The sequence below is a fragment of the Heterodontus francisci genome, chromosome 8 (assembly GCF_036365525.1).
Source record: "Heterodontus francisci isolate sHetFra1 chromosome 8, sHetFra1.hap1, whole genome shotgun sequence".
NCBI classification, from domain to species: Eukaryota; Metazoa; Chordata; class Chondrichthyes; order Heterodontiformes; family Heterodontidae; genus Heterodontus; species Heterodontus francisci.
Genome location: NC_090378.1, coordinates 76,054,300 through 76,631,015, shown reverse-complemented (window position 1 = coordinate 76,631,015; position 576,716 = coordinate 76,054,300). Strand labels below are relative to the sequence as shown.

Genomic DNA, 576,716 nt, shown 5'->3' with positions numbered 1-576,716 from the left:
TCACTTACTGTGGTCACAGACCAGCTGGACATTCAATGAGTGGTAACCCTTTCTGTCCAGAATCTGACTGGTTAATCTGTCGATGCCTTGATGGCTATATAGGCGCAATCGATGATGCACTGGACCTGAGGGAATCCATCAATGGTGGCAAAGCCCAAAACCCAATGCACTTGCGCAGGCCCATCTGTGTCAAAGTGAATGTCGATCCCTGACCTCTGGAATATGGCATCCATGACGTGCCTGATAGAGTGACGAGCTGTTGACTGCGCAATGCCACCTAGGACTGCAGCTGATCCCTGGGAGCGGCTGATTGTGTAAAAATTCAGGGCGACAGTGGCCTTGACAGTAGCCGGCGAGGGACTGCCATGGGAGCAGTGAGGCCTCAGGTCAGCGTGGATCAGAGCACACAGCTCCGAGACCATCTGCCTGGATAGGCGCATGCCTCCTACGGCACTGGTGCTGTCATTTGCAGGTAGCTGTTTCTTGGGCAGTAGACCCAATATCTTGGGTAGCTCCTTCCTCCCATTGCAGTCCCCTGCTGTGCTCCTCTGGCCTCTTACTGGCCAGGAGATTGCATCTGTATCAGCATTGACAAGCCATTTTACCAGAGAAAACATCACACAGCCATGCGCGTAGACAGGATATTGATTCACAGCAGGAACTTTAGACAGCTTTTCCTTTCTAGATCTATGGTTTGGAGGGTTATGCGAGGGGTAGGAGAGAGTGGGGTATGAGCTGAAGTCAATCATAACACCCCTTTACTGTCACCCCAGCTAAAGTTAGCTATTCCAACACGTTATCAGGATGGTAAATGGAACCTTTCTGGTCTGTACAGCTGAGCTACTCAATGTCTTAACCAATCGAGTCACTAGGAGACGTTGGTTGGACAGGATCTGATGCTAAGTCAAAAAGAAACCCTTGATTCCATACAGAGCCCTGTAAAATTTCACAAAGGTAGTGACTTGGATTGTGAGGGTGTCCAAAACAAGGAATCTATTGAGCAGCAATACAAGATAACGTTGTGGTACTTTCCCTATGTTTACTGAAGGAGAAAACCTTACAGCCTGAAATATTTCAGGATTGTGCAAAATTATGAAGCCATCATCAAATTCAAATCAATGCTAATAATCAATTTCATATACTTTTAATGCACCATTTAATTCATTTAATATTAACTCAGAACATTGTTATCCTCCCAACATCCATGTATGTAAAGAACGACAGAATACATTGCAGCACAGGTAACATCAACTTGGCTGCTTCTCTTTCCAGTTTTATGGCCAGACTATTTCATCCAATTCTTGGAATTCAAATTGCTTAGAATTTGTAAGCAATTTTATTGACAAAAAATGTGTTTAACTTTCTGAATTAGACAACTAGCACAAACTTAGTAAGCTGTAAATCACCAAAAACACTGCAATTCCTGACCATCCAGTGCTGTTGGAGCATTGCCTTCTTTCCCCTGCAATTTGCTACTTAAACAACACAATGACCTCAGCACTAATCTAAAACACAAGCTCTGCCACAAGTCTAAAACACAGACTTCACCACAAATACAGGACCATCCAGGTTTCGATCCCCAGTCTGTGCTTATCCCATTCCAGGTGCAATTTGGATTAAGTGTTCTGGGGTCGGGAGAGGAAAAAAATGTAAGCAGATTTCCTCTTCTTGATGTTCAAGCTATGGGCATGTTGGAGGAGGACAGGGTGGGGTTCAGTCATGCTGCCAAATTTCTCTAGGCATACACATGAAGAATAGGTCCTTGGACCAGATACTAAAGTGTTACAGGCACACCTACAACCCTACTCCAAATTAAGGCAGTCAATGGAGAAGGAGGAAAATGCTGGGGGGGAGTAGAAAAATTAAACTAAAAAATTCATTAGTCCAGATAAAGTAATTATGATTTCTGAATCTCTTCAAATTGTCCAAATCAGAAGTATCATTGCCTTAACTCCTTGACTGTTTGTATTTTAAGCTGTGGGTATAAACTTTTAAAATTCTTTCAGTAATAATGTGAAGTATAATTTATTACAATGCAGTTGTTCCATTGGTGTGTTAAATCCAGTAAAGTTGCAGTTTATCTGGTAAATGTTAGCTTGAAGTTCATGTAATACTGATTTCCCATCTGTTTTAAATCTGATATAACATCCTACACACTCACATTTTCTCAGGATTTTTGCACGCTCTTGGCAAAACCTTCACACCGCCTCCACAACTTAATCAAAGAAGATTTTGAAAGGTGATTAGATTAATTATACGGAAATGCATCAATAATCTTCCCTTGCTTGCTGTCCTATTTGACCCAAGACTGAGCTTCGACCCCATATCCTCTCCCTCACCAAGACCCATCTACTTCCACCTCTATTACATCACCTGTCTCCGCTCCTGCCTCAACTCATCTGTTGAATCTCTCATCCATGGCTTTATTACCTCCTAGATTCGACTATTCCAGTACTTTCCTGGCTGACTTCCCATTATGAACTCTTCAAAAACTGGAGCTCATCCAAATCAATGCTGCCTTTATCCTAACTCACACCAAGTCCTGTTCACCCATACCCACTGTGCTCGCTGACCTATATTGGCTCCCGTTCTGGCAATTTGCCTCAGTTTTGAATTTCGCTGCCTTGTTTTCAAATCCTTCTCTGGCCTCACCCTTCCCTATCTCTGTAACCTCCTCCAGCTCTACAATCCTCCAAAATCTCTGCCCTCATCTAATTCCGGCCTCTTGCGCATCCCTGATTTTCATTGCTCCACCATTCGTGGCCATGTTTTCAGTTGTCTAGGCCCTAAAATCTGGAGTTCCCTCTTTAAGCATCTCCTCCTCTCTACTTCTCTTTCCTCTTTAAGACACTTTTTAAAACCTACCTCTTTGACCAAGCTTTTGGCCATCTGCCCTAACATCTCCATGTGGCTTGGTGTGTTTGTTATTGTTCTCATGAAGCACCTTGGGATGGTTTACCACATTAAAGACGCTATCTAAATGCAAGGTAGTGTTGCTTGTTTCCAGGTGGCAGGGACTTTTGTCGGGGTACAGTACACACCCGTCCAATATCTTACCCAATTGCCCATTTTTCACCTGTGAGCTGGATACTGAACGTGAGCACACTTTTCAAACATGAAAGGGGGCATCACAACTCAGACCAATTCTGTCCTCAGTCTACATCGACATGCTCACACTTCCATTGCAAAGGTCACTGGACAGTGATCTGCAGCCTGGGGATACTGAGTTTAATTATAATACCTCCATTGCTACCTTGGCTGAGGCCAGCTGACTCAGCACAGATCAGGGAATGCCCTCGGCGACACACCATCCAGTGGACTTATCCACTGAGTCACGAGGGAACCCCCAACAATTTCCTTTCAAAGGGTAACAAAATCCATCTGTCAAATTCATTTATTTCAAATTATTCTCTCTTCTCTCTGTAAAGTGCAAACCCTGCCGAGCGTTTTTATTTGTGGCAATTTATTGAGCGCAGTATCATATTTTAAGAGGTGCTTGTTGCACCAATTTGCATAATATGTAATTTAACATAATATGTTCATTTTTAAAGCACTGGTATCCAGTGCAACAATTGTGAATTCAATTAGGGTACTTAACCCCTGATGCAAGAGAGTGTGTTCAGGTTTTGAAGGACTTGGGTCATGTACACTGCCTTGCATACAAATGGAGTGGAGGAATCACATGCTCAGAATTGGAGCGACATCAGAGGACTATAGGTCATGCCCATCATTACTAACTTCATGTTAATCCTGCTGACTTTCATGGGTGGGGTATAAAATGGGTTGATCCTGTGAAATTCCTGACAAGTGTGTTAGGATAAAATTACCTCCCCAGTTGTAGTACATGGTAATATAATAATAGCAGGAGTTTTATTTTGTAGTTGTAATGAGGTAAATTTTCTGTTCTGTGATCACTTGGTGTAAACATTTACATTTGTCCTCAGATTCCAGTCAGCATTTAAACAATGCTGACAGAAGTTCGGTGCGAATACATTAAATATTGACACCAATTGATTGCAGATCAGCAATCAACCCTGTTATCTTTTAGTTTCTGGACTTTTTGAAATGAAAAGGACATGTCAATACCTCCAAGGTCTTTACCCAAGCTGGCTTTTACCTATCTCCTTCCATTTTGATTCCCCCTTCATGGAGATGAAAAACTATTGGCAGGTACATTTTGTCTTGAAATTTTGGCCTCAAGATGATGCATAGTAGCATTGGGAATGGAAAATATTTTTACATTTGGCATCCAATCTCACAGTCAAGCACTCACACAATAGATGTAGCCTAAGTTGGATATGGAGTTTCTACGCTTTGTCAACAATGGGCTTTAAGGAACTCCAAATTCAGACTGCAATTTTTCTATTTCATACACACATCTTTGCTTGTTAGCTCTCTGAGTGAGGTGGCACAATTTAATTTCTCAAAGAAATTCTGGACTCTGGCGCACTAAGAAAATGTCCAACTGGCTCGCCTCCTCCAACAGCTGCAGGGTCTATGTAATTTATGTAGTTTATTGGATTATTAAGATCTGCATGGTACATGAGCATGTGGAAAGAGATGACCACAGAGTTAATAGTTTAATCTCTCCACATGCCTAATGTAATATTATCTGAAACCCTCGCTTTCTCACGCCTTTTTTTTTATCTCTGCTGTGCCAGCAATTGGAAAACTAATGATCAAGAAACAATCCTTAGCCCAGCAAGCATTTTACTGCCCAGAGTTTGCATTTATAACCAGCACAGATGTTAATCATTCACCTTCCCCACTGAGAAACTGGAATCCCTAAATCACAATTTCAAAACCTAGAAATCTGTAGCATTGGCTATTCCAGTACAAATATAAACAATTCAGCTTTTAAAACAATCTTTGGTCAGGATATTCTATATCATGGGAGATATCGGAATAAACAGAATGTTCTTCTGTGCAGGCAGAGGGGTCAGGACTGCAGTCTTGGCAATAATGTTGAGATCATGACAAAGCCAGCTGTGCCTTTTTAAAAAAAACTTTATCCAGCTGAGCCCTATTTTCATACCTAAACTGTCAGCTGAGTATACAATAATGTGCATTTATACAATAAAAGCAAAATACTCTGAATGCTGGAAAGCTGAAATATAAAACTGAAAGTGCTGGAAATACTCCGTGTCTGGCAGCATCTGTGGAGAGAAAAACAGAGTTAATGTTTCGAGTTGGATATGACTCCTTTTCAGAACTTTTACATTTATACAACATCCTTAACATAGAAAAGTGCAGAATGTCTTTCTGCCAGCTGGGTCTGTTGTGCAGGAGAACATCCAATAGAATTCACATTTAACAATTTTGTGGGCTCATTAAATCAATGTTTGGTCATTATTGGAAAATGGAAAATTCTTCCACTTTTTGTATCAAACATCAGTAGAATCATCAAATCATATGGCACGGACCATTGTGTCTGTTCTGGCTCTTGGAAAGAACTGTCCAACTAGTTCAAATCCCCAGACACCATCGAGTACTTATGCAATTCCTTTTTGAAAGTTACTATTGAATCTGTTTCCACCACCTTTCAGGCTGTGCATTTCAGATCACAACAACTCACTGCATAAAAGAATTCCCCTCAGCTCCACTCTTTTTTTTGCCAATTATCTTCAATCTGTGTCCAACTGACTCTTCCACCAATGGAAACAGTTTCTCCTTATTTACTCTATCAAAACTTTTTATAATTTTGAGCACCAACAATCTTTGCACCTTTGTGACATTTCCATTTCGCATACCAGCTATGCTTGTGAGCCTCTCTGAGTCAGATTATAAATTATTAACAAAGTCTGAGTCACTTTATACCAGAGTCCTGCAACCTTTAGGAACTTCATTTCACAACCAGGAGTCTGGGTCTTTGAGGTGAATGGGCTACATAGTATCTCCTTGACGTTCAATGGCATTACCATCGCTGAATCCCCCACTATCAACATCAATATCCTGGGGTTACCATTGACCAGAAACTGAACTGGACCAGCCACATAAATGCTGTGGCTACAAGAGCAGGTCAGAGGCTAGGAATTCTACAGCGAGTAACTCATCTCCTGTCTCCCCAAAGCCTGTCCATAAGGCACAAGTCAGGAGTGTGATGGAATACTCTCCACTTGCCTGAATGGGTGCAGCTCCAACAACACTCAAGAAACTCGATGCCATCCAGGATAAAGCAGCCCGCTTGATAGGCACCCCATTCTCCACCTTCAACATTCACTCCCTCCACCACCGACGCACAGTGGCAGCAGTGTGTCCCATATACAAAATGCACTGCAGCAACTTGTCAAGGCTCCTTTGACAGCACCTTCCAAACCCGTGACCTCTACCATTTAGAAGGACGAGGCAGCAGATGCACGGGAACACCACCACCTGCAAGTTCCCCTCCAAGCCACACACCATGCTGCCTTGGAACTATATCACCTTTACTGTCACGGGGCCAAAAACCTGGAACTCCCTTCCTAACAGCACTGTTGGTGTACCTACACCCCAAGGACTGCAGCTGTTCAAGAAGGCAGCTCACCACCATTTTCTGAAGGGCAATTATTGATGGGCAATAAATGTTGGTATAGCCAGTGACACCCATATCCCCCAAACAAATAAAAAATTTTTAAAAATTAAATAAAATACAACTTGCTTATATATTTTAAATGCATGCAGCATATGCTGTAAACAAATCAATGCCACGACATAGTATTAATAAGTTGGTCTATGTTCAGATTTGGAAACTCGACCTTTATGGTGGCTATGATTTTGCTAGCCCCTTTTTTCAAATAAAGATGAAAATAAAGTTCCAGGGAAAATGTCCCCTTTGTTCATCTATGCTACCATTTTAATTAATGGTTAGTTTAGCAGTATAATTGTAGTGTGGCAGAAGCCACTGAAACAAACTAAATTCTTAATGTTTAATTAGTCCAACATTCAATTCCTGGTCATCAGAAAGTGGTGTTCACAAATTGTTTCGGCCTTGAAATGGTTTGGAATTCATGGGTGAGTGGTTGTTTACTGGGGAGTATAGGTTCATTTCTCTAGTGGTATTGGTAGCTTGATGATCCTGAGAAGTAATATAGTTCCTACACAACACTTCAAAACTACTTAATTGGGTGCTAAGTGCTTTGGAATATCCTGAGATTGTGAAAGGCGCTGTCTAATAGCTATATATAGTACCGCTTCAGTCTGAACCTAGCCAGCATGAAAGTACTAACCTGAGAGATATAGTGGTATGGTTGGGGGAAGATATTCTCTGACAGTTTAAGGATGTTTGTGTGCTGGCCAGTGAGTTCAGAGTTTGGATTTGGCTTCATGAATATTTGCATTTTATAGATTTCAAAGTCCCAAATCTAAAGAATCCTGCATGCTCTCTCTAGGATATATTTTCTTATTTGCCATATTTGCAGCTCTGGCAGATCCAGTTAAAATACACATTTCAAATCACAAATGTTTTAGGTGACTGGAATATTAGTTGAAATCTATCAGCCTGCTGGATGTGCCAACAAAACATTGATCTATCAGTAGGTTCAAGGAACAAATGGAGTAAATGGGCGTCAGTGTGAAGGGTCAAAAGGAGCACTTTCATTGGATCAGAACTCCTGCTTTGAATCTTTTTGTACTTATATCAAAGAGCTGCTTCCTGAAGCAATTCTCCAATAGTGGTTCCATCGACACTATCCAGGACTAAGCAGTCCACCTGATTAGCAGCCCATCCACCACCTTAAACACACACTCCCTTCATCAGCGGCGCATCGTGTCTGCAGTGTGTACTATCTACAGGTTGCACTGCAACAACGACCCAAGGCTTCTTCAACAGCACATTCCAAACCTGTGATCTCTATTTTTTTTATTCATTCGGGGGATGTGGGCTTCACTGGCTAAGCCAGCATTTGTTGCCCATCCCTAACTGCCCTACAGAAGGTGGTGGTGGGCTGCCTTCTTGAATCGCTGCAGTCCTTGGGGTGTGGGTACACCAACAGTGCTGTTCGGAAGGCAGTTCCAGGATTTTGACCCAATGATAGTGAAGGAACAGCGATATAGTTCCAAGTCAGCATGGTATGTGGCTTGGAGGGGAACTTGCAGGTGGTGGTTTTCCCATGCATCTGCTGCCCTTGTCCTTCTAGGTGGTAGAGGTCACGGGTTTGGAAGGTGCTGTCGAAGGAGCCTTGGTGAGTTGCTGCAGTGCATCTTTTATATGGTAGACACTGCTGTCATTGTGTGTCGGTGGTAGAGGGAGTGAATGTTCAAGGAGGTGGGTGGGGTGCCAATCTAGCTGGCTGCTTTGTGCTGGATGGTGTCGAGCTTCTTGAGTGTTATTGGAGCTGTAGGCAGGCAAGTGGAGAGTATTTCATCACTCATGACTTGTGCCGTGTTGATGGTGGACAGGCTTTGGGGAGGCAGGTGAGCTACTCTCCGCAGAATTCCTAGCCTCTAACCTGCTGTTCTAGCCACAGTATTTATGTGGCTGGTCCAGTTCAGTTTCTGGTCAATGGTAACTCCCAGGATGTTGATGGCGGGGGATTCAGTGATGGTAATGCCATTGAATGTCAAGGTGAGATGGTTAGATTCTCTCTCGTTTGAGATGGTCATTGCCTGGCATTTGTGTGGCACGAATGTCACTTGTGCCTTATCAGCCCAAGCATGGATGTTGTCTAGGTCTTGTTGCATATCGACATGACTGCTTTAGTATCTGAGGAGTTGTAAATGGTGCTGAATATCGTTCAATCATCAGCGAACATCCCCACTTCTGACCTTATGATTGAAGGAATGTCATTGATGAAGTAGCTGAAGATGGTCGGGCCTAGGACACTACCCTGAGGAACTCCTGCAGTGATGTCCTGGGACTGAGATGATTGACCTCCAACAACCACAACGATCTTCCTTTGTGCTAGGTGTCAGGAAAACCCTATATACCAAATGGGAAATATTAATTTAATCTGTTTAAAAACTTACATTAAACTTTTGATGGAAAAATCCTACAAGTTAACTTTTAAAAAATTAGCAGACAAGATGGCCACTGCAATTTACATTTGCAACACCGGAAGTTTGAACTGGAGACGAAAAGTCTAACGAAGTCCAGCCAGAACAATGGCTTGCTCTAAGTGATTGAATTACCTACAATGGCTTTATTAGCATGGTTGTCAAGGCCATTCCTACCCATTGACTTTGAAAGAGGCTACCCTTTCCAAGTGTGGATGGATACCTGGGGCATGTAGCACCTTGAATTTCAGAGAAGATTCCAGAAAGAAATCTCATTAAAAACAAAGGGGTTTGATAGAACCATGTGACAGCTTGCTCAGCTCTGAAGAAACTAAGTTTTGTCACACAGACAGCAGACAGGCAGTAACTGAAAAGACAGCAATGAAGTAGGCAGCTGCTCTCTCTTTCTCTCTGGCTCAGTGAGGACTTCAAGATTACAACTTCAGCTGAGGACTTTTGGAATTACAGACTGTATATAAATTCCATTTATTCCGGACTTTAATCCAACCATCAAATCTGTTTTCCACTGTAATCTATTTGTGTGCGTGTGACTCTTGTGTGAAGGTTTGCGTGAATGTGCAGTGTATTTTTAGTATTTTAAATTGGGTTAGAGTGTTAAGTGTAATAAACTTACCTCTTTCTTGTTTAAACTCAAGAAAACCTGTCTGATTTTGCAATTACATTAGAGGAACAAGATCAAACAATCACGGAGGTGGTAATCACAACCACTGTTTTAAAAAAGGACTAAACCCCGTTGCAATCAAACAAGAGAAGGGGCAAAAGGCGAGCCTGAGACCCCTTCCTCACCTGGCCATAACATAGGTATGACTCCAACCAGCAGAAAGTTTTCCCCCTGATTCCCATTGACTCCAGTTTTGCTAGGGCTCCTTGATATCATACTCGGTCAAATGCTACCTTTATGTCAAGGGCAGTCACTCTCACACCACCTCTTGAGTTCAGCTCTTTTGTCCATGTTTGGACCAAGGCTGTAATGAGGTCAGGAGCTGAGTGGCTCTGGCAGAACCCAAACTGAGCATCACTGAGCAGGTTATTGCTGAGCAAGTGCCACTTGATAGCATTGTTGACAATCCCTTCCATCACTTTGCTGATGATTGGGAGTAGACTGATAGGGCAGTAATTGGCCAGATTGGATTTGTCCTGCTTTTTGTGCACAGGACATACATGGGCAATTTTCCACATTGCCGGGTAGATACCAGTGTTGCAGCTGTACTGGAACAGCTTGGATAGGGGTGTGGCGAGTTCTGGATCACAGGTCTTCCGTACTATTGCTGGAATGTTGTCAGGACCCATAGCCTTTGCAGTATCCAGTGCTTTCAGCCATTTCTTGATATCTTGATACTGCTTAGAAGGACAAAGGCAGCAGGTACATGGGAACACCACAACCTCTAAGTTCCCTTCGAGTCACACATCATCCCAACTTGGAGATATATCGCCGTTCCTTCTTTGATGCTTGGTCAAAATCCTAGAACTCCCTACCTAAGAGCACTGTTGGAATTCCTTCACCACATAGATTGCAGTGATTCAAGAAGATATCTCACCACCACCTTCTCAAAGGCAACTAGGGATGGACAATAAATACTGGCCTTGGGCAGGAAAGTGTGACAAGGCAGGGAGAATTGGGGAGCGATGTTGGGTGAAGATGAAATTTACAAGAGTGTGTCGCACCAGTTCAGATCGAATAAATATGGGCGAGTGGTGATTACAGGGATGGAATAAGCAGAAATAACATTGGTTGAGATGAATTAGCAAGGGAAAACAGTGTCCATGTTTGAATCTACGGCTGAGCTTTAAACCTCAGATCCTATTCATTACCAAAACTGTTTGCCTTCATCCCCTATCTCTACCCTCACCTCACCTGATCATCACCAAAAACCTTATCCATTCATTCGTCACTACTGGATTTGATATTTACAAAACCATCCGTGCTGTCTTTGGTCCTCAACTCTACAAAGTCCAATTTGTCTAAAATTCTGCTGCCTGCCCCCTGTCCCATACCCTCCCCCTCCCCCACCTTCAGTCGCCTTGGCACCATTCTCTGGAACTCCTTCCCTACTCCACCTTTAGAAGTCACCTTAAATCTATTTTATTAATTAAGTTTTGTTTTGCTGTTTTTCCCAACTCTCTCATTAAAGGTCAGCATTTTTTTTTTTCACTCTGTGGGACATGTTTCTATGTTAAAGGTGTTATAAAGTGTAAGGATTTGTTGTTCATTCAACAGCTTTTTAAACTGCTGTCTTTCTGTAAAAAAAATTATAATTGGCACAGACTTTCTTTCAGACTGCCAATCCAGGGTTTGTGTTCCTTTCTGACTGAAGATAAGTACAGGTTCCTGTTGCAGATCTGTCTCAACAGCAGAGTGAACAACGGTCGGAAAATATAAAACAGGTCATTAAACACATTTGGTTGTACTAAACTGAAAAGAATAAGGAAAAGCTTTGGTAAATGGTCATCTTTATTACATGGGGCAATCTCATATTTTATGTTCAAAGCAGATGAATTAAATTCAATCGGGACAATTATTCAAATCTTATTACTCTCTGCTATGTTATCTTTCCATTGTAAACCAATCCAATTTTCCAGTCACAGATCAGACATAGCATAAGCATTTGAACAGGCACAAGTCACAGGCTACACAAAATTACTCAACTGCTCACCACCCCCCCACCACCCCCAAAAAGTATTTTACTTATAGAAAAATTGCTTTATACCATGTATTGGAGAGCTGGTGGTTCATTTATTACTTTATAGTGCTGACGAACCATGATCCAGCTATAGCCTTAAGCTTCCCTTTTCCCTACCCCACCCACATTCCCTGAAGCTGGTTTGCCCTCCCTTTTGTAAAATAGTTGCCAGATAGGGTTTGCGATAAAGTTGAAAATCAAAAAGCAGATTCAGACAAAACATAAATGGTATGGAACAAAGGAGAGACAAAAAAAACTGAAGACGAGAAGGAAAGCAAAATGTAAGGTTATGGAGGAAGATGTACGAGAGCTGGAGTAATTGAGAGTTATAGGTTTGGAGAGGAGACAGTCGGAAGCGCCAGTCCGTGACATGGATGTGCTCTTTCCAAAATGCTTCCTATCAATATGCTCCACTGGCTCAGCCTGTTGCACCAATAAGTACCTTCTACACACCAAAGATGTATTTTACATCTGGTTGGGACAAATTTATTTTGGATAGAGCAACATTTGCAGATTTTGATGAGTGCAAAGATACATGTTTTAAGTTCTATATGCAATGTAGCAAGAATTTTTTGAAAGTCAGAGGGATGAGTTATGAGGAACATCCAGAAAATTAGAGCTCTTCAGCCTCAAGAAGCGATGCCTCGGAGGAAATCTTATACAGGTATATGATCATTAATGGAATAATGGAATAGTGACTCCAGAAGAATACTTTCAAATACATCAAGGTAACAGGACAAGGGGACTCAGGTTTGAGAAGGGCAAATTCAGGATGGATGTCAGGAGCTAGTTCTTCACACAGAGACTCATCAAAATGTGGAATAAGATTATCTATTGGACTCATTAAGCAATAGTAAAATAATGGGAAGACAGTAGGGCTGGTATTCCAGTACGATGAGAATATATTGGCTGAAAGTCGCTTTCATTCAAACCAATCTTATAAAATGTTTTATTTTCCTACCATTACTGTAACTTAGAATATAATGTGGACCACTTACATTGAGAAAGTGGTTTTAAATTTCAGATGTGTGTTATGAATGTTATATAAAAAAATGTTGTCAAAAAAAGGAAGTGATTCACAGTCACAATCTTAGACAGAAAAAGCAGCAGATGCTGGAAATCAGAAGTCAAAATGGATGAAAAATCCAATCTTAAATGTTAATCTGTTACTCTACTGTCTTTCAAATGTTGACTGACCTGTTGTGCATTTCTAACATTCTTTGTTTTATGGCAATTTTTTATATTTGAAAATAGACTTTAAACCCAGTGTAAAATTGTTAGAGATATGAAAAAGGCATGTATTATGTAAAGAGGCATATTATAATCTGTCCGTCCTTATACCAAAAGATGCCAGCCTTGGCTCAGTGGTAGCACTTTCGCCTTCGAGTTGGTTGTTTGTGGGGTCAAGCCTTACTTTAGAGATTTAAGCATATGATCTAGGCTGACACCAATTAAAGGGATCACAGGGTATGGGGCGAAAGCTGGAACAGGCTACTGAGTTGGATGATCAACCATGATCATAACAAATGGCAGAGCAGGCTCGAAGGGTTAAATGGCCTACTCCTGCTCCTATTTTCTATATTTCTCTGACACTTTAGTGCAGCATGGAGGGAGTGCTACATTGTCAGAGGTGCCATCTAAAACTTTGGAATTTCCTCCTTAAACCTCTCCAACTCCCTCTCCTCTTTTAAGATGCTTCTGAAAACCTACCTCTTTGATCAAGCTTTTGGTCACCTTTCCTGATTTCTCCTGCTATTGCTCAGTTGTCAAAAAATCTCTTTATTGATATCGCTCTTGTTGAGCCCAATGGAGCATTTACTACATTAGATGCGCTATATAAATGTAAGTTGTTTTTTAGATGAGAAGGTAAACTGAGGTCCTGTAAAACATCCTGTGGCATTATTTAAAGAGCAGGGGAGTTCTCCTGGTGTCAAGGCCAACACTTATCCCAGGACCATTATTTGTATCAGATTATCTGACCTTTTGTCATGTTTGTGAGAACCTTACTGTGCACAATTTGGCTTCATTACTACACTGCAAAAGTACTTCAGTGGCTGTGAAATGCTTTGGGGCATTCTGAGGGCGTGCAGGTGCTATATAAATGCAAATTCTTTCTTTAAAAGCTGCATGTTTTGGCAGCTCTCATCTTGAGTTAATATGCACTTCAATCATATATGAACTGAGTCTAAAAATCTGCAAATTACAATTAATCTGATCTGAGAGATCCAAAAGGACTGCTTTGATGTTGTGTTGGGTACAGTTAGCATGTTTTGCCAAGAGATGGCAGTCTTGTACACTCTACAGTCACAGTGAGTCAGACTAAAGGTAAATGCAGCTCCTCCTGGGCTAGACAGACTAAAACCCACACATGCAGAAAATATTTTTAGACATGGTTTTCATTAATGTTCCCACTTCAAGAACACCTCTAAACCCATTTTTGACCGCATTTTCAGTTAACACTCTGCCTCTTCTACTGCTCAATGCCTGTTTCTCCTCTGTGAACAGACTTGAAACATTTTCTACTCGAAATTTGTTGTTCTGGGATGCTTGATGTCAATCTCAGCACTCCTTTACCACTGAACTAACACCCTAACCTGGGTGTCAGGGCGTGAACTCACAACCTCAGACACAGAGGCATAAATGATACCATCTGAGGTCTTGCTGCTGAGACCGAGGCCTGATTTATCCTCTCGGGTGGATGTAAAAGATCCCATCGCACTATTTCGAAAAAGAGCAGGGGAGTTATCCCTGGTGTCCTGGCTAATACTTATCCCTCAATCAATATCACTAAAAATAAATTATCTGGTTATTATCACATTGTTGTTTTTGGGAGCTTTCTGCATGCAAGTCGGCTGTTGCATTTCCTCCACTACTTTGGTGACTATACTTCAAAAGTACTCCATTGGTTGTAAAGCACTTTGGGGCATCCTGGGGTCATGACAGGTTCTATAGAAAACACAAATAAAAACTGAAAATGCTGGAAATACTCAGCAGGTCTGGTGACCTTAAAGGTCACAGACCTGAAACATTAACTCTGCTTCTCTCACCAAAGACGCTGCCTGACCTGCTGAGTATTTCCAGCACTTTCTGTTTTTATTTCAGATTTCCAGCATCCGCAGTATTTTGCTTTTATCTATAGAAATACAAAGTCTTTCTTTTCATTCTTCTTGTGTGAGCATGGGTATCGAGTGTCACTTTCCAGTAAGGATGGGTCACTGGACAGCAGGCAAATGATGGCTGATTTTTTTCCCTTGGAGTTACTGAGCCTACTTATTTACTTACTTGCTTATTTGCAAGCCTGTCTGTGTTGTATTTGCAACATTATTTTGATTTTAAAACCAGATGCTCTAAAGTAAATGTCCAAGCAGCATATTAATGACCAACTGATAATGCTTTAATTGTCCCTGTACCTTGGCCGGTTTATTTCCAGGAATGAGTGAGTATAATTAGTTGCATCAGTTATGTTAAGCATTGCCCTTTGTGTTTTTCTCTGGTGACTTTCCAATTATTCTCATAGAATTGGCTCTGGTGTCTCAGAATTATCTGGAGTGAAGGAGTCCTGAACGTTCTAGGGTGTGTTCTAAACTGTGAAAACTCCTGCTGCTTCCCAGCTTCAATGGCAGATTGTCCAACAGGATTAGTAACAGATCCACTTGAATGTAGACCTCCGATCTGCAGCCCAATTGCTCAAATTTTGAAGAAGCTTTGATCAGCTTACAGTCCTTTCCCCACCACTGCTGTTCCCTGCTGAGCCTGTGACTGGCCTATTTCTTCTACTGGTTTTTCAGTTTCAGCTACAGTCTGGTTCCTGGCTGTAGCTTCATTCTCCTGGGCCAAAGTACATTTCTCTACCACTTCTGGATCTTTTGGTGACCTCCAACTTCGCCACTATCTTTCCTGCCCTGCATCCAATTCTGCACACATCCTGGACCTTCATTCTCATGGAAATACCTCCATCAGCGCATCCTTCCTACTTTCCTGCCACCGTCACAGGCTTGACTCCCTCTTAGATTCACCCACAGCTTGCCTCTGTGCATGAAGGAAAGGGCCAATGAAGAACAACCCCAACTACCCCATCCAACTCTCTCACTAACCTACCCACCCAGCGCGCCTGCTTTGGAACTAATCTTGCCAAGCTGCTTATCGTCCAACTCACCCCTCCCAGTGTTGACCTTGTGGACTCAGGCAGTGGATCAGCAGTCACCACCCCTCGCTGCATCTTCCTCCATAATGTCCGTTCACTTGTGAACAAGGCCCTTGCTATCCATGAACTTATTGTGGATGATTGTATTGACATCGTGGCCTTAATGGAAACCTGGCTGAGGACTGATGACATCTTTCCCCAACTGAAGCTCCCCACCTCGCTATATCTTCCACCACTTGCCCTGCCATGAATGTCATGGTGGTGGTATGACTCTTATCATTTGATCACACCTTGGCCTGACCCCCTACTCCTCTGGCACTTTCTTCACCTTTGAGGATCTCCACCCCCTCACCTCCCATTTAAAATCCTCGTTCTCTACCACCCACCCATGCACAATGAAAATTTTCTTGCCACAATATCTTCACTTCTTTCCTCCTTCAGCCTCTGCACCGAATGACTTCTCATCCTCAGCGATTTCTATCACCATTGCAATTCATCATGCTCTCTCTCTCCTCTGAGTTCAATGCCCTCCTATATGTCTTAACTTCTCTCTCCATATAAACTCCCCAACCCATATTCACGGCTACCTCATTGGCCTTGCCGCCTCACGGAGACTCACTACTCCCATTATATCAATTACAGATAAGGCCATCTCTGATCACTTCCTTGTATCACTCTCCATGCAATTCCCCCCACCCCCATCTTCATTCCCTGCCCCCTCCTAACCCTACTTCCTTCAGTGTCCATCCCTGGAAAAACTACCCCCAATTCACTTATAACAGTACTTTCAAAATCCCAACTGTCTAGCCTTTGACTGTCCATTCACCACTAAAGTTTTGCAGCCACCAATCTGCTCAACCATACCCTTACCTCCCCTTTGATCCCATTGAAACCATTACTCTCTCTCACCCTGGCCGTTCCTCTGGCACAGCCCTCATTTCCGCTCCCCTAGGTTCAAGGGGACACAGATTTGGACAGATATGGCAGACAACTGATTTAGCCATTCGCCGCCAAATCTGGCTGGACCACATTAAGCACTATAGGGTCTTGCTGTTGTTTGCTAAAACTGTTCATTATTCCAGGATTATCATGGAATGCAAAGATAACTCTGCGGCTTCTTTTCTCTAATGCAAGCCCTCTACTTATACCTCTTCTTAAACCTCTCTCCCCTGTCCCCTCCACTCTCACCTCCAACAATAAGAGCGAGGAGCTCATGGACTTCTTTGCCACTAAGATCGACATGCCCTCTTTGAGCTCATCTGGCCCATGAGACCCTGCTCCCTTGACCCTATTCCCACTAAACTGCCGACCACCCAGATTTCCTTCCTGGGAATTGTTATTGTCCTGATATTGTTAACGGTTCTATCGCCTCAGTTACTTACCCCATCTCCTTCAAAAAATCAATCCTTGACCACTCTGTCCTTGAAAACTGCTGCTCCTTCTCCAACCTTCCTTTTCTCTCAGAAGTCCTTGAATGTGTTGTTACCTCCCAAATCCATACCACTCTTTCCCAGAACTCCATGTTTGAATCCTTCCAATCAAGTTTCCACTCCTTTCACAGTACTGAAATGAATCTTTGATCAAAGCCACAAATGATATCCTATGTGACTGTGGCAAAGGTAATTTTGCCCTCCTCGTCCTTCTTGACCTGTCTCCAGCCTTTGACATGGTTGACCACACCATTCTCTTCCAAACCTCTCCACCATCATCCAGCTGGAAGGGACTGCACTTGCCTGGCCGCATTGTTATCTATCTAGTTGTAGCTTGGGAATCACCCTCAATGGCTTCTCTTCTACTGTTACATCTGGTGTCCCTCAAGGATCTGTTCTTGGCCCTGGCTTATTTCTCATCTACATGCTGTCCATTGGCAACATCATCCGAAAACACACGGTCAGTTTCCACATGTATGCTGATGACACCAAGCTCGACCTCACCACCACCTCTCTTGACCCTCCACTGTCTCTGAATTGTCAGACTGCTTGTCTGATATCAAGCACTGAATGAGCAAAAATTTCTTCCAACGAAACATTGGGAAGACTGAAGCCATTGTCTTTGGTCCCCACCACAAACTCCATTCCCTAGCCACAGATTCCATCCCTCTCCCGGGCAACTCTCTGAGACTGAACCAGACTGTGTGCAACCTTGGTGTCTTATTTGACTCAGAGATGAGCTTGCAACAAATATCTATGCTATCACTAAAACCGCCTATTTCCACCTCCATTACATCGCATGACTTCGCCCCAGTCTCAGCTCATCTGCTGCTGAAACGTTGATCCACGTCTTTGTTAACTCTAGACTTGACTATTCCAATGCTCTCCTGGATGGCCTCCCATGTTCTACCTCCGTAAACCTAAAGTCATCCAAAGCTCTGCTGTCCTTGTCCTAACTCACACCAAATCCCGTTCACCTATCATTCTTGTGCTTCCTGACCTACACTTGCTCCTGGTTAAGCAATGCCTCAATTTTAAAATTCTTATCTTTGTTTTCAAATCCCTCCACGGCTTCACCGTTCCCTATTTCTGTAATTCCCTCCAGCCCCACAGCCCTCCAAGATATCTGTGCTCCTCTAATTTTGGCCTCTTGAGCATCCCCCATTTTAAACGGTCCACCACTGGCAGCCATACCTTCAGCTGCAAAGGCCCTAAGCACTGGAATTACCTCCCTAAACTTTTCCACCTCTCTTCCTCTCTTTCCTCCTTTAAGACACTCCTTAAAAACCCACCTCTTTGATCAAACTTATGGTCATCTGCTCTAACACCTCCTTATGGGGCTCAGTTTCAAATTTTATTTGATAATGTTGCTCTGAAGTGCCTTGAGATGTTTTACTATGTTAAAGGTGCTATATAAATATGAGTTGTTGTTGAGTAGATCAGAGATGTACAAGCTCTGTATATTGTTATTATCCCAATTATTATCGTACATTTTCCGTGCTGTGTTGCTTTTACTAAATTTCATTCATTCGAGAGATCCTGGGACAATCTGATGCCAGTAAAATATTGATGTTACATGTATCGAGTGTTGCTATGGAAGGAAGTAAGACTTACATCACAATTGTTTCATTACCACGTCATTTGAATGTCTCGCCCATATTTAGGCAGACATATTCAGTGGCTGGCATTACTGCTAGCTGAAAATCCTGGAGGTGGTAGAGACAGGTTGAATGACCCCTTCCTACCCAAGTTACACTAAAAACCAAAAAAGCTGAAGGTGAAAATCCAACCCATTTTGTACGTTTATGTCTAAGATATAGACATAGAACATAGAACATTACAGCGCAGTACAGGCTCTTCGGCCCTCGATGTTGCGCCGACCTGCGAAACCATCTGACCTAAACTATTCCATTTTCATCCATATGTCTATCCAATGACCATTTAAATGCCCTTAAAGTTGGCGAGTCTACTACTGTTGCAGGCAGGGCGTTCCACGCCCCTACTACTCTCTGAGTAAAGAAACTACCTCTGACATCTGTCCTATATCTATCACCCCTCAACGTAAAGCTATGTCCCCTCGTGTTTGCCATCACCATCCGAGGAAAAAGACTCTCACTATCCACCCTATCTAACCCTCTGATTATCTGATATGTCTCTATTAAGTCACCTCTCCTCCTCCTTCTCTCCAACGAAAACAACCTCAAGTCCCTCAGCCTTTCCTCGTAAGACCTTCCCTCCATACCAGGCAACATCCTAGTAAATCTCCTCTGCACCCTTTCCATAGCTTCCACATGCTTCCTATAATGCGGTGACCAGAACTGCACGCAATACTCCAGGTGCGGCCGCACCAGAGTTTTGTACAGCTGCAGCATGACCTCGTGGCTCCGAAACTCGATCCCCCTACTAATAAAAGCTAACACACCATATGCCTTCTTAACAGCCCTATTAACCTGGGTGGCAACTTTCAGGGATTTATGTACCTGGACACCAAGATCTCTCTGCTCATCTACACTACCAAGAATCTTCCCATTAGCCCAGTACTCTGCATTCCTGTTACTCCTTCCAAAGTGAATCACCTCACACTTTTCCGCATTAAACTCCATTTGCCATCTCTCAGCCCAGCTCTGCAGCCTATCTATGTCCCTCTGTAACCTACAACATCCTTCGGCACTATCCACAACTCCACCGACCTTCGTGTCATCCGCAAATTTACTAACCCACCCTTCTACACCCTCATCCAGGTCATTTATAAAAATGACAAACAGCAGTGGCCCCAAAACAGATCCTTGCGGTACACCACTAGTAACTAAACTCCAGGATGAACATTTGCCATCAACCACCACTCTCTGTCTTCTTTCAGCTAGCCAATTTCTGATCCAAAGTACTAAATCACCTTCAATCCCATACTTCCGTATTTTCTGCAATAGCCTACCGTGGGGAACCTTATCAAACGCCTTACTGAAATCCATATACACCACATCCACGGCTTTACCCTCATCCACCTGTTTGGTCACCTTGTCAAAAAACTCAATAAGGTTTGTGAGGCACGACCTACCCTTCACAAAACCGTGCTGACTATCTCTAATGAACTTATTCTTTTCAAGATGATTATAAATCCTATCTCTTATAACCTTTTCCAACATTTTACCCACAACCGAAGTAAGGCTCACAGGTCTATAATTACCAGGGCTGTCTCTACTCCCCTTCTTGAACAAGGGGACAACATTTGCTATCCTCCAGTCTTCCGGCACTATTCCTGTCGACAATGATGACATAAAGATCAAGGTCAAAGGCTCAGCAATCTCCTCACTGGCTTCCCAGAGAATCCTAGGATAAATCCCATCTGGCCCAGGGGACTTATCTATTTTCACACTTTCCAAAATTGCTAACACCTCCTCCTTGTGAACCTCAATCCCATCTAGCCTAGTAGTCTATATCTCAGTATTCTCCTCGACAACATTTTCTTTCTCCACTGTAAATACTGACGAAAAATATTCATTTAACGCTTCATTTAATGTTTAATAAAGCTAACCACAATAAACTATGTTTAGTATAAAAGAAAAATACTGCAGATGCTGGAAATTTGAAATAAAAACAAAGTACTGGAAATATTCAGCAGGTCAGGCAGCATCTGTGGAGAGAGAAACAGAGTTAACATTTAAGGTCTGTGACTCTGCTTCTCTCTCCACAGACTATGTTTAGTACCAGTTAATAGCTTAAGCTCCAAAAGTGAAGTTATGCTCCAGAACTGAGTATTCTTTGTTTATCCTCACCACACTCCTGAATACCAACCTGCTCATGGTACCAATGGACTTTATCAAAAACAAATGAATGAGCTTTACACTGTTGACAAATCAGACCTACGTGGCTTTGATGTGGAGCTGAAAGGACCCACCTATATTATATATGTTGGACCATGAGTTGAGGATAGTTCAGTGTTTAAGAAGTTAAACGTTACATGTTGAAACAAAACCAGGACTATTTTAACAAATAGGCACTGCTTTCTGGACAGCTGTTCAAATAGAACCTTTTGATCTAATGAGAGTACATTTTAGGGGCTCCAAATGAAGCTATTGTGATCCAGCTAGAGGATGACAAATCAAGTCAACACTCACAGTTTCCTGTACTTGACAGCCTCCTATTCATTTTCCATTAAATGCCATAAAGGCTTACTGGAAAGGGGATGTTTTTAAGAAGGATAAGCAACAATTTATGCAGCAAGTCTTGAATGGTCTGTACCAAATCCTTTGGGAACAGGTGACAGGAAATTCCAGTCAACCTTTAAGCAAAAAAATAAATGGGGGATCATCTCTCAATGATCAGGGAATGGGATGCCACATCACGCCATGCTCCCTACCCTGCTACTCTGCCCTCCATCAACATGAAAAAGCAGATAGAAGAATGATTCCAGGCAGTGACAAAGAATATTTATTCACCTCATGTTCACATCAATTGTCAAGTATTTTTTAAATAGCATTTGGCTTACTAGCTCATTGGATTTAACAATGTTGATTACTGCCTCTTGTTCATATTACTTTTATTGCAATACACTAGTTTCTCCAGTGTCTGTCTGTGTGTGTGTGCCTCTCTCTCTTCCAATCTCTTTTTATGTTTATGCTTGAAAATCAAGCATCTGAAAATTTGCAGGTAAATTAGACATGCCAGAGTTACACTTTGTGAGATTTTCATGTTTTCTATTCTACTTACCTGTCCCTGTCTTGCTATTCACACACTCACTGGGGGTAAACATTTGTCTTGGCCCATATTTGGGCAGGTAACTGATGGCTGCACATCGCCTGCGTCTGAACCGGGGTGCCTGAGGCTCGCCTGCAATTGGGCCACGGGCCTCATTTTAATAACTGCGGTGAGCTGCCGGCACCTATTGCTCCTCCAGAGAAAGCTTGTTGTATTGCACAAACCAAATTGGACCATTGACCTCATTGGCAGCGGATCTCAGGTAAGTGCCAGAAGCAAGGGGCAGCGAAGAAGAATGAGAGGAAAGGTGAGCGCGATTGTCAGGGGCCTTTCAGAGTGCTATGGAGATGGGAGAAGCATACCTGCTACACATGAAAGTTTTTTTTTGTTTCTTTGTTAAAGTCACATCAATAGCAGGAAAAACTAAAAGGCACAGACTGGAGGATCTCTGCTCTGCTCGGGGCAGCCCAGGAAGAGGTCCTAAAACAGGCATTAGGTCCCTTAATATATGAAAGTTGTCCAATGACTGGTTTAGAGGGCTGCCAGCTATGCCTGAAAAACCATCCGACCCAATATGGGTTTGAACATATTCCAGGTACCTTTAGGCGTGGGTCATACCCTGGTAAATTTACTCCTTTTTGCCTTTGTTTTCTGCCTGGAAAACAGGCACAATCAAGGCAAAATTTCTGCTTCATTTGTTTCTAGTCTTTAATTTCTTTGGCTGTCTCATTCTTCCTCCTTTTATCATACACATGTCACCTCATACCTTTTAAATCATCTCCCGTCCTCCAAAGTACTTTAAAGGTCATTCTCTTTCTTTTCCTGTGTGTGGTCGTTGTATGTTTTACTTCTGTTCCTTCCCCCTTCCTCTTGGTCTGTTTCTTTTTAAATGCCCTATGTCTGTAATATCTTCCAGTTCTGAGGAAGGGTTTAATACCAGAAATGTTGACTTGTGTTCCCTCACCAGATGTTGGTTGACCTGTTGAGCCTCTGCAGCCTCTTCTGTTTTTGTTTCAGAAAGTGTTTTGAGTTCAGACTTCGTTTACAATATTTGATCAAAATAGTGGTTTTGACTGTTCCGATTAGAAAAATCTTTTCTCAGCTGTGCTGCTAAGAAAAGATTCTGCAAACTCCCCTTCCTCGGTTTCAGGCAGGGAAATCTTTTTCTTCTCACCATTCTGTCACGGAGTTGATCCCACGGGGTTCACTGTGGCCATTCCCATATCTGTGCTTGTAATGGAGCAGGCGGAGGAGGAAATGAGAGAGACATGTAGGAATAGGCTGCACCAAGGGAGAGGGCCAAAGTCTGCAGACCATGCTGCTCCTTAAAGAGACAATGGTTCATTTCAGGACCATAAAAGGCATTGTGTATCCTGTTGTAAACTGACCTCCATGCATCCTTTCAAAGACAAAAAAAAAGCTTTGGAACACTGAACTTCATATCACAAAGCTGTTTTACTGTGTACATATTAATGTACAGTTAAAGTTCTGAATCTTAACTGTACTGCTCTTCCAGATACTCAATGTTTAAGGTGCTTATTTTTTCACTGCCCCTATCCTTATTGAGAAAAAGATTGGTGAAGACAAATGTAGGTTCCTTACAGTCAGAAACAGGGGAATTTATTATGGGGAATAAAGAAATGGCTGACCAACTAAATGCATACTTTGGTTCTGTCTTCACAAAGGAGGACACAAATATCATACCAGAAATGTTGGGGAGCACAGGGCTTAGTGAGAGAGAGGAACTGAAAGAAATCTTTATTGGAAGAGAAAGGGTGTGGGGAAATTGATGGGATTGAAGGCCAATAAATCCCCAGCGCCTGATGGTATGCATCCCAGAGTACTTAAGGAAGTGGCCCTAGAAATAGTGGCTGCATTGGTGGTCATCTTCCAAGATTCTATAGACTCTGGAACAGTTCCTACAGATTGGAGGGTAGCTAATGTAACCCCACTATTTAAAAAGGGAGGTAGAGAGAAAGCAGGGAACTATAGACCAGTCAGCCTGACGTCGGTAGTGGTGAAAATTCTAGAGTCCATTATCAAAGATTTTATAGCAGAGCACTTAGAGAACAGTGGTAGAATCAGGCAGAGTCAGCATTGACTTACGAAAGGGAAATCATGCTTGACAAATCTACTAGAATTCTTTGAGGATGTAACGAGTAGAATTGATGAGGGGGAGCCAGTGGATGTGGTTTATTCGGACTTTCAGAAAGCTTTTGACAAAGTCACACGCAAGAGATTAGCATGTAAAATTAAAGCGCATGGGATTGGTAGTGTATTGCAATGGATAGAAAATTGGTTGGCGGACAGGAAACAATGAGTAGGGATACTTGCCCTGGGAGTCCTCAACATCGATTCCGGACCCCATGAAGTCTCATGACATCAGGTCAAACATGGGCAAGGTAACCTCCTACTGATTACCACCTACCGCCCTCCCTCAGCTGATGACTCAGCACTCCTCCATGTTGAACACCACTTGGAGGAAGCACTGAGGGTGGCAAGGGCACAAAATGTACTCTGGGTGGGGGACTTCAATGTCCATCACCAAGAGTGGCTTGGTAGCACCACTACTGACCGAGCTGGCCAAGTCCTAAAGGGCATAGCTGCTAGACTGGGTCTGCAGCAGGTGGTGGGGGAACCAACACGAGGGAAAAACATACTTGACCTTGTCCTCACCAATTTGCCTGCTGCAGATGCTTCTGTCCATGGCTGTATTGGTAGGAGTGACCACCACACAGTCCTTGTGGAGACGAAGTCCCACCTTCACATTGAGGATACTGTCCATCGTGTTGTGTGGCACTATAACTGTGCTAAACGGGATAGATTTCGAACAGATCTAACAACGCAAAACTGGGCATCCATGAGGCGCTGTGGGCCGTCAGCAGCAGCAGAATTATACTCAACCACAATCTGTAACCTCATGGCTCGGCATATCCCCCACTCTAACATTACCATCAAGCCAGGAGACCAACCCTGGTTCAATGAAGAGTGCAGGAGGGCATGCCAGGAGCAGCACCAGGCATACCTCAAAATGAGATGTCAACCTGGTGAAGCTACAACCCAGCACCACTTGCATGCCAAACTGCATACGCAGCGTGCGATAGACAGAGCTAAGCGATCCCATAACCAACGGATCAGATCTAAGCTCTGCAGTCCTGCCACATCCAGCCGATAATGGTGGTGGACAATTAAACAACTAACTGGAGGAGGTGGCTCCACAAATATCCCCATCCTCAATGATGGGGGAGCCCAGCACATCAGTGCGAAAGGTAAGGCTGAAGCATTTGCAACAACCTTCAGCCAGAAGTGCCGAGTTGATGATCCATCTCTGCCCCCTCCTGAAGTCCCCAGCATTACAGATGCCAGACTTCAGCCAATTCGATTCACTCCGCATGATATCAAGAAACGACTGAAGGCACTGGATACTGCAAAGGCGATGGGTCCTAACAATATTCCGGCAATAGTACTGAAGACCTGTTCTCCGGAACCTGCCTCGCCCCTAGCCAAGCTGTTCCAGTATAGCTACAACACTGATATCTACCCGGCAATGTGGAAAATTGCCCAGGTATGTCCTGTGCACAAAAAGCAGGACAAGTCTAACCCGGCCAATTACCGCCCCATCAGTCTACTCTCAATCATCAGTAAAGTGATGGAAGGTGTCATCAACAGTGCCATCAGGCGGCACTTGCTTAGCAATAACCTGTTCAGTGATGCTCAGTTTGGGTTCTGCCAGCGCCACTCAGCTCCTGACCTCATTACAGCCTTGGTTCAAACATGGACAAAAGAGCTGAACTCAAGAGGTGAGGTGAGAGTGATTGCCCTTGACATCAAGGCAGCATTTGACCGAGTATGGCATCAAGGAGCCCTCACAAAACTGAGGTCAATGGGAATCAGGGGAAAAACACTCTGCTGGTTGGAGTCATACCTAGTGCAAAGGAAGATGGCTGTGGTTGTTGGAGGTCAATCATCTGAGCTCCAGGACATCACTGCAGGAGTTCCTCAGGGTAGTGTCCTAGGTCCAACCATCTTCAGCTGCTTCATCAATGACCTTCCTTCAATCATAAGGTCAGAAGTGGGGATGTTCACTGATCATTGCACAATGTTCAGCACCATTTGTGACTCCTCAGATACTGAAGCAGTCTGTGTAGAAATGCAGGAAGACCTGAACAATATCCAGGCTTGGGCTGATAAGTGGCAAGTAACATTCGCACCACACAAGTGCCAGGCAATGACCATCTCCAACAAGAGAGAATCTAACCATCTCCCCTTGACATTCAACGGCATTACCAACGCTGAATCCCCCACTATCAACATCCTAGGGGCTACCATTGACCAGAAACTGAACTGGAGTAGTCATATAAATACCGTGGCTACAAGAGCAGGTCAGAGGCTAGAAATCCTGAGGCGAGTAACTCACCTCCTGACTCCCCAAAGCCTGTCCACCATCTACAAGGCACAAGTCAGGAGTGTGATGGAATACTCTCCACTTGCCTGGATGGGTGCAGCTCCAGCAACACAAGAAGTTCGACACCATCCAGGACAAAGCAGTCCGTTTGATTGGCACCGTATCTACAAACATTCACTCCCTCCACCACCGACGCACAGTGGTAACAGTGTGTACCATCTACAAGATGCACTGCAGCAATGCACCAAGGCTCCTTAGACAGCACCTTCCAAACCCACGATCTCTACCAACTAGAAGGACAAGGGCAGCAAATACATGGGAACACCACCTCCTGCAAGTTCCCCTCCAAGTCACACACCATCCTGACTTGGAACTATATCGCTGTTCCTTCACTGTTGCTGGGTCAAAATCCTGGAACTCCCTTCCTAACAGCACTGTGGGTGTACCTATCCCCACATGGACTGCAGCGGTTCAAGAAGGCAGCTCACCACCACCTTCTCTAGGGCAATTAGGGATGGGCAATAAATGCTGGCCTGGCCAGCAATGCCCACATCCCATGAATGAATTAAAAAAAAACAGTTTCTCTTTGTCTTCTCTGTCCAGACCCCTCATGATTTTGAATACCTCTATAAAATCACCTCTCAGCCTTCTCTTCTTTAAGTAAAACAGTCCTAACATCTCTTAACTAAGGTTTCTTATCCCTGGAACCATTCTTGTAAATCTTTTCTGCACTTTCTCCAATGCTTTCACATCTTTCTTCAAGTGTGACACCCAGAACTGGATGCAATACTCCAGCTGAGGCTCAGCTAATTCAACATAACTACCTTGCTCTTGTACTCTATGTCCCTATTTATAAAGCCTAGGATATTGTATGCTTTATTAACTGCTCTCTCAACCTGTCCTGACACCTTCAATGACTTATGCACATATACACCCAGGTCCCTCTGCTCCTGTACCCCCTTTAGAGTTGTACCATTTATCTTATATTATCTCTCCATGTTCTTCTGCATTGAACTTCATCTGCCACTTGTCCACCCATTACACCAATTTGTCTATGTCCTTTTGAAGTTCTACACTATCCTCCACACAGTTCACAATGCTTCCAAGTTTCGTATGATCCACAAATTTTTAAATTGTGCCTTGTACACCAAGGTTATTAATATATATCAGGAAGACCAAGGGTCCCAACACTGACCCATGGAGAACTCCACTACAAACCTTCCTCCAGCCCAAAAAACATCCATTAATCACTACTCTGTTTCCTGTCACACAGCCAATTTCGTATCCATGTTGCTACTTTCCTTTTTATTCCATGAACTATAACTTTGCTCACAAGTCAGTTGCGTGGCACTATATCAAACGCCTTCTGGAAGTCGATCTACATCACATCAACGGCATTGCCCTCATCAGTCCTCTCAGTTACCTCTTTGAAAAACACCAGCAAGTTAGCTAAGCCTTGGGAAGTGGAATTGAGGTGCTCCGCGAAAATGTTTCAAGGACCAGTTGAAGAAACAGCTCTCCTTGGTTGACATCAAACAACGGACATGAGAACAGGAAGCTGCTGACATAAACAACTGGTGCTCAAAAATCAGGAATGCTACATGCAAGTTTGAGTCTTTAATGTGAAGCTGCAGGACAGAAACGTTGAAAACGGAAGAAAGCTGCTTCTTCCCGGTCTCCCCCAGATCAAGAATGCCTGTGCCCCAAATGCTAAAGAGCCTGCATATCTCGAATTGGACTATTTAGCCACCATCAAGCATGCCAGCACCCAGTGAGCCGATTTTTCCCTTGATCATTGTCTGTGAAGAACTAGCCATCATCATCATTATCAATAAGATAAATGACCAGTTAATCTGTTGTTGGTGTTTGAAGCTTGAGAAGTTATAAGCTTATTTCTGTAAACTGAGAAAGTCAAAGCTCTTTCTATTAATCAACAGAAACACTTGGAAGTGTATAGGCCACTGTTACTGTGAGGTTTCCTTAGTTGACTTTTAATTTAAAAAATATATGTTGGATAAGAAATGGAAAATGATCATCGGTGGCTGCTGATCTTCATTGCGCTATTAAATGATCTTGTATGAACTCTCAATACTTCCTTAAAAATGTGAGATTAAAATCTCCAATTGTTTGCAAATATATACTGTTGAATATGATCTAAATGCTACAACAATGGTAAAATGGGAGTTGAAGGAGATGGGCTGGTGCAGGCCACAATGTCACTTAAACGAACAAATCTAATTGTTACAGTTGAAATGTTAGTTGGTGGGTGAGTTTATATCTTGCTTCATTCTCTCTATCTCCATATCAATTACTTGATTATTTACCTTTGTATTGATTGGTGTCTTATCATTATACACTGTGGTCATCCTTAGGATTCTTACCCTTCATTAAACAAACATGCATTTTGAGCTGGAATGCAGAACTCACTCTTTGTTTCCACCTCCCACCCCTCTCCCCTATATTGTTTGTTACATGGTGTAAAGTCCCTCTCATTATAAAACACATATACGTCGACTTGCTGTGAACAGCGCCACAAGAGATCTGTTGGATACATTTGTATGCACTGTATGTATGTACATGTGTACACAGGTTTGATATTTTGGGCACCTACATTGTACAAAAAAACATCCTGCAGGGATGCAACACAATATAATAATTATGCAGAGACGTCTTAAACCAAAACAGTTCTAACATGCTTAATCCATGCTTAAGACTCAGAATAATAGATTTTTGATCTCTCAGGAAATCAAGGGATATGGGGAGTGGGCAGGAAAGTGGAACTGAGGTAGAAGTTCAGCCATGATCATCGTGTATAGTGGAGCAGTCTCAAGGGGTTGAATAGTCTACTCCTGCTCCTATTTCTTATGCTCTTATGTTCTTAAGCTTTTAATTTCATCACTACTGTATTATGCAAAGGTGCCATCTCATTAAATAGATTTGGTATCACACAATGGCACTTTCTGTTTACTTTTGAAACAGAACATTGATTTACATGTTATTTCAAATGTTCTGTTATAGTCTGCTGAGTGTCAATCATAGAAGTTAGCAGCTGTCATTATTGAGAGTCAATCAAAGGTACAAGGAGCCCTATGGCAAAATACAAAGAAGCATTCAGATTTTACCTTTAAATTGGCAGCTACAAGTTCAGTATCAGAATAATCAGAATGAATGGCAGGGATGAGTGGCTAGTAATGGTGGTTGAAGTCAATGATATGAGACTCATTTAAGAAATAACTAGATGCTGTATCAGGAAGGTAGTATTTTGGGAGGTTGAGATGAAATGGGCTGAAGACTTTCTTCATCCAAACACATCTTGTGAATCAATTGAAACTATATTCAAACTAAGCCATAGTTGCACACTGCTACAGGGCTAGTGGAAAGCTGTGGGAAGTTCTCCTGCCCAGCTTCTTTTATGGTGAATGTGTATGTCACCAGGAGACCACAGGAAGGGAAAAGAAGAAAATCATAAGATACACAATGAAAATAAAACAGTTATAGCTCTAACATTGAACATTAAGAAGTCCTAATAATTTGCTGTATTATAATGCAAACTCCCCTTAAAATATATGCTGGGATCAGCTATCACTGTAAATACACAGTGCTGAGGCTGAAGTCGTCTGTTCACAGTTTTGCTTCTTAACATTTCTGTGATTTCCCACAAGTTTTCAGTCAGTGAATTAAGCTTATTTTAGCACCCTTTATTCATTTCAGTTCTTGCTGGAGTTGGCATAACTATTTTAATATGGTTAAAGGTCCAATGAGATCCAAGAGATGTGCAAATATCTAATATGCTGGCCCACAAAAGTGACTACAAGGCAAGGGTAATCCTGGAATATTGTAGCACTAAATTAGGTTTGCTCCGATTTAGAACTTTCTGGGTGTGCTAGATGAAGTAGTTCAAATGAAACCTGTTGGCTGCTTTTCCATGTGTTGTAGTTTCCAAGAAATTAACTTTTCAACAGACGAATGCAAACTTTAGATTGTGAAATCTGCTGACAGTTTGTATTTTAAGCAGTACAAATTTCTCCATCGTGAAGTTGTTTGTTTTAATAGGAATGAGGAGCTTGCAAAATAAAAGATCGAAAATGCTGCAAACCCAGAGTCGATTGATCGGTATCTGAAAGAGAAAGATCAATTTGATGTTTTTGATGGAATCTTTCATTAGGGTACTCCAGCAAGAGATTTACATACGTTTCTGAGAAGATTAATTTTATGGAATTTATCCCCGATGCCAGAAGGTATTTTATCACAAGCTCCAGGATATAAAGCTGACATTATAAGATAACATGTATAATTTAACCTTCCAGCAAAGATGAACCAAACTATGTCCAGCAATCTGAAGCTGGCCTCCAAGTTCAGCAGTCTAGCCACTATATATGGAAAACTGCTGTCTTCTCCTCTCCATCCCTTACCAGCTCTCCTGGCTCATCCACCCTCACTGAGACTCCCAGCTCCTCCCCCTAAGTGGTACTTCCAGTTTCCAAACCCTTGGCCAGAATTTATGTGCCCTCCCCACCCGCATGCCTGGCAGCGGGCTGGCAGGCAGGGGCAGGTGTAAAATCAGGTGGGGTAGCAGGGGGATGCTGTCCCCAATGCCTGCCCGCCTCCGCAGCCTGCCGCCCTTGGAGCAACTGAGGCCCTTAAGTGGCTAATTAAAGGCCATTTAAGGGCCTCTTCCCGCCGCTGCTGGTATTTTACTCTGATGGCCTGACTGCGGTCTTGGGGAGGAGGAGGTGCCTCCTGCTCATGCACTCTGTGCCCCATGGAGGGCCACACCACACCCCCCCCAGCAGAAAGAGCCAACCCGGCTTGAGTTCTTTGAGCATGTAACAAGCAGTGTGGATAAAGGGGAACCAGTAGATGTAGTGTATTTGGATTTGCAAAATGCATTCGATAAGATGTCACATAAAAGGCGCAAGAGCTCATGGCGTTGGGGATGATATATTAGCATGGATAGAGGATTGGCTAACTAACATGAAACAGAGATTTGGGATAAACAGGGCATTTTCAGGTGGGCAAACTGAAACTAGTTGAGTTCCACAGGGATCAGTGCTGGGGCCTCAACTATTTACAATCTATATTAATGACTTGGATGAAGGGACAGAGTGTATTGTAGCCAAATTTGCTGATGAAAGATAGGTAGGAAAGCAATTTGTGAGGAAGACACAAAGGGCTGGATTTTCATAGCCCGCTGAGTGCAGGTGTGGAGGCAAGTGTGATTTGAAGATTGCATTCTCAAAGGTTGGCACTGGGACCCAGAACACCATTTTTAAAGGGATGCCAGGGAACGGGTCGGATGCACACCTCCAACTAATCACCTGTTCAGCTCATTGAAGAGCTAACTAACAGGCTTGTCAACAACAGTTTTTAATTTTAAAGGCTGGAAAGTGGAGGACTCCATGTGGGGAACACAGCAGGGTGTTCATGTCGTGAACACTGGGTGGAGGGGGGGGGGGCAGTCGCTGAGAAAGGCTGATTAAAACAACACAGAGGCTCAAAAAAAAGCTCAGGTGCTTCAAATGGGTGACAGAGTGGCCATTGCTGCAGCTGTAAGGCTTCCTTTTCCCAGTGGTGAGTGGCAGGAACCTGGAGAGGGACGTGAGGCTGCTGGCATCACTGGAGCACCTGGGGTCAACAAGGGAAGGCTGGGTGAACAAATAAAGCCCAGCTGAGGGGGTTCAAATGGGAACAGGATACTCTGACATTAGACGGAGCAGCCAGGATGAGCTGCGGCAGATGCAACCTCCTGAGCAGGAGGAGGTCAGAGAAGCACAGCGGGGAACTGCAAGGGGAGGAAGGTGCTACCTAAAAAATCGGGTGCATAGTCAGCTACCTGCACATGACAGAGCGCCAGTGTCATAGCTGTCTATCCAGGCAGATGGTCTCAGACCTCTGTGCTCTGATCCACAATGACCTGAGGCCTCATCGCTCCCATGACAATGAAGGTCTCTTTTGCCCTGAGTTTCTAATCAACCAGGTCATTCCAGCTGTGGAGCTAGGTGGCATCTTGCAGTTTGCAGGCCATCAGGCAGGTCACAGATGCCATTTATAGGAGTGATTTGATAGAGGTATTCAAAATCATGAGGGGTCTGGACAGAGCAGATAGAGAGAAACTGTTCCCACTCGTGAAAGGATCAAGAATGAGAGGGCACAGATTTAAAGTATTTGGTAAGAGAAGCAAAAGTGACATGAGGAAAAACTTTTTCACCCAGCGAGTGGTTAAGGTCTGGAATGCGCTGCCTGAGAACGTGTGGAGGCAGGTTCAATTGAAGCATTCAGAAGGGAATTAGACAGTTATATGAAAAGGAAAAATGTGCAGGGTTATGGGGAGAAAGCAGGGGAATGGAACTGAGGGAATTGCTCTTTCGGAGAGCTGGTGCAGACATGATGGGCCGAATGGCCTCCTTCTGTGCTGTAACAATTCTGTGATTCTGTGATTCTCTCTGACGGGCCATGTTATGGAGAGTGCAACAGGCCACGACAATGACAGAGACCCTTGCAGGACAGTATTGGAGGGCAAGCCCACTGATCCAGGACTGGAATCATATCTTCAGAAACCCGACGGCTGTTTAATGGTTGGCCTGCTGAGCAGGTAACATTGGTTGTTTTGCCTCTGTGCCTCTGACTGGGACTCCCGTGGAACGATCAGTAGACATCTCTTCAAGGGATTTCCCTGTCCCCTTGGAGCCACCCATGCACTCTGAGGGATGGAGTGAAGGACCAAGGCAGCCTGGACTGGTGGAGAATGAAGGAGGCATGGCAGCTGCCAGGAAAGCGAGCACACACATAGAGGAAGCTCTTGTTGTTGTAGCGGGCCAGTTGGACATTGAGGGTGTGGAAACCCTTTCAGTTGCTGGATCTCATTAACTGGTCATTGGATGCCTTGATGGCCAAATGATTGCAATCGATGATGCCCTGCACCTGGGGAATCCAGCGATGGAGGCTGAACCCAATGCCCTCTGTGCCTGCGCAGGCACATCTGTGTCAAAGTAGGTGTAGTCCCCTGCCCAGCCTTCTCTTTTCCAAGGAAAACAGCCCTAACTTCTCCAGTTTATCTTCGTAACTGAAATTCCTCATCCCTGGAACCATTCTCGTGAATCGCTTCTGTACTCTCTCCAATGCCCTCACATCTTTCCTCAAGTGTGGTGCCCAGAATTGGACGCAATTAATCAGCTGAGGCCGAACTAATGTCTTATACAAGTTCAACATAACTTCCTTGTTCTTGTACTCTATGTCTCTATTAATAAAGCCCAGGATACTGTATGCTTTATTAACCGCGCTCTCTACCTGTCCTGACACCTTCAGTGACTTATGCACATATGCACTTAGGTCCCTCTGCTCCTGCACCCCCTTTAGAATTGTACCCTTTATTCTATATTGTTTTTCCATGTTCTTCTTACTAGAATGAATCACTTCACATTTCTCTGCATTGAACTTCATCTGCCACTTGTCTACCAATTCCACCAACTTGTCTATGTCCTTTTGAAGTTCTAAACTATCCTCCCCACAGTTCACAACAGAGGTGTGGACCTTGAGGACAGTGAGGCCACTAGAAGGAGACAGCTCATCAGGGGAGGGGCAGGAGATGAGAAGAGGCAGAGGGGGATAACACTGAACAGAGAGGTGCCCCTGCTGCACGACGAGGTGGCCTCTTCCTGCCACTCTCTGGGAAGAGGACTTCCCTCCTCTCCCTCACAGCCCCCTGCATTATATCCAGGTCTGCATTGATGAAGCGAGGGTCTGTCCTGCCCCTAGTGTCAGACCTCAAGCTCTCCTGTGATATCTCATTTCTCTCTCTTTTTTTAGTTTAGTTTATAGATATAGCACTGAAACAGGCCCTTCGGCCCACCAAATCTGTGCCGACCATCAACCACTCATTTATACTAATCCTACACTAATTCCATGTTCCTACCACATCCTCACCTGTCCCTATATTTCCCTACCACCTACCTATACCAGGGGCAATTTATAATGGCCAATTTACCTATCAACCTGCAAGTCTTTGGCATGTGGGAGGAAACCGGAGCACCCGGAGGAAACCCACGCAGACACAGGGAGAACTTGCAAATTCCACACAGGCAGTACCCGGAATTGAACCCGGGTCGCTGGAGCTGTGAGGCTGCGGTGCTAACCACTGCGCCACTGGTGCTGTGGAAGACAGATCTCTCCCCCAGGACAACAAGCAGCCTCTGTAATGAGTACTTTTATGTTGTCTGATGCAACATAAATGAGATGCGTGCAGTGCAGTTGGTTGAAGATCTCAAACAGGTTTATTAACAGCTAAACTATTATATACAGTACAGAGCAAACTATTTACAGAACCTTCCTCAAGGTGTTACAGTTGCAGAATGATCCTGGCTTTGAGTCACATGACTACATCTTGGTGCTTAGCTCATTAGCATACTGAGATCTTAAAGGGTCATTACTCTTAAAGGCAATCATACAACATTCCCTTTCTTTCCAAAGATAAGTCTCGTATGCTGAAAGTAAAAACACATAACATTAGATAACATCAAAATTAGTTGTACATGATAGAGATTATAAGATTTACAATTATGGGGAGAAGGATTGTGAAACTTACAAGTGCAGTGGCTTAAAAGTCCATATAACATTTCAGTGGTTTGACAACTCGTCCAGATCTTGTTATGGTATACCCTTCTGGGGATGTGGATTTCACCCTTGGCTGTTTTGGGTTTGCAGACATGTTGTCAATGTGTTGGTTGTTGTCCTGTTGTTCCATCGCACCCTCATCGTCGGAATGTGTTCTTTCGAGTCCGCTGTGCGCAATTGGAGTATTGCACACTTCTCTTAGTTGGCTTCAGTTCCTTCTCAACACTGCTCCACTAGATGTATAATCTCATAGACACAGTTTCTATAAGTCTGCCCATATACTGCTGAGACAGATCTTGACTGACAGATAAGCTGAAGGGTAGTCTCTGGAAGCAATATCTTCCTTCCAAATGGTGTTCTGAAAGTGGTGACTTCTTGAGATTCCTTAGCTAGGCGTACCGACCAATATCCATGTTCAGCATCCAACTTGGAGAAGAATTTGGCTCCTGTGAATTTGGGATTCAATTCCTCTAGAGTTGGAATCTTGTGGGGGCATTGCTTTAGGGAGAGGTTTAGGCGCCGCGGATCTGGACACACCCCAATTATTTCATCCTTCTTCAGTATGCACGTGATTGAGTTGCACCAGTCTGTGTGATGATGCACACGACAGATGATGCCATTGCGTTCCATATCATCTAACTCATGCTTAAGCTTTTCTTGTATGTGGATGCTGCACTTTCTGGGAGGGTCAATTGATGGAATTGCATCCTCTCCGAGATGCAGTACAGCATCGCCTTTGAAATCGCTTATGTCGTTGAACATGTCTGGGTACATTTGTTGTAGGTCGTGGACTGACTCAATATGGTACCCCTGGTCTCTTCTGCAGTAATGAGTACCTTGGTGACCACATGGACATGAACACTGCAATGTAGCTAAGGAAAATACAGTATGGCAAATGTTTTCAAAGGCTGGTGAAAGATTACTTTCAAAATTGTGATTCAGGAGATGAAAAGCTAAATTAAAAACAAATTAAATCCAATATTCTACCACTGAGTAGTTTATTTATTTTGATTAATTAAAGTATAACGGATTTCTTTTGCTTTAATGTGGAAGATTAGTTGCTTATTTATTGTAAAGGAGGGGTATGTGTAAGGGCTGGTTAAGAAAGGTTGTGACTAACCCAGTGAGCTGTTTTGTTGTATATTTGATCAAGCCTGTTAGCTCAATTCTCTGATTTATGACAGATTCTGTGACTTTGAAGTTAAGTGGAAAATAAATGGTACCAAGGAGGAATTCAGATTACATCAGAAACGGTTAGAGAAGCGGTTTACATAGCTTGTAGCTGTTACCTGAGCCTGAAGATTAAATTACTACCTTGTGTTCCCTCCAGGGTAGCAGTTATTTTTGTAAAATATATATACTGATAGCTTTATGATGTGGTTGCATTGAATGTTCCATCTGTGCCAATCTCCATATACATGCTGACTGCTGGTTTCCTCCAAGTCATTATATATGAAGACATGCATATCACATGACTAACTATTTGTGACAGTGTGTGGGTTTATGGAGAAATGCTTGGTGTGTAATGATATGACCGGAATGTGTTCTGGTTTGGTTGTTCAATAACTTTTGTTTGTTATTTTGTAGGTGTTGTACCACACTCCATTAACAGAATTATTAATACTTTATATGAAACCTAATATGGTTCACTCACAAATCAACACAGGTCATAGTCAAACCATTACAAAGGAGTGAGCTCTCACACAAATGAATATAGCTTGCACCAATGGTTCACTAATATGGAAATCAATGCATTTCACTGAAAACATATGGTGTTCAAAGCAGCAGAACATAAGTGTCATGAGGGACCCCACCTGCCACTAATGAGGCACATTAATTTCGCCACATGGACATTAAATTTCAAATTGTTGCTGGGAAGAAGAGAAGGCCTGAGACAAGGGGTTGCCAGGCCCCTGGCTGGAAAGACATTTTTGCATATTAACAGACAGTGCTTGGAACAAAGGAGCTATCCCCTGCTCCAATACAATCCACAAACAGACATGGTCGAACCAGTTAGTCACATGACTAACCTCCTTGGCAGTCTGGGTTTTTTTCTGAATTGTACAGTTTGAACTGAGAGTCTGCAGAAAGCTGTTTGCTCCTGGATTGTAAAGACCTCTCCTGGCTGGCTCTCCGCAGCCTCTCCTGTCTGCTCCTATCTCTTTCTCACAAGCCTCTGAATCCATTGAAGACACATGAACCCCAAGAGAGAAAAGTCTCCTACAGCAAAAAAGGTTTAAGAAGAATACTGGGCCCCAACAAAAAGAAAGATCTATCTACAATCAAGGACTCTACAGTGAGCTCGAAGAACCGCAACAACTCTTCAGAGATTGCCTCAAACCTTTCCATTTTATTTTTCTGTCTCTATATGCATGTGAGTATCGCATATGCATGCTAACATGGGCACATCATGTTTAGAGTTTAAGTTTCATAAATTTCAACTTTTTTCTTTAAACCTAAGAAAGCCTGTTTTCCTTATAATTGGAAAGCGGTGAACAAGGATTCACCAAGGGGGAGCTAAAAACACAGTGTGTTTAAAATTAACCCTGTTACGGTAAGACCAGGTGAAGGCTGAAAGTGACCTCTAGACACCTTTCTCACCTGGTCATAACATAAGAAAAGTTAAGGGTAAGAAAAGGCAATTCAGTCATTGAAGCTAATTTTTCAGCTTTTCCATTTTCGCATCAACCTTGTCTTGCACGTTCCTAAAGTTAAATGGATGCCCGCATATTTTACATTTTAATTATTTTTTAAACTTTTACAATTTGACTTTTTTCTCATTCTCTTATTCCAGTCTTTCTTTCCTTCTCTTTATTTCTCTTTCTGTACCTGATCTGACATTGAATTCATCCCCTCTAATTCACCCTCCTTCTTGGTCCTTCCCCTTTTTATTTTTCAATCCTTTAATCTTATGGGTAAATCTCTGTTTGTCCTTTGTCCCATTGCTCACTGAGGTCCCAGATGCCCTATTGGCTTTGCTATGACATTATCAGCAGCTGTGGACATAATTTTAACTCCTTTTTTTTTACAGTGTCCTCTCTTCCTCTCCTGAGGACTGTGGTACAGTTACATAGGCAAGGGCCACACTCCAGTGCCTTGCCCCATTGATACCCTTCTTGTGTGAGCCCAGGCAGTGAGTATTAACAGGTTATTCCATCATGAAGGGCACACACAGCAGAGCCTGATCCTGTCCACACCTTCAAATACGTTTCAGCAGGAATCACTGGACCATGATCAGGAGCAGGAAACTCGACTGATTATATTTATTTCTCCCCAGTCCAGGGCTACTTTTAGCAATGACACTGTCTGAGGAGATTGGATTGGGATCTTTAGGTCCCTGTTCCTCAAATGGATCATTGAGGAAGTATGACCTTAAAATACTTAAGTTGAGATTATACATAATACATAGATGGAACTGAGCTGGTGCCCACAAATCCTTATAAAATTAAAAATCAAAAGTAAAAAATACTGGCAAGCTTTTTAATTCACAGATTAAAGCTGCGACACAGAAGAATGTTAGCTCTCTATCACCTTGCCCAACCTATCCCTACCTTGGTAGGAAAATGCACCCAAGTACATTTACCCATGCTTAAATAGTATTTGTAATGTTAACACTAACGGCTGCTAGGTAAGGCGATAATGGCATCCGTGTGAAATACCTTGCACATGACTCCATATGTCTTGGTGCTGTGACATGCTCTCACTCGTTTCCGTTCTCCATACGTTTTCAGAAAAAAAGGCAGTTATTAAAGAATATTAGTCACTGTTTGCATTGCCAAAGAGCATCACCCAATCATGACAACAGATTAACTGGACCTTGAGCTGGATGTGGCCAGTCAGTGTCTGCTTATTTCCAGACAGATGACAAACACAGCTGATGCTACATCATTTCCATGAGACAGAAAACTATTAGCTGGACTGCGTGTACTATATTTTTCATATTAATTATATTCAGAGACTAGATGACCTTACCTCACAACAGCACTAAGTGGGTACAAGTGTGGATATAAACTTGTATCGAATCACTCTGAGACATCCAATATTTTCCTAAAACAATCCATCCCTAATGTTGAGCTGGATTCAATGACCTCCTTTATAATAAAGTAAATGGAAAGAGGTTTTAAATTAGTATATAGTTACACACACAGCAGTGAGTTTCAGTCATTTAGTTTCTAGTTTCTTTTCACTATTGTGGCTTAGCAATCTCAACTCGTTGCCATGCAGGCACAGACTGCTGCCATCATGGCTGCAGATGCCAGTGCTCAAAGGGGCTTTCAGGGTCTCGCAGTAGTCCAGCAATCTGTCCTCTTACAGATTACTAGGATTGCTGAGGGGCCGCTCTGCGGGAGTGGCAGTGGATCTGTGCAACAGGAACGTGCTGTCCTCTCTTAGGATGACAGCATTCATCCTCCTACCACTGTCAACCAGCCAGTGCACTTTGCTGTTGCCTGTCAGCCAGCTGCAGCAATTAGTGGCAGTACGGAGCCCAATCTTTGGGTCTAAGTGTTGAGTGGTTGATAACCCTACTGGACAGTTAATTGTGGCGTACAGCTGCCTGCTGTCTTGGTCTTAAGCGTGAGTCCAATTTGCTAACTCCACGCCTAGCTCATGCAGAACTAATCACAAAAGCTTCCCGCAGCAGTGCATGTGTACTCTGGTGCAGATGGGAGGACACTATGAGAGGAACACCAAGGATGCCACTGCCTTGCTAGTTATGGAAGGTATAGCATCACACAGTGGCTGCCTTGCATCAACCATTCTCCCCACGGTTGCCACCGTAATCGAGCAAAGCAAGCACCACACAGAATGCAGTGAATAGATCGGACGTTCTGGCCTACATTTGGGTCCCTCCTCCAGGTTTCAAGGCAGAGGACTCCCTGGCAGGGTCCAGGGCAGAGGACAGCAGCAGATCAGGGCATCACCACTCCCACTCTGGGGACCGAATTTTCAAATGCCAGCAGGGTCAGGACCAGGTCCGAACGTGATTTGAAAATTGTGGTCCCGGAGGTCATCTCCAGTACCTGATCCCTTCGGGAGACTCCGTAATTTTCAGTGAGGGTGGGGGGAGGGGTGTAGAGGATGGGGGAGCTGCTCACCTCCAATTAAGGGCCAATTAAGCTCATGGAGGAAGTCATAAGGGGTCCGATGGGGGAGGGGTTGGGGGTAGGAGTGGGGGTGGGGGTCCGCACTGTAATTATTAACTAGGATTCCGATGAGGCCGATCAGTCTGGTGCACAATTGCTGTCAGGCTCACAGCAGGCAGAGGGCAAGCTTTATCGTTGGAAGATGCAACATTTTGGGCCCACGGGGATCTTGCCTCTGGGCCAAGTGCAGGACTATTGTTTTTATTTTGCAGGCGCTGTCTTTATTCTGCTGACCCACCAAGGAGCTGCCTGCTCTCATGGCTGCTGCCTGCCTTTGCTGCTCATGCTCTACAGGCAGCTCCTGCCTCCTGCAAGTGCCCAGTGCCAATAATTGGGCATCGAGCTCGCCTTCTGCCCAATTTGGGCAATAACATTAAAAGATCGCATCACATTAGCCACACTGCTGAAGCGTGGGGTCAGGACCCAGAAATCATCCCAGCATCAGGTTCCCGACCCCATTTTGAAAATTCAGTCCTAGGAGACTGGGCACCATGAAAACCACCCCAAACTGGTAGCTCCATGTCTCATTGTAATTTATTTTCCAGATACCTTGCAATGGGCTACAAGGCCATCATCACGTTGAACTTCATTGTGACCAAGAACAGGCTGTGTGTCACCTCCCTGCACTTGTGTCCACCATGTCCTGAGTCCAAAATATTTACACTTCTACACCAGGAGACAACTCACCCAGGATGAGGTGCAGAAGGTGGAAGAGTTAGTCTACACTTTTTACTGGAGTCATGAAGAAAAACACATCTTTCAGAACCTCTGGACATCCCAATGAGTACCAATATATTCACTATCATATCACTGGATATATAGGAATATTGAGCAAGATTTTATTCTGCCCTTGGAGGTGGGCACAGAGGTGGGAGGGGCTTGCAAAATGGTAGGGGGTGGTGTTCCTGAAAGCGCCCGGCCCCCCTGCCATTTTGTCTAGGGTGGGGAACCCCAAGCCAATTGATGTCCTGAAGTGGTTAAGGGCCTCTTCTCGTCTCCACCTCAACTTTATTGAAGGCAGTGGGGCCTGCTTCCAGGGGCATCATCACCAAGTAAAGCCTGGGTTGATGGGGTCTCTTCCTTGGGGGAAATCCATAGCCCCCTTGGAAGACCACCCCACACCCTCACTCATCCCTCCCCCCACCCTGTCACCGGGGCCTGCCTGAATGGCCCTGGCAACCCTGACCCCATTCACCTCTCCTGGGGTATTCTCCTGTCTTTGTACTGCAGGGAATCCCAGTGGCACTGCTGGTACTGCAGAGCTACCAGCCCTTCGATTAGCCAGCAGCTCTGGAGGCGACAGCTCATTCCTTAAAAGACAGCGTTCCTGACAGCGGGCAGTTAATTGGCTGCTGTAGAATTGCAACGAGGGTCTGACGGAGGGCCAAGGAGGGGTCTCCCCCTTCCTTCTGACCCACTGGGACCCCCGTTGCAGAATGAAATCAGCCGGTTGTATTTTATCATTGCTGTAATATCGGAAATGAATCTATATTTCAGATAGCATTAATGAGATGTTCCAACATATTCTTAGAGTATTTAATGTATTTTGTTGTCTCCAAGTCTACATAACTGCAAGGAGAAGATTTACATTTACGTCTCCATGATCAGATGCAGCTCTGATATTAGCTGTTGTGTCAAAACCGAATGGACATTTTCTCACTGGGATTCTGTACCCTACCAGTTGCCCCCTTCCATTGGCTAGTAATACTGCGGTGTCTGGAGCTACATAACTGTGTTTTCAGCTAGTAAAACTCAATAGAAGAATTTAAGCTTACCACTGATTCGTTGTTTGATCAAATTTCACAAATAAAATGTTATGATCTCCATTTCCTTTCCCATGTGTCTAAGTATAGTTCTTAAATTTGTCATTCATGAGATGATAGTGTTCCACCAATGTGCTTTGTTGAATGATAATTTTCTTTAATACACTGACTGGAGAATCTGAATTTATATTTTTTTAAAAAGACATTTTAAAAAAGAGAGTTAAAAAAAAGGCGGCACAGTGGTTAGCACCGCAGCCTCATAGCTCCAGCAACCCGGGTTCAATTCTGGGTACTGCCTGTGTGGAGTTTGCAAGTTCTCCCTGTGTCTGCGTGGGTTTCCTCCGGGTGCTCTGGTTTCCTCCCACATGCCAAAGACTTGCAGGTTGATAGGTAAATTGGCCATTATAAATTGCCCCTGGTATAGGTAGGCGGTAGGGAAATATAGGGACAGGTGGGGATGTGGTAGAAATATGGAATTAGTGTAGGATTAGTATAAATGGGTGGTTGACGGTCGGCACAGACTCGGTGGGCCGAAGGGCCTGTTTCAGTGCTGTATCTCTACAAAATAACTTTGCTACCAGCTTAAGATGGCTACCTAATTTGCAACACTGTATCCTACATGGCAGTGCTTGTGAGGAGGGAGACAAAATATCTGCTCATGCCCCAGCAAGAAGCAAGACCCATGAAGTGCAAAATAACTACCTGTTCTTTTTGGCAAGAGAGAAATACTGCTAACTGCTATGTTTGAATAACTGAGTGACCGTCATGTGACAAGCCCCTGCCCATCTGTGGTTTTAAGCTTGAGTCTTTCTGCAGCAGAGAGAGGAGAAGCAACTGGACTCTGACACTTGCAGACCCAAGTGGGAGTCTTTCTCTCTCCCTCTATTCCAGCTTGAAAGCTTTCAAATCCTGCCTGTTGACTGACCATCTTTGCATACTCTGGCTAGAATCAGAAACCCCGTTGGAGGAAATCATCCACATCACTGTCACCAAGAGACCCATCGAACCAGTCATCTACCTCTTCAAACTAAAAGCCTCAACCACAGAATTCAGCTAGAAGCCAGCCGAATCACCAAAGCTCACAGACTGTATAACCCTTTTTTCCACAGACTCTAACGCAATCAATCTACCTTTCCCCACTCTGTAACCTATTTGTGTGTGTGTAAACCTCCGAAGTGTGTGTGTGAGTGAAAGTTGGTGTGTAGTTTAGGGGGAGGTGGTGGTGTAGTGGCAATGTCACTGGACTAGTAATCCAGAGGTCCAGGCTAGTGCTCAAGGGATATGGGTTCAAATCCTACCACAGCAGATGGTGAAATTTGAATTCAATTAATAACTCTGGAATTTAAAAAAAAAATCTAGTCTAATGGTGACCATAAAACCCATCTGGTTCACTAATGTCCATTAGGGAAGGAAATCTGCTGTCCTACCTGGTCTAGCCGACATGTGACTCCAGAGCCACAGCAATGTGGTTGACTCTTAAATGTCCTAGCAAACCACTCAGTTCAAAGGAAATTAGGGATGGGCAATAAATGCTGGCCTAGCCTGTGATGCCCACATCCCACAAACAAATAAAAAAGTTTATTACTTTCATTAGTTTGGTTTAGGTAGAATAAAATTAACCTTTTTCTTTGTTAAACTCATGAAAACCTGTCCAATTGGTTCTTGTTATGATCATAGCAGGTAGGTAATCAAACACCCACTGAATTGGCCAGTACATCCATTTTAAGAAAGAATTAAACCTGGTGTGGTCAAACAAGGCAAGGGAAAAGAGGGAAGCATTCAACCCCTCCTCACTTGACCGTAACAATAGCTAACTCGGCAGAGAATTTGCTTACCTCCAGACTCCATTCAATGTTTTCCTTGGCAGCCTCGAATCCTCCATAAACTTTAGTGCATCCAACATTCTGCTGTCAATTACTTAACCCACACCAAGTCTTATTGACCCATCACTCTTATCCTTGCACATTTACATTTATTCCCAATTCCCCAACATATCATTCTCATCCTCATGTTTAAATCGTGTCCTGGCCTGGTTCCTCCCATCGCTGTAACCTCTTCCTGCCCTACAATTCTCACACTTAACCTTTCAACATTTCTTTTACTTGGGCCTCTGGTGCATCAGCCCGGCCCCCTGCCTTTTGTCCTGCCATTGGTGGCTGTGCCTTCAGCTGCACAGTCCTCATGTTTTGGAGCCCTGCAAAAAAAAAACTCCATTTCTTGACCTTCCTCTTTTCCTCTACAGTCCTCTGTTATATATTGTTATACCATCTGTAAAGTGCTAGGAACTAATTGTTATGTGTAAGCGTTCCGGAGGGGGGGGGGGGCACATTCAAGGCTGTGCTGGAGTCATGTGATATGTAACAGGACACCAGCCTGGGGCAGTCCTGTTCTAGGGAGCATGGAAGATGAATGGAATAAACAAAGACTCTAGCCTTTCCAAGTCTAAAGTGTGATTTGTTCAAACACATCTTCTTTGGCCTCCTTATCTCGAGAGACAATGGATAAGCGCCTGGAGGTGGTCAGTGGTTTGTGAAGCAGCGCCTGGAGTGGCTATAAAGGCCAATTCTAGAGTGACAGGCTCTTCCACAGGTAGAACCTAGAACATAGAACATTACAGCGCAGTACAGGCCCTTCAGCCCTCGATGTTGCGCCGACCTGTGAAACCATCTGACCTACACTATTCCATTTTCATCCATATGTCTATCCAATGACCACTTAAATGCCTTTAAAGTTGGCGAGTCTACTACTGTTGCAGGCAGGGCGTTCCACGCCCCTACTACTCTCTGTGTAAAGAAACTACCTCTGACATCTGTCCTATATCTATCACCCCTCAACTTAAAGCTATGTCCCCTCGTGTTTGCCATCACCATCCCAGGAAAAAGGCTTTCACTATCCACCCTGTCCAACCCTCTGATTATCTTATATGTCTCTATTAAGTCACCTCTTCTCCTCCTTCTCTCTAATGAAAACAACCTCAAGTCCCTCAGCCTTTCCTCGTAAGACCTTCCCTCCATACCAGGCAACATCCTAGTAAATCTCCTCTGCACCTTTTCCAAAGCTTCCACATCCTTCCTATAATGCGGTGACCAGAACTGCATGCAATACTCCAGGTGCGGCCGCACCAGAGTTCTGTACAGCTGCAGCATGACCTCGTGGCTCCTAAACTCGATCCCCCTACTAATAAAAGCTAACACACCATATGCCTTCTTAACAGCTCTATTAACCTGGGTGGCAACTTTCAGGGATTTATGTACCTGGACACCAAGATCTCTCTGCTCATCTACACTACCAAGAATCTTCCCATTAGCCCAGTATTCTGCAATCCTGTTACTCCTTCCGAAGTGAATCACCTCACACTTTTCCGCATTAAACTCCATTTGCCATCTCTCAGCCCAGCTCTGCAGCCTATCTATGTCCCTCTGTACCCTACAACATCCTTCGGCACTATCCACAACTCCACCGACCTTCGTGTCATCCGCAAATTTACTAATCCACCCTTCTACACCCTCATCCAGGTCATTTATAAAAATGACAAACAGCAGTGGCCCCAAAACAGATCCTTGCGGTACACCACTAGAAACTATACTCCAGGATGAACATTTACCATCAACCACCACCCTCTGTCTTCTTTCAGCTAGCCAATTTCTGATCCAAAGCACTAATTCACCTTCAATCCCATACTTCTGTATTTTCTGCAATAGCCTACCGTGGGGAACTTTATCAAACGCCTTACTGAAATCCATATAGACCACATCCACGGCTTTACCCTCATCCACCTGTTTGGTCACCTTGTCAAAAAACTCAATAAGGTTTGTGAGGCACGACCTACCCTTCACAAAACCGTGCTGGCTATCTCTAATGAACTTATTCTTTTCAAGATGATCATAAATCCTATCTCTTATAACCTTTTCCAACATTTTTCCCACAACCGAAGTAAGGCTCACAGGTCTATAATTACCAGGGCTGTCTCTACTCCCCTTCTTGAACAAGGGGACAACATTTGCTATCCTCCAGTCTTCCGGCACTATTCCTGTCGACAACGACGACATAAAAATCGAGGACAAAGACTCTGCAATCTCCTCCCTGGCTTCCCAGAGAATCCTAGGATAAATCCCATCTGGCCCAGGGGACTTATCTATTTTCACACTTTCCAAAATTGCTAACACCTCCTCCTTGTGAACCTCAATCCCATCTAGCCTAGTAGTCTGTATCTCAGTATTCTCCTCGACAACATTTTCTTTCTCCACTGTAAATACTGATGAAAAATATTCATTTAACACTTCCCCTATCTCCTCCGATTCCACACACAACTTCCCACTACTATCCTTGATTGGCCCTAACCTATCTCTAGTCATTCTTTTATTCCTGATATACCTATAGAAAGCCTTAGGGTTTTCTTTGATCCTATCCGCCAATGACTTCTCGTGTCCTCTCCTTGCTCTTCTTATCTCTCCCTTTAGATCCTTCCTGGCTAGCTTGTAACTCTCAAGGTGCTGCAGAAAAATTTGTTTGTCGGGGCTGTTACACAGTTGGCTCTCCCCTTGCGCCTCTGTCTTTGTTCCTGCCAACTACTAAGTCTCTTCGACTCGCCACACTTTAGCCCCGCCTTTATGGCTGCCCACCAGCTCTGGCGGACGCTGGCAACTGACTCCCACGACTTGTGATCAATGTCACAGGATTTCATGTCGCGTTTGCAGACGTCTTTAAAGCGGAAACAAAAACAAGAAATGCTGGATTCACTCAGCAGGTCTGGCAGCATCTGTGGAAAGAGAAGCAGAGTTAACGTTTCGGGTCATACTCCGAAGAAGGGTCACTGACCCGAAACGTTAACTCTGCTTCTCTTTCCACAGATGCTGCCAGACCTGCTGAGTGAATCCAGCATTTCTTGTTTTTGTTTCAGATTTCCAGCATCCGCAGTATTTTGCTTTTATCTTTAAAGCGGAGACATGGACAGCTGGTGGGTCTGATACCAGTGGCGAGCTCGCTGTACAATGTGTCTTTGGGGATCCTGCCATCTTCCATGCGGCTCACATGGCCAAGCCATCTCAAGCGCCGCTGACTCAGTAGTGTGTATAAGCTAACACATAGGAACCAGAAAACAAGTAGGAGACATAATATCCTCATTAAACCCAACTCTTTGACTGCAAGTTTTTGATCACTCCTCTCAATATCCCATCCTTTGCTTTCTGATTATACCACTGTGAAGCGCTTTGGGAGGTTTTTCTTTGTTAAAGGCACTGTACAAATGCCAGTCGTTGTTGTCAAATTAGTCATGCGTAAAACTCTTGGACAGATAAGCCCAGTGTTTCTCCAACCTCAAAAACATTTTACACATGCTGGGGCCGAATAGCTAATCACTAACTAGATTACTGCACAATAGTAGAATAGAATTCTTTATTCAAAGTAATATTTATAAAGAAAAATTCTATTCAATTGCTATGTCCTGTTAAAATATATTAGAAGCTCCCTTAAATGAACAGGTACATGATATAGTTTTCTGATTTCCTCTACCAAACATAAACCTGAAACTCTTCAGGCCACAATCACGTCAGGACAGTGGCCGGAATTTTACACCACCCCGACGAGCGGGATGCAGGCAGGGGGTGTCGTTAAATGGAGCAGGAGGCACCGGGAGACCTTCCCACTTGCTCCCGCCTCCTCTACCACTTTACGCAGGTAGGCAGCGGTGAAAATGGCCAGCCCGCCCTAGGCCAATCAAGGCCCTTAAGTGGCCACTTAAGGGCCTTTGCCTGTCTCCACGTGGATTTTACGTGTGGTAAGTGGGCGTCCTGGAGCCGGGAGAAGCTGCCAAACGAAAGAAGGCAGCTTCCGAACATCCCGGGGTGGCCCTCATGGTCAGGCACCCTGTGCCCGATGGAGGGCCGCCCCCGCTAACCGAACTATCCCCAAGACCCAACACGCCCTCCTTCTCCCCAGTCTAGCACCCTTGCCTCGCTGGAGCCTGACCAATTACCCCCAGTGAGGCAACTAAAACATACCTTCCTTCCTGGCTCCCAGGCATCTTGTCTTCATGCTGGGCCACAGTCCCAGCAGTGGCCACCGCTCCTGGTGGCACTGCTAGGACTAAGAGCTGCTGGCCTGCTGATTGGCTGGCAGCTCTATTAGGCAGAACTTCCTACCTCAAGTGGGTGGAAGTCCTGTCTCACACCAATTGAAGCCCGGGGGCCTGCAAAATACGGGTCGGATCCCCAGGTGTGGCGGATGCGGGCTTGCCACTGACTTTTCAGTCGGTGGTCGGGCCCCGTCCACCTAAGGTGAAATTCTGGCCAATGTTTACAAAACACTCGCCACAATAGAAGGACCCATTTTCGTTCAAGTAATGGGAAAGAAAAACCTAGACTGTTAACAGTTACACAGAGCAAAATCTGATGTAAAACAGATCTCTGGAGTGGAAGGAATCTGATGACCTTCTATGCTCAGGGAAAAGAGCAACAATCAGCACAATAATTAAAGCTACAGTAATCTCACTGACCAGGGAAAGTGCTTCTCCACTCAAACAGGATATTAATGAACATAATTTTTTTATGCCGATGCCAAGGGGTTGCGGGATATAACGAAAGTGAAACTGCAAAGTTCAGTATTATTTAATGGAGGGGATTTTCCATCAAGCTGTGTCAGCTACTCTCTTCATTTCCAAGAAAAAGTGTCTCACCGCCAACTTCTTCAAGAGAATTGTGCATTTGTGAAGAATTAAATTAGTATTGCAGTGATTCTGCACAATAATCACAATTCAGCCGATTATTTCATTAAATGTAATGTGTATGGACCATTTTGACAACTTTTCATTAGGCCGATCTTTTCTCCCTTTACACAATATTCTACAGTAAGCTGAATCAGTTTCCTTTTTTGCTGCATTGAAAGTTAATTTTATCCCAGCTGATACATATCTCTTGCAGCAAGTATTAAAAAGTTACACAACTGCCTGGAGTGTCTGAACCAATGAAAGCACAGATGATAATTTAGCAATGGGTGAGAAAAAACAGATGTAAAATTCCACCTTAAACTGTTGTGCTCTAAACCCCTATGTCACTGAATTTTATCAATAAAGGCTAAGAGTATAAGAATAAAGGAATAGAGAGAAACTGCTCCCAGTGGCATAAGGGTCAGGAACCAAAGGACACAAATGTAAGCTAATTGGCAAAAGAACCAAAGGCGACATAAGGAAAACCTTTTTTACGTATTGAATGGTTAGAATCTGGAATGCATTCCCTGGAGAGTGGTGGAAGCAAACTCATGGTGGCTTTCAAAAGGGAATTGGATAAGCACTTGAACTGAAAAAATTGCAGGGCTACAGGGAAAGGGCGGGGGAGAAGGACTAAGTGAGTTGTCCTTGCAGAAAACTGGCAAAGACATGATAGGCCGCATGGCCTCCTTCCATGCTGTAACCATTATTATGATAATAGGAAAGTTGTACAAGGAAATGGCTAGGCCCCTGTTAAGAGTTCTGTGTGGAGCTTCGGATATTCCACGTTGAAAGTGCATGAAAACCATGGAGAGCATAAAATGTAGATCCACCAGGAGGATGCCAGGAATGGGAAAATAGTCATGACGGAAGATTTGAAAAACTGGAACTTTTTCTACTGGAGGAGAAAATATAAGAGAAGATTTAATAAAAGCTTCTGAAATTAAGAAGGGCTTTGCTAAGGAAAAGAAACAAAAAACTTGCTTTTATGTAATGCCTTTCAGAACCTCATGACGGATCAAAGCATTTTGCAGCTAATGAAGTACTTTTGAAGCCACTGTTGCAATGTAGGGAAATGCAGCAACCAGTTTTGGCCAGCTCAACTGTTAGGGTGAATATAGAAATAATGGGCTGAATTTTACCAGCCCCTCAACGCTATGGGTTGTGGCGGGGAGGCCCGTAAAATGCCAGTGGGATCGGCTCACCGTGCTGCCGAGAAGGCCCCGCTGGATATTAGTGGCGGCGATGAGACCTCGGTGCAGCACACCACCCCCGACATGCCAACGGCGGCTATCCCATGGCGATTTTATGGCCAATCGGCCGCGACTCATGTACCTTTGGCAAGACACTGGTGGGGAGAGGGGAGGAATAAAGTTATCAGGGCGGGAGGGGTGGGGAGCAGGGAAATTACTTTTTATTGGCTGTGGGGATGGTGGGAAGGGGTTGAAGGGAAAATGTGAGAAGGTTGAGGGGGAGCTTTTGGGTTGAGAATGAAGTAAGTTTTCTGAATATACGGCAATGAAAAGACCATGGGGTTGCGAAAGGGCCTCCATCTTCTCATTATTCATTAAAAGCAAATGAAATCTAATATCCCTTTAAAAATGTAAATTTTGGCTAAGGGCTTGAAGCCCTTTAAAAATTGCTGGCGCGTGTAGGGTGGCCCCGGATGCCGTTGCTGGGGCTGCAGTGACTGCCCCCCTCTATGTCATTGGGGCGGCCGCTCCGCCCCCTCCATTTAAATCAGCCCCTGCGGGTACTATCACAGGGGCCGTGCGGTGGCATTTCCATGTCAGGAGGCCGCCGCTTTCACAGCGTGCCGCCACAAAGCGCGCCGCACTTATAAAATTCAGCCCAATGTTTCATGGGATTGGAGAGTCTGTGACAAGTGGTCATCAATTTGCAATCGCAACCAAGACAGTGAGGAATTGGGTTAGATGGCATTTCTTTATGCAGAGAGCTGTTGAACATCGAATCCTTTCCCACAGTGGGTGGTCGAGGCAGAGATGGTTGCATCTCTTAAGGGGAAATTGGATAAATATTTAAAGCAAAGGTTCAGGAGAGCCCTGGGCAATAGAATTAGATTTGGAATGCTCTTGTACAAAGCTGGCACAGACATGATGGGCTGAATGACCTCTTCTATACTGCAAATGGTTCAACACTAATGATGGACATGATTAGATGTGATTTAAAGCTGAATAGAGGATGCTTTACTCTGCAGTTGGCATTTCAGCCTTTGAATCTTTTAAGCCAATAATGGTGGTTGTATTCCAGTCAAAGCCACAAATGCTGCTAAACCTCCTGAGCAACATAAAATGAAAAAAGGTCAGTATTGATATTTTAATTTCATATCTACAAAGGACATGATATGGCTAGGCAAAGCCATTACACTGTAAATGCTGATCATTGCACTGCCTTTATCAGCTGCATGTACCCAGCAAAATCTCCCATACCCAAACCCAATGGGTCTGGACTCTCCTTCTCCATTACCAATGCCAGAAAAATCATGTGTTCAGGTACAAGCTAGGGAACAGAGATTGTCACGGCAGGTGAAAACAATGGCTTCAGTCTTCCCAATATTTAATTGAGGAGCTTTCTACTCATTCAGTATTGGATGCCAGACACACAGTCTGACAATTTAGAGACAGAGGAGGGGTTGAATGAGGTGGGTGTTACACAAGAACATGAGAAATAGGAGCAGGAGTAGACAATACTGCCCATCGAGCCTGCTCCGCCAGTTAATATGATCATGGCTGATCTTGAGCTTCAACTCCACTTTCCCAACCATTCCCCATATTCCTTGATTCCCTCAGAGACCGAAAACCTGTCTGTCTCAGCCTTAAATATATTGGAGCATCCACAACCCTCTGGGACAGAGAATTCCAAAGATTCACAACCCTTTGAGTGAAGAAATTTCTCCTTATCTCAGTCCTAAATGATCGGCCCCTTATCCTGAAACTATGCCCCCTTTTTTTAGATTCTCAAGCCAGTGGAAACAACCTCACAGTGTCTACCTCTTCAAACCACTTCAGAATCTTGTAAGTTTCAATGAGATCACCTCTCATTCTTCTAAACTCCAGAGAATCTAGGCCCAATTTACTCAGTCTCTCAGCATAGAACAACCCCCTCATCCCAGGGACCAATTTAGTGAACCTTCGCTGTACCGCCTCCATTGGAAGTATATCCTTTCTTAAATGTGGCGATCAAAACTACACACAGTATTCCAGGTGTGATCTCACCAAAGCCCTATACAATTGTAGCAAGACTTCCTTATTCTTGTACTCCAATCCCCTTGCAATAAAGGCCAACATACCATTTGCTTTCCTAATTGCTTGCTGTACCAGCATGCTGACTTTTTGTTCCTTGCATGAGCATATCCAACATCAACATTTAGAAGTTTCATGCCTTTTAAAAAATATCCTGCTGTTCTATTCTTACGACCAAAGTGAATAACCTCACTTCCCCACATTATACTCCATCTGCCACCTTGTTGCCCACTCACTTAACCTGTCTATATCTCTTTGCAGCCTTTCCAGGTTCTCCTCACATCTTACATTTCCACCTACCTTTGTATCATCAGCAAACTTAGGTACATTACTCTCTGTCTCTTCATCTAAGTTGTTAATATAGATTGTAAATAGCTGAGGCCCCAGCACAGATCCTTGCAGCACTCCACTAGTCGCAGCCTGCCAACTTGAAAAATGCCCCATTTATGCCTACTCTTTGCTTCCTGTCTGTTACCCAATCCTCTATCCATGCTAATATATTACCCACCAGCTCCATGAGCCCTTATCTTGTCTATTATCCTTTTGTGTGGCACCTTATTGAATGCATTTTGGAAATCTAGGTATACTACATCTACTGGTTCCCCTTTATCTACTCTGCCAGCTACCTCCTCAAAAAATTCTAGTAAATTTGTCAAACACGATTTTCCTTTCATAAAACTATGTTGACTTTGCCTGATCATACTATGATTTGCTAAATGCATTGTTAAAACTTCCTTAATAATAGCTTCCAGCACTTTCCCGAATACTTATGTCAGACTAACTGGCCTGTAGTTCTCTGTTTTCTCTCTCCCTCCTTTCTTGAATAGTGGTGTTACATTTGCTAACTTCCAATCTGCTGGCACTGTTCCAGAATCCAGGGAATTTTGAAAATTCATATAGTCAGCGCATCCACTATCTCTGCAGCTATCTCTTTTAGAACTCAAGGATGTAGACCATCAGGTCCTGGGGATTTGTCAGATTTTAGTTCCTTAAGTTTCTCCAATACATTTTCTCTACTAATATTAATTACCTTAATTTGTTCACTCTTTTTAACCCCTATGTTATCCTCTATTTCTGGTATGCAACTTGTGTCTTCAATTCTGAATACAGACACAAAATATTTGTTCAATGTCTCTGCCATTTCCTCATTTCCATATTAATTTCTCCTGTCTCTGCTCTCAAGGGACCAATGTTTACTTTAGCTACTCGCTTCCTTTTTATATATTTGTAAAAGCTCTTACAACCTGTTTTAATATTCCTAGCTTGTTTACTCTTGCATTCTATTTTTTCCCTTTTTATCAACTTTTTGGTGGCCCTTTGCTGGTTTCTAAAACACTCCCAATCTTCAGACTTGCTACTATTCTTTGCAACATTCTACACCTCTTCTTTTAATCTAATATTATCCTTAACTTCCTGAGAAAGCCACGGATGGATCTTTCTTGCTGAGTTTTTTTTTAACCGAATATATTTTTGTTGGACATTTTGAATTGTTTCTTTAAATATTTTCTATTGTTTATAATGGCCATCCCTTTTAGTCAACTTACACAATCAACCTCAGCCAGCTCTCTCCTCTTACCTATGCAATTGGTTTTGTTTAAGATCCTTGTTTGTGGTTGGAGTATGTTGCTTTCAATCTTAACATGGAATTCAATTGTATTATGATCACTATTTCCCAGCAAATCTTTTAATATGAGGTTAATAATGAATCCCGCTTCATTATACAATACTAGATCTAAAATAGCTTTATTCGTAGTTGGTTCCACAAAGTATTGCTCAGGAAACTGTCATGAAAACATTATGCAAATGCATCTTCTCGACCACCCTTGCCAATTTGTTTGGTCCAGTCTATATGAAGATTAAAGTCACCCACAATTATTACATTGTCTTTGTTACAAGCTCCAATAATTTCTTGTTTAATGCTCTGTCCAATGGTATATTTACTGTCAGGCGGTCTATAAACTACTCCAGCCAGCATTTTCTGACTCTTGCTATTCCTAATCTCCACCCATACTGATTCTAATTCATGATCTTAGAATCATAGAAAGTTTAAGGCACAGAAAGAGGTCACTTGGCCCATCATGTCTGTGCTGGATGAAGAACGATCTACATATTCTAATCCTACCTTCTAGCATTTGGTCTGTAGCCCTGCAGATTACGTCACTTGAGGTGCATGTCCAGAGGTCGTGTCTCACTAATTTGATTGAGTTTTTTGAGGAAGTGACAAAGATGAATGATGAAGGAAGGGCAGTGGATGTTATCTATATGGACTTCAGTAAAGCCTTTGACAAGGTCCCTCATGGCAGACTGGTACAAAAGGTGGTACACACGATCAGAGGTGAGCTGGCAATATGGATACAGAATTGGCTCAGTTATAGAAGACAGAGGGTAGCAGTGGAAGGATGCTTTTCTGAATGGAGGTATGTGACTAGTGGTGTTCCGCAGGGATCAGTGCTGGGACCTTTGCTGTTTGCAGTATATATAAATGATTTGGAGGAAAATGTAGCTGGTCTGATTACTAGGTTTGTGGGCGACACAAAGGTTGGTGGAGTTACGGATAGTGATGAGGATTGTCAGAGGATACAGCAGGATATAGATCGGTTGGAGACTTGGGTGGAGAAATGGCAGATGGAGTTTAATCCGGACAAATGTGAGGTAATGCATTTTGGAAGGTCTAATGCAGGTGGGAAGTATACAGTAAATGGCAGAACCCTTAGGAGTATTAACAGGCAGAGAGATCTGGGTGTACAGGTCCACAGGTCACTGAAAGTGGCAACGCAGGTGGATAAGGTAGTCAAGAAGGCATACGGCATGCTTGCCTTCATCGGTCGGGGCATAGAGTATAAAAATTGGCTAGTCATGCTGCAGCTGTACAGAACTTTAGATAGGCCGCACTTAGAATATTGCGTGCAATTCTGGTCGCCACACTACCAGAAGGACGTGGAGGCTTTGGAGAGGGTACAGAGGAGGTTTACCAGGATGTTGCCTGGTCTGGAGGGCATTAGCTATGAGGAGAGGTTGGATAAACTCGGATTGTTTTCACTGGAACGACGGAGGTGGAGGGGCGACATGATAGAGGTTTACAAAGTTATGAGCGTCATGGACAGAGTGGATAGTCAGAAGCTTTTTCCCAGGGTGGGAGAATCAGTTACTAGAGGACATAGGTTTAAGGTAAGAGGGGAAAAGTTTAGAGGGGATGTGCGAGGCAAGTTCTTTACACAGAGGGTGGTGAGTGCCTGGAACTTGCTGACGGGGGAGGTGGTGGAAGCAGGTACGATAGCGACGTTTAAAAGGCATCTTGACAAATACATGAATAGAATGGGAATAGAGGGATACGGTCCCCGGAAGTGCAGAAGGTTTTAGTTTAGACAGGCATCAAGATCGGCGCAGGCTTGGAGGGCCGAATGGCCTGTTCCAGTGCTGTACTATTCTTTGTTCCTTTTGAATGAGTTGAGGGTCTCTGCCTCAACTACCCTTTGAGGCAGTGAGTTCCAGACCCCCACCATCCTCTGGGTGAAAATATCTTTCCTCTTCTGAGCTAAAGTCCTTCCTCACTAATGTCCTTAGGCCTTCCTTTACTACCAGGGCCATCCCTCCTCCTTTGCCATTCTGTTGTCTTTTCAAACTATTGTGTACCCTGAAATATTTATTTCTTAACTTTGATCACCTTGTAACTATGTCTCTGTAATGGCAATTAGATCTAATCTATTTATTTCTATTTGTGCCATTAGTTTATCTGCCTTATTGTGGATGTTTTGTGCATTCAGATAAAGAACCTTTACATGGATCTTTTTACTGCTATTCCCTGCATGGACCTTGCTGATGCACAATAACTGTTGAAGTCTCTGGCCCTTCCTGTCTCACTCTGCTTGTCTTTATCCACATTGCTAGACAGTCCTATTGCCTTGACTTTTCTCTTTGGATTTCTAAATCTCCCTTCTCCTGAACCCTCCCCCCACGCCCCCCACCCCACCCCTGTTAGCTTAAAGCCCTATTCACAGCCCTAGTTATGTGATTCACCAGGACACTGGTCCCAGCCAGGTTTATTTGGAGATCATCCCAATGGAACAGCTCTCTCTGTCCTGAGTACTGGTGCTAGTACCCCATGAATCAAAACCCCTTTTTCCCTCATCACTCTTTGAGCCATGCATTTAATTCTCTAACGTGATTGACCCTTTGCTAATGGGCACGTGGCTCAGGCAACAATCTAGAGATGATTACCTTTGAGATTCTGCATTTTAATTTGGATCCTAACTCCCAAACTCTCTCTGCTGACCATCAATCCGAGTTATACCTCTGCTGTTGATTCCTACATGGACCACGGCAACTGGATCCTCTCCCTCCCACTCCAACTTCATCTCTAGCCAGGAATAGATGTCTTCAATGCTGGCACCAGGCAGGCAACACAACCTTTGGCGCTCCCGGTCACGGCTGCACAGCACAGTATCTATCTCCCTGACTATACTGCCCCCTATCACTACCATATTCCTTTTTGCTCCCCCACTTGAATGGCATCCTGCATCATGGTGCCATGGTCCTTGTTCTCATCTGCACACGTAGCAAGCACTTCGTACCTGTTGGTCAAAATCAAAGGCAGAGCCTTGTCCTACATGCTGGATCCCCATACCTGCCTCATTCGCAGTCACATCCTCCTGTCCCAGACCAACTCTAAATTTCTATTTAACCTAAGGACATGTGACTGCCTCCTGGAATAAAGTGTACAGGTAACTTTCCCCCTCCCAGATGCTCCGCAATCTCTGCAACTCCAGCTCAGCAACTCTGTAGACACTTATCACAGATATGGTTGTCTGGGATTGCAAGAATTCTACAGATTCCCACATGTTGCAGTCATGACACACCACCTTCCCTGCCATGTCTGTATAACTTATTTATTTACTCTTAATTATTTCATTACTTATGAATTTACTCAGCTAAAGTAATAACAAGTTAGAGTCCCCAGCTTTCAGACAAAAGAACACTCACCAAGTACTGCAGGTTGGAGGGGGCATCAAATGAAGCTTTATGGGCAGAGTTTAGGAATAAAAAAGGGACAGCCACATTGCTAGGTGTTTATTATAGACCCCCAGATAGTCAGCGGGAAATTGAGGAGCAAATATGTGCGCAATTTGCAGAGGTGTGTAAAAATAATAATAATAGGGTAATTATATTAGGTGATTTCAACTTTCCCAACATTAATTGGGATAGTCATTGTGTTAAGGGATGGAGTGGAGTTCTTAAAATGTATACAGGAGAACTTTTTAGCTCAATATGTAGAGGATCCAACAAGGCAGTGCTGGACCTAATTCTGGGGAATGAAGCCTGACAGGTGGTTGATGTGTTGGTGGGGGAGCATTTTGGTGATAGCAACCACAACATGGTACAATTTAAGCTTATTATGGAGAAAGAAGTAGACAAGTTGCAAAAAAAGGTTTTGGATTGGGGGAGAGCGAATTTTAGTAAAATAAGGCAGGATCTGGCCATGGTAGACTGGAAAGTGTTACTTGTCGGGAAATCTACAGAAGAGCAGTGGGGGGCATTCAAAAAGGAAATGGGGAGGGTACAGGCCCAACATGTTCCCTCTCGGGTAATAGGTAGGAGCAACAAGCCCAAAGAACCATGGATGACCAGAAACATTCAGGGTACGATGAGAAGGAAAAGAGAGGCTTTTAGCAAATACAAGGAGAGCAAATCAACGGAAGCATTAGTAGAGTACAGAAAGTGTAGGATGGAGCTTAAGAAAGCAATTAGGAGAGCAAAGAGGGGATATGAGAAAGCTCTGGCTGGTAAAAGTAGGGAAAATCCCAAGATATTCTATAAGTATAACCTGGGAAAGAGTAGGACCCAATAGGGACCAAGGGGGAAATCTGTGGGTGGAGCAGAGGACATTGGTAGGGTGTTGAACGAATACTTCACATCTGTCTTCACCCAAGAGAATGAGGGTGTAGATATGGAACTTAGAGAGAGAGAGTCTCTGAGGTTCTTGAGCAAATTGTCATAGGGACTGACAAGGTATTGGAGGTTTTGGCAGGCTTAAAAGTGGACAAATCTCCATGTCCGGACAATTTGTGTCCCAGGATGCTATGGGAGGCGAGGGTGGAGATTGCAGGTGCTCTGACCCAAATTTTTAATTCCTCTATGGCCACGGGGGAGGTGCTAGAGGACTGGAGAACAGCTAAGGTGGTCCCCCTATTTAAGAAAGGTTGTAGAGATAAGCCAGGGAACTACAGACCAGTGAGTCTCACGTCAGTGGTAGGGAAGCTATTGGAGAAAATTCTGAAGGAGAGAATCTATCTCCACTTGGAGAGGCAAAATTTGATTAGGAATAGTCAGCATGGCTTTGTCAGAGGGAGGTCATGCCTAACAAGTTTGATTGAATTTTTTGAGCATGTGACCAGGTGTGTAGATGAGGTTACTGCAGTTGATGTAGTTTACATGGATTTCAGCAAAGCCTTTGACAAGGTCCCACATGGGAGACTTATCAAGAAAGCAAATGCACATGGGATACAGGGTAATTTGATAAGATGGATTCAAAAGTGGCTTAGCTGTAGGAGACAGAGAGTGATGACAGACGGCTGTTTTAGTGACTGGAAGCCAGTGTCCAGTGGCGTACTACAGGGATCTCTGCTGGGTCCCCTATTGTTTGTCATTTATATAAACGACACAGATGACTATGTGGGGGGTAGGATCAGTAAGTTCGTGGATGATACAAAGATTGGCTGAGTGGTTAACAGTGAGGTTGAGTGTCTTGGGTTACAGGAAGATATAGAATGGGCAGAGAAGTGGCAGATGGAATTTAACCCTGAAAAGTGTGAGGTGATACACTTTGGCAGGAGTAATGTGACACAGAAGTATTCAATGAATGGCTTGACACTGGGAAGTTCCGAGGAACAAAGGGACCTTGCCATGTTTGTCCATAGATCTCCGAAGGCAGAAGGGCAGGTTAATAGGGTGGTGAAAAAGGCATATGGGACACTTGCCTTTATCAATCGAGGCATAGATTACAAAAGCAGGGAGGTCATGTTGGATTTGTATAGAACTTTGGTAAGGCCACAGCTGGAGTACTGTGTGCAATTCTGGTTGCCACATTATATGAAGGATGTGATTGCATTGGAGGGGGTGCAGTGGCGATTCACCAGGATGTTGCCTGGGATGGAACATTTAAGCTATGAAGAGAGGTTGGATAGGCTTGGGTTGTTTTCGCTGGAGCAGAGAAGACTGAGGGGTGACCTGATCAAGGTATACAAGATTATGAGGGGCATGGACAGGATGGATAGGGAGCAGCTGTTCCCCTCCGTTGAAGGGTCAGTTACGAGGGAACACAGGTTTAAGGTGAGGGGCAGGAGGTTTAAGGGGGATTTGAGGAAGAACTTTTTTACCCAGAGGGTGGTGACAGTCTGGAATGCCCTGCCTGGGAGGGTGGTAGAGGCGGGTTGCCTCACATCCTTTAAAAAGTACCTGGATGAGCACTTGGCACGTCATAACATTCAAGGCGATGGGCCAAGTGCTGGTAAATGGGATTACATAGACAGGTCAGGTGTCTTTAATGCATCAGTGCAGATTCGATGGGCCGAAGGGCCTCTTCTGCACTGTATTGTTCTGTGATTCTGTGATTCTGTTGAACAAAAAGCAACACCTCTTTCCCCTTCAGCACTGATTTCCCACATGCACCAAATTCCCGATGTAGCACTCAGTCCTCGAAGCACTTTGGTTTCAGTTTGTATATGAAAGCTGACACAGTGTTTTTGGATGATGTTGCCAAGGGGCAGCCTGTAGATGAGAAATAGGAGGAGGTCAAGGGTAGATCCTTGGGGGACACCAGAGGTAAATGTGTGTGAGTGGGAAGAGAAGCCATTGCAAGTGGCTATGGTTAGATAGATAAGAATGGAACCAGGCAAGTGCAGTCCCAACCAGCTGGATGACAGTGGAAAGACGTTAAAGCAGAACGTTGTTTATGGGCTGTACAGTAGTCCAAATTAAAACATAGGCCTGAATTTTGTGCCTGATGGTGAAGTCCCACTACTGGGGCTGAAAGCAGGAGCTGACCCCACTTTGGCCGGCGATGGGATCCCGGGCGGTATATTGCTGGCAGCGGCCAATTAACAGGCAGTCACTGGGGCCGCTGTCTAATTAGGGACAGCAGCCTGACCCAAGAGCTATGGGATCGATCAGAGGACCAGCAGCTCAGCAGCCTCATCACTAGCAGTGGCTATTGCTATGACTGCAGCCCCAGGAAAGAAAGTTGAGGTAGGATGTGGGAGCCAGGCCCCGGAGATAGGGATGGGGGGATGGTTTCATGGAGCACCAGCAGTGTTGTTGCCTTGAGGGCAACCATTGTTGCTAGGGTGCCCCTCTGTGGGCCAAGGAGTGTGTTAAAGGAGGACCTCTCCTGAGCCTAGTGGGAGGCTGCCAGATTTCACTGGGCAGTCTCCCCACACGGCAAAATGCCCGCAGAAGCAGGAAGTGGCCATTAATTGGCCATTTAAGTGGCTAAATTGGTTAGCCAGTGGGCGGCTAAGCCGCCAGCTATCCTGGCACTGGCATTGTGGTATGAGTCCCCTCCCCACACCTTCCCTTGCCATTTTGCCAGTCTTCCCAGTTCCCAGCCTGTCACCAATGGGCCAGGAAAATCCAGCCTGTGTACACAGATTCAGAACCAGAATGTGGGCTCACACCTTCCTTCTGCTTTTAGCGGGTGTTTTATACATTTCTCCCTCTCTTGTCTTTTCATGCATTTGAAATCTTTGAAGTTAGGCAGGTATTGGTTAATCATTTCATTCTCTCAGGGCATTTGCTGTAAGCAGCTTCAATCCTGTGTACCTGTAACTGACACAATCTAATTCTCACCCTTTTCATAACCAAAAGCTGCATCTCCATTCAACAATCCCATCTCCTGTCTTTGCCAATATAACACACAGTTTCATAATGCATTGGGCTGCCGCATGTCACTATTCTGAAAGTGTCACTTGCTTCTGGTGCTGCTGCCATGATCGATGCTATCTGAATAAAATTCAGCCCTATATCTTATAAGGGTTGTAGATGGAGAGGAAAAATAACATTGCTTGTCTTGTCGCTCCTGGAGTTAGATTACCATGTTCACCTTCTGCAGAATGCCATGTCACGGTGGTCAAGAAGACTGTGACTCTGACTGATTCCTCCTAGTTTTCCTCACTCCCATTTAGCAGCTAATATCTGACAGTCAAGAATGCAAGCTATTGTGGAATAAACTGCAGTAATTCAATGTAGAATACAGACAACCCAAGAGGAGCAGCACTTTCTGTAACAAATAAAAAATATTTTGGTTAGAGAGCTCATGACCAGACCTTTTCTGTATGGGATTTGTGGATGAGGTAGGGCTATGTCAGATTTTATATTTTGCACAACAGTGTGATGTCGCCATCATTTCCTCGAAACTGTGATCTCATCAGATGGCAGGATCCAACAAGAGCCAGGGTTGCCATAGGAACCCACGTCACTAAACAATACGTAAATATGGACTTCTAATAATCCCATTAGCTTTCCTTTCAACATTGTCATAGGATGAAAGAAAGGGAAATAAAGGTAAAATACCACACAATGGTACCTATTTTTAACTCTTCCACTTTACATTAAAATGCATTTTGCTGCATTTCCCTGTTTATTCTTATTTTCTTTTCTCTAGGTCCTGTCAGTCCCACACTCAATCGGGGAGATTTTAATGTCCTTCATTTGGTGGAAATGAGGCAGTAGCGGAGTTAAAATCGAGGTTGTCAACCTGCCACATCATTCCCACTCTGGCACCATTATTCCTTAAACATATAAGGTCCTGAGGAGATTTGACAGGGTGGACGCTGAGAGGATGTTTCCCCTTGTGGGGGAGCCTAGAACTAGAGGACACAGTTTAAAAATAAGGGGGTCTCTCATTTAAGATGGAGATGAGGAGAAATATTTTCTCTCAGAGGGTTGTTAGTCTGTGGAATTCTCTTCCCCAGAGAGCAGTGGGGGCTGGGTCATTGAATATTTTTAAGGCTGAGTTAGATAGATTCTTGATTGACAAGGGAGTCAAAGGTTATAGTCGATAGACGAGAAAGTTGAGTTGAGGTTGCAATCAGATCAGCCATGATCTTATCTAATGGCAGAGCAGGCTCGAGGGGCCAAATGGCCTACTCCTGCTCCTAATTTGTATGTTTGTAGGCTCCTGGGACCTTCTGAAGAGCTGCCAAGGAGCCCAACAGAATCAGGAGGGACCTTCACGAATCTATGTAAATCTGGGTCCTATGATATACATAAGACCTGATGTAATTATTGTGCTCTTGCAGACAGATTATTACTCTGCACAGTAAAACCTCATGGTGAAGAGGACAAGTTAAATAAAAGGGTAAGTAAAAATTACTTTTCTGGACTTCTGCTGCCTTGGACTCCTTCCTTGAGGTTTGCTATCCTGTGGAAGAGGGCATCTGTCACCTTTTTTTATTCTTTCATGGGATGTGGGCATCACTGGCAAGGCCAGCATTTGTTGCCCATCCCTAATTACCCTTGACACCTGAATGGCATACTAGGCCATTTCAGAGGGTAGTTAAGAGTCAACCACATTGCTGGGAGTCTGGAGTCACATGTAGACCAGATCAGGTAAGGACAGCAGATTTCCTTCCCTAAAGGACATTCATGAACCATTGTAATTGAAGGCCATCATCACCTTCATAACCACTGAAAAGGCTCTGTGGGAGGAGGAGAGCAGTTTAGGTCCTCATGGAGCAGCTTGCACAGGTGGCCAATTACTTCCTGATGAAGCATAGTGACAGTGAATCAAAAGATATTTGTTCCTTATACTGTCTCTGGGGATGGGTGTGTAGTATTGCGATCGGCTAAGCCTCTGGCTATGGTACCTCATGCGACACATCAACTCCATCTGCTCCTCCTCCTTGTTGTCCATAATGATCAAAAACAGTAAAATACCCAATGGGTAGGCCATTGCAATGCTTTCCCCCTCTTATGAATGTAGAATGAATTTTGGGCCCTGTAATTTATTGCCTCCCAACATTGACAGGACTCTGGATGCCAAGATTGGTAAGAAAGGCCTGTCAAACAGAGAGAAAAATATAAAAACCACTAAAACCAATTTCCAGACTACTACTGCACAGCTGCAATGGTTCCTTTGTTGGTCTCCCAAGTTGCGCATCATGTGAAAACCAATAATCACGTCATTATTAAATCACCCATGCCATTAATTTCTAGCCTTACATGATTGCATGGCAATTAATAATTTAAGTCTAGCAAATTGGCAATCGTCATTGACTAGAAGAACGCTGGTCTGAACAGCACAAAAGAAATTTTAATAACTAAGAGAAGACTAACAGTAGATTGGTCCAGCAAATTTCAAACTCATGGTGTATCTCCATTGCTCATTATTTACTCGGTTTGGTATGATTAAATAATGGTGTATGCCATTAATGCTTCATTATTGTGCTACCACTCTCAGCAGTTGGTTGAAGGAGGAATGTTGGACAGGATGGCATACGTCATTGCTGTCCACTTGAGCACTGGAATAGGCAGATGGCACCTTGATTAATATCTTATTCAAAGGAGTTGAAAACTGCACATTTATACAGCAGCGATAAGCATTAAAGATTTATTGTTTTCAGACAAATGACATGTGCCGTGTATTGGTTTAAACAAATACTTTGGTACCTGAGCGGAACTCTCTAAGTGGAACACTCTCAGAAGATGAATTTTCCCTGACATGATCTTGGGTGGGTTCCAATCACTGCAGTTGATCATCTGTTAGTCATATTGAAGTGGTGAACACACCCAGATTCCTTGCTGAGGTGTAGTTTGTGCTGGGAGCCATAGTGATTGATAAAAAATGAACGCAGAGGTGATGGCAAGTCCAGGTATGGAAGACTGCCTCAGGGAGTCCTTTTTAACAGATGTAATAGTGGAAAATCCTATAGCTTTGTGGAATCAGGATTGAGAAACTGGAACGGAGTGTATTTTCTTTATAAGTGTGCCATCCGGTTAGATGTCACCCATCCTGTTGAATTATTTACTTACTACGGCATTCAAATCTCTTAAAGGGAGCAATCCCCAGCTGTTCCCAATACCCTACTAGATATTGTTTTGAGCCAGTAAGGTGCCAGGTTCAATCACTGGTTAGTGCTGAGTTTACTGGTCTCAGTCTGGGTAGTGGTAGTGCTACAATTTGCTTCAGTGTATGAAGGCTAAGGAAGGAAATAAAAGATTAGCCAGCAGCTGATTGCTGTGCAGTGATTCTTGTTGGAAAAAGCAAATATGCCAATGTCAGGTGAGGGATGGGAATAGGTCCCCCATGGTCAAAAGACCCACCAAAACTCATTCTCAAGGCTCACTTGGGTGAAGCTGTGGAACTATATCCTGCATAAGTCAATTGAATGGAGCACTCCCTATATCCAGATAGTTAGGCTTTAGAGAAAAACAAATGGGGTTTAATAAAAAAAAGTATTTGAAAAAATATCAAATTTAAAGCTCTGAGGCTATTAAAAAGTTATCAAAAGCAAACTGACCGTTAAACTGATGAGCTGTCCCTATTACTAAGCTGATGATGCTTTGAGTACACCCATTTCCTGTTGTAGCTGTACTGAGTAGACATGATATCAATGCAAGCAAACAAAAAGTAAGTTAAATAGGAATTTAAAAAAACTGTGGAAGGCAAATGAACCATTTGGAAAAACAATCCTCTTTCTTTCACCTAGCATGTTCCATTTTTCCTTATTAATGACTTCTTGCTGCTTTATGTTAGCTGATAATGTTAACAGTTCTCTCTCTTCAGATGTTGTCCCTCTCTCCTTTAAATCTGTCATTATCACCCCTCTCCTCAAAAAAACAATCTTTGGCCCCACCGTCCTTGCAAACTACCAACCCATCACCAAACACTCTTTCCTCTTCTGATTGTGTTGTTGCCTCCCAAATCCATGCCCAACTCTCCCAGAACTCCATGTTTGAATCCCTCCAATCAGGGTTCTGCTCCGGTCATGGTACTAAAGCGGTTCTTATCAAGGTCACAAATGATAACCTATGTGACTCTGACAAAGGTAAACCACCCTCCTCATTCTTCTTGACCTGTCTGCAGCCTTTGACATGGTTGACCACACCGTCCTCGTCCAATGCCTGGTTCCATTCTTGTCTATTTAATCATATCCAGAGTACCACATGCAATGGCTTCTCTTCCAACTCCCACACTGTTAGCTCTGATGTTCCCCAGTGATCTATTCTTGGCCTCCTATTTATTCCTCATCTAGAGATGAGAGTGACTGCCCTTGACATCAAAGCAGCATTTGGCCGGGTGTGGCATTAAGGAGCCCTAGCAAAACTGAAGTCAATGGGAATCAGGGGGAAAACTCTCCACTGCTTGGTGTCATATATAGCACAAAGGAAGATGGTTGTGGTTGTTGGCGGTCAATCATCTCAGTCCATCAATGCAGGAGTTCCTCAGGGTAGTGACAAGAATGGAACCAGGCATTGGACGAGGATGGTGTGGTCAACTGTGTCAAAGGCTGCAGACAGGTCAAGAAGAATGAGGAGGGTGATTTCCCTTTGTCAGAGTCACATAGGACCTTGATAGGCCCAACCATTTTCAGCTGCTTCTTCATCAATGATCTTCCCTCCATCATAAGGTCAGAAATGGAGATGTTAGCTGATGATTATACAATGTTCAGCACTATTCACAACTGCTCTGATACTGAAGCAGTCCGAGTCCATATTCAGCAAGACCTGGACAACATTAGGCTTGGGCTGATAAGTGGCAAGTTACATTTGCAGTACACAAGTGCCAGGCAATGACCATCTCCAACAAGAGAGAATCCAACCACCTACCCTTGACATTCAATGGCATTACCATTGCTGAATCCCCCACAATCAACATCCTGAGGGTTACAATTGACCAGAAACTGAACTGGACCAGCCATATAAATATTGTGGCTACAACAGGTCAGAGGCTGGGAATTCTGCAGTGGGTAACTCATTTACTGATTCCCCAAAGCCTGTCCGCCATCTCCAAGGCGCAAGTCAGGACTGTGATGGAATACTCTCCACTTGCCTGGATGGGTTCAGCTCCAACAACACTCAAGAAGCTCGACACCATCCAGAACAAAGCAGCCCCTTGTTTGTCACCCCATCCATCACCTTAAACATTCACTCCCTCCACCACAGAGGCACTGTGGCAGCAGTGTGTACCATCTGCAAGATGCACTGCAGCAACTCACCAAGGCTCCTTCGACAGCCCCTTCCAAACCCACAACCTCCATCTCCTAGAAGGACAAGGGCAGCAGATGCATGGGAACACCACCACCTGCAAGTTCCCTTCCAAGACACACACCATCCTGACTTGGAACTATATCGCAGTTTCTTCACTGTCGCTGGATCAAAATCCTGGAACTCCCTTCCTAACAGCACTGTTGGCGTACCTACATCACGTGGACTGCAGCGGTTCAAGAAGGCGGCTCACCACCACCTTCTGAAGGGAAATTAGTGATGGGCAATAAATGTTTGCCTGGTCAGCGTCACCCACAAGCCTTGAAAAAATAAAAAAATGCAGTAATATTCAATTCACCAGTGTTGGTCAAAGAAGCAGCAAATGTTGGCAGCCCTTTAAATATGGTGGCAGCACCTCCACTTGACGCCATGTCTGCCGCCTCACTGCCTGCCTCTGCTTCCTGACTTGTTTGTTCCCCCTGCCTGCCAGCAGTTTAATTGGCCAGCCACCTCAAGATTGTTTCCTCCCCGTTGCTCACCTCACAAGCGGCGGCAGCTCTCACTTCTGCTCCTGACCTACCTGCAAAATCCAGCCCAGATGATATTGAGATCAGGCTTGGTCTGATGCCAAGAGCACTCAAGTAACCTGCTGATGTGCAATGTCTACACTCACACATGAACAAAGCTCACATTGGACCAACTGCAGGAATGTATTTGTCTGGAACCACAAGCTAACAAAAGTCTTTTGGAAAGGAGGAGAGAATTTGGAAAGTGGGGTTTAAAAATTGATAGTATGCAACAGATTGTTTAAAAGAAACCTCGTGGTAATATTTCTGCCTAAGTCTCTGAAAAGTTAATGTGTTATGTGTAAAGGCATCTTCTTTGTCTTTGCTTTCTGTAGATCACTGTGACTTCCAGCTCTGAGGTGTAATAAAACAGTTGTGCATATTAAGTAAACTTGACTCAGATCTCAATTTGATTGCATTATATATGTTTATTGTGCACTTACAATAATTTGTCACACATTCCAAAAAGATGACTGCTATTTCCAGACAGGAATTTTTCCTAATGACTTCCATTATTACCATAAACCTAATTAGAAAAAAGCTGCTTTCCCTGCTCTTGAATAAAGTGCTGTTGTTGTCTGTAAGCAAGATCAGACATTAATGAGATAAGTATGACCTTTTTGGTTCCAATGAGTGAAATTGGACTGAAATTCCTCCTCTTGATAATTTTACCAAAACAAATTGGTGTGAGGAGAAATTTCCCACTTTATACTCATGCCGTCATTTCTATTAAAATTATTTACCAGATTTAACCATCTGCAATCTTCACTGTGTTCCTGCCTCAGATATTTTGTGGGATGGTTCAGGAAGGCACAATACATATGGACGAGAAAGGCCCAAGAGCTAACTCCTTGAGAAAAATTACAAGCTCCAAGGAACTTGTCTTCACTACTACAACTTGGAGGTTCATCCCAATGTTAGTGGAGCAGGTGATGCATGGCTCAAGAAAGCAAAGAGTGGAGACAAAAAGAGATGAGCAGCAACTTAAAAAGAAGCCACTCGTGCAATGTCACCAGTTTTAACATGTGATTAACTACTCGCACTGTTATTAGATCTCTGGTATTCACCACATTTATAAACCTGCGGCATACACAACAAAGAGGATATGAACTATTTGGTTTGCCTGGCGCAGTACTGTGGCATGCAGACCAGAAGGTCACGAGTTAATTCCCCAGGTCTGTGCAGATCTCAACCAGGGTAACAGTTAGTGGGCTACAATTGGCTTCAGTGCTCTCGGACCACAGAGGAAGAAAAGTAATCAGCTATAATCTCCACTCCAGATCATTATTCAGTACCCTCAACTGGCAAAAACACATGTGAGGACTTGGTTGTGATGGCTATGATGCAGTGAGACGAGACAGTTTCCTGAGTGAGACATTTGTCAGAATGAAGTTGGAAATTGGTGCACGTGGGAATTCGGTGCAGATGGGGAAAGAAGGGCTCCTTTTCCTGTCTTTTTCAGCCTCCAGCAGCTGGTGAATCTTCTTCCTTTGACTCCAAGGTAGGTGAGTGCAATTTTCCATCACTTCAGTTTGAATTATTAACTAATTGACCAATTAAAAAATAAGGTCGTACAGAGATGGCAGGGCCGGTGGTGTGCTGCAACTGCAGAATGTGGGAATCTGTGGAATACACTGCAATCCCAGACAACCATGTCTGCAGTAAGTGTCTGCAGCTTGCATGACTTCAGCTCAGAACTACTGAGCTGGAGACTGAGTTGCAGACATTGAGGAGCATCAGGGAGGGGGAGAGTTACCTAGACACTTTGTTCCAGGAGACAGTCACACCCCTTAGAATAGGGAGACCATTAGAGATGGCTGATGGTCAGAGACAGGAGGGTGTAACTGTGACTGAGGCAGGTAGGGGGAATCAGCATGAAGTGAAGGAGGAGCCTCAGCCTCTGACCTTGTCGAACAGGTCCGAGGTCCTTGCTACCTGTGTGGATGAAGAGAAGGACTGCACGGTGGATGAGTGGCCTGACGATGGCACCATGGTGAAAGATGCCATTCCAGTGGGGGGAGTGAAGAGGAATGTGGTACTGATAGGAGACAGTATAGTTGGGGGATAGATACTGTTTTCTGTAGCCGTGACCGGGAGCTCCGGCAGCTGTGTTGTCTGCCCGGTGCCAGGGTTAAGGACATCTCCTCATGGCTGGAGAGCAACCTGAAGTGTGAGGGGGAGGATCCAGTTGTCATGTGGGAACCAATGACATAGGTAGAACAAGAAATGATGTTCTGCTTAGAGAATTTGAGAAGTTAAGGTCCAAACTAAAATGCAGAACATCAAAGGTAATCATCTCCGGATTGTTACCTGAGCCACACGGAAATTGGCACAGAGTCAAGCAGATTAGAGAACTAAACACGTGGCTCAAAGAGTGGTGTGGGAAGAAAGGGTTTCGATTCTTGGGGCACTGACAAAAATGAAAAGTAAAAACTTCAGCATAAATACAATCTCGCCAGATTGCTAACGTAGAATGTTGATGGTGTACGGAATGCAAAAATTAGAACTTTAGCTATCACCTCATGCTTTTGACTAGTTTGGGCCCAGATTCTAGTTCAGACTAGTTACCCTCCCATCCTGTAACCTCTACAACAGCCACCATAGTTAAACAAGTCATGGGAAAATCTTTTAAAGAGATACCAAGTCTGCCATTAAGATGATACTGAGAATTCCAAAAAAATTACAACACGTCAAGGAAGAATAACAAAGTAGTTTTTTGGAACAGTTAATGAGTACCTCCCAATCTAATGGGGAAGCTAATGTAAGATCTAGCTGTTGTATCTTTTATTTTCAGAGCTCAGGGAAGAGGGAGCTATTCCGTTCAGATGGGCTTCACTTGAACCGGGCTGGAACCAATGTCCTGGCCAATTGCATAACTAGAGCTGTGGACAGGGCTTTAAACTAACAGCGGTGGTGAGGGGGTGGGCGGGGGGGGGGGGGGGGGGGTGGTGTGGGGGGGGGGGGGGGGGGTGGGTGAGGATTTGGGTAAAGGGAAATTTAGAAAACCAAAGAGAGAGGTCAGGGCATTGGAGCAGGATAGTGATGTGGGTAACTTCCAACAGAATGCGTCAGGAAGGGACAGAAAGTTTAACAAAAATTGTACATTGGCAAATAAGGTCATTGCAGGGAATAGAGGTAAAAAAATGAAATTAAAGTTCCTTTATCTAAATGCACGAAGCAGTCACTGGAATTTAGAAGAGTAAGAGGCGACTTGATTGAAACTTATAAGATCCTGAGGAGTCTTAAGAGGATGGATGTGGAAAGGATGCTTCACCTTGTGGGAGAATCTAGAACTAGGAGTCACTGTTTAAAAATAAGGGGTGGCCCATTTAAGACAGAGATGAGGGGAAGTTTTTTCTCTCAGAGGGTCATGAGTCTTTGGAATTCTCTTCCTCAAAAGGGGGTGGAAGCAGAGTCTTTGAATATTTTTAAGGCAGAGGTAAATAGATTCATGATAAACAAGGGGTGGAAGGTTATCAGGGGTAGGTGGAAATGTGGAGTAATCAGTTCAGCCATGAACTTATTGAATGGTGGAGCAGGCTCGAGGGGCCGAGTGGCCTACTCCTGCTCCTAATTCGTATGTTTGTATGAACTAGTGGCACAAATAAAGGTAAATGATGTAGATCTAATTGCCATTACTGAGACATAGTTACAAGGAGATTAAGGTTGGGAAATGAATATTCCAGGATACACAATATTTCAGAGAGACAGACAGAATGGCAAAGGTGGAGGGGTAGCCCTGATAGTAAAGGATGACATGACAACTGGATCCTCCCCCTCCAGGTTCTTCTCCAGCCACAAGGAGATGTCCTTAACCCTGGCACCGGTCAGGCAACACAGCCATTGGAGCTCCTGGTCACAGCTACAGAGAACAGTATATACCCCCTGACTATATTGTCCCCTATTACTACCACATTCCTCTTCACTCCCCCCACTGGAATGGCATCTTTCACCATGGTCATAGAGAGATACAGCACTGAAACAGGCCCTTCGGCCCACTGAGCCTGTGCCAACCGACAACCACCCATTTATACTAATCCTACATTAATTCCATACCACATCCCCACCATTCTCCTACCACCTACTTACACTAGGGGCAATTTACAATGGCCAATTTACCTATCAACCTGCAAGTCTTTGGCTGTGGGAAGAAACCGGAGCACCCAGCGGAAACCCATGTGGTCACAGGGAGAACTTGCAAACTCCACACAGGCAGCACCCAGAACCAAACCCGGGTCACTGGAGCTGTGAGGCTGCAGTGCTAACCACTGCGCCACTCACCAAGGTTAAGGTGTCCTTACTAAGTAGGGATCTGGCCTCAGAAGATGATGAAGTAGAATCAGTATGGATGGAAATTAGAAATAGTCAGAAAACATTGGTGGGAATAGTTTACAGGCCCCCTAGCAGTAGTTATATTATTGAACAGAACATTAAACGGGAAATTATTGCAGCATGTAAAAAAGGTAATGTATTAATTGTGGGGGACTTTAATCTGCATATAGACTGGGACAATCAAATTGGCAACAGTGGTCTGGAAGATGAATTTGTAGAATGCTTTTGTGACAGTTTCTTGGAGCAATACGTTGTAGAACTGACTAAGGATAAAGTTATCTTCGATCTAGTATTGTGTAATGAAGCAGGGTTAGTAATCAATGTTATTGTAAAAGATCTATTGGGAAATAGTGATATAAATACCATAGAATTTCATGTTAAGTTTGAAAGTGACACATTTCAATCACTAACAAGAATCTTAAACTTAAACAAAGCCAATTACGAAGGTATGAGGGGAGAACTGGCTAAGGTTAATTGGGTAAATAGACTGGAAGGTATGGCGGTAAATGAACAGTGGGAAACATTTAAAGAAACAATTCAAAGGCTTCAACAAAAGTACATTCCGTTCAAAAACAAAATCTCAAGAAGGACCCATCCGTGGCTCACTCAGGAAGTTAAGGAGAGCATTAGACTAAAAGAAGAGGCTTACAATGTTGCAAAAAATATTAGCAAGTCTGAGGATTGGGAGTGTTTTAGAAACTAGCAAAGGGCCACCAAAAAGTTGATAAAAAGGGGAAAAAATAGAATATGAAAGTAAACTAACCAGCAATATAAAAACAGATTGTAAAAGCTTTTATAAGTCTATAAAAAGAAAGGGAGTAGCAAAAGTTGACGTTAGTTCCTTAGAGGCAGAGACAGGAGAAATCATCATGGGGAATGAGGAAGTGGCAGAGGCATTGAACAAATATTTTGTGTCTGTCTTCACAGTAGAGGACACAAGTTCCATACCAGAAATAGGCAGTAACCTAGGGGCTAAAAAGAGTGAGGAAATTAAGGATATTGATATCAGCTGAGAAAAAGTATTGGAGTAACTTGAGGGACTAAAATCTGACAAGTCCCTGGGACCCGATGGCCTACATCCTAGTGTTACGACCAGGTGAGAAAGGTGTCTAGGGGTCCCTCTCAGCCTTCACCTGGTCTTACCATAACAGGGTTTAATTTTTAACACGCCATGTTTTTAGCTCCCCCATGGTGAATCTTAGTTCACCGCTTTCTAATTATAAGACAAAGAAACCAGCACAAATAGGCTTTCTTAGGTTGAAAGAAGAGAAGTTTAAATTTATTAAACTTAAACTCTAATTTGGTTGATGCCTACGGATACACAATGTGCCCATGCTGTTGTGCATAGGCAATACACACATGCAGATAGAGACAGAAAAGAGCAGAAGAAAAATAAAGTGGAAATGTTTGAGGCAATATCTGAAGAGTTTTTGTTATAAAGAACAAAGAACAAAGAAAATTACAGCACAGGAACAGGCCCTTCAGCCCTCCATGCCTGCGCCGATCCAGATCCTCTATCTAAACATGTCGCCTATTTTCTAAGGGTCTGTATCTCTTTGCTTCCTGCCCATTCATGTATCTGTCTAGATACATCTTAAAAGACGCTATCGTGCCAGCGTCTACCACCTCCGCTGGCAACGCGTTCCAGGCACCCACCACCCTCTGCGTAAAGAACTTTCCACGCATATCCCCCCGAAACTTTTCCCCTCTCACTTTGAACTCGTGACCCCTCGTAATTGAATCCCCCACTCTGGGAAAAAGCTTCTTGCTATCCACCCTGTCTATACCTCTCATGATTTTGTACACCTCAATCAGGTCCCCCCTCAACCTCCGTCTTTCTAATGAAAATAATCCTAATCTGCTCAACCTCTCTTCATAGCTAGTGCCCTCCATACCAGGCAACATCCTGGTGAACCTCCTCTGCACCCTCTCCAAAGCATCTACATCCTTTTGGTAATGTGGCGACCAGAACTGCACGCAGTATTCCAAATGTGGCCGAACCAAAGTCTTATACAACTGTAACATGACCTGCCAACCCTTGTACTCAATACCCCGTCCGATGAAGGAAAGCATGCCGTATGCCTTCTTGACCACTCTATTGACTTGCGTTGCCACCTTCAGGGAACAATGGACCTGAACACCCAAATCTCTCTGTACATCAATTTTCCCCAGGACTTTTCCATTTACTGTATAGTTCACTCTTGAATTGGATCTTCCAAAATGCATCACCTCGCATTTGCCCTGATTGAACTCCATCTGCCATTTCTCTGCCCAACTCTCCAATCTATTTATATTCTGCTGTATTCTCTGACAGTCCCCTTCACTATCTGCTACTCCACCAATCTTAGTGACGTCTGCAAACTTGCTAATCAGACCACCTATACTTTCCTCCAAATCATTTATGTATATCACAAACAACAGTGGTCCCAGCACGGATCCCTGTGGAACACCACTGGTCACACGTCTCCATTTTGAGAAACTCCCTTCCACTGCTACTCTCTGTCTCCTGTTGCCCAGCCAGTTCTTTATCCATCTAGCTAGTACACCCTGGACCCCATGCGACTTCACTTTCTCCATCAGCCTACCATGGGGAACCTTATCAAACACCTTACTGAAGTCCATGTATATGACATCTACAGCCCTTCCCTCATCAATCAACTTTGTCACTTCCTCAAAGAATTCTATTAAGTTGGTAAGACATGACCTTCCCTGCACAAAACCATGTTGCCTATCACTGATAAGCCCATTTTCTTCCAAATGGGAATAGATCCTATCCCTCAGTATCTTCTCCAGCAGCTTCCCTACCACTGACGTCAGGCTCACCGGTCTGTAATTACCTGGATTTTCCCTGCTACCCTTCTTAAACAAGGGGACAACATTAGCAATTCTCCAGTCCACCGGGACCTCACCAGTGTTTAAGGATGCTGCAAAGATATCTGTTAAGGCCCCAGCTATTTCCTCTCTCGCTTCCCTCAGTATCCTGGGATAGATCCCATCCGGACCTGGGGACTTGTCCACCTTAATGCCTTTTAGAATACCCAACACTTACTCCCTCCTTATGCCGACTTGACCTAGAGTAATGAAACATCTGTCCCTAACCTCAATATCCGTCATGTCCCGCTCCTCGGTGAATACCGATGCAAAGTACTCGTTTAGAATCTCACCCATTTTCTCTGACTCCACGCATAACTTTCCTCCTTTGTCCTTGAGTGGGCCAATCCTTTCTCCAGTTACCCTCTTGCTCCTTATATATGAATAAAAGGCTTTGGGATTTTCCTTAACCCTGTTTGCTAAAGATATTTCATGACCCCTTTTAACCCTCTTAATTCCTCGTTTCAGATTGGTCCTACATTCCCGATATTCTTTCAAAGCTTCGTCTTTCTTCAGCCTCCTAGACCTTATGTATGCTTCCTTTTTCCTCTTAGCTAGTCTCACAATTTCACCTGTCATCCATGGTTCCCTAATCTTGCCATTTCTATCCCTCATTTTCACAGGAACATGTCTCTCCTGCACGCTAATCAACCTCTCTTTAAAAGCCTCCCACATATCAAATGTGGATTTACCTTCAAACAGCTGCTCCCAATCTACATTCCCCAGCTCCTGCCGAATTTTGGTATAGTTGGCCTTCCCCCAATTTAGCACTCTTCCTTTGGGACCACTCTCGTCTTTGTCCATGAGTATTCTAAAACTTACGGAATTGTGATCACTATTCCCAAAGTAGTCCCCTACTGAAACTTCAACCACTTGGCCTGGCTCATTCCCCAACACCAGGTACAGTATGGCCCCTTCCCGAGTTGGACTATTTACATACTGCTCTAGAAAACCCTCCTGGATGCTCCTTACAAATTCTGCTCCATCTAGACCTCTAACACTAAGTGAATCCCAGTCAATGTTGGGAAAATTAAAATCTCCTATCACCACCACCCTGTTGCTCCTACATCTTTCCATAATCTGTTTACATATTTGTACCTCTATCTCACGCTCGCTGTTGGGAGGCCTGTAGTACAGCCCCAACATTGTTACCGCACCCTTCCTATTTCTGAGTTCTGCCCATATTGCCTCACTGCTCGAGTCCTCCATAGTGCCCTCCTTCAGCACAGCTGTGATATCCTCTTTGACCAGCACTGCAACTCCTCCACCCCTTTTACCTCCCTCTCTATCCCGCCGGAAGCATCGATATCCTGGGATATTTAGTTGCCAATCATGCCCTTCCCTCAACCAAGTCTCAGTAATAGCAATAACATCATACTCCCAGGTACTAACCCAGGCCCTAAGTTCATCTGCCTTACCTACTACATTTCTTGCATTAAAACAAATGCACCTCAGACCACCAGTCCCTTTGCGTTCATCAACTGCTCCCTGTCTACTCTTTCCCTTAGTCATGCTGACTTCATTATCTAGTTCCTTACAGGCTTTAGTTACTACCTCCTTACTGTCCACTGACCTCATTTGGTTCCCATCCCCCTGCCACATTAGTTTAAACCCTCCCCAACAGCGTTAGCAAAAGCACCCCCAAGGACATTGGTTCCAGTCCGGCCCAGGTGTAGACCGTCCAATTTGTAATAGTCCCACCTCCCCCAGAACCGGTCCCAATGTCCCAAAAATCTGAACCCCTTCCTTCTGCACCATCTCTCAAGCCACGCATTCATCCTGACTATTCTTTCATTTCTACTCTGACTATCACGTGGCACTGGTAGCAATCCTGAGATTACTACCTCTGAGGTCTTACTTTTTAACTTGGCTCCTAACTCCCTAAATTCTGCTTGTAGGACCTCATCCCGTTTTTTACCTATATCATTGGTGCCTATGTGCACAACGACAACTGGCTGTTCACCCTCCCCTTTCAGAATGTTCTGCAGCTGATCTGAGACATCCCTGACCCGTGCACCTGGGAGGCAACATACCATTCGGGACTCTCGTTTTCGACCACAGAACCGCCTATCAACTCCCCTTACAATCGAATCCCCGATGACTATAGCCCTTCCACTCTTCTTCCCGCCCTTCCGAACAGCAGAGCCAGCCACGGTGCCATGAACCTGGCTACTGCTGCCTTCCCCTGGTGAGCCATCTCCCTCAACAGTATCCAAAACAGTATACCTGTTTTGGAGGGAGATGACCGCAGGGGACACCTGCGCTGCCTTCCTGCTCTTTCTCTGCCTTTTGGTCACCCATTCCCTTTCACCCTCAGCAATCCTAATCTACGGTGTGACCAATTCGCTAAACGTGCTATCCACGACCTCCTCAGCATCGCGGATGCTCCAAAGTGAATCCATCCGCAGCTCCAGAGCCGTCATGCGGTCTAACAAGAGCTGCAGCTGGACACGCTTCCAGCACGTGAAGGAGTCGGGGACATCAGCCGTGTCCCTGAGCTCCCACATTGAGCAAGAGGAGCATAACACGGGTCTGAGATCTCCTGCCATTTTCAATCTTAAGCTTAAGTTAGTCTTAACTTAGATAAACGAAAAAGGAACGAAAAGTTTTTACCAATCACACGAAAAAAAAAAGAAATAGAAAAAGCCTTACCTTATCTTTGAGCTCAATTTAGAGTCCTTGATTGTAGGTAGATTTTTTTTTGTTGGGGCCCGGTATTCTTCTTAAACCTTGTTCACTGTAGGAGACTTTTTTCTATTGGATTCAGCTTTCTGCCCAAACTGTTTGTACAAATTCAAAAAACTCAGGTTGCCCAGCAGTTTAGTCATGTGACTAGCTGGTTTGACCATGTCTGTTTGTGTATCCGGCCATCTTAGCAGTCAACCTGGAATGTGAGCTCCCCCTCCTTCAATGTCTGGTGATCAAAAGTCCAATGTGGGTTGAATGTCAGGGAATGGCTGCTTTGTCCTTCCAAACACTGTCTGTTAATATGCAAATGTATTTTTCAGCCATGGCTGATCTGTTTAACAAGTCCTTTCTTCACTCCAGTAACAGTTCAAAATCAATGTTCATGATAAAATTAATGTGCCTCATTCTTGGCAGGTGGGGGCCTAGCATGACACCTCCACACCCAGTGGAATGAAATGCGATTTGAGAAAAGGCGCTTTTCATTAAATGGGTCGAGAGAAAAATGTAAGATACTGTAAAAAACATGCATTTCTCTCATTCATTCCCATTCATTCATAAATCCTAAAACTTATTACAGCCTATCATCTCTTGGTGCCAGTGCTGCTTTAATTGCCCCCTTTTTGGCAGCCCAATAAACATGTGGTTCTTTTTTTGGGGGGGAAAGTTTCCCTTCCGTCTGTCCATTTCCATGGCTGCCGAGGGTCTTTGTTCCTGTTGAGGTCTGAAAAGGGGGATGAGTGGTTTCTCTTTGGTTCTGACTGTGGGGGAGGATTCTTTGCTAATCTCCCCTTTGTCCCCAAGGACACGCTTGCCTGCTGGCATTTGTGCAGACTCCTCGGCACTCCCCTGTGGCACTTCGACTAGGTGAGGCATCACCCTCACGGTTTCTCTGCTCCCTAGAGGTCTTTTTTTGTCTCTGCAGGTTCCTGTAAATGCTGTCAGCAACTCTGGTGGGTGGTTCTAGTGTCTATATTTACATAGGAGAATGTGGGGTCTAACTTTTCACAATTTTCAGGGTTGGCTGACTGGACAGTAAAGGTTTTCATCTGAAATTCCTCCTGGACTCCTTTTAACCTGCCCTATTGGTCATTTTTTCCCCTTCCCTGTCTAACCTTTTGCCAGCCTTGTGCCTGGCTCCTTTTGTTCTCGGCAGGGTCCCTAACAGTCCGCCCGCCGTCTGTTGGAGGGTCCTCCTAACACTGGTATAGGACTTAGGGATGCAGGTTTCACTGTAGGTTGGGGTTTCCCCTCAACCTGGCACATGTGACAACTCCTGCAGTTTTCCACCACATCTTTGTGGAGATTTGGCCAGTCAAACTGCTGTCTTATGCAGGTTTGGTCTTTCGTATGTACAGTGTCATGGTCCTGTTGTTTTTTTTCTGGAATATGCAGTTTGCCTTTAAGGCTTGCAAGGGATCAGTATTGCTTTAAGAGCCGGCAAGCCGAAGGAGTTATAGGAAGGTGCATTTTCGTTGCCTTAGAAACAGCCATTTGGAGACTGCGATTCAAAGGGTGCATTCTTGATACCATGGAAGCAGCCACTGGGAGTGAGCCTGATGCAATACATTTGTTACAATTCAGTTTGAACTGGCAGTTAGTAAGACAGTTTGAACACACAGATAGAAGACATAGACAGCTGTGATGAGCACACCTGAAAAAGAGCTTGCTACCATTTAAACTGACGGAAATAGGATTTTTGTCTGTTTAATTATTATCTCTCGAAATTCTAAAAAGTCAAGCCAAGACAGAGATCGCTGGTAATTTAAATTGAAGAAAGGAAAATTAGATTGTAACTATCTTTTATCCCTCAAAAACTCTAAAGTCATATTGATTCTGTTGAAAGTGTTTGCAAGTCATTAATTGTTGAAATTCGCTGGACTTCGAACAACATTTTATGAGGACTTCGAACAACATTCTGTGAGGACTGCGAACAAGATTCTGTGAGGACTTCGAACAACATTTTACGAGGACTTCGAACAACATTCTGTGAGGACAGAGAACAGCATTGGATTGTAAATTTGCAAGGACTCTAATTTTTCTATTTTTAAATGTTCACAGTGTTTAAGATTTAGTTTTTTAAATTAAAGAGTTAATTTGCTGATTTAAAGACACCTGGTTTGGTTAGCCTCATTCGGGGAGTTAATAGATGGTACAATTTGATGGTCTTTCTTTAATTTGGAAAGTTTTTAAATGATATGTTAGCCGATCTGTGGAATGATAGGATTGAATTAACAGTGTGTTGGTCCCACCACAATCAGAATCATATATTTTGATTGGGGGCTTTGACAGGAGTGGTTGGTTGTAACATATTTATTGAAGGCTCGTCCGCGACATGAATAACATATTAATTGGGGGCTCACTCAAGATTTGAATCACATATTAATTGGGTTTCTGGATTTGAATCATAGCTTAATTGGGGGTTTGCTCACAGTAGAATCATATTTAATTTGGTGGCTCATATCTGGGATCAGAATCAGACTAATCTGGAGGGCTCACATTTGGAACTCTCGTAATTACTCTCTCTGGGATAACATATTTAAATTGGGGTCTTGCGTTTGGCATCAGATTAATTGCTCTCGAGTCTGGGATCTTATCAATTGGAAACTTGATTGTTGGGATCTAAATCTGATACCAATTACAAAGAAATTAAAAGAACCAGGGCTCGATATAATAAGGTACAGTCTATACCATTGTTATGGCATTAATGGTTGTAGCAGAGTTTTTGGGAAAGCAGAATGTTTCCCTGAGTGATTTGATAACTTTAACTAAGAACAAATTAAAAGAATTGGCAGTGAAATTGGGGTTGGAATTGAAATCTGGTGCCACAAAAGCAGAGATAATTGCCATTTTAACCAAACATCTGGAATTGGTAGAAGATGATGATGGTAATACAGTTGAAGGGCAATACGAGGAACAAGAAAGGGAATATGAGAGACATGAAGGTAATAGGTCCAAGACTGATGCAGTGGAATTGGCTAGGATTCAGTTCGAAATGAAAAAACTGGAGCTTCAGCAGGAAAAAGAAACAAAAAAACTTGAGGCAGAAAAAGAACTAAGAAAACTTGAATTGGAAAAAGAGGAAAGAGGGAAAGAGAGGGCATTTCGGAGAGAAAGTAAAAGAGAAGAGAGGGAATCTAGGTTAAAAGAGATGGAACTAAGACAAAGTCTTAAATCCAGGGAAAATTCGGGTCAGAAAAAATCTGAGTTTAGATCAGGGCCCAGCGAGAAGTTGTTTATATTTATACAGGCTCTTCCTAAGTTCGAGGAAAGGGATGTAGAGACATTTCTCATATCTTTTGAAAAAATAACCAAACAGATGAAATGGATGAAAGAAAGCTGGACACTGCTTATGCAAAGCAGGTTGGTAGGTAGAGCTCATGAAGCTTATGCCATGCTTCCTGAAGAGGCTTCTGCAGATTATGAGATGGCAAAAAAGGCTATTCTTGCTGCATATGAGTTAGTCCCTGAAGCTTACCATCAGAGGTTTAGGAACTTATGGAGATTGACTGGGCAGACATATTTAGAATTTGGGAGGGTGAACCAAATAAATTTTGACCGTTGGATACGGGCATTAAAGATAGAAACCACATATGAGATCCTTTGATAATTAATTCTCATAGAAGAGTTTAAAAACTCCATTCCTTTAGTAGTGAGAACTCATATAGATAACCTGAAAGTTTTGAAAGCTAGGCAAGCAGTAGAGATTGCTGATGATTTTGAGCTTGTGAATAAGCCAACCTATTTTGTCTGTCACCCCCATAAACCTGAGAAGGATAGAAAGTGGGAGAGTGAAAGGAAGGCAAGTAGCCGGGGACAAGAAGGAACAGCTGGGAATGCCCCAGGATCATCTCCTCAGGTCAGAAAGGAAGGTGCTCAGGGTAGAAGTGAGGTTCGCAAGCCAAAGTGTTATCATTGCAACAAAATGGGTCATCTTTGTTCAGAGTGCTGGAAATTGCAAGGTAAACCCACAGGACTTGTTGGGGTACGCAAAGTTAGTGCAGAGGAAAAGACTCTGACTGAGAGTACAGCAGACCAGGCTTTGGCTTTATGACACTTGTGAATGTGAAACCAGATACTAAAACTAAGAGGAGTGTAGAGGTTAAGAACAAAATACCTGAGAGTCATAATGATTTTTTGTCAAAGGAGAGAGTAACTCCGTATCCTGTAAGTGAGGCAGGAAAACCTATCATTATACTCAGGGATACAGGAGCGACGCAAACACTCTTGCTGGGGAAAGATATGAGGTTTCCAACAGAGAGCACCTTGAACGCTAAAGTTTTAGTAAATGGAATTGGCGTGGTGTGTGTACCTGTACCTTTGTATAAAGTATGCCTAGAGAGTGACTTAATAACTGGGGTAGTAACTGTAGGTGTTGTCCATAGTTTACCAGTAAAGGGAATTGATCTATTCCTAGGAAATGATTTGACAGGATCAAAAATATCAGTTTCTCCTGTGGTTACAGAGGAACCCTGTGAAATGAAGGAAACGGAGCAATTACAGGAGAAAGTTCCGAGAATATTTCCTCCGTGTGTAGTTACCTGAGCAATGGCTAACCAGGATCCATTGTCAGAGGTAAAAGGGGCACCACAAATAGATAATCAGGCATCTGAAACCTTATTTGGGGATTTAGATAATCCAAATGAGATGTTTAACAGATCGTCTATCATTGCAGCACAGCAAGCTGATCCAGGGATCTACCAAATAGCACAGATGGTTCTGTCAGAAGCTGATGTGAAAGGAGTTCTGGAAGGCTATTATATGGCAAACACGGTTTTGAGGAGGAAATGGAGACCACCTCATAGCCCTGCCAACGGAGACTGGACAGTTATTGAACAGATAGTGGTACCACCTAAATATCGCCAAGGATTATTAAGGTTAGCACATGACATTCCTTTTTCAGGACATAGGAGAATTCAGAAGACCAAATCACAGGTAAGCAAGCACTATGACTGGCCAGGTCTTACAAAGGATGTGAGACAAATTTGTAGGGCATGCCACATCTGTCAAACGGTGGGAAAACCACAACCTACCATAAAACCAGGGGATGAGGTACTAGTGTTGTTACCATCACAGGGAGAACCATTAAAAGCATGGTTCAGTGGCCCACATAGAGTGATCAAAAGAGTGGGTAAGGTAGATTACTTGATTGACACCCCGATCGCCAGATAAAGAACCGGTTGTGTCACATTAATTTGCTCAAACCATATTACCGCAGGGAGGAGGATAAGTCAGTACAGATATGTCAGGTAATTGGGACTGTGGAGAAGGAAAAGGATAGTGAGGATGAGGCAGAAGTAGGCCTAGGAAATTCTCAGATTGAACCTCCAACTATCTAATTAGCGAATGCAGAATGGCTAGGAAAATTAAACAATAAGTTTTTAAACTTAGAGGCATAACAGCGTGAAGTCCTAACCAGAGTTTTCACAATGTTTCAAAAAGTTTGTAGGGATAAGCCAGGATGTACAACCTTAGCCACACATGATGTGGGTATTGGGGGAACCATTCCTTTAAAACAGCATCCTTGATGCTTAGGTCCAGACCGACAGGCCCAAGTGGAAGTAGAGGTGCTGAAGGGCAGCTTAGATGAACCTAGTCAGGACAGCTGGAATTCGCAGATGGTCTTGATGACTAAACCTGGTGAGATGGCTCAAACTTGCATAGACTCTAGAAAAGTCACTGGGTTAAAGAAAGCAGACTCCTACCCAAATTCTTATTTAAAGGACTGTATGGACAGAGTGGGCAACACAATGTGTCTTAAAGAGACAAATGTATTGGAAGGATACTGTCAAATTCCTTTGATACCCCAGGGTAAGAAAAAATCAGTTTCTGTTACACCGGACAGGGTTTTCCAGTATCAAGTAGGTTAAGGGGTACTTGAGAAACTTCTCGGGGAATAGTGAACCCAGTAGTGGTCAGTGCTACTACCTGACTGAGATGATGGACAATAGGGACACTTGGAAGGAAAACACAAAACAATTGGAAGACTATGCTTGGAAATTTAAAATGGGTTAATTGGAACAACGTTTTTAAAATTTAAAGCAAAATGTTCTGGTGGAACTTATTGATGTAGTCTAAACATTTTTTTTTTAGAAATAAGTATATCTGTAAAAAAAAATATGTTAGCGTTTTTTCAATTTGTATTTTCTTTATCCATTGTAATGAAACACATTTCAGGAATGGCATTTCATTCCGCTAGGGGCGGAGGTGACATGGTCCTGTAGTTTTATTTCAGAATATGCGGTTTGCCTTTAAGGCTTGCAAGGGATCAGTATTACTTTAAGAGCCGGCAAGCCGAAGGAGTTATAGGAAGGTGCATTTTCGTTGCCTTAGAAACAGCCATATGGAGACTGCAATTCAAAGGGTGCATTCTCGATACCAGGGAAACAGCCACTGGGAGTGAGCCTGATGCAATACATTTGTTACAATTCAGTTTGAACTAGCAGTTAGTAAGACAGTTTGAACACACAGACAGAAGACACAGAAACAGCTGTGATGAGCACACCTGAAAAAGAGCTCGCTACCATTTAAACTGACGGAAATAGGATTTTTGTCTGTTTAATTATTATCTCTCGAAATTCTAAAAAGTCAAGCCAAGACAGAGATCTCTGGTAATTTAAATTGAAGAAAGGGAAGTTAGACTGTGACAATCTTTTATCCCTCAAAAACTCTAAAGTCACATTGATTCTGTTGAAAGTGTTTGCAAGTCGTTAATTGTCGAAATTCGCTGGACCTCGAACAACATTTTACGAGGACTTCGAACAACATTCTGTGAGGACTTTGAACAACATTCTGCAACGGCTTCAAACAACGTTGGACTGTAAATTTGCAAGGACTCTAATTTTACTATTTTTAAATGTTCATAGTGTTTAAGAATTTAGTTTTTTTTAAATTAAAGAGTTAATTGGTTGATTTAAAGACACCTGGTTTGGTTAGCCTCATTTGGGGGGTTAATAGATGGTATAATTTGGTAGGTCTTTCTTTAATTTGGAAAGTTTTAAATGATATGTTAGCCGATCTGTGGAACAATGGGATTGAATTAACAATGCGTTGGTGCCACCACAATCAGAATTGTATATTTTGATTGGGGCCTTTGACAGGACATGGGCTCTTCTTAATATCTCTCTCTGGTACATCTGTGGCATCACTAACTGGTGAACTACTGTCCACTCCTTGCTTTCAGATCTGTGAGGAGAACTCTATTTCCTCATCAGTACCCCATTCTTTAAACAGTTGCAATCAGAGACTCCCTCTGCTTCAATTTCAGCCTGGACAGCCTGTGCTAACTCTCGCAATACTGGGTCCGCTCACTGAGCCTCAGCTAGGGAAAATCCATTTCATTCATTCCCTGGGTCTCCTAACTTTCCAAAGAAAGTCTCAGACAGACAGACCTGGTCATCTGTCTGCTGTGCCAATCCAGTCTCCTCTGCGGGAGCTGGTTTTATCATGGCCTGATCCACTACACATTCAAGGAAACTGCAGGGGTCCGTCTCCTGCCACTGCTCTGTCTCTCTGACCTCCTGCAGTCTTTCTTTCACTACTGGGGGAGGGGGGGGGGCTACCACCTTCACCCCTGCCAGATCATTACCCAGGAGCAGGTCAATCCTGTTTACAGGCAAACTAGGGACAATCCCTATGGTCACTGATCCCAAAACTAAGTCGCACTCTAGGTGCACCTGGTGTACAGATACAGGCATGCACCGCCCTCCAATACCATTCACCACTATTTTGGTGTTCACTGCACTCTCTGGGGGCAAGGTCAGGCCTTTTCCCAGTAAAAGGGATCTAGTAGCCGCTGTGTCCCTGAGAATCACTATGGGCTTGCTTGCCCCACTCGAGGGATATGGGGTTACTTTCCCTTCAGACACAAAACCCTGATAACCCTCAGGAATCCTATTAAATTTTCCTGTACTAGCAGCCGTAAGCTTCCTGGGTCTCATTCTTATTGCAGTTAAAGCCACAGCTTGTTCTGCTGTGCTTTCCATTAGGGTCCCGTCTTCACTGAGTGGATGTGCCCTGATTAACCCTACTGGTTTTCCCTTTAGTTTCCAGCAGTCAGCTTTTAAATGGCCAGTTCTATTACAATGGAAGCACACAGGTCTCTGGGTCTCACTCTTGCTCACAGCACTTTCCTTTTTGGTTAGCGGAGGGCCCCCTGTGTCTCCTGCTTTCCTTTCTCTTCCAGGACTGTTTGGGCTCCTATCACCTTCGCACCTTTTGTCCCTTTCGAATTTGTGGGAGTGACTGGGAAAGGTTCTGCCCTGGGAAACCGACTTATAAATTAAAGCAAACTCATCGACCAGAGCAGCCGCTTGCTGGGCTCTCTGGACCTGTTGCTCCTCTACATGGGTCTTTATGGAGAGTGGGAGAGAGTGTTTAAAATCCTCTAACAGAATTACTTCTCTGAGAGTCTCATAGCTGAGCTGTACTTTAAGAGCCCTCAGTCACTGGTCAAAAGCCAGCTTACTTCTTTCAAACTCCAGATAAATCTGATCAGCTTGCTTCTTGAGGGTTCTAATCTTTTGGCGATAGGTTTCAGGTACTAATTCATATGCCCCGAGGATAGCAGTTTTGGTCAGTTCATAATGTAATGAACTCTCATCTCGCAACAGGGAATAAACCTCATGGGCTTTTCCAGTTAACTTGCTTTGTAGCAAAATAGGCCAGGTCTCAGCTGGCCATTTTAGCTGCCTTGCCATTTTCTCAAAGGACATAAAAAATGTTTCTACATCTTCTTCATTGAATTTTGGAATTAATTGAGCTAGTTTTAACAATTCTGTACCCAGCCCTGAATTAAGCTCCTCCATATTGGCAAGGCTTTCACTGGGGTTACTCTATTGCCCCCCACCCACCCCCCCAGTTAACTCAAGCTGCTTCAACTCTCTCTCTCTTTGCATTCTTTCTGGAAGATTCTTTCTCTTTGTCTCTCCTCTCTTGCTTTCACTCTCTCCACTCTCTCTTTTTCTTCACATTCCTTCTGGAAGGCTCTTTCTTTCTCCCTCTCTCTCTCTTTTTCTTGTCTCTCTCTTTCTCTTTCCCTGTCTTATAATTCAAGTTTCCTTTGTTCCAATTGTATCTTTGCTAGCAGTACCCTGTCTACCACAAGCCTTAGGAGTTCAGACTTCCTAGCCTTGCCACGTACAGTGATCCCACACTGCTAAGCCATTTTCCTCAACTCTACCACAGACAGTGCTCTTAACTTATCCCAAGTTACTTCGCCCTGGCTTGGAGAGCTACTAGCTTCAGTTGCAGACATGTTAGTATTCAATCACACACAACCACGAGAAAACCTGTATTGCAATCTTACTCTTTTTTTGCTTGGGAACAATTTGGCTTCCCCCTTCCAATTTCTCTCGTTTGTCTGTGGTTCAATTCCGGATGCTAGCACCCAACTTTCTGTTATGGCCAGGTGAGAAAGGTGTCTAGGGGTCACTCTCAGCCTTCACCTGGTCTTATCGTAACAGGGTTTAATTTTAAACACACTGTTGTTTTAGCTCCCCCTTGATGAATCTTTGTTTACTGCTTTCCAATTATAAGGCAAAGAAATCAGCACAAACAGGCTTTCTGAGGTTTAAAGAAGAAAAGTTGAAATTTATTAAATTAAACTTAAACTCTAATTCGGTTGACACCTGTGGACACATGATGCGCCCACACTAGCATTCATAAGCGATACACACATGCAAATATAGACAGAAAAGTGCAGAAGAATAATAAAGTGGAAAGGTTTGAGGCAATATCTGAAGAGTTTTTGTTATGGTTCTTTGAGCTCACTTTAGAGTCCTTGATTGTAGGTAGATCTTTTTTTCGTTGGGGCCCAGTATTCTTCTTAAGCCTTGTTCACTGTAGGAGACTTTTTTCTCTTGGAGTTCATGTGTCTTCAGTGGATTCAGAGGCTTGTGAGAAAGAGATGGGAGCAGACAGACAGGAGAAGCTGTGGTGAGCCGGCCAGGAGAGATCTTCTCAGTTCAGGAGCATTCTGCTTTCTGCCCAAACTGTTTGTACAAATTCAAAAAACTCAGGTTGCCCAGCAGGTTAGTCATGTGACTAGCTGGTTTGACCATGTTCGTTTGTGTATTCGGCCATCTTAGCAGTCAACCTGGAATGTGAGCTCCCCCAACTTCAACATCTGGCGATCAAATGTCCATTGTGGGTTGAATGTCAGGGAATGGCTACTTTGTCCTTTAAAACACTGTCTGTTAATATGCAAATGTCTTTTCCAGCCATGGCTGATCTGTTTAACAAGTCCTTTCTTTGCACAGTTTAAAATCAATGTTCATGACAAAATTAATCTGCCTCATTCTTGGCAGGTGGGGCCCTAGCATGACACAAGGGTTCTAAAATAAATAGCTGCCGAGATAGTGGATGTGCTGGCTATGATTATCCAGAATTCCTTAGATTCAGGAATGGTCCCATCCGATTGGAAGTTGGCCAATATTACACTGCTTTTCAAGAAAGGAGGTAGAGAGAAAACAGGGAACTACAGGCCAGTTAGCCTAACGTCAGTCATTGGGAAGATGCTGGAAACTATTATTAAAGAAGTCTTAACATTGTACTTGGAAAAGCATAGTATGATTTAAACAAGTCAGCATGGTTTTACTAAAGGGAGATCCTGTTTGACAAATTTATTAGAGCTTTTGGGGATGTAACTAGTAGGGTAGATCAAGGGGAACCAGTAGATGTAGTATACCTAGATTTACAAAAGGCATTCGATAAGGTGCCACATAAAAGATTAATAGGCAATATAAGAGCTCATGGTGTTGGGGGTAATATATTAGTGTGGATAGAGGATTGGTTAATAGACAGGAAGGAGAGAGTGGGCATAAATGGGGCATTTTCAAGATGACAGGCAGTGAACAGTGGGGTGTTGCAAGGATCAGTGCTGGGGCCTCATCTATTTACACTCTATATTAATGATTTGGATGAAGAGACAGAGAGTAATGTATCTACGTTTGCTCATGATACAAAGCTCGGTGGAAAGGTAAGCTGCGGGAAGGACGTGCAGAGGCTGCAAAGAGATATAGACAGGTTAAGTGAGTGGGCAACAAGATGGCAAATGGAGTATAATGTAGGGAAGTGTGAAGTTGTTCACTTCGGTCGTAAAAATAGAAAAGCAGAATATTTTTTAAAAGGTGTGTAACTGGTAAATTTTGATGTTCAGAGAGACTTGGGTGTGCTTGTACAAGTAATGCACAAAGTTAACATGCAGATGCAGCAGGAAGGCAAATGGCATGTTGGCCTTTATTGCAAAAGGATTGGAGTACAGGAATCAAGAAGTCTTACCAAAATTGCACAGGGCTTTGATGAGACCAGACCTGGAATACTGTGTGCAGTTTTGGTCTCCACATTTATGAAAGGATATACTTGCACTGGAGGAAGTGCAGCGAAGATTTTACTAAATTGGTCCCTGGGATGAGGGGGTTGTCCTATGGTGAGAGGCTGAGTAAATTGGGACTATATTCTCTGGAGTTTAGAAGAATGAGAGGTGATCTAATTGAGATATACAAGATTCTGAAAGGGCTTGATAGGGTAGAAGCTGAGAGATTGTTCCCACTGGTCAGGGAATCTAGAACATGGGGGCACAGTCTCAGGGTAAGGGGCCAATCATTCAGGACTGAGATGAGGAGAAATTAACTCAAAGGGTTGTGAATCTTTGGAATTCTCTACTCTAGAGAATTGTGGATGCTCCATCATTGAATACATTTAAGGCTGGGATAGACAGGTTTTTGGTCTTGCAGGGAATCAAGGGATATGGGGAGCAGGCAGGAAAGTGGAATTGAAGCCCAAGATCAGCCATGATCGTATTGAATGGTGCAGCAGGCTCGATGGGCCATATGGACTACATCTGCTCCTATTTCTTGTGTTCTTGTGTTCTTTCCATGGTTGAATAATCTGTTGACATTGATTGTCAAGCCTGAGTTGGTCTGCCAGTAAACATAGTGTGTTTGTGTGCGTTTTGAGCAGTAGGACAGAGGATAGGTGCAAAATAGGTTGAAAATCTGTGAAGTGGACTTTCAACTTGCCATTTTAGTATAAATCTAGCATTGCAGTGGCATATCAGGCAGTTCCTATAATGGCAGCCCATCCACAATGTGTGGGCAGCAAGTTGAAACTCTGCTGCTGTATCTCCAGTTAAATTGCATTTTCCCAGACTTTCTCCCATTTTCTTTCACCCTGTCCTGAAGACCTTGATCCCTTGCTGGGATAGAATTCCATGGATACTGGCAGTGCTCTGTTAACCAAAATTAGTAACACTGGGCTGAATTTTAACTTGTAGGAGTGCATGGGTTTGGGAGTGGGTGGGGGGTTAAAACAGGGAAATTGACAGTGTGTAGAGAAGTCGATTCCAACTCTCGACTTCAATATTTAACTCCAGTGCATTAGGCTACCTGCAAGCAAGCCCCTCGGGAGAGGCAGGTTGTCAATTTCAATATGTTAATTGCTCAATTAGAGTGATATTAACGTAGATTTTGCAATTTAACTGTGGGCACAAAGGTTTCTCAAGCTCCCTTGAACTCGCCAGTGAAAGCAAAGTAAAAATACAAAGGCAATTGTGGGCCTGAAGACATGACAGGGAAATATGCCAATCAGTACTGAAACCTCACAGCTGCCTTCTTACTTTCTTGTGTGAAAGGCTTTGTTCACAGTACTTGTGCTGAGAGCATACTTTCACAACTTTGGGAGGTTAGTTCCACAACTTTGAAGATTTGTATATTTCATCTTCACTTTGGTGCTGTGATGTAACAGATCAGCACAGGTGCCATTTACGCTGTTTTACTTTGGACCTCAGATGAGAGTCAAGTTAACCAGCAGCAGCAGAAGCTGCTGGAAGAGTACCAGCAGCAGGAGTAACACCAGCAACAGCAGAAGCTGCTGGAAGAGTACCAGCAGCAGGAGCAACACCAGCAGGACATTCAATCATAAGGTCAGAAGTGGGGATGTTTGCTGATGATTGCACAATGTTCAGCAACATTCGTGACTCCTCAGATACTGAAGCAGTCCGTGCAGAAATGCAGCAAGACCTGGACAATATCTAAGCTTGGGCTGATATGTGGCAAGTAACATTCATGCCACACAAGTGCCAGAGGCAATGACCATCCCCAACAAGAGAGAATCTAACCATCTCCCCTTGACATTCAACGGCATTACCATTGCTGGATCCCCCACTATCAACATCCTGGTGGTTACCATTGACCAGAAACTGAACTGGAGTAGCCATATAAATACCATGGCTACAAGAGCAGGTCACAGACTAGGAAACCTGTGGCGAGTAACTCACCTCCTGACTTCCCAAAGCCTGTCCACCATCTACAAGGCACAATTCAGGAGCGTGATAGAATATTCTCCACTTGCCTGGATATGTGCAGCTCCAATAGCACTCAAGAAGTTCGGCACCATCCAGGACAAACCAGCCCACTTGATTGGCACCCCATCCACAAACATTCACTCCCTCAACCACCGATACATAGTGGCAGCAGTGTGTACCATCTACAAGATGCACTGCAGCAACGCACCAAGGATACTCAGGCAGCACCTTCCAAACCCGCAAATTCTACCAACTAGAAGGACAAGGGCAACTGATGCATGGGAACACCTCCACCTGCAAGTTCCCCTCCAAGCCACACACCATCCTGACTTGGGACTATATCACAGTTCCTTCATTGTATCTGGGTCAAAATCCTGGAACTCTCTTCCTAACTGTGTGGATGTACCTACCCCACATGGATTGCAGCAGTTCAAGAAGGCAGCTCACCACTGTCTTGACAAGGGCAATTAGGGATGGGCAATAAATGCTGGCCTAGCCAGTGACGCCCACATCCCATGAAACGAATAAAAAAAAGGAGCAGAAGCTGCAGGACGAGCACCAGCAGCAGAAGCAGCAACGTTCTGTGCCTCGCGGACCTACTGCTCCACAGGAGAGAGGGGATCAGCAGAGAAATGCAGCTCACAAGAGGCAATACCTGGCCCATGAAAGGTCATGGTGTGCTCTGCTCTGTAAAATGTTGCACAGCAGCGAGGTTTGGACATGCACAGACAGAGGATAAGCTTCCTCAATATGACAGAACACAAGTGTCTCAGGAGGTTCAGGGTCTTGCATCAGATGCTAGCAGATATTTGAAGCCTGCTGGAACAAAACCCACTGCAAGTGGACCTGGTGACCAAGCTTTAGCAGTGGTTATCAAAGTCATCACTGCCCTCAGCTTTTTTGCCTCTGGCTCTTTCCATGGCTCTGCAGGAGCCATGGGCAGGATTTCGCAGTCAGTGGCCCACAAATGCATGTCTAGTGGCTTGTTTGCTAGGGCAGACAATTATTTCATCTTTGCCACTACTGATGCCAGAGTGAGCGGGACTCGGGTTTGCAACTCTGGTTGGCTTCCCACAGGTGCAGGGTGTAATTAACTGCACACATGTGGCATTTAAGACACTCCCAGATCACCTAGGAATTCATCAACCACATGGACCTCCACTGCATTAATGTGCAGCTGGGGTACAACCACAAAAAGATCTTTATGCAGTTGTGCGCAAGATTCCCGGGCAGCTGCCATGATGTTTTCATCCTGCGGCAGTCCAAGCTCCCTGATTTTGGCTGCGTGGGGATGAGTGATACCCACTTAAAACGTGGCTGATGACACCTGTGAGGCACCCAGCCAATGAGGCCCAGGAGTGATACAGTGAAACCTATATGACAAACAGATGTGTCATTCAACAAGCCTTTGAAGATGTGCTTCAGGTGTCTAGGCAGATCCGGAGGGGCTATTCAGTAAGCATGAGCTAGTGTCTCCAGAAAGGTCATGGTGTGCTCTGCTCTGTAAAATGCTGCACAGCAGCGAGGTTTGGACCTGCAAGAGCCTCTTCGGATGAATATGAGGAGGAGGAGGTGGAGGAGGAAGGTGATATAGGCAATGCACTAACAGTGACACACATTGCTGCCTGGGATACTCTCATTATTGCAAGGTTCTCTTAAGTTCCCCCAGTCCACCCAAATTCAAAAGCCACTCTGCCCCTCACCACCCTCCCCAACCGCCTTCCTCCAACATGAAGCACTCCTGCAGACAACCATGCATCCCTTTCACAGCCCCTCATTGCTCAGTGTCAATTCATGTCTTATCATTTATTGCAAGTGTAAAGGCTACTTGCTAGCCAGCAACCAAACATGGGCAAGACAGGAAAGTGGTGGAAAGAAATAATATTTATATGTGTTACATGTTGTTGTACCATCTGTCAAGTGCTAGGATCTAATTTTTATGTGTAAGTGTTCCAGGGGTGACATTCATGGCTATATTAGAGAGTCATGTGGTGTGTTACAGGACACTGGCCTAGGGCAGTCCTGTACCAGGCAGCACGGAAGCTGAATGAATAAACAAATAACTCCAGCCTTTTCAAATCTGAAGTGTGATTATTTCTAACATATAGGAACCAGAAGACAATGAAGAGACATAATATGGTGGCAGTGAGTGTCTGTGAGAAAACCTAAAACATTGTAAATGAATTTAATGCTGAATTAGATTGGGAAAATTGACCCAAATTAGTGCCAGAGAGAGGGAAAGAAAAACTGAGTGAATCGTGTGAAAACGAAAAGCACAATGTCGACAGGCACAGCAATGAATGCAAAGCTAGAGCCCATAATGAATTGGGAAGCTGATGATATCTTAGAGGCATTTGAGAAGTTCAAACAAAAGTGAAGATTGACATTCAGTAGTAGCAGGCACTAGCAAAAAGGAGAGGGTCAGCTATATCCTACTGTAGGCAGGATATAAAGGATGAAAGTGATTTAACAGCTGGGAGCTGAGTGAAGAGGACAGCAGAAACCCAAACAAAATTATTGGAAGATTCACCACCCATCTCCAGCCAAAATCAAATTATTGAATCTAACAATATGAATTTCAAGGCCTCAGACAGGAATTCGGTCAGCCTATTGACAATTTTGTAACAAGATTGGAAAATGCAGCCAGAAAATATAAATTTAAGGACACAGCTGAAAGGCTGATAGATCATGGGGATTTGCACATCCTGAAGTACAAAAAGGTCTAATTGGAAAGGACAAGTTGACAATATCGCAGGCTGTTGACACTGCCAGAGCACATGAAGCCACAAGCAGACAGATGAAAACACTAGCCTTCAGTTAAGCCAAGAGAAAGGCAGCAGGGTTGATTCAGTGAAACAACAACAAAAGAATGTACAGCAAACTGAAAGACGTGCGGGAGCTGTGGACGACCACATGAATTCAGAGAGAGAAGGAAATGTTCCACATATGGATCAATCTGCAGAGCTTGCAAAAAGGCCAATCACTGGGAAAAGATGTATAGAATAAGGGAAGAAGGTGGTAGCCAAGTCACCAGAGCCAGAGTAACAGGGTGAATCAGTAGGAAAAGAAACCAAAATATCCATACCCTGGAAGGTGACGATGAGTTTGAGAACACGATAGACATATGAACCATATAGCTACATGAAATGTCTGGATGTGACAGTTCCCAGAGAAAAGAAATTCACACGGCCATTCAGATCAGGAAGAGAGTAAGAAATAAGGCCACAACGATAAATCTGAAGGTGAAGATTGATACTGGAGCGCAGAGTAACATCATTCCACTCAGACTATACCAGAAGGTTTTTCCTGAAATGATAGAAGAAAATGGTTACCCAAGGAAAGGTGCTCTGAAACCGAACAATGCCATGCTAACAGCATACGGGGGAACTGAGATTCAACAGCTAGGAACAACCCAAATTAGAGGGACACACAAAGGAAAAGATGCAAAAGTCACTGAAAGAGATGATCCTGCTATGTTGGGGTTGAGCAGTTGCGAAGATCTACGGATTATCTCAGTACACCATGAGGTAAAGGAAGCAACACTGAGGGTTGAAGATAGTCAAGAAGATCTGGTACAAATGTACCCAAAATGTTTTGATGAGATGGTTGGCTGCTTGAAGATTTTGAGTATCACATCGCTATTGACCCAGCGATGAAACCAGTGATTCATCCCCCGCGTAAAGTACCAATAGAACTAACAGGAAAGTGAAAAAAAGAGCTCCAAATAATGGAAGAAAAGAAGGTGATCACCAGAGTCACAGAGCCTACAGATTTGGTAAATTCCATCATGGTGCGAGGGAAGCCAAATGGACAGTTAAGAATTTGCCTAGATCCCAAAGATCTTAATCAAGCAATAAAGAGGGATCACTACCATATTTCCAACACTGGAAGAAATCACACCAGCACTGGTAGGGGCAAAAGTTTTCAGCAAGCTTGATGCCAGAAATGGCTACTGGAATGTGAAGCTAGACGCGGAATCTTCACTGTTGACAACATTCAACACACCCTTTGGACGGTACAAATTCCTGCGTCTTTTGCCATTAAAGTGAGCCAGGATGTGTTCCAGCAGAAAGTAGGTGAAACATACTGAAGATGTAAAGGAGTAGTTGGCATAGCTGATGATATCCAGATATATGGTGTAGATGGAAAAGAAAATGGCAACCATCTACATGAAACCATGGAGAGAACCAGAAAAGCTGGAATCAAGATAAATGCAGACAAATGCATTGTGAAAGTGACAGAATGTCAGTTCTTCAGGATGGTGTACACACCTGACAGAGTCAAGCCAAGCCCTGAAATAATCACAGCTATCTCTGGGATGGAAGCCCCAAGAGATAAGATAGAGTTGAGAAGTTTCCTTGGCTTGATCTAATACATGAGCTCCTTCATACTACACTTGTCGGAACACACAGCAAACCTCTGGGAGCTGATGAATGAAGATGTAAGTCTTGAAAGAAGTCACTAGTGAGATAGCTGATGCGTTGGTTTTAATTTTCCAAAATTCCCTATATTCGGGAAAGGTTCCGTTAGATTGGAAAATAGCAAATGTAACTCCTTTATTCAAAAATGGAGAGAGACAGAAAGCAGGAAACTACAGGCCAGTTAGCTTAACATCTGTCATAGGGAAAATATTAAAAGCTATTGTTAAAGCCGTTATAGCAGGACATTTAGAAAAATTCAAGGTAATCAGGCAGAATCAACACGGTTTTGTGAAAGGGAAATCATGTTTAACCAATTTATTGGAGCTCTTTGAAGAAGTAACATGTGCTGTGGATATAGGGGAACTGGTGGATGTGCTGTACTTAGATTTCTAGAAGGCATTTGATACAGTGCCACATCAAAGGTTATTGCGGAAAATAAAAGCTCATGGTATGGGGATAACATATTGGCATGGAAAGAAGATTGGCTAGCTAACAGGAAAAAGAGAGTAGGCATAAATGGATCATTTTCTGGTTGACAAGATATAACAGGCCGAATTTTATGTCGCTGCCGCCAATGTAAAAAATTGCGGCTTGCACGTGTGGGCTTTACTTCGCAGAGCTGCCGTGATATTAAATGAGGTGGCTCATTTACATGACCAGGGTGGACCTCCCCCCCCCACCCCCTGATGACATGGAAGGGGCAGGCGGTCCATCCCTGACAATGGCGTCCGTCATCATTGCACAGCGGCGATGCCATTTTTAAAGAGCTTCAAGCCCTTACAGTTAATTTGAATTTTTAAAGAAATAGTCACTTAGAATTTATTCAAACAGATTAAATAAATGATTCAAGCCCCTCTCCCACCCCTCCAATGACCAAACAATTCATTCCTTGCCCTCTCCCCACACCCACAAAATACTTACATTGTGCACCTGACCTTCCCACCCCCCCCACAAAGTTCACAAACTTTATTCTTTAACCCTTCCCAAAACTACCTTGACCAATGAAATTAATTTTACCCAACTCCCACTCCACCTCCCGCACTGAGAAACTTACCTGCTCCCCCCTCAACTTTTTACAATTTATATAAATGACTCGGATGAAGGGACTGAAGGTATGGTTGCTAAATTGGCTGATGACACAAAGGTAGGAAGAATAGTAAATTGTGAAGAGGACATCAGGAGGCTACAAAGGGATACAGATAGGTTAAGTGAATGGGCAAAGATCTGGCAAGTGGAGTACAATGTGGGAAAATGTTAAATTGTCCACTTTGGCAGGAACAATAAAATAGAAGCATATTATCTAAATGATGAGAGATTGTAGAGCTCTGAGATGCAGAGGAATCTGGGTGTCCTAGTGCATGAATCACAAAAGGTACAGCGAGTAATTAGAAAATCTAATAGAATGTTATCGTTTATTGTGAGTGGAACTGAATACAAAAGTAGGGAAGTTATGCTTCAGTTATACAGGACATTGGTGACACCACATCTGGAGTACCGTGTACAGTATTGGTCTCCTTATTTAAGGAAGGATGTAAATGTGTTGGAAGCAGTTCAGAGAAGGTTTACTAGACTAATACCTGGAAAGGGTGGGTTGTCTTATGAAGAAAGATTGGACAAGTGAGGCTTGTATCCACTGGAGTTTAGAAGAGTAAGAGGCGACTTGATTGAAACATATAAGATCCTGAGGGGTCTTGACAGGGTGGATGTGGAAAGGATGTTTCCTCTTGTGGGAGAATCTAGAACTAGGGGTCACTATTTAAAAATAAAGGGTCGCCCATCGAAGACAGAGATGAGGAGAAATTTTTTCTCTCAGAGGATCATGAGTCTCTGGAATTCTCTTCCTCAAAAGGCAGCAGAAGCAGAGTCTTTGAATATTTTTAAGGCAGATGTGATAAATTCTTGATAAGCAAGGGGGTGAAAGGTTATCGGGGTAGGCGGGAATGTGGAGTCGAGGTTACAATCAGATCAACCATGATTGTGTTGAATGTCGGAGCAGGCTCGAGGGACCAAGTGGCCTTCTCCCACTCCTAATTCGTACGTTTGTAGGTAGAGTACCAGTGGTCAGAGTCACACGACAGGAGTTTCAACAAACTCAAAAAGGTAGTATGCAAGGAGACAAGTCTGTCATACTGCAGCAGAAAGAAACCTGTCACTCTGCAAATAGATTCTTCTACAAAAGGACTGGGAGCAGCCCTGGTACAAGAGGGAAATTCAATAGCATTCACATCCAACGCTCTAATCTCAGCTGAGACCAGATATGCCAACACAGAAAGAGAGCTTCCGGCAGTTGTGTATGGATGTGAGAAGTTCCACACATATCTCTATGGGAGAAAGCTCATAGTGGAGAATGATCATCATCCACTGGAGTAGATCAACAAGAAAAATCTGCAGAGGTTACTCTTGAGGCTTCAGAGTTACGATTTCACTCTGAAATACAAGCAAGGAAGAGAAATGGTGCTGGCAGATACCCCATCTCAGTTGTCACCACAGGAGAAACATGAGATAGAAAATCTAGGCATAAAGATCCATCACCCGAATGAGTGTAACACCACCGAAACTGAGTCAAATTAGAGATGAGACCAGCAAAGATGAGGAGTTACAGATGCTATCTCAGCAAGTGATCCAGGGATGGCCTGATAAAATACAGCAAACACAGCCAGCAATACAACAGTACTGGTCTATCAGAGATGACATCTCACTACAAGATGGTGTTCTGCTGGCCAGATCCAGAATAATCATAATCAAAACAATGCAGGAAGATCTTCTCCAAAAGACACATGAAGTCCACATGGGAATGGAGAAGTGTAAGCTCAGAACCAGATCAGCTGTGTACTGGATAGGCTTATATAGAGATGTCAGAAATATGGTGTCTACATGCAATGTATGCCAGAGGTATAGAAACACACAGCAGAAATAGGAGATGATAGCTACTGAAGTACCACCCAGACCAAGGCATACTGTCGGAGCTGATTTATTCACACACAATCAAGAATGGTATCTCATAGTCGCAGACTACTATTAAAGTTCCCTTTTATCTGGAAGGTGAAAGACTTGAGAGCCAAAACAATCATCTCAGCAGTACGAGTTCTTTTCGCTGAACAAGGGATTCCTGAAAGATTAATATGTGACAATGGCACGCAATTCACCTCTAGAGAATTTAAGGAATTCGATGAATAGTATGGATTCAACACCATCACTTCATCATCACACTATACACGGGGACATGGGTTTATAGAAAGACGTCCAGAAGGTCAAAAGAACCCTTGTGAAATGCTGAGATACGAAGGAAGACACAAACCTGGCCGATAGTCACTCCGATCCACACCTCTCAAGGCTGACATGAAATCACCTGCAGAGCTGTTAAATGGAAGAAAATATAATACAACTCTGCCATCCTTCAAGTGATCAGGAGGAAGCGAGACAACAACTCACTGAAGCACAGGTAAGAGGAGATCAACACTTCCACAGGCAGGCTAAATCCCTACCTGAGCTGTTGAAAGGACAATTTGTGTATGTACAGGATCCAATCAAAAAAACCTGAAGCCCAGCAAAAGTGAAACTGAGACTCCAAGATCATACATCACTGAGACCGAATCCGGTAAGCAAATGAGAAAGAATAGAGTCCACATTCGACCTACACCTGAACTGGAAAAACAGAAAAGATCATCAACAATACCGGAAACATCACGATCCACCAAAACAACATCAACAATGTCACCAGCAAGTGACACAACATTAGCAACAGTAAGCACGGCTCTTGCAACACCAGGAACACCAAGCACAACATCACATCAACATCAACAAGCACAAGCACAAATACAAAATGGAGGCACAACATCTTTCCACCTAAGCAATACTGTAAATAATATTTTAAAAAAGAATACATGCTATAAAAAACATTAAAAGGGGTTCAGTTTATTTCCAAAAGTCTATTGATAATCTTCTTTAGTTTAGAAAAAGTTAATGACAGGTGTCATGAGCTTCTTTGTGTTATTTTAAGCAACACAATGAGGTACATGGACTCCAGTTCCTTGAGGATCTCCAGAAGGTTTATTAACAGTTAAACTAGTGTATACAACACAGAGCAAACTATATACAGAACCTTTATTTAGGGTGTTCCAGTGCAGAGTGAGTATGACTTCTAGTCACATAACTACATCCTGGGACTTAGCTCATTAGCATATTGAGTTCTTAAAGGGACATCACTCTTAAAGCAATCATAGAACAACAAGGACAGTTATATTGATATAGGGGCACTATGTTTTTAAAGAAAGAGGGATGTTATATCTCTGTGAAGTTCTCGGGACTAATTAGCTAGGAACTAATTGTTATGTGTAAGTGTTTCAGGGGACCACATTCATGGCTGCATTCAGTCATGTGACACGTAACAGGACACCAGCCTAGGGCAATTCTATACTAGGCAGCAAGGAAGCTGAATGAATAAACAAACAACACCAGCCTTTCCAAGTCTAAATTGTGATTATTTCTCACATGAGAACCAGAAGACAACCAGGAGGTAGAATAATGTGTCTCAAAAATAAAACAGAAATTTAACAATTTAACATTATGTAGCATACACGTGTACAGACCCTTGTGCAACTACAGATGTTTACTCTTCCTGCTCATGGCACTTCTACATTGTACAACCCTTGTAGCTTCAGCAGAGGTAGAGGCAGGCTACTCAGAGCTCCACTCTGACTGCTGAGATGCTCTTGGCCGACGTCCTCTGGGTTTTGGAGCCCGTGAGGGCCCTGCTGAAGACTGCATGCAAGGGTAGATCTGGTCATTGGGACCTGAGGCAGGATGTTGGGTAGTGACTGGGGAGTGGGCAATGGGTGAGAAATGGCTAATGAAATAAATCAAGGATTATAATAGAACAAAGGAAGAGGCGTACAAAGTTACCCAAAAAATGGTAAACCTGAGGATTAGGAGCATTTCTGAATTCTGCAAAGGAGGAACAAGAAAATGATTAAGCAAGGGAAAATAGAATATGAGAGTAAACTAGTGAGAAGCATAAAAACAGACTGTAAAAGCTTCTATAGGTATGTAAAAAGGAAAAGATTAGCAAAGACAAATGTGGAAAAGCAGAGTCAGGAACATTTATAGTGGGGAATAAGGAAAGAACAAAGAACAAAGAAAATTACAGCACAGGAACAGGCCCTTCGGCCCTCCAAGCCTGCGCCGATCCAGATCCTCTATCTAAACCTGTCGCCTATTTTCTAAGGGTCTGTATCTCTTTGCTTCCTGCCCATTCATGTATCTGTCTAGATACATCTTAAAAGACGCTATCGTGCCCGCGTCTACCACCTCCGCTGGCAACGCGTTCCAGGCACCCACCACCCTCTGCGTAAAGAACTTTCCACGCATATCCCCCTAAACCTTTCACCTCTCACTTTGAACTCGTGACCTCTAGTAATTGAATCTTCCACTCTGGGAAAAAGCTTCTTGCTATCCACCCTGTCTATACCTCTCATGATTTTGTACACCTCAATCAGGTCCCCCCTCAACCTCCGTCTTTCTAATGAAAATAATCCTAATCTACTCACCCTCTCTTCATAGCTAGCGCCCTCCATACCAGGCAACATCCTAGTGAACCTCCTCTGCACCCTCTCCAAAGCATCTACATCCTTTTGGTAATGTGGCGACCAGAACGGCACGCAGTATTCCAAATGTGGCCGAACCAAAGTCTTATACAACTGTAACGGCAGAGAAACTAAAATACTTTGTGACTGTCTTCACAGAGGAAAATATTAAAACCTCCCAGAAATTATGGAGAATCAAGGGACTAGTGTAAACGAGGAACTGCCAGATATTAATATAGTTTTTAAAAAATCAGAGATACCAATGGGACTTAAAGTAAATAAATCCCCTGGACCTGATGATCTACATCCCAGAGTGCTGAAAGAGTTGGCTGTAGAGATAGTAGATGCATTGGTGGTCATCATTCAAAATTCTATAAACTCTGGAATGGTTCCTGCAGACTGGAAGCTTGCAAATGTAACCCTACTATTGAAGAAAGGAGGGAGAGAGAAAACAAGGAACTACAGACCTGTTCGCCTAACATCAGTCGTAGGAAAAATGCTCTTATCTATAATAACGGATGCGATAACAGGATAGTTAGAAAATATTAGTAGGATTGGCCAGAGTCAACATGGATTAATGAAAGGGAAATCATGTTTAACAAATCTATTGGAGTTTTTTTGAGGATGTAACTAGCAGAATAGATAAGGGGGAACTGGTGGATGTGGTTTATTTAGATTTTCAGAAAGCTTTTGATAAGGACCCACACAAGAGGTTAGTAAACAAAATTAGAGCACATGGGGAGGGGTGGTGGGGTGGTGGAATATACTGGCATGGATTGAGAACTGGTTAACAGATAGAAAACAGAGAGTAGGAATAAATGGGTCATTTTTGGATTGGCAGGCTGTGACTAGTGGGACACTGCAAGGATTAGTGCTTGGGCCCCAGCTATTCACAATCTATATAAATGATTTGAATGTGGGGATTAAATGTAATATTTCCAAGTTTGCAAATGACACAAAACTAGGTGAAAGTGTGAATTGTGAGGATGATGCAAAGAGGCTTCAAGGGGATTTGGAGAGGCTAAGTGAGTAGGCAAAAATTTGGCAGATGGAATACAATGTAGAGAAATGTGAGGTTATCCACCTTGGTAGGGAAAACAGAAATACGGAGTATTTCTTAAATGGTGAGAGGCTGGGAAGTGTTAAATTTCAAAGGGACTTGGGTGTCCTTGTTCATGAGTCACTGAAAGATAACATGCAGGTACAGCAAACAATTACGATGGCAAATGGTATGTTGGCCTTTATTACAAGAGGAATTGAGTATAGGGGTAAATATGTTTTACTACAATTGCATACAGCCTTCGTGAGAGCTCTGAAGTATTGTGTGCAGTTTGGGTCTCCTTACCTAGGGAGAGATATACTTGCCACAGAAGGAGTGCAACAAAGGTTCACCAAACTAATTCCTGTGATGGAGGGATTATCCTATGAGGAAGGATTAAATAGACTGGGCCTTTATTCTCTGGAGTTTTTAAGAATGAGAGGTGATCTCATTCAAGCATACAGAATTCTTACAGGGCTCGACAGGGTAGATGCAGGAAAGATGTTTCCCCTGGCTGGGGAGTCCAGAACCAGTGGACACAGTCTCAGAATAAGGGGCAGGCTATTTAGTACTGAGATGAGAATGAATTTCTTCATTCAGAGGGTGGTGAATCTTTGGAATTTTCTGCCCCAGAGGGCTGTGGAGGCTCAGTCATTGAGTGTGTTCAAGACTGAGATCGATAGATTTCTACATATTAAAAACTTCAAGGGTTACGAGCATAGTGCAGGAAAACGGTATTGAAGTAAAAGATTAGCCATGATCTCATTGAATGGCGGACTGAGCTCAAAGGGCTGAATGGCCTACTCCTGCTCTTATTTCTTATGTTCTTAAGTGGAAGCTCTTTCAGTTAAGTTTCCTATCACCATCATTCCTCTCATGACCCACCCACACTTCGCTGCAATAAGCTGGAGAACACCTTGCTGCAGATCAGTGCGGCAATGAACGACCAAGGTTAGGGTATCATGAATCTTATTTAAGGTGGCATCCAGAGTGTGTAAGCCAGTGTTGAGGGCCTGGATGCACTTGTTTGATTGCAATGTTTGGCTCTCCACGCAGGTGGCCACTCTTGCAATGGATGAAGACATTATCACAAAGACCTGTGACATCATAGTACTCATGCTTGATAGGGACTTCATCAACATCTCTGCAAGTATGCACAATGTACTGGAACACCTGCTAGTACATCGCACCTTCTTTGCTGCTGCTACAGACGTATTCTCTTCATCAATGGTCCCTGAGGTTCAGCATCTGTATCCAACTGAGCAGAGCTTGGAGCATCCTGCGTCCTCCAACATAGACTCTCCTCTGCTATCCCGGACTCCACCATCTGCTCTTGCTCACTTTTGATGAGTGAGTTAGGTGAAAACCCAACTATCCGCCTTATCTGTGAGTATGTGAGCTGATGCATGGTCTGCATCATCTTGAGATGGTGCATCCTCAGAGGGAGTGACCTTCTTGAAGTCCCTTTAGGAGATTAAAAACATGAATTAGAACTGTCAAGGTAAGATTGTTTTAACTGATCATTATGCACATGATCAGATTCACTCACTGCTGACATCAAGTCAGCATGAATGAATTTTGTATACAATCTTGCTGTCTGATATTTAATTGTGTCACCAGCTGGCAGATAGTATTAGACATATAACTAAGTCATGCAGACCAAAAAAAGTCAGAAATTTAATCTACAGCCAATTGTGTAGTGATTTTGTTACTGGACTAGCTATCTAGAGGCCTGGACTAGTAATCGAGAATCTTGGTTCAAATCCGACCAATGGAAGTTTAAAATTTGAATTAAGTTTAAAACTCTGCAAAGAAAAAGATTTTGTTTGTACAAGTTGAAAAAGGAAAGGAAAGATTTGCATTTATATAGTGTCTTTCATGGCCACCGGATGTCCCAAAGCACCTTACAGCCAATGAAGTATTTTAAATATATAATCACTGTTGTAGGAAACGAGGTCACCAATCTGCACACAGCAAGCTCCCACAAACAGCAATGTGACCAGATAATCTGTTTTTGTGATGTTGATTGAGGGACAACTATTGGCCAGGATAAACCTCCTGCTCTTCTTTGAAATAGTGCTGTGGGATCTTTTACATCCACCTGAGAGGGTAGATGGGGCCTTGGTTTAACTTCTCATCCAAAAAACAAAAGAAACATTTAGCATGAAGCTGTCAGAATGTGTAAAAAATTCAACTGGCTCAGTAAAGTCCTTTAGGGAAGGAAATCCGCCATTCATACCCAGTCTGGCCTGCATATGGCTGCAGTCCCACATCAAGGTGGTTGACTTTTAGTTGCCCTCTGAAGTGGCCAAGCGAGGCACTCAGGCTGTATCAAATAGAAGATGGCCCACCATTCTCACCTTCACAGGGCAACTGTGGATGGGCCATAAATGTCAGCCTTGCCAACAATACCCATATTCTGAGACTGAATCATAAAACTAATGACCTTAGTGCCCCTAGGATGGAGAAGGCACAGGTAAGACGGAATTCCTGCTCCTGATTGTGTCAGGTGAGCAGAGGATTATGTTTGGGTGTGATACCGTCTCCCCACATCCCCCATCGCCTCTGTCAGCATTCACTCTCCAGGTTCACATTCAAAGATTGGCCACTTGATGAGGTGCAGAAGGGTGTCTAATGCCTTGAATAATTATTGCAGCATAAATCAGAGCCTCAGAATAAGAGGATGAAAAAACCTCTCCTATTTAGGCTGGAATCCAAATCCTGCCACATTATGCACTGTTTGAATCTTTTGCTTATATAGCTAACTTAAATTGTTTTCCCCTTAAAAACTCACATGCTGATTGGTAGCAATTTACTGCAGGATTACTCTAATATATTGTCAATGTTTATCTTTATGAAGGGAGCAAGAGCTTGAATATTTTACCAAAGGTAATAATACAAATTGGAACGGCTCTGATAACATTGGGAGCACTTCACCTTTTTCTGAATTGGTATCTCCCAAATGCTTGGCATGGTTCCAGTAATGGTAGGCAGGGCAGGGCAGGGAAGGGCTTGATATTTTGCAAGAGTTGAGATCAGTTCTGAATGATGGAGCAGAGCATGTCTGATTACTGAGGGCTTGGCTCTTGTTCATGTCTGAATCACATTGAGAGACTTTGGATTGCTATTTGCTTACAGGGGATTCTTGGATGTGTCAGAATTAGTCAGGCAGAGAGGCAGTATAAGTTCACTGGGTGAACACCTTCAGAGTGTACTGTTCTTCTTCTGCAGTAAACGTCGGCAGTTGTTGCACAGACTGAAGTTCTTAGTTGACGATGAAAACCTTTTTCTCACTAGCCCTGACTGGTTACAGCTTTATTTTTATTTTTTCTTATGTGTCCGGCACCTACGTTTGGAATGGTAGAAGATATGTAGGTAGGTCTCGACACTTACTTTTCAGTGGTTGAAGCACTTCAACTGGAATTTCAAGATCTGAGTGAGTTGTGAATGATCAATTTACAAAAAAAGTTAGAATGTTATGATAAACTTTCTGTTTTGCACTGAACTGGTTTTATAATATATTGAGCCTGTGAGTGAAGTCCTTATATGTTAGGACTGATAGGTAGATTACAAATTGAATAGGCTTTTTTTATTGCTTGACAATCTAAAAGGCAGGGCCATGATTCAGGGCTGAGAGCTGCCTGGATTCTCATTTTATTCACTGGGGAGCGGGAGGAGCTAAAATACAAAAAAAAAGAGAAAAATCTGGACAAATGAGCTTGGGGTGAAATTCATCCTTTAATATAAAACAGAAGCAGCCATGTTGTTCTCCCAATTATTAATTAAATTGTGTGGAGTTATAACACATGAGCCCTGTTCGTAACCCTGCCTACTCGATAGGAACGGGGTGACTGGACCAGCCAGTAAACACTGGAGGGATTGGGTATCTCAGAGACACTGATACAATATTTAAAGGAACATTCACCTGCAGGTAATTGGATCACAGCATATTCCTCTATTTGAATTGTCAGGAGTATTTCCAGCTTTTGGATCGCTTTTTCCTCACTTTTAATGCTTTATAACTCTCAGTAAGCTCTCTTCACTTATCGTGGGTGTTATTATTACAAATTTCATCTGGATAGAGGAACACCTGGAGGAGCAGGAGCAGCACCTGGTCCTATCAAAAGATGGCAGATGAGGCTCTCTCTAAGATGAGGATTGCTCTAAGGATGCTCTCTCCATCATACAGGGTGTACAGGCTGCAAGTCACTTTCTGGGATATATCTGAAGTAACTCACGACACTTTTCTACAACCCTGAGGAATACAGATATAATCAAAGCCAGGAGACCTCCAGGATTATTACTGAGTTCACCATAGAGATGCTGAAGTGGTTCATGTGTCTGGACAGGCCTGGGGGCACCCTACAATGTCTCCTGCATTGTAGTGGCATGCTGTATCCAGCACAACCACACCATACAGAGAGTCCTGCATCTGGAGGAAGCACAGAAGCAGCAGCAATCATCATCGGATAAGGAAGATAAGAGGGAAGGAGAGGAAGCAGCAGAAATACATGCTGCAGCAAGAGATGTGAGATCAGCTCATTACTCAGCGATTCTGGTGACCTGCTCATTCCTCTGTCCTGATAACTTATAAAGAGTTCCTCTGATTAACAGTCCCGGTTACATCCTTCATCACCCTCTTCAGACAACTTCTATGTTGATACTGTACTGATAATGTTGTAAAGGTGTTTAAGTTAACAGCAAATAATAATTGGCTTCTATTCATTTCTCATCCAAACGATGAATCCACAGTGATTTTCTTTAAAGAAGCTTACGAGCTCTGTTACTTCTATGAGGTGCTCTCCTTGTGATCTCAGAAGACCTGGTGTGAGGCTGCTGTACCCCATGTTCAGACCTTGAGCAATTCATGGCCGATGGCTTCTGGTTTCTCGAGACTATGAGTGCCTGGTTGCACACTTCTGCAACGTGGCTGCCTCTGGGGCAGTCTGGCCCAGCTGACTTGCCAGCACCATAGCAGGTATTGGTTCAGGGGGTGGCAATGGAGCAGATCTGCTGACATCCTGAGACATCCTATCAGGCCATTGCCACTCCTGTGCGACTGCGAGAGAGCAGACAAGATGAGGACTGAAGTTTTACCAGTACGCCGTGGATGGACAGTGGGACCACAGGGGAGATTATACCATTTAAAGGTAGCCACCAGGAACCCCGTCCAATTAAGGACAGCGGCCTTCCTCTCCAAGCTGCTGGCCCAATCAGAGAGCCAGCAGCTCTGCAGCTTTAGCAATGCCACCAATAGAGATGGTCACTGCTAAGGCTGCAAAGGGCAGGAGACACCTCCTCCATATTGAGGCGCTTTCGCACGTACAGGGAAAATTTTATGCTGGGACCAGGCAGTCAGGACCTAGTGATAAGAAGGGTGAACCCTTCACTGGTGGGGTTGGGGCCACAGGGGCGGCCATTACCGCCGGTGAGTCGCTTTGTGGGCCATGGAGCCTTCAGAAAGGATGTACCCTCCATGTAGCTGGTAGACTCATCACACAGCAGGGACCATTCCGAGGCTAGTAAAATCTCAGCGGAGTCGTAAAATGGCCGTCAATAGGCCAATTTATTACCTTAATTGACCGCCTGACTTCAATTGGCGGGCAGCCCAGCTGCTGCCAGTTCCACCTTTGATAATATCCCGTGGTGGCGGGAACACCTTTGGCTTCCCTCCCAATGCCTTCCGCCACAATTTTATCATCCCTCCCACCTTCCAGTCCATCTCCAGAGGGCCGGTAAAATTCAGCTCGAGAAATCAAGGCAGAAAAGTACAGTCATTTCATTCTCCAGATTTTGGGCCACAAAGTAGGTTGCAAAAATAAAGTGGCTTACTTAGCATGAGCATACTTCTTAGAATGGGGAATCAACTGTAAAAAACACCTTTACAAATGAGATGATGCAGCTGTTGAACATAAAATGTATCATGTTGTGCTGGTTGGCCTCTGAAGCATCGATGTGTTATAAAGCTTTGGCTAGATGCCTTGAGATGTAGTAAACTACTGGCACAGAGTTGATGAACTTATTTGCTGCTATAAACTTCACAAGACTTAAGGCGCACACCAGACCAAATGCTTTCTCAAATAAATTTTAAAAATGAATAAAGTAGAGACCAAGAGGATAATTACAAATAAATCTACCGGGTACTTGTCAAAATGAGTTGGTTTATCTTCAAAAGCATTGTGACTGGTTAAAGATGCATGAGGTAGATAGAGACTATGATGGCAGCTTATTTCAAACACAGATCTCAAAGGGAAGCTTTGAAGGGGGCTCTAGTTTGTGATGCATGGTGTCAGCCATTCATAGGGAAGAAGTTTAGATCAAAATAGGCGTCTCTAAACCACCTGTGATTTCTTTTTAAATGCATGACTGGTGACTGTCGGATGTGCATTGTTAAAATTATAGAGTGCTGCAGAATGGTAGGTCTCTTATCTCGGTTATCAGTTGCACAATATGCCATGGTTACATTGTAGGCATTGTGGGAAGGGCTGCTGATAGGATCAATACTATAATCTTACTACGGCTGAATCTTGTCAATCTGGCACTAGTCCAAGTTTCAGAACAAACTCATACTTGATGTTTTGTGAAATAGTCAAGTTTCTGGTTTCAGTTGGGGGTCTTGGTGGGACTGAACTAGGAGGATCAGCCAATATTCCTGTCCCTGTTTCCTATCTAGTAGTCCCTGATGGTGTGTGGTATAGAGAGGATCAGGCATAGATTTGATGCCTCTTTCCGCTCCTCTCATAATCAAATAGTCCCCTGATACTCATTTCTGGGGCAATTGAGCAAGGTATCAAGGGAAAACCATACATCAATATAAAGAGAGGGAAGGGAATCGGAGAAAATGAATCTGAGAAGTAACCAATAAAATATAACCCAGCTTTTGAATCTCATTCCACTCTTCCTTACTGATTACTGATCATTTCCTGATCACTAATTATTGACCCTCTTGCTGGAAGCATTCACGTGTTAGGTGAGTCCATAATCAATAGCTTCGCAATACTCCCTGTGAAGGCTAACATATGAAATAGAACTCTTGGATGAGGAAGCAAATTATAAATGGTGCCCGTGCAACCGTATCCCAGCTGGAAGTCCATGAACTCAGAAGAGGGCAGCAGAGAAAGTGGCAAAAAATGTTACTGTTTCTCTTTTATTAATTAGCATCACAATGTATGTGTTTTTTAAATTTCAGTTAGTGCATATTTAAGAAAATTCAAATGAAAGGTAAGAAGAAGTTGCAGTGAAATGAAAATCTGATGCTTGGATTGAGCCCTGTTTAGCAGTTCTGTACTGTCATAATTATTTGAGTAGAAGTTTCCTGCTGAAAGCATAAACTAGTTTCATGAACATAAGAACATAAAAACTAGGAGCAGGAGTAGGCAATTCAGCCCCTGGAGCCTGCTCCGCCATTCAATACGATCATGGCTGATCTCATCTCGGCCTCAACTCCACTTTCCTGCCCGGTCTCCATAACCCTTCAACCCTTTACTGATTAAAAATCTGTCTATCTCCTCCTCAAATTTACTCAATGCCCCGGCATCCACCGCAATCTGGGGTAGTGAATTCCACAGACTCACGGCCCTTTGAGAGAAGTAATTTCTCCTCATCTCTGTTTTAAATCTGCTACCCCTTATCCTAAAACTATGACCTCTCATTCTAGATTGCTCCACCAGAGGAAACATCCTCTCTACGTCTACTTTGTCAATCCCCTTAATCATCTTATATACCTCAATTAGATCTCCTCTCATTCTTCTAAACTCCAGAGAGTAAAGGCCTAAACTGCTCAATCTCTCTTCATAAGACAAACCCCTCGTCTCTGGAATCAATCTAGTGAACCTCCTCTGATCTGCCTCCAATGCAACTACATCCCTCCTCAAGTAAGGGGACCAAAACTGTACGCAATACTCCAGGTGTGGTCTCACTAATGCCTTGTACGGTTACAGCAACACTTCCCTACTTTTATACTCTATTCCTTTAGCAATAAATGCCAAAATTCCATTTGCCTTCCTTATTACCTGCTGTACCTGCATACTCGTTTTCTGCAATTCATGCACAAGGACACCCAGATCCCTCTGCACTGAAGCACTCTGAAGTTTCTCTCCATTTAGATAATAATTTGCCTTTCTATTCTTCTCACCAAAATGGATAACCTCACACTTATCCACGTTAAACTCCATCTGCCAAATTTTGGCCCATTCACCTAACCTATCCATAACCATTTGTAAATTTCTTATTTCTTTATTGCAACTTACTATCCCACCTACTTTAGTGTCATCTTCAAATTTGGCTATAGTACCTTCTATCCCTGCATCCAAGTTATTAATATAGATTGTAAATAGTTGGGGTCCGAGGACCGAACCCTGTGGCACCCCACTAGCTACATCTTGCCAACCAGAAAAGGATCCATTTATCCCAACTCTCTGTTTTCTTTTGGTTAGCCAATCCTTTATCCAAGCTAATAAATTGCTCCTAACCCCATGTGATCTTACCTTGTGTATTAACCTTTTGTGCGGCACCTCATCAAATGCCTTCTAGAACTCCAGATATATTACATCTACAGAAACCTCCTCATCCACTTTACTTGTTACATCTTCGAAGAACTCTAGCAAATTAGTCAAACATGATTTACCCTTCATAAAACCCTGATAGATTGTATTTTGACTTTCTAAATGTCCTGTTATTACTTTCTTAATAATGGATTCTAACAATTTCCCAACGACAGATGTTAAACTAACTGGTCTATATTTTCATACTTTCTGCCTCCCTCCCTTTTTGAATAAGGGCATTATATTAGCATTTTTCCAATCCACTGGCACCTTACCCGCATCCAGGGAATTTTGGAATATTATAACCGATGGATCCACTATCTCTGCTGCCACTTCCTTTAAGACCCTAGGATGTAGGCCATCAGGCCCTGGGGACCTGTCTGCCTTCAATCCTAATAGTTTGCTCAGTACTTTTTCCCTAGTGATGATGATTGTTCTAAGTTCCTCCCTTTCTATAACCTCTGCATTACCTGTTTCTATTGGGTTGGAACTAGTGTCCTCCACTGTGAAAACTGTGGCAAAATACTGATTTAGTGTCTCCACCATTTCTGTGTTCCCCACTATTGACTCCCTAGTCACATCCTCCAAGGGACCAACATTCACTTTAGCTACTCTCTTCCCTTTTATATGCTGATAGAAGCTTTTGCTATCCGTTTTTATATTTTGCGCTAGTTTTCTTTCATAATTTACCTTTGCTCTTTTTATTACTTTTTTAGTAACCCTTTGTTGATCTTTAAATGTTTCCCAATCTTCCAGCCTGCCACTGGCCTTTGCAATAAGGTATGCCTTAGTTTTTGTCTTTATATTATCCTTAACTTCCTTGCTTAGCCATGGATGTTATTCCACCCCCCACCCCCCGCCCCCCTTTACAATCTTTCTTCCTTACTGGAATATATTTTAGTTGGGAGGAATTGACTATCTCCTTAAACATCTGCCACTGCTCATCAACTATCCTACCTTTTAGTCTTCCTGCCCAGTCCACTAGGGCCAAATCTGTCCACATGTTTAACTCCAGAACGCTAGTGGTTAGAAAATTGGTGAGAAAATTGCTGAGATTTAAATTGAAAACAATGTGATGAATGCGAACAACTGAATTTTCAATAACATAGGCACCAGAAGTGTTAGGCATCAGAGTTCCAAATAAAATGCAATGTGTAAGTTAAATTGTGGGAGTATCTTCACCACAAGCAGCATTTCAAGAAGGTGGCTCACAAAACTAGGGATGGACAATAAATGCTGGCCTTCCCAGCGATGCCCATATCCTGTAAATGAATAAAAAATATGAAAAATTTAAATTATTGTCTTTTAGGTAAACCAAGGATATTTTAAGGATATCAAAAAAGTGCTAGTGATATTAATTGTCACTGTAACAATATTTTGAATACTTTCATAGAGTTTCCAGATCCGACCTTTGAAGCTGTTGATAACAATTGTCTTTTTTTTGTGAAATTCATGGTGGACTTGAACTTTCTGCTGGCATTTTCAATTTACCTGAATTGGATGGTATTTAGGTAGTGCCATTTCTGGTCTGTAATGCAAAAATTCTTGCCAATAAATTCAATTGATGGTAAAGTTACAACAAATCGGCAGTTGTATACATTATAAAAGTTTGGTGGATCATAAAACTTGTTTTCAAATAAGAAATCAAGAGAGTATAACAGACCAAAAGGCAACATGTTCATATCTGACTGGCAAAGGTATGAGGAAATATAAGATAAGGAGGAAAAAAAAATCTCAATCTACAATGGAAACCCAATTATCTACCATAGTGGGAAGACCTGCAGGTATTGAACAGAAATTAGTGAATAATCAAGAGTGTCCAAATGAACTTCATGAATGTCTCTGTTTTACTTTAAACGAAAGGGGGAAATTTTATTCCCTTTGCCTGCATAGAAAGTGGACAGAAGGAGAGTTAAAATTGAGGGTCTCTTTTTCTCATCCTGTTGCCGATCCACGGTCTTTTTATGTCAGTGGTTGAGGCTCCTGCTTGATACAGATGAATGCCTTATGAACATATGGCGCAGTGGTTAGCACCGCAGCCTCACAGCTCCAGCAACCCAGGTTCGATTCTGGGTACTGTCTGTGTGGAGTTTGCAAGTTCTCCCTGTGACTGTGTGGGTTTCCTCCGGGTGCTCCGGTTTCCTCCCACATGCCAAAGACTTATGGGTTGATAGGTAAAATTGGCCATTGTTAAAAAAAAAATTGTGCCTAGTGTAGGTAGGTGGTAGGAGAATTGTGGGGATATGAGAGGCAAAATAGGATTAGTATAAATGGGTGCTTGATGGTCAGAGTGGACTCGGTGGGCCGAAGGGCTTGTTTCGGTGCTGTATCACTCTATGACTCTATATGCTAATCAGAGACTGAGGCAATTTTAATGGCCGACTGGCTGGAGTGACCACCGTGGCTCCAGCCCCCTCCTCATCTATGGTACTATGCCATGTTCCTCCCCAGCAACTTTACCCGAGTGTCAGTGTTTGGTCTCCGGGCTGCCCGATCTTCATTTAGTTGGCCACCTACCTTTTCACACCCGATTTAGGCAGGCAACTGGCTGTTGGGGCGCTAAAATTGGCTTGGCGCCCCATGGAGATTTCAGGGCTGTAAGTTCAGCAGCTACCCCTCCTCTGCTTTCCTTTCCATTCGGGAGTTAAAATCCATATTAAAGTTTTTTTCAAGCAAATTCTAGCATTGTCAACTGCTACTGGTCTCCCAATCTAAAGGCATGACTCCTGCAAAAAAGATGTCTTGCACAAAAATCCCACCAGATAATTAAGAATAATGGGAGTGTAACTAGTCGAGGCCCCATTGTATTACACTCTGAGCAATGGCAAATCAAGGCATAAGAATGCTGATGGCATCGTTTCTGAACCAAAGTCACACCCAATAAATGCTACATACAAGGTATTCCTTCAGCTGCTTTGTGGGAGAAAGAGGCCCTCAACGGTGTTAGATCTTTAAATTGATCATGCCCATTTGTAAAGCATTTACGGTTTCCCAAGATATAAAATAATTCCTCCCAAACCTACAGGCTATGTTATGTTCTTTTAGGAATTGCATGTAAGTGAATGTTTATTAAAAAAGGGGCTCCTGTAATGGTTCACTCAGTAATTGTGATGCCCACTGTGGACCAAGAAGGTCCCAGGTTCAATTCTTGATCAGTGCTGAATTATCTGAGCTCATTCGTCTCTGAAGCAGAGGCCCTGTATTTAGAAGGGGAGTGGTTGTATGGTAGGCATATGTTTTCTTTAGTGGCCAATATTTCCGTGCTGAATATGGATGTTGTTTTTAATAGGTATGGGTTATTATTTAGCAATTCACATAGTTGTAAGCTAATATATACCACCAGAAGCCAGAGGCTTCACAACAAATGTGAAATGTTTATGCTGCCTCTCTGTTTTTAGTCTCTCTTTTCTCTTTTGTGTGATGATAGTGCAAATGGCATAGATGCCAGATATCTGAGCTGCAATAGCAGCTTCAGACATGTTTTACAAAACCTACTTGCTGATTTGGAACTGAGTAAACAACATTTCTCTTCACTTACCACAACATTGGTCACAAACCACTGGGCAGATTCCACCCAGACACATACCAGTCTAGATGTTGAAAGCTGAATCAGTGTTGAAGCACCTGGAATGTGTTTTGTTGATAATATGTCCAGCACAGCAAATTGCTGAGAGGAAACAGACCTGAATTAAATGCTCTATGCTATATTTAAATATCTGTAGATAAAGACAAATGCATATACACTATGTTGTTTATTATCTCATAATTATCCTATAAACATCATGTTATTTGAATGTTTTCATTGTTTCTTCCTTCCAATTTCCTGTATTGAAATTACTAACTTGCGCCGCGGTAAGATTCCATGGGTGCTGTATAAAAAATATACTACAAGAAATATTGGCAGGTGTATTAAAGTCAGTAGTTCTAGTGCAAGGGTTAGGGTTCTTTATTTTGGTATCTGAAACCTAAATGGCATAGTCTAATCCACTGTATCTATGGCACAATTGGCAAATTGAGTATGGAACTGAAGCATTGGAGTAGAGGGAGTTAAGAAACATTTCAGCCATAATCTCATTGAATGACAGAACAGGCTTGAGGGGCTGAATGGTCTACTCCTGTTCTTATCAGGTACTTTGGAAGTGATCATTCTTTGTGGGCATTATTGTTCTCACCTGACATCTACAGACACATCAATTCCGGTAGAAAGTGACAGTGGACAGTGATCAGGGTCAAGAACCTTGGCTGATTTTTATCTCCCTCGACTAAGGATGCTGAGGCTGATGGTACTGTCATTCTAAGATCACAATTTGAATATGGATGAGGAAGCCCATTTGGTCTATTTGGAGAGATCCTACAGGCCATCACCGTAGTGTCCAATTGCTTCTTAAGTGACACTAGAGTTTTTACCTCCACTGCTCGAACCAAAAGTCCATCCAAGTGTTGATAACTGATAAATTCCTGAGATCAATCCTAAATTTGCCTTGTCCCCTTTGTCCTACTCATGCAATTTAATCTGAAGCAATTTTGCAGATCTATTTTATCCATATGATTTTCAATCTCAATATCTCTTTAAAGTAATTTCTTAGCTGCTTCTCGTCAAGGTTGAAAAGTCCAATTGGGACCTGATTTTAAATCTGTGTAAATGAAAGGGTTTTGACTGAGCTAAAATCCCTAAAATAACCCTACTCACTCTGCTGGAACAATTGCCTTTAACTCCCTCCCTATTTTTTTCATAGTTTATTTAATATAGACTGTCTTGTTATTGAGTAATTTGTTGAAGTTATTTCCTGCTAGAGTTGGGGGAGGAGTGAGGGCGCTGTTCAGTGAGGTGATCAATTTAGTGGTGTGTTACTTTGAGGGTTTCAAACAGAGGGTTTCCTTCCTTCACTAAAAAATTGAATATTATTCTTTGCAAATAGGATTTGATTTTGTTTTACATATAATACACAGAGGAAATCTACCTTTCATGTTTCTTGATGGTGAGAAACAGAAATTAAGTTTTGCCGCTTTGGAAGGCTGTCATTCCCATCTCAGTTTCATACGACACATTTTCCTGATGACGTTTACCAGATCAAAAGGACTGATTATTAACAACTCAGTACTTTATTTATTTCCCTTTCTGTAATCAGTTCTCTTGTGGTGGTAACTTTGCTAACACCATAAACAAGATAGACTCGTGTAAAAGAATAATAACAACATTGATCACTGAAGAATAACATGAATACCATTTGTCAATTTGTACAATTTGTCATATTTTCTGGATGACTTTACGATCTTTTTGTAATATTCATGCTGTTACTTATTAAGTAATGTATTGATCTAATATGATTGGACTCTTTCCCCCTTCTTTGTTGCCTCATTTCCTGCGTTTTCCTAAGATTTACCCTTGATATAATTTTGAAAGCACAGTTTTCACTCCTTGGCTGACTCATATATTAGACTTTTGCATGAACTTGCTTGTACCTGACATTGCTCCAAAAAATACCTAATTTGCTCTTAAAACCTTAAACTATAGGCTGCACTTAGGTCATTAAACCACAGAATGTAGTTAATCTATTCTATTGGAGTTTTCTATTGGGTGGGGTGGGGGTTGGTGGCAGAGTGCCTGTTGCCTTCCAATATAGTCTGGAGGGGGGAGGTTAAAGATATCCTCCCCACCCCAGGCCAATTGAGGGCACTTAAGGTCCTCTTCCCACCTCCACCTCAATTTACTGGATGGCGGAGGGCTCACTGCCACAGTGAGACACTGCCTGTTAGAATATGACAGCCTCCTAGCAGGATTGGAAGTCCCTCCTTTGGGGGCAATCTCGGGCCCCTGGAGGGCTTCCCTGTGACGAGGGCCAACCCCCCCGGGAAACCTTACCCCCCCCAATCCTTACTAACTGCCCCCAGACCCCATTGCCGGGGGCCTGCCTGAATGGCCCTGGTGACCCCAACCGCACTTACCTGTCCCGGGGTCCTTATCACTCTTGTCCTGTGCAGGCAAATGTAACACTGCTATTCAAGAAAGGAAGGAGAGAGAAAACAGGGAACTACAGGCCAGTTAGCCTGACATCAGTCACCAGCAAAATGCTGAAATCTATTATTAACAAAGTCTTAACAAGTGCACTTATTAAAATCATTGTATGATCAGGCAAAACCTACATGGTTTTACAAAAAGAAAATCATGCTTGACAAATTTATTTTAGTTTTTTGAGGATGTAACTAGTAGGGTAGATAAGGAGAGCCAATGATGTAGTATACTTGGATTTCCAAAAGCCATTCGATAAGGAAACACATAAACAATTAATACACAAGATAAGGGCTCATGGAGTTTGGGGTAATATATTAGCATGAATAGAGGCTTGGTTAATGGTCAGGAAGCAAACAGTAGGGATAAACGATGCATTTTCAAGCTGGTAGGCTGTAACTAGTAGAGTGCCACGAGGTTCTGAGCTGGGGCCTCAGCTATTTACAATCTATATGAATGACTTAGACAAAGAGACTGAGAGTAATGTATCCAAGTTTGCTGATGATACATCAGGTGGGAAAGTAAGCTGTGACGACACAGAGAGGCTGCAAAGAGATAGAGACAGGTAAGTGAGAGCACAATAAGGTGGCAGATGGAGTATAATGTGAGGAAGTGTGAGGATATACTTGCACTGGAGGTGGTGCAGTGAAGATTTACTAAATTGGTCCCTGGGATGAGGGGGTTGTCCTATGTGAGAGGCTGAGTAAATTGGGCCCATATTCTCTGGCGTGTAGAAGAATGAGAGGCGATCTAATTGAGACATACAAGATTCTGAAGAGCTTGATAGGGTAGAAGCTGAGAGATTGTTCCTGCTGGTCAGGGAATCTAGAACACGGGGACACAGTCTCAGGAGAAGGGGTTGATCATTTAGGACTGAGAGGGTTGTGAATCTTTGGAATTCTCTACCCCAGAGGGCTGTGGATATTTCATTGTTGAACATATTTAAGATTGAGATAGACAGACTTTTGATTTTGCAGGGAATCAAGGGATATGGGGAGCAGGTGGAAAGTGGAATTGAGGCAGATCAGCCATGATCATATCGAATGAGAGAGAAAGCTCGGGGGACTATATGATCTACTCCTGCTCCTTTTTCTTATGTTCTTATCCTTCATGAAAAAAATGATATGGCTTCACTCTGTGTGCCCCTGCTTGTTTGGTGGGCAAGTGCATATATTGTACTGAACCATTCAGGCCAGAGTAATCACTTCTCAATGCTTGGTATTGCTTTTTCACTGATTTTGCCACAATGTATGTTGAATGCTTTAACGCCTGGTTTTATCAGCAAATATTTTTAAAAATTTTCCTTGTTAGGTCATTTTTATAGGGGCATAGAACTTAGGACAGAATATTTAGAAAACTGTTTTATTCACAAACAGCACTGTACAACCTCCTCTTGAAAGACTCGTGGCAGGATGAAAATAACACACTTTTAGAAAACTTTTCCTAAATAGAAACACTTATTGATAAAGACTGTGACACTGTAATGTACATTGAAATATATACACAGTATTTTGCACCTTTTAAATACATTTTCAAGCATAAACATATTTATAATGACACCTATTATCTCTGGTCTAGCAGCACAATCAGAGTCAAGTATACACAGACAGACAATATGTTTACTCTGTGGTTTACAGTGACTGTGTCTGGGATGAACAGTTAATGAGCCGTGCTTGTGATGACTGGGCTGTTGCATTGTCCCCCTGAGTAACCTTTGAAGCAGGGTAGGGGCAGGATCCAACAGTCACTGCAGAAACCATCTTGCATGCAGAAACAAGCCTAGAGGCCTCCTGAATAAAGACAAAAGGGGGCCTTTGTGTGATGTAGTGAGGCTTGTCTGTAACTTGCCTTTCCCAGTTCTGAGTGTGACTGATGAATCTGATTCCAGCTTTGCATTGATAGGCCTTAAGAAAATCCTTTCTTGTACGACTAGCTGATTGCAATTGTAAAAACAGAATAGAGAATGTTACATTATTAACCTACTCACATTCACATCTCAGTGACCATTACTGAAGTCTTTGTTACCATATTTGTTTGGTTTGTTTGTATCTTTTAAGAATGGGATTTACACAACTGGCAGATTGGCAGAAAACTGGAATTACTCTTGAAAGCATATAATATGCAGCAATTACTCTGTTGACAGCAATTGCTCCTCTGGGCCAGATAGTTGGGAGTTCAAGTCTCATTGACATCAGTTTGAGGTTGTAAATTGTTATAGACGCCAGAAAACATTTAGATGGAGGTTAGAGGATAAATCCATGTGCCTGTCCTGGTGGGTGACAAAACCTTTACGATGTTACTTGTTAGGAGAAAGGATAATCCTGTTCTCTCTTTCCACCAAGTTCCCTGAATAAATTGGATTTTGCTGTGTTTATCTAACAGGCATCTGTCATCTCACGATAGAGAGATCATTTGAAACAGTTCTGGACACATAAATAACTTCCGCTGTTGTTGAGCACTATCATACTATAAGGTGACTTTTGGAGATACTACCAATTTATAATGTTTTCAATCAATATTTTTAATTTCCATTTTACAGCACATAAACCATTTAATTAAAGTAATTTTTGAAGGATGTAATGCAACATTTTTAACACCAGAATAATTCAAAAATCACTTCACTTGCCAAGAATTGGGAAGATACATGACAGAGTTCAGATAACATATCAGCAGGTTACTTTTCAATAAACCACCACTAGGCTGAAATTGCCCTGTACAAATGTAATAACAAACAGCTAATGAAGTTGAACAGCTAATTATCATACAAAAGCTGATGCTGGAAATCTGAAACATAAACAGAAAGTGCTGGAAATACTCAGCAGGTCAGGCAGCATCAGTGGAGAGAGAAACAGAGTTAACCTTTCGGGTCTGTACCCTTTCAGCTCTGCTGCCAGATCTGCTGAATATTGGTTTCCAACATTTTCTGTTTTTGTTTCAGCTAATTATCATAGCTCCGCCCTCCATTAAAATCAATGGGAAGATCAAGTTTGTTAAATTAACAGCAGCAGAATGTACAGCCTCTTAGATAATTACAGAATGGGGCTGGAGCCTGGCCTCAGAATCAATACAATAGTCAAGCACTCAGCAGCTTGCCTTAGGGTAAGATTTTTACGGAGCTGGTTCTAGAAATTTCAGTGGAAAAATCTTAAACTTCAATTAAGTAATTAAATAAGTTATTTTAACAGCCAAGTATGTGATTTCTCCTTTCCGGATTTGTATTATATATATATATATATATATATATTCTCCTTAAAATAAAGGAAATTGAGGGGAGATTTAATAGAAGTGTGCAAGATTATGATAGGCTTAGCTAAATTAGACAAGGACAAACTGTTCCCATTAATAAATGCTACAAGGACTAGGGGACACAAATTGAAAGTTTTGGGCAAAAGATGCAGGGGGAATATGAGGAAGCACTTTTTTACGCAGCAGGTGGTAATGACCTGGAACTCGCTGCCCACAAGGGTGGTGGAAGCAGAGACGATCATTGACTTCAAGAGGAGGTTGGATGGCCACCTGAGAGAAATAGACTTGCAAGGCTACGGGGATGGAGCCGGGGAATGGGACTGACTGGATAGCTCCGTGGAGAGCCGCATGAACTCAATGGGCCGAATGACCTTTTGTATCATAAATGACTCTATGACTCTGTATTATATATAATGAGCTTGTGTGCTCAGCTTAGTTTGTAACTGGTAATGAAATCTGGCTCGTGATCACATGCAGTTCAGGAGACAACCCTATGCACATGGGTCCGTTCTCTGTGCCGATTTACACGTGCTCATCCCCATGTTATCAGTTTGGAGCCATGGCTCCTGAATGCATTCCTGTTAAATAACCTGTTGTTGCATTCTGCATCGGGTCTTGGTCCCTAGGATGTGTATCGGATATTGACCACACTGCTTTTGATCTACTGTTGAGCTCGCTGCGGCGTATTATAATTAGCTTTCCAGTAAATTGCGGCATATTTCGTCATTGGAGGCTTAGGCATCACAACGATCTATCTTAGGGTATTTGTCACCAATATTGCTATGGTCTCCATAGATCTGCCCTGTTGTTTATTTCCACCTAGAGCCAGTGTTGGAACTGGGGTGAATGACAAGGCAGAGATCATTTCAGTTCAAAACTTACATATTATTGATTGTTTAAAACTATTATAACACATCTATTTATTATCTGGTGAAAACTTTTTGACAGTTTCAACATTTTTGGAGTCTTTGTGAGTAGCCAACTTTCATTGGGGAAGGTCTGTTGCCTTTTCCAGTAACGTTTAGATCTTTATGGGAGCAGAAGGGAAATGGAAATATAAATACAGTAGATTTTTAATGTTAAGACTTGTATGACCCAGACAGACAAATGCCTAAGTCTTTTCTTTCAGTTTTCACTTCACTGCTGGGAGAATTAACATCCAACAGTTGGTAAACCTTAAACAAAAACAGAAAGTGCTGGAAATACTCAGCAGGTCTGGCAGCATCTGTGGAGAGAGAAGCAGAGTTAACGTTTCGGGTCTATGACCTTTCATCAGCACAGTTCGGTTCTGATGAAACAGGGCTTGGTGCCAGGACTGCTGAGATTTTATGAAAGACTGATATCAAGTATTTTAAAAGATTTGTGTAGATTAATATATACAGTCTAGGCAGTATTTGTTGCTGATTTTTTAAAGAATCAATGAATGCAATGACAAAATCTTAGGCACATATATTGGACTGAAAAACGATATATGCACCACACTTACAATGCTGTTGGTCTCATTCTTTAGAATGTGACTTTTTTTTCAAAAGTGCTTACATGATCGTAAAGTAAAAGATGTTATCAGCCTTTCTCTCTGTCCCACCCTATGTACAGGTCCCAAGATAACTGTCAAGAACCAAGTCATTAGGAGTTTTAGACTCACTCAGCAGCTAGTGCTGTGCCACACCATTATCTTCAGTCAAGTACTGACAGAAGCTGTGCAGCCCTACCTTTGTGAATGCCAGCAGAACATTGCATAGAATTACACAGAAATCACCACTTGAAGACAAGCTGTTCAGCCCAACCAATCCATATTGATGTTTATCTTTCACATGAGCAGTAATCCTAATATCACATTGCTGCTCTGTTCCCATATCCCTCTAATTCCCTTTCCTTCTCAACCTAACTAATCTAGTCTTACATGGAGACAGGGATCATGCATTCCATAGCCTCACAACCCTCTGTGTAGATAAGTTTCTCCTGATTTCTGTCCTTTCAATCTTATATCTATGTCCTCATGTTATAGGCTTCTCAATCACTGGAAACAACAATTTTGTTATTCATTACCTTGATCTGTCTACAGACTTCACCTTCCATTTTCCTCATACAGTTAGTGGTCTGTATTACAACCCCAATAATGTAACAATCCCTTTTTCAAATCATTGATCTCTAACCATATTGACTCTCAACCTGTTTTTTTTGTCTGCACTAGTCTTTTCTATGGCACGTGTTACCTCCTTCACCAATTATCACGCTCCTCCTCCTTTCTTCTTCTCTGATCTGACTAAGAATATTATAATCTAATGCATTTATTTTCCACTCATGCGTGTTTGAAGACATGTTTCTGTTAATGCTATTAAATCTATCTTTCTAAGACATAATGCTTCTGATTCCCCTAGTTTGTTCCCCACATTCTGAGCATCGAAATACATACACTTTATGTTTCTTTAATCTAATCAGGTTAATTTAGGATTGACTTTTCTCAGGTTAATTTAAAACATTAGTCAGCCACCCAATTGGCACCATACAAATGCCACATGTGACTAATGGTCTTCTCACAGATGAACAAGTCCTCATAGTTGTTTTCCAGGGACAATGAAGCCCTAACAACAAATTGGACATAAATTGTACCAACTGCAAATGAACCTAATGTGTGGCTCTGCTAATAAGATGGTCATACAGAACGCAGTGCTGTACCACGACTGTTATACTTTCAATATTATAACTGCTCCAATTCCATGTTTGGACCAAAGAATTCAGGGACTTTTGTGCTCCTCCTGACAGATTGTCCTTCTTTGGAACCCCACACTCACTGGGAACAATATTCGATCTTGTTCCTTATGCAACGATTCGGGCGAAATCTCCAGTCTTTCCTGATGTATCTCTCTTTACCTTTCTTGCGTTGCAGAAGCAAAGCAAGTGATCCATGTGCCTTGAGAAAACAGGAATCTGCTCAGTTCTTGACATTAATCTCACTAAAACTATAAACTTGGCAATTTGCAGCAAAAGTGATTAATATTGCTGCAGCAGCACTTAAAAAATCATTGTAAAACCAGCAAATATTGGTGAGACAGGGGCCAAACTGCTTTGACCCAATTTCCAGACGGGTTCCAGCTAGTTACCGTCATGGTATCCTCACTTCTCAGAGCTGGGATATCCTAATTATTACCAGGTATTTGGTTCTCTGACTGAAAAGTCAGGAGAGACTTGCTTAGCTTGTATGTCTATGTGATAAAGTCATTCTGTCATTGTTCTTGGGCATTCATCAACCTAGTGAGTCTAACTCTAAGCCTGTCTAAACTGCTCCACTTAAATAAATACTAAATAGCACAGTTTGGTGTAACATTTAACCCTTTGCTCACTGCTGCAACCATCTACTTGGAGGCATCCATTTGTATTTCCAACAACATCTACCCTTCAGGGTTCTGATAAAAGGTCACAGACCTGAACCGTTAACTCTGTTTCCCTCTACACAGATGCTGCCTGACCTACTGAGTATTTCCGGCACTTTCTGTTCTCATTTCAGAGTTCCAGCACCCATAGTATTTAGCTCTTATAACATCTGCCCATGTTGTTTTTGGTATTAGTAAATTAGTGTCCAATAAATGCCATTTTTGCTTCCATTTGGACCTGAATTGAGTCTCCCTGAACTTAACAGCAATTATAAGAACCACCAAAGACAGGAAAAAAAATTTCATTCCATCTATCTGGGTTGGATTTGAATCATCTGCTTTGGGTGTACATGTACATTTTGCCTCACATGTTATTCCTAATAACAGGAGTGGAAGGCTGGAAACCAATAATACAAAGGCAATGACTTGTTTAAAATCTTTTAAAAAAGTATAGTAAAATCATTTGAAGAAAACACCTTCAAAGATGGCTGGGGTGTGGTGACATTATTTGAGTTTTTCTATGTATATTGACAGACTTGAAGTGCTTGCTTATGTGTGATTGACAGTTTGAATTTTAGTGAAAGATAGATTCAGCTACATTTTAAATTATTTTCCTATGGTTCTAAGCCAGCTGTTTGCTGACACATGTTTAACAAATATTTGGACCTTCTACAGGACTCCACAGTGTTTGTATGTGTTTTATTGTGCTATGGTGTGTGGTTAATCATACTTCTAGCAGTACTAGTGTGGAGGTTTGTGTGAATGCTGTACATTATTGCCACCTTCTAGTGGTTCACTGTAAGAGTTTTGTCAGTGTCTGATTTTCAGATGTAGATTTGTGCTGCCCCTGGTTCCACCTCCCAGCACTCCCCCTGGCTCCACCTCCCAGCACTCCTACTGGCTCCACCTCCCAGCACTGCCCCTGGCTCCATCTCCCAGCACTGCCCCTGACTCCACCTCCCAGCACTCCCCCTGACTCCACCTCCCAGCACTCCCCCTGGCTCCATCTCCCAGAACTCCCCTAACTTCACCACCCAGCACTCCCGCTGGCTCCACCTCCCAGCACTGTCCCTGGCTCCACCTGCCAGTGCTGCCCCGGGTCCACCTCCCAGCACTGCCCCTGGCTCAACATCCCAGCACTCCCCTGGGTCCACCCCCCAGCACTGCCCCTGGCTCCATCTCCCAGAACTCCCCCTAGCTTCACCTCCCAGCACTCCCCGTGGCTCCATCTCCCAGAACTCCCCCTGGCTCCATCTCCCAGAACTCCCCCTGGCTCCATCTCCCAGAACTCCCCATAGCTTCACCTCCCAGCACTCCCCATGGCTCCATCTCCCAGAACTCCCCCTGGCTCCATCTCCCAGAACTCCCCCTGGCTTCACCTCCCAGCTCTCCCTCTGGCTTCACCTCCCAGCACTCCCCCTGGCTCCACCTCCCAGCACTCCCCGTGGCTCCATCTCCCAGCACTCCCCGTGGCTCCATCTCCCAGAACTCCCCCTGGCTCCATCTCCCAGAACTCCCCCTAGCTTCACCTCCCAGAACTCCCCCTAGCTTCACCTCCCAGCACTCCCCGTGGCTCCATCTCCCAGAACTCCCCCTGGCTCCATCTCCCAGAACTCCCCCTAGCTTTACCTCCCAGCACTCCCCGTGTCTCCATCTCCCAGAACCCCCTGGTTCCACCTCCCAGCACTCCCCCTGGCTCCATCTGCCAGAACTCCCCCTGGCTCCACCTCCCAGCACTCCCCTTGGCTCCACCTCCCAGCACTCCCCCTGGCTCCACCACCCAGCACTCCCCCTAGCTTCACCACCCAGCACTCCCCCGGCTCCACCTCCCAGCACTCCCCCTGGCTCCACCTCCCAGCACTCCCCCTGGCTCCACCTCCCAGCACTCTCCCTGGCTCCACCTCCAGGTTCTGCCCCGAATCCATGATGCCCTCCCCATTAGAGCTCCATCTTCAGTTTTCATTGGTGTCCATGACTTCAACTGCCTAGGCCCTAAGCTCTGGAATTCCCTCTCTGAACCTCTCTGCCTTTCTAACTGACTCTCCTCCTTTAAAATGTTCCTTAAAACCTACCTCTTTGACCAAACTTTCAAAATATCTGGCTCAGTGTCAATTTTGTGTTTGCTAACATTCCTGTGACGCTTAGATGTTTTACCTCATTAAAGGTGCTATATAAATGCAAATTCTTGTTGTTTAAACAAAAACCTCATTGCATCTGGTGAGTGTCACTCTCACAAGAGCAGGTTAAAATCTGCAGGGAGGCAGCAGGATCGATGAGGGAGAACTCATTGTGATAATAAAAGCAAAATACTCATTGTAAGTACTCAAAGTACTCATTGCAAGATAACTCATTGTGGCTATTTTAATTACCTGCTGGTGGGCAGGGGCAAAATAAACCCTTATGAATCCTCTCCTCCACTGAATAAATGTGCAAGAGCCCCAAGGGCTTCTAATGTTGCATACTTGTTTCTGTGCACTGCATGTCGTCCTACAAGGAGACAGTGAGACATTCTTGGATGGGAATTTTGTCAACTTGCAAACACAGAAAATAAAGCACATTTATCCCTGACTCCACAGAAATACATCCAGCGAACCCAATAATTGCACTGTGTGTTTAGTTTAAATCAGTCTCGAAATTTAGATTAGCTGCAAGGCATATTTACAAAATATGACTTGTGAAAATTTTCGTCATCAGTGTCTAGGTGGTAATGTAGTAGAAAACAGGCTACATACCTTTTATTCCATTGGAGCTCCTCCCTTATCCTTCAGCTGTTATTCCATTGAAGCTCCTCCTTTATCCTTTAGCTGCCTAGCCTCCCTTCTCTGGAATTCCTTCTTGAAACTCCTCCACTTTCCTTTCCTCCTTTAAGGCCATTCTTAAAACTCACTTCTTTTACCAAACTCTTGATCACCTCTTCTAATATCCCCTTTATCTCAATATTCATTTTTGTGTTATGCCAATGTGTTTTGTTGAATGATAATTTTCTTTGGTCCACAGGCTGGCGATCTGAATTTATATTTTTTTTAAAGGCATTTTTAAAAGGCATTTAAAACAGGATGATTTCTAGCAGCTTAAAATGATCACCTAGTTTGCTGCATTGTATCCTACATTGCAAAGGACTGTGGGGAGGGAGACAAAATGTCTGTACATTTCCCAGCAAGAACCAAGACCCAGGAGGTTTAAAGGAACTACCTGTTCTTTTCAGCAAGCAGAGAAATACTGCTAACTGCTATGTTTGAATCACTGAGTGACTGTCATGTGACAAGCTCCTCCCCATCTGTGGTTTTAAGCTGGTGTTTTCTCTGCAACAGAGGAGAAGCAACTGGACTCTGACATGAGCAGACCCTAAGTGGGGGTTCCTTTCTCTCTCTCTCCATTCCAGCTTGAAAGCTTTCAAATCCTGCCTGTTGACTGACCATGTTCGCATACTCCGGCTACAATCGGAAACCCCATTGGAGGAAATCAACCGCATCGCTGTCTCCACGAGACCCATCGAACCAATCATCACCACCATTCAAACTAAATGATTCAGGACCACCAAATTTAGCTAGAAGCCAGCCAAATCACCAAACCCACAGACTGTATCCCCTTTTTTACTATTGACTCTAACTTAACCAATCTACCTTTCCCACTCTGTAACCTATTTGTGTATAAACCCCGAGTCTGTGTGTGAATGAAAGTTGGCACATTGTTTATTATTTTTATTAGTTCAGTTTAGGTACAATAAAATTAACCTCTTTCTTTGTTAACTCAAGAAAACCTGTCCGATTGGTTTTTGTCATGATCATAGCAAGTAAGTAATCAAACACCTACTTAATTGGCCAGTTTAAGAAAGACTTAAACTTGTTGTGATCAAACAAGGAAAAAGAGGGACGCCCTTCGACCCGACCTCACTTGACCATAACATTTGTCCAATTATACCTCTGTGAAGTCGGGTATGGAGCTCTGGCTCTTACACAGAGAAAGAAGGTTGATTATTATGATTGCCCAGACCAATCTTGTTAATTGAATCAGTGAGCACTCCCATTGTCTCTCTATTCAACTGTCTCTCAGAATGCAAATGTGCAACCATGTTTCAGCTCTCCAACTATGTGGGTTTTTTTAAAACAAGATTTGTGCAATGTCCAGTAACAGGGTCAAGTAGTGTTCCATCCGACAAAATTAATATGTTTCCATTTGGCAAGTGTGGTTTCATCACAAAAAGAAAAAGAAAGACTTACACTTATACAATGCCATTCATGATCTCAGGATGGATCAAAGTACTTTTCAGCCAAAAAGTACTTTGGAAGTGTGGTCACCTTTGCAATGTAGGAAACATTTACACAAAGAGTGATTATTAGCTGCATTGACAGGAAGAATGGTTGAGGCCTGATGGTGTAATAGGAAGATGGTAGGGCATTGGTGTTCAAGAGGGCTAAGGAGCCCTCACCTTGAGCTATCTTGTCACCTTGTGTTGATATTGAAGAAAGTAACTAAGAAAGGCCATGATTTTGAAGGGTGGGGTGGGTGCGTTGGAACTGTAATTATTGGTGCTTTGAGATTAAGTCAATGGAGACATTCTTGTGCCTGTACGAGGTGTTGAACGCATTGGTTCAGATTTTTCTGCAATGACAAGACTGGAAATGTGCACTACATATTTTGCTATCTCGCATGCCAGTCTCTGATAGCTTACTCCTTACTTTCCTATATTTCTAATTAGATGGTGGTGCATCAGAAGTGGAGAGCCTTTTTTTCACACAGAGATTTAATGAATACATTCAATGCAGAATAGTGCACTTTCTGGGGTGTGGGATTAAGGATTAGCTGCTGGAAATAGTAAGAGGAATATCCCAGGGCATTTTCATCTTCACCATTAATGATTGAAGCAGGTTGGTGCTCCAATTAATTCCAGGACTTTTCTAATGTTGAGCAAAGGTGAAGCAAATTTTATGAGATCAACCAGCCCATAAAAACGGCAATTCATCCAGATACAAAATATTTAAATCTAAACATTAGATAACAGCTGGGACCACTGTAATCAAACTTTTCTTCAATTTACTCACTTTAAGGACTGATATTCATTGTAAGAGCTTTTGTAGTAGGCTCCAGCCCAGTTTATTTGTGCCAGTGTTTATAATGTTGTTTCAAAACAATTATGCTCTTTGTAGCAATGATCAATGCTTAAAAACATAGTTAAAAAGTAAAAATCTAAATCATGAATAACATGTTCTTATTGCCATGACAATACAATGGTTTAAGAACCTGTCTTTCAACAAGCGCAGTTCACCAAACACATTCTTCTTTGGCCTCCTTGTCTCGAGAGGCAATGGGTAAGCGCCTAGAGGTGGTCAGTGGTTTGTGGAGCAGCACCTGGAGTGGCTATAAAGGCCAATTCCAGAGTGACAGACTCTTCCACAGGTGCTGCAGATAAAATTAGTTGTCGGGGCTGTTACACAGTTGGCTCTCTGTCTTCCTTTCCTGCCAACTGTTAAGTCTCTTCGACTCGCCACTCTTTAGCCCTGCCTTTATGGCTGTCCGTCAGCTCTGGCGATCACTGGCAACTGACTCCCAGGACTTGTGATCAATGTCACAGGACTTCATGTCGTGTTTGCAGACATCTTTAAAGCGGAGACATGGACAGCCAGAGGGTCTGATGCCAGTGACGAGCTCGCTGTACAATGCGTCCTTGGGGATCCTGCCATCTTCCATGCGGCTCACATGACCAAACACATAAGCATGTCAGTAAAATGCAATTATAATTTCAAGTCAATAAATCATGCCACAGTCAGACCAACAGTGCCACTATTTTTCAGTTTGTGATAGTGTGACAACTGGTTTAAATGGTAGAAATTCGTGATCGCTCTTGATTTTATAGGGGCAGAGCTATGATAATTACCATCTAACTGTTTTCAGCAAGGGTTACAGCAGAACAGCACAAATGTCCCGAGAAAATATCAAGCACCATAATTAATGGCATAAAGCACTGACTCCACAATTTCCTCTTTCTTTTGTGTACAATGGTGCAAGTTCCCAGGAAAATGTAGGCCAATGTTACATGGAGAAATGAGGAGATGAGCAGAACTCACCTGGAAAATCACAATTTTTTTTTTTACAAAACACAATAAACAAACATGGAGAAATTCAAAAAATCAGGACTAATTTGGTCAGGATCTTGTGTTAAACCTGAGACCAATCCAAAAGAATTGTGGCAGTTAGCAAATAAGGTGCTACTACCATGGTAATCTAGATCTGTTATCGTAGTGAATGCTAAGCTGCATTGGAATGCAGCTCCTTCACCTGAGTAGTTATTAAATTATTACAGAAAGATAAGTATCAATAACTTAGGTACGCATACCTGAATCAGTGATCACATAACATAAGAACATATAAGAACATAAGAACTAGGAGCAGGAGTAGGCAATTCAGCCCCTTGAGCCTGCTCTGCCATTCAATACGATCATGGCTGATCTCATCTTGGCCTCAACTCCACTTTCCTGCCCGTTCTCCATCACCTTTCAACCCATTTCTAATTAAAAATCTGTCTATCTCCTCCTTAAATTTTTTCAATGTCTCGGCATCCACCGCACTCTGGGGTAGTGAATTCCATAGATTCACGACCCTTTGAGAGAAGTAATTTCTCCTCAAGTCTGTTTTAAATCTGCTACCCCTTATCCTAAAACTATGACCTCTCATTCTAGATTGCCCCACAAGAGGAAACATCCTCTCTATGTATGATGTTATTATTGCCCTGATTTGAGACTCAATGGTACAATGATGTGTAAAAAATGCAGAATACTTGCGATTCATCTCTGTACTTATATTGCAAGGAGCTCAGGAAAAAATGTCAAACTGCTGGGAATAAACAACAGCTCAGGTTAGACCAAAGTGCTTTACAGCCAATGAAGTGAAGTGTAGACATTGATGTAATGTAGGAAACACTGCAGTTAATCTGCACATAACAAGCTCCCACAAACGCCAATGTGATCTTTCTTTGGGCCTCCTTATCTCGAGAGACAATGGATACGCGCCTGGAGGTGGTCAGTGGTTTGTGAAGCAGCGCCTGGAGTGGCTATAAAGGCCAATTCTGGAGTGACAGGCTCTTCCACAGGTGCTGCAGAGAAATTTGTTTGTCGGGGCTGTTGCACAGTTGGCTCTCCCCTTGCACCTCTGTCTTTTTTCCTGCCAACTACTAAGTCTCTTCGACTCGCCACAATTTAGCCCTGTCTCTATGGGTGCCCGCCAGCTCTGGCGAATGCTGGCAACTGACTCCCACGACTTGTGATCAATGTCACACGATTTCATGTCGTGTTTGCAGACGTCTTTATAGCGGAGACATGGACGGCCGGTGGGTCTGATACCAGTGGCGAGCTCGCTGTACAATGTGTCTTTGGGGATCCTGCCATCTTCCATGCGGCTCACATGGCCAAGCCATCTCAAGCGCCGCTGACTCAGTAGTGTGTATAAGCTGGGGGTGTTGGCCGCTTCAAGGACTTCTGTGTTGGAGATATAGTCCTGCCACCTGATGCCAAGTATTCTCCGGAGGCAGCGAAGATGGAATAAATTGAGACGTCGCTCTTGGCTGGCATATGTTGTCCAGGCCTCGCTGCCATAGAGCAAGGTACTGAGGACACAGGCCTGATACACTCGGACTTTTGTGTTCCGTGTCAGTGCGCCATTTTCCCACACTCTCTTGGCCAGTCTGGACATAGCAGTGGCAGCCTTAACCATGCGCTTGTTGATTTCTGCATCTAGAGACAGGTTACTGGTGATAGTTGAGCCTAGGTAGGTGAACTCTTGAACCACTTCCAGAGCGTGGTCGCCAATATTGATGGATGGAGCATTTCTGACGTCCTGCCCCATGATGTTCGTTTTCTTGAGGCTGATGGTTAGGCCAAATTCATTGCAGGCCTAACATAACAAGCACCCACAAACGCCAATGTGATAATGACCACATTATCTGTTGTTGTGGTGTTGATTGAGAAATAAATCTTGGCCAGGACACTGGGGATAGCTCCCATGCCTCTTACATCTACTTGACAGAGCAGACAGGGCCTCAATTTGAGGTCTCTCTCAAAAGATAGCACCATCAAAAGTGCAGCACTCCCTCCATACTACACTGGAGTGTCAGGTGAGATTTTGTACTTAAGACTGTAGAGTGGGACTTGACCTCACAGCCTTTTACTCTAAGGTGAGAATGCTACCAGCTGAACCACAACTGACATTTGTCCCAAGAGAAAAGAAAGGTTAATGTTTCCGCAGTGACTCTACCAGAACTGATGTGATTCTTTCCTAAATTCATGTTGCTTTTTTGCTAGTTTTTTGAGGTGGGCGAGCAATTTTGCACTCATGAAAGGGAGAGGTGTTAGTGTTGAGAAATGCAACATATTCCAATTTGGTGCATCTCGCTTTAGCATCAAGTTTAGCATGGCTAAATGCAGAGCCAAGCTTCTGTTATTCTGCCCCAATCATGTGGCATAATCCTTATTGTGAAATATTTCCATTTCCCCACCGGCCAACCTGTGACCTCTGTGAGTAAGATTGATCAGTTAGAGGAAGTTTTATGCTTTTGATTTCTCAGCACTAGCAACTAGATTGAGATTGCCCAAATTAATTCATGTAGGACTCTTACAGCCAAGACAGACACACCAGGAGACTTTCATCCCATGAATCTGGACTGCATTATGTTACATTGTTTATCTGCAGTTATATCCTGATTTCTGAATAAAGCAATTTATCCAAAACTTTGGCAATGAGAATCTATGGATGTGGAAAGTGAAGATCATTACTAATTAGAGCTGTCAGACTGATGAGTATTATTTGTGTCTGTATGTGCATGTACTTATGAACTGATCTATCCAGTCATGAATTTGTACTGTGTGATATAAGGTACTTGTCTCATACCTCATTGACATGATCAATAAAAATTGCTTGGTTGCACTTCAATAAAAGTCCAGATCACAAACTACAAAGCACATTACTTCCAAGTCAGTTGAGATGTCAAATCCTTTTATACAGCAAAATAATGACATGATGACATTTAGTAACTGGGTTTCGAAATATAATTAACAATACTTTGTATTGCAGTGATGAACATGTGGAATATTAAAGAATAAGACACTTGAATAATGTTGCAGTGTTAGTGTTTGAATAAAACTCAGAACAAAACCACTGCAACTTAAGTAGAACTGTGCTTAGCACTATAAATCCAATCATTGATATACATCACTGCAACACTTAACTTGCAAACAGTGTGACCAGTAAGGAGAAAAAAAGAGTTGATAAAGATTTTCTGATGACATTATTTATGAATAGGACAAGTGATTTATCATTCAGAAGCTGATGTTTTCACTACCTCCTGATCTGGACAACAAATCACGCTACCACGCAAGCAAATTTTGGGATGTTGCATCACTCCAAATCACTTGCACCAGTTATGAAAAATGGTTAACTGTTAACTAGTTGGAATTGTTAAAAATCTTAACAGCTATTGTTTACTTTATATAGTTTAAATGGTAAAAAAGTTGCACAAGTGTAACTCCATGTTGTCTCCGTGAACTAAATACCAGTGCACTGAGGATGGAGGGGAAAGGGCAGTGGGGTGTAACATTTTGTTGTATTTCACCTAGATTTCAATACAGTGAAGATACAGGCAGGGGAAGATTTTAGTCCCACGACACGATGCACTGCAATAAATGCGGCTGTTTTATAGCATGTCAAAGTGGAAGTTGCCAAATGAATGGTATAGGCCAATTCCAGACACAACAATGACAAGATGGTGTTTGAATTGCAGCCGTCTATTGAAGTACTTTAAAGATGTTATGGCTGAGTCATTTGCAACATTTATTGTTGTAGTGGTATCACACAGTGGACTGAAGCTTTCAAACTACAATGACAAGATTTTATTTTCATCAAGTACACTTAAAAGTTTTACTGGCTGCCCAATGGTTTAGTATGTTTGGACAGACCGGAAGGTACCAGGTTTCATTGCTGACAGTCTATGCTGAGCCGACAAATCACAGGTGAGGCTGGGCTAGGTGTACAACAATAGGCCCCGGTGTCCTTGAGCTGGGGAGGGGAAAATCAGCTTGCATTTCTCTTCCTGATCACTATGCAGTAACCCATACTGATAAGGAGCTAAATCCAAAGAGGACATGGAAGCAAAGTCAGTCAGACCCCAACACCAATATGAAGTATGTTACTGTTTAAAATGGTACATCATTAAAACTAAAGGGAAAGAGTTTAGGATTAAGCAAGGCTTAGAAATGAAATTAAGTACATTTTGTGCCTTGATATTGATAATAAAAGATACAGTGGTTCTAAAAGAACATTACTCAAAAACAATAGGTCAACAGGTGATGGCAAGGTAGGGATTTGGCTTTGATTCCATAGCTGATCAATATCTTGCTGGCATTCATGCCTGGGTTCACACATGAAGAATTGGCATTTGAGTGAGGTGCCAGAGAGTGAACGCTGACAGCGGATCTGTATCCCTGCATGAGGCAGTGCCTTCAGGAGAGGCAAGGAGAAAGTGGGAAGTGACAAATAAAAGGGACATGAAAAATACTCTTTTTTAGAAAGACAATCACTGTAAATCCAGTCTATGGGTTGAATAGTTACAGTCATGAGAAGTTACCAATTTCTCCTTAACTGTTCTTTAGAGGTGCTGCTTTGTGCAACTTACTATAAACTGTTGATGCATTTATGAAATACCAAGTGTGACAGCAGGGACTACTCTTTTCTGAATAACGTTGAAATGATGTGAAAGATGTTACTCAGCTTGGAAAAAGAAAGCAGCTCATCTGACATCATATTTATACTGATTATAAGTTGGAGGTGATTCCATTGTGCTGGGAAAGAATTTGTTAGAGTGGGAGAGAGCACGATGGGTATGGGTTGCAGTAAAAATACAGGGAGGAGGAAGGACTTAGTTCCTGATCTAAAAGAGAAACAGTGCCATCCTGTGGCACTTCCTTGTGCATTGGACTCAGTGCAAACTTGTGGGGTGTTGCTGATGTAAACTGTATTTTTAATAACTTGCGTTAAAGAGTTTTTTACCTAAAAGGTCAGGTACATTCATCTCATTACATTTTGTAATGGAAGCCAGTTATTTCATGAGAAAAATAGCCCAAAGCTGCACTGTCAACATTGCACGGATGGTCTGCTTATGACTGGTACTGAAGTGGGAAATGTGTGGGTAATATCTGTTGAAGGACGAAAAAGTGAATTACAGATCATAAGAAAGGTGTAATAAATTCAGATTAAGAACTTGATAGATCTGGACCCTAACCGAAACAGATACAAGAAAAAATTGCTTGCATTTATGTTGGACTTTATCATACCATCGGATTGTCTTAAAGCACTTGGTGCAATGAGTGACTTTACGATTGCGGTGATTGTTATGTAGGCAAACTATATACAACTTGTTTTTATAAATCTGATATGTGGTTATTTTACTAAAATATTCTTAATAAAGGAAATTGTAGGAGGTGGCCTATTAAAAAAGAAATGGCAGTTTCTAAAATTAAATGCTGTTGGATACAGTGTTTCTATTTTAAATTATAGTAAGTCATTTCTTATAAATAGTTCAGAGTTTGTAAGTGAGTTCTGTGGTATTAGGATGGGTTATGATATGTGAAAGTCTGGTTGAACTGTTGCCAAGCCATTCCATTTAGGTGAAGCACACCTCAGAGACCCTAGAAAATAGCCCTCTGTGGTCACCCTGTTTCCCAATTGATATAATGCCATAATATTGGGAGGCACAGTGGCGCAGTGGTTAGCATCACAGCTCCAGGGACCCGGGTTCAATTCTGGGTACTGCCTGTGTGGAGTTTGCAAGTTCTCCCTGTGACCGCGTGGGTTTTCGTCGGGTGCTCCAGTTTCCTCCCACAGCCAAAGACTTGTAGGTGATAGGTAAATTGGCCATTGTAAATTGCCCCTAGTGTAGGTAGGTGGTAGGGAATATGAGATTACTGTAGGGTTAGTATAAATGGGTGGTTGTTGGTCAGCACAGACTCGGTGGGCCGAAGGGCCTGTTTCAGTGCTGTATCTCTAAATTAAAAAATAAATATCATATTTAATTACCTGGGCAATGTAATATTTTGTATCAGATCATTTGACAACACAGTGGGATTACGGGTCAAAGGTTACACAGTCTACAACAGCCTTTCCTTTGCGCATAGATCAGTTATTTTTCATGATTGGCGTGAATGTTAAATAACATCAAATAAAATAACTGATATAAGCTTATGCAGAAAGAACTGTCTTTATCAGTCAGGTGAACTTTGACCTGTACTGCTAATGTATTGCTGCACCTGCTGATGGGCGCTGTCTTGATGAGTCAGCATATTATAAAAAGATGAATTAAAATGTACTGATTTCAATTAGTAGTGATAGTTTTGGCATTAGAATTGCTCATGTTATTTATTGTCTTGCCACAGAATGCAACTGCAATCGCAGGGCTTATCGTTGTGTGTGGGACCCTATACTACACCAACAGACTGGAAGTGGTACACGCTGTGTGAACTGTGTTGGTAACACTGAGGGAATACACTGCGAGAAATGTAAAGAAAACCACTACCCTCTAAGACCAGGAGGACACTGTCAGCCCTGCAGATGCAACTCACTGGGTAAGTTCATGGAATTAGAATTTATGCCCTTTTATAGTGTTTGGCTTGTATGAGCTGAAAGTTAATTAAACATTTTACATAAAATCCACTGGATTAAGGATCAAGATGAATCAGTTCAAGGATGACGTGCCTAGCATTTTTATTTTACCTTAAAGAATCATCACAATCTTGAGAAAGTGAGCTCTTTGGCCCATTTTCTACCTTTAATACATGTTATCAATCTCCATGGATGATTTGGTGAAAACCATCTGTTAGAGAGTGTAAATAAACATGACCAGTGCCCTGAATTTACCTTGCTGCAACAGGAGGCCTGAATGTGATGGCAGCTACTCAGACCCACTTTGTCATGGGTCTATTTTTCCATTGCCTCCCTGTAGCTGCAACTGTTTATATTGCCGAGTCTAACTGGTAGATGGTGACCCTTGCGTTTGTAGTTGGTTACATTCCCTTGATTTAAAAGCAATGTTTTTCTAAAGAAGAGAAAAGACAAACATAGTTGGGGGGGAAAATTTCATTCACGTAGCACCACTTCAAATCAGTGCTACGCAGACTGCATCGATTCCCTGGGAACAGATAGCATCCACTGCTCCCTGCTCGACCCACCCTGGTTTTCTCAATTAAATCAATGAAGAAAGATGCATGGGCCACCCAGATAATGACCCACAGTGATGTCTACCCTCAGGGAATTGACGTAGTCTGTGAAACACTGTTTTGAAGTGGCGCCACTCGAACAAATTTTTCCCCCAATTGTGTTTTATCACTCTGTGGATTTTTTTTCCCTGAGCACTTCAACATGTGTGTTGAGGCAATTAGATATTATGACTGAGGTGGGAGGAGTGCACTGTGTATACTAGTTCAACTTCTCCACAGGTCACAACATATATTTAAATGTTCCCACTTACTGATAGAGTCAATCATATACTCTATTTTTCCCAGAATAAAACACACCAACCAGGTTTCTTTAATGAACAACAAAATTATCAGTTTATTATAAAACAAGTCTTAACCAGTAATGAAGCAAAGCATTGAAATTTTAAAGTTCCCTTTTTATCTTTGCCCCTCACGCTCACACATTAGATTAGATTAGATTAGAGATACAGCACTGAAACAGGCCCTTCGGCCCACCGAGTCTGTGCCGAACATCAACCACCCATTTTATACTAATCCTACACTAATCCCATATTCCCAACAAACATCCCCACCTGTCCCTATATTTCCCTACCACCTACCTATACTAGTGACAATTTATAATGGCCAATTTACCTATCAACCTGCAAGTCTTTTGGCTTGTGGGAGGAAACCGGAGCATACACCAGTTAACTGGAAAGATAAAAGGGATTTTTGTTCAGATCTCTGTTAGAGACAAAAACACACTTGGGCTGAATACCTGCTCATTCTTGAAGAAAATAGTAGATGAGATATGTTGTGTTCCAAAACTGGCATACAGTCTGGCCTCCGAGTATACGCAGACGGGCCACTGGGATCTTTTAGAACTGTTCTTTTCAGACGGCGTTAAGAATTAATTTAGCAGGCTTTTCTTCAAAGACAGGAGATGAGATGAGTTGACACAATGGACTTCTCAGAGTCTTTTGGAGAAGTGCTGGAAAGCTGAGCTGGGTTGTGGTCTTCTCTTCTTTCTTGGGAATTCTCTTCTCTCCTTGGAAGTTCTCTTCCTTTTTCTGCAGGCTTTTTAAAGAGATGGAACAGACTAGGCTGAGCTGGGGTTCTGTCCTTCAGTTTTTAAAAAAAACTCCAGCCCCTTTTAAACAGTTCATTCCCAACTCTAAACAATTCAAAAGTGAAGCTGGAAACAGAAAGTCCACCTTCTGACCTGTCACTTCCCTGCACACATCTTCCCAAGTTACCAGGATTTCTGTTCTATTTTTAATTTGAGTCATGTGACAACCAGTAAACGTTGTTGTCCAACAAGTCCTCATAGTGTTCTCTCGATGACCCTCTTGAAAAAAAACTGGTCCAACATTTCTTCAGTTTGACTATGAGTTCTCAAAAAAATATTTTTAACAAAAACAGAAGCACTTTTGTAACAATATTTTCATCTGAACATGTACAAAGCAGAGATTATGGGATTTGGCTTTTAATTCTCCACTCTTTTAGGCAGAAAACAAATAGAATAGGCAGCATCATTGAAAGGCAGGAGTGGTGTTTGCCTTGCAGCAACCCTGTGCAAAGGCTCGGTTTGGGGTCTTGGCATTTTACTAGACAATGATGATAAATATTACCAACTTCATCTGGTGTCAAATCTGCACGTGTATGTGTAAAGGCATGTTTGCAATAGGTAATATAAAAATAGTTGACAAAATGGTCAGGGATCAGCTATTATCAGTTATTATTATATCAGTTATTGGATAGATGTGCTTTCACTTGCTCCATGGCTGACCCTTTATTAACTCCAAGCCTTGTGCAATTGTGCAGGTTCCACGGCCCTAACACAGCCCCTGTTGAAAGCAAGAATCTTTTTAAAAGAATGGAAATGGCAACAACCAGAACTAGACATAGTGGAGCTCCTGCATTGTATAATTTAAAAGTTTATTTTTGCCTTGTTATCAAGGAACCTCTGTAGGCAAAAGTAATAAGAAAAGTTGTTTAGTTAGTGTTATATTATTACTGTACTGTCTGCCTAGGTTCTTGCTTATTGCATAAAAGAAAGATAAAATTATTCTGTGCTATCTCATCCTTAGTGATATAAAATTGGTGACCTAAAAACTCCATACAATGTCTTTGTTTGTCACACTTTGGGGTTATATGATTTTGCCAAGATAGCATCAGGGGTACCCAGGAAACCGGTTGCTGTGCTTACCCTCTCGGGTAGTTTAAAGGAAAATTGAAGAAGAAGAAAACTGCTTTTGATTTTTGTACATTGTTGATATAGTAAACCAATTCTCATGTTAAGCAAAAATTAGAGGACAGTATTATTCAAAATGCTCTTTATCACCGTGTTGAACCATCTGAAAACACTTTACACAGTGAGCTGCTTTTTGAACTGCAAAGCATCCCTGAGTCAGCCAAGAGATTAATGATTGCTTAGTTCCTTGTGAAAGAATGTTAAGAAAAACATCTTCTTCCTTGAGTAATGCCCTAGGCTCTTTATTATCTACCTGAACCTTGGTTTTCTATATTGTCTTGAGGGCAGCAGCTCTGATAATGCAGCACTTAGTTCTTTAGAATTGTACTGGAAGATCAACCTAGTTTGTGATCTTAAAATCCTGAGGTGGAGTTTGAACCCACAAGCCTTTTATCAGAGGTAAAAGTGTGACCAATTGGGCAAAGCTGACATAAGCTACATTTTGTGCCCTCAGTAAAATGCTGTTGTTTTAATGTTTTCTATGTCTCTCAGGTTCCACAGGTAGCAGTTGTGATGACCATGGTCGCTGTAGGTGTAAACCAGAGGGTGTGATTGGAGACAAATGTGACAAATGTCAGCCTGGCTTTTACTCATTATCCAGCACCGGTTGCAAGTAAGTGATCTGATGACTCCTTCTGTCTGAAGTACTTTTTTCTCCAGTGAATATTGATAACATATTAAATAGGCTGCATTGTATAATAAAAATGGCAAATTCCGAGAGGTCAATGAAGAGGAAAGGTAGGCTCATGTTTTGGGTATAGATCTTCTGTCAGTTCTGCATTTGAAATGTAAACCAACATTTTTCCGGTACAGATGCTGATGGATCCACTGGTTGTTTGCAATATTGTCCATTTTATTTCTGATTTGCAACATTTGAAGTTTTCTTATAATTTTGCCTGTGATCTAACACACAGAACAGCTTTGGAACCATATCCAGGTGAGAGTTAGTGCCTTCAGGATGGGATGTGAGGAATTTACAGGAAAAAAATCTGCCACCTGCAACACAATGTCCTGCCCAAATGATATGCAGTTCATCTTTAATTATTAAATTGTATTTTGTATTGGCAGGCGCTGCACGTGTAATATGGCTGGTGTTACAGAGATCTGTGACATTGAAACAGGAAGATGCACCTGTAAATATAACGTGGAAGGGTCCAACTGTAACCGGTAAGTGTTTTTTAACTATTGAACTGAGTTCAAAAAATCTAGTTCAATTTTATGGCTTTTTACACTACAATTGCAATTAATAGTAACAATTATATTGCTCTGCAGCCCTGAAGTTGTATTAGCAGAGTTTGAAATAGTTTAGACTTAGTGGGCTGGATTTTGTGTGGCCCCCTGAGGCGGGGTCAGAGGTGGGTGTGGGGGGGCACAAAGTATTGTGAGGGGTGGCGGAGGGGCAGTGCGGGGTGCCTCCGCTGTGTGGCAAGGACACCTTGCAACACAAGGTGCCCTCCTTGTGGGCTTGGGGGGGTGGGGTCCCTCCTTTGTGGGCAATATGTGGCCCACAGAGGACCCCCCGGGATCAACTTTAACTCTGGGAACCCCTCCCCCTGGACTGCATAACCACCCCCCTCCACTCCTCGCCGTGGCCTTCCGGACTGGTCCGGCAACCCCGCCTCACCTACCTCTGATCCGGGGTTCCAGTGCTCAGTCCACATCTGTGGCCTCTGCAGAAACGGCAGTGGCCACCACTCCCGGTGGTGCTGCCAACACTGCTGAGCTGCGGCCCTCTGATTGGCCGGCAGCTGTTGGAGGTGGGATCCCCGTCTTTAAAGGGATGGGGATCCCGGCTCCCGAAACTTTGATTTAAAAAGACTGGAGGATCACTCCAGGAGGCACGAAAAGGCAGATGCGGGGTTTCCCCACCTTTTCGGCCCAGCGCCAGGAGCTCCACCTCCAGCACAAAATCCAGCCCGGTGTTACCGATTAGCTGTTTTTACAGCTGCACATCCTACTCTCTGCAGTTTCAGTCCCGCTATCTATTTGTGAGTTTGCACCTACAGGTGCATTTTTCTAAACTGCAACATCTTTAAGGACCTTTAAAGTTGGTTGTTACTGCTGGTTTTAAAAAGCTGGATATTTGGGTGTTTTTTGCAGGTTCAATTTTTAGTGGGGGCCATCGAAAGAAAATATTTGGATTATAAAAACCTGGAACAAATCTGCAAAATATAAATTATGCCCTGACCCTGGGTGATATTTCACAGCCAGAGTCATTTGTATTGTGTAGGCAGACTGACCAGCCTTTGGAGGGAGTCTGCCAGGGCTCAGAGGATTGCTGCAGTTTAATGTGGTCAGCAACCTCTGGAGAAGCTGAAGAAAGGCAGAATTTGTTTTCTTAAATCTTCAGAGCAGGGGAGTTGAATGGATCATCCTGTGTAATGGTTCAGGGTGTAAGTGCACTGGCCCATGTGGGTAGAACAAGCAAGCCTCAAGTTCAATTCCCTGTATGTGCTGAGTTGTCAGATTTCAGTTGGCCAGCATTAGTGAGTTCTGCCATTAGCTTTCAGTGCCCCTTTATCTGCAGAGGTGAAAATTCAGCCAGGGTTCTCACTCCTAATTGATAACCATTGACTTGTGCTGGCAAATGCCCGTGGTTATGGACAGGAGTAAGGTTTGTCTGAGACCTGCTGCACATTTTGTGGTCTGTTGACAATCACTGTAAGTTCACACTTGCAAAATGAGCATCAGGGCAGCCGTCACCCTCCATCATGAGTTAAAGGACTTGATTCTGATCATTGTATCTGCATCCTTAGGGGAGGAGAAAAGAAACAAGAATCATAATTGTCCAAATGTTTGATTCTCTCCAACAGTTGCAAGTCGGGTTATTACAACCTTCATCCAGACAACCCCATGGGCTGCTCAGCGTGTTTCTGCTTCGGGCATTCATCAGTCTGCAATGTGGAAGATGGTTACCGGAAGGATAGCATCACCTCCACCTTTGATTCAGGTACCGCAGTAACTAGACTGAAATGAACTGAGGTGTCATTCATCTGTGAAAGGATATCTAACAGAAATTTAATTAAAATGTCATTGAGAATGACGGTGGGATCATGGGCCAGAACGTACAGTGGAGCCAGACCATAAAATTCAACCTGAGTATGGAAGGAATGGCTGAATAACCTAAACATAATGGTCCTCGGAATGATTTGCTTGTAAGGATCATGGAACAACATGTTGCTGCCATATTAGTATGTAAAAACATAAACTACATTGTTAGGTGCTACAGTTGGACTTGGCACCCTTAGATTAGTGAAAGGAAAAACCAGCCAGGGTTCCTTTTGATTGTTACATCTCAGCTCTGATGTTCCTGCTACTTGATTAACCTGCAAACACTCATTGTCCAAATGAATAGTTTCTGGAGTGGAAACAGTGTCCATATACTATACCCTAGCAAGGAATCAATCTTTCAGGAAGTGAACAGGAAATATTAAGGTGGAATGTAACTATCCCCAAGCTGATGGGTTGTAGAATGTCTATTCCCAACTTTGCATAAGTCTGTGCTCTTACTCGTGGCAGAGGCAGGGAAAGGAAGACTGATAAAGGTATATTCCTATGATAAGAGTGCACAACAGGGGATGGAGTTTAAGAGCTGAAAGATAGTTCTGGGGCCTTTTAACCCCTGCCTGAGCCAAAAAAACTGATTTCCACCATGGAGGATATAGAATTAGAAGCTAATCTTTTGGCGATAGCCTCATATCTTATTTTGCTGTGTGTATGCTTTATGTAATATTTTTCCTGTTAATAACAGCCGTTATGAAACTGCAGTCACAGTATTTACATCATCACTTTAGTCACAACACTGCTAAGCAAGTTACCCCTAATTGAAATATTTCAGAACAGAAACACACAACACATCTGAAAGATATTTTGCTGCCAATAGTTTAACACATTTAAATTGTCAGTAAACTACACAAGTTAGAAATTGCTGTCAGTGACGTTCCACATGAATGTTTAACACACTCCAATCAAATTCCTCTTCAATATATTGAAATTAAGATAGTGACGAGAGAACTTAATGTGAGCTCATTGGATATATGAGCAATAATGTCCCAGTGATTTCCAGGGTAATACCTTTCCATGACTCAAAGTTAGCATTGTTTTAACTTACTAATTGCAGCTAAATTGGGATATTTCTGCAAAAAACGATTGCTAATTGTCATTAATTATAAAAATGAGTGTGTGGTTTACCTGTCTATTCTTGTGAGTAGATACTGAAGGATGGAAAGCACAGCACCGTAGGGGTCCCGATCTCCCTCTGATGAGATCATCATCATCCCGTGATATTATCGTTGAGGCCAAAGATGAATACCCAATATTCTTTGTTCCTTCAGGTGAGTTGAGAATAATTATGGGCACTTCACGTATGGCCTCACATTTTTTTATTCCTGGTTCATTTGTATGTATGTCGAATTGCTGACACATGCTTTGATAAACTGCCCATATGAAATAGGATGCAATAACTTAATATTTGAATGGTTTTAATGATGCCCATCTCAGACATGACACCTTTTGACTCGTTTTAGAACCTCTTCAAGAATTGTGAATTTGCTGTTTTACATAGTTACAGGTGGCTTATCTCCAACACTCATTACTTTATAATATAAACATGGACTGTGGGGTTTAGGTTGCCAATTTTGCTGGAACTGTAAGATTTCCATGTGAAATGACAATGACTATCAATACTGATCTGTTCTGATGCTGTGTCTTATATTCTCACCTTAAGAAAGACATTTCTTTCATGTGACATTTTATGTTGTTTCTGGAAATCATTTGATTTTCAGGTTTGTAATTTTGGAAACATACCAACAAATCTTAAAAAATTGTTAGTATCCGCAATCCTCATATTTTTAAAAACTTCATGCCCTGGTTCCCTCACTGACATTGGAATAGCACTGTAACCCCAGGGAGGTGCTACACCATGGCCCATCTCTGTTGTTGACATTATTTACTCTATTGCCACTATCTTCACAGTAATTCTCAGTAACTATCCCATCTCTGTGATCCTTGTCATTGTAACCTGTATGGGAGAAGTGCACAAGCACTACAAATATAATGTAAAAAATTATACTAGCTAAATTATGAAACCAGTGATCAAGTTAAAAGTGGCATTGCCCATTGGTTTTCTCCACTCATAACAAATGATCTGTAACTCAACTTCTTTACAAGAATTAAGGAAGACATTAATATAAGTGAATTTATCATTCATATTTGGTAATTGACTAAAGGCAGAGCCAATAATGTGGCCTGTTTCAGGTTCAGCAACTGTGTTGGGCAGAATGATAGGTTGAATATATAGGCCATTACCCAACTTCAACTGTTTCTTTCATCTTTAGCTAAGTTCCTGGGAAATCAAGTGTTGAGTTATGGGCAGAACCTTTCCTTCACATTCTATGTGGAAAGGAATGGTGCCTACCCATCAGTAGAAGATCTGATCCTGGAAGGAGCTAGTCAGACATTGAGTGCACAAGTGAACGTACAAAATAACCCAATCCCTTCTACGAGAAAGCAGACATACAACTACAGGTAATTATAGCAGATATTCTGAATCCAACCTTTGGCATTTCAGTTAACCTGCGAATGGATTTTTTTTGCCCTGAACATGGATTGGGTAAGATCAGATCATTCCATCTTCAGAGCACATTGTGCAGGATTGACATATCACAATGGATGCTCCTGTTGTGAAATCAGGCATAGGCCTGATCTGTACCAAACGGGAATATTTTAATGTTGAGTCCAAAGAGTATTGTCTATCAAAAGAATGTAAATTTTCCAGTGTTTTACTCTGCAACAGCCATATAGCCAACTTTGTTGTAAGGTTTAAGAAAATAATTGAATAAATTGAGTAGATTGTTGAATTGACTATGAACAGATTCAACCGCATGATGCATTACCAGATAAGCGCTTCACAATAACACAAACTGTGCCATAACTGGCCTAAAAGACTGTAATGTCTTGTTGATGGTATTTTGTTTTTGTTTTTTTAGCAATGGTATGGGCTGAAGTGAAAAAGTTAATAATCCCATTTTACTTTGTAGACTCCATGAGGGTTTGGAATACGGATGGAAGCCGTTTCTAACTTCCTTGGATTTCCAGCGGGTGCTCAGTGACCTCAAGGCTATCAAAATCCGTGGTACATACAACAGACAAAGTAAGTCGTCTGAAAACTGACTTTATCATGTTTATAAAAGATAAATGAAACGGAGGAAGAACAGAGTGTTGAAAATTAAGTTGAGAAACAAAAGTAAGATTAAGTGAGAAAAGGTTCATAGAAATCATGTGAAGCAGACATGAAAAGTTTGAAGAATCAATTATCCATGCACTTTTCTCATCAAGTTAATAGAGAACCATAAATGAAGCACTGGAAAAGGATCATAACAGCTTCAATGCAGATATTTGACCCAGTGAGGGCACATTTGGTGTATACTCTCTCAGTCTATTAGTTAACAACAAGTTGGACTTTGATAGTGTCACGGGTCATAAGAACAGCTGTTAAAGCAAGCTTCATGTAATAACGATTTTGTGTTATCATTTTATTTCTTCTCTCTTGTTTTTAGTGTATAAGGCTTTTAGAAGATTGTAATCTATATGCATATTATGGCACCAGAGATGGTTTTAACATTCAATAGCTTTTTCTTTCTGTAGTAAATGTAAGGAATCTCAAACTGTAGGATGAGAGATGATAAAATCCAAACTTAAATTAAAAATGGTGCCTTTTGGTCCCTGGTGTCTTTATTGTTAAATGCATTGCCCAGTGTGGAACTGTGCTATACTGACTATGAAGGCTCTAGGTTAGATTCCTGCCATTTCTGAATTGGCTAATTTCAGCAGGATGACAATAAAGGAGCTACAATTACTTCCAAGCTTGGTGGGGTTGGGGGGTGGAAATCAGCCAACCATTCCTGCTGCTGATCATTATCCTGTGACCTCTGGTTTTCCACTCCAGTGTACCCCGAACACACTTAGCTCTCAGGGACAAGGATGAGGAAAAGGGGGAAGAAACCCATGGTAGAGGGTCTCCATCCTCTTTATGTTAACACAGGTTTCTAGAGCTTCCCCAGCAGGTTCCAGATGGAATATTAATAAGACAAGACAGGGGTCTCTCACCTCCTCTTTATGTGCCAGTGGAGTATCTATTTGGAGGAACTTGCAGAAGATCTGCTCAGGCTGGTGGATCTGGGTAGCATCTCAAAATGAGACCAATAAATGATAAGTTCCATTTTTTGTTGGGAAGGTCTACAGATCTGCAGGCTTTCCAGCTGCTGCTTTTGGACAGCAGCTGAAAGGCTCTGCAGCTGGTGGCCATTACTGCTATTGCAAGACTTTTCAGGCCTGAAGCAGGAGCTTAATATCCACCTTCTATTCTGCACACAGGCCTCTACCATGGGGATGGGTATCTTCCAGGCCCACATTGGAGGCATGATAATGAATCTAGAAATACAGGCATGTTCTGATCATTGCGAGTGAAATGTACTTTGGGTCTAGGTATAAGAGGGACAGAAAAACCTGCTTGTTAGGGACAGAACATCAGTACTGTTCCAAATTTTCCTGTACCTTGACTCCCTGAATCCTATTCTGCACTCCTGAAAATAGGAGGGTCTTTTAAATGTGTTCTTGGTTATAGATTGCTAGGTGACAGTGTATTAGATACGACAGGGTAAATGACTGCATGAATACAGTCACAAGAGACATGTAGTTTAAATTAAGGAAGTGTGGCATGTTGTCACTTTATTTTGTGTGAAACTAATGAAGCAGACAGCAGTTTAGTAACATGTCACTGGAAGTAACTGAGATGCTTTGTATTACAGGTGCTGGACACATAGATAATGTGATTCTGCAGACAGCCCGACCTGGTGTGGGAAGCCCTGCTCAGTGGGTAGAGAAGTGTACATGCTCAACAGGTTATGAGGGACGATTCTGTGAGAAATGTGCAAGAGGCTACACGAGGCAAAGACGCAAGCTCGGAAGTTTTAGTGACTGTGTGCCATGCAACTGTCAAGGCTCCAGTGCCTCCTGTGACCCTGAAACTGGTGAGTTTGGCTTAAACTACAGTTCAAGGTAGCAGACTGTGAGGTGGTTAACAATCAAGCATTAAAGTGCATCCCTAGAGCACATCCCAAGCATTATCCATGTATCGGGCAGAATTGGTCAGACAGCATTTGTCGAAAGCTGTTTCTTGAGGATCTAATACTTGTTGAAGTGGATGAGGTGAATCTCACAAGAGCCATGTGGGAACAATGAGACGATAATTTATATACCGACATATCTCTTGTAATTTTGGGACTATGCCTTCCTGAAGATGGACAAGATATTTTCCAAAACTCAGCCAATGTGTTGGAACAGTGTAGGAAGATACAGTGGGACTTTGCCAAGTATTGTATCTAAATGCAATGATTTTGATGAAATTGCATTTACAAAACAGTAAAGATCACCTAAAAATATTTAGTAAACACAATTCCCATGCCTTACCACAAATACCCCTTTTAAAATTAACTTTGGTGAAATTTGACATTCTTTTTCTCCTGTTTATTTCTGTTCATCCAGTTGATCAGTGAATATCAACTGAGAAACAGCAGCTTTCAGGAGTAGTTGAATCCAACATTGGGAAGATCTCCTCAGTGCGCTAGATGTAGCAAAATTGTTATTGTGCTTTTGCATTCAGCTGAGCGCCATATTTTAGATTTTAAAAATGCATCACTGAAACAGGCTTGATTTAATACTTAATCTGCTGATCATAAGTTTAGCTCGCTTACATTCTTGGACTCATTAACTTCTTTATGCAGTTTTGATGATGTTAATAACTCAATATAAGTTTCAAAACCCTGAAAAATCAGCCAGAGAGGAAAAAATTATCTTAAATTTAATCATAATTCTTGCCAGCTCCTCCTTCTTGACTTTGCCCAAAGGTGGATTTTGGCTGAAGGATCAAATTTAAGATTTCTTAGCTATTGCATAGTATTTATGACTGGGGTAACTTAGGTGTTAATTGAAAATGAAGAACTGAATTATTTTTCTAGCAGCATTTCCCATATTTCATATGTGAGGTCGTTATCAATCAAGTATTAAAGAGCATCCCTAGAGCATTGGTCTACAAGCCACAACATTTTATACTACTCTGCTCACCAGTAAGGCCAAATCTGGAGTATGTTATGCAATTTTGGTCACCTTACCGGAAAAAGGATAACAAGGATCCAGACAACAACGACCAGAATGATTCCAGGACTTAAGGGACTAAGTTACCAAGAAAAGCTCAAATGACTAAACTTATACTGGAGAGAAAGGAGACTGAAGGGAGACATGATACAGGTGTTCACAATATAGATATAGGTGAGGTGGAAGTAAGCAGGTATTTAATGTGGACAATAAACATAGGACTAAAGGATACAAGCATAAAATTCGCAAGTTTTGTGCAAAGCTCAGTAAATAAAATTCCCCATAGGTTGGCGGATGTGGAACAAACTCTCAGAGGAGGCAGTTGACTTGGTGCCAATCGAAACCTTAAAAAAGAAACAGGATCAGTGTATGTTGAGTTAGGGTTCACGCGCCCAGTCATCACCTTTGACGATTAATGAAGTGCTCTTCCATGTTCCCTGCTAGGTTCCTGTTTCTCCAGTGATCATGCCAGAAACAACTGCCCACACGGTTATTATGCTGATTCTTCTGAACCAAGTGGCTGTAGGAGTTGCCCTTGCCCAAGAGGTACAGGTTGTACTGTGACACCAGGAACAACAGAGGTGATGTGTGTGGGCTGTCCTGCAAAAACAATGGGTAAGTCTTGGGTACAATCTATGCATTTTAACCATGTATAAGCTGTTAAAAATAACACTAGTGGAAAGAAACACCACTTATACAAAGCAGACCCTGTTCAGCACTTACAAGGTCAGAACTAATATGATTTATTGCATTCAGCATAAATGGCATAGCTTCCTAACATGTGAATGCCTTTGGAAAATGTATCCATAGGCTAAAACGGTATGGTAGAACTTCCATTATCTACACCCCAATTATCTGCCTTCTGGAAGTTCATCAGAATATTATTGAGACAAAGACTTACTTGAGAAGATGCCTCATTGCACAGCCAACTAAATGTCTTTATTCTTTGTATTTCATCTCCAGCAGTATTGAATTAACCTACACAATGCTTCATTTGTAACTTGTATTATACCTGTTTTTCCTATAGCTACAGGATGTTATAAATCATAAATCATGTCATAAATGCTGTAAAATACATATAAAGCCAAATTTTGGGAACTTGATTCTTCTCCAATTTCTTTGATTCATCAAGGTGTCCCTTTCATTATGGCAGATAATGAAGGTTTCACTATATGCTATTGACAGTGTACAACATGCCTGAAACTATTCATAACACAGTCCTATACAGTCTGTGGCAAATACGTGTATACTGCAAGTTTGGTTAAATTTACTTAAATGAACACTGCCATCTAATAAAAGAAAAAAGGAATTATATTTATGTAGCACCTTTCATGTCCTCGGGATGTCCCAAAGTGCTTTATAGGCAATAGTTAAATTTTGAAGTGCCATCACTGTAGTTATGTAGGCAATCAGCTTATGCACAGCAAGGTTTCACCAGCAGCAAATGAGATGAATGATCAAGCAATTATATAATTCCATTTTTAAAAAGATTCACGGACTTTGCTTCAATAATGGTTTGTAATTCAGATCTATATATCTGTGCCATTAAATCTCACTGCTATTCCACTCTGTTAAGAATTTTACCATTTATGTAGAATTCTAACAAACCACGTACCATTTAATTCACTATCATTAGAAAGAGTTATGATAAACCAAACCCCTATCCATTCATTGCCACTATACAGATATCAAACATGCCAAATCCTTTCCATTCACTGTCTTTATACAGAATTCAAACATACCAAGCCATTTCCAAATCATTGCCATGATATAGGGTTCTGGCAAGCCAAACTCTTCCCCGTTCACACATTATTACAGTATATAGATTGCTGAAGGATTAGGCTCTCTTGCTTTGACACTTAATTTAACATGACAGGGTGTATCTATGTGAGAAAAATATAGATGGGCTTTGTAGCTGATAGTTGCTTTGACTAGATTTGCTTTCTGTTTAGTTAATATATATACTTTGAGATTCAAACACATGTAGTTTCCATTTCTTGATGTTATTGTGTGAATTCTCTAGGTAAACGGTGTGAAATGTGTGAGGAAGGATACTTTGGTAACCCACAGGCAGGCAGATCATGCCAACCTTGTACATGCAACAACAACGTTGATCCCAATTTAATTAGGAACTGTGATCGGTGGACTGGAGCATGTCTGGAATGCCTGTACAACACTGCAGGACGTCACTGTGAGAGATGTAAAGATGGCTTTTATGGAAACGCACTTGCTTCCAATCCTACTGAAAAGTGCAAACGTAAGAATTGTCTTTGAACTTTACATATGCTAGCTTATATGTAGATATATTCCACGTCATTGTAACAAATCTGCAAAAAGCAAGAATCCAGTTCAGTATTAAAGCAAGTTGCAATTTGTCTGTGATGTTACCAGTTTTTTCTAAATACAGTGTTATTTTATTTTTTCTCATTATTAAAAGTATTTTAGAGTCACTAAATTCAGAAAGTTTTTTTGCCAGTTTGCTGGTTTGGGATTCATCACCTGTGAAGGGAAGCTACCCAGCAGGATTCCCATTGCCAAAAAAGAACCCTCTAGTTCCTTGTTGCACAATCCCAATGGTACTGCAAGGGGACCTCTTCTGCAGCACCAAAAGAGGCAGGTGGGCATTCAAAGGGGCAAAAGAAGATAAAAGCAAAATACTGCGGATGCTGAAAATCTGAAACAAAAACAAGAAATGCTGGAATCACTCAGCAGGTCTGGCAGCATCTGTGGAAAGAGAAGCAGAGTTAACGTTTCGGCTCAGTGACCCTTCTTCGGAACTGACAAATATTAGAAAAGTCACAGATTATAAACAAGTGAGGTGGGGGTGGGGCAAGAGATAACAAAGGAGAAGGTGCAGATTGGACCAGGCCACATAGCTGACCATAAGGTCACGGAGCAAAGGCAAACAATATGTTAATGGTGTGTTGAAAGACAAAGCATTAGTACAGAATAGGTGTGAATACACTGAATATTGAACAGCAGCAAGTGCAAACCTGAAGAAAAACAACCTGAAAAAAACAGTGGGTAAGCCAACTGAACAAACTAAGATGAAATGAAATAAATGCAAAAAAAGATTGTAAAAAATGTAAAAAGGAATGTAAAAAAAAAGGAAGAAAAAATAACTAAAAATGAAAGTAAAATGGGGGGCTGTCATGCTCTGAAATTATTGAACTCAATGTCCAGTCCAGCAGGCTGTAGTGTGCCTAATCGGTAGATGAGATGCTGTTCCTCGAGCTTGCGTTGATGTTCACTGGAAGACTGCAGCAATCCCAGGACAGAGATGTGAGCATGAGAGCAGGGGGGAGTGTTGAAATGGCAAGCAACCGGAAGCTCAGGGTCCTGCTTGCGGACTGAGCGGAGATGTTCCGCAAAGCGGTCACCCAGTCTGCGCTTGGTCTCCCCAATGTAGAGGAGACTACACTGTGAGCAGCGAATACAGTATACAACATTGAAAGAAGTACAAGTAAATCGCTGCTTCACCTGAAAGGAGTGTTTGGGGCCTGGGATAGTGAGGAGAGAGGAGGTAAATGGGCAGGTATTACACCTCCTGCGATTGCAGGGGAAGGTGTCCTGGGACGGGGACGAGGTGGTGGGGGTAATGGAGGAGTGGACCAGGGTGTCGCGGAGGGAACGATCCCTTCGGAATGCTGACAGGGGAAGGGAGGGGAAGATGCGACTGGTAGTGGCATCACGCTGGAGGTGGCGAAAATGGCGGAGGATGATCCTTTGGATATGGAGGCTGGTGGGATGAAAAGTGAGGACAAGGGGAACCCTGTCACGGTGTGGTTGACAGGGCCCTCAACCGTGTCCGACCCATTCCCCGCACCTCTACCCTCACCCCTTCCCCTCCCTCCCAGAACCGTGACAGGGTTCCCCTTGTCCTCACTTTTCATCCCACCAGCCTCCATATCCAAAGGATCATCCTCCGCCATTTTCGCCACCTCCAGCATGATGCCACTACCAGTCGCATATTCCCCTCCCTTCCCCTGTCAGCATTCCGAAGGGATCGTTCCCTCTGCGACACCCTGGTCCACTCCTCCATTACCCCCACCACATCGTCCCCGTCCCAGGGCACCTTCCCCTGCAATCGCAGGAGGTGTAATACCTGCCCATTTACCTCCTCTCTCCTCACTATCCCAGGCCCCAAACACTCCTTTCAGGTGAAGCAGCGATTTACTTGTACTTCTTTCAATGTAGTATACTGTATTCGCTGCTCACAGTGTGGTCTCCTCTACATTGGGGAGACCAAGCGCAGACTGGGTGACCGCTTTGCGGAACATCTCCGCTCAGTCCGCAAGCAGGACCCTGAGCTTCCGGTTGCTTGCCATTTCAACACTCCCCCCTGCTCTCATGCTCACATCTCTGTCCTGGGATTGCTGCAGTCTTCCAGTGAACATCAACGCAAGCTCGAGGAACAGCATCTCATCTACCGATTAGGCACACTACAGCCTGCTGGACTGAACATTGAGTTCAATAATTTCAGAGCATGACAGCCCCCCATTTTACTTTCATTTTTAGTTATTTTTTCTTCCTTTTTTTTTACATTCCTTTTTACATTTTTTACAATCTTTTTTTGCATTTATTTCATTTCATCTTAGTTTGTTCAGTTGGCTTACCCACTGTTTTTTTCAGGTTGTTTTTCTTCAGGTTTGCACTTGCTGCTGTTCAATATTCAGTGTATTCACACCTATTCTGTACTAATGCTTTGTCTTTCAACACACCATTAACATATTGTTTGCCTTTGCTCCGTGACCTTATGGTCAGCTATGTGGCCTGGTCCAATCTGCACCTTCTCCTTTGTTATCTCTTGCCCCACCCCCACCTCACTTGTTTATAATCTGTGACTTTTCTAATATTTGTCAGTTCCGAAGAAGGGTCACTGAGCCGAAACGTTAACTCTGCTTCTCTTTCCACAGATGCTGCCAGACCTGCTGAGTGATTCCAGCATTTCTTGTTTTTGTTGCAAAAGAAGATAAACAGTGTTGGCAGCATTGTAGACCTTGACAAAGCTGCATGCCAACACAGTTAGTTTACTAACTGCCAGAAGGCAGGAAGATATGGCTGCTATGGCTCCCTCCTCAGGGAGATCTCCAAACCTGTATCACCACTTCCCAAATCCGGGGGGGCACAGGGGTGGTGGTGAGGAATGAAGAGAGAAACCGAGGTCAGGGCAGTGAAACAGGGTAGGCCTCAGCACCAAATTTACCTTCCTTTTCTGCTGCTCTCACACCTGATTTCAGGCAGCATTGTGCGGGAAAATGCAGTCCTACGTCTTCTTGTTCCCTGCACTAAAATGGGTTTGATGCCTAGACTGGGATTGTTTGTATGGAAAACTATGTTTCAGTATTTAAACAATAATCATGAAATAAATCATGCTGTGCATTTTCAAATTATGATTGTTACTTTTACAGCATGTTACTGTGACCCAAGTGGTTCTTGGTCCTTACAGTGCAGGAGTGATGGCACATGTGAATGCAAGTCAGGAGTCTTTGGAGATAAGTGTAACCAGTGTGCAGGAGACACCTATTACAATAGCACCACAGGCTGCCAGCAGTGCCCAAACTGTTATCAGACAGTAAAAAATAAGGTAGGCACCTGATCCCAACTGCACAAGAATTTAAGGAAGAGCTAACACTGCTCTTGGCTAAGAGAAGGCTAAGTTAGCTTTTGTTTTAAAACTATAAGACCAGAATTTCCTCATTTCCGCTTACTGAGAAATTATTCTGAGATTTATGCCTGTTTTTACACTAATCTTGCTGCCAATCGTATTAGCACATGCTGGAGACAAAAAATGTAAACAAAGGAAAATTAGTGTAAGAATTTGGGGCCCGGTGAAAGCACAGTGTGTCTGCCATATTCCTTCTTTAAGTTCTTCTTCCTGTAAGAAAATTACAGTTTCAAGGCATCAAACCATCATTTATACATACTACGCACAGCATGTTTAAGAAAAGGCAATAGTGAACCTTTCAATTTTTAATGTAATGTGATTTAAAAAACATGATGCTTTCAAAGATTTAGGAAATATGGTGCAGGTCTCAGTGAGGAGAAATGAGCTACAGAAGGCTTAGGTGGAGGTTTCCCTTAATAACTTGCAGCATAGCATAAAACTGGCATAAGTCAGACATACAAATTTCCTCTGCATTGTAAATCGCCATTACACTATACCTACACAATTGTTGCACTGGAAAATATGAAGTATTTTGGGCTGTAGAGTGGGAGTATTGTTGTCTGATATTAGTAACTGACATGTTAATGAGTTTGAATCCACAAAGGCATTAACCTCTATTTTAAATGCCTTTGTTAAAGTACCAGATGGAAAAATTACATATGAATGAGTTAATACATAAATTACGAATATCACACAGTGCAATTTAATCCTAAAAGAACCTTGTGGATAAATGATGAAGAATGGCAAATTACTGTAGGCGTTGGAACACTTTTTTTTCCCAAAAATATACTTTAATCATAAAATTTGTAAAAATATATTGCAAAACATTTCCAATTGGACATTTCATAAAGTGCCATACAGATCAATATCTTTCAATGCAGTACACGAGATGCCTCACTCCCCTTGCCATTTCAGGTTATATTTGCAATGTACCTTGATTGGCACCCTCCATCTGCAAAAAGTGATGGACATGCAGCAAACAATCCATTTAAGTGGGGTGTCTTCTCTTGGTGCACCTTTGCTGATGGCTGTGAAGGCCGATCCTTGAGAGGCAGGTTCTGCTAAAGGTGCTGCACATGAAGCTGCCAAGTGACACTGTGAGTTGTTGTTTTGACGTTGGTGCCTGTTGTCAAGCTGCTGCTGCAACTGGTCATTGTGGTAGTGACAACCAGTCCACAGGATGTGTTGCCATTTCCCTCTTTCACCGTTAGTGACTCCCAGGTGCAGTAGTCGACGTTTAGGCAACGTACCAGTACATACCAAAACCGTTCACTGGTGCACACAGCCCGAGGGATTTTACACTGGTTCCAAACCCATGTAGTCTTACGGCATGTGTTAGCAATCCTGCAAATTGCTGCAGTCCCTATCTCAACCTTCACTACAGAGAGGAGGTGAGTAGGTGACACCTGTCCCATTATGACCATCTATCTAATTTAATCGCAGTGAGTCAAATATGATGCCACTTCATGGAAATATGTTTTTTGTTCGAAAAGGTGCCATTGTCATTATCATGGTCTAATCATGGCAGCCATTTTGCTTTAGGAAATTTATTCCATGAAACATTATTAGGTATTACTGATGCTCAGTTTATAAATTGCACTGACCAGCTTGACAGTATATACTTTTGGAAACTGGTTGAAGGCAGAACCCTATCCATATGCGATGCCCCAGTGCTTGAAGTGGTTCAAATTTGAAGAATGTGATCTGGACTACGTTCCCATGGATAGTCAGTGACTGTGAAACCATGTTTAACTCTAAGCTACTGGCTGCAGGAGAGCATGTTTGGAAATTGGAAGCAGATAAGGGAAATAGATTTTGTAAAAAAAAAGGAGATAGTAACATTTGAAGTCTTTTATGCCAAACAGTAGCATTGGGATTCCCACTTCCTGGAATCACAGTGGAAGCAATTCACAAAGGATCGGAGGGAAGCATCACCTCCACCCCCCCCAGCCCCCCCCCCTGCCCCCACTTCCACCACCACTTAACTTCATTACTCATAAGTTATCAGGATGGGAAATAATTCATAACCCATTGGTTTGCATAACCAATCCTCTGTATCTTTCTCACTTCATTTTAATATTTCTACTAATGCATTTTAAATCCCAAGGTTTTAAGCACTTACCTTGAAATGCTAATCAGCTTATGTTCCCTGATATGCCTCATTGCTCAGATAGAACAATGCAGTGAAGATAATTTGTAGCTTAATATTTCAAAAGAACTCACTATTTCTAACAACATTCTAATTGTGCTCTTCCTACACTTGTTTGCGATTTCATAACTAGAGGACAGCAAAAATAGGAAATTTCAAATTAAGGCATGCAAGCATCCATTAGAATTAAAGATGATTATGCTTTAAATCAGCAGTGCTGGACCATGCAGCAAGTCATGGGATGTCAGTGACTTGCCCACTGGTATCCGAATGCAATTACTCCAGGTCTTTCTGCTCTCACAACCACCGCCAGTGTGAGATGCCTATCCTTCTTAAAGTTGTATCTGGCGTCGTCCTGCGATTATCCCCCCAGAGATTTAAAAAAAATGAAAACCTTTAGTTCTGTTTCATGATGTGAGATTTTGGATACTAGGAATGTTTACTGGATGATTGTTGGATTTTTTTTTAGTTTCTTGTTGAATGTTTTTCACACCCTGTTCTGTGTCTACTGTTCAGGTATTGAAACACAAGAATGTGGTTAGAGATCTGGAAATTCAAATTTCAAAAGTGAAGACAAATGGGGGTGCGATGAATGACAAGGTCTTTGAGGAAAGATTGAGGAAAGCATCAACGGTCCTCAACAAAATGATGACTGAAGCTAAAGAAACTGAAAGTAAATTCTTATTTTGGCTTTGTACCAAAACACTTTAAAAGCTGTAAGACTTTATAGATTGCATAAAAAACATAAAATTATTTTCTCCCCCTTCATTTTTCTTTCATCTCCTTCCATTTCCTCTATCCTCAATCTCAATCTAATGGGTCTGTGCTTTGCTGAGAAGAGTTCTGCTCCAGGCCACTGTTAGTCCATCTCTTAGTTGCCGTGTGCAAAAAATGCAGATTGACTTTTCTCCGAATTGACTTCATGGGGGAGTTTGGCTTTCCCTCAGTGTTAGATTGTTGAGGGTGATAAGAACATATCGGTTAAGATTTGTAGTAAAAACCACTCTGGAAGGTCCAAGGTATTTTTTTAGTTCCTTCTTCCAATTTTGTCTTCTCCTTTTCTGAAAGTGTGATGCATGTTGGAGTGCACTTCTCTGGATCCTTCAATTGCCTAAGGCAGGATGGAGAGGAAATTTTCAGAGATTTCACCCCACCCCCCACCCTTATTGGCCCTGTTTTTAAAAAAAAATCTCTATTTGTCTCTTCCAGGAGATTACATGGCTGTATGATGGGGGGAGAGAGCGTAGGAAGTATATAGTCATGATGCTTGAGGCATGATAAATGTTGGGCAGACATGATAGACCAGCAAGTCTTGTCCTGCATGTCATTTTTGTATGTTCGTATGACATTAACTGCCTTCCAGCAACTCATCTGAGTGGCCATTTTTCATATGTGACCCTTGGCTACTTGGGCATAAGAAGCAGCACAACCAATCCCAATCCTGATATCCATTTAACATCTATGATTAGGCATTTTTCAGCAGGGATGGCAACTGGGCTTGGGCTCACTGGCTGATGCTGAACTCTTGGGTGCTGAGATCAATATTAGCATTCTATTGTCATGCGTTTTTTTTGTGTTATCTTAAGCAACACAATGAGGTACGTGGATACCAGTTTCTTGGAGATCTCTAGAAGGTTTACTAACAACTAAAACTAATACGTACAACACGGAGCAAACTATACACAGAACCTTTGTCCAGGGTGTTGCAGTGCGGAGTGACCACGGCTTCTAGTCACATGATGACATCCTTGTACTTAGCTTATTAGCATACTGAGTTCTTAAAGGGACACCACTCTTAAAGTGATCGTACAACACGTATATCAGCTGACTTGACATGGAATAAACCTGGGATCCTCCTGGTCTAGGTGGCACAGTACTAGACTAGATGGTACGTTTACTAGGCAGAAATGACAAGTCAGGGAATGTACAGTATCTAGCCTCAGTCATTAGGATCTGATTCTTTCTACAGTGGATGATGAAAACAATCATGACCAATTGAAAAACCTTAACAAGAAACTGGCTGCTGAGACATATCGTCTGTCCAACATTGGGAAATCTGTCGACGAGACTAGAAGGTTAACAGTAACCTACGCAGATCGTATCCGAAATACAGAGAGGTTGCTAAACAATGTCAGGACAAAGATCCAGGAAAGTAGGACAGAAATGGGCCGGATGGTAAGTCCTCATTGGTCACAAAGTGTATTTTCTTTTTATTTGAAGGTAAAAGTTTAGGCATTAGCCCTCATGTTTACAAAACAGAAAGAGATTAAATCAGCATTAAAGATACTGATGTTGTCAACATGGCGAATAGACCCAGGGCAGTCCTGGTATTTTAAAACTTTGAAAATTCATGAACCCCGTACCAATGATAAATGATGTGAGGCATGCAAGTTATGACACAGTCTGTTGGTATGAAACTGTCCCATATTATGACACTGTTGTTTGTTATGTTATGACACTGTTTCAATGCAAGAACATATGTAAATTATATGGTGTAGTTGAAACATGTGGGTGTTAGTACAAATTTTGGAGGCATAGCATCAAATTATATCGCAATACTCCAGAATGGCTCTCTTAAAAACATGTTAAAGCTTCATAATAGCTCATTTGATAAGTTGCACTTCTCATTATGAAACTGAGCCATACAGACCAGGATGGTACCAGATTCAATCCCTGTTCTGTGCTGAGTTTGCTGATCTATTGCAACAATTAACTTCAGCAGCCCTAGATTAGGTTCAGAGCTTGACGGGAGTAGATGATCCTGGGATTTTGGTCCTACTGATATAGAGTGACTCCTGCAGGAATGATGTTTATGTGGAATGAAGAATGAGCACTTGGGAGAAGGTAACAGAGGATTTCCAGAATCCAAGAAAAGCATGATTCAGTACCTTCAGGGAGGAGGAGGCATTTATTTTGGTAACTTTTAATGTTTGGATAGCCGAGATTTTGTTAGCAACTGTAATAAGTGGCATGTTATTTCTTCCAGCCATCATTGCCAACGGGTCCTATTGGAGGCAGCAACCTGGCGGGTCTAGCAGATGAGGCTCGTAGACTGGCGGATAAGTAAGAGTGGTCTTTTTATTTGCATCTCCAGCACATTTCTCATTACCAGTTTCATCTCACAACTTCATGGAAAAAATTACGAACTTTTATTTTTGTTTTTGTTTCTCTTTGTTCAGGCATGTGAGAGATGCGGATGAAATAGAACAGTTCAGCAGAACTGCCAACCAGTCGTCCTTAGAAGCCCTTGAATTAGTTACTCAAGTAATCAAAGATGATCGGAAAACCACACAGTCCATCAACCTACTAAATCAGCAGTGAGTGGGAACAAATTTCAATGTCTGAGAACACTAATTTGAATGCTTGTATTACACATTGTTCTTTCACCTCACGCAAGCTTTCTCTATATTTTGAGAAGAATGACTATAAGTAGTCTATTGATTGGAGACAATAATTCTTCATAGTTTTAATTGATGTTCAGTTGAAACCATTCATGTTTTAAATTGATTTTGAAAATGGCAGAAAAATGCATTTATGATTTGGTGATGGTTCCAGTCAGAATGCATAAAAAGCAACATATGGGGTTGAGCTTTGAACTATAATGAGTTAAGTGTTGCTCATCACCAGTGAAGTACACACTAATTGTTCTGCAATATAACCCATGCTCGCTACAAATCCACTCTTGGGGTCATGCAGAAAATGTGCTATTTATGAAGCATTGTTAAGGAAAGAGGAGCTACAATTGTTTCTTTATTGGTAAAAGAACTGTAAAGGATACAGAGAAAGCTCTATTATTTAACAGTGGAGGGACGCCCAATCCCAGTTGGATAATTTGTAAATAGTCAAGAGAGTCCAAGATAGGACGGTATGACATAGTAATGCACTGAGAATGGGAATGACGATAAGTATAATGCAAATAACAAAGGGAAAATTATGTTGTTTAATCATCAAGAAAAGATGGAATATAAACAACAAAAGATATATTAGTGGGCTATTTAATGAGGCAATGTCTTGTGCAAAGAGCTGTCCTGTGAAAACGCTGGCATAGAATTGAAGTTCTGATAATGGAGGCTGCACTGCATGTACCTTTTTATTTTGCATGACTCTAAGAGATTTTATTTTGTTAGGTATAAGCAAATCAGTGATATGGCAGAGGACCTAGATGAACAAGCAAACAGAATAACCACAAAAGCAGAGAAAGCGAGTGAGAGAGCTCAGAGGATTTACAATGAGCTGAACAACTTGCCTACGATTGATATAACTGTCCTTGAGGTAAGTAATATTTGTAAGTCTGTTTATTGGGAGGTGATCGATACTGGTAATAAAAAAGACTCACATTTATATAGCGCCTTTCACAACCACCGGACGTCTCAAGCGCTTTACAATAGCTGAAGTACTTTTTTTTTGAAGTGTAGTCACTGTTGTAATGCAGGAAACACGGCAGCCAGTATGTGCACAGCAAACTCACACTAGTAGCAATGCGATAATGACCAGATAATCTGTTTTTGCAATGTTGATTGAAGGATTAATATTGGCCAGGACACCAGGGCCCCTGCTCTTCTTCAAAATAGTGCCATGGGATATTTTACACCCACCCGAACAAGAAGATGGGGCTTCAGTTTAATATCTCATCCAAAAGATAGCACTGCACTGGGGTATCAGCCTAGATTTTGTACTTAAGCCTGGAGCAGGACTTGAACTGGGAAACTTGTGACTCAGGCATGAGTGCTACCAACTGAGCCACAGCTGACACACTGTTAGTTCATGGATCTGTGTCAACAGGTGGAATCTGCCATCTCAAAGCGACCTGGCACCAAGCTACTTTGGGAGCAGTATAATTATAATTACCTATCCATTCATTAACAATGACTGTGTACTTATTCTTAAGACTTTACTCTTGCTTACATGGGACTAAGATAGCAGTTCTTGGGCCACTGTAATTCCCCCAAATGGCTCTGTAAGTCAATGCACTGCTTGATACAGTATGATTCAATAAAGATCAGTTATGAGGAGCTCAGATGTAATCCCTGGTTTGTGCTGAGTTAGCTGATCTCAGCTGGGGTAGATGTGAGGTGCTACAGTTGGGCTCAGTATCCCTAGACTAGGGCGGGTTAAAAAATAGCCAGCTTCTCACTGCTGATCACTTTATAATTAATCCAGTCGGTTGTATTGTTGTCAGGCGAGGACAACATCAAGCCAGCTGTGATGCCTTAAGAGTTGAATAACTTGCTGCTTCTTACTGTCTAGTTTCAGACAGGGAAATACAGCCACTTCAATAACAGAGGGATACTGGTGCTTGCAGGAGTTAATGCCTTCACGAAAGGTGTTAGTTTTTTTAAATCGTTACAACTTAGTTCATTGACCCATTTGTGGTTGTAAACCTATTTAAACTTTGACCCTCCCCCTCCCCAACATAACAGACACTGCATGGATGAGCACTGAATCATTTATCAGAGTAACAGTGTAGTATGAAAGTTTATTTCAAACTAACTACAAAGAGATGATGCTGCCTGACCTGCTGAGTATTTCCAGCATTTTCTGTTTTTGTTACAAAAATATGGTCACCATTTCATGGAGGTTCTTTTATCTCTCCACTCCTGTTGTCTTGTGGGGAAGCCCAGCTGGATGAGCAGCTGTGAAAGTGGGAATAAATAGAGAACAAATAGGGATCAGTTTAGATGTGTGATAAACATTATGCATAAATATGTTTAGAAATCCCAGGTGTTTGCTCGAGGAAATCAAAATGCAAAGTTTATTGGGTTTTTTATGCCCCTCAGAATGAAGCAAATCAACTCCAGATCCAAGAAAATGCCATAGGACTTGAGCTGAATGGAAAACTTGAATTATACGAAAGATTGAAGAATGATGTGAACGATTTCCAGAGGGATGTCAGGAAACTTTTAGACAACGGTGAAATAAAGCAAAGGGTAAGCCCTTCATCACAACTGTGATAAGTAAAGATGTTGTTGGTGAAGATTTATTTGATGGGTCATCTTGTTGCTCGGTGTGATGCAAGAACTGTGTCACTGTAAAAAATAAAGATCATGCTTTTTTGCATGTGATATTGTGGCAAAATCTATGCCTGCCTGTATAGCTGGCTTCCCTCACTAGGAATAAAGACACTGCACCAAGTTAATCATGTGTTTATAAACTGGGACCTACACATTCATGACATAGCATTGCTGTAATAACATTATTGACATTGAAACAATGAAACAGTCTAATTGACCAGTAGTAAGCCATTCGGTATACTGGCCATTATAAAAAGGCTGCGTTTACTGACAACGCAACCACTAGGTGGTGCAGTACTGGCACATGCGCAAATGCAGCCTCATAGACTGAAACGTCACTGTCTGCGACGTCTCAGGCAGCTGCCAGTAATAAAAATGGCGCTGCTCAATTTGACACAAAAAACAAATTAAACCCAAACCCCCTCAATGGCTGCGATTGCCTCCTCCATCCCACCCCAACAGTACCCTACTCCCTCCTGCCATCGACGTTTCTCTTCGCTGCTCCCTCCGGTGACTGTTTGCTCCCCACTTGCTCCCTCCCTCACTGCTTGCACCCCTCAGCCGCTCACTCCCCACGTCACCCCGTCACCCCTCGCTATGTCACCCGGAGAAACAGTGGGGGTGGGGGGATAGGACGTGAGCGGCCAAGGGTGGAACAAGTGGCCAAGATGGGGAAAGTGGCCAGGGGAGAAGCGAGCAGCTGAGGTGGGGAGTGAGTGGCTGCGGGTGACGGGGCAACGTGGGGTGGAAGGGGCGAGGTGGAGAACGAGAGTCTCAGGTGGGTAAGCAGCAAGGCGAGGAGCAAGTGGACGATGGAGGAAATCGGCAAGGCGGGGAGTGAGTAGCCGAGCGGGGGAAGTGGCAAGGCAGGAAGCAGCGGCGGGGAGCAAGCAGCCGTGGGGGAAAGCAGTGAGGCGGGAGCAAGCAGCCGAGGGGGGGAAATGGTGAAGTGGGATGGAGCGGCAAGTAGTCCGGAGTGGGAAACTGAAAGCACTGATGACGTCCGCGATCACACTATGCATGCTCTGCTTTGACAGGAGACATTTTGTTATAAAAAAGAGTTAAAAGTTCTATTTGGTTACCTGGTTACTTTCACACACCCAAGTCATCAGCAATTTTTGATACCAGCTGTAATTTTACTCAGTTATCTCTGAACAAGGGTTAATTTTTTTGCAATGGTTATATTTAATGTCTCACTTTTACATTTTGACTGTAGATTACAGAAGAGAAATGTTGGGTGCTAGAGGGTCTCTATTATGAATTTACACTCATGCACAAGGCTTTGTTCATGGGAGTTAGTAAGGGGAATTGGGATGCAGTGGTCAGTGGGTAATTTATGTTAATGATAGACCTTAGGCCATACCGATCTCCAAGACCAAATCCTCAAAATACACTAAATTAAAAGCAAAATACTGCGGATGCTGGAAATCTGAAATAAAAACAAGAAATGCTGGAAATACTCAGCAGGTCTGGCAGCATCTGCTGAGAGAGAAGCAGAGTTAACATTTCAGGTCAGTGACCGTTCTGAAGAAGGGTCACTGACCTGAAACGTTAACTCTGCTTCTCTCTCCACGGATGCTGCCAGACCTGCTGAGTGTTTCCAGCATTTCTTGTTTTTATGCCTCAATATACACGTCAGCTAGATGAAGATCCATGCCGGCAGTGCAAGTTCATGAAATATGCCCTCTGGTGTGCAGACAAGTTGCAGTTATGTTTTTTTTATTTTTTCACGGGATGTAGGCATCGCTGGCAAGGCCAGCATTTATTGTCCATTCCTAACTGCCCTTGAGAAGGTGGTGGTGAGCCACCATCTTGAATTGATGCAATCCATCTGGGGTAGGTACACCCACAGTGCTGTTAGGAAGAGGCTTCCAGGTTTTTGACCCAGAGACAATGAACAAATGGCGGTATAGCTCCAAATCAGGATGGTCATAGAGTCATAGTGTGTGTGGCTTGGAGGGGAACTTGCAGGTGGTGATGTTCCCATGCGCCTGCTGCCCTTGTCCTTCTAGGTGGTAGAGGGTCATGGGTTTGCTTTTAATTCACTGATTTGACTGTAGTATTTTGACAAGCTTCTTCCCTTTGCAGACTGCTGACATGCTACAAGCCAGAGCAAACGCTGCTAAGTACCTGGCTGAAGAGGCTGTTAAAAAGGGGTCGTACACATTGCAGCAAGTTGATCGCATCTTAAGTAACCTAAGAGGTATGTAACCGGCCTTTGTACTTTTGCAATAAAATAGCAAACATTGCAATTAGATAAAAACTGTTTCATCCACACGAGGCGATCACATTCATTCATGAGATTTTTGCTTGTATTTCTCTTGGTAAAATTATTTTTTGGTCATCTCAAAATAGCAGTAACAGATTTGCATTATATTGATTCCCATCTAACATGAAACTTTGACCATATGCAGAACACTTACGTTCACAGCAACATTAACACAATGGTAATTGTCAATTACACAATAACAATGCCAAATCCAAAGAGAAAATATCAACATAGTATTGTGGAAGGGACAAAAAGATAAAGTGCTTTAAACTACTATTCTATCCTTTACCCCATGGAGAACAGATGAAGAATTCAAGAGGCTGCCCCCACTTTATAGTTCCAAAATCAGGAACCCAGTCACTGCCTCTTGATTTTAGCAGTCTTGGAAGTTAAAGATTCAAGACTGAGAATAATCAGGATAGAAATGCTTCATGTTGTCCCCTGGGCTCCACTTCAGAGGTCGAGACAATGTTTGGAAATATCAAATTGAGGAGCCCAGCACTAACCTGTGTTCTAACTGACCTCCGTGTGTCTGGGCTTGATTTTCAATTCGGGGTCGGGAACCCAATGCATGGATAATTTTCAAATCCTGACACTGTGCCTCATCTTTATTGCTCGTGCAATGCTATCTTTAAATGTAAATGCCCCAATTGGACCGAAGGCGAGCTCGGCGCCCAATTAGCGGTGCCGAGTGTTTCCAGGAGGCATGAGCTGCCTGCACAGCATGAGCAGCAAAGGCAGATGGCAACCATGATGGGGCCTGCCACTGCCTTGCAGAAGAGAGTAGGCAGCACCGCGGAGGGCCAGCAGCCTAACAGGAAAATAGCCATACAGCCAAATGAGAGGTAATGCACATGATCTGGTGCAAGATCCCCCAAGTCCCTAGACTTTTCACCTCATTTTTAAAAAAAGCACTAACCTCTCCCCGCATTGAACCCAACAGCTGTGCACTAATGTGCACCAGACTGTTCGGGTTTGCTGATTTGCCGATTGAAAATTGCATTCTCGCCCTCCCCAGCCAATTAACAAGCTCCTCAAGGAGCTTTGCAGGCCATTAATTGGAGGTGAGCAGGCTCCTGACTCCCTCCCCCGCCCTCACTTTGAAAAGTGGAGCATGTCCCAGAGGCATCGGGATCCAGAGATAACTTCTGAGAACATGATCTTCAATTCACACCTGCACCTGTGCTTGCCCCCAAAACACTTTGATAATCCAGCCCTATAAGTCTGTCAACAGGTGTTAAGTGGACCATACTCTCCGAAATTTGCATCATGACACTGCTGCAATGGAAACATAAGTAAGTTGGGAAGGGAAGACATTTTACCTATGGGACCAGATTTTAAATTTAGCCCCTGATGGGTTACAAGTCTCTTCATCTATTGGTTATCAGCAGTGAACAGTCTCCGTCTTGTTCCTCGTGGAGGTAGGTTGCTTAAAAAAAAAAACTGCCTCTTCATCTGCACTAAATTGGAAAGCTCATTCAGAAGGTTCACAGGATGGCTAGAATGGCCAATGAAAATATATAGTAGGGAAAGATTTTCTGAGATTTGGGCAGAGATATATTGCTGATGGACCTTTACCATCCATGTGCCCTGGGATTGCTTGGCGCTGACACTGGGTACCTGGCTTGGACAGTGTTTCAAGCTCCAGCGTTAACATCTTTCAATTTGCTAAACACAGCAACAAATCACCAAAAAGAATTAACAAAGAAACCTACCTGAGCAGGGAAAAGATTGATTATTTAAATCACATCGAATATCATCATTCACGACTCTGCTATTTCAGTTGAGTGAAATACCGAATTAGATCTGAAGAATGCTCTCATCAAATGCAATGACATGAACTATTAGTTATTCTAATCTCATTCTATGTTGTTTGTTTTGATATTGCAGATTTTAACACAAGAGTGATCAGCAATAAAACGGCTGCTGAAAATGCTTTGAAAAAAATACCTGATATCATCAGGACCATCGATGGTGCCAATGCAAAGACTGCCGGGGCTGAGAATCAATTGGGAAATGCAGTAACAACTGCTAGTGATGCCAAGAGGAAAGCCAGGGAGGCAGATGCTATTGCTGATGATGTTCTGAAGGTACTATTATTTGCAGTTAATTTTCAAATCTGTTAAATAGTGTGAGACCAAATGTTAAACAACTTCAGCAATTAATTTGCTTTGCATCTCTTTTCCTGATGAGGTCTTGTATTTTCTCCCATCCTGCTTTGGTGTTCTCATGTCATGCCCCATTTCTATCCAAGAATACAATTGTTACTTTGCCAAACATTAGTGAGTGCAGTGAAAGTAGCCAAAGGTGACTGACCTTCCTGATTTTGCTCCTTTCGCTGGGCACCATACACACAACATGCAACCTTCGACTGATAGAAGACAAGTTCATCCAGATGGAAAATATGCTTGTGTGGGTAAAGGGTGAGGACAACATCAGAGTCGATTAGACTGCCAATACTCATTGTCCAGGCTTGTGCAACTATATCCCAGCATAAATCACTCCTTCAGTAGAGAGGAGAAAATTTAGAATTTTTTTAAAAAAGTACTAGAAAATAAAGCTCTTTGAAATATCTCTCTTGCACGCTGAAGTAATCTGGCAAAACTCCAAGATAGCAACCCAAACTACAATCTGCATTATTCAACCAAACTAGTTGCAATTCATAAATGACATTTCCAAAGTTAAAGCAGCACAAGAACCATCATGTTCTATAAAATATTTGACCATTTCTGTCTAGCACTTATCTTTAAAATCTTCTGTTTAATTCCTTACCATTTTTTATTCAGCTGTATTTTAGAAAAATGAGTCAACACTGGGAGTGTAACTATGCAGGCTAAACTAATGTGAACGGAGATAATGCATTAATTTTCATTTCTCCTGCACTGATATAATTTATCAACAACAAAATCTTCTTGAATGTTTCACCATGTTTTATATTGTCACTTTTTGCAGCCTGAATAATGTTCTGTCAAACACCATCTGCGACTTTTATGTTGACAATAACCTTCAACATGACCTTTTATTATTGTTTCACTCCTATTAACAGAGGGCTGTCAAATCTTTGGATGACGCAAATGCTGCATTCGCTGATACTACATTACTGGATGAAGCGGTGGGCAATATGAATGAGCAGCTGAAACAAATGCAGACTGACGTGGCAAGTAAACAGAGATCTGTGGATAGAGATACAGCGGTGGCAGAGATGGTGAGATCTTTGTGGTGGCTATTTACTCTCATTTACAGTAAGGTTGGATTTTTGTGCCTATTGCAACTCCAAAAATACACTTGCTGTGATTTGACCAATTGTTGGATTATGTGTATTTGAGGGGCTTTCACTAGTTTCTGTCCAAGTGGGAGAAATGTGTAAGACCAGGAAAAGGACAATGTAATATTCGCAGCTCCATAAGTCTTTTATTCTAGTATTGAACTGTTGGAAAGAGATTATTGGATGGCAAAAACAATGGGTTTGCTTTCCACAAAATATAAGTACTTGTTCTGAAGTGCAGCATTTTTGTAAGTTTGTGAAAGCGAGGAATGCTCAATACTGCCTCCAGCCTATTGAAGGGACTAAATGTTACAGAAAAACATTGTGAGGTTTTGGAATAGCATCTTATTAGAGCAAAGCATATTGAAATCACAATACAGTTAGAAATACTGTACACAAGAATAATTCTGTTGTTAAAGACCAAGGACAGGGGAATAGCTCCATGTACTTTATTTGGCTGAAAGTCCTGTGTGGTGGCACATGTTAATGAGCTGTTAGAGGTTTTCTAATACTGTTGAGTACATCCTCTGGAGCTGAAGCCTGGTTACTCACACTCATGCTGATAAAGCAAGGGAGAATAGAATATGTGTAAACTAGCAAAAAACATAAAAACAGACTGTAAAACCTTCTATAGGTACGTGAAAAGGAAACATTTGGCTAAGACAAATGTGTGCCCATTACAGGCAGAGTCAGGAGAATTTATAATGGGTAATAGAGAAATGGCAGAGAAGCTAAATGATTACTTTGTGTCTGTCTTCACTGAGGAAGATAAAAGAAATCTCCCAGAATTAGAGATCCAAGGGATTAGGGGGAATGAGGAATTGAAGGAAATTACTATTATTAAGAAGGTTGTATTGGAGAAATTAATGGGGCTGAAGGTTGATAAGTCCCCAGGACCTGATATTCTACATCCCAGAGTTTTGAAAGAGGTAGCTATGGAGATAGTGGATGCATTGGTGATCATCTTCCAAAATTCTATAGATTCTGAAGTGGTTTCTGCAGATTGGAAGGTAGCAAATGTCACCCCACTATTTAAGAAGGGAGGGAGAGAGAAAACAGGGAACTACAGACCTGTTAGCCTTACATCAGTAGTAGGGGAAATGCTAGAATCTATTCTAAAGGATGTGATAAATGGACACTTGGATAATAATAATCTGATTGGGCATAGTCAACATGGATTTATGAATGGGAAATCATGTTTGATGAACCTGTTAGAGTTTTTTGAGGATGTTACTAACAGAATTGATAAAGGGGAGTCAGTGGACATAGTTTACTTGGATTTTCAGAAGGCTTTTGATCAAGTACCCCACAGGAGGTTGGTTAGCAAAATTAAAACACATGGGATAGGAGGTAATATACTGGCATGGATTAAGGATTGGTTAACTGGCAGAAAATAGAGAGTAGGAATAAACATGTAATTCTCGCGTTGGCAGGCTATGACTGGTGGGGACCGCAAGGGTCAGTGCTTGGGCCCCAGCTGTTCACAATATATATCAATGATTTGGATGTGGGGACCAAATGTAATATTTCCAAGTTCTCAGATGACACAAACTAGGTGGGAATGTGTGTTTAGAGGAAGATGCAAAGTGGCTTCAAGGGGATTTGGACAGACTTAGTGAGTGGGCAAGAACGTGGCAGATGGAATATAATGAGGAAAAATGTGAGGTTATCCATTTTGGTAGGAGGAATAGATGTGCAGAGTATTACTTAAATGGTAAGAGATTAGAAAGTGTAGATGTACAAAGGGACCTGGGTGTCCTTGTCAATAACACTGAAAGCTAACTTGCAGGTGCAGCAAGCAATTAAGAAGGCTAATGGTATGTTAGCCTTTATCGCAAGAGGATTTGAGTACAGGAATAGTGAAGTCTTGCTTCAATTGTATAGAACCTTGGTTAGACTGCATCTGGAGTACTGTGTGCAGTTTTGGTCTCCTTACCTTAGGAAGAATATTATTGCCATAGAGGGAGTGCAACGAAGGTTCACCAGACTTGTTCCCGGAATGGCAGGACTGTCCAATAAAGAGTGATTGGGGCAACTGGGCCTATATTCTCTCGAGTTTCAAAGAATGAGCGGTGACCTCATTGAAACCTACAAAATACTTAAAGGGATAGACTGGGTAAATGCAGTTAAGATGTTTCCCCTGGTCGGGGAGTCTAGAACCAGGGGACACAATTTCAAAATAAGGGGGAAGCACGCAGGACAGAGATGAGGAGAAATTTCTTCACTCAGAAGGTTGTGAATCTTTGGAATTCTCTACCCCAGAGAGCAGTGGAAGCTCAGTCATTGAGTATGTTTAAAGCAGAGATTTACAGATTTCTAAAAACCAGTGACATAAAGGGATATGGGGATAGTGTGGGAAAAAGGCATTGAAGTGGATGATCAGCTATGATCGTATTGAATGGTGGAGCAGCCTTGATGGGCTGAGTGGCCTCCTGCTGTTCCTATCCCATGAGTTAAAGCCCTAGAGTCATTACGGCATAGAAGGTGGTCATTCAGCTCATCAAGTAATGCCGGCTCTTTGTAAAGCAATCCAGTCAGTCCCATTCCCCCTCTTTATTTCTTGTAGCCCTGCAAGTTTATTTTCTTCAAGTGCCTATCCAATTTCCCTTTGAAATCATTGATCATCTCCGCTTCCACCACCCTCATAGGCAGCGAGTTCCAGTTACACTTGCTGTGTTAAAAATGTTCCTCCTCAAATTCCCCCTTTATCTTTTACCCAAAACCTTAAGTCTAGTCCTTGTACCATCAGCTAATGGGAACAGATTTTCTTTGTTTACCTTATCTAAACCTATCATAATCTTGTAGACCCCTATCAAATCTCCCCTCAACCTCCTTTGCTCTAAGGAGAACAACTCAAACTTCTCCAACCTAACTTTATAGCTAAAAGCCCTCATCCTGGAACCATTCTGCTAAATCTCCTTTGTATCCTGTCAAGGACCTTCACATCCTTCCTAAAGTGTGGTGACCTGAATTGGATGCAGTACTTAAGTTGTGGCCTAACCAGAGCTTTACAAAGATTCAGCATAACTTCCCTGCTTTTATATTCAATACCTCTATTGATGTAGCCCAAGATCCCATATGTTTTGCTAACTACTCTCTCAATATGTCCTGCCACCTTCAAAGATCTGTGCACGTGAACCCCCAGGTTCTTCTGTCCATGTACACTCTTTAGAACTGTGCCTTTCCCTATCCCTTCTGCCAAAATGCATCATCTCACACTTCTCTGTATTAAATTCCATCTGCCATGGAAATCCCATTCTGCTATGTCCTGTTGCAATTGATTGGTATCATCCTCATTGTTTGTCATACCTCCAAGTTTGGTATCATAGGCAAATTTTGACATGTTACTTTATATTCCAATATCCAATATCAAAAAAAAAGCAGTGGCCCTAGCACTAACCCTTGGGAAACAACACTGTCTACCATCCTCCAGTCTGAAAAACAACCATTTACCATGATTCACTGTTTTTTGTCCTTAAGCCAATTTTTTTATCCAACTGGACATTGACCCTCCTATTCCATGAGCCTCAATTTTGCTAACCAGCCTTTTATATGGCACTTTGTCAAGCGCTTTCTTAAAATCCATATAGACAGCACCCATTGCATTTCCTTCATCAATCTTCTCTGTTACTTCATCAAAACATTCAACTCAGTTTGTTTGTTAAAACACAATCTATCTTTTACAAATCCATACTGGCTCTCTTTAATTAACTCAAACCTCTCCAAGTGCCTGTTAATATTTTTTCTGATCATATTTTCTAAAACCTTACCCACCACTGATGTTAAACTGACTAGCCAGTAGTGACTAGGATTGTCCTTACAACCTTTCTTGAACAAGGGTGTCACATTTGCCACTTTCCAATCCTCTGGCACCTGCCCTGTATCTAGGTAAGTTTGGAAGATTAGGACAAGGCTTCCGTTGTCTCCACTCCCACTTCACTTAGCAACCTATGATGCAAGCTATCCGGACCGGAGATTTATCCATTCTAAACATAGCCAGCCTTTCCAGTACATCCTGCCTATCAATTTTCACCCTATCCATTACCTCTGCCATCTCCGCTTCTACCAATATTTTGTCAGCATCCTCTTCCTTAGTAAACACCAATACAAAGTACTCATTAAGTATTCTAGCCCTGCGCCTCTAAGCATATATCACCTACATTGTCCCTAATAGGCCCAACCCCGTCTCTTACTGCCAGCTTATTATTTGCATGCCCATGGAAGATTTTTGGGTTCCCTGTTATGTTAATTACCATTCCATTCTCATATTCTCCCTTTGCCAGTCTCATTTTGCTCTTCACTTCCCCTCTTAACTTATTGTATTTGGCCTGGCTCTTGCTTGAATTCACCTGACATACATCATACACCCTTTTTTTTTTGGTTTCATCAATTTCTCTATATGTCATCCAAGGTTCCCCTACCTTTCCCTCTGGTTGGAATGAAGGTGATAACATATACTAGAGTATTATTCTGTAGCTGATGGCATTCCCTGTTAACTCAATGTTCATGCATGACCCTCAGCAGTAAATGTTGATAGGGTTTTTTTTAGCACTGAGCAGCATTACAGCTAAGCCTGGTGCTATCCTCACCTGAAGGCCTTTTGTGGATGGACATTTTTTAGAGGGGGTAACTGGTATTGGTTAAGAGCAGGAACTAAAGTTTATTTTTCCTTTCTTCAACTCCATGGTGCTGAGGACAATAGGACCACCCTCACACATCCATGACTAAAATTGAGAAATTTAGACAAAGTTTGGAGCTGTTATAGTCTGTAAGCTGTTATCACATGCCACAGTGCATTTACCCATGCATTTATTGTTCCAGACCACAGGCACCATAACTGATGCAACCATAAATATAGCAAATGCAAAGGATTCCATGAAAAAAACAATGGATTTGATAAACAAGCTATTGCTTTCTATGGGTAAGTGTAACAATGTTTAGAATTGAGTTAGACTTCTGTAAATATAATGAAATCTCTTCAGTGTGCATCAAGTGTTTAGAAACAAAAAGATTCAGCAAAAACTTTGTCAAAAAGACAACACTGCTTTAAATTGTAGAAACTTTACTAGTACTGAAGTTTAGTGAGGGGACAGTCGATGACTCCAAGCTTCCAGCCTGGGCCCGTTTTTTTTAAAAACTGTTTTTAAGTGACTTGGCAGGAGGAAGGGATACCCCACTAATATGTCATAAGTGCAGAAAATGAGCTAAGCTGAAATGGAGCATTGCACATATACAGTATACAGCATGATTCATTAACTGATAGTACACAACATGTCTGTGTAGCTACAAAACACTGCACTATAATGAAGTGCCACCCTGTTAGAATTATGAAGCTGAGGTTTTGTTCAGTTTAAGGGCAGAATTCTTTATTTGCGTATTCCCTGGTGTCTCCTGGTCATGTACCAATGGGCGGTCTGCTCCCAGGTCTTTGTCAATACTATTCCAAAGTAAACACTAGGACATGCACAATAATAGCCTAATGTTGAACATCCTATTGATTTTCTCTACATCCCTGTGGGAAAGTGTTTGCCTGCTTCAGTTCTGATTGGGAGTGGGAATTCAGGAGTATTCAGTCAAACAGTAGCACTAAAGCACAGTACTCACTGTGCTGCTCTATGTATGAAAGGGTTTATTTCATCACAAATTATGCAGACTTGGAACTGATGTACACAGCAGTTTACTGTTGAATTTTAAATCTCTAAGTCATGCTAACCTTTATAAAACAGAACTGTAATGGATCTTATACAGTGCATGTAAAGTTAGACATCCTCAAAGTGCCAGAATGTATGTTTTAACTTCTGATTTCCGGAGAGTGTAGATTTTTCATTTCTTGTCACCTGTGCCTCAAACCCACAAAGGGTCTGGTCTCTCTTATTTTTAAGGCTAACCTGTGAAATCCAGACCTCATAATCTCCTCTATTATTTAAATATCTCTGGCTTTACTGGTTTCTCTCTATCTCATATCAACCCATTATCTCCTATGATGTTCAGTCATGCTAGCACTATTTAAATAAATAGTCTTGTTTCTTTTGCAGGTAACCCATCTGAAATTGACACTACTAAGTTACAACGTGTAGAGAATTCCCTGCAGATCTCTAAAAATCAATTGACTAATGAACTTACATTGAATCTACGACATTTGGAAGATGCTGCCAGAGAGCAAAAAGAAGCTATAGCAGCTTTTGACCAAGACATTGAGGACATCCTTGGTGATATTAAAAACCTGGAAAACATCAGAGACACTTTACCTAAAGCATGCTTCAACCCTGCCGCCTATGAAAGGCCCTAATTATTTGGCATCCTCTGATGCTGTACTGCTAATATTATGAAAATTTCCTATTTTTAAGAAAACAACCTCAGTAAAAAAACTTACATTTCATGGAACACTTTTCCAGCATCAGATAAAATGTTAACACAGCAACAGCCTTTGCAAAAACAATTCTTTTAAAAGCCATATTTGATTGAATTAGATGGTAATATCACTGTGTCCTTTCTGTTGTTTATTCGTCATTGCATAGGTTGCATTTTCCAAGGTGCCAACTTTACACTATACCCACTCTTTCCTAACTGGGTTGCAATAAAAAGTAAAATACTTAATTTATTTTTCAAAAATGCAAGCCAGTTATCAAAATACCATACCAAATTATCATTATTTTTCTAATTCCTAAAATCCTGCAACATTGCAAGTTATAGTTTACCATTACTAGATCTGCTACAGGCCTATATGAAAATCTATTAAAGAGAGGCACTACATAGCAGTATTGATTGTCATACTTTTGCATTGATTCTGACACCATCATTAACATTTGAAATCAGTTTCTCTCTACAGTGGCATAAAGTCAATATATGCCATGTTAGGCAGATGGGTCTTTTAGTGCCTTGTGCAGCTTTTCTATAGAATTAGCTGCTCTGTTAGTTGCTGTTATTGTTCTGTCTGTGTGAATTGTAAGGGTAACCGTACTAAATAACAATTTAACTCAAAGGCAAATGCGTCTTAGAAAATTGCTGTCTAGACTGTTTGCGAATCTCAGCTGAGGCACTACAACTTGTTGGGGTGAAGGGGAGGGGGAAGGGGAAGAGCAATCAGCCAAGGTTTCCACACTTGATTTCTGCCCGTGTACAGATATCAGATAAGGAGACCTCCTATAGGTTGATAACCCGAATGACATTCACTGTCTAAACTGACATGTGGCCAGATAAGTGAATTACTGGAAATCTGCTGCTTCCTAGGGAACCGTAGCCAAACGAGATCCAGTGCCATCAGGAGAGAACAGAGCAAAATTGGAGTGGGATAGAGAAATTGTAAGAAAGGAAAGATAGGTGAAAGGTCTGCAACCTGGTTGTTGTCTTCAACTTAAATGTTACTGTTTAAACCTAATGCAGAGCAACTATTCTTACATCCAAATCTTTGTCCAAAGCATTTGGTTGGTTTTTAAATTTGCAAAATTGACTAGAAACTGGCTACTGTTTAAAAGGCACTGTTTTAAACATGTAACTCTCAGCTGCTGTATCTCCTCGAGCATCCTTCTGAGATCTTAAACCTTCAGTGTTTATGTGTGGATTTGGTGGTGTGTTTGACTCTGCATTTCACCCACTGCTCTGGTTTCTCCCAATTCCTTTACTTCTCTCAAAGGCAAAGGGCAAACATTCCACTTTGGCCTTCTGCACATTGTACAGGATTGTATGCAGCTACCATATGAACTCCTACCTGGATAGTGATCAAACCGGATTATATTGTGGAAGAAGGAGTTAGTGCTTTATCTCATTAGTGGCTATGGAACAAAAATTACAGGCAAGAAAACCCAGCCCTATGCTGACTAAAAGCTGGTATGTTAACTATAACTCATGCAGAGTTTTGTGCTCTGAGTATTCAGATAGGCCTGGTAGTGTCAGAATACCTGACTGCTGTGATACATGTTTCACATTGGTATGCTTGTTTGAATTCAGTATCTATTTATTATATTTTTAATATGTGCAGAAGCAACCAGAAATGCCTGTATTTTGCTAAAATTGATTATCTTTATTAGATATATGTTTATAAAAGATTGGTGTACATTTTTTGCCAAAGATTTTGAGGCTTAACATTGGATAAAGAACTGTTCTGTCAAAGTTTGGTCACTGAATTTAATTGGGAACACAGGAATTGCTAGATGAAAAAGACCCAAGGTACATCTAGTTTGCCTTCTAGTGTCATGATGTAATGATAATGAGTTGTTGTTTAATCATAGCAATTAATCTCTATCATTTGGACTACATCAAATCCAGAAATAACATGAGGAAACCCCAATGGCGGAGAGCTATGGAAACCATAAATCCAGTCACCTTTCCCTCCAAAGCACACATAGAAAAAACTCTCAATAAATTTTAAGAGCAGTTTTGCTTTTTATATGGACCAAATTCTAAATGGTACAGCATGTGCTTCTGCTGTCATCAAACAGCTGACATTAAGTTTTTTCCTCACTATATCTACCAGATCTTCAGGGCTTCGCTATTGTCTTTGGCCCTGATGCTATCCCCTCTACTATCCTTAAGATAGGATGGTACTACTGAAAATATGACAACTGTTTGGCAGCAAGAAAATAACAGGGGGGTTGGGGGGTGGTGGTTGTTGGTTGGGGATGGGATTAGGGAAATGAACTGTTACAGCAGCAAAATTGTATATATGTTCATAATGTATTTACAATGCTGCTATCCACAGTGACAAGAGCTATTCCTCCCTTGCCAATATTGAGCCATTTAGCATCCTGCTGCCATTAGATTCTTCCTCTTGCACCATAGTTTGGAAAGGAAATACAATTACTATTATATATAATAGAAAAAAATGCAAGGCAATGGGGAAAGAGTAGGGGAGTGGGACCAATTTGATAATTCTTTCAAAGAGCTGACATGGGCATGATGGGTCAAATGGCCTCCTTCCATGCTGCATCATTCTGTTTCTATGAGCTGGATTTTTGTTCAGAGGTGGGGAGGGAGTGGGGGACTGGATTGAGGTCGAGAAACCTGGAAGAACGAGTATCCCTGACGCCCTGCTGGATTTTATTTCTCCGTTCCCAAACAATTAAGAGGCTGGCTAGCTGTCAGGTGGATAGACCTCAGCACCAGGCTGCAGCCGGGGAGTGTAGAGGAGGGAGGGAGGGATTGGAAGCCAGGATTCAGTGTGGAGGTGGTGGGGGGGGGGGGGGGGGGGGGTGGTGTGGTTGGTGATCGGAGGCCTGAGGGATCAGAGGCTGAGTTGGGGCTGGGGTTGGAAGAGTGGAGGCCTGAGTTGCATGTGGGGGGTGGTGGGGTGATGGTGATGTGTGCAATTTAAGGCCTCAGGGATGAGACCAGAGGCCTTTTAGGGGAGATATGAAGGGTCATGTAGAGTGTCCAATTGCTGGAGTGCAAGGGGTGGGGGACTGGTGAAGCAGGTACGCTGCATCCAGCAGTCCTTGCCTTCCTACAGCTGTCGCATTAAGCCAGAGTTAAATTTGAAATTGTGGATCAATCTAAGGCTACCAGCCTCATTATAAAATTTTAATTACCAACCTGCCTCCTGGGGCAGACCCTGCACTTCATCCCCCCCTCAACCCCTGCCAACAGCCCCCACCATCCCGTCTCCATTAAAACCAGAAGTGAGCTTGTTGGAGGGAGGTTTGGAGTTGGGATTCAGATTTTTAACACTTGAACCTCACACCTGACATGAATCCCCTCGTTTCTCCCCTATCTCTTTCCATAAATTCCTCAAAAGTAAATGCATAATATGTGGTCACTTCCTGTAACCTAAGCCTGTGTCCATAGGGACTGTGCCAGGTGAAAAATATACAAATATTTTTCAGGAACTGCCTTACTGATTGCAGCAACTTGATTGTTGAACAAAATTATTTTTCTTCAGTATGATTTGCTAATGTAAGAATGCACAATATTGTCCTTTTTAGAAATGCTTTTAGATACATTAATGCCTTTCACAGCATTAAGCTCACACCTTGTATATACATTCACATTCTATTCACTTTACACAACCTCCAGCATCGGGGACTACCCTAAAATATTGCTAAAAAGCTTTCCTGTCCCTTGACTGATTTGGTGTGTTTGAGTTTACGAAACTTGTTAATAGATTCGAGAAAACTGAACACAATACTAGAAAATCAAAGCCATTTTATCTCACTGACTGCACCCCAATGAAATTGTGCAACATTGAAATAAAAAAACATGCATTTCTTTAACACCTGATCATGCCCTCAGGATGTTCAAAAGTGTTTTGCAACCAATGGATTATGTTCACTTTTACCATGTAGGCAAACGAAAGAGAAACTGCTGCATGCATTTAGATATTTACACACACGTGTGTTTTTTTAGGCACCTATATATGGGTTCTGTAAGTCTGGAAAGCTGGAGTTTATTCTTCTCCAATACTATTCCTTTTGTAATCAGCTGTTTGAACCTTTCAGCCACAGGTTATATTTGGGATAATGTGATATATTGTAGTAAAATGCAAGACATTTTCATATCTTTTCTTATTTATTTTGAAATACACAGTAAGTACATTATGTGTTCACTTTATTGTAAGATATTGGATTAATTAAAAGCCTTGTTAATTATAAGCTGAGTCTGGAGAGCTGGACACTCTTCATCTATTTCAATCACGCTAAAGAGGTATAGTCTTTCAGTAAAAGTGTTTGAAGAATTTTTGTTTGCTAAAATAATCAACCACATGTATCACATCAAAGTGCATAAAGATATGACAAGTACATTATTGCACCACTTTTGTGATGCCAATCTAATTAAATTGGTTATTTCTCAGCAAAGACAGTCCTAATGACTTGGTAGGATATTTTAAAAGTCATTATGTTAAAATAAATTGGCTGTAAAATAATATTTTCACTTTTTTGTAATGGATAAGTAACAATATGTCATCTTTAATGTATAATCAAATAGCTATATTTGCACTGCCGAAATCTAACTGTGTTTTCTGCATGAAGTCTATATTCTTTATTTAAATATCTCAGTATTAATATATGTGCTTTGAAAACATTTTTTATCTTGAAGTATTTGAATCCATTCATTTGCAAACAACTAACTGCTCTTCCTACAATTTTGTCTGTAAATTTCATCATATGAGTCAAGTAAAAATGATTTTAAAAAAGTTTCTGGGTTTTGAATTCAATTTTAGAATATTTCTGAAAAGCTTCATTGATTGTTTAGTGGGCAAATGTGCGCTGTGGTTTGATATTGAGCCATGGAATTCAGGAAGGTCCAGAGTTTGATCCATATTCAATGCTGAGTTAGCTGATTTCAGCCAGTACATAGGGTTACTAACCTTTCTGGATTGCCTGGGAGTCTTCCAGAATGCAAGGGAATCTCCCTGGCACTGCTGCTCACAGCTCAAAAGAAAATTAGAACTTTCCTGCTACTGTGACCCAGTGATGTGGGAGTTCTTTAAATTTCCCTCCACAGCAGTGGGTGCGCCCTCCAACTCCATGACGTGTGCCCAGCTGCTGCAGAGAAAAGTAGAGCTCTGACTTCATATTGGCAGCTCACCCATGTGGTTTGTTCCTATGTACTTTCTTCACCTGTTCACAGGTGGCCTCCTGGTTCAAAAAACATTGTTTCACAAAAACTGCTGCTGCGGAACTGCGAGCTAAATTACAGGGGATTCAACCTATCTAATGAAACTGGCTGTAGTACACCTGACCTTCAGAGAGAAAACAAATCAGCCAGGTTTGCCCCATCGCTGTCTAATGACTCCTGCAGGTGGGTGCACATATATCGATGCCAAGCATATTGGATGCGCCAGTGGTCCAGGCAGGCTTTGAGGCCCTTCCGCCTGCCTGGTCATATCTATGGCCATGGACTGCCCTGTGGATGGTTTCCCCCTCCACTGTTGGGTGATTGTTCCGCACACAGTGTGGGGTCAGGATCCCCATTTGACCCCGATGTTGGGGTCTGACCCAGAACCCAAAATCCTGCCCAGTGTTTAAGGTCAATGACCTATCATCAGAAGTTTTGATGAAAGGTCACTGACCTGAAATGTTAACTCTGTTTCTCTCTTGTTACGACAGCAGCCAGAGCAATGAACTGTTGATTCAGTCCCGTCACTCCACAGGTCGCAGCATATAATTAAAGATTTCCTGCTCCACCGAACAACAGCCAAATTAAACACTGTAGTAACCCCTGGATAAAACAGACCAAACCAGGTATCTTTAGACAACAAACTAACTATTTATTAGAACTAAATCTTAAACACTATTAAGACGAACCTATGTCTAAAGACTTTATAACTTCTGATTTTAACTTAACTTCCCCATTCACACACACTCAAAAATCATGGTGAACCAGTTTCAAAAGTGGTGTTTTTAAAGAATTAGCTGTTTCTTAAGAATAAATAAATAAATAAGTCTTTGTGGGTTACATTCCTGATGGATGAATTATTCTAATGTGAAAATAATCAATGACTACTCGAAGTCTCCACATGGATTTGATGAAATGATCTGTTCCTAACAGGCATTCAAACACTTCAGCTGCAGCAGGCATCAAACACTGAAAAATTCCAGAAAATACAATCAGTCAAGAGAGATTCAATCTTGAAGCAAATACTTCCCGGTTTGGAAGTAAAGAAAAGAAGTTTTACTACCTTCAGCAATACAAACAGTCTCTTAAAAAAAAAGGCTTTTTCTTTCCTTAGGCAATTAACTTGGCCTGTAGCTCCTTGTAGAATTTCTGCTGAGAGAGAATAGATAGCTCCTTTCTCCAATTAACAGGCTTCACTTTGTTGGTTCAGACCGATTTTTGCTAGTTTTACACATAGTCAAATTGAAACATTATACCATGGGACCTCTCTCTCCTGCTGTTGCCTAGGTAACAAAATGTAGCTGTGGCACACTGTGCCTCAGAAATCCAAAACTTCTCTTCCTGTCTTAAAGGCGCACTGGTTTTAACAGAGTCTTAAAGGCACACTGTTTTAATCTGAGGAGAAAATAAATAGAAGTCCATGACACCGCCGCCCTTGACGAAATGAAGCACCGTTCTTAAAAATACGTTTGGTTACAATGCAAAAAAGAAATAGAAACTGGGAAAAAACACGAACATTTTCACATTTGCACCCATTCATTCTACTGATAATTTACAGCATTTCCTTTATACCTTTGCCATCCGTATAAGTTAACATGGTTAAATTCGTGATAAAGTATCGGTGATAACATTGTTTTTCCCCAAAATATGTACAATTTTCAAATTTTAAGGCTGTAACAACAAGCTCCATCTAATCTAGCATTTTGTTTTTTAAATTTTTCCACAAACGTTAATGGGATATGGTTTGTGTATCTTAGTGTTTCTTGATAGTCTTGGCAGACATATACTTTGAAATGATTGAGAGCCAGCAAAAGTCCTAATGTTTCTTTTTCCACAGTGGAATACTTTTTTTGATGGCAATTTAGCTTTCTTGAAATGTATCCTACTGGCTTCTCTATGCCTGATTTGTTATCCTGCAATAGAACTGTACCAATCCCCAGGTCACTAGCATCGATCGCTATTTTAAAGAGTTTAGTGAAATTTGGAGCAGCCAACACTGATTCATTAGTTAAGATTCCCTTTAGTTTTTCAAAAGCTGCCTGGCATTCATCTGACCATACTACTTTGTTATTCTTTTTATGTAGCAAATCGGTTAAGGGAGCAGCCACAGTACTAAAATTCTGTACAGATTTCTTGTAAAATCCGCACATCCCTAAAAACCTCATTATTTCCCATTTAGATTTATGGATAGGGAACTCTACTAAGGCTTGTACCTTTGCCGTTTATGGCAAGATGTCCTTGCCCTACTATGTGTCCGAGGTAAGTTACTCTTGCTTTTCTGAATTCACTTTTTTCCAGATTTATCACTAAGTCCACGGCTTGTAACTTTTTAAACAGAATTTTTAGCCGGTTTAAGTGTTCTTGCCAAGTGTTACTGTATATTAGTACATCATCAAGATACACTACACAGTTGGGAACACTGGCTACCACCTGATTCATTAATCTTTGAAAAGTGGCTGGGGCATTTTTCAGCCTGAATGGCATCACCTGGCACTGATAAAGACTGTCAGGTGTTACAAAAGCTGATATCTCTTTGGCTTGAGGAGTCAAAGGAACTTGCCAGTATCCCTTTACCAAGTCAATCTTGGTAAGAAACCTAGCACTTCCCACTCTGTCGATACAGTCTTTTAAACACGGAATTGGGTAGGAGTCTGCCTTCGTTACCGCATTGACTTTTCCGTAGTCTATACAAAATCAGGTTGAAGTACTAGAACAATTGGTGAACTCCAGCTACTTTGACTAGGTTAGATCAAATTGTTTTCCTGCATGTACTGGATCTCTGCTTTTACTTGGTCCTGTTTGTCCGGACTTAAGCAGTAAGGATGTTGTTTTAAAGGAACGGTTCCCTCTATATCCACATCATGTGTGGCTAAGGTTGTACATCCTAGCTTGTTCCGACAAACTCTATTAAATATTTTGAAAAGCCTGGTTAGGTCTTTACGTTGTTTTGCCTCTAAGTGCAAAAGCATAGTGTCCAATTTTCCTAGCCATCCTGTATTCGCTAATCTGATAGTTGGAGGTTCAATCTGAGAATTATCTAGGACTCCTTTTGCCTCATCCTCACTATCCTTTTCCTTCTCAACAGTCCCAATAACCTGACATACCTGTACTGGCTTATCCTTCCGAAGAAGGGTCACTGACCCGAAACGTTAACTCTGCTTCTCTTTCCACAGATGCTGCCAGACCTGCTGAGTGGTTCCAGCATTTCTTGTTTTTATTTCTGGCCGGTAATAATGTTGGTTTATACGTGATTTGGTCTTCCGAATTCCCATATGTCCTGCAAAAGGAATGTCATGTGCTAACCTTAATAATCCACTGCGAAATTTAGGTGGTACCATTATTTGTTCAACAACTTTCCAGTCTTCATCTGGAGGTCTATGAGGCAGTCTCAATTTCCTCCTCAAAATCCCATTTGCCATAGCATTTTGGAGCTCCTTTCGCCTCAGCTTCTGTCAGAGCTGCCTGTACTATTTGGTATAACTCTGGATCAGCTTGCTGTGCTGCAATGATAGAAGATCTGTTAAACATCTCATTTGGATTATCTAAATCCCCAAATAAGGTTTCAGATACTTGGCTATCTGTTTGTGGTGCCACTTTTACCTCTAACAATGGTTTCTGTTTAGCCATTGCTCGGGTAACTACACACACAGGAAATATTCCTGGAACTTGTTCCTGTAATTGCTCTGTTTCCCTAATTTCACTTGGTTCCTCCGTAATTATAGGAGAAACTGATACTTTTGATCCGGCCAAATCATTTCCTAGGAGTAGATCAATTCCTTCTACTGGCAAACTGTGGAAAACTCCTACAGTTACCATCCCAAATATTAAGTCACTCTCTAGGCATACTTTATATAAAGGTATTGGTATATATTCCCTGCCAACTCGATTAACTAAAACTTTAGCATTCAAGACGCTCTCTGGCGGAAACGTTATATCTTTCCCTAGCAAGAGTGTTTGAGTTGCTCCTGTATCCCTGAGAATAATGATAAGTTTTCCTCCCTCACTTAAAGGATATGGAGTTACTTTCCCCTTTGGCAAAAATTCATTATAACTTTTGGGTATCTTACTCTAGTTTTTGTATCTGGTTTTACAACTGCTATTAAAGCTATTGTCTGGTCTGCTTTACTCTTATTCAGAGTCTTCTCCTCTGCATTAGCTTTGCGTACCCCAACAAATCCTATGGGTTTACCTCGCAATTTCCAGCATTCTGACCGAAGATGACCATTTTGTTGCAATGATAACATTTTGGCTTGCGAACCTCAGTTCTACCCTCAGCACCTTCCTTTCTGGCCTGAAGAGGTGATCCTGGGGCATTCCCAGCTGTTCCTTCTTGTCCCTGGCTACTTGCCTTCCTTTCATTCTCCCACTTTCTATCCTTCTTGGGTTTATGGGAGTGACGGACAAAAGGTTTTGGCTTATTCACAAGCTCAAAATCATCAGCAATTTCCACTGCTTGCCTAGCTTTCAAAGCTTTCAGGTTAGCTACATGAGTTCTCATAACTGAAGAAGTTGAATTTTTAAACTCATCCAAGAGAATCAACTCCCAAAGGTTCTCATATGTGGTTTCCATCTTTAATGCCCATATCCAATGGTCAAAATTAATTTGCTTCACCCTCTTAAATTCTATATACGTCTGTCCAGCCAATCTCCGTAAATTCAGAAACTTCTGACAGTAAGCTTCAGGGAGTAACTCAGCAGGAATAGCCTTTTTGCCATCTCATAATCTGCAGAAGCCTCTTCAGGAAGCATGGCATAAACTTCATGAGCTCTGCCTACCAACCTGCTTTGCATAAGCAGTGTCCAGCTTTCCTTTGGCCATTTCATCTGTTTGGCTATGAAAAATGCTGCGACGTCCCTTTCCTCAAACTTAGGAAGAGCTTGTATAAATTTAAACAACTTTTCACTGGGTCCTGGGCTGAATTCAGATTCTTCCTGACCTGAATTTTCTCTGGAGTCAAAACCACCCCTTTGTCTTAGTTCCATCCCTCTTCACCTCAATTCCCTCTCTTTCACCCTTTCCTCTTTTTCAAGTTCATGTTTTCTAAATTCTTTTTCAGCCTCAAGTTTTCTTCTTGCTATTTCTTTTCCTTTTTCCTGTTGAAGCCTAAGTTTTCCATTTTCAACTGAATTTTGGCTAATTCCACTGCATCGCTCTCTGACTTACTACTTTCTTGTTCCTCATACTCTTCTTCTTCTAATTCCAGATGCTGGGCTATTAGGTCAATTATCACTGCATTTTTGGCACCTGATTTCAATTCTAACCCCAATTTTGCCACCAATTCTTTTATTTTATTCTTAATTAAAGTGATCAAGTCACTGAGGGAAAAAATCCCCTTTCCCAGAAACTCTGCTGCAACTGCTAATGCCATTCTGTTGGTACCTTATTACACAAAAAACCTGGTTCTTTTTATTTTTTCATTATTGGCATTAGATTTGGATCTCGACAATCGAGTTTCCAATTAATATGATCCCAGAAGTGAGAGCAATTAATATGATGCCAGACGCAAGCCCCCAATTTATATGTTATCCCAGAGATGAGCAATTAATATGATTCCAAACACAAGCCCCCCAATTAGTCTGATTCTGATCCTGGATGAGCCCCCAATTAATATGTTACGCCTGTGGAGGGAGCAACGCACTATCAATTCGGCCTCGTCACTCCATGGGTCGCAGCATATTATTAAAGTTTTCCCACCCAACCAGAAAACAGCCAAATTAAACACTGTAGTAAACCTCGGAATAAAACAGACCAAACCAGGTATCTTTAGACAACAACAAACTAACTATTTATTAAAACTAAATCTTAAACACTATTAAGATAAACCTATGTCTAAAGACGTTATAACGTCTGATTTGAACCTAACTTCCCCATTCACAGACATACACTCAAAAATCATGGTTAACCGTTTTAAAAGTGATGTTTTTAAAGAATTAGCTGTTTCTTAAAAATAAAAAAATAAGTCTTTGTGTTTATGTTCTTGATGGATAAGGTATTCTAATATGAAAATAATCAAAGGCTACTCGAAGTCTCCATGTAGATTTGATGAAATGGTCTGTTCCTAATAGGCATTCAAACACTTCGGCTGCAGCAGGCATCAAATACTGACGAATTCCAGAAAATACAATCAGTCAAGAGAGATTCAATCTTGAAGCAAATACTTCCTGGCTTGGAAGTTAAAAAAAAGGAGTTTTACTACCTTCAGCTATACAAACAGTCTCTCAAAAAAAAGGCTTTTTCTTTCCTTAGGCAATTAACTTGGCCTGTAGCTCCTTGTAGAATTTCTGCTGAGAGAGAATAGATAGCTCCTTTCTCTATTAGCACGCTTCGCTGTTTGCTGGTTCAGACTAATTTTTGCCAGTTTAACACACAGTCAAATTGAAACATTATACCATGTGACCTCTCTCTCCTGCTGTTGCCTAGGGAATAAAATACAGCTGCGGGACACTGTGCCCAAGAAATCCAAAACTTCTCTCCCTGTCTTAAAGGTGCACTGTTTTAATCCGAGGAGAAAATAAATACAAGTCCGTGACACTCTCCAAGATGTTGCCAGACTTGCTGAGTATTTCCATTTTCATGTTTCTAGCATCTGCAGTATTTTGCTTTTGTTTTGCAGAAAAGTATTAGGTTTGGCTGCAATGTCACCCACAGTTGTACATTGGCTGGCCAACACTTACTATCTAAGCTCAGGCATAAAGAATGGTCAGTTCTGATGAAGGGTCACTGACCTGAAACATTAACTCTGCTTCTGTCTCCACAGATGCTGCCAGACCTGCTGAGTATTTCCAGAATTTCTTGTTTGTGTTTCAGATTTCCAGCATCTGCAGTATTTTGCTTTTATATTAGTATAAAGAACGATCACTTGGGTGTGATTGTGCAGGGCTACTGACCTGAGTAGAACTTTACACAATCAGTGCTGTCACAAAAGTAGCGAAATGAGAAATTAATGGAAAAAAAATGATGACCATCGAGATCTCTAGAGAAACTGTCTGTGACAACCTGATATTTATGTACAATATTTATTTAAGAACAATTTCACTGACTGGGTAACCATTTTATTCCTTAATAATTTTCTGCAGCTGTCCTTGAGATTCATAAGCTCTTTATGAAGCTCAGATTGCAAAATGAAAATATCATGGGGGTTATTTATTGTACTTGACATTTTTACGTGCTTCATGAAGGATTCTTTTGTTCTTAATTCTGTTTCAGATGTACTATAAATTATAAATTGCAATTTTGATGGACTGGCTCAGTAGTTTCATTTCACCTCCTTAACAAGTTTGCTCAACATGGTGATGGAGGTGAATGCTGCTTTGGACTGTTAGATCTGTGCTTAGTCTGCCCCATTTAGTAAGATGGTAGTGGCACACAACCAATGGAGAGTGGCATAATTTTGACGCGACTAAAGGTGCTGGCAAATCATAAATTCTGTTTATGGTTTTATATTAATGTTATAAATTTTGTTGTGTCTATGCCCCTTAGTGCTTGTAGCCACTATCCCGCTGGCAAAGGATGACCGATTAGGGTAAATGCTCTGCGTCTAGGTGCTAAGTCAGCTGAGAGTTTATCTTTGTTTTATATTTAAGGGGTTATTTTCTAACTTCACATTGTTGGCAAGGAGACTTACTTGTTTGGGATAGTATCATGAAAATTTGGATGATCCTGGTGCAAGGTTTTCCATTTGTTATTTTTATTCAGTGTATGATGTATATTGCCAGTGTAAAAATATAAGCAGAACTATTTTGTGAACGTAGCAAAGTAGCAACTAAGGAGTTTTCATTTTAAGGAGCCTAAAACAGATCGGTTTGATACTAAAGGATATTACTCTCATTAGCTTCCTTTGTCCAAAACCATTTAACACATATTATCCATATCAGGTAAATAATATTTAATCTCCAGAAGACAAAAATAAAGTATAAATACTGTAACTTAATGTTCAAATTGCACAGTAATAATTATTGCCAAGGATGACATGTTACATAAATTAGCTGTGACAAGGATAGGTTTAAAATTCAGTAAAGCAATATATAATTTTGTTCCAAAATTTCAGGATTTTGTTCCAGCAAAATCAGGGGTTGAATGTTATGCAGGTAACCCCGTGGGGGGGTGGTGGGGGGTGTTGGTGGGGGGGGGGGGGGGGGTTGCGGATGCTGGGCCAGAAAGGCAAGGGGAGCCCTGCCTCGGCCAATTGGAGGAAACTCCCAGCCACATATTAATTGGCCACTTAAGGGCCTCAATTGGCCTCTGGGCGGCAAGGCTGTCCTTGGCTTTCCCCGCCCCTGACAAAATTCAATAGTATAAGGAAGGCGACAGGGCACTCTACCTCTACGAGGGCCTCCCCGCTGCCTCTCCCTAGAGGGCTGATAAAATTCAGCCCCTACTAGGTGTGTCCAAACCTACTAGAGTGTCTTTAATCTATCCTGCTGTCTTCTGCCTTTTCCCCCTGCTCCATCTTACAAAGCAACTTAATTATCTTCCAGTTTTAAGTTCTGAGAAAGGGTATTACACCTAAAACTGTAACCTTTCTTTTCTCTTAATGGATACTGACTGATCTACAGTTTGTCTCCAGCATTTTCTGTCTTTGTACACATTGGAAATTTGAAACAGTTTTTCTCTTTCCACTTGGCCCCTGTTGGAAGTGTATGCATAGATGTGGGGCAACAGCAGGATCTGGTTTGCCTGTCACAGCCTTCATAGTCAAGAATTTTAACTTTCCAACACCCATGCAACGGGGAAGCCCAACAGTGCATAGGGAACCTGGAGGTTTCAGTAATATGTTTGTCAGTCTCTTTTTAACCCAGCCATTGCATTTACATCAGACTTCCGGGTTTCTGACCAATTGGAAGAGCGAATGGGCTTGATGGTGACCTATAGCAATCTATTTCAACTGAAGTATTTAAAGGGACCCTGCAAAGATCAGACTCGAAGCATTGTAGTGGTCTTTAGACAGAGCCACAAGCTGCAGAAATGGAGACACAACATTGCAAGTCTGCACCACACTTCAGGAATGCATCTCTGGATATAATGCTGCAGGCTATTAAGGCCCGCAGAGAGATTCTGTTCCCTATGGACAAGAGGAAGAAGCCTGCCTCCGATCACAAATGAGGAGTGGTGGAGGAGGCCAGCAGCAGGAGTATGGTGTCTCACTCCTGGATACAATGTCACAGGAGGTTTAATGACTGGGGCAGGAAAGGTGAGTGATAGCTTAGTCATGAATATCCTGATGTGCATCTCAACCCAAATCCCCTCACTGTGCCTTCCCAAGTTTTCTTCTGCACATCACTCCTCATATCAACACATCTTGCAGATACACCTGTCCCTCTCTGTTATGGCACCTCCTCACATCCCCATCTGACCAACTGACATTTCCCCCCATCTTAATGCAATGTAACATCCATCCCTCACAGTGTCCCTTCATAAATATTGTCCGTGCATCCTCTCAAAACATTCCATTTCTCATACTCTTAGGTCTCTTCCATCTCTCCTGGCAGGAGAAGAGCGTATAGAAGACTAGGGCGAGGCAGAGCATCGGAGGTGGTCCTCCAATGGCTTCCATGTTGACAACTGTAGAGGAAGAAGTGTGGAGATAAGCCAGGTGTCAGCATGCCTAGCCATTGGAGACAGAGAGATAGGGGTCCCCCAACTACCTGGTGACAGAATTAAATATCAGACAGCCACATGGTATACAACATTCATCCATATTGACTTGATGTCAGCAGACAATGAAAAATGATAGTGTACATAATGATGACTTTGAACTTTTTCATCTTGTCAGTTCGAATTCATGTTTTTCATCTCCCACAGGTCCTTCAAGTGTCCTTTAAGAGGTGGTGTGGGAAGGAGACTCCGCAGAGGAAGTCACACACTCTGAGGTTGCACCGTCACAGGATTTAAGTGCCCTCCCAGCCTTCCGAATCCAGAAGTCATCGGCCAAGAGCACCTGAGCAGTCAGAGCAGAGATGTGTGGAAAGTTAACCCTCTGTCTGTTTACCCTGTGCTGGGGGTATTGTCTTCTGTGAACTGGAGCTCTGTGTTCATCCCCTCTGTCCTGTGGAGTGGCAGGTAGCTGAGAAGAAGGCTGCTGCTGCCGGTGGTGGTGTTGCTGCTGCAAATCTTGTTCCACATCGGAGGTCCAAGCTGGAGCTGTGTAAGCTGCTTCCATGCTGACATTGGGGAAGTGTATATCTAAGGCAAAAAACTCGAAGATAACAGAAATGACCTCCAAAGTATTAGAAATCACCTCGAAAGCAGTGAAATCACACTCTCCAAACAAGTCCTGTGAGCAAAAACCTTTCACCTAGGTAAGGAAGCCGATGTGAGATCTTAGTATTTAATACATTTCTTGCCTGTCAATTGCTCAGCCCCATCAATTCCCATTGTCCTTTCACCTTGGTTCCCTGTGAGCCCCAGGAAACCCATGCATGCACAGTTAAAATCAGAATTTACTGTTAAAGAAGCAGATAATGAGCACTTTCGATATTTAAATAGAAGATCCACCTGTACCACAGGGGTTTTCCCTATGCTGTAGATCACGCACAGGTTCAAAAGGGGAGTTAGCATATTCCTGCCAGCTTCCCGAAACACTGGCAATTTCAATCGTTTTAACCTGCCACCTGCTCACGAACCCACTCACCTTGTCAGGTTAAAATTCCCCTTCAGTGTCTTTACTCATAGACAATTACCTGATGATCCCTAAAGCTCCATGTGAGTACTGACTATCACATTATCTAGTAATAGCACACAACATTTGATTTTTAGCCAACTCTATGGTTGAAGCTGCCAGTGTTTTAGAACAAAGCAGCAGCCACAAAAATGCGATTGGAGCTTACACTCCGTTTAAAGCCAACAAAATAATTCCTTGGTGCCAGAGAAGGATTGTGTTAAATAAACTAATGGCAGATAAGCCATTCAGCATAGGTGGTAATCTGTCACAAACCAGTTCATTCCCAATTTTTATTCTACTGAATCTAGTGATGAAGCCAAGTTATATTCCAAGAGAAAATAATCTTATTCAAACAACCGTAGACAGAGAATTTAGAATTGTCGAGAATCTTTTAAAATTTGACGGAACTAACTGACACAACTAGTCACATCATCTTATTGCTGAAGATGAATCGTGAAGGATAGTAAAGTTTGTAAATTACTGTAAATACTTTATTTTTCCATGAGTACTAGTCACTGTTAATGCTGGTCTTTGTTAAATAAATTATCTGTTGGGTTATAGCCTGAGCTTTGGTCAATTCACCTGCTGAAGATTTAGGAGAACCAAAAGGGAGACACTACTAAATATGGTACATTCCAGTAACCTTTTTTTTTCAAAAATATACCTTATTCATAAAAATCTGTAAAATATATATTGCAAAACAGTTCAAACTTGACATTCCAGAAAGTGCAAAAGAAATCAGTTTTCTTCAATACAGAACATGAGTTGCCTCACAACACTTCCATTCCATTTTAAATGCAATGTACATTTGCATTACACAGCAAAACCATATTTTGATGCATACAGCCCGAGGGGTTTTACACAGGTTCCAGCCACTCAGTTCACTACAGCGGGAGGGACTTACACAGTGGCCTTTCCCCATTGAGCCTTTGCAGCAGCTGCCCCAAGCTTTCGTGCATCCCTCAGCACGCAGTCCTGGACCATGGAATGCGCCAATCTGCAACACTTGGTCGTGGACAACTCTTTGCGCTGGAAGACCAGCAAGTTTCAGGCAGACCAAAGGGCGCCTTTCACCGAGTTGATGGTCCTCCAGCAGCAGTTTATGTTTATCTCAGTGTGCATCCCTGGGGATAGCCCATAGAGCACAGACTCCTGTTACAGAGCTGCTTGGGATGAACCTCGACAAAAACCACTGCATCTCTTTCCACACCTGCTTTGCAAAAGCACATTCAGAAGGAGGTGGGTAACTGTCTCTTCCCCAACACAACCACATCGAGGGCAGCGTGCGGAGGGGGTGAGACTCCGGGCGTGCAGGAAGGTTCTGATGGGGAGGGCCCTTCTCACTACCAGCCAGGCTACATTTTGGTGCTTGTTTGAAAGTTCTGGTGATGAGGCATTCTGCCAAATGACTTTAGCAGTCTGCTCGGGGAACCATCCGACATGATCCACCATCTTCTTTTCCCGTAGGGCCTTGGGGACATTCTCTGCAGACCACTGCCTGATGGATTGGTGGTCAAAGGTGTTTTTCTGCATAAACTTTTCCACGACGGATAGGTAGTACGGCACGGTCAAACTGGATGGAGTGTTCCACGGCAATGTGACCAGACCTATCCTTCGCAACACTGAGGACAGATTGAACTTCAGCACGTAGTGACACTTGGAGTTTGCACACTGAGGGTCTACACACAGCTTGATGCAGCCACACACAAAGGTGCCATCAGGCTGAGGACGACGGTGGGTACGTTTTTTCCCCCTTTATCTAGAGGTTTGAACATCGTGTCCCTCCGGACCCAGTCCATTTTGGATCTCCAGATAAAGCGGAAGATGGCTTGGGTGAGCTCCTTGGCGCATGAGTGGGGTATGGGCCAGACCTGCGCCACGCACAGCAACAACATGAGCACCTTGCACCTGATTACCAGGTTCTTACCCACAATGAAGAGAGATCGCTGCTCCCACATGCTCAGTTTATGGTGTACCATGGCTACTCGCTTCTTCCAGGTTTTGGCACATGGCCCGGCCCCTCTAAACTATATCCCCAGCACCTTCAGGTAGTCTGACTCAATAGTGATGGGGACAAAGGATAGGTCAGCCCAGTTCCCAAAGAGCATGGCTTCGCTCTTGCCGCAATTTACTTTGGCTCCTGTATGCCAGTTCGAACTGGTCGCAGATGCTCATCAGTCTGTGAGTGGACAGCGGATCCAAGCAGAAGACGGCGATGTCATCCATGTACAGGGAGGCTTTAATCTGAGTGTCTCTGCTGCCTGGGATTGTCACCCGTCTTATGCCCGCATCCTTCCTAATGGACTCAGCAAAAGGTTCGATATAGCAAACAAACAAGACAGGGGAGAGAGGACAGCCCTGTCTGACTCCAGATTTAATCGGGAAACTTTCTGATTCCCACCCATTGATTGAGACTGTGCTACTGATGTTTGTGTAGAGCAATTTGATCCAATTGCAGTTTCCCTCCCCAAACCCCATTTAGGAGAGCACGTCCAACATTTATGTATGTAATATCTTGTCAAAAACCTTCTCCTGGTCCAAGCTGATGTCCCGTACATAGGTGATCGTATCCCTCAGTAGCGCGAGACTAAGAGAGATCTTCCTGCCGGATACAGTACAGGTCTGGTCAGGGTGAATCACCAACTCCAGAGCAGACTTGACCTGACTGGCGATGACTTTGGACAGAATCTTGTAGTCAACATTAAGCAGTGAGATGGGCTGCCAATTTCTGATTTCCGCCCTCTCCCCTTTCCGCTTGTTGATGAGGGTGATGATGCCTTTCCTCAGGGATTCTGACATACTGCCAGCCAGAAGCATACTCTTGTCTACATCCAGCAGGTCTGGGCAGATCCAGTCCCACAAAGTTGAATACAATTCAACTGGTAAGCAGTCACTTCTGGGAGTTTTACTTGTCTCGAAGGATCTGACGGCCTTTGGCAGCTCGTCCAGAGTTAACGGTTTGTCCAGACTCTCCCGCATGCTGTCATCTAAGAACTTTGTGATAGATGACAGGAAAGACTGGGAGGCTGTGCTGTCCGTGGGCTTCACGTCATACAGCCCAGCATAAAAGGATTTGCTGATCCTTAGTATGTCAGACTGCGAGATGCCACTGAGCTGTCCTCTTCCTTCAGGCTGCTGATAACAGAGCTCTCTCTGTCCACCTTTTGGAAGAAGAAACATGTGCACGTCTCATCCTGCTCATCGGAGTGGACTCTGGACCGGAAGATGATCTTGGAGGCCTCCATGGTAAAGAGTGAGGCCAGCTGGCTCTTCACCTCTTGGAGGTCCTCTTTGACCTCAACCCCCATTGACTGCAGCCGGAGCAGATTCTGCATTCTTTTCTAGAGTCAGGACATTTCACTCTCTCTCTCTCTCTCTCACCTTCTGAACATCTTTGAGGATAAAGAACCTCTTGATGTTTGCCTTGATTGCTTCCCACCAGTGGACTGGAGACTCAAGGAGGGGTTTCACGCTTCTCCAACCTTTGTAATCCCTTTTGAGTTCCTCAATGTTCTCTGGGGTCAGCAATTTTACATTCAGTTTCTATGTCCCCCTGCCAACCGTCTGGTCATCCTATAGGGGACAGTCGGCCAGTAGGAGGCAGTGGTCAGAGAAGAACACTGGCTTGACGTCTGTGGATCCGACCGTGAAAGCACAAGACACAAACAGGAAGTCAATCCTGGAACAGGCAGACCCAGCCAGTCTTGACCAGGTGTATCTACGCTGCGCTCCGTCTGCAGGGGTTGCTGAAGACGTCATGCAGCTTGGCATCTTTTACTGTTTCCATTAGGAATCCGGACATAGCGTCCAGTTTGCTGTCGTCACTGCCGGTTCCTCCAGCTGCATCGATGATGCTGTTGAAGTCACCGCATAGAAGGACCGGCCTGGATGTCGCCCGCAGCAGTGGGAGCTGCTGGAGGATGGTCAGCCACTCGCTGTATTGGACCGGGGCATTCACATTGATTAACCAGAGTGGAGTGTTGTTGTACAATATGTCTGCTACAAGGAGGCGACCACCCACCACCTCCTTAACTTCGGAGATGGTGAAGTTGCCTCCCCGCAGCAGAATACCCAGGCCGGAGGAACAGGAATCATTACCCCCTGACCAGATCGATGGCTCATGGGACCACCATCGTGACCATTGCCTGTAAGTGCTGAGGTGCGATATCCCACACTCCTGCAGAAACAGTAGGTCGACTTTGGCCTTGGCAAGGCAACCCAAGATTGAAACATATCGCGTAGTGGATTTAACACTACGCACGCTAATAGAAGCAATCTTTATACCCATTTAAAACTGGATGTTGCTTACCACACCAGGTGTCCTTACTAGTCTCAGTCCTTGGGTATTTTTCTCCATACCCATAGTGCACAAGCTGCTGAACATGCATTAGGCTCAGAAAACCTTTCTGGTCACTCACGGGGGGTTTGATCTGCTGGGATGACATTGGGGGGGCAGTTTTGTAGGCAGCAAGGTTTGGACTGTCCTCTGCTGGTGGTGTCTTTCTCCTCTGTTCCTCCTCGAGGAATTTTCTGCTCCCGGCTTCCCGGAGCTGGACTGCGCTGAACGCTTCACTACTCTTGGTCTGCCAGAGCTGGGGTGCGCTGGGCATCTCGTTAGGTTCAGCGCTTTGGGGTTGGGGTGCGCTGGGTCCATCACTGCTTCCAGTGTTATGGAACTGGGGAGCTTTCTCTTCCAGCTCCTTTGTGTTCTGCCGCTTCTTTTGCATGTGCCGTCTTCCCGGCCCTTCCTCGTCCGATGAGGAGCAGCTGCCATAGTCTGTCTCAGATGGTAGCCTCCTCTTGCCACTGGTTTGGGTGGTGACCTGTTCCTTTTTTTGAGGCTTCTTCTTTGTGGTTTTCCTTTTGCCCACTTGCCACTCATCCGATTGTGCCACTGCTGCCTCCTCTTCCATAGATTTTGTTTATTGAGGAGGAGTTTCTGGGCACGGTTAGGTGTTGGGTCACTTGTTGCCTCTACCTCCCTTTCCCTCTCCTTCTCAGATGGATCTTCCTCGCTGGGGGAGGGTTGCTGGTCTCCATTGCAGCACGAGGTGCGTTCACCGTTCCTTGCTCCAACCTTTCGTTGGACCTTGTCGCCTGTGCGTAACTGAGGCAGCATTTGGGGCAGGATTTGTAGAGGTGACCTGCCTCACCACACAGGTTGCAGCACTTACTCTGCTTACAGTCCTTGGTCTGATGGCCTTCTTTCTTGCAGTTCTTGCAGGCGACTGTGCTGCAGTTGGCTGCCACGTGACCAGATTTGCCACAGATCCGACAAAGCCTGGGCTGCCCTGCGTAGACCAAGAAGCCTCGACTTCCCCTGGTAGTGAAGCCGGGGGGAGGATGGATGATGGCTCCATCGGCATCGACCTTCAAGGTGATCTTGACCTGCCGCTTGCTGGTCCAAATCCCAAAGGGGTGCTGGACATCAGTGCTGCTGCCGGCCACCTCAACGTACCTGGCGAGGAAGGTGAGCACATCCATGACAGGAACATGGGGATTGTAGAGGTGGCTTGTCACCAGCCAGTTCCATTGTGATGGCAGCGTGAAGAGTGGCTCCACTGTGAGGATCAACAGCGGCGCCTGGTTTCCTCTCTCCTTGAACACCTTCAGGAACTTGATGCATCCTGTCACATTCTTGAACGTCACGTCGAAATATGCACTGCTGTGGAAGTCCTGCAGGCAGAAGATGTCTGCAGCTTGGAATCCACAGCAATCAATCAGGATTTTCCTAATGAAGAAAGCGTGGTCGATGGGTGCACTTCCTTCGCTATCTTTCACCACCACTCTAACGGTGTTACGCACCCCCTGGCCTGGAGCTCTGGTGTTGGTTGCAGCCATTTTTTGCTTGCAGCTTTCCTGGGATGGTACTAAAACCCCTACCAACAGGAAAACAACTGCCATGGTAAATCCCCAATCCCAAAGGGTGAATTGCCATAAAAATGGCGCTGAACCCCCCCAGAAAAAACACAAAAATAGCACCTGCAGGATCAAAGGCCACTGATCATGGTTCTCTCCCCTGCCAGTAACCCAGCATACAAGAGTTCTCTAAATAGTCTGGGTCCTGCTCTTATTTATCCAGATATTGGGCTGATAGAAGAACTTTTCATATCACAGTGGATGTGAGGTCCACATTGAATCCAAGTAGAATATCTCAGCTGGGATTTAACCCAGAGATGGTGGCCCCCTCCGCTGGCTGGAAAGTTGGGGTGAGCCTGCCTCCACCGGCCCTCAAAGCCATTACCGTATTTTACAGTCCTCGGGCAATTAACTGCCTGCAGTTGTGGCATCGCCCCTCTAAGGCAGGATGCCCTACCTCCAAAAGCAGCTGGCCAATCAGAGGACTGGCACCTCTTCAGTCCCAGCAGTGCCGCTGGGCGTGGTGGCCACTGCTGAGATTGCAGCAGTCCCTGGAGCAGCAACCATCAAGGAGGCCTGGAGTGTAGCTAAATGGGATCAAGGATTACCAGGACCAATCAGGCAAGCTCCAGTGAGGGTGGGGATTGCTCGGGGTAATGGGTTGAGCGTGAGGGTGGGGGAGGTATTCCAGCAAGGGTGGCACTTGGCACTGGGGGTGATCAAGAGGGACCCCCCCCCACCCCCTCACTGAGCCTCCTGGGAGGCCGCCAGGTTTTACTGGGCAGCCTCCTCAGGTGGTGAAGTGCCGATCTGCAAAATACCAGTGGCGGTGGGAAGAGGCTCTTAAGTGGCCATTAATTAGCCACTTAAGGGCCTCAATTGACCGAAGGGCAGGTGGGACGCCCACTACCTTCCCCACTGCTGGTAAAATACCAGTAGAGGTTGGTAGGCGATGGTAATGGCATCCCCCACCATGATAGCCTATTTTACACCACATTCCCTCACCTCCCAGTTTGCTCCCAGGGGGTGGTGGTAGGGGTGGGGGGGGTGAGGGCGGGTGTTAGGGGTGGCGACAGGGGCGTAAAATTCCAGCCTTAGTGTTGAAACTAAAAATGTAATAATACTCTGTCAGTGAAGTGTCATGGGGGAGTGGGAGGGGAAAACATTGACTCCATGTCTCCTCCTTTGCTGTGGCAATCTTATTCTAGTTGTAAGTAGTGCTGTGATCCATCTTTGATTGAATATGGAGAGTTTCAACTCGTGGTGAGATTAAACCCAAGTTCAATTGTAACTTCTTGCATAGATGCAGTATAGTTTTTGTAAGAAGACAAAAATGAATTTCTGCTGGCAGGATAGTGTCGCCGATAATCGGGACAAATGTCAACACAGTAGTCAGTTGGCATGACTATCGGTCGCTTGACTTTTGTCCCACTATTACCACATTTTTAAACGCAAAAATCACCCCAATTATTTAAATCTTCTGGGTCACAGCCACTTTTTTCAAGGTAGATATCAACCAACCTTGTTCAAACTAGAGAGTGTCTGAAACCTTCAAAGAGAGATAAACAAACCAGAGAACATGAAGGAATCACTTCTCTTCTTCTCTTCTCTTTGGCCTCCTTGTCTCGAGAGACAATGGGTAAGTGCCTGGAGGTGGTCAGTGGTTTGTGGAGCAGCGCCTGGAGTGGCTATAAAGGCCAATATTAGAGTGACAGACTCTTCCACAGGTGCTGCAGTAGAAATTGTTTGTCGGGGCTGTTACACAGTTGGCTCTCCCCTTGCGCTTCTGTCTTTTTTCCTGCCAATAGCTAAGTCTCTTCGACTCGCCACAAGGAATCGCTACATAAGACAATTAGATGTATCATAGTTTAGAGCAGCAGTTGCAAAATATTTGTTATGGAGAAGCTAGCTAAGTTTAATAGCCACGGTAAAAACATACGCTGCTGCTCCTATTCACATGGAACTTTTTAATAAATTTGTTTGGTTGTTGATGTGTAAGACAAAATCTAGTTGGTGTTTCTCTACTGCTTTCTAAAGGCAAGGAATCATGTCAAATTGTGATAAAACCATCAGCTAAAATAAACTGAAGGGGACAGTTGTCTTTTCAAATCTTCTCAGATCCCTCCACTGCCCACCCTGACTGCAATGTCAGCTTTTGTTTAGATGTGACTACCCCTCCCAAAGCAGAGCGCAACAGCCTAACTTGGCAATGCTCAGTTCGAATGGTTAGGGTTTCTTCATCAGCAGTGTGTGAGCAACTGTTTTGTAATAGTCATATTATCTTTAACTTAAAAGGACATTTTAACATAACTCGTATCTTTTCCATGGCCCCAGAATTCCAATCGGTTCTCTTCGAAACATCTTAAGGGCTGGAAACTGTGAAAGAACAATGGTAGACCTTTGCTCACATCTGTTTCAAGCAAAAGCAGAAAGGGGCGATGTAATTATGAAGAGCAGAGATGGCACCTGCCCTACCTCCATCTTGTGTGAGAGCCAATCAACATGTAGACTACCTTTTCTTGGATGAGTGCTTTGTGGACACAACTTCCAGATTATTGCCTGACAATTGTTGGAGATTTCAGAATCTCCTACAAAGTTTTTCCCATAGGAACATGGGTATCAATGAGCATGTGAGAAAGAGCTGAAGAGTTGTCCAAGTAATTTGTTTGCTGTACCAGTGAATCTGCACCTGTTTGAGAGTAAATTCTTTCGACCATTCATACTATGGACATATAATTAATGTGTGGGCAAATTTTGGATACTCTTAACTCTACAACCTTCCTTCGGCTGCCAAGTTGTGTTATCACTATTAACTGCATTCAGTTTTTAGCACCAAACCTCAAGAAAAATAATATTGTCTTTGGCAGAGGTACAGCATAGATTCACCATTTACTTATGCTTCTTGCAAATGCTAATAAGGGTCCAATGCCAGTTTAAAGATCCCTCTGGGGATCCAATGGCCAGCCATGCCAATGGTCCCAAGCTGTCAAATGAGAAGGATGCACACCAAGATAAACATCAACTGCTGCTGGACGACCAACAACTCAGTGTAAGACGCCCTTTGGTCTGCCTGAAACTTGCTGGTCTTCCAGTGCAAAGAGTTGTCCATGACCGAGTGTTGCAGACTGGCACATTCCAAGGTCAAGGACTATGTGCTGAGTGACACACTCAAGCTTGGGGCAGCTGCCGCAAAGGCTCAATGGGGAAAGGCCACTGTGTAAGGCTCTCCCGCTGTAGTGAAGCGAGTGGCTGGAACCTGTGTAAAACCCCTTAGGCTGTATGCATCAAAATATATTTTTGTTGTGTAATGCAAATGTACATTGCATATAAAATGGAATGGCAAGGGTTCTGAGGCAACTCATGTTCTGTATCGAAAGAATCTGATCTATACTGTACTTTCCGAAATGTCAAACTTGAACAGTTTTGAAATTTTTTTTTTACAAATTTTTATGAATAAAGTATATTTTTAGAAGAAAAAAGTCAGTTGAGAAGGATGGGGGTGGGGGGAGGTCATCTGAGAATCAAAGAAGGTAAGACTGACTTTAACTGCCTTCACACCCATACATTCCCGCTGCCCCCCGCACTCCCCACCCTGCCACTTGGCTCAGTTTTTGCCAGGCAACGGGAGTTACAATCAGGGATGATATAACTATTATATGTTCAATAATAATAATATAGTCATATATTATAAAATATACACTGGGCTTAGCATTACAATACAATGACATGTATATTATGGCAACAGATTGGTGCAACTCCAAGGAAATTCCTGGCCCTAGTACCGGGAAGTGCATTCGGAGTAACAAAAGAAGAAATTCAAAGTATGTACATAGAGAAAGCATGGACACTAAAAGCAGTGACCAATGCAAAGAAGGACTTAAAACTAAATAGAATAAAAAAGGAAGTGTGAGGTAATGGTAGATATCAGAGACACAAGACTGTAATGAAATGTGGAATTTTGCTGCTGAACATTGGCCATAAGCTGAACATCTAACATACGTTGTAGCTGCATGATTCCACTCAGGTATCTGTTGTCCTATTTTAAGTACCCTTCTACGGATTGCCATGACCTTTCACTGGCACTACATGGCAAGGTGCACGTGAGCAAACAGTGGTTCTGTTCTGGAATCTTTCATCTATTCTCCTCAAAAAGTTTTAAAAATCCATTATTCATGTAAATGATAGAAAATAACTACACTTAGGAGAAATTTCAAGTCTAAATGATCTCTGTGGAACAAAATTGGGCAATTAGCTATAGAATGTGACATTCCCAAAAAGATATTCCAGTTCTTCAGAGTGCCTTTCAATGTTAAAACTAGCATTAATATGTCAACAGTGGAGCACTAAAATCTTCAGGAAAAGTAATCCATCAATTAGACAAAGAATAATATTATTCAAAACCTGTTTTTTATTCATATTTTCTGAGCTAATTTTAGGGCGTGTAAAAAGTTAGTGCTGAAAAATGGGACACTTTTCCATGTTGAAAAAGCAGGCTTTGAGTTACCTCTCAGCTGCTATCTGATGGATGCTTAATCAAGGCAGGGCTTTCACCAACTGTTGATCGTTCCTTTGGCCTTGGGATCAGAAATATATATATACATACATATATATAATGTTTCAAGCTGCTACTTGCATTATTTGCCATGCAAATGGGGCACCGACCTTGGATTGAGGGGAGTAAGATAAATGAGTACATGAGAGAAAAGGGAATAGAAAGTTATGCTGAAAGGCTGAGCTGAGTTGATGGAATGGGAAACATTTGTGTGCTGTATGAACACCAGCACAGACTGGTTGGGCCAAGTGGCCTGTTTCTGTGCTGCAATTCTATGAGATGGCTCTGCACCTGGCGTCTGTAATATGAAATTGACCTTTTTTATTAATAGTCTGGTTTCCATACTGCTCTGCCATCAATTGCAATAGGAAAACTGTTAGCCCTGACTTTAAGTGGGAGCAGGAATTGGGTGGGTGTGGATCGTGTTGGTGGTATTGTTGAAACAAGCAGCAAAGCTCCCCTGATGCCACCAAGGGAGGCCCAGGCGATTTTAACTCCCTGGCTTCATCTGCGTTGCTGCTGGTTAGTTGCCCGCACAAATTGGGTGGGAAACGACAGCTGGCCAGCAGCAAGTCGCAGGAAGGTCTCAAGGGAGGGAAGGTGGGAAGAGTACACCTAGGACCGGATCTTGTGCTTGTCTGGAGGCTGGTTTCATGGCGGGGGTGCCGGAGTGTAAGAGCGGATCCGCCTGCCATAGAACACAATGCCAGGATTCCCAGTTTCAATCTTCCTGGGGGCGGAATAGGCTGACGATAACCTTCCCGCCCAGAGGCCAATTGAGGCTGTTAAGTGGCCTATTAAGGGCTTCTTCCCACCGCCGCTGGGATCTGACCAGTGCTGGGGGCCGCCTCTGCAGCGCAGGCAGGATGCCTTGTAAAATGAGGTGCTCTCCCTGCGGGCTTGTGGGGGGATCCCTCCATTTTGTGGCCCTCAGAGGACCCCCACTGGGAATCCCCTCTCCTGGACCAAATGACCACTCCCCACCCCCCCTCGCCAGAGCCTTCCAGATTGGCCCCAGCGACCCCGCCTCACCTACCTGTGTTCTGGGGTGCCACTGCTGGGCCTGGGTCCGAGGCCTCTGCAGTAACAGCACTGGCCACCGGTCTCGGTGGCGCTGCTGATACTGCTGAGCCGCCAGCCCTGTGATTGGCCGCCAGCTCGTGGAGGCGGGGTCTCTATCCCTATAAAGTCTTTAAAGGGATGGGGATCCCGTCTCCTAAAACTTTGACCCCAAAAGACTGGCGGATTGTTCCTGGAGGCTGAAAAATTACAGAGTTGGGGCTCCCCCCGCCTTTTCAGCCTGGTGCTGGGTGCCCTGCCTCCTGCACAAAATCCCTAATCTTCATGGACCAACAAAGGAAAAAATAAAAATAAATTTACCTGTTTGGGCTTCCTCTAGTCCCAGATCTTCTTCCCGTTGTCTTCATCTGACAGGAAAGTCACAGTACCTCCCAAATCAGGCCATTAGTTAAAATTGCAGTCAGGGTCCCACGGTGCCTTTGACCTCAATCTGAAAATTTAAAGAAGGCCCTCACTGGTTTTAGGTGGGTGTCCTTGCAGCCTGCTCAGAGAGCAGGTTAAAATGGAAGAATGGGAGACAGCAGCTTTGGTGCAAAACATTGATTGCAAGTCACCTGGCTGATTCTTTAGGGTACAAATAGTGTGAATTAATGTGATATAATGTAATTTCCTTATTTGCAAAGCTTCATAATATGTCTATTTATGAGGAGTTATTGTCCAATTCCCAAATCATACATATATTCTAACAGGCAATAAAAGGGGCAATGGCTAGGGTAATGGGGTTTGCACCTTATTATCCAGCCACATTTACTCACAAAAACGCCAACTAATGGGGTTTTTACACCAGTTCTAGGGTGGAGATGTGGGCACCCAGTGTCTCCAAGTAGCATTCTAATGTCAGGTATAGAATGACCAAATGAATTCTAAACTTATTTTAATTCTGCTCCATACAATATACCTATGTGAGTTATTTCATCTCTTTTACCAGTTTACAACATGGCATCATTGGAGAAGATTACTGAGTTAATGTCAATTTGGTCCAAGTCATAGTAGTTTTACTTTGTAGATTTTGGTTTCTCTTGAAATGCCAAGATGAAGAACCATGATTCATAGTACAGGATGCCACCAAGACTAAGGAAAAAGATGAGGTCAGTCAACAAACGAGTTTAGTGTTGTCAAGCTCAGGTTTTACAAGCTTCATAATCATAGGAGAAAGAGAAGCTTAGAGAAGGAAAGGAGAGCCAGGTTTTGACGGCAAAGGCTGTAGGGGACAGTGCAATGCGACTTGGTTTTAACATTGCTGGGGCAAATAAATCCTTCTTCATCAGATCTCCTGTTCTGAATCCTCTACATTCTTATCTCTTCAATCTGATATTGTGTTCCAACTGACACTTTACAGATTGTCTGCCTTTCGCCCAGTTCTCTTTTTATATGTTTTTTTAAAACAACAAAATGTATAAAACGATCTCTGTAAACCATTGAATACATGGATCCATACAATTTAATAGCTGTAAAATTTCCTGGTGTAACAGTAGCAAGAAAGCTCATGTACCTCCAGCATTTTAGGTCATGCAATGCCTATAATAAAGGATTGATAACTGCTGCATTGATGCATATTGCCTCTTTACAATGTATATCTACAAATACTACCCAGACTTTATTTTTAAACCAATATACAATATGCAGGCTTGAATGTGACAAAAGGTGGACTAATGGGGGAATTTTAATTTGATGACACGCTGGGAGCAGTTGCGGTGTGGGGGGTGTGTGGGTGGTTCTGGTAGCATGTGGGAGATTTGGAAGTCTGGGTTTTCCTGCATGTTGTGGAATTTTAACTCCACGGCATGCGACTTTTGACCCTGACAGCTTCCCCGCCCGAATGTCAGCCTGATTCACATCCTAGGCATCCAATCTGGAAGGGTATATAGGAAGAGGCTGCAAGAGTAGGTAGGGGTGGGGAGAGAGTAGGAGCCCAATCCTGGGGAGGATCTGATCCCAGAGGGTGTGTGAACCCCATGGTTGGGGGCGGTGGGGGGTCAATTCCGAAGAAGGAGGTTTGAGCCTGGGGGTGGGGGGCGGTTGTCTCACAAATGCCATAGATGTTTCAGAAGATGACATCCTCTGGGATGATGAGGTTGCTGAGGTGGATGATCAAGTTGAAGATGATAATTACAATGATGCCACTTACAATGATGATGAGAGAGATGATGAGGCAGTGGAGGAGCTGTGTAAACTATTTGAGGACAGTTATTCAGACACAGCATGTCAAGGCTTCCATACTTGTAAATAAATCTGAAAAAATGCGAAAAGAAACTCTCAAAACTTACTGGTAGCTTCTTGATAATTTCTTTTAGAAATTTAGTTTATAAATATTGGCTGCAAAAAAAAAAATTGATTTTTTACCAAGTATAACACACCCCTGAACTTCCAGATAAATTTTAAGGTAAAAAGATGCATATTGTACTTCGAAAATTAGGTTTGTCTAAAAATTAGAACCAGTCCTTTCAGGAGTAAAATTAGGAAACACTTCTACACGCAAAGGATAGTAGAAGTTTGAAATTCTCTTCCACAAACAGCAACTGATGCTCGATTAATTGTTAATTTTAAAACTGAGTGATAGATTTTTGTTAACCAAAGGTATTAAGGGATATGGGGCAAAGGCAGGTATATGGAGTTGGGTCACAGATCAGCCATAATCTAATTGAATGGAAGAACAGGCTGGAGGGCTAAATGACCTCCTCCTCTTCCTATTTTCTTAATTTTTTGCCCTGTTTAACTCCCCACCATACCCATGTTAAAACTTCCTGCTAATTCTTGGGCAGCTATATTATTTTGCATAAAGGTACTGTTCAGAACTGTCACTGAGTATTGAAAGGTCTTGGAATGCATTCTGGTTAGTACATCTAATGCCATTTTGAGATTAATTGTCATCAAGTTTAAAGATGCTTAAAGTGAAATAGCTGCATTGTCAGCTGTATCATGTTGTCATTCAGCTGTGCATAGGTAGGGTGGGGTTACAGTGTTTATTGCTGACACTCAGTGCAATTTTCAGTATTAGATCAAGTCCAAAGACACAGTTTGTGCCCGCTTAATACATTCTTCCAACTCAGTCACTAGTTTGAAATCCTGTAATAAGTTCCAAACAGTTAAGTAGGACATTCATTGCAGCAGGGCTAGATAAACCATCAGGGATGCAGGAATCTAGCCTGAACTTATCCTTACGTATTTAGGCCTTCTTAATAACCCTCAGTACCTTGCTCTACGGCAGCGAGGCCTGGACAACGTATGCCAGCCAAGAGCGACGTCTCAATTCATTCCATCTTCGCTGCCTTCGGAGAATACTTGGCATCAGGTGGCAGGACTATATCTCCAACACAGAAGTCCTTGAAGCGGCCAACACCCCCAGCTTATACACACTACTGAGTCAGCGGCGCTTGAGATGGCTTGGCCATGTGAGCCGCATGGAAGATGGCAGGATCCCCAAAGACACATTGTACAGCGAGCTCGCCACTGGTATCAGACCCACCGGCCGTCCATGTCTCCGTTATAAAGACGTCTGCAAACGCGACATGAAATCGTGTGACATTGATCACAAGTCGTGGGAGTCAGTTGCCAGCATTCCCCAGAGCTGGCGGGCAGCCATAAAGACAGGGCTAAATTGTGGCGAGTCGAAGAGACTTAGTAGTTGGCAGGAAAAAAGACAGAGGCGCAAGGGGAGAGCCAACTGTGCAACAGCCCCAACAAACAAATTTCTCTGCAGCACCTGTGGAAGAGCCTGTCACTCCAGAATTGGCCTTTATAGCCACTCCAGGCGCTGCTTCACAAACCACTGACCACCTCCAGGCGCTTATCCATTGTCTCTCGAGATAAGGAGGCCCAAAAGAAATAACCCTCACAAGATGGATGGGGGAGGGTTGGCGGTCTTTTTAATGGTGGCATATATCACGGTGTAAGGCAGGTCATTTCATTAACATTTAAATTTGGCTGCCAGTGTCGTTGAGAGCCTGATTTTAAATTCACTGCTGCTGTGCAGATTTCCCACGCATCAGGAAACCTGTCAGTGAAAGGGAATCAGGAGCTGCCGTGCCACAAGATAAGTGCCGTTCCAGCAGTCTAGGTGAGCTTTGGCTTCCTCCTGCCAATTGTGACTTCTCTCTTGCCCTCACCCTGTTTGCTGACATCCCCACATCAACCCAGCCTTGTTGACCTCGCTCTCTTTCCACGATCTACTACTTTCCCCCCTCCTGATTTGCTCTGATGGGCTCGCTCTCTCCTCTTCCGTGATCTCCAAACATCTATTCCCCCCACCCCCGATTTCCAGCAACTGTCCCCCACTGTGACCTCCTGTCATTGGAAATCCCTCCAGGCCAGCTGCTAGGCTGTCAATTTGGCCATCAGCTGCCAGCTTCTTTAGCTGTTATTGGCCTCAACCAAACCCTCCCCATGTCCCCTTAAATATTCGGGCCATAGTATCTATGGCATTCCTTTTTCTGATAATACCATCTAATTTTCTTAACAGCTAAAGGTGTTAATTTGCTTTATATTATGGAGCGCACATCTCATTAGAGAGTAATTTCTGCAAATTGTTTTTTGTAACAGCCAAATACTGAAAGCAGAAGTTATATTGAACTTTCCCGCAAGCAAACCAATGTCTGAAATTTCTTTAATGTAGTTGATTCTGACTCTTTCTCCATTAACTCAGATTCCCCAGGGTTCAGACTTGCATTATAGTCAGAAGCGTTGCTATATATCCCAGTATCCAAAAGCTTTAGTAATGACAGATTTGCACTGATTGATTACTTTCAGTGAAAATTAATCACATCCAAATCCATTTCTGCTTTTTAAAATTAATATGCGAGATATGTTTATCATTAGAATTAGAACATTACAGCGCAGTACATGTTTATCATGTCCATATTTCATGTTTCCCGTGCCAATCTATAATCATGCAAACATATCCATGTTAAGATCCATCTGTTATTCCTTTCTCCATCTGCTTAGCAATCAAAGGCAGCTGGTTGAACTAGTTATTTCCTCAACACCAGACTCTTGGACATACAGTATAAACCTATCAGTATTCTTCAACACATTCCATTTGGACACACTTCCTGATGATGAACATTTGCATTTTTAAAAGATTTATATTTTATTACCAATTATCATGTCCATATGATACTTTCTCATTCCAAAGTGAGAATGCTAAGTGGGGTAGAGTTCCATAGCATAGTTTGAGCTCATAATTTAGGCTGACATGCCAGTGCAGTACTGAGTTGCATTGATGGAGTTGCTGTCATTCAGATAAGACTTTAAATAAGGTCCCATCTATCAGTTCGGGTAGACATCACAGATCATAGGCTCGATTCAAAAGTACAGCAACTCAGTGTCTGGATCAACATTCCTCCTTCAACAAATAAAATTGTTCATTCCTCACCTGCTCTTGCTGGTGCAGAATGTCTCTTTTGCCTGCATGAAAACAGTTACTGCGATTCAGTTTGTACTCATTGATTAAAACAGAAAGAGCTTGCAGTTTTACAGTGCCTTATCACATCATATATACATCCCACTGAACATACAATAAATTACCAATGAACATGATACCAGCCAACATAATAACCTACTCTAGACTAATGAGATATTACATGATTTGATCAATGCAATATCACTTGGCTTCCTCTTTCGTTCTTCCAGCACTACTTCTAATTGTCTTCTTTAAATATATTCGTACAAGATTTTCTATAAGTAATTTATGATAACTCATAGTCTGCAATGCATATGCTATTTAATTTCAGGAGCAATTGTATTTCATAATATATGGCTTCAGTTAGCTCTCACTGAAACACATCAGCACAAAGCTTCAAAAATGTGATAAAAAATAAATTGCTACTTATATTCAAACATTTTGTACCTAAGTCTTTCTATTTTTAAACTCATGTTGGCTGGGTTTCCTAGGTCTCGGGAAACATGGCAGCTGAGAGGAAATGAGAAAGGCTGTATCCATGAGATAAATGCCTTTACAGCACTGCTTGTGGGCCAGGAGGACCATCAGTATTTTCTCCAGGTCCAACAAACTATCCAGTAAAACCCCACCATGATCTGTCTGCTCCTAACGCCCCAATCAGACCCCCTCAACCACCATCTGCTTCCCTGACCTCAATTGGATCCCCTGATACCATTGGACCCCTCCAGTGATCAGAACGCCCCCCCACCCCCACGATCAGGACACCTATGATTGTACCCACTTTTCCCCTATGATTAAATCCCCACCACTAGACCTACCTGATCTCCTTGGCTGCGGCCTTGTGAAGCAGGCTCCAAGCCCGACAGGCCTTCAGCCTGTCAATCAACTGACAGAAAAGTTTTTAAAGAAGCTGGCTTTCCTGACCTCACCACAGCAACCTCCATCCCACCACCCCAACCTCACACACACAGAATTTGCCTCTGGGTTAAAATTCAGGCCACTGTTCTCAATACAAGGCTTAGTCTATAATAGGTAATAGCAGACAACCAGTGGACCCAACTCCCATGCTTCAATCATTTACTTTTCCAGTCTGAATGCAGACATAACAATAATTTGAGATGACATACAGTCACTGTTTTTTTCAGCAAGGAATTTTATTAGCAATTTTTAAGAAATAATTTGAAAGTTTATGATACACAAAACAGAATATTTGATTCCTGACTATTAAATTCATCACATCATTTTAAATACCAATAGTTTTAAACCTGCTATAGCCAGTGAAAAATTTCATTTGAACATTAAAGATAATACACTGAAATAAGAATGTTCTAAAATTAACTATATTTTCAGATACATGAAGTTATTGATAAGGGGTCACTTAGTGGCTAGTGCATATCCTCTCACTAAAACATCTAGATGGCAATTTGCAAATGACCTGATCTGTGACCAGGTTTGCTGTGGAATGGATCAATATCAAGGAGATCAAGGTTATAGTGTGAGTTGGGTGGGGCTTTACATCAGAAGAGAACAGAAAGGAAAACACAACACAAAGCAATAACCAGCTGTTTCAATTCAACTAAGGTTCATAATTCCAGTGCACAGCACTCTCAGGCATGCACTATAAATACTACCTCAACCTTTTTTTTGTGGTTTGTTTTGGACAAAGATACTTACTCCTCCCCCCAACATTCTCAATTATATATTCTTCATAAAAGTTGACACATTACTTGACTATCTACTAAAGATTTAAACAGGTTCAAGAGAATAAATTTCATTCTAAAACAGTCTGTTGGAGACATGCATTTTGTGTTCTCATAACATGACAGCTGCAACAGTGAAATTTCTGCGGTAAAGTTAAATGAAACATGATAAATTGGGAGCCGAGGCGCAATAACTTTGTAACATAGTGCTACAATAGAGTGCCTTATTATGAAGATGGGTATATCACAAGAAAGTTATGGATAAGGAAGATGATTCATTTCATCTTAGTTCAAAAAGGAATGAGATGCTGTCTCACTCAGTGAGCTCTTTTAAACGATGAACATCCTTTCAAAATGCATTCAATGCATCATTTCTGAAAAATTACAAAGATGGCCATCAAAAACTACAATAATATATCCTCATGTTTTCTGCCCTTTTGCCTGGAGTATGCACTGCACAAAAGTTGACACACAAGTGATAATAATATGCATGCATTGTACTCACACATGTGCCATCCAGAATCAGATCCAAGGAAATGGTTAGCTTTTACTCAGTATGTACTGTATTTTACAAATCCTTTAAATGCTGGAGTGACAGGGGCACATCTGTACCAGGACAGCTTGTTCTTCAACAACTTAATATACTGAATAGTCAACTAGATGCATATTTTCTCACATTAATTCACACCTACACGTACTTCAATCCCATCAATACATCATGGGGAACGTCACAAATACCAGACGCACGGTTAAAAAGATTTAAACCACTAAATAAGAAATGTTTTTATTACATCTTTAAAGAAAAAATGAGTAATACAAATGTATACACTGACCACTGAATGACCACCAGAGTTGGGGTGTGGTTGGGGGGGGGGGGGGGGGGGGTTGCTGGCAGGGTGCAGGTGGGGTTCTCTCATGTGTTGCTATCACTTTTTTGAATCAGTTATTTAATATGTGGAAATACCTTAATTAATTTCCTAGAACACAACTGGCTGAGTGTTGTCGAGGAATAGAGATAAATTATCCCCGGCTAGGATGTAGCAGCAACTTCTCTGATTTGTGGCTTCATCTCGTCCACTAAACAAACTCCATTGTGCATGATTTACTAATGAGACACACCTTCCAGCCCATAGCAACACTGTTTAATACTGCTAATAATTTACATCAGTTCATTAAAAAGAATTGAATCGCAGGCTCATATATATATAAAAAAATCAATTATAAAACTGGAATCTGCTTTCTAAAAAGGTACAGGTTAGAAACAGAAAAACGTTTCAAGCGTTTGGGAAGGAACTACTAGAGCTGACGTTATGTGCTTATTTTTTGGATTTGTGTTACGAACAAAGACCGTTACAGCCAAGAATAACAATGGTTCGATAAAAAATTTATATGTTTTTATGTAAAGGCGCCATTTCATTTAGACTACTGGAAATGCAGAATTTCAAGTCGAAAAATTAGAATTTATTTCTTAAAGAAACTATGGAATTCATGATCTGCATCTCAGCCAATTGGATGCCAGCAGATAGACCATTTATATAACACTTATTTTCACAAAAGTGGCAACAAGCTAGAGAACCCTGGAAGCATGCATCTAGATCAGTTACAGCTTTAAATTGACAACACATCTCACTTCTAATCTTTATTATTCTTGAATGACAAAATGAAAACACCAGGAAGGTGATATAGAACCCTTTCATGATATCCACCTAGTATCTGCATAGAGACAAGCGTGCAACATCAAAGGTTAAACTACTGGTGGTGTTGGACACTAGACAACAATGAACAGAGATCAGTCACATACTGTACATTAAAGGATATGTCTGAAAGCTCTGTGCAATCATTAACAGAAACAGTAGGAATTTTTGACAGGAATCTGCACCAATTGCAAACACACAAAGTTTATGATAGCAAAACTTTTCAACGACTGAATGAGAGAGGACCGTGAGCAGTGAAAACTGATCATCTGACAACATGATTGGACAACAGCTTTGTCATCGATTGGATGTTAAGAGTTTAATATGATGCAGTCAGAATAAAAAAAAAATCAATTGTTGAAGGACAGGTTATCTGTCGTCAGATGAAGCTAAGGTAAAACATGATAAATGAAGCCAACCAGGAACCAGCTTTTGTTTCTAAAATGGACTTGGTAGTCATTTTGGAGAGAAACACACTATCCATTTGATGTTCTGCTCTTTTGCTGTGGTGATCTGGAGGTATACATTTGACTGTTTTCAAGCTATGCATGATTGGTTATAATAGAGTTTGACTACTGAGAGGGGAGGGGAACTAGCCCTCGAGTCTGAGCTGGAGAGGAGTTTGGCCAGAAACAAAAATATTGCATTATTTTAAAATATTGCATTATTTTTAAATAACTCAGTTTTTCTCATTTTTATAAGCTACCATGATACAATTGGAGGAAAGGAGGCTAAATGTGATGTTCACTCTCCAAACAGAAAATAACTTTGGTGCAAATGTATTTTTCCCCAGCTATATCAAAATATTCACAAATATTTTAGAAGCTATGCATTTTGTGAGACATCAAGAATACCTGCAATACCATCAAATTCTTACTTTGGTCCTGTTGGGAAACAATTGATTTTTTTCAGCTTATCACATTTACTAAACACAGAGGCATTGAAGCAGTTCTTTGAACTAGGCATGCTACTAACTGCAAGTCCTGAATCGCTAACCCAGAAAGAGCAGGCGACCTGGTTCTGTCAAAGTTGCAAGCAGCACAGAGAGGTTAGGAATTTCCTATGAAGAAACATACATAATTCTACTTCTAATAAAAAAAGGAAATAATTATACTGAAGCTTGGTATTCTGCAATAATATGAAGGTCAGCGCAAGTGTCAGAAAGAGGGCAGCACAGAGGAAGAGACACGAGTGGACAGCGAGAAGTTCTGTGCAGTTCATACAGTGCATTCTGTCAGTAGAGCTTCTACTCTTATTGTACAGTGGGAATGGCGGACACTAGAAGCTCTGTATATGTAAGCAGTAGAGCAGTGGTACAGTTTTACTGAGAGCGAAACTGTAAGCTGTTCTTGCTGGTCTTTGCTGGAGACATTTATCCAGATGTCTTGATATAGAGCTGATTCTGTAAGATGTAGTCAATAACAGGCTGGTTCAAATATTCCACCACGTGGCCATCACCATGTTGCAAAGCCAATCTGTCAAAATGCAAATCAAAATGTTTAACCACAATGCACTGGTGTAACAAAAAGATTTTGCTGACTAAATCTGTTCATTTACTTTAAAGTTGCTTTCTTGTCTTTTATGAATGTGGTGGTGGGGATAAGAGAGAGAGCAGATGGAATCCCCGTCAGCCATTTACTTGCCTACTTTGCCATTTTATAGATGTGACCTCCAGACAGCAAGAGGAACAGGTGGCTGAGCTTCAGGTTTATAACCATTTTAAGATCCATCACTAATATTGTACAGTGATGTGCTGAAGGATGTTGTTCCAAAAGGTCACTGCTCTTCCCAAACCCCTTCCAAACCAGAGGCAAAAGCGGTTACGTTCCTCTTCCTTCCATATCTGGATACTAGTCGGGTGGGCCACACCTAAAGTTTGCTTTACCTGACATGACCTGAACCCATCTGGACCTCCAGGTTCAGTTCATTAGTGTCAGCAAGGCTCTACCTGGCAAGGTCTTTCACCTGCAAATGGGGATGGAAATTCAACTACTGCTGTAGGCCTATGAAACCTGCAGCAGTCGCAATGGCCACTGACTGGGGGTGGGGCAAGGAGGCAGGGTTGGTGGTTCTTCGAGCTGCTGTACAAAGGCAGAATTGTGTCTGGAAACCTCTTTTTAGGCTCTATCTTCTTTTTTCTTACTCCTTTTAGTGTCTGCAATTCAAGAGCAGCTGGAACCAGGGTCTAAGGCCTTTGCACTTGGCTATGATACCCAATCCCGCTGACAAATAGATAAGGTCCAAATTATGCAACTCACCCTCCTCTATGAGGGCCATTTACTACCAATGAAACGTCAACCCTGGGAATGTATGACAGTCTCAAGAGAATAACATTTATGAAGTCCTCCTTGCAGGAGAACATGGACTGGTTCTTGACTTTCTGCAATGGTGTAAAATGAGTGATAGTGAATCAGCAGCCCCTTTAGATCTCTTCTGATTTTTATTTCCATTGAGGCCAATGGAAAAGTCAAAATGTGCCCCCATCACTTTAAAAATTCTGTTCAATGATAGAGTTAAATTTAAAACCCTTCAGTCTAAAGCGCTCACAACAGATGCAATACTGTGGTTGTTCTTTCTTTGAAATTCACCAATAAATAAGTCATTACCTTTGAACTTAAACAGAGCTTGCTGTGCATGATAAAAGCTAGTCAGTCAAGTAAAGAGCCATTTATGAACCTGTTTTGTGAAACAGAGGTTTATGGCTCTGCTATACCTGGAGAACATTGGATTGCATGGTGGTGCAGTGAGTTGGAGTCCTGATGCAATGTGAATGAAGGAGCAGGATGCCAGCTTGTATCCACAGCTCTCCCTGACCTGGTTACTGATCTCATCTGTGAGAGGCAACATTCAGTCATTGGCTGCCTGTTGCATGGTTGTAAACTGGGTGGACTGCAATTTGAATCGGGGGGTGGGGGGGGGGAGGTTATTGTTGGGTCACCTTGGCCACACCATTGATGTCCCAGTGCAATTTTCAGGTGAAGCTATAAATGCTCGAGCTGCCTGCCTGAAATGGAAAATTAAAGCACTTTGAAACTTTTCTCACTGATTAAACTAACAAATAACCTCTAGCCAACCATGCTTCCCCCCCTCCCCTTTGTCAATCGGCTCTACCGAATTGCTTCCTTCTCAAAGGTGTTGATTCCTCCTTGGGGTATGGTTCCACAGGCACCAGCCACCCTTACGCAAATAGCTACTATTCAATTGTCAGGCCTGTTAGAGAGTATAAGGCATGGTGATTGACTGCTGAGGGGGTGGGGAGGATCACAATTTAGCTTACTCCTGCCGTCATCCAGTACCCATACATGCACAGTCCTAGCAGTAGTCGCTGGATAACAATCTGGAACAGGAAATGTGGCTAATTTCCCACTCCATAACCCAGGGAGACCAAGACCAATAATAATGCCCCTGGCATAACCCCAGCTAAAACTAGCTAACTCATCCCAGACTGAGAATGGAATCGGAGACCTTGTTAGTCTGTATGGTTCAGCTACTCAGTGATTAAACTCAATGAACCATCAGGAGGCATTGTTATTTTTAATATAAATTAGTCAGTTGCTATCCAGATATAAGAGGAGATTACATACCTACTCTTGGTAGAACTCACAACAGACATGGGGTGATTAGTGTCATCCTTTACAGCAAGGATATTATCCTGTTAAAGAAAAAAAAATTGTATTGTATATACATACACACACAAACCAGATACAGCAGATTCCTAATCAAAGCAACTGCCCATGAATTTATGAGTTTGTTATTATTATTATAGTCCTTGTTGCAGCACAAAGAGTTTGTTGCCCTTTCAGCTCTAGGACCTGGATTTGAATCCATTTTGTACTCCTCTCTCTGTCATCTCTAAAGACCTGGTGAAGTTTCATTCTCAATTCAATTCAGTTGAATGCAACTCGATAGTACAAAACGTGCATAATTTGGCCCCATCCTTATTCAGACTGGGTATAATGATGGCTGATCAGAGAAAGGAAATGTTCACACATGGTCCTGTGGTGGGTGCTCTTCTGAGGCTTTGGATTATAGCATGTTGTTGAGACAAAGTAGAGAGAGTTCCTGATATAGTCGAGCACAACATTTCACCCTTTACTAATAGGATTAAGGGGAAAGGGAACAAATCAAATATTTGCTCTGTAACCTTCCACAATTTCTGTGGCCTGCTATTAACACGGACTGCATCATCTCACAGAAAATATCTTGTACAATCATATCACAGATTCAGATTCAACATGATTGTTTTGTTTTTAGGGGGGAAAATGTTTAGAAGAAAACTATCAATACAGAGGCTGTACATTTTATAGTTTTCATTCTTTACTCCATATGAATGCACTAATTTGGTGCTTTCCCTCAGCAACAATAATGGCTGTTTCAAACATTCTTAAAGTGACACTAATAATACACCAGGTATTATTCAGAGCTGTGGAACAGGATAGAGAAATAAGGAGTCTCAAATATTCCATTCTGTCCTCAGACATTGGCAGCTGGTAGCAGTTCATGCACAGGTTTGGTCAATTTTTATTCCATTAAACAAAGATTCATAGTCTTTGGGTGCTGTGACGTATTAGCTTTCTCTAATTAATTGCTGTTGAGTGAGCAGTGAATAATGCATCCATGTTGGCTTCGAGTCCTACCACCAGGATCACAGCAAGGATATGCTTGGTCTACACTCATGACAGTGTCATCACTTGAAACACTCCATCCTTTGTACACAGAAGCTCACAGAATATTCAAAATAACAGATAATAAAAGGCCCACTAGCCCAGGTAGGCAGTTCCATACAGTTGTGATGCCTTGTGCATTATAATACAGACAAATGGAATTGTGGTACATACATAATGCTACAGAAAATCGGAGTTTCAGCTCATCTTTCAAGCACCATGGTCAAACCTTTTTAACAGTTGTCTTTAGCTGCACCAGGTTATGACAACTAATAGAATAACAATAATGAAAACACTTCCAGCATAACAAACTTTATGCTTCTCAGGAAACAAATAGAACCTACTGCACTGTGCTTCAGCATCACCAAGGGCATTGGGGCATTGACCTTAGTTATTGTCAGTTTTTAGTTGCATTTAAGTCAGATCAAAAAGTATGTTTTTCTAATCTCTTTTTTGAATATTGTTAATGAAATAACATGTCAGACTACAAACTACATCGTAAAACTTTACAGCACTATAATTAAAAAATAAAATTTAAAAAAGCCAAGCAAATGATTTTCAGTGAAAATGGCAAGTACTGACCTTGTATTTGCGAAGCAACGAGGACTGATTCATGATCCTGTCTGTGTCTACACTTTCTCGAGGGACAACCACGATTCCAAAATCACCCACTATCACTTCCATCTGGGAAAAGACATTTCAAGGTACAATTACAGTTATGATGATTTACATCACTTCAGGGAATGAGAAAACTGCTTTTTGTACAGCTTCAGTTACCAGCTACCACAGTGACAGGCACATTACTAAGAGCTTGTGGCTTAAGGTACAAAACTAAACAATCCTGATGTCCAAAATGATTTGTACCTTTTAAAAACCCCACACTTATTTTTTGTGATTTGTCTGCTACCTATACAAATGGATAAAATCTAGATTAAAGAACCACACTACTTCAAGCAGCTTTAAATAAACTCAGTGATTGAGATAGAAAGTGACTCATGGAGAACCGATGCACTACATCTGAATGGCACAGGTTGGGCTCAGGGAAAGTTCCTGATATTGGCTGAGCTTTCAGAGATGGAACTAAGTGCAGGCCAGACATTTTTCTTGAGGTAGGCAGAACTTTTACTTGTTTTCCTTTGGGTATAATTGTAATATATTCTTCCAGCACAAATTGCCAAAACCTATGCTGCATCTTTACAGCAATGTAACCATTATTCCTTATAAACCCTCCAAACACAAACACAGAGAGTGAAACAGATTGTAGCTGGAAGAGATACTCACATCCTCCTCATTCCACAGACCTGGGATACAGAAAGATTCCAGCAAGTCACTGCCGCACAGCAACAAGATGCGCAGCTCTGTTGATTGGGAGACAAACATCAGGATAATACTTTATATAGGTGGGAGGGGTCATCCAAACAGTGAGGTCTTACACAGAATTAATGATAAACAAATAACACACTGTGACAGGCCTGGTACTGGTGGGGAATTTTAGGAATCACCGTCACCCCTATAGTTTACTATAAATTCCTTCATACCAGATTTATTTCTCTTTATAGAGTCCTGACTGGTAAAGAGAGCAGTGGAGAGAGAACTTACAATGCAAAGACAGGATTTTACTTATTTTAACTAACTCATAGCCACAGTTGTTTTCTGTAATATCCACTCCCAAACCTATTGCTGTGGAAAATGTCCAGTTTATATTAAAGGTGGTATCCAAAGTAGCCAGGTTCCCTTTTAAAACAACTGAGTGAACAAAGTTTGCCAGCGCACAGTTGTTTTAAAGTTCAATTCCACAATCCCGCATTCCAAGCTAGGAAACTATGCTCAAAGAGAGCACAGGTCAGGAGATAGAGCCACAACACTGGAGTCCTGTTTGTCAGACTCACATGAAATCACTGTTTACAACTACTGAGCTGGTGGAAAAAGCTTCCCCAATGGCAATGGTGTGGCTATGCAAGCCAGAGACTTCAAAATTGCTCTAATGGTCTGTACTGAGCAGGTCTGCTCATAGCCAACCGTGCCTACAGTGCCAACACTGCTTATGTTTAAATTGCCATTAAAATCTTTCCTGCTGTGCTAAGCACTGGCCAAAACCATTCCTTATAGTATTGCACACTACCTCAGGTACCTGTAACACTGCCTTACTTACATTGCTAGCTTGCTGTCTATGGATATCCAATGGGAAATAGTGTAGGGAGGATGCTAATATTGAGTCACTGTCTCCCAAATATCATCCCTACGATAGTTAAAATCAAACCCGTGCAATGTTCCCAAGTGCTAAAATCTACTAATCTACTATAAAAAGACAAATCAGCAGGAAATAATTATACTTACCAATCTCTTCATATCTCATGGCTGTGCCCAGGTTTGCATTTTCATCTGAAGTAGAGAATTAAAAACTGTTAAAGGATTGTTGGCACTCTAAATAAATTCACTTGTCCACAATCCACTGTCTGTAGAGCAACACCTGGGGGAGAGGAGTGTGGGTTTATGACTTGCTGTGCAACACCAATTGGGAGAACAATCTCCATGTATTTAAATTTTCCTTTGTGTACCATTCTCTGTAGGTCTGATGGGCTCACCTACCTACAGCTGTCCCTTGGACCAGCTGTACTGATCTCATGGCTTTGCCCTTCACCTCCCTGGCTCCCTGGCCTTCACTGCTCTTGACTCTCAGGTTTTACTCCCACTGCTCCTTGCTTTTCTGATGGTATAGCGGATCTGCTGGTGCTGCTATTATCTGATGTCACGATACACCTTTGCGGGACTCTTGGATCAACCTTTGCTGGCTCAGTTTTAAATGGACAGAACATCATGAGTTGGGGTATATGATTTCCCAACATAGTATTGCGTTTGTTCAAGTAGCATACCTGATGAGGAAACATTGAAACTGGTCAACTCTCTTTGGCAGAGTCTAATGCCTGGGACAGGTACTCCAGATACCTGGAACACAGTACTCCAGGGCACTCTTAGGGCCGGATCTTGTTCTCCCACCAGGAACAGCGGCAGGTACAGAAAATGGCAGCCGCCACACACGGCTACCGCACCATCGTGATCTTGCGTCCAGTGGCCACTCAACATATGAACGGCGGCCACCGGAGGCAATCACGTGGCATTGGTGACACCGTTCACGGCATCACCTGATGAAGGAGCACGTGCTGCCAGCCCTTACATTGTCATACTGCTGAAATCAGCTTGGCCCAGGTCAGACTACTTTAGCTGTCAGAAATTTTCCCAAAACATCCTTTATGATTGATTAGATATAAACAGGATCAAAAAAAGGAAACTGTTTATCAATCGCTGCTTTACTTTTACAGAACCATTGAAGAATAATGAGCCAAACCCATTTTTCCATGACACAGCATCAAAGTTTCCATTTATTTAATGCAAGCCCTCCAATGCAGGCCTAGTCACTAATTCACTTCACAAGAATCATTCTTGTAACATTCAGTATGCAGTCTGCCACTGATCATTTGATTGAATAAAGTTACAGCGATTTATTTCTGCAATAGGTGTGCAATAAAACCTTAGCTGCAATGCTGCGGTGGACAATTCAAAAGAAATTTACCATTTTAAAGTTGACCCCTTCCCCCACCCCCCCATACAATACATAGTGCAGAATTCACCCCTTTCCCCACCTCGGTGGCACCAGCTTTCCCTGAACCGGAAAGTGAAGGTGTGTGAGTGCCGCACGTCGCGTTGAAGATCGGGAACTGAAGGTAAGATTGCTACGGATTACAGTTTAATTAATGCAAAGATGTAATTTAAATATGTAAACTCGGGTCCTGCTGCAGAGCAGTGGAGGGGCTGTCACGGGAAGAAATGGGACTGGCAATCCCAGTGTCGCGTTCCATGGCAGGCCACTGCCGCTCCAATTTTCTGGCTCCCTCCGCCAAGGAACCCGACATCGGGAGGAGAACAAGATCCAGCCCTTAATAATTCACCAGTCAGCCTGCTCCATTGATGGCTTCCACTGAACTCCAGATAATTGCACAAGCCAAGGTGACTAGTTTACAGTGACTCAGTGGGACAGTTTTTCCTGTTCCTGCAGCTGAGCACATTGCATCACCTAGGAACAGCGAATAAAGTAAAAAATCTGCAGGGAAATCACAGGCAAGCAATATAGAGTGGTGATACTGGGGACTTTAATTACCCAAATATTGATTGGGATATTGCTAGGGTAAAGGGTAAGGAGGGAGAAGAATTCCTTGACCAGTATGTTCTCAGCCCAACTAGGAAGGAGGCATTGCTGGATCTGGTGCTGGGAAATGAGATGGGCCAAGTGGACCAAGTGGATGTGGGGGAACTCTTGGGTAAGAATGATCATCGCATCATAAGGTTAGATTAGCAACGGAGAAGAGCAAGGAACAATCTATAATAGAACTTCTAAATTAGAAGAGGGCTAACTTCAATGGGATGAGAGGGGATCTAGCCAGGGTAAAATGGAACCAAATACTGACAGGAAAGACTGCAACGGAACAATCAGTTTTGATGAAAGGTCATCAACCTGAAACATTAACTCTGGGATGAATTTTATGCTCCTCTGTAAGGCGGGTTTTTAGGTGGGGGGGGGTGGGGTGGAGAATCAGCATGGATTCGTCTGCCACGGAATCGGACGCTGTAATGCTGCATTCCGATTCTGTTGGAAGCAGCAAAGTGCTGTGGCAACACTTCTGCACCACCGCAATGGCATTTACTTATGTTCAACACTCTTTAGCATATATCTGAATCTAATTAATAGTGATCTTACCAGGCATTCGCAATCTTGTGTTGGGTGTGTGGCACTCATGTGCCTTCAGATTCACATCTTCAAAAATCTGGCAGCACCGAGGTGACAGTCCTCGGTGACTTGACAGGGTAATTTCCTGAACACTGTTATCTATGGGAAGTGGTTGGTTGGAATGGTTGGCAACTGCATTGTCTGTGGGGTGGGGGTGATGGTGCGGGGGGGGGGCGGTTTGGGAGAGCTTTGCAAGTGGTGTGTCTGTGAAGGGTGGGGGCAATTGTTGGGAGAACTCTAAGTCTGTCTGTGGGGGTGGTTTATTTTATTTATTTTATTTTATTTAGAGATACAGCACTGAAACAGGCCTTTCGGCCCACTGAGTCTGTGCCGACCAACAACCACCCATCTATACTCTTCTTTTGGGCCTCCTTATCTCGAGAGACAATGGATACGCGCCTGGAGGTGGTCAGTGGTTTGTGAAGCAGCGCCTGGAGTGGCTATAAAGGCCAATTCTGGAGTGACAGGCTCTTCCACAGGTGCTGCAGAGAAATTTGTTTGTTGGGGCTGTTGCACAGTTGGCTCTCCCCTTGCGCCTCTGTCTTTTTTCCTGCCAACTACTAAGTCTCTTCGACTCGCCACAATTTAGCCCTGTCTTTATGGCTGCCCGCCAGCTCTGGCGAATGCTGGCAACTGACTCCCACGACTTGTGATCAATGTCACATGATTTCATGTCGCGTTTGCAGACGTCTTTATAACGGAGACATGGACGGCCGGTGGGTCTGATACCAGTGGCGAGCTCGCTGTACAATGTGTCTTTGGGGATCCTGCCATCTTCCATGCGGCTCACATGGCCAAGCCATCTCAAGCGCCGCTGACTCAGTAGTGTGTATAAGCTGGGGATGTTGGCCGCTTCAAGGACTTCTGTGTTGGAGATATAGTCCTGCCACCTGATGCCAAGTATTCTCCGAAGGCAGCGAAGATGGAATGAATTGAGACGTCGCTCTTGGCTGGCATACGTTGTCCAGGCCTCGCTGCCGTAGAGCAAGGTACTGAGGACACAGGCCTGATACACTCGGACTTTTGTGTTCCGTGTCAGTGCGCCATTTTCCCACACTCTCTTGGCCAGTCTGAACATAGCAGTGGAAGCCTTACCCATGCGCTTGTTGATTTCTGCATCTAGAGACAGGTTACTGGTGATAGTTGAGCCTAGGTAGGTGAACTCTTGAACCACTTCCAGAGCGTGGTCGCCAATATTGATGGATGGAGCATTTCTGACATCCTGCCCCATGATGTTCGTTTTCTTGAGGCTGATGGTTAGGCCAAATTCATTGCAGGCAGACGCAAACCTGTCGATGAGACTCTGCAGGCATTCTTCAGTGTGAGATGTTAAAGCAGCATCGTCAGCAAAGAGGAGTTCTCTGATGAGGACTTTCCGTACTTTGGACTTCGCTCTTAGACGGGCAAGGTTGAACAACCTGCCCCCTGATCTTGTGTGGAGGAAAATTCCTTCTTCAGAGGATTTGAACGCATGTGAAAGCAGCAGGGAGAAGAAAATCCCAAAAAGTGTGGGTGCGAGAACACAGCCCTGTTTCACACCACTCAGGATAGGAAAGGGCTCTGATGAGGAGCCACCATGTTGAATTGTGCCTTTCATATTGTCATGGAATGAGGTGATGATACTTAGTAGCTTTGGTGGACATCCGATCTTTTCTAGTAGTCTGAAGAGACCACGTCTGCTGACGAGGTCAAAGGCTTTGGTGAGATCAATGAAAGCAATGTAGAGGGGCATCTGTTGTTCACGGCATTTCTCCTGTATCTGACGAAGGGAGAACAGCATGTCAATAGTCGATCTCTCTGCACGAAAGCCACACTGTGCCTCAGGGTAGACGCGCTCGGCCAGCTTCTGGAGCCTGTTCAGAGCGACTCGAGCAAAGACTTTCCCCACTATGCTGAGCAGGGAGATTCCACGGTAGTTGTTGCAGTCACCGCGGTCACCTTTGTTTTTATAGAGGGTGATGATGTTGGCATCGCGCATGTCCTGGGGTACTGCTCCCTCGTCCCAGCACAGGCATAGCAGTTCATGTAGTGCTGAGAGTATAGCAGGCTTGGCACTCTTGATTATTTCAGGGGTAATGCTGTCCTTCCCAGGGGCTTTTCCGCTGGCTAGGGAATCAATGGCATCACTGAGTTCCGATTTGGTTGGCTGTATGTCCAGCTCATCCATGACTGGTAGAGGCTGGGCTGCATTGAGGGCAGTCTCAGTGACAGCATTCTCCCTGGAGTACAGTTCTAGGTAGTGCTCAACCCAACCCATCTATACTAACCCTACAGTAATCCCATATTCCCTATCACCTACCTACACTAGGGGCAATTTATAACAGCCAATTTACCTATCACCTGCAAGTCTTTGGATGTGGGAGGAAACCAGAGCACCCGGAGAAAACCCACGCAGACACAGGGAGAACTTGCAAACTCCGCACAGGCAGTACCCAGAATCGAACCCGGGTCCCTGGAGCTGTGAGGCTGTGGTGCTAACCACTGCGCCACTGTGCCGCAGAACTTGGCAAGTGTACAGGTGGTTTTCTTTCAAAGGCCAGTGCAGGGCCCTGAAATGTTGTTGGTTTGCTCATGATGGCTCGCACTTTTGGAAATGTTGTAGGTCCAGCATGAATCCATACCATGGAGCTAATGTAGGCTTCCTGTTACCAAAATTACAACATCCCTTTGCACAGATACATAAACCTAACCTTTGAAGGAAGCCGAAGGTTCAAGGAGGATAGAGATGGGTATGATTCACCCTGTTTTCTTGCTGTGCTGAGGAAAATCTGCTGGAGGTGGGCCCAAGAGGCAGCTGCAGCGCAAGAGGAGCCTCCCAGATGTGATCAACAGCAGCCGAAAACGTAACAAAGAGCACAGATACAGCAGCAAATATATAGAACTCGCCTGACATACCCGCAGATGTCTGAGCAGAACTGCCAGAGAAGACTGTGGCTGACTAGACAGGCCATCACAGAGCTCTGCGCACTGCTCAACGATGATTTGCGACCAATGGGTTTTGGTGGTCTCCCTATGCCTGTGTCCCTGAAGATTACTGTGGCCCTAAACTTTTATGCCTCTAGATCATTCCAGCGATCCACCGATAACATGTGTGGGGTCTCTCAATCTGCAACACACGGCTGCATCAAGGAGGTAACCAATGCTCTGTTCAGGAGGGCCGGCGACTTTGTGTGCTACAGGACAGACCCTGAAAGTCAGGCCGAGAGGGCCATTGGATTTGGGGCCATTGCAGGATTCCCACAAATCCAAGGTGTGATCGACTGCACGCAAGTAGCCGTCAAGACTCTCACGGACCAACCAGCTGCCTTCATCAACAGGAAGAGTTTTCATTCCATTCATGTACAACTTGTATATGACCACAAAAAGCACTTCCTACAAGTGTGTGCCTGCTTCCCGGGAAGCTGTCACAACTCATTTGTACTTCGGCAGTCACAGGTGCCACATCTTTTCACTCTTCCTTGCTCGCCTTCAAGGGTGGATTCTCAAGGATGAAGGGCTACCCATTGAGGAAATGGCTTCTGACACCTGTAAGGAACCCCAGCAATGATGCAGAAGAGCATTACTATGCCTGTCACAGCTCCACCAGAGCGACCATCGAGCAGGCCATTGGTATGCTGAAGATGCAGTTCCACTGCAGCTGCCTCTTGGGCCTGGCTCCAGCAGATTTTCCTCAGCACAGCACAGGGATCCAAGAAAACAGGGTGAATCATACCCATCTCTATCTTCCTTGCACCTTCGGTTTCCTTCAAAGGTGAAGTTTACATATCTGTGCAAAGGAATGTTGGAATTTTGGTTACAGGGAACCTACATTAGCTCCATGGTATGGATTCATTTCCAGAAGTGCGAGCCATCATGAGCAAACCAAAAACATTTCAGGGCCCTGTACTGGTCTTCCGAAAGAAAACCATCTCTACACTTGCCGAGTGGAGCCCTTCAGTGTGGCCCACAGAAAGGTGGGCACATCATTATGGTCTGCTGTGTTCTACATAGCATTGCACTACAGAGGGGAGAGACATTACCAGAGGAAGACATGTAGGAGTATGAAACTTCCTCTGACGCAGAGGGCACACAAGGCCAAGCAGCCATGGAAGATCCTAGCAGAGTGATGGAGGGCAGACATCTTGAGCAGCATGCAAGGGAGGCAAGACAACACTTTATAATGGAGCGTTTCCGAAATCCATGACTTGCAATAAATATACTTCTGATCAAAACTCACCCTCATGCATGTAGTGTCAAGTTTTCTGCCTCCGTACTATCTTAGCCTCCAGCATGAATGGCAACATCCAATTCAGCCAGTGCTCATGTGACATCATTCGAGTAATGAAACAATCATGCTCATTGGCATGTTAATGATGTCAGTGGTCACTTTGCCAATGTAGTAAGGTGTTTGAGGGGATTGCAGTAGTCACACTCACGTCATGGTGGAATGTGGTTATCCATCAATGAAGGCTGAGGATTTGCATTAATGACCTTTTAAATACATTAAACATGAGATATCTATTTCACCTGTGAATACCCATGTGTGTCAAGGTGTCTTTTTTATCCGTTTGCGTGTGCTCCAGCGTGGTACATCCCCTGCGACAGTAGCTGGACTGGAGGCAGGCTGCTGATCATGATGCCCCTTGGCTTGGGATGACTTCAGCGGGCGTCCTCTGGGTGCCTGAGGCCTGAAGTGCCCTGGCTGCCTGAAGGCTTCCTGCACTGGTGCAGAAGTGCACTCATGCGTCATGGTTGCTGGAGCTTGCCTCACTGGCGGGGGGGATGAGGACCGGTGTGCACACTTGAATAACCCTGAGGGGAGACCCAAGATGTGGAGCGCATCCTCTTCTCCTCCCTCTCAAGGCTCCTTGGAGCCTCCCTGCTCTCCGGAGAAGGTCTAGAGGCTGGAACATTCTCCGGCCTCCTGGTCCTTCCTCTTGCCCTGTCACTGCTCAGTGGATCTCATGGCTAAGGCAAGGGTTTGCAGGTCATTATGCATCTGTGGAATGTGGCTCTCCAAGAGGGTCACCAACCTCTCGATGGATGAAACCATACACTCACATGCCTGGGACATGGCAGCACTCATGGCATGGATGGACTCTCCCACCGTCTGCTCAAGGCTATGCATGGCATCTGTTACCTCCGCCAGATGTTGCCTAACCTCTCCCTCCAAATCCAGCATGTCCTGTGCTGCTAAAACCAGAGGCCTGTCATCAGCCTGGGGCTCAGCAAGGGCCTGGCCACCCACAGTCTTTCGACTATCAGAGGCCTCGGCTGTCTCAGCCTCAGCCAGCTGCTCAGGCATGCGTGTTATGCTCTCACCAGCTCATGCCCCTGACTGTAACGCCGAGCAGATTCCCACCAAGGTGAAATTATCTGCGCTGGTGGAAGGGGCAGTAGAGTTAAAGGATGGTGCATCCTCTGAGTGCTCCTCAACCTCAGAGGTTGTTGTCAATCTCTCGCGGTCTGTACTCTCCTGTAAACAGCAACCTGCAAGATACAATGAAAACAACATGTGTGTGGGTTAGGCTACACATATCCCATTAAGGACAGAATGCCAGATCTAATTTACTGTGACTATTGCATTTGTATCTGATCGGAAATTATCACTCTCTTGCGCTAGGACCCCGAGCTCCGTGTCTGAGATGGCGTGTCCTCTTTGGCTCCCGACTAGTTTCATTGCCTCCTCTTCGGCTTGACTTAAAGGACACAGGTCGGGCACTCCACCAACAGTGCTAGCCATCACCCTCCTGTTATGGGCCCTCTTCTCCTCAAAGAACAAGGATGCAGATATTGAACATTGCCAAATTTCAACATCACAGTTCTATTAACATGGGCACTTCATCAACACCTGGGGGATGCTTTGTCTAGTATACTGACTCAACCTGTCATGGGTCTAATATACTCTGAGGTATTAACGAGGGAAACTTGATTCACATATGCAGCCAGTCATCTGCCATCAATCTGCTATGACCTTCCTGTCTTTGAAATAGCAGTGGCACCCATGTGGCATACCATGTAGTGACAACCAGATCATACCAAGCAATTTTGGAATGTGTCAATTACCTTTGCTGAATGCAGGAGGTCATTGACCCTCTTCCTACATTGGACCTAGTTTTGTTGGGTGACCCCACGGCTACTAACCTCCTGAGTGATCTCCATCCAGGCTTGCTTGGTCAGGCGAGTGGACCTCTTCTTGCCCTAGCTGGGGAAAAAGACCTCCCGCCTTTCCCTTGCAGCCTGGAGGAGAATAAGCAGGGAGGCATCATTGAACCGTCAGGCCAACCTTGCTTGGACCTCTGACATGATCAGAAGGATGCCCAGTGGAGCGGCTTGCACAGTTTTAACTTTTTGGAACAGCACAGAAGTATTGCTTCAGTGAGCTTCTATAGAGACAGTGAATGCAGGGCTGGCAGCCTTTTAAAGCTGGCACCAGCACCTGGTCCTACATCAAGTGACACCGTCTCCAATTCTGCCCCCGTCACGTGATTGGAGGTACGGCTGCCTCCATTATGCAAAATGGTTAAGAGGTGATGTGGCAGATCATGTGACAAGCAGCAGTGCTGCCATTTTACGCACCCTGGCATGATCAGAAAATTCAGCCCTCTGTTTCGCTCTCCACAGATGCTGCCAGACCTAAGTATTTCCAGCACTTTCTGTTTTTATTTCAGATTTCCAGCATCCACAGTATTTTGCTTTTATTTTAGAGTTTGAGGGGTGATTTGATAGAGTGTACAAGATTATGACAGATTTGGACAGGGTAGACAAAAAAGATGCTGTTCCCGTTGGCTGATGGTACAAGGACTAGGTGAGACAGATTTAAGGTTTTGGGCAAGAGATGCAGTGGGGGATGTGAGGAAGAATTTTTCAATGCAGCAAGTGGTAATGACCTGGAACTCTCTGCCTACAAGGTTGGTGGAAGCAGAGACGATGAATGATTTCAAAAGGAAATTGGATGGGCATTTGAGGGACAAAATTACAGGGATATGGGAATGAAGCTGGGGAATGAGAGTGATTGGACTGTTCTGCAGAGAGCTGGTATGAACTCGATGGGCTGAATGGCTTCCTTTGTGCTGTTGTGACTCTGATTATGGCAGGGTTGCATGCCCATAATGGAGCCTCTCCAACTTTCTATCCATTTTTGAATGATTGGAAGGAAAACTGGGTGGTCCTCCCCATCACTTTTAATGTATCCAATACATCCAGGTGGCACAATATGCTCAGGAACAGGAATACCTGTACTGGATATTCTGATGAAAGGCCATCGACCTGAAACATCGGTGAGAATTTTCCCAGGCAAAGGGAAGTGGGTGTGTGGAGTGCGGGGTGGGGGGTAGTTGAATCCCCTGAAATTGATGTTGGTTGGGATCCTGACATCATCTTGCTCTCTTCCGGGTTTCTGCGGGGTGGGATTGAAGGCGGGCCGGGTGCCCCCTGAGATCCATCAGGTAAGTCATTCAAGTACTGAAATAGCCAATTAAGAACTGTTTTAACCCTCATTTCTGGATTTCCTAGCCATGGATTCTGTTTCCCAACCTGTCAGCAACTTGCCAGGATCACCGAGACCACGCACAGTGGGAAGAGCTTCTTCATTGAAACTGACAGGCTGGGAAGGCTTTGATCAGTTACAGTGAAGAGTTCCAGCCATGGCCATTGAGAAAATGCTGTTCAAAGCACTTCTTCTCTCAGAGAGTGCTTCTACTGCCTGACAGGTGGTTGCCAACTTGTTGGAAGGCACTTCACCTGTCTCGCACTTCACTCACCTTCAGCTGCACTTCCCTGCTACCAGCTCTCACCACGACATGAGAGCAGCTTATGCAGCTCCATCTTCCACCTCTGATGAGGGGCAAGTGCAGAAACCATACCAGCAGCAACACCAGCTGCCTTCTCCTCAGCTGAATGCCCCTCCACAAGGCAGAGGGGATGGACATCAAGATCCATCTGGAAGGAGGCGAGACACCCAACACAGGGTGCACAGGCAGAGATCAGTTCTCTTGACAGGTTGCTTTTGACATCTGCAGCCTCCTGGATCAAGACCTCCTCTCCAGTGGAACAGGTGGGAATGCATTGCCAATGGCCAACATGGTGCCTGTCACTAGAGGGTCACTAGAGGGCCACCTTCCACCCCACCCCCCCACCCCCAGGTCTCTGCCTCTCACCAAATTGTGGGCTCTCCTTTCCTGAAAGGAGAAAGCAGAAAGTAATGAGTGTTTGTAATGGCGTGTGGAGAAGAGGGAAGGGTAACGTTTGTGGAGGGTGATTATGAGGCATGGGTGCAAGAGGGCAATAGGCTGAGGGTGAGTGTGAGTTTTGGCTGCTCGGATGGAGATGTGAGGTGCCTGCAGGGAAAGAGGAATGAGTGGAGCCTCAAGCTGTGTTGTTCCTGTGCAGGAGAATGCTGGATAAGTCAGTGTGGGTCTTGGTATCTGAAAGTGTTATGCCATTTATTTTTCCTGCCCTCCAGAGGTCCTGGATCCTCTTGGTGCACTGTCTCCAGATTGGAGGGACCAAGCTCCTACAGCTGACTTCATCGGCCACTTCCATCCAGGCCTGCTTGGTTGGAGAGATTGTCCTCTTCCTCCTGTCCTTGGTAGAGTTCACCTCACTGCAGCCCCTCAGATCCTGCAGAAGGACCTCCAGGTAAGAGTGAGAGACCCAGGGAGCAGCCTTCCCAGGTCTCCTCTCCATTCCTGTGGTTGCTGCAGCCTTAAAAATCCAAGTGCTGTTGAGCCCTTATAACCCATGCCCTGACCTCTTTAATTAGAAATCCATCCTTTGATAGAATGGGTGCAGCTTTGTCTCTGGGAAAGAACCTCGGCAAAGCCTGCTCCTTAATCAACCAGGTTCCCGATCCGAAAATGGTTCCCCTGTTCTGGCAGGGACTAAATACTGAAAATTCCAGCTGTTAACTCTGTTTCTTGCTCCACAGATGCTGCTTGACCTCCTGATTGTCTCCAATATTTTGTTTTTATTTCAGATTTCCAGCATCCACAGTATTTTGATTTTATATGTTTAGCATGATGTATGGGAAGATTGCCTGCAACTCTCTAAACTGGTATATTCTTGTTTCTGGAAATTGGAAAATAAATGGAAAAGTTACAGCCTTAATAATCAGGCCACTAGAATGTGGCCTTTAATTACTTTATGTTCCATTTTACTCCACTTACTGCAGTATGCTACAAATTGTTAATCAGGGTGGAATGTATCCAGAGATTTTACAGTAATATCAAATGATTTTTTATAATGTCTCTGGTGAGCATGAGCTCCATAAATCCAGTAGCCAAAAGGTAATGCAAGATTAATTCCAATAACCTTTAGTAATATCATATTACATTGTAAAAATACAGGCTCGCCTTTGTTTCTGTGGAACAGTGTTGATATTCTTTTTGGAAATAGCAAACTGCAGCAAACAAATTTCAGTTGGTGACCTGAGCACAAGGAATCCGTACATCGATTGCAAATTGTCCAAGTGCTTGCATTTTAATAGAAGTCTCAGTCAAAAGGCCAACAGTATATCTCAGATTCATTGCCAATCCTTTGACTCACATCTGCCAGTACTCTGACTTGCCTTGTTTTATAATGTCACTGAATCATCTCCATGGCAATCATTCAGTGAATCAGCAGCATACAATATTTTTAGTTATCTGTAGAGAAATTACAAGCTACCACCAGATTCTCCTTGAAATTGCTCACAGTAAGTCAGAGAATATGCTGCTTTATAGCACTAGAGGCACCGTGTCATGTAACACACAATGTATAATCAGGGCCACAGATTTCTTTCTGGCTGTTTTCCTTGCCTTTGTTTTGTATGTTCCTTTGACTTGAATACTGATTTATTGTTGTTTTACTTTGAGCCAATCAACAAAGTGTGATGGCTAACATGTGACAGGAAGTGACAGTGATGTTTACAGGAAATGTGCACTGTATGCAACATCACAGACTAAGAACAGGTTGCGAGTATTAGGCAGAAAGTGGCAGATCAAAAGAGTTGAAAAACTTATGGCAGACCTTCAGTGGGCCAGGAGCCAGCTGCAGGTGAAGTGACTTTTGTGGCCTGCCAGAGCTTAATGCAAAATTCTGGATGGCTACATGCACTCCATGGAATCTTGCTGCCTTTGCAAATATTCTTCCATCGGGGACAAATGATGGTCCCGTCCCCGATGGTTTAGGAGTCCCGCCCACTTGTATGATCTTCCCAGAGGCAGCTAATTAAAAGGCTCTCTCCGGGGTCCTGTGCAATTAAGGACAGTGGGTGGGTTCCTGAGGCTGCAGGCTCAATCAGAGGGCCTGCAGTTTTAGAAGGCCAGCAGTCTCACCAAGAGAGGTGGGCACTGTTCAGGCAGCGTTTGGGATAGAAATGCAATACTGTACCAATGTGCCTCCTGGTTTGCCGTAGTCATGTGACCTCTACCATGAGGCACTCTGACTGGGGGCAGTCATTACAGTAGGTTTCATTAAAGACAGAGTACACACTAGACTGGTGTCCTGTGAGCTCGTAACATGGCGTCAGAATGGAGCTGAGATTGAGTGGTGAAGAAGCACAGCTGTGGAACAAAGGCCAAAGGAATGGTTGGAACTGCTAAAAGTTGCTAAAAGCAACAGGAAGCCACAGAAAAGGAACAAAGAAACAGCTGAAAACATAGGGTAAGACAATGGCTGCAAATTTTCCTCTGTCTGCTCGGGTAGAAAGGAAAGGTGATATGAAACAGAACTGGCAGTTTTTTCACTCGCAATGGCAAAATTATGAAATTGCGACAAGATTTAATTAACAAACCAGAGCAGCTACAAGTAGCTGCACTTTTATCACTGTTGGGGAGAGACTGTTACAAAGTATATTCCGCCCTAAATCTTCCTGAAAAACAAAAAAAATGGACAGCAGAAATTTTGAAAGCCTTGAAGGCATGCTTTGAACCCCAAGTGAACGTAACCTGTGAACGGCATGTGTTCAACATTAGGGCCCAAGGTGAAAAAGAGTCCATTGATCAATATGTGATTGCATTAACACAGCTTGCAGAATCCTGTGAATTTACGCAACTAAAAGATGACCTAATTAAAGACAGGATTGTATTAGGCACAAGAGATCCCGCAGTGAGCACATGTCTACTGAGAGAGGAGGGACTGACTCTCAGGAAAGCGATCTACATGTGTAGAAGCGCTGAGGTTGTAAATCATCAGCTAGAGCATATTCATGGCAGAACAGACCGGGCCTTGCATTATGCTGCTAGACATTCCAGGCCGAAAGGGCAGAAAGATCACAGACAAAGGACAGGATGCAAATACTGCAGAGGACACCATGCACAAGAAGGCATGTCCAGCGTGGGGAAAGCAGTGTTCTCACTGCAAGAAGCTGAATCATTTTGCATGCAAGTGTTTGGCTTGAAGGAAGCACAACAAGCAGGTACAGATGAACACTGGAGAGACATCAACTGAAGATTCTGACGAATCATTATACAACATACAATGAGTTTCTTCAGACAGGTCGATCAGTGATAAATGGTTTGTGACTGTTGGAATGATGACTGCAGAAGGAGAATATCAAGTCAACATAAAGTGTCAGATAGATACCAGTGCGTCATGCAACATCATGACTTTCACAGACCTGTGCGAAGTGGCTCAATATGGCGATCCAATAATGAAGCCCTCAAAAGTAAGACTGAGGCTATATGATGGCACCATACTAGTGTCGAGAAGACAAGTTACTCTGAGAGCCCACTGCAATGACAAGAACAAAGATCTGGAGTTCCAAATCATAGATGGCAAGCAAAAGCCACTCATCTCAGCAGAAGCAAGTCTAAAGCTTGGACTGGTAACCCTCAACGTGCAAAAAGAGAAAACCCAGGAGATGGCCTACAGGAGTGGGTGCCGGCGCTGGAATGAGAACACCTTTGCCAGTCGCCAGGTGACCCGAGTCATACAGGTGGCAAGAAAGAGGAAGATCTGACAGTCGTCTGATCAGGTGCTTGAGGTGGAGGCTGTGGGGAAGGAGCGCTCGGATTCCAGAGTCGGCAGACAAAATTAAGGTGAAGTGGCAGAAAGCCAAATTTCATTTTGACAAAACTGCCGAATTGAGCATTCGAGAGCCAGTCAGGGTACAAACCTTCAACACTCTCAACAAGAGTCAGCACAAGTGGCAACTTGGGACCTGCATAGAACAGTTGTCACCTCGATTGTATGTGGTGGCAGTGATACCGTCACAACCGCAGGCACGCATGCACAACTGGAGAAGCTGTTCCGTCACAGCAGGCGGCCAATCAGGAAGATGAGAACTCACCGATTGCACAGACCACAGAACAATCAGCAGCCCCAGAGGTCCACAGCACTCCAACAATGGAAATGGAACAATAGTTACCACGGCAACAAGTGACAAGGGAATGACACTCGCCGGAGAAGGAAAATCACCCAGACGAACAACTGACAACAACACGCTTGCGCACCGTTAAGAGACCGGCACAATTTAATGACTATGTGTGCAATGCATGTGCAGAGACTGACAAGAATGAGGAACGACTAATGCATGAGAACTGTTGTTTGCATAGTGGGTAACTTGGGCAACTCAATGTGTCAATGATAATGCATGCAATTTTTTTTGGGGGGGTGGTTTTGTATGAAAAGGGGGATGTTTGGGATAGAAATGCAATATTGTACCAATGTGCCTCCTGGCTTGCCGTAGTCATGTGATCTCACCATGAGGCACTCTGACTGGGGGCAGCCATTACAGTCAGTTTCATTAAGTACAGAGTACACACCACACTGGTGTCCTGGGAGCTCGTAACAGGCAGCAAGGAGAGTGCGAGGGTGCTTCAACATGGAGGTGCCCTCAGAAGCAGACATGAAGTATAAAACCTGATGAGGGTTGAAGCCGGTAGGTCCTCGGAGTGGAGGGGAAACCCCTGTGGATGATTTGTTCGGGCTGCAGGTGCAGTAGCTACCCTGTCATTGGAGCATGGAGCCTCCGCCCCTGATGGACATCTGGCCTGTTGCAGGAGGCTGCCTCCATGAAGCTGCTCAGTCGTTGGGAAGATTCCGACAGAGACCTTCCCGTCCCCCTCATTAGCCTTTTAATTGCTCACTATTGTCTACCTACTGCTGCTGGGTGGGTAGCCCCTGCCAAGGATGACCCGCCTCTAGCAAGAGTGTCCAGAGGCGGGAATGCATCGGCTCACTGACCCGATGCCCTCATTTCAATTTTTCCTCCCGGTCCCGACTTCAAGCCCGACTTTGCGGGACTGGTAAGACTCTTTCCCGTGATTCCATCTGTTTTCCCTATGGAAACAATAAACCAGTGGCCCTTGATCATAACCCATGAAACTCCCCATGCAACAAAATCTCAAGAACAAATTTTAAAAAATACTAGTAAGGCAGCATTAGTCCCACCAAAGGCTGCCAGAACCACATCACGAGATGGGGTTCCAAAAGACCTTAGCAGCAGCTAGAGGCAAACATAAAACAGATGGCTCTGATAGTGTCCAGTACTCTTTAGTTCTAGCAGTCGGCAATTTGAGTTCTCTATTCATCAGTACAGAGCAGTAATGTGGTCTTTACATTTCAGAGTCTTATACACTGTCCTTGACTTTGGGAAAGGTCTGCAGCCAAAAACATTAAGTCTTAATTTTAGAGTGGTAGTTCAGTTACTTTTGAATTGCGACTATGACTTCTATCATTGTAAATGCTTACTTGTGAGCATGTTCAGTGCTCCTGGTTTTCAAACTATAATAAAATAATGTTAAGGCTTTGAATAAGGATGTTTAATAGTGTATACAGGGTAATTTTGTATATTGAAGTACAGTTTTGGTAAAGAGTTGACTACCACAAAGAGAAAACGCTCTTACCCACAAAGGTGAAGCGTTCGACATGTGGACGAACACAGCAGATTTTTCCCAGACTTTCGCTCACCTTCCCCAGGATTCGAACTGCAAAACAAATCCAGTAGAAAACAGCTAAGTATCAAGCAAATACAGAGGCAGCTCAGTAGATGTGTTTTAATAAAATGGAAACCACAACTCCCTGGAGAGAATGAACTTGTATTTATACAGCTCCTTATGTCTACTGAATACCGCAAAGCACTTTATAGCCCAACAAATACCTTTTGAAGTGCAGACACAGCTGTTATATAGGCAATCAATTTGTGCAGAGCCTGTTCCACAAGCAGCAATCAATTGAATGACCAGGCAATCAGTTCCTGGTGATATTGGTTGAAGCAGAAATGCTTGACAGGATACTAAGAGAACTCCTTGCTCTTTTTCAAATAATGCCATGGGATCCTTCGTGTCCACAGCTGGCACAAAGAGGCTCAATTTAATGTCTTACTTGAGGAGCAGCACCTTTAACTAGCAGCACTGAAGCATCAGCCCAGATGAGGTGCTCAAGTCCATAGTGAGACTTGAACTCACAACCTTCTGACTCAGAGGCAACAGTACTTCAACTTGACCACTGAGCCTGGAGGTAACTAGCAATAATATTAATGGATGAACTCATAACTGTTAATAACATCCCCAATGTTTCAAGGGTTCTAAAATATATCATTTCCAACAGGTTTACAGAATTTGAGTGTAAACTGTACATTTGTGCCAGACTCCTCAATTTTTATGGAGAACACTTTAAATAAATTCTTTCTTCAGATCTTAATTTATCTTCAATAAAGTGTCAGGTAAGCCAAGAATGAGGAAAATTAATTTCGCCACATGAACATTGATTTTAAAGCTGATGGTGAAGGAAGAACTTGCTTTAAATTACAATTGGAGACTTTGGCTGGAGAGAGACATTAGCATATCAACACACAAGTACTTCAAAAGACAAAAGAGCTATTCCCTGCTCCAATTTAAACCACAATGGACTTTGGATTACCAGATGTGGAAGCATTCCAGTTAACTACTAAGATGGCCGAATACACAAACAGACGTGGTCGGTCCAGTTTGGTCACATGACTGACTGACGGAGTTTTTTTAATTTGACCTTCCAACAAGGAATTTGAAACCAGAAAGCACTTTTCTTCTGGACTGTGAAGACCTCTCTCCTGTCTGCTCTCATCTCGCTCTCACCAGCTTCGGAAACTATTGAAGACATATGAACCCCAAGAGAGAAAAGTCTCCTACAGTGAGCAAGGTTTAAGAAGAAAACTGGGCCCCAACAAAAAGTAAGTAAGAGCTGTCTATAATCAAGGACTCCAAGGCGAGCTGGAAACACAGAAACAGTAACAAGAAACCCCCTTTTCGAGACGGCCTCAAACCTCTCCATTTTATTTTTCTTCTGCTCTTTTCTGTCCCTATTTGCATGTGTGTATTGCATGTGCATGCTAGTGTGGACGCGTCAGATATCCGCAGGCGTTAACCATATTAGAGTTTAAGTTTTAATAAATTTCCATTTTCTTCTTTAAACCTAAAGAAAACTTGTTGTGCTCATTTCTTTGCCTAATAATTGGAAACCTGTGAACAAGGATTCTCAAAGGGGGAGCTCAAAGCAGTGTGTTTAAAAATAAAACCCTGTTACAATAAGACCAGGTGAAGACAGTAAAAGACCCCTAGACACCTTTCTCACCTGGTCGTAACAAAAGAATAATGCTTCTTACAAGAATACTTTTAGTGCTTGGTATTAGGAAATGGTAGGTGTGGTCAAATTGAGAAGGGTTTCTGTCCTAACTAGCTTGTGGAAAGCAGTCTTTTGAGGAAGCTTGCATCACTTTAAAATATACTGGAAATTATTTTTCCTTTACCATGAAAAGAAAATGTTCTTATCCACAAGGGTGAAGCATTGAGGAAAGTGTCTTCTCCTTTGCTTGTTGGAAAGATGTTGATCTGTGTTTGGTATGGTTCCACTAGCTCTGCCCTTCAGTACTTTGCTCAAGTGCCCATTTTTCCTATGTGAGGCTACATATTGTTGATAGGCTTTTCTAGCAGTGCTAGGCCCAAACCCAGGAGCTTCCCTACTGGCCTTTCCTTCCCCTGCCCTCGGATCAAACACACAGCAAACCTCAGAAATTCCTGGCATTTGTGACACGGAACAGTACGGGGCACAGATTTGCCTTGGGTCAGTAATGTAAAACGAGCGACTGCGAATTGGTAGCACATGTACTCAATGGAAAATAAGACTGGGCTGAGTGTAAAATGAGCTGTTGATTCATTATTGCCAGTTTTGCATTACTGCCCAAAACGAATTTATGCTGTTGTATTTCTTAACTATCAGAGCAGTTCTCACTATTGAAAAAAAAACTTACAAGTAAACAGCCATACAATAGACAGGAAAAGATGGGGCATGGGAAAACGGCAAGCCACACACACAGGGAAATCATGGTAAAGAACCACAATCCATTCCACTTATTACACATGTTACTAATTTCTAGAATGGATTGTGATTCTGTACCATGATCTCCCTTTGTGTGAGGCTCACTGTTCTCTCCCATCCCATCTTTTCCTGTCTATTGCATAGTTCTTTGGTAATTCACCATCATCGACACCTACTGTGGAGATTTGGCAGTGCAGCCAGCCAAAAATAACATTACCACCCCGATGCTTGGTATTAGTATGCTGTAAACAAATAATTATGTGACAATGACCCTTGTATTGTTTTGGCAGTTGTAATGCATTCACGTGTTCCTGTTGGTAATTTAAAAAAATGTGGAAATGTTACAAAATGATAATTTTATGGTTATAGAACATGCTTCTTTATTTGTTTGAAAATGTGCAACATTATTGACATGCATTCTTTGTCAAATGCTTGCTGAAGCCATGAACAGCATAATATTTCAATGTTGACTGATTATTGGTGTATCTCTTTGGGATACAAGGCGGGAGGCTGGCTGAGGCATTAGTTTTGCAGTTTAATTATTGTACAGCCCTGCCTTCAGTGGCAGTGATGGAAGGTATAAATATATGGACCTTGAGAGGTTGTAATACCCACCAAAAGAGTCTTGTCAAAGGCCGCAATTAAAAGCATTGTCTTCAGAAGTACAGATATCTATTGTCTCTTCTCTCTTAGGCAGTCCCTCAGGAACGAGGATGACTTTCTTCCACTCCAGGGTTGTGGTCCATAGGTGACTAAATAGTCCAATTCTGGATCTGCACACTCTGCCACAGATGGGGCAGGTGGTGTTTGGTGAGGCGCGTGAATGGGATGCTTGAATTTCCAAACACTCTTTCCGCTGTTTGCACTTGGTCGCTGCCTGGGCATGTTAACGTTGTTTGCACTGGCTGGCACCGTCGTGGATACTTCTTTTCCATTTTGGGCAGTCTCGGGCAAGAGATTCCCACAAATCAGTGGAGATGTCACCTTTTCTCAGGGAGGCTTTAAGAACATCCTTGTAGCGTTTCCTCTGACCTCCTGGTAGCCTCTTGCCATGACGGAGCTTGGAGTAGAAAGTGTGTTTTGGGAGTCTTGTGACAGGCATGCAGATGATGTGGCCCACCCAATGTAACTGACTAGCTATGACCAGTGTCTCGATACTGGGGGTGTTGGCCTGAGAGAGGACATTGATATTGGAGCGCCTGTCCTGCCACTGAATTTGCAGGATCTTGTGGAGGCACCACTGGTGATATCTCTCCAGGGCTTTGAGATGTCTGTACAGTGTCCATGTTTCCAACACATACAGGAGGGCAGGTAACGCCGCAGCCCTGACAACCACGAGCTTGGTGCCAGGTTTGAGGTCTTTGTCGTCAAACACTCTTTTCCTCAGACGACCGAAGGCTGCGCTGGCACACTGGAGGCGATGCTGAGTTTCATCGTCGATGTCTGCCCTTGCTGAGTGGAGGCTTCCAAGGTATGGGAAGTGATCCACATTGTCCAGTGGTTCGCCGTGGATCTTGATAGTCGGAGCACAGTGTTGGCTGTGGGAGCAGGCTGGTAGAGGACCTTTGTCTTCCGGATGTTTAGCTTAAGGCCCATTCTTTCATGCCAAGTACCCAAGGACCTACCCCACTGAGAGCAAAGAATGGAGTGGCGCTGATCAAGGGCAGAGAGGCAGTCAGCACTCATAGGAAGGAGCACTTTGAAGATCTTCTCAATCGCAATTCAGTCCTTGATGCAAACATCCTCGACCACATTCCACAGCATGCTACCCGCCATGATCTCAGCACAACCCCAGCCCAACACGAGATCGAAAAGGCCATCCAACAGCTAAAAAACAATAAGGCCACCGGCATAGACAGGATTCCCACCGAAATTCTAAAATACAGCGGAGAGGCACTCTTAACACAAATGTATGGTTTCATCTCCCTCATCTGGAAGGAGGGGAGCATGTCAGGGGATCACTGAGATGCCGTAATTGTGACCATCTTCAAAAAAGGTGATAAGACTGACTGTGGTAACTACAGAAGGGTATCCCTGCTGTCGGCCACAGGGAAGGTCATCGCAAGAGCCCTTCTCAACCGCCTCCTCCCTGTGGCTGAAAAGCTCGTACCGGAATCACAATGTGGATTCCATCCATCAAGAGGCACAGTGGACATGATCTTCACAGCAAGACAACTCCAAGAAAAATGTAGGGAGCAGCAGCAACCTGTATACATGGTCTTCTTTGACCTCACAATGGCCTTCGACTCTATCAACCGGGAGGGATTATGGAACATCCTCCTCAAATTTGGCTGCCCGGAGAAATTCGTCACCATCCTCCGCCAGCTGCAGGACGACATGTAAGCTGTAATCATTGCCATCACATCTGCCACTGACCCAATCCGAGTACAAAATGGGGTCAAGCAAGGCTGTGTCATTGCACCAATGCTCTTTTCCATCTTCCTCACTGCAACACTCCACTTCATCTCCATGAAGCTCCCTGCCGGAGTAAATCTACTCTACAGGACAAGTGGCAAACTATTTAACCTACATCGCCTCCAGTCCGGAACCAAGGCCAATCCAACCTCTGTCATTGAGCTGCAGTGTGCTGATGATGCTTAAGTATGTGCACACTCAGAGGCAGAGCTTCAAACCCTCGTCGATGCATTCACGGAGGCGTATGAAAGATACCTGTTGTAGTTGGCCTCTGGCAGGCTGAACAAATCCACCCATGTGTTTAAAACCATCAAAGAGTTTCTTTCTTCCTCTGCCTCACACAAACTCCCCAACCACCCCAACCCAATCCCACCCCGCGTTATTGTCCTTCATAGAAATTCCCAATAATGTAACATCCAGTGTCCAGCAAATTAAGCGAGGAATGGTTGGTGCAGTGCTGTAGAATCTGCTGTAAAAGGTAAACCAGGAGGTTTCCACAGCACCCGCACTCTTGGGCTTTAGAAATGTTTCTGTAATAGAAATGTAGACTTAATTGACTGCAGTCCAAGACGCTACATGAAGGAAAGAAATTAAGATCTCCTCTGAGGGCTGAATCTGACATGAAAGGGTAGTGTTACGACCAGGTGAGAAGGGGTCTAGTGATTCCCTCTCAGCCTTTGCCTGGTTTAACTGTAACAGGGTTTAATTTTAAAACACCGTGTTTTTAACTCCCCCTCAGTGAATCCTTGTTCACTTCCTTCCAATTGTAAGGCAAAGAAATCAGACAGGTTTTCTTAGATTTAAATAAGAAAGGTAGAAGTTTATTCATCTTAAACTCTAATTCAGGTAATGACTATGAGTACGCAACACGACCACACTAGCATGCAAATGCGATAAACACACACGCAGATAGAGACAGAAAAAGTAGAAGGAATAAAGGGGAAATGTTTGAGGCAATATCTGATTGTTACAGTCCTTTGAGTTTGATGTTGAGTCTTTAGTTGCCAGTAAGTCTTGCTGTTTTTTGGGGCCCACTGCACGCTTTAACTTGTTTCGATGTAGGAGTCTTTTCTCTGTTGAGATTTACGTGTCTTCTGTGGGTCCAGTGGCTTGGGAGAAGGCAAGAGAGAGACAGCCAGGAGAGAGGCTTTCTTGTTCCGGCTTCAGTTGCAAACTCTGCAGTTTGTGTCCTCAAATTTTCCTGTGTCGAATTCAAAAAAGCCTGGACCAGCTGGTTAGTCATGTGACCAGCTGGTTTAACCACTTCTGCGTTTATAGATTCTATCATCTCAACAGACCCTGGAATGCAAGCTTTCTTACACCTTCAGTGTTTGCTGATCAAAATCCATCTGGGTTAATTGGACCAGGGAGTAGTTCTTTGTCTCTCCAAGCACTATCTCTTAGTATGTAAATGTCCTTCCAGCCAAGTGTCTGGTGGTCACTTGGAAAACAAGTCATTTCTTCACTCCAGCAACAATTTAAAATTAGTGCTTATATGATGAAATTAATATGCCTCATTCTTCATGACAGTAGAAATTCCAACCTCAGACTTCACATGCACACTGCTTTCCTGCATGCAATATTTTCAAGTAGAGGTTAATCTATTTAAAATTAATGAGTTAATCCTGCATTAAAATAGTACACATAGGAATATCATATGAGCACTTTAAACATTCCTACATGAAGGTCCACATTTATGCATTGAGTTAATTGAGGTAATAGTGGGACATTTAGAAAATGATAATGTAATCAGGCAGAGCCAACATGGTTTTGTGAAAGGGAAATCACATTTAATTAATTTATTAGATTTCTTTGAGAATGTAACAAGCAAGGTGGATAAAGGGGAACCTGTAGATGTGGCGTACTTGGATTTCCAAAAGGCATTCGATAAGATGCCACATCAAAGATGACAACACAAAATAAGAGCTCACGGTGTAGGGGATAACATATTAGCATGGATAGAGGATTGGTTAGCTAACAGGAAGTAGAGAGTAGGGATAAATGGGTCATTTTCAGTTTGGCAAACCATTACTTGTGGAGTGCCAAAGGGATCAGTGCTGGGCTTCAACTATTTACATTCTAAATCAATGACTTGGATGAAGGGACCAAATGTATGCTTGCTAAATTTGCTGATGACACAAAGATAGGTAGGAAAGTAAGCTGTCAAGAGGACATAAAGAGTCTGCAATGGGATTTAGATAGGTTAAGTGAGTGGGCAAAAATTTGGCAGATGGAATATAATGTGGGAAAATGTGAACTTGTCCACTTTGGCAGGAAGAATAGAAAAGAAGTATATTATTTGAATAGAGAGAGACTGCAGAACTCTGCAGTACAGAGAGATCTGGGTGTCTTGGTACATGAATAACAAAAAGTTAGTATGCATGTACAGCAAGTTATTACGAAGGTAAATGGAATGTTGTGTTTCTTGTGAATTACCCTTTAACTGGGCAGATCGATGATGTACAAACTCCCAATATGGCTCGGCATAGTACTTATGAAAATAAAAACAAATACTAACTTACTACAGAAAACAATTGAGAATAAAACTTGCACATGAACAAGAATAGGTAATAAATGAGGTATTGATTTTATTTGGATTTCAGTGAACAGTACAACATTGTCTCAAACATTGGACCTAATTTGGTATCCAAAGATGGAAGGACTGTGTAGATAGGATTAGAGTGCCACCAAGAGCACAGGTTGCCAGCTTGCACTTTTCCAGTTAATCACCATGAAGATGTAAACAACAAGATGTCATGGGTAAAGAGAGAGGGCTATAATGGCAACGTTTAGGTCAGACACAGCAAGTATATATTTTTACAGATGGTGATCAACACTTGGAATGGGCTACCAGTAACTGAGGCCAGAATTCTGTAATTGGGAGCTGGAGTTGCTATTCGGAGAATCATGGATATTCTAGCACAGAAACAGGACATTTGGCCCATTAAGCCCAAGCTGTGTTATTCTCCATATCAGCCACTTAATCTAAACCCACTCTTCTGCCTGGTCCCCTTCACCTTTAATATTCTTCTTTTCCAAGAAATTATCTCATTCACTTTTAAAAGCTTGTGACCAATAATTCCACATTCTAACCACACTCGGTGGAAAGACATTTTTTTCAAAACTCATCCTTAATTCTTTTTAGGACCATCTAAAATTTGTGGCCTCACCAAGCACAGAAGGAAACTATCACCACCTTGCCAAAACCTAATTCATTGTTAGTTCTTCAAAACATTCTATAAATTTGGTCAGGCATGACTTGACTTTTAGAAATCTATGCCAACTGATCTTGATTAATTCATGTTTCTTCAAAAATCTGCTTTCCTGTCATAATTCTGCCGCAGTGTAATGGAAGGACTGTAAACTAGGCCCCGGTCTCTGCTGAAGTTTCCTCAAGGTTCTATTTGGGCCCAGGGAACGGAAATCCCAGGAAAAAAAATTTCCGGTCCCCCAATTTGAGTTATGCAAGGTGGCTACAACTGCAAGCTCAATGAGATGTGATGTCTCTTGGCCAGGCATAAGCAGCACCTACCTGATGGTCCAGGCCCGTATCCCTGAGAAAAATCATGCACCCGATAGGGCCTTTGGCCCAAAGCAGTCATCTGAAGAGGAAGCAGCTGCCAAGTGGCGCATTACTCGACACCATCCCCTCCCCTCACACCCCATCTCTGGTGGGTGCTAGAGATGTGCCCAAAGTGGCATCAGTGACATCGTTGAAATTTTGTTTGAAACTGGGAATTGCATTAGAGACTGCCCGAAAAGAAAAGGGTTTGTTTTTGATTTGAGGAGAGGATTTAAACAACCATAACTTAATAAACACTCGTCATGCTGAGATTTTATTAGTAAATTAATGGGCTGCTAACATTTCACATCATGCATCTCACCTAAACTAGTAGTTACACAAAATAAAGATGTAATTTCATCACAATAGTAATTAGCTGTTATTTAATTACACCACTGTCAAATCGTTGCAATTATAGTAACAGTCTGGGCAATGTAACATCCCAGGGATGGGAAATGAGAGTCTTGGACATTCTCACTGTATATGACCAAAAATGAGTGCTCCAAACTCTATACTGCGTTCAGTTTAAATATTTATGCTAAGTATATTCTCATGGCCAAGCTTCTCTGCAAAAAAACTGGATTTTATTCAACACAATAATACATCAGTTCTAGTCATTGCCCCATCCGCCCAGTTGGAAAAGGTACAACCACGTAGCAGGAAAATCCTAGGCTCAGAATTGGCTGATCTCAGCCAATGTCGTAAAATGGCCATCACTGCCCCAATCTAGAGAGGGTTTAAAAAAAAAGAGCAGCCATTCCAGTTTGCGATCCAAGTGATGATAAAATGCACATATGCATTTGCACAGCTGAAGATGGGACTGGGTTCAGCTGTGCTGCTCTGCCAATATATGTGCTCTTGGCGATTCACTGGAGGGAACTGGTGCCATGGAATTCCACCCTTCCAAAATTAATCTTCTCTGAGAGAAAAATACTATTAACTAATATGCAGTAAGCTGAAAATTCAGAACTATAACCAATATATAAATAGTTGACAACAATGTCAAATATGTTATAATTTCTGCAGCAACATTAGAATTGCTAGTATTGTTTACTTAAAAAAAAAATCAAAGTAGCCCATTTCTTTAATTTAGCTAGCAGCATTGTTCCTTTGATATGAAAGAACTGGTTTGCTCCATTATAAAGATTGTTTTACAATTGATATAGGTATGTATATCTTCGAGGTTATGCACCATTGCCGTTAGGCATCTAATATGTGGCTTATTAATTACATACACATATGAAGTTAAAGGTTTGTCTCAGAATCTCCACAAGGTATTAACATGAAAAGCTGGTGGTGAAACCGAGGAAGTTAGCAGGACACCAGTTCTTCTGTAATCTAATATCTAATTGGAATGAAAAGCTCAATTTCACATTAGAAGATGATGGTATCCTCACACCTAATCCCCCTTCTCACATCCGACTTCCTCATCCCAATCTCTATTCTGATTTAAAAGCTGCAGATGGAATAAGCATGAACCTCTTACTCCACCCTCCCCAAAACCCTACCCTTGTGCCTTTCCATTTTGAAGATACCTGGAAGAACTGTAACCTGGTCAGGTAGTGGTGGAAAAGCAACAGGTGGAAGAGCAAGAAGTCAGTGATGATGAAGAAACACCATCACTCGATCTCACACTCACAGCCACCAGCTCAGATACTGACACTGAATGCAATATAGCCATTCTCCCCTCCTCCTCCTTCCTCTAGCAGCTTGCCCAGCTTTGAGTGCCCTAAGTTCATTCTCCAAGGGGTATTTACCCCTGTTCATCTCCCCACTTGACCTCAGCAAATGTATTTGTATTAGAGTTTAGCCCCTTGGTGTTTTATTTTTCAAATAACCAGAGAGCGACAGGTTTTCTTTTAGGTTTTAAAAAACAGAAAGTCAATTGCCTATTGATCAATACGCCTTATCCCGAAATTGTTGCAACCGCATCCACTTAGGCATTCAATTGCACACGCGCACACACACACAAGTGCACGCAAGAAGAAACAGATAGAGAAGGGAAAGAGGAAGGTGTTTTTTAATGGAGGGGGGGGGGGGGGAAGGGTTACAATAAACCTGTTGAATTCTCTTGAGAATCAAGTTCTAGATGGGATGAAGGCCTGAGATGATAGTAGATGTCTCTCTTGATTGAAGGTACTGTTGAAGATGGTGGGTTACTTCTAGCTCTCACTGCTGTATGTTGGCCTTCATTGCAAGAGGATTTGAGCACAGGAGCAAGGATGTCTTACTGCAGTTATACAGGGCCTTGGTGAGACCACATCTGGAGTATTGTGTGCAGATTTGGTCTCCTTATCTGAGGAAGGACATTCATGACATGGACAGAGTGCAAAGAAGATTTACTTGGCTGGTTCCTGGGATGGCAAGATTGACGTATGAGGAGAGATTAGGTCGACTAGGCCTATATTCACTATAGTTTAGAAGAATGAGAGGGAATCTCATAGAAACCCATTAAATTCTAACTGGACTAGACAGGCTGGATGCAGGGAGAATGTTCCCGATGGCTGGGGAGTCCAGAACCAGGGGTCGCAGTCTCAGGATACAGGATATGCCATTTAGAACCGAGGTGAGAAGAAATTTCTTCACTCAGAGGGTGGTGAACCTGTGGAACTCTCTGCCGCAGAAGGCAGTGGAGGCCAAGTCATTAAATATATTCAAGAAGTAGATATATTTCTTAATGCCAAAGGGATCAAGGGATATGGGGAAAAAGTGGGAACAGGGTACTGAATTAGACGATCAGCCATGATCTTTTTTTGAATGGTGGAGTGGGCCCGAAGGGCCAAATGGCCTACTCCTGCTCCTATTTTCTATGTATACTGTAGATGTCGGATTTTTTCAGCAGAACACTGTTCTTCCTGACTTGGCTTAAACTCAAGCTGTTACAAGTAGCTTCACCTTCTGTCAGTCTCTCTCTCTCTCACTCTCTGGCTGTCTTTTTTAAAGGTAAAACTGTGTCACCTCTCACCTCCTGGCAGGAGACATTCTCGTCTCTTCCTATGGTGAATGCACAATGGCCCAGGACGTGATTACTTCACACCTCCTTTAGTTCTGAAGAAGACATTCAATTCTGGAATGTTTTTAGGATAGGTGGAAGATGGGTTCCATTAACACTTTTTAGCTTTGAAGATTTGTCCTTTGTCATTGTCAGACAGTTTGAATACACAAACGGCAAATCTCCTTTTCTTCGGTGGCCATTTTGGACCATTCTTCACTCTATAAAATAAAGGTTAATTTTTTAAAGACAAAGTCTGTTTCTCATAACTCTTCAGAGTTCGTACATGATTGTTTATTATCGCACCTCCAGTGTGCGTGACATTAGCTTGTGCAGAAGTCTTGACATCAGCAAAACGTTCTTCAGCACCTGCCACACCACTAGTTGCTGATTGCTGTCATAATCTGCCGACACTGCATACTTCTGGTGGATGCCCACTGTATGTGCAGTAACACTCTCATCAATGTGGCGTCTGGTGTGACTCACACCAAAAGTGTGTGTGCAAGCCATGGACGCCATTTTGGACCTCTAAGACCATTCACTCTGTCCAAAAAAATGGGTGCTACAGATCTGAATTTTGCTCTGCAGATTCCTAACTTCAGCTGATGCTTCTTACATATCGGCTAGAATTTACTGATTAAGGCAGTGGCTTCGCCTACCAGCTGGAAAGCCAGAGGCAAGCCTGTCTCTGCCCAGCCTGTAGGCCACGCGGCTATTTTGCGTGGCACAGGCCCTTAATTGAGGCAGGAGGTCCCATCTCCAAGAGCTGTCGGACAATCAGAGGGTTGGTAGCTCTTCAGTCCCAGCACCGCCACCCGGTGCAGTGGCCACTGCTGGGCCTGCACCCAGCAAAAAGAGGTGCATGGACGTCGGCTTCCAAAAAGGCAAGTGGGATCGAGCCTCACCAGGGACCACTGGGTAGGTCCAGGGGGTGGGGGTAGTTGTTTCAGTGGGGCTGCCCGTGCTGCTAGGGGGGTCCTCCGTGGGGCCCCCAAGGAGGCTGCCACGTATTACTAGGCAGCCTCCTCAGGTACCGAAGTGCCCATCCATTGCTGGTAAATATCAACGGCGGGAAAATGCTCCTATGTGGCCAATAATTGGCCACTTAAGAGCCTCAATTGGCCTAAGGGCAGGTGGGCCACTTGCCACTTCCACCACCGCTGGTGAAATAGCAGCAGGGGTGGGTAGGCTATGGGCATGGCACCCCCACCATCCCATTGGATTTTACAACCCCCCCCCCACCGCCTTCTAGCCCACTCCCAGGGGGGCATAAAATTCCGGCCATCATCTTGCCATGCATTCTCAATTTTCATGGAAAAAAATTAAATGCACTAGTTGACCTTCTATGGCATTGTATATGGAGAGTCAAGGGAAAGGCTACTATTCAGGTCAAGTAAGGTGAGAGGGTGGTGGCATAATCAGAGCAAGGTCGGGGTAGAGGAGGAGGCAAATGAAAGGGAAGAGCACCAGCATAAGATGGAAGGAGGTAGAGAAAGTGAGGCTAGAGAAGCAGGAAGGGGTTCAATTATACGCATGTTAGAGGGTGCTGAAATAGGTTGCACAGGGAGCCAGTGCAATGGAGTGGGCCTGTGGTATTGGCTGTTTTGTCTGCATTGGCCATGACAGAAACTGGCTGGGGCAATAATTCAGGCCGCAGCCACAGAGAGGTGCCTCTAATTCAGTAGACTGAGTAGAGGACTACCACTAGGACACCATGAGGAAAGGCTCTAGCAGAGTTGTGGGAGGAGAGGAAGTCCAAGAGAGCTGAATGGTGGAAATATATTTTTAAAGTTTTACATTTATTTGTAAACAATCCTATTTACCTCCTTTAATAGACACAAATATGACTGATAGATAACTTCGAAGCTCAGAAACTTAAGCTACTTGACAGCGACAACTGGAAGACAGAGCTGGGAATTGCCTGCAGACTCAGTCTATTTTTAAAAAATATGTCATTAACTCTTACTATATTTTATAACACCTATTGTTTCAGCAGCTAAGTGTATGTGTTATCACATTTTGAAAATCTCTATCACAGCACCATATACAAGTCATACAACATAGAAGGAGGCCACTGTGCCGACTCTTTGAGGAGCTATCTGATTAGTCTCACTCCTTGCTCTTTCCCCATAGCCCTGAAAATGTCTCCTTTCAGGAACACATCCACTTTTGTCACAATGACATTAACAGTGGGAAGGTATCATCACTGTGTGACTAGTTTACAAAAGCTACTTTTATTATAAATGTGGGCATAGGCGACCACGCTCTGGAAGTGGTTCAAGAGTTCACCTACCTAGGCTCAACTATCACCAGTAACCTGTCTCTAGATGCAGATCAACAAGCGCATGGGAAAGGCTTCCACTGTTATGTCCAGACTGGCCAAGAGAGTGTGGGAAAATGGCACACTGACACGGAACACAAAAGTCCGAGTGTATCAAGCCTGTATCCTCAGTACCTTGCTCTATGGCAGCGAGGCCTGGACAACGTATGTCAGCCAAGAGCGATGTCTCAATTCATTCCATCTTCGCTGCCTCCGGAGAATACTTGGCATCAGGTGGCAGGACCGTATCTCCAACACAGAAGTCCTCGAGGCGGCCAACATCCCCAGCTTATACACACTACTGAGTCAGCGGCGCTTGAGATGGCTTGGCCATGTGAGCCGCATGGAAGATGGCAGGATCCCCAAAGACACATTGTACAGCGAGCTCGCCACTGGTATCAGACCCACCGGCTGTCCATGTCTCCGCTTTAAAGACGTCTGCAAATGCGACATGAAGTCCTGTGACATTGATCACAAGTCGTGGGAGTCAGTTGCCAGCGTTCGCCAGAGCTGGCGGGCAGCCATAAAGGCGGGGCTAAAGTGTGGCGAGTCGAAGAGACTTAGCAGTTGGCAGGAAAAAAGACAAGAGGCGCAAGGAGAGAGCCAACTGTGTAACAGCCCCGACAAACAAATTTTTCTGCAGCACCTGTGGAAGAGTCTGTCACTCTAGAATTGGCCTTTATAGCCAGTCCAGGCGCTGCTCCACACACCACTGACCACCTCCAGGCGCTTACCCATTGTCTCTCGAGACAAGGAGGCCAAAGAACAAGAACAGGGCATAGGAATTTATATTGCAATATAAATAAGGATAGAATGTAATGACTTTAAATGATAATGGAATTATGCCTGTCCTGCCCTCTAACCTCACTTCAGTTGAAGAAAACACTTGGTCCTGACTCCCCATATACGATGCTAATGGAGTTTGACTAGTATATTTTAAAAATATAAAAGCCACTCATTTATAGTTTTCACAAACAATAGACAAACTTGTGGAATTCAATTGACAAAGCAACAGTAAAAATTCCAAAGTACAATTTAAAAACAGATATTTGACTTATTCATTCACTGATTCAGTAGCCTTGATGTTCTCTCTCGCATGGAATATACATCACTAATTTTACAAATCAGCTATTTCTGTGACTCACCTGAGCTTTGGTTCAGTGGTAGTACTCTCACCTCTGAATCAAAAGTTGTGAGTTCAAGCCCCATTCCAGGGACTCACATAATCTAAGCTGATACTTCAGTGCAGTACTAAGGCAGTGCTGCACTGTTGGAGATACTGTCTTTCAGATGAAACCATTAAACGGAGTCCCTGTTTGCCTTCTCAGGTGGACAGAACAGATTCTATGCCATTATTCAAAGAAGAGCAGGGGAGGTATCCTGAAGCTCCTTTAAAAACCCACCTCTTTTTCCAAGCATTAGGTTATCCATCCTAATATCCCCTTCTTTGGCTCGGCATCCACTTGTGTCTAAAAGAAAGCTTTGTGAACCTCCTTGGGTTGTCTTTCTATATTAAAGGTGCTATACGAATGCAAGTTTTTGTTGATCTCATGCAGTATATGAAGGAAGCACTAAGTAAAGGTCTTGCATTGCCCCACGGGGGAGGTGTAAAAGAGAGCACGAACGAGCAAGTGAGAAAGATTATTGGTGAAGTCAGCAGCACTGCTCAGGAACACCTTCTGATATACCTGAGACACTGCTTATTTGTCTAAGTATGGAGGCAAGTCAAAACAAAGGGTACACACATAAAACATTAATTCCTTGCGGTTCGCCGCAGATACCACCTGATCATTTGATTATTTCCAGCATTTTCTGCTTTTGCTTCAGATTTCCAACAACCACAGTTCCTTTGCATTTTCTAATAAAACAAGCTTTTAATTTTTACTTTTAATATTCCCCCATTATGTAGCCCCCTGCATCATGGATGAGGCCTACCTGCAGTAGGTTTGTCGTTTGTGATTGTGGAGTTCTGGTAGATGGAGCGTCTTCCATTCTGTGGCTGTCCAATTACAGGTGTAGCAGGAGAGTTTACATTAGACAGAATGCAACCCGTCACTCTCTAGGAGAAAATTCAGGAAAAAATGATGAAAGACACAGGTTATTATTGTCAGCCACCAGCATGTGGTATGTTCACAGTGACACTAATTAGCTTCTCAGCTAAGAGCAGTTTATAACACCTTCCATTTTCAAAAGAGATAGAATAGCTCCCATCAGTAAATAGAGGTACTTATATTTATTATTTCCAATTAGCACTTCATTTAAAAGTGAAATTACTTTATTTCAAAGATCCTGTTAACTGGTGCTTTATTTGTACTAATTTTGACTGTAAGAGCAGAATTTCAATTACTTCTCTTGTAATAGGCTGCAAAGGATCAGCTCAACTGCACAAGGACAGCATTTATATTGTACCTTGTCAAATCATTGAAATAGGATTGACACAATTAGTGGTAAGAGTGCAGTGACTGTTGTCACATAGATAAATGCAGTAGAAATTCTGCACTAGCAACACTGCACAAACAGCAAAGAAACGATTAGCCAAGTCAATTGTTTTTTAAGGTACTTATTGATGAGACAAGATGATGCTGGACACTGGGAAGCTTGTTGGCAGAAAGGCAATCGCTATCTTGGTTTATCTCCGCCCCTTCCCACTGTAATCTTTCTTTTCTATCCCCAGTTAAATCAAAACTACTATGGTCATTGCTCCTCTGAACTTCCTTCTCCTGTTTCTTGGATCACTATGTCAGCGGTCTCATGTGCTACTCTTCCACCCCTGCATCCTGACTGTATTGAAATCAAGATTGACTGCACCACATTCTACTCTAACTCAGCAGTCTGCAACCTTTTTTACCTGAGGAGCCATATCTAAAAAAAAATTGCCTAAAATAAAAACTATTGGGAACTGCAAGACAAAAACTCAACATTTCTAAACCAAATACTTGGCAAATTGCCAAGTGTCTCTGGTCGAATGCATAATTTGCATGTATAATAAATAAAATGTGTTGAATTTATGTATTAGTAATAAAAAAAAAAGAGCTAACTCTGAATTATCACATTTTTGGATTTTATTTTTTACTATACTTTTGTCCGTAAAATCATTTTTAAAACAAATCAACTTAAAGTGCATAGAATTAAGATAATTCTTTTGGTGATTGATTCTTGTGACTGAAAAAAAGCTTCTAATAGCACATTCAGAATAATTTATCATCTGAGCTATACTTGAAACAATAATAATCGCAACCACAAAACTTGTTCCTCGAACCAAAGGCATTATCTATAACCATATGTCACTTTACCACTTGAACAGGTTGATTTAGAGAACAATGATATTTTTCAGTAAAATAATCATTTGAAACCATAAAGTGTAGCATAATGATTAGCATTTTATCCCCACAATTAAAGACGGCTTTCGCTTTTCTTGACTTAATTTCTTTTTTAGGTTTTTTTCTTGTTAATACGATCGAACTGGAAAAGAATGGGGGAGCCGCAAATGAGATGTTAAAGAGTTGCGTGCAGTTCCAGAGCCACAGGTTGCTGGCTCCTGCTCTAACGCATTCTTTCCCCAAGCTTCAAAACTGTGGAATTCCTTACCTCCCATTACTTTATGATTTACACTACTCTTTTCAGCCTTGGTGGTATTCTCTGTTTTAACCCTTCATCTAGGTTTCACAGTTTAAAAAAATAGAAAAACACACTTAAAAATTAAGGGCTATTTCTTCATGGAATGGGGTAATTTGAAAAGAAAAAAAGCCTGTTGCTTTTTTTAAACTCCCGCTCCTGTGATTCCATCCAGAAGTGCTCAAGAATTAAATGTTTGTGGCATGTTTGATGGCATTATTGTCCATTAAAGCAACGTCATATTAAGTTCTTTCCTGATGACATTCATAATCCAAGCAGAATTGGTTTACCGTACAGCTAATTTCAAAAAGGTCATCTACTTCCGAAATGGTGTACGATGGTTTCAGCATAATTTAAGCTAAATCAGAAATGAGAGCTAAAGTTTCAATGAATAAATAAACAGAAATCCATTACTGACATCACTTCAGAAACATGTACTTGGCCCCTACGAATGCCAGTACAAGGCAGAGTCAAGGTTAACAGGTTCAGTCCTATTGCTTTCATGTGGCACAAAAGCATGGATCAAAAAGATGCCTGTCCACAAAGACAAAAAGAATTAATAACAGCTGTTGTTGGCAGACCTTGATCTGTTTCCATATTACAATAGCAAGTTGATACTTGATAGCAAACTCCTTGCTCTCACTAGATAAAAGGTTCCATCACAGTTACTTTTAGATGAAACATCCTCTTTGGTGAGAAAAAGGCTAAAGGTTACCAGGTAATGAGAGACTTGCCGGAGCAGATTACACATTCTATTATCAGAAAGTAGAGACCTTTGCAGTGTGCTGCAGTCATGTGAGGTGACTGAGCTCCACACTATATGTTATATATCTGTAGGTTGGTCCCACCCCAGTGTCTCAGTTGACAAATCTACCAGCCAATGCGTAAGTAAACCATATATGGCATGTAAACATGATTCAGAATTTGCTGTGTCTATATCTTCCCAAATGACCTTAGATATGATAGTCACTGTTACGATAACCTGTATAAGTAGGGAGGTGTAAAGTGGCTACAATTTACTTCAGCACACCAGAAGATAAAATAAAAGTTAAGTCTAGCGATTTTAGGGCATAGAATTTTATACAGAAGGAAGCTCTTCAGCTCATTGCACCTGTACCAACTCTCTGAAAGAGCTATTTAATTTAATTCCCATAACTTTAAAAAAAAAATCCACTTCCCTATTAAAATCTGTAATGCCTTCTGCTTACATTATAGTTTCTGATAGGACATTCCAGGGATCCTGACATCGGACGTGGAGATCGCAGTACACAATTAACATGCACCCATTCATTACGTCGCAGGCAGCACAGTAAATTTGTGCTGTCTACTGTTTTAAACGATTGCTGTTCATTGCAGGGGGCCTGATAGTGTGAGTGGGTAATGCTACTTAAAGACAGCCTGCACCTCTTAAAGGGGAGAACATAAGACCATAAGAAATAGGAGCAAGACTAGAACTTGAGCCTGCTCCGCCATTCAACATGGCTGATCTTCTGCCTCAACTCCACTTTACCAACTGCTCCCCATATCCATTAATTCTCTGAGAGATCAACAATCTGTCAGTCTCAGCCTTAAATATATACAACGATGGAGCATCCATCACCCTCTGGGTAGAGAATTCCAAAGATATACAACCATTTGAGTGAAGAAATTTCTCCTCTTCTCAGTCCTAAATGATTGATCCCTTATCCTGAGACTGTGCCCCCATATTCTAGATTTTCAGGGCGGGGCGAAATAACCTCTCAGTGTCTACCTTATCCAGCCCCTTCAGAATATTGTATGTTTCAATGAGATTACTTCTCATTCTTCTACACTCCAGATAATACAAGTTCAATTTACTCAGACTCTCAACATAGGACAACCCTCTCACCCCAGGAACCGATCTAGTGAACCATCACTGTATCACCTCCAATGGAAGTATATCCTTCCTTAAATATGGAGACCAAATCTGCACACAGTACTCCACAGGTGTGATCTCCCCAAAGCCCTGTACAACTGCAGCAAGGCTTCTGCATTCTTGTACTTCAATCCTCTTGTAATAAAGGTCAACATGTAATTTGCCTTCCAATTGCTTGATGTACCTGCATGTTACGTCCTGTGCTCCTTGTACAAGTACACTAAGTCTCTCTGAACAACAACATCTAGAAATTTCACGCTGTTATGGTCCCTGTTGGAGACCACCAAAAAACAAAAAGAATCAAATCCATCGATTGACCCCAATTTAGGAAATCAAACCAAATGGACAAGATTTCACTTTTATAAATTTTACTTTAACACTCAAACTAAAACCAACATAAATTAAACATGAAGCAACAGATGGATCACGGTCTATACATATGTTACAAATTACACCTGAACGATCAGATGCAACAGAGATGGGTCTCACAGTTTCACTGGGCAGTCCACCAGCAGATATGGCAACAATTACTATCCCACAGTTCTTCACAACTCTGAAGTCCCTCAGGTAGATTTTCAGCTCTTTCTTTACGGATTTAGCCACTGTTCTTCTTCTGACAGCAGTTCCTTCTCAATCCAAACTCCACAGGTGTGGTCTTCACCACAAGGCACACTTCTCCAGAACCTCCTCAGCTCTGCTCACAACAGTCTTGATGGCGTAGATTTACCAATCTTCCCTTTATCCGAGTCCTTCAGTGACAACCAGTGCACCGTATGGCCGGGTCTGGTTAGTCAGCTACTTTAAGTAACAGATTCAGTTTTCACTTTCTCCTGCTTGCCCACTCATGCCTGATTTGCCTGGTCTGAATGATCTGGGGAGGATTCTTTCTCCTTTTATCTGCTTCACCCAGTGTCAGTTTCCTTGGAAACCTGAAGTTGTTTTCCAGCTTCTGTTTCTGTTTCAATTCTAGTTTCCCTCTCAGGATCTGAAGAAAACACACTTTGCAATGACAGACTCCATCACAGATGCCTTTTCAACATATTCTGCTTTTCTACTCTTACTACCAAAATGAATAACCTCACACTTTCCCATCTGTCACCCTGTTCACTTAACCTGTCTCTATCTGTTTGCAGCCTCTTTGTGTCCTCCTCACAGCTTACATTCCCACCTAACTTGGTATCATCAGCAATCTTTGATACATTACTCTTGGTCAGTGCATCTAAATGAATTATATAGATTGTAAATAGCTGAGGTCCTAGCACTGATCCTTGCAGCACTCCATTAGTTAAAGCCTGCCAACTTGAAAATGCCCAGCTTATCCCTACTCTCTGCTTCCTGCATTAACTAATTCTCTATCCATATATTACCCCTAACTCCATGCATCTTATCTTGTAAGGTAAATTGAAGCTGCAAAAGGTGGTGGGAGTCCTTTGAAAAGTGAATCTGTGCTGTGATACTTTGTGAAATGGCTGAATATGTGACGGCATGCACCAAAGTTTTCTGACAATGATACAAAAGCAAAATACTGCAGATGCTGGAAATCTGAAATAAAAACAGAAAATGTTGGAAATACTCAGCGGGTCTGGCAACATCTGTGGAGAGAGAAACAGCGTTAATGGCCAGGATTTTACCGGACCCCAGGAAGCAGGTTGGGAGGTGGGGGAGGCGAGCTGGTAAAATCACGGGGAGCCCAGTCAGGTCAGCTCCCCGACACGGTCCTGCTGTTGGGACGTTTCACCGATGAGATTGAAAGTGGAAAGGCTGCCTGCTCCAAGGAGGTTGGCAAATTTCCATAATATAATGCCCAATTAGGAGCCACTTTACAGTGCTGTCAACATTTTCTGGAAGGTGGGTGACCCCTCGTCGTGTGGGGAGGCTGCCAGATAAATGGAGGTAGCCCCTCCCCCCCCATCCCGGTGGCAGACCAGGGAGGGACGGTTTTATGTAATAAAGAGGGGTCTGTGGAAAGAGAAGGCAGTCCTGCAACCCCAATGATTTCCCCGGAGCAGTTTTCCCCCGACACTGGGCCCCATGATTTTTTTAAATGTTTTTGTCCTCTTACCTGCCTAGCTGCTGAGGACTCCTGCATCCTGCATACCTCATTAGCGACCACCTGTGCCAGTGGTGCTACTGAGGCTTCAGAGTTGCTGGCCCTCTGACTGGGCTGACAGCATCAGGAGCCCGAGCCCATAGGTGGCCAGTCAGCAGGCTGCAGTGGTAGAATTGCTGAGGTGGTCCTGCTGCGGGCAAGTGCAGGCTCAGGACCTGCTTTTTACCCCGACATCAGGGTCCCGACTCTCCTCGTAAAACTCAGCCCAATGTTTCAGGTTGTTTTACTGGGCACTTTACAGCCTTCCACACTCAACACTGAGTTCAACAATTTTAGATAGTAACCTCTGCCCGATTCCATTTTCTTTTTCTTTGCTAGTTTGGGCTTTTCTCTCTTTCCCTTCTTTGCTTTCAGGCAGCAGCTATTCATTCGTTCTGCCATTCACACCTCCTAGAGACATTTAGATTAGATTAGATTAGAGATACAGCACTGAAACAGGCCCTTCGGCCCACCGAGTCTGTGCCGAACATCAACCACCCATTTATACTAATCCTACACTAATCCCATATTCCTACCAAACATCCCCACCTGTCCCTATATTTCCCTATCACCTACCTATACTAGTGACAATTTATAATGGCCAATTTACCTATCAACCTGCAAGTCTTTTGGCTTGTGGGAGGAAACCGGAGCACCCGGAGAAAACCCACGCAGACACAGGGAGAACTTGCAAACTCCACACAGGCAGTATCCGGAATCGAACCCGGGTCCCTGGAGCTGTGAGGCTGCGGTGCTAACCACTGCGCCACATATTTTTGTTTCTTTACTTGTCCCATTACCACTCCCTTTGGCCTTGAACCATGGACCTTTTTGTCATGTAATCTCTCCTGTCTTCCACCAAATCACAGACTTTCCCTTCTGTTTACCGCTTTCACTTTCTTAAAACCTGTTACATGTCTAACTTTCCCAGTTCTGATGAAGGGGCAGAGATCTGAAACATTAACTCTGTTTCTTTCTCCACAGATGCTGCCAGACCTGCTGAAGTATTTCCAGCATTTTCTGTTTTTATTTTCCTGGCAATGCACTCGAGGTCTTGGTGCAAGATGAGGAGAGAAGGTGGGCCAATCTGTATCTGCAGGGGGCAGAAGGCCCTCCAGACATATGCGGTGGAGGACAATACCAGGAGTGTTGCTCCAAAAACATGGATGCAGTGCAGGAAGAGGTTTAACAATCTGAAATGAGTTGTCAATCTGAGTGAGTTCATCTTCAAATGGCATAGCCTGCCAACTGCACCACTAGCCTCATCCACGGCTCAATTCACCCCCATCACTCACCTTCTACAAATCTCTATCAATTAGTACTCAAGCTTAAAATTCATATAGTTTACTTCACCCTCACACACAGAACTGTTGCAAGCTTTGCATCCCCAACTCACAGCTTGCACACATAGGCAACTATTCATTCATGACAGTCACATCACCCAAACATATTGCAGGACACTCAGTGACGCACTTCCTTCTTTCTTGCAGGAGAAGATAGCGCATAACATAAGGTATGAAAGAACTGGAGGACAAGCGTGCCTGCATATTTTAACCCGCAGGGAGGAGACAGTGCTGGCCATCATGGGAAGGGGCATCGCTGAGGCCTGGTCACTGGTGGAGCTGGAGGTTATCGATAATGAGGGTATCTACATTCCTAACCCTCCTTCTCTTATCCCACTTCTCCCTCATCTCATAATCTCTTTTGACTCACAAGCTGCAGATGGTGTATACATGCACTTCTTCCTTTCTCCTTTCTCTTCACCGCAACCCAACCCATGTCCTTTTTTCATTTCAGATAGCCAATAATTAGAGCCTTCCCAGTCAGTGGAGGAACTGGAAGAAGACAATGATGATGTCTAGACAGTGTCACTTGGTCTAACAGCAGTTCAAAGTCTGACACTGTGAGTATTTTAAAGGCTAGAATAGAGGACAGATCTGCATGTGGTGAGATACTGGACACAAGTATCCAGGAGCTAGGGCCAGGGGGGAAAGAATAGTACAGATAACAGATGAGGTCACGCACAAGTTCTGCTGCAGAGGAGTGGGATGAGGGCTTTGATGGGCCAGGCTACAGAAAAAGGTAGATGGATGTACACAACCAAATGCTTGGTGCACTGGAAAACCTGCCAGACAGCCAGTGTACAATTTCAAGGAGCATGGAGGAGCCCAGCACCAACTTAGTTCAGGACTTTATGCAGAGCTTGGAGCCCATCCTTTCCAACATGGAATGAGTGGTCACCTCCATCTGCGCACCTGTGAAACCAACTATGATGCAGTGATTGATGGCCAATGTTACAGCTTCCACTGCAACATCAAAGATCTAAGTTCTTCTTTGACCTCCTTATCTCGAGAGACAATGGGTAAGCGCCTGGAGGTGGTCAGTGGTGTGTGGAGCAGCGCCTGGACTGGCTATAAAGGCCAATTCTAGAGTGACAGGCTCTTCCACAGGTGCTGCAGAAAAATTTGTTTGTCGGGGCTGTTACACAGTTGGCTCTCTCCTTGCGCCTCTGTCTTTTTTCCTGCCAACTGCTAAGTCTCTTCGATTCGCCACACTTTAGCCCCGCCTTTATGGCTGCCCACCAGCTCGGGCGAACGCTGGCAACTGACTCCCACGACTTGTGATCAATGTCACAGGACTTTATGTCGCGTTTGCAGACGTCTTTAAAGCGGAGACATGGACGGCTGGTGGGTCTGATACCAGTGGCGAGCTTGCTGTACAATGTGTCTTTGGGGATCCTGCCATCTTCCATGCGGCTCACATGGCCAAGCCATCTCAAGCGCCACTGACTCAGTAGTGTGTATAAGCTGGGGATGTTGGCCGCCTCAAGGACTTCTGTGTTGGCGATACGGTCCTGCCACCTGATGCCAAGTATTCTCCGGAGGCAGCGAAGATGGAATGAATTGAGACATCGCTCTTGGCTGACATACGTTGTCCAGGCCTCGCTGCCATAGAGCAAGGTACTGAGGACACAGGCTTGATACACTCGGACTTTTGTGTTCCGTGTCAGTGTGCCATTTTCCCACACTCTCTTGGCAGTCTGGACATAGCAGTGGAAGCCTTTCCCATGCGCTTGTTGATTTCTGCATCTAGAGACAGGTTACTGGTGATAGTTGAGCCTAGGTAGGTGAACTCTTGAATCACTTCCAGAGCGTGGTCGCCAATATGGATGGATGAGGCATTTCTGACGTCCTGCCCCATGATGTTCGTTTTCTTGAGGCTGATGGTTAGGCCAAATTCATTGCAGGCAGCCGCAAACTTGTCGATGAGACTCTGCAGGCACTCTTCAGTGTGAGATGCAGAATTGCAGACTGCTGTATTGCATGCTCAGAATGCTGCTGTTATGGTTCTGGATACCATTGTTCAAAAGGGGCTTCTAGGGCATCACAGTAAATCATCAATCTGTTCTCCACAAGATCAGCTGGATTTCTGAGGCAGACCACAGGCAGCGGTAGCCAATTAAGGTTGTAATGGGCCACTTAAGGCCAATGGAAGAATGCTGATTGGGATTTTCCAGTTTGCCTCCAGGTTTCTGCAGACGGCAGCGGCCAATTTAACTGCTTGGAGGTGGCTTCTCGGTGGCAGACTGGGGGGGAGGGGGGGGGCCAAAGCTCCAGGCAGGCCTAGAAGCCATCCTTGCCTGCCTGCCTGGGTGCAGCAACAGCCAAAGGCTGCCCTGTACAGGGGATCCCTCCCCCACAGTGGTGACTGGGCTGCAAAATCCATTTTTTTACTTCAAATTTAAAAGAATTAATGAGAGGGTGCCTCCATTTTGGGGGGCCCTCTGCCTCACTTTTCTGCCATGGCATCCTGCTGCTGCCTCTGATTGGCTCTCCAGCTTCAAGAGGCTGCTTGCCTTCCTTAATTGGACGGTGAGTCTGCCTGATGACCATGAATTGGCCACTCCAGGGAAAATCACATTGAGTGACTGCTCCTGACACAGTGTGGGCTTCTGACCCCCAGTTGAGCCTGACGGTGAGGTTCAGAAGCCCGCATGAAAAGTCCAGCCCTGTAAGTCTATATTAAAGAAAAGGTTACCATGAACTCAAGAGTTAAAGGGTTATGTATGATCGTGTAGGATATACGGCACATAAAACAAACCATTTGGCCCAACCAATCTGTGCCAGCATTTATACTCCATTCAAGCCTCCTCCCATCTTTCCTCCTCTATCAGCATAATCCTCTATTTCCTTCTCCTTCATGTGCTTGTCTAGCTTCTCCTTAAATGCATCTATACTATTTGCTTCAACCAGAAAAACATAGGCTAGGTAAGCTGCACACACCTTTACTTATATTTCAAAGCAACTCATAGGTAAATGTTAGCATCTTACAAGAGTGACCATAACATTTAATAACCATCAGCCATAGTCCACCCAAAGTTTATTACAAGCTTCATTTTTTTTAGCACCCTTGTTGAAGTATTCAAAGATTCTGTTTGACTAATTACAGGCCTATCAATCTTAGCATTATAGTACAAGTCAGTCAAGTAAAAAGGTCCTGATTTCTTATATATACCTTACATATCATGCCCTTTTCCTTTCATATTCTAGAAAATATTAAAATTTTATAATTTTTCTTTGAAGTAACAGTTTTCAAACTATTACATTTTTCATTTGCAGAAAGGGTATATATGTGCAGCATTATTAGTAAATGAACCTTTGTGACATTTGGTTATGATTGATGAGACAAGGGGTTAAACTTTCATCATCATCGCCTGTCTGGTAATCTGGTGGAGCAAATCAGTGCTCATCGCGGAATCAGGAATACTTTAATTCCACTGAGATACAGAGAGGGAGTTGGGGTGAAGAGGAAGACAGGAAGAGGTTGAAAAGAGAGAAGGAATAAAGGAGGGGGTGGAGGAAGGGGGCAAAGAGAGGGGAATGGAAAAAGACAAAGGGGAGGAAGGAGAGGGAGGGATCAGGTAGAGGGGGAGATGGGAGAAGACAGAAAGAGCAGGGCGGGAGATGATGATGGGAGAGAGAGAAAAGGGAGGAGACAGAAAGAGGAAGAATGAGGAAAGAAAGATAGAGGCCGGAATTTTTACGACCCCTCTGCCTCCCAGCCCACTCCCGGGGGGTAGGGGGGAGGGGAGGCGTAACATTGAGTGGAAGGCGGGAGGGTGCCATTCCCGCCCTGCCTCAGAGGGGCGGAAGTCCTGTCCAAGGTCAATTAAAGGCCTGGGTCATGCATAATCGCTGTGTGGCTTCCAGACATGGCAGGCGGGCTCACCCCTGACTTTTAAGCTGGTGGGTGGGGCCTCCGCCGCCATTTAGAATTTCGGCCAGAGTGTTTGGCTCAAATCAGCAAAGCAATGATCAATGGTAAGGTGGGGCTGGATTTTGTGTAGGATGCGGGGCTCCCAGCGCCAGGCCGCAAAGGCAGGGGGAACCCTGCCTCTGCATTTTCGCGGCCTCCACCCCAACTCCCACCCCGCCCCAAACGATCTTTTGGTGTTTTTAAATGCAAGTTTCAGGAGGCGGGATCCCTGTCCCTTTAAAGACAGGGATCCCACCTACAAGCACTGCTGACCAATCAGAGGGCAGCGCAGCAATATTGACAGTGCCACTGGGGGTAGTGGCCACTGCCAGTACTACAGAGGCCTTGGACTCAGGTCCAACGCTGGAACCCTGGACCAGACACAGGTGAGGCAGGGTTGCCGGGTCAAGTCCGGAAGGCCCTGGCGAGGGAGCTGGGGGGTGGTCTTACGGTTCAGGGAGAGGAGTTCCCGGGGGGGGGTGAATTGGTTCCTGGTGGGGGTCTTCCGAGGGCCACAAATTGCCCACAAAGGAGGGCCCCCCCCAATAGGGAGGGCGCCTCGTTTTACAAGGCATCTTGCCTGTGCGGTGGAGGCAACCCCACCCCCCTCCCTCGCTGCCACTGCTGAGAAGAATTTAGCAATGGCGGAAAGAGGCTCCCAACTGGCCACTGATAGGCCAATTAAGGGCTTCAATTGGCCTCTGGGCAGAAAGGCCATTGTCGACCTCCCACCCCCGGGAAGATCGCTTTTGAAGGGGAGGCGACGGGCCCTCCACCCCGTTGCCCCACCCGTCATGAAACTCCGTGCTCCCCACCTCCAACCCTGCCTTGGAGGGGCACGTAAAGTCTAATCAGTGGAGTGCAGTATGCCCACATCAGGAGGTTGTGTTTTTGCTTGGGAGGGGAAGCAGGAGGGAGTTCTGCTGCCTGCTTAGTTGGGGGAGAGGGAGGAAAAGGAGTTTCTTGCTTAGAGTGGGGAGAGGATTGAAGCTGTTGGTTACATTGGTATGTTTGATCCACTCATGATGAAAGGTCACAGACCTGAAACATTAACTCTGCTTCTCTCTCCACAGGTGCTGCCTGACCTGCGGAGTATTTCCAACGCTTTCTGTTTTTACTGCAGGTAGGTGGAGGCGGACTCGCCAGGGCCCAGTCAGGAATTCCCCAGCGAGGGGTGGAGGGGGGTGTTGGTTGTTGAGGGTGGGGATTTGGGTGGTGGCATGGGGTAGGCATTGCCACCAGAGACACTCTGTGTGCCACTGATTGCCCAGGCAGAAGGGCCCCCTACCTCGCACAAGCCCACATGGAGGCTGCTGGAATTACTGGGCCTTTCCTCACAATTTTATGGACCACCCCTGCCACCCTGCCCGTCCCTAGAGGGCTCATTAAATTCAGCCCCTTGGTCTTGAATCCTCCATGTGCAATGAGACAGGAGTTTGACTAGTATATATATCATAGGCAATAAGTAACTTAAATTTATCTAGGTTATATCAAACATTGACAAAAACACTATGGGCTGTTTTGCTTCAGGCATTGAAACACAACTGCTTTTTCCAACAGTACCAAGAGTAATAAAACAACCAGTCTTGTATCTGTGCTGAAACTCATGCATCCTCCGAGTACTGGTATGAGAAAGGACATCAAGGTTATGTGAGGATTGGTGGTTTTCATGTGGCCATCAGATTTATCTTATGGCTATTTGGCCAGTTCGAACATTTCAGCTTTTGGCACCTCTTGATCTATGTCTAGGAGCAGAAGAGATCCTGATCTATGGCTGTGTAATTAGACATATCCCATTTCAATGTTTAGTAATGGACACAATGGCCCTGATATTGACAGGGGAAGATTGTGTAGGCAGGGGAAGGCAGAGTTTCACGTATAACACATAAAAATATCCCAAGTTGCTTCATAGAGACATAATAAGTAAAACAAATATTAACAAACCAAAAGAAGAGATTTTAGGCAGGGTGAGGTGAGTTTTATGGAGTCTCTTAAAGGAGGAGAGGATGATGGAGAAGCAGAAAGGTTTAGGAAGGGAGAGCGAGGCAACTGAAGTAATGACCACCAATGATGGGGTGAAAAGAGAGAGGATGCAGTGCCAGAGGAGAGGAAATTTCAGGGGGAGGGGGTTGGAAGATGTTGCAGATATAGGGAGGCCATTAAGGGATTTAAATACAAGGATGAGAATTTTAAATTTGAGGCAGTGGGGACTGGAAGCCAACGCAGGCCAGTGAGGAAAGGGGTATTGGGTGATCTGGACATGTTACAGCATAGTATACAAGCAGCAGAGTTTTGGATGAATGGAAGTTTATGGAATCTGAAGGATGGGAGAGCATTGGAATATTTAAGTCTAGAGATGACAAAGGCATGGATGAGGGTTTCAGCAACAGAAGGGCTGCGGTCAGAATGGAAGCATGCAATGTTACAGAGGCATGCTCACTACAAAAACACTCAGAGAGGTGTGGCCAGTCAAAAACCCAACATTTTATTCACTGGTTAGCAGTATCCCCTCAGCAGGAGTACACAATAAAATGTTATACTGCAGGTTTCCTTACATACTCATTATTAGGATGGACAATCATCTAAACCCAAGGGTTTGATTTAGTTAATAAGTTGAATATATTGCAATATAAAAGGTTGCTTACATAAAAGAAATTATCCAAAAGGTGACTGGTAATTTGGGCAATAAATGGGTCAAAATGTGTAACACTTGTCAGAAGAGTAACTATTTAAGGTGCAAAGAGCCAGAGTGACTAAAATGGATGTAGACAGAAAATGGTTTGGGACTTTTAATTTGCATTTATAAAACACAAATATTTACTGAAACGATGCTGACAGAGTTTACTGTTGTGATTAACATGGGAACATAAGAATTAGGAGAAGTTGGCCTTTCTGCTCCTCGAGTCTGCTCTGCCATTCGTTAAGATCATGGCTGATCTGTTTGCATCTCGAATTCCACACTCTCATCTACCCCTGATAATCTTTGATTCCTTTGCCTAACAAGAATCTATCTACCCCCGTCTTAAAAATATTCAATGACTCCACCTCCACCACCTTCTGAGGCAGAGTGTTCCAAAGTCACACAACCCTCAGAGAAAAAGTTTCTCCTCATCACTTTCTTAAAAGGATGACCTCTAATTTTAAAACATTGCCCCCTAGTTCTGGACTCACCCACAAGAGAAAACATCCTTTCCACATCAATCTTGTCAAGAACGTTCAGGATCTTATAAACTTCAATCAAGTCTCCCCTCACTCTTCTAAACTCCAGTGAAAATAAGCCCAGTCTGCCCAACCTTTCCTCATAAGACAACCCACTCATTCCAGGTATCATTCGAGTAAACCTCCTCTGAACTGTCTCCAACGCATTTACATCCTTCCTTAAATAAAGCGACCAAAACTGCACACAGTATTCGAGATGTGGTCTCAACAATGCCATGTATAACTGAAGCATAACATCCTTACTTTTATTTTCAATTCCTCTCATAATAAAGGACAGCATTCCATTAGCCTTCTTTATTACCTGCTGTACCTGCATACTAACCTTTTGTGACTCATGCACTAGAACATCGAGATCCCTCTGCACCTCGGAGTCATTCTCCGTTTAAGTAATGCTCTGCTTTTGTATTCTTCCTGCCAAAGTGAACAACTTCACATTTTCCCACATTATACGCCATCTGCCAGATTTTTGCCCATTCACTCAACCTATCTATATTGGTCTGCAACCTCCCTATGTCCTCGTTAAAATGTACTTTCCTACCTATCTTTGTGTCATCTGCAAATTTAGCTACCATGCCATTGCTCCCTTCATCTAAGTCATTAACTCTCTCAGTACAGTAACAGAAAGGATGGCCTAGATTTCCACTAGGTTTCACTGTTTCTTCAATGCAATTTGCACAAATCGGCCAAACCAATGAAAAAGATTGAGGGATTTCGAGTGCAAATTATATTCGCCGCAAATTACATTCGCCACAAATTAGGTTCCTGCGATCTTTTGCATTAGTTTGGCTAATTTCGAGCAAATTGCACTGAAAAAAACTGTGTAACCTAGCTAGTTTAAAGAACACTATGCTAGAAGCTGACCCTGCCCACAAAACTGGCCATGCCTGTATCTCAAATTAACCACCATTGCAGGGTTTTGCAGACTTTCGAGGTGACTCACACTAGTAAGAACACTATAAAAGCTTCTGAATATATATTTTTTGATTTACTCAGAAAATGAGTACAGTACACCAATTAACTAGTGAATGGTTTTGTATAATTTTTTAATATCATTTTCAGTTATTTAAAATTGGGCTATTGGACTAGACTTTCTGATTAGAAATGCTTATTTTTTTGTAATAAACCCATTTTCAACTGCACCATGTTACCACTTAAATATATCAAGGAATATTTTTTAAAGCAAATTTTTTTTCAAAAAAGGTTTCGTTCTGAGATACTTCCCAATTGCACCCGTTCATTGCAGATTTTACGCTTAGCGTTATGCTAATAAGTTTGAGTGGAAACTTGAGAAAAAAGCACATCTCAAAACTAGTGCAATTTTGGGTGCAATTTGTGCCCAAAGCAGAAACTCCACCCCAATGTATTTAGGTGATTTGCATGGGGATCATGGATAAAATAGCCAATGCAGAAAAAATAAGATTAAAAAGTATGAAATTGCAAGATGCCTCCAGCTACTTTCAGCACAGCCCAGGAGCCTGAATGGCAGGAGGATGCCTGGCAGTTCTGTAGGCACATCCTAAGGTCCAGGACTACATGCTGAGGGACACATTAAAGCTTGGGACAGTCTTTGCAGAGGCTCATTCAGGAAAGAGCACTGTGTATGGAGACCTGTAAACCCCTTGGGCTGTATACACCAGAGAATGTTTGTGGTGCCTCATGTACCGTATTGAAAGAAAATGATCTGTAATGCACTTTCATTTAATGTCAAAGTTGAATTGTTATGTAATACTTTATTCATAAAATTTGTAAAAATGTATTTTTTTGGAAAATAAAGGTCTGTAGATAAGATGTGCTGATTGTCCTGTACATAAGATGTGTTGATTGAGTACAACAGGAAAAGTAGGCTATGAGAAAAAATATCTGAAGGCTGATGAAGTGCAACTGAACCTAGGAACTGTATAGATTTTAAAGAGATTAGTTTTAATGTGATTAAATGCACTCTTGGCATACTCCCAGCTCCTGATTTTCCATTCATTAGTTCTAATGATTGGAAAATCATGGCTTGGAATTGTGCAATTTCAAAATATGCGCCTATAACACACATTGGAAGTATATAAATTGAATTATTACCCCAATATTTCTTCTGCTGGCATCAGATCAGGTGAAATGTAAATACTCTTCATGGATCTGTGTTAGGAGGTTGATTTGACCTACTGTTCCCTGTGTGAAGAGTTGCTGTACATGGACAGTAGAGTTGTCACTGATGGCCTTGACACCTCCTTCCAATATGCCTGGATTGAATCGTTCAAGGTCTTCGTCATTCAGTCACAAAAAAGGACTTAATTGTTGCATTAGCACTTCCACTGTAGCATCTGAAAGCATGATAGCTCTGTGCCCTGCAGCAGACCATCTAGACATCCAGTTTCAAAGCACGAGTTCACTGACAATGCTGGGCCCTTAAATGCTGCAGCAAGCATTTAATTCTGTTAGCAGCAAGTCATTTCCCCAGGCCAAACAGGTGAGCTCCAACTCAGAGGGGAGACAATGCCAACAGCCTGCCCAGAATATTCCAATTAGTTGAACCTGACAAATTCAGCAGGGCCAGTCACGCAGGCAGAAACCTGCCAGCCAAACCTCTGGTGTGGAATCTTTCACAAGATGAAAACCCAGGCTCCTGACAGCTAATTTCTACTATAACATGAATATCACTTTAGCAACACGAACAGCCACAGGGACTAAGCATTTGCTCAAACATCAATGTAGAATTACTAGCAGAACATGTAAAGACCATTTAATCTTTGCATTTCAAAAGATCATATATGATTTAGAGGTAAGAGTCTTTTCCGATTTATATCCTGGGGGAATATGGATAACCACACGGAAAAGTTTGAAGAAGAGGAAGGCAGAAATTCCTCCCTGACCACTGAAAGAATCAGCTAACAACTCCAACATATCAAATCTAAGATTACTCATGGAATTGTATTAATCATGCCAACTTGTATCCCAACAAAAGTATTTCCAAAAACCAAACTGAACAGGAACTACTGTGCTCCATGAAATGTTTGATCACTCCTATCTGTACGTATCCAGTTTTTTTTTTTGATTTGTTCATGGCATGTGGGCATCGCTGGCTAGGCCAGCATCTATTGCCCATCCCTAACTGCCCTGAGAAGGTGGTGGTGAGCTGCCTTCTTGAACCACTGCAGTCCATGTGAGCTAGGTAGACCCACAGTGCTGTTAGGAATTGAGTTCCAGGATTTTGACCCAGCTATAGTGAAGGAACGGCAATATAGTCCCAAGTCAGGATGGTGTGTGGCTTGGAGGGGAACTTGCAGGTGGTGATGTTCCCATGCATCTACAGCCCTTGTCCTTTTAGGTGGTAGAGGTCACGGATTTGGAAGGTGCTGTCTAAGGAGCCATGGCGCATTGCTGCAGAGCATCTTGTAGATGGTACACACTGCTGCCACAGTGTGTCGGTGGTGGAGGGAGTGAATGTTTGTGGCTGGGGCGCCATCCAGTGGGCTGCTCTGTCCTGCATGGTGTTGAGCTTCTTGAGTGTTGTTGGAACTGCACCCATCCAGGCAAGTGGACAGTATTCCATCACACGCTTGACTTCTGCCTTGTAGATGGTGGGCAGGCTTTGGGAATCAAGAGGTGAGTTACCCTCCGCAGGATTCCTAATCTCTAGCCTGCTCTTGTAAATTATGTAAATTATGAAATCTCTGTAAAACATATTCATCTATCTTAGTTATTTGACATGACATTGACTATCTTTGTCAGAGTCCATACTAAAATCATGTGGAAGGGCTAACACTTGAGGCATAAAAGCAAAATAATTACCCTCTCACTGTCGAAAGAAAATTACCTCAGTTGAGATTCTTCAATTTTATGTCCCTATCTTCTGGCCCTAAAATCACCTGTAAACATTTTTAACACCTGAATCTTATTCCCTCTCAATATTTTCTTCTGCAGCAAAAGCAAGCCTAATTCTGTCAGTGAATCTTCAAAAGATTAGTTATGGTTTGGCATCAGGCCAATTATTCTCTCTCAAGGGCTTTATTTTCTGTGTAACTCCCTAAAGCGTGGAGGGTGGGCAAATAATCACTCATGATTAGTCTTCATTGTGAATGCTACTTCTCACTCAGTCAACAAGAGACAGACTTCCATGGAGAGAGTGTCAACTTTGAGGCTTTTGTATCTTAGGACAGTCCATCATTGGGGGCTCAGATGAGAACCAGTGATTAATTCTTTATAAGTGGATTAAAATGTCAGCTGGCTAATGCCTGAACTTAGCACTGTAAGGATTATGAAGTAAATATCTTAACTGCTTTGCTGTCATTTTCACTTTTCAAGAAAATGCATTGAGACTACAAGATTGTATTTTTCAAAACTGTTCATGTAATGTAGGTGACAATAGGCAAGACCACATTTATTGCACATCCCTAGTTGACCTTATAAAGGTGGCAATGAGCCTCCTTTTAGAATTATTGCTGTCTTTGTCGTAAAAGTACTTCCACAATGGCGTTTGGTAGGAAATTGAACTTCTTGAGTCTTGCAGTTGCACTCATCTAGGTGAGTAGTGAGTACTCAGAAATGGTGGGAGAAGCTTTAAAGAAATCAGAAGGTGCACCACTTATCACAGGGTAGCCAGCTTCTGCCCTGTCCTTGTAGCTGTGGTGTTGATACAGCAGGTCCAGTTCATTTCCTGGTGAACAATAATCCCCTGGATGTTGATGTTGGGAGTCTTGGCAATGACGGTGCCATTTAAGGTCAGGGCGAGGTGGTTTGACTTTCCCTTGCTGAAGGTGGTTAATACCCAGTACATATATGTTGCAGATGGTACCTGCCACTTGTTAGCCCTAGATGGATATTGTCCAAGTCTTGTTGTAGGGCAGCATGGACTGTTTCAGTGTCAATGAAGTTGAAAACTGTGGAATAGTCAGTGAACAGCTCTAATCCTGACATTATGGTGGAAGGTGAGTCATTATGAAGCAGCTAAAGGTGATTGGGTTGAGGATGCTGCACTAAGGAACTCCTGCAGTGATATCCTGGGACTGAGATGATTTGTTTTGAAAACCATAACCACCCTCCTCTGCATTATTTTCTGATTCCAGTCACTGGAGGGCTTTTCTCTTGACTCTCACTGACCTCAGTTTTGCTGGGGGCTCCTTGTCCTATAAAAGTAAGGCATTCCACCTTGAAAAGAAGAAGAATGTTTACCTGGAGGCTTCGATAATGGATGTGTTTTTCCAAGCTTTGATTGACATAATAGGTTGAAGTCATCATGACATAACAACTTATCAAGAACTAGTGTGTAATGGTGACCTCTCTCACAATTCAACCAAGAAACAGTTCAACATTAAAATGATTCCAAAAACATCACCTAAAAAGACATGCATATTACAAGAGTATATATGTTAAACTTTCGGCTCTCAAAGCCCCCAAATGCCTATGTATTGAGTATCTGTAATTTCAGGATAATCCAAACTGGCTTAAGTTCACATAATTGTAAAAACCAGTAGGATTCTTGGAAGGCAACGCAATTAATGAGTTTGTAACTTATGGTATGATAAATTAACAGGCTACATTGTCACATTCACATAAATGGGAGCCTGTATCTGTTTTAATGCTTTGAAATGTGCCTGCTGTTTACTAGATACAGGAGAAATACTGATGATGGTCATGGGGAGTCTGCCTTCTAAATGATTAGCTTTTGAAGGAAGTTTCTACTTACAGCATCCAATTTCCAAAATACAGTGGGGTAGAGGAAGTGAAGAATGCCAGAATGTTCTGCCAGAACCCATCGGCAACATTCTTCTTTTGGGCCTCCTTATCTCGAGAGACAATGGATACGCGCCTGGAGGTGGTCAGTGGTTTGTGAAGCAGCGCCTGGAGTGGCTATAAAGGCCAATTCTGGAGTGACAGGCTCTTCCACAGGTGCTGCAGAGAAATTTGTTTGTTGGGGCTGTTGCACAGTTGGCTCTCCCCTTGCGCCTCTGTCTTTTTTCCTGCCAACTACTAAGTCTCTTCGACTCGCCACAATTTAGCCCTGTCTTTATGGCTGCCCGCCAGCTCTGGCGAATGCTGGCAACTGACTCCCACGACTTGTGATCAATGTCACACGATTTCATGTCGCGTTTGCAGACGTCTTTATAACGGAGACATGGACGGCCGGTGGGTCTGATACCAGTGGCGAGCTCGCTGTACAATGTGTCTTTGGGGATCCTGCCATCTTCCATGCGGCTCACGTGGCCAAGCCATCTCAAGCGCCGCTGACTCAGTAGTGTGTATAAGCTGGGGATGTTGGCCGCTTCAAGGACTTCTGTGTTGGAGATATAGTCCTGCCACCTGATGCCAAGTATTCTCCGAAGGCAGCGAAGATGGAATGAATTGAGACGTCGCTCTTGGCTGGCAACATTACTCTGCTAATATGCCAGCCAACAACTAGAACACTAGATCAGCAGTAAGCCAGCAAACACATTAATTGAAAAAGAAGGTTCATTCACCACAAAGGGAACATCCCAAGGCAATAAACAGCAGTGGAATGTTAGCTGAGAGGAAACTGTTGAAAGCAATAATCTCAACCCCTGTGTTCTTCCTGTATATCCAAAGGGGTTGTTCAAATTGAAGCAGCTAATGAGTTTCTAACAGTAAGAGAAGAAATTTTCATCAAAGTATTCCCGCGAGGTAGACTGATGCTTACTCAATAAACACGTGCTTTGTAATTCTAGATGAAAAATTAGAACAAATGACATAATGAATGAAAACATGGATAAACGTACAATCTATTTTTCTCATTATGTGATCCGATTACTGTGATAGACCAGTACAGATGGGTCACTATATGGAAAAAAAATTGCTTTACCTATCCAATAAGTCTAGCTAACAAAGACCATGGGTCTTACATTGTAACATTATAGTACTCACGAAATGGTGCAGGTATTGCAAAGGAGTGATTGAAATGTCTCAACAGTGAGAGTGGGCCTCATAAAGACAGAAAATAGCGACAAATTCTCTAAAACATTTAGCAGGAATTCTCCTCAGACACTAATGGACTTCACACCAGAATGTTTTCTACTCCACGTTTATGTATTATTTCTCTCTAAATGGCCCTGATATTTAAGGGGAAGCAGGAGAGTGTGTTGGTGGGGAGTGGGGGGAAACCCCGACATACTGTAACGCAGAGATCCTGACGCACTTAACAGCATTTATTTACTTCATTTCCCACCAGGCAGCTGAGCAGGTTGACAGGCTGCCAGGTGGGAAAACCAGCAGTAGAAAGCCATTGCAGGGGACCATTAGGGACGGTTCCTCGTAATCGAATTGATGGTGGGGGAGGAGAGGTCATACTGGTAACCAGAAGGGAGGGGAGACTGGGAGAGATAGCGGGGGATGTTGGGGAGTTGGTCGGAATCAGACTGGCAATCAGAAGAGAGGGAGAGATCATGAGATGGGGGGGTGTGAGGTCAGCCGATCGTGGCAGAAAATTTGCTTGAGGGGCTGGGGGGAAGCACTACTCCTCCTCCTGACTTAAAGCAGTGTTATAAAAAGCACTTGCCTGCTTACTCCGGCTGCTCCTGCCTCCCTTTAGCTGCCGGGTTTCTTGAGCCCTGGGAAACCCGTATAGGAGGCATTAAATTCAAATCACTACCAAAATATCAGAAACGGAGCCTTATTTGGGTATTATAATTATGGACCCACCTCTCCTGTGAGGGTTACTCAGAAGCCCCAGAACCCGCTGCAGTTAAAACAGAAGCAGGTTTGCGGCAGGTTTGGGTCGGCCTTCCCAAATTTGACAATTTAACCTCCGCTCCTGACCCTCTTCTGCCTGTCGTGGAGTGTTTAAAATTCTTCCACTTATGCCAAACAACATTAAAAATGTTCAAAAGATCTTTCAACATGAAGAATAATTCTGAGAAGCAATAACTGTAGAAATGAAATCCCAAGGTTTGACTTCAGATAATTTGGATAATGGAAGCCTGTTTAAAAATCTCCAACAATGCAGCACTCCCTCAGTACTGCACTGGATTGTCAGCCTAGATTTTCATCTCAAGTCACCACCTCCTGACTCAGAAGTGAGACTGCTACCAGCTGAGTCATGGCTGACAGGGTATTTCCTGATCTTTGTAGCCAGGACCGTGGCAGCTAGTGCATTTACCCATTAAAGTGTGTTATGTTTCCGCCAGGTTGCTGGATATAGTATGTATATTTGATTTATCTCAAAGCAATGCAGATATCACACTTGTATTAAATCGCCAACTGGTTTATTTACAGCACTTTAAAATATAATAGTTCTTACACGATCTCACTACAATGTCTTCACAGGGTAGCGGCTTTCTTTTGCTGTAGAACCTTCTAGCTTCAGTTTTAACTCTTAAGCGCCACCCATAGACTTAAGCAATCAAACACAGTGAACACAGATAAGTGGACAGACTAATACAATCAAACCCAGATCAATCAAACACTACAAAGTACATGTATCATGGATGGTAGGAAGCAGGTTCAAATCTGTGACAAGCTACATGGCTACCCAGGGAGGAGGGACAATGTTGAAGAAGCTCCTTAACAAGGAAGAAGTTATAAGCGAAGGCTGAGCCATCTGTGGCCTCCCTTGTACATTTCACACAAAGCAACATTGGCAGAGCTCTGAAAGCAAGTTATTTGGCTGTTCAATCTGCTTAGCAATGGGGCAAGGTGCCAGGAAACACCCCAAAAAGGAGAAAGTACAAAATAATTCTAAACAATAAACACAGAACAGCTTTTTTAAAGTTTTACAATAATTTCTTCAAAAGAGAGTAACTTTAAATGGGGAAATACACACCACAAAAACTCTTGCATCACATGTACATAATATGCATACAGTATGGAAGAGATACAAGTTTGGATAGGAGACATTTACCCTATGTAGAGGAAAGTTCTGCTTTTTCATGATGATTTTCATGCCAAGCTGAGCTGGACAAAAGCTTAAATGACTCCACTGCCATCAGCAAAGCATGTCTTATTCTTAAGTATCAAATCTCAGTGTAATGGGTGTATAACATATGCTATTTAACAGCAAGTGTATACAAGAGATCCAGTAAAGCCATTCAGTATGTGTGAATTATTACCTTTTATCTGAAGGATTGCCTTTCAGGGTTTGATACACCTCCTGTATTTCTGATATGTCACTGGAGTCAAACGCAACCATCATTCTGGAAGTAATATAATTTTTTTGATACCCTATGACCATACGAATTAGGAGATGAGGTAGGCTATTCAGCCCATCGAGCCTGCTCCGCCATTTAATAAGATCATGGCTGATCTGTTACTGTCTCGAATTCCACACTTCCCTTAAGGAAGAAGGATTTTGTTTTCTAACAAATGTGTAGGTGAAAGGTATTAGAAAAGATGTTTAGTCAGTGTTTCAGGCTACAATTTATTGAAGAGTCTAAGCGATATACCTGGAATATTTACAGGACAAACAGATGAAGAGTTTATTTTCTAAATTTGTGTGACAATACCGTCTGAGGTTTTATTATAAAATTAAAGTTTTAAAGTAATCAACAGAAAGATCAGAGCTTTAATATGACTTATGACACACATTTGCATGTCATCTTCCCTAACAGAAAAGTTAGCTACTATGGGGACGGACAGAGAAAATGAACTAGCAAAGAAAGTCAGAGACAAAGAAAAAGTCATATTTAATTATTATTTATTATTGAATATTAAGCATATTTTCCCTCTAACTTTCCAGTTTCCCGAGGGCATTTTGGGGTAAACATTAATCTGGGTTAACCCATTATTGGACCCGAACTCAGCACTGAACAAGCAGCACACATCCAAACCAAGAAGCCAAGGATTGATGGAAATTAGACCTTGATCCTCATCCAGTAGCAGCTCGCATGAGAGAAGATATCGTGACAGGAGGTGGGGGAACGATCGTGATGCCAGTGGAGTCGGCTAAGTACTGGTGGCTCCACAGCAAGCTGTTTTAATAAAAATATTTCCCTCCTTTGGTGGTTGCAGGGGCCACTGAGGAATCCTGAGTGGGGCAGATTTGATACCTATGCCACTCACCAGTGAATAATTTCAGCAAGGGAGCATTCAATAGATATCAGGCTCCTAATTAACACTCAAGACTACATGTCTGTTTTCGGCATCCTTCTGGTTTCAGTTTCATGGGCACCAAGAACCCTCTGGTATTTTACCCTACGTCATACTTCAGCTGTGAGTGTAGATGGTGGGTGTTTTTACCTCATTTGACTGTAGGATGCGGTGACATCACAGTCCTATCCTCATCAGACAGCCACACTTTCCAGAAAGGATCACTAGATATTGATCAGGAGCAACATTATTGACCAGATCTTTCCCACCCTAAGCCAAGCACCACCAAGGGTATATGTAGCATCTTCTGATACTGTTCCAGTTAAGACCAGCCAAGGATTGAGTTTGGCACCTTCTAGATTGAATGGCTCAGTTTAGGAGCTTACCAACGGAGCCATCAAGAGAATATGTTAAATGAGAAACAATGGACCATAATTTGCTGTAGCAGAGCATCCAGTGATGTCTGCCATCAGTGAATCTTGTCCAGGCACATTTAAGTTTATAATTTTTTTGCAGGACAAGCTGCTGGAAGTGTGAGCTGATGACATCGCAGCAAGGGAAACAGGGCATCGGTGACCTGAGTGAACAGGGCAAGCAACTGTGTATCTCCTTAACCAATCAGATTGAAGGACTGAGAAATTGACGGCACAAGGACTGAGAAGGAAGTGTAAATTGGAGTGGGTGAATTCAATGTCAAATCAGATACAGAAAGAAAAATAAAAAGGGGACAAAAAGATTAGAATAAAAGAGAGAAAACAGAAAGAAAAAGTGAAATAAAAGTTAATTTTAAATTTGACATTTTTAAAACTTCCAACCATTAAAACCTGAAGGAATGAGACTCGACGCTTGTAATTGTTAATTTTCAGTGCCAGAGAGGTTGGCAGTAATTAATATTTATCACATCATTAAAAGGGTAGTGAGGCTGAAATGGTCAAGACTTAACTTCCTGTGATCAGTTTAGTTTGTATTTACCGCCTCAAATACCGCAACTTCAAACCATTCATTACACGTTGATTGTGAGGCAGACAGTGAGATGCTGTTTTTTTAGCAATGCTAACGGCAGAGTGGTACAACTGCAAGAGCAACATTTGGATTTCCATGTTTAACTGTGTATTTGCCCCTTACCTGAAGTTGCGCTACCATTTACACATAAATAACAGCAAGCGACATTAGTCTTCCCATTATTTTAACAGCAAATTAAGGACCAATGAATTTGGAAATTACGTTGTGTGCTGTCATACAAATGCTTCCTTTGCCCATTATATAAATACAACAATTAACCCACGTTACAAGATTGGATGAAGGATGTGCTATGAACACACTATGATAATTTACAGGATCATGTAATATATATTCTCATATCAGCACGAAGTACATCTAGATATTTAATGACCTCTTGGTGAGGGTTTAAGATTTTTGCTGTATTGATTTTGAATGTACACTGTTAGCTTTTTCCATTAGTGTTAATAAAGTCGAGAGACAGACAATTATTGCCATCTTTTTACTCCAAAGCTCAGGTCTTCTAATTAAGCTTCCCATTATGAGAATTGTGTTAGTTTGTTTTTTACTAGCAGGCATAAGTGATGATGGGGCTTGAGCAATCAGATAGTTACGACTGAGAACTTAGACGATTAAAAAATAAACACATTACACTTATTATAGATCCTCCATTCTTTTAAAGTGAAAATTAAAACTGCTGAACGAGCCACAAAGGCAGAATAAGGAGACTGTATGACTCCCGACAGTGCGCAAACAAGGAACTGCCAGCAGCAGTTCCACACTCCCACAAGCAGTTCTGATCAGCTGATTCCTGCAAGACTAAACGTGTAGAAAAATGGAATGTGTGCATGAATACCTTTCAGTTCCTCTAATGCCTTTAAAGAGGCCCATAGTAAATGAGTTGTTGCCTTCTTAATCTTGCAGACAACCAACAGAAAAGCATTTCACAACCTAGAATTTTTAAGAACAATACGGAATTTGGTAAGAGAAACTACCAGTATGAATCAAGCCATAGTGGGTTAGGTGATGACCAGCTTGGATGTTAAAAGCCTGTAGATTGTAGGTGAGGTGGGGGGGTGGGGGGAACGAAAGACAGTGGAAGTTAATGAGTTCCATGGTTGAGATTCTAGAAAGAACACATAAGACTTTAGGCTGAGATAACCAGTCTCAGGGTGAGATAACCAGTCTCAGGGAGAGATAACCAGTCTCAGGGTGAGATAACCAGTCTCAGGGTGAGATAACCAGTCTCAGGGAGAGATAACCAGTCTCAGGGTGAGCAAGGGTGGAATCTGTACAATTAGCTTCAATATCCCTGGTGGACAGGGAGAGATTCAGTTAGGTTTTCTGCTCATGATCTCTATCATTTTCCCTCCTGGAAACTGTACATATGTTGTCAGGAGGATTGGGCTTGACTGTAACAATTCCCATGCAGACTGACCTGCTGATATTGCATGATTACACATGGGAAGAACATCTTGGGAGAAAAATATGTTTGTGTAGCGCCACTTCAAATGGGGCCACACAGACTTAGTTGATTCCTCGGGGGCAGGCAGTGTCTACTTGATATTATTGAAGAACACCATGTAAGCTGCTCAGGAAGCAGCCCAGGGCACTGCTTGTGCCTGGGAATCGACGCAGTCTGTGTAGCACCGTTTGAAGCAATGCTACACGAGGTATTTCCCTCCCCCGCGCCCCTCAAGTTGCATGAATTACTATAGAGATTCTGTCAACAAGAGAAATAATTTACAGGGTTATGGAGTAAAAACCAGCGTATGGGACTAAATTGGACTGTTCTTATCCCTTCGGAATGCTGACGGGGGAGGGGAGGGGAAGATGTGTTTGGTGGTGGCATCACGCTGGAGGTGGCGGAAATGGTGGCCCATTTAACCCTCCTGCTGAAATTGGAAGTTCTGCCTGCAACATCTTGCAGTTTGACAGAAGATCCATATCTGAACTATTAACAATCTGTCCACTCCATTCACTGCCTCACCTACACAGCGTTTCCAAAAACTGTGTTGTTTTTTGTACTGTTTTTCAATATATGGGGCAAACCAGTAGGAGTTTGGTGGGGCCTTTGATACCTCTGGAAACTGCAGAATTTTCTATATGACAGCAACTGCCGCTGAAATCTGGCAGCACAGCAAGGTAAAGGCACCTCCTGAAACTGCTTGCCCAATGCTTGCACATTAAGGGAAGCTATTAGAGCATGGTACCAGGCAGACTGATGTTGGCACTTACGGAACGTGACCAGCATATTTCGGATGGATAAGAACGGCCTTTCTCACTACTACGTGCTCATGTTACATGAAGTGAGAAACATTGAATTGTGTGATCAGGTTATTCGACAGCAGCATTTCAGTGAATGCAGTGCAGGCTTGCTGGCGGCTGACTTACACTTTTGATTCTGGTATTTGAATTGCCTGCCTGGAAGTGTTGTCACTTACTGTGCTGCACTCTCGGGGTTACAATAATCAGAAATGTGGAATCCTTAATACTGATGAGGCTGACTACATTAATGGGGATTTATCTTTGTGTTTGACAAGGCCTTTCACATTTATGTGCAAACAAATGTTTTTGATAAATCTCACCCAACATTTGCATTGCACGGCTCCTCTCACCCATCTCCTTCTTCATAAATAAAGATCTGTCAAACACTTATATCAAGACAGTGGCCATTTAGTATATTTTATACATAGATTTGCTTCCAACTTAATAATGATGCAGATATTCACATAATTTGCTAGCAAACTGCTAAAGGAACATTATTGTTTCACAGTTATGAATTTCAACATCTCATTAAGTTTTTCCAAATCAGGATCCCGCCTGATAGCTCAGTGAGCAACACATATGGAATAATTTGCACTTATATGGTGCATTTCATAATCTTAGTATATTCCAATGCATTTCCCAGCCCATGAAGCACGCTGGACATGTGGAAACTGTTGCAATGCAGGCAAACACACACAACAAGGTTGCACAAACAGCATAGAGATAAATGACCAGGTAATCTGCTGTTCAGGTGTTGATTGAGAAAAATATTGGGCAGAACACCAGGAAAGCTCTCTGCTCTTCTCCAAATAGTAGCATGGGATCTGATAGCAGCCACCTGAAACAGTAGATAGGGCCTTGATTCATATGAAAAACAACGGGCTGGAGTTTGTTCCCAGACTGATGTAGGGTTCCATGGTGGGGGAGAACCAGAGAATTGAAACAGCAGTGGTCGCCACAGAACCTGACACCGGGATTGTCAGGCCTGATCTTCGAAGGGGCGGGATAGGCTGACATCGGCCTTCCCGCCCAGAGGCCAATTGAGGCACTTAAGTGGCCTATTGATGGCCAATTAAGGGCCTCTTCTCACTGTCGCTGTGATCTTACCAGTGGCATGGAGGGCCTCCGCTGCGGGGACAACGCCTTGGAAAGCAAGGTGTCCTTCTGCAGGCTTGGGGGGCCACGGAGGACACCCCCCCTTCCAGGGAACCACTACACCCCCAGGGGCATCCCTTCTCCTGGACTGAACACCCACTCACCACCCTCTCTCGCCGTGGCCTTCTGGGCTGGGTCCGGCGACCCCGCCTCACCTACCCTGGGTCCAGGGTTCCAATGCTGGGGCTGGGTCCGAGGCCTCTGCAGTACCGGCAGTAGCTGCTGCTCCCGCTAGTTCTGCTGATATTGCTGAGCTGCCAGCCTTCTGATTGGCCGACAGCTCTTGAAGGCAGGATCCCCATCCCTATTGTATTTAAAGGGATGGGGATTCCGCCTCCTTAAACTTTGACCCCAAAAGACTGGAGGATCGCTCCCGGGGTCAGAAAGAATGCAGAGGCGGGGTTCCCCTGTCTTTTTGGCCCAGTGCCAGGAGACCTGCCTGCATAGAATCATAGAAAAATTATGGCACAGAAGGAGGCCATTCAGCCCATCGTGTCCATGCCTCCTGCATAAAATCCAGCCCGACAGCTCTAACAATACAGTGCTCTTTCAGTACTGCCCTGAAGTGTCAGTCTACATTATGTACTCAAGTCTCTGGAGTGGGGCTTGAACACATAACATTTTGACTCAGAGGTGAGAGTGCCGGCATTGATTGAGACAAGGACAATACTAACTGTATCTTATGATGCGGTGCTCAGTAATCCAGATAGGGAAGTTCTAGGTTGGATTTTAAGTCTGCCAAATTGACTGATTCCAGCTAGGTAGGAAGTCTAATGTGCTAATTGGACTCACTGGTTGTAGCTTTAACACTGAAATACAAGCACTGTATACATTATCAAAAGTTGGCTATAAATTTAATATTGATAACAGAAGTGCAGTCCTTTGTTTCAGTGTATCTTCAGTGGATCTGGCAGCATCTGTGGAAAGAGAAGCAGAGTTAACGTTTTGGGTCAGTGACCCTTCTTCGGAACTGACAAATATATTTGTCAGTTCCGAAGAAGGGTCACTGACCCAAAACGTTAACTCTGCTTCTCTTTCCACAGATGCTGCCAGACCTGCTGAGTGGTTCCAGCATTTCTTGTTTTTATTTCAGAATTCCAGCAACCGCAGTATTTTGCTTTTATCTTCATTGGATGTTGAATGATATGTCTGGGTTAATTTTATGGCAGTAAATAGTCAGTTTTCAGATGGACAGCCTACTTTTCTGCCAATAGAAAAGTTCTGTGTTTAAGTTTATGCCAGCCAGTATAGAAGGCAGGTCAGTTTTGAATCTGTGGCACATTTGATAGCATAAGAAATGAGTTTTGTTTTAAAGTCAATGTCCACACAGAAAATCAGCAGTGTATTTATTATTTTAAGTATCGTAGAGAATAATGAGCTTCATGATTCACTGCTTTATATTATATACTGTTCATTTACTTGTTTTTAAATAAACAATCTGTTCATTTGAAGCCCATATTCAGTCAATTAAAGAAAGGAGAATCCTGGGGACACTTAATACATTCTTGTCCCTGGGGAACAGAATAAGGGTTCTCTGCTATGATTCCTGGGTTTCATTATCATTTACATAAATATAGGGCAGGGAACAGTAAACTTCAGATCATAGGGGACATGAGGTCTGCTTACAGGAGTGGCTAACGAGAATATATCTAGCATAAAAATACCTAAAAATATGATTCTAAGCAAACATGTTTGAAGAAGCAGGTAGGTAAGCAAGTTTTAAACAAACATATCTTCCAGGTAGATACAGTATGAATTGCCACTCCCTCCCCTTTCATCTGTGCGCTCAACAGATGACTCATTCTGGCCTGTTTTCACACGACAACCTTGTATACATTGCCTAAGGGATTAATCAAACCAATTGGTCCTGACAAGCTAGCTGTCAGCAAGTGATTTAAATAAATAGAAACAGGCTTTCATCAAAGCTAGTATGTATAGCCCAGACTGGATCTGTGTATTTTTCTCATGCCTCCCCACCACCAAAGACTACAGAAGTTCATGCCAGAAAATAGCTAACAGAAATCAGTTTAAATCACTCATGAATGTGTTAAACTGCAGACTAAGGTGCCAATAGTCTTTTAAAGTAAAAGGACAAGACAGAAGTTAACAAAAACAATAGCTATGGCTTCCATTTTTAAATTCCAAGAGCACGGGCCTCATTACAGCTTAGAGGAGAGTCTATAATGTAGAACTTACATGATGAGAAAGAAGATGAATCTCCATTGTCATCATATCCATTCTTTTCCTCTGGCATCAGGTGGAAAGCCCACAGTTCAAAATTTACAGCCTTAATTATGTACTAGCAAGTACTGTTATCAAGTGTTGACACCAGAGCTCTGAATCCAACCTGCAATGTAATAGGGTGAATTGGGACCACCTGCTGCCCCACCATATTGTACAACTAGTTCCAGATAAAGTGCTGTGAGAATCCAATTAACTACACTCCAAGATTTTTACAGTTATTTCCAGTTTCTGAAATTACTGTGCATTTCCAATACTTATTCCCCTTTTTCTACCTTTAATTTGATCAGCCATTAAATGAGAAATTTATTCATTTTCGCCAGCATTTGTTTATTGCGCCTTTTTCAGCCACAGTGGCAGTTATCCAAACCACAGACTCCCTTGTGAATCCCAACACAAGGAAGACATCAGGAGCCTCTTTTACTTCTAATTAACTTAGCTAACTGAATCTTGCAGTCTCCTACCTTCATTAGGTCCCGGTGGTGCTCCAGCACACTGCAGGTTGTTTGCCAAGTATCCTGATAACACTCCCATGGATCCACCCTGTGGGTACATTATAAATTGTTTCAGTGGTTACATTAATAACTACTTATAATAAATTCAAACAACAAGAGCTTAGATTTTAAATGCATATCTGCCTGTGGTTGAGAAAGGGAAATCATGCTTGACAAATCTATTAGAATTCTTCGAGGATGTAACTCGTAGAGTTGATGAGGGGGAGCCAGTGGATGTGGTTTATTTGGACTTTCAGAAGGCTTTCGACAAAGTCCCACATAAGAGATTAGCATGTAAGATTAAAGCGCATGGGATTGGGGGTAGTGCATTGCGATGGATAGAAAATTGGTTGGCAGACAGGAAACAAAGAGTAGGGATAAATGGGTCTTTTTCCAAATGGCAAGCAGTGACTAGATGGGGTACTGCAGGGGTCGGTGCTAGGACCCCAGCTATTCATAATATATATTAATGATTTAGATGAGGGAACTAAATGTAATATCTCCAAGTTTGCAGATGACACAAAACTGGGTGGGAGGGTGAGTTGTGAGGAGGATGCAAAGAGGCTTCAGGGTGATTTGGACAAGTTGAGTGAGTGGGCTAATGCATGGCAGATGCAGTATAATGTGGATAAATGTGAGGTTATCTACTTTGGTAGCAAAAACAGGAAGGCAGATTATTATCTGAACGGCTATAAACTGAGAGATGGGGAATATGCAGCGAGACCTGGGTGCTCCCATACACCAGTCGCTAAAGGTAAGCATGCAGGTGCAACAGGCGGTAAAAAAGGCAAATGGTATGTTGGCCTTCATAGCGAGAGGATTCGAGTACAGGAGCAGGGATGTCTTGCTGCAATTATACAGGGTCTTGGTGAGGCCACACTTGGAATATTGTGTGCAGTTTTGGTCTCCTTATCTGAGGAAGGATGTTCTTGCTATAGAGGGAGTGCAGCGAAGGTTTACCAGACTGATTCCTGGGATGGCGGGACTGACATATGAGGAGAGATTGAGTCAGTTAGGATTATATTCGCTGGAGTTCAGAAGAGTGAGGGGGCATCTCATAGAAACCTATAAAATTCTAAAAGGACTTGACAGGGTAGATGCAGGAAGGATGTTCCCAATGGTGGGGGTGTCCAGAACCAGAGGTCATAGTCTAAGGATACGGGGTAAACCTTTTCAGGACTGAGATGATGAGAAATTTCTTCACCCAGAGAGTGGTGAGCCTGTGGAATTCGCTAACACAGAAAGCAGTTGAGGCCAAAACATTGTATGTTTTCAAGAAGGAGTTAGACATAGCTCTTGGGTCTAAAGGGATCAAAGGGTATGGGGGGAAAGCAGTAACAGGTTACTGAGTTGGATGATCAGCCATGATCATAATGAATGGCGGAGCAGGCTTCAAGGGCCGAATGGCCTACTCCTGCTCCTATTTTCTAGGTTTCTATAACATTTCATTACAATCGCTAGAATTTCATCATGAAAACTTTTTTCTTTCCTCCTCCTTTCCTGAGGATGGTATAGAAATAACATCAATTACATACTGAAATAAACACTAGAGTGGGAAGGTCCATCTCAATGCTACTGCTTAAACTGGTGTACAAGGGTGGCATCATCCTGTCTTTCTCCTATTGAATTATATAAATAAAAGTAGGAGATTGGGCAAACAGCAAGCAGGACTGTAAAAATCCTCAAGAAGACATAAATAGGTTAGTGGTTAGCAGTCTGGTGGCAAATGCAATTGAATGTGAATAAGAATGAGGTAATACATTTTGGGAGGAAAAGCAAGGAATGGGAGTATACACTTAATAGAAGACACAGAACGGTGTGGTTGAACAGAAAACTTTGGGGTTTAAATACAAAATGCCCTGAAAATAAGAATAGAGGTAGATATCGGCATCATAAATCCTGGTGGATTCCCTGCAGGTTTCTGGGGGTGGGGGGCGGGCGGTCTCCTTTATGGCCGCTCCATGGCTCTGCAGCTATGTGATACTGCTTGAAGGTTTCCCCCCTAGCCCCCACCCAACTGGGGCCTGCCTGGCTGGCTCCGGCTTGCTGAAAAAAAAATTGCCATGTCTTCAATGGCCCGTTGCCATGGTGGCACCCTCCCCTCCAGTTGTAGCATCAACAGCAGCCACCCCTAAGGGTGACGCTGCTGAGCCACCGGCCATTTGATTGGGCCGGTAGCTCTCGGAGGCAGGCTACCATCCTCAACTGGACAATGGTCCCAGCGGTGGCCTCTTAATTGGCCGCCGCCAGTAAAATGCTGCCCCAGGGTCCGGCCGCCCTCCAGTGGGGTGGGGGGAAGGGGGGTGGGGTCAGCTCCTGCTTTTGGCCCTGGCAGCGGGACTCTTCCATGTTGGAAAAATTCAGCCCATTGTGTCCAGTTTTGGGTGTAGCACTTTAGAAATGACATTAAGGCCATAGAGACTGTACAGCATAGGTTCATCAGGAATGGGGAACAATGTTTATGAATAGGGACTTAAACTACAAGGTCTATTTCCAGTAGAACATAGAAGACTGTGTGGAGATTTAAGAAAGGTTTTTAAAATTGTGAAGAAATTTGATGAGGTGAATATGGAATAAGTATTTGCTCTGGTTGAGGAGTCAATAACAAAGGGTCATCAATTTAAAATTGTTACAGAATGAGGCTCTTCAACGGGGATGGATGGGACTCGGAAATACTGGCGCTGGCCAGTGTGCTGGTTTCCCAACCCTGTTCCCGGTGCTGGCCAGTGTGCTGGTTTCCCAACCCTGTTCCCGGTGCTGGCCAGTGTGCTGGTTTCCCAACCCTGTTCCCGGTGCTGGCCAGTGTGCTGGTTTCCCAACCCTGTTCCCGGTGCTGGCCAGTGTGCTGGTTTCCCAACCCTGTTCCCGGTGCTGGCCAGTGTGCTGGTTTCCCAACCCTGTTCCCGGTGCAGGCCAGTGTGCTGGTTTCCCAACCCTGTTCCCGGTGCTGGCCAGTGTGCTGGTTTCCCAACCCTGCTCCCGGTGCAGGCCAGTGTGCTGGTTTCCCAACCATGTACCCGGTGCTGGCCAGTGTGCTGGTTTCCCAACCCTGCTCCCGGTGCAGGCCAGTGTGCTGGTTTCCCAACCCTGTTCCCGGTGCTGGCCAGTGTGCTGGTTTCCCAACCCTGTTCCTGGCGCTGGCCAGTGTGCTGGTTTCCCAACCCTGTTCCCGGTGCTGGCCAGTGTGCTGGATTCCCAACCCTGCTCCCGGTGCAGGCCAGTGTGCTGGTTTCCCAACCCTGTTCCCGGTGCTGGCCAGTGTGCTGGTTTCCCAACCCTGTTCCCGGTGCTGGCCAGTGTGCTGGTTTCCCAACCCTGTTCCCGGTGCAGGCCAGTGTGCTGGTTTCCCAACCCTGTTCCCGGTGCTGGCCAGTGTGCTGGTTTCCCAACCCTGCTCCCGGTGCAGGCCAGTGTGCTGGTTTCCCAACCATGTACCCGGTGTTGGCCAGTGTGCTGGTTTCCCAACCCTGTTCCTGGCGCTGGCCAGTGTGCTGGTTTCCCAACCCTGTTCCCGGTGCTGGCCAGTGTGCTGGTTTCCCAACCCTGTTCCTGGCGCTGGCCAGTGTGCTGGTTTCCCAACCCTGTTCCCGGTGCTGGCCAGTGTGCTGGTTTCCCAACCCTGCTCCCGGTGCAGGCCAGTGTGCTGGTTTCCCAACCCTGTTCCCGGTGCTGGCCAGTGTGCTGGTTTCCCAACCCTGTTCCCGGTGCAGGCCAGTGTGCTGGTTTCCCAACCCTGTTCCCGGTGTTGGCCAGTGTGCTGGTTTCCCAACCCTGTTCCCGGTGCAGGCCAGTGTGCTGGTTTCCCAACCCTGTTCCCGGTGCAGGCCAGTGTGCTGGTTTCCCAACCCTGTTCCCGGTGCTGGCCGGTGTACTGGTTTCCCAACCCTGTTCCCGGTGCTGGCCGGTGTACTGGTTTCCCAACCCTGTTCCCGGCGCTGGCTGGTGTGCCGGTTTCCCAACCCTGTTCCTGGTGCTGGCCACTTTGGTGGAGGTGGGTTCAGGGCCAGCAGGGCTACCCACCCCCACATCTTGATTTTCCAGTCAGCCTCCAGCTTCCCCACACATTGGCAGGAGGCAGTCTAGGTGTCCGGAGACAGGCATCCGGCAGCAGATCGGTGGGGCGGGATGGGGGCGTGGTGGGCGGTGTTCCTGGCAGGCCTAGAGGCCCTCCCTGCCTGCCTGGGTGAAGGTGCAGCTACAGGCCGCCCTGTAGAGGGATACCCCCTGCACCCCCACCCCCCCACCACGCCCCACAGTGGTGGCCTGGCTGCTGTATCTATTTTTTTTATAAAAACTTCAATTAAGTTGGTGAAAAGGGCACCTCCATTTTGTAGCGCCCTCTCAGTTATTTATCATCCATTGCAGGTTGCTGCTGTTGTCAAGCTGGATGGCCTCTGATCGGCACTCCAGCTTCAAGAGCCCACCAGCCACACGTAAGTGGAAGGAGAACCTCTCTCCATGCCAATTAGGGGGTGCCCCAGTCAAAATCCCACTCAGTGACTGTTGCCCCGGAGAGCGGGTTCGGGATCTGGAAACAGTCCCAACTTCTATTTCCCACCCTCAGAGGGAAAATTCAGCCCAATACCTCTGCTTCTTTAAAGGGTGCAGGAAGGAACGAGGAAGTGTTATCTTGCTTTCCATAGACAACTGTGGCCTTTAACTGGAGAACACACCCTTCTAGGAGAACCACACATGGAAATTCTAACTAAGCCTTTGATTTGGACTTGCATTTTCCAGTTGAGAGTTTAGTGCTCCCATACTAGGTAATGCTTCTTCACACTGTGCTCATTACTTTACTGTTGGAAAAAAACATTTTTAAAAAAAATTTTCGGCACTGAATTTTATTTAACCCAAACTGTCATGAAATGCTGTGTAGATATTGTCTTCACAGCCCAAAATACAACTCCAATGTAAGTTGCACTTATAAAGGGCCTTGATTCTATTACATCATGAGAATTTAATGGATAAACATTCTAATAAACTGTGAAAAAAATCAGGTACAAAGGTTCTCAGGAAGATGTATGTTCAGATAAACTTGTATAAATGCCTTCTCTGGATGAAAGTGCATAAATGAAGGGTCCAAGGTACAATTAGTTACAAGCATTTGAAATAGAAACATTTCAACTGAACAAAGGATTTTGCATGGTACAGGAATGGGTAAATAACAAAGAAAAGATGCCTTATTCACACACAACGAATCAGATGCTAGTGTTAATACTTATTTGAGAATTACATATCAAATATAATTGAACGCACCAAGTGCTGTTCCTCTCCAAATGCAATAAAATGGCCACTTAACACAAGTGAAGTAACAGTGGGTGAAGCCTTATTCAGGCTTAACTTTTACTCAAATCTATTACAGTTAGTTTTGTTTCTCTGATGATTCAGCTAGTTTATCTGGTGAGTAGCTGGGCCGCTCAGACCAGCAAGGTCACAACTTCAATCCATGGTCTATGCTGCGTTTATCTCAACTAAAGGATTGATAGCGATGTTATAATTGGACTCAGTATCCCGGCTCCTGTAGATATCAAAAGAGGACAGGATTGGGTCCCACTGTGATTGGAGCACCATCCAATTAAGGACGGCAAGCAGACCAGTGAAGAGGGAGACCTATTGGGAAACTCGCAGTGACGTCCAGCCGGCAACCCCACCAGTAACAGTGGATGCTACAGAGGCAGGCAGGAAAACACGAAGGCTCCTTGAAATGGAGGCACTCTCTGCAGCATTGTAAGAAGTTAAAAATCCCTTATGGCCACAGCTGTCAGGCTATCATTGTGGAGGGGGAACCCCTTCATTGATGACCTGTGGCCCCAGCTCTGGATGTCACATCCCAGCGGGTCTGTGCTAGGGTGACGGAGAGGAGGTGTGATGGCTCCCTGGCCTACCGCTGGGAGGACACATCCAGTTAAATGACAGGCTCCAGCCTTAGCGGGGGGCCCAGCCCGCGGCGGCATCTCTCCCCAGTTGGCCCAAAAATGGGCCTAATTGACTACCCACTGCTGCTGGGTGGGGAGCCTCAGCTGTGCTCACCCTGCCTCCAGCAGGATTACTCAGAGGTGGGAGCACGTCAGGTAGCCGACTTCATGTGGTCTTCTTCGATTTTGCTTCCATTCTCACCTCCTAACCCGCTTCCGGGGGCCTGGAAAAGTTCAGGTCTGGGAGTCACTGACACAGCATAGCCTTCTGGTCCAGTAGTTCTGCTGTAAGAAGCTAAATAAGTCAATCAGTTTGCCTAGAGAGGCATAGCCTCCTCTTGCATTGATCTTCAGAAATATCCAAGAAAATTAGTCTTCTACTAAAGACTCTGTCTTTGAACAAGCTCAGCTACTGCTGTCTATCCATCCAAAGAGGTGAAGCAAAAACATCACCCATGATAAGCAGTGAGTGTTTAATGAAGGTAAGTTAGGGAAAATAATCAGAAAGAAGCAACTGGAATCTCAGTTTGCCTTGGAATCACGCTACACAAGACAGCACAGTATCTAATGATCGAAGTGCCTGGAGGTGTGTGCCCCTTTAATGTAGCCTCCAGTCATGTGAGTCAGTCAGTGAAGCCAATGTTGCTACGCTTTATTCAGTGGGTTTGCCACTGGGTAGAATAAAAATAGTAGTCGGCAGGTTTTTGACAAGAACGGGGGGGCGTGGAGGTGAGGTGGTAAATCGAATTTTCCAGGCATGTTGGGTTTAAATTCGAGGCCAAATATTTTTTCTCATGTCTTTACATCTGTAATGTTGTTAAATATTATTGTCACTTTGAAATAGGCCTGTGTACCATCGAGTAAAGGACAACTCTATGGAAATGATCTTATAAAGCAGAGAAGCTCTTTTCTAAAACAGTACAGATGGTAATATTTGGTGAGACAGCAGCTATATATGTAAACATGAGACCAATTTGTCACAGACGTCAGGTCAGCAGTGATCATCAGAAGTTCACAATACATTTTTGTGCAACTCTTTTGATGGGTTTCTGAAGAATAGCTAGAGTTTTGAAAATTTATGGGCTGAATTTTACAGACCACCTGACATTGGGGTTCGGGGCGGGGTGGGGCCAGAAAATGCCTCTGGGAGAGGGCCACCTATTATCTAATTTAAATAAATTTAAATTAATGAATTAAGGATATTTACATCCCTCTGTCTGTCCCAGTCCGATCTTCCTGCCGCTGGCCAGCACTCCCACACCTTCGGATCCCCGTCTGGGGAACCGAGGCGTAACACTGGTGGGGAGGAGGGAGTAGGTAAGTTCGCAGTGTGGCGGGATGGTGGAGCGGGGTCAAAGTAACATCATTGGTGTAGGGGATGGTGGGAAGGGTTATAGTTGAAAGTTTACGTACTTTGGCGGGAAGTGGAGGGTCAGGTGGACAAGGTAAGTGTTTTTGGGGAGGGGGGGAAGAGGGCAAGTAATTAACTTAATTGTTATTGGGGGTGGGAGAGGGGCAGAATAATTTCTTTAATTTAATTTCTTTTATTCGATGTTTCTTTAAATATTTAAATGTAATGGTAGAGTTCAAAGCCCTTTAAAAATGGCGTCAGCGCCTGCGCGCATGCAGCTGATGCTATTGCCGGGAACGGACAGCCCACTCCCTCCACATCATCCGAGGAGAGGAGGCCCGCCCCGGCTATTTAAATAAGCCGCCGCGCTTAGTATCACGGTGACACCATGATGTGCGGCCCAAGCGGGTGGGACGCCATTATTTTCGCCCATCGCCAATTTCGGCGGTGGGAGTATAAATTTCAACCTTCATTTGTGCAAAGATGACCCCTATGTAAATAGGCCCTTCACATAGGTTCACTAATGTCCTTTAGGGAAGGAAATCTGCTGTCCTTACCTGGTCTGGCCTACATGTGACTCCAGACCCACATCAATGTGGTTAACTCTTACATGCCCTCTGAAATGGCCTAGCAAGCCACTCAGTTGTACCTAACTGCTACGCAGTCAATAAAAAGGAATGAAACTGGACGGACCACCCGGCATCGACCTAGGCACCTGAAACAACAATGGCAAACCCAGCCCTGTCGACCCTGCAAAGTCCTCCTTACTAACATCTGGGGGCTTGTGCCAAAGTTGGGAGAGCTGTCCCACAGACTAGTCAAGCAACAGCCTGACATAGTCATACTCACGGAATCATACCTAACAGACAATGTCCCAGACACTGCAATCACTATCCCTGGGTATGTCCTGTCCCACCGGCAGGACAGACCCAGCAGAGGTGGAGGGACAGTGGTCTACAGTAGGGAGGGAGTTGCCCTGGGAGTCCTCAACATCGACTCTGGACCCCATAAAGTCTCATGGCATCAGGTCAAACATGGGCAAGGTAGCCTCCTACTGAATACCACGTACATCCCTCCCTCAGCTGATGAGTCAGTACTCCTCCGTGTTGAACACCACTTGGAGGAAGCACAGAGGGTGGCAAGGGCACAAAATGTACTCTGGGTGGGGGACTTCAATGTCCATCACCAAGAGTGGCTCGGTAGCACCACGACTGACCGAGATGCTAGACTGGGTCTGCGGCAGGTGGTGGAGGAACCAACACGAGGGAAAAACATACTTGACCTTGTCCTCACCAATCTGCCTGCCGCAGATGCTTCTGTCCATGACTGTATTGGTAGGAGTGACCACTGCTCAGTCGTTGTGGAGACAAAGTCCCGCCTTCACTTTGAGGATACTGTCCACCGTGTTGTGTGGCACTATCACCGTGCTAAATGGGCTAGATTTCAAACAGATCTAGCAATGCAAAACTGGACATCCATGAGGCGCTGTGGGCCATCAGCAGCAGCAGAATTGTACTCAACCACAATCTGTAACCTCATGGCCCGGCATATCCCCCACATCCCATGAAAAAAAAAAATCCACTCTATCCAGGCTCCTCACAATTTTGTACCTTTCAATCAGATCTCCCCTCAGGCTTCTATGTTCCAAGGAGAACAACCTTGGAACCTATCCAACCTGTCCAATCTTTCCTCTTAGCTGCATTTTTCCAGTCCCGGCAACATCCTCATAAATCTCCTCTGTACCCTCTCTAGTGCAATTACTTCCTTTCTGTAATGAGGTGACCAGAGCTGTACACAGTACTCAAGTTGTGGCCTAACCAGTGAGTTATACAGTTCCAGCATAACCTCCCTGCTCTTATATTCCATACCTCAGCTAATAAAGAAAAGGATTCCATATGCCTTCTTAACCACCTTATCGACCTATCATGCGACCCATTAGGGATCTGTGGACAGTCGCTCCAAGGTCCCTCACTTCCTGTACACCTCTCAGTATTCTTCCATTAATTGTGTATTCCTTTGCCTTGTTTGACCTCCCCAAATGCATCACCTCACACTTCTCTGGGTTGAATTCCATTTGCCACTTTTCTGCCCATCTGACCAGACCATCAATATCTTCCTGCCGTCTGCAACTATCCTCCTCGCTATCTACCACACGGCCAATCTTTGTGTCGTCTGCAAACATTGTGATCATGCTCCTTCATTTACGTCCAAATCGTTAATATATATCACAAAAAGCAGGTGACCCAGTACTGAGCCCTGTGGAACACCACTGGAAACAGCCCTCCAGTCGCTAAAACACCCGTTTGTTTCCTGCCACTGAGCCAATTTTGTATCCATCCATTATGTTACCCTTTTGTTGACATGTGGCAATTGTTGCCTTACCAAATATATTAGTGAAAGACAAAATACCTCATTTAATGATTCCACAGAATAAAGAGCACAACGTCAGATAATTATTAAGAAAAAGTAAAACATTGTGAGGTAGAATTTTCAGTGGGGTTCTCCCAATCTCCCAACCTAACTTCAGCAGGTGATCAGCTGTAACCATGGAGAAATGGTCCACATGGCCATTTACACCGTTTCTTCAGGGCTTCAGCAGGAGATTGGAACACTTCACAAATTTACGTGTCATCTTTGTGCAGGGGCCATGCTAATCTTCTCTGTATCGTTCCAATTTTAGTATATGTACTGCCGCAGCGAGTAGGAGATTGGAAGAGCTCTAGTGGAACTGTGCTCAAAGTGCAATAAAATCAGTTACAATTTCAGAATAATAAATAGCCTCTAAGATAATTTTCAGAATTTGATCATTAATTCACCTTGTTGTTTGCTATTACAGTAACTCCAGCTTATCCCTTTCATGATTCAATTCCCTCCATGAGTTCTTTTTAGCGCTGTGGTTAACAAGTGGAATTAACAAGTTTAAAATAACAAAGTGAATCCTGACAACGCAGCCGGCCACTGACGTCATCAGGCTGCACCAAGGTGCGCACATGCGCAGACGGGCTTCTGCTCTCTTTGCGTGCGATGCGTTCCGACGTGCCAGGACTGGTTAGCGCATGCGCCGATGACGTCATCGCGTGACGTGTGCATCTTTGGGCACTGTGCCTGGTCGGCCTCTGCGCATGCGTTTTACGTGTACAGCAATGCAACACCAACGGGTATTCACCCATGCGTCTAGCTCTGCTCCCCCCCCTCGCTGCTCTCTCCGGCCGCTCCGCTCCCCCCCCCCGCTGCTCTCTCCGGCCGCTCCGCTCCCCCCCACTGCTCTCTCCGGCCGCTCCGCTCCCCTGGCCGTCCCGTCCCCAACCCGCTCCACTCTCCCCCCCACCCCCGTCCCCAGCCCGCTCGCTCTCTCCCTCCTACCATTGTGTGCTGCCATGTGTTTAGGTTAGGTTGCCTTCGTGTGATTATTTGAGCAGCGCCATCTTTAGTCCTGGCAGCTGCCTGAAGTGCAGACTGTGATGTTTTAGTGGCACATGCTGCATTTGCGCATGTACCACTGCAGCACCACCTCGTGTAGCATTGTCAGCAAACGCAGCCTTAAAATAAACAGCTAAGTAACTGCTAAATGGAGCGGTATGCAAATGAATGTTGACATGTTAAACAGTGACCTAAAAAAAAAGCTGTGAAGAAATTAAACCTACTCATTGTTTTGAAGGATGAATAAATGAACCGTAACATCTTGAAAAAACTTTTAACAGGCAATACGACAATGACATTGATTTAGAGGAAATTATAGCGAATTATAGTTTTAACATTAGAAAAGGACAGCTGATCCAATTGAACGATTGTATTTATATAGTGCCTTTCATAAAGCATTTCACAACAATGGTTTATTTTTGAACTGTAGTCACCATTGTTTTGTAGTCAAATTCTCCAGCTAACTTAAGCATCCCAAGGCTCCGCAAACAGAAATCTGTTTTGGTCGTATTGTTAAAGGGATAAATGTTGTCCACGACACCAGAATTTCCTGCTCTTGTGTGAAACATGTCATGAGATCTTGCACATAGCCCTGAAAACGTAAATGGAGCTTCCATTTGACATTTCATCTAAAAGATGGCACCCCCGTCAATGTAGCACTCCCTCAGTATTAAAGTGTCAATCTAGAGTGCAAGGTCAAGTCCGTAGTGGGACTTGAACAGACAACCTTGTATCTGACAGGATGAGATGTCCAACTAATAAGCCAATCCAACATAAATAACGACAGAAAATGCTGTTCAGAACTAATAAAAGGTCATCGACCTGAATTGTTAACTCTGTTTCTCTCTCCACAGATGCTGCCAGACCTGCTGAGTATTTCCAGCACTTTCTGTCTTTATTTCAGATTTCCAGCATCCGCAGTATTTTGTTTTTGTATTGGCCAACCTAACACTTGGAAACAGTGAGAAAGGTAGTATAGTGATTATGATACTGGACTAGGGATCCAGAGGTCTGCATTAATGATTAGTAGATATGGGTTCAAATCCTACCACAGCAGCTGGAGACTTTAATTTCAGTTAATTAAATAAATCATGAAACTACTGGATTGTTGTAAAAACCCATCTGGCTCTCCAATGCCTGTTAGGGAAGGAAATGTGCTGTCCTTACCTGGTCTGGCCTACATGTGACTCCAGACCCACAGCAATGTGGTTGACTCTTAACTGCACTTTGAAATGGCCTAGCAAGCCACTCAGTAGTGTTCAGGAAAGTGGCTCACCACCACCTTCTTACAGGGCAATTAGGGAACGGCAATAAATACTGGCCTTGCCGGTGATACCCACATCCCGTGAATGAATAAAAAAGAAATCACAGGCTGTGATATTTTCTTCCAGATTATTTGTGTTTCTCCCATTGACAGTCAGTTTATGTCTAATCTTACACTGTATGCCCTTAACAAACAGCTCTTGCTCCATTTCATAGGATATGGCCTCCATCTGCAGCTCTTTATCGTGCCTGCCTGACTCTGTCACCTCTACTGAAAACTGCAGATAAAATGTGAGAAATGTCAAAACAAAATCAGATGTGCCTGTGGAACAGCCAATGATTTCAGGAACATGAACACGCAAAATACTGCAGGAATAACATGTTCTAATCTGGAACCCTCACCAGTTCCTCTCCTTTTGCTGTGTATACTATTATAATGTGGGTAGATGTGGAAATTCTGGCCAGTGCACTGAAACGAAGTCTAATTGGGACCAAACTGAAAACTGTGAATCTGCTGTATTCTTCAATTATGCAAATTCAAAACAGGAAAGCAGGAGTTGTTTCCTTGGTGGATTTTCTCTTCTAAATGTTTTCCTTCCCCTCCTCTCATGAAGTTATTGTTTTCTTGTACATTCTACTGTCTGCAATCACCCTCTGCTATCTTGCTCACGTGACCATTATAACTCAGTGTCAGGATGTTATTTGGCTGTATGATATATCACAATAGAGCCTGGTGTTTATTCACACTTTTTACCAAAAACATACTTTTCATAAAATTTGTAAAAATACATTAAGTAACAATTCAAACTGGACATTACATAAAGTGCAGTACAGATATTTATTCCAGTACAGTACATGAGGTGCCTCACTACACTTGCCATTTCAGCTTATATTTACAATGTACATTTACATTTCATGTTAAGCATACAGCCGAGGGGTTTTACAAGGGTTTCAGCCCCTCAATATACTATGGCGAGAGGGCCTTATACAGTGGCCTTTCCCCATTGAGCCTTTGCGGTGTCTGCCCCGAGTTTTAGTGCGTCCCTCAGCATGTAGTCCTGGACCTTGGAATGTGCCAGTCTGCAACACTCGGTCGTGGACAGCTCTTTGCACTGGAAGACCAGCAAGTTTCGGGCAGATCAAAATGCGTCTTTTATGGAGTTGATGGTCCTCCATCAGCAGTTGATATTTATCTTGGTATACGTCCCTGGGAACAGCCCGTAGAGCACAAACTCCTGTGTTACAGAGCTGCTCGGGATGAACCTCGGCAAAAAAAACATTGCAGCTCTTTCCAGACCTGCTTTGTAAATGCACGTTCCAGAAGGAGGTGGGCGACAGTTTCTTCCCTCACTTGAGAACAGCATACGGAGGTGGTGAGACTCCGGGTATGCAGGAAGAATGTGACAGGTCGGGCCCTTCTCACCACCAGCCAAGCTATGTCTTGGAACTTGTTTGAAAGTTCTGACGATGAGGCATTCTGCCAAATGACTTTGACAGTCTGCTCGGGGAACCATCCGACAGGATCCACCATCTCCTTTTCCCGCAGGGCCTTGAGGACATTACATGCAGATGGACTTGTGGTCAAAGGTTTTTTTCTGCACAAACCTTTCCACGACGGACAGGTGGTGCGGGGCAGTCCAACTGGATGGAGCATTCCAAGGCAACGTGGCCAGACCCATCCTTCGTAACACTAAGGACACATGGAATCTCAGTACTTAATGACACTGGATGTTTGCATATGGAGGGTCTACACACATTTTGATGCAGCCGCAGAAAAAGGTGGCCATCAGGATGAGGAGGACATTGAGTACGTTTCTCATACCTTTATCCAGAGGTTTGAACATGTGTCTCTGCAGACACAGTCCATTTTCGATCTCCAGATAAAGCAGATGATGGCTCAGTTGACTGCCACGGCACAGGAGTGGGGTATGGGCCAGACCTGCGTCACGTACAGCAACACAGAGAGCACCTCGCATCTGATGACCAGGTTCTTACCCATGATGGAGAGAGATTGCTGCTCCCACTGCTCAGTTTCTGTTTCACCATGGCTGCTCACTCCTTCCAGTTTTTGGCACACACCCCAGCCCCTCTGAACCACATCCCCAGCACCTTCAGGTAGTCTGACCTGACAGTGAAGGGGACAAAGGATTGGTCGGCCCAGTTCCCAAAGAACATGGCCTCATACTTGCGGTGATTTACTTTGGCTCCCGAGGCCAGTTCGAACTGGTTGTAGATGCTCATCAGCACGCGATCGACAGTGGATCCGAGCAGAAGACGGCGACGTTGTCCATGTAAAGGAAGGCATTGACCTGAATGCCTCCACTGCCTGGGATTGTCACCCCTCTTATGCTCACATCCTTCCTGATGGACTCAGCAAAAGGTTCGATGCAGCAAATGAACAAGACAGGGGAGAGAGGACAACCCTGTCTGACTCCACATTTGATCGGAAAACTTTCTGATTCCCACTCATTAATTGAACCTGCGCTACTGATGTTTGTGTAGAGCAGTGTGATCCAATTGCAGATTCCCTCCCCAAACCCCATTTTGCAGAGTAAATCTATCATGTGTGATATCCTGTCAAAGGCCTTCACCTGGTCCAAGCTGATGAGGTAGGTGTCCACTCCCCCCACTCCATACATAGGTGATCGTATCCCTGAGTAGCACGAGACTATCAGAGATCTTCCAGCCAGATACAGTACAGGTCTGATTGGGGTGAATCACGAACTTCAGAGAAGACCTGATCTGATTGGCGACAACCTTGGACACAATTTTGTAGTCCACATTAAGCAGTGAAATGGGCTTCCAATTTCTGATTTCTGCCCTCTCCCCTTCTGCTTGGAGATGAGGGTGAAGTTGCCTTTCATTGTGGATTTTGACATACCGCCAGCCAAAAGCATACTCTTGTACACTTCCAGCAGGTCTGGGCCGATCCAGTCGCACAGGGTCAAATACACCTCAACCAGAAAGCTGTCGCGTCTGGAAATTTTATTCATCTTGAAGGATCTGACAGTCTTTGTCAGTTCATCCAGAGTTAGCGGTTTGTCCAGACTCTCTCGCATACTGTCATCTAAGACCTCCGTGATAGATGACAGGAAGGACCGGGAAGCCGTGCTGTCCATGGGTTTCACGTCATACAGCCCAGCATAAAAGGATTTGCTGATCCTTAGTATGTCATGCTGCAATGACATTACCGAGCCATCTTCCTCCTGATCGCAGGATCATTGGACGAAGAAATGAGAGCACGTCTCATCCTGCTCCATGGAGTGGACTCTGGACTGGAAAACAATATTGGTGGCCTCCGCGGCAAAAAATGAGGCCTCCTGTCTCTTCACCTCTTGGGGATCCTCCTTCACATTGACCCCCATAGATGGCAGCAGGAACAGATTCTGCATACTTTTCTAGAGTTGGGACATTTCCCTCTGTTTCGCTCTCACCTTCTGAAAACCTTTGAGGATGAAGAACCTCTTGATGTTCGCCTTGATCACTTCCGGGGACTCAAAGAGGGGTTTCATGACTCTCTAGTTCTCCTACCTTTGTAATCCCTTGTGAGTTCTTGAATGTTTTCTGAGTTCAGCAGTTTTACGTTCAGCCTCCATGACCCCCTGCCAACCTCTGGTCTTTCTATAAATGACCTTCGGTCAGTAGGAGGCAGTGGTCAGAGAAGAACACTGGCTTGACGTTGGTGGATCTGACCATGAATGCTCAGGGCACAAACAGAAAGTCGATCCTGGAACGGATGAACCTGTCTGGTCTCGACCAGGTATATCTACGTGGTGCTCCGTCTGCAGGGTTGCTGAAGGCGTCGTGCAGCTTGGCATCTTGTACTGTTTCCATTAGGAATCTGGGCATAGTGTCCAGTTTGCTGTCGTCATTGCCGGATCGTCCAGCGGCATTGATGATGCACTTGAAGTCACCACCTAGAATTATCGGCCTGGGTGTGACCAGCAGCAGTGGGAGCTGCTGGAGGACGGTCAACCACTCGCTGTAATGGACCGGGGCGTACATGTTGATTAACTGGAGCAGAGAACTTTTGCACATTACGTCTGCTACGAGGAGGCGACCGCACCCCCCCACCCCCCCACCCCACTCCCCCGACCACCTCCTTAACTTTGGAGATGGTGAAGTTGCCTCCCTGCAGCAGAATATCCAGGCTGGAGGAATGAAAATCATATCCCCCAACCAGACTCATGTCATAGAGTTACAAAGAACAGGCACAGGCCCTTCGGCCCATCGTGTCTGTGCCAGCCATCAAGTGCCTATCTATTCTAATCCCATTTTCCAGCACTTGGCCCATAGCCTTGTGTGCTATGGCATTTCAAGTGCTCATCTAAATACTACTTAAATGTTGTGAGGGTTTCTGCCTCTACCACCCCTTCAGGCAGTGTGTTCCAGATTCCAACCACCCTCAGGGTTAAAAAATCTTTCCTCAAATCCCCTCTAAACCTCCTGTCCCTTACCTTAAATCTATGCCCCCTGGTTATTGACACCTCCGCTAAGGGAAAACGGTTTCTTCCTATTTATCCTATCAATGCCCCTCATAATTTTGTATACATCAATCATGTCCCCCCTCAGCCTTTTCTGCTCTAAGTAAAACAACCCTAGCCTTTTCAAGCTCTCTTCATAGCTGAAATGCTCCAGCCCAGGCAACATCCTGGTGAATCTCCTCTGCACCCTCTCTGGTCCAATCACATCCTTCCTATAGTGTGGTGACCAGAACTGTACACAGCACTCCAGCTGTGGCCTAACTAGCGTTTTATATAGCTCCATCATAACCTCCCTGCTCTTTTATTCTATGCCTCAGCTAATAAAGGCAAGTATCCCATATGCCTTCCTAACCACCTTATCTACCTGTGCTGCTGCCTTCAGTGATCTATGGACAAGTACACTAAGGTCCCTCTGACCCTCTGTACTTCCTAGGGTCCTACCATCCATTGTATATTCCCTTTCCTTGTTAGTCCTTCCAAAATGTATCACCTCACACTTCTTAGGATTAAATTCCATTTGCCACTGCTCCGCCCATCTTACCAGCCCATCTTTATCATCCTATAATCTGAGGCTTTCCTCCTCACTATTTACAACACCACCAATTTTTGTGTCATCTGTGAACTTACTGATTATACCTCCTATATTCATGTCTAAATCATTAATGTACACTACAAACAGCAAGGGTCCCAGCACCAATCCCTGCGGTACACCACTGGTCACAGGCTTCCACTCGCAAAATCAACCCTCGACCATCACCCTCTGCTTCCTGCCACTAAGCCAATTTTGGATCCAATTTGCTAAATTGCCCTGGATCCCATGGGCTCTTACCTTCTTAACCAATCTCCCATGCGGGACCTTATCAAAAGCCTTAGTGAATCCTTGTAGACTACATCAACTACTTTACCCTCATCTACACATCTAGTCACCTCCTCGAAAAATTCAATCAAGTTTGTTCAACATGATTTCCCCCTGACAAAGCCACGCTGACTATCCTTGATTAATCCCTGCCTCTCCAAGTGGAGATTAATCCTGTCCCTCAGAATTTTTTCCAAAAGTATCCCTACTACTGATATTAGACTCACTGGCCTGTAATTACCTGGTTTATCCCTACTACCCTTCTTGAATAATGGTACCACATTCGCTGTCCTCCAGTCCTCTGGTACCTCTCCTGTGGCCAGAGAGGATTTGAAAATTTGTGTCAGAGCCCCTGCTATCTCCTCCCTTACCTCACGTAATAGCCTGGGTACATCTCATCTGGGCCTGGGGATTTATCCACTTTTAAGCCCACTTAAAGAGCTAATACGTCCTCCCTTTCAATGCTAATGTGTTCAAATACAGTGGCGCACTGGTTAGCACTGCAGCCTCATAGCTCCAGCGACCCAGGTTCAGTTCTGGGTACTGCCTGTGCGGAGTTTGCAAGTTCTCCCTGTGACCGCGTGGGTGTTCTGGTTTCCTCCCACAGCCAAAGACTTGTGGGTTGATAGGTAAGTTGGCCATTGTAAATTGCCCCTAGTGTAGGTAGGTGGTGGGGCAAAATGGGATTAATGTAGGATTAGTATAAATGGGTGGTTGTTGGTCAGTACAGACTTGGTGTGCTGAAGGGCCTGTTTCAGTGCTGTATCTCTCTAAGTATATCACAATCCAGCTCCCTTCTCCATAGTGAACACAGAAGAAAAGCGATCATTTAAAACCTCACCTATGTCCTCCGGCTCCACACACAGATTGCTGCTATGGTCCCTAATGGGCCCTACTCTTTCCCTGGTTATCCTCTTGCCCTTAATATACTTAAAAAACACCTTGGGATTTTCCTTTATCTTGCCCACCAGTGTTTTTTCATGTCCTCACTTTGCTCTCCTAATTACTTTTTTTAGGTACCCCCTACACTGTTAATACTCTTCTAGGGCCTCCACTGTTTTCAGTGCTCTGAATCTGCCATATGCCTCCTTTTTTCCCTTATCCAATCCTCTACATCCCTTGACATCCAGGGTTCCCTGGACTTGTTGGTCCTATCCTTCACCTTTACGGGAACATGTTGGCCCTGAACTCGCACTACTTCCTTTTCGAATGACTCTCACTGGTCTCATGTAGACTTTCCTACAAGTAGCTGCTCCCAGTCCATTTTGGCCAGATCCTGTTTTATGATATTGAAATCGGCTTTCCCCCAATTCAGTACTTTTATTACCGGCCCCTCTTTGTCCTTTTCCATAACTACCTTAAATCTTAGAGTTATGTCACTATCCCCAAAATGCTCCCCCACTGACACTTCTACCACGTGTCCGGCTTCATTCCCTAGGATTAGGTCCAGTACCGCCCCTTCTCTTGGAGGACTTTCTACATGTTGGCTCAAAAAACTCTCCTGTATGCATTTTAAGAACTTTGCCCCCTTTAAGCCTTTTTCACTAAGACTATCCCAGTTAATATTGGGGAAGTTGAAATCCCCTATTATTACCCTATTATTTTTACACCTGTCTGAGATTTGCCTACATATCTGCTTCTCTATCTCTCCCTGGCTGTTTGGAGGCCTGTAGTACACTCGCAGCCAAGTGATTGCTCCCTTTTTGTTTTTAAGTTCAACCCATATGGCCTCATTTGAGGAACTTTCTAAGATATCATCCCTCCTTACTGCAGTAATTGTCTCCTTGATCAATAGTGCAATGCCATCTCCACTTTTGCACCCTCCCCTGTCACGCCTGAAGATTCTATACCCTGGCATATTGAGCTGCCAGTCCTGCCCCTCCCTCAACCATGTTCCTGTGATAGCAACAATATCATATTCCCATGTGCTAATCAATGCCCACAGTTCATCTGCCTTACTAGTAAGACTCCTTGCACTAAAATAGGTGCAATCCAGCTTTGCATTTTTCCCTTGTGCCTTAACGGGTCTATATTTGCTCTGCCTTCCAAACTGACTCAGTTTCTCTTCTATATTTGACTGTGCATCACCCTCTACTGTACCTCCATTCTGTATCCCATTCCCCTGCCAAATTAGTTTAAACCCCCGCAACAACACTGGAGTCATAGAGAGATACAGCACTGAAACAGGCCCTTCGGCCCACTGAGTCCGTGCTGACCATCAACCACCCATTTATACTAATCCTACATTAATCCCATTTTCCCTCTCACATCCCCACAATTCCCCTACCACTTGCCTACACTAGGGGCATATTTTTTTTTTTACAACGGCCAATTTACCTATCAAACCGCAAGTCTTTGGCATGTGGGAGGAAACCCACGTGGTCACAGGGAGAACTTGCAAACTCCGCACAGGCAGTACCCAGAACCGAACCAGGTCGCTGGAGCTGTGAGGCTGCAGTACTAATCACTGCGCCGCCCACTAGCAAACGTCCCAGCAAGGATGTTGGTTCCATTCTGGTTCAGGTGCAACCCGTCCAACTCGTACAGGTCCCACCTTCACCAGAAACAGACCCAGTGATCCAGGAATCTAAAACCCTCCCTCCTGCACCATATCTTCAGCCACGCATTCATCTGCTCTATCCTCCTATTCCTATACTCCCTAGCACGTGGCACCGGGAGTAATCCAGAGATTACAACCTTTGAGGTCCTGCTTTTTAATCTGCTACCTAGCTCCCTAAATTCTTGTTGCAGGACCTCATTGCTCTTTCTATCTATGTCGTTGATACCAATGTAAACCATGACCTCTGACTGTTCACCCTCTCCCTTCAGAATGTCCTGCATCCGCTCCGTGATATCCTTGACCCGAGCACCAGGGAGGCAACATAGCATCCTGGAGTCACGTTTGCGGCTACAGAAATGCCTATCTGTACGCCTTATGATAGGGGATTGTATCACTATAACTCTCCCACTCTTTTTCCTCCCCTCCCGTGCAGCTGAGCCACCCTGGTGCCACAGACCTGGCTCTTTCTGGATTCCCCTGAGAAGCTATCTCCCCCAATAGTATCCAAAGCAGAAAATCTGTTAGATAGGGAGATGGACCCAAGGGACTCCTGCACTACCTGCCTAGTTTTTCTGCTCTGTCTGGTGGTCACACATTCCCTTTCTGCCTGATTAGTCTTTACCTGCGGTGTGACCACCTCCCTGTACGTCCTATCCACAATGATCTCAGCCTCGCGGATGTTCCACAGTGTCCCCAGCTGCCGCTCCAGATCCAAAAGGCGGATTTCGAGTAGCTGTAGCTGGAGACACTTCCTGCACACATGTTCGCCCTGGACACTGGAAGTGTCCCTGACTTCCCGCATTGCACAGGAGGAGCACTCCACGCTGACGAGCTGCCCTGCCATGACTTACCCTTAATTTACTCCTTTAAATTACCCAAAAATTAGATTATTTACACTAGGGACCTTGATTCCCTAAAAAAAAAACTACCTACTATATAAAAAAAAATGTAGACCTTTCTCTTTACTTTACTTACCAGCTATTTAGAATAATTTCCTAACAGCAGTTACTCACTAACCAATCACCTTACAGCTTTCCTGTGATGTCACTGTTGACTTTTTTTTCTTTTTTCAAAACTCTGGCACACCTGGACTCTGCTCCTCTCCCGGAAGGTAAGTGTCTAGGCTGCAATCCTCGGGCTGCATTTATCCACTCCTCGCTCCGTGTTCTTCCTGCAGGTCCACTCCTCTCCCGGAAGGTAAATGTCCTGTGGGACCACCTGCCTACCATTGCCTGTAGGTGCTGAGGTGCGGTATTCATCATTGCTGTAGAAACACCAGGTCGGTTTCGACCTGTAGGTACCCCAGGTCGAAACACATTGGGTAGTGGACTTAACACTATGCATGCTAATGGTGCCAATCTTTAGACCCATTAAAACTGTATGTTGCTTCTCACTCCAGATGTCTGTGCGAGTCCCAGCTCTTGGATATGTTCCTGCATATCCATAGCATTCACAAACTGTTGCATTGTTGTGGGCTGAGAAAACTGTCCTGGTCACACCCATGGGAGATTTGTTCCGCCGGGGTGACATCAGGAGAGTGGCGGGGGTGGGGGTGGGGGGGAGCAAGGGGTCTTGAAAGCAGCGAGGTTTGGACTGACCTCCGCTGGTGCTGTCTTTTCTCTCTGCTCCTCATTGAGGATGTTGCTGCCCCCGGCTTCCCGGAGCCTGGATGCACTGGGCGTCTCGCTGCACTCGGCACTTCGGGTTGGGGTGCCTGATGTTTATTTGCTTTTTTTTCCAAAAATATAATTTATTCATAAGAATCTGTAAAAAATACATTACAAAACAATTCAAAACAGCTCCATGTTGACATTCCAGAAAGTGCAAAGGAAATTAGTTTTCTTCAATACTTTTTTTTTATTTCCAAAATATACTTTATTCATAAAAATCTGTAAAAATTACATTGCCAAACAGTTTCCAAACAGCACGAAAAAATACAAACATTGCAAAAGAGATCAGTTTCTTTCAATAATGTCATGAGTTTCTTCCCAACCCTTCCGTTTCACAATTGTCATGTCAATTACAGTTTTACATTTACAGCAATTGAGAATATTAACGATACAGTTCGAGGGGTTTCCCATTGATCCAGCCCCTCAGTCCAGCTTGGTGGGGGAACCTTACACTGTGGTCTTTCCCCATTGAGCCTTTGCTGCGGCTGCCCCAAGCTTTAGTGCGTCCCTCAGCACGTAGTCCTGGACCTTGGAATGTGCCAGTCTGCAACATTCGGTGGTGGACAACTCTTTGCGCTGGAAGACCAGCATGTTTCGGGCAGACCAAAGGGCGTCTTTCACCGAATTGATAGTCCTCCAGCAGCAGTTGATGTTTGTCTCGGTGTGCGTCCCTGGGAACAGCCCGTAGAGCACAGACTCCTGTGTTACAGAGCTGCTTGGGATGAACCTTGACAAAAACCACTGCATCTCTTTCCACACCTGCTTTGCAAAGGCACATTCCAGGAGGAGGTGGGCGACCGTCTCTTCCCCACCACAGCCAACGCGGGGGCACTGTGCGGAGGGGGCGAGACTTCGGGTGTGCATGAAGGATCTGACGGGGAGGGCCCTTCTCACCACCAGCCAAGCTACGTCTTGGTGCTTGTTTGAAAGTTCTGGTGATGAGGCATTCCGCCAAATGACTTTGACGGTCTGCTCGGGGAACCATCCGACAGGATCCACCGTTTCCTTTTCCCGTAGGGCCTTGAGGAGACATTCCGTGCAGACCACTGCCTGATGGACCGGTGGTCAAAGGTGTTTTTCCGCAGAAACTGCTCCACGAAGGATAGGTGGTATGGCGCCGCCCAACTGCACGGAGCGTTCTGCGGTAATGTGACCAGGCCCATCCTTCGCAACACCGGGGACAGATAGAACCTCAGCACGTAGTGACACTTGGAGTTTGCGTACTGGGGATCTACACATAGCTTGATGCAGCTGCACACGAAGGTGGTCATCAGGATGAGGGCCACGTTGGGTACATTTTTCCCGCCCATGTCCAGAGATTTGAACATCGTGTCCCTCCGGACCCGGTCCATTTTAGATCCCCAGACGAAGCGGAAAATGGCTCGGGTGACTGCCACGGTGCAGGAGTGGGGTATGGGCCAGACCTGCGCCACGTAGAGCAACAACGTGAGCGCCTCGCACCTGATGACCAGGTTCTTACCCACAATGGAGAGAGATCGCTGCCCCCACATGCCCAACTTTTGTCGTACCTTGGCTACTCGCTCCTCCCATGTTTTGGTGCACGCCCCGGCCCTTCCGAACCATATCCCCAGCACCTTCAGGTAATCTGACCTGACGGTGAAGGGGACAAAGGATCGGTCAGCCCAGTTCCCAAAGAACATGGCCTCGCTCTTGCCGTGGTTAACTTTGGCTCCCGAGGCCAGTTCGAACTGGTCGCAGATGCTCATCAGTCTGCGCACGGACAGCGGATCCGAGCAGAAGACGGCGACGTCATCCATGTACAGGGAGGTTTTGACCTGAGTGCCTCCGCTGCCTGGGATTGTCACCCCTCTTATGCTCGCATCCTTCCTAATAGACTCAGCAAAGGGTTCAATACAGCAAACAAACAAGACCGGGGACAGAGGACAGCCCTGTCTGACTCCAGATTTGATCGGGAAACTTTCAGATTCCCACCCGTTGATTGACACTGCGCTACTGATGTTTGTGTAGAGCAGTTGGATCCAATTGCAGATTCCCTCCCCAAACCCCATTTTGGAAAGCACGTCCATCATGTAGGTGTGCGATATCCTGTCAAAAGCCTTCTCCTGGTCCAGGCTGATGAGGCAGGTGTCCACCCTCCTGTCCCGTACGTAGGCGATCGTATCCCTGAGTAGCGCGAGGCTATCAGAGATCTTCCTGCCGGGTACAGTACAGGTCTGATCGGGGTGAATCACCAGCTCCAGAGCAGACTTGACTCGACTGGCTATGACTTTGGACAGAATCTTGTAATCAACATTAAGCAGTGAGATGGGCCGCCAATTTCTGATTTCTACCCTCTCCCCCTTCTGCTTGTAAATGAGGGTGATGATGCCTTTTCTCATGGATTCTGACATGCTACCGGCCAGGAGCATACTCTCGTATACTTCCAGCAGGTCCGGGCCGACCCAGTCCCACAGGGCCGAGTACAACTCGACCGGTAAGCCGTCGCTCCCGGGAGTTTTACTCGCCTCGTAAGACTCGACGGCCTTTGTCAGCTCGTCCAGAGTTAGCGGCTTGTCCAGTCCCTCCCTCCTGCTGTCATCTAAGACCTCTGTGATAGATGACAGGAAGGACTGGGAGGCTCTGCTGTCTGTGGGCTTCGCGTCATACAACCCAGCATAAAAGGATTTGCTGATCCTTAGTATGTCGGACTGCGAAGACGTTACCGAGCCATCTTCTTCCTTCAAGCTGCTGATAACAGAGCTCTCTCTGTGTACCTTTTGGAAGAAGTAACGCGAGCACGTCTCATCCTGCTCGATGGAGCGGACTCTGGACCGGAAGATGATCTTGGAGGCCTCCTTGGCAAAGAGCGAGGCCTGCTGGCTCTTCACCTCTTGGAGGTCCTCCTTGACCTCGACCCCCATTGACTGCAACCGGAGTAGATTTTGCATAATTTTCTGGAGTCGGGACAGTTCCCTCTGTCTCTCTCTCGCCTTCTGAACACCTTTGTGGATGAAGAACCTCTTGATGTTCTCCTTAATCGCTTCCCACCAGTGAACTGGAGACTCAAAGAGGGGTTTCACGGTCCTCCAACCATTGTAATCCCTTTTGAGTTCCTCAACGTTCTCTGGGGTCAGCAGTGTCGCATTGAGCTTCCACGTCCCTCTGCCAACCCGCTGGTCGTCCTGTAAGTGACAGTCGGCCAGTAAGAGGCAGTGGTCGGAGAAGAACACCGGCTTGACGTCGGTGGATCCGACCGTGACAGCACGGGACACAAACAGGAAGTCAATCCTGGAACGGGCAGACCCGTCCGATCTTGACCATGTGTATCTGCGCTGCGCTCCGTCTGCAGGTTTGCTGAAGACGTCGTGCAGTTTGGCATCCTTAACTGTTTCTATTAGGAATCTGGACGTAGTTTTCTTCAATACACTTTTCAATGGGATACATGATTCGGAGAGGACTGACTTCATGTTCCTGAACCTGAACCTGGGGCATCAAGTCTGATGATAGCACCTCACAGTCACCCCAGCTGAGATCAACTAACCCAGAAGACTGGTGATTGAACCATGGACCTTCCTGGGAATGGATAATTTTTATATTAGGTGTTCTAGTCCCTGATTCATGTAAACATGGGCAAAATAACAGAGTAGACTATAGTTTAGTTGTTAATTAGGCAAGTACAGGTGCTGAAGGCTCAATTTCCAAGCAGAAGTCCATTCAACATAAATCATTTTGCACAAAATTAGGCAATTACCAAAGGCCTCATAATTCTATAGAACAGTACAGCACAGTACAGGCCCTTCGGCCCACGAAGATAGTTATTGAGCCTCATAATTCTCAATAACTATCTGCTCGATTTGCCTTGTTTACTTAAAGATTATCTTGGCTCTCTTCAGCTACATAGCAAAATAAGGAAATAAGTTATTACACAATAGGTCAGATTAAAAATTGTCCAAAAATCTCTGTATTCATCGATAATGGAGCTGATGCAGCCGAATGGATGATAACATCAAAGTGCCCTTAGTGCCATTTGTGCAGACAACTCACTGTAATATAAAAAAATCAGCATGCATTCATAAACGAATATTACTTATTTTCCAAAAAAGGTAAAGAGCAGGGTCGCAGCTCATCATCTACTCAAAAAGACTCAACCCCAGTGGAACACTACTCTAATATTAATAGGCTCCAGATGTTGTGAGCTCAGTCTGTTGTTTTAAAATGAAAGGAAGTAAAAACTGCCAGACTCAAGTAATATTTAATTGGATGGTCTGCAGGATCCAGCCTACACCAATTGCCTTAACAGGACACCAATAGATTTTATATGGTATTGCTCATGGCAAGTTGAAGGATATGTTGTTTTATAATGATAATAATGTGAGACAGTGCTAACACACAAAGCATTATTATATAATAAGTAAGGAGTGTTTATGTCTTGATGGTCTTTTCCTCTAAGGAAAGCTGGCTGTTGCTAGGGTAGATTTGTATTGATCTGGCCTACCCTTTGAGACCACAAAGTCTAACTGGACCAAAGATAAATGTGATCAGCTGCTGCCTTGGAGAAGTATTGTAAATAAGTACATCCTGAGGCCAACTAGAGACAAATTGTTGTTGCTCAGATTTGTCTGGTAACTTCCTTATGCTGCTACTTACTCATTGATAGATTGTTCAAGTTGTGATTTATTTCACTTTTTTAAAAAATGATGATGATGTTGGAGTTAAATCAGGTGCAAATGTGACGTACACTTTGCATGAGACATGGCGACACAAGAGATACACTTTTAATAAAAATGATACTAGCAAATCTCCCATGGCAACGTTTATGGTGATACACTAAAGTATATCGTCTGTCTCCTCCACTCTCACGCCCAACAATAAGTGTGAGGAGCTCATGGACTTCTTTGCCACTAAGATTAAGACCATCTGATCAGCTGTCTCTGTTGCACCCCTCGCTTTCACTAGTCCACCTGATCAAACTTCCTCTAAAGATTCCCCCCGCCCCAGCCCTAAACTCACATCTTTCTCCAGTTTCTCTCCTATTTCCCGTCATGCCCTCTCTGAGCTTATTTTGTCCAAGAGACCCACCTCCTGTTCCCTTGACCCTATTCCCACCAAACTGCTGACTACCCAACTTCCCCTCCTGGTCCCCATGTTAGCTGATATTGTTAACGGCTCCCTCTCTTCAGGTTTTGTTCCTCTCTCCATTAAATCTGCCATCATCACCGCTCTCCTCAAAAAAACAACCCTTGACCCCAACATCCCTGCAAACTAACACCCCACTTCCAACCTCCCTTCCCTCTCCAAAGTCCTTGAAAATGTTGTCGCCCCCCCCAAATCCGTGCCCATCTTTCCCAGAACTCCATATTTGAATCACTCTAATCAGGTTTCAGCCCACCACAGCACAGAAACAGCTCTTAGGAAAATCACAAATGACATCATACACGACTATGAAAAGGTAAATTATCCCTCCTCGGCCTTCTCAACCTGTTTGCAGCCTTTGACACAATTGACCGCACCATCCTCCTCTAGCACCACTCCACTATTGTCCAAATGAGTGGGACTGCTGTCCACTGGTTACATTCTTATCTATGTAACTGTAGCCACAGTATTACTTGGAATGGCTTCTCTTCCTGCTCCCACACTGTAGCTCTGGTGTCCCCCAAGGATCTATCCTTGGCCCCTTCTAGGCAGGGTGTTGGTGTTTGGGTGGGGACTGAAGAGAAAGGCTTTGGTCTTTCAAGTATTTAATTGGAGGAAATTTCTGCTCATCTAGTACTTGGCAGTGGAGGGGTCGAGAGAGGTGGTGGTGAGGTACAGCTGGGTATCATTATTGCACATGTGGATCCTGATAATGTGTTTCTGGATGATGTTACTGAGGGGCAGCATGAAGCTGAGAAATAGGAAGGGGCCAAGGATAGATCCTTGGGGGATTCCAGAGTTAATGATGCAGGAGTGGGAACAGAAGACGTTGTAGGTGATTCTCTGGCTATGACTGGAGAGATAGGAATGAAAATGAGGGCAGTCCCACCCAGCTGGACGACAGTGGACAGGCATTGAGCAGAGGATGGTGTGGTCAACTGTGTCAAAGGCTGCAGATAGATTGAGAAGGATGAAGAGGGTAGTTATCACCATCAGTCACATAAGATGTAACTTTGATGTTAGTCCCCTACAAGTCCCAACCTTTTCATATTCCCATATAATATGAATAGTGTACTACATGTTCAGGACACACAGTATAGCTAACCCAAGGGGACAAACAGAATGGCCTGAAATAGCTCTGATTCCGGAACCTGGTTTGAACTAGGTGTAGGTAAGCAGTACAAAATGTCTATCCAACCACTTCTATATGTTGTATTATCTGAAGAGGGATGGCACATCCAGATTCCTAGGATTCTCGCTCCATTATTTGAGACGTAGTCCAGAATGCCGTAGCACAATTTGATACCTACTTTCACTTCATTCAAAAATATGTTCAAGTTTAAAAGATGAAAAACAAGCTATCTCAAAGCTATTTTCAGCATTTGCTACGACCTCATAGAGACCATTAATGTTAAAAATACAAGATATGAACACCCCAAACCAATTTATAGAATTACACAAGATTTCATGTTTTAAGATTTTTATTATAAAAACTACACTAAAAGAAATCCCCATTAACTAAATAGTACTTTATAAGTAGTTGATACCCCAAATTACAAAGAAGGGTATTTTCTTTACTTATTCAAACAGTTGAAAACCTCACACCACACTTATACATTACACAATCCTTTTTGATGGTGAAATCTTTGTGTTTAAAAGTCCCAAACCTCTCCCAGTTGCAATGGGTTGGATCTCCCAGACCTTTTCAGAAATCAATGTCCTTTTCCCTCATTTCTCCGAGCACTTGCGACCTGGACATCTGAGAATAAGGCAATTTCTGGTGATCCTGTTGGTTTTTTCCTTCTCCGCAAACATCAACTTTCAAAACATGTTTAAGTCTTTTCAGCCTTTCACTGTTTCAGCAATCTCTGAGAGCAGGTGTTCCCTCTCACTCTCTCTTGAGGCTGCCACCACTGGTTGTCTTCTTTACAGCCTGTTCTGGGGCTGCCACCACTGGTCTTCTGTACAGCCTGCCTGCCTTCAGAAAATCTGTTAAATTTATCTGGAACCAAACATCAATAGCTTGTTGTCCTTTTCCAATATGCAAAGTCCAGAAGTCTGGATTCACAAAGCCACCTGGGTCTTCCATTGTTCCCAGGTATTAACAACTGCCATGCACATTTGCATCTTCAGAATCACTGACTCCTTGGCTGGAATTTTAAACCCCCCCCCCCCCATAATGAGTGGGCAGATGGTGGTGGGGGGGGGGTGGAAAGCGTAAACCTGAGTGGCGGGGGGGGGGGTGGTCCCGATGTAATATGGGGTGACAGTGGCGACAAATAGCCTACCCGCCCCAGGCCAATCAAGGCCCTTATGTGGCCAATTAACTAGCACTCAACGGCGTCCGCTCGCCGCTACAGGTATTTTACCCTTGGCTGGCGGGTGGCTGAGGCTTCAAAAAGCCCACCTGGTGAAACCAGGTGGCCTTCTTGCGGCTGGGGGTTGCTCTCCTGATTGGGATCCTGTGCTCCACGGAGGGCTGCCCCCGAAGCCCAACCACCCCCAACGCACAACACTCCCCTGCCCCCCTAACCGACCCCACTTGCCTCGCTGGGGCCTGATTGATTTTCCCCAGCGAGGTCCTAAAAACTTACCTTTTTTCCGGGGCCGTCCTTCATCTTCTTGCGATGGCTGGGTGTAGTCCCAGCAGTGGCACAGCTCCATTAAGCAGGACTTCCTGCCTCAAGGAGGTGGAAGACCCGCCCAAGACCAATTAAGGGCCTGGGGAGCAAAAAATCCCAGTCTGGCTCCCCAGGCTTGGCGGAGGCAGGCTCACCGCCGACTTTTTGGCCGACGGACAGGGTCTCCCGCCTAATGACAAATTGCGGCCCTTGTTTATGATCCAGAAGTCTGGGAGAGTGAAATCCATTTTTCTTCAGGTGTTATACCCCTGCAAACTCTGTTTTTCAAAAAACAAATTTTGATCAGTGTTCTCTGCTGTCCTGGTAACCAAGATTCATGTCCTGTCCTTAGGCAGATTAGATGTGAAGTCACCTGACTTCTCAGACTCCATTTTAAACTTTTAAAAATCATCGTTTTTAAAACATAATTATGTTACAAAGTCCAGCGTTCATAACACAATAAAGATGAAGTTTCAGCCAGGGTACATCCTGCAGAGGAACGTGGAAACAACATTCAAGTATAAAGACCTGACGTGTAGAGTATTCCAGTTGTCTTGCACCTCTTACGGTTGAACAATTTGCTTCTAGTCTCAATAGTTAAATTGTTCTCTCATGGGTTGCCATTTTAGTGTGCAGTGGAGAACAGGCTTTCTTTAATGCCCAATTAACAAGCTACAATAGAGAGACTGCAGCCAAGACAATGATTAATTGTACAACATCTGCACTGGCTGGAAATTACATGCCAATTTTCAATTCCAAGCCATCAGTATTCAGCAGTCAGTGAACTTAAGGTCAATCTACATCATCAGCAGTAGCATTTAGAAAACAATGAATCAGAGGGAGGGGACTTATTAACCTAGACTCAGAAAACAACCGACCAGCTCTTTATATTTGCCAGTATTTATGCCTAGGGCATTTGTGGAAAGATTTTATTCCAAATAAAATCGAGAGAGAATAACATGACATCACGGTGATCAGAAGAGTGATGCAGGAAAAGATGATGCTCACACAATTTCATTGTGACAGGTGGAGTGGTGGCAATGAATATTGAAAGAATGATTCAGCAGTTCTTTTATACGGCAGAGAAGGAATTAACCGCTACCAAATCAATTGGGACAGTGATCATCGTAAATCTAAGATTTTGTGGAGACCAGGAGTCAGTAGTGGGTGAGCAGGACTTGTTGAATGATAGGATGCAGGCAGTGAAGCTTTGGGTGAGCTGAAGTTTACAGAGAGGATGACAGTGTATTGAAATCATTGAGTCAGGAGGTGAAAGACATGGATGAGGCTTTCAGCAGCCAGTGGACTAAATTAGGGATGGTTGGGGGCGATGTTAGAGGTGGAAGTAGGTGGTCTTGTGATGGAGAGGTCATAGGGTTGGAAGCTTGGATTGAGGTAGAATAGAACAACAAGGTTGCAAACAGTCTAGATCAGCCTGATCCAGTGACCGGTTAGGGAGATAGAATCGGTGGCAAGAGTAAGGAATCTGTGGTGGAGATTAAAGATGATGGCTGTGTTTAGCTGGAGGAAACTGCAGTTCATCCAAGACTGGATGTCAGACAAGCAACACAGAGGCCGTGGAGGTATCGCAGGAGGTCGTGGAGACGTAGATAGCAGATTTTTAACTATGAAGATGTCACAAAGCCCGATTCTATTCCCTCTTCCTTACATACACACATACACATTATTGAGACCAAATGAAGCCCTCCAACTGCAGCCCTTTGTGGGATCAGCTAACTCCCTACCGGTTAGAGACTGAACCTTGTACCCTCCTGATTTGTATGGCCATGTTACACACCAGGCAAATTTCAGAGAGATTCCATCTTGTTGCCATGATACTCATGGGTGCCACCTGCATGGCCAGATGGGCCTGGCCTTGAGCTGTGAATGACTAAAACTACCAGTAAAGAAGAAATAAGACTGATGATGGTGATGTGCACCAAAACAGGTTAAAGGTCCTGGATTCAAGTTCTTTATGTAGAACGTCACCACCATCTTGTGACTGAAAATAAAACTACAATAGGTATCCATGGGCTTTGGATTGGGTTTAAGGTATTGGAGATGAACAACATGCAAATTATTTGACTTAAACGTGGGTTATTCCTCCTTAGGCCCAGCTACATCAAGTGCAGAGTTTTAAAAGTGCAATAATCATATATACAAATTCTTGTTTGAAAATATGATAATTGACAAAAAGCAAGGGGGAGATAAGAACTCTTTTTAAAGTCAGAGAGTTGTTATGACCTGGAACGCATTGCCTAAAATGATGGCCGAAGTAACATCAGTAACAGTAACTTTCAAAAGGGAATTGGATATATATGTAAAAACGAAAGAAAATGCAGGGATATGCAAAAGGAACAGGGGAGTGGGACTAACTGGTGGCTTTTTCAAAGTCAACACAAGCGCAATGGGCCAAATGGCCTCCTTCTGTTCTGTATGACACAATTATCCTATGATTCTATGAGAACAAAATCATTCTTTGAAAGTTAACCAAAATATTATTGTAAGCATGGCAGACTAACATTTCAGCCCTGTATAAATGCTCTGAATCAAATAATTTGCTCGCCAAAATGAGAATTCCTAATGTGCCTGGCACAAGTTCTTGCTGACTTGTGGCTTTTAGAAATAGCATTTGTGCAGTCTTGTGGGATTCTGCCATTTTATGACCAATGCACTGCATAAGCACATTAACTTCATATCACTAAGGTCATCATTTCTGACTTTCATTTTGGATTTGATGTGATGTAATATACAGTGAACGGTCCGTTCAGCATGTTAAGCAAAAGCCTCTTATTTTGGAACAGCTGTCACTTAATAATTCAGCAAGGCAAAATATTGCAACAGAACCAAGTTCCTGCTGGGTATTTATGTGCTGCATCATTTAGACACACACCACTCCTTGTGGATGATTTATAGAAAGCACAGGTTCAGCAACGTTAATAAATGGTTAATCAAAAATTACATTTGATTGTTACTGAGGGCTTTAATCTTTACCTGCTTTATACACCTTTTGTTCACTGAAGTTCAAATTTTTTTTACTTTCCCCTCTTCAAGTACACTCATTATCAAATTACATAGTAATGACTTATGCACCTATGAACTGCAGGTTACCCACACAAGATGTCTCAAGGGATGTAAAGGTTGACGCCTTCAGAGAATTGTATAGAAGCAGATCAACAACTTTAAGCTTTTTCCACTGGTTTATATTTGTGTAGAATTTTAAAAAAACATACATTTCTGAGTAGCTGGTAACATCAATCCAATAAGAAATTCAGGAGAAACTTCATTACCCAGAGAGAAGCTAAAATGTGGAACGGTACCACATGGAATAGTCAAGGCGAGTAGCATAGACACATTTAAGAAGCTAGATCAGTACATGAGGGAGAAAGGAATAGAGGTATATGTTGATAGGGTCAGATAGGAGGAGGCATGTGTGCAGCACAAGCACCAGCATAGAACAGTTGGGCTGAATGGCCTGTTTCTGTGCTGTAAATTCTATGCAATTCTTTGTAACAACCAAATTCTAACCAAGCTAGTAGTACATCATCATTTCCCCTATGGGATTTGGGTTCAAATCCAATACAAACTGATGTCATGCAAATCTTGCATTTCTCATTCCTGTAAACAGCTAATCTATATGCATTGTCATAGAACTGTTTTTACTCCTCTGTTTAAAAACAGTGTGCCTTTAAAAACTAAGGGGCACAGTGTGCCAGCAGCTGCACCCATTTCCTAGGCAACAGCAGGAGAGAGGAGGTCACACAGTATTGTAACTTTTGACTGTGTATAAATGACTGGCTTAAACCAGCCTGATCTGGAAACTAGCAAAACGTGCTCTAAAGGAAGAAGTAGTCTATCTCTTAGCAGAAAAATCTACTTGAGCTCCAGGCTGTGTTATTGCCTAAACAGGAAAAAAAACTCTGGAAGAAAGTACATTTGCATTGTTGCAGGTAGTAAATTCTTTCTTTACTTCCAAACTCTAAGAGGTCTTTGCATCAGAAGTGACTCTCTTGTCAGTTTGTGTTTGCTAGGGTCCTCAGTAAAGTTTCTACTGGAAGATTGCCAATTTCAAAATCCAAATAGATGTTGCTGTACTCCTTGTTGAAAAACTGTGTGACGCCTGCTGCAACCGAAGTGCTTTGAACGCCTATCCTAAAGACTGTTCGATGAATTCGCCTGGAGACTTTGAGTGGCATCTGATTATTCTACTCTGGGACTCGTCACCAACTGGGAATGTAACCCACAAAGACTTACAACCCAGCTACTTATTTATTCCCAAGAAACATCATTTTTAAACCAGTTAATCATTGGTTTTGAATGTATGTGTGTATGCATTAGGGTTAAGAGAAATAAGAAATTATTAAGTCTTTAGACATAGGTTTATCTCAATATTGTTTAAGATTGAGTTTATTAATAAATAGTTAATTTATTGTTGTTTAAAGACACCTGGTTTGGTCTGTTTTATTCTGGGGGTTACTAAAGTGTTTAATTTGGCTAATTTCCAGTAGGCGGGAAAACTTTAATAATATGCTGCAACCTGTGGAGCACTGGGACTGAATTGACAGTGCATTACTCTCGCCTCGGTCGTAACAGCATCAACTGGTAATATCTTGGGAGTCTAAAGGAGGGCTGGTGTGAGAAAGGAGAAGGTCACAATAGCGCAACCAAGAGGGCTCTTCAAAGGTTAAGACTGAGTCACATTTTGGGCAGTGGATTGACTAAATTCATGGTGACACAGTCACAAGGCATACAAATGGAAAATAAATTGCCTCTCACAGCTCCTTGCTAGTTATTCTGTTTATATTACATTTTGAGCACAGCAATAAAAACCAATTAAAATCAGCTGAATGTTTGACATTGGTATCAATGCTATTAAATACAAATTATATTTGAATATAAATGCAGTTAGTTAAAAATGATTAAAAATGTCTAACTTAGTACAAGCATGTTGTTTTGTCTCATCCATTGCTTGGATCAGTTAATAGCATAGCTGTCACAAGCCATTGCTAGCTCGCACAATGATCTTATTCCAGAACGAAGGAGGGTAATAACTACATGACTCTTCTTGGCTGCGCTTTGCCAAAGTTCCGTGAGGACTGAATCAAGTGAAACAGATATTGGTTTTGAGCTATGCTGAAAGGTGGTCTCCAGTTACTTTTCCAGCAATCTATTAAAATCCCAGAAGAATCTAATTTCTCAGAGATCAATTTTCCCAAATAGCATTTACAGTAAGTGATTTGACAAAGATGGAAGTATGGGTACTGCAAATCATTGCAGTGAAAATGAATTTCTATGACATTTTTAATCTGCTAGTGTTTCAATGGAAAATGGATATACTCAATTTTTTTTTGCTGAGCTCTGTATTGTATTACAAAAGGAGACTTGTAGACAAGAGTGGTCACAATGCAGAAAAGTGACATGACAGTGAGTGATCAAACCTCAACACAGAGTTTGGACAGGTCACAAAATGGCTGATTATAACTTGACCCACCTGGCAGAAATGGAGTGTATAAAATAGCCATGGTGAGCTAACCACTTAGTTCCTGCTCTGCTGCCAAATTTATTGTAGATTTCTGCTGGGCAGTCCACAAATCCATCCAATAACGTGGCGGCCTCATTACTGTGACGTATATACGACCCAGTTGCAATTCTGAAGGCCAGTGGGCTGGGGTGTGCATTGTACATGCTCTGCATACTCAGTTGCACTGAGTGACAAAGAGGAATGGGCCCCAAATAGGCAAATGAGCAATTCTGTGGGGCGAGGAGTAGGTCTGCGCCTCCAGGCTCCACAAGAACAATGTAGGCCGCTGCCATGCTTGGCTCCCCTGCCTCTGCAATCAATCCCTTGCCCTGCTCCTACCTTCCGGCCGGCTGTGCCACATCTGAGGTTCCCACTATTGCACTGGCCCTGAGCTGCAACGGGATATCCACTCAGGGCAGGAAGTGGATGGTAAGGAGATCTCTCCCTCAAAATGGACCACGACATCTGTCAGTGCCATCGGGTGGCTGGCCAGCTGCCCAAGAGTTAAAATCTACTCTGGAGATCGGGTAGAACTACACACCGCTGTACTTGGGGAAACCTTGTTATTTGATAAAATTCCATTGTTCACTGTCTGCTCTGCTCGGTCCATGGAGAAAGGTTAGAAATTTGTGCCCTGCCTGAATAGTCATCTATTTAACACAGTGGTGCACTGCTGATTGACTTATGTGACATGTATCATCCGAGGCTGCCTGGAAACATCTGATGGCATAAAAATTTACAGTTGCTATTGCCTTTACTGATGAGGCTTTGGCCTTGGTACAAAAAGGCTTCAGTTCTGGTGCTAACTGCTGGCATCACTAATTGAGTGCTTCTGGGGGAAACCAAAACCTTCTCACATATTGCTTTTGTGGGAATTCCATTCATGTTCTTGATTTGTAAGGTCTCAATTGGACTGTCAGGATTTCCTTCCTTTCATCCTCACTGTCCTCAACATCTACTTCCCTAAAGCATAGAAACAACAGAATCCCAACAAGAAAATCATTATATATTTACAAGTTTATTATGACTTTTAATTTTTTAGAAAATGCAGCGACTAGTTTTAAATCCCAATTACTCAGTACTGTGGTATTTTGGAAATCGCTTCAAATCTTCACAGTCCAGCAGGGACGTCGTCTTCAATGGCCTCTGTGCTTCACAATGTTTCCTCACCCATGAGGCACCATAATGGTTCCAACACTGCACTTTTTATACTGACGGTGGAAAACATGTCGCAAAGATAGGGAAATAACTGGCTCCATTAAGCCACACCCCAGCACCTTCTCCGATCCGGGTTACAATAAGAAAATCGGAGCGGCCATTTTGTAGGACAAGGATCATCTAACGGCCTCCCGGCCTTGCCAGAGCTACTCTTTACTTCGGCGGTTGTCCAGCAAAATCTAGCCCCTGGGGATATGGGGGAAAATCCAGCGCTGCTAAAGGGTCATGGCAGCCATTTTCTGTCTGCAACAGTGTGGCTGACTAGACTGTCTGAGGCTGACTCTGCTTCAATGCAACAAACCCACAAATTGAAAGAGTCTTTAGTTGAGGGATTAATGTCTGTAATCTAGTAGAGGAGAACCTTATTTTTGTGGCCCTGAAGGGAGGATACCTATGATAAGTATGATCCAGGCCAATGGATGCACCTGGCCTTGGATTAGAGCATATCTTCATCTGTTTTAAGAAATATTGTTCAAAACCTGAGTTGCATTCTACATGAAGGTACGAAGAGTACCTTTACTCCCTCTACTTCCTTCTTAAAACAATCAATGGCTCACAGCTAAAGCAAGGAAGTATCATCTGGATCACTAAAGCTCTTGCTGCAAATCAGTCGGCCACCGCAGAATCTCCTGACGCTGTGGAAGGTATGAGCTAAAAGGGACATGAGGTTTAGGATGAAGGGCATGCACAGAAGTTTTAACCCAGGGTTGTCCAATATATAGCCTGCAGGCCAGGATCCGGCCGGCCAAAGGTTCCCACCCGGCCTGCGGATATATTTCAGAAATGAGAAATTTCCCATTGGCTTCGTCTTCTTGACAGGCGGGCTTTTAAAAAATTGTGAAACTCGCCGGAAAACCCTGAAGTTACCTGTAGTTCAGAAGAACCGGTCAGCTGTGAAACTGACATGGTGATTTAAAAAAAAATGGAACAAGTATAAAGCCGCTCTGCTGACTGTTGCCACTTTCTGCAACCACCAGAGAGAGAGAGCCGGGGTGGTGGTGGGAGGGGGGGGGGGGTGGAGAGAGACAGAGAGGGGGGTCAGAGAGGGGTGGGGCAGAGACAGAGAGCATGAGGAACAGAGAGCGAGAGAGAGAGGAGGGGGTCAGACAGAGGGGGACAGAGAGGGAGACAGGGAGAGGGGGTACAAACAGAGGGGGACAGAGAGAGGAGAAAGAGAGGGAGAGGGGGGGACAGAGAGGGAGGAACAGACAGGGGGGCCTGAGTGAGAGGGAGGCAGAGAGAGAGAGAGGGGTGACAGAGAGAGACAGGGGTGGACAGAGAGAGGGGTGGACAGAGAGAGGGGGAGGGAGAGAGAGTATTCAAGATCACTCCTGACAGATGGACATCTATCCGGAATATTCCACATCACTACAAGTGTGTAGGCAAACATTGACTACTTGTGCAAGCAAAAAAATGCCAGGTAGCTCACTAAATCAATGTCCAACATAGTGACAGGAAAGTACATCAATAAATTAATCTTCTCATTTAAAGCTTCTTCACAAAAATGCACATTTGTTGTAGTTTTGATTAATAGATACATGTTGAATGCCTTTATCTTTCCAAAATTGTCTGACCGGCCCCCTATGTAAGGCGAACATTGTAATGTGGCCCCCAATGTGAAAAGGTTGGACAACCCTGTTTTAAACTGTAAGAAAGTTGGCAGATTTTTTTTTACAGTGAGACATTCTTGTCACTCACGTGATATGTGCAGAATGAATTAGGACAAGGTGGTAGAGTGCAAGGAGTAGCAGAATGATCTCCAAATGAAGCCCTGGCAACTGTGGAAATGAGCTATATGCCAGCAAATGATTTGAGTTTGCTGCCAAAGGTGGACTATGATCGTAGGATTCATTTGTCAGTGAGCCGAGCTCTCAGTCAGCTGACAGTCTCCTTTAGGAGCCTAGTACACAGCTACCTGGCAACTGGTACAAATGTTCTGTTGCTTTGCGAGGGAAACAGCTTTCTGAAGCATTGCTGAGGGGCCAGGGAAAAGTAGCCCCAGCTGGTTCTGCAGACAGAGTCATGGATACCAGTGGATTAAAGCCAGACACTGCCTATGATGCTTGTTCCACCAGAGGAATGGGGAGGCCTCAGGGAGACCCTACTGGTTGCCCAGGCTCAACCCACAGGGTCAACGTTTGAAACATACTTAGAAACTTACAAAAAAAATTCACAAAATGTATAGACTTATAAAAAAGCTTGAAAAAGCTGTTTAATACTTAAATTCACCAATAAAATAAAAATAAAAGTTGCTGAAGACATATCGGCCTTAAACAGCACTTATAATCTTGCCAAAAGTAGGCCTCAACACCAGGTTTGTATAGGCATTGAACACGGCCGGGGGCCATGGTGGAAGGGAAGGGAAATAGGATCCTGAACAAAACCAAAACCTCAGCCATTCGTTGTAATTTACATGTGATGGGAGGTGAGGAGGGAAGATGTTGGTTGCCAAAGCAAAAGCATAATACTGTGGGTGCAGTCTTCCATCATCAGAACACCTGCTCCCTTCCCCCAGCATCTTCCCATACAAGCACAAGGGATGCAACATCTGCCTTTTCAACTATTTCCCTGCCACCGTCTAGGGCCCCAAATACTCCTTCTCAGGTAAAACAGCGACTTACTTGTACTTCTTTCAATTTAGTATACTGTATTCACTGTTCATGAGGCGGTCTCCTCTACATTGGAGAGACCAACTGCAGATTAGAGGATCACTTTGCAGACCCTCTCTCTCTCTCTGTCCCCCTCTCCTCTCTCTCTGCCCCACCCCTCTCTCTGTCCACCCCGCCGCTGACAGGTGCTACCATCAGGAACAGCGGTTTCTGAACGTCATACAGACTCGGAGTTTTCTGGCAGCCTTTTAAAAAAAGTCAGAAAACCCCAAATCTGTCTGAAGTTGGGAAACTGCTGTTACCGCTCTCATGCAGCAGCTGTCAGCTGTGAAACTGACTTGCGATCTTTGTTTTAAAAAAACAGTCTGAAAGATGAAGCGAATGGGAAATTTTTCATCTTTGAAATACATCTGCAGGCCTGAATTAAACTTCTGGCGGGCTAGATCCCGGCCCACAGGCCGGATGTTGTAGAGCAAGTGGCACTGTAACAATTGCCTCTATACCTCGGCAACTTATTTTTCTTCTATCCTGTGGTCAGCAAAAACCTCCAAAGTGCTCCAGAAATTCACCACAGTGCTTCCACAAACTTTGCCTCAGCACAAGTGAGTCAAAAGCACCTATAGAAATCAGAAATTTTCAGCATGGAAGAAGGCCATTCAGCCCATCGCTTCCGTGCCAGCCTACAAGTAGCCATTCAGCCAAAGGTTTCCATCCGGCTTGCGGATGTATTTCAGAGATGAAAAAATTCCTATTTGCTTCATCTTTCAGACGGGTTTTTGAAAAAAAAAAATCGCAGGTCAGTTTCACAGCTGACAGCAGCTGCCTGAGAGTGGGAACAGCTTTGGTCCATAGCCTTGTGGGTTATGGCACTTCAAGTGCATATTCAAGTACTTTTTAAATGTTATGAAAGTTTCTGCCTCTACCACTCTTTCAGACAGTGAGTTCCAGATCCCCACCACCCTCTGGGCAAAAGAAAATCCCCTCAAATCCACTCCAAATCTACCTCTTACCCTAAATCTATACTGCCTGGTTATGGACCCCTCAGCCAAGGAGAATAGGGCCTTTCTACCTACTCTCTCTGGACCTCTCATAATTTTATACACTTCAATTAGGTCTCTTCTCAGCCTCCTCTGTTCTGATCTTTTCTCATAACTAAAATTCTCCAGTCCAGGTAACATCCTCGTAAATTGCCGCTGTACTCTCTCTAGTGCAATCACATCTTTCCTTATAGTACGGTGACCAGAACTGTGCACTGTTTTATCCAGTTCCAGCACAACCTCCGAGCTCTTATATTCTACGCCTTGGCTAATAAAGGCAAGTTATCCCATATGCCTTCTTTACCACCTAATCTACCTTTCCAGCCACCTTCAGCGATCTGTGGACATGCACTCCAAGGTCCTTCTGTTCCTCTACATTTCTCAGTAGTCTACCATTTATTATGTATTCCCTTACCTTGTAAGCCTTCCCCAAATGTATTACTTCATAGTTGAACTCCATTTGGTACTGCTCCACCCACCTGACTAGCCCATAGATATCTTCCAGCAATCGATGGCTTTCTTTTTTGTTATCAACCACACAGCCAATTTTTGTATCGCCTGCAAACTTCCTAATCATATCCCCTACATTCAAGTTCAAATCATTGATATATACCACAAAAAGCAAAGGACCTAATACTGAACTCTGTGGAACTCCACTGGAACCAGCCTTCCAGTCACAAAAACACCCATCGACCATGACCCTTTGCTTCCTGCCTCTGAGCCAATTTTGGATACAACTGATCCACCTCAGCTGCAACTTGTTGAGTGGCCCTTTATATAGCCTCAGAATAAGAACCATCTTGCTTTATAGCACTTGTTGTTTCAGGAGTGAATAAGGAAGACACTGCCGACATAGTCATTGACCAATTTTAGTATCCTGGTACAAAAACAAGAAATGCTGGATTCACTCAGCAGGTCTGGAAGCATCTGTGGAAAGAGAAGCAGAGTTAACGTTTCGGGTCAGTGACCCTTCTTCGGAACTGACAAATATTAGAAAAGTCACAGATTATAAACAAGTGAGGTGGGGGTTGGGCAAGAGATAACAAAGGAGAAGGTGCAGATTGGACCAGGCCACATAGCTGACCAAAAGGTCACGGAGCAAAGGCAAACAATATGTTAATGGTGTGTTGAAAGACAAAGCATTAGTACAGATTAGGTGTGAATATACTGAATATTGAACATCAGCAAGTGCAAACCTGAAGAAAAACAACCTGAAAAAAACAGTGGGTGAGCAAACTGAACAAACTAAGATGAACTGAAATAAATACAAAAAAAGATTGTAAAAAATGTAAAAAGGAATGCCAAAAAAAAAGAAAGAAAAAATAACTAAAAATGACTAAAAATGAAAGTAAAGTGGGGGGCTGTCCAAAGGACTGTCACTGACCTCATCTCCTCTGGAGATCTTCCCTCTACGGCTTCCAACCTCATAGTCCCGCAACCCCGGACAGCCCGCTTCTACCTCCTTCCCAAAATCCACAAACGGGACTGTCCTGGCAGACCCATTGTGTCAGCCTGCTCCTGCCCAACTGAACTTATTTCTTCCTATCTAGACTCTATCTTTTCTCCGCTGGTCCAGTCTCTTCCCACCTACATCCGTGACTCTTCTGACGCCCTACGTCATTTTGACAATTTCCAGTTTCCTGGTCCCAACCGCCTCCTCTTCACTATGGACGTCCAATCGCTCTACACCTCCATCCCCCACCAGGATGGTTTGAGGGCTCTCCGCTTCTTCCTGGAACAGAGGCCCAACCAGTCCCCATCCACCAACACCCTCCTCCGCCTGGCTGAACTTGTTCTCACATTGAACAACTTCTCCTTCAACTCCATGCATTTCCTTCAAGTAAAAGGTGTCGCTATGGGTACCCGCATGGGTCCTAGTTATGCCTGTCTTTTTGTGGGATATGTCGAGCATTCTTTGTTCCAGTCCTACTCAGGCCCCCTCCCCCAACTCTTTTTCCGGTACATTGATGACTGTATCGGTGCCGTTTCCTGCTCCCGCCCCGAACTAGAAAACTTTATCAACTTTGCTTCCAATTTCCACCCTTCTCTCACCTTTACATGGTCCATCTCTGACACTTCCCTTCCCTTCCTCGACTTCTCTGTCTCCATCTCTGGGGATAGGTTGTCTACCAATATCCATTATAAGCCCACTGACTCCCACAGCTACCTCGACTACACTTCTTCACACCCTACCTCCTGTAAGGACTCCATTCCATTCTCCCAGTTTCTCCGTCTCCGACGCATCTGCTCTGATGATGCTACCTTCCATGACGGTGCTTCTGATATGACCTCCTTTTTCCTCAACCGAGGATTTCCCCCCACTGTGGTTGACAGGGCCCTCAACCGTGTCCGACCCATTCCCCGCACCTCTACCCTCACCCCTTCCCCTCCCTCCCAGAACCGTGACAGGGTTCCCTTTGTCCTCACTTTTCATCCCACCAGCCTCCATATCCAAAGGATCATCCTCCGCCATTTTCGCCACCTCCAGCGTGATGCCACTACCAGTCGCATCTTCCCCTCCCTTCCCCTGTCAGCATTCCGAAGGGATCGTTCCCTCCGCGACACCCTGGTCCACTCCTCCATTACCCCCACCACCTCGTCCCCGTCCCAGGGCACCTTCCCTTGCAATCGCAGGAGGTGTAATACCTGTCCCTTTACCTCCTCTCTCCTCACTATCCCAGGCCCCAAACACTCCTTTCAGGTGAAGCAGCGATTTACTTGTACTTCTTTCAATGTAGTATACTGTATTCGCTGCTCACAGTGTGGTCTCCTCTACATTGGGGAGACCAAGCGCAGACTGGGTGACCGCTTTGCGGAACATCTCCGCTCAGTCCGCGAGCAGGACCCTGAGCTTCCGGTTGCTTGCCATTTCAACACTCCCCCCTGCTCTCATGCTCACATCTCTGTCCTGGGATTGCTGCAGTGTTTCAGTGAACATCAACGCAAGCTCGAGGAACAGCATCTCATCTACCGATTAGGCACACTACAGCCTGCCGGTCTGAACATTGAGTTCAATAATTTCAGAGCATGACAGCCCCCCACTTTACTTTCATTTTTAGTCATTTTTAGTTATTTTTTCTTCCTTTTTTTTTTGGCATTCCTTTTTACATTTTTTACAATCTTTTTTTGTATTTATTTCAGTTCATCTTAGTTTGTTCAGTTTGCTCACCCACTGTTTTTTTCAGGTTGTTTTTCTTCAGGTTTGCACTTGATGTTCAATATTCAGTATATTCACACCTAATCTGTACTAATGCTTTGTCTTTCAACACACCATTAACATATTGTTTGCCTTTGCTCCGTGACCTTTTGGTCAGCTATGTGGCCTGGTCCAATCTGCACCTTCTCCTTTGTTATCTCTTGCCCCACCCCCACCTCACTTGTTTATAATCTGTGACTTTTCTAATATTTGTCAGTTCCGAAGAAGGGTCACTGACCCGAAACGTTAACTCTGCTTCTCTTTCCACAGATGCTGCCAGACCTGCTGAGTGAATCCAGCATTTCTTGTTTTTGTTTCAGATTTCCAGCATCCGCAGTATTTTGCTTTTATTTTAGTATCCTGGTGTTGCATCAGCCTGTTTCCATGATGACTTCACGATAGTGTCCATTCAAGGTCTTCGGGCGTATACAGGGAACACATCTGCGTGCATGACTTCACTTCATTAACAGCACATGGGCCGCAGGGGAAGCCCCAGCGCCGCATTGTGCACATGGAAAACTCAGGTAGGCCTGCAACTGAATTTTGCACCCCAGAACGTCAAGTCAAAACCTCCCCACAAACCTGAAGAATGGTGCAGTCCTTCCAGAATTTCCCACTTTTAGTTTGACCCTTTATTTGATGGACAAAATGCATTCTTAATAAAACACTAAATAGAATAAATTTCTTTGAGTTTTCTTTCAGATTCAGATACATTAAACAAAAACATAACTTCAAAGGACACATTTCAATCATCACACCAACAGGAGATCCAGACAATATTTTCTCCTGAACATTTTTGTTTTTCCCCCTCTTTCTTGAGGTACATCAGTCTGCTACTGTTCACAATTAAACTTGAGATATTTAGCAGCACAGTGACTCAGTGGGTAGATTTTGACTTTGCCTGATAGTGTAAAACAGGTGATGATAAATGGGTTGCCCATTTATATCACTCCCGATTGTTATTCCCAATGACTACAATCTAGTCATTGAGTTTATTCATGAAATAACTGAGCCATATGGATGAGGCCTGTATCTAAACCATATGCTGGATTAGATGATCCTCATAATGTGGAGGGAAGCAACAGCAACTCCTGATGCAACTGTGTGCAGCTGAATGTCAGGCAACAACAGCTCACCTTTGATATCCCCATAAATAAATAGCTTGTTGACAATCATTGCCAAGGTGCACTGATAAATATTGCCAGCTTGGATAAAAGAGAAAAATCGGCAAATAATATCCCCTGAAAGAACTGAGTTTTAGACAGCCTCTGGACTGTAGTGTCTCCATCAGTTAGTGTGGATCAATTATAAAGCTAAGAGTTCAAATACAGGACTGTGTGAAATTAATTCATTCGGATCTATGTTGATGTCAAGTGTGTATATAATGTCAAAAAATATTACTCCTCTCCTGACTACTCAACCTTAAATAGCTGTATCATTGCATCATTTCCCGATCACATGACAACTGGCTGAGTCAAAGACTGAAAATGAGGAAAGGGATATACATGTCGCGTCCAATGGCTCAAAAAGGGGGTTTGAATTTCTTTGAAACAAATGAGCCATATCTGTGGTGACCGAGCTTCTGCCCCAACAGGCCCTTCTACAAATGGGCAGTAACTGAGCAGGGTGTAACTGAGTCCTGACTGACTTTTTTTGTCTCTGTTGTATTCGTGGCAAAATTATGGTCCGAGTGCACAACTAGCAGTGTGGATTCTAGGGCTGCTTTTGCTGGTGATTGGCTGCAGCCTGTCTCGGAATATGAATTACATTTTAAAATGTGCATTATTTTCATGAAGCAATTGATTGGCAGAATTTGACTTCGAATGAAAAACAAGCTGGAAGAGACCTACATCACCGTGGGTTATGATCTGTTTAATGTGTGATTGCACAGGGAAATTTGAACAACACTGTTTTATGAGCTGAGGTGTGCTTTTCTTTTCTTTCATGAGATGTGGGCTTCACTGGCAATGCTAGCATTTGTAGCCCATCTCTAATTGCTCAAGAAGGTGGTGGTGAGCCACCTTCCTGAACCACTGTAGTCCATGTGGTGTATGAACACCAACAGGGCTATTAGGGAGGGAATTCCAGGATTTTGACCCAGTGACGATGATAGAAGTTCCAAGTCACGATGCTGTGTGGCTTGGAGGGGAACTTGCAGGTGGTGGTGCTCCCATGTAGAATATGGCTACCCGACCCGAACCTGATGGGACCTGACGACCAGTGTCGGGTTCGGGTTGGGTCGGGTCGCTCTTCCAGTTCTGGCATTCGGGCTCGGGTTGGGTCGGGCTGGGTCAGACACAGTGACAACCAGGACGCCAAGGTGGGAAATACTCCACACTAGTCTGCAGTGAGTAATTCCATCCAAGGTAGAGCACAACCTCTTTAATATAATCAACTTTATGCCAGTGGTTGGGCTGTGTCAGGTCAGGTCGGGTCGGGTGCGGGAAAAAATGAAAGGACTCGGGCCAGGTCTGGCTCGGGTCGGATGTGGTTCTGTCGTGCTTGGGTTGGGTTTCATTTGCAGACCCGAGCAGGCCTTTACTCCATGTGTCTGATGCCCTTATCCTTCTAGATGGTACAGGTCAACGGTTTGGATGGTGTTGTTAAAGGAGGCTTGATGAATACCTACAGTGCATCTTGTATACTGATACCACTGTCTGCCAGTGATGGGGAGAGTGAATGTTTAAGGTGGTGGATGGGGCCCCAATCAAGCGGGCTGCTTTGTCCTGGATGGTGTCGAGCTTCGAATTGGAGCTGCACCCATCCAGGCAAGTAGAGAGTATTCAATCACACTCCTGCCTTGTGCCTTGTAGATGATGGACAGGCTTTGGGGAGTCAGGAAGTGAGTTACTGCCGCAAAGTGAGAAAGGAAGGGACAGAGATTCTAATGGTAAATGTGCATCAAGGCATGAGGTCCATGCAGCAAACAGCAGTAAAAAAAATGAAATTAAAGGTTCTTTACCTGAATGCACAAAGTATCCACAATAAGGTAGATGAAGTAGTGGCACAAATAGAAATAAATGGTTTTGATCTAATTGCCATTATAGAAACATGGATATAAGGTTACCAAGGTTGGGAAATAAATATTCCAGGGTACACAATATTTCGAAAAGACAGACAGAATTACAAAGGAAGAGGGTTAGTCCTGATGGTAAAGGATGACATAAGAGCATTAGTGAGAAAGGACCTTCGCTCAGAAGATCATGAAGTAGAATAAGTATGGGTGCAGATTAGGAATAGGAAGAGTCACAAAATGCTAGTGGGAGCAGTTTTTTAGGCCCCCAAACAGTGGTTATACTGCTGGACAGTGCATTAAACAAGACGTTATTGGAGCTTGTAACAAAGGCAATGTAATAATTGTGGGGACTTGAATCTTCATATAGACTGTACTTACCAAATTGGCAAGAGTGGTCTAGAAGATGAATTTGTGGAATGTTTTCATGATAATTTCCTGGAGCAATACATTTTGGAACCAACTAGGGATAAAGCTATTTTAGATCTAGTGTTGTGTAATGAGGCAAGGTTAGATAGTAATCTCATAGTAAAAGATCTGATAGGAAATAGTGATCATAATACAACTGAATTCCATGTTTAATTTGAAAGAGACTCCAATCACAAATAAGAATCAAACTTAAACAAAGCCAATTACATAGATATAAGGAGAGAGCTGGTTGAGACTGATTGGATAAGTAGACTAAGAGGTATGGCGGTAAATAAACAGTGGGAAATATTTAAAGAAACAATTCAAAATGTTCAACAAAAATACATTCCACTGAAAAATAAAAACTCAGCAAGAAAGACCCATTCGTAGCATACTCAGAAATTAAGGATAGTATTAGATTAAAAGAAGAGGCTTACAATGTGGCAAAGAATAGTTGCAAGTCTGAGGATTGAGACTGTTTTAGAAACCAGCAAAGGGCTACCAAAAAGCTGATAAAAAGGAAAAAAATAGAATACGAGAGTAAACTAGCTAGGAATATTTAAACAGATTGTGAGAGTTTTTACAGGTAGATAAAAAGGAAGCGAGTAGCTAAAGTAAATGTTGGTCCCTTTGGAGAGACAGGAGAAATTATTATGGGGAATGAGGAAATGGCAGAGACACTGAACAAATATTTTGTGTCTGTGTTCGCAATGAAAGACACAAGTTGCGTATCAGAAATAGATGGTAACCTAGGGGCTAAAAACAGTGAGGAAATTAATTAATATCAGTAGAGAAAATGTATTGGAGAAACTTAAGGCACTAAAATCCGACAAATCCCCAGGACCTCATGGTCTACATCTTCGGGGTTTTAAAAGAGATAGTTGCAGAGATAGTGGAGACCACTCTTGCTATGATTTTTCAAAATTCCCTGGTTTCTGGAATGGTCCCAGCAGACTGGAAATTAGCAAATGTAACACCGCTATTCAAGAAAGGAGGGAGAGAGAAAAAAAGGAATTCCAGGCCAGTTAGCCTGGCATCAGTCATCGGGAAAGTGCTGGAATCTATTACTAAGGAAGTTTTAACAATGCACTTGGTAAATCATAGTGTGATCAGGCAAAGTCATAAAAGGGAAATCGTGTTTGACAAATTTATTAGAGTTTTTTGAGGATGTAGTAGGTAGAGTAGATAAAGGGGAACCAGTAGATGAAGTATACATGCATTTGATAAGGTGCCACACAAAAGGATAATAGGCAAGTAAAGGACTCATGGAGTTGGGGGTGATATATTAGCATGGATAGAGGATTGGGTAACAGACAGGAAGCAAAGAGTAGGCATCAATGAGGCATTTTCAAATTGGCAGGCTGTGACTAGTGCAGTGCCGCAAGGATCAGTGCTGGGGCCTTAGCTATTTGATGATGATGGTGATGGCTAGTTCTTCACAGACGACGATCAAGGGAATATTCGGCTCTATGGGTGCTGGCATGCTCTCTGGTGGCTAAACAGTCCAATTCTAGATCTGCAGGCTCTTGAGCATTTGGGGCACAGGTGTTCTCGACCTGGGGGAGCTCGGGCAGAAGCAGCTTCCTTCCGTTTTTGAAGCTTCTCTCTTGTAGCTTCATGTCTTAAGGACTCAGATTTGTGCTCAACATTCCTGATTTCTGAGTGCCAGTTGTTCCCATCAGCAGCTTCCTGCTCCCATGTCCGTTGTTTGATGTCAGCCAAGGGGAGTTGTTTCTTCAGCTGGTCCTTGAAATGTTTTCGTGGAGCACCTCGATTTCGCTTACCAAGGCACAGCTCTCCATACTGCACTGCTTTTGGCATTCTGGTGTCCTCCATGCATGACACATGCCCTGTCCAGCATAGCTGTCATTGTAGAAGAATGCTCTCAATGCTGGGTAAATTCACTCTTCTAGGGACCGATATTTGTAATGTAATCCTGCCATTTGATATTCATGATGGAGCACAAGCAGCGTTGATAGAAGAATTCAAGTAGCTTAATTTGTTTACTATACAGGACCCAAGATTCTGAGCCATACAAGAGGGTAGTGATAACAACAGCTCTGTACACCAGCTATTTATAATCTATATTAATTACTTAGATGAAGAGACAGAGAGTAATGTATCTAAGTTAGCTGATGATACAAAGGGAGGTGGAAATGCAAGTTCTGAGGAGGACACAGAGAGGATGCAAAGAGATAGAGACAGGTAAATGAGTGGGCAACAAGGTAGCAGATGGAGTATAATGTGAGGAGGTGTGAGGTTATTCACTTTGGTGATAAGAACAGAAGAGCAGAATATTTTTTAAGAGGTGTGAAACTTCTAAATGTTGATGTTCAGAGAGAATTGGGTGTGCTCATACAAGGAACACAGAAAGTTAGCTTGCAGGTCCAGCAGGCAACATGTTGGCCTTTATTGCAAGGGGATTGGAGTATAAGAATAAAGAAGTGAGACCACATCTGGAATACTGTGTGCAGTTTTAGTCTTCATATTTAAGGAAGGATATACATGCACTGGAGGCAATACATCAAAGCTTCACCACGTTGGTCCCTGGGATGAGGGGATTGTCCCGTGATGACAGGCTGAGTAAGTTGGGCCTATATTCTCTGGTGTTTATAAGAATGAGGTGATCTCATTGAAACAAGATTCCGAAGGGGCTTGACAGGGTGGACACAGAGATTGTTTCCACTGGCTAGCCAATCTAAAACACGGCGGCACAGGCTCAGGATAAGGGGCCAATCATTTAGGACTGAAACGAGGAGAAATTTCATCATTCAAAGGATTATAAATCTTTGGAATTCTCTACCCCAGAGGGTAGTGGATGCTCCATCGGTGAATATATTTGAGGCTGAGATAGATTTTTGGTCTCTGAGGGAATCAAGGGGTATGGGGAGCAGGCGGGAAAGTGGAGTTGAAGCCCAAGATCAACCCTGATCATATTGAATGGTGGAGCAGGTTTAACGGCTGTGTGGTCTACTCCTGCTCCTATTTCTTATGTTCTTAATTCCCAGCCTCTGACCTGCTCCTGTAGCCACAGTATTTATATGGCCGGTCCAGTTCAGTTTCTGGTCAATGGTAACCCCAGGATGTTGATGATGGAGGATTCAGCGATGATAATGCCATTGAACATCAAGGGGAGCTGTTTAGATTCTCTCTCGTTGGAGATGGTCACTGCCTGGCACTTGTGTATGTTGCGAATGGTACTGAACACTGTGCAATCATCAGTGAACATCCCCCCTTCTGACCTTTTGATGGAGGGAAGGTCAATGATGAAACAGCTGAAGAGGTTGAGCCTAGGACATTGCCCTGGCACAGCCCAAAATGGGCATCAGTGAGCAGGTTATTGCTGTATAAGTGCTGAATAGAATTGTCAATGACACCTTCCATTACTTTTCTGATGATTAGATTTGTCCTGTTTTTTGTGGACAGGACATACCTGGGCAATTTTCCCACATCGTCAGGTAGATACCAGTGTTGTAGCCATACTGAAACAGCATGGTTAGGGACGCAGCTAGTTCTGGAGCACATATCTTCAGTATTACAGCTGGGATGTTGTCAGGACTAATAGCCTTTGCAGTATCCAGTGCCTTCAGCTGTTTTTACTTCTGGCTGAAGATTGTTGCAAATGCGTCAGCCTTGTCTTTTGCCCTGAGGTGCTGGGATCCCCCATCACTGAGGATAGGGATATTTGTGAAGTTTCCTCCTCCGGTTAGTTGTTTAATTGTCCACTACCATTCACAACTGGATGTGACAGGACTGCAGAGCTTAGATCTGATCCATTGGTTGGGGGACCGCTTATCTCTGTCTATCGCATGCTGCTTCTGCTGTTTAGCATGCATGTAGTCCTTTGCTGTAGCTTCACCAGGTTGACACCTAATTTTTAGGCATGTCTGGTGCTGCTCTTGGCATGCTCTCCTGCACTTCTCATTGATCCAGGGTTGACGGTAATGGTAGAGTGAGAGATATGCCGAACCATGAGGTTACAGATTATGGTTGAATACAATTCTGCTGCAGCTGATAGCCCACAGCACCTCATGGATGCCCAGTTTTGAGCTGCTAGATCTCTTCTGAATCTATCCCCTTTATCACGGTGGTATTTCCACACAGCACGATGGACAGTATCCTTAGTGTGAAGACAAGGACTGTGCGGTGGTCACTCCAACCAATACTGTCATGGACAGATACATCTGCAACAGTTAGATTGGTGAGGATGAGGTCAAGTAGGTTTTCCCTCTTGTTTGTTCTCTCACCACATGCCGCAGGCCCAGCCTGGCAGATATGTCCTTCAGGACTTGGCCAGCTCAGTCGGTAGCGGTGCTTGAAGACATTGAAGTCCCTCACTGAGAGTACATTCTGTGCCCTTGCTACCCTCTGTACTTCTTCCAAGTGGTGTTCAACATGGAGAAGCACTGATTCATCAGCTGAGGGAAGGCAGAAGGTGGTAATCAGCAGGAGGTTTCCTCATCCATGTTCGACCTGATGTCATGAGACTTCATGGGGACCAGAGTCAATGTTGAGGCCTCCCAGAGCCACTCCCTCCCAAATGTATACCACTGTGCCACCACCTCTGATGGGATTTTCCTGCCGCTGGGACAGACTATACCCATGGATGGTGATGGAGGATCTGGGATGTTGGCTGAAAGGTATGATTCGGTGAGTATGACTGTGTCAGGCTTTTGTTTGACTAGTCTGTGGGACAGCTCTCCCAATTTTGGCACAAGTCGCCAGATGTTAGTGAGGAGGACTTTGCAGAATCGATTGGGCAAGGTGTGCCTTTGTCATTTCCAGTGCCTAGGTCAATGGCGGGTCGTCTTTATTATTTTTGACTTTTCTGTAGCAGTTTGATACAATTGAGTAGCTGACTAGAACATTTCAGAGGGCAGTTAAGAGTCAACCACATTGCAGAGGATCAGGGGGATGAATGCGTTCCTGTACAACATATCCACAAAGTGACAGTATCCGAGATCTGCAGTATGGCAGCATTTATTCCAGGATCTCTTCCTAAGCCAACCACATTAGTCATCATGTATGTTTTGAAAACTGTTGATTCTGCAAGATTAAAGGGCTGAAGTTGAAAGACTTGTCTGAGCTCAGTTTTCCAGTATTCTAGTGCATCTCCAGTTAATGAAGGTAAAGGAGCAAATTTCCTCTCCTGGAGAAGTCATCAGATTTTTAAAGTTTTGAGAACCATCCCTGTTCCTGGACCAGTCTGTGCTGTAAAAGGTTGCACAATGAGCACTGGAGAACATGTAATGTAATGGACTCTAACGATGAGTGCCAAATTGTATTGTGAATTCAAATTGGTCTCAATTTTGGCTCCAGGTTTAACTGTTTAAAATGAAAATCAATGAAATCCTGTAAAATGGAGCAGAAAAAATATGTGGGTTTGCAATAACAGAAAATGCTGGAAATACTCAAGTCAGTCAGGCACCATCTGTGGAGAGAGGTACAGAGTTAATGTTTCAGGTTCCAGATCTTTTGCCAAAGCTAAAAAAAAGTTAGAGAGGTGACAGTTTTATAGCAAATACAGAGGCAGGGAAAGGGAGGTGGGGAGGAAAGCACAAAGGGGAAGGTCTGTGACAGGGTGGAAGGCAGGAATGATTAAATAACAAAAGGCAAGGCAAAAAGGAATGGTAATGCGACAAGTAAAGAAACATATGATGGTTCTAGACAGCGTGTCAATGGCTACAGCAGAAACATTATCAGTAGCTGCTGTCCAAAAAAATTGGAGCAGTGGTTATGATCTGAAATTGTTCAACACATATTGAGCTCGTAAGGTTGTAAAGGGCCTCAGTGAAAGATGAGGTGTTCCTTGAGCTTCGGTCAAGGTTCACTGGAGCAGTGTAGGAGGCTGAGAACAGAGTGGGAGATGGGTGGAGAATTAAAAAGCAAAAGGGACCAGAAGCTCAGGGGCATGCTTGCAGACTGAATGGAAGTCTTCAGCAAAGCGATCACCCAATCTGCATTTGTCCTCCCCAAAGTAGAGGAGACCACATTGTGAGCAGTGAATAGAGTATAATAAATCTAAAGAAGCTCAAGTAAATCTCTGCTGCACCTGGAAGGAGGGTTTGGAGCACTGCATGGTGGGAAGGGAGGAAGTGAAAAGGCAGGTGTTGCATTTCCTGTGCTTGCATGGGAAGGTGATTATCAAATGGATCAGCGTGTTATTTGCCATTTTAATTCTCTGCCCCACTCTGACTTCGGCCTCCAACACTGTTTCAATGGAAGCTCAAGGAACAGCACCTCATCTTTGCACTAGGCACTTTACAACCTTCTGGACTCAACACTGAGTTCAACGATTTCAGATCATAACCACTTCTCCCACTATTTTGGAGAGCAGGTGCTGGTAATGATTCTGCTGTAACCATTGACACCTCCTCTAGAGACATCTTCTGTTTCTTTACTGTCCCATTCCCATATCCTTTTGCTTTGCACCATCATCCCTTTTGCCATTGAACTACTCCTGGCCTCCACCTTTATGTTCTTTCCTCCCTTCCTGCCCCATCTTTTCCTTGCTTAAAAACTGCTACATCTCTAACTTCTTCACATTTTGATGAAAGGTCATTGACCTGAAACGTTAACTCTGCTTCGCTCTCCACAGATGCTGCCAGACCTGCTGAGTATTTCCAGCATTTACTATTTTTCTCACAAATTTCCAGCATCTGTAGTATTTTGCTTTTGTACCTGACATTTTAACTCTGTTTCTCCCTCCATTGATGTTTTTATTTCAGATTTCCAGCATCTGTAGTATTTTGCTTTTGTGTTGTGAGTTTGCAATGCTTACATTGTCAACCTAACAGTGGATTTTACAACATGGCTTGCTCATTTTCTGAGGGGCAGTTCTGTGTTCTATTCTATGGGTTCTATATAACATGCTTCAGTCATCTTTTGTCATATCTAAACATTAATCTTTAGCAATTTCTTCTTTTTCTTAAAAAAAGCACTTTGCATGTTGCAAGATGTCAGCCTTTCATCTCTGCGTCAGAAGGATTGTGGGTTCAACCTCACTCCAAAGATTTTAATACATAATCTAGTATGACACTTCAGTGCAGTACTGAAGGAGTACTGCACTGTCAGAAGTGCCATCTTTCAGATGAGACATTTAATCAAGGTTCTATCTTGTCCTCTCAGATGGATGTGGAAGATTCCATGCCATTATAAGAAGAGCAGCAGGGCATTCTCTGTGTCCTCACTCAAGTTCATCCCTCAATTTAAACCACCAAAACAGATTATTAGGTCACTTTTCTCATTGCTGATTGTGGGATCTGTGTGTGCAAATTGGTCATGTTAGAATACATTACAACAGTGGCTAATGAATCTGCAGAAAATCAGAGGACACAGATTTAAGGTGCTTGGCAAAAGAACTAGGGGTGACATGAGAAGCATTTAAAAAAATTAATTTATGGGATGTGGTGTAACTGGTAAAGCCAGCATTTATTGCACATCCCTAATTGCCTTTGAGAAGGTGGTGTTCAGCCACCTTCTTAAACAACTGCAGTCCATGTGGTGTAGGTAAACCTACTGTTGGGGAGGGAGGTCCAGGATTTTGACCCAGCAACAGTGAAGGAACTGTGATATAGTTGCAAGTCAGAATGGTGTGTGATTTGGAGGGAAACTTGCAGATGGTGATGTTTCCATGCATCTGCTGCCCTTGTCCTTCTAGGCGATAGAGGTTGTGGGTTTTGAAGGGGCTGTCGAAGGGGCCTTGGCGAGTTGCTCCAGTGCTTCTTGTAGATGGAACACACTGCTGCCATTGTGCACTGGTGGTGGAGGGAGTGAATGTTTAAGGTGGTGGATGGGGTGATCAAGTGAGTTGCGTTGTCCTGGATGGTGTCGAATTTCTTCAGCGTTTTTGGAGCTGCACTCATCCCTGCAAGTGGAGAGTATTCCGTCACACTCCTGACATGTGCCTTGTGGACAGGCTTTGGGGAGTCAGGAGGTGCGTTACTCACTGCAGAATTCCCAGCCTCTGACCTGCTCTTGTAGCCACAGCATTTATATGGCTGGTCCAGTTAAGTTTCTGTTCAATGGTAACCCCCAAGATGTTGATTTGACAGTGGAGGATTCAGCGATGGTAATGTCAAGGCGAGATGGTTAGATTTTCTCTTGTTGGAGATGGTCATTGCCTGGCACTTCTGTGGCGTGAATGTTACTTGCCATCACTCAGCCTCAGCCTGAATGTTGTCCAGGTCTTGCTGGACATGGGCATAGATTGTTTCAGTATCTGAGGAGTTGCAAATGGTGCTGAACACTGTGCAATCATCAGCGAACATCCCCACTTCTGACCTTGAGATGGAGGGAAGATTATGTTTAGTTTAGTTTAGTTCAGTTTAGAGATACAGCACTGAAACAGGCCCTTCTGCCCACCGAGTCTGTGCCAACCATCAACCACCCATTTATACTAATCCTACACTAATTCCATATTCCTAGCATATCCCCACCTGTCCCTATTGTGCTTATTGATGAAGCAGCTGAAGATGGTTGGGGTCTAGGACACTGCCCTAGAAACTCCTGCAGCAATATTATGGGGATAAGATGATTGGCCTCCAACCACCACAACCATCTTCATTTGTGCTGGGTATGACTCCAACCAGTGGAGAGTTTTCCCTCCGATTCCCATTGACTCCAGTTTGCTATGGCTTCTTGATGCCATACTTGGTCACAAGCTGCCTTGATGTCAAGGGCAGTCACTCTCACCTCTGGAATTCAGCTCTTTTGTCCATGTTTGGACCAAAGCTGTAATGAGGTCTGGAGCTGAGCAGCCCTGGCAGAACCCAAACTGTGCATTAAATTTCAATCAGAAGTACCACTCATATAAAGTACCCATCACTTCAGAGTTAACTAAATAATCTCCCAGCTCTCCACTGACATTCCTCCCAACATCCAGGCCAACAGTTTTAAACCAGGTTATGGAGCCATCTCACGGCTCAAATGATAGGTCCTAAGAGCCTTAATTCAACTGAATGTTTCCTTAGAATTTCGAACTACAGGAATCATTTTTCCACTGTTTTATTTTTAATAAAAATGCTGGTTAATGTAGCACTATAACAAATGTGTATTCAGTCATGATTCTAAAAGGGCCATCCTGGGAATTTTAGTAATCAGCTCAATTGAACTAATTCTTTAAAATAACAACAGTAATTGAACAAATGAATTAAAAAAAACTTTTCATACAGGCATGCAAAGGTTTGGAATATCAAATGACATTTTACTGGCTCTTTAAAATAATTTAAGTGAGCAATTATGAAGAACTGAACAAAGACAGTTGTGAATCTAGCCTTGCTGGAAAGGCCACCTTCCAACCTATGACATTTGTATTAAACATTCATTACTCATCATCTTTTACACAAATGGGAACACAATTTTTTTCTGTATAGACCACGTATTGCAGTCTAAGACTCCATTCTCAACACTGAAGTGTACGACTTAGTCTGATGTATTTTTGCATCTTTACAATATTAGATTTTAAGTGCCGCAGGTGGCAGTCATAATCTCCGCTGAATGACCAAAAATGCTTCAGCTGATCTGAGAGGGCATTCACATTGGACTACTGATCATGTTGTCATGGTTACCTGTCACCAAGCTTACGCAAAAGATAATTTTCTGTCATGAATGAAGAATTTCTGCCAGAGCTGCAACACTGCACTTTAAACAATGTTATTTTGAGACATCTTTTTCCACGAAGAGGGATAAACACCTTCCAGCAAGTTCCAACTGATAACGATTATGAGAAGGATACCTAACTGATTGTTCTCTCCCCAGCCCAAATGCCATAACACCCAAGTGGAACACTGAGATGGGAGGGAAAGAAAGGCACTGGATACTGCAAACGCCATGGGTCCTGACAATATTCCGGCAATAGTACTGAAGACCTGTGCTCCAGAACTTGCTGCACCCCTAGCCAAGCTGTTCCAGTACAGCTACAACACTGGCATCTACCCTGCAATGTGGAAAATTGCCCAGGTATGTCCTGTGCACAAAACGCAGGACGTCCAACCCGGCCAATTACCGCCCCATCAGCTCTCAATCATCAGTAAAGTGATGGAAGGTGTCATCAACGGTGCCATCAAGCAGCACTTGCTTAGCAATAACCTGCTCAGTGATACCGAGTTTGGGCTCCGCCAGGGTCACTCAGCACCTGACCTCATTACAGCCTTGGTTCAAACATGGACAAAAGAGCTGAATTCCAGAGGTGAGAGTGACTGCCCTTGACATCAAGGCAGCATGTGACCAAGTATGGCATCAAGAAGCCATAGCAAACTGGAGTCAATGGGAATCAGAGGGAAAACTCTCCACTGGTTGGAGTCATACCTAGTGCAAAGGAAATGGCTGTGGTCATTGGAGGTCAATCATCTGAGCTCCAGGACATCACTGCAGGAGTTCCTCAGGGTAATGTCCTAGGCCTAATCATCTTCAGCTGCTTCATCAATGACCTTCCTTCAATTATAAGGTCAGAAGTGGGGATGTTCGCTGATGATTGCACAATCTTCAGCGCCATTCGCGACTCCTCAAATACTGAAGCAGTCCATGTAGAAATGCAGCAAGACCTGGACAATATCCAGGCTTGGGCTGATGTGTGGTGCAAATGTTACTTGCCACTTAAGTGCCAGGCAATGACCATCTCCAACAAGAGAGAATCTAACCATCTCCCCTTGACATTCACTGGTATTACCATCATTGAATCCCCCACTATCAACATCCTAGGGGCTACCATTGACCAGAAACTGAACTGGAGTAGCCATATAAATACCGTGGCTACAAGAGCAGGTCAGAGGCTAGGAATCCTGAGCTGAGTAACTCACCTCCTGACTCCCCAAAGCCTGTCCACCATCTACAAGGCACAAGTCAGGAGTGTGATGGAATACTCTCCACTTGCCTGGATGGTTGCAGCTCCAACAACACTCAAGAAGCTCGACACCATCCAGGACAAAGCAGCCCGTTTGATTGGCACACCATCCACAAACATTCACTCCCTCCACCACCGACGCATAGTGGCAGCAGTGTGTACCATCTACAAGATGCACTGCAGCAACGCACCGAGGCTCCTTAGACAGCACCTTCCAAACCTGCGACCTCTACCACCTCGAAGGACAAGAGCAGCAGATGCATGGGAACACCACCACCTGCAAGTTCCCCTCCAAGTCACACACCATCCTGACTTGGAACTATATCTCCGTTCCTTCACTGTTGCTGGGTCAATATCCTGGAACTCCCTTCCTAACAGCACTGTGGGTGTACCTACCTCACATGGACTGCAGTGGTTCCAGAAGGCAGCTCACCACCACCTTCTCAAGGGCAATTAGGGATGGGCAATAAATGCTGGCATAGCCAGCGACACCCACATCCCATGAATGAATAAAAAAAAAATCCTTCTCATTTACCCTTGGTCTTCTCAGGCCAAGCACTATCTGCTCTTTGTCCTCTATCGATGCATGTATTAGATATAAAACCCTGGGGTCAGGTGACAAATCACACTCCAATTCCCCTCCCCCAGTAGTAGTCCACTAACATGGGAGGAGTGGAAAATGTGCCTGATGCTCCAACGGACCACGTAACTGTATTCTATCCTCTATGATGATATTTATATATCATTTAAAATTTGCATAGGCCACACACTTTACATCCACAAACTTTACTTCCTGTTGTTTGGTGATGCTTTTGCTGTCAACATTTACCTTTGTAAACTGCTATCTAAATAATCCCTTGTTATGTCAACTGCTACAACGTAGTAGCTGCAGACTCTGACCACTCCATCTTGTATATATAAAAAATTATCAAGTGTCTGGTAACGAATAAACTACCTACAGCACTGCTCATGAAAAATGTGATTATTTTAAATGTAATTATTTCCTATACTTTATGATAGCTAAAAAAAGGAGAAAATCAGTACAGACTATTTTCCTCTTTCTTTTTTGTCTTTTTCCAAGGCAGTGATTACTGTTTGCATACCTAGGAACAGCATGAGGCCGAACTGCCCTTTGAGCATGTCCTACCATTTAGTCAGTTCATAACTGATCTGTACCTCAAATCCATTTCTCTGCCTTTTCACCATATCCCTGATATCTTTAACTAACAAAACAATCAATCTCAGTCTTGGAAATTTCAGTTGACCCTGTATTCACAGACTTTAGAGAGGCAAGTGAGGGGAAAATGGGGCAAGAGAATTCCAGGTTTCTAATACGCTTGTGTGAAAAATGCTTCCTTATTTCACTCCTAAATGGCCTAGCTCTAATTTTAACATGCTAGATTATTCTTACTAACTTATTCTGCATTCCTCCACTACAGGAAACTAAGAGTTTCTCTGGATCTACCTTATTGGATCTATTTTATCATCTTAAAGAATTCAATGTTACGGAATGTGTCCAATTGACTCTCAAGCTGTGCAAACTTTCTGATTGAGGAATGCAAGCCTTGCACACTTCATATATCTTTATTCAACCTCCATGGTACACAAGTCCAGGCAGATCCACAACATGCATGATACATATGAACATACGAATTAGGAGCAAGAGTAGGCCACTCAGCCCCTCGAGCCAGCTCCACCATTCAACAAGATTATGGCCGATCTGATTGTAACCACGACTCCACATTCCCACCAACTCCCGATAACCTTTCACCCCCTTGTTTATCAAGAATCCATACAACGCTGCCTTAAAAATAATTAAAGACTCTGCTTCTGCTGTCTTTTGAGGAACAGAGTTCCGAAGACTCATGATCCTCTGAGAGAAAACATTTCTGCTCATCTCATGTCTTAACTGGGTGACCCCTTATTTTTAAATAGGTCTAGATTCTCCCACAAGGGGAAACATCCTTTCCATATCCACCCTGTCAAGACCTCTCAGGATCTTACATGTTGCAATCAAGTTGCCTCTTACTCTTCTAAACTCCAGCGGATACAAGCCTAGCCTGTCCAACCTTTCCTCATAAGACAACCCGCCCATTCCAGGTATTAGTCTACTAAACCTTTTCTGATCTGCTTCCAACACATTTATATCCTTCCTTAAATAAGGAGACCAAGACTGTACAGAGTACTCCCTCGGTGGTCTCACCAATGCCCTGCATAACTGAAGCATAACCTCCCTACTTTTGTATTCAATTCCCTTCGCAATAAATTATAACATTCTACTAGTTTTCCTAATTACTTGCTAAACCTGCATATTAACCTTTTGCGATTCGTGCACTAGGACACCCAGATCCCTCTGTGTCTCAGAGCTCTGCAATCTCTCACCATTTAGATAATATGCTTCTTTTTTATTCTTCCTGCCAAAATGGACAATATCACATTTTCCCACATTATACTTCATTTTCCAGGTCTTTGCCCACTCACTTAACCTATCTATATCCCTTTGTAGCTCCCTTAAGCCCTCTTCACAATAATTTTCCTACCTATCTTTGTGTCATCAGCAAATTTAGCAACCATACCTTCGGTCCCTTCATCGAAGTCATTTATATAAATTGTAAAAAATCGAAGCCCCAGCACAGATCCCTGCGGCACACCACTCGTTACATCTTGCCAACCAGAAAATGACCCATTTATGCCTACTGTCTATTTCCTGTTAGCTAGCCAATATTCTATCCATGCCAATATGTTACCCCCTACACCTTGCGCTATTATTTTCTGCAATAACCTTTGATGCGGTAACTTATCAAATGCCTTCTAGAAAAACAAGCACAGTGCATCTACCGGTTCCCCTTTATCCGTAGCACGTTACTTCTATATACATTACTCTAGGCTCTTATCCTGCTATACCCATTATATGAGTAGCCTAATAAATATTATTTTTTAAGTATCATTAATTGGATTATTTCTACTTACTTATTCTAATTTATTTTTAACTTAATATAATTTGAAAACTTCTGTGTCATACCTCAAAGTTACTATATACGTAAACTGTAAATTAGAGCACAGATTAATAATTATGATTCTTGCAGTCTAATGTGAATGACAATATTTAGGAAAAATAATCCTTGTAAGCACAAGGCTGTAAGACTGCAAAAGTATCTCTGCCTTATAACTCCATAAGAGATACAAATCATATCATTAAAACCAACAGATAAAAGTACACTGTTCATAGTTGTGCCTCATCCCTACCTCGTAACTTCAAGTGTTGCATCAGAACAAACGATGCTCTCAAGCAGAAAAACTGCAAGAGGTCTAACAGAATTAGATAATAATCAACAGTGACTAATTATTTGCTAGACAGCCCCATTCTTCTCTGTGCAACATTTACTGCTCCATTTGCTTTAATGTTTAGATGCAGATGGCAGACCCAAATTTGGCAACTGCTGCCACCAGAGATGCCAACACCCATCTAAAGAGGCGGGTTTGCTAATGCCTGGGAAGGCAGTACCACTGCCTTGGTACAAAAATACTACTGCTGGAGGGAAAGGTTGCTATTTTGTTTGTCTGCTGGTTGGCTGAGTTTTGTATTTATGTGGTATTGGACTCACTGGCCTGTACATATCTTGTCCAATAGTTGGGGAAGGTACAATGCACAGAAAGCAAAGTTGCAATCTGTAGCTTAAGATCAGATACATTGTTCACAGAACTACATCTTTTCTAATTGCATTTTTATACTTTTTGTGCACATTTCTTTATGTCATTGTATATATCTATAGTCTGTGAGGTTATTATATAATGCTGCAGATGTGAAATATGGTGGCTATCCTGCTACCTTGATGTTTCCAGTATAATGTGTACATACACTGGGAGCTGTGCATGATTAAAATTCAAGATAATTTGTCTGCATCCCTGCAGAGCATTTGTATTGTGAGGTACAAAGGTGGCCTGCCTAATCTGTGTGTTGTAATTTTATGTTGTTCCACACAATGCAAAATTACTATACATAGACTATAAATATCACATTACACATTTATAAAGGGAATTGGACAGTACAAAAAGTCTTGCCCGAAAATAGATCAATTCTTAATTCATGTACACAGTACCCATTCAAATTGGTGTTGCTGACATTTAACAGAAATAAGCAAAACCATTTTTTTTGTAAATTGATCTGTTAATTAATTAAAAAGTGAATTCCAGATTTCTACAGTAATGGCTGACAGAGTATGAAATACAGGAACCAGTTGCAGATCGTAAGGATTTGTCAATCACTGATTACGTGTAAAGGCACTAATTGTCCATTCCATAGAAACTACAAACACCCCTATTACACTGGTACAGCAAGAAAATTCTAATAAAACAAAAGGGGCAAGAGTAGTGACTGACAAGAATGAAAGCCACATTTGTAGATATCAAACAAATGGGGAATATATTTGCAGTGAGAAACAACGATCAGTGGAAAACAATCTGCTGATCATCAGTATGAATCAGTACTCCTCCACTTGGAGGAAGCACTTGGAGTTTGGCAAGGGTGCAGAATGTACTCTGGTTGGGGGATTTCAATATCTATCACCAAGAGTCGCTCAGTAGCACCACTACTGACCAAGCTGGCTGAGTCCTAAAGGGCAGAGTTGCGAGACTGGGTCTGCGGCAGGTGGTGAGGGAAGCAACAAGAGGGAAAAACATATTTGACCTCATCCTCACCAATCTGCTTGCCACAGATGCATCTGTCCATGACAGTATTGATAGGAGTGACCATCATACAGTCCTTGCGGAGATGAAGTCCCGCCTTCACATCGAGGATATCCTCCATTGTGTTGTGTGGTACTACCACCGTGCTAAATAGAATTGTTACGACCAGGTGAGAAAGATGTCTAGGGGTCTCGTTCAGCCTTCACATGGTCTTGTTGTAACGGGGTTTTGTTTAAATACTTGGTGAATCTTTGTTCACTGCTTTCCAAATATAGGGCAAAGAAATTAGCATAAACAGGCCTTCTTAGGTTTAAAGAAGAAAAGTGAAATTTGTTAAAACTTAAATTCTAATCGGTTAACGCCTACGGATACACACCGCGCCCCAAGCTAGCATGCATACGCGATACGCACATGCAAATGGAGACAAAAAAGAGCAGGAAAAAATAGAGGTTTGAGGCAATATCAGAAGAGTTTCTTTTTACTGTGCTTCGAGCTCACTTTAGTCCTTTTGTAAGTAGTCTTGGTTTTCGTTGGGGCCTGGTATTCTTCTTAAACCTTGTTCACTGTAGGAGACTTTTGCCTCTTGGGGTTCATGTGTCTTCAATGGATTCAGAGGCTTGTGAGAAAGAAATGGGAGCAGACAGGAGAGAGATATTCTCAGTCCAGGAGCAAAGAGCTTTCAGAGTTCAAATTCTCTGTGGCAAGTTCAAATTTTAAAAAACCAACAGCCAGTTAGTCATGTAACTAAACTGGTCTGACCACATCTGACTGTGAATTTGGCCTTCTTAGCAGTTAACGTGGAATGCTAGCCTCTCCACCTTCAACGTCTGGTAATCAAAAGTCCATTATGGATTAAATTAGAGCAGGGATTGATCCCTTTGTCCTTTCCTAGCACTTTCTGTTACTATGTAAATGTCTTTCCAGTCAGGGGCTTGGCAACCCCTTCTTTTCTTCCCAGCAACAATTTTAAAATTTAATGTCCATGTGGTAAAATATCTGTGCCCCATTCTTGGCAGGTGGGGGCCTGCACGACAGGGATAGATTTCGAACAGATCTAGCAATGCAAAACTGGGCATCCATGAGGCACTGTGGACCATCAGCAGCAGCAGGATTGTACTCAAACACAATCTGTAACCTCATGGCCCGGTATATCCCCCACTCTACCATTACCATCAAGCCGGGAGACCAGCCCTGGTTCAATGAAGAGTGCAGGAGGACATGCCAGGAGCAGCACCTGGTGTACCTCAAAATGAGGTGTCAACCTGGTGAATTTACAATCGAGGACTACTTGCGTGCCAAGATGCGTAAGCAGCTTGCGATAGACAGAGCTAAGTGATCCCATAACCAACGGATCAGATCTAAGCTCTGCAGTCCTGCCACATCCAGTCGTGAATGGTGGTGGACAATTAAACAACAAACTGGAGACGGTGGCTCCACAAATATCCCCCTCCTCAATGATGGGGGATTCTAGCACATCAGTGCAAAAGATAAGGCTGAAGCATTTGCAACAATCTTCAGTCAGAAGTCCTGACTTGTTGATCCATCTTGACCACCTCCTGAAGTCCCCAGCATCACAGATGCCAGTCTTCAGCTAATTCAATTCACTCCATGTGATATCAAGAAACGCCTGAAGGCGCTGCAAAGACTATGGGCCCTGACAATATTCTGGCAATAGTACTTAAGAGCTGTGCTCCAGAACCTGCTGTGCCCCTCGCCAAGCTGTTCCAGTACAGCTACAACACTGGCATCTACCCAGCAATGTGGAAAATTGCCCAGGTATGTCCTGTACACGAAAAGCAGGACAAGTCCAAGCCGGCCAATTACCACCCCCTCAGTATACTCTCAATCATCAGTAAAGTGATGGAAGGCACTCAGTTTGGGTTCCACCAGGGCCACTCAGCTCCTGACCTCATTACAGCCTTGGTTCAAACATGGACAAAAGAACTGAACTCAAGAGGTGAGGTGAGAGTGACTGCCCTTGACATCAAGGCAGCATTTGACCGAGTATGGCATCAAGGAGCTCTAGCAAAACTAGAGTCAATGGGAATCAGGGGGAAAACTCTCTGCTGGTTAGAGTCATACCTAGCGCAAAGGAAATGTCTGTGGTCATTGGAGGTCAATCATCTGAGCTCCAGGACATCACTGCAGGAGTACCTCAGGGTAGTGTCCTAGGCCCAACCATCTTCAGCTGCTTCATCAATACCCTTCCTTCAGTCATAAGATCAGAAGTGGGGATGTTCGTTGATGATTGCACAATGTTAAGCACCATTCACGACTCCTCAGATACTGAAGCAGTCTGTGTAGAAATGCAGCAAGGCCTGGACAATATCCAGGCTTGGGGTGATAAGTGGCAAGTAACATTCGCACCACACAAGTGCCAGGCAATGACCATCTCCCCTTGATATTCAATCGCATTACCATCGCTGAATCTCCCACTATCAACATCCTGGGGGGAGGGTTAACATTGACCAGAAACTGAACTGGAATAGCCATATAAATACTGTGGCTACAAGAACAGGTCAGAGGCTAGGAATCCTACAGCGGGTAACTCACCTCCTGACTCCCCAAAGCCTGTCCACCATCTACAAGGCAGGAGTGTGATGGAATGCTCCCCACTTGCCTGGACGGGTGCAGCTCCAACAACACTCAAGGAGCTTGACTCCATTCAGGACAAAGCAGCCTGCTTGATTGGCACCCAATCCACAAAAATTCACTCCCTCCCCCACCAAAGCACAGTGTCAGCTGTGTGTCCCATCTACAAGATGCACTGCAGCAACGCACCAAGGCTCCTTAGACAGCACCTTCCAAACCCGTGACCTTTACCACCTCGAAGGACAAGGATAGCGAATACATGGGAACACCTCCATCTGTAAGTTCCCCTCCAAGCCACACACCATCCTGACTTGGAACTATATTGTTGTTCCTTCACTATCGCTGGGTCAAAATCCTGGAACTCCCTTCCTAACAGCACTATGGGTGTACCTACCCCACATGGACTGCAGTGGTCCAAGAAGGCAGCTCACCACCACCTTCTCAAGGGCAATTAGGGATGGGCAATAAATGCTGGCCTGGCCAGTGACACCTAGATCCCATGAATGAATTAAAAAAATTACACTCACCAAGTTTAACCGTGCAATGTCTGGTATATGTGAGCTTTCTTCAGTGCTTCAATTTTACAATTTCCATTATTCTGAAACATTTTTGGTTGCATGAATTCTCCAACAATTGATATCATAATGAAGCTGCTTATTTGAAAATGCAGTACTGCATTTTCACCTGTCTTAGCCACATCTTCTGGAACCCCTTCCCTCAACCTCACCGCTCACTCCACTTTTAAAAATCTTCTCAAACCCCATTTTTTGGCCAAGCTGTTTGCCTACCCTACTAATCTCTCACTCTTTGGCTTGGTGTCAGTTCCCTTATCCATTTCCATTTGCAATGAGACTTTGGAGAGTTCTTTTTGTGTTAAAGGCACTATATAAATGCAAGTTGTTGATGTACTTTATAGTTTATACTTTATGCATTGTGCCTCCACTTATAAGAAGAAAATACTTCAATTCATATAGTGATTGTCACATCTCAGAATGTCCCAAAGTGACTCAGAGCCACATAATTACTTTTGAATTCTATTACTGTTATGCAGACAAACATGCATGATCTGCATATCAAAAGAACCCAAAAACTGTAATGAGATACATGACCAGTTAATCTATTTCTTAAGCTGTTGATTGGAAGATGTATGTTTACCATGGATCTTTGAAGAAGTGCTTTGAGATCTTTTATGTTCATCTGGACAAGCAGACTGTTCCTGGTTTTACATCTCATCCAAAAGACAGCACATCTAATGATGCAGTACTCTCTCAGTTCTGCAGTGGTCAGCCTACATTATTACAGTATGCCGACCATTAAGATTTTTCTTGTATAACACATGCAGTGACCTTCATGCTTCAGTTTGCTGGAATAATGACCTACAGTTGTAATTTGTTGCTATTTAATTCATCCATAATGAGAATGGCACTGAATGCAGTCATTATGGTAGTGTGGGGGCAATTTTACAATTTATCACTCTTGGTCTAGAGATTGTGGCAGTGGGATCTCATATGGGGAACTTGGGCACAGAAAACAGCAAACCTGATTTGCAATGCATGAGATTTTAGGACTGTGTATTTTAACTACCTCAGACTACAAGCTGCACTGTACAAGCTATTTTAAAATTTTCAGGAAACAAAGGAAATCCTTCAGCTCATCAAAGTTTTCCCAGGCAAATGGTTTTGGTAAATTCCACATGGTCCCTACTGTTATTAGGTAGCAAATATCAGCCCCAAAGAATCAAACAGCTATGCAGTGAGGACTTCGGGCAGGCAGGGAAAGAAGTAACACATTGGAGACACAGATGATACTGAGGCAGTAGATTTGTTAAGGGCTGGAATGCCATAATAGATTATCATAGACACTGTGGCACTAATGGGTGACCAGTTGTTACTTGTTTCATGCTTTATGAGTATATTCTGTAATGAGGCCAATATCGTAAAGCTGACTGATTGGAACATGGGATTAGATGGGATTATTCCAGGATACAAGTGGCCCAATATTAGACAACAGTGGGTTAATTTCCCATTTCAGGCAGACCCTTTAGCAATTTACTACAGACCACACTGTTGATCTGCAAAAGCAAATACCTGCAACTAAAGCTTCACTTTGAGTAAATAATGTACAGGGTAGTTTTTTCAAATTAGCACAATGGGAGTACCTAATAGGAATTCAGGCAAAGAGGTCAGTAGCTCAACATGGTTTAATAACTCCCACAACTGTGTATACTGTATTCAACACTTTGGCGTTGGTGCAGTAGGTGCTCAGTTCTTCATTGCATAAGTATCTTATCATAGTCGCCCTTGGGGAATCATAGAATAGTACTACACAAAAGAAGGCCATTCAGTCCATTGAGTTTATGCTGGCTCTTTCAAACAGCAACCCAGTCAGTTCCGCTTCCCTGCTTTTACCCCACATCCCTCCAATCTTTCCTCCTTCAAGTGTTTATCTAATTCCCTTTTGAAAGTTACTATTGAATTTGTATCCACCACACTATCAGGTAGTGCATTCCAAACCCTAACCAATTGTTGTGCAAGAAGGTTTTTCTTTATGTCACCTCTGTTTCTTTTACCAATCACCTTCAATCTGTGCCCTTTGGTTATTGACCCTTCAGCCATTGGAAATACTTTATTTTTTATGTACTTTGTCTAAATGCTTCTTGATTTTAAACACCTTTATCAAATCTCCTCTGAACCAATTCTCCAGCTTCTCCAGTCTATCCACATAACTGTAATTCCCCATCCTAGCAAATTTCTTCTGTACCTTCTCCAAAGCCCTTAAGTCCTTCCTAAAGTGTGGTGCCCAGAATTAGATCCAACACTCCAGCTGGGGTCAAACTATGTTTTTTACAGGTTCAGCATAATTTCCTCGCTTTTGTACTCCATGCTCTATTTAGAAAGCCCAGAATCCCATATGCTTCATTACTGCTTTGTTAACCTGTCCTACCATCTTCAAAGATTTGTGCACAAGCACTGCAGGTCTCTCTCCTTTTGCACTCCCTTTAATATTGTACTAATTTCCATGTATTGTCGCTCCTCATTCTTCCGACCAAAATATATCACCTGTACCAAAATGTATTAAAAGGAGTATGTTCTGTGCTGGTAGAATGGCTGGGATCTACCTAACACTTAGTGAGAGCATTTTATTGGATTCACTGACAAAATCATCGATGGTTTCAAAACATCAAGAATCTCTATTTCTTTCAATGAGAATTGACAGATATCTTAGTCACTCACTTTGGTGGTAAAACCCTAGCTCTGTCTTGCTTTGATCCTTCTTCTGATCTTTCTTTCAAGGAGTTTGTCTTCACTAATGTGCAGCATTTTCTTGAGGCATCACATTTATTTCTGTGTTTCTATGGGTTAATCCCAGTGATATTTCGATGTGTATTTGCAACAGATTGTTGCCACAAGGCAGTTTACTGGCATCGCACTAAACATGGAAATCCATCTGCTGGCATAGCAAATTGTGTTCTTCACTGGTGTCAGTTGATAAAAGAGCTCTAAGCTTTCTGTAATTTCTGAGCATATTTCCTGACTGCAAACAGTAAAACATTGCATTTTATAGAAACACTTCCCAAAATGGTTCCTTAATATGGCCCGACGGCTCCGAGGATTGTGAAATCGGTCCCATTTATACTTCAGGGCAGATTCCACAGCACAAAAAGCAACTATTTGTATTTTTAAAGTTGAGGCTTGTGACTTTATTTTGTGGCTGTCAGATAGAAATCATAAAATCATACAGCGGAGAAGGAGGGCATTCAGCCTGTGCTGGCTCTTTGAAAGAGCTATCCAAGTAGCCTCACTCTTTCATGTGATGTTTTTTATTTCATATCTAATTCCCTTTTGGAAGTTACTATTGAATCTGCTCCCACCATCCATTCAGGTAGTGCATTCCAGATCATAACAATCAACTCCCTAAAGCCAGATTCTTTCCGGCCCCAGCAGCATCCTCTATAGTGTAGCATCCTCTATATTGCCGTCACGAATAGTCCTAACCTTCAGAAGGCCCCCTTCAGTTGAATTTTAGCAGTATCGCATTTCCTTTATCATGCGATATCTGAAGATGTTGTCACCAATTTTTCTCCAATGTTGTCACCAATTCTCCTCCAATTTTTCCTTTGGCAAATGTCTAGTTAGTGTTGTTTCACTCAGTGTGCACTGTGTTATTAGAATCTAGGGCAAAAATGTTAACAGGAGTTTCTCTTTAAAGAGGGTGGACATTTACATAGGATTACATAGGATATACAGCACAGAAACAGGCCATTTGGCCCAACCAGTCCATGCTGGCATTTATGCTCTAATCCAACCTCATCAGTACATGCAGGACATTCCAGGGCAGGAACAGTGCACAATCCTAGAAGCATAGATGCATAGAAAAGTTACGGCACAGAAAGAGGCCATTCAGCCCATCGTGTCTGCGCCAGCTAAAAAAAAACTTTTAGATTAGATTAGAGATACAGCACTGAAACAGGCCCTTCGGCCCACCGAGTCTGTGCCGACCATCAACCACCCATTTATACTAATCCTACACTAATCCCATATTCCTACCGAACATCCCCACCTGTCCCTATATTTCCCTACCACCTACCTATACTAGTGACAATTTATAATGGCCAATTTACCTATCACCCTGCAAGTCTTTTGGCTTGTGGGAGGAAACCGGAGCACCCGGAGAAAACCCACGCAGACACAGGGAGAACTTGCAAACTCCACACAGGCAGTACCCAGAATCGAACCCGGGTCCCTGGAGCTGTGAGGCTGCAGTGCTAACCACTGCGCCACTGTGCCGCCCATTGTCGCTCATTCTAATCCAGCCTTCCTGCACCTGACAAAAGCTAATGCAATCCACCTTGGCTTGTTTGACAATGCAAAGTCGGTTGAAAATGGAAGGTCTGTGTAAACTATGAGCTTAAGCTCTGAATTTTAAATTGGAGAATCAGATGCACAGTGTATTTTGTGGTCCCTTGCCCAATTTTCTGATCATCAATGACAGCGTGCAAAGCCCTGCCAGTGGCCCAGTGCATTCTTATCCACATAAAATGGGCGCTGAGTGTGTCCAACAATGGAGAAGCCTCTTATAGCTGGCTCTGTAATTCTTGGCAGCATTTTAAAGCAGATTTTATTATTAAGTGTAACTTTTCAGAAGCATCGTGCATTGGCCTTTTTTGCCTCCCTGGTGCTCACTTCCTGAGAGATTTGGACAAAAATTCTAACTGCTGCAGTTAATTTGGAAAAGAGCTGCTGCTTTGCAAATAACAACTTTAACCTTTGGGAGAATGGGGCTGGCTCTCTCCATAAACTGATATTCCTGTGCAGTACTGAGGGAGTGCTGCATTGTCTGAGGTGTTGTCCTTCAGATGAGATGTTAAACTGTGAGCCTGTCTACTAGCTCAGGTGGATCCCGTGCACTCCGAAAAACTGCAGGAAGCTCACCCTGTATCCTAATCAACTTCACTCTCTCAAACAAGACTACCAGAAAACAGTTTAACTGCTCATTCATCTCACTACATGTATAAAAATGTCTGCCACATTTCCATATAGGACAACAGATACTGCACCCCAAAGCATATATTGAATCAGAAAATATACAAGGATAATATTTTTTCTAATTTAAAACTGAAATGTGCATGAGGATAGAATGCTGCATTGTTAAGTTACATCTGGTTGACAGCACCTTAGAACTCACAGTGAGTCATTAATCAATTGTGTGTAAACTCATGTCTCATTGTTAGCCTTGATTTCTATGTTAAATGATTTATCACCCAATTTCTAAGCAAGGTCACCTCATGTGACAAATTTTCAGGGTTGTTGAAAATAATTAGTAAATTATGCAGCCACTGACACTGCACAAGTAATTAAAAAGGGCTGGCCACTTGACTGGATTAGATGTCAAGAAATGTAACTGACAGGCTGAGAATCAAGTTACTTCCCACTGTCACCACAGACAGAGGGCCCACTGAGATTGCTTGGACTAATATGGACAGGGCTTAAGCTGTTGATCGTTTTGTGCTGTGGACCCATGCTGGGGGCAGTCACTTTATCAATGAAAGATGGTCTTTACTCCATGGCAATCCATAATTTGTGAATCCAGCCCATAGATCTAAATTCAAATCCATGTTACTAAGGGTTAAAGGGCAGCAGGCAGACTTAATAAAGCACCCCACCATAACCAATTAATATGCTTCCTGATGCACACTACTCAAAATCATTTTCAGTTATTTGACAGTTTTAAATCAACGATATCCTCAGTAAACCAAGAATTACATTTGCTGCAAACAGGAGTGTTTGTTCATTCAATAATTTAATACATGTAAAAATATATTTTAGGATAATTGAGTTGTTCCATTTATTTATAGCCTTCAATGACAATTAAATATAAAATGTTCAACAGCAATTTCATCCAATGAAACTTTAATGTTATGTTCAGTGTTATTTCTATCTTAACGTGTCTTGCTTGAAGATCTATTGAAATAAAATGCTTGATTTCAGTTCAGTCTCTTAAAGGGGTCTTGTCATCTCCTTGGAGAAATTTCAATCAGACCCAGTACTGGGATTGGCAGGGGTAGACTACATGGGCCACCAGAGAAGTTTGAACTTCAGTCAGTATAACATCTGCTCCAATACAAACTGTTGCAAAGCATTGTGAGAAAATATATTTTTACAATTTATGCATTTATAATGACTGAGAGGACCGCATCATAATGCACCAACATCCCTACTTAAGTCAGTATTTATAAAATTCAGTAAAAAACACAATGAGAGCTTTCCACTTATATCCGTGTTAAACAACTGATTAGACCAATAATGTCAAAGGTGACTGTCAGGAATCTTTCCCAATGGATTGACAGGATGTGAGGCCTACTTCTGCAATTCCCTATATAGTGGGCTTTGTTTCAGTCATATCTCCATGGGTAGCTGATAAGTGAAACCTGTTGCTTCCTCAGAAAAAAAAGAGCCAATTACCCTGTTTCAATGGTCTTTTCGATTGCTGTATGGAAGCTAGGATGACCCTGCCTCTTAACAGCATTCTCTTGCATTATGGTGGTGGAAGGCTAGAATAGAAAATATCAACACATCCTAATTTGATAAATTCATCAGGGCCAATGGAAGGAAGTACATTGCCACTTGAAGTAACAAATCTACAACAGGCCACAGGAGAATCATTGAGAGTAGAACCGTACAGAATGAAGCCATTCAGCCCACTGAGTCTGCACCGGGTCTTTTGAACTGCAATCCATTTAGTCCCACTCCCCAGCTCTTTCCCTATAACCCCGCAATTTTATCTCCTTCAAGTATTTATCCAATTCCCTTTTGAAATCTACTACTGAATCTGTATCCACCACCTATCAGGCAGGTCATTCCAAATTCTGACCAGTCATTGCATTAAAAAGTTTTTCTTCATGTTGCCTCTGGTTCTTTTGCCAATCTCCTTAAATCTATGCCCTCTGGTTATCAGCCCTTGAGCCACAGGAAACAGTTTCTCTATTTACTCTAAAACCTTCATGATTTTAAATACCTCTACCAAATCTCCTCTTAGCCTTCTCTAATCTAAGCTTCTCCAGTCTATCCATGTAACTGTGCTCCCTCATCTCTGGAACCATTCTGTTGTGTACTCTAAAGCCTTCACACCCTTCCTAAAGTGTGGTGCTCAGAATTGGACACAACAATAAAATAAGCAAAAAAAGACTGCCTTTCCTCGCAACCAGTTGTATGAAAAGTATCGTTAATCTATATTATTGATGTAAATTTAAAAGACATTCACCAGGCATGCACAGTTATGTTTTAAATGTGTTACAAGTTTGATTTCTATTGTAATGTGTTAACAAATCGCCATGTGATTGAACAGGATTTACCCTACTTAAAGCAGTTTTAAGATTATTATCTCTTTTAGAACTCAGCATGAAATTTAGCAATCATCAAATATGAACCCAGCTGCAGGATGGCATATCTGCCATCTAGAAATTATCTTGGAGGATGTGACAAAGAAAATCAATCACACTCTGTTTGCACATGCAGAAAAAGTCACGACAAAACCAATACATCTTTACATTTCAGAACCATTTGCAAGGGCCTGCTTAAGGCAACTGTTAAGTTGCCTGTAAGAAGGCAGCCTCTCAGATCAATGACTGTACACATATACTTAACTGAATGAGCAGTCTCTCAACTGCATCATCACGGCATAGATATCACTACAGACTATTTGCTCAACAGTGACTAGCCGTAGGAAAATTTCACTCAGTAAGTTGACCAGAAGTGTTTCTATGTTCGTTCTTTATTTTGTTTGCCTCCCCTTCTCCGTTTATTATTGATTTCTTTTGCCTTTTCCTGTACCACATACTCTTATCTCAAACAAAAGGACAGGTGGCATTTATTTCAGATTGTCTCCCCAGGAGATGTTCTGAGTTTACTCACTGTATTTTCCTCACTCAGAGAAAAATGCTCTGGCTGAGATCATGAACTCATTTTGCGGGAAGTCACAAAGCTGGGCGAGTAAAAAGAGCACACACCCTATAGTCTATGGTCCCGCATGGCAGACTGGTACAAAAGGTGAAGTCACACGGGATCAGAGGTGAGCTGGCAAGATGGATACAGAACTGGCTCGGTCATAGAAGACAGAGGGTATCAGTGGAAGGGTGCTTTTCTGAATGGAGGGATGTGACTAGTGGTGTTCCGCAGGGATCAGTGCTGGGACCTTTGCTGTTTGTAGTATATATAAATGATTTGGAGGAAAATGTAGCTGGTCTGATCAGTAAGTTTGCGGACGACACAAAGGTTGGTGGAGTTGTGGATAATGATGAGGATTGTCAGAGGATACAGCAGGATATAGATTGGTTGGAGACTTGGGCTGAGAAATGGCAGATGGAGTTTAATCCGGACAAATGTGAGGTAAAGCATTTTGGAAGGTCTAATGCAGGTGGGAGGTATACAGTAAATGGCAGAACCCTTAGGAGTATTGACAGGCAGAGAGATCTGGGCGTACAGGTCCACAGGTCACTGAAAGTGGCAACGCAGGTGGATAAGGTAGTCAAGAAGGCATACGGCATGCTTGCCTTCATCGTTTGGGGCATAGAGTATAAAAATTGGCAAGTCATGTTGCAGCTGTACAGAACCTTAGTTAGGCCACACTTAGAATATTGCGTGCAATTCTGGTCGCCTCACTACCAGAAGGACGTGGAGGCTTTGGAGAGGGTACAGAGGAGGTTTACCAGGATGTTGCCTGGTCTTGAGGGCATTAGCTATGAGGAGAGGTTGGAAAAACTTGGATTGTTTTCACTGGAACGACGGAGGTGGAGGGGCGACATGATAGAAGTTTACAAAGTTATGAGCGGCATGGACAGAGTGGATAGTCAGAAGCTTTTTCCCAGGGTGGAAGAGTCAGTTATTAGGGGACATAGGTTTAAGGTGCGAGGGGCAAAGTTTACAGCGGATGTGCGAGGCAAGTTTTTTTACACAGAGGATGGTGAGTGCCTGGAACTTGCAGCCAGGGGAGGTGGTGGAAGCAGATACGATAGCGACGTTTAAGAGACATCTTGACAAATACATGAATAGGAAGGGAATAGAGGGATATGGGCCCCGGAAGTGCAGAAGGTGTTAGTTTAGGCCGGCATCAAGATCGACGCAGGCTTGGAGGGCCGAATGGCCTGTTCCTGTGCTGTACTGTTCTTTGTTTTATACTGCAGTGTACTGGAATATTAACATACCATTCAGTACTGCAGTGAATGGGACTACCAACATCACGGGGGCTAAATTCAATATCTTCCAAAAGCAGGCGTGAAGATCACAATGCGTGATTAACACTCACCCATTCAATGTAATGCAGGCGGCACACCAACTTCACGTTACCTGCTCATACGAATGGCTGCTGTGTGTAGCCAGCACTAATTGTGCTGTTCATTGGCTGGACACATCAGCAGGGGGCCCACAACTGTAAATTGCTACCACCACTTAAAGCTGGTCTGTCTGTACTTCTTAAAGTTAGCCTGCAGCTCTTAAAGGGGAGGTGCATTATGGCTGGAGCCAGTGCTGGCAGTCATGCAGGAAGTGAATCTGATCTGCAAAACAGTGAAGAATGGCACAACATGTAACAAAGTGGGCTCCACGATTTTCTGATGCTGCACTGGAGGCCTTGGTGAAGAAGGAGGGAAGGAGGAGAGATGCCCTGTATCTGCAGGATGCCTTCCAGACTTATGGTCAAAAGGCATTGGAAGCAGATAACTATGGAGGTTAATGCCAGGAGTCAAGCCCAGAGGATCTGAACGCAGAGCCACAAGAGTTTCAATGACCTCACACGAGTGGTCAAAGTTAGCAAATGCATCATCTAATGCCATATCCTATCAACTGCACCACTAGCCCCAGACACTGCTCAAACCACCACACTCCCATCACTCACCTACCAAAAATCTCTGTCAATCATGACTCATGTCTAACATTAGTTGTTTCACTGCATCTTCACACACTTAGCACTGCAGTGGAGCTGAAACCATCGAAGATGATGGTATCCATATAGCTAATCCTCTTTCTCATATCCTCCTGATTTACAAGCTGCAGATGATGTAAGCATGCACTTCTTGCTTCCCCCTTCCTAGCACCACAACTTTACTCTTGTGCCTTTATCCTTTCAGATATCGAAGAGCTGCAACCTGGCCAGGAAGTGGAGAAAAACAAGAAGACAGCGATGATGAAGACACATCCTCACTCAATTTCACACTTGCAGCCACCAGCTCAGATAGTGACACTGTGTGTATCTTAGAGGAATGCCCAGAGGCGTGATTTGCATGTGGTGAGACACTGGGTATGAGTGGGCTGTAGCCAGGGTAGGGACAATGATAATGCAGGTGCCAGCTCACAAGAGGGTAAGGTCGCACATGAGTTCTGCTGCAGAGGACTCAGATGAGCACTTTGACAGGTCAGGCTGCAGAAGGTGCTGATGTGTATGCACAAGAAACTGCTTGGTGCATTGGGAAGCCTGTGGTAAATGTCAAGGAGCATGGAGGAGTCAAGCACCAGCTTGGCACAGGGCTTTGCCCCGAGCTTGAAACCCATCCTTTTCAGCATGGAAGTGGTGGCCAACTCCATTCGCATACTTGCAGACCCGACCAAGATGCTGCATCTGATGGCCGATGTTGCAGCTTCAATTGCAGTACAAACAGCATCCACCCAATGTGACTGCTACAGTGGAAGCTCAGACTGATCTCATGCAAGATCACCTTGTTGCCACGAAGCCTCTGACTGCTCCCATCATGGTTGTGGATTATAGGTTTCAAAGGGGCTTGTAGGGTCTCACAGCAGTCCAGCAATCCATCCTCAAACAGATAACTAGGATTGTTGAGGCACCGCCCCAGGCGAGTGGCAGTGGCTCCATGGAGCACAAATCTGCTGTCCTCTCTCAGGAAGATGGTATTCATCCTCCCACTCCCGCCACTCCATTGGTGCCCTAACTGTTGTCTGAGAGCCAGCTAGCCCAGACTGCTACTGCTGATGCCGAGATCGTTCCCTCCAAAGCTGGGTCTTCTAGGCCCAGAGTTGCTCTAGGTCTTCCTCCAAGGCCATCTGCAGTCTCCCACTGAAAGTCAGCAGCCTTCCACCAGCCATGCTGCAGCCACTGGGGTAGCACTGTGTAGGAGCATTAGGACAGGCAAAGACACATGGAGGACAGGCACCGACAGAATGCATAAGGGTGATTTGCTGACTTCTGTATGCAATAAAGCATGATTTCATTTAAAATTTAGTTTGGAATGTTTATTTTGTGGTATTTTTTATTTTTGCTCTCACATATGTTCTTCACAAACAACCTAGCTAGAAAGGAGTTGTCTAGGTTGCCTCCTTGCTTCCTCTTCCTCCCCATGCTCCTCAGCTGCATCCTGTACAGCTGATGTCAAGTGCTGCCATGATTCCCTCATGGTGAGGTTGTGCAGCTTACAGCAGACCACCAGGAATCTTGACACCCACTCTGCCGAGTACTGCAGAACTCCTCCACTGTGGTCCAGGCAGCGGAAGCATTGTTTCAGCACGCAGTGATCTGCTCTACCACGTTTATGGGGCGGCATGGGTTTCATTGTATGCATGTTGCACACGTGTCATCAGCCATGTCGGCCCATAACCTCCCTTAGGTTTGCCATGGTGGCTGAAATGCAGCTGGTATCGTGGACTGCGGCAGACTGAATGCATCATTACTGCTGGCAGGATACCGGGAACTGACCTGTATGATTCACTGTGTATGGTCACACACCAGCTAAACTTTGAGGAGTGGAATCCCATTCAGTTGTGATATGGGGCAGGGCTGACATACACTGCCCACAAAGTGGTGTGTGTCTCAATGGCACCCTGTACCACGGAGGGAGCCTGCAATCCTAGCGAAACTGTGTGTTCAGTTTGCTTCTGGCAAGAGAGAATTAAATATAGTTAGCTTTCAATGAATAGAATGCCTCAGTGACCTGCCTTAAGTAATTGTGGGCAGAAAACTGATAATATCTCCAGTTCCAGTCCGGAAGATGCCACCGCACAAAGGTTCATCCCCACGGTGACCTTCACAGCCACTGGCAATGCAGTTCCTGTCTTCTCTGAGGTTGTGGTTGTGGCTGCAGCAAGTGGCAATTTCAGTAAGGACATCCTTACTAAAGCGCTGATGTCTAAAATTGTTCCTCACTGAGGTTCAGGTAGGAGAATTGCTCCCTGAACACCCTGAGACCCCTTTTCCCACTCCTCCTCTTCCTCCCTCTTCCAGCAACTTGTCCTGCTCTGCGCGACCTCTGTCATTTTCCAAGTTATGGTGCATTACAAGGGGAATTCCTAATATTACACCCATGTCTGGGAGCAATTGGTTTGGTGACAAAGCCTTGAAATCAGCAAAGTCCCCACCAGCACCAGCCACACCACTCCCAGTCGACTTTTGCAACTTTAAGCAACTATAAAAAGCACCAAACACTTGTAGAATCATAGCAATATCTGGAAGAAATCAACCAGCAGCTAACCTGTAAGTAGTTGAAAGGAGATTCTGGAACTCTCGATTACCCAACAGTGGAACTGGATCATTGAAGAGTGTCAAAATATTTTTTTTAAACTTGAAGGATTTCCTCTTCTTCTCTTCCCCTCATTTTACTTGGGGGTGGGGGGGGGGGGGGGGGGCAGAAGGTCAGGGTTCCGAAGAAGGGTCACTGACCCGAAATGTTAACTCTGCTTCTCTTTCCACAGATGCTGCCAGACCTACTGAGTGGTTCCAGCATTTCTGGTTTCTATTTCAGATTTCCAGCATCCGCAATATTTTGCTTTTATCTTAGGTCAGGGTTGTGGACTGGAAACAACTGCTCCCCCCACCCTTCGAAGGCAGACAAACAGCTGGGTTTCCGTGGGTATAGGGAGCGGCACCAGAGATGCCTCGCATAATGATGCTCGCTTCCAACTGGTGCATGCTAATTAGCTGCTGTCCCATTCATGCCATAAATTATGATGGGGTCAATGCTTGAAGACACCAGTGGGGCACTACTGGTGGAACTACCATGATTATGTCATACAGACGTTTGGACACTATGATTCTCTGTGCATTACTTTATCAGGTAAGGGCACCGGTTTCAGTGTGCAGTAGATCGGGTACTGCTTATGGAAATGGTTATTAAATTGTTTACACAAGGTAAAGTGCTGAGTTAAAACATTGCAGCTAAAATGTGTATGCAAATTTTCCTTGTGTGCTATTTTAACACCGTCATTGACTCATTTCAGAATGAATGTTAATTAACATACCAAGGACCCTACACAAGTATGTCAACCAGAGGAAATGACAACCCCTGAAGTGCGTCAATTTTTAAAAATATTTAGTGTATTCCCTTCTCCCCTTGTTATTTGAGTAAATGTGTCACAGAAGAGCAAAATAAAAGCTTGTGTAAAAGTAAGTCAAATTTTTAGTCAGAAGATCAAATGATGCCAGTAATTCTACCACCACATCCCAGAGTGCAGTGTGTACTTTTGACATTAAACAATTAGCACAGAAAATTCTCAAATTTAACCAGCTGGCTTTTCCAAGAAGAAATTCTGAGCCTTTAATTTTATAATAAGCACCATTATTGCTCCCAGTTGCTTACAGGGTGAATAATTTGAATAATCAGGACACTGGGTCCATGGAAGTTATTGTTTTACTAGTCTTAATTGCTCGAGACACCAAATTCAACTTAGAAAAATAATTGCAAGTGAGATAATTGAACATGCATCACATTTACTTAATTGGACTTGCAAAATAATTAACTACTCAGTCCTTTGCACACATTTGCTCATTCTAGATTGTTGAGAGCCAGACACTGTGTGACTAATCTAAAGCCACATCGTCTGGTATGGGTGCTGCTACTCAATAATAATGAAAAATGATTCTGTGTGGTGTTGGAAGAAACTTGAGCGGATGTGCTTCTTGTATAGTTCTAGCTTCATATCCCATTACTGCTGACAACTGTGAAGCTGGACTGATAAATCAGATTTCAAATATATATATAAAACTATTGCCAGCAATAAATTACCTCATGCCAACTAGGCAAAATACAGGTATTTTGTGTGCTAACAATTCATCATGCTGTTTATTTACTAGTTCTTTGCTGTGAAAAAGTTTCTGGTTTCACTTGGAAATATAAAAACAGTCAGACATTTTTGAATCCATGTTAGCAGCGAATGGCAGGATGTTATTCTGAGAAAGCACAGAAGGAAAGTCATTCAGCAGAATGTCAGTACTCTGTATTGTAAGGACATGGGTCTGTCTAAATGAGTTTCCAGAACCCCAACAAGATGCCAATTGTAAATATGCTGACCTCTCTGCTGCTTTGTAACAGTAATTCCATTGTATTGATTTGAAAGAAGCACTGGCTGTACTGCTTGGCACGCTTTTGTGTCTGGCCAGATTTGATCCAGAAGGGATCATTTTTGTTTGAACTGGCTAGAAACATAGTGCAAAAATTTTCTTTGTGCATTAGATATTGCAAAATCATAAATAGCATGTTCATTATTTCATTACATTGGGCACACAGAGGCAATCTTTGCCGATAGCCTTGTGCATGCATTCTCATAAACAGGTTTTAAATCACGCTAGAAGTAAAGAAAGAACTTACTCTTATGTTATGCCTTATCACATCTGCAAGATGTGCCAAAGTTCTTTTCATTCAAGAATTACTTTTGAGGTGTAGTCACTTGTTACATGGGCAAACATGGCAGCCAATTGGCTCACAGCATATGAAATGAATGACAGAATAATTTTTTGGTGGTGATGGCTGAGGGAAGACTATTACTCAGAATACTGGAAGAATTTCACATGTTTTTGAATAGTGTCACAGTACTTTTCAAAGCCACCAGGACAGGCAGACAGGGCATTGGTGTAACAGCTAATCCAAAAGACAACACTTTCTCAACAATGCAGCACTTATTCAGCACTGAGGTGAAGTGCTAGCCTAGATTATATGCTCAGGTGGAGGCACAATCCTCTGATAATTAGGCAAGAATGTTACCAAATCAGTGAAGCTGAGATATCGTCCTCGTACTTAGCCCAAATCATCCAGTTAAATCATTCAAAATAGTCACCTTGTACCTGGAAAGTAAAGATGAGCCTTCCGATTACTCCAGATTCCAATCAAGGCTCCACCATAAGGTTTCCATCTATTATTATTTGCTGAAAATTTTTAATTTTAAGCAGTAAGTGCCAACTTAGTGTAACAGGGAAACTGGCTTTGGAAGAGCTAGACAGCCTGATAGTTTGAAGGCGCTGAACTGGCATTAATAGATAGTCATTAACTCAGGGTTAAATCAGTAACTGCATTTTTGAAGAACACTTTGCAAAAAACATACCCCCTTTCCTTCCCCATTAAGTTCTTTTAGGTTTACTAAATTCTGGATCTCACTGCCCACAAGGCTGGTGGAAGCAGAGACAATGAATGATTTCAAAAGGAAATTGGATGGACGCTTGAGGGAAATACACTTGCAGGGCGACAGGGATCGAGCGGGGGGAAGGGGACAGACTGGAGTGCTCTACAGAGAACTCAATGGGCAAATGGCCTCCTTCTGTGCTGTTATGACTCTATAAATCTAATCTGATTAGATAGCAAAAATTATTAATTGGAATATAAACTGTATGGAAAATCTGTCAAAACTTGTTTTAAATTGTGTTATTTATATCATGGTATATGTCGTTTGGCAACTTAGCCATCATAAATAGGTGAGTCATAAGTTCAAAAATTAATTGAACTAATCATTAAATCACTACAGGTATATACTGTCTGCCTATGTGATTTGAATCAGTTATTTTCTGAATAATTGGATGATGCAATGGGTTAGCAGCCTATCCTTTTATCTGTGGTGCCCGAGGCTGAATCCTTTAAGATGGGTTTAAAGTCACCTCTCACCTGGCTGGGGTTTAGTGATCTATTCATCCTAGAAGATGAATAAGGCTGATTAGTACTTGCGAGAGGAGCTGGACAGAATTTTGGTAGGCTGCGTTTGCTGAACACGCAACCACTAGTTGGCGCAGTACCAGCACATGCACAAATGCAGCCTCTTCCACTGAAACCTCACTGTCTGTGACATTCAAGCAGCTGCAAGGATTATAGATGGCGCTGCTCAATTTATCACAGAAAAACAACTTCAACCTGAAAATCCCCTCAATGGCTGCCATTGCCGCTTCCATCGCACCCCAACAGTCCCCCGCTCCCTCCTGCTACTGCGCTTCTCTCTATCGGTCCCTCCTGCGCCCGTCTTCTCACCGCTGGCTCCCCACTGCCTTCCCTTAAGCACTCGCTGCAGCCTCGCCATTTCCCCTCCTCCCTCAGCTGCTCGCTCCAGACCTCGCCACTGCTCCGCCCCTTTCCCTCCCCTCAGCTGATTGTTCCCCGCTCCTCGCTTCCTGACACCCCCCCGCCACCCGGCTCTCCAGCTACTCGCTCCCTGCTTCCCTCCTCCCTTCCAGATGGTCGCTCCAGGCCGCGCCACTTCTCTCCTCTCGGCCACTCGCTCCCACGTTCGATCATTCTCCGCACGCTGGCCGAAGAAGCAAGGCGGGCTGCAAGGGGTGACGGGGCAACGTAGGAGCGAGTGGCCAAGAGGAGGGAAGTGGCATGACCTAGAGCTAGCGGCTGGGGGGGGTGGGGGGGGGGGAAGCGGGGATCGAGTGGCTGGAGAGCATGGTGGCAGGAAACGAGGATCAGGGAACAATCGGCCGAGGCGAGGGGAAGAGCGAGTGGTTGTGGGGGGTGGGGGGGGGGGGAGCAGCCTCTGGGGAAGAGGGGAGAGGGGGAGAATGCATTGAGGCCTGAAGCGAGTGGCCGAGGGGGGAGTCCAGTGGGGCGGGAGAGAGTAGCTGAGCAGGCGAAAGTGGGGGGTTGGGGGGGGGTGGGGGGAGAGAACGAGTGGCGGCGATTGAGCTCCAGCCTCAAAGTGCCTCATTCAGCTGCTTGAAGACGTTGGCGTTCTGCGATGACGTTGGTGTTACGTAATGACTTTTTCCTGCGCATGCACCAATTAGTCCTGACAAGACGTAGACTGTACATGTGCAGCATCTCACTGAGAGCAGGAGACTGTGCATGTGTGCAGTTTGGAGCGCTCTGATGACTTCGGCGGGCCGCTGTGTTGTCAGGAGTCACTTTGATTTTGGTAAGACATTCCATTCAGGGATGTAAAAGATCCCATGGCTGAGGAGTTCTCACAGTTTCTATATCACCTTTTATCCCCCAGCCAACATCTATAAAATAGATTATTTGGTCATTTATCTCATTTCTGTTTCTGGAACCTTGCTGTGTGAGCTTTCCTACATTTCAAAAGGTACTTTAATGGGTGTGAACTGCTTTTGGATGTCTGGAGGGTGTGAAAAGCCCAATATAAATACAAGTTCTTTCTTTCTTTCATTAGCAATGAAACATGTATTTTGTTTTTGAATTTTGTGGCTGGCAGATGGACTGAAGAGGTCTTTTTTTTCCCCATACTTTGCAATGTTCATATGCTTCTGTAAAATCAGTTTGAGGAGTTTAAACAGGATTTTATGTCTGAAAAGCCGGGGACCAGCCTTCATCCATCGGCCCTGGAAGCCATAACTGTATTTTGCCTGCAGTCGTGGCTTCTGTCCCTCTGAGGCAGGATGTTCCGCCTCCAAGAGCTGTTGGCCAATCAGAGGGCTGGAAGCTCTTTAGTCCCAGCAGTGCCACCGGGAGCGGTAGCCATAGCTGGGACTGCAGCAGTCCCTGAACCTCACCAGTGAGGATGGAGGCTGGAGAAGAAGGTAAGTGGGGTTGGGGCTCGCCAGGACCAATCAACCAGATCCCATTGAGGTGGGGAGGGATCGATCGCGAGGGCAGGGGGTTATGTTGCAGCGCGGGCAGCCTTTGCCACTGGGGGAGCCCTCCGTGGGGCACAGGGTACCTGTTCAGGAAGGCCCACGCCACTCCAGCCTGCAAGGAGGCTGCCAGGTTTAACTATGCAGCCTCCCCAGGTGTCGAAGTGCCCAGCGGCAGCAGGGAGAAGCCCGTAAATGGTCATTAATTGGCCCCTTAGGGGCCTCAATTGACCTAAGGGCGAGGGGGCCACCTGACACCACCCCCGCTGCTGGTAAAATACCAGTGGGGGCAGGTAGGCAACGGGCACGGCACCCCTGCCATCACACCTGATTTTATGCACCCACCCCCCCGCTTTGCCTCCCAGTTCACTCCTGGGGAGGGCGTAAAAATCCGGCCAGATTCACAGTACAGAACTATCTGCAATTTGGCACAAATTGGCAATCTCATTTGGACAGTACGGAAAATGGGAACATACACGCATCTGCGGTTCAAATTAAAGTATACGGAGACAGTGTAGAGGGAGCATTACACTGCATCAAGGCGATGCGGTAGCACCTGGGCTGAACTGCTAGCACTGTACTTCTGTCAGGTTCCTGTTAAAACATTTTTAAAAACTAAAGTTAAGAACATGCCAACATTATAACCAGTCCCAAGGATATTAAGAATTATTCCAATATGTAGTGAAAAGATTTAATTCTGCAGGACTAACAACCCTCAGCCAGATGAGCCCAAAAATTGTACCTTTCAAAGCAAACGGCTCTTTGTAAATATTCTTTGTAAATATTCTACATGATGTGCTTTTGTGTACAAGCCCTTGAATTCCTACTCACATCTTTTATTTTTTATTTTATTTTTTAATTTTTTTTATTTAGAGATACAGCACTGAAACATACATCTAATAAGTTCTATTTAGAACATAAATTCTGTACAAATGGTAATCTAGCACAACTGCACAGGTGTCATAGTAAAGAGCGAAGGAGTGTTGTATGAGTTGCTGAAGTATTTTAATCTTATAGAATTTTAACAGATGGGACTCTAGATCGGTACAAGATGAAGAAAAAGGAACATCTTGCAATTAAATCATCATAGAACCGGCTGGAAATACTGCTGCATGTTGGTGGGAGACAGATTTTTCCTCTCAGACTTATGATATTGATTGTGGTAATTGCTATCTTTGAAGTACCCTGAAGAATGGAAGGTTGAGAAATTACGATTGTTTACACATGTTTCTTTGGGCGCTACAAGTGCCCTTAGAGTTCCAAAATGACATCTGCAGTAATCACACACAGTTTTAGTGTGAATTGTGGCAGGTGTCATATGGGTGAGGGCGCCAGTGCGCGTGCAGTGAACGGACACCTGAAGTATGCAGAGCAAACCAATCATGTCGTTGTTCAGCATACAACGCTGATTTGACGTCAGCGGTGCCATTTTAGGTCAAAACCCTTCAGCCAACGCCCTCCCTTAAGCTTGCACGGCTGAACACACGCTCAGCAGCAGGAAGGACCCCACATGATCGCTATTTAAAGGGAGCATCAACTACTTTCAGGTTAGTTGCTGACTGATTTCTTCTGGCTGTTGCTTCAATTCTACGAGTGTTTGATATTTTCTATAGCTGTTTAAAGTTGCAAAGGTTTAGAGGGTGTGGTGTGGCAGGTGTTAAAGGAATTCTTGCTGACTTCAAGGATTCTGCACAAACAATTTGCTCCCAGACAGGGTGCACTAGTAGGCATTTCCCTTGGAACACAGCATGGCTTGGAGAATGAACAGATGCCACATTGAGCAGGACAAAATGCTGGAAGAGGCCTCTTTCTGATGGGCTGTCCATAAGTACCCATCCGAGTGTGACAACATTAACTGCAACACCAATTTCCAATTCACCGGCAGTCCCACACCTTACCTTCCCTCTGTTACTGACCATCACAGCATTCACTTGGTCACAATGCAAAAATAAAATACACCACACAATAAACATTCTAAACCAAAGTTATGTATGAAATTATGCCATATTGCATACAAAAGTCAACTAATCACCCTCGTGCATTCCTTTAGTGCCTGTCTTCTGTGTGCATATGCCTGTCTTGGTGCTCCTCTGCAGTGCTACCTGAGTAGCTGTAGCATGGCTGGTGGAAGGCTGCTGATTTTCAGTGGAGGAGACTGCAGATGTCCCTGGAGGATGAGCTTGAGCAGCCCTGAGCCTAGATGGCCCAGTTGCGGATGGCACCATCTTGGCATGGATGACAGCAGTCTGGGCTGGCTGGCTGGCTGACAGGCAACAGCAAAGGGCACTGGAGGTATGGCAGGATGGGAGATGAATGGTTTCTTTCTGAAAGAGGACTGCGAGTTCATGCTCCATGGAGCCACTACCACCCCCTTGAGGCAGTGCCTCAGCAATCCTAGCAAGCTGTTGGAGGACACACTGCTGGACTGCTGTGACACCTTGAAAACCCCTTTGAACACTGATATCCACATCCATGATGACAGCAGTCTGAGCTTCCTCAGCAGCACTGAGACGTTGGGTGGCTACTGCTTGTGCTACAAAGGAAGCTGCAACATCAGCCATCAGATGCTGTATCATGGTCGGGTCCACAAGTATGTGAATAGAGTTGGCCACCACTTCCATGCTGGAAAGGATGGGCTCCAAGTTCTGCACAAAACCCTGTGCCAAGTTGCTGCTGGACTCCTCCATGTTCCTCGACATTGAACACAGGCTTACTGCCAGGTTTCCCAATGCACCAATCATTTTGTCGTGCATATCCAACAGCATTCTTCTGTAGATTGCCCTGTTGAAGTGCTCATCTGAGTCCTCTGTAGCAGAACCTGTGTGCAACCTCACCCTCTGGTAACTTAGCGCCTGCGCTATCCTTTTCCCCTGCCCCGACTGCAGACCACTCATGCCCGTTGTCTCACCACATGCATAATCCACCTCTAATCTGTCCTCTAAAATATGTGCAGTGTCAGTATCTGAGCTGGCGGCAGCGAGTGTGGTGTGGGGATAGTGGGGGAGGGGAAAGTAAGAGGTGCATACTTACACCATCTGCAGTTTGTGAATCAGAGAGTGTGTTGAGTGGAAAATGGGATGTGAGAAGGAGGAATACGTATGAGGACACGGTCATCATCAATGGTTTCAGCCCCACTGCAGGTTACGGCCTTAACCATGGCCCTCCCAGTAACGTCCAGCACCATCAGTTACGTGGGGGTTCGGACATGCAGCTTTGCCCATCACCCATTGGATAGCTCCTGCTGCCGCCTCTGGTTGTGCAAAATCTTGTCCTGGAAGTGAGAGGGAAGTGTATCAGTGAATGTCGTGCAATCTGTTTGGTTGATGTGGCTCTCATGGTTGAATATATGTTGGTGTGCGTAAGCCGTGAGATGTGGGTGTGAGGGTTGCAGTAATGCCAAGTGTGTCAGGGTGCGGTGGCGCATATGAATGTGAGGTACGAGTTGCGATTGTTAGAGATTGTTGGTAGGTGAGTGATAGGGTGTGGTGAATTGAGCAGTGGCTGAGGCGAGTGGTACAGTTGGTAGGATATGGCATTTGAAGATGTATTCATTGACCCTCACCCCTCATGTGAAGTCACGGATCTTCTTGCAGCACTGCATCCAGGTCCTCGGGGCTTGACTCCTGGCATTGACCTCCATGGTTCTCTGTTCTTACTGCCTTCTGACCATGTATCGGGAAGGCATCCTGGCAGTCTACAGATACAGGCTCTCTCTCCTCTTTTTCACCGACTCCACCAAGGCCTCCAGCGCAGCATCAGAAAGCCTTGGAGCCTGATTTCTCCCATGCTGTGTCAATATTCAATGTTTCCAAGGTCATATTGACTTCCTGCATGATTCCCAGCACTTGCTCCAGCCACAATGCACCTCGCCTATACGAGGGATAGATTAGTTTTAAGTAGTGTAGACTAGCATTAAGTGGTGCTAGGAATTTACAATTTTGGGCCCCTTGCTGATGTGTGTAGCCAGTGCACAGACAGCATCGTTAGCGCTGGCTGCGTCATGATCCCATCGCCCGATTTCAGGGCCTATCCAGTTTATCCCTATAGCTTAACACACAAAGCTGCAACACCACAGCTTCACCTCTCAACAGAATGCTCAGTGTGGGTTTTTGTCAGGCAATTGTATAAATTGAAACATGCTACATAATAGAAGTGGAAGACTGTGTATCCAGTAATAAACTGCTCCCATGTATGGCATCTTCAGAGCTTAATCAGCAGCGGGGTCATTTAATAATTCATTAACCTGGAGGTTCATAAATTGATCGAATTATGAAAACTCAAGTAAGTATTTATGAAGTAATGTTCTTGTATTGCTTCCAGTGTAAAACTAAATCAGCAATCTTACATAAAATTATATAGAATATACAGCACAGAAACAAGCCATTCGGCCCAACCAGTCCAGGTTGGCATTTATGTTCCACTTGACCCTTCTTTCGTCCATCCTTATCGAACTCTATCAGCATAACCTTCTATTGCCTTCTCTCTCTAGTGTTTATTAAGCCTCCCCTTAATGCATCGGTACTATTTGCCTCAACCTGTGGTAGTGAGGTCCACTTTCTCACCACTCTCTAGGTGAAGAAGCTTCCTCTGAATCTGGTCTATGAATTACCTCAAACAATACAGTTCCCTATTGTTACATTTTTAGCAGTTTCATAGATTTTCACAGATTGCATGCCAATTAGACTAGTCCTAACTATTGCAATCTGAAAATGCTGTCATGATTCTTTGAAACACCTCTTCATATTCCATACTTAATTCATGAAACTTTGAGCTCCATTTGTACAAGCTAATCTATGAAACGGGGAGTGAAGAAAATGGAGAGAGACAAACAGATAGGCAGCGGTTAATAAGTCCATTTACCTGATCCAATCAGATAACTGAACAGCCAGCTGGCACATTGTGAGGCGGTGTCGACTGGAGACAAGGCCCTGAAAGTAATAGAGGAAAGAATGAATTATTAATAAAGATCCATAATCTGAAGAATTAATTTATGAACAGCAACAAAAAAATTCCTTAAAACTTGATTACAATTGACTGTTATATGAGTTGCATAGAGGATCCAAACAGCAGGGGTATGAAAGTTGATCTTAATATTCATCTTGTTCCAGTTCATCCGTATCCTATTAAACTCAGAATCTTTTTAGTTAGCTAGCTCTTTGGTGGCAAAATTGACACTTGGCTCAAATTCACTTTCTCAATGAATAGGTCAGTTCAAATTCTCCTTATTCCAAAAGAAATCTGAGCTTATCAGAGAGTGAAGTAATTAAAACAACCGAGTTCTGGTTGGCCAGGATCAAACCAACATAATTTGGACAAGTTTGACTTCTGATTCTGATTTACATTTGCGATTATAGTTCAGTACATGGTTATGTTACTGTACAGATCACAATGATTATAGTACAATACACATCACATTGCATGATTATTGTACCTGTACAGTCATACTACAGTGCAGGTCACAATGAATGGCTAGAGTACAGGTCACAAGACAATATTTAAGTACCTTTACACTCTTCCTTTGGATGAGAGTATGACATAGTAGTGGAAGGACTTGCAGACTTGTGGGTGTAGCCCGACACAGTAAGACGTGTGTTGATATGTTCCTGTAGCAGCTGTGTATATATCTGTTCTAGTTTAAGTTATAATAAAAACTCAGGTATTCTTTTGATATTACTTGCAGTCCTGGGAATCTTACAATAATTCACATACCAAAGGAACAAGCAATATTATATGGTGGCAGCGGTGGGATGTTTTGTGACATTGTGGCAACCTTTGATTTTTTTTTTCTGGTACACGCCAATGTCTTACCAACGTTGGGCTACACCCACAACTCCTTGGTCATGTGTGATGCGACATCACTTCCTCCGGTGACACTTCACTTACAGCCTCTTAAAGTGCTCCCACAACAAATAGGTTGGTTAGTCCCATACAGTGGGACTGTCTCCCACAACCCGTACGATGAGGTCACCAGTATCATAGACGATATCAACCCAGAATTTAGAGCCAGAATCTCCACTTTCCAGGACTGTTTGAAGCCAGATTTGAACCCTGCACCTGTTACCAGTAAGCAAAAGACTGGCTGTATTGCAATGATCATAGTATGGTACAGGCCACAATGCATTGGTTATATTACATTGCATATCCCAATAGTAATAGTATAGAACAGGCTAGAATGCATCACTATGCAATACCTGGAGTCATTAGAAAGAAGTGGGTGGGGACAATAATGGACCATAGATACACAACCACCAGGTTTCTGCCCACACCTAAAAGGAAAATAATCCTTTCAGTTTCAATCCACACTGTCCCATCTCCTCCTAATGTTAAAGACCTCTATTGAATCACCCCTTAATCTCCACTATTCCATTTAAAACAGCCACTTTCTCAAGGGCAGTTAGAGATGGGCAATAAATGCTGGCCTTTCCAGTGATGCTCACATCCCGTGAATGAATAAAAAAAAGATAGTACTGTACAGTTCACAATATACTGGTTATAGTACAGTACAAGTCACAATTTAGGTGCAGTCTGAAGTGTTATATTCAACAGTAGCTCTTATCAATTTTTAATCTGAAATCTTTTCACAGTTTTAAGCAAATGAATCGAAGTAAATTGCCAGTCTCTAGTCTGTTTGGCACCAGTTCATTGCAGTTTACAAAAGGACTATTAGGGAAACAGCACAAGCTGTGACAATGTTCACACTTCTGGTGTTTATTTGTTTCCTTTACAGAAACAAATTGGTAGGGAAATGATTTTAACAATAATTAAGACTTGCAGCTCAAAAGCTTATTTCACACCATGCAGACATGGAATACATCCACATTCACAGTGCTCCAATAAAATGGCTCAGGTACCAGGGCAGGATTTCGTCTCCAGAGTCAGGAACTTGGCATCGGAACCATTTCTGGGACCCGAACCTGCACCGGGGATGGTGGGGGGGGGGGGAGAAGTAGTCATAGGCCCCCCGATTTTTTCTGATGTCAGCTGCTAATCAGCTGGAAGGTGGGTTTGGCAGCCAATTTGGCAGATGCAGAATGGAGGCTGGACTTGTAAAATGCAGGCCCGATTTAAAGGCATAATGGCAACCATTACTGTGGCAGCCGTTTGGATTTGCCATGGAAGCTCAGGCTTGCCAGGCAGAGAGGCAGAGACCTGGCAAAGGGCTGCTCCATGATTCACAGATACAGCTCTTAAGGTGCTGTTGGAGGCAGTGAGGCAGAGGAAAGGGTCTTGTTTCCAGAGGGTGGCAGATGAACACCACCCAGTCAAACAAAGCAGGCCTGGTTGGAGGTGGAAGAAATTGTCAGCAGCAACAGGAGGACCTGGATGCAGTGCTGCAAGAGGTTTAATGGCCTTCTTCGCTCTGGAAGGCGAGTGCAGTGCTAGACCCAGATGACAGGCCTCCAGGTCTGCAGTCACCAACTGAGCAGCCTGAGGGTGCATGGTGCTCCTGAACATGGGAGAGTGTGCGCCCAGGAAAATTACTGATGTCAGCAAGGCTCCAAGCCCCAGAGCTGCTGAGGGCTAGGCAGCACTCATACATGCAGCTTCATATTTAAATGAGCCACTGGCGTTGGTGAGAGAGGTTGGAATTGCCTTATCTCTCTCTCTTTTGTCCTTGCAGGATAAGAGGGTGCAGAATGCATGGGAAAGGACGTCCACAAGAGGAAGAGCGCTCCAGCTTGCCATCCTCACATCTATGGAGGCGCTGGCAATGGAAATGGTGAGGATGGTGCCGCATGATGAGGTTGGTGATGGAGAGATTGAGAATACCTGGAGGAGGGGGTGAAAAGATATTGAATTCTGTAGGGCGATGAAGTGTACTCCTCCTGTCTGATAGCATGCCAAAGCATCAACTGCAGTGGTAAGCCTCAGCTCCAAAGGGGCATCTGCTGGCAGAGGTGAGTTCTCATGATCTCCTACTTGCGTCTCCTACAGGGCCAGTAGTGGAGGGTGACCATGCCAGTACAGCAGCATCATCACCGGGGACCTCTGATGAAACTCAACCAGCACAGCCAGCACAACATTCAAGCACGGCATCCTCCAGCGCAGATACACTCACATGGGTGGGTCCTTGTGTGCACTTAAAAAGGATGGCACTGTGTGAAGAGCACGGCACTAGTGAACAGAAGGAGCTGAGAGAGGTAGAGGCAAATGTGGGCAGTCCCCCTCGGAGGATGGAGGACAGGCACAGCCATGCTCAGCAGGGCACAGATGATGGCCTTGGGAGTCACAAGCAAGACAGCTCTACATTGACCAGCAGCATGAGATGCGTGCTCACATGTCAGAGTTCCCTGAAGCAGTATGGAGTCATGGGCTCAGAATGGAAGAGGTCATTAAGCTTATGTGCACCACCATGGCTCAGGGCTGTGAACGCATGAGCTCCTCCACTGAGAGAGTGGCCAACCTCATGGCAGCCATGCACTCTCAGTGGATGCAGGAACAGTGGCACTGACATGCACAAAATGCATGCAAAGCTCTGTGGCATTGACCAGTCAATGGTGCTGATGGCGCAAATAGGCATGCAGTGGATGCCAATTGTGCCCCAGCTGCTGGTCCCCCTCCAGTGATCCAGAGTGCCATCCAAGGGCTGAGGTAGTCACCCATGAGGATGAGGGTGTCACCCCTCACTAAGTGCCATCATCATCATCAGCCTCCTTGGCACCTCTGACCGAGGGACCACCTATACTGCAAGGTCCTGTGACAGAGGCTGCCCCTGCATCGACACTGGTGCAGCAGCCTCTGGAGTCACCCCTACTGGCACATTCACATTGAGGACAACTGCCATGTGCTTCTCAGGCGTAAGCAAACACACTTGAGCAGGCTGCCTCCACTTCACCAAGGGGGGCACCATGTAGAAGTGGCAAGAGCAGAGGTCACCACATGGATCAGAGCACTGAGTGGTTTACTGGGGTTTATTTCACTTGTAAATGTGCACTTTGTAATTTATTGTTAATACTGTTGAGACATTATCCCAGATGTGCAAGCTTCCGTTCTTCATTGGCAAAACTGGAAATGTGGGAAGAAGTGGTGAAGGGAAACCGTGGTGTTTGAATGTGAGACCGATGGACAGATGTGCACCATGCATTATCAGTAACAGTGGATCTATTCAAGGTTGTATCTTCAATCGAAGTGTTCTCATTGGCAGGTCAAAGTGTGTTCCAGAGCATATGCTCCTGCTGGATGAGAAGCGCTCAGGTGAAATACGCCTGGATCAGACATGACTTGGTGTTCACGCCATCCCATTGAGAGATTAGACTCCTGAGCTAGCCCCAGTCACCTCCTTGCCCAGCATGGGCAGCTCTCTGCTCCACACCTTCCTTCTCCTCCTCTGATGAACGGTGATCTAGTGTCTTATCATCTTCAACGTCCATTCCTCTCTGGACAACCATATTATGGAGAGTGTAGCAGACTACCACAATGCCCAAGACCCCTGCAGGAGTGTACTGCAGGGCACCACACGACAGTGTTAGAAATTGGAGTATCAGAGTAAATTAACACTTTAACCCCTTATTCTCAAGTTCTGAAATAATCTGAAGTGATAACCCTTATTGGTGGCAGTGGCTATATTTTATTCAGTGTAAGTAAGACCTGGCACATGCTAATGTCTAAGCAGTAGTATCAAAACGCAACTGTATTACCTCTATATGTCTTGGGTAGAAGCGTGATCTTCATGTAACTACTCCCTGGTCGTGCCCCAGGTACCATCACATCACTCAATGCAACATGTAAAACCTTTATAATTTCTGTGTTTGGGGAATCTCCTCTTATACTTTCTTTACACAGGAAACCCTGTGGAGACCGATTTAACCCAATCATTACCTCGCTATTATTTGAATGGCTCAATTACAAAAGATGTCATTGAACTATCTGCCCGCCCAAGCCTGGTCAAGCTCTCAAGATTTCTGGTTTCCCACGCTCAGATGCTTATCAGCTCCTAAACATTCCAATACTAGCGCTTGGCCAAAGCAAGGAAAACATGTGCCCTAGGCACCCAGGTATCTTATCTAGGAGTCAAGGCATTATTGTTTTCTCTGCTCTGTATCTGGGCATCAGGAATTCTGCTAAGATGTTTATCTTTTAGGTTTCACAAAGTATCTTGTCTATTTGTAAACACTTCTAGATTTCTGCTGAAGTTTACCTTTTTACCAATTGGTCAATGAAGACCCAAACCACAATTTCTCATCAAGCCACGTCTCAGCCACTTTTACCCAGGGTATAACACAAGCAGGAATAAAATAGTTCAGTACAAGATTAAATTTAACAATGAAATTAAAGTAAAATACAGCCAGTCATAGTACTTAAGATAAAAACAAGAAATACTGTAAATACTCAGCAGGTCTGGCAGCATCTGTGGAGAGAGAAGCAGAGTTAACGTTTCAGGTCAGTGACCCTTCATCAGAACTGTTAAGTATTTAAGTTAGGTTTTCTTGCCAGTTAAATGAAAACTGATCTAGGGATTTCCCAGATTTCTTACAACTGGTCCAAGCACTGGAATAGCATCTTCAGAAGCCCGCTGGCCTGCTCAATGGTGGTCCTTGTGAGCAGATGGCTTCGGTTGTAATACCTCTGTACCTCCGTCTCGGGGTCACAGGGTCACATAAAGGTGCGAGTAGGAATCTCATCAATGGATATCCCTTTTCCCCTAGAAACCATCCATGCTGTTTGTGGGGGGGGGGGGGGGGGGCATGAAGAGCTACAGCACCCTGGACTGCCAGACGATGAAGACGTCATGGCAAATGCCAGGATAGTGAGCGCACGTATGCATAAAGCTCTTGTTGAGGTCGCAGATCAGCTGAATGTTGAGGGAGTTCCTGGATGAATCTCATCGGCCACTCACTCAGTACCTTGATGGCCACATGGGTGCAATTGATGATACCCTGCACCTCTGGGAATCTAGCGATGGAGGCAAATTCCACTGCCCTCTGTGTCTGTGTGGCCCCATCTGTTTGAAATTGTATGAACTGCCCAGCTCTCGCAAACATAGCATCAGTGACCTGCAAGGTGCAATGGTGTTCTGCCGCTTGAGAGAAGCCACCAAGGTCCACTGCTGATCCATGGAATGAGCCAGAGGCAAAGAGGTTCAAGATCACAGTGACAATAACAGTTACTGGCAGAGCACGGCATGTAGTGCTGCAAGGTCTGAGGTCTTCCTCAACGAGGGCACAAATCTCAGTTACCATCTCCTTAGACAGGCGCAGACTCCTGCAGCACTGATTCTCTGGCGTGTGCAGGTAGCTTCTTCTTTGGTGGTACACTCGATGCTGAGGGTGTGGCCTTCATTGCCTTCCTACCCCTCGCTCTTCCCCTCTGCCTTCCTCATGCCCAGGGCTCTCCAGCTGCTCCTGAGGATGTTGATCCTCATCACTACTTGACCCTATCGCTGAATACCTTAATCACATTACTAGCTGTTGCCTTGCTTGCAGTCAGCTGCACTCACAAAGCTTACTGTACCCCCCTCTGATAGTCCCACGATCCATGGAGGGTCATGCTTCCCCCTCCTGTGACCAAGCACACACAAACCACTTGCTCCGCTAACTCTGCTCACCCAATGGAACCTGCGTGCCAATGGATGAGTACATGGCCTTCCACAATCTTTCATGGGCCCACCTAATTCAATGGTGTGGCCATTACTGGCTCCCACTGTGATTCCACCTCCTTCTACTTGGACTGCTTCTGATCCATCGTGTTAACCCGTGCCTCCCCACAAAAATTCCAAACTGACCCTTGCCGAGCTGACAAGCTCGTTAACAAGATCAATCGGCCAATTATCTGAACTAGGCTGTTTGCCAGCTCCTGCCTTCCTCCCTCCTACCCCTCTAGGAAAATCGCAATCGGTACTCGCCCCCTTATGGAGCTGAAAATCCTGTCCCAGGTCTGCCCATTTCTCCAATTTACATGTTGGAGTAAGTGTTAGCACAGGTCATTCTAGGTTACATGCTTAAAACGTAACTAGTTAGATTGTTTGTATCCACTAATTTTCTTCTCTCTTAAATGTGCTGACACATTCTGGGATACAGCACCTTGCACATCCACCATCTTCTGACAATTGAACCAGGTGGTCATTCTTCACTTGTGAGCCAAATCAGTGAGTGGCAACAAATTATTCAAATTTAGCCAGCATCAGAGCCAAGCCCTTTCCTCTGCCAACGTCGGCACATGCAAACTTTTCCAACAGGAATTACTGCACAGTGATCAGCATCAATACCTCTGACTACACCTGACCACCACCCTCACTCAACACAGTCTAGATAGGGCCCCTTGCTGGTCTGTACAGCTCAGTTCCATTCTGGACACTGCACTTACAAATTGAATCATTTGTGTGGGTATTGGGAGTGGGGAAGAAGTATAAGGTTGAGGGAACATTTTTGCAAATTGGTGAGGTTCCTGAGGGAGAGACTGCAGGAAATTAAAGGTTGGGGGTGTAAACCTAACTAGATTCTACTTATTATTCTTGAAGTTACCAGAGCAGAACTCTTGGTTTTGCTGTAGTTTTCTCCAATTATCAAGATTGTGTATGTTCCTTGATCGACATGAGGTCCGACAGCAGATTTTTCCACATAAGACTTTGCTTTCCTGTATGTGTCAGAGGTTAAAGCAACTGCTGTAGAAACGTTTAAAAATAATCTGGGTATCTTTATAGGTCAGAGTAGTCCACCGATTACAAATATTTACTCCATTAAGATGCAGGACATGGGGATAATAATCAGTAGTACACTCATATCCTTTATACTGCAAAAGGGCAGCAACTGAATCACAGGAAATCAATATAAACATCAGAAAGAAAATGCCCTCTGGTGGGCCATATTCCTTCTGCAGGTTTGTCACTGTGATCCCAAAATTTCTGGGATGGTTTTCTTTCGAACCAATCTGCCAGCGTTCCACCCCTTTTCGGGCCCATTCATAAATCCCAGCACTTTCTGGGATGGAGACAAATGGGCAGCCATATTATAAAAGTTAAGCAATGAATTTTAAGATTGTTAACTCTGTACCCCAGAGAACAATGAGCCATTAATGCTATGGTACCCCCTCCATCCAGCTCGGGTGGCACCCAGTTGCACCAGAACGTGCTTGGCCACCTGCCCAAAATATCTGAATGACCCTAACCCCACAATTTCGAATGGAGTCTGGGTCATGGGCAAGGGGCCAGAGGAGGTTCCATTCTGTTGGAGATCCATCCCCCCTGGTCTCTCCAGGAATTTCAGAGCCTGCAGGCTTGTTTAAAAAGAATTATCACTCGCCAGTAGCCCTTACTGTGTAGGCTGACTGTCATCCTCCCACTCCCCACCATTAATGTACTGTGGAATTTGAGTACAATGTAGTCCAGATATCAAATACAACCCTGTCCTTACATTCAGTAAAGCATTATTCAGTGGAACAGCTGACAGTCGTCTAGCCACCCACTGTGAAGTTAATGGAAATGAAAACTGGGAAGATATATAACAGGCAGCTGATCTGATCCTGGCCCAAAGTCAATTTACCTCCACTGTCCCCATTATAGGTCAATTCACACAGGATTCCTGACAACTACCCAGGGTGGCCTTATCTTCGTCGACTGTTAATTAGTGACGTGCTCCAAAGCCAAATTTAACCTCAAGTCATTTATCTGGCTAGTGTGACTGTAGTAGATATGGGCCCAAATATGGACAAATAATTTCTGTATATGTATATTGTAATTAGTGAACGATGTGTGCTCATTACATGGCCAAAGCCAATTATTTCAGATTAGGACTCATCCTGTTGGTGACATTCATCGTGTGTCTCAAACAGTACAGTAACCATATAGACACTTACACCTCTTGAACAAATTCTTTGCAGGCACCAAGTGTAAATAAATGTTTAGCATGTGTTCAGGGATTCAGTTACTGACATCTGGCCTATATAGAATTTAAGCACACTGTATTCCCTATGATTGTCCCATATCTATATCACCAAACGGTTTGTTTATGGCTGGTTCTTTGTTCAAACATGACTTCAGTATCACAGTCATGCACACTGGAAAGCAAACTATGAAGTTCTGGATTAGACTATTGACAGATAATGCTCGAGAACAAGAATAAGTGAGGTTTCGGCAAGCAAACTGAATGCATCTACGTGCCAGACTGGAGAAGTTGGGATTGATTGACCAGAATTCTACTTACTGTGGCAATTTGTACTCTCAGATTAATAATTTATGCTCAGCAGATGCCCACATTCTTAGGTAGCCACAGTGAAAGGCCAACTCATTTCTGAATTCTCTTTCTAGCCCTGCCATTTCTGTGGGATGGAACTATATTGTGCCTTTTTGTATCCTAAATGTGGATTATGCTAATTTTTTACAGTCACCTCCATTGATAGAATTGTTATAGTGCCCTCAGGTAGGACATCTCCAAGGGAGATCCCCAGACTACAGGAGGTCCCCGAGGAAATTCCAGGGGTCATTATGCTCATCAGAGTTCTGACCATCTGTTGTTCCTTACCTACCTATCGATCTGTTGACTTACTAACTCATCACTTGTATTACATTGAATGGGCTATTTTGCTGCACATCATAGAGCTTTATGGACCATCATTGCAACAAAAAATTCATAAAATACTTTCATTGGGAACATAAGACTTTCATTTGTTAGGAAATTGATTTAGGAGAACTGTAAATGAACATTTTCTGTTAAATAGTGCACTTTGATCTCTTCATCTGATGAGAAGAATTTTTCAGTGATTTATATTAATATGCTTCTTTCTGCATCTATTTATATATGGAAATATATTAATAACATTTTCAATAAGCTTAGTAATGCACTGTTTATCATAACTCAATACAGTTAATATGTAGATTTATTGTTCCTTACCCCTTTTGTTATCAGCATCTGGTGGAAATGCCCAAACTGTTCAGCTTACTAAGCTCCAGTGATTCATTTTCTACTTCAGCTCACATTTTGCAGCTGCTGGTTCTTCCTACTTGGATTGTCAAGACCTTTCAGTTTGGAGAGGTCCTTTCAGCACTGCTCCTTCATTAGGCGATAATAAGGTAGACATGCCATGCAGGGTTTTCTTAACTACCAAGCCTACCAAGTTCCAGTGGAAAGAAAAATCTGAATCCTCAAAGTATAAAGCCCAAGTCAGAAATAAGTCACCAGGCCTTCTCAGATCAAACTCATGCAGGCTATATATGAACCTTGGGCCTTGTTTGAACAGCCCATCTGTACACTAATAAAAAAAATGATAACAACTCAAAGAGAAATCCCGCTAACACAGTATTTTGGAAATTAGGACAAAGGGTCCTCAGGAAAGTATCAATGGTGACAGGGTCTCTCATACGGAAAAGTTTGAAACCACTATTTTTTTTTAAATAAAGAGGCTTCTGATAAAATGGAATTATCACAGCAAGGCAATTTTACAAGATAATTAGAAACCAACAGCAGAGTGACTGAATGAAAACATTTTTAATATAAAGAAGTGAGGGGGAATCAGATTCCTGATACTCCAAGGTGATTGCTTCAAGTACAATGCCACCCCTCCCCCCACCGAAGCAAATTTTGATTGGCATTATAAAGATACTTTAGCATGGTTTTTTACTTTCATTTGAGAAAGAATCTTCTCTGCAACAAATAATACTGTTGGTAAATGGGTCGTTTACATTGTGGCCTCAGGCTGAGAAGATGAAAATAATATTCCTTTGTAGAATTATTTCTTGCTGATTTGCTAAATGGATAGCTCTTCAAGGAGCCAGCACAGATATAAGGGGCTGAATGGCCTCCTTCTGTGCTGTTTGATTCATGATGGTTACCACCAAAAAAAATCCAGAAATTCAGTTTTATTCTAATAATGCAGAAGTCAAATAAAAGTGTCACTTCCACCTCTCTCCTCTATTTTATAATCAATGCCTCAAGCCACACAACATTCCTAGTCAGGTATGACTTTCCAGGCTTCTTCCAGTATCCAATAGTAATCACCACATCACTAAGCCTTTGGATTATTCTGATAAAAAATAAGTTGGATGATACGGATTCCTCATTGTCCTTAATCTCCTCTCCTCTTATTCATAAAGAGTTTAGTGATACTCCTCACTTTCCACACATAAAATAACGATAACCATTTGTTCATGTATTTCTCTCTTTTTGTTGATAATTCCTCGGGATACAGAGTTTTCTCAAGCTTTTGTAAAGATAGCCACTAACAGATCAAATAAAGAATTTAGGAGGAATTTTTTTTACCTAGAGTGTGGTGTGGATGTGGAACTTGCTGCCACATGGAGGGATTGAAGCTGACAGCATTGACACACTTAAGGAGAAGTTTGATCTATACATGAGCATGTAGGGAATAGAGGAGCATGGAAGCAAGGGTAATCAGAGTTGGAGGAGACTCACGTGCAGTACAAATACCAGTTGAGTCAACTGGCCTGTTTCTCTGCTGTAGATCCTATGTGATTATCAAATTTCCATGATCCTTGCATGAAGAGCCCACAAGAGTCGCTGATCAGAAACCACAGACCCAAAGCCCTGATGTTCCATTCATTTAAATAAATTTACAGAATATCAAGGGCTGTGGTCCCACGATGTCCCAAGCAGCATTCTTCCAGCAAATCACTATATTCAGTTCACTGCTGCTCAATAAGGGTCTTCAGTGGAATAAAATCCGATAAATACAAATGGAGGAAACAACTCATATTAGAAATGGTTTTGTGCTTGTTTAAGAAAAAATAATCACTTTTGCCAAATCACAGCTAATTTCCACTGAATACTGCATTCATTAACATTTAATCACTCTCGAGATTTCAATGAGCAGCAGAATTGAGAATACCACACAAGCTGTGAGGCTTGGGTTCCTCAGTGGCTTCTGTTGCCAATGTTTAACTGGCAGGAAGCTCGCTGACTGCAGACCAAGAAGCAGCTTTTAAAAAAAATTCAAATACCATTTCAAGAGAAGAAACAGGAGTATGTCTCACTCACCCAAGTCTGCTGTTTTCACATATACTTCATTTGACATGCTTTTGAATAATAAGCGAATGCTCTTTTGGACAGCAACTCCAATGAGCCCAGATATCCTCAAATTCAGCTGAAGACCAGCTGACATACTTAGGCAAGTACATGAATATCCATAGATCAACATGGAGTGTAGGCTGGACAGTGTAGTATAAGGACCTGAAAGGGTTAATGCTGGAGACAGAGAGCGCAACCCCTCCCACTGTAGTGATGATGTATTCGGCACATGGTAAGGGCTTTGGAAGAAGAGAGTAGCAGCACGAAGGATGCTAGCTAGAGGGGCTTATGGAGAGTGTAAATAATAAGAGTTATTAGTTGACCTTATCCAGACTCCGAGACTTTCTCAACAAAGCCCTAGCTATGCTACAACTATAACAACAACACAAAACATGGTGGCACCAATTACAATGACCAGAAAGTACTGAAAACACCTTACCTCGTGAAGTAGTGCCACGAGAATAACAGATCTCATCGGGAGACAGCAAAGAGCTCTAGAGCTGTTCCGTAGCCAATGAAGAAAAGGGCAGTTGGTGAGTCAGCCTTGCAGGCATTCAGACTGCACCATAGAAGCATGGCGGTTTGCAACGAAACATCTAGGTCCAGCGATCGGGTTCCAAGTCACAGTGCTGGGCAACAGTCCAGGATCAGGTGAGAGAATTTTACAATGGGACATTGTTGGATAACAGCGCACTGGGTTGGAAAAACAGGGAGAGAGGTCAATCTCTAGCGCAAAGGTGATTCGGAGTTGGGTGGAGTCAGCAGCCATTACTCAACCAGACCTTGGAGAGAAAGTGCAGGAAACATCGGAAAAGCGTGGGAACTAGCAGAAAGCGTGGGAAAACCCCCAGAAAGAGCACGAACACCTCCATTAAAGTCAAAACGATTAAAAAGAAAGGGGAACATCCTAAAAAGCCGAGGAAAACAAAATGAATTTGAAATTTGGAATGCCAGAAAGCTTCCACGATCAGGAAGGACCCAATCAGGTACAAAATTGGTCCTTATGGAGAAAAAAGATTTCTACGATTTAGGATAACTTTCCAGCTGCATACTAAATCTGTGGGTGCAATTGCAGATGATGTGATTGTGAGGCAAGGAATACACAAGGCTTCTGATAAATTTGAGGATGTGCTACAAGCCTTTGATAAATATTTTGATTTAAGGAGTAACAAAATTCTGGAAAGAGAAAATTTAACAAGCGAATCCAGAAAATAAGTGAATCCGTAGATTCTTTTTTAAATGATCTGTACAGATTGGCTGAGGGATGTGACTATGGAGAATTGAAGGCAGAACTGATAGACTGAATAGTTGTGGAAATAGCTGATGAGTCTTTATCAGATCTCTTACAGTCGAAAGATAACCTTACACTTGAGAAGGCACAGATCATACGACAGGCAAAAGTTCAAAGACAAAATAGAGCAATTCTGTGGGCAGAAGAGAAGCCTTGAATTAGAAGAAGTCCAATGACTGTACAGTTCTTGAAGCTAAAGACCGAGAGGCAACTTATAGAGAAGAAGACACAACACAGGTGAGAAGGTGCATGACACCGGGAAACTATGCCAGTGCTATGGAGCCAGGAAGACCCACAAACAGGAGCACTATCCTGCTAGGAAGGCACAGTGCTTCATTAAAAAGACAGGCCATTACAGAAAAATGTGCCAGAGCAAGACCTCTTTGCTCAAAATTGCAAATCAAAAGACCTTCAACAGAGAGCAGTGAATAAGGTGCATCAGCTTCCAGAAGAAAAGGAACCAGGAGATTTCCTAGGAGAAATTAATGACCCAAATCAAGGATTTTGGACAGCAGACATTTATGTAAATGGACATCTAATGTATTTCAAACAGGACTCAGGTGCTAGTGTCACAGTTCTGTCAGACCAAGAGTCATGTTGATGAGACATTGCCTACAACCGGCAGACACACAGTTGCATGGTCCAGGCGGGACCCAACTGAAAGTGACGGGTAAGCTTCAAGCAACTCTCCAATATAGAGGGAGACAAATTATGGAAACCCTATAAGTCTCGCAAAACCAAGAACTTTCTCTGTTAAGCAGAAAAGCATGCTTAGACCTGCATCTGATCAAGAGGACTGATGAAGTCAAACAGCCACAGGTAAACAGTCGTTTTCAAGCAGACTATCCAAAACATTTCTCAGATCTTGGAAGACTGAAGACAGAGTATAGAATCACAATTAAAGAAGATACCAGACCAGTGTGTATCTTTACCCCCAGAAAGATAGCACACCCATTGATGAACCAAGTTCAAGACCAGGTGGAAGAGATGACCAGGATGGGAGTCATTTCTCCTGTTATGAAACCAACGGAGTAGTGTTCAGCTATGGTTCCAGTCCAAAACAAAATGGTACTCTTCATATCTGTGTGGATTTAATACAGCTTAACAAAGCAGTGGTGCGGGAAATTCATCCAATATCCACAGTGGATGACAGCTTGGCAAAATTGTCTCAGAGCATCATGTTTACCAAACTCGATGCCAATAGTGGGTTTTGGCAGGTTCCCTTAGATGGGACCTCAAGATTACTAACCACATTTATAACCCCAATCGGAAGGTCTTGTTTCAATTGGTTACCTTTTGGGATAACTTCCGCACCAAAGATCTTCCAAAGGTCTATGTCAGACAGCTTAGAAGGACTCATGTGGATGACATCCTGGTACATGGGCAGTCAGTAGAGAAACATGATCAAAGAGTTCGAACAGTTTTAAAATGGCTTCAAGAAGCAGGGCTAACTGAACGAGAAGTGCGAATTCTCAAAGACATCAATTTGTTTCTCTTGGGACACATAATAAGCAGTAAGGGTATAATGGCAGATCCACAGAAGACTTAAGCCATTATAGAATTCCCTACTCCCACTTCCATTCAACAGCTTCAAAGATTCCTTGGAATGGTGAATCAGTTAGCCAAATTTCTACCTCATTTAGCACAGGTAACAGAACCACTAAGGCAACTTCTCACAAAAGATCATCATGGTGTTGGAGTTCACATCAAGAACAAGCATTCCGGAAGGTTAAAGAAATGATCATATCACCGGTCATCTTGGCACATTATAACCCTACACTACCAATAATGATAGCTGCAGACACCTCCTCTATGGGGTATGGGGTAGTCCTTTTCCAGGAGCAACCTGATGGTTCTTGCAGGCCAATATACTCCACATCTAGAGCTTTGTCCGAGACAGAGACAAAGTATGAGGTACAGTGGCGCAGTGGTTAGCACCGGAGCCTCACAGTTCCAGCGACATGGGTTCAAATCTGGGTACTGCCTGTGTGGAGTTTGCAAGTTCTCCCTGTGTCTGCGTGGGTTTCCTCCGGGTGCTCCGGTTTCCTCCCACATGCCAAAAGTCTTGCAGGTTGATAGGTAAATTGGCCATTAGCAATTGCCCCTAGTATAGGTAGGTGGTAGGGAAATATAGGTGGGGATGAGGTAGGAATATGGAATTAGTGTAGGATTAGTATAAATGGGTGGTTGATGGTCGGCACAGACTCGGTGGGCCGAAGGGCCTGTTTCAGTGCTGTATCTCTAAAACTAAAAAACTAAAAAAGTGCTTGCCATCACATGGGCATGTTAGAAGTTTTCTGATTATATTGTTGGATCGAAAGTCGTCATCGAGACAGACCATAAACCTTTGGTATCTTTATTGGATGAGAAGGAGATCACAAAACTGCCTCCAAGAATCCAAAGATTTTGTTTGAGATTGATGAGATAAATATACAAGATGGTATATGTCCAGGGAAAGATGCAAATGTCCACTGATGCACTATCAAGAGTGACAGTAGACCATCCGTCACAAGAAGATGTGAATATTGTGGACAAGATAGAGTCATATTCACGATATGCTGCACAACAATGGCTGGTAAGCACACAGAAACTGCAAGAAATTTGTCACACCCAAAAAAACGATGAAGAATGTATTTGTATAAGTCAGTATTTCACACAACGGTGGCCACAAGAACATCCTAGTGGGAAGACAATGAAAACCTTCTACGAATATAGAAAATACTTCACAATCATTGTTCATTCCCAGTTTACTTGGATCGAATATCTTGAAATGTCTACATCAAGACCGCATAGAAATAAAGAAGTGCAGAGCAAGGGCACAACCATCAATGTGGTGGCCAGGAATATCAAAAATGTGATCCAGAACTGCCAGATCTGTGCAATACAAAGACCAGTACAGTGTGAACCTCTGTTAACCACTCAATTCCCAACTAGACCTTGGTAACGTCTAGGTATGGATTTATTCATATTCAATGGAAAATCCCACATAATCATCATTGATTATTTCTCAAGATGGATAGAAGTAAGAAGGTTATATTCAACAACAACAGAAGCAGTTATAAGCTCTACAAGACATCTTTGTGACACATGGTATCCCTGACGAAGTAGCGTCAGACAATGGACTGCAGTTTGTGACATGATGGGATTTCAACATCTCAAGTTCACCACGTTATCCACAGTCGAATATTGAAGCAGAAAGCAGTGTAAGAACTCTAAAGTTCATATTGAAGAAGAATGAAGATCTTCCAACCTCACTTCTAATTTAGCAATCTACACTGTTGATGTGTGAACTAAAGCCTGCAGAGTTACTGATGTGCAGGAAGATAAGAAGGCAAATTCATATGTTGCCTAAAGATTTCTTCCAGAATTGAATGCCTGGGACTACCAGAGAGTAAGAGACTGGGAAAACTCTTATAGAAGGCAACAAACTTGAAATTACAACAAAAGATTTCATGCCAGAGAATTACCGAAACTGAATGAAGACCGAAGAGTATGGATACATGACCTAGAAAGGGAAGGTACTATAATCCACAGAGATGAAAACTACCAGAGATCATTTGTGGTACACACACCAGAAGGGAACATATGTAGAAATAGGAGAAACATTATCCCTATTCCCCAGAAGCAACTGTCAAACATTTATTTGGAAGAACCTGATTATGATGAAGAAATCCCAAGCAAACAGCATACTACAATCCTTGGTTAAAATCAACCAAGTCAACAACCAAGACTTACAAAGAAGACTACTGATCATCCCAGCCAGACTAGAAGATGATTAGGGAGAGTCGTGAAACCTTCTAACAGACTAAATCTGTGAAGTATGAGACTTAGGGGAGTAAGAGTCATAGGTGAAGTCAAGAATGAATATATGTTCAAGAAAAATGTATGGATAAAAGGTTGGGGGGGGGGGGCGGGGGGGAGATATAGTATAAAGGACCTGAAAGGGTTAATGCTGGAGACAGTGAGAGCAACCCCTCCCACTACAGTGATGATGATGTAATAGTCACATGGCAATGGGCTACAGAAGAAGAATATAGCTGTATGAAGGATGCTAGCTAGAGAGGCTTGTGGAGAGTGTAAATACCGAAGTGTAAATAAAAAGAGTTATTAGTTGACCTTATCCAGACTCCGAGACTTTATCAACAATGCCCTAGCTGCACTATAACTACAACAACAACACCACACAACACTCCACTAAGAATCAGACACATCGCCAACAATAACAGAAAGAAACCTGTAAAGATCTGTAAGACCACTTAATGTTTCAGCTGTAGATTTGTTGTCAGAACTTTATTGCGCTCTGATGTAGGATATACATCCAAAATGCAATTTTTTTCCACTATTTAAATGCTCACAGACCGGCTGTGTCTTTCCAGCCCATTTCCAGTTTTTATTTCAGAATTCCAATGTTCATAGTCCTTTCCTTTTATCTCATAAGCTCGAGAGCAGACCTTCCATCTCCAGACAGTAAATCCCAACCCTCACCCCAAAGAACTACATCCACTGCACCTATCAGCTGAGCCATTTGTATCACTGCAATTTGTGACAGGAAATTTGGTCATTCTGATACTGTCTCCTTTGTGTTACCGTTGTGGCTGAACCAATTGCTTTATATCGGTATTCTGGGACTCAAAAGGATCTCTGCACTACCGTGTGGCCCAGTAACACAGGTCAGTTGGCTGTTCTGCCCACCTTAAATGATCTATTGCTCACCAAGGAACAATATTGTTAGTGTCATAGCAAAAGGTTAAAGGGATCATTTTAAGATGTTGTGCTCCCGTGCGCAAACCTTGTCTGTCAAAAACACATTTTGGAAATTCTAGCATATACTGCATAAAATTTTCTGTTAAGATTGGAAAATCGTGCACCAGAATTTTCAATATGCTTTTAAAAAAACACCTGTCTCCGCCAGGAACACAAAGTTGCAAAATTACCCCGTGTTTTTATCAGTGTACAAAATTAAATTTCTCTTCAACTAATGAATTATTATTATACACTAATATTTGACCTCAAAAGGTGAATTTCACCTTTCCCACACTGAGGCCATTTGGAAATGGTTCAAGTTGTAAAAAAAAGATTTTTAAAATTCTTCTGTTGTACCCAATATTCTAAAGGATATCTTGCCAAGCCTGGGGGAGGTGGCTATAATATATAAATCAACATGTCTGTCATACTCCAATGTGGCAAAAGAAAGAAGTAGTAATTTACTGCTTGTTTTTCTAACCTTGAGAACTGCAAGCAGCTAATTATTTTCAGAAAAATGATTGCTGTTGAGCTAAGCTGAGAATTAACCAAATTACAAGAATTAGGCCTTATCATTTTAAAGGAACAGATCAGGTTACATATAGCTCTAGAACACCACCATGCATTTTATGCTGTAAAGCCTCTTGAAAAAGCAGTGCTTTCAACTTTTCCATATCGGGGAATGCCCAGTCACCAGTGATACTTTCCTGGGGATCCCTTGACATGTCAGGAAATAGACAGAGAATGAACTTCAATGCCTACTTGAGCTTGACATTATTGAGTAAATTGTGGATGAGCCTATCCCTTGGGTCTCACCCATACAAGTCATCAAGAAACCCAAGAGTGAGGACCAGATTAGAATCTGTCTTGATATGCAATCACCAAACCAAGCCATACAATGAGAAAGACACTTGATACTTACAATCAATGATATCATAGAGAAAGTGAATGGTGCTAAACACTTCACTAAACTTGACTTTAATGCAGGATACCATCAAATCGAGCTTGCAGAAGAATTGAGATATCTTATTGTATTGTCTACTCACTTCGGATTTTTCCAATACAAGAGGCTCAACTTTTGAGGTATTTCAGTACTTGATTCAATCTGCACTTCAAGGACTTGAAGGCACACTGAACATCAGTGATGACATTCTCATCTATGCCCGCTCTGAAAGTGAACTCGAGAGATGTGCAAACTTACAACGTCTCAAAGAATGTAACCTCAACTTGAACAAAGACAAGTGCTTGTTTAACGAAAACAGAATTGAATTCTTTGGGCATGTGTTCAGTGGTGAAGGAGTATCACCAGATCCACAGAAAACTGAAGCCACTGCAAATGCTGCAGATCCTACAAGTGTGCAAGAAGTCTGGAGTCTGCTAGGACTCACCACATACTGCAGTCGCTTCCTTCCTGATCTCGCTATGCTATCTGCCCCCCTACGCGACAAAAGAGACCACCAAGTGGGAATGGACTAAATCACACAAAGAGGCGGTACACCAGATCAAATGACGTTTGTCAGCACAAATGCCTATTTCGACTATGAGAAAACCACTCAGCTAGTTGTGGACGCAAGCCTGGTTCACTTAGGCGCAGTTCTTGTACAGAAAGACAAGACAGGTAACCCATCAATTTTGTGATGGCAAGCAGATTGTTACTGCCTGTAGAGAAACGTTATTCACAAACAGAGAGGGAAGCGCTCTCAATCACATGGGGTATCCTACACTTTCATCTCTCCATATATGGAAGTGAATTTAAAGTGATAACTGATCATAGACCACGAGTGAGTTTGTTCAACAATCCACATAGCAAACCACCCACTCAAATAGAATGTTGGATACTCAAACTATAAGAGTATGAGTTCCAGTTGAGTATTAGCCAGGCAAACTCAAACCAGTGGACTATCTTTTGAGACATCCGCTGCCGACAGTCAGTCCTACTAGTCGTGAGGAAAGGATTACTGAACAACATCTTAACTAAGTAAGCACAAATGCAGTACCAAAGTCACTAAAGCTTGCTGACATCAAAGCAGCAACAAAACAAGATGTGGCTTTCCAACAACGTATGAAGGCTATGGAATCGTAAAGCTGGAAAAATGTGATCAAGAAAGCGTCTATAAAAGAATTCACTCACACGACAAGATCTTCACAGTGTTTTAAATGAGTTCACTTTTAGGACCACATTTGATTTTGTATTACGCAACAATTGTATTGTCAGTCCACACTCATTGAGGGAATGGGTTGTTGATATAGCACATAAAGGGCACCAGGGAATAGTCAAGACCAAACAACTCCTTTGGGAAAAGGTATGGTTCCCAGGAATCAACCGCATGATAGAGCATAAAGTTAAGCAACCACAATGCCAAATCTTCACTATCCTCTTAATATGGTTGTCCAACATATGGCCCGTGGGCCAGAATCCGGCCCTCCAAAGGTTTCCATCCGGCCCATGGATGTAAACTGCCGGTATGTCAGGCACTCCGGCAGGCAGCTATAGGTTTGTTAGGATGCGGCTCCCACACAATATGGCTGCGCCCAGCGGAGAGGCGGCGTTCATAGCCTGTCTCTATTATCCACATTTATGGTGAGTGCACAGATGGGGAGCAGGGAGCGTGGAACAGGGAGTGGAGAGAGGGTAGCAAGAGAGACACACAGAAAGAGAGTGGGGAGAAAAAGAGACAGAGAGAGCGGGGAGAGAGAGAGACAGAGACACAGAGAGTGGAGAGAGAGAGACAGCAGAGGGAGAGAGAGACAAAAAGTGAGAGTGGGAGAGAGGGAACACAGAGACAGAGAGTGGGGACAGAGAGACAGAGAAAGAGGGGGTGAGAGAGACAGAGGGGGAAGAGAGAGGGGGAGAGAGAAAGGCACAGACAGAGAGAAAGGGAGAGAGACACGCACAGACAGAGACGGGGGTGGGGGGGGGGTGGGTGGTGACAGACAGAGACAGACAGAGAGAAAGGGGGGGAGAGAGAGAGAGAGACAGAGAGAGGGGGTAGAGAGAGAGATGCAGAGAGGGGAGGGAGAGAGAGAAAGAGGGAGAGAAAGAGATCAAGATGGACATCTATCTGGAATACTCCTCATCATAGATCATGTATATGGGCAGAGATTGAGTACCTATGCAAGCAAAAACGATGCCCGGTATGTCACTAAATCAGTTTTCAACATAATAACAAGAAAGTGGGTCAATAAATTAGTCTTCTCATTTAATTCTTATTTACAAAAATGCAAATCTGTTGTTGTTTTGATTCATGGCAAAATAAATTTTTAATGCCTTTATCTTTCTGGAATTTTCTCACCGGCCCCCCATGTAAGGCAAAAATTGAAATGTGGCCCCCAAGTGAGAAAGTAGGACAACCCTCCTCTTAAGATGTCTGAACTACCTCCAGAACCATGGATTGAAGTCAGCATTGATTTCACAGATTTGCCCACAGGTGAACACTTACTTGTTGTCACTGACCTGAAACGTTAACTCTGCTTCTCTCTCCACAGATGCTGCCAGACCTGCTGAGTGTTTCCAGCATTTCTTGTTTTTATTTCAGATTTCCAGCATCCACAGTATTTTGCTTTTACTTACTTGTTGTCATTGACAACTACAGCAGATTCCCAATTGTGGAATTAGTTATGTCAACTTCAGCAAAAGCAGTCATCCCAAAGCCTGACTAGATCTTCGCTTTGTTTGGAATCCCTCAAATGGTAAGTCATAGCAATGGACTCCTATTCAACAGTGATAAATTCAGCAAATTGGCAAACCATCCAGGGTTCACACTTAGGACAATCACACTCTGTTAGCCAAAAGCTAATGGTGAAGTCAAAAGATTTATGCAAACCCTGAAAAAAGTGATATGTACAGCTAAAGCTGAGAACAAGGCATGGCTCAAGAGCTATATCACTGTCTTTGCAACACCTTGCTGGATTACTGGAAAACCTCCAACTACATTCATCTTTGCACATCCTATACGCACATGTCTTCCTGAGCTACCCTGCGGAGCTGATGATCACATTGGCATGCATATTGATCGAGAACAGAAGGATCGAATGAAAGTACATGCAGAGCAAAACATGAAACTTAGAGCTACACCACTAAAGCCAGGAGATAAAGTATTGGTGAAACGTGATGGTCATATTGGAAAGCAAACAATCCCTTATGTCATCAAACCATTTGTTGCAGCCAACACAAATGGATCAATGATCACTGCTAAGTGCAGTTCAAAAATCATCACAAGAAACGCATCATTCTTCAAAGCACTGAAAACACCACTCGTAAGCATTGAATCCAATTCTGAAATCAACATCTCAGATGAAGAACATGATTCAAATGAGACTACATCTGATGTCAGAAAATATCCTATATCCTACTTGTGAGAGAAAATGCCCACCATACTTAAGTGACTATGTTATGAGATGAACTATTTATGTTTAAGTTTATTGTTTAAAGTTTTAGAAACAAACCATTGAAACATGCTATGTGTCTCCTTTACAAAGGAGGGAAAGGATATAGTGTTGTAGCGTTTTGAAATTGCAATTACATTGTGCATTGTGTACTCTACAGGCTGCTGTAGAACATACATGCTAGCAAAGAGAAAGTGAAACTAAGACAGAATAAAAGGAGAAGCCTTTATGTTCAGCTGCTGCAGTCTTTGGCTGTCTGTCGTTGTCTCATACCTTATATGAAACTTGGCTAAACCTCACTAAAATTCAGAGGACATCACAGAGTACTTTGATTATGGGTAAAATCTTGATTGAGCCTAGGTGATAGCACTAAACTTGCTTCCCCCACCCCATCCCACAAATGGTCTAATAGGCTGCTGACAATCATGGTCTAGGTTCACACTTGTAAAATAGTCACTTGAAGAAGGTAACAGAGGAAGGTAACAGAGCCATGGACTGCATGCCTGCATCAGTCAACACTGTCAGGAGAGATGGGGAGAAAATTGGAATGCGACATAAAGTTAAAAAAACTGTTAAGATGTGGAACAACTTCTCAAAGTTGTGTCCACAAAAGCAGTGACATTTTCTCCTCCTGTCAGAGTATTTATGGCACAGAAGGAGGCCATTCAGCCTATCAAGTTCATGCCAGCTCTCCACGGAGCTATCCAGTCAGTCCCACTCCCCCACTCGATCCCTGGAGCCCTGCAAGTCTATTTCTCTCATGTGGTTGTCCAACCTGTCACTGGGCAATGTTAGCTGGGACATCAGCATCCATGTTGGGTGATTTTCTTTGCCTTCCCAGATCATTGTGTACTTCAGGACCTTTTCTCTGCTGCAGTTTGAGGTGAAGTACAAGGAGAAATTCCAGGGTAGATTCTATGAACATTGTCCATTTCTCACTGTTTATCCACATACCACCAATACAGCCAGGCACAAGGCAGATTCACACTTCCAGGATTGTTGTATGGACCAATAGATAAGAAGGAAAACTACAAAGGAAAAAGGTTTGAACCTTTACATGACTTTGGCCAAAGAAGGTATTTGAAAAACAAAAAAAAATGAAGCATCTATTCGTTGCACACATTTTTTCTCTGTAATGCAGTGCTAACCCATTTTTATATATGCATTTTATTTTGTAGGAATGAACAAAGCATATAGTTCTGTTTAGTCCAAAGGATAACCTGTGAAACTAGTGTTCAGGTTTGTGTTCGAAATCAAAGATTAAAAATGACAGAGGTTATAGACAAAACTGTGGCTAGCAGTTTTTTTTTATAGACAACAATTATTTCTATGAACTCGCATTATAAATTTTCAATACCACCTTTTTATATTTATTTGCACAGCCAAACCTATTCTAAGTGGATTCCAAGTTTTTCCTAACCTTTCAGTGTCTCAGCATTGATATGAAACATTCTTGATACACAACACACTGTTCAAATGTTTAATGAGATTGCCATCAGCAAAGGGAAAATGCCTGTGGGATCCAGGCAGATACATTTGATTAGTGTTATCTGATAAAACAATGAACAGGCAGCACAAAGAAGATAGGAATGGCAACACTCTTGACTCTGAGCCAGAAGACAATGAATTTAGGCCTATTCCAGAACTTGAGTACATAATCTACACTGAACTTAAGTGCCGTACTGAGGGAGTGCTGCAGTATCAGAGGTGCTGTTTTTAAGATGAGATGTTAAACTGAGGAACTGATTGCCCTCCCAGGTGGGCATTATTTGAAGAGGAGCAGGGGACTTCTCCAGATGTTCTGGCGAACATATGTTCCTAAATCAACATCGGCAAAACAAATTAGCCAGCAATTTTCTCAGAGTTGTTCCCACTCAGCCATCATAATTTCACCAGAAGTACAGTGGAAACACCAGCTGGAATTTTACGTGAAGGAAGCAAGTCCCACTGCTGGGACCGAAAACGAGTGGCAGAGCCATGCGGGCAGAGTTTGTCAGGGTCAGCCACGTAAGGGCCGGCAGGCAGGGCATGCGTCCAGTGACACGTCACGGACAGGGGGAGGTTCCGGATCCTGAAACGCTGGTGCCTTCTTTAAAAGCCAGCCAGCAGCACATGATAATGCAGCAGCCCCGGAGGGAGCAGTGAGAGAGCCCTGGCAGCAGTACTAAGTGAAGACATGGCAGGAGGTCAGTCAAGGGCCACCCTAAGATTCAACAATGCCTCTCTGGAGGGACTCCTCCAGGCTGTAAGTGGACAGAGGGAAGTCCTGTTCCCTCGGGACAGCAGGAGGAAACAGACGCAGCAGATCAAGCAGGCCTGAATGGAGGTTGCAGAGGAGGTCAGCAGCTGCGGGGTTGCCCCTTGTACCTGGCGGCAGTGCCAAAAAAGGGTCAATAACCTGATGCATTCTGGCAAGGTGAGTGCAGTGCATAACATCAAGCTTGCAGCCTTAAATGTGACTGAGGGTGAATAAGAGATTGGCGAAGGGCATTACCCATCAATCAATAGAGCTGCCCAGGCATCAGCATTGACTGTCAGATGCATGTCAGTTTTTCAATGCAGCACAGCAGTCAGGCAGAGGGAACTCCTGCACAGCCAGTGCTGATTGGCTGTAAGCAGGAGGTAAGCCTGTGGTGATATGTTGGAGAGTCAGGCTGTCACCAACATAGGAGTCGTGCCTCTCTCTGCTGGGACACTGACAATGGAATGTATGTACTTGCAGAAGAAAAGAGCTCACAATGCATGGGAAATGTCAAGAACTGGAGGAAGCATGCCCTACATAGCCATCCTCACTCCAATGAGGAAGAGGCACTGGAGCTGACTGGAATGGAGGCAGGCAAGGCAATTACGGTGTGGAGCCCGGAGAGAGTGAGCGGCCCAATGAATGGGCGCAAGAGATCCTCTGATGAGCACAAAGTATTTTTTTTATTCGTTCCTGGGATGTTGGCGTCACTGGGTAGGCCAGCATTTATTGCCCATCCCTAATTGCCCTTGAGAAGGTGGTGGTGAGCTGCCTTCTTGAACCGCTGCAGTCCATGTGGGATAGGTACTCCTACAGTGCTGTTGGGAACGGAGTTCCAGGATTTTGACCCAGTGACAGTGAAGGAACAGTGATATAGTTCCAAGTCAGGATGGGAATTTGCAGGTGGTGGTGCTCCCATGCATCTACTGCCATTGTCCTTCTAGATGGTCGAGGTCATGGGTTTGGAAGGTGCTGTCTCAAGAGCCTTGGTGCGTTGCTGCAGAGCATCTTGTAGATGGTACACACTGATGCCACTGTGTGTTGGTGGTGGAGAGATTGACTGTTTGTTGATGGGTTGCCAATCAAGTGGGCTGCTTTGTCCTGGATGGTGTCGAGCTTCTTGTGTTGTTGGAGTTGCACCCGTCCAGGCAAGTGGAGAGTATTACATCACACTCCTGACTCGTGCCTTGTCGATGGTGCCCATGTGTGCATAACTGCTCACAAAGAGCTCCAGATGATTAGTTAGAAGGAGGTGTTGGAAAGTGTTTAGCCCTCTCATCAGTCTTATCTCTCTTGCAAGTCATGGATAAGTATGGCCACCAGTGAGACTGAACGACAGCATCCCAGCTCCTAGGAGGAGGAGGAGACTTCAGAGGGTGCACCATCACATCATCCTTCCGCACCCTCCACCAGTGCAGATACTCTCACATTGGTGGGTAGTGGTGTGCAGTTAGTAATGGAGTCACAGTCTGGTGAGCATGGCACGGATGCGCCAGATCAGCTGACAGAGACAGTGACAGCCGAGGTCACTCACACTCGGAGGACTGTGAGAGGGCCCGGAGATGCTCAGCTTCAGTCATCCACAAGGCGGCAGATGCTGGAGCTGCAGCTTGAGGTGCAGGAATGTCTGGAGGAGATTCCAGTGGCTATGCACAACCATGTGCGAATGATGGAGGAATCCATCCAGACAACGAGTGTAGACATGACTCTGGTGTGCACACGCATGGCTTCTTCCATCAAGAGATTGGCAACACTCATGGAGAGCCATAATCCAGTATATCACATGGTGGATGCTGGAGATTCAAGCAGACCTGCATGCCAACATCACCTCCATGAGCTCTGTGGAGCAATAACTGGATGAGAGGGGTATGAGACACTTGGAGCTATCACCTGGTCCTCAGACTCCTCAGGTGAGCAAGTATGCCCTGAAAATGTGAAGGAGAGGCAGTCTGCAGCATCTGAGGGCTCCTCTCAGGGCACTCCTGGCATGGACGGCAGCTCCTTAGCTGCTCTGCCAATGACAACAGCACCTCGTGAAGCTGCAGAGACAGAGAGGGCTCCTGCGCCTGTGGAGGAGGCCCTCAGTATGCGGGACCCTCCATGCCTCAGGCAACTAAAGGACAACCGTTACAGTCATTGAAAGCCACAGAGCAGAAAGGTCAGCAACCTGCCTCCACCTCAGCTGACAGCACAGGGGAGCACCATATAGGAGCACCCGCAAGTTCATGAAAATTTCCACCTAGCTCCACTTGGATTTCATGGGTTTATATTTTGATATTAGATATCACCTTCATATGTATGTGTCTTAAATTTATTGTAAAATTGTCCACTACTAAAAGAATCCTGTACATTTTAAACACTATTGGGCCATTAACAGTTCATTGGCTCCCATAAAGGGTGTGATGGGAAGGAGCACACAGAGCGAGGTCATGGCATTTCCTGTGCTGTTGACTCATGTGATGACGGGCAATCAAGGAAACAACAACAGGGCTGCAGAAGGATGATGTATTGGACTGACTGGGTGTGTGTATCTAAGGTTCATGTGAAACGTGCCTGTGTTAGCGAGTCGCGAGCCTCCCTTGTGCCTTGCCCACCGTCCCTCGGAATCTTCATGCTGTTGTGCCTGATCACCATCCCCCTCCATTTCCTCATCCTCGGAGGAGGCATCACACTCCAGGATGTCCTCATTGCTCAAAACTTCATCCCCACTGTGGAGCCAGCTTGTGTAGAGCACAGCACACCATCACGATACACGAGACCCTTACTGGGGTATATTTAAGGGCTCCACCAGGTCTATCCAGGCATCTGAATCACATCTTCTGAAGGCCTATGGCCTGCTCAATGGTCACTCGTTGTCCTGTGGCAGCTGTTCTATCTTTCCTCTGCATCTGTGCTTGGGTTCCTCACAGGGGTAAGTAGCCATCTTTTTAGTGGGTAGAGCTCGTCACCCAGTATCCATCCTTGAAGGCATGCAGGGGGCCTGAAAGGGTCAGGCACCTGGGACTACCTTGGTATGTAGGCGTCGTGGAAGCTTCCCGGGAATCTTACACAGGCCTGAAGGATCCATTTGTGGTGGTCACAGACCAGTTGTACATTGAGCAAGTGGAAGCCCTTTCTGTTGATGAAGGTTCCTGTCTGGTCTGTGGGACCCTTGATGGCCACATTCATGCAGTCGATGACACCCTGCACCTGGGGGAATCCAGGACAGCCCCGAATCCTAACCCCCACTGAGCCTGACTGTCCAGATCAGTGTGAAACTGAATGTACTGGCTGGCCCTCTTGAACATAGCATTGGTGACCATCTTGATGCATCAATGATCCACAGACTGGGAGATCCCATAGGTATGTCCTGAAGATCCCTGGAATGATCCCGAGGTGTAGAAATTCAGTGCTGTAGTGACCTTCAATGTGACAGGCATTGGGCGCCTGCCCCTCTCCAAAGGGCTCAGCTTATCCGCCATCATGGCACACAGCTCAGTGACCACCTCCCTGGAGAGGCGCAGTCTTTGGCAATACTGCTGCTCCGACATTTACAGGAAGTTGAGCCTCTGACAGTTGACACCTTGGGGGTTATTGTTGTCTGCGCGCAAGTGGCTGGTTGGTGCCCTTCTGTACCCTCCTCCTCCCTGCCCCCTTCCTGGTTCATGAGCCTGGTGATCTTCTGGTCACTGCTGCCCTGCTGTCTGTGCCACAGCTTTCTCCCTCTCTGATGCTCCTTCTTACTGGAGGTCTCAAAGCCTGAGTGAATGAGGCCCACGGCAAATAGCTGCACTCAGTTCTCTGGGCCTCCCACCCCCTTGTTCTGCACACACAGGTGCCAAGTCCAAGAGGGCACTCAAGCAGAATGCTCCCTGTTACCCTAATGTGCTTTGCTGAATGATAATTTTCTTTAATCTACTGACTGGAGGTCTGAATTTATATATCTTTTTCAAAGACATTTTTAAAAGACAAGCTGCCAGCAAAGTCATCCTTTCAGCTCAAGATGATCTCCTAGTTTGCAACACTGTATCCCACATTGCAAAGAACTGTGAGGAGAGAGACACCAGGCTTTCTTTATTTACTCAAGAAAATCTGTCCAATTGGTTCTTGTTATGATCATAGTAAGTAATCAAACACATACTGAATTGGTCAGTACATCCACTTTAAGAAAGAATTAAACCTGTTGTGGTGAAACAAGGAGGGAGAAGAGGGAAGCTCTTCGACCCCCTCCTCACCTGACTGTAACACCCCATTGTGCTAAGCAATTTGCTTCTGCTCCCAATTGCTACTTCCGCTATCCACCCAGCTCCACCCTCCCTGCCAGGCCACGCTACCTCTGGCAATGGCTGCCGACTGCCGCCAACACTGACAACCTGCTAAGCCTCAGCCTCATTATAGCTGGCGAGACTCTGAAGCACTGTTGTTCCCGTGCGCTCGTCAGAAAGTAGGAAAATCTGGTAAAATCGCTGTTAACTGCCAGCTTTAACAGGCTTAATTACCTTTCCGCCGCGTTCCAGCACAACCTCCTCCCACCAGCCTGGCCGCTTTTGGTAATATCTGGTCATGACGTAAAAATGCCAGGCTTCCCTCCCAATGCCTTTCACCGCCATTTTACCAACCTTCCCGCCTCCCAGCCCGTCTCCAATAGGCTGGTAAAATTCAGCCAGCCATGTTTGAATGTAAATAGTTTCTGTTGTACTTCAAGTAAAATTATGGCAGAAAAGCAGGAACAGCTCTGAGGAAATTCCCAGCCGTAATCTGGTTGCTTATTTCATTGCTGTTTGTGGGAGCTTGCTGTGCTCCAATTAGCTGCTGCCTTTGCCTACAAAACAGCAGTGACTTAACTTCAGAAGTACTTCACTGGCTGTAAATGCTTCGGGACTTCCTGAGGACATGGCAGGGTGGTTTATAAATACAAATTGTTTCTTTCTTCAGTGTCAGCTATTGCTCAGTGGTAGCACTGTCACCTCTCAGTCAGAAGGTTGAGAGATTAAGCCTCACTTCAGGGACTTGAGCACAAAATCTGGGCTAACACTCGAGGAGGTGAGGGAGTGCTGCACTGCCTGAGGTAAAGGCCGGCTCGGGTCTGCAAATGAAACCCGACCCGAGCCTAACCCGGCCTGAGTTCTTTCATTTTCTCCCGCGCCGATCCAACCATCAGTTAACCCAGCTTCCATTTTTCACTTTGTTGCTGATATGCACAAGTTTAAAAGAAACTGTAACTAAACAACCTTTCAGTCCAAAAAGTACATTAACATTGGAGCCACTTGCAAATTGCCTGTCACATTTCCTACATTACAATGGTGACTAACTTCAAATGAATTTCATTGGCTGTAAATTGCTTTGGTACATCTTGAGGTCGTGAAATGTGTTATATAAATGCAAGTTCTTATTTCTTTTTCTTCACAATAGTAGTATGGGAGTTTACAACAAAGATTCCTCACACAGTGAGTTCCCTACCTGAAGGAACTGAGGCAGTTCCCCAATGGGAGGATAGCGATCCATCATAAATGTAATATAGAAACTTCCAAACATCTATGATAGGAAAAAACTGACTTTGTTTGACTGCCACCATTGATATTGTGCCTTCTGCTGGCTGTTAAAGAACAACAAAACTTGTAAATCAGTCTGTAGAATTGACTGCTTCAGCAAGGAACCTCACTATTAACAAACATTTTACTGCAACAAACGGATCACCTGGGCCAGAATTTTTTTTATTTTTTTCACGCGATGTGGGAGTCACTGGCAAGGTCAGCATTTATTGCCCATCCCAAACTGTTCTTGAAAAGGTGGTTGTGAGCTGCCTTTTGGAATCGCTGCAGTCCTTGGGGCTTAGGTACACCCACAGTGCTGTTAGGAAGGGAGTTCCGGGATTTTGACCCAGTGACAGCGATATATTTCCAAGTCAGGATGGTGTGTGGCTTGGAGGGAAACTTGCAGGTGATGGTGTTCCCTTGCGTCTGCCACCCTTGTCCCTCTAGGTGGTAGAGGTCGCGGGTTTGGAAGGTGCTGTCGAAGCAGCGTTGGTGAGTTGCTGCAGTGCATCTTGTATTTAGTACACACTGCTGTCACTGTGCGTCAGTGATGGAGGGAGTAAATGTTTAAGTTGGTGAATGGGGTGCCGATCAAGCAGCTGCTTTGCCCTGGATAGTGTTGAGCTTCTTGAGTGTTGTTGGAGCTGCACTCATCCAGGCAAGTGGACAATATTCCATCACACTCTTGACTTGTGCCTTGTAGATGGTGGACAGGCTTTGGGGAGTCAGGAGGTGAGTTACTCTCTGCAGAATTCCCAGCCTCTGACCTGCTCTTGTAGCCATAGTATTTATGTGGCTGATCCAGTTCAGTTTCTGGTCGATGGTAACCCCCAGGATGTTGATAGTCGGGAATTCAGCGATGGTAATGCCATTAAATGTCAAGGGGAGGTGGTTAGATTCTCTCTTGTTGGAGATGGTCATTGCCTGGCACTTGTGTGTCACAAATGTTACTTGCCACTCATCAGCCCAAGCCTGGATGTTGTCCTGGTCTTGCTGCATTTGGGCACTGCTTCAGTACCTGAGGAGCTGCGAATGATACTGAATATTGTAAAATCATCAGCGAACATACCCACTTCTGACCTTATGATTGAAGGTAGGTCATTGATGAAGCAGCTGAAGATGGTTGGGCCTCAAGACACTATCCTGAGGAACTCTTGCAATGATGTCCTGGGCCTGAGATGATTGACCTCCAACAACCACAATCATCTTCCTTTGTGCTCGGTATGACTCCAACCAGCGGAGATTTTTCCCCCGTTGACTTCAGTTTTGCTAAGTCTCCTTGATGCCATGCTTGGTCAAATGCTGCTTTGATGTCAAGGGCAGTCACTCTCACCTCACCTCTTGAGCTCAGCTCTTTTGTTCATGTTTGGACCAAAGCTGTCATGAGGTCAGGAGCCAAGTGACCCTGGCACAGCCCAAACTTAGCATCGGTGAGCAGCTTATTGCTGAGTGCCTGTTGATAGCACTGTTGATGACACCTTCCATCACTTTGCTGATGATCGAGATGAGGCTCATGGGGCGGTAACTGGTTGGATTGGATTTGTCCTGCTTTTTGTAGACAGGACATACCTGGGCAATTTCCCACATTGTTGGATCGATGACAGTGTTGTAGCTGTAATGGAAGAGCTTGGCTAAGGGCATGTCTAGTTCTTCAGTACTATTGCCAGGATATTGCCAGGGCCCATAACCTTTGTGGTATCCAGTGCCTTCAGTCATTTCTTGATATCACATGGAGTGAATTGAATTGGCTGAAGATTGGCATCTGTGATGCTGGGGACCTCAGGAGAAGGCCGGGATGGATCTCACTTTTGGCTGAAGATGAATGCAAATACTCCAGACATGTCTTTTGCACTGTTGTGCTGGGCTCCCCCATCATTGAGGATGGGGATATTTGTGGCGCCTCCTCCTACTGTTCGTTGTTTAATTGTCCACCACCATTCACGACTGGATGTGGCAGGACTGCAAAGCTTTGATCTGATCCATTGGTTGTGGGATCACTTAGTCCTGTCTATTGCATGCCGCTTCCTCTGTTTGGCACGCAGGTAGTCCTGTGTGTTGTAGCTTCACCAGGTTGACACCTCATTTTGAGGTATGCCTGGTGCTGCTCCTGGAATGCCCTCCTGCACTCTTCATTGAACCAAGGTTGATTCCTTGGCTTGATGGTAATGATAGAGTGAGGGGTATGCTAGGTCATGAGGTTACAGATTGTGGTCATATACAATTCTGCTGCTGCTGATGGCCCACAGCGCCTCATAGATGCCCAGTTTTGCATTGCTAGATCTGTTTGAAATCTATCCCATTTAGCATGGTAGTACTGCCACACAACACAATGGAGGGTATCCTCAATGTGAAGATGGGACTTTGTCTCCACAGGAACTATGCGGTGGTCACTCCAACCAATACTGTCATGGTTAGATGCAACTGCAACAGGTTGTTTGGTGAGGACAAGGTCTAGTAGGTTTTTCCCTCTTGTTGGTTCTGGCACCACCTGCCACCGACCCAGTCTGGCAGCTATGTCCTTCAGGACTCAGCCAGCTCAGTCAGGAGTGGTGCTACCAAGCCACTCTTGGTGAAGGTCGTTGAAATTTTGCAGCACGCTGCGGGTCCTGAGCCTATGTGGATGAACAGTGGGACCATGGTGGGGGGGGGATTTTACCGGCAGAAGCCAATTAAGTGGCCACCGCTGGGACTGCCGTCCAATTAAGGACAACGGCCTGCCTCGCCAAGTTGCCACCCTAATCAAAGGGCTAGCAGCTCAGCAGCGCCACTGATAGAGCAGGCCGCCGCTGCGGCTGCAGGGAGAAGAGGGCGGTTAAGAAATTTTTTTAATGTGTCGGGCCAGGCAGGCAGGCCCTGTGATCGGAGGGATGAACACTCTCGCGGAAGTGTCGGAACCGCAGAGGCAGGCATTGCTGCCGGCGGGGCCCTCCATGGGATATGAAGCCCCCAGAAAGGAAGGCCACCCCCCCTTTCGGAAATCCACTGGGAAGCTGCCTCAATGTACCTGGTGGTTTCCCCCCCCATGGCAGGGGGCTTCTGACACCAGTAAAATGCCAGCAGGGACGCAAAATGGCTGTTGATAGCCCAGTTAATTCGATTAATTGGCAGCCCATCTCCGGTCGGTGGGTGCTAAGCCACTGCCGATCCTGCTTCTGGAAATATCCCGTGGTGACGGGAAGACGTTTGGCTTCCCACCTGATGCTTTCCGCTGCCATTTTACCAGCCTTCCCGCCTCCCAGCCTGTATCCAGAGGGCTGGTAAAATCCTGGCCATATCTGGCCAACTTTGATTATAATGAGTAAAATAGGTAAAAACCCTCAATTAAAATTACTGATTTTCCATTTGGCAGGTGCATTTACTGGTGAGCTGCCAGCAAGAAAAAGAAAAAGAATAAAAGAACAAATTTTCACCAATATTACAAGTTCAATGTCAACATGTTCTAAGATACTGGCCCAACTACACAGTACTTTCAACCTTCAACAGCTTATTTAGCTTGTCTAATTCTTCAAAAACACAAACAGTAACACTTCATGTTTCCAGCGTTATGACCAGGTGAGAAATGTGTCTCGGGGTCTTTTACTGTCTTCACCTGGTCTTATTGTAACAGGGTTTAATTTTTAAACACACTGTGTTTTGAGCTCCCCCTTAATAAATCCTTGTTCACCACTTTCCAATTATAAGGCAAAGAAATGAGCATAAACAGGCTTTCTCAGGTTTAAAGAAGAAAAGTGAAATTTATTAAACCTTAAACTTCAACTCTAATTCGGTTAATGCCGCACCCCACGCCAGCATGCATACGTGATACGCACATGCAAATGGAGACAGAAAAGAGCAGAAGAAAAATGAAGTAAAAACAAGTTGAGGCAATCTCTGAAGAGGGGTTTTACTGTGCTTCAAGCTCACTGTAGTCTTTTTGTAAGTAGTCTTGATTTTCATTGGGGCCCAGTATTCTTCTTAAACCTTGTCCACTGTAGAGACTTTTCTCACTTGGAGTTCCTGTGTCTTCAATGGGTCTTCAGTTCCATGAGAGTGAGATGGGTGCAGACAGGACAGAGGTGTTCTCAGTCCAGGAGAAAAGAGCTTTCTGAGTTTCCAATGGCAAGTTCAAATTCAAACAACCAGTTAGTCATGTGACTAAACTGGCCTGACCATGTCTTCTGTGTATTGGAGAAGTAGGGACTGAGTCCTTTGTTCCAACACTGTCTGCCAGTATGCAAAAAAGGTCCTTCTGGCGAGGGGCCTGGCAATTCCTTGTGATAGGCCCTCTTTTCTTCCCAGCAATATCTTTAAGTTTTCAATGTTCATGTGGTGAAATAATGTGTGCCTCACTCTTGGCAGGTGGGGGCATGCATGACACCAGGAATGAAACCAAAACATTACAGCTCTTGAATTCAGACTCAGGTTATCAAGATAAATCTAACATTGAATATCTGATCTGCACACAGTTTAAAAATAAAACATGAATTTTGCAATGACCACTATACATACACCAAACATTATGGAAAAATGGCGGCTGAATCTCAGTTGGGATTTTTCAACATAAGTTATGTGTAAAGCCAATATGTACGTTTAAGCACAAACCACTAACATTTCAATCAAGTGCTTTTTCCAGTTAACAGATGCTATTACCAGTTCAAATGAGAGTCACAAAACAGGAAGCACTAGTGAAAAGCCAACAATTATTAATTGGTACAGTCAGGTAATTAGTGAAGTACTGAGGAAGAGAGTACTTGAGGGTCAGGTTCTCAAACCCAAGACGAAAATCATGGTTTACCGGGCAGCAGTGATCCCTGTGCTCCTATAGGCTTCGGAGACTTGGATAATCTACAGCAGGCACCACAAAGCACTGGAGAAGTACCACCAGAGGTGCTTCTGCAAGATCCTCCAGATCCAGTGGCAAGAAAGGCGATCAAACAGCAGTGTCCTCCCCCAAGTCAACCTGCCTTGCATCGGGGCGCGAATCACCCAAAACTAGCTCCGCTGGACGGGACATGTTGTTCGCATGCCTGACACCAGACTCCCGAAGCAGCTGTTCAACTCAGAATTTGGTCACGGCAGGAGACTCCCAGGAGGACAGTGGAGATGCCTTAGAGATGTTCTCAAAGCATCCCTGAAGATATCAAACATCCCCATTAACTCGTGGAAGTCCCTGGCTCATGACCATGCTAGATGGAGAAACCTCATTCGGGAAGGCATCGTACACCTTGAGGGACTTCTTCAGGAACATGCGAAGGAAGAAGTGAAGTTGAGGCATTGGAGGGAGCGCACAAATCTCCAAATTACTCATCTGACCTCACCCTTCAAGAACCACCTGCCCCTCATGTGGCAGAGTCTGCACTGGACTTATCAGCCATCTCAGAACCCATCGAACTAGAGTGAGAGTAAGTCATCCTCAATCCTGAGGGACTGCCTAAGAAGAAGTATGAAACAAATGTTTTTGCTGCTGTCAATTTGTGTTTGTAATGTATGTAAAAGAGTTGACATGTACCATTTTAGATATTAGCTTGTTCAATTGCAGTTTCTGTTTTGCCTGTAACGCGTGAAATGTCGGAGTATCCATTATGTTGACTCTTGTTCCGGAGTCAATTACTGGAGAGATTGTTGAATTTCCTATGAACACATCGCATATGGGCAAGCATCGGTACTTATGGTTGTGAGCAACACAAATCTTCTCTTGTGCTGAGACTATGTAATCTTCCTTCTAGCATTCAACTCTATGTCATCTGCAGGTATTGATTGGTACTCTCTTGTGAAATGTCTCAATTTTCCACAGGCATTACATTTCTTTCCTCTCACAGGACAAGTTTTGCAGTGAGGATATACACCACCATAATGATTGTATGTTCAAACGTGAGATGATTGTGATCTCTGTCTTGGTCTTCCTTGACGTGCCTCGGATTTTTCTCTGGGTTTCCTCTGTGCCCTTGTGTTTGATGTGTTTCTCTGGTGAAACCAAATCTCTTGTGGCAGTCACAGATTCTGTTGACAATCCTGACCTGGCCTCAGGGGATTCTTGTCTTATGTTATTTACCTCTTTCCCTTCTAAGACTTTGACTTGTCTTTCGCTGACTTCCAGTGTTCTGCCAATATCAAGTAACCTTTGCAAGTTTAATGAATCAAGTCTTGCCTTCTTAGTCTTGGTGATTGCCATGTCATAATGGTCTGGGAGATGATTTCTTTGTCCACCTCCGTGAAGTAGCAAGTCTGGCTCAGACTTCTGAGTCTCATCACGTGGTGGTCAATGGTCTCACACTTATCTTGTTTTGCTTGCTTGAAGATATAAATTTCATAGTGAGGATTTGAAAATATCTTGTTAGAGCATTCTTCACTGCATCATAATCGTCAGTTCCAGTGTCTGTGAATGTATCGGAAATATCATCGACTATTGGTCCAGCATAGTGTAGGAGTAACGCTCTCTTTCTTTGGGGTATATTGCTATCGAGCGCCACCATCAGGCATTCGAATCTTGCTAGACATTTGCTCCAGTGTGACCTGCCTGTTTCTGTAAGGGCTGGAAAGACTGGCAATTGTTGTGCACATATGGTGATTGCTTCTGCTTAAATATGGAGAACATTTTTTTTTTTCTGATCCAGTCCAGGTTTTCTCTCTGATCCAGTCCTGGTTTTCTCTCGACATTTTTTTGTCTGTGTTTTCTGCCTGTCCTTGGATCCTTCTGTGCCTCATCCTTTCCTTTTTTTCCCTCCTCGTTGCTAGAAAATGTAGTGTTGTGCTATGTTCTTAAGTCTTCATTAAATGATAGCCATAAGCTTTATATTTGGATTCAACACAAACATTATTTATTGTGTTATTTATTGATATTGCAATGATCTCAGGTCCAGGTCTTTTTCTCACTGGTCGATGTGTACTCTTTGTAAGCCATGTGCTGAGTGTGTCCCTCAAAATGGTGTCTCCTCCTTTTGTCTGATGATGTCGTCAGTTGTATCAGTGGCCTGGTCTCTTAAAGGTACAGTTTCTTAAAGGTGAAATCACCATTATACTACATTACATTTGGGCAAACTCCAGATGCATTAATCACAAATGTTACCCATAACTACTGTACAATTGATTAATAAATGGTCCTTTCTTCATTATTTTTACAGAGGTTATTTGAAGGAATGCACAAGCAGATTTAGAAGACTTACAGCAGAAAGGTAAAATGTTAATAATATGACTGTTGGTACTCAAATGCACTGTGCCATTATTGATCTGTACGTTGACTTGTACCTGTGATTCCTGACAGAACAAACTCCTGATGTCAACCATGTTAACTGGATTAAATTAAGAGAACAAGTTGCATAAACTTTCTTTATATTCCATTTAGTTTAGACATTTTGGGGATGATCTAATCAAGGAATTTAACATGATAATAGAGATTTGCTGGGGTAGATACAGAGAATAGGAAATTTAGACCAAGGAAGCATAACTTAAAATTAGGGCTAGGTCATTTAGGAGTAAAATCTGGAAGCACTTTCTCCACACCAAGTGTAATGGAAATATAGCCGCCTCCCTCCAGAAATGCTGTAGTTTGGAGGGTCAATTGAAAATTTTAAGACCAAGAGTTTTGTTAACTGAGAGTATCAAGGTATGGGGAGAAAAGGTGAGAAAATGGAGTTGAGGTACAGATCAGCCATGATCTAATAGAATGATGGAATATGCTCAAAGGAGTGACTAGCTCACTCGAGTTAATATTCCAATGTTCCTATGTAACAGAGAGAAAAGAATCTTGAGTCAATGGCTCAGATTTTGCAGTCAGCAGCAAAGCAACAGTGCTCGCCATTTAACTTGAAGGAAGCTGATGACAAAGAATTAGCAATCTCTGTGGTGCAAATTTCCCCTTTCCTGTGTCATTTCCCATTTGATTCTAATGTCCGCTCAAGGGGATCTCTTGCATTCAGTAACAGTGATGTCATCAAGCAGGATAAGCTGCCAATCACATTGAAGAATTCTCACAGACAGCAAACCAGGAAGTAAAAACCACTGATTATACTTCGCTCTTTAATCTTTTTACAGACAGCAAAATAAAGATCTAGATATATGCATGGGATTAAGGCAGAAGCTGAAATATCAAACAAACTTCAAAAAAAAAGAAAATCTAAGGAATTTTATCATAATGGCGAAATTTGACATTCCACAAATACATTTTTTCAGGGCAAGCAAGGTTGTTCAGCAGTAATTATGAACTTAGTAAGCTGTTAAAAACCCAGTTACACCTCATTCAACAAGGTGTAACTTGAAGGGTTTTTACAGTGATACTAAAAATGTAAAAGTGGAAGTTCACTTCAACTCATGTGACTTCTAAGATTTTTAGCTGCAGGGACTTCAACAGCACACCCGATGGAAAAGCGTCAAATCACTGACAACAACTTCTGGATTTCTGCATTTAACTGTGCATGTGCAGATGCCAAGAGTTCCTGTGAGTTTCACATTTGTAATGATGGTGAATGCCGACGGTTTTGCTGGCATTACAACTGCAAAATCTGGGCCAATGCTATGGATCACCAACCATCTGGAATGACAGAGATGCGAGCCTAGAGATGGGTCACCTGGCCATCCTGATATAGTGGGACTGCGGGACTTAAATAAATCTGATGAGACGGGGGAAAGGGAGAGATTGGATACTACAAGGCAGAAAATCCTTCACTTCCTTTTGAGACATGTAGCAGTTAGTAGTTACTGGCAAAATTAGTGACTATATGGTTTGAATCATTTTTGAAAATCTAGTAGTGTTTGTTGCTGCATGTGCTTTGAAAGGTAAAACTAACCTTCAGTGCTTTAAGGGTTCAAAATACAACAACTATTATGCTCAGTTTTACCTGTTTTCCATAGGAGTCATGAACTGGTGAGATGATTCCACCAATCACAATGTACCGCCCTGTCTTGTGAAGATAATCACGGGCTCTTTCTGAAAGCAGAAATAGGTAAAGTGAATTTACAAGATGCATGGTCCACATGCTTGATCCAGTGTTATATTTCAATGCACTAATTGATTTCCATTCAATTCCATTTTATCTAACTCCTGATCAAGGGAAGACATTTAGATACAAATTTCAAAGTTGAAATTTTCTTCCTCACACATTTTCACAAAATTTAGGAATTTACAGAAAAATGCAAATTTTTAAGAGGCCCCTTAAAGAAAACCCAAAGAGACTTTGTATTTTAGCAAATGTTTCTTTCAACAACAGCTTAAATTTATGTAATGTCCTTAATGGTCCAAGATGTTTCACAGGAGTGGTATCAAACAAAGTTTGGCATTGAACCACATAAGGACATATTAGTACAGATGACAGAAAGCAGATGGTTAAAGAGCCCCGCTCTGAGGTTGCACTTGTGGCTGCAGCAGGTGGCAGATTTCAGTGATGACCTCCTTAGTGAAGCGCAGATGTCTCACACACTGTTCCTTACTGAGGTTCAGGGAGGAGAATTGCTTCCTGAACACCCTGGGCGAGTATGGCCTCCTGCTGAGACCCCATCTCACCCTCCTCCTCCCACTTCCTGCAGTGTGTCCCGTTTGTCCTGTGTCGTCTCTGCTCATTCTCCCTGTCATATTGTAGTCCAACAGGAAAATTTACAAAAGCACCCATGTCTGGGAGCAAGTAGTTTGTGCAAAAGCCTTGAAGTCAGCATAAACTCCTTCATCACCTATTACACCACTCCCTGTAGATTTTTGCAACTGTGAAGGTGTTTGTGGTCGTGCAGTTCTTTGCGTCGGGCTGCTTTCAGATTAGAGCAGACGACATTGCCAACAGCTCGCAGTTCGCCGTCCATTATTGTCTAAGGGAGGTGACTGATGCAGTGAATGCAAAGTGAGTGGAATACATTGCCTTCTCTCTTTCCAGACAAGATAGGCAGAGCATTCATTGGATTCCTTCCAGGATGCAGCAGCCGATATTTGCAACATCTCCCATTTTGCTGTTCACTGTTGCATAAGGGAGGTCACTGAGGCTCTGTATTCCAAGAGAACTGAATACATTTCATTTTCTCTTGCCAGACAGCAGCATTAGGAGCGAGCACGCAGCATCGTGAGGAGTGAGCACGTAGCAGCGTGATGACTGCAGGCTTCCCGATGGTGCAGGATGCAAGTACTGCATACACATACGTTGTGGGTGCCATATGTCAACTGAACCACAAACAAAAGGGATTCCACTCATACTGATGACATGGCTGCTGACTCTGGTGCACAACCCATGAAGACATGCACAGCATACGTACAACAAAAGCCATGGGCTTGAATTTTACATTGGGGGAGAAGCCGCGCCCACTGGCTTAAAAGTCAGGGGCGAGCCCTCCTCCGCCAGGCCTGGGAGCCATGCAGAGAATTTACATGGCCCAGGCCCTTAATTGGCCTTGGGCAGGACTTGCACTCCTCTGAGGCAGGAGGTCCCGCCTACAAGAACTGCTGGCCAATCAGGGTCCCGGCAGCTCTTCAGTCCCAGCAATGCCACTGGGAGTGGTGGCCACTGCTGGGACTGCACCCAGCTTCAGGAGGATCATGGGCGCCAGCGCAGCAAATGTTAAGTGGGGTTTTAGGCCTCACTGAGGACAATTGGCTGGGCCCCAGCAAGAGGGGTGGGGTCAATCAGGAAGGCAGTGGCAGGTGCTCTAGTGGGGGTGGGGAGGGAACAGGAGCTGCAGGGGGACCCTCCGTGGGCCATAGAGTGCCCGTTCAGGAGGGCTGCCCCCCTTGGGCCCACAAGGAGGCCACCTGGCATTGCTGGGCGGCCTCCACAGCTGACAAAGTGCCCGCCCGCCGCTGGTAAAATACCAGCAGTGGCAGAAGGCCCTTAAGTGGCAATTAATTGACCACTTAAGGGCCTCAAATGGCCTGGGACAGGTGGGCCATTTGTTACCTCTCCTGCTGCTCAGAAAATTGCAGCGGGGGCGGGAAGGCGATGGGAACAGCATCCTACCGCCTCCTACACAATTTTACGCCCCACCCCACCCGCTCCCATGGGGGGGAGTAAAATTCCAGCCCTGCTCCCACAAGAAATGTGGTAGAGCAGACCACCGCTGTGCTGAAATAATGCTTCTGCTGCCGGGACTGCTCTGGTGGAGCCCTGCAGTATTCGGCAGAGTGAGTGTCAGGATTCATGGTGGCATGCTGTAAGTTGCACAACCTCCCATCATGAGGGACCAGGTATACGACGAGCAGCTGAGGAGGAGCAGCAAGGGAGGAGGCAACCTACACAGCCCTTTCTGGCCGAGCTGTCTGTGAATAATTCATCCGAGTGCAATATCTGGAAAAATAACCCCAATTCCTCAGTCCACAACTGTCCCACACCTTACCTTTCCTCTGTTACTGACCTTCACAGTGTCTGCTTGGCCACATTAGTAAAATAAAAGCCAACACAAAATAAATATTCCAAACCAAATTTATAAATGAAACCATCCAATATTCCATGCAAAAGTATATAATACATACATGTCCTTAGTGCCTGTCTTGCGGATACCTTTACCTGTCCCAATGCTTTAACCTAATTGCCCTATTAAGTGCCCTAATTGGCTACCCGTCACTGCTGGGAGCCCGCCTCTGGGAAAAATGAGGAGGGAACGTCGCAGAGACAGCCCAACGCGAGTCGATCAAATTTTCTTATCCCCCACCCGAACGCCTCCAGAGCTGCCTCTGCGGGGCTGGGAAAAGATTGAAGGATCAGAAGAAAGTGGGATATGAGAAGGAGGATTAGGTATTAGGTCATCTTTGAAGGTTCCAGCTCCACCGCTGGCCATGGCCTCAGCAATGGACATCCCAATGATACCCTGTACCATCTCCTTCATGGGAGGTTAGAACATGCAGTTGTACCTGTCCAGTTAGTTCCTGCTACATTGGGTTGCTCGCCACCTTGTTCTGCAAGAGAGAGGGAAATGTGTCAGTGAGTGTCGTGCAATGTGTTTGGGTGATGTGGCTGTTATGATTGAATAGCTGGCAGTGTGTGCAAGCTGTAAGATGTGGGAGTGAGCCTTGCAGCAGTACTAAGTGTGTGAGGGTGAGGTGAAGCAGTGCATCTTACGATTTTGAGTCGTGATTGATAGAGATTATTGACAGATGAGTGATGGGGGTGTGGGGCGTTGAGCAGTGTGTAAGGTTAGTGCTGCAGTGGGTGGGATTTGGCATTTGAAGATATATTCACCACTGGTGTGAGGCCATTGAACTTCTTGCAGTACTACATTCAGGTTCTCGGGGCGAGACTCCTGGCCTTATCTCCTCAGCTGTCTGGTCCCACTGGCTTCGCAAAGTTGTCTGGAGGACCTTCTGGCCCCCTGGTCACATCTCACCCCATCTCCACTTGTTCTACCTAGGTGTCCAGCGCAGCTTCAGAGAACCTTGGAGCATGCTTTCTCCCCTGTTACACCATAATTCCCTCTTCTTCCTGCTCAGAGTCTCTTTCACAAACAGTTTTAGCACCTGCTCCAGCCAGAATTGCACCTACTTGGGCCCCCATGCTGAGGCGTGCAGACACTCAACAGCACATTTAGCGCTGGCTACATGCAGCAATCATGCAAATTAGTAGGCAGCACAAAGTTGGCATGCTGCCTGCATCAGAAGCAACAGGCAGATTAATCACATATTCGGTCCCTCATGCGTTTTTAGGGTCTATTGAATCTTGCTCCCCAAGTCTCAGGATGAAAATTCAGTGTTGAATTCATTGCACCATCAAATACCCAAGTTTTTTTAAAATTAAATTTAGGTTACTTGATTATCTTTCTCCCGATTTCACGAGATAAATCTCTTCACATTCACCTACTTTTTCCTTCATAATTTTACTTTTTTTTTGTTTGTTTTTTTAAAATACAAAATTTAGCCCCCTTTATAAAAGTAGCACATTCCTGTAGTTAACTTGCAAATTAAATTTTTCAAGAAGCATTTGCAATTATTAGGTGATTTACAATCCTGCGCTCCCAGCAAGCAGATTTGCTCAAAGGGCCCACAGATGGGCTTTTCCACAGTAATTGGTTAAGAATATATAATGGATTTTATTTCTGAGGAAACTAGGGATTATTTTATTTTTAAAAACAAAACAGGCATCAGCCTCCCTTTAAATCTCTGTCCTTCATGAACCAGCTGTGTCTTCATATTTCATGACAAAGCCAAGTGATATTATTAAAAAGAAATTTGGAGAGCTTCCTATATTTGTATCTCACTTATTCCTATACTAAACCTCTTGCTAATCTTATAATTACAAATGAATGATACATTTAACCTGCAATAAACCACAGGATGCACTGCATGCAAGAAATTTGACTTGCAAGTGCATTAATTAAATGTATAAAAGGTAATTTACATGAGTTGACAAGTGGATGCCTATCTGTGTTGATATATAGCTGGGCCAGTGACAAATGAATACATTTGCAGCTGTTTAACAGTGTTATCATCTGAGACTGTATTTGGGACCAGACCCAATCAGGCTGCTATACTCCGAGTGGAGGAGACTGGCAGCACTATGACAAACAACTGGCATGGGGCCAAACCAATAAACTGGTTACACAGCTGAAGAACGCAGTATCCTTCATACGAATATTGGGCAAAACATTGAACTGATTACAATACGGAAGACTTCAAAACTGCACAAACAAACATACAAAGCCAATTACAGAAGAGTCCACTAGAATTTTCCCACTATATACGAAAAGTTAATCTGCAACTAAATGGGTAGAATTTTTTGCAGCAGGAAGTGGCAGTAGAAACAGGTCATAAAGACTATTGATCTATCAGATGGCCAAAGATGAAGAATGGTAACACTTACCATTCCGCACTCTCACTGAATTTATTTTATACATAAAATTTTATATATCTAGATTTGACTATTCTAATGCACTCCTGTCCGGCCTCCATGTTCTACCCGCCATAAACTTGAGCTCATCCAAAACTGCTCATGTCCTAACTCACACCCAGTCCTGTTTGCCCATTCCCCCTGTGCTCTCTGACCTACAGTGGCTCCCTGTTAAGAAACGCTTTGATTTTAAAATTCTATTCCTTGTTTTCAAATCCCTCCATGGCCTCACCCCTCCCTATTTCTGTAATCTCCTCTAGCCCCACAACCCTCCCAGAAATCTGAGCTCCTCCACTTCTGGCCTCTTCAGCATCCACTATTTTAATCGCTCCACCATTGGTGGCCATACCTTCAACTGCCAAGGGCCTAAAGCTCTGGAATTCTCTCCCGACACCTCTCCTCCTTCCTTAAAACCTACCTCTTTGACCAACCTTTTTGTCATCTGCCATAATATCGCCTTATGTGGCTCGGTGTCAAATTTTGTTTGATTATGCTTCTGTGAAGTGCCTTGGGATGTTTTATTATGTTAAAAAATTTAAGTAAAGAAATACAAGTTGTTGTTTTCAAGGCTATGTAGTATTTCAATCTAATAATTTCTAATTTCGCCAATATTCATTAATGTATATGAATTAACGAAATATTGCACTGGACAGTGAGGATTACTTAGCAACATTGTTGCACGTGACCCCAGATCTGCCTCACGAGCACCACTTTCATTTGGTTTAGTGTCCTTTTCATTTTGGTCATTATGACTGCAAATTTATAAAGCACATTCTTCCAAGTGAAAATCCAAAAATTGAAAGTGCTGAATACTCACATGAACACAAATAAGGTAAATATTTAATAATCTAAATAGTTAAATAACTCTCATGTTCCAAATGTCCTAGCATGAGACAGATGGTACAGATCTTGGTGATATCCTGTGTGTTTGATGCCATGTTTGGATTATCAAAATAAATGTATAACTCAGCATAGTTCATAATAAATTAGAATAATTTTCCTTTCTCGTGTGAAATTGTCTATTATTATTAAGCACAGAATTATTTATCACAAAGTTAAAATTAATTCACACTCTACAGGATAACCTGAAGCAGAAGCAATAAGATTTGCAGTGGAAATCCATATCCTTAACTAACTTTTTAAAAAGTTCTTTCATGGGATGTGGGCATTGCTGGCAAGGCCAGCATTTGTTGCCCATCCTCAAATGTCCTTGAGAACTGAGTGGTTTGCTAGGTGACTTCAGAGGGCACTTAAGAGTCAACCACATTGTCGTGGGTCTGGAGTCACATGTAGGCCAGACCAGGCAAGGACAGCAGATTTCTTTCCCTAAAGGATATTAGTGAACTAGATGGGTTTTTAAGACAATCAATGATAGTTTCATGGCACCATTACTGAGACTAGCTTTCAATTCCAGATTTTTATTAATTAATTGAATTTAAATTCCACCAGCTGGTGTGGTGGGATTTGAACCCATGTCCCCAGGGCATTAGCCTGGCTCTCTGGATTACCAGTCCAGTTACATTACCACTCCAGTTACATTACCACTCCGCCACCATCTCCCCAAACTTGTATAACTCTATAATATCACCTCTCACAATCCTGCCTTCCAGGTTAAAAAGCTCAAATTACTTCTGTCCTTCCTCATAACTGAAGTTTGACACTTGGGATGAGCATTGTTTCTCATCTCTGTACTGTTTCCAAGGCTGGAATAGCTCCTTGTTTCTTGACGATCAGAACTGAACACAGTCTGAAGCTGAGAGCTGACCACAGCATTGTACAGTTTATGACAAATTTTACTGCTTTGGCTATGCAGTTTAAGATATTGTTGGATTTGTTAATTGACATTCTGCATTGATTGGACATCTTTAATATCAAGTCTAAGACTTATAGATTCTTTCAACTTTACCCTTAGTTATTTCAGCACCATTCACATATTGAATTTCATCTGCACTCAAATTTCTCTGTCATTTTCTCACTCATACATATTTTGTTTAACATATTCTGTAATTTCGGAGTTGTTTCCTTCGATTTCACTGTCCTTTCTAATTTGGTATTGTCAGTAAATTTGACCAATTTGGAATTTAATACATTGATATGAGCTAGAAATAGTAGTGGTCCTAACACTGAGCACTCAGGACTTTTCTCCCCACTCCTATGTAAGTCCTCTAACAAGTACCTGTTATTTTTCACCCTTGGACCACTTTCTGATCCATTCCCAAGATTTCAACCGCTTTCAGCTTGACCAACATCCCTTTGTGTGTAGCTTTAACAAATACATAATGTAACTCTCCATACACAACACTGTACAGTTTTGCATGGTACACCTGGATTGTCAATTAGATACTTACTGCACAGTTTTATATTTTATGGAAAGGATTGATCTTGCACCGTGTATAGCAGGCAATTACCAGAAAAGGCCATTGTTCATGAGGCTTCACTTCTGTTCAGTACAGGACTCCCAGTGAGATGAATATCAGCAGAAAATGTCTTTATTTCCACAAGCATCTTAACAGATCTCCAAAGTGGCTTTCTAACCATAAGGAGTACACAATGTGGATTTGGGACTACAGCTTTGTAACCCTCCCTCTGATTTGCACTTCCTTTGAGAATGGTTTCCCTGTAGGGAGTGCAGAATTATACCAACTGAAAATTCCATTATAGCATTATTTCCATAACTTTCACTCCATGTGTGGCAAGACGTCTGCCATTAAATCCAAAACCTCTCTTTTGTTGACTATTTTACCCTTCGGTATAAGAATCCTCTGCCTGCTACTTAATTCTCAAAACTCCATTCAGAAAAGCTTTTTTATTTTTACCTCCTTTAGGGATTTAGCCATCAACCCAACTTCTTTGCTTGCTTTATCATATGAATCAAAAATGTAGGGTTAAAAATTGGTGTGTGCCATCTTTCGTGCACGGTGGTGGTGGTGGTGGTGGTGGGGAGGACGCAGGTGGTCATGATTCACAACCTGTGTATCCCGGTTCTGGTGGAGGTAGGCAGCAGGTACATTTGCTGCTGCAACCTGATTTATCTGATTGCAGTGTAGGGCCCAGTATTTGTTACTGCTGGTTGCCTGAACGATCAGCAGCGAGCCGAGCAGCGTGTGCTAATTGCATGTGTCGCAGCCAGCCTTCTATTCTTAAAGGCAGTCTGTCCCTCTTAAAGGGAAGCTGCACTGAATTACAGGAGGCTGCTGCTGAATACTATTGCTGAATTCTAAATAAGGGAAATGTAACACCAGGGCAGACAGACAGCTCCAGGTTCTCGGATGTTGCGCTGGAGTCCTTGGTAGTGGAGGTGGGTGGGGTGAGAGACACCATGGTTCCACGGAGACCCAGAAGACCCTCAAGGACAGAAGGGATTAGAAGCAGGTGGCCAGGGAGGTCAATGCAAATATCTGGACCTGAGGACCTGGCAGCAGTGTCACAAGAAGTCTAATGACCTCACGTGAACATCGTCACATACATATCTCCTACCCACCATAACACCAATCTCTCACTTTGCTCAATGCACCACACCTCTATCACTCACCCAGCATCAGTCCTGACATTCAGATACTCCAACTCACCCTCACACATTTACCAATGCTGCCAGAATCACACCCATCTCTTGCTGCATTGACATACTTCCAGCTATTCAGCTATAGCAGGCACATCAACCAAACACAGTTGGTGAAATTTTATGCTTCCCCCCACACCCCCTTGGTGGGGTTGGAGGTGAGGAGAGCATAAAATTGGGTGGGATGGTGGTGGGTGGGGACCCTGCCACAATCCTGCCTCCGCCAAAATTTTGTCCGGGGTGGAAAGGTCTGTGAATGGCCTTCTTCCCCACTGCCAATTGAGACCCTTAGCTGGATAATTAACCCCTAATTTAGGGCATTTTCCCGTCACAGCCACAATTACCTGTGCAGCGGGCGGCCCTGTCACCGCACGGGAAGCACGGCATGATAAACCATGCGGGCTGCTTCCCGGCTGCTGGGGGGGGGCCTCATTCAAAGGCACTTAGTGCCAGAACAAAGGACCTGGCATCAGGAAGGGGGGACCCACTGAGGGACATCACTCCCCTGTGACCCCTACCCCATGAGACCCTTCCCGACTTGACCTACCTTGCGCCTGGTTCCAGCGCCATTCCTCAGTGTCTGATTGCTGCAGCTACAGCAGCCACCACCTCCAGGGTGGTGCTGCAGCTGCCGGCCTCTGATTGGCTGACAACTCTACAAGGCCAGGAGTTCCAGCGATGGGGTCCTAAATTGTACAGAAGGTCCGCTGTCCAGCTAAGTGCCTGACTGGCACTAAATGCGGCGGGTGTTCCATAGAACAGCCAACGCGGGGATCTCGGCGCAGTTTCCTCGACGTAAAGGCTCCTACCGCCAGTAAAAAATTCAACCCAGTGCGACACAACCACTGACATTCTTCTGTTTCACTTGCAGGACAAGGTGGCACACAATAGAAGGGAACAACAGACCAGTGGACAACAAGGATATCTGTATCGCCTGAGCCCCACAGAGGAGATTGCTCTCCACATCATGGAGCAGCTACGACAGAGCCCATGGCATTCAGCATCACTGAGAATGTTGAGGATGATGGCATCTTCCTGCCTTATGCCCCTTCTCAACTCCCAGCTCACCATCATCCTAAGATCTGGCAAGCTACTAATGATGTGACCATGGAGCTCTTGCTTTCTACCCACCACCTTCCCTCACACCAACCTTCCCCTTTCTGATTTTCTGCTTTTAGACAACCAGGAACTGCCTCCTGCCCAGCCCCAGGAGGAGGAGAATAAGCAACACCACAGCTCTTATGAAGAGTCCCTGTCACTCGCTAGAACACTCAAAACCACCAGCTCAGATATTGATACTGCATGTACCCTAAAGGCTACTATAGAGTTGGGATCAGCTGTAGTGAGTCACCAAGCACAAGTGGGCTGCAGCCACACCAGAGGTAATAGATCATTTGTGCACCAGCTCACCGGAAGGCGAGGTGGCAGATGAGTTCTGCTACAGGGGATTCAGATGAGGACCTCGATGGAGCAGCTCACAGGAGAGGGCTAATGGGCATGCACATCCAGGTGCTGGGTGCATTGGCTGGCCTGCCAGATAACCTCCTGTCACTGTCAAGCAGCAAGGAGGAGTCCGGTCCAATTCACAGAGGGCATCGCACAGAGCTTGCCCTCTCTGCAGCCTCTGCTCCATCTCCCTGTTGCGCTGCAGACCCAGAGACACTGCCACGCTGCCCCCATACCTACTGCAGGCTTTGTGTGGACAGGTCACCAAATCCTCTGTGAGAATGCAGCAAGACTCCCTGCCAAATCCAGGAACTCATCACAACACCTCCAAAAAACAGTCTGGAGTGCTTTCAGACACTTTTCAATGACGAAAATTCTTCAAAATTACCTTATTTGCAAGTTTGGTGCCTGGCTCTTTAAATAACACGAGTGCTGGGCCCTTCTTGCATCTGAACACTTGATCTTTGGTGAGTGATGCTTTCAAGCACCATTCAAGTTTACCCCCTCAGAGTAAAGTTTCCTGCTAGCAAGGAAGTCATTTCAAATATTCCATTTACATGCAGGCTGTAGTTCTAACAAATAGAGCTCCAATTTTCCTCAGTATTGATGCTACTTTAAAAAAAAATTAATTCTTGGGATGTGAGCATCGCTGGCAAGACCAGCATTCATCACCAATCCCTAATTGCCCTTGCTGAGTGGCTTGCTAGGCCAGTTAAGAGTCAACCACATTGCTGTGAGTCTGGGAAGGACAGCAGATTTCCTTCCCTTCCCTAAAAGACATTAGTGAACCAGATAGATTTTCATGACAACCCTGTAGTTTCATGATCTTCAGTAATAATACTCACATTTTATTCCAGATTTAATAATTGAATTTAAGTTCCCCCAGCTACCATGGTGGGATTTGAATTCATATCGCCATGCCTCTGAATTATTCGGCCAGTAACATTACTATTATATTACCATTCCCTTCTGTGGAGTTAACCTGGGCTGACAGCTTCGCAAAATGAGCTGGGAACCCAAACTCTATAGAGTGCTTTATACCATCAGGTGCCTCTGATTAGTCACAATGAGGTCAGTGGCCAAGATGCACTGCAGATGTGCACTTCATGCATGTGCAGACTCTGTTCTCTGAAAGACACATTTTTATTCGGAGTGCAAAGGCTGCAGCATCTATATTCTACTAACATTAAAAACATTATGAAATAATTCTGGTGCAGTTTTGCACAGAGCTGAAGTTATAGTGCAGCCAGTGCAATTAAACTGGGCTAATTCTACCCCCATACCTCACTTCAGTGTATTCAAAGGCTGATTGCCAACCTTATTCTTGACTTGTGTTGCCATTTTTGAGTCAATGTGCAACTGAAACCACTTTGCATCAATATAAAGTGTTCAGTATAAGCACATCCTGAGAACTCTGATCAGGTTCTGTTTTAATAGCTTCACTATATGGTCTGGATATTGAACCTGATATATCTGCCTCTTCACACAGTTTCCATTGCAAGTCCTCCTATATTAATTCAATATTTTGCATTTATCAGGGTTAAATTTTATTTGCCATCTGCCTGCTCCATAATCAAACTACATTCTTTTGCAAATCTTTGCCTGCATTTTTTGTCTTTTAAGCTGGTCAAATTTGAATGACACAAAAGTAGGGAATGCGGTTGTATGTTTCTGTACTTAGGACATTTATGGAGATTAGGAACAGAAATGCAGGACTCTACTCAACAACTTCCCTAGTCTGACAGGTACAAGAAGCTGAAGAAAAGTTTTGCGCAGAGGAAAGAAAACTGTTCAAAAGGGAACTGAAGTGATTAGGAGTAAACACATTCAGAAATTCGGAAGCTAATTCCCTTCTTTATTGAGTTAAATAGAGCACAAGGCAGGGAAATTGAAAACAAAATAACAAACAATCAAGCAAGAAAATAAAGATTTCTTCTTTGACACAAAGGGCGGAAAATTAACAGGCAAGGGGAGGTGGGTTTGGATGTGTGATGCCAGGTCAGGATTCCAACATCATCCCGCCCTCTTCCAGGTTTCATTTGCATGAGTTTGCAGGCAAATGGGGAACCCCTGTGTAGCTGTCAGATAAGGTATTTAAATACTTTAATAGGTAATTAAATTCTTCTTTAACCAAGGATTCTGGATTTAATAGTCTATTTCCAAGGGTCACCGAGGCGAGTGCACAGTGGGGAGTGCTTCTTCGGTGAAATGGAGGTGATCAGTGAGGCTGCTGCTCACAGCACTTCTTCTCAGAGAGTGCTTTCAGTGCTTGACAGGTGATTGCCAACTCATTGGAAGGCACTTCACCTGTCTTGCAGCACTCACCTTCAGCTGCACTTCCCTGCTGCCAGCTCTCACCACAGCATGGGAGCAGCTTATACAGCTCCACCTTCCACCTCGAACAAAAAGCAAGGACCAGCAACACCGACACCAACAGTAACAGCAGCAGCTGCCATCTCCTCAGACACATCCTATTCCACAGGGCAGTGCGATCCAGCTCCAAGGAGGCAGCACCCCCAACACAGAGTCTGCAGGCAGAGGATCAGCTCTCACGACATGTTGGAGCACCAGTACCGCAGGAGACTCAGGCTCTCGTGGCAGGTCACTGCTGACATCTGCAGCCTCCTGGAATAAGGACTCTTTCTCAGTGGAACAGGTGGGCATGCATTGCCAATGGCCGTCAAGATGCCTCTCACTGGAGGGCCACCCCACCCCCCCACCCCCATCCCAGGTCTCTGCCGCTCCCCTAAGTGTGTGCTCTCTTCTCCCACAAGGAAAGAAAGTAGAGAGGTGTGAGTGTTCATAATGGCTTCCATTGAGAGGAGGGAAGGCCAACATTTGTGGACAGTGATTGTAAGGCATGGGTGCAAGAGGGGAATAGGGTGAGTGTGAGTGTAGGCTGTGCAGATGAAGGTGTGAGGAGGTGCCTCGAAAAAGAGGAATGAGTGGAGCTGCAAGGAGTGTTGTTCTGAGGAGTGCTGTGCAGCAGAATGCTGGGAAAGTCAGAGTTTGGGGCTTGGCACCTGAAAGTGTAATGCCACTCACCTTTCCCATCCTCCTGGCCATCAAGATGCCTCTCACTGGAGGACTGCCGCCGCCCCCCCCCCACCCCACCCTGGGTCTCTGCCTCTCCCCGTGTGCTGGATCCTCTTGGTGCATTGTCCCTAGTTGGAGGAAGAACACTCTTGGTGCTGACTTCCTCGCCCACCTCCATCTACACCTGCTTGGTTGGATTAGATTAGATTAGATTAGAGATACAGCACTGAAACAGACCCTTCGGCCCACCGAGTCTGTGCCGACCATCAACCACCCATTTATACCAATCGTACACTAATTTCATATTCCTACCACATCCCCACCTGTCTATATTTCCCTACCACCTACCTACACTAGAGGCAATTGCTAATGGACAATTTACCTATCAACCTGCAAGTCTTTGGTTTGTGGGAGGAAACCGGAGCACCCGGAGGAAACCCACACAGACACAGGGAGAACTTGCAAACTCCACACAGGCAGTACCCAGAATTGAACCCGGGTCGCTGGAGCTGTGAGGCTGCAGTGCTAACCACTGCACCACTGTGCCGTCCTCTTCCTCCTGTCCTTGCTAGAGTTCACCTCACTGCAGCTCTTCAGATCCCACAGCAGGACCTGCAGGTAAGAGTGAGGGGCCCGGCGAGCAGCCTTCTCCTCTCCATTCCTGTGGTTGCTGCAACCTCACAAATCCATGTGCAGGTGAGCCATTGTAATCCATGCCGTGGTCCCTTTAATTAGAAATCCTTCCTTTGGCAGAATCAACGTGCCATCCCACCCACACTCCCTGATCAGTCGGGGAATCTGGAAACAGAATGCCATGCCATGGCTCAGTTAAAGAGTCCAACGGGTTCCCTACTTACCAATGGTCCCACCGTTTCGATAGGAACCATCTTTTTAAAATTCCACCCAAACAGTCAACATATTTTAGACATGGAAATCCATGTTTGCGGATGAAAATTAGCACAATTCTTAGAATCCCTCTTCAGAGCCACTCTGGATCTCCAAACAGTTGCTGCTCTGATTTTAAATTGTGTGTTGTGTCAGAAACCTTTTCAAAATCAGGAGAGCCCCTCACTGTCCAGCAACATTCAAAACTGTAGTTGCAGCAACAGGAAGCACAGGGAGGGGAGTCCAAAAGTGCTGCTAGGTGGGTGGGGAGGGAGAGGAAAGCTGAAAAGGCCCATTTCACTATTAGGTAATTCAAAAAAATTTTTGAAAATCAGTTTAAAGCTTTCTTCTCGTTTCCTGCTACTGAGAGAAATAAATTTTAAAACATAATGAAAAATAAATTGCCAAATGGCAAAACAAGAATAGTTTTCAATAAAATTAAGCATATTCTTTCCTTTTTAAAAGTTAAAAAAATGCAGTGACCAAAGTTCTGGAAACTGTACCAAAAGTGGCAAAGATCTAGGCTGTCTAGGAAGAACAATGCCCCTAGAACGCTGAATCATGTGCCTTCAACATCTGTATTCCTCCTTCAGACTTTCATGTACTTCTGCATTATTTCTCTCCATTCCAAGTGAAGGAATGTTGGGCACAGCATCAATTAGAAGGCTGTGACCTTCCGCACTCAGTGTAATTACTTCTTTTCACAGGTCATAGACACTGGAGTTATCTTGAATCTGTTGGGCAGCTTTTGCTAGTTTTCTAGGTTGGCATGCTGAAGCAAGATTATCCAGACAAGTGAACCTGTCAGAGAGATGTAGTATAATCAAGGTTGACAGTATGTACAAATGATTGGTAAATATAAAGAAACCACAACTTGAAAGAGTTGGAGTAATAAAGAACAACAGAAATTAAAGGCTGGGACTAAAAGCCGACAAATCCCTGGATCTGATGGCCTATGCCCAAGGGTTTTAAAAGAGGTGCCTACAGAGACAGTCAATGCACTGGTTCCCTAAATTCTAGAACAGTCCCTGTGGATTGGAATGTAGTAATCATAACCCCATTATTCAAGAAAGGAGGGAGAAAGAAAGCAGGGAATTATAGGCCTGTTAGCCTGATATCAGTAGCAGGGAAAATGCTGGAATCTATTATTAGGGATGTGCTAACAGGGCACTTAGAAAATCATAATAGGATTGGGCAGAATCAACACAAATTTATTGAAGGGAAATTGCGTTTAACAAATCTGTTAGAATTTTTTGAGGATGTACCTAGCAAGGTGGATAAGGGGGAAAACAGTAATTAGAGTGCATTTGGATTTTCAAGAAGCTTTTGATAAGGTACCACATAAAAGAGGTTATTGCACAAAATTAAGACTCATGGAATTGTGGGTAATATATTAGCATGGATTGAACATTGGTTAATAGACAGGAAGCAGAGAGTAGGAATAAACGGGCCATTTTCGGGTTGGAAGGCTGTTACTAGTGGAATGCCACATGGATCAGAACTTGGGCCTCAGCTATTTATAATCACTATCAAGACTTAGATGAGCGGCTGAGTATAATGTGTCCAAGTTTGCTAACAACATAAAGCTAGGTGGGAAAGTAAACTGTGAGAAGGAAGCAAAGAAGCTGAAAAAGAATTTAGACAGGTAAATGAGTGGGCAAGAGCATGGTAGATGGAGAAATGTGATGTCATCCACTTGGTTAGGAAAAATAAAGAAGCAGAATATTTTTGAACGGTGAGAGACTGAGAAATTTTGATATTGAGGGATCTGTGTGTCCTTGTAGAAGAACCACAGAAAGTTAACATGCAGGGACAGCAAGCAATTAGGAGGGCAAATAGTATGCTCTACAAGGGGGATTGGAGTCTAAGATTATATACAGCTTTGGGAAGAGCACACCAGGGGTACTGACCTGATGAAGGATGTAAGAGCCCTAGAGGGAGTGCAATGAAGGTTCACTAGACTGATTCCAGGGATGAGCGGATTGTCCAATAAGCATAGATACAGTAAAATGAACTTGCGTTTAGAAGAATGAGAGGTGATCTCATTGAAACATTTAAAATTCTTGTGACAGGGTTGATGCTGGGAGGACGTTTACCCTGGCTGGGGAATCTAGAACTAAAGGTCACAGTCTGAGAATAAAGGATTGACCATTGAGAACTGAGATGAGGAGAAATACCTTCACTCAACCTTTAGAATTCTTTACCCCAGAGAGTCATAGAGAGATACAGCACAGAAACAGGCCCTTCAGCCCACCGAGTCCGCGCCGACCATCAACCACCCATTTATACTAATCCTACATTAATCCTATTTTTCCCCTCTCACATCCCCACCTTCCGTCAATTCTCCTACCACCTACCTACACCAGGGGCAATTTTTTTTTTTACAATGGCCAATTTATCTATCAACCCGCAAGTCTTTGGCATGTGGGAGGAAACTGGAGCACCCGGAGGAAACCCACGCAGTCACAGGGAGAACTTGCAAACTCCGCACAGGCAGTACCAGAACCGACCCCGGGTCGCTGGAGCTGTGAGGCTGCGGTGCTAACCACTGCTCAGTCGCTGAGTATATTCAAGTCAGAAATTGATAGATTTCATTTTGATATTTTAAAATAAATTAAAATCCCTGCATATTGCAAAATCCAACTTGAAGATGCATCCTAACCAATACATTGACTACTGTAAGGGTATATCAAAACTTAGATGAGGGGACCAAGTATAATGTGTTCATGTTTGCTAATAACATAAAGCTGTACATCTTCTGCACAAGGAGTTTGTATCAATTGTTTTGACATTTTGTTTAGCGTTTACTATAGACTACTGTGTGGCATCAGTGCTCACAAGAAACACATAGTGGAAAATTACAGACGGGCAGCACCTAATTTTTCATCCACTAATATTAATGGGATCATAAGATTGCGGAATCACCACTCAACCTACATTCACCTCTATGTTGCTGTAATGAATGAGCTTACCTCTGATTCACAGTCTGTGAGTTATTTCAAATGTGACTGGAAATGGGATGAAATATGCAAGGATGCTTTCCAATCAAAAATCAGCAATTCTTGATGATTCAAACACCTCCAAAAATAATAATTTATGCTGCGCGCAACATTCCTTCACTTGTAATGCTTTGGGTTGAAAGTTGCATAAAGCATATTTTTTTAAGAGAGCAGTTGTGTATTGTTCGCAAGACGTTCCATGCATTCTGAATCAATTTAGGTTCATTCTGATGTATGCATCTCAGTAAGTGAGAAATAATTTGCCAAGCATATTTTCATGAAAAAAGTGTGCCTTGAAATATTATTAATCTGACTGGAGTTGACCTAATAATCCTCACTTACTGTTTGAAGCTGTGTAAATTGTGATTATTTGCAGCCAACTACAGTCTGTTCTGTTCTAGTATTAAGGGACAGAATTTTATGCCCTCCCAAAGAGCGGGATGGTGGCAGGGGGAGAATGAAAAATGGAGTGGGAGGCTCGGGGGGCCCTTCCCAATCTGCTCCCACCTCTACCGCCACTTTACGCAGGGCGGTGGAAGTGAAAAACAGTCTGCTGCCCCAGGCCTACCAAGACCCTTCAGTGGCCAATTAAGGGCCACTTAAGGGCCTCCGCTCGCTGCCACGGGGATTTTACCCTTGGCTGGCGGGCAGCCCAGGCCTGAAAAGCCACCTGTTCAAAGTAGGCAGCTTTCCGAAGGCCTGGGAGGGTGCCTTCCTGATCAGGCACCCTGTGCCCGACGGAGGGCTGCCCCTAATGCCCCAACCACCCCCAACGCCCAACACGCCTCCTGTACCCCCAATTGACCCCCATTGCCTCACTGGGGCCTGACCCTCGCCCCCGGCGAGGCCCCAAAAAAACCTTACCGGTTCTCCGGGGCTCCTCGACATCTTCCGTCTTCAGTTGGGTTGCAGTCCCAGCAATGGCCACCACTCCCGGTGGCACTGCCGTGACGGAGAGCTGCTGGCCTGCTGATCGGCCAGCATCTCCATTAGGTTGGACTTCCTGCCTCAATGAGGTAGAAGTCCTGCCTCAGACCAATTAAAGGCCTGGGGATCACAAAATGTGGTCCGGATCCCCAGGCCAGGCAGAGGCCTTTTCAGTCGGTGGACGGCTCCCATCTGCCAAGGGTAAAGTTCCAGCCAAGCACAGCAATACAAAATCTCAAAAGGTTCCTCCACATATCCTCACTGAATCACCTCTTACAACTTACTGTGCTCATATGACAAGGAATGAGCTCCAATCGGGCAAAATAACCTTTGATGTCCTTGCCCTTTTTTATGATCTTGTAGAATCTTACAGAAAGAATAGGCCATTCAGACCATCATGTCTGTGTCAGCTCTTTAAAACAGCAATCCAATTATCCCACTCCCCTGTTCTTTCTTCAGAGCACTGCAAAGCTTTTTCAAGTAAATATCCAATTCCTTTTTGAAAGTTACTATTGAATCTGTGCTGTGGACCATCAGCAGCAGCGGAATTGTATTTAACCACAATCTGTAACCTCAGATTACGGCATATCTCTCACTCTACCATTACCATCAAGCCAGGTGACCAACCCTGGTTCAATGAGGATTGTGGAAGACCATGCCAGGAGTAGCACCAGGCATACCTAAAAATGAGGTGCCAACCTGGTGAAGCTACAACATAGGACTACATGCATGCTAAACAGATGAAGCCGCATGCTATAGACAGATAAGTGATCCCACAGCCAACAGATCAGATCAAAGTTCTGCAGTCCTACTACATCCAGTCGTGAATGGTGGTGGACATTTAAACAACTAATGGGAGAAGGAGGCTCCATGAACATCCTCATCCTTATTGATGGTGGAGCCCAGCAGGTGACAAGGCTGAAGCATTTACAAACATCTTCAGCCAGAAGTGCCAAGTACACGATCCTTCTCAGCCTCCTCAGCATCTGATGCCAGTCTGCAGCCAAGTCAATTCGCTCTCTGTTGTTACAACCGAGGCTGGAGGAGTGCACTTTTAATTCTAGTTCCACTTCTCCACAGGTCACAACATATATTTAATTTTTTTCCTACTTACCGATATGGTCAATCATAGACTCTATTTTCATCCCAGAATAAAACACACCAACCAGGCTTCTTTAATAAACAACCAAATTATCAGTTTATTATACTTCAAGTCTTAACCAGTAATGCAGCAAAGCATAAACACACAGATAGAAATATTAAAGTTCCCTTTTTTACCTTAGCCCCTCACACTCCACACACGCACACAAACACACACACATACACCGGTTAACCGGAAAAATAAAGAGATTTTTGTTTTTAGAGCTCTACTGCAGATGAAATAACTCTCGGGCTGAATACATGCTCCTTCTTGAAGAAACAGCAGATGAGATATGTTGTGTTCCAAAACTGGCACACAGTCTGGCTGCCGAGTACAGGTAGATGGGTCACTGGGATCTTTTAGAACAGTTCTTTTCAGGCAGCATTGCGAATTAATTTAGCTGGCTTTTCTTCAAACACAGGAGACGAGATGAGTTGACACAGTGGACTTCTCAGGGTCTTTTAGAGAGGTGCTGGAAAGCTGAGCTGGGTTGTGGTCTTCTCTCCTTTGGGAATACTCTTCAATCCTTGGAAGTTCTCTCCCTTTTTATACAGTTCAACCCTAACTCAAAACAATTCAAAAGCAAAACCGACAACAGAAGGTCAACCTTTTGACCTCCATCAATCTTGACCTGACACTTCTCTGTAAACAATTTCTCTAGGTATCCAAAGTTCTCTGTTGTTTATTCAGCAGGAAGTCAGGTGGTGTCCCAGAAAAGCTTGTTGTTGTTGCTGGAAGTCAGGTGGTTTCCCAAAAAGGCTTGTTTTCCTCAAAAGACCTCTCAGTGCCCCTTTCAAAAAACATTTTCGGGACTGTTTTTCAAAATCAAGTGGCCTTTACATGACGTCCTTTGAAAACCCCGAAGTTTAACATTTCGTCAATCTTTCAAAAATGAATCCTCAAAAATATATTTAACAAAACACAGAGGCACTTTCGTAACAATGTGCTATTAGAAAATAGTTCAGTGGACTGGATACAGCAAAAGCTATGGACTCTGAGAACATCCGGCTGTACTGCTGAAGACCTTTGCTCCAGAGCTAGCCGCATTTCTAGTCAAGCTGTTCCAGTATAGTTTCAACACTGGCATCTGGTCGATGTAGTAGAAAGTTGCTCAGATATCTGTTATCCACAATAAGCAAGACAAATCAATCTGGCCAAATATCAGACATCATCAAATACCATCAGCCTAATCTCAATCATCAGAAAAGTGATAGAAGGAGTCATTGACAGTGCTATCATGCGGCATTTCCTCAACAATAACCTGGTTCGCCGATGCTCAGTTTGGGTTCAGCCAAGACCACTCAGCTCCAGACCTCAATATAACCTTGGTCCAAACGTGGACAAAAGTGCTGAATTCCAGAGGTGAAGTGAGAGTGACTGCCCTTGACATCAAGGCAACATTTGACCAAGTGTAGCATCTAGCAGCCCTAGTAAAATTAAATTCAATGGGCATTGGGGGGAAACTCTTCACTGACTGAAGTTATATCTAGCATAAAGGAAGATGGTTGTCCTGGCCAATATTTATCTCCCAACCAGCATCACTAAAAAGAGATTATCTGGACATTATCACAAAGCTGTTCATGGGACCTTGTGTGCAAATCGGCTGCCGATTAACAGACTACAGTTAAACAGTACTTAATTGGCTGTGAAGAACTTTGAAATGTCCTGAGGTCATGAAAGGTGCTATATATAAATGCAAGTTCATTCCTCTTTTATAAGTAACTCTCTTCCTTTACCTTCTGCCCCCAAGTTTCATCTCATCATAATTTTCTGTTTTCTTTAGTGTCAGTTTGGCTTAGTCAGTAGCATTCTCATCTTTTAGTCAGAAGACTTTGAGTTTGAGCACATAATACAATTCCAGGAAAGTAACACCAGCAGGGCCGAGTAGCTCTACAGAATATCCCGGCCATCATTTATACAACACTTTATGAGAAGAGACCCGGGAGAATCTCCTCTATATAAATGTAAGTTCTTCTTCTACAAGAGTTTTCATTCTAACTAATTTTCCATTAATTGTGAGTCTTAATTATTCTTAAAAATTATATGTGGCACCTTGTCATATGGCTCTTCAAACACAAGTAAATTATATCCTCTGCATTGGTCTCCTCTGTTCATTTATTTACTTTCTTGAATAATTCTAGTAGGTTCACGGAGGCATGATGCATGGCTTTTTTATTCTTTAACAAATTATTGATCTGCTGTGTCTATTTCTGGGGGAAAAAAAGAGTGTAATACTACAACTGCTGAACTGAACTGTTGAACCCCTATCTCTGGAAGGACCCTTTTCTCATCGGACCTTGGAAGACTGTAAGTGAACTTGGACTGTGTTGAATTGGAAGACCATTCATCGGAAGTGTAATCTGCAAAGATTTTATTTTTTTTTCTCTATTTTTTCAGGCAGCTAATTAAAAACCAAACTACTATTAGTTTGAGTATTGGTATGTGAATGCGGGAGTTAGTTTTTAAATAAGAAGTTATAAGGTCTTTAGATATTGGTTTATCTTAGTAGTGTTTAAGATTTTAGGTTTTTTTTAATAAATAGTTAATTTGTTGATATCTAAAGATACCTGGTTTGGTTCGCTTCATTCAGGGGTTAATAGATTGTTTCAATTCAGCTGCTGCTTTCTTTGATTTGGAAAGATTAAAGATATATGACGCAACCTGTGGAGCGACGGGACTGAATTGACAGTGTGTTGCTCCCACCGCGATCAGAATCATATATTTTGATTGGGGGCTTTGTCCTAAGCAGTCGTAACAGTAGTAAGGAGAGCATTGCAGTGCTGGAGAAAAAGGATGTCCCAGAGGGGTCGAGGACAGAATCAATTTGGCGAGAGCTAAAGAACAAAAAATGTGCAGTTACATTGCTCGGTGTTGTCTATAGGCCACCAGCTACTGGGAAGGACATGGAGGAACAAATTTACAAGGAAATTACAGAGAGGTGCAAAAATTATAGGGTAGTTATAAAGGGAGACTTTAATTATCCAAACATAGATTGGGATAATAGTAGTGTAAAGGGCAGTGAGGGGCAAGAGTTCCTCGCGTGTGTACAGGAAAATTTTCTACAACAGTATGTTGTTAGCCCAATGAGAAAGGAGGCACTGCTAGACCATCTTGGGATCTTGGGAACGAGGCGGGCCAACTGGATCAAGTTTCAGTAGGAGAGCATTTAGGGGATAGTGATCATTGTATCATAAGGTTCAGGCTGACTATGGAAAAGGACAAAGAGCAATCCAGGGTAAGAATAATTAACTGGGGGAAGGCCAACTTCAATGGGGTAAGAATCGAGCAGGAACAAATAAATTGGAGTCAAAAGCTGGCAGGAAAACCGGTAGATGAACAATGGGCTACCTTCAAAGAAGAGATAGTTCAGGCACAGTCAAGTTATGTTCCCTCGAAGGGGAAAAGTAGGGCAAACAAATCCAGAGCTCCCTGAATGACAAAAGAGGTAGAGATTAAGATAAACAAGAAAAAGTGTGCTTATGACAGATGCCAGGTAGAAAATACTATTGAGAACCAGGCTCAATATAGAAGGTCCAAAAGGGAAGTGAAAAAGCAAATAAGAGAAGCAAAGAGAGAGCATGAAAAGAGACTGGAAACTAGCATTAAAAGGAAATCCCAAAGTTTTCTATAAGCATAAAAATAGTAAAAGAGAGGAAAAAAGAGGAGTGGGGCTGATTAGGGACCAGAAAGAGGATTTACAGATGGAAGCAGAGGGCATAGCTGAGGTATTAAATGAATATTTTGCATCTGTCTTTACCAACGAAGATGATGCAACCCAGGCAATGTTGAAAGAGGAGGTAATTCAGACACTAGAGGGGTTTAAAACTGATAAAGAGGAAGTATTAGATTGGCTGTCTGTACTTAAAGTGGATAAAGCGCCAGGGCTAGATGAGATGCAGCCAAGGATACTGAGGGAAGTGAGGGTGGAAATCGCAGAGACACTGGGCATAATTTTTCAATCTTCCTTGGACTCGTAGGTGGTGCCAGAGGACTGGAGAATTGCAAGTGTTGCACCCTTATTCAAAAAAAGGGTGTAAAGATAAGCCCAGCAACTACAGGCCAGTCAGTTTAACTTTGGTGGTGAGAAAACTTCTAGAAAAAATAGGGCACAGATTTAAAGCATTTGCTAAGAGAAGCAAAATTAACATGAGGAAAAACTTTTTTCATGCAGCGAGTGGTTAAGATCTGGAATGCGCTGCCTGAGAATGTGGTGGAGGCAGGTTCAATTGAAGCATTCAAAAGGGAATTAGACAGTTATATGAAAAGGAAGAATGTGCAGGGTTATGGGGAGAAGGCAGGGGAGTGCAACTGAGCGAGGTGCTCTTTCAGAGAGCGGTATGGACACGATGGGCCGAATGGCCTTCTTCTGTACTGTAACTATTCTGTGATTCATGATTCTGTAACAAGATATACCGATATTTTGAATCAAAATTGCTTAGTGACAAGAATTCAAATTGGACTCAATCCTCAGCCAGAATTCTCTGAAATTTCAACTCAACTTGCTTCTGTTTCTGTTATTCTGTTTCTCCACTTCTTGTCCCAACAGTTACAAGCCTTACAGAGATGCACATGGAAAGACAATGGAGCATTTTATCAGCAAGTCCCACAGGTCTCAGTCGGAGCTGCAGCTGTACACGTAAATGTCGTTCATAAACTTCTTATCTGTAACGTCTTTCCCTCAATAATTCTGCATCCACTTTAACAACTAAACACAGAACTTTTCAAATAATTGTATAGCCATGCAAGGCATTATATTATATTAACTGGATTAATCAGAGTCACTTTAAATGTTTATTCCCAAGCTGCAATTTCATCCCAGTTACTAGCTCTGAACTCTCTTCAATGCATTTACACCCTTTTAAAGGTCAGGTCCCCAACCTGTATAATCTCTCCTAATGTGGTCTCACTAAGGATCTATGGAACATTTGAATAACTAGCTTCCACTGATTTCTCACAACCTTTATTTAGGATAAACTACCCTTGTGTTCCATTTTTAAAATACTTGCCCAATAAAATACTTGGATAGATAGCAGTAGATCCAACGAAACCCAGATACACTCAGCTCAATGCTGAAGTGACCATTGGGTGGACGGCAGGCTCGATCCAAACACCCTCCACCCAATGAAAGCAATTGGGTGTTACTTGAACTCCATCAGCAAACTGCTTGTGCATTTGGAACAGCTGCCAATTGGGAAGGGCTGGAAATCTGGTGGCTTCTCCCCACAAAACCCAGCCAGTCCAGGTAGGTTAATGGGGATGAGGGGTAAAGGAGGCAATCATGAGGAAAAGGCACAGAGGCTTACGTGTTAGGGAGAGGGAGTTTTTGTGGTGCTGAGGGCGGCATTAATGCTTCTCTTGACCCCACAAAAATCATTTTAAAAATCCTTTTTCTTACATTTTTTCAGCCTTTTTAAGGACCACTGCTTAGGCAGACAGCTGCCATTGGGTGAAGGGCACAAGCCATGTGGTATACCCACAATTCCGTCAAAATTACATTAGGATGCTTTGGCATCATAGGACCCCAATTTTCATGGGCTATTCTTTAAAATGTGGGTGTGCACGACAAAAAGGTCACAAAAAAGCTAATTCTTTTTTGGGTTTTATATGTGGAGAAACTCAATTCAAGAGCAAGGAAGTGATGTTGAATTTATATACATTTGTTATGTAGTACAAGGTTGTAAAAGGTTAATACTGCAGACAGTGAGAGACCCCTCCCATTGTAACAATCACATGAGATAGGCTTGAGAAGAAAGTATAGCAGCACAAAGGATACTAGCTTAGGTGGCTTGCGGAGAGTGTATATAGTAACTGAAAATAATACAATTTAAACCAGGCAGCTTGACACTGATTGGTCAAGGCATTGCCCTGAGGAATGAACCAGTGAATGCCTGTCACTTATTTTGTTTAGCTGAAACAGGCACAATGTGTGTACACGTTCTGTCTGCAAAAAACAGGGCCCTGTGTATTAATATATGTAGCTTCCAGTACGCGCAAAGGCACACTACGAGCCCAACTGACAATCTTAAATTGGTTGTCAGTGTAATTCTTAGCAAACTGAAGATTATTTAGCAAATAAAAGCAAAATACTGCAGATGCTGGAAATCTGAAATAAAAACAAGAAATGCTGGAAATACTCAGCAGGTCTGGCAGCATCTGTGGAGAGAGAAGCAGAGTTAACATTTCAGGTCAGTGACCCTTCATCAGAACTGTCAAATATTAGAAATGTAAAAGGTTTTAAGCAAGTAAAGCGGGGGGTGTGGCAAGAGATAACGGAAGAGAAGGTGTTGATAGGACAAGGTCACAGAGAATAACTGACCAGAAGGTCATGGAGCAAAGGCAATTTAGCAAATGTTGTCCAATTGCGGAATCACATCACATCACATGTTGGACACTGTGTTTTGATTTCAAACAAAGCTTGGTAGTTAACCATGTTGCTTCCCTTACATTGGTATTCTTGCAAATTGTCCTGATGAGTGCAAGACGAAAAGCTTCAACAAAATGTCGCTATTTTCAACAATACTCAAGTTCTGTATTACCAAACAACTATATTCAAATTAATAAAATTACTGAATTAACATGTACTTACCCAAGATCTTGAGGGCCCGCTGCGATCCTTGGCGCAGCAGCTGGCATTCCCATGTCTTCAGATCCCCGTCCAGGGAAATGAGACGTACACTAGTGGGGAGGAGGGAGGAGATAAGTTTCTTAGTGTTGGCGGTGGGGAGGGGGGGGGAAGGGGAGGATGTGAAATATACGTAATGGGTGTAGGGGATGGTGGGAAGGATTGAACCTTAAACTTTGTGCAGTTTGGAGGGGGGGACGTTAGATGTAAAAGGTAGGTGTTTTTGGGGGGAAAAGGGAAAATAGTACTGTAATTGTTATGGGGGGAGTAAGTAAGCCAGCAGGGTTGACTGCCCTTTAAAAATGACATCAGCGCCTGTGCACAGGCAGCTGACACCATTGCCGGGGATGGACAGCCCGTGCCCTCCACATGATGGGGGGGGGGGGGGGGGGCCACCCCGACTATTTAAATGAGCTGCCATGCTTAAGATCGCAGCGGCTCTTTGGTGTGCGCCTGTGCGGTCGGGCCGCCATTTTCTGAGCGGGCTCAGAGAATCCAATCCCAACCTCTTTATCCTCATATCCCATTTATTGTGCTGAGTTGTCACTCACTTAACTCTCCACACATTGCCATTCACTTTGCCCAACAACAGCTGTCAGGAGGCCAAAGATCCTCAATCTGTTTCCCTGCTATCCTGCTACCATACCAGCTTCCAGTTATCCTTGAAGTTGCTTTGTTTGTTTTCAAAATACAAAGATTTTTAAAATAAGGAAAGAAAATGCCATCTGCCTTTGCCTCTTTTTCTCTGTCCATCTCATAGTTGGAAGCCACTATCACTGACCTTTTCTAATTGCCAACAAAACACAGGGAAATACATTAGTAGACTTCAAAATTCAGTTGGCATTTCTTTTTTAAATTGGCGTAACATTACACAATGATATTTTACAATGGAAGTATATAAAAATGACAGAAGTTGTACTTTGATACAAACACAAAGTCTCTAATTATCTCACTAATGTTTCATTGATAGAAAATGAAAACATTCAGTCCATTCAAACTTGTGAGACAGAGGCAGGTGCGAGAATAGAGAGAGAAGGAGAGAGAGAGCACAAGTACGTGAGAGAGGGAGAAACCAACTTTCCTTATCTTAGTTTGATTTCTTTCTTAAAACAAAACAAGTAGAATTTTACAAGTCCTGCATCTAGTGCAAGCTCATCTCTGTCCAGAAATCATATTTTGTTACTGATATGAAATATTAAAATGCTAGCCATTTAATGTTGGATTCTTCTGAACTACAGCCTTAACTTTAAAGGTATATTTCCCATAAATGTCCACTTGCTAGACAATAACTAAACTCTGACTTGAAGTTCTTTTCATTTAACAATGAAATGCTGCTGCCTAAAGAGACAGCATCCTCTTTACAACAGAATACTATTCACTGCATGGTATAACACCCCTGTAATTATGAACAGCATCCCCAGACAATGCACTGGCTCATAATTGAACAATGAAAGATAGGGTTTGGCAGCTACCTCTCAAGCATAGTGTCAGAAACTCAATTTTTACTTACAGCAACAACGCAGAGCTAGGCTTAAACATATGAGTGAAAACTGTATAAAGAAGTAGCTTGAAAAATACCACAAAAGGGGTTTCTAGGAGCAGTTCCTCCAGTATTACTTAAAAAAATGAGTAGATATGCGAGACGAGTCTGATATTTTTAGGTAGTAGATTCTCAGTGTGCACAAGATTTATATCCCAACCTTGATGGAAATGCATAATTAGCTATCGTTGGAAGGAGATGGAGATTGTGGTAATGGAGTGTCTGGTGTGCGTAAAAACTGAACTAATATTGTCATGGTGATGTCTCATCAACAGCTGCTGCACTCACCAGGAAATATTTTAAATATGTTCAAACCATCAAATTAAATTCCAGACTTATTTTTAATCACACAAACTGAGCTGGGTTTGCAATCCATTTCATAGTTTAATGTGCATATTTATTTGGAAGTATTGTGGTTTATAATTATTCTTTTCAAACCTTTCCCGAAAGAAATCAATCATGGAGCCCTTCAGCTTCATGCAATGATGTGCCCTTTAGAGAACAACTTCAAATCAAGATGTATTGATGTGTACAATAAAAGGTTAAACAGCAGCCAAGAAGATCAGAAGATGCTGGAAAAGCAAATTATCAGGCTGGAAAAGACCCTTGTATGCAGGAAGGAGCTAGGACATGCTCAGGGAAACAAAAAAAAGAGATGGGGATAACAAGTGCAAGTCACATGTTTAAGTATGGACAGTGACAGGCAATGGGTTTGATATATGCCTAATGAAATGATCTATATATATATATAAACATCTGAAAGGCAAATGCATTGGAAAGACAGAAGGTCCAGTTTGATGGAAATCCACAATGGAAGGGAAAACAAAAGAAGGAAAGATATTTGCAGAATACAACAGGAAAATTGAGATGTTGTTGAAGTCAGTTTCAGAATAGTGATGAAGACTGACAGGAGGAAAACCAAGGAATGAGGATGCCATCCTTGAAAATTTTATCCCAACTTCTAGCATAGTATTGTTATATTCAATAAATCAGAATTGGTTCAAAAGGAAATTCACTTTTATGGTTGTCATTATCTCCTAAAATGGTTAAAATGAACTACATAGGTTGTGGGATAAGAAAAGCTAATTTATGGAAGAGTGGATGCCAAAACTGCCAGAGGGGTATAAGATGTCTAACTCAATAACCAATCATCTTAAGATTTCTCTGCCTCACAGTGATACAGCTGCTTTGAGCAACATTAAAAGCTTGAGGTAAAATACTGATTACAGGATGCCGAGAAAAAATTGATCTCTGAAAAGCAATAATCAGCCTATTAGAAACAAGAATGAACATCAAAATCTCACTTCACAGTAGCAGATGATACATATCCATTGTTGGTTTAAGAAGCCCCTCGGACATGTAATTTTGAAATGCAAAGAGGAAGAGCAATGTAGTTGACTATTAAATATGTCAGTCATGGCAAATATCTAAAAATCATCTCTTTTTCATTCTCAGAATGTGGGCATCACTGATAAAACTGCTATTTATTGCCCATTCCTAGTTGTCTTGAGAAAATTATGGTGGTCCTACCATAGTCCCTTTGGTTTTTCTGTAGAAGTTTGATAGAATTAAATGGCTTGCAAGGCCAAGATAGTTAAGAGTCAACCACGTTAGTGTGGGACTGGAGTCACAAATAGGCCAGAATGGGTAAGGGTGGCAAGTTTCCTTCCTTAAAGGGCCTGTTTCAGTGCTGTATCTCTCTATGACTCTATGATAAAGCAAGTGAACCAGTTGGGTCTTTATTGAGGCCATCTTTTTTTTAAATTTCCAATTTTTTTAAAACAAAAAAATTTGAAAACAAAACTTAAATTCTCAATCTGCTGGGATTTGAACTCATATTCTCTGGGATTATTAGTTCAGACCTTTGAATTATTAGACCTGAAGCATAAGTACTACAATACGATAAACATACATTGATCCTTGAAGGATACTTTTACTCCACCAGAGATGCTGACTGTAATGAACTAGTATGTCACTAGAGTGGCATTATTCTTGTAAGCACCTTGACTATGTTGTCAGCCTATTCAACCAAAGGTAGCATCACAACTGAGAATGACCTGTTCTCAACTGACATCCACAGATAGGCACTTTGCAGTTTATATCACTGAATACCAAAAAGGAGCAAGGACCCTTGCAGAGCTCTCCTCACTAGACCTTGGGTACTGTGCTCAATTTTAGTATTCCTACTGGCTATCCTACTGCAAGAGGATAACAATGGACTAGTCAGATGGACAGAGCAGTGGCAAATGGAGTTCAATCCAGAGAAGTGTGAGGTGATTCATCTGGGGAAGGTAAACAAGACAAGGGAAGACACTATAAATGGTAGGATACTGAGAAGTGTAGAGGAACAGAGAGACCTTGGAGTGCATGCCCACAGATCCATGAAGGTGGCTGGACAAGTAGGTAAGGTGGCAAGACTGCATATGGGATACTTGCCTTTATTAGCCGAGCCATAGAATACAAGAGCTGGGAGGTTACACTGGAATTGTATAAACACTAGTTAGGCTACAGCTGGAGTACTGCATGAAGTTCTGGTCACAGCAACATAGGAAAGATGTGATTGTACTAGAGAGGATGCAGAGGGGATTTACAAGGATGTTGCCTGGACTGGAGAATTTTAGTTATGAGGAAAGATTGGATAGGCTATGGTTGTTTTCTTTGGAACAGAGGAGGCTGAGGGGAGACAATACAGATCCTGAAGATAAATGTAGATTTTCCTGCTAAGAAAGAGAGAGAGAGAGAGAGAGATCCTTCCTTTCAGTGAAACACACTTCACCGCTCTAGTTCAAATTGATTGAAGCAAGTCTTTACCCACAGTTAAAAGTTACAGTAATCCAGGTGACCTTCTCTTGCTCCTGCTGTGGCCTAGGAAACAGGTGCTGCTGCTGGCACACTGTGCTCAGTCTTAAAGGCACACTGTTTTAAACAGAGGAGAAATAAACAGTTTTGTGACAGTATGTTAATAGATACCATGAATCTAAAAACATTTTTGTTGTCAAAAAGGTCCTCACTGTGTAATCATCCATTTCTCAGTCTTTTCACTTCTGTAAAGTATGGTTGATACATGCTGATTGATGATAGCATTATTTCCCCTTCCACCCCTCATTAACCTTCTTCCTTGGCAATATTTGAAAGCTTTATAAAAGATTGAAACAATATTTCCCCCCCCAAACACAGCCTCTTACTTTTAAAGTGTGCACACCCCTTTAAGTTGTTTTTTTTTTGAGTCCTGGCAGTTTACATCACTGGTAGTATAGTGCCACTATGTTGTTTTCCATGTAAATTTCCGTTGTCATACCGACCACATGTCAGGGCCCATCAGAAATCTGTGGAAATAGTCAAAAATCTGCAGAAATTCTGGAAAGCTAAAAAAGCATTAAAGAAAACCTCCCCTCACCTGGCATGTGTAAGCAGATTCAATTCTTCTTCTCCCAATACAATAGTTTTTCTGCTTCCTACAGTGTACCATGGACTGTAGGATTGAAGCAGGACTGACACTAGTTCTGCCACCTCTCCTGGACCAATAGTTTGCTTCATTTAGACAAACTCCAAGCCTCTCTCATATTCCGTAAATTTATCAGTGCTCACCATCTTCTTCCAACTACTGACCTTCTCTAATATGCATGGCCAGCCAGTAATGGAGATGCACAAGAGGCCACCTTACCAGCGCACAGCCTTGCAGGTGAACCAGTATGACCAGAGCTCTGGTAGAGAACACCAATAAAACAAACACATTTTTAAAATAAAAAGAGACATCAGTCCCAAAGTGGCACAAATTCAATTTAAAAACTGCCTAGTGTGCTCTTTCCTGTTTAGTATGTCTGATTTACATGGGGACTTGGGGAAAAATAAAAACAGCATTTTGAAAAAGGAGAATCTGCACTGCAGATTTCTGCTGGTGCTGATAAGAGCACAGAACCTTTTCCCCTCATTGCTGTCATCCAGGACCCAGGCTCATTTGTGTCTGTGGTCAAACCTTGGGAGACGACGTGTCCCACTGCAGCAGGCTGCTTGTCTGGCAACCAGCCACAGAGCATTAATGTTTCCTGACAGAACAAATTCAATTCAAGGACACCAAAAATGCTACGCATGCTCTTCTCATTGGTATTTCTTCATTTCCCAACAATCTTCAGTCAGACCACATCTAATGTGCAAGACAGCACGTTCTCTTCAGGAAATGCAAGCTGCTAATCTCAGCTCAGTTCAGGGACACATTTCCCAGACAAAAGCAAACCAGAGACGATGCTCCATTTACCCCTGGTCTGGAGGAGATTGTTAATTTTTTTTATTTCATTAATACCCATAACTTAAATCATGCAACCAACTGCAATATTATCAATTTCAGCCAGTGAGACCATTTGGTACCACAGCACACTTTTTTGGCTTCCTGTCGTGATCATCCATGGACACATTTTTATTGTGTTGTACAGAAAACAGATGCCACTCTCTGGCTTCTGGTCAAACTTTTTAATGGATCACAGCTTAAGAGGCCTTTATCTGTACCCCTCCCCCTCTAGTTGCTATTTGTATCATGGTGTTTTAACAACAATACTGCCTAAAGACACAGATTGATTTCTTTGAGCCTCGACTTAAGAGGCTCACCAATCGGAGAGTCCGGCATGGAGATTAGCATCGCAGAATGGGCATCCTGCCCTTCATTCCAATTCTCTCCCTGTGTCAGGGGCAACATCTGTTTTCGCACACAGATCAGTCAGGAGTGAAAGTAGGGACGGTAGCTGACAACAGTCAGTGCACAGCAAAAATGAAAAATATGGTCTTTATTACAGAACTTTGTTTTTTTGACACATGTTATTAAGGTGAAGCTATGTTTGAGATGATCTGTCCCGTTCAGGCCAAAATGTCGAATTGGTGCAAGCAAACACAGCTTAAGATCACTCAGAATTTCATTTTAGTTTGGTGACAGATCTTTGCACATTGGATTGTGTTTGTCAGTTTAAGGTACAGCTCAGATGCGCTCAGCATTTTACAGCTGTAACAAAGTGTCATGCCTGATGTACAGTGTCTGGTGCACACTAATGAAGTATTAAACAAAAGGTGCCAGCCTTGGCTTAGTGGTATCACTCTCGTTTCTGGCCAGAGACCAGAGTACAAAACAGCTCAGTGCTGCACTGTCAGACGTGCCATTTTTTGCATTAAACCCAAGCTCTCAGATGGATGTAAAAGATCCCATGACACTATTTCAAAGAAGATCAAGTGAGTTCCACCCAGTGTCCTGGCCAATATTTATCTCTCAACCAATATCACTAAAATAGATTATTTGGCTATGATCACATTGCTGTTTGTGAAACCTTACTGTGTGCAAATTAGCAGCCGCATTTCCTACATTACAACAGCAGCTATAATTCTAAAGTATTTCATTGGCTGTAAAGCACTTTGGGATGTCCCGTGATTGTGAAAGCTTCCATATAAATGCAAGTCTTTCTTTCTTGTTCTCATTAAATTGAGAAAAATTTGTATTTATTTGCTGCCTTTCACTACATCCCAAAACACTTCCCACCCAAAGAAGTACTTTTGAAGTATAGTCACTGTTGTAATGTAGGGAAATACGGCAGCCAATTTGCACACAGCAAGCTCTCACAAATAACAATGAGATAAATGACTAGATAATCTGTTTTAGTGGTGCTGATTGAGGGATAATAATATTGGTCAGGACATCAGGAGAACCCCCCTGCTTTTCTTTGACAAGTGCTGCGGGAACTTTAGTGTTCACACCTTGATTAATATTTTATCCTAAACTGTTTTTATTTCCTTTCAAAAAATCTTTACAAGAAATAATTTCTATTTATATAGACTGAGTAATCTACTAACATTTTCACCACTTACTGACCTATTGAATTAGCTGATAAAATCTTCTGTGCTGACAATAGCATGTGAAGTAGTTTTTTGTGCATGGTGGCTGAGTTTGTTGGTAGTACAAAATGTTGATGTTAATGAAATGGGTTTCTGCTGTGCTTTCACTTCTACTTGTCAAGAGGAAAATCATTATAAAAAGATTTGGAAAGGTTGAAGAAACATTTCCTTTCTGTACTCAACAAAAAATCATAGTAGGAAGGAATTGAGAGAAGTGTATTTCCAAGTGTAAAGTAATTGAGATATGGGAAAAGATTAAAGAAGCTTAAGCTGTACTCTCCAAAGAGCAAGTGGGAACCTCATGAATATATACGAAATATTCGTCATTATAAGCATGATAAACCCTGATTGTTACTTCAGAGTAGGCACAGGAAAGTAGGACTAATAAACATAAATGATTACTCAAAGTACATTTGACAGAGAAACCTGGAAGAAGCTCTTTATTCAAAGAGTGATATCAATATTGTGCTCCTGACAAATTCAAGGGCTGTAAGTTCCAAAATTTTTAAAGTATTTCAGTGAATACAAATAGCTGCAAATTGCAAGTCATGCTAAAATCACACTATCAGCAGCTCAAACAAGATATGTTCAGTGTATCCCACTGATAGTTATTAAGAATATGACTAGTAGCTCAGATGTCTTTTTATTAATCCTGTCTTCTCCAGGTATATGAAACATAAACATCACTGATGGGGAAGCAGGTGGATAAAGTATGGGTACTTCAGATCATTTGTACACTGCACAATTGAATTTGTGATTTCTTTCAAACACAGTACTAAATGGTAAACAACTGGGATAAAGACAGCATAAAGTGTTCATCCTTACAAGGTAAATTTCAGTGAGTGAGAAATCTTCACAAGATTCCCAGGAACTCATGGATGTACTAAACACTAAACCACCTATATTCAGCAAATGTATTTTACCAGGGACTAGACCAGATACTCCAGTACTAGCCATATTAAACCACCAGGGAAACTAAAATGCTACTGTTTGGGGGCGGGGAGGGGTGGGGGTGGGGAAGGGGGGATAAAATCACTCAACTCCAACCGACTAATCTGTAAAGAAAGATGTGAATAAGTGCTTGGTGATGTTTCTTGGTGTGATCCTCTCCTCCTCCCCTCTCTGCTTCGCGATCACCACACCACCCTCCAAATACACGTTATATATACTAGCTGAACTCCCGTAACATTGCTCACAGTGAATCAGAATATATCAGGGATACAGAATCAGCAATGTGTGAAAGGGAAAGTGTTACACGTAGTAACTGTGACACCTACAAAAAGTTTGTGCAGTACATAAAACACAAATATTTGACTAAATCAACTCAGCACATGGCATTGAATATACTTCCGTACATTTTTGAAATATAGTTTATTGAAATAAAACTCAAAATGTTTCTTTTCAAGCAATCAGTTTCAAACACAAATTGAATGAAAGAGGCTCAAAAAAAATCAGTGCAACGTATTGGGAAAGTTATATCCTCTGTAAGCCTACAATTGATCAGGGTATCAGAAGCTTCTATCTAAATATAACAATTCAAAGTTGGTCCAATGTAGATTTTTCCAAATTATACCTCATTGGTCCAATTTAAATTGGATTAAATTCCAATTCCAATTTGGTGTTTACAAGCTAATTGATGTAGACAGCTGGGCCATGCTTACACTTTCGATAATAAAAACAAGAAATGCTGGAACCACTCAGCAGGTCTGCCAGCATCTATGGAAAGAGAAGCAGATTTAACATTTCGGGTCAGTGACCCTTCATCGGAACTTTCTGTTGTGTCAAAATAGCCATAGTTTTCTCAAGTTGATTCCTGAGTAAGGGGCACTGAGTGAATGCAACAGCATCTAACCTAAACTGAATTTCTTTAAAATGTAGCAGAAAGGCTATGGGCATATATAATAATCCCAAATGGTTGAATGAAAGTTAAAACCAGAGTTTGTCACACTAATTGAGAACAAATTTGCAGACTGATCCTATCATTTTTTAATTGTGAAGCCTCAAATTGTCAGTTTGCAGCAATACATTAGAGATACAGCACTGAAACAGGCCCTTCGGCCCACCGAGTCTGTGCCGAACATCAACCACCCATTTATACTAATCCTACACTAATCCCATATTCCTACCAAACATCCCCACCTGTCCCTATATTTCCCTACCACCTACCTATACTAGTGACAATTTATAATGGCCAATTTACCTATCAACCTGCAAGTCTTTTGGCTTGTGGGAGGAAACCGGAGCACCCGGAGAAAACCCACGCAGACACAGGGAGAACTTGCAAACTCCACACAGGCAGTACCCGGAATCGAACCCGGGTCCCTGGAGCTGTGAGGCTGCGGTGCTAACCACTGCGCCACTGTGCCGCCCAAAATCTCTGCTTAACTTGAATATTTATTTTTGGACTTCCAATGTTCCACCAATAATAAAGAAGGTGCAATTAAAAAATCCCAACAAAAATCAGAACAGGACAAGACTCAGACTAAAATGTAGTAATTCATTCATCTGCATTCTGGAAATACTACCTCTAAATTTTACTCAACATTGAACAGTTGAGTCAATTAAAGACACTTTATAATTTTCTCAACACATGCAGGCCAGAGTCTAACCTCGCCAGTCTACCAGCAAACATTAACAAACCGGTTTCATTACTGTACAATAAAATGGATAGCCATATCAATAGACGGACTATTAACTATAGCTTATAGTATAACTTCCATGTTATTAAGGCCTCCCTGATCCTTTTGTCAGCAATATGGGCTGGTAATAATTACCACAATATAATCAACCATAGTCACTCAGTAACAGGCTGGGCCTCAACGTAGGTTAAACATTCAACCTTGGTCAGATTGCTTCCAGCTAACCAATATTGCTGGAGATCAGCAGGAGGGTTCTGAAACTAATAACTGAGGAGATGTCATCATAAACAGGCCCAGCTGTTGCTCCATTCTCGATTTTATTTAAAGACTCTTGGATTTATTCACTTTTCTGTTAATTACCCTACTCAAGATGAACTTTCAGGCAGTACCCTCGTTAGGATCAAACTGAATAGTCATACTGCTGTCAACTTGTCATCCTATATCAGAAAACAAATTAATAGACAATGGGAGTCAAATTCCTTTTGACAGTAATTTTAACAAAAAAGTTAGATTTTCCATTTTGTACTCAGTGACTGGACTAAATTTACAAGGAATTTCATCCCCAATAAATCAACTTGAGCAAGGTTAATGTAGGAGCAAAAGGAGAACTCCTTCTCTCAGTTATAATTTATCAGAAGAGAAACTCCAGAGCAGGAAATAATTGCTTGGAGTCAGCATTTGGTTTTCAAAGATTTAAAGATCTGCATTTCACAGGACCAATGAGACTTTAAAAAAATATTCGTATATGTAATGACCTGGAAGTCGCTGCCTACGAGGGTGGTGGAAGTGGAGACGATAAATAATTTCAAAAGGAAATTGGATGGACTTGAGTGAAATAAAGTTGCAGGGATATGGGGATAGAGCAAGGGAATGGGAGTGACTAAATTGCTCAACAGAGAGCTGGCATGGACCCGATGGGCCGAATGGGCTCCTTCTGTGACATAATAACTCTATGACTTAACTTCCCTAACTTTATGTATATTCAGAGATCACAAGATACTTACAAATGAGCAAGTTAATTTGATCCATCTTAATTCACCCATGTAGAGGGATTCTAGCTAAGCCTCCCAACATTGCTGCATCTAATTGTTTCTTACATTATTCCAGCTTTTTTGCTACCACAATGTTATATGAAAATGTTGATAACTCAGTATGTAGGGCTAGCAGTCCTCAAGTTATCTCTTACCAATATTAACTTGTGTCCTCTCTCAGTTTAATTTAAAGCAATATTCTAGATTAACCTTTTCAGTGCCATTTACTAATTTAAATACCTCCTCTCCAGGTTGAAAAGTCCATCTTCAGCTGCTTCATCAATGACCTTCCCTCCCATCATATGATCAGAGGTAGGGATGTTCGGTGATGATTGCACAGTGTTCAGCACCACTAGCGACTCCTCAGAAACTGAAGCAGTCCCTGTCCATATGCAGCAAGACCTGAACAACATTCAGGCTTGGGCTGATAAGTGGCAAGTAACATTCATGCCACATAAGTGCCAGGCAATGACCATCTCCAACAAGGGAGAATCTAACCATCTCCCCTTGACGTTCAATGACATTACCATTGCTGAATCCCCCACTATCAACATCCTGGGGGTTACCATTGAGCAGAAACTGAACTGGACCAGCCATATAAGTACTGTGGCTACAAGAGCAGGTCAGCGGCAGGAATTCTGCAGCGAGTAAAACAAGATACACTGCAGCAACTCACCAAGGCTCCTTCAACAGCACCTTCCAAACACACGACCTCTACCACCTAGAACGACAATGGCAGGAGATGCATGGGGACACCACCACCTGCAAGTTTCCCCCCAAGCCACACACCATCCTGACTTGGAACTATATTGCCGTTCCTTCACTGTCGCTGGGTCAAAATCCTGAAACTCCCCTCCTAACAGCACTGTGGGTGTACCTACACCACATGGACTGCAGCGGTTCAAGGAGGCCCTGAGGGCATTGTTCCTTCCTATGTGAATAAATGGACAATTGTCCGCTTAAGTTTCATTTGCCATTGTTCAACCTACTTGCATTTTGTTGAACTCATTCAGTAGTTTTTGGGTCGACTCCATGCTAATTTGGCATAATTGACAAATTTGAATTCCAGTCATTGATGTAACTTAGAAACAGTTGTGTTCCCAACAGTGAGCCCAAGGCATTCCACTAAATACTTCCATCCACCTAGATATGATTCTTATTAGCACAGAACCAAAGAAGTTTACAACACAAATGGAGGCCATTTAGCCCATCATGTCAGTGTTGGCTTGTTGCTAACATAATCCAAAGCCAGTCCTATTGCCCCAGTATCTCCTCATAACCCTTTATCTTCAGCTATTTCAAATTTTTATGACAAAAGATGCAATGATCTTCACTTCAACCACTCCCCAATACCTGTTTCTACTGAGCTGCCCCATAATTCCCAATTCAAAAAGGAGATATGCACTCGGGTAGTTCAACCATGTTGTTAAGACGTTGAACTGCTGGGATTGATTAGTGTGGGGACTAATGTTTTTCTGTTGACATCTAGTCGTAAACTTAGGATTCCCTCATGTCTTGCAACCTCCTTCAATTGGGGTGGGTAGGATAATTTGGAGGCTACTGTGTAATCAATTGTTGTCAAACAGCAGATGTGATTTTAGCAGGGGAACTGACCAGACTGGTTTTCCTGCCTCAGGTGAATAGCTGTGTGTCACTGAACTCCATTATAAACCATTGAAAGGAAATTCCTCACAAGATAGATACCAATGAAACAGGTCACGCAGACCTTAGCTCATTCATCCACACAAAAAAATGCAACAACTTCTCCCATCACAGTATCCACAAATAATTCCAGGGTTTTCATCTTCACTACATGGAAGCCCATTCCTTGCTTTGATTACTCGGTTTATTAAAAATTTCCTGATATCAATCCTAAATTTGCCATTGGCTAGTTTGAACCTGGGTCCCATTGTTTTACTGTCATGGTTTACCATTCCTATATTTTAGTTTTAGTTTATCATTCCTATATCTTTACCATATACATCTAAGACTAAAAAGGCTCCAGAAATAGTCCCTGGGAATTTTCACTCTCCACCAATGGGGAAGTTGCACAGTGGAGGCTGTGTTCTTTCTTACAGGGAAAGACAAATAAAAATATGAAGCAGGAGAGGAAATCAGCCATGTTTTCTGCCATTCCTCATGGTTGGGGAATTCTATGTGCGGTAGACTTAAAACAATGGAAAATACTGTGGGCTGGACTTTGTTCTCCCCCAGGCACCGGTTTCCATGGCGGCGGGGGGAGTCTGTAGATGTCTCCGGATGAGGCCTGCCACAGACCTCGATGCTGTGAGGGCCCAGCCTGATCCTCCTGGCAGCGGCGAAGGTCCATGGCACTGGGCGATGGGACCTCAATTAAAATATTAAAATCAATAAAATGAATACATTTAAATAGACTTACCTACGATCTTGAGGGCCGTCGCAATCTTCGGCACAGTGATCAGCACTCCCGCACCTTCAAACCCCTGTCCGGGAAAATGTTGCGCCATATTAGTGGGGGGGTGGGGGGTGGTGGTGAGGAGGTACGATTTTCAGTTAAGTAGGGGAGGGGGGGGGGAAGGGATGGTCAAATAAATGTAAGGGATGTAGGGGATGGTGGGAAGGGTTGACCTTTAAACTTTGTGCCATTTTGGGGGGAAAGGCCAGATGTAAAAGCGAAGTATTTTTTGGGGGGGAAGGGCAAATAGTTACCGCAATTGTTATTGGGGGTGGGGGGGGGAGGGGCTTTATAAATTTATTTATTTAATTTTGGGGATAACTTTTTAAAAATTGAAATTTGCCAGCAGGCTGGCTGTCCTTTAGAAATGGTGCCAGTGCCTGCGCACGGGCAGCTGATGCCTTTGCCGGCGACAGACAGTCCACCCCTCCACCTGATTGGGTGGGGTTGTGCCGCCCTGGCCATTTAAATGAGCCACTGCATGGGAGATTGCAACGGCTCTTTGGCGTGTGGCCCACTCAGGCGGGCTGCCATTTTGTAAGTTCACCGTCGATCTCGACGTCGAGCTTTTAAAATCCAGCCCAGTATGTGTCAATAGGATCACATTGGAGAATGTAGATTTTGGGTTTTAATGAGTGATTTACCTCTTGTGCTCAGTGTCAATAACCACGGCCATAAGCAGACTCTGCATCTCCCATGAACCAATGCATTTTTATACCCTGCCCAATACCTAGGAATGTACAGCGAAACCTCAGGAGAACCCTTCCCACCATATTTCAATTAACAGGAATGTAACATGAGCTACCACATAATCTCTTCATCTTCAGCAGACAGATAAATATACACCGTAAAACTCAAGCTCAGGCTTTTAACCAACAAATTATGTACCAGTAAAGGATGTGAATGAATAGTACTGAGCATAAAAAAATAGTGACAAATAATTTAAAATGTTGCTATCCACCACAACACGTCAAATAACAAAGGCAGAATTTTTAGTCGGGCGGGGAGGCCCCATCCACTGGCTGAAAGGTTGGTTATTGAGCCCGCCTCCACCAGGCCTGGGGAGCCAGACTAGTCCACCGGCCCTTAATTAGTCTTGGGCGGACTGCCACCTCCTTGAGGCAGGAAGTCCCGCCTCATGGGCCTGCTGGCCAATCAGCGGGCCAGCAGCTCTTAGTCCCAGCAGCACCACCAGGAGCGGTGGCCAGCCATTGGAAGAAGGTGAATGATGGCCCTGGAAAAAAGGTAAGATTTTAGGGCCTCGCTGCACACAATCATTCGAGCCCTGGTGAGACAAGGGAAGTCGGTTAGGGGGGTGGGGGGAATGTTGTGAGTTGGGGCTTCGGGAACGGCCCTCCATGGGGCACAGGGTACCCAGTCAGGAGGGCTCCCTCAGCAACTCGCAGGAAGGCCACCTGCTTTCATCAGGCGGGCTTTTTGAGGCCTCAGCTGCCCGCCAGTCAAGGGGAAAATACCTGTGGTGGTGGGCGGAGGCCCTTAAGTGCCAGTTGATTAGCCACTTAAGGGCCTTGATTGACCTGGGGCAGGCAGGCCGTATCTCGCCACCGCCCCACATAAATTGGCAATGGGAGAGGGAGGGAGTCGGGAATGAGCCGGGGGGGGGGGCGGTGTTGGTGGGGGGGGGTGCGTAAAATTCCGGCCAAAGTCTCTCCTGTGCTACCTCTCGACATATAATTGATCCTTAAAATGCAAAGTGAAACATTGCCACGAAGTCACTGATGTGACTCTTTTTTTTATTCATTCATGGGATGTGGGCGTCGCTGGCCAGGCCAGGGCAACATTTATTGCCCATCCCTAATTGCCCTTGAGAAGGTGGTGGTGAGCTGCCTTCTTGAACCGCTGCAGTCCATGTGGGGTAGGTACACCCACAGTGCTGTTAGGAAGGGAGTTCCAGGATTTTGACCCAGCGACAGTGAAGGAACAGCAATACAGTTCCAAGTCAGGATGGTGTGTGACTTGGAGGGGAACTTGCAGGTGGTGGTGCTCCCATGCATTTGCTGCCCTTGTCCTTCTAGTTGGTAGAGATCGCGGGTTTGGAAGGTGCTGTCGAAGGAGCCTTGGTGCGTTGCTGCAGTGCATCTTGTAGATGGTACACACTGCTGCCACTGTGCATCGGTGGTGGAGGGAGTGAATGTTTGTAGATGGTGTGCCAATCAAGAGGGCTGCTTTGTTCTGGATAGTATCGAGCTTCTTGAGTGTTGTTGGAGCTGCACCCATCCAGGCAAGTGGGGAGTATTCCATCACACTCCTGACTTGTGCCTTGTAGATGGTGGATAGGCTTTGGGGAGTCAGGAGGTGAGTTACTCGCCTCAGGATACCTAGCCTCTGACCTGCTCTTGTAGCCACGGTATTTATATGGCTACTCCAGTTCAGTTTCTGGTCAATGGTAGCCCCTAGGATGTTGATGGTGGGGGATTCAGCGATGGTAATGCCATTGAATGTCAAGGGGAGATGGTTAGATTCTCTCTTGTTGGAGATGGTCATTGCCTGGCACTTGTGTGGCGCGAATGTTACTTGCCACTTATCAGCTCAAGCCTGGACATTGTCCAAATCTTGCTGCATTTCCACACGGACTGCTTCAGTATCTGAGGAGTCACGAATGGTGCTGAACATTGTGCAATCATCAGCGAACATCCCCACTTCCGACCTTATGATTGAAGGAAGGTCATTGATGAAGCAGCTGAAGATGGTTGGGCCTAGGACACTACCCTGAGGAACTCCTGCAGTGATGTCCTGGAGCTCAGATGATTGACCTCCAACAACCACAACCATCTTCCTTTGCGCTAGGTATGACTCCAACCAGAGAAGGGTTTTCCCCGATTCCCATTGACCTCAGTTTTGCTAGGGCCCTTTGATGCCATACTCGGTCAAATGCTGCCTTGATGTCACCTCTTGAGTTCAGCTCTTTTGTCCATGTTTGAACCAAGGCTTCTTGAGGTCAGGAGCTGAGTGGCCCTGGCAGAACCCATACGGAGTGTCACTGAGCAGGTTATTGCTAACCAAGTGCAGCTTGATGGCACTGTTGATGACACCTTCCATCACTTTACTGATGATTGAGAGTAGGCTGATGGGGCGATAATTGGCCGGGTTGGACTTATTCTGCTTTTTGTGTACAGGACATACCTGGGCAATTTTCCACATTGCAGGGTAGATGCCAGTGTTGTAGCTGTTCTGGAACAGCTTGGCTAGGGGCGCAGCAAGTTCTGGAACACAGGTCTTCAGTACTATTGCCGGAATATTGTCAGGGCCCTAGCCTTGCAGTATCCAGCGCCTTCAGTCGTTTCTTCATATCACGTGGAGTGAATCAAATTGGTTGAAGTCTGGCATCTGTGATGCTGGGGACTTCAGGAGGAGGCAGACTAACTACTGGTGTAAAGTCATCATTGAAAACATTATTCAGAGTTCTGTAAAGGTATATTGAAACATGGAAATGTTGAAAACTGTTATTCAGCCTCAGAGAATGCAGCTTGTAAATCAAGTTCTACTGCACATGAGGGTGCCCCGACAGTACACCATTAAAATAGAAAAAAATCCTGTTAATTCCACTGTCACTCAGGAGAATTTCAAACCAGCTGGCAATAGCACAATACGTCTTGCAGAGACAGACAGCATTCAGTGTCTTTTGATGAGTGCAGAATTATTTTTGGTTTTTTCATTCAAATTTTATTTCAATAGGAAGCTTATTATGTTCTACAATTGAATTCTAAGCCAAGTGCAGCAGTTGCAAATACAAATGTCCTCCTGGTTGATAATTAATCTTTCTGGAAGTTCTGATGTGCACTGTAACTATGCCTTTCCTTTCTGGAATACCAAGGTTGCATCTAGTGAAAAACTTTCACTCATTTTTTTTTCCCAAGAAGTGAGAAGTAGGGAAAGAGCCAAGAATCATTGTACAAGTCATCATCTTGTTGAAGAGTACGACAGAAGACAAAACAAATGAAGAAGCGATGATCAGATAGAATCAACCTTAGATTGTTAAATCCTCAAAAATATTGAAAAGAATGGCAAAGGGTGCTAAGGAGTTCCAACAGTTTTAAGGTTCTGGGGGGTAAAATCCAAATAATGACTGAGACAGAGAGATAGATTCAAAAATGAACATTTCAACTCTGGAAAATGCTCACATTTCAACATTCCTACTCTTAGTAGATTAATTTGACATATATCGTTGACAACTCCATCCAGCGCCTGAGAGGCAATAAGAGATTCTTCAAAACTAAAAAACTCTTGTCTACACTCCCACCCATGATCCTGCTGTGCCCCAATATGCGAGAATCATCTCTTGCATCACAGCCACCCACAGTTTTCTCACTAGTTTTACTGAACAGTATTGTGCCTCAACCTGAATTTTAATGCTTGCAATTTATTTTATAACATCACTTCTCTCAACAACCTCTCCCCACCCTCTAAAAGTCATTTAAGTTACATTTTGACTACAGTTAGAACCAGAGAACTCAGGTTGTTGTGTACTCCAGGGTTGATGCTGAGAGGATGTTTCTCCTTGTGAGAGAATCTAGAACTAGAGTCACAGTTTCAACATAAGGGATCTCCCATTTAAGACAGAGAGGAGGAGGAATTTTTTTCTCTCTGAGCGTGGTTAATCTTTGGAATTTTCTTCCCCAGGAGCAGTGGAAGCTGGGTCATTGAACATATTCAAGGCTGAGTTAAATTGATTTTTGAACTACAAGGGAGTAAAGGGTTATTGGGGCGTCAGTAGGAAAGTGGAGTTAAGGTCACAGTCAGATCAGCCATGATCTTATTGAATGGCAGAGCAGGGTCAAGGGGCTAAATGGCCTACTCATGCTCCTATTTCTTATAATTTTATGATGTTGGGGGGGTGGGGAGGGGGAATCTCTCTACAGGTCAGCCTTTGGTTGCACCTCCACACAGGCAGGCAAGTAGGGGGCCCCTGTAGGCCTGCCTGGAGTGTTGGCACCCTGGCCTGCTGCTGGGTGCTGAGCTCAAGGCAATTAAATTCTCTCGCCATGTTGGGAAACTGGAGACCATCTAGAAAATCCTAGTCTGCCTCCTAAATTTACCTTTAACAAGGCTCTTGATGAGCCTAATTGGCTGCCCGCCTCCACTGCCGGCTCAGGACCTGCCTTGGCCAAAATGACCAACAGTTGGATTGGAGTCGGGAAACCGGCATGCCGTCCCATGCCAGTATTTTCGGGCCCCGTCCACCTCTGTTCCCAGCCTCAGCGGGGCCCGATTATCCTGCCCAGGGAAGATGTCTGCAGGTAAAACAAAGAAGGCATGGCTTGAGGTTTCCCACAGGGTCAGCTGCTGGAGTGTGGTACCATGCTTGTGGATTCAATGCTGAAAACAGTTTAATGATCTAAGCAGGGCAGGAAGGGTGAGTAGAGTGGCACATTCTCCCATATATGTGCAGCACCCCAACCCCATCACTCTGCCTTCTCAAGCCTACTCACACCTTAGGAAGGTTTTATTGGCCTTGGAGCGAGGGCCACATAGGTTTACCAGAATCATACCTGGACTCCAAGAGTTAAATTACGAGGCGAGATTAGACAAACTAGCTTTGTATTCCTGGAACGGAGAAGGTTAAGCGGCGATTTGGCAGAGGTTTGCAAGATTTTAAGGGGAACAGATAGGGTAGATGGAGAGAGACTATTTCTGTTGTTTGGAGAGTCTAGGACTAAGGAACATAACCTAAAAATTAGGGCCAGGTCTTTCAGAAGTGAAATTGCGAAACACTTTTACACGCCAAGCATGGTAGAAGTTTGGAATTCTCTTCTGCAAATGACAATTGATGCTCGATCAATTGTGAATTTTAAATTCTAGATTTTTGTTATCCAAAGGTGTTAAGACAGGGTTGTCCAACCTTTTCGCAGCGGGGTGGGGGTGGGGGCGGCCAGATTACAATTTTTGTCTGACATAGGGGGCTGGTGAGACTATTTCGGAAAGATAAAGGCATTCAAAATTTAGCTTACTATTAATCAAAACAACAACAATATATGTATTTTTGTGAAGAAGCTTTAAATGAGAAGATTAATTTATTGATTTACTTTCTCATCACTATGTTGGACACTGATTTAGTGAGATACTGGGCATTTTTCTGCTTGCACAAGTAGTCAATGTTTGCCCACACACTTCTTGTAGCGATGCAAAGTATTCCAGATAGATGTCTATCTGTCAGGAGGGATCTTGATCACTCCCTCACCCTCTCCCTTTCTCTCTGTTCCCCCCCCCTCCCGTCTGTCCCCCTCTCTCTCTCTCTCTCTGTTCCTCTCTCTGTCCCCCTCTCTCCCTCTGTCCCCCTCTCTCTCTCTGTACCCCCCTCGCTCTCTGTACCCCCCTCGCTCTCTGTACCCCCCTCGCTCTCTGTACCCCCCTCGCTCTCTCTGTCTCCCCTCCTCTCTCTGTCTCTGTCCCCCCCCCTCCTCTCTCTGTCTCTGCCCACCACCACCCCCCCTCTCTCTCTGTGTTCCCCCCCCACTCTCTCTCTCTCTCTGACAGTTGCAGGGAGCAGGAGGTTTCAGCACAGCAGCTTTGTGGTTTGTCAGTTTTTAAAAAAAATTACATTAGTTTCACAGTTGACAGCTGCTGACATTGGGAATAGCTGAACTTCGGACAGATTCAGGGTTTTCCGGTGGGTTCTGACTTTTTTTTTGAAAAAACCCGCTGAAAAACCCTGAATCTGTCCGAAGTTGGGAAAGCGCTGTTCCCAATGTCAGCACCTGTCAGCTGTGAACCTGACTTGCAATATTTTAAAAAGCCAGTCTGAAAGAAGACAATGGAAAGTTTCTCATCTCTGAAATACATCCGCAAGCCGGATGGAAACCTTTGGGCAGGCCGGATCCTGGCCTGCAGGCCGTTTGTTGGACAATCCTGCATTAAGGGATATGGGGCAAAGAGGGGTCTATGGAGTTAGGTCACAGATCAAACATGATCTCATTGAATGGCGGTACATGCTCAAGGGGCTAAATAGCCTACTCCTGTTCCTATTTTCATGTGTATTTATCTCTTTTCATCGCACACCCACTAACCTCTTGCAGATAACAGCCTGGTGTTGCATTGATTGCTAGTATTTATCCTCACAAAATACAACCCACCCTAGTTCCCCTCCCCCTTTTCATGCAGTTCTCAGAGAAGCACTGCTTAAGGAAACTTTTGATTCTCTGTGGTTGGTGAACAAGAGATGGAAGTGAAGTTAGTCAAGCAGTAAGACAGGAAAACAGTATCAACATCATAATGGTGTCACCCAATTTGAACAGATTCAAGAGGCTACTATCTGCTTCAGACAGGAGCTCCGGCTACCAGGAATTATGCCCCACTAGAAGATCAGATGAGTTGCAAAATCAGTGATAACTAGGAGGAAAACAGACACTTTGAGCTGAATTTTCCCATGGGTATTAGGAACCCGACATCGGGACCACATGTGGGTCCTGAGCCAGTGCTCGTCGCCAAGGCGCCCACAAGTGCAACCTCACATGAGGTGGGCTCCTAATTGGCCGCTTCACCATTCGCTATCCAATTAAGAGCAGCAAGCGAGTTCCCGAGGCGGGAGGCCCAATGAGAGGGACTGCAAGACTAGATGGCTGGCAACCCCACTGGGAGAGGTGAGTGCTGCTGAGACAGAACGATGAGGGCACCTCAAGATGGAGGTGCTCTCAGAAGCCTGCTGAAAATATAAAATTAAAGAAGGCCCACAGTTGTTAGGGCCATTAGTGTGAAGGAGAAACCCCTGCACAGAAATGGTTTTGGCTCATTTATTGGGCCAATGAGAGGAGGCAGCGATGACCCTCCAGTCTGCCATCGGGAGGCCGCCTGCTAGTTGCTACCAGCCTCTGGACCCAGCAGGGGGCCGGTCTGAAGTGGGAAAATTCTGGTGGATTATGACAATAGCCTCTAAGTGGCGCCTTGATTGGTTGCCTGCCTCCGTCGAGCGGGTTACCAATTCCCACAGCAGCTCATCCAGAGGTGGGACACAGTGTCTGGGAGCCATCCTGATGCACAATTATCTGAATTTCCCCTCGACCCCAACTCCGAACCTGCCTACTCCTCTGTGGCAAAACTATGCCCTTTATTTTCAACTTGTCGCTACCCCATTTTCAAGTGCATGCAGATGCAAAGGCACTCAAAGCTGCAACTCTCTCTATGTCGATGTTTTCAGTTGAGGTTGGCCAGGTTTATTTTATTTTTTGCATTGTGTAGGGAAAAAATTCTATTCACTGATAAGGAACATGTCTGCCTCCAAAAGAAGTACAACTGTGGCAATAAACATCCCTTTATGAATCCTAAATATACTGGATAAAATTGGCTGCTTTAATCTAGAGTCAATTCAAAACATCTGAAAGTAAACCTTGTAAAGTCTCCTGTTCCCTCTGGAGATTCACCATGGGTAAACGATTAATTCCCAAGGATTACTATAGATAAGCGCCAACTCCATTTAGTTCCAGATTGCAAGGACACTGTTGGACAGGCCAGAAATGATGGTTGCTTTCTATTTGGTCTATTTTAGCTTCGCTATTAGTTCTGAAAGTATATGGTTTCAGTAGATGCACTCAAACACATCGATGTCAAACAACCATGCATTGGCACAGCATAGATGTTACAAACATATAATCTAGGTTTGTAAAAAGAAAAACAATACATCAGTGTAACAGACATTATGTTTTCCACATTATTGTAATGAATATAGCTCAAGTTATAGGTAACTCAGTCACTGTATGATGGCATCTGATGATATATCCACAAAACATGTGGAATAATATCAACAAATTTAATATTAGGATTGTGCAAAATCAATTTAATTAATCATGCCAAGAAGCCAAAAGTTGGTGGGGGGAAGGGAAGCTGCTTTGAGGCCGGGAAACCCAGAAGAATGAGTTTCCCTCGGGTCCTGCTGAATTTAACAAATTTGATTTACATTTTTGTTCCCATTTCCCAGTCACAGATTGAGGTGCTGCCTGGCTGATGGGTGGGTATGCCTTCAGTACCAAGCTGGGCACGAACAGGAGGGAAGGAGGGATCGGAGGCCTCGTGAGAAGATTGGGAGAGTAAAGGGAAATAGGAAGAGGCAGAGCGAGAGTAGAAGAGTTGTGGAGGAGATCAAAAGGATCAGTGGGAGGAAATCAGAAGGATTGGTGGGAGTGTCTGATCATCGGGGGTAGGTGAAACTGCTAAGAGGAGGCTGGAAATGCAAACTTCAATATCACCATCTAACTTACATGCAATAGAGGTACATTGCACATGGAAACTAAGATGTTCACAGGTCCCAACAACAATGTCATCATGTTATACTTTCTGAAGCCAAGCTGCATTATTTATGTGCCCCATTAACTGGTAAATAGGTTTGAATGCCAGTCTCAAATGATGTTCTCATTCGGATGTCCTTCCAGTTAATGAGCTGCCTATCTAAGTTAGATTAGATGCAGGAAAAACAAAGTAGTGTATGTATCAAACTAACAGAATGGAGGGGAAAATATAATGGGTTGTAATTTAGTATACTTTATTGACCAGCTTAAATATCACCTCTGTCGTCAACCATTCGTATCCATGGCACCCGAGTCAGTGCCTAAGTATGTAGCCTAGGTGAAAAAAAAGACAAAAATACCTTTTTAAAAAGTGCCCACTGCAGCACAAGTGCTTCCCTGGATTGGTGAATTGCTACTGGTGTAATTCTCGGGGGAAGAGAGAGTGCGAGAGAGAGAGGAACAGAGGTCAGCAATATGTCCATGGTAAAAGATTTTGAGGTCCATAACTGGTAATTTCAAAGATGAGAAATTTCCCATTGGCTTGTTCAGGCCGGCTTTTAAAAAAAAAAATCGCAAGTGTCAGTTTCACAGCTGATGCTGACAGATGCTGGGAGAGGGAACAGCAGTTTCTGAACTTCGGACAGATTTAGGGTATGCCGGCGGGTTTCGACTTTTTTTTTTAAATGCCCTCCAGAAAACCCTGAATCTGTCCGAAGTCCAGAAACTGCTGTTCCTGCTCTCAGCAACTGTTGGGAAGAGGGGGAGGGAAGAGGGGAAGGTGGGGGGGAAGGGAGAGAGAGGGGGGAGGAGGGATGGACACAGAGGGAGGAGAGAGAGAGAGGGGAGATAGATGGACACAGAGAGGGGATAGGGATTGATAGTGAGGGAGACAGCGAGCAAGAGGGGAGAGAAAGATTTCAATATCACTGTGGACAGATGGACATCTATCCGGATTCTCCGCATTGTTCCATCAGGTGTGCGGGCAGACATTGACTACTGGTGCAAGCAAAAACAATGCCAGGTACTCACTAAATAGGGAGAAATGTGTTTTAAATCGAACTGTTTTGATGGCATTAGATTGGCTATATACTTTATATACAGATTAATTGCCCCCGTGTCTGTGGCTGAGTCAATAATTTTGTCAAATGTCCATGGTGCAACATATTGGTACCTATCCCTGGAGAGGAAGTGAGAGCAAACGAGCATGAGAGAGTAAATGAGAAAGAGGGAAAGGGAGAGAGACCGAGTAAGTGAGAGGGAGAGAGAGCACGGACGAGTGAGAGAGTGAGTGTGCAAGATAGAATAAGAGTGAGAGTGCAAATGGGCAAGAGAAAGAGGGAGAGCGGGAGAGAGAAAGGAAGAGAGAGAGGGAGCACAAAAGCAGAAGCTGGGGTTAAAAAAAGGAAAGATTTTTTACATATTGTGACAGGATCATCATTATAAATATGTTTTTGTTGAATGCATCTACAGGTACAATGTTGCTGCACAGTGACCAAATCAATGCTTGCCACAGAGGAAACAATTCAGACTGATACTCATCTTTGTGACCATGTTTTAGACAATGAACTGATTGTTTAAGAAGGTGCATATTGGACAAATATAAATTAGTTCCAATTGTAAAATTAATGTATTTAGACAGTTGGACTTGCTTCTGACCTATTTGCAGCATCTGCATTATGTACACAGCGTGAAAGAAATGGAAAAACTGGAAGAGGGACAGAGCTTGTTATACAAAGCAGGAAAGAGAGGATGTGAAAACTGATGCAAAGAAAACAGCAAAATGACATTTCAGAGAAAGAGAAGACAATGGACAGAGCAAGACAGCCAGTAATCAATCATAGCATTGATATAATTCCTTTGCTCCTTGGTCAGGATAAAAACAACAGCACTTTGCTGCCAACAACCCTGCTCAATTAAATGGATGAGAAGTGGAACCTTCCTCAGTCTGGGTGCTGCCTTCACGCAGACATTTCAGCACAGAGGACACAGTCACGACTTTCATGATCAGAACAAAGAAGTCATGCACCAGATCACTGTTACTATGATTTATTACACCCTCAGCAGACAGAAACAACTTTATGTTCTAGTCTGGTGACATGATGCAAACACTGTGAAAATAGTCCAAAACAAAGTACAACTATTTTAATTCATTAAATATTGCAATTTCCACTTTCTTAGTTTTATCTTAAAACAATGTACATTAGACAACAGCCCACTGTCCAAAAAAGGGCAGCTTATTCATCACTATACAGAGGAAGACCATTCAACTCATCCTTCCATAGAAATCTATGAACCCTTATGACACAGCAGGATCTCTTGATGCTGCTGGTACAAAAATAACACAATATCATTAGAAGTTATTACTTTGTGACACATTGGGCTAGTTAGTGATCAGGAATGAGAATGCTGGATAATTTTCCCCCTCCATAGTCTTGGGACACGAGAACAAATTGTGGCATCTCGACCACTTTCCCAATTGATATTAACTCAGAGGCAGAGAGGGAGCAGGGAGCTGCTTTTGAGGCTGGGAAACCGGGAAGAATGGGTTTCCTGAAGGTACTGCCAAATTTAATGGCAGGACCTGATTAGCAACTTTTACCTCCATTTCCCAACCGCAGCTAGCTGTCAAGCGGGTAGCCTGAAACTTGCTGGTCTTCCAGCGCAAAGGGTTGTCCACGACTGAATGTTGCAGACTGGCACATTCCAAGGTCCAGGACTACGTGCTGAGGGACGCACTAAAGCTTGGGGCAGCCGCGGCAAAGGCTCAGTGGGGAAAGACCACTGTGTAAGGTCCTCCCACCAAAGTGAACTGAGGGGCTGGATCCATGGAAAACCCCTCGGGCTGTATCCAGAAAATATTTGTTTGCTGCAAAAAGTACATGGCAGGTAAAATGAAATGGAAGGGTTGTGAGGCAACTCACTCCTGTATTGAAGGAAACTGATCTCCTTTGCACTCTTTGTATTGTTGACTTGGTGCTGTTTTTGAACTGTTTTGTAATGTATTTTTTACAGCTTTTTATGAATAAAGTATATTTTGGAAATAAAAAAAAAGGTAGGCCTTCAGCACCAGGCCAAGGCTGGGGAGTGGAGAAGGGGGAAGAGAGGGATCAGAAAGGAGGGGGAGGAAGACCAGAGGCCAGAGGAAAGATCAGGGTCTGGAGCTGGGTAAGACCAAAGGCTTAGGGCACGATTGGAGGGTGGAGTCGGGGGGAGATCGGCGGCCTCATGGCAGAGATTGGAAGAGTTGCGGGTGATCGTAAGGATCGCGGGGATTGGGAAAGCTGGTAAAGTGAATCCAGCAGATAAATGGAAAGGCACCTACCTCCTGGATCCAGCAGATAAATGGAAAGGCACCTACCTCCTGGATCCAGCAGTCCTGATCTTCCTCTATCTGCCGAGTTTCCGGAGGCCCGCAAAACTCAGCTGCCAGGGTTAAATTTAAAATGGTGGCTAAATAGGAGGCACACAGCCTTTAATATTTGAATTGTCAACCTTCCTCCTGGACTGGTTTGGTTTCCCCACTTGGCGGGTTGGGGGCAGGTTGGAGGGGGTCGGGATTCAGATTTTTAACAATTTAACATCTTGCCTGTTTTTGGGGGTTAAAACTTCCCCCCCCCCCTCCAGCCCCATGACTTTCTAATTTATTAAGCAATAGCCATTGAAGAATCCCTGTTATAGAATGCTTAACACGACCCACTACTAATCAGGAATGTGTACCAGAGGCATTATAAATAGGGCATTACAAACAGCAGTGTCTTTACCACAAACACATACACTTGAAACACTGCAACCGACTTGTGACTTTGCTCAAGCTGTCTGATGGGCTTGTTTTAAGGAGAGGTATATCGCATGGCTGTAATGAGTTCTTTGGGATTGCTGCAGTGTTCCAATGAACATCAACGCAAGCTCGAGGAACAGCATCTCATTTACCAATTAGGCATACTACAGCCTGCCGGACTGAACACTGAGTTCAATAATTTTAGAGTATGACGGGTCCCCCTTTTTATGCTTATTTATTTTTTCTTTTTCTCTTCCTTTTTTATTTGCACATTTGCACTGGAATGCTGACTTGGGGCTGCATTAGAGTGCTAAGGTGGGAGTTTTGTGACTGAGGGAGTTCGGTGAGGAGGGAGCGAGGAGCTCCTTTCATTTCCTACCTGTCCTCAAAGAGCGTGAGGGGAGCCGAGAGTTTCCAAAGAGCACAGCTGACTAGTCAGTAAGTCCTGGTGGGTATTTTTCAAACTGGATTGAATTGTAAGTCATTGTTTCAGCAAGACTTAGTTGATTTTTTTTTTATTATAATAGTCTTCTAAAGTTTTAAATTTAAAGGGTTTAGTCATGGCAGGAGAGCTTAAAGCTGTGGTTTGCTCCTCTTGCTGCATGTGGGAATCCGGGAACACTTCCAGTCCCCGGGACCAGCATGTGTGCAGAAAGTGTGTCCAGCTGAGGGTCCTGGAATCTCGGGTTTCAGAGCTAGGACGGCGGCTGGAAACACTGTGCAGCATCCACGAGTCTGAGAGCATCGTGGATAGCACGTTTTGAGAGGTGGTCACACCGCAGCTGAAGGGACTTGAGGAAGGAAGGGAATGGGTGACCACCAGGCAGTCCAACAGAAACAGGCAGGTAGTTCAGGAGTTCCCTGGGGTCCCGCTTGCAAATTGGTATTCCATTTTGGAGGCTGATGAGGCTGGTTCCTCCAGGGAGTGCGGACAGAGTCAAGCTTCTGGCACCACAAGCAGCCTGTCTAACAAAGGAAGGGGGAAAGAGAGGAAGAGCAATAGTAATAGAGGATTCTATAGACAGGGGAACAGATAGGCGCTAGTGTGGCCGTCAATGTCACTCCAGGATGGTGTGTTGCCTCCCTGGTGCCAGGGTCTGGGATGTCACTGAACGGCTGCAGGGCATCCTGAAGGGGGAGGGTGATAAGGCAGAGGTCGTGGTACATATTGGTACCAATGAGATAGGTAGAAAGAGGGATGAGGTCTTGCATCAAGAATTCAGGGAGTTAGGCAGTAGACTAAAAAGCAGGACCTCCCGGGTTGTAATCTCTGGATTACTCCCAGTGCCACATGCTAGCGAGTATAGAAATAGGAGAATAGCACAGATGAATGCGTGGCTTAAGAGTTGGTGCAGGAGGGAGGGTTTTAGATTCCTGGACCACTGGGACCGTTTCTGGGGAAGGTGGGACCTGTACAAGCGGGACGGTCTACATCTGAACCAGAGGGGGACTAACATCCTTGCTGGTGGGTTTGTTAGTGCTGTTGGGAGGAGTTTAAACTAATTTGGCAGGGGGAGGGAATGCAGACTCCGAGCAGAATAGGGACACAGCTAAACACAGGAAAGCAAACAAGTCAGAGGGAATACAGCGGAAGTAAGTTTCAAGGCAGTAAGACCAGGATGGATGGCCTCTACTTTAATGCCAGGCATATTGCAGGTAAAACGGATGAGTTAAGGGCAAGGATTGACACGTGGAATTGTGATATAGTAGCCATCACGGAGACATGGTTGAGGGAGGGGCAGGATTGGTAGCTCAATATCCCGGGATATTGAATCTTAAGGCGAGACAGAGGAGGGGGTAAAAGAGGAGGGGGCATTGCAATATTAGTTAAGGAGTCAGTTACTGCAGTAAGGAGAGATGATATCTTGGAGGGGGCATCAAACGAAGCTTTATGGGTAGTGTTTAGGAATAAAAAAGGGACAGCCACATTGCTAGGTGCTTATTATAGACTCCCAGATAGTCAGCGGGAAATTGAGCAGCAAATATGTGCCCAATTCGCAGAGGTGTGTAAAAATAATAATAGGGTAATTATATTAGGTGATTTCAACTTTCCCAACATTAATTGGGATAGTCATCGTGTTAAGGGCTTAGATGGAGTGGAGTTCTTAAAATGTATACAGGAGAACTTTTTAGCTCAATATGTAGAGGATCCAACAAGGGAGGGTGCAGTGCTGGACCTAATTCTGGGGAATGAAGCTGGACAGGTGGTTGATGTGTTGGTGGGGGAGCATTTTGGTGATAGCAACCACAACATGGTACAATTTAAGCTGGTTATGGAGAAAGAAATAGACAAGTTGCAAAAAAATGTTTTAGATTGGGGGAGAGCGAATTTTAGTAAAATAAGGCAGGATCTGGTCAAGGTAGACTGGAAAGAGTTACTTGTCAGGAAATCTACAGAAGAGCAGTGGGGGGCATTCAAAAAGGAAATGAGGAGGGTACAGGCCCAACATGTTCCCTCAAGGGTAATAGGTAGGAGCAACAAGCCCAGAGATGACCAGAAACATTTAAGGTACGATGAGAAGGAAAAGAGAGGCTTTTAGCAAATACAAGGAGAGCAAATCAATGGAAGCATTAGTGGAGTACAGAAAGTGTAGGATGGAGCTTAAGAAAGCAATTAGGAGAGCAAAGAGGGGATATGAGAAAGCTCTGGCTGGTAAAAGTAAGAAAAATCCCAAGATATTCTATAAGTATATCAACGGGAAGAGGAAAGCCAGGGAAAGAGTAGGACCCATTAGGGACCAAGGGGGAAATCTGTGGGCGGAGCCAGAGGACATTGGTAGGGTGTTGAACAAATTCTTCACATCTGTCTTCACCCAAGAGAATGCGGATGTAGATATGGAACTTAGAGAGAGAGACTGTGAGGTTCTTGAGCAAATTGTCATAGGGAGTGACAAGGTATTGGAAGTTTTGGCAGGCTTAAAAGTGGGGTCAAATTTCCAGGTCCGGACAATTTGTGTCCCAGGATGCTGTGGGAGGCAAGGGTGGAGATTGCAGGGACTCTGACCCAAATTTTGATTTCCTCTCTGCCCACAGGGGAGGTGCCGGAGGACTGGAGAATAGCCAATGCGGTCCCACTATTTAAGAAAGGTTGTAGAGATAAGACAGGGAACTACAGACCAGTGAGTCTCACGGCAGTGGTAGGGAAACTATTGGAGAAAATTCTGAAGGAGAGAATCTATCTCCACTTGGACAGGCAAAATTTGATTTGGAATAGTCAGCATGGCTTTGTCAGAGGGAGGTCATGCCTAACAAATTTGATTGAATTTTTTGAACATGTGACCAGGTGTGTACATGAGGGTCGTGCAGTTGATGTAGTTTACATGGATTTCAGCAAAGCCTTTGACAAGGACCCACATGGGAGACTTATCAAGAAAGCAAATGCACATGGGATACCGGGTAACTTGATAAGGTGGATTCAAAATTGGCTTAGCTGTAGGAAACAGAGAGTGATGACAGACGGCTGTTTTAGTGACTGGAAGCCAGTGTCCAGTGGCGTACCACAGAGATCTGTGCTGGGTCCCCTATTGTTTGTCATTTATATAAACGACATAGATGACAATGTGGGGGGTAGGATTAGTAAGTTCGCGGATGACACAAAGATTGGCCGAGTGGTTAACAGTGAGGCTGAGTGTCTTGGGTTACAGGAAGATATAGACAGGATAGTCAAATGGGCAGAAAAGTGGCAGATGGAATTTAACCCTGAAAAGTGTGAGGTGATACACTTTGGAAGCAGTAATGTGACACGGCACATTCAATGAATGGCCTGACACTGGGAAGTTCCGAGGAACAAAGGGACCTTGGCGTGTTTGTCCATAGATCTCTGAAGGCAGAAGGGCAGGTTAATAGGGTGGTGAAAAAGGCATATGGGACAATTGCCTTTATTAATCGAGGCATAGATTACAAAAGCAGGGAGGTCATGTTGGAGTTATATAGAACTTTGGTAAGGCCACAGCTGCAGTACTGTGTGCAATTCTGCTCGCCACATTATAGGAAGGATGTGATTGCATTGGAGGGGGTGCAGAGGCGATTCACCGGGATGTTGCATGGGATGGAACATTTAAGCTATGAAAAGAGAACAAAAGAACAAAGAACAGTGCAGCACAGGAACAGGCCATTCGGCCCTCCAAGCCTGCGCCGATCTTGATGCCTGCCGAAACTAACACCTTCTGCACTTCCGGGGCCCATATCCCTCTATTCCCTTCCGATTCATATATTTGTCAAGATGTCTCTTAAACGTCGCTATCGTATCTGCTTCCACCACCTCCCCTGGCAGCAAGTTCCAGGCACTCACCACCCTCTGTGTAAAAAACCTGCCTCACACATCCCCTCTAAACTTTGCCCCTCGCACCTTAAACCTATGTCCCCTAGTAACTGACTCTTCCACCCTGGGAAAAAGCTTCTGACTATCCACTCTGTCCATGCCGCTCATAACTTTGTATTGTCGCCCCTCCACCTCCGTCATTCCAGTGAAAACAATCCGAGTTTTTCCAACCTCTCCTCATAGCTAATGCCCTCCAGACCAGGCAACATCCTGGTAAACCTCCTCTGTACCCTCTCCAAAGCCTCCACGTCCTTCTGGTAGTGTGGCAACCAGAATTGCACGCAATATTCTAAGTGTGGCCTAATAAAGGTTCTGTACAGCTGCAACATGACTTGCCAATTTTTATACTCTATGCCCCGAACGATGAAGGCAAGCATGCCGTATGCCTTCTTGACTACCTTATCCACCTGCGTTGCCACTTTCAGTGACCTGTGGACCTGTACACCCAGATCTCTCTGCCTGTCAATACTCCTAAGGGTTCTGCCATTTACTGTATACCTCCCACCTGCATTAGACCTTCCAAAATGCATTACCTCACATTTGTCTGGATTAAACTCCATCTGCCATTTCTCCGCCCAAGTCTCCAACCGATCTATATCCTGCTGTATCCTCTGACAATCCTCATCATTATCCGCAACTCCACCAACCTTTGTGTCGTCTGCAAACTTACTAATCAGACCAGCTACATTTTCCTCCAAATCATCTATGTATACTACAAACAGCAAAGGTCCCAGCACTGATCCCTGTGGAACACCACTAGTCACATCCCTCCATTCAGAAAAACACCCATCCACTGTTACCCTCTGTCTTCTGTGTCCATCCAGTTCTGTATCCATCCTGCTAGCTCACCTCTGATCCCGTGTGACTTCACCTTTTGCACCTGTCTGCCTTGCGGGACCTTGTCAAAGGCTTTACTAAAGTCCATATAGACAACATCCACTGCCCTTCCTTCATCAATCATCTTCGTCACTTCCTCAAAACCTCAATCAAATTAGTAAGACACAACCTCCCCTTCACAAAACCATGCTGTCTCTCGCTAATAAGTTCGTTTGTTTCCAAATGGGAGTAAATCCTGTCCCGAAGAATCTTCTCTCATAGTTTCCCTACCACTGACGTAAGGCTCACCGGCCTATAATTTCCTGGATTATCCTTGCCACCCCTCTTAAACAAAGGAACAACATTGGCTATTCTCCAGGCCTCTGGGACCTCACCTGTAGCCAATGAGGATGCAAAGATTTCTGTCAAGGCCCCAGCAATTTCTTCCCTTGCCTCCCTCAGTATTCTAGGGTAGATCCCATCAGGCCCTGGGGACTTATCTACCTTAATGCTTTGCAAGACACCCAACACCTCCTCCTTTTTGATAATGAGATGACTGAGACTATCTGCACTCCCTTCCCTCGGCTGATCATCCACCAAGCCCGTCTTCTTGCTGAATACTGATGCAAAGTACTCATTTAGCACCTCGCCCATTTCCTCTCGCTCCACGCATAGATTCCCATCTCTGTCCTTGAGTGGGCCAACCCTTTCCCTAGTTACCCTCTTGCTCTTTATATATGTATAAAAAGCCTTGGGATTTTCCTTAATCCTGTTTGCCAATGACTTTTCATGACCCCTTTTAGCCCTCCTAACTCCTTGCTAAAGTTCCTTCCTACTGTCTTTATATTCCTCAAGTGCTTCATCTGTTCCTAGCCTTCCAGCCCTTACAAATGCTTCCTTTTTCTTTTTGACTAGGCTCACAATATCCCGCGTTAATCCAAGCTTCCCGAAACTTGCCAAACTTGTCTTTCTTCCTCACAGGAACATGCTGGTCCTGGATTCTAATCAGCTGACGTTTGAAAGACTCCCACGTCAGATGTTGATTTACCCTCAAACAGCCGCCCCCAATCTAAATTCTTCAGTTCCTGCCTAATATTGTTATAATTAGCCTTCCCCCAATTTAGCACCTTCACCCGAGGACTACTCTTATCCTTATCCACAAGTACATTAAAACTTATGGAATTATGGTCACTGCTCCCAAAATGCTCCCCCACTGAACCTTCGACCACCTGGCCGGGCTCATTCCCCAATACCAGGTCCATAATGGCCCCATCCCTGGTTGGACTATCTACATATTGTTTCAAGAAGCCCTCCTGGATGCTCCTCACAAATTCTGCCCCATTCAAGCCCCTAGCACTAAGTGAGTCCCAGTCAATATTGGGGAAGTTAAAATCACCCACCACTACAACCCTGTTACCTTTACATCTTTCCAAAATCTGTCTACATATCTGCTGCTCTACCTCCCACTGGCTGTTGGGAGGCCTGTAGTAAACCCCCAACATCGTGACTGCACCCTTCCTATTCCTGAGCTCCACCCATATTACCTCGCTGCATGACCCCTCTGAGGTGTCCTCCCGCAGTACAGCTGTGAGCTGTGAGCACAGAAGACTGAGGGGTGACCTGAGCAAGGTGTACAAGATTATGAGGGGCATTGACAGGGTGGATAGGGAGCAGCTGTTCCCCTTAGTTGAAGGGTCAGTTACAAGGGGACACAAGTTTAAGGTGAGGGGCAGGAGGTTTAAGGGGGATTTGAGGAAGAAACTTTTTTACCCAGAGGGTGGTGACGGTCTGGAATGCACTGCCTGGGAGGGTGGTAGAGGCAGGTTGCCTCACATCCTTTTAAAAGTACCTGGATGAGCACTTGGCATGTCATAACATTCAAGGCTATGGGCCAAGTGCTGGCAAATGGGATTAGGTAGACAGGTCAGGTATCTTTAATGCATCGGTGCAGACTCGATGAGTTGAAGGGCCTCTTCTGCATTGTATTATTCTGTGATTTGGTTATTTTATTTTAGGTTTTTCAGTTTGTTTAGTTTGTTTCCACTGTGCTTACCCACTGTTGTTTTTTTAAAATGTTTTTTTATGTTTGTGCTTGGAGTGCTCTGTGCCTTACAGTCATTCACACCCTCTCTGTACTAATGCTTTTCTTTCAGCACACACCATTAACATACCGTTCGCCTTTGTTCCATGACCGTCTGGTCAGTTATTCTCTGTGACCTTGTCCTATCAACACCTTCACCTTTGTTATCTCTTGCCCCACCCCCACTTTACTTGCTTAAAACCTTTTACATTTCTAATATTTGCCAGTTCTGAAGAAGGGTTACTGACCTGAAACATTAACTCCGCTTCTCTCTGCACAGATGCTGCCCGACCTGCTGAGTATTTCCAGCATTTCTTGTTTTTATTTCAGATTTCCAGCATCTGCAGTATTTTGCTTTTATTATATGAGTTCTTTCCTGTTGTCTGATGCAACATAAATGAGATGTGAGGAGTCCAGTTGGTTGAGGATCTCAAACAGGTTTATTTACATCTGGACTATAATATACAGTACATAGCTAATTATTTACAGAACCTTACTCTGGGAGTTACAGTTGCAGAGTGACTCTGGCTTGTAGTCACATGACTATGTCCTGGTACTTAACTCATTAGCTTACTAAGATCTTAAAGGGACATCACTCTTAAAGGCAATCATACAACAATGGCTACCTGTGATACATACCCTCCATGTATGTAAGCATGAATACCAATTTATAATGTACAGACAACGTGACCTATTACTGTCACTCATGACTAATGCTATCATTATCACTGATTTTTATCATATGGCTCTGCTATTAAAATCTGTGGTGAATATCCTGACACCAGAAATTCTTGAGTGCATTAAATGACTGAAATACGGTTAGGCTATGTTAATTATATTGTATTGATATGGCCATTCATTTAGCCACTGTTCTCCAGGGACTTCTAAGCATCCATTAAGTGCTAATGTTACAGATCTGAGAGCAACCAGTTAACTCAGTATAGACTGGGGATAAAGCCTGGTACCTTCTTAATGTGCATGATTTACATTTCCTCAGGGAAAAGCAGTTACCAACTGGGTAATTGTTAACCCAATCTGTACATTTAGGACTCTGTGTGCTCTGGGCTTCTACTCTAAAAGATCTAAAAGTGCAGCAGTGGGCAAACACAGGGTTCCCGGATCATTGGCTTTGTTCTGCTTTTGGTGGAAATATAATTTTTCACAAGAATTGTTACTGGCTTTACCTCTGGCTATTGTCAAGAGCAGTGTCAGGAGCCGAATATGGTGCTCTTGTACCAAAACTGGTGCAGCAACATAAAAGCACCTCAATAGTAAAGAGCCTTGATGCTGGAACTGGAGTAGAGAGAGGCAGAGTTGTAGACAGAAAGTAAGGTAGAGAGAGAGTTTATATAAACACCATTACAATATCTGCTTATCTGTAGGTGCTGCAAAGAAAAATGTTTGCTGATCCCTTCCATAACCTTTAACAAAAAACACATTTTAACTGGAGGTCTGATTAAAGCCAGTCTCCAGGTAACTGTTGATTTAATATAATGTTTTCTTCAAGTACAGTTTATCTTCCAACAGTTGCTGTAGTTTTTTTTTTAAATGTTGATGAATCTTTGCTCTAATTTGACAAGCTGACCTAAGGAAATTTGTCCAATACAACAACTTATTTTATATAGTGCCTTTAACGTAATAAAACATCCCAAGGTGCTCCACATGTGTTATAAAACAAAATATGACATCGAAACACATAAGGAGATATTAGGTCAGATGACCAAAAGCTTTGTCAAAAAGGTAGGTTTTAAGGAGCTTCCTAAAGGAGGAGTGTCTTAAAGGAGGAAAGTGAGGTGGAGAGGTGGAGGGAGGGAATTCCAGAGCTAAAGTCCTAGGCCAGAATAAGAGGAGTACAGATATCTCAGAGGGTTGTGGGACTGGAGGAGATTACAGTGATAAGGAGGGGAGAGGCCATGGACAGATTTGAAAACAAGGATGAGAATTTTAAAATGATTACCTTAAATTGTCATAATTAATTACAACTATTATATAATTTCTAAGAATATAACAAGCAGGAGTAAGGCCACACAGTGCCTTGGGTTTGCTCCACCATTCAGTAAGATCATGGTTGATTTCAACCTCAACTCCACTTTCCAGCCCAATCCCCATATCCCTCGATTCCCTCAGAGTCAAAAAATCTATCGATCTCAGCCTTGAATATATTCAACCATTGAGCATCCATAACTCTGAGGTAGAAGATTTACAACCCTCTGAGTGAAGAAATTTCTCTTCGGCTCAGTCTGAAATGGCCAATGCCTTATCCTGAGACTGTGCCCCCTAGTTCTCCAGCCAGGGGAAACAGCCTTTCAGCTTCTATCCTGACAACCCCTCTAAGAATTATATATGTTTCAATGAGATCACCTATCATTCTTCGAAACTCCAGAGAGTGTAGGCCCATTCTACTCAATCTTTTCGCATAGGACAACCCCCTCACCCCAGGAATCAATCTAGTGAACCTTTGTTGCACCCCCTAAGGCAAGCATAACCTTCCTTCGGTAAGGAGACCAAACATGCACATCGTAGTCCAGCTGTGATCTCTGTATAATTGCAGCAAGACTTCCTTACTCTTGTACTCCAACACGCACCCCCCCGCCCCCACCCCGTGTAATAAAGGCAAACTATTTACCTTCTTAATTGTTTGCTATAGCTGCATGTTAACTGTCAGTATTTCGTGTAAAAGGACACCCAAATCCCTCTGAACACAAACATTTAATAATCTCAGTTAAAAATTATTCAGTTTTTCTATTCTAACTACCAAAGGGGATAACCTCACATTTACCCACATTATACTTCATCTGCCACATTCCTGCTCACTCACTTCACCTATCTCTATTCCTTTGCAGATTCTGTGTCCTCCTCACTGCTTACTTTCACACCTAGCTTTGTATCATCAGTGAATTTGGATACATTACACTCTGTCCCTTCATCTAAGTTATTAATATAAATTGTAAATAGCTGAGGCCCCAGCACTAATCCCTGGAACTAGTAACAACCTATCAATCTAAAGATGACCCGTTTATTCTGCCCTCTCTTTTCTGTCCTTTAACCAATCTTCTATCCATGCTCATATATTACCCCCAATCCCATGAGCCCTTACCTTTTGCAGCAACATTTTGTGTGGCACCTCATCAAATGCCTTTTAAAAATTCAAATTTACTACATCCACTGGTTCCCCTTTCTCTACCCTATTAGGGTTTTTTGAGGATGTAACTAATAGACCTGTCAAAAACAATTTCAGTTTCATAAACTATGTTGACTCTGTCTAATCATATTTTGTTTTTCTAAATGCCCTGTTAGCACTTCCATAATAATGGATTCCAGCATTTTTCTGATGTTTGATGTCAAGCTAGCTGGTCTGTAGTTCTGTGTTTTCTCTCTCCCTCCTTTCTTGAACAGCAATGTTACATTTACTAACTTCCAATCCACTGGGACTGTTCCAGAAGCTAAGGAATTTTGGAAGATCACATCACTATTTCTGCACCCACTTCTTTTAGAACCCTTGGATGTAGACTGTCAGGTCCAGGGGATTTGATGGCTTTTCATCCCATTCATTTATTCAGTGCTTTTTCTTTACTAATACTAATTCAATTCCTCGTTCTCATTATGCCCTTGATTCCCCACTGTTTCTGCTATATTTGGGTGTCTGCTACTGTGAAGACAGACACAAAATATTTGTCAAATGCCTCTGACATTTCCTTTCTCTCCATTATTGCCCATTATAAATTTCTCACGTCTCAGCCTCTAAGAAACCCACATTTACTTTCACTACTCTTTTCCATTTTACATAAGTGTAGACGTTCTTGCAATCTTCTTTTATATTTCTTGCTAGTTTACTATAATATCCTCGAGGCGGCCAATATCCCCAGCTTATACTCACAGTGGCGCAGTGGTTAGCACCGCAGCCTCACAGCTCCAGCGACCCGGGTTCAATTCTGGGTACTGCCTGTGTGGAGTTTGCAAGTTCTCCCTGTGTCTGCTTGGGTTTCCTCCGGGTGCTCCAGTTTCCTCCCACATGCCAAAGACTTGCAGGTTGATAGGTAAATTGGCCATTATAAATTGTATAGGTAGGTGGTAGGGAAATATAGTGACAGGTGGGGATGTGGTAGGAATATGGGATTAGTGTAGGATTAGTATAAATGGGTGGTTGATGGTCGGCACAGACTCGGTGGGCCGAAGGACCTGTTTCAGTGCTGTATCTCTAACTAACTAACTACTGAGTCAGCGGCGCTTGAGATGGCTTGGCTTGAGATTAATTTTCTATAGCAGTATGTTTCCACTCCAACAAGAAAAGCATAGCTAAACCTGGTTCTTGAGAATGAGGTGGGCCAAGTGGATCAAATGTCAGTAAGGGAACATTTAGGGGACCAGGATCATTGTATCATAAGGTTTAGGTTGTCTATGGAAAAGGACAAGGAGCAATCCAGAGTAACACTAATTAGCTGGGGGAACACCAACTTCAGTGGGGTCGGAATGGATCTGACCCAGATAAATTGGAATCTAAGGTTGGCAGGCAGAACGGTAACTGAACAATGAGCTGCCTTTAAAGAAGAAGAGGAATTTCAGGCACAGTCAAGATATATTCCCACAAAGGGGAAAGGTAGGGCAAACAAATTCAGAGCTCCCTGGATGACAAGAGATAAAGGTGAAGAAGTAAAAGTGTGCTATGTCAGGTGGTCAGGTGGATAATACAACCTGAGAACCAGGCTGAATATAGAAGGTTCCGAGGGGAATTGAAAAAGCAAATAAAAGAGAAGCAACAAGAGAGTATGAGAAGAGGCTGGCAGCTAACATAAAAGAGAATCCAAAAGTCTTCTATACGCATATAAATATTAAAAGGGTGGTAAAAGGAGGAGTGGGGCCGATTAAGGACCAAAAAGGGGATTTATGCATGGCTGAGGAATTAAATGAATACTTTGCATCTGTCTTTATCAAGGAAAAAGATGCTATGCAGGTCATGGTGAAAGAGGAGGTAATTCAGATACTAGAAGTGTTTAAAATTGATAAGGAGGAGGTGTTGGATAGGCTGTCTGTACTTAACGTTGATTAGGCACCAGGATTGGATGAGATGCATCCAAGGATACTGAGGGAAGTGTGAGTGGAAATAGTGGAGAATTGGCCATAATTTTCCAATCTTTCTTAGATTCAGGGGTGGTGCCAGAGGACTTGAGAATTGTAAATGTAACACTCTTGTTCAAAAAGGGTGTAGAGATAAACCCAGCAACTACAGACCAGTCAGTTTAACCTCGGTGATCGGCTGGCTTCTAGAAATGATAATTCAGGAAAAAACTGGTATAGGAACATAGCAGCAGGAGTAGGCCATTCAGCCCATTGAGCCTGCTCCACCAATCAATATGATCATGGCTGATCATTCACTTCAATGCCTTCCCTTTATGTCATTGGTATTTAGAAATCAGTCAATCTCTGCTTTAAACATACTCAATGACTGAGTTTCCACAGCCCTCTGCGCTAGAGAATTCCAAAGATTAGTAATCATTTGGACAAATGCAGGTTAATTAAGGAAAGCCAGCACAGATTTGTTCAGGGCAAATCATGTTTAACTAACTTGCTGGAGTTTTTTGATGAGGTAACAGAGAGGGTTGATGAGGGTAACCCTGTTGATGTGGTGGAGCATTTGGTAAAATGCCACACAACAGGCTTGTCAGCAAAGTTAGAGCCCATGGAATAAATGAGACAGTAGCAACATTGATACCATGACAGGAAACAGAGAGGAGGGGTTAATGGATATTATTTGGACTGGAGGAACGTATATTGTGGAGTTCCCCAGGGGTTGGTGCTCGGATCCCTGCTCTTCCTGATATATATTAATGAGCTAGGCCTTGATGTACAGGGCACAATTTCAAAATTTGCGGACGATACAAAACTTGGAATTATTGTGAACTGTGAGGAGGATAGTGTAGAACTTCAAAAGGAACATAGACCGGTTGGTGGAATGGGCGGACAAGTGGCAGATGTAATTTAATGCAGACAAGTGTGAAGTGATTCATTTTGGTACACAGTGTAACGAGAAGCTTTTTATGTTGTCTGATGCAACATAAATATGATGCGTGGAGTCCAGGTTGTTGAAGATCTCAAACAGCTTTATTAAACAGCTAACTAATATATACAGTACAGAGCTAACTATTAACAGGGCGTACCTCTTGGTGCTACAGTTACAGAGTCAGACTGGCATGTGGTCACATGACTGCATCCTGGTACTCAGCTCATTAGCATACTAAGATCTTAAAGGGACATCACTCTTAAAGGCAATCACACAGAATACACAGAGAGACAGTATAAAATAAAGGGTACAATTCTAAAGGGGGTGCAGGAGCAGAGGGACCTGGGTGTATATGTGCATAAATAATTGAAGATGGCAGGACAAGTTGAGAAAGCTGTTAATAAAGCATACAGCATCCTCGGCTTTACCAATAGGTGCACAGAGTACAAAAGCAAGGGTGTTATGTTAAACTTGTATAAAACACTAGTTTGGCCTCAACTGGAGTACTGTGCCCAGTTCTGGGCACCACACTTTAGGAAGGATGTGAAGGCATAAGAGAGGGTGCAGAAAAGATTTACGAGAATGGTTCCAGGCTTGAGATCATAAGATCATAAGAACTAGGAGCAGGAGTAGGCCGTCCGGCCCCTCGAGCCTGCTCCGCCATTCAATAAGATCATGGCTGATCTTTTCGTGGACTCAGATCCACTTACCCATGTTCTCACCGTATCCCTTCAGTTACGTAGATTGAAGAAGTTGAAACTGTTTTTCTTGGAGAAGAGAAGGTTGAGAGGAGATTTGATAGAGGTATTCAAAATCATGAGCGGTCTGGACAGATTAGATAAGGAGAAACTGTTCCCATTGGTGGAAGGATCAAGAAGATTTAAGGTAATTGGCAAAAGAAGCAATGACGACATGAGGAAAAGCTTTTTCGCGCAGTGAGTGGTTAGGATGAAGAATGCTTTGCCTGGCAATGTGGTAGAGGTACGTTCAATTGAGGCATTCAAGAGGGAATTGGATTATTATCTGAAAAAGGAAGAATGGGCAGGGCTATGGGGAGAAGGTGAGGTGTGGCGCTAGGTGAATTCAGTCCTTCAGAGAGCAAACACAGACATAACAGGCTGAATGGCCTCTTTCTGTGCTGTAACCATTCTATGAAGTACTGGAGGAACAAGCAACCACCCCTTCCCCCTCTGCACCAAATTCCCATTCTCACTAAATTCCCAACTTCTACACTCTGTTTATGAAGCACTTTGTTTATAACCACTCTGTGGCATCACTGCTAGTGTGCTTTTGTGGAAAGAAGTTGTGTTGGTGGCATTCAGCATTAGCTCTGACTCTCCCTACAAATTCTTCACTTGTTTTACCCTGCATAATTTCTGTTGCCTGTGTCCTAATTCCTATCGAGTCCTGTGCTTTTAAGCAATGCCCTGATTTTAAAATTCCCATCCTCATTTTCAAATCACTTCATGGCCTTACCCCTCCGTATCTCTGTAATCGCCAACCCCACAAACCTTCAAAAATTTCTGCTTCCCTCCAATTCTGGCCTCTTAACCATCCCCAATTTTAATCGCTGCCAAGGTCCTAATCTCTGGAATTCACTCCCTAAACCTCCCCAACTCTCTACCTCATGTTCCTCCTTTAAGATGTTCCTTAAAACTAATTCTTTGACCAAGCTTTTGGTCATCAGCCCCAACATCTCCTTCTGTGGCTCAATGCCAAATTTTGTGAGGTAATACTCCCGTGAGGTGCCTTGGGATGTTTTATGATGTTAAAGTTGCTATATAAATATAAGTTGTTGTTGTTAAATTCACTTGCAAATCCTCAACTGAGCTCTTCTAATGATACATTTGGTAGCTGCACTACCCAGCACTAAACTGTGCTGCAGGCATCAGGTCCCAGGTTTGATTCTTCGTCTGTGCTGAGTTGGCAAATGGAATTGAGTTTATCTTACCTATTCCAAACTCTAACCAATACTTTGATTGTGATTCTCCCAGTGTTAAAGTTAGTTTATATCTGGAAGGAATAGCTCTTTAACATGCCCCTTTTTTCAATGAAACTGCGATAGGAATGAGATGCCAGCAGAGTATTATTAATGAATGATCCACTATCAACTGCTCCCTCCATTCCCATACTTTGGGATGAATTTTATTGAGGTCGCGATGTTGGGATCCGCGGTGGGGGTGGGGGGGGGGGGGGACACTGGGGCGAGAAGATCGTACCGGCAGTGGCCTGCCACAGAGCCCGACGCCAGGAGTGCCAGGCCCAATCTTCCCGGCAATGGTGAGGCTCCATGGAGGCTCCCTTGCCGCTCGGCAACAGGACCCGACTTTATATATTTAAATAAGGAGCATGAATGCATTTAAATAAAATTGACCGCTATCTTACTGGCTGTCCACGATTTTGTGTGCCTTCACTTTCCCATCCAGGGAAAGCTGGTGCCACCAAGGTGGGGAAGGGGGGAACTTAGGATTTTTAGTGTAGTGGGGTTGGGGGGGGTATGGAATCCAATCAACATGTGTAGTGCAGGGGAGGGGCGAAGGGGTCACCTCTGCACTTTGAACAGTTTGTGGCGGGGGGGGGGGTGGTTGGCGAAGGTCAAATCATCCATGTAAGTGCTTTTTGAGGGGGGCAAAGAGCAACTATTATATGCAAGTGCTATTGGGGGGTGGGGGGGGGGGGGAAGAGGCATTTTTTTTGCGGTGTACTGGAAGGGTACGGGTTTCAATATTCTAATTTGGAGACAGGGATGGCAGCCCTTTAAAAATGGCACCAGCACCTGCGCAGTTGCCGGCATCACCGAACCCGCCTTCACCATATGATTTCGGGGGGGGGGGGAAACGTCCGCGTGTGCGGGCCGCCATTTGTTTTCGCCCGCCGCCACTCCTGGCGGGTGGAACATTAAATCCAGCCCCTTATCTATACATAAGTGAGTAGCAATGGCGACTGCTCAGTTGAGAGCCATTGTCATTGCCAGTCAGTCATGTCTGTTCCCTTAGCGCCTCTCAGCCCTTAGATGAACCTTGTGTTCTGAGGGACAAAATTTCGGCCATATGCAATGCATGAAAACTGACAGCAGTGTATTGAAGAAGCAACTGTGGGGCACCATGGAATGGTGAACCCAGCTTCATTTTCACAATACCCCACACAATCCAATTCTCAGTTTCAGCTTCATCACTATTAAATTGAGGCCAGTCACTGTCCTGGGAGGGCAGTCACTGAATCACTCATTGATATTGTGCCTGCTTCGAAGTAAAATCGCCACCTCAGTCAGGAAAACCAGAGAAAGTCATTTGAAAAGTGAAAGAGAAACAAAAAGGTTTCCAAACTACAATTAACATGTGGCCAAGACCTGTAGCCCCAACAATGTTTCAAGGGTACATGGGCAGAGATTTCAGTATTTGATGTGGATAGGGTATTGCGGAAAAGCTGCACAAGCACTGCCTCATGTCACCCCCAGATGATTTTCCAACATGCTTATGCTAAACCTAGCGGCTGGTTTCAAAATCACGCATTTCTGTTGGAAAACATGATGAAAATTTTGTCCTTCAAAGTACAAGACTGTCGCAGGGGCACTCAGGGAACAGACATCAGCTACCGCAACAATGAAGGCAGATAAAATATGCACTCTGTCTGGTGCCCAGAAAAATTCCATTTGAACAAGCAGCAGTAATGCTGCTACCACCAACCATTAACAAAAAAGTGAAGGTCACCCCTGTCATCTGCTGCATATACTGCAAAGGGTCACATGTATGTATGTATGTATGTGTATATGTACATATATATATCACCTGTCATAGCACTTACTCCACGTAATGCTTTTGTTGAATTAAAGTCTCTATTTGTGAATAGCCAGAAGAAGGTGGCTAAAATTACTGCATAGAAATCACATCAATTCTTTCAATTTCCCATTTAATTGCATACTAAAACCATCAGTATTTCAGTAATAAAAGCAAAATACTGCAGATGCTGGAAATCTAAAACAAAACAGAAAGTGCTGGTATCAGAGCCAGAGACAGTCGCTGAGGAAGGAGATGTGGCTGTGAAAACAAGTTTTGGTAGACACCTTATCAAACACCAGGAGGGAAATAGAAAGCAATGAAGGTGAACAAGGTAAAAGAGACTAATGGAAATCCCAGACAGCAGAGCAGAACTTCAAGGTAGGCATTCCTGGAAGAGAGGTGGCAGTGAATTAAACAAGAAAATAAAAGCAAAATACTGCAGATGCTGGAAATCCAGCACTTTCTGTTTTTACATCATTATTTCAGTGCAGATTTGGGATCATCAATCTTTAATATGCATAAATGATTAGATGTAACAATACATGGAAAGGTTTCTGTTTTAACTCAGGTACCAACTAGTTTCTAGCCACGAAATGTACACACACTCCTAATGGACCTATGGACTGGGCATCTGTAGCACTAAATGAGCACTGCTTATACCAGTAAGACTGGCCATAACTCAGGGGCTGGATTTTGTGCTGGAGGCAGGCTCCCGCGCTGGGCCAAAAAGGTAGGGGGAGCGCCGCCTCTGCCCTCCCTCCCCCACTCCCCGGAGCAATCCTCCAATCTTCTTGTGTCAATAGTTTTAGGGATCTCTGTACCTTTAAACAATTTAAAGGGATGGGGACTCCGGCTCCAAGAGCTGCCGGCCAATCTATCAGAGAGCTCAGCAGTATTGGCAGCGCTCCTTGTAGCGCTGCCAATATTGCAGAGGCCTCAGACCCAGGCCCAGCGCTGGAACCCCGGAAAAGAGGTACGTGAGGTGGGGTTGCCGGGGCCAGTCCATAAGACCCCAGTGAGAGGGTTCGGGGGGGGGGGGTGTTTGTTCAGTACAGGGGGAGGAGGGCCCCGTGGGGGTAAAGTTCCCGGCGGGAGTCCTCCATGGCTACAAATTACCCATGCAGGAGGGACCCCCTCCCTCCCACCAAGGCAGGAAGCAGGGCCCCTCATTTTACAAGGCAACCTCCCCGTGCGGCGGAACTTCCGCCGCTGGTAAGATCCCAGTGGTGGCAGAAAGAGGCCCTTAATTGGTCCTTAACAGGCCACCTAAGGGCCTCAATTTGCCTCTGGGCAGGAAGGCTGTCATCAGCCTATCCCACCCCTGGGAAGATCGCTGGGCGATGGGCCCTCCGCTCAGCCGCACCCCGCCCAACCCCACCACCCGTCACAATTCTTGTTTGATGGAGACTTAATACGTCTGATCTCAGATATTGGGTTAAAAATTGCTCCGAAAACTGACAAAACAATGGTCTTACTTACAACTGGCTTCAAAGTACATCTCTTTTTATGGCAAAATGTTTCCTCAGAATCTGACGACTTTTCTAGATTTATATGCTTTCTTTTGGCTTTAATTTTTCCTTTTCCAGTTAAAATCTCTATTAATAGTTTGATCTTTCAGCTTTATCTAGCATCACAGTCTTCGATACAACTGAAAGATCAGTAGTGATCAGGAATACTTAGTAAAGGGATTTAAAAGCTTTTACCGTCAAGTTGAAATCAGATTTGAAACATTTCTGCTATTTGAATTCCTTTGGGGCTGCTTTCCTAATTCTGCGGCTCATCTATTTTGACCTTACAAATTGTTCTGCCTCATTTAGAGTCTTAGAGTTATAGAGCACAGAAACAGGCCCTTCGGCCCATCGCGTTCACGCCAGCCATTGAGCACCTATCTATTCTAATTCCATTTTCCAGCACTTGGCCCGCAGCTTTGTATGCTATGGCTTTTCAAGTGCTCATCTAAATACTTCTTAAATGTTGTGAGGGTTCCTGCCTCTACCACCTCTTCAAGCAGTGTGTTCCAGATTCCAAACACCCTCTGAGTGAAATTTTTTTTCCTTAAATCCCCTCTAAACCTCATATCCCTTCCCTTAAATCTATGCCCCTGGTTATTGACACCTCCGCTAAGGGAAAACGGTTTCTTCCTATCTACCCTATCTATGCCCCATATAATTTTGTATACCTCAATCAGGTCCACCCTCAGCCTTCTCTGCTCCAAGGAAAACAACCCTAGCCTATCCAGTCTCTCTTCATAGCTGAAATGCTCCAGCCCAGGCAACATCCTGGTGAATCTCCTCTGCACCCTCTCCAGTCCAATCACATCCTTCCTATAGTGTGGTGACGAGAACTGTACACAGTACTCCAGCTGTGGCCTAACTAGCAATTTACAGCTCCATCATAACCTCCGTGCTCTTATATGCCTTGGCTAATAAAGGCAAGTGTGCTTTTATGCCATATGCCTTCCTAACCACCTTATCTACCTGTGCTGCTGCCTTCAGTGATCTATGGACAAGTACACCAAGGTCCCTCTGACCCTCTGTACTTCCTAGGGTCCTACCATCCATTGTATATTCCCTTGCTTTGTTAGTCCTCCCAAAATGCATCACCTCACACTTCTCAGGATTAAATTCCATTTGCCACTGTTCTGCCCATTTTACCAGCCCATCTATATCATCCTGTAATCTAAGGCTTTCCTCCTCACTATTTACAACATCACCAATTTTCGTGAGCATACCTCCTATATTCACGTCAAAATTATTAATGTACACTACAAACAGCAAGGGTCCCAGCACCGATCCCTGCGGTACACCACTGGTCACAGGCTTCCAATCGCAAAAACAACCCTCGACCATCACCTCTGCCTCCTGCCACTAAGCCAATGTTGGATCCAATTTGCCAAATTACCCTGGATCCCAAGGGCTCTTACCTTCTTGACCAATCTCCCATGAGGTACCTTATCAAAAGCCTTACTGAAGTCCATGCAGACTACATCAACTGCTTTACCCTCATCTACACACCTAGTCAGCTCCTTGAAAAATTCAATCAAATTTGTTAGACATGATCTCCCCCTGATAAAGCCATGCTGACTATCCTTGATTAATCCCCGCCTTTCCAAGTGGAGATTAATCCTTTCCCTCAGAATTTTTTCCAATAGTCTCCCTATCACTGATATAAAAGCAAAATACTGCGGATGCTGGAAATCTGAAACAAAAACAAGAAATGCTGGATTCACTCAGCAGGTCTGGCAGCATCTGTGGAAAGAGAAGCAGAGTTAACGTTTCGGGTCAGTGACCCTTCTTCGGAAGAAGGGTCACTGACCCGAAACGTTAACTCTGCTTCTCTTTCCACAGATGCTGCCAGACCTGCTGAGTGAATCCAGCATTTCTTGTTTTTGTCCCTATCACTGATGTTAGACTCACTGGCCTGTAACTACCTGGTTTATCCTTACTACCTTTCTTAAATAAAGGTACCACATTCGCTGTCCTCCAGTCCTCTGGTACCTCGCCTGTGAATTTGAAAATTTGTGTCTGAGCCCCTGCAATCTCCTCCCTTGCCTTACATAGCAGCCTGGGATACATCTCATCTGGGCCTGGAGATTTAACCACTTTTAAGCCCACCAAAACAGCTAATACCTCCACCCTTTCAATGCTAATTTGTTCAAGTATATCACAATCCCCCTCCCTGATCTCTACACCTACATTGTCCTTCTCCATAGTGAACACAGATGAAAAGTAATCATTTAAAACCTCACATACCTCCTCCGGCTCCACACACAGATTGCCACTTTGGTTCGTAATGGGCCCTACTCTTTCCCTGGTTATCCTCTTGCTCTTAATATACTTAAAAAACGCCTTGGGATTTTCCTTTATCTTGCCCGCCAGTGTTTTTTCATGCCCCCTCTTCGCTCCCCTAATTTGATTTCCAAAGCTAACTTGAAATATTTAGAAAGTCCCCTCCTCCCTAAATGTTCTCCAAACTGATTACTCTAGTTTCTTCCACAAAAACAAAATTCATTTCAAACTTTGGTTAACCAGTGTTATCACTGAGCTTTTAAAAACCACCTGAAACTTTCCTCAACTAAAATCTCATTAATCAGTATCAATTCTCTTATGAGGCTTAAGTACATATAAAAAGTCTCTTCTTTCAAGTATCAAAAGCAAGCCTATCCTCAACACAGGAAAAAGATGGCTGACCCAGCAATGAAGTTCTCACAGCAGAAGCAGACTTGTATACTCTCAGTGTACCTTACCATTACATAGAAAAAGAGTTGCTCATTTATTTCTCACTTCCTTCCTGGAAGCCTTTCACCCCTGCCAAAAGGACAGCAGGACAGGCGTTCACCGTTGTTGCTCTATGCAGCTGATAGCATGATATTTATGTCAGCCTGCAATCTGGCATAGTTCAAAAGCCTTAGGGGTACCAACCATTCTTTGTTTTTTCTTCCACTGAGCGGGTCTTATTTTATAAGAAATTATTTCACTTAAAGCCGTTGAAAAATCTTAATGTTTAATGACTGACCTTTTTCAATGTTATTTATGCCACAAATCAGTCACCATTGCCTTCAGCTGTCAAGTGTCAATGATCTGCCTAAATTGCAAAGCATGGTGGGCTGTGCTGTGTTGTGCGGGCTCTCTGATGGAATCCAGACTCTCTGCAGTGCTCAGGTCAGGTTGGGGAACTCTTTCTCTGTCCTGGCTCCTGGATTCTTCTTGTTTATCTTCTTCAACTTTCTTTATAATAGCAAGGTCAATACAAGATCTTCTACTTAAGAGTGAGAACTCCTGATTGCTTAGGGCATAGTGTTTCTCATATCCACTTTCCATTATATTGAAGCGTCACTCGTAACTTCCCCTTTACATCAAGTACAACACTTCCAGCGCCATGTAACTGAGTTTCTGTTTGTTGCAGAACGTATGTGGAAAGTCACGACTCTTTATTTGACAGGACCGTCACACTTGCTCCTGTGTCAAGTTTGAAATTAGTGATATGTCCATTGACATATGTCTGCTGACCAAAATGCTTCTTCTGGATCATTGATTTTGCCCAGAAAATATTTCTATTGGTCTGCTAAAGGAGGCTGCTTAACTTAATTTACTTCTCTATTCATAACCACTTTTTCTTTAGAGGTTGAGGTAATCGAAATTTTATTTCGGCACATCTTATTGAAATGCCCTATTTTTCTGCAATAAAAGCATTCTGCTCTATTGGCAGACTTTTATAGAGTGTTCCCCTTTAAGAATTTCTTTCAGGCTAGCTTGCTTTAGTGGAGTGTAGCAGGTGTTTGAGAGTGTTCTCCATTTTTTTTAAGGTTCTCTCAGGGTTTTCCCTTTCTTTAAGCAGCTCACTGAAATGTTTACACAGATACACTCCACGCTTGCCTGTGTGTCTCCTTCAAAAGCTATGCAGTAACTGTTTGAGTCTCTCCCACGTGATCTCTTACTTCATCCTGGTGGGCGGTAATCTTTACATTCTCTCAAGATTAACCCTTTGATACCCTTATACTACAGTTATGATGTGGTTTGTTAAATCTTATTATTCTGAGCTGTGAATTTTTCCAATGGAAGTTTTATTTGTGTACGAGTTGCTGGGCAGAATTTTATGGAATCCAAACACTGCAGCTATACAGCATTAAGTCAAAGATCTACACATTGATGTAATTCTCAAGGGGAATTAGGGATGGGCATTAAATGCTGGTCTTGCCAGTGACGCCCACATCCCATGAATGAATTTTAAAAAATCATTCCCAGTGGAGGTGTATTTGTCGTCCCATAAACCCAATTACTTGAAATGGCTGACTTTGATTGAATCAGTGCAAAGAAGTGGTTTGTTACCTTTCCAATAAACTCTTCCAAACATGCATCTTAAAAAATATTAGCAATGTTAAAGGTGGAGAAAACAGAATTGAAGTAACTCAACTACATCTAGGAAATACCCCAGAGTCAGGGTGGTTCTGCATCTTATTTCTCTTCCATATGCCTCTTTTTCCAAGGACTTTGAGGGATACTATCTTATTTTGTATTCTTCATCAGAAGACTATTAGGATAACAGAAATCAAATTCTATGTGCCTATAAACCACAACACAATAAAAGTTCTGACCTGACAATGGGTAAGATGAGGTAATGCAGATATTGCAGTTTTACAGCCTTAGGTTTTCTAGTTGTGCAATTTTCCATTTTCCCTTACCTGTACAGTTCAACTAGATGTTAAAGATCTCACAGCATTATTCAAAGAGCAAGGAACTCTTCTAGTGTACTGGCCAACATTCCTCCCTTCACCATTAGAACCAAAATACAAAAATAATGAACTGATCATTCAGCTCAGCACCACTTGTGGGATCTTGTTGTGTGCTGCTGTATTTCCCAACAGTCACTGCACTTCAAAATAATATAGTGGGCTGGATTTAACGTTCCTGCCACCGGGAGTGGTGGCGGATGAAGAAAATGGCAGCCCGCATGTGTGGGAAAAAGGACCTCCCTCCTCTCCCTCACAACCTCCAGCATTATATCCAAGTCGGCATCGATGAAGCGAAGGGCTGCCCTGCCCCAGGAGTCAACTGATAGAACTGCTTGTCTATAAATCACAGCAAACAAAGGCGGAAAAGCCAGATCTTGTTGATGACTGCATAGTGACTAAACAACAATGTGCGGGAAAAATGTGATGGCCCCTGAAAACAGGAGTAGAGACTGCGATGCGTGATTAACCTGTGCTACTGACTGTAATGCAGGCAGAATGCCAACTTCGTAGATTCATAGACTGTAGATTGGCTGGACACCTGAGTAGGGGGACAATATTATGAGTGACTAGCTCCTGTAAAAGCTAGCCTATACTGCTTAAAGGGGAAGTGGATTGTGGCTGTCGTGCAGGAAGTAAATTCCATTGGGAAACAGTCAGGAAGATAAAATAAGGCAGAGAATGGACCCCAAGGTTTACGAATGTTGCACTGGCAGCCTTGGTGGAGGAGGTGGAAAGGAGGAGAGATGTCCTGTATTCCCCGGGAACCTAGAGACACACAGAAGGCAGTGGGAGCAGAGCACCATGGAGCTCAATGCCAGGAGTTTAACCCTGAAGACCTGGATGCAGTGTCACAACAAGTTCAATGACCTCACACGAGTTGTCAAGGTCAGTAAATGCTTATTCAAATATCATAACCTACCAACTGCATTACTGGGCTTAGCCATTGCTCAATTCACCACACTCCCTTCACACACCTATAAACAATCACTATTAATCAGGACTAATACCTTCCATTCACATGCTCCATTTACCCTCACATACCTTGTACTGCTGCAAGCCTCACACCCACATCTCCCAGCTTGCACACACTGCCAGCTATTCAATCAGGATAGCCACATCACCCAAACAGATTGCTCCAACACTCAGTGACATACTTCCCTCTGTATTATAGGACAAGTTGGCACATAACCGGAGGCAGCAGGAGCTAATCAAAGGGGGAGAGGTGGGCCTGGAGCATCTTGACTCCCGTAGATGAGACGATGCTGGCCATTATTGGGACCCCATTGGTGAGGCTGTGGCCAGCAGAGGGGCTGAAACCATTAAAAATGACGGTACCCTCATACCTAATCCTCATTCTCACATCCCAGCTTCCCTTCATCCCTATCTCTCTTCTGATTTACAACCTGTGGATGGTGCAAACATGCACCTCTTACATTTCTCTGTCTCAGCCCCACAACCTTAACCTTGTGCTTTTCAACCTTCAGACACCCAAGTAGTACATCTTGGCCAAGCATCTAGGAACAGCAAGAAAAGAGTGATGAAGACACAGCACTGTCGACTGATTTCACACTTGAAGCCATCAGTTCAGATATTGACACGGCACATAAATGACAAGATGCAATTGAGATGGAATCTGCATGTGGTGAGACACCAGCCAAGGCTGTGCTGCAGTCAGGGCGGGGAGCAAGGATAATGCAGCTGGCAGCTCGCCAGAGGGCGGTGACACATGGGTTCCACTGTAGAGGACTCAGATAAGCACTTCGATGGGGCGGGCTACAGAAGAAAGCGGATAGGTTTTCTGGCAGGCATTCTAATGCACCAAGCATTTTGTTATGCGAATATCAAGGAGCATGGAGGAATCTGATACACTTGGCATCGGGCTTTGCACAGAGCTTGGAGTCCATCATTTCCAGTGTGGAAGTGGCGGCCAACTCCATCAGTCTCCTTTTAGACCCAACCATGATGCTGCACCTAGTGGCCAATATCTCAGCTTCCAGTGCAGCACAAGTAGCTTCCACCAGAAATCTGAGTGCTGCTGTGGATGCTCAGACTGCTGCCATCCTGGATGTGGATTACACTATGCAAAGGTTACACTATGTCACAGCAGTCCAGCAAGCTGTCATACAACAGATTACTAGGATTGCTGAGGCACCGCCCCAGGGGAGTGGCAGGGGCTCCATGGAGCACGAAGCTGCTGTCCTCTCTCAGAAAGCCTGTACTCATCTTCCCACCATTACCACTCTACCAGTGCCCTAGCTGTTAACTGTCACTCAGCCAGCCCAGACTGCTGTTGCTCAAGCCAAGATGGTGCAGTCCAAAGCCAGGCCTTCTAGATCCAGAGGTGCTCGAGGTCATCCTCCAAGGCCATCTGCAGTCTCTCACTGAAAATCAGCAGCCTTCCACCAGCTATTTTGCAGCCACTGGGATAGCACCGTGTAGGAGCACTAGGACAGGATAAGGCACATAGGAGACAGACCCTTAGGGAAAGCAAAAGGATGATTAGTTGACTTTTGTACATGGCATGATTTCATTTATAAATTTGGTTTGGATTGGTTATTTTGTTGTGGCTTTTATTTTTGCATTGTGGCCAAGCAAGGGCTATTGATGGTCTGAACAGAGTGAAGGTAAGCTGTGACACTGTTGGTGAATTGGGGTTGCAGTTTCTGGTATTGCAATCGAATGAATTCTTCAGTTAGAAAGGTGCTATCTTGGTTGCCTCCTCTCTTCTTCCTCCTTCTCCTTCACTTCCTCCTCCTCCTCATGCTCCTGCTCCTCAGCTGCTCACTATTTAGCTGGTGGCATGGCCTCTCCCCTCATAATGCTGTGTTGTGCAGCATACAGCAGACCACCACGAATCTTCACACCCACTCTGCTGAGTAATGCAGGGCTCCTTCAGAGCAGACCAGGCAGTGGAACTGTCATTTCAGTATGCTAAGGATCTGCTCTATCACATTTTATGTGACAGTATGGTTTTCACTGTATGCGTCCTGTGCGCTTGTGTGTGGTTCGTGCACCAGAGTCATCGGTAATGTTGTCAGATGATGGCCCTTATTGCCTAGTAGCCACCTTTGTTTTTGTGTGGTGGCTCAACTGCAGCTGGCACAGTGGACTGCCACAGTCATGATGCCTTCATTCTGCTGCCAGGATAGCAGGCATTAACCTGCATGATTGTCCGACTATGGTCACACACCAGCTCGATGCTGAAGCAGTAAAATCCTAAGTGCAGGTAGTGACATTTATTAAGGAGAGGAGCAGAGGTCCCACATCTAGATGATGCTTAGGAATTGGAGTGAGGCCTGAAAGCATTCTATAATTGTGCCTACTACTTTCTGGTGATTGTTGATTGATTATTCCCAGTAATGATAGTGTGTACTATTAACAGTGGACAGAATCACAGAATAATACAGCACAGAAGGCGGCTATTTGGACCCTTGAGTCTACACAGGCTTTTTCAAAGAACAATGCAGTTAGTCCCACACACCTGCTCTTTCCCCCATATCCCAGCAAATTTTTTGTCCTTGAAATATTTATCCAATTCCATTTTGAAGGTTACTGTTGAATCAGTATCCATCACCCTAGTGAATTCCAAATTCTAACTACATATTGCGTAAAAAGATTTTCTCATGTCGCCTCTGGTTCTTTTGTCAATAAACTTAATTCAGTGCTCTCTGGTTATCGATCCTTCAATCATTGGAAGCAGGTTCGCTGTATTTACTCTCTCTAAACTCTTCATGATTTTAAACACCTCTATCAAATCTTCCCTTAGCCTTCTCTGCTGTAAGGAGAACAACCCTAACTTCACCAGACTATCCATGTAACTGTAATAACCTCATCCCTAGAACCATTCTAGTAAATCTCTCCAAAGCCTTCACATCCTAAAGTGTGGTGCCCCAGAATTGAACATAATGCTCCAACTGGGGTGGGATTTGTGGGTTGGCATGAGACAAAATGGGCGGCACAGTGGCGCAGTGGTTAGCACCGCAGCCTCACAGCTCCAGGGACCCGGGTTCGATTCCGGGTACTGCCTGTGTGGAGTTTGCAAGTTCTCCCTGTGTCTGCGTGGGTTTTCTCCGGGTGCTCCGGTTTCCTCCCACAAGCCAAAAGACTTGCAGGTTGATAGGTAAATTGGCCATTATAAATTGTCACTAGTATAGGTAGGTGGAAGGGGAATATAGGGACAGGTGGGGATGTTTGGTAGGAATATGGGATTAGTGTAGGATTAGTATAAATGGGTGGTTGATGTTCGGCACAGTCTCGGTGGGCCGAAGGGCCTGTTTCAGTGCTGTATCTCTAATCTAATCTAATCTAATCTAAAATAAGCATGAAACCATGATGGCTATAAATACTTAACTGGTTCACTAATGTCCTTCAGAGAAGGGAACCTACACAGTCTGGCTTACACCTGACTCCAGTCCCACATGTCATGGTTGATTCGCAATGCCTTCAGGGCAATGAGAGATGAACAATAAAAGCAGCCTTGCCAGCATTTCTCACATTTCAAGAGCAAATATAAAAAAGCTATAGGAAGCAATGTAATTATCCGCAACTATTCCCTTATATGAAGTTTATTTTTCAGTACATGGCAGATATTTTTCCCATATTTCTGGGGTGATTTCCCTGTAAACACAAAGTTTGGATCTCAATAGTTTGTCTGTTTAATTATTCCTCTACTTTTCTTGGCATTGTTCACCCAGATAATAAACAATTGCATTTATTTAGTGCTTTATCAAAATGTCTCAGAAGTATTTCACTTAACTAATTAATCTTGGAGGGAATTGACTCTTTAATAGGCCAATCTATACAAACAAAATGTGCTGGAAAGCAACCTAAAATTACAGGAACAATTGAAAGGTTTTATAGTCTGCAGGAAAATTCTAATGACAAGGTATTAAAAAGTTGATTTCTTGCTCTGCTCCGTCCCTGTATAAAGGACTGCAGGAGGTCCTGATTGATGTTTGTTGAAAGATGTATAATTACACCACTCAAACTTGCAGCATTCTAGAATTGCAGATTAAAATGTTCTTGTAACACCACAGGTGGTGCATTTAATACATGTGACAAAGTAATGACAAAGCAACTATCCATTCTATAAACTCTCTTTCAAATCATTCATTCATTCACTCTTCATTTATTACTCAGTGTTAAAATAAATTGAAAATGCACAGACAATTTATTTCCAGTAATCACCACAGAAAAGAGTAATTCATCCCATCAAGCCAGTACTAGATCCATGGATCCAATTTCTCTGTTCTTTCCCCATAGCTTTTAATATGATTCTTCAAGCGTTCATGTAATTCCTTCTTACATATTGTGATTGACTCAGCTTCATTAACCATGTGGCAGAACTTTAATGATTTTGTTTGTGACAAACTGAATTTGCCTTAATTAAGAATGTATTTGTTTTTGATGTGGTTGTTCCTTTAAAGAAATGGTAATATGTCTCTTACAGCAATATCATACCAGTACTTTAGCGTTACCATGTTTAAAAGCAGAAAGTATTTATTCAAAGGGGAAAAATCTATTTTACAGCAAGTTGAGGCAACTGAAGATGAATTTCAAATGGGATAGCAAATTAGGTGACTGGGATGTAATAATGCCTGAAACGTAATTCATATCTCTAATCATAGACATGCAGCTCCTGAATGATGATCAGAAAGGGTGTGCATTAACTAAACAGGCAACAGACTTTCTAGAGAATGAAAACAGATTCTATTTTAAATCAACATCTCCTACTTCTCTACACCAGTGTTAATTCTTCAATTGTGGACCTAGACATTGAATGTTAACAGGCTATTCAGTTGTGAGAGGCATCACAGCCAGACCCAATCCTTTCCTCATCTCACATCTGTATATGATGACTTTCCAATTGGGGTCACTGCATTGTAGTAATCAGCCAGAAACATTGGCTAATGCTTTGTTCCCTTCCTACCCGAAAGGGAGCTGAGGCTAACTATACAGCCACCACTGTTACTTAGCCATAGAATCAACTGACTCAGAACAGCTCAAGAATCACACCTGGGTACTTCTGGTCTAGACATATTTTAATTCATCCCAAATTTCTTCCTTAAAATGGCAACTCCAAGTAGGCTGTGGTTCTGGCCCCATGACAGCACATACTTTAAAACTATTCCATTTATGAGGCACAAGCCCAATTTTGTCCTCACCTCATGTCCATTGACAGAATAGAGACATTGCAGAAGGGGTCACTGAATAGCAAGAACCTGGACTAATTTTTGTCCCTGTCTATTCTGGCAATGCCAAGGCTCATTGTAGTAGCACTTAACCCTCTGTGATCAGCTGACTCAGTGAAGACAACTGATGAAACTGGGACTTTCCTAGTCTATCTGGTACTTTTAGCAAATATCCATATTAATCACAGTCTATTATAAGTAGAGGTGGATTTACCTAAAGCTGGCCCGGAGGAACAGAAATAGAAAGTAAAAAAAACTGAGGCTTTGGCAGCAACAGAAAGAGATCATAACTAAAGAACTTTTAAAATCATCTTTTAATTGTCAATTTAAAAATGGTTTTATTCTGTTTTTACTTCTAGTATAGAAAATGGAGAATAATCAGTGGGGAAAAATTGGACCCAAAAACCCAGGTAAATTCAGAGAAATCAGTAAAAAAAACAAGATTTAAGAAAACAAGCAAGAGATTTAAAATTGTACAGTCAAGCTAAATGATAAGCCACAGATATTGATAGAGTTCAGAAACCCCAGTTTTATGGGCTCACCAGCAGACTCTTCCATGTTTGACTCGAAAGCTTTAACTAAAAGTAAAATTGAAGAATCAATGTATATTGTTGCAACTCCAGACACTATGAAGGTAGGTCATTACAAATTGTTGGAGAATATGCACAGGGGAAGAGTTGTGTGCTTGCTTTTAGTAAGCAATGCTTTGATCTGTGAGCAAAGTCAGTCTCTGATTGATGACCTCTATCTTCAAGAGACTATCAGTGTGGTAACTGTGTCAGTGCAGTAATGTTTCCGCTCCAAAATTAACCAGGATCAAGGACTGACATTTCTTGCAGTGTAAAGAGTATCATCCTTACAACAGTATTTAAAGATGGTCCATGTCCCCTGAAAATCAGATTGCCTAGCATTCATTTTTCCCAGTTCCACAGAAGCTGTGAACTCAGCATTATAAGAGCAGCATGTAACTTGTGTGCTATCGTCACCGAGGTGATTCAGATCAGAATTTTGGTTAAATAAACAATCAATGGGTTATTTCAAGGAGAGCTTTTTTTTTTAAAAAGCCCAAAATTTTGGAGAAAATTTGCTTTTTCCTCAAAAGACACTGGTAATTTATTGATGGAAATCAGTAAAAATTGATAGCCACAATGCATTCAGTAGTAAATGAAGAATTACATCTTCTCAACAAATAGAATTTGCCTGCCTTTAACATGCTATTCTACATGATTGAAGAGGATAACTTAAGAAAAATGGTGAAGCAATAAGAGTTTTTCTTTAAAAATTACAACTTACAATGAATTTACTCAAAAAGTCACCAAATAATGCAAATAATTATGGAAATGAATTAACTGAAACAAAAATTCTTTGCAAAATAAAACCAAAGATAATTCAAGGATCAAACTCTGTTCTGAAAGCAATGGCATTTTCTACTAAGGAAGAGATACATGGAGGAAAAGGACAGGAATTTGGTAATACCCAATGGTAGAGATCCAAGATAGTGGTCTGGCAAAGAAGCAAGATATCTCACTTAAAATATTTCTTAGTTTGAGGTATAAAGGTACAATTGACTGCCTTGGTGATCAATGTTATATTTGGTAGCTATATAAAAAGTAACATTACAAAGGTGGTAGTTGATGTTTTGGCAAGAGGATATTTAATGTTCTTGTATCAAAGGGCCGAATAAAAAGGAGAAAATCTGTGAGAATTATAGACAAACGTATGTTAAAAAGGAAATATCGACGTAGTTGGTGAAAATTACAGATACATGATATGCATTCAGATCCAGTCCATACTGATGGAATGAAGGTTTCTTCTCTCTATTGTCTATATGTGTCCTACATGAAATGAGACTTGGCAGATTGAATTCAATTCCTAGCAAGCATGAACCCACAGCTCTAATTTGCCCCTTCTTTTGTAATATCTGTCAGTGAGGCCACAATGATGGTGGATGTGGGAAATGGAAGTGTTCCTTACTGGTGAGTTGAGGGGCTAAAGCATGCTTTCAGCATAAAGCAAAGAGAGCTTTACAATGCAGCTGGTTGTGATGCACTTCAGCTGGATTGTTTTTGATGCCAACACCAAAAGTCTGAAATGGGAAGAATGTTCCATTTCCCAACGCTATAAATTTTCACTTTGATGAGCACAAATTCACTAAATGGAACAAAATCTTCATTAACGCATAGTTTAAAGAGAAAGCACAAATGATCCAGTACAAAGCATCACAGCCAGAGAAAGATCTGACTGATCCAGTGGGTGAAATTTTATCGTCTTTAAAGATTTTCGGAGGTCAGAACCAGAAACGGGTCCCAACCCCGCTGGTGATGCCTGGCCACCCACCTGCACGATCTTACTGAAGGTGGCCAATTAAGAGGCTTGTCCATGGGAGTGCCATCCAATTGAGGATAGCAGACAGGACATTCACACAACTGGGCCAATGGGAAGGCCCGCAGAGTTGTCCGGCTGGCAACTCCACCAGGAGAGTGGGCGCTGCGGCAGGCAGGAGAACACAAGGGCGTCTCAAGCTGGAGGTACCCTCTGAAGATGTAGGAAAAATTTTAAATTATTTGTGGCACAGCCGCCAGACCATCATTGTAGAAGAGGACCATCTGCCTCCCCCCCACCCCACCCCACCCCCACCGGATACAGGATGGCCTGCGGCTGCAGCTTGTTGTGGATTGTTGTAGCATAGATCGAGTGTTGTCAAAAGAAGTCTCAGGTTCTTTGTAGGGATAAAGAATAAATTATATACAGATATAACTATTTACACTCTCCACAAGCCTGTCTAGCCAGCAAACCTCGTGCTGCTTCTAGCTTCTTCCCAGACTAATACCCACGTGACTAGTACATCATCACCACTACAGTGGGAGGGGCTTACTCTCACTGTCTCAAACATTAACCCTTTATTTATTTATTTAGAGATACAGCACTGAAACAGGCCCTTCGGCCCACCAAGTCTGTGCCGACCATCAACCACCCATTTATACTAATCCTACATTAATCCCATATTCTTACCACATCCCCACCTTCCCTCAATTCCCCTACCACCTACCTATACTAGGGGCAATTTATAATAGCCAATTTACCTATCAACCTGCAAGTCTTTGGCTGTGGGAGGAAACCGGAGCACCCGACGAAAACCCACGCGGTCACAGGGAGAACTTGCAAACTCCGCACAGGCAGTACCCAGAACTGAACCCGGGTCGCTGGAGTTGTGAAGCTGCGGTGCTAACCACTGCGCCCTTATACTACACAGCTGTGGCCCTGTGGCAGAAGTGGTTCCGGGTTGGGGTGGTGCGGGGAGGTGTGGGGGGGGGGGGGGGTGCGTGGATAAACAAAGGAGGCTTTGGTGGCCCCGGTAACCATTATCATGAAATGTGATTTATTTCTTTGACAGATGTTTAACTTTGAAGGGTAGAGGTTCCAAGAAGCTTCTGCCATTTATCCTTAAAAATTTGAGAAGATTATCAGCTTTGATTTCTAGTGCCATTTATACCTCTCTGGCATGTCACTCAAACTGCAACACATAAGGAGGCATGTTGTTAACAGGGTCAGCTGCCTGGAAAATCTGGGGAGCCAGGGTCCTCACTCCTGACTGTACCGGGAAGAGCCAAAGTGCAGATGTCATAGAGTCATAGAGTTCTCCAGCACAGAAACAGGCCCTTCGGCCCAACGTGTCTGTGCCAGCCATCAACTTGAAGACTGACATCTTCAATGCCCTCTATTGGTTGAACAGCTGCTGGTACTTACCTTCTACGTTCATGCAAGGTATTTTGCAAATAAAAATAGTTATGTATGTTTCCAAAGCAGGATTCAGAATCATAGGCAGGCAGATTCACCCTGGAATTTTCTCCAAAGTCAGGCCATGATCCCATCTCTGAAGTAACAAGTCAAGCATTTTTAGTAATTTATTAGTCAGTAATCCAGTTTCAGCATCCAAATGCCGAAGTCCAAGAACAAAGCTCAGCAATCCTTGAATTTTGTTCGACTTACCCCAGCCCTGGAGCTTTCGGGTAAATTGTAACACTATACTGCTTCACTAGTTGAAATTAGACAATTATCAGGAAAGTTGTGATCCTTGACACCTGAGAGGAAGAAACAAAGTATTTTGTGAAAACACCGAATGAGTCAAGAAATGAAACGAAACTGCGGAGCAGGACAGCTTTGAGATAGAGTGAGTCAGTGCTGCTGAAGAGAGATCGAGAGTGTACATGTGGCAGTGCATGGCTTTGATCGTGGATCTCAAGGTGAAGTGAGAACAGCAGTTTGAAGAACGCTGAATACCTTGGAGATATCTGTAATCGTAGGTGAATCCGAAACATGAAAGGTGGAATTTCAGTTGGAATCTATGTGGAGTAAGTTGGAGCCGTAGGCAGTTGCTGAGGAAAGCGACTTTGGAGAGAGTTCTGGCAAAAGGTCAAAGGCCTGAAACATTAACTCTTTTTCTTTCCATAGATGCTGCCAGACCTCCTGAGTATCTCAGCACTTTCTGCCTTTATTTCAAATTTCCAGAATTTGCAGTACTTTGCTCTTGAGCTATCAGGAAAGATTGGGTAAGATGCCTGATAGAGGTCTGTAAAATTATGAAGGGTGTAAGGAAACTGAATCCACTGAGGAGGGACTAGAAGGATGTGGGAATATTTGGAGTAAATATCCCAAGATACTTCAGAGGCTAAAAGGAGATATCAAGTAATAATGGAAGAACTATAGAGGTATTCACATGTATAATTTTAGAGGTATATTTAAAGAACATAAAAAATAGGAGCAGGAGTAGGCCATTTAGCCCATTAAGCCTGCTCCGCCATTCAATAAGATCAGGGCTTATCTGATCGTGGCCTCAACTGCACTTTCCTGTCTGCTCCCCATAACCGTGGACTCCCCTGTAGTTCAAAAATCTGTATCTCAACCTTGAACATATTCAGTGGCTCGGCCTCCACAGCTCTCTGGGGCAGAGAATTCCAATGATTAACCACCCTCAGAGAAGAAATTCCTCCTCATTGCCATCTTAAATGGGAGCCCTCTTATTCTGAAACTATGCTCACTAGTGCTAGATTCCCCCACGAGAGGAAACATCCTCTCAGCATTCTACTCTGTCAAGACCACTCAGAATTTTATTTGTTTCAATCAGATCATCTCTCATTCTTTTAAACTCCAATGAGTATAGGCCTAACCTACTTAACCTTTCCTCATAAGATAACCCCTTCATCCCAGGAATCAACTTACTAAGCCTTCTCTGAACTGGCTCCAATGCAAGTATAGGGCGGCACGGTGGCGCAGTGGTTAGCACCGCAGCCTCGCAGCTCCAGGGACCCGGGTTCAATTCTGGGTACTGCCTGTGTGGAGTCTGCAAGTTCTCCCTGTGTCTGCGTGGGTTTTCTCCGGGTGCTCCGGTTTCCTCCCACAAGCCAAAAGACTTGCAGGTTGATAGGTAAATTGGCCATTATAAATTGCCACTAGTATAGGTAGGTGGTAGGGAAATATAGGAACAGGTGGGGATGTGGTAGGAATATGGGATTAGTGTAGGATTAGTATAAATGGGTGGTTGATGGTCAGCACAGACTCGGTGGGCCGAAGGGCCTGTTTCAGTGCTGCATCTCTAAACTAAACTAAACTAAATCCCTCCTTAAATAAGGCTATCAAAACTGTACACAGTACTCTAGATGTGGTCTCACCAATGCTCTAAGTTGTAGCAAGACTTTTCTACTTTTATCCTCCATTCCCCTTGCAATAAAGGCCAACATTCCATTTGCCTTCCTAATTACTTGCTGTACCTGAATGCTAATGTTTTTGTTTTTCATGTACGAGGACACCCGGATCCCTCAGTGCTGCAGTATTCTGCAGTCTCTCTCCATTTGAGGAGGTTTATGAAGGTGGAAAGCGAGGTAGCAAGGAGAGGGTTAGGGAAAGATTTCCAGTGTATAGGACTGGATGTTGAAGGCTCTCACAGCTGATGTTCCACTGTTGAATTATTGTAGGGCCTTTATTCATCCTGTTTTTTTTTCAAGTGATCAATACAAGGAAAATTTACAAAATTAATGTATTTTCTGATGGTTAGTACATAAAGGCGTTCACAGAAACTGCCCCACCAGCAGATGCTCTACATCAAAAAGGTTCTTTTACAAAGCTTCCTTACATTAAAGATCACCTGAGAGTTACTCATACAAATGTCAAGGGAAAGAACATCATTGAATGAATGGCCACGTAACTCACAACATGGAAATTACAAGAGTACCTGCAAATGGTATGGTTGGAATTTTGCTTACATGCATATTGGAAGACCTGGAAGAACAGAAAGTACACCAATAATGGAAAGTGGAGCTGGTTCTAAAACACTGGCCTAAAAACAGCACTTCCAATTACTGGCTTATCCCAAGATTACTGTTAAGTTTGAGATAAAATATATATATATTATATATATAGCCTTTTAAAAGGAGGCCAGTCACTGTTTTTAATGCGTCCCACAACTAATTTTAATGGTTTATACCAGCTGCAGACAAAACAGTAACAACTTGTGCATAGTGCTTTTAATATAGTAAAACCTCTCAAGGCGCTTCACAGTAGAATTATTAAACCAAATTTGACACTGAGCCACATAAGGAGATATTAGGTCAGATGACCAAAAGTTTGGTGAAAGAGCTAGGTTTTAAGCAACGTCTTAAAAGGAGGAATGAGAGGTGGAGATATGGAGACTTTAGGGAGGGAATTCCAGAGCTTAGGGCCTTAGCAGCTGAAGGCATGACTGTGCAATTAGTCTAACACCCTTGCTGGCATAAAAAAGTTAAAATCAGCAAGAAAGTTTCAGCCCTCCCAAAATACAAGTATTTTCTGTTAAATAAGTAGAAGTTTAATGAAGCTCGTTTTTTCATTTCCATGGCATTGTTGGCAAGGGCCAGTGCCTTCTCAAACCCCCTTACAACAGAGGCTAGTTTGTTTATGGAGGGGGAGAATTGAAAATGAGTGAGTCTGCCACATGGAGGAGGTTTGAGGAACTGAAATAGTGTTTCAATGTATCTTTTCCCTCAAGAATCCCAAATACTTGAATAATATTTCCCTTGAGCTTTCTCTTCTGCAGAACAAACCCAGGCTCTTGAACTTAAGTTAGGCAACAGTTTGATTGCCAGTTTATGGGATGTGGGCGTCGCTGTCTAGGCCAGCATTTATTGCCCATCCCTAATTTCCCATGAGAAGGTGCGGTGAACTGCATTCTTGAACCGCTGCAGTCCATGTGGTGTAGGTACACCCACAGTGCTGTTAGGAAGGGACTTCCAGGATTTTGACCCAGCGACAGTGAAGGAACGGCAATATAGTTCCAAGTCAGGATGGTGTGTGGCTTGGAGGGGAACTTGCAGGTGGTGGTGTTCCCCTGCATCTGCTACCCTTGTCCTTCTAGGTGGTAGAAGTCACAGCTTTGGAAGGTGCTGTCTAAGGAGCATTGGTGCATTGCTTCTTGTAGATGGTACACACTGCTGTCACTGTGTGTCGGTGGTGGAGGGAGTGAATATTTGTAGATGGGGTGCCAATCAAACGGGCTGCTTTGTCCTGGATGGTGTCGAGCTTCTTGAGTGTAAGAAGCTGCACCCATCCAGGCAAGTGGAGAATATTCTGTCACACTCCTGACTTGTGCCTTGTAGATGGTGGACAGGCTTTGGGGAGTCAGGAGGTGAGTTACTTGACACAGGATTCCTAGCCTCTGACCTGCTCTTGTAGCCACGGTATTTATATGGCTGCTCCAGTTCAGTTTCTGGTCAATGGTAACCCCAGGATGTTGATAGTACACAACCTCTGATACCTGGATACCCTTTCAAGTACGGCAACCAAGATTGCACCTAGTACTCCAGGTGTGCCCATATAGGTGTGTTGCGCACTCATTATCATCTACGGCCATTTGTGCTCCATCTCTCCAGCTAGATATCCCAAATATATCCCAAGATCCAATTAGCTTTCCTTACTGCTGATTTCTAATACTTAGTCACCCTCTGGAAACACGGGTAACCTATTTTTGTTTGCATGATACTTTGTGTGAAACCCCCCCTGCTGCGTTGGGTCCCATGGATGAGAGCCATTTAGTTTATATTCCCCCACTTCTTTCCCTTTCCTCACCTTGTGACCTTGCATTTTCCCACATTTGCCACTTGTCAGACTATCTTCCCAGCCTGTACATATCCCCTGTTGTTTATGGTTAAGCCTTTCCCTACTGTTTGTGATTCCAGTTTGGTGTCAGCTGCAAATTCAGACAGTTTTGTTTCTATCCCCACATCCAAACTATTTAAGTGCACAATAAATATCGATGGCTCCAGCACAGTTTCCAATGGCACCAACTGATCACCTCTTGCAATGTCAATCCACCTTCATCCACAACCACATTTTGCTTTCTCTGGTTGAGCCAATTTTCCCTCGATCTCAGAAGCCTGCCTCCTAATGCATACCTTCCTATCTGGTAGACTAGTGATTTATGTGACATGGTATCAAAAGTCTCCAAAAAATATTTGCAAATATATAATCCTTAGCATTTCCAGTGTTAACAAGGTACATCATTTCCTCAGAGAACTCCAGTAACATGGGTCAAGAAAAATCTCCTTCCCACAATTCCATACCAACTCCCTCTTACTTCAACATACCTATCTAGCTGTTACATAAACTTTTTTTTTGTCAGGATGCCTTCTAATTTTGTTCCTAGAAACATCAGGTTTACTAGTCGGTGGTTCCTATACCCTTTAATTTTTTTTTTAAAAAGACCAGTGTCAAGTTGGCTGCTCTCTAATAGCTAAGCACTAGCCCCATTTTTCCAATTTCCTAAAGTTAGTGGCAAAGACATAATTAATATCACCAGCCACAGGGTCAGGGAAAATGAGGATTACAAAGAAGTAGTACAGGAAGACTCGGGCAGAGCTGCAAAGTCTTGCAATATAAAGCCATGGATCCAATTTCCAGGTGCACCTTATGCACAGTGATTTTTCGAAGTGGATATCTGTACTGAGCCATCCATACAATACTGCAGTTCCGGAAACAAAGACAGCAAAAGAAAATGAAATCAACGTGCTGATGAAAGAAGCTATCTTAAAGACAATGCACTACATCTGTGATATTTTACCAAGTAATTTTCAACACAGCTGAGGTGTGAAGATGCAGTACCAGGATCACATTATGGATCCACAATAGCTTGATCCAAGTTTGGGGAAATGAACAGATAATTTCTCAGTGACTTTTTAAAAATTCATTCAGGGATGTGGGCGTCGCTGGCTAGGCCAGCATTTATTGCCCATCCCTAATTGCCCTTGAGAAGGTGGTGGTGAGCTGCCTTCTTGAACTGCGGCAGTCCATGTGGGGTAGGTACACCCACAGTACTGTTAGGAAGGGAGTTCCAGGATTTTGACCCAGTGACAGTGAAGGAACGGCAATATAGTTCCAAGTCAGGATGGTGTGTGACTTGGAGGGGAGCTTGCATTTTGTATGCTTTTAGCATACATGCATGTGAGTAATGTATGACACATTCTAGAATTAAAGTTAATCTACAATAATCATAATGACTTTGAAAGGTAACTGGAGAGGGCCTAAGAGTATAAAACAGAATATTTTAAAATGTAATTCCTCAACAAAAATTGCAGGATTGTTGATATGCAATAATGTTTAATTATTGAGAATATGTACGATTTCCAGATGATTCTCATCTGATTTCCAATGTGGATCAATACACATTCCCATTAATAAATCTAAACACAATAGATATTATCATTAAATGGTTTGTCATCTGATTTAGTATCAATATAACATTTAACAGTTTGATTTCTAGATGGCCTCTCTAACTAGAATTCTGCCCTTGGTTTAACTCCAACAACATGGCAATTTCGCAACCCAGCCATTCTTGTGTACTCTGCAGTTATCTAATTAGTAGCAAATTATTGAACATTTTCTTCTGTCTTGACAGCTGGAATGTGACATGTGCAAAGCGTCCTAAGCAGCAATCACAGAGAGGAGGCCTTGCTCCATTAGTATGGACCAAGGTTCAGACATAAAAAGCAGGATTCCAATTCAGTTTCCTGCCCAATGCTCTTCTCCTCTAAGCATTTACATCGATTGCCCGCTTTCAAAGTGGCTTTTCAAAAACCCTCAGATGAACATAAACAAATAGTACGGCATTTTATATTGGTTCATAAAATTTAGCAGCAATTCTTCTAATTCACCTTTCAGAGCATGCCTTTCATTTATTGAACAAATATTGCAATAGTAGTAGCTCAATGATAATACATTTCATTAAAAGTACTAATTAAGAAGCGAGGATTGCCTTGCATTTATATGTCATCTTATTACATCCTCGGGATGTCCCAAAGCACTTAACTAATTAATTATTTTTGTGCAGTCATTATTGTTACGCAGGCAAATATGGCAGACCATTTGTGCACAAAGTGTTACAAACAGCAAGTGAAATGGATGATCAGATAATCTGTTCTTTTGGTGTTTTTTTTGAGAGAGGAATTTGGCCAGGGCACTGGGAGAACTCTCCACACACTGGTGCCATGGGATCTTTTATATTCATCTGAGCAGGCAAAGGGGATCTCAATTTAATGTCTCATCCAAAAGACAGTTGGTCCAACAATGTACCACTATCTCACTATGCACTGAAGTCTCAGAAAGGCTTAAGAGTCTGGGAAATAAATACAGAAATGAAAGTTGCTTTTGCTGATCTCTCAGGATACATGATAAAAGCTTCACATTGGTTTGGTCAGACGTGGAAATTGCACTCCAACATCACAGGCTGAATTTTTTTTTTATTATTTCATGGGATGTGGCATCACTGCCAAGGCCAGCATTTGTTGCCCATCCCTAATTGCTCTTGACAACTGAGGCTTGCAGAGGGCAGTTACGAGTCAACCACATTGCTGTGGGTCTGGAGTCACGTGTAGGCCAGACCAGGTAAGGACAGCAGATTTCCTTCCCTAAAGGACATTAGTGAACCAAATGGATTTCTCACAACAATCAATGATAGTTTCATGGCACCAGTGCTAAGAATAGCTTTCAATTTGAGATTGTTATTAATTAGTTGAATTTATTAATTAATAGAATTTAAATTCCACCAGCTGCTGTGGTGGGATTTGAACCAGCATCTCCAAGGTATTAGCCTGGGCCTCTGGATTACTAGTTCTGTGACATTACCACTCCACCACTGTCTCCCCATGTTACGTACAATACCGTGTAGTTATGTGCACTTTCCAAAAAGGAGAGAGTTTATGGGGCACTCACCTTGGTCGAACGCAGGAGGTCGTTGACCCTCTTCCTGCAGTACACCCAGTTCCGCTGGGTGACGTCATGTTGCTGACCTCCTCCACAATCTCCATCCAGGCTTACTTGGTCAGGCCGGAGGACCTCTTCTTGCCATCACTGGGGAACTGAACCTCCCGCCTTTCTCTTGCAGCCTGGAGATCCTCGCTGGGGCACACTGTACGGCTCGACCGGATCGATCGAGGCAGCAGAATCTCATCTTCAGTAGCCCAATGGCGTGCTCGATAGTTGCTCGTGGAGCCGTGGCAACTGTTGTACCTCTCCTCTGCTGCATTCCGAGGGTTCCTCACAGGAGTCAGTAGCCAAGTTTTCAATGGCTTGTCTCCGAGAAACTGTCCATTTTGGCAGGAAGAATAAAAAAGAAGCAATTTATCTAAATGGTGAGAGATAGCAGAACTCGGGGATGCAGAGAGATCTGGGTGTCTTAGTGCATGAATTGCATAAGATTAGTATGCAGGTTCAGCAAATAATTAGGAAAACTAATAGAATGTTATTGTTTATTGAGAAGGGAAATTAATACAAAAGTAAGGAGTACTTCAGTTATACTGGCCATTGGTGAGACCACATCTGGAGTACTGTGTACAGTATTAGTCTTCTTATTTAAGGAAGGATGTAAATTCATTGGATGCAGTTCAGAGAAGGTTTACTAGACTGGAATGGGCGGGGTATCTTATGAGGAAAGATTTGACAGGCGAGGCTTGTATCCACTGGAGTTTAGGAGAGTAAGAGACGACGTGATTGAAACATATAAGATCCTGAGGGGTCTTGGCAGAGTGGGTGTGGAAAGGAGGTTTCTCCTTGTGGGAGAATGTAGAACTAGGGGTCACTATTTAAAAATAAGGAGTCACCCATTTAAGATAGATGAGGAGAATTCTTTTCTCTCAGAGGGTGGTGAGTCTTTGGAACTCTCTTCCTCAAAAGGCAGTGGAAGCAGAGTCTTTAAATATTTTTAAGGCAGGTAGATAGATTCTTGATGAGCAAGGGGGTGAAAGGTTATCGGGGGTAGGTGGGAATGTGGAGTCGAGGTTACAATCAGATCAGCCATGATCTTATTGAATGGCTGAGCAGGTTCAAAGGGCCGAGCTGCCTACTCCTGCTCCTAATTCATATGTTCGTATGAAAATCCATTCCTGAAGGCAAGCGGTGTGCCTGAAAAGCTGTGGCACCTGCGACTGTCGAAGATTGTAGGCGTCGTGTCTGCTTCCCAGAAAGTGGGAACACACCTGCAGGAAACGCTTTTGTTGGTTGCAGACCAGTTGAATGTTGATTGAACGGAACCCTTCTTGTTGATGAAGGTGGTTGGCTGGTCCATGGGAGCCTTGATGGCCACATGCGTGCAATCTATCACACCTTACACCCAGGGAAAGCCAGCGATGGCCCTGATCCAATGGCCCTCTCGGCCTGACTGTCAGGGTCAGTCTAGTAGTATACATAGTCACCGGCCCTCTTGAATAGGGCATTGGTCACCTCCTTGATACAGCGGCTGGCTGCTGCCTGGGAGACCCCAAACCTGTCCCCAGTGGATCCCTGGTAAGATCCAGATGTGTAAAATTTCAGTGCCACAGTGATCTTCAGGGCCACTGGAATAGGGTGATCCCAAATCCCAGAGGTCACAACTTTTCCTGCAGCAAGGCGAGTAAGTCGGTGACAGCCTCCCTGGAGAGGTGTAGTCTTTGCTGACAGTGGCATTTGGACATTTGGAGGTAGCTGATCCGAGTCCAGTACACACTGGTGTACGTGGGCCCTTCCTGGCATGACCGGCTACTGCTGCTCTCGTTGTGGAGCTTCACAGACAGTTACAGCTGCCTCTTGGCCCTCCCTCCATCGGAGGTGCTGCATCAAGCCACCGGGGGTTCAAAAATACAGGGTGTATGAGACCCATCCAGGTGACCTGTGGGTCCGCACAGCGCTGTCGATGCAGAGACGGCCCTGCCTTGGCAACTGAGGTATTGACAATTCTCTCAGCAGAGTTGCTGATAGACCTCAGAACGCAACCATGCTGGTGGCCCACCCTCTGCTCCAGCAGCGTGAGCAACCAACCACATCACACAGCAGTTTGGTAACACAATACAGCCCCCCTCCCCCCAAATCCACACTGAACCCCCCTGCAGAGCCCCCGGGACCCTGAACCCCTTGCAGAGCACGCAGCAACACAGTCCCACAATGGCCTCCGAACCCCCTTCTTTCCCTATGCAGCAATGTGGTCTATCGCCTCGGTGCCATCATGTTTTAACGGTTGCGAACCCAAAGCCAAGTGAATGTCACCTGCCATTCACCAAGTCAAGGGCCAATCACTAAACCAGAATTAATTCGATTTAAATACATTTAAAACAGCATTTCAGCAATTTAAAATAGCTTCCCTCACATTGGGGAGGAAATGCCGCCATGGTGCGTTCCCGCGGCTGACAAAATCCAGAGCCGGTGTCACGACACTGGATTTCTGGACGGACGTTTCCGCTGTGATTCTCTGTTCCCCCATGGCACCATACCCGGCTAAGACAGCCGCATTAAATTCAGCTCCACAGGTCCTTCAAGGATCAAAGCTGATAATGCTGTCACTGAAGTGTATCAGAGCATGCATGCTCATTGCTGTTTTGCCACAGCACTGAAATTGGCAAGGCAAGTTGTGAAGCATTCCAATCTATTATAATTGTTACAATGTCAACGTTTTCCAAACACTTACACAGCACTGCCTATGAGCTACACATAGAGGGCTGAATTTTGTCAGCCTGTCGAGGGGTCCAGAGGTGGTATCGGAAGTAGGTTTCGTTGCTGCATGTCATGTGTGGCCGGGGGACCGCAATCACGCAGCGGCCAGCCAATTAACATAACCAAGGCCTGGGGCCCATCCTATTGCAGGACGGGGGTAGGTCATGAGATACTGATGGTGGCGTCAAATGATCAGAACACAGGTGCTGGCACCATCTTTAAAGCACTGCTTATACTGCTGCCTTTTACCGATACAGTGAATCTGGAGGCTGCTGGACTCCTCTCTACTGCTCCAACTCCTGGACCCCCTCCTCTACCCACTGCTGCTGCTGTAACTCCTGGACCCTCCCTCTACCCACTGCTGCTGCTGTAACTCCTGGACCCTCCCTCTACCCACTGCTGCTGCTGTAACTTCTGGACCCTCCCTCTACCCACTGCTGCTGCTGTAACTCCTGGACCCTCCCTCTACCCACTGCTGCTGCAACTCCTGGACCCCCTTCTACCCACTGCTGCTGCAACTCCTGGACCCTCCCTCTACCCACTGCTGCTGCTGTAACTCCTGGACCCTCCCTCTACCCACTGCTGCTGCTGCTGTAACTCCTGGACCCTCCCTCTACCCACTGCTGCTGCTGTAACTCCTGGACCCCCTTCTACCCACTGCTGCTGCTGCTGCTGTAACTCCTGGACCCCCTTCTACCCACTGCTGCTGCAACTCCTGGACCCCTCTCTACCACTGCTGCTGCTGTAACTCCTGGACCCTCCCTCTACCCACTGCTGCTGCTGTAACTCCTGGACCCTCCCTCTACCCACTGCTGCTGCTGTAACTCCTGGACCCCCTTCTAACCACTGCTGCTGCTGCTGTAACTCCTGGACCCCCTTCTACCCACTGCTGCTGCAACTCCTGGACCCCTCTCTACCACTGCTGCTGCTGTAACTCCTGGACCCTCCCTCTACCCACTGCTGCTGCTGTAACTCCTGGACCCTCCCTCTACCCACTGCTGCTGCTGTAACTCCTGGACCCCCTTCTAACCACTGCTGCTGCTGCTGTAACTCCTGGACCCCCCTCTACCACTACTGCTCCTGCTGCTCGACCCCCCTCTACCACTGCTCCTGCTGCTCAACCCCCCCCCTCTACCACTGCTGTGACTCCTGCACCTCCCTGCTCCCCTGTAACAGGACAGTGGACCAACCGGATGGAGCAGGAGCCAATTGGGACCATGTCCGAGGCAAGACACTTGGTGGCCCTACAGTTTAGCGATGACTCCCTGAAGATTCTCTTCCAGGCTGCAAGGGAAAGGCGGGAGGTCCTCTTTTCAATAGATGGCAAGAAGAGGCCCTCCTGCCTGACCAAGCAAGCCTGGATGGAGATAGCAGAGGAGGTCAGCAGTGTGGGGTCAACCCCGCCACAATCCAGAACTGAGTCTAGTGCCGCAAGAGAATCAATGTCCTCCATACCATCTTATTTTTGGGGCTTGCATGTGGCTATGCAGGAGAGAGTGCTACATCGGCAGCTCACCATCACCTTCTCAAGGACAATTAGTGATGGGCAATAAATACTGGCCTAGCCAGCGATGCCTACATCTCATGAACGAATAAAAAAGGGGAGTGACAAACCAGGAGATGGCAAGGGGGTGAGACATTACCATATCTTGGCAGTCGCATGGCTGTAACTCGGCGACAGGCTGCCTTCTTTCACAGCACACCCACATTACGTTCCCTGAAAGCAGACATGGGGAGGAGCTACTTTGGAGACCCCATCAGGGGATGTAGGGCTGCCACTATCATAAGTGTTCTGTCGCTCTTCATGTGACGTCCAACTGTGTCCCTCTTTCTGCTTGCAGGAGAAACGGGCCCATAACACAGGGAGACATTTGAGGACTGGCGGTGGGATCACTGATGTGCGTCCTCTGACTCCGGCAGAGGAGGCGGCTCTGGAACTAGCGGGGCCTGGGCGGCCATGTAATTGCAGTCGGTGAGACTGGAATGTCTGCACAGGAGGGTGAGGAGACATTGGGCTAAATTTTATGGGGACAGGAATGGAGGTTGGGGGGGGGGGGGGCATAAAATTGCATGGGAAGGCAGGGAAGTGCCCATCACCTTCCCGATGTCTTCCAATTTAGTCCAAGACGAGGAAATTCCAGGAAGGCCTTCCAATCCCAGGCCAATTGAGACCCTTAAGTGGCCAATTATTAGCTACTTAAGGGCCTCTTCCCAGCTCCACCTCAATTTAACAGAAGGTGGAGGGGCCCACCGCCACAGGGAGATGCCGCCAGATAAAACCTAGTGGCCTCCTAGCGGGGTCAGGGGTCCCTCCTCTGGGGGAAATCCAAGACTTCCAGAGGGCCCCCCCAGCTGCAACTGCACCCCTCCCCCCAGGAAGATCCCTTCCCACCCTCATGAACCCCCTCCCTACCCTGTTGCTGGGGCCTGCCTGAATGGTCCCAGCGATCCTGACCCCAGTTACCTCTCCTGGTGTCTCCGATGTCCTCTGTACTGCAGGGCCTCCTGCACTACCAGCAGTGGCCAGCGGCTCTGGAGGCAGGACCTTGTCCCTTAAAGGGGCGGCGTCCCTGACAACAGGCAGTTAATTGCCTGCTTGCTGTGAAATTGCAGAGGGGTCTGACGGAGGGCTGAGGCGGAGTCTCCCAACATCCAGCCCACCTTTGGGATCCCTGTCACCAGAATAAAATTCAGTCCATTGTGTCCTCCAACACACGTCTGGAGATCCAGAACACGCATGATTGACTTGAGGAGATCTGAACAGCCTAACCCACTAATGTTTGTGTTCCCTCATGCAACTCATGGCACTTCACATGTAAATGCTGCTGCTGGGACGGGGCCAGCTGTCAATCTCTGAGGAGGAGGAGGAGAAGGAGCAGTAGTCACAGGGTGCATCATAACATCATTCCCCTGCACTCTCCAACAGCACAGATACTTTCACCCCGTTGGGTTTCTGCTCAGGCTTAGAATCAGGATCACAAGCTGGTGAGAGCACCACACATGTGCCCGATCAGCTGGCTGAGGCTGAGACAGCCGAGAGGACTGTGGGTGTCCAGACCCATGCTGAGCCCCAGGCTGATGACGAGTCTCTGATGTCAACAGCACAGGGCATGCTGAAGGTGTACAGAAATATAAGGCAATATCCGGCAGGGCTGCCAGAGGCCATGCACAGCCATGAGCGGACAATGGAGGAGTGCATCAATGCCATGAGAGCTGCCATGTCTCAAGCATATGAGTGCATGGCTTCATTCACTGAGAGATTGGAGAATGGAGACCCTAATGGAGAGCCAGATCCCACAAATGTGCACAGACCTGCCCATCATCGCTTTGGCCATGAGCTCAAGTCAGCAGTGGCAAGGTGAGAGAAGGGCGTGGTGCCTGGAGTCTTCTCCTGCTCCTCATCCTCCTCTGGTGAGAAGGGAGGTTCAAATGAGCCTTGAAAGAGAGAAGGCGAGGCTGACCTCCACAGCTGGGGGCTCCCCTCGGCGGTCTCAGTGTAGACACTAGTTCCTCAGCCCCTCTGCCAGTGAGTCCAGCTCCAGTGGCTATGCCAACTGAGGAGGCTCCTGCACCTGTGCAGGAACCCCTCAGTCAGCCGGGGTCCTCCAGGCAGCCAGAGGACGCCCGCCAAAGTCATCCCAGGCCAAAGGACAGTCTATCGGCAGCCTGGCTCCACCTCAGCTGCCGGTGCAGAGGTCGCACCATGTACAAGCACATGAAAATGTAAAATGACGAGCAACTAGATGCACTTGGGGCTTCACGGGTGCATTAATTGTGGCCTCTACATTGGTTCTTAAAATTGTGTTAATAAATAGATGTCAGAATTATTTCTGTAAATGGATCATCCTTCCATTGCTGAATTATGAAGTTTATCCTTTACCCTTGCTCCCTCAATGGGCTGCCAGTGTAGGCACAGGCTGCGTTTGATCAATGTCTCAGATGCGTCAGAGTGCATGGTGAAGCTGGGTTCTAGGCACTGGAATGAGACAGGAAGGAGGCGACAGTCAAATTAGAGTGAGGTGAGTCTTTATTGAGTCCACTTTGAGAGGCCATCCAGGTGGCAGGAAGTGGGTATGTTTGAGATTGCCTCTTGCCTCCCTTGCACATCTCTCAATGGCCCTGGTCTCTGGTGTAAGGAAATCAATATCCAGTGGTGCCTACTCATTAGCCTCCTCCACATCCTCCTTGTCAGATGAGCACTGGAGCTCAATCATGTCCTCTTTATGCAAGGCTTCCCCCCTCTGAAGTGCTAGATTGTGCAGCATACAGCAGACCACCACAATGTTATACAAACTGCCTGTACCAGGACATAGATAGGCTAGCAGAATGGGCAGAGACGTGACAGATGGAATTAAATACAGTCAAGTGTGAGGTGATACATTTTGGCAGAAGGGATAGGGTGAGGCAACATAGACTTATTGGTGCAGTTCTAAAGAGTGTGCAGGAGCAGAGGGACCTGGGGGTGCATGTGCATCGATCTTTGAAAGTGGCAGGACATATTGAGAGAGTAGTTGGCAAAGCATATGGGATCTTGGGCTTCATAAATAGAGACACGGAGTACAAAAGTAGGGAAGTTATGCTGAATCTTTATAAAGCTCTGGTTAGGCCCCAACTAGAGTATTGTGTCCAGTTCTGGTCACCACACTTTTGGAAGGATGTGAGGGTCCTTGAGAGGATGCAGAGGACTCTTAGCAGAATGGTTCCAGGGATGGGGGATTTTAGTTACAAAGTTAGGTTGGAAAAGCTGGGATTGTTCTCCCTGGAGCAAAGGAAAAAAAGGGTGTTTTGATAGAGGTGTACAAGATTATGACAGGCTTAGTTAAGTTAGACAAGGAAAAACTGTTCCCATTAACTGATGGTTCAAGGACTAGGGGACACAGTTTGAAGGTTTTGGGCAAGAGATGCAGGGGGAATGTGAGGAAGAACTTTTTTTAATGCAGCAAGTGGTAGAGCTCGCTGCCGACGAGGGTGGTGGAAGCAGAGACAATGATTTCAAAAGAAAATTGTATGGGCGCGAGAGAGGTAAACTTGTAGGGCAGTGGGACTGACTGAACTGCGCCACAGAGAGCTAGCACAGACTTGATAGGCTAAATGGCCTCATTCTATGCCGTAAATAACTATGACTGTGATAGGTGAAACCCTCGCTGGGACATACTGCATGGCTCCACCGGATTGATCGAGGCAATGGAATCTCATCAGCATTCCAATGGCTTCTCGGATAGAGCCATGGCAAGTGTTGACCTCTCCTCTGCTGCAGTGCGAGGGTTCTTCACAGGCGTCAGCAGCCATGTTTTCAATGAGTAGCCCTTGTTCCTGAGATTCGATCCCTGAAGGCGAGCGGGTAGCCTGAAAAGCTGTGGCACCTGGGACCGTCGAAGTAATGGGCGTCATGGCTGCTTCCCAGGAAGCGGGCACACACCTGCAGGGTGCGATTCTGATGGTCGCAGACTAGTTGTACATCGATGGAATGGAAGCTCTTCCTGCTGAAGGAGGCCGCTTGCTGCTCCATTGGAGCCTTGATGGCCACATGCTTGCAGTCAATGACACCTTGCACCTGGGGAAATCCAGCTATGGACCCGAAGCCAATGGCCCCCTCTGCCTGTCAGGGTCGGTCGGGTAGCGCACATAGTCGTGGGCCCTCTTGAACCGGGCATCGGTCACCTCCTTGATGCAGCGGTGGGCTGCTGCCTGGGAGACCCCACACATATGCTTTGCTAATCACTGTATCAATATGTCCTTCCACCTTCAAAGATTGATGCACATGCACCCCCAGGTCCCTCTGTTCCTGCACACTCTTTAGAACTATGCCAACAAGTCTATGTTGCCTCACCCTATCCCTTCTGCTAAAATGCATCACCTCTCACTTGTCTGTATTTAATTCCATCTGCCACCTCTCTGATGGATACCTGGAAAGAGCCGGTGGCATAGAAGTTGAGTGCCATGGTGATCTTCAGGGCTACGGGCATTGTATGTCCACTAACGCCGGTAGGTCTCAGCTCGTCCTGTAGCAAGGTGCAAAGTCAGTGACAGCCTCCCTGGAGAGCCACAGTATTAGGTAACACTGCTGTATGGACATATGGAGGTAGCTGAAGCGAGTCCAGTACACTCTCTGGCGTGGATTGACCCTTCTTGGTGAGGCTGCCTGCTGCTGCTCTCCTATTGGAGCTTCTTGGGTCGGCGCAGCCGGATCCGAGTCCTCCCTTCCTCTAAGCCACTGCTGCACAGCACGAGGGTCCACTAAGAGAGGGTGTATGGGGCCCATGCCAGTTGAATTTTACCCATCCCGTGTGCTGTCCTTGCAGAGAAGAACTTGCCTTGGGACTTTCCCATTGCTAATCCACTCTGAAGACATGCTAATGCCCCTCAGTGCCCACCCTTGCAGAGAGCCCTGCACCCAAGTGTGCACCCACCCAACTTTTGCACTCGAAAGTGAGCCCACCCATGCAGAGAGCCCAGCATCGCTGGCTGACAATGGCCTCTGCTCCCCACTTATCCACTGTTCACTATGGCTGCCTTCCCATGGCATCACTGAGACCTCGCCTTGATGTCTCCACCTTTAAATGGCCAGGGATCTGAAGGCATGTGATCCCCATGCACCGTTGACTAAATTTAGAATCCCTCATAAAATTCGGTTCAATTCAATGAAATGTATTTTAACTAGCTGGTCACCAATTCAAATTGCATTGGGGCAGCGACGGCACCTTGGAGCTTTCCCGCCGCTGACAAAATCCGGAACCGATGTCACAACATCGCGTTTCTGGGCAAGCACGTACACCCCGATTTTTCAGTCCCCGCCCCCCAAGCCTCCACTTCCGCTCCTGCTGGCCGGATAAAATCTAGCCCATAAACTCAGCAGTAGAGTGAATGGAGCAGCGGTGCACTGCTGAATGTATGATCCCACAAAGTCTCTGGTGGGCCCCTGAAATGATGCAGAGGCGTAAAAATTGAAAGACGCTGTCACTTTGAGGGCCATAGGCATAGGATGTCCCCCAAAGCTCCTGGGCTGCAGGTCATCACTCAGCAGGGCACAGAGATGTGTCACTGCATCTCTCAATATTCGCAGTCTCTGACACTGGCACTCTGACATCTGCAAGTATGTGATGCGGGACTTGTAGATGCGTGGCGATCTGTAGTGGCGAGCTTTCCATGGGTGTTGCTGCTCGCGACTGGGGGCCTCTACGTGGGCTGCAACTGCCTGTTGGTTTTGCCTGCAGCGCATGAGAAACAGGAAAATGCATACAGGGTGAAACATCTCCATCACAAAGTTGCTATTAAAATCGGTTCCTTCACTTCTTCGAAGGTACCTAACAGGGCGGAGATTGATGTTGACTGGTAAATCAGGTGCTTTCATGCATCAACTATGTGGCGTGGCATGGCATTGCCCATCTTAGCTCCTACTGAGAGTGGCACCGCATGACCACATAAAGATTGTGCAAGCTGCATCGATTGGCCCATCAGACATATAACCTTTAAACGCCTACCGTTTCTGGCACTCTCCCCACATACAGGGTAACTAGAGTGCCATTGCTCCTTCACTGACAGAGGCAATCAATGGCACAGAGCTGCAAACCATTATGGAGGGCAGAATCACAATGGCTCCCTACACGTCTGCAGAGTGAGACATCTGAACATTCCCCCCTCCCTCCTAGTATGCAGAGTGAGACCCCTTAATATCCCCTCTCCTCCCTCCCAGTATGCAGAGTGAGACCCCTGAATATCCCCCCTCCCCCCTAGTATGCAGAGCGAGTCCCCTGAATATCCCCTCTCCTCCCTGCCAGTATGCAGATTGAGACTCCTGAATATCTGGACTTAGCTTCTCTGGCGAAAACTTCTGCTGCTGATGACACGCCGGCTGTTCTGTTCGTGAACAGGATGGCACATGACGGCCACCCGTTCAACGTAAAATGCGGAAATGTGCATTGAGAGGCAGCAGGCTGCAGAATCAGGAGAGGTAAGTACCATTTTGAATATGGTAATTGGGGTGCCGCCGCCAAGTGGCGGGGTGGGGGGGCCACACCTAGGTTCCACCGCCGCTGGTAATATGTGGCGGGCCCTTCTTGATGTCAGGGTTCGAGGCGGTCCTTTCCCCGCAGGATTTTACTGGTCCCCGCACTGCGACCCGTGCCACGAGGGGCCAGTAAAATTCAGCCCAGTGTGGTTAAATTGCTTCTCAATGGCAAACATCCCCAATTTCACTAACCAAATGTATGTTACAAGGGTTTTATTTTTGTACTAAATCTTAGAATTCTGTGTGTCTTTAAAAAACTGATGAAAAGGATTTTCAGTGCACATGGACACCTGCAAATGCTGAAAGTTTTGGATGTTGACTTTGTATACAAGAATAGGAAAAGCAAGCAGTTTCAAGGAAGTCAGCCAAGGGGTTTTGATCTCCTCAGAGCAACACTTTGAATGACAGAGGAGACACTGTGTCTGGTCCTTTGATCGGCTCAGGAAGGTTGACCTTTTTTTTTGGACCCTTTTAAAAACTAGTGAGTTGGACAACGAGCAGGCATTTGAAATTTTGAAACTTAGACCTGACTTACCTGGAGACTAGAGAAAAAGACCTCTCTCTGCAAAGGAAACTTGCATCTCTTGAAAAGAAACCCTGTATTTGAAAGGTGACAGATTCCTATTGCCTCCTGTCTCTGAAGAATTCCTGCATCCAGTGTGGTTCCTGTATTTTGGGAAATCCTGGAACCTGAAGAAAGCTTCTACTGCTAGACTGCTGCTGAGTCCTAAGCAGACCTATTGCTACACCCCTGTTGAAGACAGCTGTAGTCAAATTGCCTTGAACGCCTACCCATCACAGACTGTTCAACCACCTCACTTGGACAGACTTCGAGTGGCATCTGACTATTCAACTCTGGGACACATTCACCCAATTGAAGAATTTCCTACCAGAATGTGACAAACTGATTTATTTTACTATTCCTTTCATTCCTAAGAAACAGCTGCAAACCAAAACCCTTTTTCCCCATTCAACCTTTTTTTAAAAAAAATGTTTGTGTATGTGCATGAGGACTGGGGAAATAAGGAGCATTCATATATATAGATTTCTCTCATTAGTGGTTAAGACTTAGTATTATTTTTTCCCATTAAATAGTTAATGTTGTTGTTGTTTTAAAAAACCTGGTTGGTGTGCTTGATTCTGGGAAACAAAAAGAGTCTAATTGGCTATTCTCCAGTAGGTGGGAAAAATTTATTGCTGTGCTGTGACCCGTGGAGAAGTGGGACTGAATTAACAGTGCATTTCTCCCGCCTTGGTCATAACGTGTACTAGATGGACTTGACTAAGCTTTGGTTATCGGCAATAATTAAAAAGAAACAAATCACCTTCCCTGGAGCTGGCGGCCACTCCCCAGACAGTATTATGTACTGCATAAAATTTAGACTCCAAGCTAAAGATTAAAGTAATTGCCTTCAAGAGCAATGTTTTATTTCGAACTTACTATACAATGACTAGGCTACAATTACATATGAACAAAACAAATATTTTATGAACTATGATGAAAGACAGGATCCATTGTTTAATGTTTTAGTGCCAACTGTTAGAATATAGGCATGCGAAAAATCTGATAGCTGAACAGAACCAACAATGAAATTATGGAAATTCACAGCAATCCCACATTAGACATTAACATTTCTTTCTCTTTCTGACACTGATCTATCTGCTGTGCATTTCCATTGTTCTCAGTTTTTCTTCTTTATCTCAAGCAATATATACTTCCCCTAGCCGAAGAGGATAACTAGAGAATGAAAAAGGAAACCTCCAGATGTCCTCCAATGCAACAAATTGTAAACAAAGAAAAAAATCAAAGGTAAAGAAAGAGGGTCAAATGTTTAAAAAAATACATAAATTATTTTATATTTTTAAGTCCCAGGTTTCTCAGTGCTCAGTTTCTCTTTATTTTCTCTTGATCCAGAAAAGAAAATTTCCAAGGATTTTTCAAATTGACAATAAGATCTGAATACTCTTGTATTGACAATAAGATCTGAATACTTTGATGATTGGTGGAATGGGTCACATTAACTCTAAAGTTTGTACGATAGATAACCAGAGCAATAAAAAAAATAAAATGAAAAATGCACTAAACACACCAAAAAGTAACAAAGCAGTGATCATACCAATCATCACTCCTTCTACTTTTCTGAAATTCAAAAGTTGGCTTTTTTCTTAGTTGGTTACTCCGAAACTATTTCACTATTGTTTTACCAAATAAATCGTATGAATTTTTAGTAATGATAACAATTTTAAAGAATATATATAAATGGCATCATATGGGATGTTATTACATTCATTTATGCTCTGAACCTTTACTGATATGAAAATGCCGATAGAGGAAGACAGTCAAACTGATGAATTATGCACCAAAATTCACCTGACACTGATTTTTTTAGTCACTATATTGAACTCTACGCCACAATTCAAGAATTCAATTATTGTAATTTATTAATTCTGAGCATTTTTCCAAAGTAAATGCTGTTAAATAATCCATTTATTGAGCTTTTTTTTTATTCACCTATGAAAAGTGCTGGTTTGTTTTGAAATAACAGATAAAGTTCAAGATCATCAGCTCCAACTTAATGCACAACAGAGCAAAGTACAGTACCAAAGGAGACTGCAGTCTCAATCTAATTCTTCGCAATTGTTCACTCCTGAAATTCTATCCAATCTTTCCTTAATTTTTTTCCTGTACGGTCTCCCTGCACAGTCAATCCCGCACTCACTCACCTACCCTCTGCATAAATCTAAATTGTCTGTGCATCTTCCTTCTTTTGTGCTCTGTGATGGCAAACATTTAGTTGGACCTATTTCACATTGTGTTACTTCCCTTAAGTGGTGGAATTTGCTTTGCTTGCTGGACTTTGCCAAAGTTCTTTTGTACTTTGATCTCAAACTGCTGATCCGTGTGCATTACTAGGAGATCACAGGAAAAGGAATGAGCGTGCTGCTCATTGGGAAGACTGATCATTTAACTCTAATATAGGTATGAAAGCCTTTTTATGCTTCCAAACCAAAGCAAAGTATTTGGTGACACTTGTTTTCTATTTGAGGGTGCTTCGGCCATTGCAGCACCCTCTCCTTCATGTTGCAGCCTCAGCAGTGGCCACCTGCAACAGTGGCGCTGCTGAGGTTGCCGAGCTGCCAGCCCTCTCGCTGGGCCAGCAGTTCTACGGGGGGTGGTGGCGGGGTAACAGGGGGTGGGGTGTTGTCCTCAATTGGACAGTGGTCCCAGTGGCGGCCTGATTATTGGCCACTGCTGGTAAAATGTCACACCCAGGTCCCACTGCCCGCTGGCGTTGGGTCGGCTCCCGTTTTTGGTCCCAGTGGCAGGACTTCCCACCATCTAACAAAATACAGCTCTATTTCTTTCCTGGACACAACCTGGATGTTGCACCCAAAATTGCACCTGAAGCTGATGTCGACTTATATCCAAGTATCCTCCCAGTCTCATGTGAATACATCCAAATATAAAATGGGTGCACATGGGCAGAAGTTAGTGGAATTCAGTGAAAGCAATGGGGGTTCAAGGAAATGCCACACCGAGAGCTGTATATTTCTTCTTTGAGTCTTAAATTGAAGCTTCAGTTCAATTAACCATCATTCATGCACATCATGTTAAAGATCCAGAAATCAGGGAAGCCTTTCAATTTTTAATGTGACATACATATGCCATAAAAATTCATTCAAAAGAAGAAAGATAATATAGAGCAGGTCTCAGTGAGGATAAATTTTAAAATAACACTCAAAAATTTGCAGTTAAAAGACCAGAGAAATGACCCTGCTGTGAAAATCTGCTCACAATGTTGCGATCCCTGAATAAGCACAATTGGAGGATACTCACATGTGGGAGTTAGGGTGTGGCCAGAGATTCATGTAAATAAGAGGTTTGATGGACAAATGTAAAAGATCGAGAAGACTTGGGCATATTGTAGTTACACACATAACTCACAGACATGATTTTTTTTAAGCCACATAATTGGTTTATGGGTCTATCTGCATGCAAATGCAAAGAAAACTCTAGGCCAGTACTAGTTACTGCTAATGTGCTTACTTTTTTTTAGCTCATGCAATAATATTATACATCCAACTTCCCTTCTTCCAACTATTCTTTCCCTCACTACATTTGTATCAAAAAGAGTGGAAATAATGTTCAAATTTTCATTTTGTAATGGCATCTCAGCATAAAAATACTCATATGTGTACATCCTTTGAATTATTCCAGTCGCAAAGTAATTAAGAATTATTTTTAACTACAAGCCAACTGAGATCACTTCTGTAACACATCTTGTATCTCTGCACTCTGACCTGTTGTGGATTCACTGAGTAAGTCTAACATGAGATCTTACTGTAAGCAGCCATTATTGAACTTGGTGTATTTACACCTCCCCAGCAGAGAGGCAGCATATAAAATGCCCAGCCAGTTCAATACATATATCACACTCCCTCTTCAATTAAAAAAAACTTATACATTAAATGCAAAATGGTACATGTACACAATTTCCCAGAATACAATAAGAAACCTGAAATTTAACAGGTTGGGTTGCATGCTTTTTTGTTACTGTAATCACAACTAAAACATATATAACCAATATTTCCAGAGTAATTTACATGTTAAAATATTGTTTTTCCCATAACACAAGTATGTCTTTAACAAAAATATTATTTGACAAAAAGTAAAGAAGAGAACTTATTTCTTCTTCCTTCCTACATACTTTCAATTAACCTATCTGGCTTATTTCTCTTTGTGTCAGGGTATCTTCTTCCATTTCCATTTGCTTGATTCTGCTCTCCCAACATCTCAGACTGAGTCGACCCTGAACTTTGACTATCAACTCCACTTAATGGTTTGGACTGCGAAATTGATTGATTAGTCTTAATCAAAGACCCTGGCTCACTTTGCTCTACTGGTAGACTTTCAGTTTCTTTGTGGTATGCACTTTCTTTCTGACTTTAACTTGAGACGTTAGGAATTTGGACTATAGGAGGTTTCTCCTGCTCTCCCTTTGTCAGATTTCCTCTTTCAAACAAATGATCTACATGACACTGATGGAGTCTCTCTCCAGTCCTCACTAGATATGTGAATGCACTTAGTCTTTTTACAACAACTCCAATCACATACTACTCCTTATCACCTAAGTGGCTTTTCACCATTACCTTCTGACCTCCACTGAACTCTAAGTTTCATGCCTTGAGTATCATGACTCATCTTCTCTCTGTCTTGCTTTCCTCTTACTTTGTTATTGACATCAGGCTTAAACAAACCAAACGTTGTCCTAGGAGCATGTTTAAATACAAACTGGTAAGGTGAGCAACCTGTTATAGACTGTGGTGTTATTCTGTAAGAGAACAGAAAATTGTCTAGCCTATGTTGAAGAGAAACATGGAAATTACTGCCTAGCTTGTCACCTAGAAAATACTTCTGCAAAGACCTCTTTACAATTTGTACACTTCTTTCTGCAGCACCATTTGATGCTAGGTGATACAGTGGTATTAGAGTATGTTTGATTGTATACTTATAAAGAAATATTCTGAACTCTGTGGACCATTATCTGACACCAACACCTTTGGCAACCCATAAATTGCAAACCAACTTCTCAAAACTCAATAGTTTTAGCACTTGTGGTATTGGGCATAGACTCAAAATGTATCTACTTGCCATAGCTATCGAGCAAAACAAAATACTCTTTCTCTTCCACTTCGAAGGAATCAGCATGTACTCGTTCCCATGGTTTCCTTGTGTTTGACCATGGAATGAAAGGAATCTTGGTTGGATCATTTCTCATTCACACTTCACAACTTTTCACCAACTCTTCAATATCACTATCTACCTTTGGATACAAAAAATAGCTTCTTGCTACTGCTTTCATACAGTCTATCCCTGTGTACTCTAAAGGGGTGGTTGATGGTCGGCACAGACTTGGTAGGCCGAAGGGCCTGTTTCAGTGCTGTATCTCTAAATAAAATAAAATCTTTCAAATCACCCAAACTTCCTCAAAATTGACTTTGGGAGTATCAAAACGTGTGTCACAATATTCTTCAGACCACGATCTCTCAAATGAATGATGTGCATTCACTGAGTAATTCAAAATGAGGTCTTATTGTACGCAGCCATTGTTGAACTTGTTTTATTTAAACCTCCCCAACAGATAGGGCTGCAGAGAAGCAGTATACAAAATGCTCAGCCAGTTCAATACAGATATTACACCTGCAACATTTTAAATTAATCCTCTTTAATGGTGCTCCCTTTGGGTGGAGGCGGGCTTGAAGGCAGCAGTGGGAGGAAGGTGAAATGGGAGGGCGACAAGTCGGTGGGCCAATGAGTTCCCGCCTCCAGCCGATCTTGCTGGAGGCAGGGTGGAAGAGGCAAGGGCTATTCCCTGGCAGCAGCGGGTAACCACTTGGCATATTTAAGTGCCCAACTGTAGGCAGATTGGGGACACCATTGGGATCTTCCTGGCAGCAGAAAGGCTCCCTGCTGAGGCCAATGCCCAACAGCTGGCTGGGGGCCCCAAGAGGCATCCTACACTACCCTACCCCCAACCAGAGCTCAAGGGATCAGCGGGCCACTGCTATGGCCACAGGCCATCCTGTGGAGGGGTTACCCTCCAAAGTGGTGGCCTGGCAGCTGTGGCCACAATCCATACTAACAAAGTTCAGAAATCATTCGAGGCCGCCTCAAGATAGAGGCACCCTCGTGGTCCCCCTCCTATAGGGGCAGCACCCACCTCTGCAGGTGGGACTGCTGTCTTTCCATGGCTTCAGGTCCTCTGATTGGGCCTGCAGCCTCAGGAACCCACCTGCCACCCTGAAGTGGACAGGGGAGGCTGCCTATTAAGAGGCCACCTCCCAGAAGATCGCGCAGCAGGCGCACTGCCAGCAAGTGTGGGGTCAGCACCCGAAAATGGTCCCAATCTGTGATTATTTCTAAAGTGACAAAGATTCTGCCCTTTTGTTTCCAAACAATTAAGTAAGTTTGGTTTTCTTCCAAATTCTAACAGCTTGAATGGTTTGTTATCAGCTCTCAATTTTTGATAAAAGCCATTAATTCCTTTTTGATTAATTTAGCGACCCTTATATTCCCTTATTAACCTCTGTAGTTAAATTTACTTTTACTGCTATGGATTTGTGAATAAAAACAATTTTAAAAACTCATACAATGGAATGTGTGCCGAAGTCATAATATAACTATTCACAGATAATGCAACCTTATTTCTTTCACTTTTATACTAACCCAATCCATGGCAGCTTTTATCTAAAATATCTGAAGAACAAGTTATAATCATCTAAAGATTAGTAACAAGCCCACTTTCATCCTGATATTAAGCTTTTCAGCAGCTGACTTCCATTGAGAGCCTTCGATTTTAAGCTACAGAGAAATGATAATATACACAGCAGTGAAACACGTGATAGCTCAAAATTGATAAATAATTCACTTAAAATTCATCTTCAATCCTACTGTTCCAAATTTAGGCCCTTTTGTCCCTACCACCCTTTAATGGCGCTCACTTATCTGCATCCTCGTCAACAGATCATTTCAGAAATTAAACTGAAAGGTTAAACTGGGCCTGAAATATTTCAACTAGGTCTGTCGGGTCTGTAAACAACTTGCCTCAAATGTAACAACAAATTCATTCTGCATCAGTGCATACACGCAGAACGCATCAGCACATATATACACACATACTCCAACAGTGCATCTCTCTGCACCACAGGAGACCGTATATTACTCGTACTTCCTCTTTTCCTCCCTTTTCTTAAGCTTATTACTGACATTTTCCTTCTACAATCCTAAACAGTGATAAGTTGCCTACCCGGCTTTGGTGCAGAATCAGTCATACTCTCAAAATTCAAATTTATTACATTCACGGGACAATAAAAAAAATTCTACTTTGCTGTTTTCTCATTCTTAATCTACTAATACAATGCAAACACCGTCTTCATCTTCCTCGTGAACATAACCGTTGAGCAAGGTCAGGTTTTTCAAACTCCTATGAATACATGTTATTGATTACTGTCCATTGCATTATAATGATTGTATGGATATTGTAAAGCAGCCATTTTATCAACGTTCTCCTGAAGGCTGCCTTTTTATGCAATGTCTATTCAACACAACATGAAAGGTCATCCTGCTCAGCCTCACTTTCCTTCTGGTCACTGGTGCTGCATTGAAAGTTTAGTAAAATAGACGGGAAATAACACAGCAAAATGTGTTCTCCAGTCGATTTTATGGGGTGGCTATTTTATTTCCCTAGGTATAAAGGCCATCACTTGATCAAAGAAGGAGGCACACAGAAACGGACAGAATACCCGCAACGGCGACAATGTCTTCATATGTGCAATATTTACATATTCCATTCTTGAACAAAAAAAAACTCAGTTTTCCAGCCCAGCACTATTAGTGTTACTGAGTTCCCTCGTGTGTACAATGAAACCGACGTGATGTCGCAGACTGCCAACTCCGCGAATCACTGGAAATCGTCACATATTCAAGAAAACCAGTCTGCATTCGAGCCACTGCGATTGCTTTCAGTCATTCGGTGCTCTTCTCAAGTCCACCGCTACAACCATCGATACCTACAGATAATTGCAATCTGGCAGCTCCCCTCCACCGCGCTTACACTTTTAGATTTCATCAGTCTCCATCTCCTTCGTTATGCACAAGAGTTGAAACGGCTCGTCATCAAAATACCACAATCTAGTATTTTTAAAAACACCACCCTTCTATCATATCTTCAGCAAAACAAAACAAAAAACCGTACCCTCTCCTGGTTATTTCAGATCAAGATACAAACTAAGAGCAATGCTTGTCCTTTCTCATTTCACTGGTCAGATCGGTGCTGAAATATTGACTATTTCTAATAAAAGATCACATCAAAAGTAACAGAGATCAAATTACAGCCCATCCTGTATTCTGGCGAAACGAATCTGAACAATCCAGTTTGCAGGTCGTCCACCGAACTGTTCGGCAACAACAGTTTCTACAGGACTACTCACCGTGTGCCCCATTCAATTGGGCATTTTTACCCATTGCTCAGCACTTGGGGCATCGGCCGCTCCGACTGTTCCCCAAATAACCGAATTAAACAAAAAATGCATTTGAACCGACATTGAACTTTTCATATAACCCATACTATAATACACTGACACAAACAGTGGGGCAAATAAATCCAACCTTCGTCTATTTATATATAATCCCAGGTAAATTCACACAAATAAACTGATTAAAATAGAAAATGTGTTCAGCGCTACAAAAATAGATATTCTGCATATAACGGACACGTGGATGGTGCTGCTCTTCCCCAGTTTGCCGCCCAGATCGAGATATATTCTCCCCGGGCGTGAACAATATCAGTGACGTTTGGCAAGAATACAAATAACAGAGAACTGTGAATAATATGTTTCACCGTCCTTTGTAAATGTTCCAATGTTGAAGTTGGTTTGCTGGAGTCGGGTGAAAGTGGGTCGAGACAGTGTTTGCCGCCTGCGTGTTTCAGCACCACACGCCTTGGACAGCGAACAAAGGAAAGGAGCCGGGCTTGCGGGGCAAACTCTTCACAAATAACTCTTCACCTTTTACTGAAAGGTGATTTGGTTAGACACTGGCTTTTTTCACTCAATGAATGAATTAAGTGATTCATTCAGAGCGACGTTTAGGGACAGCCTCGTCTTAAAAAGAAACAGCAGCATTGAGAGAAAATGAGGAAGCTCTCAATTCTTACCGAACATTTGAATGTGCCCTTTAGTGATGGGGTTGAAGCTGCCGCAGGCCAGTAGGATAACGTGGGTTTTACTCGGCTCTGCCATGCTGCCAAGTCGCCTTGTGCTCCTCACTGCCTTTCTCCCGTTCTCTGCAGTGCGAGGCGAGGCTCAAACCGTTTTACAGCTTCGGATGGCTCGCTGCTCAGACTCAGTGCGTCACCATTGACTATGTATTTTTTTTGTTTAGTGTCCCCGTTTGCCTCTAGCATTCCCCGTTCCGCTATTTGTGTAGAGATAGCCCGCAACTGCGGGTTATCGCCCTTTGCCGCGTCTAAACATTCAGAACACATTCTCGCTGCTTTGATTTGAGGGAGTTTTGTTGTAAATTGTATCAAAACATAACTGTCAACCCAAAAGGAAGCTGCTGGGTGGATTTGTTTCCCCCACCGCATCGACTTGCTTTGGTTTGGAGCTCTGTCTGCTCTGGAAGATGTATTTTGTCTGAATCAGATTTTCCTCCAGTATCGTGTGTGAGGAACTACAAATCCCATATTCCAGATTGGTGTTATTCCTCATTGAACTGAAACGGTCAATAGTGAAACATTTAAAAAGCAAGAACGGGAATGACCAAGATGCATTTTTAAAAATAGTGCGTGGCTGTAATATACTGTTCCTTTGACGCGTTCCTTTTTTGATAGTTACTGTTGGATGTCATTTTATGACGGTTCTTTATCCAAAAATCAATTTTTCACAATTGCGTGGCATTCTCCATAATTTTAATGTCCCAGTCATTTGTGAATAACCTGCACACGTGCAGAAGGATAAGATGGGAGCTGAGAAGATTTTTTTTCACCCACAGGGTGGTGGGAGTCTGGAACTCACTGCCTGAAAGGGTGGTCGAGGCAGCGACCCTCAACGCATTAAAAATATTTATTTTGAAGTGCCATAACCTACAGGGCTACAGACCAAGAGCTGGAAAGTAGGATTAGGCTGAATAACTCTTTCTCGACTGGCACAGACACGATGGGTTGAATGGCCTCCTTCTGTGCCATAAATGTTCTATGTCCTGGTTTGATTGAATAACATGTACATATGACGAGATTTACTTGGATGGTACCAGGGCTGAAGGACTTCAGTTATGTGTAGAGATTAGAGAAGCTAGGATAGTTCCTCTTAGAACAAAGAAGGTTAAGGAGAGATTTAATAGAGTTCTTTAAAATTAGTTTAAAATTATGAAGGGTTTTGATAGAGTTAATAAGGAGAAAGTGTTTCCACTGGCAAGAGGGTCAGTAACCAGAACACACAGATTTTAGGCAATTGGGTAAAGAACCAAAGGGGAGATGAGGAGAATATTTTTTTCTATAGCAAGTTGTTGTGACCTCACATGGACTTCAAATGGACTGATTGAAAGGGCAGTGGAAGTAGATTCAGTAATAACTTTCAAAATTAAATTGCATATATGCCTGAAAATGAAAAAATGTTGCAGGGCGGTGGGATAGAGCAGGACAGTGAGACTAATTGGGTAGCCCTGTTTAAGAGATGGCAATGTCATGATGGGCTGAATGGTTTCCTGTGCAGTATGATTCTATGTTCTGGTTGGAGAGAATAAGCTGCACACATATGTCTTGGTTACAATGAATACTTACACAAAAGCAAAATACTACGGATGCTGGGATTCTGAAATAAAACATAAAATAATGGAAATACTCAGCAGGTCAGGCAGCATCTGTGGAGAGAGAAACAGAGTTAATGTTTCAGGTCGATGATCTTTCATCAGAACTGAATACAGTTGTACTTAATTAATGACCTAGTGTTAGAATAAACACTCAAATGTGTGTCCTGGTTAGCATGAATGCTTGAATACATGCAATGAACTAGTCCCCTTTGCACACAACAATCTAAAAATGTGCAACTTATAAAAAACTGATTATATTAGTTAATGTTTTGCCCCATTGTACGTAGGTAACACAGTTATACTGAATTAATGACCCAGTGTTAACAATCATATGGACTATTAGAAAGTGGCATTCATTTTTTCACTGTAAGAGAAGGGTTGCTCACCAGGGCTGCACCCATTTCTCCAGCTGGGGGGTAAGTAGGGGAGGACAGAATATTTTAAATTCTTTCATGGGATGTGGGCGTCACTGTCTAGGCCAGCATTTATTGCCCATTGTTGGTGAGCTGCCTTCTTGAACCACTGCAGTTCCTTGGGGCGTAGGTACACCCACAGTACTGTTAGGAAGGGAGTTCCAGGATTTTGACCCAGTGACAGTGAAGGAACGGCGATATAGTTCCACGACAGGATGGTGTGTGACTTGGAACTATATCACCGTTCCTTCATTATCACTGGTGAAGGAATCATATGGTGAATATGGAGGACAACACCGTGCAGAATGAGACTGGGTTATAATAGCAGCAATGCAAATGAGTTAATCAGCTCAGACCTATTGTATAACATGATATTACAGATAAATCATAATGCTTTGACTACATATCAACTTCATGCCATCTCGCTACTAAGCTAGAGACAATAGCACCTTCCAAACCCACAACCTTTATCACCTAGTAGGACAAGGGCAGCAGGCAAATGGGTACCTGCCTCCAAGTCACACACCATACATCATATACACATACATCACCATTCCTTCATTATCGCTGGATCAAATTCCTGGAACTCCCTCCCTAACAGCACTGTGGGAATACCTTCATGGCATGGATTGCAGCAGTTCAAGACTGCCAGCAACGCCCGCACCCCATGAATAATAAAAAAAAATCACAATCTGTAAATTTATGGATTTGTATTGCTTATATTAACTGATAAATATAGGACAAATACAACTTAAACACACTTTAGAGAAAACTATTTAATTGCTTCTTTTAGTTTATTTCTAGATCTAAATGAGAGGAACAGTTTCTGTGAGTTTAAGTTGTGAAGCCTTCACGTGGGTGGAATGAATGGGCGTAATAAGGTTTCAACTGCACATTAACAACCGCTGGAATACTAATTCAGAGTCAGGGAATAGACTACAATGGTCTCAGGATATTGTAAATGTTTTTAATGCACATGAATTGAAAATATTGTAACATATTATTGGGAATAATTTAGCTCAGATATTTTCCAGCGACTAACTGTTTCAAACAAATCATATTTTTCAGGCAAAAACCTGGAGGCTGTAGTCAACTGCGCAGGTGCGAGATGTAATTTAGACAATAACCCATAAGTCATTGCAACCAGAGGCAGTTCCATATTAATTTTATGTTTGACGTCGAAAATGATTTTACAAAGCGAGCACTTTAAAAGAAAACTTGTAATTGAAGTGCATTGGTGTTTCTCATAGACCTGCGATAGACTTCGCATTAACCTGCCCAGAAACAGTTCGAGGAGACCTCGTATTAATAACTGACAACACTGAAACAAATATAAGAGGGAAATGCCACCAAAACATGTTTCACATCGGAGGTGCTTAAGGGTCAATTTAAAGGAAGATACTAAGTGTATTTTTAAATGATATAAAATCATCTTTAAATAAATCATGCCTTTAAATCTGGACAGGAGTCTTGCTGGGGACAATATAAACTAGCTTTCAGTGCACATTCCAATATGACAGAATAAGATTTCTTCACTTCTTTGAATCATTTTTAATATTAAATGTAAACAAGTGGCTTGTAAACAAAATAACAAAGGAATTTGGTGAATGTGGAAATTCGGTGCAGAGGAGGAAGAAGCTGCTAAATAATTTAAGACAAAGGGCAACATAAATAATCAGAGTAATTAATTTCTAACAAAAATGATGGGACAGCTGAAACCAATTGCCTGCAATTCCTGTGCCAGTGGGAACTCCAGATTAAAATGTAGTTGGAGAAATGGTGCAGGTGGTAAGGCTTCAGGTTCTTGGGATATTGGGCCTAGTTCTGGGGCAGGAGGGAGCAGAAATGTAGCACCCCTATTTAAGAAAGGAGGGAAACTTTAGGCCTATTAGCCTAACATCTGTCATTGGGAAGGTATTGGAATCCATTATGAAGGAAGTAGTAGCAGGATATTTAGAAAATAATAGTACAATCAAGCAGAGTCAACATGATTTTGTTAAATTTATTACAGTTGTTTGAAGATGGAACAAGCAGGGTTGATAAAGGGGATCCAGTGGATGTAGTGTATTTGGATTTCCAAAAGGCATTCGATAAGGTACCACATAAAAGAGTACTGCACAAGATAAGAGCTCATGGTGTTGGGGGTAATATATTAGCATGGATAGAGAATTGGCTCTATGCAACCTCAGGCTGACAAACTGTAAATAAGTGGAATGCCACAGGGATCAGTCCTGGGGCCTCAACTATTTACAAACTGTATTAATGACTTGGATGAAGGGACAGAGTGTATTGTAACCAAATTTGCTGATAATACAAAGATGGGTGGGAAAGCAAGTTATGAGGAGGACGCAAAAAGTCTGCAAAGCGATATAGGTAAGTTAAGTAAGTGGGCAAAACTTTGGCAGATGGAGTATAATGAGGGAAAATGTGAAGTTGTCCACTTTGGTAGGAAGAATAGAAAAGCAACATAATATCTAAATGAAGAGAGACTATAGAATACTGTGGTATAGAAGGATCTGGATGTCCTCATACATAAGACACAAACTGTTAGCATGCAGGAACAGCAAGTAATTAGGAAGGCAATGGAATGTTGGCCTTTATTACAAGGGGAATGAAGTATAAAAATAGGGAAGTGTTGCTACAACTTTACAGGGTGTGGTAAGACCGCACCTTGAGTACTGCATACAGTTTTCGTCTCCTTATATAAGGAGGGCTATACTTGCATTGGAAGCAGTTTAGCAAAGGTTCATTTGGCTGATTCCTGGGATGAAGGGGTTGGCTTATGAGGAAAGGGTGTGCAGGTTTGGCCTTTACTTGTTGGAGTTTAGAGGAATGAGTGGTGATCTTATTGAAACAAGTAAAATTCTGAAGGGGCTTAACAGGGTAGATGCTGAGAGGATGTTTCATCTCATGGGGAAAGCTAGAACAAGGGGGCATAGTTTCAGCATAAGGGCTTATCCATTTAGATGAAGCTGAGGAGGAACTTCTTCTCAGAGGGTCAGGAATCTTTGGAATTTTCTACCCCAGAAAGTTGTAGAGGCTGAGTCATTGCATATATTCAAGGCTGAGATAGAGGAGAGTCCTATTTCTTATCTTTTTATGACAGGTTGCACCACATCAGAGCTGGGACCAATGTTCTCACGGGAAGCTGGATAGGCACCAGGATGAAACATTTGAGAAGAGAAACAGACTTAGAGAACTGGGAGAGGAAAATAGCACTGGAGTAAAGAATAGTTAAGAAGTAGGGGGATCAGACAGATGTGAAGCAGGCTAAGATGGATTTGGAGTGCATGGGCAGGATTTCTGTTCCGGGGTCGGGACTCCAGGATCGCAGTCACTTCTGGGTCCTGATCCCGCACCACGTTGGCAATGTGCACACGTTGTTATTTTGGTGTGCAAGTTGTTAATTGGCCTAGAGTCACGTTCGCCGCCCAGTTAGCGGCAACGGATGCAGGAAGGAGGCGGAACTGAGGCAGTAATGGGCCTAATTTAAAGGGCAGCCGGTAGCTATTTCTGAGGTTGCTGTTCGCCCAAGGAATGGCAGGAGGGCGCTGAGCAATGGGAAGTGAGAAAGGAGACCCCCTTGCCAGGGCAGCCCCCTGTTTTTCAGATGCCTCACTGGATATGCTGCTGGAGGTGGTGACTGATAGAAGAAACATCCTGTTCCCTGCCAGCGACAACAGAAAACCTGTAAGGCTCACCAAGAAGACATTGCTGGAGGTGGCTCATGAGGTCAGCAGCAGAGGAGTGGTGAGGAGGAACTGGGTGCTGTGCTGGACACATTTCAATTACCTTCTCAGGTCTGGCAAGGTGAGTGCAAAATGGACCCAGATGGCATGCCTCCTGGTCAGAGTCACCAGTATGCAAATGAGAGGGGCATCCTGAGGTTGTATAGAGCTGTCATGACCATGGGAGAGGTGTGTGCTCAGCAACCTGCATGGCCCATAAACATTGGTCAGAACCCTGGTACTGCTGGACAGAAATGCAGACTGCAACATCTTATGCAAATGAATAGCTGCGACTGGTGAGGGAGAGAGGCATTGTCCTAATTGCATCTTTCTTCACCTTGCAGGCCAAATGGAAATTGAATGCCAGTGGTGCCACAGCTAGCATCGTGGATGCTTTTCAAAGAGTGGGCCCTTGACGTGGCTAGAATGGAAAGTCATAGGGACACTGAGGATGGAGAAATGAGGATCCCCTGTAGACAGGGTGAAAACATCTCAACATCTCCATGTCCAGGCGATGCATGGAAATGCTCCTGTGTAACAAGGTATCAATGCCTAAGCTGTTATTTCATTGTTCTTAGCAGTGTGAGCATCTGTTGGCTCTCTCCAGCAATCAAGGGCCCTATGAGAGGCTGAGGGAGTGACAGATAGTGATGAGGGGCCACCCCTCACCAGGCACCATCATCCTTATCCGTCTCCTTGGCTCCTCCAACGGGCAAAATATCTGTAGAGTCATGCCCTTTGACCGAGGCTGCACTGCAGTGATACCAGTGCAGCAGCCCACTGGCACCTCCATGTTGAGGTGAACTGCCACAGGCATCTCAGTCCCAAACAGGAACTAGAGAACAGACTGCATCCACCTCATCCTCAGCCACAGGGGGAGCACCTCCTAGGAGCGGTTGTGAATGCAGGCCACCGTGTCAGTAATGTCACTTTGTGGGTCACTTGAGTGTTTCTGATGTAAATAATAGTGAAATGTTAAGTGTTAAAGCACTAGGAAATGTGTTGCATTAAGGCTGACTTGTGTGTTTTCATTTCATGTTGGTGAAATGCAAAAAAATGGGAAGTGAGTGTTGGCAGAGTGATGGAGTGTAATGGTGAAGATTGTGTAAGGTGGAGAATCTGAAGCCTACGTGCTCTTCTGTTCTCACCTCTTCACCCCTGCTGTCCAGGGGTCTGCCTGTGCTCCAGCAGATGCTGCTCCTCATTGTTGGTTGGAGCAAGCTTGGAGGAGCTGGATCCCATTTCCTTTAATGCCTTTCCCTTGTTGACAATGGAATGTAGAATCTTCCTTAACCCCCACCCCACCCATCCCCCTCTCCAATCATGGACCCCAAAATGCCTTTGTCAAGAGTGCAGAGATGTGACAGATAATTCTTCTCACTCAGCACAACTGGTTGCCTGTGAACGAGGACCCTCTCTGAGCCTTCCCGCTTCAATGCTGCCACTTACTACTTTCCCGCCATTCCAGCTTGCTCCTCGCTGTGTCACTGGCTCCTCCTCCTCCTCCCTGTCATGGTTTTGACAGTGCGCCGAGCCCACTCCTTAGAAAGAAAATACAAATCTGGCCCTTTAACGAGCCGACAACGAGCTTTTTAATGGCATTGGGTGGCCCTGTACACAGAGTGGGCAGGTTGTCTCTTGACACTGCTGCCATTACCTTTCAAACTCGGTTTTGCATCGGGAAACCAGCGTGCCGAGCTGAGGGGCAGGTTTAAGCAACAACACATTTCTCCCTCAGGAAGAAATGAAAATGTCACCCCCTATGTGTAAATGTCCTTAGCGTGATAAATAATGTTGGTGAGCTGTAGGCACAAGTGACCACATGGGATCAATGTTCCCTCTAAATTTTCTTTGTACTGTGCAGGCTACAAACTTGTCTGAGCACTACGTTTTGTCCATGGACAGCTTACATTTTAAAGGTCATTGAAATTTCATGAAGTTGTGAGTGGCCTCTTTATTTCATTGCATAGTACATCCCAGATTGCTATGGCCGCAGACATGCACACCTTAGAGGAAGCATTGCTTTCCTCCCTCTCTTGCCGTTCTACCTCTCCTTGAAGGTCTCATTCCACTTCCACCTCTCACTGGTCCCAATCCACCTTTCCTCTAACAGGTCACATTGTCCTTATACTCTCACATGTCCCAATACACCTGTCTTCTCACAGGTCTCATTCTACGTCTCCTCACATGCCCAGTTCTCCCTCTCCTCATATGTCCCATTCTACCACTTCACCCATGTCCCATTCTGTCTCTCCTCACATGCCCCATTCTGCTTCTCCTCACGCATCTCATTCTACCTCTACTTTTGCATGTCTCATTCTAAGTCTTTGCCCACTGGTTGTGTTCTCCCTCTCCTCGCACATCCCATCCTACCCTTCCTCATCCATCTCACTCTTACTTTCCCTTACACATCCCATACCTGGACTGTTAGCTCCCATTTCCTGCCACAAGCGCTCACGCTTTCAGGAGAGTATGCGAAAGGGGTAGGGAGGATGCACACAGCTTGAAAGTCTTGGCTTAGATTAAAAACAACCTTAAAACTCCATTCATCTTGCCAAACAGAGAAATGAAAATCACATAATCTGGTCACTCATCCGTTGTCCATTAATCTAGATAGTTTCCATTAACCTGCAGTTAATACTGAAGGTCGTGCGCCATTTGTATAACCAATAATCCAATTTGTATCATAAACCTGCCCATCAGAAAGCATTACCTGCTCATTGAAACTAAATCCATTGATTCCCTTCCCTCCGGGCTCACTGCTCCTCCAATCGCAGATTCCCTCTCCTCCCGGTTTACTCCAATCGCAGCTGCAGTTTTTCCCACTCCCTCGCCAGCTGCTTGCATTTTTGCCATTGGAGTTTAAGGCACAGCTCCACCCACGCTCAAGCTCCCTGTTGTGAGCGGTCTGCTTATTACAATGTGTGGTACATTCCAGATTGCTGCTTACCTTAGAGTGAATAGTGTATGGAACAATGAGATAATGGCGATAACAGAGACCTGTCGCAAAGAAGAGGAGGATTTAGAATTTAATATTACTGACTATGAGGTATTCCGGTGAGATAGGACAGGAAAAAAAAGAGGTGGATGACAATATTGATCAAATGAACCATTATAGCACTGGAGAGGGACCAAAGACTGGATATATACTATGGGCCATCAAATAGTGGGAAAGAGATAACAAAGTAAATTTACAGGCAAGTTATGGAAAGATGCAAGAACTAGAATAGTAATAATGGGGACTTCAGTTAACCTAATATAGACTGGGATAATAACACTATAAAGGACAAAGAGGTGGAGGAATTCCTGAAATGCGTACAAGAGAACTTTCTTGATGTGTTTTCTAGCCCAATGAAGAAGGAAGAAGCACAGGATCTTGTTCTGGGAATGAAGTGGTGCAAGGGGAGCATGCTTCAGTGGGACAGCATTTGGGGAACATTGATCATAATATCAAGTTTAGAATAGTTATGGAAAAGGACAAGATACAATCAAGCATAAAATTACTTAATTGGGGGAGGGCTAACTTAAGTGAGTTGAAAAGGGATCTGGCCCAGGTGGATTAGAATAAAAAAAAAGGTAGACAAATTAGCAATTGACAATGGGAGACTCTCAAAGAAAACATGAGAGTAGACACATTCTTGTATGGGAGAAAGGAAGGGAATCCAAAGCTAGAGCTCCCTGGATATAGAGACAGAAAAAGAAAGATTATGGCAATTGTTAGGTTCATAATACAGTAGAGAACCAAGTTGAATATAGAAAGTACAGAGAAGATCTCAAGGGAAAAAGAGGGGCAAAGAGAGTACAGGGATAGATTAATGGCTAACATAAGAGGGAACCCCAAAATCTTTCATAAACTCGCAAATAGTAAAAAGATAATCAAAGGAAAGCTGGGAAAGAAGGAGATCTTCTTATGGATGCAGAGGACATGGTTGAGGTACTAAATGAATACTTTGTATCTGTCTTCAATAAAGAGGGTACTGCCAATATAATGGCAAAGGAGGAGACAGTAACAAAATTAGATAGGATAAAAGTTTTAAAAAAGGAGTTACTTGAAAGGTTAGCAGTCCTCAAAGTAGAAAAGTCACCCATTCTGAATGGGATGCATCCTAGCTTATTGAGGGATGTAGGAATGGAAATTGCAGAGGCTCTGACTACAATCTTCCAATTCTCTTGGAATTGGGGATGGTGCCAGAGGACTGGAGGATTGTAAAATGTTATACCCTGTTTAAAAAAGGGGAAAGGAATAAACCCAACAAACCTGTCAGCCTAATGTCAGTGGTGGGGAAACGTTTAGAGACAATACCCCATGACAAAATGAATTGTTATTTAGAAAAGAATGGGCTAATGAATAACAGTCAGGATGGAATTGTTAATGACAAATTGTTTTTGACTAACTTGATTGCATTCTTTGATGAAGTAACGGAAAGCGTTGAGGGTAGCGATGTTGATGTTGTGACATCAATAACATGGATTTTCAAAAGGCGTTTGAGAAAATACTACATAATAAACGTTAGCAAAATTGAAATCCATGAGATTAAAGGGGCAATTGCAGCATGTAAGCTATGTTGGCTAAGGGACAGAAATCAGAGACGAGTGATGAATGTTTTTCAGGCTGGAAGGAAGTATCTACAATGGTGTTCCTCAGGAGTTAGAGTCAGGACCACTACTTTTCTTATATATAGTAATGGGCTGATTTGAGTATACAGGACATAATTTCAAAGTTTGCAGATGACATGAATGACAGAAATGTAGTAAACAATGAGATGGATAGTAACAGACTTCAGGAGGACATAGACTGGTGAAATGGGCAGACTCATGCAGATGAAATATAATGTAGTGAAGTGTGAACAGGAAAAATGAGGAAAGGCAATATTGTCACGCTCATGCAAGGAGAAATTATGAACTATAAAATGAACTGAACTCTAAATGGACACCTTTTGCTGGAAAACAAGATGGAGTAAGAGATCAGGTGACCACTCCTGTACTGCAAATACACATGTTAACTGCTGGAGCCCTGAATCAATCATAATGTCTGGTCAAGTCTTTGAAATGTAAATGGCCCATTCAATGTTAATGGCTACCTCTCTTCAACAAGGTTGGGCTAACAATGACTTGGCACACATGGTAGACTCCAGACTCAAACGCGGGATAATGGGTGTGAAAAACACCACTTTATCAAGATGAAATAGAGATGAGCAACATCCAAACCCATTGTCTAACAATGGCCACACCATCAAACACCATTTATAAAAACACAATGGGAGAGAAACTTGGGTCACTTGACCAAGTCTCTGATAAAGAGATTTTAATAAGAGACATTTTTTTGCTGTGGAAAGCCAGAAGCTAGAAGGAAGAGAGACCCATCCCAGCAAGAAAAATGACCCTGTCAGAATACCATCTTTAAATGACCAAGAGGCTGGGATGAAAGGTGACCTTGAAACTCCGTACCTGAGCAATTGTAACATGATTTCTGCCATTCAGCTGTGACTGAGATTTAACCAAAGACGTCTGCAGCAAAGCATTCATCCACCTGAAACTTTCCAAAGTTTGACGTCAGTGAACCAGGAAAAAGGAAAAACAGGCCTGCACCATTTTTAAATATTCCTCCCGGGGAAATAAACAAGATTTTACAACAAACCCTTCGTTAAAACTATCAGACCTAAATGCATGCTATCTTTTAATTTCTATCTTTTCTTGTGTATGTGTGTGTGTGTGTGTGTGTGTGTGTGTGCGTGGGTGAAGTTGCAATATTTTCGGGTATTGTTTAATAAACATTTATCTTTCTTTAAACCTACAAGAAAACCTGTCATTTGTCTGTTTATTGACCATTAAAATTCTCAAGGTTTAAAACACAAGTCTAATAAAAACACACTGGGCTAGATTTTGTTTCCAGCCCAACATCGGGTTTTGAGGCCGGGGGCGGGGGGGTGGGGTGCCGGAGAATCAGAGCAGCAATGGCTACCATGGAAGCCAATGCAGGGATTGCTGGTTCTGATCTTCCTGGTGGTGGCAAGGCTTCAAGGCGGCACCTCAGCCGCTCTGCGACAGGACCCTGGTTTCCATATGGTAATTACCTCTTTGCCTTTATTTAAATATAATCTGCAGCAATCTTACCTTCAGTTCCCAAACTTGAGCTCGTTGTGCGGCACTCATGCACCTTAACTTTCCCGTCCAGGAGAAGCTGGCACCATCAAGGTGGGAAAGGGGGCATCTCTGCATGATTTAGCGTATGTGTGCAGGGCTGGCAATCTTTTAAAAATGGCGCAGTCCTTGCTTCTGCATCAGGTGACATCGTGAATGGCATCACCAATGCCGCCCCCACCACATGATTGGGCGGGGGGGGGGATGCGGCTGCCGTCAATATGTTAAGTGGCCACCACCACGTAATCATGGTGGTGCGGGTCCCATGTGGGACGGCTGCCGTGTTCTGCATTTGCCACCACTCCCGATGGCAGGACTACAAAATCCAGACCACTGTCTTTGATCAGTTGAAAAATGAAAAGTGAAAACAATACCTATCATTTCCCACCTGTCCGTAACAATATAAACTAAATGGTAAAATTTTAAAGGGAGTGCAGGAACAGGGACACCTGGGGATCTCAAATACACCAAACTTTGAAAGTGGCAAGAACAGTTGAAAAGGCTGTTGTTATGCCGATGTGTTTTGTTGAATGATAATTTTCTTTGGTCCACTGACTGGAGATCTGACCTTTTGTTCTTTTTAAATTTCTTCAAAAAAAAATGTTTTTAAGAAGACAAGCTACCAGTAAAGTCAACCTTCAGCTTAAGATGATCACCTAGTTTGCTATACTGTATCCTACATTGCAAAGGAATGTGAGGAGGGAGACGAAATATCTGCATTTCCCAGAAAGAACCAAGACCCAGGAAGTTTAAAGGAACTACCTGTTCTCTCAGCAAGCAGAGAAATACTGCTAACTGCTATGTTTGAATGACTGAGTGAGTCATGTGACAAGCCCCTCCCCATCTGTGGTTTTAAGCTGGTATTTTCTCTGCAGCAGAGGAGAAACAACTGGACTCTGACATGAGCAGACCCTAAGTGGGGGTCTCTATCTCTCTCTCTCTCCATTCTAGCTTGAAAGCTTTCAAATCCTGCTTGTTGACTGACCACCTCTGCATACTCCGGCTACAATCAGAAACCCAATTGGAGGAAATCATCCGCATTGCTATCTCCAAGAGACTCACTGACTCAGTCATCTACCTCTTCAAACTAAAAGCCTCAGGACCACTGAATTCAGCTAGAAGCCAGCCAAATCACCAAATTCCATGGGCTTTTTTATACCTTGTATACCTTTTTTAATGGACTCTAACTCAACCCATCTACCTTTCCCTACTCGGTAATCTATTTGTGTGTGTGTAAACCTCTAGTGTGTGTGTTAGAGTGAAAATTGGCGCATTGTTAATTACTTTATTAGTTCAGTTTAGGTACAATAAAGTTAACCTTTTTCTTTGTTAACTCAAGAAAACTTGTCTGGTTATTGTTATGATCATAGCAAGTAAGTAATCAAACACCTGGATTGGCCAGTACATCCACTTTAAGAAAGAATAAGACCTATTGTGGTCAAACAAGGAGAGGGAAAATAGGGAAGCCCTTCAACCCCTTCTCACTTGACCGTAATACTGTTAAAAAAGCATATGGGATCCTTTGCTTTATCAATAGAGGATTTGAGTACAGAAGCAAGAAAGTTATTCTAAACATAGAATGCTGACTAGGCCTCAGTTGGATCATTGTGTGCAACTCTGGACATCATTCCTAGGGTGTGGTGCCAAGGTCTTGGACAAGATGCAGAAGGGAATTACTAGAATGATACCAGGGATGTAGGACTTCAGTTTTGTGGAAAGACTGGAGAAACTGGGATTGTTCTCCTTATAGCAGAGAAGGTTAAGGTGAGATTTGATAGAGGTGTTGAAGATCATGAATGGTTTTGATAGAGTAAATAAAGAGAAACTGTTTTCCATGTCAGAAGGGTCAGTAGCCAAAGGATACAGATTTAAGGTGAATGGTACTAGAGGTGACATGAGGATTTTTTAAAAAAATACTGTGAATTGTTGTGATCTGGAATGCATGGTCTGAAAGGGTGGTGTAAGCGGATTCAATAGTAACATTCAAAAGGAATTGGATAAATAAATGGAGAGAAAATAAATTATAGGACTATAGGTAAAGAGGAGGGGAGTGGGATTACCAAAGAGTTGCACAGTATGATGGACTAAGTGGCCTCCTTCTGTGCTGCATTTTTCTATGATTTTATGATTCTTCTTAGTACTTTCCAAGTACGAAAACACATATGGCACAGTGGCTAGCACCGCTGTAACACAGCTCCAGTGACCCAGGTTCAGTCTGGGTACTGCCTGTGTGGAGTTTGCAAGTTCTCCCTGTGACCGTGTGGGTTTCCATTGGGTGCTCCGGTTTCCTCCCACAAGCCAAAGACTTGTGGGTTGATCGGTAAATTGGCCATTGTAAAAAAAAAATGTCCCTAGTGTAGGTAGGTGGTAGGAGAATTGAGGGAAGGTGGGGATGAGAGGGAAAAAATGGGATTAATGTAGGATTAGTATAAATGGGTGGTTGATGGTCAGTGCAGACTCATTGGGCCGAAGGGCCTGTTTCAGTGCTCTGGTACTCTATATAAATCTTGTGTATTTATCTCTTATTGGATCTGAGCAATTAAAGAAAGTTTGGCATACAAACCTATACTTGATCTAATAAAGCATGATGAAATTCAGATGCAAGACAGTTTGACTCATTATTACAATGTAATATACACATTTTTAAAAGTATGAGCAAAGAAGTTAAGCCTCAGTAAGATAAATTGTCAGTGTGTACGCACAATTAAAAAGATGCAATGTTTCATTGCACATTTTTGTCCCTGATGTCACTATTGTCAGGGCTGTGTTTTATGTTGCTTGATTATGATATGTTATACTAAATACTTCAAGTGCAGTGTAAGGAAACTATTGGAGTCATGTGTTCTCATTTAAATTTAGCACATCACATTGCTTCTAACCATTAAAAGCTGAAGAAAAACTTTGGTTGCTTTTTCTTGTTCAATGTTTATTTGGTTCAGTCCAATGATATCTGTACTTTGGTTTTAAAGTGAAGCTGAAGATTGTTTATTTCAGAATGGCCATTTTTAGTTGTACGTTGACCAACAGCATTGCCTGTGATGGCCCTTCACTATCACCTTGTTTTTCCTTCTGGCAAAGCGCAGCTCAGAATATTGTAATTTTCTTCAGAAGAGCAATGGGATTCCTGAAACTCCTACTGATTTATGAATAGGCAAGTTAACAGTCTTCTCCCAATGAGTTTCCTCTGATAACGTAATGGGTAAATGTACCATCTAATCTATAACTGAATGAAACAGACTGAGAAGGTCCCTGGTTCAATTGGATGTCTGCTGAGGAAATTGATCTCAGCCAGGACACTACAATTGGCTTTTGGGGTAAGGAAGTGGGGAAATTAGCCAGGTTCCCCATTCCTCATTTTTGTTCATTCACAGCTGCTGGAAAAGTGTATGTTTGTGAACTTTGGATGAAGAAAGAATTTGTTCAACAATATTTTTCCATAGTCAGTTGTGAAAAAAGGTTATCGACCTGAAACATTAACTCTGTTTCTCTTTCCACAGAGGCTACCAGACCTGCTGAATATTTCCAGCATTTTCTGTTTATAACGCATGTGTTGGTGATCAGTGTTCTTGCTGACTATGGTCTTATTAATCTTTGCAGTTGATAACATTCCTGGATTCCATTTGTTAATTGAGGAACCATATAGCTTAAGGTATTGTTATCCCAGTATTTTTACTTTGATCCTTAATATGTTGCTGTAAAACAAGTTTTCTCCAAAATACAGAGTAAGATCAGTTTTGTGAAAAGAGTGGATTTATTGAAACAATTAGGCTATGGAAATGTGTCATAACATTTTCACAAGCAAAGAATCAATAAATTATCTTTGAAACCAATGACACTGTAAGTATCACAGGAAATTGGCTTTAGTTATTGTACTTGGTTTTGAATCACTGAGTGGGTAACTCAGACTTGGTTAGGGAAGCAATTGAACTTTTAGAGGATGTTGTCTGATGAGCTGACTCTGGAGTGGAAGCATGCAATTCACTGTAGACTAGATGTAACATGCTAAACATGGGATGTCGCAGATAAAATGTGGCAATGACATTATTATTAGAAAAATGAAGTTGCAGTCGAAAAAAGATACTAACCGTCAGCATATACATATTATATTGGAAATTTAAAGCTTGAGTTGAATCTTGGCAGTACACTGGCAAAGTAATATATAAAATAATATATCCCATGGCATTCCTCATAATGGGTCAATTGTAATCAATAAAATCACTCAATGCTTTTTAAATAGATTTTCTCTGTCATTTTTTTTTCTCAATAATTCTAATTTCTAATGCCCAAGACTAGCTTTTGAACAGCATTTAAAAATGTTTTCCAAAAACAAATTGAATACATCAACTGAATTGTCTTTAAATGTCTTCATCAATGTTGTTACTTGAAAGCTTCACTGAAAGCTTGGGTTTGGACTGGATATTTTTGCTTTTCTGTGAGCTAAAGACAGATCCGGTATTCTGAATGTGTGCCATGTGCACAATTTTTCCAGAAGCCAAATGTTACAATGCTTCTCTCTGAGTCACTAACAAATATATGCGATTGTTTTTGTAGAAATACTCTAGAAAACTCAGAAAGTACATTAAACTGAAGAACAGGGAGACAATCAGACAATCAATCCTCATTCTAAATTGAGTTCTTTTAAAAAGAAACACAACTGAGTTGAATTTTGTGAGCAAACAAAAAGCTTCTAAATTTCCCTTATATTTTGTTGATAGAAAATGTAAACATTTTAATTACTGTTCATCTGTGAGACAGAGACAGGAGAGAGAAAAGTAGGGAGGGACAGACTGAGATGGAGAGGGAAAGATGAATAGAAAGTGAGAAACAGAAAGACATGGAGGGACAAAGGCCAGGAGACAAGTAATACTTACAGGCAATAATTGCAAAACACTAAACTTATCCTTTGCAGAGATCTCCCAAAACATTCTAAATCAGTCCTGCCAGATCTGGAATGCCCTCACCCAATGCTGTCTGGTCCATGCTCTTTGTCATTGTTGACAGACACCAGGGCAAGGTTATACAATCGCCTGTGGGGCTGAGAACAGGAGCAGCTGCTCTGAAAATAGCACTTCTGGGTGGCGTGTCAGACCTCTGGGTTGCATTGGTATTTTCAAAGCAAGGGCAGGGTGGCAGGGAGCAAGGAATCTGCTTGTTAACAGGCTGGGGGAGGGCGGGGGGTGCACCAGAAGGTGACTTTCAATTCTCAAATCACCAAAGCTGAACAGCCTGATGCATGTTAGTGCATACCTGCCAGGTTCAATGCAAGGCAAAATTAAGTAATCCTTTATACAAGGAAAATGTTTTACCACTAGGGGTTTTTGTGTGAGATAGAGTTCAGTACCTTTCAGTTGGCCATTTGGCCACTTTTCTGCGCAATGAGGCTGGTGGCCTTCCGAGGTCCTGCCTCTTCTCTTCTACAAGGCAGTGACAGGCCCCATCATGGCTGCCGTCTGCCATTAACTATTATGTTCAGCAGGCAACTCTCACCTCCTGGCAGAGCTCGGCACCACTAATCAGGCACTGAACTTTCCGCCGGCCCAATTAGGGTCACTACATTTGAAGATTGCATCGTGTGAGCTGGAAACTATCTGGGTGTTGGTTTCTCGACCCTCAGATTGAAAATCAAGCCCCAGAAATCCACCAGTGAGCCAACTCGTGCATTATTGGACAGTTCAGTAACCTAATTGTTTCAGTAAAGCTGCCCTTTTCACAAAACTGAACTTGCCTGCTTCTACTAAACCTCCGGTTTACTTTCCACAGTTTTGCCAAATCCAAGTTCCTCCTCTATAGTGGTCAGACTAGAGGATCTCTCTCTCTCGCCTGCGACCAAATGCAGTTACCCCACCACAGTGCTGCCAAAGCCCAAAAGCCCATCTTAGTTCAGCCATGACGAGGACTGTCTCGCAGTGCTACCAAAGCTACGGAAGGTCATACTTGCCCATTATTCACTTACTTCACTTTCTCATATCACTTCTATCTCAAACTCCCACCATGTCCTGTGGCTTACCATGTGCAATGCCAGAGGAGATCCACTAGTTTTTCAATTCATCTTATGTTTGGTTAAGGACTTGCATGCAGTGGGAATGAATTGGAATGGTGCTTGGATCCACTGTGTGATAATATTAAGAGTGTAACATTTATTTTCTGAGCCCTTTCATCTTTTGTTAACAGGTGTGTAATATTTGCCATCCTTCAGGACTTTTGGAAAATTGTAATGAAAAATTGCTTACTTGGTTAGTGACTTGGTAACAAGGGGGCATAAACTCAAAATTATTACTAGAAGAATGAAAGGGGAAGTTAGAACAATTTTTTTCACACTAAGATTTTGGCACTTGGAAAGCTTTTTTACAAGTGGCTGTCTAGGTAGACATGTTTAGTTTAGTTTAGTGATACAGCACTGAAACAGGCCCTTCGGCCCACCGAGTCTGTGCCGACCATCAACCACCCATTTATACTAATCCTACACTAATTCCATATCCCTACCACATCCCCACCTGTCCCTATATTTCCCTACGACCTACCTATACTAGGGGCAATTTATAATGGCCAATTTACCTACCAACCTGCAAGTCTTTTGGCTTGTGGGAGGAAACCGGAGCACCCGGAGGAAACCCACGCAGACACAGGGAGAACTTGCAAACTCCACACAGGCAGCGCCTGGAATTGAACCCGGGTCGCTGGAGCTGTGAGGCGGCGGTGCTAACCACTGCGCCACTGTGCCGCCCTAACATGATAACATTATTTTCAGGGGACCTGGATATGTATTTTAAAATACCGCAAGACACTTATGGTTGAGTAAGACCTTTCAGTCCATCTCAATTCATATATCCAAAACAAGCCTCCATCCACCCCTTTACTGCATCTAATTGTTCCTTAAATTACTTCAGAATTTCTACCTTCACCAGTTTGACTGGAAATCCATTCCAAGTGTTGATCACTCCCTGTTGAAGAAGTACCTCCTTATGTCAATCCTAATGCTACATTTCACTAGTCTGAACCTGTGTCCCCTTCTCCTACTTTCACGGTTTATTTTAAAGTGTATTGCCAGCCAAATTTGATAGAAAAACCACATCCAGATCTTCACCAGCGCTCAAGATAAAATCGGAGGATGCGATTTGTACCATCAGACAGAGGCTGTTTAAACTAACAGTTAACTTGAAGCTTGGGCTAAAAATGCACCCACTGTTAGAATCAGGGGAACTTAAACAGCAGAAGAGAGCATTTAGTGGGGAGAAAGAGAAACGGATGGCAGCAGATTGCCACAGATAAACATGAACAGTGAGGAGTTCCCTGGGAAGCTGACTGCCCAGGAGCCATCTTAGATTCAAGAAAACCGTGGTCATGGGACAAGGTGCTGCATCTCCACTCCTGATCACACTGAATAACACCCCACTGGAAGTGATTAGCAAATTCTGCTACCTTGGGTCCATGGTGACAGACAATCTGTCCCTTGATGCAGAGCTCGATACACACATAGGGAAAGCAGGTACCACCTTTGCCCGACTTGCGAAACGCACATGGAATAACACAAAGCTGACCCTTAGGACTAAGCTAAAGGTTCATAAGGCCAGTGTTCTCAATACCTGTATGGCTGTGAAACATGGGTGACTTACAGCTACCAGGAAAAGAAGCTCAATAATTTCCATCTTCGCTGTCTGCTGCGCATTATGGGTATATCCTGGCAGGACAAAATCTCAAACGTGGCAGTCCTCTCAAAGACAAAGCTCCTAAGTGTGTTAGCACTAATCAAACAGAGGCGGCTTTCGTGGATTGGACACGTCCGCAGGATGGAAGACAGTTGCATACCCAAGGACCTTCTGTATGGTGAGGTTTCCGGAGCCAGATGACCAGTGGGGTGCCCAAAGCTCCGCTTCAAGGATGCTTGCAGGTGTGACATGAGGGCCCTAAATGTTAACTATTGCACCTGGAAGTCACTAGCTGGTAAAAGAGGGAAATACATCCTGTGGACTGGTGTGCACTACAGCAGCTTGGCTACAGGCACCAACGTCAAAAAGAACAATTCACAGCGTCACATGGCAGCTTCATGTGCAGCACTTGTGATAGAACCTGCCTCTCAAGGATTGGCCTTCACAGCCATCAACAAAGGTGCACCAAGAGAAGATACCCCAGCTAAATGGATTGTTTGCTGCATGTCCATCATCTTTCATAGATGGAACAACCAACCATTGCAAATTAACTTTTTACAGACTATTGTTTATCTTATTTATATCTATAAGATTATCTCTAGCACACAACTTTCAAGGCTGAAAAGTGCAAGTCTCTTCAGTTTTTTCCTCATAACTTAGACCCCTGGCACTAAGGATTAGTCTCAAGGCTCTTGTTTGCACTGAATGTGCTTGAATAACTCCCTTGTTTCCCAGAAAGCACAACTGGATACAATACTCAAGATACAGCCTGACCAGAGCACTGTACAGTTTGATCGCAACCACCACTGACTTGTAATTCTGCCTTTTTAGTTATGAAGGTTCCATATTCCATTAGCTTTATTGATTGTTACTCTGAATTTGTCATGTTGAGCAGTAAGTTTACTCAGACTCAAAGTTCACTTTCATCCTCATCCTTAGTCATTTTAACACCGTTCATGAAATATGCACATTGCTCATTATGTCGTCGCATGTGCAATACATTGCACTGCCTACATTACATTTTTCTTGTCTTGGTTCAGCCCACTCACCTATTTTGTTTAGTTCATTTGGTAACCTCTTTTGATTCCACTGCCCTGCAGAGTTTGGTATCATCTGTAAGTTTTACCAATTTGCATACAATTTCACTATCCAAGTTATTGATGTAAATTTGAAATAGCAGTGATTCTGATGATGATCCCTGGGGCACCCCATTAAGTACTTCCCCCTGTTCTGACATTAGCCCTCTAACCTGTTTGTTTTCTATCTTTTTGCCAATTTATTATCCATACCCAAGTTTTGCCATGAACTTCCACAGCTTTAAGATTAGTTAGTAACCTTTAATGTGTAACTTTATCACAAGGTGTTTGGAAACGTAAGTACACAATATCATGGGTTTTGCTATAGTCATCTTGGGTTGTCATTTCCTCAAAGAAGTCAAGGAGGTTGAGTAGGCAGAATTTTTCCTTTCTAAAACTATGTTGACTGATGTTAACTAGGTTACTATTCAAACCTACTTCTAATAATTGATTACATTGTTTTATATGGAATTTAGTTAAGACCAATAGATCTGTGCTTGTCTGTGTCGTTTTGTCACCCTTTTTGAATATATGGACACCACATCAGCCTGCTTCCAATCTACTGAAACTTCATTAATGTCCAGTGACTCCCCCAAAATGATTCAGTGCCCCACAAATCTACTCACTAGTCTTTTTCAACTCTCTAGGGATGTAACCTAGGAATGTCATTGTTTTAAGCCTTCTCAGCTTGTTTAGGCCTTCCGCCTATGTATATTGAAGTCCTGAATTTTACTGTTGTACTATTTTTAGGGAGTAATCATTCAGACTATTCATTATCGTGTTCATCACAGTTTCAAGCCTATTTGCAATTTTCAATATTATTTTCATAATCTCACCTCTTCTCTGCTATTGCTGTATTGAAATATTATTTTAGTCTTATATTTTGCCTCTGTAGCTTTCTAGGTCTCTTTTTGCCTCTCTGATCACCCCTTTAATCAGTTTTTGTGTGGTCTTATATTGACCCCAGTGTGCTCCTTCTCATTTTTCCTTGCAGAACTGTTTTCATCTTTATTTCACTTGAAATATGTTTGTTATTCCATTTAGGATCACACTCGTTTAGTCTGAGCTCGCTACTAAGAACATAACATAAGAAATAGGAGGAGGAGTAGACCATATGCCCTGTCGAGCCTGCTCCGCCATTCAATATGATCATGGCTGATCTGAGGCTTCAACTCCACTTTCCCACCCGCTTGCCATATCCCTTGATTCCCTGAGAGACCAAAAATCTGTCTATCCCAGCCTTAAATGTATTCAACGATGGAGCATCCACAACCCTCTGGGGTAGAAAATTCCAAAGATTCACAACTTTTGAATGAAGAAATTTCTCCTCATCTCAGTCCTAAATGATCAGCCCTTTATCCTGAGACTGTGCCCCCTTGTTCTAGATTCCCCAGCCAGGGGAAACACCTCTGTGTCCAACCTGTCAAGCCCCCTCAGAATCTTATATGTTTCAATGAGATCACTTCGCATTCAACCCAATTAGCCCATGTTGGTGATTACGCTGCACATTTAGGCTGCAAATATTTTCTCTTTATTGCTGCGTTGAAGGTTTCTATACAAAGAATTTTTTAAAATTCAGTCACGGGATTCAGCGTTGCATTTATTGCCCATCCCTAATTGCCCTTGGGAAGGTGGTGATGAGCCGCTGCCTTAAACTGCTGCAGTCCATATGGTGTATGTACACCCAAAGTCTTGTTAGGAAGGGAGTTTCAGGTTTTTGAACTAATGACAGTGAAGGAATGGTGATATAGGTCCAAGTCAGGATGGTGTGTGGCATGGAGCAGAACTTGCAGGTGGTGGTGTTCCCATGCATCTGCTGCCCTTGTCCTTCTAGGTGGTATAGGTTGTGGGATTTGGATGATGCTGTTGAAGGAGCCTTGACAAGTTACTGAAGTTCATCTTGATTATTGTTTTATTAGCCTGTGGGTTATCATGTTATTTGAACTCTCTGTTAGTTTAATAGCCTGCAATTCCTTCCTGATATTTTTAAAAATAACAGTTGATGTGTTTTTTTTTTAGAAATTAGTTTTGGCTGTTATGGTGCTGACAGCTGCTGGCAATATTGTGATAGCAACATCATTGCATTTCATGCTGTTTACACTATAGGATTAAAGGAGAAGAGTAGATGACTGAATGCCACACAATCCTATATGTAAAGAGAGATAGATACTTGCGCATGTATTGGTATTTCCCCGCTCATCCTTTGTTAATCTGTTGTACCGTTTAGAGCTGTTGGCTGTGAACAGATAATCCATGTAGAACTCCCTTCCTTAGTGCAACTCCTTTGTACTTTGTAATGAGCCAGAGCTGAAATAATTATTACTTCTAAAGCACTGTAGTTAGTTAACAGAAGGTAGCATTTCTGCAATGATGGCTGTTTTATGACCCTTAAAACAAACTGTGTTACTAATAATGGGACGTTGATATATAAATTTATAACCGCGTCAATCTGTATAACCGCATTTAATCGTAAAATAAATAAATTAAAATCACGCAGGCATAAAGCTCCACAATTTAATATAAACTTCTAGATTCACTGGAGGTTAGATTTATAGTTGGTGTAAATATGTGCCTGTATCTTGCCAGAATCAATTTTGCTACAGTTTATAAATAAACTGCTGTGACAATTCGATTGGTTGAGGTGATGAGCGTAAAGATATTCTCCCATTGATTGTACACTGCATAAAGCAAAAGTAGTTTTTTATCAAATAAAATAATTTCATTGCCAGCATCCTGGAAGAGAGCTGGGTTTCTGAAGAAGGGACAGTGAAATGAAATGCTCAATGTGTTTAATTGTTTTCCTAGGTAAGTCTGAGGTACTGCACGGTGATTGGCCTGGATTTTGTGGTCAGAGGCAAAGGGATGGGCTTGCCGCTAACGTTGAAGAAAGCTGCCCATAAAGATTTAGCAGGCTCCAGGGCCCCCTATTCTAAGGTGATTTTGAATCTGATTGCACCTGGAGGGGATCTTTAACATCAGGGGCACAGTAGCATAGTGATAATGTTACTGGACTAGTAATCCAGAAGCCTGGACTAATGCTCCTGGGATATTAATTCAAATCCACCAGGGCAGATGTATCAAACCACTACAGAAAAGTTGAAGAAGAATAAAATCAGACACTCCACCTAGTATCAACCTAGGCACCTGAAACGACAAAGGCACACCTTGCCCAGATGACCTCACTAACATCTGGGGACTTCTGCCAAAATTGGGAGAGCTGTCCCACAGACCAGTCAAACAACAGCCTGACATAGTCATACTCACCAAATCATAGCTTACAGCCAATATTCCAGACTCCTCCATTACCATCCCATCCACCAGGACAGACCCACCAGAGGTGGCAGCAAGGTGGTATACAGTCAGGAGGGAGTGGCTCTGGGAGTCCTCAACATTGACTCCAGACCTCATGATCTAGCATCAGGTCAAACATGGACAAGGAAACCTCCTACTGATTAAGACCTACTACTATCCCTCAGGTGATTAACCTGTGCTCCTCTATGTTGAATACCACTTGGAAGAAACACTGAGGTAGCAGTTCTAGTACAGTGACAACATTGGCATCTACCTGACAATGCGGAAAATTGCCCAGGTATGTCCTGGCCACAAAAAGCAGGACAAATCCAATCCGGCCAATTACAGCCCCATTAGTCTATTCTCAATCATCAGCAAAGTAATGGAAGGTGTCGCTGACAGTGCTATCAAGTGGCACTTACCCAGCAGTAACCTGCTCATTGATGTTTAGGTTAGGTTCTGCTAGGGTCACTCACTCTAGACTTCATTACAGCCTTGGTCCAAACATGGACAAAAGAGTTGAATTCGAGAGGTGAGGTGAGAGTGACTGCCCTTGATATCAAGGCAGCATTTGTCTGTTTGTGTCATCAAGGAGCCATAGCAAAATTGAAGTCAATGGGAATCAGGGGGAAATCTCTCCACAGGTTGGAGTCATACCGAATTCAAATGAAGATAGTCGTGGTTGTTGTGGGTCAATCATCTCAGCCCTAGAATATTGCTGTAGGATTTCCTCAGGGTAGTGTCCTAGCCCTAACCATCTTCAGCTGCTTCATTAATGACCATCCATCCAGCATAAGGTCAGAAGAGGGGATGTTCGCTGATAATTACACAATGTTCAGTACTGTCGCAACTCCTCAGATACTGAAGCAGTCCATGTCCAGATACAGCAAGACATGGACAACATCCAGACTTGGGCTGCTAAGTAACAAGTAACATTTGTGCTACACAAGTGCCAGGCAATGACCATCTCCAATAAGAGAGAATCTAACCTTCTCCCATTGACTTTTAATGGCATTAACATCGCTGAATCCCCAACCATTAACATCCTAGGTGTTACCATTGACCAGAAACTGAACTGGACTGGCCATATAAGTACTGTGGCTACAAGAGCAGGTCAGAGGCTGGGAATTCTATGGCGAGTAACTCACATCCTGACTGCCCAAAGCTTGTCCATCATCTACAATGCACAAGTCAGGAGCGTGATGGAATACTCTCCACTTGCTTGGATGAGTGCAGCTACAAGAACACTAAAGAAACACGACACCATTCAGGACAAAGCAGCTGGCTTGATCCATACCCTATCCACCACCTTAAATGTTCAGTTCCTCCACCATCATTGCACAGTGGCAGTAGTGTGTATCACCTCCTAGCTGCACTGCAGCAACTTGCCCAGCCTCCTTTGACAGCACGTTCCAAACATGTGACATCTACCATTTAGAAGAATAGGGCAGCAGATGCCTGGGAACATCACCACCTGCAAGTTTTCCCTTCTAAGTCAAACACCATCCTGATTTGGAACTATATTGCTGTACTGTGATCATTGCTGGGTCAAAATCCTGGAACTCCCTTCCCAACAGCACTGTCGTTGTACCTACACCATATGGACAGCTGCAGTTCAAGGAGATGGCTCACCACTACCTTCTCAAGGGCATTTAGGGATGGGCAACAAATACTGGCCTTGCCAGCAACACTCACAACCCACGAATGAATTAAAAAAAACACAGGCAGGCTGATCAATCAATCAGATCTCACAAATTAAACATCACAAAGTAGAAAGCCTGTTTTATAATTCACTTTTTAATCATTTTACAGAAAGCAAAATAAAGATTGAGACATACATATAGGATTCCGGTAGAAGCTGGAAAACAAATAAACTTCACAAAAATAATAGTTATTATTTTAAAACTCATGGACGTTTTAAATGTTATTTTGAAGAATGCCACTCTACACTTATCAAATTAGATTTTCAGAGCCAGCAAGGTTGTTTAGCAGTACTTATGACTTAGTGCATCATTAGAAACTCAGTTATACCTCTTGCAACAAAGCTTAACATTTTCAACAGTATTTACTGTGAGAATGGTGCATAAAAAGTTGAAATCCATGTCAAATCACTAATTCTAGATTGATAGTATCGATGAAGCCTGCAACAAATTGCGCAGGGTATCACCAACAGTATCTTCTGGATTTCTGTGTTTAGTTGTGCACATGTGGATGTCAGAAATCACTACCAATTTTACACAATAATGATGGCCAGCACTGACAGCTTTGCCATCATTACAATTGCAAATTCTGGGCCATGCAAAATAATGGCAATCACTTAAAGCAGATTTTCAGTGGCTGTTGCAATGCCATTGATTTCATAGATTATTTATTGATATTCTGCTTGATTTATTGGGTATCTTGAAAATTAAGTTGTTTCATTTTATTTACAAATCCCCACCACATAGTCAAGTAAGATGACTTTGTTGATGTAATAATGAAGGTTTTTCATTGTTTATGAATTAGTCAAAGTAGCAGGAAGGAGCTTTTGTCTCCAAGGAGTTAAAAGGTTGAAAGATACCAACCAACCATCTTGATACATGGCTTTAACCCATCAGTGTTGGTATGGTAGATTGTCACAGGACGAAAGTGTCTTGACAGCTTCCTGAATAGCAGACACTGACAAAGAGGATAAGGTGACTGAAATCACTCTTTAACTGCACATTCATTGAATGAAAGCCTTTTCTGTTCCTGAAATTGAGGGGATTCTCATTTTGAGCTTTGAGTGCCACATGCATTTAGTCAGTTCTTCCTTGTACCTATGGGAGCCCTGCCAGCTTGTAGAATTGGATAAAAACAGAAAATGCTCACCAGGGCAGGCAGTGTCTGTGGAGATAGAAACAGAGTTAATGGGCTGAATTGTCCCAGCCCTGGGGCAACGGGATTGGTGGCTGGGACCTGGTAACGTGGTGAGGAAACACATTGGAATGGATCTCCGATGTGTTCCCACCGTTGGCTAATTTTTCCAGAGGCAGTCGGGCAGCAGAGTTGGGAGTGCGCATATTGGCAGTGGGCAGGAAATGAAGCCCGTTAAGAAGCCAAGTGACTGAAATTTTGAGCTGGTTTTTAAATTTTACCAGGGATCCTTGGAGATTCAGTGGCTCACCAACTATAAGAAGGTGAATGCTCAGCAGCAGATGAGTGATGGCTAGGACTGTAAGCCATTGAGAGCAGCAGCGTTTCAAAACAGGAAGGGTAAGAAGCAATAAAGCACAGGAGAGAGAAGCTGAAGGCACTGCCAAGTGGGTGTACACATAGGTGGCTGATTATTATAAGTGTCTTTTTGAGGTGCAACTCATGCATGCAGAGTTAAGGGATTGAGGCTTTCAGACCAGAGCACAGCACATAGCAATGGGTCTCATGCATTCAGATTTTGACTCCACCAGTGAGAAGGAGATTGAGAGAGATAGATAGGTGCTGGCACTGGGAGTGGAGCTGCAACACCCAGAGGTGTAACAGGCTCATGAGGGTGACATGGGACAAGGAAGAGGAGGGTGGAACTGGCCATGATTAGAGGTGTGTGGTCGCAGAAGGCATTACCCTGCCAAAAGTGTCTCCTTGCAAAGAGTCAGCTACATGGACATGTCAGAGCATCGATGTGTACAAAGACTGCAGCTGTCCAGGCAGGTGGTGTCAGAGCTGTGCGCAATGCTGCTGGAGGATTTGAGGCCAGTGGATTGCGGTGGTCAGCCATTGTCTGTGGCAGTGAGAGTCACCATGGCCTTCAACTTTTATGCCTCAGGATCATTCCAGGGATCCTCTGGAGACATCTGTGGGATCTCCCAGTCAGCCTCCCATCGCTGCATCAAGCTGGTCACGGATGCCTTATACCAGAGGGCAGGCCAATACTTAGGCGATCACACAGATCAGGCCACTCATGCCAAGAGGGTGGTTGGATTCAGGGCTGTCACTGGATTTCCCCAGGTGCAGGGGTTAATTGGCTGCATGCATGTGGCCATCAAGGCTCCTTCAGAGCAATCTGGAGCCTTCCGCATGAAGTGTTTCTATTCGCTGAATGTACAGCCAGTCTGCGACCACCACAAATGGATCCTGCAGGTGTGTGCAAGGTTCCCAGGAAGCTGTCATGACTCTTACAGGCTGGGACAGTCTCAGGTGCCTCAGCTTTTTAGGCCACCTGAACAACTCTGTGAATGGATACATGGTGACAAGGGCTAATCTCTTAAGACATGGCACTCCAACGCAGAGGCAGAGGACACCCATAGTTGGTGCCACACAACCACAAGCGCAACCATTGAAGTGGCCAGAGGGCTTCTGCAAATGAGGCTCTGGAGCCTGGATAGATCTGGGGAAACCCTGAAGTATGAATCATCAAGAATTTCATGGATCGTTGTGGTACGCTGTGCTCTGCACAACTTGGTGCTCCAGAGGGGAGCAGCCTTGGAGAATGAGGATCTCCTTCAGCAGTCATCTTCCTCTTCCAAGGAGGATCTGGAGGGGGCTCCAGACCAGGCGGACAATGGCAATGCACCTAAGGTGGCAATGCCAATGGCCAGCGACATGTGTGCCAGAGAAATGCACAAATCACTCACATGGGTACATTTTTCCTGAGCCTACTATAAACGCCTATATATGTGCTTCAATTATTTCCCTGACACGTCCTTGTTGGCCTTTCCTTGAATGGCCTTACCATCTCAGTTGGTCTGACATGATAGGACACCAAGGCATACATTCACTTTTGCCCTCATGCAGTGCAGACCTTCTTCTGACCTCTTCAGGAGATCACCAACTCATGACGGCCCATTGGTGCAGAAATGAGCACTGGAGCCGTTTGCTGAAGAGAAACATCACCCTTAATTGAACATATTGATCCAAATCTTAGCCCTTACACAATAAAATATCACCCAATGCGACCCAAGTGCAACTAACAGATTTTATGCAAGCACTTGTGAGTACTCCTACGTTATGCTGTCCTGGTGCATGCAGCTGAAGTGCAGGCAGGCTGCTTGCCTTTCTGCTCCAGTGTTTTAGGTGACTGCGGCATTTGTCTTCTGGGTAGCTAAGTCATGCTGGCCCTGGCACTTGGAGGACCACCAGCATATGTGCAGGAGCTGCCTCTGTTATCGCGGCTTGCGTTGATGTTCACTGGAACACTGGAGCAGGCCAAAGACAGAAATGCTGGCATGAGAGCAGGGGGCAGTGTTGAAATGGTAAGCAATGGGAAGCTCGGGGTCATGCTTTCGGAATGAGCAGAGGTGTTCAGCAAAGCCTACAGAGTCACCTACATCTGTGACTCTTCTGACGCCCTACGTCATTTTGACAATTTCCAGTTTCCGGCCCCAACTGCCTCCTCTTCACTATGGACATCCAATCTCTCTACACCTCCATCCCCCACCAGGATGTTTTGTGGGCTCTCCGCTTCTTCCTTGAACAGAGGTCCAATCAGTCCCCATCCACTACCACCACCCTCCGCCTGGCTGAACTTGTTCTCACATTGAACAACTTCTCCTTCAACTCCACTCTCTTCCTTCAAGTAAAAGGTACCCGCATGGGTCCGAGTTATGCCTGTCTTTTTGTGGGATATGTCAAACATTCCTTGTTCTAGTCCTACTCAGGCCCCCTCCCCCAACTCTTTTCTGGTACATTGATGACTGTATTGGTGCCGTTTCCTGCTCCTGCCCCAAACTGGAAAACACTGTCAACCTTGCTTCCAATTTCCACCCTTCTCCCACCTTTACATGGTTTATCTCCGACACTTCACTTCCCTTCCTCGACTTCTCTGTCTCCATCTCTGGGAATAGGCTGTCCACTAATATTCATTATAAGCCCACCGACTCCCACAGCTACCTTGACTACACTTCTTCACACCCTGCCTCTTGTAAGGACTTCATTCCATTCGCCCAGTTTCTCTGTCTCCGACGCATCTGATCTGATGATGTAACCTTCCACGACAGCACCTCTGATACGTCTTCCTTTTTCCTCAACGGAGGATTCCCCCCCCCCAATGTGGTTGACAGGGCCTTCAACCGTGTCCAGCCCATTTCCCGCACTTCTGCCCTCACGCCTTCCCCTCCCTCCCAGGACTGCGACAGGGGGTTCCCTTTGTCCTCACTTTCCACCCCACCAGCCTCCACCTCCAGGGATCATCCTCCGCCATTTCCAGCATGATGCCACCACCAAACGCATCTTCTCCTCCCCTCCCCTATCAGCATTCCGAAGTGATCGTTCCCTCTGCGACACCCTCGTCCACTCCTTCATTACCCATGATGCCTCGTCCCCTTCCCACGGCACCTTCCCATGCAATCGCAGGATGTGTAATACCTGCCCTTTTACTCCTCTCTCCTCACTATCCAAGGCCCCAAAACACTCCTTTCAGGTGAAGCAGCGATTTACTTGTACTTCTTTCAATTTAGTATACTGTATTCGCTGTTCACAATGAGGTCTTCTCTACACTGGGGAGACCAAACACAGATTGGGTGACCGCTTTGCTGAACACCTCCACTCAGTCCGAAAGCATGACCCCGAGCATCCGGTTGCCTGCCATTTCTACACACCCCACTGCTCTCATGCCAACATTTCTGTCTTTGGCCTGCTCCAGTGAACATCAATGTAAGCTCGAGGAGCAGCACCTGATCTTTCAATTATGCACTCTCCAGCCTTGCAGACTGAACATTGAGTTCAATAACCTCAGAGCATGACTGGCCTTTTTAAAATATTTTATTTGTTAACCATATTCCTGCTTTTCATGCAGTCAGAGCTGTTCATTATTCCACTATTAACAATCTCTCTGGACTAATGCTTTGTCTTTCACCACAAGCATTACCCCATGTTTTGCCTTTGTCCCAGGACAGCTTTGTTATTTAATCTCCCTCTGCCCTATCAAACATCTTCCCCTTTGTTCTCTCCCCCATCCCCCTCCCCTTCACTTGCTTAAAACCTATTTTTTTCTAACCTTTGCCAGTTCTGATGAAAGGTCACAGACCCGAAACGTTAACTTTGCTTCTCTCTCCACAGATGCTGCCAGACCTGCTGTGTATTTCCAGCACTTTTTCTTTTGTTTCAGAATTCCTGCATCTGTAGTATTTTGCTTTTATTCCTTCAGTACTGCACTTGGAGCATCAGCCTAGATTTTGTGCTCTACTCTCTCGATTGGAGCTTCAACCCACAACCTTTCATCTGAACCTTCTCTGAACTGCTTTCAATGCAGGTTAAATAAGGAGACCAAAACTGGACGCAGTATTCTAGATGTGGTCTCACCAATGCCCTGTACAATTGTAGCAAGACTTCCCTACTTTTATACTCCATCCCCTTGCAATAATGCCAACATTCCATTTGCCTTCCTAATTACTTGATGTACTTGCTGCACCTGCATGCTCACATTTGATTCATGTGCTCTCTGTACTGCAGCATTCTGTAATTTCTCTCCGTCTAAATAATATTCGGCTTTTCTATTCTTCCCATCAAAGTGGACAAACTCACATTTTCCCACATTATACACCATCTGCCAAATTTTTGCCCACTCATTTAACCTATCTATATCACTTTGCAGACACTTTGTGTCCTCCTCACAACTTGATTCCTACCTATCTTTGTATTGTCCCTTCATCCAAATAATTAATATAGATGGTAAATAGTTGAGGCCCCAGCACTGATCCCTGTGGCACTTCTCTAGTTACTGTTAGCCAACCTGAAAATGCCCCATTTATCTTGACTCTCTGTTTCTTGTTAGTTAGCCAGTCCTCTATCCATGATAATATATTACCTCCAACACCATGAGCTCTTATCTTGTAACCTTTTATGTGGCACCTTATTGAATGCCTTTTGGAAATCTAAATACACTACATCTACTGGTTTCCCTTTATCCACTCTACTTGTTACATCCTCAAAGAACTCTAATAAATTGTCAAACACAATTTCCCTTTCATAAAACCATGTTGACTCTGCCAGATTGCATTATAATTTTCTAAATGTCCTGCTATTACTTCCTTAATCACGGATTCTAGCATTTTCCCAATGACAGATGTTAAGCTAACGGGCCTATAGTTTCCTGCTTTCTGTCTTCCTTCTTTCTTGAATAGAGGTGTTATATTTGTTGTTTTCCAATGTGCTGGGACCATTCCAGACTTTAGTAAATTTTGGAAGATTGCAATAATGCATCCACTATTTTTGTAGCCACTTCTTTTAAGACCCTAGGATGCAGGCCATCAGGTCCAGGGGACTTGTCAACCTTTAGTCCCACTAGTTTTCCTAGTACTTTTTCTCTAGTTATAGCGATTGTTGTAAGTTCCTCACTCCCTTTTGCCTCTTTATTTTCCAATATTCTTGGGATGCTTTTTGTGTCTTCTGCTGTGAAGATAGATACAAAATACTTGTTTCCCATTATTAATTCTCCAGTCTCAACCCCTAGGGCTGAATTTTATGAGTGCCCCGCAATTTGCGGCGGCGCACTCTAAAAATGGCATGCATCCTGCGCGGATGCGTCGCCCCTGAGCCCCCGCAATATTACACATTTAAGTAGAGGGGGTGGAGTGGCCGCCCCTGATGATGTAAGGGGGCAGCCACAGCGTCGTCGACAATGGCGCCTGGTGCCACCGCACAGGCGCCGGCGCCATTTTTAAAAGGCTTTAACCCTACAATATAGTTTTAATTTTTAAAGGTGCAGTCATTGGGAAAATTTATTAGCAATGAATAAAGATGTTGAGGCCCTTCCCCAACCCCCAAATGGTCATTTAAGTGACATTTATTCTCAAAAAATAATTAATTCCCTTCCCGAACTTTAAACCTGAACCTTCGAACATTTGGCCTTTAAGCCCTTCCCACCATCCCCACATCAAATAAAAATTGATTTCCCCGCTCATCCACCCCTCCTGCTGACAATTTTATTATACTCCCCACCAGGAGTTCCTAAGGTGCGCAGAGCACAAACGGCGGCAGTAATATCAGAATGGGACGGCCGCCGCCTGCAGGTAGGTGAATTTGCATTTCATAGGCCTAATTTTAATATGGAGATGAAGGGCCCACCGCCTAGCCTTGGGGGACTGGGCTGCACCGAGGTCTTGCCGCTGCCGGTAATCTGTGGCGGGCCCTTGTCAATATTGCGGGTTGAGGTGGGCCTCTCCCCGCAGAATTTTACTGGCCCCCCTGCTGTGACTTGCGGTGGGGCCAGTAAAAGTCAGGCCCTAAGGTGCCAACACTTACTTTGGCTACTGTCTTCCTTTTTATATATTTGTTGAAGCTTTCATTGACTGTTTTTATATTTCTTCCTAGTTTACTTTCATATTGTAATTTCTCCCTCTTTTTTTTAGTCATCCTCTGCTGGTTTCCAAAGTTTTCCCAATCTTCTGGCCTACCACTAATCTTTGCAGCATTGTGCACCTTTTTTCACTTTGATACCATCCTTAACTTCCTTAGTTAGCCCCAATGGAATATATCTTTGTTGAGAGTTATGAAATATCTCCTTGAATGTCTGCTACTGCTTCTGTACAATCTTACCTTTTAACTTGTTTTACCAGTCCACTTTAGCCAACTCTGTCTTCATACCCTTGTAATTGCCTTTATTTAAGTTTAAGCCACTAGTTTTAGACCCAAACTTCTCACCCTCAAACTGAATGTGAAATTCTATCATGTTATGATTATTCTTGCCTACAGGGTCCTTTACTATGAGGTAATTAATTAATCGTGTCTCATTACACATTAGCAGAAGTGCACAAACTGCAAAGCAGTAGTCAAAGAAGATCTACATTTTGTTTCTATGTTATACACTCATGTAGTTCAATAACAATAAAAGCCTTCTGCCAGTATGCTGCAGCTCTGCAGTGGTTTAGAATCATTCGAGGCATGCTGATTAGTCCAGGCATCACTCAGAAGACTCCACAGTGATAGCTGCAAGGAGCATCAGGGCACAGCTGATCGCTGAAGTCTCCCCTTCTGTCCTTTTGTTTAATATGGTCTACATCTGTCATTGCTGCCATAATATCTTCTCTACTCCTCCCCTTTCAAATTAAGGACCAGTCCTTCAATTCAAGTGCCAATTCCAGAACATAGCAACATGTAAGACAACCTTGCCCCACATGATCATGCCTGATTAAATAAGTCAGCACAAAATAAGTGCATCCTTTCCTGTAAGATTCTTACCTCAATGAATAACAAAGCATGTCACAGTGCACTTTCTCTATTAATACAACAAACTCCAGAGATTGATCAGAAACCAATCTACTCTTTCCTGATACAAAAAAAAACTGCAGATGCTGGAAATCTGATTCTGTTTTTATACTGTTCCCTGATACTGGGCTTCCCAGATGGCTCAACATTCTTTATTTCTCCTATTCTCATACTTCTCCTGGGTGCAACCAGAGCAGAAGTTATTGGTTTTGGAATATCAACTTTTTTAGTGGAGCAAAAGTAGTGGGCACTCACTTTCTACAGAAGTGCTGGGGGAAATGGATGGAACACAAGTCACACTAAAGACTCCCAGTCAGAGCCCACAAAGCTACATGAACTGAACGAATTACAGGTTCCTCATTATTCAGATGGTCTGCGCATGTACATTCTGTATGTGAACATGCAGCATGTGGGTGCTTGCCTGGGTCACTGAACGCTTGCTGGGGGATGGGGTCCCAGTGAAAGGATGGACAATCAGTGATGAAACTTGCTTACCTCTTGCTGTTGTAGCTGATGATATCATGTTTTGCCCCATATCCACATGGCGGGTGGTAGAGAGGACCATTGGGCACTGAAGAACCACTTCAGGTTCTTTGACAGGTGTGGGTATGTCCTCCAATATTCCCCAGAGTGCTGTGTCCTGAACAACTATTCCATGGCAGTAGGTCTAGATGTTGAAGTACAGGGAGAGGAACCTATCAAAGCAGATTATTCTGGACGGCAGGAGTTGGAGCCAAGGGACATGGCACATGCGTAGGATGCATCTCTTCGAAAGGTCAGAATTAGCAGAGCGTGGCTTTTGGAGCAGACTTTTACCCGATGAGCACCTCCACAGAGGTCATAACCAGAAGCAGGGTCAGGCATGGCTCTCTTTAAATTCAAATGTTTCACATGATTAGTAAACTTAAAGTGCAAATTGTTACAAGTAAATACAAATGTGGCCTAAAAGAGTTAAACAATACTTCAACATTTTGACAAATTGTTACAGGATGCCCAATACTTTAACTGGACCCTGACAAAGATATTTTAATTACAGTGTTTTAAAGCAATGTTAAACTCTCTTTAGAAATCTGACCAACTATTTATCAGAATAAACCTTTAATGAACATTCAAATTTTAATCAATAAAACATTAATTAATAAAACATTAAGGCCACAAAATTAAACAGGACCAAAAACAGGCACAGGTATCACAATGCAACGTAACCCATGTCCACATATCTACTTCATTCTTCCTCTAGTCATATGGTTCAGACCCTGAGAACACCAATAGGTAATCATACCCCAACAATTTCCACTTTCTTTCTGCCATTTTTCACAATGGCTACGAACATAATAGTTTTCTGTCTGAAAATGATTTAATCTTTCAAGCCAGTTGGTGAAGGATATAACTCAAACCAATCTTTACACATTGTTATAAGCATTTATTTATACAGTTAGAGGTTACAAGTACGCACCTCCTAACCTTACAAGGTTAAGTCAGTGTCTATTCATAGCGGTACAAGTGAATCCCCAGTTAATGTCTACCACCTACCTACAATTAAACACAATTAATATATAATTAACAGCCAAGAGGATGCTGTGATGGTCAGTAACAGAGGGCAGCTAAGGTGTGGGTCTGTTGGTGAATGGGGAATTCAGGTTGCGTTTGTGTAAAAATCAAGATCTTGAAAATCATTAGCTTGTTTGGCCACATATTCAAGGGAGTATGGATAAATCGACATAGAAGCCGTGTTTCTGCAGGGTAATACTTTTTAGAGAGAAGTGTGTCTGAAACCACCTAAAGAGGCAGCAGATGCAGAAGGAAAACTATGGAAACTAAACAAATGTGTCTAGGTCCTTAATGATGCTTACAGGGTGCGGTATTTCTTGATGAGATCTGTTTTGCTGAAAATTGGTTGTGTTCAGCTAAAAGAGATCCCACAATGTTTTATTGGTATCATAAAGGGAAACTTTCAGGCATCTTCCTGATGCATGTTGATGATTTCTTACAGGGTGGTACTGCAAAATTTGAGAAATGTGTTATTAATAAGATTAGAGTAGAATTTAAGATTGGGAGTCAGGCTTGCGAGGCTTTTAAATATATTGGTTTAGATATTAAGCAGAATAGGTCTGGAATAACTTTAAATCAACAATCCTATTTAGCGAGTGTTACTCCCACCCTGGATAATCATGCTAGGTCATCACAGAAAGATGATTATATACTTAAAGAGACAGAGTAATTGCAAAGCTTGATTGCTCAATTAAACTGTTTGTGCACTCTGATTAGACCTGATGCTAGTTTTGACATGTTGGAGTTATGTACTACAATGAAACACCCAAAGATTGAGAATGTTTTAAGGGCAAACAAAACATTTTTTAAAAATCTGGAGAAATGCATACTTAAGTTCCCATCCTTAAGTGATCCAAAGAATATGAGACGAGTCATTTTTAGTGATGCTTCACATGCTAATCTTGCTGATGGGTAGTCGTGTGCAGCTGGTTTCATAATATTTTTAATGGGTGAAAGCGGGAAATGTTGTCCTATAGCTTGGGAAGCTAAGAAAATAAAAAGGGTTGTTAAAAGTACTTTTGCTGCAGAAACACTGGCTTTTGTGGAGGTAGTGGATATAGAGTTCTATTTGTCAAATAGTTTAGGTGAGATTCTGTACAAGGGGCATACTGAAGGTAAGATACCTATTGAATGTTACATAGATAATCGTTCTTTGTAGGATAATGTACACTCTACAAAAAGTGTGAACGAGTAAAGGTTACGGATTGACCTTGCTTGATTGAAACAAATGCTGGAGAGAAAGGAAATCTCCAAAATTAAATGGGTACATGCAAGTCATCAACTATCTGACTGTTTTACAAAAAGAAATTCTTGTACAAAGTAATAGTTAGGTGTCCTAGAGGAGGGGTGTCTCGCATTATAATGCTTTGTACAGAAGTCATAGAATATGGTATTTATTTTGATTTGTTTTGAAATGTTTGTGCATGTTAAACTCTAAGTTTTATTTAAAGATAAAGAAGCAAATCTGTTAATTGTGTTTAACCATATGCAGGTGGAGGGTGTTAATTAGGATCTTACTTGAGCATATATAAGGAGACACTTACTGAAACTGGGTGAAGGTTTGAGTGAGGAGCTGCATGTTTGTGATATTTTTACTTTGTAAAATAAATGCAAGACTGAGTAAAGATTGGCTCCAGCATAATCCTTCAACAAGAAGCTTTTTGGAGTATAACATCTACCCCAACATGTTACAAAATCTGCAATGTCTTCCTCATGTGTAAAGGTGAAAATACATCAAAGTCTTTCTAATTTTTCTCAATGCACGTGCGGTAAAGAACAATGCAAGCATCAACATACTGGCTATATAGGAAATCGGAATGCCCCCATGAATTGTTCCATAGTGCTGTATTATTAATGCTCTCCCCCAGCTTTTTCTGTAAGGATCCCAAAACCAGCTGGGGTTTACTCTGGTATCCTGTAGGAGGCTGGTGTAAGCCCCTGAGGAATTTCAGGGTATTTTGTCTGTTACAGTGGCACTCTGTCATGATTTGGGAAATTTATCCTAGTTAATTTTTAATATATTAAAGAAAATCACCAGCAGTATTCAACAGACTTAACTTTTGGACTTCAAAGGGGCCCAGGCATGGCATCCTGAATTAGCATAATTATCTAACTCTATGAATGGTAATAAGTTATCCTTGGCAATGTAAAGTATTGTATTCCATCGCAGCTCGGGATTTAGTTAAAGGAAGACTAAGCTATGGTAGACAGGAATGTTGTACGCATACATTATCATGGCAGACAAAAATGAAATTTTCACCAGTTGTTTGCTAATATGGTCTGATTGAGATTTCTGACAACTGCAGATGCTGGACATGCAGGACCCGGCTCATCACCCCACGTTTACTCAGATGATTGACTAAGATCTGTTTGCTTTGCAATCTTCAAAGAAGCAGCTTTTAAATTTAAATGAAAAAGTGTGATTGAAAATCAAAAATCTTTCACAGCCTGTTAATTCTACTATTAACCAATGCATGTCAAGATGGCTTGCATCCATCAGTACTATTTCAAGACTTTTCTGGAAACAGCCAGGAGGAAAAGGGAGTCTTGAAGTTATTCCATTTGCTTGTGTTGTAAATTATTGGTTGTTGTTGCATAATGTTTGACCTAAATCTTTGCTGCTGTATATTGTGTAATATAGAAATTTGGTCAGAAGTTTTAACATGCACAAAATGGTCTATTTTCAAAGTACAAATGTTGTATTTTCAGTCTTTTGGGTTTCCATGCAAAATACTGTAAGCAATTTACCATCAAAGTTAATTGCTAAACACAGACTACATGACTATGGCAGAGAGTAGACGATGTAGTTTCAGTTGATCACCTCGTCTGTTTATGGAAACTTTCATCAGGCCATTTAAGTTACATGCAAAATTCGATTCACTCCGCGTGATATCAAGAAACGACTGAAGGCACTGGATACTGCAAAGGCTATGGGCCCTGACAATATTCCGGCAAAAGCACTGAAGACCTGTGCTCCAGAACTTGCCACGCCCCTAGCCAAGCTGTTCCAGTACAGCTACAACACTGGCATCTACCCTGCAATGTGGAAAATTGCCCAGGTATGTCCTGTACACAAAAAGCAGGACAAGTCCAACCCGGCCAATTACTGCCCCATCAGCCTACTCTCAATCATCAGTAAAGTGATGGAAGGTGTCATCAACAGTGCCATCAAGCTGCACTTGCTTAGCAATAACCCGCTCAGTGATGCTCAGTTTGGGTTCCACCAGGGCCACTCATCTCCTGACCTCATTACAGCCTTGGTTCAAACATGGACAAAAGAGCTGAACTCAAGAGGTGAGGTGAGAGTGACTGCCCTTGACATCAACGCTGCATTTGACTGGGTATGGCATCAAGGATCCCGAGCAAAACTGAGGTCAATGGGAATCAGGGGAAAACCCTCCACTGGCTGGAGTCATACCTAGCGCAAAGGGAGATGGTTGTGGTTGTTGGAGGTCAATCATCTGAGCTCCAGGACATCACTGCAGGAGTTACTCAGGGTAGTGTCCTAGGCCCAACCATCTTCAGCTGCTTCATCAATGACCTACCTTCAATCATAAGGTCAGAGGTGGGGATGTTCGCTGATGATTGCACAATGTTCAGCACCATTCGTGATTCCTCAGATACTGAAGTAGTCCGTGTAGAAATGCAGCAAGACTTGGACAATATCCAGGCTTGGGCTGATGGCAAGTAACATTCGCGCCACACAAGTGCCAGGCAATGACCATCTCCAACAAGACAGAATCTAACCATCTCCCTTTACATTCAATGTCATTACCATAGCTGAATCCCCCACTATCAGCATCCTAGGGGCTACCATTGACCAGAAACTGAACTGGAGTAGTCATATAAATACCGTGGCTACAAGAGCAAGTCAGAGACTAGGAATCCTGCGGTGAGTAACTCACCTCCTGACTCCCCAAAGCCTGTCCACCATCTATCTACAAGGCACAAGTCAGGAATATGATGGAACACTCTCCACTTGCCTGGATGGGTGCAGCTCCAACAACACTCAAGAAGCTCGACACCATCCAGCACAAAGCAGCCCACTTGATTGGCACCCCATCTACAAACATTCACTCCCTCCACCACAGACGCACAGTGGCAGCAGTGTGTACCATCTACAAGATGCAAAGCAGCAATGCACCAAGGCTCCTTAGACAGCACCTTCCAAACCCACGACCTCTACCAACTAGAAGGACAAGGGCAGCAAATACATGGGAACATCACCACCTGCAAGTTCCCCTCCAAGTCACACACCATCCTGACTTGGAACTATATCGCCTTTCCTTCACTGTCGCTGGGTCAAAATCCCTTCCTAACAGCACTGTGGGTGTACCTACCCCACATGGACTGCAGCGGTTTAAGAAGGCAGCTTACCACCACCTTCTCAAGGGCAATCAGGGATGGGCAATAAATGCTGGCCTGGCCAGCGACGCCCACATCCCATGAATGAATAAAAAAAAAGATTGAGGGAAACCTCCAAAATGCAACACTCGTGTAGCAGAGTTGGATTCTTAGCATTGATGATGTAGGTCTATTTGGACTGATGCCCTTAGAGTGACTCCATTTTATGAAACTGGTAAGTGCTGTCTATTCTCTGGTAGTCCAGTGTCAAGTATGTATTCCATTGACTGATAATACTGAATGTAACAATCTGTTCACTAAAGGTTGGCAGCAAATGGCTAAATTTGATCCCTGGTAGAGTATGGATATATAAATGTCCATTTTCCCTTGTGTTAAACTGGTGGATGGGGAACCTATCAGTGTTTATTTGGAGTTAGGGATTCTAATTCTTCAGTTGGCAGGATTGGTACTTCAATTTTAGCTTCATGAATACCTGGATTTACTGGCTGATAACATGAAGGCTGGAGAAAAATACAGAATGTGTCTTCCTAGAATGCTGCCTTTATATGGCAATTTATGGGCTGGGACTGGCAGCTGCAATATTGATTCACGGCTGGCTGGAACAGCTTATTCTGCTATCAAGACAGAGTTCTGCACAGGATCGGTTGTATGCCTGGGAGAAGTTCCTCTCCTAATAGTTAAAATATCTCAAGAGCGCAAGTGCCAATGTCTGCTGTCAATATTTACATAAAATGCAAATTTAAAAAGTGACCTGAAGCTCAAAGGGATCCCCTAAGATCTTTGTAAAATAAATTTAATACGTCGCTGGAGTGACACTAAAACCCAAGTGGTGTAATGCTGCCCCCTCCAGGAAATCTATCACTGCTTCTCTGTAGAGTTTACATAGTGGCAAGGTGAAATTTCTGCCTTCCCTGTCTCATCTCTCCCCCCAGCTGGGCTCTCCAGTTGCAGCAAAAAAAGCCTGGGCACCTGTCTATAATATCTAAATAGCCGATTTCTGGGATTTCTGACAGAGTCAGGGTTGTTGACTGTGGGTAGGAGGAAGTTCCGCTCCAACCCAGATCTAGCCTCCTTACTTCTCCAGAAATTTTAGATTCCAAAACTGACAGCACATTTTCACCTGTGTTTAGTTCCACAAAGGAGGATCTGTACATTTTGCATCAATTGTGCAAACTATGCACATATACATTTACTTTTGCTGGTTTGGAATTTCAAGTAAAGACCACACAATACCTAATGCACTGCACCTAGTGAATTAACCTGTGTGTCGATTGATGGATTGTCTATTGAAAAACTTGGTGTGACAAAATACATGGGCGATGACAAATTGAAGTGATGTAACATCGAAATTAAGAGTGGTAGGATAAGTATGAGCTTGGCTTTTCCCATACAGTGAGTTCCCAGGCTTGGACAGGCTGTTAGGAGGCAGTGTTGAGTAAAGAATAGGGAGTCTCCCTCTTTTCTCTTTTTCCCCATCTTCAAGCAAAGATTGAGGGACCTAATTAACTCAAGCTGCTCTCACACTTCCTGCACTGGATAGATGTGTGACTCTGGAACAAAAACAAAATAAACCTCATATTTATTCATTTTAAACACTCATGAATGGGTTGTTTATATATATATTAGAGAGTTTAGATAATTGTTCCAAATTAGGTTAGTTTCCCAATAAGATTACATGTATATCAGGCAGAGTAATGGGGAAAAAACTGTTATTTTACTTGATGGAATGTAAGTTGTAACTGAACTTTAATATACTAACAGTCTTGTTTTACATACATTAGAAACCAGTTGGGATACATTTACAGAAGTGATTAAATCATCTGTTCTGAGCTAAGCAGGCAGCTAGTTGGGTTTACGAAAAGCAAGTCCGGTGGACATTATGCAGGCCATACGCTATTTGCTGCCTTGAATTCCATCTTGCTTTCCAGAGCTATTGCTTCTATCCAGTTTTGGCCTTAGAAGTCCTTGATATTTAGTTTGTACTTATTCCTCTATTCCCAGGATTTTGCTTCCACAACATGCAGATTTGTTGACCTCACCTTCTCCCAGCTATACTCAGTGTATTCTACATCGTCTACTATACTGCTTCAATTGGTCTGTCTATTTGTGATCTATCCCAAATGGTCCCGACTTCATTTTAGCTTATTTATTATCCCCTGTTGGCACTTTTGAAACAACCCCACCTCATCTCTGCTGCTGTTTCAGCCTCTGGTTCCTTCTAATGAGCCTCTCTTCTGCTCACCAGCTCCTCTGAAACTTCCCACACCTGATTGGAGCCCCTTTCACATTCACAGTCCAGGCTTTTTGTTAGTTCATGATGTTCCTGCTGCAAACTCTCTGATGGATGCTTGGGCTCAAATGTAGGAACAAAGCAGCAGAACAAAGACAAATTACAAAAGCAAAATACTGCAGATGCTGGAAATCTGAAATAAAAACAGAAAAATGCTGGAAATACTCAGCAGGTCTGGCAGCATCTTAGGAGAGATAAACAGTTAATGTTTCAGGTAAACGACCCTTTCAAAGATCAAAGACAAATTATTCTTGTATCTTGCAGAGCACACCTTGAGAATGAGAGAGGCCTTTCAACATATTCTTCCTCTTACCTTCAGAAAGAACCTACAGCGTGTATTTGTTGAATGATTCCAGAATTTTTGTCTTCATAACCCTACCTAAAAGTTATTCCACATTTTGATTCCTTTTTGTGTGAAAGGCTTCCTGATAGCAGTCTTGAATTTGCTTTTCTTTAGTTATGTACAACTGTCATTGTTTAGTATGAAGTAGTGTTCTGGGCTTACCTTTTCTGTATTGTTTACCTTGTACATCTCTGGGGTTATTTCTCAGTTACTTCCTTTCAAGGTTGAAAACTCTAGTTTTCCTCATAACTCAGTTCTCTGACCCTAGGGATCAACGATACTTCTTCCCAGTGCTCAGGTCAAAGCTTAAACGTTTCCTTTGTATTTCAATTACTGGAACTGGACACAACAACATTGGACTTGTTGCTAAGCTGACTGTGTTAATTATCATTTATTAAACAGGGATCATTACAGACCAGTATTTAAACTATAATTAGTCTTGAACCTATAATGTCAAAATATATCTTGACCTCTGACATTTTGAGATTATCCTATCTATTTTGAAAGAATATGAACAGTGCAAGTAAAAATGTTAGAATCAGGGATTGAAACCTCTTGCAATCCTACTTCCAACTGTCCATATAGTCAGTGCCTGCTTGCCTGCAGCATTGGACAAATCAGTATTGCCTGGTTCCATTTTTCATTGCTACTCCCAGCTCCAACCGGATGATGTTGCTGTTCTAGGGGATGAATTATGCTGCACCCTGTAGGCAGGAAACCTCAATAGTTTTGTCAGGTCAGAAATTCCTGCCCAGGGTACAGCAGAGTTCCATCTGGCTGGTGGACCCTCCACCTTGGAGGGAGAACGGCCAGTAAAACCAGGTGGTTTCTCTGTCGGCTGGGTGGTGGTGGGGGGGTGGGGGGGGGGGGGTTGCCCTCCTGATTGGGCACTCTGTGGCCCACTGAGATCACCCCGGCGGCAAGGGCTGCCCCTGTGGAAATATCCCACCCCACACCTCGCAGGGGTCTGCCTGATTGGCCCTGGTGACACCCAACCCCACTTACCAGTTGGCAAGTAGGATTGCAAGAGGTTTCAATCCCTGATTCTAACATTTTTACTTGCACTGTTCGTATTATTTCAAAATAGATAGGATAATCTCAAAATGTCAGAGGTCAAGATATATTTTGACAGCTGCAGTCCCAGCTGTGGCCACCACTCCCTACAATTGGCTGGCAGCTCTTGGAGGTGGACTCCCATCTTTTAAAGGGACAGGAGCCCCAGCGCCAGGCAGTTAATTACCTGAGTGCCGAAAACTGCAGCTAGGGGTCCCCCAAACAGCCGAGGCAGGGTTTTCCCCAGCTTTCCGGCATGGCGTATGGACCCCACCAACAAAATTCAGCCCCCAGTGTGCATACGGAAGAGTTGGTTGCTAAGCATGGAGTTGAGAAGATGGACCATTTTTTGCAAGGTAAAATGGTGGAGAGTTGGAAAAGCAATCCATGCTTCCATACTATGTCATATGCCATTGTCAGGTCCATGAGTGACACAGTGATCTTGAGTTGGCGCTGAAAGCCTGCTTCGATGTTGTTAATGCTACCACTTGGTCACAACAGTTACAGCTGCTGCAGAAACCTGCTTGCTCTTTAGGGATGGTTGGCTCAATGATGGGGTTAGTGTATGGAGCAGTAGCCTCTCCAACACTTTGTAACAAATGCAAAGTAAAGAGATCAGGCGGTAGCTGGAGCCCTGAGAAGCAATCTTCCCCTTCTTTAAGAGGGCAGATATTTTAGCCTCCCTTCAGATAGATGGAATTTTACCAGTTGCCAGTACTTCAGAAGAAAGAGGTCAACTTTTTCTTTGCTTTAGGTCCCAATACTTTTAAGAATTCTGGGTAAAATACCATCTGAACCACCAGTGTTTCCAGAGTTAGTTATTGACAGGGCTGTGTTTAATTCATGCAGGGTGAATGGATCAGACATAGTTGATGATCTTGGTTCTACCATCAAGTTTGTCAAAGCTACTGTCATGCTCACTCAAGGGGAAATTATGAACTATAAAATGAACTGATGAATTGAACTCAAAACGGACACCTTTTGCTGTAAAACAAGATGGAGTAAGAGGTCAGGTGACCACTCCTGTACTGCGAATATACATGGTAACTGCTGGAACCCTAAACCAATCATCATGACTGGTCAAGTGTTGAAGAAAGCATCAGAAATGTAAATGGCCCATTCAATGCTAATGGCTACCCCTTTTCAACAAGTTGGGCTAACAATGACTTAGCAGACATGGAGAGTCCATATTCAAACTCAGGATAAAGGGTGTGAAAAAACACTTTATCAAGATGGCATAGAGATAAGCAACATGCAAATCCATTGCCTAACAATGGCCACATCATCAAACACCATTTATGAAAATACAACGGGAGAGAAATTTTGGTCACCTGACAGAAACCAAGGGCTGGATTTTGTGTAGGAGGCGAGGCTTCCGGTGTCAGGCCAAAACGGCAGGGAGAACCCCACCTTGGCCTTTACGTGCTCCCCCCCGCCACCCCTCGACTCCGGAGCGATCCTCCATTTTTTTTTGCTTAAGTGTCCCACACAGGGATCGCTGATCCTTTAAAGACACGGATCCCACCTCCAAGAGCTGTTGGCCAATCACAGGGCTGGCAGCTCAGCAGTATCGGCAACGCCACCGGCAGCGGTGGCCACTGTTGGTATTGCAGAGGCCTTGGACCCAGGCCCAGTGCTGGAGCCTGGACTCAAGGTGAGCGAGGCTGGAGGTGTGGTCGTAAAGCTGAGGGGGAGGGTGTCCTGGGAGGTGCATTGTTTCCTGGCCGGGGCCCTCCATGGGCCACAGATTGCCCATGGAGGAGGGACTGCTCTCCCAAGCCCGCAGGGAGGACGGCTCATTTTACAAGGTGCCCTCCCCAAGTGGCGGAGGCAGCTCTGGCTTCTGGTTAGATCCCAGTGGCGGCAGGAAGAGGCCCTTAAGTGGCCATTACTTGGCCACTTAAGGTCCTCAAATGGCCTCTGGGCGGGAAGGCCGTTGTCGGCCTATCCCGGCCCCAGTAAGATCACTTGGTGACAGGGGGGCAATGGGCCCTCCGCAACCGCCCCGCCACCCGTCATGATCCTGTGGGCCTCCCCCACCTCCGACCTCGTCTCTGGGGGCCCATAAAATCCAGGCCCTAGTCTCTGATAAGGGTTTTATTAAGAGACATTTTCTGTGCAAATTGGAGAAAGCCAGAAGAAAGATAGAGACCTAACACAGCAAGAAGAAGGACCCTGTCAGAATACCATCTTTAAACTACTTAGAGGCAGAGACAAAAAGGTGACCTTTGAATCTCTCTGAGAATTTGCAATAAGATTTTCGCCATTGAACTGTGACTGAGATTTGACCAAAGAAATATTCAGCAGAGCATCCGTCCACTTAAAACCTTCCATGGTTTGATGCCAGGGAACCAGGAGAAAGGAGAAGCAGGCCTGCATCATTTGAAAATTTTCCTCCCGGGGAAAGAAACAAGATTTCACAATGAACTCTTTTTAAAAACCATCAGATCTAAATGCATGCTATCTTTCAATCTCTATATTGTATTGTGTGTGTGTGCAAGTGGTTGAAATGGCAAATATTTTCAGGTAGGCTGCATTTGTTGACAATGCAACCGCTAGGTGGCGCAGTACTTGCACATGCGCAAATGCAGGCTCTTCAACTGGAATGTCAGTGTCTGTGACGTTCAGGCAGCTGCCAGGATTAAAGATGGCGCTGCTCAATTTATCACAGAAAATGCTTATGGCTAGTCAGTTCTAGTAAACTAACTTTACATTAAGTTGGATGGAAGCCCAGTAATATGCTACTATGTAGTTATAGGATACTAACTGTAATCCTCAGATCCATTTCAGTAATCCTATTAAGTACAAAAGGAATTCTATGACTGAATTTCCATTGGAAGATAGTGAATTGATACCCCGATTGATGGAAAAGAAAATCGGGCAGAGTACAAAATGCGCTGCCAATTCGTTATTGTGATTCGTTTATATGACTGACCAGGACTGATTTCACCCGAACGCAGCTACTAGCTCCCGCCCCTCTGGCCACCCTGCCCCCCTGGCAACTTGCTTTCTCCCCTCTCCTCCCCACTGGCCGCTTCCCCTCCCCCCCCCCCCCACTTCAGCCGCTTACTGCAGACCTCGTTGCCACCCCCCCCCCCCACTTCCCCGGCCCATTGTTCTCTGCTCGCGCAACCCCACTCTCCGGTCACTCGCTCGCTACCCCCCCACCCCCAGCTGCTAGCTCCAGGCTGCAGCACTTCCCTCCTCTCGGCCACTCGCTCCGTTTGATTGTTCTCCATGCGCCGCGCGAAGAAGCAAGGCGGGCCGCAAGGGACAACATTGGAGCGAGTGGCCGAGAGGAGGGAAGCAATGCGGCCTACAGCTAGCATCTGGAGGGGGTGCGGGGAAGCGGGGAGCAAATGGCTGGAGAGCGGGGTGGCGCGAAGTGGGGAACAATCGGCCAGGGGAGTGGGGGAGGGGGCAGGTGAAGCAGTTATTTCTGGAGCGAGTGGTTGAGGGGGAAAGCGTCGAGGCCTGGAGTGAGTTGCCATGGGAGGAGAGCGGCTAGTAGGGCGCAGCGAGTGACTGGGATTGAGCTCCAGCCTCAAAGTCTCCCATTCAGCCGCTTCCTTCAACCGAGCGGGGTGCTGGATACCCGATGACGCTTTATCGCGCATGCGCGAAGATGGACCAGGCCCGGATACACGATGACGTAATGCCGCGCATGTGCCACTTAGTCCTGGCAAGATGTCGCTGCGCATGTGCGCAGCATGGCACACTCTGATGATGCAGTGTGCTGCTACGATGTCAGGAATCACTTTGAGTATAAAATGTGCTGCCAATTTGTTATTGTGATTCGTTTATATGACTGACCAGGACTGATTTCACCCGAACGCAGCTACTAGCTCCCGCCCCTCTGGCCACCCTCCCCACTTGGCAATTCACTTTCTCCCCTCTCCTCCCCTATCTGGCCACTTCCCCCCACCCCCCTCAGCCACTTGCTCCAGACCTCATTGCCCCCCTCCCCACTTCCCTGGCCGATTGTTCTCTGCTCGCACAACCCCGCTCTCCGGTCGCTCGCTCGCCACCCCCCCACCCCCAGCTGCTAGCTCCAGGCTGCAGCACTTCCCTCCTCTTGGCCACTCGCTCCGTTTGATTGTTCTCCACGCACTGCGCGAAGAAGCAAGGCGGGCCGCAAGGGACAACATTGGAGCGAGTGGCCAAGAGGAGGGAAGCAGTGTGGCCTACAGCTAGCATCTGGCGGGGGTGCGAGGAAGCGGGGAGTGAACGGCTGGAGGGTGGGGTGGCACGAAGTGGGGAACAATCGGCCAGGGGAGTGGGGGGGGGGGGTGGGCAGCGAGGTCTGGAGCGAGCGGTTGAGTGGGGGGGAGTGTCGAGGCCTGGAGTGAGTTGCTGTGGGAGGAGAGCGGCTAGTAGGGCACAGCGAGTGACTGGGATTGAGCTCCAGCCTCAAAGTCTCCCATTCAGCCGCTTCCTTCAGCCGAGCGGGGTGCTGGATACCTGATGACGCTTTATCGAGCATGCGCGAAGATGGACCAGGCGCGGATACACGATGATGTAATCCCGCGCATGTGCCACTTAGTCCTGGCAAGATGTCGCTGCGCATGTGCGCAGCATGGCACACTCTGATGATGCAGTGGGCCGCTGCGTTGTCAGAAATCACTTTGTTTCAGGTATTGTTTAATAAACATTTATCTTTCTTTAAACCTATGCGAAAACATTTGTCTGTTTATGGACCATTAAAATGCTCAAGGGTTAAAACACAATTCTGAAAAAACGCTGTCTTCAGTCAGTTGAAAGGTGTAATAGGAGAACCATCCCTATCATTTCCTACCTGTCCACAACACTACCGCATCACTTGGCATCGAAATTCTATGTCCCTCGAGACTTTGGAATTTGGATCGAGTGGGATGTAATCGCCTCAGCTCTTACGGTTGACCCATGATTACAGGCAGGGTTTGCCCCACCAAGTTGACAGAGCAGGGCCCATACTTTCCTGTCGGAGTGAGTGAAGTTAATCTTATCTACAAGGCTCTTCCACTTTTCATGTCTTGCCAAGTTCAAGGACTCCGGCATTGTGGTGGCTGTGGCTGGGTTCTTGTTCAACAAATACTCTGGTAGAGAGCCTTGCCTTCTTCCGTCCAGTCTTTCTAAACCTCTGAGGTGTATTGTGTTCTGTGCCAGTTTTAATATTTCCTATAAATCTGTTGAAGGCATTGGTAGTTGGCAGAATCCACCTGATGTTGGTGTCAATTAACTTTGGGAAGGTTTCCCAGTCTGCTTTTTGAAATTCCATTGTGGTTCCAGTGTTGATGTAATGATAGGAATTTCAATGTCAATGTCGTTGATTGAGGTCCTGTGTTGACTATTGGGGAAGTCATCAAGAAAGTTCCGGAGGTGATGATTGGGTTTCCTTTGCTATCTTTAGAGAGGAAGCATAGGTCTGGGTTATAGTCCTTCAGCCACCTTGACAAATGGAATGTACCTTGGTCTTTGGCATCAAAAAGGAGGAATTTATTCTCTAGTATAGCCCTTTGTACAATTGCTTCTCTATTATAATTGACATCTTTATAGCTAGACATTGTGCGGTGGCTATTAAAGTCTCTGAGATGGATGGATTGGTGTTGACTCGGAGGGAGCAGTGGGTCACGCCACTGTACGAGTGGTGGTTTATAGATTGGAGATCTCCTACGCGTATTGCTGTAGTGAACACTCTGACAATACTTGAATGCTTGAGTTTGGTGCAACCTTCAATGCCTTGTTTGACATAGCATGCCAGGCTATATTTGAGATGGTTATTGCAAGCGATTAGGCCAAAACCTGTAATATGTCCTCTTTTGTCAACTGGTGGATGTGTTTGAAGTGTGTTTCCTCAAGAACCAGGAGATTAACATTGTGTTTCTTGAGTAACCTTCGAGATATTCCCATTTTGATCAAGAAATGCCTTTGATGTTAAGTTGGCATATTCAGAGGGTTGGGCCTATGTGTCGTTTTCTTTGGTCCTGAAAAGGACTGTTTGGTTTGCTTGATTTGCTACTCTCACAGGGAGGTTGATTTAACAACAAGTCCTTTGAAATGACATTAGGTGTGATCTAAGATTGCGTAACAGGGTGAGCTTCAAAAAGGCTGTCATCATCTGCAATTGCCAAAAACATTGCCATAAAAAATAAAAGAAGGTCAATGCAATTTTGCAATAATTTTGCACAACAAGATTGAATGTTGGTTATACCTGCAGCATGCTGTGGTAAGTCTATGCTCTATTGCACTTTCGAACTGTAGAAGCCTATATTTTGGGTTGTTTCTGAGGCTTTCAGTTTCTTTGCTGTTGGCCAGCATTTGCATGCATATCAAATGCTCATGAAAATGAGCATGAAATGGATTTAGGGATGGGATCAGCTTGCTCAACCAATAGAGGAGGATGAGGAGCGAGGGAGGCAACCAATACAGCCTCTTTCTGACTAGGCTGTCCGTGTTCCATTCATCCAACTCTGGTACCAGTGAACACAACCCCAATTCCCCATTCAACAACAGACCCACACCTCACTTTTCCTCTGTTGTTGACCATCACAACATGTTCTTGGCCACAATGCTGAAATGAAAGCTACCACAAAACAACCATTCAAAACCAACTTTATGAAATAAACTATTCAATACTCCATATAAAAGTCAACTAATTGCCCTTGTGCATTCCCTTAATGCCTGTCTTCTGTGTGCCTTTTCCTGTCCTAGTGCTACCCGAGTGGCTGCAGCATGGCAGGGGGAAGGATGCTGACTTTCAGTGGGACACTGCAGATGGCCTTGTGGGAAGACCTCGAGCAGCTCTGAGCCTGGCTTTAGACTGCAAAATCTTGGACTTGGCTGGTTGGCAACAGCAAGAACTCTAGCAGAGTGGCAAGAGTCGGAGAACAAATACCATCTTCCTGAGAGAAGATAGCAAGTTCTACTGCACAGTACCACTGCCACTTCCCTGGAGCCATGCCTCAGCAATGTGTTGGAGGACAGATTGCTGGACTGCTGTGACATCCTGCAAGCCCCTTTGAACACTGGTGTCCACAGCTACGATGGCAGCAGTTTGAGTGTTTGTGGCAGCAGGTTGAGCTTGCAGGACTTCAGTCTGAGCTTCCGCTGCAGCACTCAGATGTTGGGTGTTGTTGAGAAATTAACCATCAGATATTGCATCATGGTTGGGATCACAAGTGTGGTAATGGAGTTGGCCACCAATACTACACTGGAAACGATGGATTCCAAGCTCTGTATGTGCAAACTTGGTGCTAACTCTCCATGTTCCTTGACAGTGAGAGCAGGCTCTCTGGCAGGCCTGCCAATGCACGAAGCATTTCGGTGTGCAAACCCATCAGCCATTTTCTGTATATCACCCTGTTGAAGTCCTCATCTCTGTCCTCTGGAGCAGAACTCACATTTGACCTTGCCCTCTGGTCAACTGGCACCCACACTATCCTCTGGCCTGGCTGTAGGCCAGTAATGACATAAGACTCAGCAGATGCAGATCCCACCTCTAAACTAGGCTCTTAAGTACGTGCAGTGTCAGTATCTGAGCTGGTGGCTGTGAGTTTGAGAGTGAGTAATCTTGTTTCTCCTTCATCACTATCTTCCTACTCCTCCAGGTCTTTCTCTTCCACCACTGCCTAGCCAGGTTGAAGTTCTTGGGTACCTGAAAGGAGAAAGGCACAAGGATAGGGTTGCAGTGAGGGGAGTGGGGGGGGGGGGGGGGGAAATTCAAGAGGTGGGTGCTTAGACCACTTGCAGCTTGTATATCCAGGAAAGATTGTAGCATGAGGGGGAAGTGAGATGCAAGAAGGAGGATTAAGTAAGAGCATACCATCATCTTTGATGCTTTCAGCCCAGCCACCGGCCACAGGCTCAGTCATGGCTGCTCCAATGATGGTGACCACAGTCTCTACCATTGGGGTGAAGACAAGCAGCAGTGTCTGTCCCCTGCTGCTTAGCTGCTGCTGCTTGTGGTTATGCACCAACTTGTCTGCAAGAGTGAAGGAAGTATGTCAGTGAGTGCGGTCCAATCTGTTTTGCTGATGTGACTGTCATGGTTGAATACATTGCTGTGTGTGCAATCTGTAAGATGTAGGTGTGAGTCTTGCAGCAGTGCTATGTGTCTGAGGGTGAGGTGAAGCTATGAATGTGAGGTATGAGTTGTGATTGATGGACACTGTTGGTAGGTGAGTGATAGGGGTGTAGTGCATTGAGCAGAGTGTGAGGCTAATGGTGTAGTTGGTGGGATATGGCATTTGAAGATGCATTCGCTGACTTTGAGAACTCATGTGAGGTCACTGAATTTCTTGCAGCACTGCATCCAAGTCTCAGGGCTACACTGTATGGCTATCTGCTCCCACTGTCATTGCAGCATCTGTCTGGAGGGCCTCCAAACCACTGTGAATTGTGGACCTCTCTATTCTTGTCCACCTCCTGCACCAAGGCCTCCAGTCCTGCGTCGGAGAACCCTAGAGACCGTGCTCTCCCCTGTTGTGCCAAAGACACTCTTCTTGCAGGTCAGATGCTCTACCCTTGCTCCAATCAAAAAGTAACTCCCCTTTAAGAGATTCATGTTGGCATTAAGTTGTGCAGGCTAGCTTGAACTCGTGCTAGCGTTTCCTGGTTTTGTGTCATCTGCTCAGGAGTGCAGGCATTCAATAGCACCTTTAGCACCGGCTGCATGCTGCAATCATGTAAATGAGCAAGCAGAATGAAGTTTATGTGTTTGCTTGCATCAGAAGCAATGGGCACGGGTTAATTGTGCATCATAATCTCCGTGCCTGTTTTCGCGGCCATAGAGAGGAGGGTTGGAGAGGTTGTCAAAAATAGAGAGGTCTGTCAGACCCAAAGGCCATTACCTGTTCCTAAATATTCTCAACAAGATATTTAGAAACTGCAGATCTTTTCTACAAAGCTGATAATGTAATAATGAAACTAGCTGGCTGAAACCAATTAATAAGAACCTTGCACATTTCAGGGATTTATAGTGCTGCTCTGTATAGGAAATACAAAGGGTTAAGCATTATTTCCTCATTTAAGGTTGCATATATTGTAGATAGATTTTCAACTTCACTACCTGAACATAACAGCGTGGCAGAGTTGAGGTGGTTGTCGCCAATTTAGGCATTAGCTGTTCATGATTTCCCATCCATTAGGGTGGAATTTCCGCAGGAGTTCTTTGTGGTGGAGGATTGGTGGAAACCCTAAAGAAATATTCTAAGTGGGGTTTCTGCTGATCTTCCACTGAAGTTAGAGTAAACAATTGGGGAATCCCCATGGAAATTACAAGCAATTCATTTTCAGGTTTATAACTAGGGCTGAAGAGAATGTTTAAATATTTAATGTATAACACTTAAATATACTTTTTGGATAAAATTGAACCTAATAGGATTAGTCAGTGGTCCCCACGCTTGTATAGTTTAGAATTAGCTGAAAGGATACCTTCTAAAATGTAAATAATGTGCAGCTTACAAGATGGATCTAGAAAAACTGGATTGATAACTAAGAGAAATCAAGTGGCTGGATGGTAAGTCTGCACTGCTTGTATAGGATTAGGTATTATATTTACTTAATTATTCCCTGATTGGCAACTGTTTGAGGCTGAAGCAGACTGTTTGCAACCTTAGTGTGATAGTTGATCCTGAAATGAACTTCCAACCATATATCCGCGCCATCGTTAAGACCGCCTATTCCCAGCTTCATATGATCGCCTGACTCCGTCCTTGTCTCAGCTCACCTTCTGCTGAAACACTCATCCATGCCTTTGTTACCTTTAGCCATAAAAATATTTTGTAAAGGTTTGTTTTCCCTGAGCTGCATTTCTCGTCCTGTCCTTTCTCCAGTTTTGAACCTGGCAATCTTACAGTGTCATAAGCTGATATGAACTGAGGAATGGTGCCAAGTAAGAGGTATTTTCAGAGCATTCGGAGTGGGAATTGCACTGCACATTAAGACTGAGACTTAACTCCTGTGCATTGATGCATTCTTTTTGGAAGCTGAATGTGGTGAAAGTAAACTGTGTGGGTATGTGTAAAAGACAATCATTTAAAAAAATGTAAATTTACAACAGTAAATGTGATTAATTTGACTTTCCTTTCACCAATATGCCAGGGTGTTGGAATGTGATACCAAATCATTTCTTCAAATCCTATTATTAATATAGCATATTGAGAATCTGTTTTGTGGGATTAATATTTAATACCCAATGGCTAAGGAAGGAATTGATCTTGATTTTCAAGGATGCTTTTCCACCAAGTATCACCTTCAATTACAAATAATGGATGCACAGACCACTTAACTAGTGCAGAAGGCAAGTTAAAAGTCTGGTCTTTAAAAATTCAAAGCAACCTTTTTGAATTTCACAAACACTGAAGTACACCAATCAGGGACTTCCCAGAAGATTTGACAAACATGAACCCTTGTCCAGACATTTGCATATACTGTGACGTGACTGGCAGCTTGAAATGGAATATTTGAATCTAGAATGTAGATACATAGAAACATAGAACATAGAAACATATATGCAATCAATGGACATTGGTTTGGTTCTGCAGGGTTTGTAATTGTTATGCAATATTGTAATGATGAATGCTGTATGTCCAAGCAAAGATAACAAAATTCCCCAAGAAAAAGAATGTTTACTAGATTCCACTAGGAAATGAGTAATAAACTACAAATACTTATACTCATCAGGCTGCCTGTTTCAGCTGGTTTGAACTACACTAAAACTAATCAGAAAGGGAATGATAGTGAAACTAGTACACCAGACTACTAATTTTGTGTTGATGTGAAGTGATTTCGGGCGTGCATCAGCATACATGTCAACCCTCAGCATATTGTGCTAACATCATTGTCACTTCATAGGAGTATTATCAAACAAAATTTGACACCAAGCCATCCAAGGAGGAATTAGGGAAGATGACCAAAAGCTTGGTCAAAGAGGTAGTTTTAAGGACCATCTTAAAGGAGGAAAGAAAGGGGGTGGAGAGATCGAGGGAAGAAATTATTGTTGCAGGTGAGGGTGGAGGAGACAGGGGAAATGGGTTTAAGAATAGGGTTTGCAGTACAGAAAAGAAGCTGGGAGTTACAGAATCTTAGAAATTTACAGCACAGAACAAGGCCATTTGGCCTATCGTGTCCATGCCAGTTGAGATACAGCCTTCCGGCCTAATCCTACTTTCGAACTTTTGATCTAGCCTTCAAATGCATATCTAAGTACTTTTTAAATACAATGAGAGTTTCTGCCTCTAGCACCCTTTCAGGCAGTGAGTTCAGACCTCCATCATCCTCTGGATGAAAAATCATCTCATCTCCCTCCTGATCCTTTTACAAATTACTTCAAATCTCCGTCCCCTGATAACTGACCTATCTGCTAATGGAAATAGGTCCATTCTATCCACTCTACCTAGGTCCCTCATGATTTTATACACCTCAATTAAATCTCCCTTCAGCCTCCTCTGTTTCAAAGAAAATAACCCCAGTGTATCCAATCTTTCCTCATAGCTAAAATTCTCCAGTGCTGGCAACATCCTCGTAAATCTCCTCTGTACTCTATCTAGGATGATCACAGCCTTCCTGTAATATGGTGACCAGAACTGCACGTAGTACTCCAGCTGTGGCATAACTAGTGTTTTACGTAGTTAGGAGATGGGATTGGAATTTGAAATGGAGATGTGGGGGAGATGGTGGCATAGTGGTAATGTCATTGAACTAGTAATCCAGAGACCCAGGCTATTGACCTAGTGACACTAGTTCAAGTCCCACCATGGTACCTGATGGAATTTATTAATGGTGCCATGAAACTATCATCAATTGTCACAAAAATCCATCTGGTTCACTGATATCCTTTAGGGAAGGAAATCTGCTGTCCTAACCTGGTCTAGCCTCCATGTGACTCCAGACACACAGCAATGTGATTGATGTTTAACTGCCCTCTGCAAGCCACTCAGTTGTCAAGGGCAATTAGGGATGGGCAATAAATGCTGGCCGTGTCAGCAATGCCCACATCCCATGAAAGAATAATAAAAAAGTGGGTAAATAGTGTTACAAGGAAGTGGTCTAATCTGTGATTTACACAACAGGAATAGCAAGGTCACAAGAGATGGAAAGGTCAAGGGGTGACTTTGAGTATGAGTTAGGAGTTTATATGCAGGGAGAGATTAAAGGAGGATGGGAGGGCAGTGAACTCACAGGAAAGAGAGCATGATGAATTGAGATAGAGTTTGAAATCACTGAGGATGAGAGATCATTTGGCATAGAGGCTGAGGGAAGAAAGCAGTGATGGTATCTTGACGATTAAAATTTTTTATGGTACTTGGGTGGGTGGTAGAGAAAAATGAGAAGAGGGATGGAACAAGGTGGGGCATTCATAGGAGGAGAGATTGCCAAAGGAGTAGGCGTTGCAGCATTTATGAGTCAGGTTGATATATCGTTTGCTGACAATCACAGTGGATCAGACCCCTCTCCCCACAAAGTTGCTATTCAAGTATTGCTGTTAATTAAAGTGATTTGATCTGGTGTATTGTGTAGGCAAGGAATTCTCACAAGAATAGGAATTTCAACCTATAGTATACAAGATGGAGCTGGCCGAGTCCTGAAGGACATATCTGCCAGACTACGCTTGTGGCAGGTGGTGAGAGAACCAACAACAGGGAGAAAAATGCTTGACCTCACCCATTGGTAGGAGTGACTGCCTCACAGTCCTTGCGGAGACAAAGTCCCATCTTCACACTGAGGAAACCCTCTATCATGTTGTATGGCACTATCACCATACTAAATGGAATAGATTCGGAACATACCTAGCAGCTCAAAACTGGGCATCCATGAGATGCTGTGAACCATTAGCAGCAGCAGAATGGTATTCAATCACAATCTATAACCTCATACCCTGGCATATCTCTCACTCTACCACTACCATCAAGCCAGGGGATCAATCTGCTTCAATGAGGAGTGCAGGGTAGCATGCCAGGAGCAGCACCAGACATACCTAAAAATGAGGTGCCAATCTGGTGAAGCTACAACACATGCATGATAAACAGCAGAAGCTGCATGTGATAGCCAGAGTTAAGTGATCCCACAATCAGATCAAAGCTCAGCAGTCGTGCCACATCCAGTCATGAATGGTGATGGACAATTAAGCAACCAACCGGAGGAAGAGGCTCCACAAACATCCCCATCCTCAATGATGGAGGAGCCCAGAACGTCAGTGCAAAAGTAAAGGCTGAACATTTGCAATCGTCTTCAGCCAGAAGTGCCAAGTGGATAATCCAACTTGGCCTTCCCTTAAGGTCCCCAGCATCACAGAAGCCAGCCTTCAGCCAATTTGATTCATAGCATGTGATATCAAGAAACAGCTGAAGGCACTGGATACAGCAAAGGCTATGGACCCTGACAACATTCCGGCTGTAGTACTGAAGACTTGTGCTCCAAGCTGTTCCAGTAGAGCTACAACACTGGCATCTATCTGACAATGTGGAAAATTGGCCGAGTATGTCCTATCCACAAAAAGCAGAACAAATCTAACCCGGCCAATTCCCGCCCCAATCTGTCTACTCTTGATCATCAGCAAAGTGATGGAAGGTGTTGACAGTGCTATCAATCAGCAATTACAAAGCAATAACCTGCTCACCAATGCTCAGTTTGGGTTCTGCCAGGGCCACTCGGCTCCAGACCTTGTTACAGCCTTGGCCCAAGCATGGGCAAAAAAGCTGATTCAAAATGTGAGGAGAGTGACTGCCCTTGAAATCAAGGCAGCATTTGACTGAGAATGGCATTAAGGAGCCTTAGCAAAATTGAAGTTAATGGGAATCGGGGAAAACTCTCCACTGGTTGGAGTCATACCTAGCATAGAGGAAGACGGTTGTGGTTGTTGGAGTCAATCATCTCAGCCCCAGGACATCGCTACAGGAGTTCCTCAGGGTAGTGTCCTAGGCCCAACCAACTTCAGCTACTTGAATGACTTTCCATCCATCATAAGGTCAGAAGTGTAGATGTTCAGTATCATTCACAACTAACAGGCGCTGAAGCAATCTGTGCTCACATGCAGCAAGACCAGGACAACATTCAGGCTTGGGCCGATAAGTAGCAAGTTACATTCATGCCACACAAGTGCCAGGCAATGACCATTTCCAACACGAGAGAATCTAACCTTCCCCCCTTGATGTTCAACGGCATTACTATTGCTGAATCCTGCACTATCAACATGCTGGGCATTACCATTGATTAGAAACTGAACTGGACCAACCATATAAGTACTGTGGCTACAAGAGCAGGTCAGAGGCTGGGAATCCTGCAGTAAGTAACTCACCACCTGACTCCCCAAAGCCTGTTCAAGGCACAAGTCAGGAGTGTGATGGAATACTGTCCACTTGCCTGGATGAGTGCAGCTCCAACAACACTCAAGAAGCTCGAAACCATCCAGGACTAAGCAGCCCACTTGATTGGCACGCCATGCACCACATTCAACATTCACTCCCTCCACCGATGGCGCACAGTGGCAGCAGTGTGTA

General features: G+C 43.6%; 2 protein-coding genes and 1 non-coding gene across 3 annotated transcripts; 1 reads left to right on the top strand and 2 right to left on the bottom strand.

The window, feature by feature from the left end:
• The first annotated feature begins 97,570 nt into the window (after positions 1-97,570).
• Positions 97,571-173,015, top strand: LOC137373211 (laminin subunit gamma-1-like). The gene is made up of 25 exons (XM_068038066.1): positions 97,571-97,648; positions 97,750-97,950; positions 101,884-101,977; positions 134,417-134,605; positions 137,961-138,081; positions 138,537-138,635; positions 140,282-140,418; positions 141,680-141,802; positions 142,805-142,994; positions 143,507-143,619; positions 145,277-145,498; positions 147,066-147,236; positions 148,645-148,878; positions 152,033-152,208; positions 154,955-155,111; positions 156,408-156,613; positions 157,425-157,501; positions 157,618-157,755; positions 158,566-158,710; positions 160,216-160,365; positions 162,538-162,652; positions 164,609-164,808; positions 165,765-165,923; positions 170,805-170,904; positions 172,019-173,015. Exons 1-25 carry the CDS (start codon positions 97,571-97,573, stop codon positions 172,270-172,272), a joined length of 3,849 nt encoding a protein of 1,282 aa, XP_067894167.1. The 3' UTR covers positions 172,273-173,015.
• Positions 173,016-206,284: 33,269 nt separating this feature from the next.
• On the bottom strand, positions 206,285-518,719 carry nmnat2 (nicotinamide nucleotide adenylyltransferase 2). The gene is made up of 11 exons (XM_068036467.1): positions 518,530-518,719; positions 405,309-405,397; positions 366,226-366,293; positions 278,694-278,772; positions 247,406-247,529; positions 231,733-231,813; positions 215,479-215,523; positions 214,423-214,499; positions 213,724-213,825; positions 212,062-212,129; positions 206,285-209,952 (listed from the first exon to the last, which is right to left on the bottom strand). The coding sequence occupies exons 1-11, from the start codon at positions 518,612-518,614 to the stop codon at positions 209,850-209,852; spliced, it is 921 nt and encodes a 306-aa protein (XP_067892568.1). The 5' UTR covers positions 518,615-518,719; the 3' UTR covers positions 206,285-209,849.
• On the bottom strand, positions 288,587-288,693 carry LOC137373283 (U6 spliceosomal RNA). The gene has a single exon (XR_010975613.1). It is a non-coding gene; the product is annotated as a U6 spliceosomal RNA (small nuclear RNA).
• Positions 518,720-576,716: the final 57,997 nt, after the last annotated feature.

What these genes read in the sequence shown, in the direction of transcription:
- nmnat2 (XM_068036467.1), bottom strand. Translation starts at nt 518,614, where the DNA reads ATGGCAGAGCCGAGTAAAACCCACGTTATCCTACTGGCCTGCGGCAGC. An exon ending in ATGACTCCTATGGAAAACAG is followed by an intron (nt 366,294 to 405,308) that starts GTAAAACTGAGC and finishes TATTACTTTCAG; the next exon opens with GGCCTTGTCTCCAGTCGACA. An exon ending in ACCACCGGGACCTAATGAAG is followed by an intron (nt 247,530 to 278,693) that starts GTAGGAGACTGC and finishes ATTTTCTCCTAG; the next exon opens with AGAGTGACGGGTTGCATTCT.
- LOC137373211 (XM_068038066.1), top strand. Translation starts at nt 97,571, where the DNA reads ATGGAAGAAAATATAATACAACTCTGCCATCCTTCAAGTGATCAGGAG. An exon ending in TTATCCAGCACCGGTTGCAA is followed by an intron (nt 138,082 to 138,536) that starts GTAAGTGATCTG and finishes TTGTATTGGCAG; the next exon opens with GCGCTGCACGTGTAATATGG. An exon ending in CAAGCTATTGCTTTCTATGG is followed by an intron (nt 170,905 to 172,018) that starts GTAAGTGTAACA and finishes TTTCTTTTGCAG; the next exon opens with GTAACCCATCTGAAATTGAC.